The 576,716-nt window shown below is 39.3% G+C and overlaps 3 protein-coding genes and 1 long non-coding RNA gene across 18 annotated transcripts; 1 reads left to right on the top strand and 3 right to left on the bottom strand.

Annotated features, from left to right (window-relative positions):
- Positions 1-44,641: 44,641 nt before the first annotated feature.
- On the bottom strand, positions 44,642-151,804 carry LOC129638614 (uncharacterized). 9 transcript variants are annotated; one of them, XR_008707941.1, is made up of 5 exons: positions 146,868-148,010; positions 121,862-122,078; positions 121,532-121,679; positions 91,323-91,458; positions 44,642-46,655 (listed from the first exon to the last, which is right to left on the bottom strand). It is a non-coding gene; the product is annotated as an uncharacterized LOC129638614 (long non-coding RNA). The 9 variants fall into 9 exon arrangements; XR_008707936.1 differs by lacking the exon at positions 121,532-121,679 and adding an exon at positions 100,866-100,999 and having other exon boundaries at positions 146,868-148,009; XR_008707940.1 differs by lacking the exon at positions 121,532-121,679 and adding an exon at positions 104,763-104,873 and having other exon boundaries at positions 146,868-148,007.
- A 92,958-nt stretch (positions 151,805-244,762) lies between these two features.
- Positions 244,763-283,998, bottom strand: LOC129638589 (V-type proton ATPase subunit S1-like protein). 4 transcript variants are annotated; one of them, XM_055563134.1, is made up of 9 exons: positions 283,813-283,998; positions 278,183-278,229; positions 267,602-267,778; positions 261,539-261,585; positions 261,221-261,282; positions 259,509-259,738; positions 253,646-253,696; positions 250,256-250,493; positions 244,763-245,187 (listed from the first exon to the last, which is right to left on the bottom strand). In XM_055563134.1, exons 3-9 carry the CDS (start codon positions 267,622-267,624, stop codon positions 244,885-244,887), a joined length of 954 nt encoding a protein of 317 aa, XP_055419109.1. In that variant the 5' UTR covers positions 267,625-267,778; positions 278,183-278,229; positions 283,813-283,998; the 3' UTR covers positions 244,763-244,884. The 4 variants fall into 4 exon arrangements, with proteins under 4 accessions (XP_055419109.1, XP_055419117.1, XP_055419126.1 ...); XM_055563142.1 differs by having other exon boundaries at positions 278,183-278,223; XM_055563151.1 differs by lacking the exon at positions 267,602-267,778.
- Positions 283,999-284,165: 167 nt separating this feature from the next.
- Positions 284,166-286,024, top strand: RPS23 (ribosomal protein S23). Its single transcript, XM_055563172.1, has 4 exons — positions 284,166-284,305; positions 284,758-284,917; positions 285,591-285,711; positions 285,830-286,024. The coding sequence occupies exons 1-4, from the start codon at positions 284,302-284,304 to the stop codon at positions 285,974-285,976; spliced, it is 432 nt and encodes a 143-aa protein (XP_055419147.1). The 5' UTR covers positions 284,166-284,301; the 3' UTR covers positions 285,977-286,024.
- Positions 286,025-303,899: 17,875 nt separating this feature from the next.
- ATG10 (autophagy related 10) lies at positions 303,900-563,228 on the bottom strand. Of its 4 annotated transcripts, none has more exons than XM_055563110.1 (8): positions 562,685-563,228; positions 545,643-545,762; positions 486,996-487,103; positions 388,662-388,800; positions 374,210-374,307; positions 306,252-306,349; positions 305,481-305,596; positions 303,900-305,162 (listed from the first exon to the last, which is right to left on the bottom strand). In XM_055563110.1, exons 1-8 carry the CDS (start codon positions 562,760-562,762, stop codon positions 305,125-305,127), a joined length of 795 nt encoding a protein of 264 aa, XP_055419085.1. In that variant the 5' UTR covers positions 562,763-563,228; the 3' UTR covers positions 303,900-305,124. The 4 variants fall into 4 exon arrangements, with proteins under 4 accessions (XP_055419085.1, XP_055419094.1, XP_055419101.1 ...); XM_055563119.1 differs by lacking the exon at positions 562,685-563,228 and adding an exon at positions 562,516-562,563; XM_055563126.1 differs by lacking the exon at positions 562,685-563,228 and adding an exon at positions 554,300-554,417.
- Positions 563,229-576,716: the final 13,488 nt, after the last annotated feature.

Genomic DNA, 576,716 nt, shown 5'->3' with positions numbered 1-576,716 from the left:
ATGCATCAATTCATATACAGTAAAATATAACTGTATACTAATTCAAATATAAATATTTATAGTTTTCAAACATGAGTTTTCTAAAAAAATGAGATGAAATTTGGAAGATGTTCACTTTCAAACAGATTAAGATTTCAGCTTGGTCTCTGTAAGAGTTACAGATTTTCAGACCTGGAGATAGTCTTAAATAATTAAGCAAGCTTTAATCAAAATGAACAACCTTGAAAGAGAACTAAGTGTTAAATCCACAAGTGTAAATTTAACATAACTGAGTATTTTCCCTTTGTTTTTTCCTTCTCCAAAGTAATTACAGCAGGGAATTATGAGAAATAATGGAAGTATGTATGTGTTCAGGCATATACACTGTGGGCATTCACAAAGACAAAAACTGTATTTGTGGGGAAGACAGCCAAAATGTACATCACTCCAAAGCTTATTCATGAAAACCTCCAAGACACTTCACAGAGGTCTCTTCTCAGATAATTTCCCTGGTTATTTAAAACTGATAAGGACCTGTTCTCATCTGAATATGAATTTCCTATTTCTGTGAAAAGTTGTTGTGTTTCCTCCTTCATATTACTATAAAGAGGGAGGGGGAAAACCCTTAATCTGCTGAAAGAACACTATCAGAATATGATTACTAAATGATCCCTGAGTATTTTCCATTTCCCAACACATCATTACAGTGAGTAGCATTTTAGGGTAATTGTCAGATACACGCAAAACCTCTTAGAATATCCTTGCAGAATTAATAGCAGAACACTACCTGTGGTCAATCCACTCCACCCGTCATCTTCCAGCATAATCACAGGTAGCTGGTCCCAGGGCCACAAGGGCAGCTCCCAGACCAGCTTCCCCAGGCTTCCTGGGGAAGTTTATTCATCTGTGATCTTGGATAACATGGACTTAGATTAAGTTCTTATCCTGGTTAATAAGGATTTCTTATGGCCACCTGATGCGAAGAGCCAACTCACTGGACTAGACCCTGATGCTGGGTCTTTTCCAATGAATAGAAAGATTGAGGGCAGGAAGAAAAGGGGGTGATAGAGGATGAGATGGTTGGATGGCATCACCGACTCAATGAACATGAGTTTGAGCAAGCTCCAGGAGATAGTAAGGGATAGTGAAGCCTGGCGTGCTTCAGTCCATGGAGTGGCAAAGAGATGGACAGGACTAGGTGAGTGAACAACAACATATGGAGGTGAGGAGGTAAGAGGAAGGATAGCATCTCCTGGATGTGAAAGAGAAATAAACTCCTGCATATCCTGGCCTTCTCATGGAGATAAATTCAGCATTTATCTTATATCAGCTACCAGAGAAGAGGGCTCTGGAGGGTGCAGGAAAGCTGGCTATCTGCGGTCAAATGTTTCCACCTCCACCCCTTGGGGCCAGGAGCTGTATAAAATATACCTATACCATGGTGAGAAGGGAGGACGAAACTTTGATCACTAAGAAAGCATCCAAAAGAAGACTTCTTGCAGATGTGGCAGCTAGCTTTCCCTAGGGAGAGTACCAGGCATTGTGAAGTTTCCATCAAGTCCTACAAAGATATATTAGTGAAACCTAGACAAATTATTTAATCTGGTCACTGTCTCTGATGGCTTCAATATACAGCACATAGGGACAATTTTCCACCTTTGTATAACACAAAATAAGAGAAAGAGGAAAAACAGAAATTTAATGCAAGTCCATGACATATCTTGCACATGACTTATCAGACTGATCACTTACATGAAAGCAATAGTCTACTCACAAATGAGCATATAAAACACACTGCTCTATTTCTAACCTAATGGCCCCTGCTAACCAATGAGTGATTATCTAATAGCATGATTTCTTAGGTTAATTAGGCACTCCAGTTCAGTTCACTTCAGTTCAGTCACTCAGTTGTGTCCGACTCTTTGCGACCCCATGATTTGCAGCAGGCCAGGCTTCCATGTCCATCACCAACTCCTGGAGTTCACTCAAACTCATGTCCATTGAGTCGGTGATGCCATCCAGCCATCTCATCCTCTGTTGTCCCCTTCTCCTCCTGACCCCAACCCCTCCCAGCATCAGAGTCTTTTCCAATGAGTCAACTCTTCGCATCAGGGCCAAAGTATTGGAGTTTCAGCTTTAGCATCATTCCTTCCAAAGAAATCCCAGGGCTGATCTCCTTTAGAATGGACTGGTTGGATCTCCTTGCAGCCCAAGGGACTCTCAAGAGTCTTCTCCAACACCACAGTTCCAAAGCATCAATTCTTCGGCGCTCAGCCTTCTTCACAGTCCAACTCTCACATCCATACATGACCACTGGAAAAACCATAGCCTTGACTAGATGGACCTTTGTTGGCAAAGTAATGTCTCTATTTTTCAATATGCCATCTATGTTGGTCATAACTTTCCTTCCAAGGAATAAGGGTCTTTTAATTTCATGACTGCAATCACCATCTGCAGTGATTTTGGAGCCCCAAAAAATAAAGTCTGACACTGTTTTCACTGTTTCCCCATCTATTTCCCATGAAGTGATGGGACCGGATGCCATGATCTTCGTTTTCTGAATGTTGAGCTTTAAGCCAGCCTCTTCACTCTCCTCTTTCACTTTCATCAAGAGGCTTTTTAGTTCCTCTTCACTTTCTGCCATAAGGGTGGTGTCATCTGCATATCCGAGGTTACTGATATTACTCCCGGCAATCTTGATTCCAGCTTGTGCTTCTTCCAGCCCAGCGTTTCTCATGATGTACTCTGCATATAAGTTAAATAAGCAGAGTGACAATATACAGCCTTGACATACTCCTTTTCCTATTTGGAACCAGTCTGTTGTTCCATGTCCAGTTCTAACTATTGCTTCCTGACCTGCATGAGGTACTTAATGAGGTACAAATTCTAAAAGATGATGATGTTAAAGTGATGCACTCAATACACCAGCAAATTTGGAAAACTCAGCAGTGGCCACAGGACTGGAAAAGGTGAGTTTTCATTACAACCCCAAGGAAAGGCAATGCCAAAGAGTGTCCAAACTACCACACAATTGCACTCATCTCATGCTAGCAAAGTAATGCTCAAAGTTCTCCAAGCCAGGCTTCAACAGTATGTGAACTGTGAACTTCTAGATGGTCAAGCTGGATTTAGAAAAGGCAGAGGAACCAGAAATCAAATTGCCGACATCCACTGGACCATCAAAAAAGCAAGAGAATTCCAGAAAAATATCTACTCCTGCTTCATTGACCACACCAAAGCCTTTAACTGTGTGGATCACAACAAACTGTGGAAAATTCTGAAAGAGATGGGAATACGAGACCACCTTACCTGTCACTGAGAAATCTGTATGCAGGTCAAGAAGCAACAGTTAGAATTGGACATGGAACAACAGATTGGTTCCAAATAGGAAAAAGAATATGCCAAGGCTGTATATTGTCACCCTGCTTATTTAACTTCTATGCAGAGTACATCATGAGAAATGCTGGGCTGGATGAAGCACAAGATGGAATCAAGATTGCCAGGAGAAATATCAATAACCTCAGATACGCAGATGACACCACCTTTATGGCAGAAAGCGAAGAAGAACTAAAGAGCCTCTTGATGAAAGTGAAAGAGGAGAGTGAAAAAGTTGGCTTAAAACTCAATATTCAAAAAGCTAAGATCATGGCATCTGGTCCCAGCACTTCATGGGAAATAGATGGGGAAACAACGTTAACAGTTACAGACTTTATTTTTCTGGGCTCCAAAATCACTGCAGATGGTGACTGCAGCCATGAAATTAAAAGATGCTTGCTTCTTGGAAGAAAAACTGTGACAAAGCTAGACAGCATATTAAAAAGCAGAGACATTACTTTGCCAACAAAGGTCCATCTAGTCAAAGCTATAGTTTTTCCAGTAGTCATGTATGGATGTGAGAGTTGGACTGTGAAGAAAGCTGAGTGCTGAAGAACTGATGATTTTTCACTGTGGTGTTGGAGAAGATTCTTGAGAGTCCCTTGGACCACAAGGAGATCCAACCAGTCCATCCTACAGGAAATCAGTCCTGAATATTCATCGGAAGGACTGATGCTGAAGCTGAAACTCCAATACTTTGGCTACCTATTGGGAAGAACTGACTTATTTGAAAAGACCCTGATGCTGGGAAAGATTGAAGGCGGGAGGAGGGGATGACAAAGGATGAGATGGTTAGATGGCATCACCAATTCGATGAACATGAATTTGAGTAAACTCCGGGAGTTGGTGCTAGACAGGGAGGCCTGGGGTACTGAAGTCCATGGGGTCACAAGTGTTCTTGCCTGGAGAATCCCAGGGACGGGGGAGCCTGGTGGGCTGCCGTCTATGGGGTCGCACAGAGTCAGACACGACTGAAACGATGCAACAGCAGCAGCAGCAGAGCAACTGAACTGAACAGGATATATGATTTCTTAGCTTAATGAGGTACTTTAACTGAAGTTCAGACCTCCTTTTAGTCACTGACCTTTTATAATGGCCTTAACAAATTCAGTGGCAATTTACCCCAGGGTCCTTTCAAGTATTCAAAATATTTATAAATCCTTTCTAAAGTCTGACAACATTCTACAATGTAAACATAATCTCTTCATACTGAAAGCCTCAAAGTGATTCCGCAATAATACAATACTAAGTAGAGGTATCTGACTTTCAGACAAGCCAGTTCTGCAGTCTTCAGTTAAAATATTATGTGACCCTATGAAGGGACATAGAACTCCTGTTAGAAAGATATAATTTCCCACAGCCTCAAAATCCATTCAACTGTGATGGTGGTGTTCATAGTTCCTATGGCAAATAAGGAAAAATGGGCTTCCATGAAATTTAGTTAACTGCCTTCAATCTATATGGTTGCCTTCTCCTTTTCAGGAAGGAGAAAAAAATCCATTTTATTCCACTATAGTTAAGATATCCTTTTGTGTTAAAAATTTAAGCCTATCGGAACTATCATTATCATATATTAATAGTTAAAGGAACCAAAATGTTTAAGAAGCCACAATATTTGTCCTCTTGTATTTGGTTGGGCAAGAAAGATTAGATTTTTCTATCCTTGATCCTAGGGGCTTAAACAAAGGTTAATTGGCAAATGTTATAAAGAGATAGAGTTGATTTTCAAAAAAAAATTCTTACAACACTACAAAAGGAGAGTGAGTTCTTCTGTAAGTGGTAAGTCCCTCTGTGTATGTGAGTGTATGTGTATTTGGGTATAACTGAAAATGTACTTGGGATTGGGAGACAGGGCCACTGTAGTATTTATCTATTCATTGATCTTTTCTTGAGAACTTGCTATGGGTCAGTTATTGCTTCAACAAGGTGAGTTGTGTGCTGACAGAGTTCCTCAGAAAAAATGCTAAGAATTTCAAGAATACTTTCTCTCTCTATCATTTCTATTGAAGTTTACCCCAAATGTCAGTAGGTGACTTAATAGTTAAAAGTCTCTATTTTATTGACTTTTTATTGGAGTATAGCTGACTTAAAATGTTATTATAATGTCTGATATACAGCAAAGTGAACCAGTTATGCATACACATATACTCAACTCTTTTTAGATTCCACTCCCATGCAGGTCATTACAGCATATTAAATGGAGTTCTGTGTGCTATACAGTAGATTCTTATTAGTTATCTACTTTATGTATAGTAGTGTGTATATGTCAATCCCCATTTCCTAAATATCCTTCTCCAAGCCTGTTCCTTTGGTAACCATAAGTTTGTTTTCTACATCTGTGACTCAATTTCTGTTTTGTAAATAAGTTCATTTGTAACCTTTTTCTTTTTTTTTTTTAGATTCCACATATAAGTGATATCATACGATACTTGCTTTGCATCTGCCTTACTGTATGGAAACACAAAAGACCCTAAATAGTCCAAAGAAATCTTAAGAAAGAAAAATGGAGCTGGAGGAATCAGGCTCCCTGACTTCAGATTATAATACAAAGCTGTAGTAATCAAAACAGTATGGTACTGGCACAAAAACAGAAATACAGATCAATGGAACAGGACAGAAAACTGAGAGATAAACCCATGCACCTATTGTCACTAATCTATGACAAAGGATACAGTAATATCTGATGGAAGAAAGACAGTCTCTTCAATAAATGGTTCTGAGAAAACTGGACAAATACATGAAAAGAATGAAATTAGGAATTCTCTAACACCATACACAAAAATAAACTCAAAATGGATTAGAGACCTAAATGTAAGATCAGATACTATAAAACTCTTGGAGGAAAACATAGGCAGAACATGCTCTGACATAAATAGCAGCAAGATCTTTTGATCCACCTCATATAATAATGAAAATAAAAACAAAAATAAACAAGTTGGACTTAATCAAATAAAAGATTTTGTATAGCGAAGTAAACCATCAACAAAGTGAAAAGAAAAGCCACAGAGTGGGAGAAAAATATTTGCAAATGAAGAGACCAACAAGGGATTAATGTCCAAAATAAATAAACAGCTCATGTAGCCCAATATCAGAAAACCAAACAGCCCAATCAAAAACTGGACAGAAGATCTAAATACAGTAAGTCCCCTATATATGAATCTTCAAGCTGTGAACTTTCAAAGATGCAAATATGTGTTCTATCAATGTTGGACGTGGGTAAAATTGAAGCTTGTCCTCCATCTCTATTGCTGATGATCCTTCAGCTCTACCATCTCCCACCTCCTTTTCCTTCTCTAGTCAGTAACTCTTCCTTCCTGCTCACTTGAGGCCAGCCCCTGTGTGCAGCTGTTGTACTATACTACTGTACTTTTCAAGATACTGTACTATAAGATTAAAAATATTTTCTTTTTTTTGTATTTGTAATGTATTTATTTGTGTGAAAAGCATTGTAAACCTATTACCACACAGTACTAAATAGCCTATTGTGTTTGTTGGGTACTTAGGCTAACTTTGTTGGACTTAACAAACAAATTGGACTTACAAATATTTTCTCATGTGTAGGGACTGTACTGTAGACATTCTCCACAGAAGAAATACAGATGGCCAAGAGGCGCACTAAAAGATGTTCAATATCACTAATTAATAGAGAAATGCAAATTAAAACTACAATAAGGTAGCACTTCACACAGGTTAGAATGTCCATCATCAAAATAATCTACAAACAATAAATACTGGGGAGGGTATGGAGAAAAGGGAACCCTTGTATACTGCTAGTGGTAATGTAAATTGGATTAACCACATAGAATGAAAATCGGCATTGCAATTAAAAAATTTGTAGACAATGACACTGTTTAAGGCACCGATAGTCTGTCCTTGGAAAGATGAAAATAGAGAATAACCTGAGCAGTGTAATCTCTTCTCTCAGTGATACCACTGACAAAATGTGTGATCTCAGATGTTTATTAAACTCAGTTTCCCCATGTGCAAACTCTTCACCTAAGTAATACACTACATTGTCATAGGACAGTGGAATAAAAAATATGTTGGAAAGAAACTAATGCATCACAGAGTCCTGATTTGGACACCTGTGAAAATAAATCTTTAGTTTTTTCATCTTGAGTTTTAATTATTAAAGACTTGAAAAAAATATTGAAACAAAGAAACAATAGGAAATAACACTAAAATAATAGAGATGAGCAAAAAGCCAACTCATTGGAAAAGACCCTCATGCTGGGAAAGATTGAGGGCAGGAGGAGAAGGGGATGACAGAGGATGAAATGATTGGATGGCATCATTTACTCAATGGACATGAGCTTGAATAAACTCCAGGAGATAGTGAAGGACAAGGAAGCCTGGTGTGCTGCAATCCATGGATTGCAAAGAGTTGGATATAACTTAGTGACTGAAGGACAACAACAAGATGTAAGGAGCATGGGAGAGATCAGATGTGGTTGGCAATTTCTAGAACTAGTCACAAAAGGCAAAAGCTGGAAACAAGTCAAGCAATCATCAACTGATAAACAAAATGATCTAGCCAATTAATGGAGTATTAGCCATGAAATGGGAGTGAAGTAATGTCACCTTCTACCACATGGATGAACCTTGAAAACATGCTAAGTGAAAGAAGACAAAAACAAAAGAGCATGTGTTGTATGATTCTATTTATGTGAAATATCCAGAATAGGTGAATATCTAAAGACAGAAAGTTTATTAATGGTTCAGTTCAGTCGCTCAGTCGTCTCTGACTCTTTGCGACCTCATGAATGGCAGCACACCAGGCCTCCCTGTCCATCACCAACTTTTAGAGCTCACTCAAACTCATGTCCATCAAGTCAGTGATGCCATCCAACCATCTCACCCTCTGTCATCCCACTCTCCTCCTGCCTTCAATCTTTCCCAGCATCAGGTCTTTTCCAATGAGTCAGTTCTTCATATCAGGTCTCCAAAGTATTAGAGTTTCAGTATCAGTCCTTCCAATGAATATTCAGGACTGATTTCCTTTAGGATTGGCTGATTTGACCTCCTTGCAGTTCAAGGGACTCTCAAGAGCCTTCTCCAACCACAGTTCAAAGGCATCAATTCTTCAGCACTCAGTTTTCTTTATAATCCAACTCTCACAACCATACATAACTACTGGAAAAACCATAGCTTTGACTAGATGGACCTTTGTTGACAAAGTAATGTCTCTGCTTTTTTAATGGTTGCCAAGAACTAGAGGGATGGGAGAATGGGGAGTGATTGGTTAATAGGTATAGTGTTTCCTTCTGGGAAATGAAAATGTTCCAAAACTAGATCATAGTGATATAGTGATGATTGTACAATATATATATTTAAATTATTAAAATGGTAATTTTTATATTATGCATATTTTACCCTTAAAATTATATATGCATTGTAGCATAGGCAGGATCCAGATGGCGGCCAGAAGGACAATTTGGGAGGCTCTTGTATAGCCTAGTGTGGTAGGCAGACAGAAGAGTACCTCTTCCTCCTCTGCAAAGATGTCCACATTCTAATCCAGTTCAGTTCAGTTCAGTTGCTCAGTCATGTCCAATTCTTTGCGACCCCATGAATTGCAGCACGCCAGGCCTCCCTGTCCATCCATAAAACCTATAAATATGTTATCTTACATAGGAAAGGGGGATTAAAGTTGCAAACAGAATTAAGTTTGCTAACCAGTTGATTTCAAAATAGGGAGAAAGGGAAATATATAACCAACTGAATGCAGTTTCAGAGCGTAGCAAAGATAGATAGGAAGGCTTTCTTAAATGAACAATGCAAAGAAGTAGAGGAAAACAATAGAATGGGAAAGAAGAGATCTCTTCAAGAAAATTGGAGCTATCAATGGAGCATTTCATGCAAGTATTTTCATGCACAATAAAGGACAGAAGCAATAAGGACCCAACAGAGGCAGAAGACATTGAGAAGTGATAAGAATACACAGAAGAACTATACCAAAAAGCTCTTAATGACTAAGATAACCACCATGGCGTGATCACTCACCTAGAGCCAGACATCCTGGAGTCCAAAGTCAAGTGGGACTTAGGATGCATTATGACAAACAAAGCTAGTGGAGGTGATGGAATTCCAATTAAGCTACTTAAAGTCCTAAAAGATGATGCTGTTAAAGAGCTGCATTCAATATGTCAACAAATCTAGAAAACTCAGCAGTGGCCATAGGACTGAAAAAGATCAGTTTTCATTCCAATTCCAAAGAAGGGTAGTGCCAAAGAATCTTCAAATTACCGTACAATTGTGCTAATTTTACACATTACCAAGGTAATGTTCAAAATCCTTCAAGCTAGGCCTCAGCAGTACATGAACCAAGAACTTCCAGATGTACAAGCTGGATTCAGAAAAGGTAGAGAAACCAGAGATCAAACTATCAACATCCATTGGATCATCAAATAAGCAAGAGAGTTCCAGAAAAACATCTACTTCTGCTTTATTGACTACACCAAAGCCTTTGACTGTGTAGATCACAACAAACTGCAAAAACTTCTTAGAGATGGGAATACCAGACCACCCTACCTGTCTTCTGAGAAACCTGTATACAGGTTAAGAAGCAGCAGTTAGACCCTTACATGGAACAACTGACTGATTCAAAATTGGGAAGGAGTACATCAAGGCTGTATATTGTTACCCTGCTTATTTAGCTTACATACAGAATACATTGGGCACAATGCCAGGCTGGATGAATCACAAGCTGGAATCAAGATTGCCAGGAGAAATGTCAATAATCTCAGATATTCAGATGATACCATTCTAAAGGCAGAAATTAATAAGGAACTAAAGAGCCTCTTGATTAGGGTGAAAGAGAAGAGTCAAAAAGCTGGCTTAAAACTCAATATTCAAAAAACTAAGATCATGGCATCTGGTTCCGTCACTTCATGGCAAATAGAAGGGGAAAACATGGAAGCAGTGATAGATTTTATTTTCTTTGGCTCCAAAATCATCATGAATGGTGACTGCAGCCATGAAATTAAAAGACACTTGCTCCTTGGAAGAAAAACTATGACAAACCTAGACAGCATATTTCAAGAAGCAGAGACATCACTTTGCCAACAAAGGTCTGTACAATCACAGCTATGGTTTTTCCAGTAGTCATGTACAGATGTGAGAGTTTTACCATAAAGATGACTAAGCACTAAAAAATTGATGCTTTTGAATTGCAGTGCTGGAGAAGACTCTTGACAGTCCCTTTGACCGCGAGGAGATCAAACCAGTTAATCTTAAAGGAAATCAACCCTGAATATTCACTGGAAGGACTGATGCTGAAGCTCCAATACTTTGACTACCTGTTGCAAGGAAAAGACTGATGCTGAGAAAGATTAACAGCAAGAAGATAAGAAAATGACAGAGGAAGAGATGGTTAGATAGAATCACTGACTCAATGGACATGAATCTGAGCAAACTCTCAGAGATAGTGAAGGACAGAGAAGCCTCGCATGTTGTAGTCCGTGGGGTCCCAAAGAGTTGGACACGACTCAGTGACTGAACAACAACACAATCCTGAATTATCTGGGTGGATTTGATGCAATCATAAGAGTTCTTAAAAGCAAAAGAGGGAAGCAGAAGAGAGTCAATGTTAAAGTGAGGCACCATGAGCAAAGCTTGACTGCCACTCCTGGCTTTGAAGGTGAGGATGAGGGTAATTAAGCCAAGTAATGTGAGCAATCTCTAGAAGAAAAAAAGGGCAAGATAAAATATTGCCTCCTATAGCATCCAGAAGGAACACAGCCTACAGCTTCATTTTAGACTTCTGATTTATAGAACCGTAAGGTAAAACATTTATGTTGCTTTGAACCACTGTTTGTAGTAATTTGTTTACAGCAGCAATAGGAAACCCACACATTATTCTACTACCAATCTGGATTATTGAATTTCACTATTTCTTGGTTTATCAGTTTTTAGAATGGAATTTGATTTTAGCCCCTTTGAAACCCATTTTTGATCTGACCTTCAGAACTGTAAGATAGTAAATTTATTTTGTTTTAAGCCACCAAATTCACAGTAACTTGCTATAACAGCAATTGGAAACTAATACACCTACTAAGATATGACAGTGGACTAGATTAAAGTGGATGTAGTTGTATGAAGAGAAGTAGATATATTCAAGAGATTTTATACAGTACAATTGATCAGGCTCGGTTGCTCTTTCAAGATGGAGATTGAGAAGACAGAAAGGGGGCATTAGGAGAGATTGGATGGTTCCAAGATTTCAGACTGAGCAAGTGGATTGATACTGGTATCACTCCCTGCCATAAGAATTGCTGCAGGAGAATTAAGTCTGGGAGAGGAGGTCCATAAGTATAATTGTACTCTTGTGACATCACTACCACGAGACCAAATAGAGATGTCTACCATGCAGCTGAGAATCAGAAGAAATCAGAAAGAATACAGATTTGGCAGCTGAAAGAATGTAAATAGCAAATGAGTCCATGGGAGCAGAGGAGATTGACTAGTGTGTGTATGTAAAATGAAAAAAGAAGAGGATCCATGAAAAGCCCCGAGGAAGTCAATTTTAGGTCCACATAAAGAAGGTGATACTGAGAAAGGAAACTAAGAATAGTCATCTGAGGGGAGACTATCATCCCTTGGAAAAAGCCATGTAGACCTTGGAATCCACGGCAAGAGTAGTTGTGATAAGTGGTGGGAATAGAAGCTCTATCCAGTTGATTGGGTAATGAGTGGGAGGTGAGGAAATGGTGAAGTGAAGACGACTGTTCCAGGAAAACTGAAGAGAAATGGAGAGAAGGGCTGGGGTTTTCCGAGTCCCAGGAACAGCACTAGCTAAGCTTTGGAATAAACCATAAGACCAGTGTGTGAGTTGTGCCATGAAAAATGGAGCAGGTTAGAACACTGACTACTTCAGAGATGAGTCACAAGGATGGTGTGTGAATGTCTTTGAATACCACAAATTCAATCCACACTGCCCGGCGTAAGTTAACTCTGGGCTGTGTCATTATACTTCATCAATCTCGAAGTGTGCTGATAATTTACTGATTGGAAAAGGTAATGGCAACCCACTCCAGTACTCTTGCCTGGAAAATCCCATGGATGGAGGAGCCTGGAAGGCTGCAGTCCATGGGTCGCTGAGGGTCAGACACGACTGAGAGACTTCACTTTCACTTTTCACTTTCTTGCATTGGAGAAGGAAATGGCAACCCACTCCAGGGTTCTTGCCTGGAGAATCCCAGGGACGGGGGAGCCTGGTGGGCTGCCATCTTTGGGGTTGCACAGAGTCGTACACGACTGAAGTGACTTAGCAGCAGCAGCAACACTATTATTAATAATCCATCTGCCAAATCAGTGAATTATTAACTAGAATTACTTAATGCATCTATTTGCTTTTTACATCTAGGGAGTGTAGAAAGCACAGTCTCCAAGGTTGTCTCGTGCCAGAGACGAAACAACCTCAGAACTAACACAGAAACTCACACTAACATGTGAAAAATTCTGTTGGTTTCCGTCCAAATAAATAGGAGACCATAAAACCCAAAAAACTGTTTCTCACTTATTAAAAAGCCTACTATTGGCAGAAAAGCTCCTGGATTTCTTTTTTTTTTTGTTTTGTTTCAACACAGTGGCATGATGTTTCTGCTTTCTTTCCCCATTGATACATAATCTAATGTAACAGGTACCACCAAAAACTGCAACATTCATTTGGCTGTAACAGCCAAGGGGTTTCTGATTTGAGCCTTTGGGAGGGAGAGGCATTCCGAAGGGTTGGCATTCTGCCACCAAATCTATGGTTTGGAAGCACCTCCAAAATTAATCCTTGCTCTACTTTCATTCAATACGCAACACTGCCAAAATACTGTTCATCTGCTGGAGTTAAGTACTCAATGAAAGCCAGAGGGAAAATTACAACCTGGAGAAATAATCAAAAGACTCAAAGCGAGATACACATCTGTCTGGATTGAATTTTTCGCTTTTCTCACTAGCCTGCCCAATTCATAATAGGTTCATCCTTCAGAACTACTGAGTAGTGGAGAGTCAACAAGATGGCGGTGGCTATGAAAGCAAGAGCAACTGACTGTGTCACTACTCCTTCAATAAACTATGTCTGAAATTCCAAAAAAAAGAAAAATAGGGGACGGGGTTCTGTAAGAATTCAATCACCATCATGTGCAGGATTAATTCTTTGATGTATGAGATAAGAGCTACTTCCTAAATCACAGACTCAAAGAGACCACCACTGCAAAGGTTAAATCTTCACCTAATTCAAGCTCTTTACTTTTTCAAGTTCAACTAAGAATTGCTTCCCGGTGCAATTGCATTGAACTCTGGCATTACCGTTTAATATATTAATGGAACTTATTCAGAGCTGAGACCAGGTGGCTCAGGCGGTAAAGCGTCTGTCTGAAATGCAGGAGATGCGGGTTCGATCCCTGGGTTGGGAAGATCCTCTGGAGAAAGAAATGGCAGCCCACTCCAGTATTCTTGCCTGGAAAATCCCATGATCATGGAGCCTGGTAGGCTACCGTCCATGGGGTCGCAAAGAGTTGGACATGACTGAGAGATTTCACTTTCACTTATCTAAAATAAGAGTTATCTTACAGTTAAGGTGGGAAGGGGAAAAAGAGTTGTTATAGATATTAGTTTCCTTCTAGATGGACCCAAAGAGGTGAATTTACACTTAAGCTATAAAGCCTATTGGAGGTCTAGTTCAGATTGTCATTTAAAAAAATGACTTAAAAGTCAGAATTTTATGAAATTGAAACACCTTCATGATTAGCAAGTTACCTATTAGAGAAAACTTTTTCAGGATTACTCGTTATTAGTAATTTTAATAGGGTACAAATAGGAAATAATTTTATTCTTTACTGACCTGCTTTGAAAAAGTGAAAGCGTTAGCTACTCTGTTGTGAGCACATTTCTTCCACTTGTCTCATCTCTGCCTGGGCTAGGCTTCCAGACCATTACAGTCTGATTTTCACATTTATTCTCAGATAGGTAGCTACCTTCTTTCTTGCATATGGCAGCAAATAAAAGGGAAAGTGTTAGTCACTCAGTTGTGTCCGACTCTCTGTGACCCCATGACTGTAACCCACCAGGCTCCTCTGCCCATGGAATTCACCAGGCAAGAATCCTGGAGTGGGTTGCCATTCCCTTCTCTAGGGGGATCTTCCTGACCCAGGGATCTAACCCGGGTCTCCCCCATTGCATGACCTGCTTTATCAACTATTAATTCCCTCCCCTGGAAAAAACATTTCAAAGATACCACTGTATTGTGAAGAAGACCCATCCAGGTGATTTCAGAGCATTGATCTCTTATTCAATTTAAAACTTCTCCCTTTCTCAGCTCAGAAGCCAGCATGGGGAGGGAAATAATCTTGACGAGCTTCTTCACCGCTTCTCCACAGTGCTTCTAACAAAGGTCCTCCTCCTACCAAAGGCCCTCACTTACTGAGGGCAGGTGAAATGCAGAGGTCATACTTGATTAGGACATCTGTGATCTGGTACCAGGACTGTCTGTATATCAGTTCTCAGATGGGCAAGCATGCTTTTTCTCCCAACTCAGAGTAGCAGGGAGCTCTGAGAGCAGTCCCCTGGTGTGAGCCTCACTCAACATGCAGACATAATTTTTAGAGTTCCATTATATAGTTCAAACTGAACAACATTTTATTAAAAAAAAAATTAGCATGCTGTGTATCCAGAAAAACATCTGTATTTTGCTTATTATGATTCCCTTTGTATACATTTAAAGAAAATCTTGCTTCTTCTGTGAAAAACTATTTCAAATCATGAAAAAATCAGTTCTTCAACCCATACCACACTCCTGACACCAAGACACAGGATGAGTATAACTCCTGAGAATTTTCTCCACTGTGTTCCCTATGGTTCTAGCTTCCCTCTTGAGTATCAGTCTACAAAAGTCAACACACTGATAGATCTGCTTTTATAGACTGTATGAAACACTCTGACTAAAGACTTTGCTGACAAAAGATCTGATCCATTTATTAACAATGTAAAACGATCATTGTACAGAAAAAGAAATTGTGTAGAAATTCTATTTCCTTCCTGGCAACTGAAAGAACTGAATTCATCCAACTGGTGGGTTGTAGCAATCGTTTCCAGAAAGTTTGAGTGGCTGCCAAGCTGTAACACTCCGTGACATGTGAGCAGTGTGTCTCAGTTTAGAGTCAGATTTGTCTATCATGCCACCATCATAACAGAGTGGTGGATCTCTATCTTTCAAAAGGCCCAAATGTGGATTGGAAATCCACCAGTCTATGGAAACTGATGGATTCCAGAGACTGAATATAGAATCTCATAGGCAGTGACTCTTAAGTCCAGTCTGACAAAGATTCATGGTATCGCATTGGGAAACTTGCTTCACCTCTTTGGACCTCAGAATCCTCACCCATAAGGGTGTATGAAGTAAGTAAGTGTTTGTCACGCAGTCATGCTCAACTCTTTGCGACCCCATGGACTGCAGCCCACCAGGCTCCTCTGTCCATGAGATTTTCCAGGCAAGGATACTAGAGTGGGTTGCCATTTCCTTCTCCAGTAGGGTATAAGAAAGAGTGGGGCAATAATCCCCTAAGGACTAAGGGCTCTTGAAACTGTAATATTGAACAATTCCAGGACTCTTGAAACTCCATATTGAACAATTCCAGGAGTAAGAGTAAATTTGTTGTACCATTACAAATCAGGAAAGTTCCTTGGAAAAATATATAATGGACAAGAGATGTAGAAAAAAGTTGACAAGAATTGTACAGGTTGGCCCTAGAGTTGATGGAAAAAGCACTCTCGCTTGTGATGTTTAGACAAATGGGCCAAAATGAAGACATTTCTTTAAAAACACCTAAGCTCCTCCAATACTGTGGTCAGTCTCAGGTTGGAGACTTTTCTTTCACTGTTCCTTCAAGTGTAATTGAAATTTTTACATTTTATATTCTTTCACTAAGGCTCAGATATCTTTTTACCAGACATTTCTAAGAACACGGATAAAGTGTGATTTTCAAACCCTTTTACCCCAGAGGAGCGCTCCCAAACCAAAGCCGTGATTTTAAAGACAAAAATGTGTGCTTAGTAGTTTCACTTGCTTAAAATAATACCTTCCTCCCACAAATGAATATACAAAATGCTGAGCTAAGCTACATAAAATATGAGCAGAAAGCTTTCTTCTGAAAAAAAATTGTGTATTTTTAACTTTGGAGATCTAGTCACAGTCAATAAAACTTTATAAACATATACCATGTTCTTAATTAATTGAGCACATTATAGGCATCTCATAAATCTTCTCACTATGGGAGAAAGTCTTCAGTTTTGAAGCTTTTTATTCAAAATTAACCTAAAAAGATAGCAACAACTGTTTTTCACAATTGTTGATATGACACTAGGAGTATATAGAGATTGGTGAAGCTTTACAGAATCTGGTCAAGAAATAGAGTGGGTTTGTTCTGGAAATAAACCATTTTAGTAATTATCATGAAAGAAAGCATTATCTGATGCTCTGATAATCTTTAAGAAATAGAAATCTGTGAAATGGATCAGGTGCAACACCATTGGGAGATGGAAACAGTTAAGCATGAATATGGACTTAGTGAGTAAACAACAACAACCATACCTTTGTAGCTTAAAGATTCTATGTGAGATGAAATTCAAATACAAAATAAAGCAACTAGAGTTTCTCAGAAAGCACAGATTCTGGGCCCCCTTCCTGCAAGTCAGAGATGAATAAAAGGCACATCTTCCAGTTCACCGAGTGACTAAAAGATTCATCTTCTTCCAGTCCTATATGGCTTGCCAGATACTCAAAGGGGAGTAAAGGATAACTGGGCTAATGAAACAAAAGATGTTTTATTTTAATACATTTGACCACTAACAGATTCCAAACTGATATTTCTTTTGCAAAGAATGATTTAAGAGGAAATCAGATAGCATCAAAAAACATTTTTAGCACATGATTCTCCCCTCTATTACCTTTCAACAGCTCATTCTCTTGCCCCTCACTCCCTCAACCCCCTCAAAACACACCCAAAATTGAAACCACTGGCGCCTTCACACAGAGGGGAAATGTGTATGTTGTACAGATGTATTGCTACCTTTGGGATTTGAATCACCCAAACAATCTGAGTTAATTACATCAACTGATGTAACCTAATTCCTTTAAAAGAGATGTCTGGCTGTGAAGAATTTTGAATGGATATTTAAAGCTTTCCTTAGCCCCCTGGAGAGAGTTTGAAATTAGGGAGATATTTTTTACCTAAGGAAAACAGTCCATCTTTGCAAATTCAATATTTCCATGCTCATTACTCACTCATATTTTTCTGTATTCTTTTTAAAAGTTAGACCTTTCATAGAACCTTGTAATAATACAGAGATGAAATTTTCATTACTAAGAGAAGGGAAGACAGTACTTTGCCAATAAGGTAGCAATAAGTCAAGTTGATGTAAACAGCAGCACAAAAATAAGTATTATCCTAGAAATCCTAAGATTCTCTCCACTAGGCAAAGTCAGGTCCATAAAGCCATTTTTCCCCCCAATTATATTCTCATAAAAGGTAGGTGATCTCAATGGTTTCCTGAGCTCTTTTCTGCTGATTCTGTCCAAGGGTAGCTATCAGCCCCTTGAATCTGTTTTCTGGTGCACAGATGGTGGTAGTGATTGTTTTGAAAACAATTTCTTGCATGGCCACCCCTCCAAAACCACCCAAAGCAAAATCCATCCCACACTTCTGTATTTACACATGGAGCAAAATCTCCAAGTTTCTAAGGATTTATGATATTACCAGCATGTTTTTGGATGGTGGAGGAAAGCCATCCTAAATACTGCCTAAAACATTTTAGTTTGCCTAGCCATGACTGCACTGGAAAATTAGAGCAATGGCCTGGACACCGAACAAAGAAAACAACATCATTAGAATACAGTCATTCTGTAATTCCCTCCACTAAAACAAATTCATTTTTATGGTACTCAAAATGAAAACCTGCCATGTTGGCAGAGGAATTGGTGAGAGTGAACAGGAACATAAATACGTATCTAGTAAAGGTAACTATGGGACTCATCTTTTTAAAATTCCAGTTGTGGAATAGGGTTAAATCATAAATACAATTCAGGAAATCCAATTAAAGCTAACAGTGCATACTTATGTGCTTGTAATAAAAAGGGCATAGTTCAGTGAGCTAACAAGAAGAATGACAGGCTTAACTAAGTATTTGATGTTTATAATATTCTAATAATGCAGACAATATAAAGAGCATCTTTCCCCCCAGAATCCTAACTGGTGAGTGGAAGAAAAAAACTGGTAGAGAGTTTTACAGAAAAACAGAATGCATTCAGGAAAGATATATCAATAACTAAAATATAGTATTTGATTATGCCTGGGAGCCATGAAACAGCATGTGAAGAAGAAACAAATGTCTCATTCAAATAAAATGACTGTAAAAATAGCCAAAGGCTAACAGAAACCCTCAAGGCCCCTTATTAGTTTATGATATATTCACTTTGAGGAGCTATCAAGGGCAGCACCTCTAAAGATATCTGGGTCTCCAGGGTTTCAGGTCACACTGATGAGTCAGCCACCATCTACTGTAAGCAGTGCAGAGATGAGACCACTTGGAAATCCTACATGATCGTTTGGAGATGCCACTTTTAGAACTCTGGATATACATAATGTCTGGCCATCACAATCATTCAAATGAAATAGATCTCTCAGTGTCTATCCTGAATCATGGAGGCCGTGGGTGTGTTGGCACAGTTTAATTGCCAGTGATAAAATGCAAGTAAATCAAAGCTTAATAAAAGTAATTAAGTTAATCAGTTCATATAACTGGGATCTGGAGGGACAGAACTGGGTTTAGGCCAAACTGTTTGTAGAGATCTCTCAGTATCTCAACTCCAATTCTCTTAGCTTGACTTTGTTCTACATGTGGGTTTTCTCCTCCTAGAAGGCAAGATGACTACTGATAGACACAGTCTCAAATTTTTCTAGTTTGACCTTAGCTAAACTTACCCACCTATATACATGAGAGAGACATATCTTAGCTTTCAGTTCAGTTCAGTTGCTCAGTCGTGTCCGACTCTTTGCGACCCCATGAATCGCAGCACGCCAGGCCTCCCTGTCCATTACCAATTCCTGGAGTTCACTCAGACTCACGTCCATCGAGTCAGTGATGCCATCCAGCCATCTCATCCTCTGTCGTCCCCTTCTCCTGCATCAGGGTCTTTTCCAATGAGTCAACTATTGGCATGAGGTGGCCAAAGGACTGGAGTTTCAGCTTCAGCATCATTCCCTTCAAAGAAATCCCAGGGCTGATCTCCTTCAAAATGGACTGGTTGGATCTCCTTGCAGCCCAAGGGACTCTCAAGAGTCTTCTCCAACATCACAGTTCAAAAGCATCAATTCTTTGGCGCTCAGCTTTCTTCACAGTCCAACTCTCACATCCATACATGACCACAGGAAAAACCATAGCCTTGACTAGATGGACCTTTGTTGGCAAAGTAATGTCTCTGCTTTTGAATATGCTCTCTAGGTTGGTCATAACTTTCCTTCCAAGGAGTAAGCGTCTTTTAATTTCATGGCTGCAGTCACCATCTGCAGTGATTTTGGAGCCCCCAAAAATAAAGTCTGACACGGTTTCCACTGTTTCCCCATCTATTTCCCATGAAGTGATGGGACTGGATGCCATGATCTTCGTTTTCTGAATGTTGAGCTTTAAGCCAACTTTTTCACTCTCCACTTTCACTTTCATCAAGAGGCTTTTGAGTTCCTCTTCATTTTCTGCCATAAGGGTGGTGTCATCTGCATATCTGAGGTTATTGATATTTCTCCTGGCAATCTTGATTCCAGCTTGTGTTTCTTCCAGTCCAGTGTTTCTCATGATGTACTCTGCATATAAGTTAAATAAGAAGGGTGATAATATACAGCCTTGCCGTACTCCTTTTCCTATTGGGAACCAGTCTGTTGTTCCATGTCCAGTTCTAACTGTTGCTTCCTGACCTGCATACAGGTTTCTCAAGAGGCAGGTCAGGTGGCCTGGTATTCCCATCACTTTCAAAATTTTCCACAGTTTATTGTGATCCACACAGTCAAAGCTTTGACATAGTCAATAAAGCAGAAATAGATGTTTTTTTCTGGAGCTCTCTTGCTTTTTCCATGATCCAGCGGATGTAGGCAATTTGATTTCTGGTTCCTCTGCCTTTTTTAAAACCAGCTTGAACATCAGGAAGTTCACGGCTCACGTATTGCTGAAGCCTGACTTGGAGAATTTTGAGCATTACTTTACTAGCATGTGAGATGAGTACAATTGTGTGGTAGTTTGAGCATTCTTTGGCATTGCCTTTCTTTGGGATTGGAATGAAAACTGACCTTTTCCAGTCCTGTGGCCACTGCTGAGTTTTCCAAATTTGCTGGCATATTGAGTGTAGCACTTTCACAGCATCATCTTTCAGGATTTGAAATAGCTCAACTGGAATTCCATCGCCTCCACTAGCACATTCCAGGATGTCTGGCTCTGGGTCAGTGATCATACCATCGTGATTATCTGGGTCGTGAAGATCTGTTTTGTACAGTTCTTCTGTGTATTCTTGCCACCTCTTCTTAATATCTTCTGCTTCTGTTAGGTCCATACCATTTCTGTCCTTTATTGAGCCCATCTTTGCATGAAATGTCCCCTTGGTATTTCTAATTTTCTTGAAGAGATCTCTAGTCTTTCCCATTCTGTTGTTTTCCTCTATTTCTTTGCATTGATCGCTGAAGAAGGCTTTCTTATCTCTTCTTGCTATTCTTTGGAACTCTGCATTCAGAAGCTTATATCTTTCCTTTTCTCCTTTGCTTTTTGCTTCTCTTCTTTTCACAGCTATTTGTAAGGCCTCCCCAGACAGCCATTTTGCTTTTTTGCATTTCTTTTCCATGGGAATGGTCTTGATCCCTGTCTCCTGTACAATGTCACGAATCTCATTCCATAGTTCATCAGGCACTCTATCTATCAGATCTAGGCCCTTAAATCTACTTCTCACTTCTACTGTATAATCATAACAGAAAACTAGTCAATCTAATCACACTAGGACCTCAGCCCTGTCTAACTCAATGAAACTAAGCCATGCCCATGGGGCAACCCAAGACAGGCGGGTCATAGTAGAGAGATCTGACAGAATGTGGTCCACTGGAGAAGGGAATGGCAAACCACTTCAGTATTCTTGCCTTGAGAACCCCATGAACAGTATGAAAAGGCAAAATGATAGGATACTGAACGAGGAACTCCCCAGGTTAGTAGGGGCCCAATATGCTACTGGAGATCAGTGGAGAAATAACTCCAGAAAGAATGAAGGGATGGAGCCAAAGCAAAAACAATACCCAGCTGTGGATGTGACTGGTGATAGAAGCAAGGTCCGATGCTATAAAGAGCAATATTGCATAGGAACCTGGAATGTCAGGTCCATGAATCAAGGCAAATTGGAAGTGGTCAAACAAGAGATGGCAAGAGTGAATGTCGACATTCTAGGAATCAGTGAACTCAAATGGACTGGAATGGGTGAATTTAACTCAGATGACCATTATATCTACTACTGCGGGCAGGAATCCCTCAGAAGAAATGGAGTAGCCATCATGGTCAACAAAAGAGTCCGAAATGCAGTACTTGGCTGCAATCTCAAAAACTACAGAATGATCTCTGTTCGTTTCCAAGGCTAACCATTCAATATCACAGTAATCCAAGTCTATGCCCCAACCAGTAACGCTGAAGAAGCTGAAGTTGAATGGTTCTATGAAGACCTACAAGACCTTTTAGAACTAACAAACACCCAAAAAAGATGTCCTTTTCATTATAGGGGACTGGAATGCAAAAGTAGGAAGTCAAGAAACACCTGGAGTAACAGGCAAATTTGGCCTTGGAATACGGAATGAAGCAGGGCAAAGACTGATAGAGTTTTGCCAAGCAAATACACTGGTCATAGCAAACACCCTCTTCCAACAACACAAGAGAAGACTCTACACATGGTCATCACCAGATGGTCAACACCGAAATCAGATTGATTATATTCTTTGCAGCCAAAGATGGAGAAGCTCTATACAGTCAGCAAAAACAAGACCAGGAGCTGACTGTGGCTCCGATCATGAACTCCTTATTACCAAATTCAGACTGAAATTGAAGAAAGTAGGGACAACCACTAGACCATTCAGGTATGACCTAAATCAAATCTTAGCTTTAACTTTCCTTAATTTAGCAACTGTATAAAGTAAGAAAGACATACCTCTCCCAAGAAAGGAGTGTTGTAATGAAAACAGTAGGTCTTCTAGAGTAAGCCTAATGAGCCTATGTTGGAAGCTAGGGTACCTCTTCCCTCAGGACACTCCTTCAGAGAATTAACATCAAGCACAGGCTGAGTGTGATTATGTCAATATTTCTTCAGAAAACAGCATCAAAGCATTGCCCCAACACACACACCTCCACATGCATGATTGGGAAACCTTCTATGTTGAACAAGCCAGAATGGATTGGAACTATCGGCCAGATTCCCCTTCCTTCCTACTCTCCCTCCAGTCTTCAGTGATAAGGGAGAGCGTGTGAACAAATCTGCCACCACCATCTCCTTCTCCCACAATCCCATCTGTGTTTTCAGGAAAAAGTAGAGTTTCAAAGTTCAACAGTAGTAGTGATTGTTGCCTATTGTAATTAAAAAGAAGAGTAAAAATGACATACATAGAAGTCAGCTGTAGAAACTGGAATTCAACTGTCACAAAACTGAAGGGCACACTTGCCCTACAGGTCAGCAAGAATTTTAGTTGATGGCAAGGTCCCAGCGGTGTGCCATACATTTTCCCTTTCCTTTTAGATCAAATTTCTCCACGCCTTTTCTTATCCCAGAGATTACTGGAAGTTTTGACAAAGCCTATTCACTCAAATAAGTCATTTTTCACTAGTGACCTATAAGCCCAAGTTTACCAGCCAGGTGAGAAAAGGATTTAGATACGGACTGTTTACTTTGAGCGTATCTAAATCCAATCAAATACCATCAAATCTGCCTAACTAGAAAATTTGCTTCCAGCAAATTTCCACCTAGCTCAAGTCTGTAGAATTTGTGCACCTCAATTTCAGATCATGGTAACAGAATATCTTCCTCCTGTGTATCCCAGTTCAGGACTTGGAAACTGGTATGTTCAATAGTTAATGGTTTAAGTTAGTGCAAATTCAGCTTTATGATACATTTAATTTCTATTCTATTTTGTCTAAAATAATTTCTATTCATTTATCTTCTACCTAACTCCCTCTTAGGCGTCACTACACACCAACTGATTATTGAAAGGAATCTTCCAAATTAGGTTTCTTTTCACTTAGTTGTAGTATAGCTGTCTTGGGGCTCTCTTATTAATAGAACAACTAATGTTAAAAGGTATTAGCAGAGCTGGTAAAAGAATATCTAAGACTACCAGATTTCATTAAAGCCTCTTGAATGGATCAAGCACAAGAAAGAAAAAGAAATTCTATATTGATCAATGCAAATGAAAAGCAATTATATAAAAACTATTAGAGGTTTATTTTATATGTTGGGGGAATTAGTTCTGAACACAAAAATTACCCTCAAAATTCACTTTGACAAATGTATTTTTGAAATGAATGAAGAAGGCTTATCTTAAGTACTTAGAATACATAGGTCTCCAGAAAGGAAGGAGATGTCTGAATGAGGAATTTAGCCTGTGTGTGTGTCTGCTTTTGTCAATTTTGGCTTAAGATATTCCACACAAATATTGTGAAACAGAGGGTACTTTTTCTGCAAGAATTTGGCAAGATTAGAATTGAGTTGTGCTCCTAATTTTGGGATTCAGTGAGGCATGATGGAAAGATTCCCACTTGGAGTAAGGCAGTTCTGGATTGAAATCTCAGTTACACCCTACACAACCTACAGATCCTCAGCAAGTTATTTAAACTCTCTAAATGTTAGCATTTTCACCTGCAAAACACAGACAACATTAACTTATGGTGTTGTTGCAAAGACTGAATAAATCACTGACTTTATGGTGTGTGTGTGTTGTTGCTTCAGTTGTGTCCAACTCTTTGTGACCCTGGGGTCTGTAGCCCAACAGGCTCCTCTGTCCATGGGATTCTCCAAGCAAGTTTACTGGATTGGGTTGCCATGCCCTCCTCCAGGGGATCTTCCCAACACGGGGATCAAACCTGCATCTCTTATGCCTCCTGCATCGGCAGGCCGATTCTTTACCTCTAGCACCACCTGGGAAGCCCACCTGTATGGTAGTTAGCATGATTTAAACAAATTCTATTATTATTTTAGAATCTTGGAGTTGGCAGAGAGTTCATCTAGTTCTTTTAGTCCAACTTTGACCCAATGCAGGATATAACCACACAAAAATTTACTGATAGACAATCCTACAACCTTAAGTGAAGAAGAGCTGTGTCTCAAATGTAGCCATTCTATTTACATAAATATTTCCCTTGTAATAAACCCAGAAATTACTTCCCTGGAACTCATATTTATAGACTTAGTTCAATCTTCTAGTATTAAATAGTGCATTTAACCCCTCTCTTTTATGACAAATCATAAATTCAAAGACTATCAAATTCAAGTAATTATTAGAGCATATACTCCTCCTCTCCAAAAATGTATTGTCTTACTAAGCTAAATATTTCCACGTTTCAAGATCTTTAGATATTATAGTTCTTCTTTAGATATATTCCAGGTGATAGAACTGTACTATTTTAGTAATTTCATTATTTTATATATAACAAAGTAACTGATAGAAATACTTTATTTCTTTGTTTAGGTGATGGTATTGAAAATTTTAATCTTAATAATTAAACAGAATCTTGTATTACCCACCTTGAAAAACCACATATAAATTTTAACTCTAATTATCTCCCTCTCAAGTTACCAGCTTTTATGTATTTATAGTTTTCTATTTTAAGTCTACATAGTAAGCATTATTATTTTTATTGCTCTAGACAGTTAATGTCTAATAGAGTTGTCTATTTTTCACCATTCACTTTACATGTCAAACACGCCTATGAAATTTCTGCTTAAGTACACCCTTTAGAAATGCCTTTACTGAGGTCCTATTGAAAATGTTTCTCATTTTGTTTTTCTGAATATGTTCTTAAAAGATAATTTTTAATAGATAAATAATTGAGTTAACAAGCATTTTCTCTGTATTTTGAAGATAGTATTCCACCTCATGACTTCTATGCTGCACTTAAAATGACTGCTGTCAGTCTACTCAGACCACTTGTTAAAATCTTCTGTTGTATCTGGTACTTTGCTTTTAATCTGTGTGGTTTTGAATTTCTCTTTAGATATCCTGTTTATTATTTTTTGGAATTTCTATGCTCATGATTGATGTCTTTTATCAATTCTGGAAAATTCTTAGCCATTTATATGTTCACATATTTAATCTGAGAGATTTTATCTAATAGGTCTATTACTCCAAGTTCAGTTCAGTACAGTTCAGTCGCTCAGTCGTGTCTGACTCTTTGCGACCCCATGGACAGCAGCATTCCAGGCCTCCCTGTCCATCACCAACTCCCAGAGTTTACTCAAACTCTTGTCCATTGAGTCGGTGATGCCATCCAACCATCTCATCCTCTGTCGTTCCCTTCTCCTCCCACCTTCAATCTTTCCTAGCATCAGGGTCTTTTCCAATGAGTCAGTCCTTCACATCAGGTTGCCAAAGTATTGGAGTTTCAGCTTTAGCATCAGTCCTTCCAATGAATATTCAGGACTGATTTCCTGTAGGATGGACTGGTTGGGTCTCCTTATAGTCCAAGGGACTCGCAAGAGTCTTCTCCAACACCACAGTGAAAAAGCATCATTCTTTGGCATTCAGCTTTCTTTATAGTTCAACTCTCACATCCAAACGTGACTACTGGAAAAGCCATAGCTTCAACTAGATGGACCTTTGTTGGCAAAGTAATGTCTCTGCTTTTTAATATGCTGTCTAGGTTGTTCATAACATTTCTTCCAAGGAGTAAGCGTCTTTTAATTTCATGGCTGCAATCACCATCTGCAGTGATTTTGGAGCCCAAAAAAATGAAGTCTGTCACTGTTTACATTGCTTCCTCATCTATTTGCCATGAAGTGATGGGACCAGATGCCATGATCTTAGTTTTCTGAATGTTGAGTTTTAAGCCAACTTTTTCACTCTTCTCTTTCACTTTCATCAACAGGCTCTCTAGTTTCTCTTCGCTTTCTGCCATAAGGGTGGTGCCATCTGCATATCTGAGGTTATTGATATTTCTCCTGTCAATCTTGATTCCAGTTTGTGCTTCATCCAGCCCAGTGTTTCTCATGATGTACTCTGCATATAAGTTAAATAAACAGGGTGACAATATACAGCCTTGTAGATATATGTTAAACACTTTGATTTTCCTCTTTAACTTTTCTTTCATATCTTCTATCACTTTACCTTCCTGTTACTTTCTGGGAACTTTCTTTAGCTTTATCTTGCAGTTTGCTAATTTCTCCAATTATGCCTCATCTGTTTATGCCTCCAAGTGAGTTTTTAACTTCAATTCTTTTTTTAGCTTTTAAATGTTCCATTTCCTTCTGATTCTTTGTTTGCATTTTAAATTCTATCATTCATTTCTTTAAATGTTCTTCCAGAACACCAAAAAGCATATAGTATAACATAGTCGGTAGGAGCTGGCTGTGAAGTTGGACTGTCAGGGTTCAAATACCAACTCTACCACTGATACTTTATGGGTCTGGTTTTGCTGGTTGTTATTTCTGCTTACTCTCCCTCACAGTGCCTCATTTGCAACTGCTGATTGTGATTACTTATTCATTGAGAATTTATCTCAGGAATTTCTGTAAACATTGAGTAAAAAGTAGGTTCCTCCAGAAAAAACATTCATGTCCCTCTGACTGGTTCCTGGAAGTGTTACCAGTTTTGTGGTTATGGTATAACAATTCCTCAGGTGGCAGTTTTTTTCTGATCACAGATTATCTGGCTTCAAACCTTAAACTCAGGTGAGGTAAGCCATTAGCTATGGATCATCAGAGATAATATTTTCATTACCGCCCAGGTTGTCTTGGCATCTTCCTTTAGTAAAATAGAATTTCAACCTCATTCTTTTACTGAGGGTATAGCCTATTTTGTTTTTTGAACTATTTAAAAGACATTTTAAATTTCAATTACATTAACATTATCCAGTGTATCAGTTATCTGTACCAAATTTGCAATATTCATTAATGTCTTCCTTTAGGGTATGGGCAAAAATGTTAACATTTCTATTCTAGTTAATGCCAATATAAGTACCTTGTCCATTAGACATACAAATTATCCTTTACATAAATCATATCAGTAACTTCCTTCTCTTCTATTGTATTATTTCCAGAATATATAGACTGGCTATTATTGGTGACACCATTAAAAGAGAAAACTCATATGTTTTTCATTAATGACCTCATTTTTCTCTTTTTGAATATAGCAAAAGTTTGTGAGAATGTTGTTCATACCTGGAATCCCCAACTTTCTTAAATCTTTTTAAATAGTTTTTCCCTCTCCACTCCATTGAAATTGCTTTTTAAAAGTCATCAATAACTTGCATCTTGCTAATGCTTTATTTCCATTGCTCTACTAATTAAAGTTTATCTCTTGGTCTTGGATGCTTCCCTGGTGGCTCAGATGGAATCTGCCTGCAATGCAGGGGACCTGGGTTCCATCCCTTAGGTGGGACGATCCCCTGGAGGAGGGCATGGCAACCCACTCTCAGATTCTTGCCTGGAGACTCCCCCATGGGCAGAGGAGCCTGGTGGGCTACGGTCCATGGGGTCAAAAAGAGTTGAACACAACTGAGCGACTAAGCACAATGGCCTTGGATATCAAGAGCCTGGTTTTCTCTGCCTTTCTAGCTGTTCCTGTCTGGTCATCTTTGCTGGTTCTTCTACATCTCCCTGACATTTTAAGCCAGAGATTTTGGTATTGCTTCTTAATCAAATTATAAAACAGATTAATAGTATTACTTCCACTAGCTAAAGACACTACACAGATTTCATAGTTTTTCACTACTTTATTTCATGTACTTTTCATAAGTAGGTGTTATCAACCTAATTAATAAATTTTAGCAGGTGATTTTGGAGCCCTTTAGCAAGCATATGGTTATCTAGAACAAGTTTTCCAGGCAATCTGATCTCCTTTACTGCTCAGAGTGTTTGATGTGTAGATCAGAGGAATACCATAGACATAACTGCGTTTTCACCAAGTCTTCAGACACTGACATTCCTGATTTTTTTGGAGAAGAAACAATAAAATGTTTAGAATTTGCAAAATGCAGTGAACACTAACGATAGATCCAGATGACAAACAGAAGGGCCTGAGGTGCCACTCTGTAGTTATATCCTTGCCTCCAATTGCTTCATTCATTCATTAACTGCCTAAACAAATATTTGTTGAGTGCCTATTTCCAGGCACTGGTTTTGGTTCTGTGTATATAAACATAGCTATGCAGTGGTACAGTGGTAAAGAAACTGCCTGTCAGTGCGGGAGACATAGATTTGATCCCTGGTTCCAGAAGATCCCCTGGAGAAGGAAATGGCTACCCATTCCAGTATTCTTGTCTGAGAAATCACATGGACAGAGGATCCTGGCAGGCTGCAGTCCATTGGGTCACAAAGCATCAGACATGACTGAGCACACAGCACCCACATGACACATTAAAGGAGAAATTGCTGGCTTTATGAAGCTTACCTTATAGTGGTGGAAACAGATAATAAATAATTAAAATATATACTAGACAGTGATAAGGGTTAAAGATAGTAACAGCAAGGAAGGGTGATAAGTATGTGTGTGTGAGGGAATAATTATAGATAGGGCAGCCAGCATGGGACTTAGCCTTACAATATATGTACATAAAGAATAGAAGGAGGGGAAGGAGGGTGTCTATTATTGCTTTACTAACCACTGAACATAACACTTGGAGTCTTCCTAGGTGGAGCTAGTGGTAAAGAACTCACCTGTCAATGCAGTAGATATAAGACATGCAGGTTTGATCTTTGGGTTGGGAAGATCCTGTGGAGGAAGACATAGCAACCCACTCCAGTATTCTTGCCTGGAGAATCCATGGAGAGAGAGGCCTGATGGACTACAGTCCATAGGGTCGCAAAGAGTCGGATACGACTAAAACTACTTGGCACTCACATAAAATAACACTTAACATATTGGTTAGCACAAACCAGTACTCAATAATATTTAATTAATAAACAAGTAAGTAGACAAAGTTTGATTATCTACCAAGGTCTTCATCATACTAATCATATCAGAATCTTATGAAGCATTTCCTATAGAACAAGGTCATCTGGCTTTTATTTTTCACTTGTACTTTCTGAACACTCAACAGAGCCACAAAGTGAAGGAAGCAATAATTCTCCGGCCACCACAGCTGCTCCTGGCGTGTCCCCTGTTGTTATTTCCCCTTGACTCAAAGATGGTATGAAAAAGGTCCTTGTATGCTTTGTTAAGAGCATGTGTTAGCAGGAGTGAAGAGTGTGATATATCAGGAGCATGGTTCAACTTAGCATTTGTATTCCCTTTGAATATGTAGCTATATTCTGTAGTGATCTGAGGTGGAGTCAATCCTGAAGGGTTTGGGGGAGGAAACAGGAGAGGGGAAGATAAGAGAGGTCCTAGCGATTCTATACATAAATAGAATCAAGCTAATGAAGGCTTTTGGAAAAGAGTGAAATAAATATCTCTAACACTTTTCAGAATGTCTGTTAATATTGATAAGTTTTTTTTCTTCAAGGGTTTCACCAAAATTTCTCAAGTTCATGTGTTTTTTTTAAAAACAGCCTGAGTTTCCTGAGGAACTGCTATGCCACTGATATTCTTTGTCTCAGTGTCTAGCTCTCTGAAGGTACACTCAGCAGGCCCTCTCATTCTTTCTCCTTTGGATTGTCTAAAATGGTGAAAAAATGGAAAATATGCAGAGCTGTTATGACTATCTCTGTTACAGGAGCAGCCTTTAAGGAATTATCTTCCCTTTTTTGTAATTAAATGGCTTTTTTTTTTTTTAATGCACTTACATCCAGCTAACCTGCCAAAGCAAATCCAACAGTTAAATTTTCCTAAAAGACTGACCAGGGATTAAAGTCAGCAATCCCCAAGCAGGATGAAAGTGACTGGGTTGTTTTCCAGAGCTTTGCCTTATCCAGCAGAGACTAAACTGATCCTGAGCTGGAGAGGAGAGGAGTCAAACAGGTCCTAAATACCAGTCTATAGGACACTGTTCTTGCTTTATAACACAGGTCCTATGGTCAAAGAATATAAAGGGCTATTTTTCCTTCAAAATACCTACATGCTAATGATAAGTAGCCCTTATTATATTTCATTTTTAACTCTCTACACCAAATTCTTAAATAATGAAATGCAGAAGGAATGGGAACAGCAGGGTATGGTCTCTTGCCCAAAGCAGTCATTCGTCTAAGAATCCATTTTTGGTGATTTTTTTTTTTTGCTTTTCCCCTTTATCCCTTTAGGCCATGTTTGCATCTCCCCTTTAGTTCTGAGATTCATATTCCCTTCAGCAAAATATCATCTATAGATTATAAAGTGTGCTCACCTAGTTGTGGTAAAGCATTTTGAGATCTCAGAGAAATACATGATTTTGAAACCAAAATATTCAAAACTATACAAACTTCTAAGTCCGAGTATACTAAATAAGAATTGGTAGTCCTTAGAGCAAAGTCTAGAATAAAGTTTAGGTTGCGAAACCTCTATTTTGGGATAATTTATATATACTCTAGAAGCACAACTTATGAATACAAAATGTTAATACACTAAGTAGTCATCATAGTAGGTCTCCTTAGGAATTCCATTAGATAAAATAAATATAGCCAGACCAAGAATATATTCATGTGCTTGAAATCAATGAATGTCCTTTGTTCTATTAATTGTTTCTTTTTACCCCCTTGGATCTCTCAAATAAATGAGAGTTTTTGATTTAATGATTTAATATTAATCTTCTCTACATACTGACCCACTTCCTCTACTGATGGAATCAGAGGTATATAATAGACCTTTCTACACAGAGAAGTTAAGCAGCCTGAACAATGTTAACAATATTACCAAAATTTGGGTAAAGTTATTTCCATTCACAAGCTGCTGCTGCTGCTGCTAAGTCACTTCAGTCATGTCCGACTCTGTGCAACCCCAGAGACGGCAGCCCACCAGGCTCCCCCCGTCCCTGGGATTCTCCAGGCAAGAACACTGGAGTGGGTTGCCATTTCCTTCTCCAATGCAGGAAAGTGAAAAGTGAAAGTGAAGTCACTCAGGCGTGTCTGACTCCCAGCGACCCCATGGACTGCAGCCCACCAGGCTCCTCCATCCATGGGATTTTCCAGGCAAGAGTACTGGAGTGGGGTGCCATTGCCTTCAAGCTAGATGAGGTTAAACACTTTAAAACCTACCAGAACACTGGGCTATTTGTTGCCTTTTTATTTGATTTTCTAAGTATAACTTTAACATATTCATTTGGAAATTAAACTCTGCTCTTTATCAAAGAAAATCTAGAGGGGGAGAATGCTGGAAAGCAAAAGTTTTAGAGATAATTTGCTAGAGACATGGCTTCACTCCTCAAGTGAGTCTCCCTGAGTTCTCCCAGCTCTGCCTTTACTATCTTTGTGATCTTGGTCACAGCATGTGTTCATCAGATGCTAATCTATAAAATGTGACGATTCCACTCAAAAAATGGGCAGAAGACCTGACTAAAAAGACATTTCTCTAAAGAGAACCTACAGATGGCCAATAGGCACTTGAAAAGATGGTCAACATCACTAGTTATTAGAGAAATGCAAACCAAAACTACAATGGGATATCACCTCACACTGGTCATAATGGCTATCCTCAAACAGTCCACAAACAACAAGTGCTGAAGAGGGTGTGGAGAGAAGGGAATCCTCCTGCACTGTTGGTGAGAATGCAAATTGGTACAGCACTATGGGGAACAGTAAGGAGGTTCCTTAAGAAACTAAAAATAGAGCTACCATATGACCCTGCAATCCTACTCCTGGGCGTATACCCAGAGGAAAACAAGGCCCCAAAGATACATGCACCCTGATGTTCATTGCAACACTGCTTACAATAGCCAAGACATGGAAGCAACCTAAATGTCCACTGACCGAGGAATGGATAAGGAAGATATGGTACATATATATACACAATAGAACATTACTCGGCCATTAAAAACAGTGAAATAAGGCCATATGCAGCAACATGAATGGAGATAGAGAGTGTCATACTGAGCGAAGTAAGTCAGAGAAGGAGAAATAGTATATGACATCCCTTACATGTGGAATCTAAAAAGAAATGATACAAATGAGTTTACTTACAAAACAGAAAGAGACTCACAGACCTAGAAAACAAATTCATGGTTGCCCAGGAGGAGGAATAGTTAGGGACTTTGGGACGGTTGCGTATACACTGCTATATTTTAAATGGATAACCAACAAAAGATCTATTATGTAGCACAGGTAACTCTGCTCAATGTTTTGTGCCAGCCTGGATGGGAGAGGGTTTTAGGGGAGAAAGGATACATATATATGTATGGCTGGGTCCCTTCATTGTCCACCTGGAACCATCGCAACATTGTTAATAAAAAATAAAATCAAAGAAAAAAAATTTAGGGGTTCATCTAAGCATTATCTGAGGTTGCTTTCAGCTTGGAGTTGCCATTCAAAAAACTGCAGGTACTAACAAGCCTGGTTTCAGATGCTATTCTGTCTTAAACGTGCCAGGGTTCTCAGTCACTGCTGTCTGCACAGCTTCTTCTGAGGGAAAATTCTCTGTTTAGAGCTCTCCAGAGGCAGCCTCATGGAAGCCAGTGCTGAACCCAGAACCCAGAATGGTACTTGGCTCACAGAAGGAATCCAGATTCTGGCCATGTCCTGGAACACTTAATCAAGTATGACCGATAAGATTCTCTGAATGCCTGGAAATTTGGAATGAGGATGAGAAAATAACTCAATTCCTCATAGAATCTGGATATATATAGTCATGACAAGCAGAGAATCTGGACAGGCCATGGTAGACTATTAGAACTCAAGAAATTTAGAACAATTTTATGCAAAGATTAGGGAGGCTTGCTCCTCCTTACTTGTACCACATTAATTAGACTTTTTGTTACTAGCTAATAAATAAAAAAGTTTAGACTTCTTTGAGACAGGCATCATTTAACAGATTATTTCAGAAAGTCCCCTTGGTTTCTATTCAAGATAACATTAAAAAAATAGTGAGTTATTACTCACAAGGGTTGTGATTAGTCACAGGTCTCTGTGATGAGATTTCCCTCCAATGACCATTTCAGAATTTTGAGTAAAGATGAGAGACATCTTTGTCTTAGGAGGGCCAAACTCAGACATAATTGTCATGGGTTCTCTTATTTGAAATGACCTGCCTTCCTCTTTTATACCCCAAATGACCAACAGAACCAATCACATGTAATGACCAATTACAACCTCTTCTCTCGCAGTTGAGGTATGAAGAGATGACCTTCCTTCACTCTCTAGCAAAAAAATTACAAAAAAAAAAAAAAAATTCTCAAGACAAGATGTAAAATCTGTCTTTAACATAAGCCCCCATTTTCTGAGGTTATCGGTGATTTTCTGATCAGATTCTTAAAACCAAAAGAGACTACTTAAAATAACTTTAAAATCAACAATCTAGGGGTACTTTAATGAGAGAAAATCAGAGGATCATGGAGTTAGACGGTTATTAAAGAACTAATTGAGCCCTTTGCCTGTAACTTAATGCCATATAAAATGGACAACTGTTGTTCCTTTTTGAGAGCTCTCTGATGAGGATGTTTCAAAGGAATGTAAAAGCTCCCCACATCATGGTAATTGAAAGTGGTCTAGAGAGTGGTCTCACATCCACAGATTAGGCTTCCTCCTGCCTAATTCCAAAATGTAGGCTGACCTCAGGGGTGTTCAACTGATCTATCACAACTCTGGGCTTTCAGTCCCAAGGCAGAGCCATTTCTTTTATTCCTGGGTCTGAGTTGGCATCCAGAATTACCCTTTATGTGCAGGGTTTCCTTCCTCTCTTCCTTGGTTCACTCAGTCAACAGTCAATTGTGAAGGGATTATAGTAGTCCAAACATTGCCCTGGGCCCAGGAATTATAAAATAGTTACAAGAGCTCTGCTATTAAAGCTTTTACATTCAATTTGGGGAAAGAAAGAGAAAAACAAACAAATGAATAATTGAGAATACAGAGACTAGCTCTTAGGAGGGCTAGGTGTCTTCTTCAGATTATGATGCTGACCTCTTAAAGCGTTCAGGAGCTAGAATGATGAGAAAGACAGGTTTGAGATACCATGAATTTTTTTGAAGTCCTGTGCCCCAGTGCCTATTTCTAGAATATTACCTGAGAGCTTCAGGACATCTAGGATGAGCAGGCCTGCCCCTGTTTATGTCACTAAGAACACCCTGGTTGTTGCTGGCCAGCTGTATACCCTGGGCCCAGAAAGCTTGAACCTAGGCTCTTTACAAAGAGAGAATAAAACAGCATCTTCATCCACTAGGGATACAGAAGGTACAGGATACCTCTCCAAGTTCTACATGGTGCCAAATGAGCCCAGAAAAAGTAGGAGACCTGGGGGATGAAAGCTGTGCCTTCATTTTCTATGGTCATCATTTATAATCCCTCATATTAAGAGGCCTACTTTATTATTCCACAACTAAGTTAATTTCAAAATCTTTTCTCCGCAGTGCTCCTAATAAAAAGCAGATGTGGGAACCACCTCGGAATCAGGAGAACCCCTCTGTCCTATCTCTCCCAACCTCTGTCTGTTGCAAATAAGCCAAATTTAAACCAGCAATCATGCATGTTTCCAATCAGCACTCCAGCTTTCTCCCCACGGAAGTAACTCCTTGGCTCGCACAAGGGAAGGAGATGTTTCCTTCAAAAAGCAATGCCAGGACAGGGAGCAGCTTATTCTCACGATATTTAAAATGCTAACCGTCCAGTGCAGTGAGAAAAATCAATGTAAGAGCAGCCAGGGAAAGGCAGGAGAGGCCTGAAGCCAGCAGAAACAACGAGAAAGACAGAGGAGGACTGGGGGAAATATTTATGAAGTTTGAAAACATGAAGCTTGTCTGCTTAGAAGCCCACCCTGTTGTGGGTCCATACAGAAATGTGGTTCATGGTGAGAACTGCCTCTCCTTTATCTCACACATTCCTGATCATAAACAGACAGCAACGATAGTCTGAAATCCACAGTGGGGTGGGCCCAGTTTTATGGTATATGGAAGAGGGGACATTATACGAGTACAGCTACAAAACAAAAGTGCCCTTCCTTTGTTTTACGACAATTCTCTCCAATACGAAAAATTAAAGATGTTGCTATATCATGAATAACAAGAAAATGCCACAATTGTCCAATGAAGAAGTCCTCATGAAAAAAAACCTGCTTGGGAGGAAAATCAAATTAGTATGTAAGAAATAGTCATTCTCCCCACCAGCCTCATTCTATTTTTTTTTTTTTTAGATTTAAGAAATTTTTCTAGATTCGCCCCCTCAAATGCTTCTCAGAATCCTTAGAAAATGGGTGAACTCAGTTGTGAAAAACCTTGAACTATTTGAGAGGTTTTTGGACAGTTCTTGAAAGAAAGAGGCTCCATGGGAATATTGCTGTTGACACTGGCTTTTGTTTGGGGCCTTCAAATACACATGCTAGGAAACGTTACTTGTGAGAATGTTAGAGGCAGTTTCACTGTGTGCATAGTCTTCATCAAAAGTAATTAGCACTAAGCCAGGCTTCCATTGAAAAGTCTTTTCATTGGAAAAACCACCAGTTCAGTTCAGTTATGTGTGCTTGTCTCTTTCTGACAGCAGTTCTCAAAGCAGAGCAAAGCAGCAGCATCCATAGTAACAATCAAAACACCAGAAGACTGGCGGTTAACTCCATAAAACTCTTGAGCACACAAAGAGCTGATAATGTCTAATTGACTGAATAGATAGTGAGTAGCTGACAGTTCTGGGAATTAAACTGGATATTTATTTTAATCTGTTCAATTTAAAATTGGAACATTTTATTGTACCATAAGTTTATATAAATTTTTTACTGGTTGGTTAAGTTACATGCCTGTTTTTAGATGGCAATTTTAAAACACTTATCACATGCAGTTTTTTAAGATATTTTCAGTTTTCCCAAAGCACTGAGAAAGAGGTTAATGCAATAAACATAAAAAGTCAACAGACCATCACACTTTGTTTAAAAGAGCCTTCCAGACAACAGGCAACCTGCGTTCAATTCTTCCCTCTGCCACCTTCTAGCTCGGTGAGCGTGAGCAAGTCACTTGCTATGCCTCACTACAATCATCTACTAAATGAGATCAGAACAATCCTAAACTCACAGGGTTATTTTGAACATTAATAAAACAAGGCAGGTAGGGCAATTAATGGAGTGCCTGTCAGTACTCAGTTATTATTATACCCACTCTCTTTGGCAACTTGACATCAGCTAGCTAACCTACCTGTTTTCCCTGAATCGTTCATGAACCCCAACTCTGGGGCCATGCTGCTAATCAGAAACCTATTACCATAGGGATTATTTAAAAGCACATGGATCTTTTCACTTACTGAAGTCCAAAATGCCGAACTATATTTAACAGAGAAGCTCTCTAGGAAGAGCTATTAGGTAAAAAACAGAACACAATTCATTTGTATTCTATTCAAAGAGAGCTGTTCATCACAGACCCAAAGAATGCCAGCCCTTAGGCTAGTCAGCACTCACAACCTACTCTCCCACCCTCTATCTCTTTACTTTATACTGGGGGGTGGGGGGGTGGAAATCCAGGTAATTGCCATGGTTCCTTTTCTTCCATTCGTCTAAGTCTAGAAGCAATTGAGAATCAAATCTGGAGTCTTTCAACACATGAATAAATTTTTTGACTTGTATTATTTAAATTTATATTTGATTTAATATAAATGAAAATATGGATTCTTACAAGAAATTTGGTTACTGGCATTACTACGTGTGAGCCAGAGGCCACGTGGCAACCATGCCATAGATAGGTCAAACATTCAAAGCTTGCTATTATGTTGTCTCAGGTTACTTTAATTAGGAAAATATCACTGACTCCTGGTCAGGGTTTGAAGCCCAGTGTGGTGAGTGAGACAGTCTCTCAGGAATACCCTCTAAGGGGTTAAGTCTGGAGGATGCAAGTCAGAAGTCATCCTGTTTCCTCTGCCCACTTTATGGCAGAGATGCCCCTGAACAAGACTTCTCTCATTCAATTCTTATCCAGAAACTTGTAGAAATGTTTTTCCTTGGCAGCTCAGGGCTGCTACTCAAAAATACATGGGCCAGAGAAAAAGTATTAAAGAGAGCTTCTACTAGGTACAATGCAAATCGAAGTTACTAATGACACACTTTTTCAGTGAAACTTTGCCAACCAACTTTTAAAATTCCAAGGAAGAGTTTTTCAAGGCAGGGACTGTAACACACGTATTTCTTCCTGCCACTGCTGCTTTCTACACAGTAGTCTGCTCAGAACTCTTGACATCATCATGGCCATCAAGGATCTTCCAGCCCTTCTGAGTACCCAGAGCCCTACCTGAGCTCTCCAGATTTTACAACTAGTTTAGCAACTATTAGTACTCATCCACTTAGACCTTCAGCTCCAATATAGGTACCTTGAGGTTCTCTCCACAGAGACCTCATTCCCTCTCTACATCTCTGTAGTCTCTGTACAAACAAAGGCTCATTCAGAAGATGGTGTTTCTCTCTCCTCACTGAGTTCGCATTTAATAATACTCTCTTTACAACACATATGCCATCCTTGATACTCACATCCAACTGGACAGACTCCAGATCTCTTTCCTATCTCTCAAAACTGGAGACTGGCAACCTTTCTCCTAGGAACTGCCTCTGTAGTTCTGTCCCTTCTGCACCATGTGTCCATCTAAAAGACATAAGTGCAGGCGTACAAACTTGGAGACGAGATTTGTAATAGACGGCACTCTGCCTGACTTCCCGTCAATGAGAAAATGCCCCAGAGATGGGAGAGGTGAACCTACTTTTCCCTTAAGTATGATCTGAGTATTTAAAAATACATATTTTTTGAAACAGCATGGCCCCTAGAAGCAAGCTAGCCTCTTCATCTGGTGATCATCTGCTTGAAAATCAGAAGGAAAACTGGCTCTATCTTGGCTTCCAACAGAGCATCTTCCTTAAAGCCTTCCAAGAATTCTTCTGTCTCTGTGATTTTCACTTACTTACTGCCTATGGAATTTAATCTTTTTTCTAACATGTGACTTCACTGTGGTTCATTCTTGACGGGAGTTTGATAAATCATTGTGGTTCATGACCTGTCATGACATTCATGATCATTTATTGTCACGAAGCAATAAATAAAGATGATCAAATCAAAAGGCCATTCTTCTTTTCTCAGATTCTGAGAAAACCCTAATAGAGCTACCCTAAAAGAGGAATCTGAGCCACCCTAATAGAAGTTCAGAAATGTGGGTTAAGCTCAGTAAGTGTTAATCTCCCCTCAATAAAAGAAATGCATCAAGTCATCTCAGCCGCCTGCAAAGCTTTATAACATTTCATAAGAACTGTAAACTCCCTGCTTTTAAAAACACTAACTTCCCAGTTAGTGCTAGTGGCAAAGAATCAACATGCCAATGCAGGAGATGAAAGAAATGCGGGTTTGATCCCTGGGTCAGGAAGATCCTGGAGAAGGAAATGGCAACCTACTCCAGTATTCTTGCCTGGAAAATCCCACAGACAGAGGAACCTGGTGGGCTACAGCTCATGAGGTTGTAAAGAGTCAGATACGACTGCGCGTGCACACACACACACCCAAAGAACACTAATCAGTGCCATTTCTGAGCAGTTCTCAAAAGAGGCAAGGTTGGACATCTCCAAAAACAGTCGTATTACACCCCAGTTACTCTATTGAACTTGGATACGGAAGGGACCCTACCATCTTTTTTTGTCTCCTTCCAAAAACACATGACAGAATCTGAGAGTTCGCTCAGTTCAATAGGGTGTGGACAGGATGGAGCCTGTCCTGACGCCAGAACAGCCACATGTGAGGGAGCTCTATTTGGATTCTGGTGGAGATAAATAAGATGTCAAGAGATTTAAAGAGAAAAGAAGAGACAGCAGATTTTGTTGTAATAAACCTCAATTCAAACAAGGCAGTGAATTCAAAAGCTGAGCCTGCTGAGACTGCATAGGCCTCTGTCAAGGCAGACAAGACATCCCTTGAGAGATGAGGGTAAAACTATTATAGGAAAGAGCCCAAAAGGCCTAGGGGGAAAGATTCCAGAAGCAAAAAGCTCCAACTTGAGAGGAGGAGAGCGCTTTAACCAAAAGAAATAATTAAGGAGAACTTTCATGAAAAGAAAGAAAAAAAATATAAGTTGTTTGTAATTTTCCCAACATCTTCAACCCAGAAAAATGTGGTTGGTGCATCTGGCATTCCTGCCATCTGCATATTCCTTGGAGCATGACACGGAGTTTGGAGGCGGAGAGAGACAGACGGCCTTCTGTCAAACACACAGGAATGCTCTGGCCAAGTGGCTCAGGGAGGGTTGGGAGCAACACTGTAAGCTTCCATTATAGTGATCTAATTTTTCAATCCTTCCTTTGGAAGGATCATATAGGGAAGAGCATGTATTTTAACTCCAGAATTCACTGAGAAGGAGAGAGAAGCCAATGCCAAAGCCAGAACTACCCATGATGAACCACTGAGGCATTTCTTATTAGTGGTTCTAACATCCAAGTCATTTTGACCTGGGAAAGGGATGTTTGCAGTACAGTATCACATGTAAAACCTCAATCTTCATGACAGGAATGGGAAGAATCAGAGCATCTGTAACAGAACCACGGTTATTACCTATAACCTACAACTGCTGCTGCTGCTAAGTCGTTTCAGTCGTGCCCGACTCTGTGCAACTCCAGAGACGGCAGCCCACCAGGCTCCCCCATCTCTGGGATTCTCTAGGCAAGAATACTTGAGTGGGTTGCCATTTCCTTGTCCGATGAATGAAAGTGAAAAGTCAAAGTAAAGTCTCTTAGTCGTGTCCGACTCTTAGCAACCTCATGGACTTCAGCCTACCAGGCTCCTCCATCCATGGGATTTTCCAGGCAGGAGTACTGGAGTTGGGGTGCCATTGCCTTCTCCCTAACCTACAACTACAATTACTTTTATTCCTCAATACTCAGTACTCTCAAGATTCAACTATCTGAATCCCCATATAAATTTGACTGCTTCTTGAAGATTCTCCAAGACTGTCATTACAGAACTGAAAGAAATTTCCAGTTTGCAGGCAAGACTTTTCTGCAAATAACAAGTCTGTTTCTGCAAGGTCAGTTCATGGAGCATTTATCCTGAGAAGGAAAAGGGCATTTTACACAAAATCTCCCTGCATTCTTCAGAACGTGATAGGCTATGCTACGGTAAAAAATAAACCCTAAAATCTCAGTGGCTTAATACAATACTGCTTTCTCTCTCTGGTAAATCCTCATGTGGATAGGGCAAATTTTCCAGGGCAGTTGTCCTTTGTGTGGTAATTCAAAGATCCAAGTTTCTTCTACCTTTCCTTAAGCAGGGAACAAGAGATGGAGGAGGAACATTGACTTTTAACTTGTACTCTGAGTCCATCGGTCTAAACTGGTTACACAGCCTTAACTGCAGGGAGGAAAGGAGATTTAGAGAAGCATAGAAAATATTTGGTTTGTACTAAGTGTCTACTGTATTCACATTCACGCATTCATAGTTATCTGACTCATTGGAAAAGACCCTGATATGCTAGGAAAGATTGAGGGCAAGAGAAAAAGGGGGCAACAGAGGATGAGATGGTTGTATGGCATCACTGACTCAGTGGACATGAGTTTGAGCAAACTGAGAGAGACAGTGAAGGACAGGAAAGCCTGGTGTGCAGCAGTTCATGGGGTTGCAAAGAACTGGACACAATTTAGCATCTGAACAACAACAATCCATCTGAGAATGAGTGAGATTAGGCTTGATGGAGCCTCAAGGGTAATACAAGGGCTGGCTCTCTATGTAGGTGGCACAGGAGGGCATATCTGTGGGATGAGACAGGAAAGGAAAAAGAGTGCTCACTTCCTCTCCCTATGCCTAAAATTTCTATGCTATTGTATCACTTGAGTTCAGATATATAAGGCTGCTTTGACTTTAATTTTTTAAAACCACTTTATTAAAATATGACTGACATACAAAAAGCTATTAACATGTAACGTGTACGACCCTAGACAACCCTTTCAATGTATCTTTCCTTGTTTCTGTGCCCTACCAGTGCTGTCTGGCGTTCCCCCTCCCCCACAGATTCTTCAGCTCTCATAAGGGCATTTTTGTCCGGGGGTGGTTGTTAAATCAGTATTTGTGTTATGGAACAAGGGCTGGGACCTCCTACTCTGCCATCTTGATAACATCACTCAAGGCTGCTTTTAAAATACAAATATTAGAAGGAGGCTCAAGAGGGAGGGGGTATACCTATGGCTGATTCATGTTGATGTATGGCAGGACCCAACACAATATTGTAAAGAAATCATCCTCCAACTAAAAATAAATAAATTTAATAAAAAGTGAAAAAAAAAAGAAAAACTAAAAAAAAAAAAAAAATACAAATATTATCTAAAAGGAACACACTTTGAGCTTGAGTGTTTACCAAGTAAGGACTCTTAAAGGAACAAATGAGGTATCAGTTTCTCCCTGGGCCAAGGGCCACAGGCTCGCCTCCTGAGATCAAGGCTTATGCTATGGTTACCAGCCTTGATCATCCCAGGGCAGCTGAGCTCAGGAGAAAGAAACACTTGCGGATGAATGGTGACCTTTCTCCACACTCCCACTGGCTTGATATCAAGCCATTAACAACTTATCTGGAGCTGATTCATGAGTTGATTTTATCAGGCACCTTGCTGGTCTCTGAAGCAGGAAAAAACGAAGTTAGTATGTTAGATTGGGCAGTAACATGTCATGGTTATAAGCTGTCAGTCAAACAGACCAGGGCTTATATCACTAGTTACACTAATTACTAGTAATGTGAGTTGGGTAATTTGCTAATGTATATGAGCCTCATGTGTAAAATGGGAATAATAGCTTTGAATATTGCTCGGAGGTTATTGTGAGGAGAAAATCACGTCAAGCTTCTGGCTCAGAAAAGGCATTCAGTAGATATATTAATAAATTCTCTTTCAGATTACTCTTGGACAGAAGGAGACAGGAAAAAGTTTAACCCTTGTAAATCAGCATGAGCTTGAAATGGAGGAACATGAGGACACATTGGGTGATTAGGTTACTGGTTAGGAACTGGTTACTATGTGAACGGACTGAGGAAAAGAGAAAGGAGAGGAAAGGAACTCAGGACAAATGTGGCCAAATTCACAATTTGGGGAAGATAACTCTACACTACAGTCTGATTTTTGTCCCCATTCATCATGCATTTGGTGACAACTGGTAGAAATGATGATAAATTAAACTACAGAATGACCATGAAGTTCACTAAGACATTTACAAAGGCTTTTGGCTCTGTATTTGTATACATCTGACTTCTGAAATCCCACATAGTGCGTTGACTCCAGGATATACCTCTTAATGTCAGTCGCCAAGAAAATGAGGAAGGCACTTTAAACACCAAAATAAGGCTGGCTCAAGAGAAAAGAATTTATTTCCCAGACTTAAAGATCCTATTTTTCTTACAGTGTCTTAAATTGTGAAAACACAGGGCAACGCTCCTAACTAAACAGTGTATTGGCTTAGTTTTCAAATCAAAATTTTATAAAGTATTCCAGGAAATATTTCCAGAGCCTCCTAAAAATTCTTTAAAATATCCTGTTCTATGACACCACTTTTGCTAAGCATTACATAAATTAGAGAATTGAAGAAAATAATCTCATTTTTGAAGTAAACTTTCATTGTATGATAATACACTTGCTCCAGAAAAATCATTTAGCCAAAGCAGTTGCCACATGTAATACTGCTGTTTATTTGCTCAGTTGTGTCCAACTCCATGTGGGCGGAGCCCACCAGGCTCCTCTGTCCATGGGATTTCGAACGCAAGAAGACTGGAGTGGGTTGCCATTTCCTTCTCCAGGGAATCTTCACAACCCAGGGGTTGAACCTGTGTCTCCTGCCTGGCAAGTGGTGTCTTTACCACCTGGAGAATCCACCAGATGTAATAAAAAATAAAATATTTACAAAGCTTCATGTTGCCTATATTTAGGCATACTAGATTTTACCTACAATCAAATCATGATAGCCTTTTGTACTGGAGGTGAAATCTTTTCAACTGATTAGTTCAAAAACTAATTTATGATTGTCTTTATTATAAGAATCTGCCCCACTGCAGAATTATATAGGAATCTGTAGAGGGCAAATAAAAAGAACATTCCCCTAAAACACTATGGCAATTTCTCAAAAGACTAAAATTCTACTCCTGGGTATATCCAAAAAAAAAAACCCAGAAATACTAATTTGAGTAGATGCATGCACCCCGATGTTCATAGCAGCATTATTTACAACAGCCAAGACATGGAAACAACCTAAGCGTCCATCAACAGATGAATGGACAAAGCAGCTGTGGCATATACATACAATGGAATACTATTCAGCCATAAAAAAGAATGGAATTTTGCCATTTGCAGCAACATGGATGGATTTGAAGGGCATTATGCTAAGTGAAATAAATCAGACTGAGAAAGATAAACAAGTATGATATCACATATATGTAGAATCGAAAGACAACAAACTAGTGAATATAACATGAAAGCAGCAGACTCATGGATATAGAGAATAAACTAGTGGTTACCAATTGGAGAGCATGCAGTATGGGGTAGAGGAGAGGGAGGTACAAACTATTGAGTATACAATAGGCTCAAGGACACAGTGTACAACATGAGGAATATAGCCAATATTTTGTAATAACTGTAAATGGAAAGCAATCATTAAAAATTATATAAAAAAGAGTATAGTTCCCTAAAATGCAGATGAAAAGTACCAAAGTAGATGTTACACTGGGAAAAAAAATATGTTGTAGTGTAGACACTTTTGCATATCCCTCTCACTAGACACAGTGTTTTGCCATTACTCAAGTTCTTTCAGTCTTGCTAAAGGCCAGGGTGGAATCTGAGATGCTTGTGGAAAATCAACATAAAAGCAAAAAAATCTCTCTCTGGAAACAGTCTATTCACAATCAGATTTAATAACTCAGCTTCATCAATTAACAAGCTATGTAGCACTGAAACAATTATTTAACTTCTTTAATTCTCTTATTTCTTATCAATGAAATAAAAATAACATGTCTTTCACAGGACTGTGGTAAGATGAAGTACAGTTGTCCCTCAGTATCTGCAGGGGATTATTTACAGGACCCCCAGACACTAAAATCCAAGGATGCTCCAGTCCCTTATATAAAATGGCGAAACACAGTTGGCCCTCTAGATCTGCAGGTTCTGCATTTTGGGATTAAGGTTACCCCAAATCAGGGCCCCATTAAAATCACAGAGGTGATTATAAGTAAGAGTGGTCTTCGAAGGAACGTGCAACAGTTACTCAGTAAGTTTTGCTGGTTTCTCTTCGGTGCCCAGTGTAAGGGCTCCAGACATACATGCAGTCAGTTTCAGATTGTGGTTGTCCATAATTGAAGGCTTTTGACCTAAGCAGCAGAGAAATCTTTTTAATTCCGTGCCATCTGAGGAGCCACAAAATAAAACTACTTGTGATTTGTTTTGGCTATCATGATGTTGAGTAGGGGAGTTCTTGATGCTTGGGTTGGTTCTTGGTGAATGGTTGTTGCTACTTATTTTGGTGTGGGCCTTTGTTCTGAGAATAAAGAATTCATCGCATATACTGTTATAGCTCAAAACTCACCCCAACAAGAAGGTGCTTTAAGTCTTTCATTAGTATTGCCTACTTGTTGCCTGCCCTTCCTGATTGGTTCTCAGAAATTTCCCGACAAGCCCGACTGTCTATTTACCCCTTCATTGGATCCTCCTTGGAAAAAAATAAAAATAATTTCTATAGAAAAAGGAAACAACCCTCAGTGGATAAAGTGATGAACTAGGAATAACATATCTCAGTGCTGCTCTACCATGCTTCCTACAGTGAATCTCTCTCCTTAGCCTACAGCCTTTGAAAACTGATTGTTCAAGTCATTATGCTGGGAATCTTTCTGTCTAGTTTGAGGCATGAGTGAAAGTGAAAGTGGAGTTGCTCAGTCGTGTCTGACTCTTTGTGACCCCATGGACTGTAGCCCACCAGGCTCCTCCATCTATGGGATTCTCCAGGCAAGAATACTGGAGTGGGTTGCCATTTCCTTCTCCAGGGAATCTTCCCGACCCAGGGATCGAACCCAGGTCCCCCACATTTGCAGGCAGACACTTTGAGACATATTCATAAATAACCACAACACAATATTGACAATGCTTTGTGTTTTATAATAAATCTCAATACTCTAGTGTTTCATAATCTCCTTGACCCTCAAAAATATCTTGAGAGGGAAGTATGGTATTATTCCCATTTTATACACAAGGAAATGGAGGTCCAAGCAAACCACTCTGATGACAACAGACTGATATGGGGACATAGAGAGGAGAAAAGCAACTGCCAGCTTGAGAAAGTGCTGTCTCAGGGGCGGCAACTTAAAATTAACAGAGACCTGCTTACTCATTGTTTCATAAATAAATATCCTATGTTTCCAGCCAGACTCTAGATCTGTGGGGCAGTACTGGGTCACAGTAATAATAGTGTGATCATTATTTTTTGAGTAGTAATTATATTAGATATACTGTAAGGTAAAATATAAACATACACAGTCTTGTTTAATTCTCACAATATTCCTATGAGGTAAGGATCATCACATTCATTTTACAAATGATGACATTGAAGCACAGAGAAATTAAATCATTTGATGAGGTTATAGAATCTGCAAGCAACTGGCCCCAAATGTCTTCACCAGAGCTCCCATGAGCTACACTTACCACCAGTCAGTGCTAAGAACTAAACACATAGTGAGTTGTAAAAATGCTTGAGTGAAACGTAAGAACTGGGCCTGCTTACTCTGAGACTTATGAAGATTAATGCAGGATGCTGTGTTTTACTCAAAGTTCATTTATACGCAGAGTGATGCTCCAGAAACCAGAGAAGTAGCATATGTTGTTGTTGTTGAGTCATTAATTCGTGTCTGAGTCTTTGTGACCCTGTGGACTGTAACTTGCTTGGCTCCTCTGTCCATAGGATTTCCCAGGCAAGAATACTGCAGTGGGTTGCCATGCCCTCCTCCAGGAGACCTTCCCAACCCAGGGACTGAATCTGCATCTCCTGTATTGCAAGTGTGTTCTTTACTGCTGAGCCAACAGGAGGAGAAACTGTGCCAGGCAAAAAAAAAAAAAAAAAAAAAAAAAAGATGCAGTTATTCCTCATCAGGAGCACAGGACAGACAGGGCTTCTCACTGTATCACCCTCATCCCTCCCCGACCCTTGGCAGCTTCTGGTCACTTGGGGTGGCGGTGGGAGAGTTCTTCACAACCTCTCAGTACTCCAAGGACCAGCAGAATGTGGAGAACAAGAAAGGACTATGAGTTTTAAGAACTCACATGTTTTCTAAGAAATATTATGGAAACACATTCCTTCATTTCAGAAAGGACCTACTCTATCCCTAGGGTCACATTGGTTCAGTTTGATAAACTGCTCCCCTGGCCCCCTACTGTCTCATGATTCATTTTACATATAAAGCGTTAATTGCTGTTGTTTCAATACTGCTGGCTCTTATGTTTTGCCAAGTGGTGTGGGCCTGTACATTTGTGGTTTAACTCAGTCTTCTGTTTATTTTCATTGTTGGCACTATTTAAATGGTTATACTAGCATTCAGATTTAGAGGGAAAGCACATTAACCTCAACTTTATTGTTAATAACTACCACTGTGCCTTGTTTCACATATATCTTGGAATAAGGGGAGTGTGATTCTTTCTAGTTTTCCTCCAGAAAGTTGATACTGTAATTGAGAGCCTGGCTAATAGTCACTGTCAGCGTAGAAAGCAGGGCTTTGTGCTGGGTCAGCTTATGGTCAGCCTTCTATTCATCAGAGACCCCAGTCTGGAGGCTAGATGGCTTTTGTGGCGATGGATGGAGTCATGGATGGAGTGCTAGTCATGGATGGAGTGCTAACTTTTCAAAGCATACTCCTCTTGAACTATATAAAAAGCGATTAAATCTATACAGACTTATAAGACATATGGCTGGAAACTGATCTTCATGGATTGTCATATGTAGTACTCAACTCTTCCAATGGATAAGTAAATCCCTCCATAGATAACCAAACCCAAGAGTATTTTCATTACCTCTTTTGGACATAAAACCCCTCAAAGAGAATGCTTGAGGGCTTTCTGCCAGAACGAAGAGGTTCTTCCTAAGCTTAGTGGCCAGTTTCAGTAAGTTATATGGATTGGAGAAGCTGTTGTCCATAATGAAAAATGACTTGCAGTTACTTCACAAAAACTGAGATAATCTGGAGTTACTCTAAAGAGAGGCAGTAAGCACTCCAGAGATTTGGGAGGGAGGGAGTAATCATAGGATTATTTGGAAGATTTACTAAACTAACACATGTTTGCATGCTAAGTCGCTTCAGTTGTGTCTGAGTCTTTGCAACCCCATGGACTGTAGCCCGCCAGGCTCCTCTGTCCAAGCAATTCTCCAGACAAGAATACTGGAGTAAGTTGCCATACCTTCCTCCAGGGGATCTTCCGACCCAGGGATGGAACCAGTGTCTCTTTATGTGGCCTGCATTGGCAGGCACGTTCTTTACCACTAGCACCACGTGGGAAGCCCCCAAAGTGGAGTGTTCTTAAAACACCACACAGAAGAATATGCAGTACATATAGCTATAACCACTGTTACAATTTCACAAGAATCCATTTGATCAGTGAGGAAACTGATGCATGAAGAAAGCAAATAATTGGAATTTTAGTTCCTAGATTCTGTGTCTATTATGAACTTGAGATCCAAAACCCTAAGCTCAGAATCCCAGGGCTTGGCACATGCCCTCCATCCAGGAGTAGCTACTCAGAGAATAAAGAATAAAACCACAGCTATCCTTAGCGCTTCCACTTTTATTGATGTACACACAACCTTGGGCCCTTAGTCCTTTAGGATTTTTCTCCCCTGGAATCTTATTGACACATTATAAAAGGAAAAGCCAAGTGATTGATAAATTAGAGGCCTGTTATTACTAAGGTGTTGAGCCTTGTTTTGGTATTTAAAATCATATTGTAGGTTAAAAAATAATTAGAAAAGAAAAGGATTTATATAAGGCATATAGAAAAATGCTATAGCTATATAAATCTTCCCTATAAAAATAAAGTTAAAAGAGTCCAAAAGAGGGACTTCCCTGGTGATCCAGTGGCTCCCAATGCAGCGGGTGTGGGTTTGATCCCTGGTCAAGGAAGTAGCGGAGAAGGCAATGGCAACCCACTCCAGTACTCTTGCCTGGAAGATCCCATGGATGGAGGAGCCTGGTAGGCTGCAGTCCATGGGGTCGCTAAGAGTCGGACACGACTGAACAACTTCACTTTCACTTTTCACTTTCATGCATTGGAGAAGGTAATGGCAACCCACTCCAGTGTTCTTGCCTGGAGAATCCCAGGGACGGGGGAGCCTGGTGGGCTGCTGTCTATGGGGTCGCACAGAGTCGGACACGACTGAAGCGACTTAGCAGCAGCAGCAGGGAAGTAGACCCACATGCCAGAATATATATATATATAAAAGAAAGTCCAAAAGAAAGGATTGTCAAGTATTTGAAGAGTGCTCTTTAAAAAATAAGAGATAGGAGTAGAATACCAGAGTAAGATTGCATTTCTAGGAAGTCTTGATTACAGCATTGGTTTGATAGACAAAGATTTTTATTTTCCTCAAAATTTGAACAAATAGGCGCATTCTGACACAATGAGGAAGTCTTCAGGTCTCAGGCTTCCTTTGGAGAATCCTGAGGAAATGTCACCAAATAATGCAAAGGCTGCATCTGGCAGAATATTAACATTTCATTTACATTACAAAAGCCCACGACCTAATCCCAATCCAACAAGGAAACTACTCCAAACCCCAGGAAAGCTAGAAAACAAAAGCATTCAAAAACACCACTGTTTAGGCAGCATTTCCTGGAAAAGCTACAAAGATTAAATGCTTTCAATCCCTTAAAAATCAGCCTGTTCTCAGACTTTATCTCCTTGGCTACATTTTCAGAATGGCCATATATGTATATCCCTCTCCAGGCCAGGGATTTGTTTTAACTGTCTATGGCCTTAGGCTTGATTACAAAGAAAAAGATAAATTAGGAATTTTTTTATGAGAATTTTTTCTCTTTCCTGTAGGAGTATGGTCTGCAGGGACTTGGGATACTCTCATCTATTCAAGTATGAACTCATAATGCATTAAAAAAAAAATACTGGCACTCAGATTGGCCACAGCAGGGAAATTACAGAGCCTTAAAGACCATCTTTGAATGTGTGAGGTTTTCTAGGCAGTACATGAATCTATTGGTGATTTATATACAAGGCAAAGGGATGCTAATCTAGAAACTATTCTGATACCAGTAATTGTTCAGCTATTTTCTCCACTGCATTGCCAATCTGCTAAAGCAGAGACTGTCCCACGATGCCAGAGGCATCAGTAGCACCAAGTTAAAATCAAAACTCATCCAAGTAGCAGCTTACTCCCTTTTTACTACTTATGTACTTGTGTATGGTTCACTTCCTTCCACAGTTCAAAGTGCCAAAATCAATTTTCCCAGCTCATCTCCATCAGATCACAAGCTTGCCTTTGTCTCCTTTCTGGCTTCACTGAGTTCAGTCGGAGAAATCGATTCTCAAATTACTCCAATGATAAAATCTTTTTGCTGCTAGTAACTCTGGTGAAGCCTCACATTTGTTTCCATAGTTTTTGCATGTGTTGTTTTTAGTAACCCATTCCTGTATTTCTTTCCTAGAGAAAACATTTTTTTCTCTTTTTCATCTCTTCTTCAAGCACCATCCCACTTATATCTTTATTTCTGTGATTGTTCTTATGTTATGTATTCCAGACAAATGGAATGTAATAAGGAAGTGTACTTAGAACAAGGAATAAATATGAAAGCAAAGAGAACAATGACTGACTGTCACAGTCCCATAAGTCCCTATGTAGTCCACATAAAGAACAAATACCTCACAACTTGGTCACTCTGAACATTTAATTAAAGTCATAAATGGACCTTGGGGTTAGATAAGACCCCACACAACTCTAACATTCTATGATCACTCATCTCTAAGACAAAAATCAGTAGCCTTTTTGCTCCCAGTGATACCACTCACTTGGCACATTTACTTCCCTGTGCTTATTAAATATTTCTTGAAAAATATTTGAGAATCCGCTAATCACCATGCTAGCTACTGTGGGAAATAAATAGTAAGGCAATGCCCTTAAGGTGATTTCGTTCAGTTCAGGCCTTCAGTCATGTTCAATTCTTTGCGACCCCACGGACAGCAGCATGCCAGTCTTCCCTGTCCATCAATGACTCCCGGAGCTTGCTCAAACTCATGTCCATCAAATCGGTGATGCCATCCAACCATCTCACCCTCTGTCATCCCCTTCTTCTCCTGCCTTTGATCTTGCCCAGCATCAGGATCTTTTCCAGTGAGTCAGTTCTTCACATCAGGTGGTCAAAATATTGGAGCTTCAGCTTCAGCATCAGTCCTTCTAATGAATATTCAGAACTGATTCCCTTCAGGATTGACAGGTTTGATCTTCTTGCAGTCCAAGGGACTCTCAAGAGTCTTCTCCAACACCGCAGTTCAAAAGCATCAATTCTTCAGCGCTCAGCCTTCTTTATGGTCCAACACTCACAGCCATACATGACTACGGGAAAAACCATAGCTTTGACTAGACGGACCTTTGTTAGCAAAGTGATGCCTCTGCTTTTGAATATGTTGCCTAGGTTTGTCATAGTTTTTCTTCCAAAGAGCAAGCATCTTTTAATTTCATGGCTGCAATCACCATCTGCAGTGATTTTGGAAACTAAGAAAATAAAGTCTCTCACTGTTTTCATTATTTCCCCATCTATTTGCCATGAAGTGATGGGACCAGATGGGACCAGCTTTTTGAAAACTGAGTTTTAATCCATCTTTTTCACTCTCCTCTTTCACTTTCATCAGGAGGCTCTTTAGTTCCTCTTTGCTTTCTGTCATTAGGGTGATGTCATCTTCATATCTGAGGTTACTGATATTTCTCCCAGCTATCTTGATTCTAGCTTGTACTTCATCCAGCTCAGCATTTCTCATGATGTACTCTGCATATAAGTTAAATAAACAGGGTGACAATATACAGACTTGACGTACTCCTTTCTCAGTTTGGAACCAGTCTGTTGTTCCATGTTCAGTTCTAACTGAGGTGATTAGGTAGGACAAATAAACTACTGGAGTAGAATAGTGGTTTACAGATATCAAAGGTGGATAAGAAAGAGACACATGTACCCTATTGTTCACTGCAACACTATTTACAATAGCTAGAACATGGAAGCAACCTAGATGTCCATCGACAGATGAATGGATAAAGAAGTTGTGGTATATGTACACAATGGTATCACTCAGCCATAAAAATGGATGCATTTGAGTCAGTTCTAATGAAATGGATGAATCTAGAACCTATTATACAGAGTTAAGTGAGTCAGAAAGAGAAAGATATTCCATATTCTAACACATATATACAGAATCTAGAAAAATGGTACTGAAGAATTTACTTACAGGGCAACAGTGGAGAAACAGACATAGAGAATAGACTTATGGACATGGGGAGAGGGGAGGAGAGGGTAAGACATATGGAAAGAGTAACATGGAAACTTACATTACCATATGTAAAATAGATAGCCAACGGGAATTTGCTGCATGGCTCAGGAAACTCAGAGGCTCTGTATCAACCTGGAGAGGTGGGATGGGGAGGGAGATGGGAGGGAGGTTCAAAAGGGAGGGGATATATGTATACCTATGGCTGATTCTTGTTGAGGTTTGACAGAAAACAGCAAAATTCTGTAAAGCAATTATCCCTCAATAAAAAATTAATTAATTAAAAAAAAAAAAAGGTGGATAAGAAAAGCCAAATAAGCAGGGGCTAAACCTGAAGGAGCAGGTTTGGGAGAAATAGGGTTTAGGGTAAGATCATTCCTTGTCATTCACTAAGGCATGAAGGCATGTGTGGCAATACATACACCATAGTTTTTGAGTATTTTATTTTATTTGGCTTTCAGAAAACGCAGTCTTATTGTGTGAGAGGAAAGTGCAAGATGGGTCACTGGGCTTTCTTTAAGTAATAAAACAGGATGATAATGGCAAAAATATTACAACATAATCTGTCGCATTGATTTATTATTGAGCCATAGACTGGTAAAAGAGAGCTCTGTGTACACCAGCAGATAAACTTGGACATGGGTCATACATTTTATAAATTATAAGAGTTTAAATTATAGGGGGATATCATGTCCTGAGATTTTTAAGTTTTCTTCTAGATTAGGTGGCATTTGGCCCTCTCAAATGAAATAGATTTTTCCCCCCCCCAGAGCACTCTAACTGGAGAAAACAAAACCTCTCATCACTACTTACTAACTATAGAAACTTAGGCAAGCTTTTTAAGATCTCTAAAGCCTCAATTTTCTATGATAAGTAGTACTATTTAAACAGAGATAATAATAGTACTTACAGTGAAAGCTAATATTTATCACCTGTCAGGCACTATTCCAAGGAATTTATACAAATTTAATTTGTTCTCATAATAAATTCAAAGAGGTGGGTGACTGTTTTTAGCCTCATTTTGTAGATGAAGAAACTGAGGCACTGAGAGCTTAAGCAACTTTACCAAGATCACACTATGGGTAAGAACAGAACCAAGATATTGACATAAACTTTTTATCTCCAGAAACAACTTTATTATTAAGCCACACTGCTTCTCCTAAGCTTCCTAAAGGTTTCCTAAAGGATTAAATGAGACAATTCATAGGAAATATTCATCACTCTGTCTGACACACTATTCTCTAGGAGTTCCACTTTCCAAAGCTCTAAGGAACAGCATTCACACTGTGTTCTCAGGAGCACCCTATATATATTGATAGAATGGAAATCCAAAATGGCATCATGCAAAGTAGCTATCACTCAGATGACACTGAGTGAGGTCATCACTGATGTCATCACTCAGATGACACTAAGTGATGATGATTTCATCAGATAACATACTCTACCATAGCATTTGCTCAAGTGCCATCCCTTCCCAACAAATTAGGTTACATGTATAAATCACCTGGAAGAGCTTTTAAGGACATGTGCAACCTGGGTAGGAAAGCTAGCCTTCAGGATATCAGTTAATAAGGAATATCAAAGTGCTAGATGGTGTCATCCCAAGCTTGTCAAATGGTGTCCTGCCTCAGGGCAGCACAGTAAACCCAGAGGAGCTCTGGGAGCTATTTTGTATTATTAGGAAAACTATGATCCTCTCTACCTACAGAATATTGCATGACCTACTAACCTGACATAGTTCACTCTCAACATCAAATCACACTACATTCCTTTCAAGGACATTAAATCTTGGATACAATGGCTATTCTATAGGCATTGTGATAAAAAGTATTGCAGGAAAATCAGTGTAGAACAGGAAATGAGAGTGGCAATATCTAATCTGATTTCAAAATTTGAGGAATTTAACAGTGCCCAACAAACACATAATCACATTGGTTAAAAAAAAATGTGGTTAAGAATGAAAAAATATGTTTTCTCTTTCAATGTATGTGTATTATCCTTTCAAACAGCCACTAAATTTGTTAGAACATAAATATGTATTAAACTATGTGTCCCTAACTACTTAATAAATGCAAGATTCAGCTCACATACTTCCATGAGTCATATATGAGCTACACCTGTGGATCCTCACTGTACCATTGGATATTCCTTTTGTCTTGAGAGCCCCGTGAAAAATGACTGAGACCCTAAGGGCTCCATGAACTGAGAAAGTTTGGGAATAGCTGCTGTAATCCCTTTTCATGTATTATGTTTTATAATCCTTATGGTAACCTAAGGAGTCAAGTGCCATCAATGTTTTTGATTTGCATACACGGAAACTGAGGATTTGAGCAATAACAGGACTAGACTGAGATCATGGAATGTCTTAACCAGGGGATCCAGGGTCCAAACCCAGCCTTGTGACTTTGAAGCCACCACACTTAATCATTATACCACAGCTAAGGCCAAATCTGGTGGCAGTTTTGCCCAGCCAGACCTTTGGGCAAAGCTGGCTAGTTCCTCATAGAACTGAACCTAACCCCCAACCAAGAACAACTAGTGTATGTTTTCCTCACATCTTATCACAGGACATACCAGCTCAGGTTCTCAAAGTTATTTGTTGAAATCACAATCTTCCAAGCTTCTGCAAACTGTGTGTGTGCGCTCTCTAGATGAAAGTCACCTTACATCCAAGCAGACAAAGAAAATCAGAAACTGTCTAAAGCGGCAGCTTGAGTTCATCAACTCTATCAACTTGCCCAATAAACATTACCAAGTACATAGGCCCCCGTCTGAAGGAGTCTCTGTGGAAATCCCAGATAAAATAGCAGAAGTTGGTAAACTATTCCAAAAGAAACATGACTCATCCGGTTTTGACATGTCTTTAAGACCTGAAATACAGTCAAGCTACTGCAAGCTAATGCGGCGTGGGATCTATGGTCTAACTGCTGCAGCAGGGGTCAGTAACCTGGGCTATGTGATTTGGAACTGGGCTTCTGTCAATCTTGAGGAGCCCTGGAAAGACAGACCTAGCTTCAAGGTACTCTAGTGGTCTTGAGATAAAAAGGGCTCCTTGTTATTCTCCCTGTTTAAGTCCCTGCAATTGCTGGTTGTAACTTGCTCTAGAAGGGAACAAAATTCGTCATAAAACTAAGGAGCTGACCGTTGATGAACCAGTATCATCCCATTTATTTCTACCATTGTCATCCCTGCTTAACTACCAGCTTCTATCTCAATTAATCATGCCCAATTCCTTCTTGCTTCCTGCATAGCTCAGACAGTAAAGCATCTGCCTGCAATGCGGGAGACCTGGGTTCAATTCCTGGGTCGGGAAGTTCCCCTGGAGAAGGAAATGGCAACCCACTCCAGTATTCTTGCTTGGAGAATCCCATGGACAGAGGAACCTGGCAGGCTACAGTTCACGGGATTGCAAGAGTTGGACATGACTTGGTGGTAATTCTTTTCTTAAGTCCTTCTTAGACAGTCTTTAACTGCCAATGTGTGCAAAAAACATAAGTACAATGCAAGTATGACAAATCATTCTCCAAGTGAAACTGTAAAGCTATTGAAAGAACCCAAACTGGATGAAGCCATTGAAGGTGATTTTAGAGAAACTTTCACATATTACATAAGACATTGACAAATGAGGATCTGCTAACCTGGTTAGCAATCAAAGAAAAAAATTCAACAAGAGTTAAGGTAGGACAAGCTTTAAAAAGAATGACCTGACTATCTATTTGAACATCTACAGGCTCTTGAGAAAATTGATGAAGTGTCAAAGTTTTGTTTTTGCCAAAATGTCTGAACCAGTCTTTGTGCTGCCAGAGTCAACATAAAGTGTGTCAGATTTTTCTCACAAATTTAATCATATATTATGCAAACAATCAATACATCTTTTGTCCTAATAATACATAGTTGAAATTACACCTAAATTTCATTTGACATAATTAAAACTGATTGTTATAATTTTAGATGAGTTTTACATAAAGTTAATCCCAATGAAACATTTTTACTTTTTAAATTTTTCTACAAAATTGTGGTTCTGTATGAAATGGGTCATGTTAACTGGCATTTTCCCACCACTAATATTTAGATATTTAAAAAGACCTCTAGGTAACAGAGCATCCCTGGTGACTCAGCAGTAAAGAATATGCCTGCTAATGCAGGAGACATGGGTTCAAATCCTGGCTTGGGAAGATCCACTGGAGGAGGAAATGGCAACCCACTCCTATATTCTTGCCTGGAGAATCCCATGGACAGAAGAGCCTGGCAGACTACAGTCCATAGGGTCGCAAAGAGTCGGACACAGTTCAGCACAGCGTGAGTTAGGTAAGAGGTCATCCAATTACTTTGAGAACACCACCCACTAAATCCTATAAAAACTGTTCCTTTTTCTCCCTGAAGCTGTAATGACTTCTCTATAAGTAGGGCTCTCCAGAGAAACAGAACCAATAAGATGTATATATACAGAGAAAGATTTATTTATTTATTTGTTTTTTAAATTTTATTTTATTTTTTAACTTTACAATATTGTATTGGTTTTGCCATATATCGAAATGAATCCACCACAGGTATACATGTGTTCCCCATCCTGAACCCTCCTCCCTCCTCCCTCCCCATACCATCCCTCTGGGTCGTCCCATTGCACCAGCCCCAAGCATCCAGTATAGTGCATCGAACCTGGACTGGCAACTCGTTTCATATGCGATATTATACACATTTTAATGCCATTCTCTCAAATCATCCCACCCTCTCCCTCTCCCACAGAGTCCAAAAGACTGTTCTATACATCAGTGTCTCTTTTTCTGTCTCGTATACAGGGTTATTATTATCATCTTTCTAAATTCCATATATATGCATCAGTATACTGTATTGGAAAACTCAGCAGTGGCCACAGGACTGGAAAAGGTCGGTTTTCATTCCAATCCCAAAGAAAGGCAATGCCAAAGAATGCTCAAACTACTGCACAATTGCACTCATCTCACACGCTAGTAAAGTAATGCTCAAAATTCTCCAAGCCAGGCTTCAGCAATATGTGAACCGTGAACTTCCTGATGTTCAAGCTGGTTTTAGAAAAGGCAGAGGAACCAGAGATCAAATTGCCAACATCCGTTGGATCATGGAAAAAGCAAGAGAGTTCCAGAAAAACATCTATTTCTGCTTTATTGACTATGCCAAAGCCTTTGACTGTGTGGATCACAATCAACTGTGGAAAATTCTGAAAGAGATGGGAATACCAGACCACCTGATCTGCCTCTTGAGAAATTTGTATGCAGGTCAGGAAGCAACAGTCAGAACTGGACATGGAACAACAGACTGGTTCCAAATAGGAAAAGGAGTTCGTCAAGGCTGTATATTGTACCCTGTTTATTTAACTTATATGCAGAGTACATCATGAGAAACACTGGACTGGAAGAAACACAAGCTGGAATCAAGATTGCCGGGAGAAATATCAATAACCTCAGATATGCAGATGACACCACCCTCATGGCAGAAAGTGAAGAGGAACTCAAAAGCCTCTTGATGAAAGTGAAAGAGGAGAGTGAAAAAGTTGGCTTAAAGCTCAACATTCAGAAAACGAAGATCATGGCATCCGGTCCCACCACTTCATGGGAAATAGATGGGGAAACAGTGGAAACAGTGTCAGACTTTATTTTTCTGGACTCCAAAATCACTGCAGATGGTGACTGCAGCCATGAAATTAAAAGACGCTTACTCCTTGGAAGGAAAGTTATGACCAACCTAGATAGCATATTCAAAAGCAGAGACATTACTTTGCCAACAAAGGTCTGTCTAGTCAAGGCTATGGTTTTTCCTGTGGTCATGTATGGATGTGAGAGTTGGACTGTGAAGAAGGCTGAGTGCCGAAGAATTGATGCTTTTGAACTGTGGTGTTGGAGAAGACTCTTGAGAGTCCCTTGGACTGCAAGGAGATCCAACCAGTCCATTCTGAAGGAGATCAGCCCTGGGATTTCTTTGGAAGGAATGATGCTAAAGCTGAAACTCCAGTACTTTGGCCACCTCATGCGAAGAGTTGATTCATTGGAAAAGACCCTAATGCTGGGAGGGATTGGGGGCAGGAGGAGAAGGGGACGACAGAGGATGAGATGGCTGGATGGCATCACTGACTCGACAGACATGAGTTTCAGTGAACTCCAGGAGTTGGTGATGGACAGGGAGGCCTGGCGTGCTGAGATTCATGGGGTCGCAGAGAGTCAGACACGACTGAGCAACTGATCTGTTCTGATACTGTATTGGTGTTTTTCTTTCTGGCTTACTTCACTCTGTATAATAGGCTTCAGTTTCATCCACCTCATTAGAACTGATTCAAACGTATTCTTTTTAATGGCTGAGTAATACTCCATTGTGTATATGTACCACAGCTTTCTTATCCATTCATCTGCTGGTGGACATCTAGGTTGCTTACATGTCCTGGCTATTATAAACAGTGCTGTGATGAATATTGGGGTACACGTGTCTCTTTCAATTCTGGTTTCCTCAGTGTGTATTTATTTTAAAGAACTGGCAAAGATGGCTAAACAATGAAGCAAGTTTGAATTTGTGTATGCTAATAAGCTGCTTTTTTCTGTTGAGACTATCATTATTTGTCTTATTACCCAAGAGGCAATGACCTGAATTGGATGTCTGAAAAAAAAAAAAAAAAGAACTGACTCATGCAATTGTGGAGGTTTAGCAAGTCAGGGGCTTCCCTGATTACTCAGTTGGTAAAGAATCCGCCTGCAATTCAGCAGACCCCAGTTTAATGCTTGGGTTGGGAAGATCCGCTGGAGAAGGGATAGGCTACCCCACTCTAGTATTCTTGGGCTTCCCTTGTGGCTCAGCTGGTAAAGAATCTGCCTGTAATGTGAGGGACCTGGGTTCGATCCCTGAATTGGGGAGATCCCCTGGAGAAGGGAAAGGCTACCCACTCCAGTATTCTGGCCCAGAGAATTCCATGGACTGTATAGTCCATGGGATAGCAAAAAGTTGGACACAACTGAATGACTTTCACTTTCAGCAAGTCTAAAATCTGGTGGAGAAGTCTGGCAGGCTCGCTACTTAGCGTTGCAGTTTGAATCTAAAAGTAGTCTGCTGTAGACCAAGAAACAGCAAACGTGCAGATGAAATCTGCAGACAAACTGCTGGAGAACTCTCTCTTGCTCTGGGGAGAGGTCAATCAGTCTTTTGTTTAGCTGGGTGGATGAGGCCCACCCACATTGTGGAGGGCAGCATGCTTCCCTCAAATCCCACTGATTTAAATGTAAATCTCATCTGAAGATATCCTCACATAAACATTTAGACCAAGGTCTGATCGAGTATCTTGGCACCATGACCCAGAGAAATCGACACATAAAATTAGCTATCACAGACAGCTACTATAGGCTAGAAGAGACAAGACAAAGTTGATAGCCCTAAATAGATTCTGGAAATCCCCAAGAGGTGCCTGCAAAGATGTTCTGAGAACCAGATCCAGACATAGTGCCCTCCCCAGGATGGTGCTTCCTGGAAAACACATGACTGTAGGTAAGAGAGTGACAGACTGCTAATGTCAGGAGGCAGGCTGTTATTAATAGAAAAGCATGCGACAGCAAACAGCGAGGGCATCACACACCCCTTGAGCACCACTTTAAGCCCTCCTGACCCTCCCTACCTCTTTTTCGAGCTGCTGCTATGGTGACCAGGGCAGCACAGACAGGGACAACCAGACAGAGACTCTTCTTGAGCTTGCATAGCGTACCTCTCCTTCCCGCTTGGGATCTATGACATTGCAAAACGAGCTACCCGAGAAAACCTGATTGAACACATGCTCATGTGCCCATCACAAATGAGAGAAAATGACTGCCCCGGGGCCAGCCTTGGTCAGTGGAGAATGGGCTCCTAGACGTGCTTCATAAGGCTGAGCCACTTGTGGCATGGCAACTTGGTTAACAGTTTCCTTCTTCATTATTTCACTCGCCCTTCCCTGCATGCTGGCTCCCTAGGATGGCATTCCCAAGTAAACCTCCTGCCCTGCAATTCTTAATCTCAGGCTCTGTTCTTATAGCTAAATCAAAAGGTGAAAAAGGTGAAAATCTTTTATTTGAATTTGTAAGGAAGGAGTAAAATTAAGCACTATAATCTATTGATTACCAAATACTAGGTTGAAGGTTTTTATCCCATGTCACGCCAAAAACCACAATTGAACAAGGAGTACATGAAGAGTATGGTGGAACTAGAATATGAACAAGTTCAAAAGTCCATGAAAAATGGATAATTTCATTTTATAAGTCTCTCAGTTCTCCTAGTGTAAATAGCTGATCTAATAGTCTCTACTTAATTTCTAATGTTTATACTGCCACATCCTTTCCAGTATTTCCAAACTACATTGGCTTTTCTGGTTTTTTATCTGGCCAAATATCTCCATTGATTTACGAGATTTCTAGCAACCCAATGATGTTCCTAACTAATTTGTTGCTGTAAACCAAATCAACAACACTTTATTTTTTATTTCTACAAACCCCCTAAAGATATGACTATGATTATTTATTGAGGACTCAGAAAAATATATTTTGAAACACATTTTAAAGGCTAGGAAGAGAAAGAATAATCTAAAATAGCAAAACTAGTGAGATTCTCAATCTCACAATCGGAGAGGCTGTGAAATTCATTCATTCAATATCATGCCAGCCACTATGTCAGCAAATAGACCAGGACCTAGGATCCCCTCAGAAACCGAGGATTCCCTTCCAGTGAGATTGTTCTTGAACTGCCAAGCATGAGACCCAATTGACTGGGCTTCCCTGGTGGCTCAGTGGCAAAGAATCTGCCTGCCAGTGTAGGAGACGCAGGTTTGATTCCTGGTCTGCAAAGATCCCACATGTTGCAGAGCAACTATACCCACGCAGCACAGCTATTGAGCCTGTGCTCTAGAGCCTGGGAATCACAACTACGGATCCCTAGCACTACAACTAGCAAAGCCCACACGCCCTAGAGCCATGCTCAGCAACAAGAGAAGCCACTGCAATGAGAAGACCCCGCACGCTAACTAGAGAGTAGCCCAAGCAGCAACAAAGACGAGCACAACAACAACAACAACAACAACTCGGTTGACTAACCACAAACGGCAGTAGTGAGTGACCCAGCCGGGCCATTCCTCAACGCAACTAGTTCAGGTGCGGGCATGAGACCAGTTGACCGTCACCTCAGGGTTTTCAGTCTGAAAGTAAAGGAAAGGAGGTCTTGGCCTTTGTGTAGCAGAGTTGGTAGAGGGTGAGGGGGGATTGTTAGTGGCCTTCTCCCCACCACAGGGAAAAAATTCGTATGCAGTTAGACCACATGAACCTCAGAGTCAAACAGGGATGAGAGATGGACAGAGGCAGAGAGTTGTCATTTTTAACTGTCTGCACCTCTCACGCCTGAGGCCTATTCTACTCAATTCATTTCAGTGATGAGTTTAAAATTTCAATTTATACTTACACTAAAATTGGCTTTTTGTCACTGTCAGTTGAAAAGATCTTTGCAGTGTCCTATGAGAAAAACCAATTGTGAGAAGCATCTTTACTCTTGTTTTCTGTGAGGGGGTGTTTTTCCGAAATGCCCCTGGCCTCTCTCTGTGCCTTTATTTACTTCATCTCAGAGGAGGTAGATCAACTCATCTGATTTGTCAATTTGAGAAGAGTAAACAGGTCATGCTCAGCTCAGCTACTTTCTTCTGTCTTCTTGGAGGTAGGCGGCCTGTTGTGAGGGGAATTCTCCTTTACCTGAGTAGATCCTCTGAGGGTGAGGCTTGCCTGATCCAGGCCTGCCATGACTTGTGGGACACAGGGGTAAGATATTCTCAGTTCTAGACATACGTAACAGTAGCTCCACTTTCCAACCAAGAGAACCATGTCCTGTCATCTACTCCTGGAAACAACAACAATAACAGCTAACACTCACATACTGCTCACCATGTCACATCAGATCAGATCAGATCAGTCACTCAGTCGTGTCTGACTCTCTGTGACCCCAAGAATCGCAGCACGCCAGGCCTCCCTGTCCATCACCAACTCCCAGAATTCACTGAGACTCACGTCCATCGAGTCAGTGATGCCATCCAGCCATCTCATCCTCTGTCGTCCCCTTCTCCTCCTGCCCCCAATCCCTCCCAGCATCAGAGTCTTTTCCAATGAGTCAACTCTTGGCATGAGGTGGCCAGGATACTGGAGTTTCAGCTTTAGTATCATTCCTTCCAAATATACCCCAGGGCTGATCTTCAGAATGGACTGGGTGGATCTCCTTGCAGTTCAAGGGACTCTCAAAGAGTCTTCTCCAACACCACAGTTCAAAAGCATCAATTCTTCAGCGCTCAGCCTTCTTCACAGCCCAACTCTCACATCCATACATGACCACAGGAAAAACCATAGCCTTGACTAGACGGACCTTTGTTGGCAAAGTAATGTCTCTGCTTTTGAATATGCTATCTAGGTTGGTCATAATTTTCCTTCCAAGGAGTAAGCGTCTTTTAATTTCATGGCTGCAGTCACCATCTATAGTGATTTTGGAGTCCAGAAAAATAAAGTCTGACACTGTTTCCACTGTTTCCCCATCTATTTCCCATGAAGTGGTGGGACTGGATGCCATGATCTTCGTTTTCTGAATGTTGAGCTTTAAGCCAACTTTTTCACTCTCCACTTTCACTTTCATCAAGAGGCTTTTGAGTTCCTCTTCACTTTCTGCCATGAGGGTGGTGTCATCTGCATATCTGAGGTTATTGATATTTCTCCCGGCAATCTTGATTCCAGCTTGTGTTTCTTCCAGTCCAGCATTTCTCATGATGTACTCTGCATATAAGTTAAATAAACAGGGTGACAATATACAGCCTTGACGAACTCCTTTTCCTATTTGGAACCAGTCTGTTGTTCCATGTCCAGTTCTAACTGTTGCTTCCTGACCTGCATACAAATTTCTCAAGAGGCAGATCAGGTGGTCTGGTATTCCCATCTCTTTCAGAATTTTCCACAGTTGATTGTGATCCACACAGTCAAAGGCTTTGGCATAGTCAATAAAGCAGAAATAGATGTTTTTCTGGAACTCTCTTGCTTTTTCCATGATCCAACGGATGTTGGCAATTTGATCTCTGGTTCCTCTGCCTTTTCTAAAACCAGCTTGAACATCAGGAAGTTCACGGTTCACATATTGCTGAAGCCTGGCTTGGAGAATTTTGAGCATTACTTTACTAGCATGTGAGATGAGTGCAATTGTGCGATAGTTTGAGCATTCTTTGGCATTGCCTTTCTTTGGGATTGGAATGAAAACTGACCTTTTCCAGTCCTGTGGCCAATGCTGAGTTTTCCAAATTTGCTGGCATATTGAGTGTAGCACTTTCACAGCATCATCTTTCAGGATTTGGAATAGCTCAACTGGAATTCCATCACCTCCACTAGCTTTGTTCGTAGTGATGCATTCCAAGGCCCACTTGACTTCACATTCTAGGATGTCTGGCTCTAGGTCAGTGATCACACCATCGTGATTATCTGGGTCGTGAAGATCTTTTTTGTACAGTTCTTCTGTGTATTCTTGCCATATCTTCTTAATATCTTCTGCTTCTGTTAGGTCCATACCATTTCTGTCCTTTATCGAGCTCATCTTTGCATGAAATGTTCCTTTGGTATCTCTGATTTTCTTGAAGAGATCCCTAGTCTTTCCCATTCTGTTGTTTTCCTCTATTTCTTTGCATTGATTGCTGAAGAAGGCTTTCTTATCTCTTCTTGCTATTCTTTGGAACTCTGCATTCAGATGTTTATATCTTTCCTTTGCTCCTTTGCTTTTCGCATCTCTTCTTTTCACAGCTATTTGTAAGGCCTCCCAGGCAGCCATTTTGCTTTTTTGCATTTCTTTTCTATGGGAATGGTCTTGATCCCTGTCTCCTGTACAATGTCATGAACCTCATTCCATAGTTCATCAGGCACTCTATCTATCAGATCTAGGCCCTTAAATCTATCTCTCACTTCCACTGTATAATCATAAGGGATTTGATTTAGGTCATACCTGAATGGTCTAGTGGTTTTCCCTACTTTCTTCAATTTCAGTCTGAATTTGGTAATAAGGAGTTCATGGTCTGAGCCACAGTCAGCTCCTGGTCTTGTTTTTGCTCACTGTATAGAGCTTCTCCATCTTTGGCTGCAAATAATATAATCAATCTGATTTTGGTGTTGACCATCTGGTGATGTCCATGTAGAGTCTTCTCTTGTGTTGTTGGAAGAGGGTGTTTGTTATGACCAGTGCATTTTCTTGGCAAAACTCTATCAGTCTTTGCTCTGCTTCATTCCGTATTCCAAGGCCAAATTTGCCTGTTAGTCCAGGTGTTTCTTGACTTCCTACTTTTGCATTCCAGTCCCCTATAATGAAAAGGACATCTTTTTTGGGTGTTAGTTCTAAAAGGTCTTGTAGGCCTTCACAGAACCGTTCAACTTCAGCTTCTTCAGCATTACTGGTTGGGGCATAGACTTGGATTACTGTGATATTGAATGGTTAGCCTTGGAAACGAACAGAGATCATTCTGTCGTTTTTGAGATTGCACCCAAGTACTGCATTTCGGACTCTGTTGACCATGATGGCCACTCCATTTCCAGGCACTTTTTCCTTCCTTCAGCACTTAAGTACTTGATCTTCATAGCAAATTTTTATGGCAAGGATACTGTTATTATCTCCATTTTATATTTAAGAATATGAGACATAGATGGTGTAGGCAGCTTTCTTTAGATGACACTTTCAGGAAGTGGCAGACCTGAGATTCAGATGCCGTGTATGTGATTTGAAGTCCATGATCTAACCACTATTCCTTGCATCACTTGTACTAAGGGAGATACATTGGCCATAATCTTTTGCTCTTATCTGCCTTTCTCTTTTGTCTTAGTTCTCAGTTTGCTCAAAGGATATTGTATATAGTGTCCCCTTAAAACTCTCAAAACTGATTTAATCACAGGTTTTAGATGATTTCTCCATTGAAGCTATACCTAAAGAGCTATGTCTAGTATTGAAGTTCAGTGAATACTGGTCAGTGTCAACTTAATGTAGAACATACTTATACTACAGGTCAGTTGGTAAAGAATCTGCCTGCAATGCAGGAGACCCAGGTTTGATCCCTGGGTCAGGAAGATCCCCTGGAGGACAGCATGGCTTCCCACTCCAGTATTATTGCCTGGAGAATTCCATGGACAAAGGAGCCTGGTGGGCTACACTCCATGGGGTCACAAAGAGTTGGAAACGACTGAAGTGACTTAGCATACACGCAAACCTACATCAGCCCAGAAAACTCAACTTCAAAGGCTATAAATTCTTTTCTTTTGGTCAACAAATAAGTCAACTCTGCAGCTGTCTTTAGTGGGGCTTCAAAGTTTCACTACTGATTTCTATGATGCCTATCATAAAGTTTCAACTACTCCAGCATATACAGTGAGATATTATACATATACTAGTTAGCTGAGCTTCATGCTGAAACAATCAGTTGCTCTAATGGAAGAGCAACAGTCCAGAAGTGGTCAGTTAGGAAAATATGAAAAGTGCTAACTTCAGAGGCAGCTACCACAAGTGCTTCATCAGCTAATCTGAGCTCCCTTGACACTTCAGGATTTGATAATTAACATAGCAAGTGTAAAAAAAAAAATTCATTTGGTGGAGTGGCCTATTGTCTAGCATAATGAATATAAGAAATAGGCTTTCCTTGGTGAAAGCAAAGTTATTCAAGTCTTTGCAATTCCATGGACTGTAGCCTTTCAGGCTCCTCTCTCCGTGGTATTCTCCAGGCAAGAACACTGGAGTGGGTTGCCATTCTCTTCTCCAGGGCATCTTCCCGACCCAGGGATTGAACACAGGTCTGCTGCATTGCAGGCAGATTCTTTACCATCTGAGCTACCAGGAAAGCCCATCAACTGACTAAAATAGTTTAAAACAGAATATGAGTCTGGCACCAGCCTATGGCCTCTATCCTTAGTGATGGACCCTGGAGCTTGATCTCTAAACAGTCTCACACCCAAACATTTTCTTAGGAGGATTTCTGGCTGACTGATAGCAGTGCAAAGAATGTTGCTCTGGAATGCTGTTGTGGTCACTGCGCTGTGTGGTTTTGGTCAAAGCACTTAAAAGAACATGAACCTGGAAATTTATCACATCTTTAGAAAAGATTTATAAAATGGTTCGTGTCAGCTTATTAATGAACATTGACTTAATAAATATCTGTTATATGTGACAAAATCTAGCTGGAGTCTCGCTCTGATTATAACCTGGTTCAGTTCAGTTGCTCAGTAGTGTCCGACTCTTTGTGACCCCATGAACTGCAGCACACCAGGCCTCCTGGTAGCAAAGTTTTAAAGACATAGTTAACCTGCACCCATTTCTGGCTACCATCATCTACCAAAAACAACTTAAGAATTGTCCATAAATAGAGTAAGGTCAGCTTTAATACAGGTAATGGAAGAAAACAGGCATTTTCTTTGGTCCTCAAATGAATCTAATTTGTAAAGTAGCTGTAAATCCCTGAAAGCACCAAAACTAATACAAAATGTCTATGGTAGGTTTCCCTCCCTCACCTGAGAAAGAGGCATGACCCACCCTATAGGCTTGCCTTTGTTCAGAAATTACTGAACACCTCTTGAAGATAATAGTCCCAAAATGTGACCTTTTGCCAAGGCCAGAACCTAAACATCCCGAAATATCATGATGAGTTCCAATAAGGGAAGAGTTGATAAATGCTCTAATTCAAAACTGTGTTCAAATGGAATCTTTTTAGATCTGTAACAATATATATTCTACTAGTGACGTCTTCATGCTTCATTCAGTAACAAGTACGAGAATGAGAATTCTGAAAGTACAGTTGGATGGACCTTCAGTCATTCATTTATTTGCTACACTCTGAGGCAAAAGCACAGTCCTAATATTTCTAAACAACTGTTCTTTTTTTAATTTAAGGCCATACCCTGCAGCTTGATATACCCATATGAATGCAGAGTTCCAAAGAATAGCAAGGAGAGATAAGAAAGTCTTCTTAAGTGACAATGCAAAGAAATAGAGAAAAACAGTAGAATGAGAAAGACTAGAGATCTCTTCAAGAAAATTAGAGATACCAAGGGAACATTCATGCAAAGATGGACACAATAAAGGACAGGAAAGGTATGGAGCTAACAAAAGCAGAAGATATTAACAAAAGGAGGCAAGAATACACAGAAGAACTGTACAAAAAAAGGTCTTAATGACCCACATAACCACGATGGTGTGGTCATTCACCTAGAGCCAGACATCCTGAAGTGTGAAGTCAAGTGGGCCTTAGGAAGCATGACTACTAACAAAGCTAGTGGAGGTGATGGAACTCCAGCTGAGATATTTCAAATTCTAAAAGACAATGCTATTAAAGTGCTACACTCAATACGCCAGCAAATTTGGAAAACTCAGCAGTGGCCACAGGACTTGAAAAATGTCAGTTTTCATTCCAATTCCACAGAAGGGCAAAGCCAAAGAATGTTCAGACTACCTGCCTCCTGAGAAACCTGTATGCAAGTCAAGAATTAACAGAACTAACATGGAACAACCTGATGGTCAGGAACAACCTGACCCTGATGCTGGGAAAGACTGAAGGCAGGAGGAGAAGGGGATGACAGAGGATAAGATGGTTGGATGGTGCCATCAATTCAATGGACATGAGTTTGAGCAAGCTCTGAGAGTTGGTGGTGGACAGGGAAGACTGCTGTGCTGCAGTCCATAGGGTGGCAAAGAGTTGGACACAACTGAGTGACTGAACTGAACTGAACATGCAACAACAAACTGGCTCAAAATTGGGAAAGGAGCACATCAAGGCTGTATATTGACAACCTGCTTATTTAACTTCTATGCAGAGTATATCATGTAAAATGCTGGGCTGGATGAAGCACAAGCTGGAATCAAGATTGCTGGGAGAAATATCAATAACCTCAGATGTGCAGATGACACCACCCTTAAGGCAGAAAGCAAGGAGGAATTAAAGAGCCTCTTGATGAAGGTAAAAGAGGAGAGTGAAAAAGCTGGCTTAAAATCCAATATTCAAAAAATGAAGATCATGGCACCAGTCCCATTATTTCATGGCAAATAGATGGGGAAAAAGTTGAAACAGTGTCAGATTTCATTTTCTTGGGCTCAAAAATCACTGTGGATAGTGACTGTTTATGAAATTAAACTTGCTTGCTCCTTGGAAGAAAAGCTATGACAAACCCAGACAACATATTAAAAAGCAGAAACATCACTTTGCTGACAAAGGTCCATATAGTCAAAGCTATGGTTTTTCCAGTGGTCGTGTATAGATGTGACAGTTGGACCATAAAGAAGGCTGAGTGCCAAAGAAAGAAAGTGAAGTCACTCAGTCATGTCTGACTCTTTGCGACCCTATGGACTGTAGCCTACCAGGCTTCTCCGTCCATGGGATTTTCCAGGCAAGAATACTGGAGTGGGTGCCACTTCCTTCTCCAAGGGATCTTCCTGACCCAGGGATCGAACCCGGGTCTCCCACATTGTAGGCAGACACTATCCTCTGAGCCACCAGGGAAGTACTTGAGTGCCAAAGAACTAGTGCTTTTGAACTGTGGTGCTGGAGAAGACTCTTGAGAGCCCCTTGGACAGCAAGGAGATAAACCAGTCAATCCTAAAGGAAATCAACCCTGAATATTCATTAAAAGGATTGGTACTAAAGTTGAAGTTTCAATATTTTGGCCACTTGATGCAAAGAGTCAACTCATTGGAAAAGACCCTGATTCCGGGAAAGATTGAGGACAGGAGGAGAAGACGATGACAAAGGATGAGATGGTTAGATGGCATCACTGACTCAATGTACAAGAGTTTGAGCAAACTCCAGGAGATAGTGAAGGACAGGGAAGCCTGGCGTGCTGCAGTCCATGGGGTCACAAGGAGTTGGATATGACTATGAGACTGAACAACAACTGCAGCTTGTGGGATCTTAGTTCCCTGACCAGGGATTGATCCTGGGCCCCCAACAGTGGAAGCATGGAATCCTAACCACTGGACTGCCAGAGAATTCCCTAAGCAACCCCTTTGAACTAAGAATGTGTGATAGGTAAATACTGACTCCTCCAAAAATGTCCATGACCTAATTCCCAGAACCTGTGAATACGTTACAAGGCCAAGGAAAATTAAGGTTGTTGATCCAGTGACCTTGCAGAGGGGAAAATCTCCTGAACTATCGAGGTGGACTCAATGCAATTTCAAAAGTTGCTGTAAGTAAATGAGAGAGGCAGAAAAGGGGAGAGTAAGACATATGGAACATAAGAATTCAGCCTGATATTGCTGGCTTTGAAGATGGAGGAAATAGTCATGAACCAAGGATTACAGACAGGCTCTAGAAGCTGGACTTAGAAATGAATTCTCCCCTAGAACCTCCTTAAAGAGCACAGACTCACTGTGCTTCTGGCCTTGTGAGACCTATTACAGACTTCTGACCTCATAAACTATTAGGTAATGCATTTATATGGTTCTAAGCTACTAGATTTCTGGTAACTTGTTTTATCAGCAATAGAAAAACTAATATATAGGGCAAAAATAAGGAACCATGACCACCCACTCCCAATAGGCATTTTCTGCACTGTATGTGGCCACCATACAGTGGTCCCTTGGGCTGCAAGGAGATCAAACCAGTCAATCCTAAAGGAAATCAATCCTGAATATTCATTGGAAGGACTGATGCTGAAGCTGAAACTCCAATACTTTGGCCACCTGATGTGAAGAGCCGACTCATTGGAAAAGACCCTGATGCTGGGAAAGATTGAAGGCAGGAGGAGAAGGGGACAACGGAGGATGAGATGGTTGGATGCACCACTGACTCAATGGACATGAGTTTGAGCAAGCTCATGGAGATGATGAAGGACAGGGAAGCCTGGCGTGCTGCAGCCCATGGGGTTACGAAGAGTTGGACATGACTAAGCTACTGAACAATAGCAACAAACGTGACCAGCATAACAGCATCACCCAGGCTCCTTGTCTCTGGCTTCTGGAATTTCAGGCAGTAAGTGGAGAGAGGTATCAGGATAGGGAGCCTATTTCTTCCCCAACTCTTTCTACTTCAATGTCATGGTCCTTGCAGTAGTTCTGCCCCCTAGACCACAGTTCCTACAGGCAGCTCTCATCCACAGTAAAATCAACCAGGCTCTGGTTACACTATTTCCTCTCTGTGCCCCTTCACCTGATAAATTTTACCTCTTAACGATAACTGAAACATCTGAAGTCATTTGAATGGTCAGTGATGTATCTATAGGTCATGTGAAATTCTGAACTCCTGCCCTACTTCTCTCGTAACATCAGGTCTTCTTCCAAAAGAAAAATTAAGCCTTTCCTGGAAAATGCTACAAACTTACATCAATTTGGGGCAATCCCCAGCTGTCGGGTTAGCAATAGGGCACAGCAACAGTCAATATTAAATCTCTTGTTTCTGTCTTAAAAAAAAAGAAAAATTAGCTTAACACTCCCACTAGTAAAACTTCACATGCTACATAAATAAAAATAAGAGGGTTTATATTGCCTACAGAATGCTAGGGGGGGATTTTATTTAAGAGCAACTAATGTGAATGTGAGAATTATTATCAAAGAAAACCCTACTGCTTTAAAATGCTTCTTTTAAGTACTTTCTAGCTATTTTGAAACCTTTAAATTTTCCTTTTTACACAAAATGCAATGTTTCAGTTACTTAAACTTCACTACATAAGTGTCCACAATGGAACTAATAGACAAGGGCACTCAGTTTGCTATGTACTTTATTAAACCAATTAAAGAATTTATGGAGAGAAGAAATCAAGTTAACTACCATAGGAAAGAAAAAGGAAAACAAAGTCTTTTGTACTTGAGCCAACGCCTGCATCGTTTCACAGGTGCCCCAGTAACATGATGTCATTTTGATTGGGGCAACCTCTCTCCCACAAAGACAAATGAAAGAGCTCCTTTTAAAATAACCCTTGCACCTCACACAGATGGTCACATCTAAAATAAACCTCCAGGCTGCACCTCAGAAAGAGTTTTCTAAAGAAACATTCTTTTAGGGCTGCCAAAGGGGAAAACAGTGTTGCCCGTATGTACTGACAGCATTACTGAAGAATCATGGAGAATAGTTTTTCTGCTCTGATTATAATGAAAGGTATGGTATCTTAGTAGTAGTTTGTCTTCGAGAAGATGCCGTTCCTTGGAGTTTAGGACTTTTGAGCTTGTACCACCATCCTTCCATTTCACCTTACTACCCCCATCCTCACCACCATCCCATTCTCTTTGCTTGGCCCTTGCAATAAACATTTCTTTGCTCAAAAACAAGCAACAAAAACAAGCAAAAAACCTTTTAATTCTTTAAAATTGGTTTTTAATAGTACAGATTCAGATTTCTTTTTTGATGCCCTCTGATTTAGCCTTTAGGGTCACCATCTTCTATTGTTGTTGTTGCTGTTTAGTCACTAAGTCATGTCTGACTCTTTGCAACTCCACGGACTGTAGCCCACCAGGCTCCTGTCCATGGAATTTCCCAGACAAGAATACTGGAGTGGGTAGCCATTTCCTTCTCCAGGGGATCTTCCCAACCCAGGGATCAAACCAGGGTCTCCTGCTTGGCAGACGAATTCTTTACCAGTGAATGGTAAAGGCTAAATTCTTTACCATTTAGCCTTTAGGGTCACCATCTTCTGTTAACTACCCCCAAAACTCTCCACAGGTCAGCATCCTGTAGCCACTCCTCTAACCTTGACACTCATTACAACACTTGGGTCCGCAAAGTTTTTATCACCACTTTGCCTCTTGTTTTGAGATCCCACCCTAGCAGATCACTTTGGCTGGGCACCCAACCCACTTCAGAGCTCTACTACTCATGGCTGGGTGGGGCTTTCTCTGCTCTTCCGCTTGGAGCATTGCTTTACAGGATACCAAGGAGACCATCTGTTTCACACTTTTAACTGCCTATTAAATGTTCTCAGCTTTCTCTTATTTCCTTTCAGAGCATCAGTTGAAGCTAACAATGGCCATCCAATTCCATTTTCCTTATGGTTACTATTTTCCCACATTTCTCAAATACTGGAAACATCTCTTGAACTAATGCATTTTCCTCCAGTGCTATTCCACTCCAATTTACCTCTAGGGAAAATTCTAACAATTGCACTGTTTTCCATCCCATTCCATGGACTATTTGCGCTTCAGCTGTCATCAGTTTTGGAGTTGCCAGGACCAACTGAGGGTGAATGAAATAACTTCAATATCCCTTTCTTACATTTGCTCTCTTGGACCACTCTGGTACCATCTGCCACAGGTAGGTTTTCCCAGAAGCCAATTCTGAGGCAGAGATTAAAACTTGGGAGGTTTATTAGGGAGTACTCTTGCATGCAATGGGCTTCCCTGGTGGCTCAGTGGTCAAGAATCCACTTGTCAATGCAGGAGACATGGGTTTGATCCCTGGCTCAGGAAGATCCCCTGGAGAAGGAAATGGCAACCCACTCCAGTATTCTTGCCTGGAGGATCCCATGGACAGAGGAGCCTGGTAGGCTACAATCCATGAGGTCAAAAAAGAGTTGGACATGACTTAGCAACTAAACAACAACCCTTGCATTCAACACTGAGAAGGGGAAGAGATGAAAGCAGGAGTGGTCAGAGACAGAAGTGAAGATTTAATGTGGTCTCAGTGGAATGCCTCGGCTGACCACGTGAGGAATTCTGAAGCTGGACTGACCCTTCTGAGTACCCCATATTGGTCTATAAGTCATTGCTTTGAGCTGCCCTAGAAACAGGGTGTAAACTTGGCTGAGGAGGACTGACAGCTGAGGGTGGCACTATATGCAGATACTCCCAGCAGCTGAGCTGATAAATCCTTTACTCCTAAAGAGAGCTGTGGATTGCAAATCATAATCCTCTTCCTTGTGATTTAAAACTTTTACCAATATGTAAGGGCTCCATAACTCTAGTAATGCTTTTCCTTTAAGTCTGGATGTGAACAAAAGCATGTAAGCCATCAAAGACTTGTTTAGTAGATTTTACACCATTTTGTTATTGAGTCACTTTCTGAAACAGAATTTTTGTAATGTTTAAATATGAATGATTTTTATATCAGTTGAAAAAAAAAAAACAAAACAGTTTTAAAGAATACAGGATGGGCTTCCCTGTGGTGCTAGTGGTAAAGAACCTGCCTGCCAATGCAGGAGACGTAAGAGACAAGGATTTTATTCCTAGATCAGGAAAATCCCCTGGAGGAGGACATGGCAACCTGCTCCAGTATTCTTGCCTGGAGAAACCCCATGGACAGAGGAGCCTGGAGAGCTATAGTCCATGGGGTCGCAAAGAATCAGACATGACTGAAACAACTGAGCATAAAGAAGACAGGATATAGGAATGAAGAGGTGGGGGAAAACTGTATTTCACATCCTTTTAAAGAATATTATTGTTAAAGAAAAATAATAAAGATGAGAGACCAAAGTCAGGCTCTGAGAGGAAGTTCTGCTGAACAGGGAGTCAGAGGCACCCCGGTCAAAACTGGGTCCCTGAAAGGAGGACAGGAAGTGGTAGACAGGACTTTCAAAGCCAGACCATCATTTCTCTCCCACATTAAAAAAGCAAGGCCTGTGAGCGCTGCTGATTGGCTGGAGTCACCTGAGCTTGCAGCTTGGACGGCTCTGAGCTGGCTGGAGGAGGCAAGTGGGAGTATGTCTCAGATTAAGGATTCCAGCTGTCTCACGCTTATTATCTGAATGACTTAAGTTGCTCAACATCATAAATATGAGTATAATCATCATTACCTCTCCAGGGCGAGCAGAGGAATAAATGAATGGTATATGTAAAGCAAATGCCAAATATTTACTAAAATCTTTTTTCTATTCTTTAATTTCCCTGGCTTTGGTAATTTGTTTTCTGACCCTGTATTTCTTTCTAATTCATGTCTTTCCACTTTTCTGCATCCATATTATGTTGCCCACATGCAACCCGTGTGTGCGTGTTCTCAGTCGTGTTTAACTCTTTGCAACCCTGTGGACTGTAGCCTTCTGGGCTCCTCTGTCCATGGCATTCTCCAGACAAGAATACTGGAGCAGGTTGCCATTTCTTCCTCCAGGGGATCTTCCCGGACCAGGAATCGAACCCACATCTCTACATCTCCTGTATCGCAGGCAGACTCTTTACCACTGAGCCACTTGGGAAGCCCCACATATAACCCTTACACATGTCTTTAGTTTTCCCAACCCCATGCTCTGGTTTGTGACTTTTAAAAAAGTAGTGCCTGTTTATGTGCTGGTACTGTGTTACACTGACATATTAGCCCATTTAATCCTAATAAATAATGTATTATTACAGATTAGGGAATTGATGTTTCAAATGTTGAGAAACTTCAGATACATTACCATCCATCACCATGAAAACGGTACTTCTATTTTTCCCATTTACAGACAAAAAAATTTTAAAGAGGTTCAAAAAGTGATGAGTGGTGGTTTTAAACAATTTAGGTCAGCTCGCTTCAACAATGACAGAAAAAGACTGAAACACTGCCGTTTGCAGCAACATGGATGGACCTAGAGAATATTCTACTTAGTGAAATAAGTCAGAGAAAGACAAATACTATATCATATCACTTATACGTGGAATCTAAAAAAATAACAAAAGTTAATGTACATACAAAACAGAAATAGACTCACAGACATAGAAAATATTCCCGGAGGGGGGAAAAGAAAAGTAGAAGGTATGGTAATAGTTTATAAATAAAACAGACAATTTTGAAGACAAAAAACCCGAGAGCCTTATAATGAAGAAAAAAGTGAGGGTCTTATCCTGAATACCAAGATAGTATAAAGCTACAGTAATTTGGATGATGTGGTGTTGGAAATGAGCCAGTGGAACAGAATACAGAGCCCAGAGAATGGACCCTTTTATCCAGAGGAATGGATGATATGGTTGATATATATCTGAATCATTAGGAAAAGAGACATATCCTACAATAAGTCCTGTTGGGGGTGGGGGGGGGGGATAAAATTAAACTCCTACTTCATTCTACAAGAAAAATACAAAAATTAATTTCAAGTGATGAAAGATCTAAATGTGGAAAAGTGAAAATGTGTGGAAGAAAACAATATCTTTCTGACCTGAGAGTAGAAAATGGCATTTTCTTAATGCCAAATAGCACAAATAATTTAGGGGGAAAAAAGTGATAAATACATTCACATTTGTACCCAAGCCTGAAAAATTAACCACTTAAAATAAAATATCAAGTACAATTTTTCACCTATCAGAAAATCTTTCAAGCAAGATTCTGACATGGTTTGTGGAAGTTTTCATAAATCACTTAATTGAAACTTTATAAAATTTTCATATTCAATTCTTTTAAATCCATCATACTTTGTGATAAGTGTGGTGGCAGCCCACCGATATTTGCTTTCAAATGAAGGAAGCTATCAGGTAAGACAAATAGCATGGTGATTTTTTGATGACTTATGACCTGGATACTTTTCTCTTTTTTTCTGTGAAGAGAATATGTGAAAAGGGATTTATCTCCAAAAGAGATCATCTCTTCGTGAAAATTTGAACTCACCGAAGTAGCTGGCAGCCAAAGAATCAGGCTAGAAAACCTAAGGATAGAGAATCATGGTCTTCCTGAGTTCTTCTAGAACTTGTAATGTGAAAGCGTTAGTCGCTCAGTCATGTCTGATTCTTTGTGACCCCATGGACTGTGGCCTACCAGTCTCCTCTGTCCGAGGAATTCTCCTGGCAAGAATACTGTAGTAGGTTGCCGTGCCCTCCTCCAAAGGATATTCCCAACCCAGGGATCAGACCAGCATCTCTTCTGCCTCTAGCATTGGCAGGTGGATTCTTTGCCACTGAGCCATCTGGGAAGCCATGTGGAATGAAATTTACCAAATTTTGAAATTATCCAAAAAAAAAAAAATTAGTGTTTTCTGTTTCAGCTATAAATAACCTAAAGAAAGAAAATGGTATTCAGTAAAAAAATTCAAAATAGCAATAAATAGTAGAAATATGTGGGAATACATTTAACAAGAAAAGCACAAATCCTATATGAAGAAAATTACTAAAATTTATGAACTTTTGGAATAATACACCATGTTCACAGATGGGAAGAAAACATATGAAAAAGATTAAATTTCCCCAAATTAATAAATAATCTTAATGTCATTCTAATTGGACTTTCAATGGAAATTGTTTATCCCTTTACGTTGGCAGATGATTGGGGTGGCAGTGGATATTTTCATAAAATGATCTTAAAGTTTACAGAAAGGTAAAACATTTGATGAAAACTAATAAATTTAAATTATCTATAAAAACAAGAGTATGGATTAGTACTAACGAATTGTGACCCAGATGGTAAAGAATCTGCCTGCAATGCAGAAGACCCAGGTTCGATCCCTGGGTCAGGAAGATCCCTTGGAGATGGGAATGGCAACCCACTCCAGTATTCTTGCCTACAGAATTCCATGGACAGAGAGCCTGGTGGGCTACTGTCTGTGGGGTCGCAAAGAGTTGGACACAACTGAGTGACTAACATCCATTCAATCAGTTTCAAAAGCTCAAGATTTTTTAAAATGTCAAAATTTAGGGCAGGCTATATAGAGAAATAGCTTCTAAATCCTGGTTTCCACTCCTTCCCTCTACTCTCTCTATACCTGCTTCTCTCTGACTTCTCCAGTTTTAAAGATACCACCATGAACCCAAACATAATCCAGATGGAACCCAAATCTATGATTTTACAATTTTCAATACCACCACCCTGGACTAAAACATTCTCATCTCTAATCTTGGACTCTTGAAAAAACCTTCCACATGTCTTGCAGCTTTCACTTGGATCTCCTTAAAGCAAAGTATCAATAGTACTTCAAAAATATCTTTTAGTTTCCCTAAGTACTCAAATCAAAATCCGAACTCCCCACTTCTCCAAAGTTCTACAGAGTTGTTTCCAGCCACATCAGTAAACTCTTTTATACCACTCTCTCTTGTTATCCTCTATGCTCCAGCAACAATGGCCTTCTTCCAGTATTTTTAACAAACCAAACTCGTTTCAGCCATAGAAACTTCTCATCTGTGGGTCTCTGGGTCTACCAAGCTTTTGCCATGATCAGTGCATGGCTGATACTATAAGCAATTCCTCCTCAGTATATATCCCTTGACCACCTTTCAAAGCATCCTGTTTTAAATATCTGCAAGGGTCTTTCTTTTGTGTGTTTATTTGTTTGGTCTATATTTATTCCCACATGAGAATGTAAGCTCCAAGAATAATCAACGTGTCTACCTGATCTCTTCAGTACCAGACACAGTGCATGATAAACAGCAGGCACTTTGACAAATATTTGTAAACCAAAGAACAAATGCTTGACCAAAGTTTTATTTCTGAGTGTTTTCCTAAGAAAATGCTGAACCTCCAGAAACAGGTTTGCTTTGAAAGATCTTTGAAGGAATGTGCCATATGTGTCACATACACAGGCCATTATTATTTCAAAAGGAGATATTTCTATAGCCTAATTTCAGGAATATTTTTAAAATCCAAAGGAAAACACAAATGCCTTGCCTTACGTATATCTGAAGTCACCATCATCAAATACGGATTGACTGCCTTCATCTCTCAAATGTCAAGAGACTGATTAGCAGCATCTAACATCTTGACTATAGAGACCATGCTCAGGGTGCTATAATGATTCATATAAATTAGCTGCCACATATTGTAAGGGAGACATTAATTTCCCACCACCTATTTCTAAGATAAAGCACTAAGTCCTAAATTCAATGAGGTTATCAGTCACCCACAAAGCTTGATGTCAATGAAAAGGCCTCATTTGATATTGACATATATCTTAGCTTGGGGCAAATAGGAGAGAAGCATCATGATGAACTAGATGAATAATGGATCACATTCTGAGTAGTTACTCTGGAATGCTTACTGCCACCAACTGGGTCACTTGGTAATAATATTCACTGTCTTCTTCCTGACTTGTAGGATTTCTGATTTAAACAGAATTTCTCCATCCCTAAAGATTTCCCTGAATTTCCCTGAGGCTGCCTGGCCTTAGTTCTCCAGTAAGATTATCCCTCATCTTTAAAATGGAAAACCAACAAGGACCTATGGTATGGCACATGAAACTATGCTCAGTGTTATGTGGCAGCTTGAATAGGAGGGGATTTTGGGGGAAAATGGATACCTGTATATATATATATATATATATATATATATATATATATATATGGCTGAGTCCCTTTGGTGTTCACCTGAAATTATCACAATATTGTTAATCAGCTATACCCTTATAACAAAATAAAACTTTTTTTAAAAAAAGTATCCTTCAGGCTTATCTTTTCAACACAACATTCAAGTCTAATTGTTACCTATGAACTAAATGACAATTGTTTGACAAAGACATGGCAACTATAGGTAAAACATGAGGGAATGTTGGCCCAGTTTATGGCCCAAATTGTATCTTCCCTCAAAATCTGTATGTTGAAGTACTAATATGATTATATTTGGAGGTAGACATTTTAAATAGGTAACTAAGGTTAAATGACATCATAGAGGTGGGGCCTAATCCAACAGGATTGGTGTCCTTAAAAGAAGAGACAGAGAGAGACACCCAAGGGTGTGCATGCACAGAGCAACTGTCTGAAAGCCAGGAAGAGAGAATTTGCCAGAAACCAATGATGACAGTACCTTGCTCTTTGATTTCCAGTCTCCAGATTGTGAGAAAACAAATTATCTGTTGCTTAAGCCACCCAGTCTGTGAAACTTTTCTTTTGACAGCTCTAAAAGACCAATACAGTCCTCCTGATGAACTGTGGTTCAGGGACTCCAACATTTATCCCATCACCTTCCCATATTTCTCTTCTGCTGGTCCCTTATCATGCCTTACACCCAAGGCACCCTGACTTTGTCAGGATTGCCATTACTGGGGTGTATGACAGCTGCAGGCAGGAAGGCACACGTAGCTTAAATGGAGACCCCTTATAATGCAGTCCTGGGAATGAAACCTACAAGACAGAATATATATATTCAGTCACTGCATGAAGCTTTATTTTTCCAGGAACATCTGCTTTAGAACAAAGCTGCAGTTTCTACATATATAATTTCAAATGAAAGGTAGAGAATAGCTTTCTAATGCCTTCCTAGACTAAAAACAAAATCTGCTCTAAGTAGTTGCCAATAATATGCCATAAAAGATTCAGATGCTTGGCGTCCAGGCCTGAGCGCCAGCCTTCCTGGGATAAGGGTTTTCCAATGGGTCAGACAGACCCGCAATATCAGTGCTCTGCTGCTAAGTCACTTCAGTCGTGTCCGACTCTGTGCGACCCCATAGACGGCAGCCCACCAGGCTCCCCCGTCCCTGGGATTCTCCAGGCAAGAACACTGGAGTGGGTTGCCATTTCCTTCTCCAATGCATGAAAGTGAAGTCGCTCAGTCGTGTCTGACTCTTAGCGACCCCATGGACTGCAACCTACTAGGCTCGTCCATCCATGGGATTTTCCAGGCAAGAGTACTGGAGTGGGGTGCCATTGCCTTCTCCTATCAGTGCTCATATCCTACTTAACTGATGAGAAACTCTTACATGCTTAAACAGGAAGCAGAGTACCTCAGTGCATCTCAAACATTAACGTATGTCCAGAAAGAGAGGCTGAAAGGCATCAGTAAAGCTATTAAAAACTAGTTCTTCTGTTCATGAATTTTGATATCAAAAAGGATAATCTCCAGAATTCTTATTGGAAATGAATAGAGAAAATAATATATACAAGTCAGTTTTTGACTGAAAACTCTCGCAAAAAGCCAAACACACTCATATTTTGGGTTCTTCTACCTGGTTGATTCGTAATCTCCCGATTATTCTATACTTTTATTTGACAGCTCAGAGGAAGCCAGTTTCATAGAAAGATTAAAAGTTTAGTCATCCAGTTTTTAAAAAGAAAGACCAGCAGCTCAGGCTCTCTAAGTGACAATCATTTGCTCCAAACTTCTATTACTCTATGGAATAAAAGACTACCATCTAGATGCTCATCCATTTGTATCTGGGTGCTCTCCAACTTGTAAAAACTTTGCAAATTAGTAATCATAATTAAAGTTTATTGAAGACTTACTTTCCAGTTAAGGTTATAAATTATTAAGCAATAGTGCATGACCATTTGTGTTTTATAAGCCCATTAGTAGCAGCTTTATCTGCCTCATGAGGTACAATGATGAAGGTCAAGTGACCCTAGGGATCTTCAAAACACATTAATAACCTGGCCTGATAAATGACCTCGAGGTCTTCCTGGCATTCATAGCAGCTGAAACATTTTTAAACAAATATTAATGGATTTTAAGTTGTTCCCCTTTGACTATACATTATCATGAAATAAGAAATTGTTCAAAAAATGGAAAACAATATAATGTGTTAAAAAGAAAAATATTTATATGGAAGATTAGCGGCTTATACCCTGCATTATTTCTGTCCTTCTCACTAGTTGTATGATCTGTGTCAAGTAACTTTACTTCACTAGGTTTTAGCCACCTCAACTGTGCAATCAGAGGGCCAGAGCAAGTGAGATAAGGCTTCACAACTTAGAAATCTTCCATTTGCTTCTCATAACTTGACTGTGAACTTCCAGATGTTCAAGTGGGTTTTAGAAAAGGCAGAGAAACCAGAGATCAAATTGCCAGCATCCACTGGATCATCGAAAAAGCAAGAGAGTTCCAGAAAAACATCTATTTCTGCTTTATTGACTATGCCAAAGCCTTGACTGTGTGGATCACAATAAACTGTGGAAAATTCTGAAAGAGATGGGAATACCAGAACACCTGACCTGCCTCTTGAGAAACCTGTATGCAGGTCAGGAAGCAACAGTTAGAACTGGACATGGAACAACAGACTGGTTCCAAATAGGAAAAGGAGTTTGTCAAGGCTGTATATTGTCACCCTGCTTATTTAACTTCTATGCACAGTACATCATGAGAAACGCTGGGCTGGAAGAAGCACAAGCTGGAATCAAGATTGCCGGGAGAAATATCAATAACCTCAGATATGCAGATGACACCACCCTTATGGCAGAAAGTGAAAAAGAACTAAAGAGCCTCTGGATGAAAGTGAAAGAGGAGAGTGAAAAAGTTGGCTCAAAGCTCAACATTCAGAAAACTAAGATCATGGCATCCAGTCCCATCACTTCATGGCAAATAGATGGGGGAACAGTGGAAACAGGGGCTGACTTTATTTTTCTGGGCTCCAAAATCACTGCAGATGGTGATTGCAGCCATGAAATTAAAAGACACTTACTCCTTGGAAGGAAAGTTATGAACAACCTAGACAGCATTCTTTGGAAGGAATGATGATAAAGCTGAAACTCCAGTACTTTGGCCACCTCATGCGAAGAGTTGACTCATTGGAAAAGACTCTGATGCTGGGAGGGATTGGGGGCAGGAGGAGAAGGGGACGACAGAGGATGAGATGGCTGGATGGCATCACTGACTCGATGGATGTGGGTCTGAGTGAACTCCTGGAGTTGGTGATGGACAGGGAGGCCTGGTGTGCTGCGATTCATGGGGTCGCAAAGAGTCGGACACGACTGAGCGACTGATCTGATCTGATCTGAGACAGCATATTGAAAAGCAGAGAAATTACTTTGTCAACAAAGGTCTGTCTAGTCAAGGCTATGGTTTTTCCAGTGGTCATGTATGGATGTGAGAGTTGGACTATAAAGAAAGCTGAGCACTGAAGAATTGATGCTTTTGAACTGTGGTGTTAGAGAAGACTCTTGAGAGTCCCTTGGACTGCAAGGAGATCTAACCAGTCCATCCTAAAGGAGATCAGTCCTGGGTGTTCATTGGAAAGACTGATGTTGAAGCTGAAACTCCAATAATTTGGCCACCTGATGAGAAGAGCTGACTCATTTGAAAAGACCCTGACACTGGGAAAGATTGAGGGCAGGAGGAGAAGGGGATGACAGAGGATGAGATGGTTGGATGGCATCATCGACTCGATGGACATGGGTCTGGGTGGAGTCCAGGAGTTGGTGATGGACAGGGAGGCCTGGAGTTCTTGGTTCATTGGGTCACAAAGAGTCAGACACAACTGAGTGACTGAATTGAACTGAACTGAACTGAATTTGACTTTTTCCCTTTGCTAAAATGCTCCAGGTGAGGTCTTTGTAGTTGTCTTCCTCTCTGCTCTTTTTAGGAAAACTATGAATGACAGGATATACTATAAACAAACAGGAGTAGGAAATGGCAACCCACTCCAGTATTCTTGCCTGGAGAAACTCATGGACAAAGGAGCCTGGAGGGTTACAATCCATAGGGTCACAAAGAACTGGACACAACTGAGCACACACGTGTGAGAGGACTATAAATAATGGGATGTACTGATAGAAATGAGGTGTTTACATTAATGGGGCTGATTTTGGTCAACTTCAGGAATTTTATTTTTAAGATGTGCTGAGTCCTCTTTATAAATTGGTCTTTGAAATTCAGAAGTTAAAGCTATATTTAAAATGGTCCACTTTCATTCATTTAACTTTCTTGTCAATTCCCTCTTATGCTCTCCTTCCTTTTATTGTTCCACTCTTGGGAAAACAAAGACTATGCTTCTAGGTGACTAGGTATATGAGGGGAGCAACGTGAAATCTTAGGTCAGTCCTCTCTGAACAATTTTTTAAGGAGCTCTCAAAAGAGCTCAAAGGAATCAACAAGTAATCAGAAACCATTTGATCACTTTATATGTGCTCAGAGCTGTGACCAATACAAAGAAGGATGTGAAAAGCATAGTCACTGTTTCAGTATCATCAAAGTGCCTGCAATCTAATGTCAGAGATATGTGACATGACATATGAAACCCAAGTAGAGGACAGTGTCCAGCACAACATCCAGCAGTGAAAGCGTACAGCTGATGTCTGTCAGGCTATCATGAACTCCACATTTTTTAGGAGGAAGAGTTCACTGTGGTCTGTTAGGCACCAACCATGATGAGAATACTTTCCTCAGTTTGGGGTACCTGTCTCAAGGTTGCCATTTAAGCATGCAGGAGGACATCTGAAGGAAGAAGGTAGAGGTGGTGAAGATTCTGGAAATCGTGATCTACAAAGATTAGATAAAGATAATCTTTAAGAGTACTGAATCACTATGTTTTATACTTGAAACTAGTTTAATATTGTAAATCAAGTACACTTCAGTAAAAATAAATAAATAAAATAGAAACAGATTTCAGTACTAAAGAAGGGCGGAAGAAAGATTAGTGAAAGAAACTGGAGTTGTTGAACCTACAAAAGGGTCTTGGAAATAGAACACTGATAACCGTACTCAAATATTTGAAGGGTTGACTGATATGCTAAAACAGAAAATTAAGGCAGTATCAGATAAGAGAGGCAAAACAGCATAATTCCAAATTATTAATACTGGTTCCTCACAATAGCCCAGTGAAATACAGTTGATCTTTGAACAAGGCAGGGGTTAGTCCACGTATAACTTATAGTCGGTCTTCTATACTTAGGGTTTCTACAAATCTGTGCATTCAACCAATCCATGTATAAGCAGTATTACAGTATTTAGTATTCAAAAATACCCATATGTAAGTGGATCTGTTTAAGGCTCATCTGTATATTCATTTGCCAGACGAGAAAAATTTTGCTATACCTATTGGAAATTACATCACCATGTTAAACGAATTGTTCAAATTGTGAAACATAGATCACAAATCTATTTGTTCTGTGGTAGTGGGCAAATCAGAGAAGGCAATGGCACCCCATTCCAATACTTTTGCCTGGAAAATCCCATAGACAGAGGAGCCTGGAAGGCTGCAGTCCATGGGGTCACTGAGGGTCGGACACGACTGAGCAACTTCACTTTCATGCATTGGAGAAGGAAATGGCAACCCACTCCAGTGTTCTTGCCTGGAGAATCCCAGGGACGGCGGAGCCTGGTGGGCTGCCGTCTATGGGGTCACACAGAGTCGGACACGACTGAAGCGACTTAGCAGCAGCGGTAGCAGTGGGTAAATAACATCACAAACATAACAATTTAAAACAACAGAAATCTATCTAGAGATTATTATAATGAGTGAAGTTAAGTCAGACAAAGAAAGACAAATATATGATATCACTTATATGAGGAATCTAAAAAAAAAAGGTATAAATAAGCCTATTTACAAAGCAGAAATAGAGTCACACATGTAGAAAATTTATGGCTTGTTTTCACCAAGGGGGAATGGTGGGTGGGATAAATTGGGGGATTGGAATTGACATAAACACACTACTATATATAAAATGGATAACTAATAAGTATTTAATATATAACACAGTCAATTCCTCTCAATACTCTGCAATGACCTATATGGGAATAAAATCTAAAAAATAATGGATCTGTGTGTAGCTGATTCACTTTGCTATACAGCAGTAACATTGTAAATCAACTATATTCCAATAAAAATTAATTTAAAATAAAAATATATAATAAATAAACAAAATTCTAGGTGCACCATTGCATAAATCACATTTTACACGTTATCTTGACTACACACGCTTATGCAATATTAGTTACCCTAAGGCTCTGGAAGAAAAGTTACAGATGAACAACCATTACAGGAGGGTTACAGAATAAAGTAGAACTGTTATCAATTAAGGTTATGCATCTTTTTAGAGGTCTTCTCTCCAAGTCCCAAACTTAACATTTTTATCACTGTGAACACTGTTTTGCTCTAGATGATTATCAGGGAAGAGAGGAAACCAAGAGAATGAAGTCAGAGAAGTCTTAGTTTTCTGCAACTTTGTGGGTATAAAAGGACTTAGAACTAAGAGAGGAGAAAATTTATTCCACTTAAATCAACTGGAACAAGACCGCAAAAGGCAGAAAGGTAACAGTAAATATCAAGCTGTGCCTCACCCAGTGGAGGCTAGTCAACAGAGCTGACGTGGTCAGCTGTTTCAGGGTAGTCGTGATGGTGCTGAGAGGTGAGATGAAGCCATATTAAGAAAAAGACAGAAGCAGACAAGTAGAGCAAAAGTGGAGTTCAGGAAAGAGTAAATATAAATATAAAAGACCAAGGTCTCTATTAGTAAAAAGGCCAAGGATGGGAACAGTGAATTCACACAAGGGAATACAAATAAGAATCGAACATATGGGAAACACATTCAGTCTTACAACATGCAATTAAATATAACAGAACAGTTAAATTGACCAAAATTTTACAAAAGAAGAAACCTAATCCATGCAAATTTCAGGAGAAATAATAGTATTTATACATGGTTTATAGCACTGAAAATTTGTATGAGCCTTTTGGAGGGAGATTTAGTAATACACACACACTGTGTGTGTGTGTGTGTGTGTGTGTGGACACACATCTATATACATATGTGGGCCTCCCTGGTAGCTTAAATGGTACAGAATCCACCTGCAATGCAGGAGACCTGGGTTCAATTCCTGGGTCCAGAAGATCTCCTGGAAAAGAGAATGGCTACCCACTCCAGTATTCTTGCCTGGAGAATTCCATGGACAGAGGAGCCTGGCAGGCTACAGTCCATGGGGTCGCAAAGAGTCAGACACGACTGAATGACTCACATTTATACATACACACATATACATAAATTTATTATAACCTTTGGTCCATTAATTCTATGACTTGGAATTTCTCCAGAAGAAATAATTGAAAAGGAAAAAAGTCATTTGTACAACAGGATTTTAACCATTAGCAAAAAGCTGGAAATAGTCCAACCATTCTTCAGTCATTAGACATTTAATTATGGCACAGAATCAATGCAATTTTATGTGATCATTATAAAGAAAATAGGAAAACTATGGAATAACATGAAACTGTTCATGAAATATTAAGTAAAAACATAGGACACAGACTTGTACACACACATTGTGGTGCTTTAGTCACAGTTGTGTCCAACTCTTGTGACCCCATGGGTTGCAGCCCACTACATTCCTCTGTCCATGGAATTTTCTAGGCAAGAATACTGGAGTGGGTTGCCATTTTCCTCTCCAGGGGATCTTCCTGACCCAGGGATTGAACCTGGGTCTCCTGCACTGCAGGTAGATTCTTTACTGATTGAGCTATCAGGGAAGCCCAACACACACATTACAGCCATGTAAAAATATCCCATGTGTGGATAGATTGGAACATGAATACTGAGAAAGGAAAAGTGAAAGTGACATCGCTCAGTCGTGTCTGACTCTTTGTGACCTCATGGACTGTAGCCTACCAGGCTCCTCCATCCATGGGATTTTCACAATCCTATTAGGATGTTGGTTAAAAGTATACTTTCTTTTCCTTGTTTTTTTATACAATATTGTTTTTAACATTTTAAATTAAGTTTTAATTTTTTGTTAAGGAACTCTGGGGGATAATAAAGTTGTTGGTTTTTTTTGTTTGTTTTTTGGGTTTTTTTTAGGATTTTTTTTTTTTTTTAAACTTTACAATATTGTATTAGTTTTGCCAAATATCGAAATGAATCCGCCACAGGTATACATGTGTTCCCCATCCTGAACCCTCCTCCCTCCTCCCTCCCCATTCCATCCCTCTGGGTCGTCCCCGTGCACCAGCCCCAAGCATCCAGTATCGTGCAGGAATATATATGATGAAATCAGGATTGATTGAAGAATTAAGAGCCTAAGTCATACAGTCCAAGTAAGAGACTGTGATATACATAGTCTAGATTGACAAGCGATTTGATCAGAGTACAGAATGAAAATAGAAAGTAAAACTTGATCATGCCATTTTTTTAAAAAGCAACAACAGAGTTGTTTGTTTGGCAGAAAATTGAGTGAACCTATAAGTGAGAAATTAATATCAAAGATACTTTAAAAATCCCATGGATTTGGAAATTAAATGTCTACTTTTAATTAATAGGTGTATCTAACAAGTCATAACAAGGAAATAGAAAATATTTGTAATAGAATAAAAATGAAAAGTGAATTTACCGGAATTTGTTCCATGCAGTTGAAGCTGCTCAATGTAGTTAAATACAACAAGGGGCCTTGAATAAGGTATGAAAACAAATAATGGAACCTAGCATAAAATTTTGTGAAATTTTGTGAACAAAATCTGTAGTTTAGTTAATAATACTGTATCACATATTAATTTCTTATTTTTTTGAACAGCATAATATTTCTTTATATTCTCAGAATGGTGAACCTATCTTTTCTAGTCTTGATGCATAATAACTAGACTAGATGCTACAAGTTTAATCATTTATTCCACAAACATTTATCAGTCACCTACTATGTGCCAAACTCATAGTTCTAGGCACTGAGGCTTAAAAACAGGTTCATGATCTCATGGAGATTACAATCCATTCCACTGGAGGAAGAAAAACAAATAGACTTATGACAGAAAAAGAAAGACAGACAAAAATATTATATGGTATTAACTGCTATGAAAAGGATTAAAATACACTAATTTGTCAAGGTAAGTTATTTTACAGTGGGTGATGAGGGGAAGACTTTAGAGGCTGCATCAAATATTTGATATTTGACAATATCTGAATGGCAAGAAGGGGCTAGCTATGCACTATCTGAGGAGGAAGGAGTGGAAGCACAGGGATATTCCCTGGTAGACAGAAAATCAAGTACACAGGTCTAGATTTAAGACTAGTATTTTTGAGGAGTCAAAAAAAAAAAAAAAAGACAAAAAAAAAAGAAAGAAGGACAAGAGTAGCTGGACACAATGGCCCAGGAGGAAAGGTGCGCGTGTTGAGGTAAGATATAAATCATGTAATGTTAGGGAATTTGAATAATAAGAAAAGTACAATGGGAGGCAGAAGAGATCCATAATCTGATGTACAATTTTTTAAAAAGATGACTAGTACCCCGTGAAGAATAGACTTCAGGAGATAAGAATGAAAGCGGAGAATTATATCTGGAATACAGCAGTGACCTAAGGGAGAAAAAAAAATGGTAGCCTGAACAAGGATGAGGATGGTAGAAAGAGATAAATTAATCTGTCAGAAACTGTACCGGAGACAGAGTCTATAGAACTTCTGATACATTGGCGAGCAGGGTCACTGGAGGGAGATGCGTCCTGAAGACAAAGAGAAAAGGAAAAAGAAGACTCAGGGTGAGTCTAATTGGATGGAAAGCTGCCTTAAAGGAAACACTGCCAGAACTGATGCTGTGAGCAAGCATTGGTAGCAACAAGTAAAGGACAGACCAGACTGGGGAGAAATTATTGCTCAGTGTATCTGCCCAAGTGAGTCATTCCAGAGTGCCTTCTCACTGAGAAAAGGAAGAGCACAATGTTCTACCAGAAAGACTGTTGGGTCATGAGTTAATTACAGAGACCTTGAATTGCAACAAGCCTACAGCTTCTGGGGAAAGATAGGGCCTGGTTTACATAATGGTTAAAGCAACAAGGTCTAGGAATCCATCAACCTTTTATGCGTGACCTCATTGATCCCCACAAAAATCAATCAAGCTTCTGATATCCATATTGACAAGCCATGAAAAAATAAGTCTTCTTGTGTTTGTTTTTGTTTTAGTCCCAAGAGAAATGCTTAGACCAAAGGGAAAATATTTAAAGACCACCATCACACTGGTTTTCTCTTATTTCCATTTTTAGAAGGACATTGAGATTTCACAGTGGCCTGAAATTCTCTGTAAATTTCATTGTTTAGAGCTACTCCATGCTTCATTTGGGAATCTTAGTTCCCTGCACCATAAACGTTTAATTGTTTATGGAGAACAAATAACACTTGGATAAAATATCTAGACTAAAATAATCTATCCCTCCTACCAAGTAAAAGGCACTCCACATAACATTTGGAAAGTAATATTTGCCAACTTCTTGACTTCAACCCTAAAACTTGCTTTTGAAAAAAAAAAAGTCCTAAAATATCAGGAGTAAAAAGACTCTTTTAGCAAAGTTGTTCTATAAATTAATTTTATATTTAGACACAATTTGATGATCAAGACAACCCACAGAAGTACTTTTAAGATATGTTTTCAACTTTTGAGATTTTAACCAGGTAGATGGATGGATCAAGAGACTGAAAAAAGAGCTTTCACCACATAGGTCATTGGTTCAAACCCAACCCAACTCAGTGGGAAAGCAGTTACCCATCTGCTGATCTTTATGAAATGTACTGGTGGGCTAAATTCAATTTCTAACAAGGAAAATAAACAGCTACAATTGCTGGGAGCCTAGATGTGGGGCCAGGGATTCATTTAGTTGTTTCATGTCAGGACCGATACACATCAGAAATACTACATTGCAGGACTGACCGAACTGCATATTGTTGATAAAAATACATATTGTTGATGAAAAAATCAAGGAAATTCACACGCATCTACTTATGTATATGTGTACATCTACGGCTGTGTGTATATATACATACAAATAAATGTATACACATATATGTATGTGTAAATATATACACTTTTCTTTTGATATATCATAGATCTAAATATTTGTGAGCAAAGATTCACAGCATAGTTCTGTGGACCCTTACCACTCCTAATATATCCCTAGACATTCAAGAATCCCATATTCACAAATGCACCTCTTGCATATAATTTCTTCCTTAAAAGCACTATGATATAAATGAAAAAAAATGAATTGACTCTGTTAGGCCCTTCATAGAAATGTTTATATATGCGCCTAGCTTTTCCTACATTCCATTTCCATTAAGAGATGTATGTTTCTTGCCCATATCCTCACACCACAAGTTAACTGCCTTTCCACTTTCACTTAATTTTAATCCCCTCTTTGTTGAACAATTTTTCTGCTGGCTGGAACACTGGCTGGAGTTGTTTTATGAAATGCTTTTGTCTTGTTAGCCTAGCAAAATTAATAAACCTCACGGACCTTCAGGGCCATAGTACATAGCCAAGCCCAAAAAGTTCAATCAGTAAGCATTCCTTGCAATGTACCATTTTGCTAAATTGGTAACAACTCAGGCGCATTATGTTGGGAGGAGTCACTTAGTGAGTGAGTGAGACCAGCTGATTACTCAATCTTTTCCCCTCAGTGCAGCTTTTTATTTCCATTATTTGTCTTTAGTAGAATAAACTTAAATTTTGCCACATGTTATGGGACAAAAATATTTATATTATTGAAGACCTACAGGTTCTGGAAGTCTTAGGAATCTAACAAACTTGAAGGATCTACGGATTCAAGTACATCCTTCTCTCCCAAAAACTAGCTGAAAGTTGGCTAGCAAAGAGAGAGTCAGACCAATACCTAAATGGACAGTTAGAAGAATAAAGATGCTGTTACCTTGAAGAGAGAAATTTGTAGGAGGAAATGAGAATTTCAGGTTTAGACATCTTGATTTCAAGGTCTGTTCTGACAGCTAGATAAAAGATATGAAATAGGAAGATGAATCTTTAGAAAAAGACTAAAAAACAAACTATAAACTTGGACATCTTCAGTATGAAGGCTGAAGCTGAGGTGACGGGTACAGAAAAGGCTTTTCTGAAGTCAGTCAGCCAGTACATACGAACCCAGCTCTTCACGTGTGTTGAGGGTCAGACTTCACAAGCTCAGTCACAGTTCAAGATGTCAGTTTTGTGTTCACTGTTTTTCTTTGTATTAAACATTTTTTTCCTAAGGACACTTTATTTTCACACATGAAAGGGACTACTCAATTTAGTTTTAAAAAAAAAAGACAAAGAAGCCTTCAGTTGGCCATTTTAGTCATATGAAAACTAAGAGGAGAAGAATGTCTCTGTGAAAGCATCACAGGCAGAGTCTCCTATTCAGTTAAGTGTCCACTCCTCCATTTAGCCTCCACTGCATGGACATTTACTTTGTTCCAAAGTTGAGCAAAATTTCACTGCCAAAATACACAAACCAGTTTCTGAAAGCAAAATGTTAATTCGTCAAGTCATGTCCGGTTTCCTTTTCTTTATGAGAAGGTTTTTCATTACAAATTCAATTTCTTTAATAGATAAAAGGCTATTTAGATTTTCTATTCTGTTTTCTTTTTATTAAGGGTGGCAGTACAATGATACCAACTTGAGGAAAAGCTTATATTTTTATAATTTCTAACAATAAAGGAGAAAAGGGCTCTCCTTACAAGAAATCTTTTGTTTAAATCTTCCCTTTCTGTTGAAAATTAAGCCACCATGAACATGAAGCCAAAAAATGTTGGTCTTTCCTTCTAATACAACACAGATGGACAATGTGCCACTCCGAGGCCATGCAGGGGACCAGCTTTTCAGCACTGGAAAGGTCACATCAGAATTAAGTTGGTTTCAGTAAAATGAAAACAAATGAAAACTTTGTGTTTACCCCTCAAACCCAGTTTTTTAGGTTCCTCCATAAAGACACAGCCAGGCGCACCCACCGCTGCTCTATTACCCACCACAGGCTCTGCTCTTCATACTCTGGAGAGAGGCACCGGTTCACCGCCCAGGAAATCTCATCATGAAGCACCTTTAGGACTTTTATGAGACAGAGGGTCTGTGCTTCGCTCTCCAGAAAGTGCTCCATGAATGTTGCTGGAACAAATTAACAAACTGAATTATTATTATATCTTTCCTTCTTGCTTGATTCTTCCCAAAAAAAGCATAAAGAAGCATAGATTCAGAGTTTTAGTAATTAATAAGAGCTTTTTGGTCTAGAGAAAAACAAATATTGCATACTAACGCATATATATGGAGTCTAAAAAGATAGTACTGATGAAATTATTTGCTGGTCCCACTCCAGTGTTCTTGCCTGGAGAATCCCAGGGGCAGGAGAGCCTGGTGGGCTGACGTCTATGGGGTCACACAGAGTCGGACACGACTGAAGTGACTTAGCAGCAGCAGCAGCAGAGGAGATGCAGACATAGAGAACAGACTATAGACACGGTGCAGGGATACGAAGGAGAGGGTGGAATGTATGGAGAGAGTAACATGGAAACTTACAATACCATATGCAAAATAGACAGCCAATGGGAATTTGCTGTGTGACTCAGGGAACTCAAACTGGGGCTCTGTGACAACCTAGAGGGGTGGGATGGGGAGGGAGGTGGGAGGGACGTTCAAAAGGGAGCGATATATGTATACCTATGGCTGATTCATGTTGATGTTTCACAGAAACCAAAGGAATTCTGTAAAGCAATTATCCTTCAATTAAAAAATAAATAAATTTTAAAAATAGAGCTCTTTGGTCTGTGTATAATTTAGTATAAAACATGTTACTCTCTCCATACAGTCTACCCTCATAAAAAATGATCCTTCACACCTGTGTAAGAGTTGGGAGCACCAACATTTGCTGTAAGAAAAAATAGTGAATCTGACCTCATTTATGACTGCTACACAAAAGATTTAAAGGGAATTAATTTTGCCCTTGAAGTGTTTTGATGTGAAGCAATGTCACTTATGAGATTTTCTCATGAATTTATCTTTTGGCTAATTTATTTATAAATTTAACATCTTCCACTTTTATAGGTAAGCAGGAAATAAAATTTCCTAATATTTATCCTAAAGTTACCTCTCCCTTTATTCAATTATTCCAAAATTTTTATAAATCCATTCATACTCAATTTACCTAGACTGATTCCCTATTGTCATCAACTGTTATAGTAAAAGAGAGAGAATTTGAAGAAAAGACCTAGATTACTCACTATAGACTCTTGTTCAATCACTTCAGGATTGGAAGCCTCAGTTTTCTTATCTGTCAGATAGACCTAATATGACCTATACTTCATAGGGACGATGTGGAGGGGTTGAAGTACCAATATCAAAAGACTTTGTAAACTATAAAGCCCCTCACAATATGCAAAGTATTATGACCCTGTCTTTATTGTTCAGCTAATCTGCTCAATCCCTTATTATTTGAAAGATGCCCTCTGCACCTTCCACAATTCTAGAATGCCCTTCTTGGATACCTCCCCCTGCCCACCCCCCATCCCTACCACACACACGCCATGAGCTCTTGGAAGGCCACGTCAAAGTCTCTTATTATACCAGATATCCAGGGTCTTAATAGATATTTGTTATAAAATTAAAGACAGAAAGCAAAACATGTTAAATATGGAAGAGTACTTTGAGAAATGTAACTTTTTTACATTTAAATGGGACTTTAAGTTTACTATACACCCACATACACACATATATGTATAAAACTGTAGTTCTCAAAAAGTAAACTAAGCATATATTATTATCCTCATTTTGTCAAATGGAAAATAAAGTTCAAAAGAATTAAGTGAGTAAGCTACCAGTGAGTAACATTCCGTGCTTCACAAATGTGAAGTGTTTCCATTTTCTGCATGTGAAAATATTTTCCTTTCTCACCTTTCCACCTCATTGTTTTCCAAAGCAAATTGAGGAAATGAGAAGACCCCTCCATCACAATATACGAAGTACATTTATGCAGCATGATCTTCTACGTGAATCCCCCTGCATCAGAGTTTTTCTTACTGGAAGCCTGGAGTTTCTAGAATCTATCTGAGAGAGAGAAAGGTGTGGGCCATTGTTCTGCCTTAGCAAAATGGTCCTTTTCACTTCTGAGTGCTCCTGATTCCAGGAAGAAAGGCTCCATTGCCTCTCACCAATCTCCTACATAGTTCTTAATAAACTGAAGATCATATGGCAGAAGGAATTGAGCATTTGAAGAAGTGACAGTTGAAAGTGCTGGAATACACATTTGGCACTTAAAGAACCACAAATCAGTCACAATCAGTAAGTGAAACATTTTTACCAACCTAGCTATAGGAAGTAATCTTTATCTCTTACCTGCAAAATAGACCTGGGGAAATATAGTCATCCCTTTGTATCTACAGGGAATGGATTCCAGGACCCTTGCAGATACCAAAATCTACTGATGCTTAGGTCTCTTATATAAAATGGTTTAGTATATGTAACCTACAGATATCATCTAGTATATTTTAAATTATCTCTAGATTACTTTTACTTACAATGTATATGCTATGTTAATAGTTGTAAATGCTATATAAATTGTTGCTTGTATGTGGCAAATTCAAGTTCTGCTTTGGGGAGATTTCTGGAATTTTATTTTTTTATTTTTTTTTTAATTTTATTTTATTTTTAAACTTTACATAACTGTATTAGATTTGCCAAATAAAAAATATTTTCAATCCATGGTTGGTTGACTCCATGTATACAGAACCCTCAGATGTAGAACCCACAGATACGAAGGATGAGCTATACAGATGGGGCTGCCTTTCAAGCCCCTTTATATAGGCAGAGGCATTTTAAAGACAATAGGGGACAAAGAGAGGGAGTGAAGGATGAAGGGAAGAAGGTAAGGATGGGGAGAAATAACATCTCAACAATGCAAATGGAGTGTATGGCCTACCAGCTTAGAGGTGGGACACTGAAGGACAGTTGCTCTAGATTCTGGAAAGGAAGGCAGAGGCCACTGCCAATCACCTGCAGAAGACACAATGTCATTCAAACACAAGATGCAGTGATTTGGAGCAAAGGATGGAGAAAATCTATGACAGAGCTGGTGGAAATTCTGAGAAAATGGAGGTTTTTAGAAGAATGTCTGTTGCCACCCAAATGACCAAAAGAGATGCCAAACCTATCTGCTTAGTAGTAACTACTAGCTATTCTGTATTGAACACAACTTTGTGAAAACCATTTCACTAACAACAAACTCTTATTATCAGCCAAGTTTTTAAGTATTCTGTGCGTGCTAAGCTGCTCCAGTCATGTCTGACTCTTTGCGACCCTATGGACTGCAACCCACCAGGCTCTTCTGTTCATGGGATTCTCCAGGCAAGAATACTGGAGTGGGTTGCCTGCCCTCCTCCAGGGTTAAGTACTCTACATTGATTATCTGAATGACTTCTGGTGACAACTCTGTGAGGCAGAAAGGGAGCCAGGAGAGAATTAGGCGATTTGCCTGAAGTTCAACAACTTGCAAATAACAGGGTCAGGAGCGGAACCTGGGCAATTCCACTCTGAAGTCCACATTCCTAGCCATCCACTATGCACGCAGATGCTCATGTAATCCATGCTGTGACACAGCCAAGAAGGCACTGTGAGAAAGCGGAGACTGAAAGGTTAGTACCTACCTGCTCAGTGTCAGACATAAAAGGTGGGGCCAGGATTCAGACCAGGCCTATCGTAATCCACAGCCCATAAAGTTGCCCTCAACACATAACCTGCCCAGGAAAGAAGTATCCTTTCCAGAACTATAGATCCCATAAAGGAAATGGGATCGTTTCTATGTTTTTATGTCTCAGAATTCTCAGAGCCAGGTTTGATGTGATGCTTTGGCTCAGGAAGGTGTTCACATTCCCAAGTCCCCACTCAGAAATTACACATTTTTCCACTTGGAATATCCATTAGGATTCCCAGGAGTAATCAGCAATCAAAGACAAATGAAAAACCTTCACCCAATTAAAAGGGCTAAGGAAGAAGAAACTAACATTCTCCTAAGCAGCTGAGCTAGGGGAAAATCTGTTTGAGAACAGTTTCTGCTTTCTGTAAAGGCAAACAGGGTTGGATTTATTTCAATAGAACCACATTCTCAGAAATCCCCTTTTTAATAAGTTGCAAAACTACTGTTCCCCAGGCTCACTCTTGGATATTTCCTACTTCATCTTTCTTTACATCTCAACTCAGAAGAACTTAGTTGGGTAATAACAAGAGTAAAATCTGAAAATGAATAAAGCATTTGGGAGGAAAAATGTCATTAAAAATATAGGCTTATTTGCCCCTGAACTTTACTTTCTTATCCAGCAAGCCCTGACCTGTCATGGCCAGGGCCAGTTGAGACAAAACTAGGAAAAATTAGGAAAACTCTTCCTAAACTGCCGTAACCTCCCCTTCCCCAGCCACCACCCCAGTATACACACTGCCTCCGTCCAATGTCCTCTGATATTGAGTATCCGTGTACTTTGGAGCTCTAGCAAACTCTATTCAGATTGGTAACTCAAATGTCCCTATGTACACACACATACACCAACAAAGCAGCTCTAAGACAGGTCAGTGGGGAATACTCTCGGATTACATGAGATCACACAGTACACTGCCTAGGTGACAGACACCTATCACCTAGACACTCACTTACACAAGACCAGTGCTGCATCCAGCTCACAAGAGGCCAATGACTGGCCCAACCTCTAGTCACCTAGAGTGGTGGCTTCAACTTCAATATAGAAGCAGCAGCAAATCTATAGTTTAAACACACAGGGAATTTGACAGTTACTGGCCATCCAGTCCACCCCCATCCCATCCTCTCAAAAGTTTTTTCTTCTTCCATGTCCACGCCCTTCCATGCTCTCATGTTCTCAAGCAAGCTTTGTCCAGTTGTCTGGACCCTAACGATGAGTGAGCAACATGCTCTCCCTTTTGTCTGTGACTGTGCCCCAAACACTGTCAGCAGTAACCTCTGTCCTGTCTTGGAAAAGAGCCCTGAATTGCGCTCTTCTACTGCCGGTCTCCCCTTTCAGAGCAGCCCATTAGATCCCTTGTGTGTATGACCCTGTCAGTGGGCAGTGAGGGAAGTCCTGGAGTGATTCATGTTTCCCGGACAATTCTGCACGGATTCATTCACATACAGTAAATCTCCTTGTCCCAAGAGTGCTAAGATATCATCTTGGAAAGCTTAGAGTATCACAGACACAGGAAGCCAAGGGTAAGTTCATGAGAAGCAAACTCTTTATTTGACATGGAAACTCCTCAAGCATTATTCCAGAGCACCAAATTCACCGAGTTTAAAGCCACAACTGCTCTAATTAGCTCTGTCTTGTACAAAACCACTGGCTACAAAGAGGATATTTTTGACCTATTTAATTCAAGGGCTCTGCCTTTGTGGGGGAGGATGATTATTTTAATGCTTTGGGCTTTTATGGACATAAATTTAAAAAAAAAATCATCATTCTCCAACTGCTGCTTTGTATTTAATCTATACCAAACCATAGCCTTAAGAAACATCAGTAAATCTGAATGAGGACTTTCTGGGTGCAAGTCTCTATGTTCGGGACCAGGAAGATGGGAAAGTCTTTACCTAACGTTAGTAATCAAGGAAAGAATTCAGGCAAGTGCTGATAATTCTGATTCAACACTAAAACTTCCAGACAATTGAAGGAAGAGTGGAGAACTGCTTAATGTTAAAAAGAAAAAAAATTAGATAAAAATGCCAGCTCAGTATCTACAAAGCCAAAAGTAAAGTGTTAGTTATTCAATTGTTTTGGCTCACGGAGATAATAAATCCAGGCTCCAGGAAACCATACAAGAAGAATGGACCAAAATAAGTAGAAATAAATGGAAAAGCTGAAAAAAGCAGCCCCACCCTATCCGCACCCTACCTCCCTGACGCATACACACTCATCAGTCTATTTTTTCCCCTAGAAAACCTTCCTCCTTCTTCCCAATATAAACATCTTCTTGATTTTTCTAAATAATTACTGCTAGAAGTCATTTTACATTGGCTTTGTCTACACACACTAAGGGCTTCCCAGGTAGCTCAATGGTAAAGAACTCGTCTGACAATACAAGAGACACAGGAGATGAGGGTTCGATCCCTGGGTCAGGAAGATCTCTTGGCGGAGGAAATGACAACCCACTTCAGCGTTCTTGCCTGGAAAATCCCATGGAAAGGAGCCTTGTGGGCTACAGTCCATGGAGACACAAAGAGACACGACTGAGCAACTGAGCATGCATGCACATACACTAAATGGGGAAGAAAAATAAACTACAAGCCATCTGGTGATCCAGTCACATAAGGCGGTATTCTATGCCTGCCTGTATTTTTGTATTGTAACCCATTTGTGTAAGAAAACCCATGTCAGACGAGGGGGAACATCCCATCTCCACTGGAGTGGATCTCTATCAAAAACACACAGATAGAGTCAGAATGCCAACATGCCAATGCCACTACCCCCAGGGACTTTTGGTGTGAGCTTTTCTATCTTTTATATCTACACTCACTCCCAGATGATCTCATCTAGTTCCATGACTTTTCATGACAAATTATTTCCAAATTTGTATCTCCAGCCAGGGCCACCCCTTGAGCATTTGAGACCTGGGCAAATTTTTTTTTTTTTTTTTTTTTTGCCAATCTCTGTCTCTATAAACAATTTGAGTCACCCATAATCTGCCTGTCAGCACCATTCTGGTGGCCCAATTTCACTCAGTCTTGGAAAGACCCTGCTGAACAGTGGAGCGATCCCCCCTGGGATGACCCCATCCATGGTACACTGACATTTCCAGTTGCCCCAGGCCCCAGAGGGCACTTTAAAAAGCTGGAGAAAGTCAGTCCAAAGCCTGGGACCCCAGAGGTACACAGTTGGGCCAGTGGCCTGCTTTTCTTGGATGAAGGGGACACTGTTTCCAGCCTCAAACTATTCCAAATTTCAAACTTGTCAGAAGTCACCCGCTTCCCAGCATATAACCATTCACCAGTCCAACAACTGGCACATTTACATGTATTCATTTCTCAATAAAAATATCCATATACATGTGCATATTATGTGTCGGTCTGTCTCTATCCTCTCTCCACAAAGTTACACTGCAAAATGAAGCCCTCAGGATGTCCAGACCATTACTATCATGATGGGGGGAAGAAGAGGTGGTAGCCTATCAAATCCTACATGATCATCAATTCCATGCAAAAAAAAAAAAAACTCAGCTAATCTCATTTTGCCCAAAAATGTTGCTTGGGGTAGGCTAGGAGAGAGGAAGCCATGAATTCAAAAAAAGAATCTAGGCTGCATAAAGATGATTTCCCTTCCTCTATGCCCAGAACGAGGACAGTTAAGGCTCTCCTGAACCAAATGAGAAAAACTTCTCACTCAAGATGGGCACAGAGAAGAGCTGAAAAGAACATAAGGTTGAGGAGAGGTTGTCTTCTTTCCTCTACTCGCCCTGCTTCCCAAATTTACCCCATTTACCATGAAAACTACTAATAGGAATGATCCACATCTGAGAGCTGCCCCCTCAGACATCGGGGGACATGCCTACTGGTTCCTAGCAGTTAAAGAGAATCACCACAGGGTTAAATGGGACTTCTTGGGTTGCAGCACTCACCCTAGGGACTGGCATCAAGTTCTTCCAGGAAACTTTGAGAACTTGGAAGGCTCAAAGAGGAAAACATGTACCACAATCAATCAACAGAACTGCATAGCACATATTCAGTTAAAACCGCACTGGTTAAAAAAAAAAAAAAAAAAGACCCCAAAGGTTTTACTCCCTTAAACCACTGTCGTGACCCTTCTGCAATATTATGAGTGGTACTCCCTGCTTCTGTTTGCTGGATAACAACTAGGTTCCTTTTGTTTTACAAGATAAACTATGACCTTTTCCAAATATATACTATCACTTTCCCCTTTCAAATGACTTTTAAAGTTTGCCAGCTTGTGACTTCAAGCCTACACACCCCTGTTAAATGTCATAAGTTTGCCCTACCTATATGTCACAAGGTCCCTCCTTTTCCGCTAACCTTAAAACAGTTTTTGGGTAGGGGAGCGTTCTTGGGTTGTCCACATGTACAAACAGCTTATGATTAGATATGTGAAGAACAGAGGGATGATCAAAACCTAACTTTCTACTGAGTGCAGATGTTCTGAAAACAACCAAAGCTATATTCAAAATTTGAAATGTAAGGACTTCTGTATTCCTACAGAAAAATTTAGTGGTTTTTTCTTACTTAATGCCAGCCAACATGGACCAAAAATCTGGTTGACTCACCTTGACCTTCTACCATGGACCTATCACTGGCAGAATTTTCCTTGAATATATAGTACAGAGCTACATGACCAGTGACCAAAATCAGAACATTTCTATTGCTTATGCTGGCATTCTATACCCCTGCTCATTGCTTTTGACATTAACCACAGAAAGCTATTTGACAACAGGTTCAGGTTATATCTGACTGGGCTTCCTTGGTGGCTCAGTTGGTAAAGAATTTGCCTGAAATAGTTTGATCCCTTGGTGGGGAAGATACCTTGGAGAAGGGAATGGATATCCACCCAGTATTCTTGCCTGGAGAATTCCACGGACAGAGGGGGCTGGTGGGCTATAGTCCATGGGGTCACAAAGAGTCGGACACAACTGAGTAACTAACACTTCACTTCACATCTGCCAACAGAGTTGGCCAAAGAGCAACATATCTTTGCTCCCTTACAGAATTCTGCATTCAATAAATAAGAGTAAAATCACTGCTCAAAAAACACCAAGTAATATTCCCAAAAGTGTTCACCTTCATACTCTTAAAATCTTTCCTGTTAAAGGAAATATATTTAGCAAATTACCACGTTATGTGCAGAACTGTGACCTCCTCATTTACACTTGGTTGACTCATTCTTGAAGGAATAGAAGGTAATCTTGAAATTAAATGCTTGACTATCACTTTGGGGTATAGGCTGATAAACTAGCATCAATTGTGTTGAACAGCCAATTAATGTAGAGAGTAAAGACCTTTCCAATTGCCCTCCAAATACCCTTGAGAGAGGCATGCAAGGTCACAATGAAGCCCTTACATGTTAAAAGAATGAATGCTTGAGAAGTTTTGTTCCAGTTTATCAAGAAGTTCAGGACACAGAATGAAAAAAAAAAAAAATTGCCCTTTGGGAAAATATCCTCAAAGAAGTGGAAGAAACTTGTAGATTCTGATTCTATAGCAGAAAGAAATCAAGCCCCTCTCTTGTCTCTGGGAAAACATTGCAGGCTGATGTATCAGTACAGCCATCTTTATTTCTGTTTTGTGAATCTAACCAACCAAGCCTTTTTTTCCACAAAGGTGTCTCACATCTGTAATTTTGGAGCTCCTTCAATCCAGCCTCCACAATGCTGCCAGAGTGGTCATCCTAAAATGTAAACCCAGTCATCTTACTTCCTCGTTTAAAATCCTTTCAGCTTCATTGATGTTATATAAAACTCAAACACCTTAGCATGGCATACAAAGATGGCCTTCCTTACAACATCTCTTTCCACTTCCCAACTCTTACCTTATGCTCCAATCATAACGAATCACCTGCAGTTCCCAGAATGCCCCGTGTTCTCTCATGCTGCCATGGCTTGGTTCATAATGTTCCTTCTTCCGGGAATTTTATTCCCACCACTGATTGCTGGGATTAATCTCCTGGATAAATATATTCAGTTCTTAAGACCAAGCTCACACATTCTTCCCTGGAAAGCCTTCCTTAGGTTTACCAATGTGATCTAGGCTTCCTCCTCTCTGTTCCTGCAGCATTAGGTCATAACTGTGTTATAGATCTTATCACACTACAGACAATGTAACCATCTACCTACAGAAAGAGAAATTACTTAGGACATCTCTCATACAGAATTATATATGAGGAAATGCTATGTAAAAATATGTTATAAATATTAAAACATAGGTAAATATAAAACAAAAAGATTGTGAAGCTATTTGGCCCATGAATTTTTCTTTCTTTTTTCCCCCTGTGGTCTCTTGCAAGGCCTTTGGGTACTATTTAGTTGATTATATTCACCAAACAGAGAGCAACATGGCTGTCTAAGACCTCCCTCTACGATCATGAACCAGAAGGTATTCGCATTACCTTTGCTCACATTCTATTGGCCATACCTAGATGTAAAAGAGAGGAGAAATGTAATCTCCAGTTATATGGCCAAGTTATATAACTTAGGGATTACACATGCCAAGCTAAACTTAGGGGTTCTCATACTTACAAAAGAAAAAAAGGAGAAGGATGAGAAGGAAGAGGAGGAAAGAATAGATACTGGAGGACATCTAGGAATGAGTAACTTAAATGCAAAGTTTATTAAATACTTAAATAGTATGTTTCTAATGACATAGCAAATACAGAAGTTTACAAAAATAGAATTACAAAAATATTTTGAATAAAGTTTCCCATCACCTAATACAGAAAAAAGTGACTGGAGAATTCATGGAGAAATGGAGGAAGAGAATAGAATCAGAGCTTGACTATGTTGAATATACTCCTATTTTATAGGAACCGATAACTTATCTCTCAAATTTAAAACATGAGCTTTAGACATAACAGTCCCTGAGCTTTTTAACCTCTGGGCTATAAATTAGTAGATATGCATCAACTCTGCTTGTGAAACTTTTCTCTTGGCAGACAGAAGAAGAGCCCAGCCTATACAAAGTAGTTTCCTGAGGTTTAACATAGTAGAGGTAGAGATTGCGACAAAACTGCACCCTCTGCCAAAACTTAAGGAATTCACTAATTTCCCCAATGGCTTCTGTACTTGCTCAATTTCTGAACAACATGATCCTGAAAGGAGCAACTTATTACTTAAAAATAAACCTTGAGTATCATATAAACATATATTTTACAACAACTGACCTAAACTTTGGTTTCTAAAGTACCTGGGCCCTTGGTTTTTCCTTTGCTGTTGAACATCAGAGTCATGTCAAAAAGCTAACCCTTTGTGCTCTGTGTTGTTCACTGATGTGGCTCTGAATTGGGCACAGTTGCTGTTCTCCCAGGGAAAGGGGAGCCTGGTGGGCTGCCATCTATGGGGTCGCCCAGAGTCAGACACGACTGAAGCAACTTAGCAGCAGCAGCAGCTGTTCTCTAGAAACTCAAGGCCAATCATCACTAAAAACTGTGCTTGTCTTGCCTTCAGGAATCACAGAAAAGAGAACAAGTAGGAGAAAAGCTGCTGTGGCAGAAATCAACTTCAAGATCTACTAGAAGATTTTGATCCCTTGTTTGGGAGCCTTATGTTAGCTTCCAGAGATGGAAAAATAATAAATGGACTTGACAAGATGAGAAGGAAAGTCAGCCAGTTGTTGGAGAACACAACTCACTGAAAAGAACAGGAGAAAGAGAGAGGAAGAGAAACAGACACACAGATATCCAGCTTTGTGGAAAGAATACAAAAAGACAGGTAAATTTCAATAGCAGGGGCATAGTTTAGCTCTATTGGCCAATAGAAAGTAGTTTTAATAGTAGCTTTACAAAATAATTTATAATTTTGTTTTTAGCCATATCATTAAACTAAATACCCACAGATTCCTTCTGCTTTCAAACACACATGCACACACACACACCTTTTAAATGCATAAAAATTTCATACAAATGTAAGGGAAATTTTTAAGGGCCAAAAGTGAAGAAGAAAGTGAAAAGCACGGTAGGAATCCTTGGAAGGTTTGCCAACCTCAGGAACCTAAAGTGCTTAAGTTCTAACACATATGTGGGAGAGGCAGGAGATGGAATGAAGATCTTCACATACAGTTGGGATCTTTAAAGATCTACACCTACATTGCAAGGGGGTATTTTAGAAAAAATTCCTCCGCTAGTCTAGGGAAATAACAAGTAAGCTTGCCTATTTGGGCCTGGGACCTGGGTGGCTGAGACACAGTCTTCCCTGAAAATATGTAACAGTAGGTATGCCACATTTGGGTTTCTGGTTCAAATTTATACTTCCTACTTGGTCCAGAGTCCACTGAGAAGTAACATAGAATCAGACCCAAAGTTTGCATATGCTAGTCCCACACTCCCGATTTGCAGATGCAAACTATTATATATATAAGAAAGAAAGAAATAGACCTAAAGTGAATGATACCTGGGGTGAATGGCATAGGCAGAACCACTCCTGGAGGATATATGTCCAACACACGCCAGACAAAAGCCTTCAGGCAAAGTCCTGCTTAAGACTTCTTACAACTAAAAATTACAAAACATCCAAGAAACAATTCAAATGAACAAGAGAAGCAGATACAACAGTAGTATTAAACTCTAAGCACTCTAGACCTTAGAACTATTACAAAGAACCTATAGAATTAGTTAGGCTTCCCTGGTGTCTCAGATAGTAAAGCGTCTGCCTGAAATGTGGAAGACCTGGGTTTGATTCCTGGGTCGGGAAGATCCCCTGGAGAAGGAAATGGCAACCCACTCCAGTCCTCTTGCCTGGAAAATTCCATAGATGGAGGAGCCTGGTAGGCTACAGTCCATGGGGTTGCAAAGAGTCGGACACAACTGAGTAACTTCACTTTCGTAGAATAAGTATTCAAGAATAATGACATAAAAGAAAATTAAAAACAAGAAAAATGTGCAAAACAATATCTAAAAAGAATGGGTAGATTTGAAGGAAAAATATAGGACTTCTAGAAATTAAAAAGAAAGGCTCTGAAATTAAAAGTCCAATTGTTGGTTCAAACTGCAAATTAATTACATCTAAAGAAAGAACTCGTGAACTACAATTAAGCAAGGAGTCAATTAAGAACTTGCAATTAAGTAACATGAATTCTCTTTCTGAGGTGACTACTGATTATGTTGATTATTCTCATTCTTTCTTTCATTATTTTTAATCTCTCTTTTGTATTCTCTGTCTCTTTATCTCTCTGTGTTGTAACATTCATGGAGAGACAATATTGGAAATAACATCTGAAATGTTTGAAAATGTTTTACAATCTTTCCAAATTGATCAGAAATGCAATCCTTGGATATAGTAAACATGATTTCAAACCATTGTTAAATACAATGTCCTTATGAGGATATTGTCTCTAACTTTCAATTATCTGGACGTAAAACTGTGACACTGACCGTTACTTTCTCTCAGTCCTTTGAATAGAAAAACAGCGAATTAGATACAGGTGAAAAAAAAAAAAAAGGTAAACATATAGGTAAATCTAAATAAATCCCTGGCTATATAAAATAATGATACTAACTAAGAACTAATGTAGGTAATTGTGATGGTTAAGTTTATACATCAGTTTGGCTAGGACATGGTGCCCAGGTACTTGGTGAAACTTTACAGATATTTCTGTGAAAATATTTTTTGAATGGGTTAACACAAGTGAGTAGGCTTTGAGTAAAGCAAATTGTCCTCCACAAGGTGGGTAAGCCTCATCCCAACAGTTGAAGGCCTTAAAAAAAAAAACAACTGACCTTCCCTGAAGAAGTGGGAATTCTGCCAACAGATCTCCTTTGGATTTGAAGTGTAATCCTTCTGCCAGTCTCCAGCCTGTCAGCCTACCCTGCAGACTTCATACCTGTCGGCTACACAATCACGTGAGTCAATTTTTTAAGATAAATATTTTCTCTCTCCCCACCTATCTTCCTCCCCCATGTATTAAAGTTTTATATTACTTTTTATTGTATTAGTCAGGGTTCTCAAGAGAAACAGAACCAATAGGGTATAAGTATGTGTGCCAGTCACAAGTCTAGGTTGTTACCTGTGCTTCTGACCAATCAGCTATAAATTAGAGGTTTCTAAGTCCCCCTCCTTAGGTTCAAGTAATTTGCTTGAGTGGCTCATACAACTCAGGAAAACAGTCTACTTACTGTTTTATCAGTTTATTAGATAAGGATATGATAAAGGATAAAGATGAACATCCAGATGGAGGAGATGCACTGGGCAAGGTATGTGGGAAGCACCGCAGAGCACTCATGCCCTCTCTGAGCATGCCGCTCTCCCTGCACCTCCGCATGTTCAGTGACCCAGAAGCTCTCTGAACCCCACATGTTGGGATTGTTATGGAAGCATCATCATGTAGACATGATTGATCATTAACTCCATTTCCAGCCCCTCTCACCTCTCTGGAGAATGGAGGTGTGTGGCAGAAAATTCTAAGCGTCTAAGCATGGATTGGTATGTACAATGACCAGCCCAAACCCAGGAGCCACCAAGAGTCACCTCATTAGAACAAAGGACATTTCTAACTCCCAGAAATTCCAAAGGGTTTGGAGTTTCAGTGTCAGAAACCAGAGTCAAAGAACAAACCTTAGAACAAAAGGTGCCCCTGTTACTCTTATAACTTTAGAATTTTCAAGAGTTTTAGGAGTTCTGTACCAGGATCTGGGGGCAGAGATCAATATATTTTCTTTTCTGTTATTTCACAGGATATATACACACACACACAAACATCCACTTTGTTTTGTTTCTCTGCTGCTGCTGCTGCTAAGTCGCTTCAGTTGTGTCCGACTCTGTGTGACCCGAGAGATGGCAGCCCACCAGGCTCCCCCGTCCCTGGGATTCTCCAGGCAAGAACACTGGAGTGGGTTGCCATTTCCTTCTCCAATGCATGAAAGTGAAAAGTGAAAGTGAAGTCGCTCAGTCGTGTCCGACTCTTAGCGACCCCATGGACTGCAGCCTACCAGGCTCCTCCGTCCATGGGATTTTCCAGGCAAGAGGACTGGAGTGGGGTGCCATTGCCTTCTCCATTGTTTCTCTAGAGAACCCTAACTAATACAGTTGTGAGTAACATAAATATTAACACTAGTGAAAGTGAAGTGAAGTCTCTCAGTCGTGTCCGACTCTTAGCGACCCCATGGACTGCAGCCCACCAGGCTTCTCCATCCATGGGATTTTCCAGGCAAGAGGACTGGAGTGGGGTGCCATTGCCTTCTCCAAATATTAACACTAAGTGGCACTAAACTACTGGACAACAATAACATAATAAACAGGGTCTTGATTGAAGGTAAATTGTTAGACAGTTAACGCAATATTCATGAGAAATATCTATACAGTGAGCAACTTTTGATTTTCTGATATGAATGCATGTTAGGTTTTTTTAAAGTAAACATTACAAAGATTAGGACCAGAATATATTACTTTAAATAGAGGTAATCGAGAAAAATCCATCAATATAAAGGACAGCAGGAAGGAAAAAAACACAGAAAAGGCAGGAAAAAGAGAAAGCAAAATGGATGGAAATAAATAAAAATCTACTGGTAATAACTGGGCTAAATTTGGCCCATGAAAAAGGATTGCTTGATTGAATAAAAAGAGCAAAAGTGAACACTATACTCTAGAATACATTTAAAACATCTGAACAAAAAGACGATGAAAAAAATATATATTAGAAAAATACAATCGAAAAAGTAGTAAACTATGTTACTATCAAACTAAATGTAGCTTAAGGCAAAAAAAAATCATTAAGGATAAAGATGGTTATTACATTATGAGGAAAGAAACAGCACACTAGGGAGACATAACAATTCTCAATGTGCATGCATGATAAAACAGTCCCAGACTATATAAAGCAGTAAGATTCATTTAGATGCCATGTTGGCACACAGCTAGTAATAGGGCTTGCAACATGCTAGCTTTGAGATTCTTCAGGGAAAGCGATTAGTCCAGTCACAGAAAGAATGAATATGGACATCTTTAGAACCAAAAAGTTTAAGATGGAAACCATGCAGCTCCACCTATGTTGGCCCAAGAGTCACCACAAGGCAAGAGGCCACTGACTGTGAGGAAAAACGAATTTTTCTTTTTATAGAGTTTGGAGGCAGGAGTTAGAAACTAGGGACACAAAGATCTCCCATCTCCCCAATCTCTCACTTCCTCCCTGGCAGCAAGCGAGATACAAAGGTAGGTCCCACCTTCCTTCAACAACATCTCAAGATGGTCCCGTGAGACACATAACTCATTTATGGAAGGTGGCCTCCACCCAGAGAGACTGCTTCCGTAGTTCTTAATAGAAAACGTAATGATAGCAGTTTGAGGCAGGCCCAGGTCTATTACAAAGGAAGCTTCTGGGTTCCTCCCTTCAATTAAGATTACACAACCCAACTTCAGAGGTAGGACATCATGGTGACTAAAAGCACAGCCTGGCCATCAGGTGGTCATGGGATCACATTTTACCTGCAGCAAATGAGCTGTACAATAACTCGGGCCTTAAACTCTATATACCTCAGTTTCTACATTTATCAAAAGTGAAATACTATATGTAAATAGTATATAAAAAACAGGACAGTGTTTGTCACACAACAATCATGGAGAGCTACTTTTTTTAAAAAATTAAGTTATTTATTTTTGGCTGTGTTGCATGTGAGTTGTAGCACGCTGGCTCTTCAATGTTAAGTGCATGGGTTCCAGAGCACGTAGGCTCTGTAGTTGTGCACGGGCTCAGTTGCTCCATACCCTGTGCGGGTCTTAGTTCCCCACCAAGAGATAGAAGCCACATCCCCTGCATTGGAAGGCAGATTCTCAACCACTAGACCACCAGGGAAGTCCCATGGAGAGCTACTTAAGCACAGATTGGCTGTGATTTGATGACAATGATAGTTTGATGAGTCTCACCCCCTACTAAGATACTTGCTCCAGTTACTCAGGAATGAATGGAATTCTATAGTCCTTTGAAAGCTGAGGACTGAACCTCCTATCACACCATTGTTCTTTTACACAAAATTGGGGTGAGTGTTGTATACCAAGGCATGTCCTTCTCCTGCTCTTCGTGGTCACTGTGTTCCATTTCTTGGCACTGCCCTCTGCAACCAACTGAAGAGGAGGAAGTGACCACTGTGTCCCTTTGCTGGATAACAGCTCTGCCCTGCAGAAATCAACAAAGTGCCCCATTGCCAACAGCAGTGCCTGGAACTGCCCTGCCGTCATCACCACATTTGAGTCATCCAATGAGAAGAAACGACTCTTTCATTTTTCTCTCTTTTACAGGAAGAACTGGGGACTTGGTCCTGGTTCTGGTCTACTTTCTGTGCTTCTATTTCTTGTCAGCAGAGCACTAAGGGGCTCTCTGAGTCACAGCTCCATGGGTTCCAACTCTCATTCTGATTTACAGCCTGCCAAGAAGGAACATAGCCCACCCAGAAGACAGGGACAGGCCATAACGTTTGCAGACACCCTTCAATATCTAAGGGCTTCCCTGGTGGCTCAGATGGTAAAGAATCTGCCTGAGCAACTAACACTTTCACTTTGAATATCTAAACCCCTTGCCACTATCAACCCCTAGTCCAAGAACAAAACAGCCATCCTATAGGAATGGAGGGAATCCTTTTTCCCCTACCATACCTCAGGACCTATGACTGCAGCTCCCCATGGCACACGAAATCTACTGACTGAGGCAATATGTCAAGTAGCCTCTAACTTAAGTTCCTTCTGCAGTGGCTCTGGGGCTTCCCTGGTGGCTCAGATAGCAAAGAATCTGCCTGCAATGTGGGAGACCTGAGTTCAATCCCTGGGTTGGGAAGATCCCCTGGAGGATGGCATGGCAACCCACTCCATTATTCTTGCCTGGAGAATCCCAAGGACAGAGGAGCCTGGCAGGCTACACGTGGGGCTGCAAAGAGTCGGACATGGCTGAGTGACTAAGCACGCAGCAGTGGCTGTAGTTCAGGAAAGCGAAAAGAGCAAGGACCAACTTTCCCCTTTATGAGAAAAGAATGAATAAATGTCTTTTATAGAATCACATCTAAATGTATTGGAAAGGAGCACGCATGATGTGAGGAGGAAGGAAAATCTATCCTGGTGTAACTGCCTGGAGTCCCTTTGTGGATTTGCAATAAAAACATGAATTTTTCAGCTCCTGGTTCTGGTCTTTCTACCCCTTACTTTTTGTTTCTTTGTCTTGCTTCTTCATTTATTATTCAAAATATTTACTGGGTTGATTGGAAAGCAAGTCATACCAGAAACAAAATCAGCTACAGGCAACTGATTGGTTTCATATAAACAGTACTCATTTTGGCCGCACTTGTAGTACAGTGTGTAAGCACAAAAGTCAACGCACTCTTAATCATTCCGATATTTTTTATTCCAGCCTTTGGTTAGATACGGGAACAAGAGCACTTGCACGCATTCCTTGCTGCCCAAAGTCACATAAATATATTCTATCCCCATCTATCTTTGGGAAGTGTCTTTCTGTTCATGTGTTTCTGACTTTCTCTAACTTGGGCATGGCCCATGAATCAGTTCACATGACCACTAGTTTAATAACAGTTGTTCTGAGACCCTGCAATGAGGACATCTTGCCTGAAACTGCAGGGGCTTCTCAGATTTTATCATGCAGAGAAGCAATGGTTGGATTTTTTCACCCAACTGGCTGCAGCTCCCCTCTGTGGGGACCCTGTAAAGGTAAACAGATTTAAAATGGAGCAGGCAGTTTGCCTCTCAGATCAGAGAGCAAGGTTAACTGTTTGCAGCCCTAACAAGCCAGAACCGAAATTCAGCATGCTTCAAATCCCAAAGCACCACAGCCAGGTGAAAGGAAAAACAGCAGGAGCAGCAATCTCGAGGTTTCTGCCCTGTACACTGTTGTGATATCAGTTGTGAAACCTCTGATGAACCAGAGGAGAAAGGGCAAAAAGCAAAGCAACAGGAAGAGCCTGCCTGAAGCTTCTCTCCTTATGCAGCAGAGCCTCCCAAGGCATAGACAGAATTCCCAAGACAAGCATTCCACAAAGTTCATCAAAATATATGGCTCCTTCCTGCCTGGCAGCCACAAGTCTGCACTGATCTGAGGTTTGTCCAGATATTTTGAATCTGATTCGCTACTCAGTGTCCAGCCAGAGGGCAAGCAAGGTCCAGGGGGGCTTTGGCCAGTAGCTCTGGCTGAAGGTCCTCAACTCAAAGAGCCAATGCCAAGCATTGTATCCCTTCTGAGTGTCAACTAGGCAGTGTTCTCAGAATCCACCTTCAAACCTCCAGTTGTGCAAGCTGTTGAAAGGGGCAGTGTTAGAATGTGCTGCCCACCAAAAAGTGGTCCAGAGAGCCAAGGAGCAAAAGGGCTTCCAGGAGCGCTTCTTGGGCCCTCAACTCTGCTCAGTGTGGATGAGGAATGCTAGAGTCAAGCCTTGAGAATCTAATGTCCAATCAATCTAATACTTTTCAGGACTATAATAACCAAAATTGCTAGTTAAATAAAAATTAGCCAGCTACTCAGCTTGAGAGTAGCAAGGCACCAAATCAATCACTATTTTGATTCATATTTGTACAGCACTGTGTGGTTGATAACCCCAAAGAATATCTCACTCATATTTATGAAATATTATGATTATTATGCACTCTTGAGATACCAGAGCCTCAGCTAGACTACAGTCAGTAAATGGCAAAGCTCAAACTAGAATCCCAGTCTGAGCTCTTAACTTGCTATTTTTCTACTTGACCTCAGCTCTCTCACCTGGGAAGTTGTTACATCTATTTTCAAAGTTCCTCACACATTTTACCCCATTTTACTCTCACACAACTCTGTAAGATATGCACTATTACTACTCTCATTTTTATAGATGAGAAATTTATACACAGAAAAATTAAGGGATTTGGCCAAAATCCTTCAGCTAATTAATGGCCATGATCCAGGTCTCCTGAGGTCCCAGTCCAATGTTCCTTGGGCATTATGACAACAGCTATCAAACTATGATGCGCTAACAGAGATGGGCAATAAAGCTAGGCCCTGGCTGGAGCCAGGCCATCCAGAGAGACCACGGTGGCATCTTTCCATCGGCACACTAGACTTGAAGCGGTGGTGTTGACACAGTGCCGGATGTATTTTTCAATTTCCAATAGTTCTTGTGCTTCAGAACAGCTTATTGGCCTTAACGCTCCCCTGCTGAAAGCTGCCACCCTGCCAAGCCTGGCATGTGGTTCCTATTTCACACCTTGCATCCTCCAGCCTACAGACTCCACTCCTTAAAGTACGTGAAAGGTATGGTGATAGAAAGAGGAGGCCTTCTGCTTCTTGAACCAGGGAGCTGGGTAGAATGACATACTGATTATGAAGTACAGATTTCCAGGCTCGATCTGTTTCGTATACTACATACATCAAAACAGTGACCATAAGTCTAAAGAACTGGTGATAAATGTTTATTATTTCTAATTGGGAAACTCCTCCAATGACATATTTAATATCAGTCTTTCCGTGATCAAAAAATGAAAGAGAAAAGTGCCTTCTTGGCATCAGGCAAGGACCAAACAAAAGGGCAACCAATTGCTCCAAATCCCAGGTGACCCCAACTCTGGATGGATAGGTAGTGCAGGTTGAAAAAAGCAGCCTGCTTACTGGGGATTGGATGAAAAGAAATCAGCCAGCAGCATCTCACTTCTCTCTCAAGCCTGAGTTACTTCCCTTTCAACAGAACACCTGCATCACCCTAAGCCACAGGGCAAGTTCTCCAAATCAGCATCTGGTAGTATAGTGGTCTAAGTACCAGGGACTTCGGCCTTGGGAAGGAAATGCATTTCTTTCTTCATTGGGCTTTTATTGTATTTTTCTGCTGGATGGTATCCTAGATATTAACTCTAGCTGAGGACATCTGGGTGGGTAACAGGATAATTTGAAAAAGATTTGAGGCAGGGGCTGGTGTGGAAGAGGCAGTGAGAACAAGTTTCTATTTGAAGACCCTGATGGGACCCAGGAATTCTCAGCTTTGGAAGCTGCACCCAACCCACATGACACAAATGTTTTAGAATATGGCCATGCTTCACATGAAAAGTAATTTGTCTGTAACTATGAGGTCTCAAACTTTTAATTCAAGATCTACTAATTTTTATTTTGAAACTGTTTGTATTTTGTAGGCAGCAAGATTTAGGGGGAACTTAATCTTCCTTAGAAGCCTGTGAAAATCCCCACATCTTTGGCACTGTGCCCACCTAGCCTGATGGGTGCACAGCCCTGGCTGGGAGAAGGTAGTGTGTGAAGGCAGAAGTGGGTGAAGGACTGAAGAGGCAGAGGGCAGAGATTAGGATGGCAGTAACATTAAGTCTGACAGTAGCCAACTTATGACACCCATAGAAAAAGAGCTCAGAAGTGGGTCTGGGATTCACTGGAACCCTCAGTATATGGCAGCTCAGTAGAGCTAGAGGACGAAGGTGGAAGGAAAATCAGCTTCTCTTCTCCTCTTCACTGTTGTGCATCCCTTCCCTTTCGAGATCTCTTTCCTTCTTTCTCTGTAGATGGAGCAAGCAGAAGGGCTAGGTCTTCCCCCATAGGAGAGTCCCTCATACCTCAAAAGACCCAAGAAGTTCAGTAAGAGAGTCCAAATTGAGGGGAGATGTAACCTCACACTCAGTCACCAATTCATGACTAGGAAATGAGATTACACTTCTTTTTTATTCCCAAATCACTATGACATAGGTCCCATGATCCCAGCTCCTGGAATCTAGGCCTAGACCTACTTAGCAATTTCCAAAAATCCTCACCAGTTTCCACCCCAGCAAAAGTCCCCAGATTTCTGCACTGGAACTTCTTTGTTGCCCTGCCATGCACTGCCTTTCCTAACTACACCCTCAAGGAAGGCTCCTCTGCTGGATTTAGCAGTCTTTCACTGGTGCCTGCAGCCAGAAGTCCCATTCCAGTCTCGAGGAGTGGACAATCCTCTTCTGTGTGTTAGTCCTCTGAAACACGGACCAGAACTCCTTGGTCCTCAGAAATCAGTTTGTAACTTTCAAGGTCTTTACTGATGGTTAGAAGAAAACAGAAATGTAACAGAGAATAACTTATAAGTCTTGTTAAAATTAGCTACTCCAAGAAACAATAGCCCCAAATCGACCTCAGAGGCTCTTATCCAGCCAGCTTCCAGTTTGGCTCCTGCCATGTCTCCACACATATCAATGTTCACACTTCAAGGTTAGGATCCAACAAACCACTGGCCCTCGAAAAAAAGTAGCATCCTTTTCTCCTCAATTCAAAGATGTCTAATTTTTATTCCAGAAATATCCTTTTTCTAGGATGTTTCACTTTGGGAGTAACGATTCCCTTGAGATTGTATGCCATCCAACTCAAAAAGCATCTCTAAGTTAGAGAATGCATTTTTCAAAGTATGGCTTAATCAAAATGAGATAAGATCATGTGCGGGACACCAGCAATTTAGCCTAGTCAAGCTCTTGATCTTGCCTCCAATAAGAGGTAAGAAGATGAAGCATGCACACCACTGTTGTCATAAGCAGGTTTCTACTTTTGATTTCCTACAAGCAAGGGGTTGAAAAACATACACATGTGATGAAACACTAAGTCACACACACACACCCCTCTCCCCAAAATACAAATTATAACAAATTATAATTTTAATCATAGTGATATCTAATTCTAAATATAGGGGGGAAACATATCTAATTTTACAGAGGAAAAATTTTGTCAGTTACTAAACAAAACATTTAATGGTTGCAGCATTCAAGTTTTTTCTCCAAAATCAGAAAAGAAAAAAAAAAAAAATTGCCTTACATTTGCCAGAGTAAAAGGGCTAACTCAAGTTGTTTTGCTCAAAGCAAAAGGTCAGCCTCTTATAATCCCTACTGTAAAAGGCATACATGTTTGTAAATTTTTAGATGATGCTTTTCTATATCCCAAGGGAAAAAATCTTGATGTCAATTTTCCATTGGAAACTTTATTATTGTAGAGTAGGTCACTTACTCCTTGGAAGAAAAGCAATGACAAACTTAGACAACATATTAAAAAGCAGAGACATTACTTTGCCAACAAAGGTCTGTATAGTCAAAGCTATGATTTTTCCAGTGGTCATGTATGGATGTGAAAGCTGGACCATAAAGAAATCTGAGCACCAAAGAATTGATGCTTTTGAACTGTGGTGTTGGAGAAGACTCTTGAGAGTCCCTTGGACTGCAAGGAGATCAAACTAGTAAATCCAAAAGGAAATCAGTCCTAAATATTCTTTGGAAGGACTGATGCTGAAGCTCCAATACTTTGGCCACCCAGTGTGAAGAGCTGACTCATTTGGAAAGACCCTGATGCTGGGCAAGATGGAAGGCAGGAGGAGAAGGGGACGACAGAGAATGAGATGGTTGGATGGCATCACTGACTCTATGGACATGAGTTTGAGCAAGCTCCAGGAGTTGATGGACTTGGAAGCCTGGTGTGCTGCAGTCCATGGGGTCACAAAGAGTTGGACACAACTGAGTGACTGAACTGAACTGAGGCCACTTACTCCAGCTCCATTCAAGACCTTTTGGGAAAATTCTCAATTTGAACTCACTTTCTAGAAACAGCTCCTTTTAGTGAGAATGGTAGTGTCCTGAGAGCTAAGAGAGAGAGTGAACCTAGAAGAGATGGACAAAGGCAAAACCTTAGTATAGGGAGGCAAAAGGAATTCTCTCAGTCTACATGCAGTCCTGCCTAGGACACAAGCACAGCAGATCATAATGTTGTCCTGGGACAAACTTTTAACTTACTACTATATAGAAAATGCATCTAGAAAGTATTTGGTGTATGTACCTCCTAGGAACACAAAATAATGATGGCAATGGATTGACAATTTAGGATACAGGCCAAATGTCTTCCTTCAACAAACAGAGACTCAACAAACAGATGGGTAGCATTAAAATAGGCACACGGATGTAGACATTCAACAACCAGCTCTTTACTGAGGTGGAAACTGCATCCCACTTTAAATAAGTTTTATGTACACTGAAAGAACTCAGAGGCCTCACAATCATTTAAAATCCAACAGCATATACAACACTGTTACCACCCCCACCTTAGCTGCACAAGTTGGGTAGCCATGGGAAGCTGTGTTTGTTTGTGTATATTGGTTGGTTCAGACAAAGCAGTTGACACCAATACAGCATTTCCACCGATTAGTGAAGTCTATTTCTATTATCTAGTATATCTTATTAGTGTTCAGGGGGTAAAACCAAAGAATCAATGTCAAAAGATTTCTCCTGTCAAGTCTACATTCATGGAAATGTGTCTACAGTAACATCCTGAAGGGCAAGCTATTTATAAGTTGTAAATAAGGTCTTCTGTTACAAGATGCTTTTCCTGCTCTGCAGGAAGGGTGGGGAGCTGATGGCTAATAGAGACCTTCTAGAAGCAATCTCCCTGAAGTGTCACCTTGCCATCAGACTATAAGGTTTAAAATTGTGACTGGAAGACTATTATGCAAAAACTCCACCTGAGGCAGCAAAAGCACTTAAGTGAGTCTCTCTTTCAATTCTTTAATGCGGAAGCTGTTAGTTTTCTTGACCTGCTTTGGAATTTTGCTTTGCAGACTCATCTTTGGTAAAAGCCTTACTCTCTTTCTCATGTGCATATTCTTCTGTCTCTTTCCAGTGAAGGTTATTAGGGCCCAGCTCATTAGTAACCTCATTTTTCTTAATATTCTACCTTTTTAAAGACCCCATATTTTCAAATACAGTCATATTCTGAAGTACTGGGGGTTGACTTTAGAGGGAGGGAAGAATCCAGCCCATAACAGGGCCATGAGGAAAGATTAAATTGTGAACTTAGAATGTCTTCTCTACCAGCCTTCCTGGCAAGAAATTTTACGTCATCCCCTAAACTCTGAAGGGTGGGCACTTCTTGGTGAAGCCTAGCTTCATCCCTCTAGCTCACAGCCCAGATGCCATCCTGCAGCACCCATATATGTCCGTGGACATACAGTCACAAAACAGGTAGGTAAACAGGAGGGCACAGGTGTCCTTTTCTCACTGAAGTTAGCAGTAAGAAAAGGGATTCTTCAGCCACAAGAGCAGGGAATGAAGTGGAATTGAAGCTGGTCCCAGTGAGCCCCATAACCTGGGGATAAACCACTGCACAGGAGTCCTTGACACATGCATGCTCCATGAAGAGAAAAGGAAAGATTTAAATACCTTGTGAAGGAATGGAGGGTTGAAGGACAAATTTCACCCCAAGAAGAAAGAAAACAAGAGAATCAATTGGTAATGTCTCAATAAGCAGGCCGGTATTAAAATCACCATCATTGCATTTGGATCCATCGCGAGAAACTATTGAGGATGTTTGTCTTCAATATCATAAGCAAGGTTTATCAAGCATGGAGGTTTATTTTACCCCACTTACAGTCTCACAGTAAGCCTGTTTAGCCTGTTACTGTTTCCTGGATGCTGGTAGAAGACAAAAGATCCCTGGGTCAAAGACAAAAGGCTTTATTACTCATATTACAGCAAGCAGCATGACTTGTGTTGTGTTCTTGACCCCTAAGTCCTAAGTGACGGTGTGGAGGGTGTGGGTTGTGTTATAGGAAGGAACACTGCTGAATTATGTTCCCCCAAGTGAATATGTTGAAATTCTAACCCCTCAGCATTTCATTCCGACTGTATTTAGAGATAAGGTCTCTAAAGAGACAGTTAAATTAAAATGAGGTCACTGGGGCTGGCCCCAATCCAATACAACTGGTGTTCTTATAAGAAGAGGAACTTTGAATAGAGATAGGTGCAGACGGAAGGCCATGTGAAGACACACAGAGAAGATGGCCGTCTACAAGTCAAGGAGAGAGACTTCAGAAGAGTCCAACCCTGCCAATAACTTGATCTTGAAATTCTAGCCTCCAGGACTATTAGTAAATACAATTCTGCTATTTAAACTATACAGTCTGCAGCAGCCCTAGAAAATGAATACAAACACTAAGTCTGGGGAATCCAGTGCTTTTATAGTAAGCCTGTTTTTTGTCTTGGAGACGTTACCTCATCTCTTAAGGTCTTTCTCTGCAAACATAACTGTGAGAAATGGCCCAGGTAGAGCATATTCAGGGCCCCGCACTAGACAGGTAAAGAGACAGAGGCACATGGAGGACTGTCTCTCCCAATAAGACGGTCAGTGAGCATCTTGCAACATCTCGTCTGAGAAATCTCAAAGACATAGTTAAGGTGGAAAATTCAACTATACAAAAATCCCCATCAGCCAGTAGAAGCCAACTGTAATATTTATAGTTCTCAATTATAAAGGACTGGCACAGGTGAGAAACAGTATGTCTTCAACAACGTTACGTCAAAAGTTGGTCTGAGTGGAAGTAGCAGTTGAGAAACGCTAGTGTCAATGCTATGGTAAGGATTGCGCTTATGTCTACCAGACTGTTAGAAAAATAACAAGGCTATGTGGGTAATTTTTTTTTTTTTTGCTTCAATACATTATGGTATTTGGCTTTGAAAAAAGTGCAGGAAGTAGTGCGCAAGGCTTTGTAATGTGTCAACTTGTCTAGGCTGAACCACATTTCCCAGAATTCTCTTCCCTATATGTATGGCAGGCTTGATGGATACACAAATACTACAATTGCACAGGGATCTGTTCTCAAAGGGGCCCCACACTGGAGTTCAGTGTTCTCTGTTGAAATTCTTACTAATTTTATCTTTGAATTTGTGTTTTATAAGTGAAGCCCACTGGGCTGCTGGTGAATGTCCTGGAAGCTTGGAAACTTGGCTCACACAACATCTCACCTCTTACTGTCTGCCTAGGATTCTCCTTCCCCATCACACTGGCTGTTGTCACTCTCCACCCCTGATGGGATCCTGGGCATATGGCAGGGAGGGCTGGAGGTCCCTGGATGGTGAGTCATGGTATAGAGCCCAAGGCCCCTGTGAGGTGCATTTACCATACAATTATCCCATAAGATAGGGTGCATAGCTGCTGCTGCTGCTGCTGCTGCTAAGTCGCTTCAGTTGTGTCCAACTCTGTGTGACCACATAGATGAAAGCCCACCAGGCTCCCCCATCCCTGGGATTCTCCAGGCAAGAACACTGGAGTGGGTTGCCATTTCCTTCTCCAATGTATGAAAGTGAAAAGTGAAAGTGAACTGACTCAGTTGTGTCCGACTCTAGTGACCCCATGGACTGCAGCCTACCAGGCTCCTCCATCCATGGGATTTTCTAGGCAAGAGTACTGGAGTGGGGTGCCATTGCCTTCTCCGAGGGTGCATAGCAGTAAATAGCAAATAATAAACACCATGACATGCCCAGAATGAAACTGCAGAAGAAAGGTAAAACAGTTCTCTTGTATTCTGAAAAAAAGGCTCCACATTTTCATTTAACACCAGCCCCACAAATGATATTGCCAGCCCTGACTTTACGTTTCCCATCAGTATGTGCCATGGATACATATTTGTATGAGTATAGAAGTGAAGCAGCAGTCATATTGCTTTTCACCTTAGAAATGTAGAGGCAGCTATATTAGTAGCTCAGGCACGTTACCACCGATCTGCTGATTCAACACAATGGCTCAGGGCAGCAGCTGGTCCCCTGCTCCTCTTGCCCCCAATCCCTCCCAGCATCAGAGTCTTTTCCAATGAGTCAACTCTTCGCATGAGATGGCCAAAGTACTGGAGTTTCAGCTTTAGCATCATTCCTTCCAAAGAAATCCCAGGGCTGATCTCCTTCAGAACGGACTGGGTGGATCTCCTTGCAGTCCAAGGGACTCTCAAAGAGTCTTCTCCAACACCACAGTTCAAAAGCATCAATTCTTCAGCGCTCAGCCTTCTTCACAGTCCAACTCTCACATCCATACATGACCACAGGAAAAACCATAGCCTTGACTAGATAAACCTTTGTTGGCAAAGTAATGTCTCTGCTTTTGAATATGCTATCTAGGTTGATCATAACTTTCCTTCCAAGGAGTAAGCGTCTTTTCATTTCATGGCTGCAGTCACCATCTGCAGTGATTTTGGAGCCCAGAAAAATTAAGTCTGACACTGTTTCCACTGTTTCCCCATCTATTTCCCATGAAGTGATGGGACCGGATGCTATGATCTTAGTTTTCTGAATGTTGAGCTTTAAGCCAACTTTTCCACTGTCCTCTTTCACTTTCATCAAGAGGCTTTTTCGTTCCTCTTCATTTCCGCCATAAGGGTGGTTAGGGCAGCTATTACAATTTCCATTCTACAGATGGAAGTGAGATGTCAGGGGTTAAATACCTTGGCTAACATCACATAGATAGAAAGTAACAGAGTTGGAACCGGTCCTCTAGTCCCTTCCCCAGTTCACTCCCATTGACCCAAAGGGTCTCTGCCAAATATGAATTATTAAGGTCAACTCTGAAGCTCAAATCTTCAGTGTAATGAAATACATTTCAACCAGAAGGCATGGTCTCTGGTTCTCAGTTATGTAATTGTATTTTTGCTGCCCAAACATTAAATAAGCAGACTATGAATCATTCAGTTCACACCTTTACATCCATCTCCTCTGCCCACAACCCCACCATGGAGTACAGAGCACTAGAAACTCTCACTCAGCACTGAACAGTCCCCAGCTTCCAGTCTCAGCAAATAAAAAGAACACCTCAAATAACTGCAAGTATTTCTAAAACGCACATTTCACACTGGGTAGTTTTTAACACTTGTAGACATACACATTGTAGGTAACAGAGCTGAAAGCAGCCCTCATCTTTATAACTCAGGCATATGATACACTGGAGCAAGGTTTGGCAGTTGTTCCATGATTATGAAAAGAACTAGCTTCATTTCAAACAAATAATCAAAATTCCAAAATAGACTACAAAAGTAAGTGAGGCTTGGCTTTTCTATTTTTACTAACCGCAAAAATGAGAAATAAGTCATTCTATTAAAGCCTTTGAGCTATAACCATATAAAGTAATAAATACACCAGCACCATGAAAAATCCAGAGAAAATGCAAATTTTCACCACTTGTCAACAATTGCAAAATCAGCCCAAAAAAGGTTTTATGTAATTACAGTCCTCCTCATGGAAGAAAGCAACAGTTGAGTTCCACAGAGAAGAGAATCTGTCACCAATTTCTGTTCTTCTAGAGGTACTTGCAACTGCTACTGCTAAGTCACTTCAGTTGTGTCTGACTCTGTGTGACCCCATAGATGGCAGCCCACCAGGCTTCCCCGTCCCTGGGATTCTCCAGGCAAGAACAATGGAGTGGGTTGCCCTTTCCTTCTCCAATGCATGAAAGTGAAAAGTGAAAGTGAAGTCACTCAGTCGTGTCCGACCCTCAGCGACCCCATGGACTGCAGCCTTCCAGGCTCCTCCGTCCATGGGATTTTCCAGGCAAGAGTACTGGAGTGGGGTGCCATTGCCTTCTCCGTCTAGAGGTACTTACAAACCCATAAGTCTCCATAAACACTAGGGAGCATGTCTCACAAAAAAGCAGGCCCCCTGTACCCTCCTTCTACATCCATGCACATTGAATGATCCCAAGATCCACAGGCACAGGAGTCAACTGGGCCAGAGCCTTAGGAGACGCTGAAAACACCTGGGCTACTCTCTGAACACCCTAGTTCATGTCCACATACTGGCCTCCTTAGATGATGAGGACGGCTTCATTCCTCGGATATCAAGCAGAGGAATCATAAGCATGCTCCAAGGGGCTTTCATTATTCATCAGAACAAGCATTCATCAGGAATTTAGTCCATGCCAGACATTGTACTCGGCCTTGGGACACAGTGGTAAGAAAAGCAAATGTGACTTTCCTCTAGGGGTTACAACCTAACACAGGATATAAATGTGAATCACCAATCATGCAGATAAATGTGTCATTGCCAACAGAGGCAGATTCAGGGAAGGACAGGTTATGCCACCAGGAATATGTCTTAGAGAAGCCTGATTTCACTCAGGGGCTCAGACAAGGCCTCCCCAAGGAAGTGACACTGTGCAGGCAAAAGGGGTGAGAATGTACTGAGTGCCTCTAGAGGAGGAAACACAAGTCTGAACATGGGGCCCCAGTGGAGCCCTGACCCAGGCCATGTGGGCATGAACAGTAAGCTCTGGACTGAGGAGATTAGTCCTGGGCCCAGCAGGAAGGGAAGCTGAGAGAGAGGTGGGGGAGCTAGGTAATAAAACATGAGGCTTGAAGGGGTAACTTTCATCTACAGCAGTGCTGTGCCTCAGGTGGCCCTGTACCCAGAAGTCAATAACGTGAGTGGTGGGAGGGAGAAGGGAAAGACACGAGGGTGAGTTAGAAACTCAGTCCTCTTTAGGCACCAGCAGGCTCCCAGGGCCCTGAACAATACTGCAAACAGCATACATTTATCCTGCTGCCCCCGGACGTGCTCCCCTCCCAGCGTGGTCTGTGTCTGCTTCCTGCAGCCTCACACTCCTGAGCATCCTCCTGCTGCTCTGGCCTGCCCTTCCTGCCTCATTGCTAACATTCAAATACCAGTTCACCTCCACTTTCAGCTTTGGCATCAGGAGGAGAAATGTGATTACCTCATTTAAGTAATAAACTCTAAGGTGTCAATAGCTAACCAGGTCTTTACTGACCTTCAGGACTCTTACCTTCTGAGATGGCCAACACTCTGTCTGTAGAGGGTGTTTTTCTCAGGGCCCCTCACCTTCCAAGATGGACCACATTCTGCCTATAGATTGCGTATCTCTCTCAGTGAACCTGTTTTCACTTTACTATGGCTCATTCTTAAATCCTTTCCTGCACGAAGCGAAGGGTCCTCAGTTGGCGGCCCACCACAGGAAGTCACCCAAGATCTGAGACATAACCATCCTCTCTCACCCCAGGGCAGAGCTCTCTTGCCTGCCCCCTTGTATCTTTCAAAAGCATTCCATATTAAAGAATCTACTTCTTAATCTATCAAAAAAATTTTTTTTACTGACCTTTGGGAAGACGACTTCTCTCAATTCCATTTATTGAAACGGGAGAATTTAGGAAACACTGGGCAGGAGGCAGAGTCAGAGGGTCCAAAAGTCAGTCCTGAGAAGTGGTCCCAGCTTGGTCCTGAAGTGATGGAGTCCAGAAGGAGCGCAGAGGAAAGGCCTGTCGGTCTTTATGAAGACCCTTCAATGCCCTCCTGAAGGCAAGCGACTGGAAGTGCTAAAAAGAACAGGAAAGATAACAGCACTTCTCAGAATAGGTACTCACATCTTCAAACTTTTTCCTTTTGTCCTGATATTAAATCAGTACAAGGGGTAATTCCATGGCAGTCCAGTGGTTAGAACTCCACACCTTCACTGCCAACGGCCCAGGTTCAATACCTGGTTGGGGAACTAAGAACCCACAAGCTGTGTGGTACAGCCTCACCCCCCCAAATCAATACAAGCACATTAAGAAAACAACACTGGTATATGCATGTATGTTTGTGCAGATTTATTCCTGAACTGCTTAATCTTTTAAGAATCAATAAGATTCCAAAGCATTGTTCCTAATACACATTATGTGCCTATGCTATTCTAAGTAAAAACCTTATTTGAGTCTCAGAAATTCCAAAAGGTAGGTACTATTATTCCTGCATTTTAGAGAGGAAATTGTAGTATAGAAATGTTCAGTAACTTCCCCCAAGAAAAAAAGTTTTATGATTAAACATCTAAAGATTATTTTCTCCTTCTCTGAAAGTCCAAAAACATATTTGTTTGCTATCTTTTACATGAATGCCTATTTTGTAGAAAATCACGTAGAATTTAGGAGATACATAGTAAATCAAATGTATGTAATATTTTGAAACCATCAAGTAAACTACAACTTTGATTTTTTTTTTAATATGAAAGAATGAAAATGAGAAATGATTGATGTAAATGTTCTGAGCCTTTGAGTAATACGTGGGCTGCCATTTAGCTCAGGGTCTGTCCTGACCTGCAACTGCTAAGTCACTTCAGTCATGTCCGACTCTGTGACCCCATAGAAGGCAGCCCACCAGGCTCCCCCATCCCTGGGACTCTCCAGGCAAGAATACTGGAGTGGGTTGCCATTTCCTTCTCCAATGCAGGAAAGTGAAAAGTGAAAGGGAAGTCGCTCGGTCGTGCCCGACTCGAGCGACCCCATGGACTGCAGCCTACCAGGCTCCTCCATCCATGGGATTTTCCAGGCAAAAGTACTGGAGTGGGGTGCCATTGCCTCCTCCGGTGCCACCTGGGGAGCCCTTTTATAAAAATTGAATGAAAGTTAAAGTGAAGTCGCTCAGTCGACTCTTTGCAACCCCATGGACTATAGATTACCAGGCTCTTCTGTCCATGGGATTTTCCAGGCAAGGGTACCAGAGTGGGTTGCCATATCTAGTAGTACTCAATATTCACAACGGTGGAGCCATGGTCCATTGCATGTTAGTTGCTCGGTTGTATCTGACTTTTTGTGACCCCATGGACTGTAGCCCATCAGGCTCCTCTGTCCATGGAATTTTCCAAGCAAGAATACTGGAATGGGTTGCCATTCCCTTCTCTGGGCAATCTTCCTGACCCAGGGATCAAACCTGGGTCTCCTGTATTACAGGCGGATTCTTTCTGATGAGCCACCAGGGAAGCCCTGATGGTCCATTAGAGGCTATATTGATTGGCTAGGACTTTCATAACAAACCACGACAGACTGGATGCCTGAGACAGCAAAAATGTATTGTCTCACAGTCTGGAGGCTAGAAGTTCAAGATCAGAGTGTTGGCCATGTTGGTCTCTCCTGTGGCCCCTCCCTTTGGCTTGTACATGACCATCTTCCCCCTGTGTCTTCATGAGGTCTTCTCTCTGTATATGTCTGTGATCAAATTTCCTCTTCTTCTAAGGGCATGAGTCATATTGCATTAGGACCCACCTGAGTGACCTTATTTTAACTTAATTACCTTTTTAAAGACTCTATTTCCAAATACAGTGAACTCTGAGGTACTGGGGAGTTAGGATTTCAACACAGGAATTTTGAAGAGACACAACTCAGCCCATAACAGAAAAAATGATCCAGGAATCAAGAGGAAACTAGATTCCTCGAATGGACAGGAACACACCAAAAGAGCTAGATAAGCAAACTAGTCAGAAACCCACCCTTGGATGTGTCTTGTCCCTGAAGGGATTAGGTCCAAAAGTTAAGAAGAAGATCTGAATAGTCACCCAGACAGTACTGTCCAAATGGGAAAAATGCTTCATAGCTATAGCTCATACATACTTAAGAGGATAAAACTTGGCTGAAATTCATGCTTCCTTCCCCTAATGTAGCCTTAGATCATTATTTGGTCCTCTTCAATTATGTGAGAGTTCAAACAGGAAGATATATGTAATAGATTTGATGTTGGAAATTAACAAGCCCAAGTCCTTCTCTCGGCCTTTTACAGGATGTCACTTGATTATGTATGTGGTCAAGAACCAATTCTAGTGATAGCTCCCAAATTGTTAACATATTTGTTTTCAGAAAGAAATATAGCATGGTTTGTCTAAAAAAAAGCAAAATAGAGATTAATCCTAAAATTCAGAAATCTGTGGATTGTTTTATTTAATTCTTAAATGAACTGGTTATTTTAACTTTCAGTACTCAGTTTTCATGTCTTTAAAAATATTTGTCAACTTGTGCTACATGAAGTATGTTTACCTTTATAATTAAAAAGAAAACTTTTAAACAATTAGCACATCTTTCTAAATGTTCCTTTTGGGGAAAAAACAGTTTTTAGATTTGTTGTTTTAATTTGCCCATTTTTACTTCCTCTAATTAAATAAATCTGATCCTTAAACAGAATAAAATAAATTTTTGCAGGATGAATCACATGTTCCCATTTTAACTTCAGAGGAGTGTCTATAAGGGGAAACATTGGGAGGACATAAGCAATGAAAACTCTTTCTGCAATATCTCTCTTCTGGCCAATTGAAAAGAAACCTTGAAAGATGAAAGCAGTCCATCAAGTACTGTAATTAGCATGAGGCAGGCACTAAAACCTTACAGCTATCTCACAGGAAAATTTTACTTTTAAAAAACTGACTTTGCAGTTTTCCACACAATGGGGAAAACTTTGTTACATGCATATATTTGAGGAAGATCTGTATCTTAATATATGAAAACTTTTACAGTCAAATCAATAAAAAAGAGACAACCCAATAAAAAAATGAACAAAGCCTTGCAAAGTTTACAAAAGGAAATATACAAATGGCCAATAAGCACATAATAATAGAGTTAATTAACATCATTAATTATCAAATAAGTGCAAATTAAAATCACAATGATTTACCATTTCACACACACCAGAAAAGCTAAAGTTAAAAAGAATGAGTATACCTGAATGGCCAGGATGAGAACAACTAGAACTCTCGAACCATTGGTGGTATGAAATGTATGCAACCACTTTGAAACTGTTGTGACTGCGTGCTAAGTCACTTCAGTCGCGTCCAACTCTTTGTCACGCTATAGACTCTGTCCTTTGGGATTCTCCAGGCAAGATTACTGGAGTGGGTTGCCCTGCCCTTCTCCAGAGGATCTTCCATCCAAGGATGGAACCTCTGTCTGTGTCTCTCATCTCCTGCATTGGCAAGCGGGTTCTTTACCACTAGTGCTACCTGGAAAGCCCATAGGTGAAATTGAAACTGGCAATTTCTTTTTAAATATATGCCTCTCTTATGCACTTCTAATCCTAGTTATTTACCCAGGAAAGATGAAAAGTCTTATCTGTAAAAGACTTGCACAATGTTTATAGTAGCTTCATTCAATAGCTCCACACTGGAAGCAACCCAAATGTTCAACAAGAGAAAGGAAAAATAAATGGCAGAGTATATTCAGACAATACAATACTACACAGAATAACAAAGAATGACTACTAATAACATAACATTGGATGTATCTCAGAAACAGTGCCCTAGTCAAAAGAATAGTGCAGATACCGGCATTGCATCTTGTTTGATTCCATTTATATGAAGCTCAAGAACAAGCTAAACCAAGCAGTGGAGGGAGACATCAGAATGGTGGTGTCTACAGGGTAAAATTTGACTGATAGAGGGCAATATACGTTCTAGGGTGGTAGTTACGCAGATGTATAATTTTTATCAAAATTCACTGGAAACTTAAGAACTGTGACTTTCATGGTATATCTATTTCACTTCCATAAAGATGTTAGCAAGAGTTGTGAAACAAAACTGACTTTGCAGTTTTCCAATATTTCATGCATACCCCCTTGCACACTTGGTCTGCGACTTGGCTGCCTAGCTGACCGGCTGCTCACATGCCCCCTATAGGTCGTGACACCCTTCCAGGAAGGTCAAGCAGTAAAAACACTAGTGAGCCCACCCCCACGCTGGGCCTTTCTGTTTTGCAAGGCCTTACAGAATGCGACATGTCAGAGAGATAAAAATCTACAAGACCCTCTTTAAGAGCCATTAGCTCCAAGTGCTCTCAGCCAAACATAACACGGTGAAAAGGAAAGAATGGGGTCTGTGGAGCCAATCAGACCAGAGTCAAGTCCAGCGCAGGCATTCACCAACTGTGAGCAGGCCACCAAGCATTTCTGAACCTGTTTCTTCTCTTGTAGAACCGATTATTCTATAGGATCAGAGACCACGTTAATAATAGATCTAGATTAAGCCTTGCACATAGTAGGCCCTCATTGAAGTAAAGCTACCACTGGCCAATCAGCTCCCTGAAAGTAGGCAGGGGAGTCTGGCACATAGTCAGGTTCAATAAATATTTAATAAATGAGTGAATGTTTATGTGTTAGTCACTCAGTTCTGTCTGACTCTTTGCAACCCCATAGACTGTAGCTTGCCAGGCTCCTCTGTCCGTGGAATTCTCCAGGCAAGAATACTGGAGTGGGCTGCCATTCCCTTCTCTCCAGGGGATCTTCCCAACCCAGGGATCGACCCTGGGTCTCCTTCATTGCAGGCAGATTCTTTACTGTCTGAGCCACCAGGGAAGCCCAAATGAGTGAATAGTCTGAGAAATTTCTATTTTCTCTAATTCCTATAAGTAAATAACAAGGGATGTACCCAAGAAGCAGCAGGATGGGTGATCAAACAGGAAGTATATTTGCCAATATATTGTCCTATCTCGCATACCTCCTGTTCCTTGGGTCAGATTATTTCAGAACTCAGAACTTGCCTGATTTAGGGAACATAATATCATGCATACACCATACATATGTAACTCATCTAGTAGATTGGACAACACTCCAGATCAAACATATTAACATTTCCACAGCAAAACTTATAAATATTCACATAAAATGGAATAAAGATAAAAATAGCCTTATATAGTTTCATGTTCATTTTGGCCACCAAAGAAATTATTTTTAAAACAATAATAATAGAGCTATTAGGATTGCAGAGTTGATGGAGACCCTGTAATGGCTAACATTCAGGAAGTACTTACAGTGCACCAGGCATTCTGGCCTAAACGTTCTGTATACATTAACTTTCTAAAACTTTTTATTTTGTATTGGGTATAGTCGATTAAAAATGTTGTGAGAGTTTCAGATGAACAGCAAAGCGTCTCAGTCATACATATACCATATCGATTCTCCCCCAAACCCTCCCCCCATAGAGGCTGCCACATAATATCGAGCATAGGTCCCTCTGCTAGCCAGTAGCACCTTGTTGGTTATCCATTTTAAATACAGCCGTGTGTACATGTTGATCCTAAACTTCCTAACCATCTCTCCTTCCCCCCCATACTTTCCCCCTGGCAACCAGACCCCCATTAACGCCTCACGACAACCCTTATGAAGTAGGTACTATTTTTACCACTGTTTTCATTTTAAAGGCAAGGAAACTGAGGCACAGACAGGATAAGTACTCGCCCAGGGTCAAACACTTCACCCCGGAATCTGTATTCTTAGTCATGCATCTATACTGCTTCAATCTTCCCTTTCGTCAGAGCATGCAACATCATACCTCCAAATTTAAAACTATTAAATAAAATTGGTTCAGGCCCTGGGTTTCCTACCCTTTTAATGCTTCCGCCACTTGGAAAACTCTAAAGCTTGCTGGAAAGAGTGACTTTAAAAGATCTGCCCTCTTTAACAGACTCAAAAAAGATATTATCTGCCTGAGACAACCATAAGCAAGAAACTCTTTTTTTTTTCATTTTTTTTTTTTTAATTTCAAACAGATTACTAATAGAAGAGCACATTCACAAAAGGTTTAACTAGCAGTGTGAGTGACAAAAGAAAAGCCAGCAGCCTACAAAAGCAGAATAACACTCTTTCAGCACCACCAGGTCATTAAAAAAATACATTCAAATTTATGGGTAGTCCAGCCACCTTATCAAACGAAAACAATATAAAAAGCTCACAGCTCTGAGGTGGAAAGAGGAGAACCTACTCCTCAGAAAAGAGGAAAACTCATACATCAATCACATAGCTGGCCCAACGTTAACAACTTCTAAACAGTGAAGGTGAAAGAACATTTGTTCACCAAAAGGTCACTTTCTCCATTGAGGGGGAAGGTTTAGGGGCACACGCTGGAAAGTTTGCCTCAGTGTGCATGTTATTTTACCCTTGGGCACCATTTGCTTATGCAACAAGGTTGGTGGTGGAGCAATTAGTCTGGCAGCTAATTGCTGTCATTGTACTGAAAGCTTTCAGGAAATGATCCCAATCTAGAAGAATGATGCTTCAATGCTGGGTTTGCTTCTCATGGAAAATACCAAGCACAGAGGATGCTCCCTTGGGAGTACACACTTGCCCTCAGTCAATCAGTATTTACCAAGTGTCTATAAAGTACTTACACTACAATCTGTGCTTGGGAACACTAGTTAAACCCAGTTTCCTCCCCACAAATAATTTAACATCTTAATTGGGGGGAATTTAAAAATGTAATCACATCAGAAACGGAAAATATATACAAATGCAAGAGCTGGCAAAATGTCTTGAGTGTTTCTATTTCTCTTTCTCTGTTTGATACACAATTCAAGTTACAACCTTTATTCCAACTGACTGAACTCTCAGAAGATACCTGAACCTACTTAGGTCAAGTATTTCCAAACTACCCAACACATAATCAGTAGTAATCTATATATATGCATGGATGCTTAGTGTGCATGCTAAGTCGCTTTAGTCGTGTCTGACTCTTTGCAACCTTATAGACTTAGCCCGCCAGCCTCCTTGTCCATGGGATTCTCCAGGTAGGAATACTGGTGTGGGTTGCCCCCCTCCAGAGGATCTTCCAAACCCAGGGATCGAACTTGAGTCTCTTAAGTTTCCTGCATTGGCAGGCAGGTTCTCTACCACTAGCTCCACCTGGGAAGCCTACTTCACATATATGCTGCTGCCGCTGTTAAGTCGTGTCAGTCATGTCCGACTCTGTGCGACCCCATAGACGGCAGCCCACCAGGCTCCCCTGTCCCTGGGATTCTCCAGGCAAGAACACTGGAGGGGGTTGCCATTTCCTTCTCCAATGCATGAAAGTGAAAAGTGAAAGTGAAGTCGTTCAGTCGTGTCCGACTCTTCACGACCCCATGGACTGCAGCCTACCAGGCTCCTCCGTCCATGGGATTTTCCAGGCAAGAGTACTGGAGTGGGGTGCCATTGCCATCTCCAACTTCATATATATAGGGCAGAGCAAATAGAAGCACAGGTCTCACTCAGTGAATAGTTGTTGAAGTAAATTGAAATCCTGCTCAATTATACCAAACCTAGAAGATTTTGTTCACAAATCTGAGAATGATTCACTAACCACCAGTGACTATGCTTTTGGGTTTAGAGAAACATTCTCCTCAGCCCAACCTACATTCATTCCTGTAGGAAAGCTTTTAACTGCAAGGCATAACTTCCTAAATAAACCTTTGCTGTCCACAAAATGCTAATATGCTACTGTTTAAGGTAACTTGTTTTTTAATACTGACCTGGCTCTAAATATAATTCCATCCAAAATTCTCATTTGTCTTATACATGTTTTACAGTAAAGGGAAGAAAGGTAGTGAAACATAAAGAAAGTTAAGCTGAGTACTGCAGCCACAAAATTAAAAGACGCTTGCTCCTCAGAAGGAATCCCATGACAAACCTAGACAGCGAATTAAAAAGCAGAGATTTCAGTTTGCTGACAAAGGTACATTTTCCATGCTATGGTTTTTCCAGTAGTCAGGGACAGATAGGAGAGTAAAACCATAAAGCTGAGCACCAAAGAATAGATGCTTTTGAATTGTGGTGCTGGAGAAGACTCTTGAGAGTCCCTCAGACTTCAAGGAGATCAAACCTGTCAATCCTAAAGAAAATCAACCCTGAAAATTCATTGGAAGGACTGAAGCTGAAGCTCCAATACTTTGGCCACCTGATACAAAGAGCCAACCCACTGGAAAAGACTCTGATGCTGGGAAAGATTGAAGGCAAAAGGAAAAGAGGGTGGCAGAGGATGAGATTGTTAGCATCACGGACTCAATGGACATGAGTTTGAGCAAACTCCAAAAGATAGGGAAGGACAGGGAAGCCTGGGTGTATTAAAGTCCATGGAGTCGCAAGGAGTCAGACACGACTTAGCAACTGAACAGCAACAACAAAACTGGATAAGAAAGCAAACGTGAGTTGAGCTGAGGAGGAGGAAGCTGCCAGCCCTCCATTTCAAGCCCTACCTTGTGCCAGGAGGACAACTTCTGTTTGAAGGAGTTCAGGCTCCTGCAGCTCAGGATGACTGAAGTAAAGAAAGTTTCCTTATCCTTCCTTGAAGTGACCAGCCCTACTTCACTGTTTATACTGTGTGTGCTTAGTCGCTCCGCCATGCCCCACTCTGTGAGACCCCATGTACTGTAGCCCACTAGGGTCCTCTGTCCGTGGGATTTTTCAGGCAACAATACTGGAGTGGGTTACCATTTCCTTCTCCAGGGTTTTTTCCTGACCCAGGGTTGAACCCAAGTCTCCTGTGTCTCCTGCACTGCAGGCAGATTCTTTACCTGCTGAGTCATCAGGGAAGCCCACTGTTTCTCATGCAAAGCCAGTTAGATACAAATACACTGATCTGAAATGTCAGACCATGAACCACAAGTTCTTACAATATGGTAGAGCACTTATTCAGCACTAATACATAATTTAAATGCCAAAGCCTTTGACTGTGTGGATCACAATAAACTGTGGAAAATTCTTCAAGAGATGGGAATACCAGACCACCTGACCTGCCTCTTGAGAAACCTATATGCAGGTCAGGAAGCAACAGTTAGAACTGGACATGGAACAACAGACTGGTTCCAAAAAGGAAAAGGCGTACGTCAAGGCTGTATATTGTCACCATGCTTATTTAACGTATATGCAGAGTACATCATGAGGAACGCTGGGCTAGATGAAGCACAAGCTGGAATCAAGCTTGCTGGGAGAAATATCAATAACCTCAGATATGCAGACGACACCGCCTTTATGGCAGAAAGTGAAGAAGAACTAAAGAGCCTCTTGATGAAAGTGAAAAAGGAGAGTGAAAAAGTTGGCTTAAAGTTCAACATTCAGAAAATGAAGATTATGGCATCCGGCCCCATCATTTCATGGCAAATAGATGGGGAAACAGTGGAATCAATGTCAGATTTTATTTTGGGGGGCTCCAAAATCACTTCAAATGGTGACTGCAGCCATGAAATTAAAAGGCTTACTCCATGGAAGGAAAGTTATGACCAACCTAGACGGCATATTAAAAAGCAGAGACATTACTTTGCCAACAAAGGTCTGTCTAGTCAAGGCTATGGTTTTTCCAGTAGTCGTGTATGGATATGAGAGTTGGACTATAAAGAAAGCTGAGCACTGAAGAATTGATGCTTTTGAACTGTGGTGTTGGAGAAGACTCTTGAGAGTCCCTTGAACTGCAAGGAGATCTAACCAGTCCATCCTAAAGGAGATCAGTCCTGGGTGTTCATTGGTGTTCATTGGATGCTGAAGCTGAAACTCCAATACTTTGACCACCTGATGCGAAGAAATGACTCATTTGAAGACCCTGATGCTGGGAAAGATTGAAGGCAGGAGGAAACAGGGACGACAGAGGATGAGGTGGTTGGATGGTATCACCGACTCAATGGACATAAGTTTGGGTAAACTCCAGGAGATGGTGATGGACAGGGAGGCCTGGCATGCTGCAGTCCATGGAGTCACAAATAGTCAGACACGACTGAGTGACTAAACTGAACTGAAATGTATTTTTTAATATTCATAAACTATAACCAAATTCTCATCACATCTCATCTTTGTCTATAAGTCAGATATGACCTGAAGTTAACCAAACCTTTAAGGGGGTAAGTAAAAAGTGCCCAAGAGTCCATCCTATGTCCAATTAAAAAAAAAAGTCTAATTCCTCTCACCTTCCTACTTTTTTTAGTCTACTTCCCTTGGGTTCCTCCCCTTCCCTTAGTCAGTTACAGTCAGTCCTCCTATCTGTGGGTTGGTAGGGCTAACTGTACTGTAGTTAGTTATTTTATATAAGAAACTTGAGCATCCTTGGATTTTGGTATCTATGCAGTGGGGGGAGGGGGGCAGTCCTGGACCAATGTACATTTAAGGGACAACTACACCATCATAATTCAATAAATGTTACAAGGAGTCTATTATATGTCTGTTGGGCAGTGGGGATGCTGTGTAAACAAAACAGATGCAACTGTTCCTACCTTCCTGTCTGGTGACAACAACAAGCTTCAAACAAGGACATTTACACCCAGAGGCTTAAAATCAGTCCTCATAGGAAAAGCAAGCTATGGTGGAATGTTCAGTTCAGTGTAGTCACTCAGTTGTGTCCGACTCTTTGCAATCCCATGAACTGCAGCACGCCAGGCCTCCCTGTCCATCACCAACTCCCGGAGTTTACTCAAACTCATGCCCATTGAGTCCGTGATGCCATCCAACCATCTCATCCTCTGTCATCCCCTTCTCCTCCTGCCTTCAATCTTTCCCAGCATCAGGGTCTTTTCAAATGAGTCAGCTCTTCGCATCAGGTGGTCAAACTATTGGAGTTTCAGCTTCAACATCAGTCCTTCCAAAGAACACCCAGCACTGAAGGATGGACTGGTTGGATCTCCTTGGTGGAATGATTTTCCCACTAAAAGGAATTATTCCATTCACTTGAGAATGTCAAAGTGGTTTCCAATAACAAACAGCAATGAGACACATCAAAGGCAGTGTACCAAACACGCTGCTCTGACAACAACACAAGCAAATAATTGTCATCATTGTGGATGATATTTTAAATTTTTCACTGGAGTATAGCTGATTTACAGTGTTGTGTTAGTTTCAGGTTTTCAGCAAAGTAAATCATTATACATATATGTGCATGCATGTATATGTGCATGCTCTGTTATGTCTGGCTCTTTGCGACCCCATGGATTGTATCCCACCCAGTTCCTCTGTTGATGGAATTTTCCAGGCAATAATAGTGGAGTGGGTTGCCATTTCCTACTCCAGGGGATGTTCCTGACCCAGGGATTGAACCCACGTCTCTTGTGTCTCCTACATTGGGCAGCTGATTCTTTACCACTGTACCACCTGGAAAGCCCATACATACACATATATGCACTTTAAATACAAATAACCTTGCCTGAGAGGAGCTGCTGAATTATGGTCCTGAACTGCAAACCTCATACTAAGTCCCTGCCTTCACTGTCCTTCTCTTATTCCTATATTCCTTCTCCACGCCCCCTTGCCCCAGGTGTTATAGAAGCTACTAAGATCCAACCAGTCCATTCTAAAGATCAGTCCTGGGTGTTCTTTGGAAGGAATGATGCTAAAGCTGAAACTCCAGTACTTTGGCCACCTCATGCGAAGAGTTGACTCACTGGAAAAGACTCTGATGCTGGGAGGGATTGGGGGCAGGAGGAGAAGGGGACAACAGAGGATGAGATGGCTGGATAGCATCACTGACTCGATGGATATGAGTTTGAGTGAACTCCAGGAGTTGGTGATGGACAGGGAGGCCTGGCGTGCTGCGATTCATGGGGTCACAAAGAGTCGGACATGACTGAGCGACTGAACTGAACTGACTAAGTCAGCAACCTAATGCCAGGTCATTCTGAACTCATACACTGCATGTTTAGGTCTAGTTCTCTGTAACAATCTCCTCTTCAGCTGGTTGTGATCATCTCATATGAAACTGAGCATGACTTGAGTTAATTACAATCAAAACCAAAGCATAGTAAGAAGCTGGTAAAATCCCTTTAACAAGGAAACACAACATTGTAAATCAACTATACTTCAATAATAAAAAAGAAGCAGAGGGCACTCCTGTATACTGCAGGATATTTAGCAGCATCTTTGGCCTCTACCCACTAAATGCCAATGCTCTAGGGTGTCTACAGATTTTGACACAAATGAAACATCTTGCTGTTGTTGAATGGGAAGAACATCCACCTTTGCAAGACTCTGGCTATAGTAGTAAAAGAAACCCAAGGCAATGAACAGCCTGGGAGTGGCGGGAAGCAAATGAATTACAGGTGAGAGCTGATCCTCAGGGCAGGTGGCAGGAGCCTGGGGAGCCAGAACCTTCAGGAGTCGTCACAATGGACCAGCTTCAACACTTTAACACTCATACGTCATTTTTCACTAAAATGGTCCTTCCCAATGTGATTGTCCATCTTCTTCACTAGATTGCTCTCCAAATGCCTCTGGCTGTTTTAAAGATCAAATGTCTTCTCAAAGGGCAAAGAGTTGCTATATTAAGAGTGCTCAAGAGAATGAGACACAGGCATGTTGAGAGAATATGTTGAGAATAGAAAGCAAAACTTTCCACGATGAGCATTTTGAAAGGGACAACACTTATGTGAACATGCAAGTTTTAACATACTTGCTTGCACGTCAGTTTAATTACTTGATAGTCATAACACCATTCCTTGCATTTACCCTAAGGAAATGCACAAAAAATAGGACACCAGACAATTCTATGAATGAAAAGGATAGAAAACAAAAGGATATGAAATAATTATAGATTTCTACAATATACTGAAAAATGCTTAGACTTTGGAAATCAGGTAGAGCGGGTTCAAATCCTGACACTGTCTCTTACTAAGCATGCAACATCAGGCGATTTTCTTAAATTATCTGAGAGAGTTTACTAATGTAAAATGGAAATAAAAAATACCTACCTCTTGAAATCACTGTGATGATTAGTAGCGTAATACATTTAAGTACTAGCATGCCAGGTGGCTCAGTGGTAAAAAGAATGCCTGCCAATGCAAGAGACACAGGAGACATGGGTTTAATCCCTGGGTCGGGAAGATCCACTGGAGAAGGAAATGGCAACCCACTCCAATATTCTTGCTTGGAAAATCCCATGGACATAGGAGCCTGGCAGGCTATAGTCCATAGGGTTGCAGAGTTGGACATGACTGAGCATGCACGCAAAAATAATGCCTAACTCTATACTCAGAAGAAGCTGTATATAAAAGGACTACATGTGTGCATGCTAAGTAGCTTCAGTCATGTCTGGCTTTTTCCAACACTACAGAGGATAGACCACAAGTCCATGGGATTCTCCAGGCAAGAAAACAGGAGTGGGTTGCCATTTCCTTCTCCAGGGGATCTTCTCGATCCAGGGATTATATAAAAGATCTATATCTCACAAAAGAACTAGAATGCTATTCTAACCCCAACAATGATGTAAACTGAGAAGGCAGGCTGAAAATATTTCTCTTTTCATTCAGCAAAGAGTACTGAGTGCTGGTTCCTCTACTAGGGGTAGAACAGTGAACAAGATTGAGGATTTTACTACAATGAAGTCTTCAAAATACCTGCAGCTCATGGATCCCTATAGAAAAGAGAAGAGTATAATAGCAGGTCTAAGAAATAATGTATTTCAAATTCATGGCATCTGTCTTTCCTGGAAAAACTGGCCTTAATTATATTTATATAATTAATATCTTTTTACATTCTTTCAGTTTAGTCGCTCAGTCATGTCTGATTCTTTGTGACCCCATGGACTGCAGCATGCCAGGCCTCCCTGTCCATCACCAACTCTCCGAGTTTACTCAAACTCATGTTCATTGAGTCGGTGATACTATCCAACCATCTCATCCTCTGTTGCCCTATTCTCCTCCTGCCTTCAATCTGTACCAGCATCAGGGTCTTTTCAAAGGAATCATTTCTTCACATCAGGTAGCCAAAGTATTGAAGTTCCAGCTTCAGCATCAGTTCTTCCAATTAATATTCAGAGCTGATTTAGTTGCAAGAAACAGAATCCAACTCTGAGTAATACCAGCAAAAGAGAATTCATTTCAAGGTGCGGTGTGGCTCAGAGAACCAGAGGCCTGAAGAAGCAGAATCAGGAAGGGCAGGGACCAGAGACATCCCAGAGTTTTCCTGTATCAACAGAGCTGCCACATGGATGATTCTGCTCCAGTTATTTTGTTAGTTTAGCCTCCATTCTTGCATCTTCCCTCTCAGGCCCCAAAGCCCCAGAAGAGTCTAAAAGCCTATTTTAGGACACATATCAACCCCTCAGCTAAGGAAGATCAAATCTCCTTCAATTATAATCTCAGCAAGATTGTCCAAATAGCAGAGGCCATTCACCAAAAGGAAATTGGAATAGTATTACTGAAAGATGGTGACCAAAATAAAACATACAGCAATAGTAATAATAATTACAACAGAAACTAGCTTTTAATGAGCACTTATGTAGTATTGGGGCTTCCCTGGTGGCTGAGATGGCAAAGAATCTGCTGGCAATGCAGGAGACCTGGGTTCGATCCCTGGGTCAGGAAGATCCCCTGGAAAAGGGAATGGGAATCCACTCCAGCATCTTGCCTGGAGAATTACATGGACAGAGGAGCCAAGCGGGCTACAGTCCTTGGGGTCACAACGAGTTAGACGCTACTTAGTGATTAACATTTTTTATTGTATGTAGTATTAGGTACTATGTTAAGCATCCTATTGGACTATTTCCACAATCCCACAAGGTAGAAAGTATTATTACTTTTAAAGATTAACAAACTGAGCTCAGATGTGTTAAATGATATACCATGTGTCACACAGCTAGAAAACTGAAACCTATTCTGATACCAAAAATGTGCTGAATTGCTGTTCTATTTTGCCTCTTTTCTTAACTTTGGACAGTAAATAACCAAGTGCTCAATACTCAAAACTTTGATATTAAAAAAAAAAAACAAACTCCTATATGGTGATAAGTACATTTGGTGTTGGCAGCGAATGATAATCTAGCTACAGAATGGGAAGCAGCAACCACAGAGCTTATAAATGAAACATAGAAACCCAGAATCATGTTTTGCAAAAAAGGCAAATGGCAATTCATTGAGTACAGATATGTTCCTCATCTCTCTGTAGCTTAGAAACTGTTAACCTTGACAGTGAACAAGTGACTTACTGCAAATTGGATTTCAACCACCAGCATGAGCAGGCTTTCAATCAAATGTCTGTGGAGTAGTCAAGTTCAGCAAAAAACTGAGAGTATACAAATATCGTCTGTCACGTTAGTTTTACCTTTACGATGACTTCTCTGTTGCTGAATTGATAGAATGAAAGTTGAAATATCCTCTATTTGCAAAATTTGAAATAAACTAAAGAATATGTCTATGCTGTACTTTTCAAAAATTTAAATAATCTCATCCATAGCTTGAATAGTGCTAATAAATAAGAGTCAATGTACAGAACTGGGGGACCAGCCACCTTTCCTCCAGTGCCCATCCATGAGCAGTGTGCCCATGGGTCCTGTGAGACAGTCACAGACCCAATCCTGGATGCAGTGTGGGTGATGGGACAGAGCCCCGGCAAGGACCAGATGGCCTCCGTACAAGTCTCAGGGCACCTCTGCGTGTCTTCACCTGTACCTGTTTTCAATAAATAGCCAGCTCCACGGCTTTCTCTAAGGACTAGATAAATAGCACTGTAAATTGCTTGGAACCAGGTTCTCTTCGGGTGGTTCCCTAGAAGCAGAGTGTGAGGTAGGGTTTCTTGTGAATGTGATTTTTTAATAAAAGAGGAAGAGAAGCAGAATAGAGCAAAGTAAGAAAACTGAACAAGGATGTGGTCTCCTCTGGAAATTGCTTTAGCCTGATCCATGGGAAGATCTGGAGCAAGTGTACTACAGAGGCAGGGGGTTGGTCGTTAGCCACTGGATAGAGTTCTATGAAGAGGGTAGCAGGAAGCATTAACGATCAGTCCTCAGGTAAAAGGAGTTGAGCAGAGAACCAACAGCATCTATTCACATGCTTGTGTGGCACATGGTTAAGTGCTTGATAAATATTAGCTCTTATCTTATCCTCAACCTAGCAAATATTTATTGAGCCCAGAAGCCTTGTTAGGCAACGAAGGTATGAAGATGAATAATGTATAGCTCCTGTCCTGGAAGCATTCACAGTCCAGCTGGAAAGACAGGTGAACACTGGACTATAAAAAATGCAACGAGAAGTAGGAGAAATTATCTTTAGAGCCTCTTCTCACCCACCCCCACCTTTCTTTGAATGACCTCCTTTCATCCAATCTAAGGGCCCACGGTCTTTTCTTTGCTAGCCATCTCTCCCCTGGCAACACTCAATGTCCAGATCTATATTTCAGAAATCTTTTTGTTTTCTTTTCAACACCTAGCACAGATATGTGTATGATAATGGCAGTGGTTTAGTCAATAAACCAAAGCAGTGCTTTCAAATCACATTAGTGAGCATGAAATCAATAAAGTGCATCCTACAACGTGTATTTTTAAAAGTATAAGGAGACTAGAGCATAATAGAGGGAAAAAAATATCAGAATGTGTCCTAGTGGTAAGTAAGGCAAGGGTAATATAACTATGGTCTTTGAATGTATACATTTATATATATGTATCTGTATATGTGTATGTATTAATAGACATTTTTCCCTTCCTGCTTTCAGGGTAAATGTTTTTCTTAAAATGGATAACCACCACCAACATTTGAGAAACACTAGCCAAACTAAACCTGGCTATTAGTGTGCTAAGGTAGCATTTCACTCAGATAACACAGTCCCAAATAGGTCACAATACAATTTCAGAATGAAAGTATGAAATCTGAGGTAGCAATTTCAAATAATGTTGCAAAACAAAGGGTAAATATTTTGGTTAGCTGTGTCTTCCATCACCCCTCCTGTTAATCAACCTGCTTTTTCTATAAGGTTTTTGAACGTCTTACCAAGTTCAGAGCTGTGTACTGAGCATACAACAAACAGAAAGACATGGGCCATTTAGGAGTTTATAATTTCACAAATACAAGTTGACAATTTTAGTTAAGTGTGGTAAATGCTATAACAGAAGCATGCAGCTGCTAGAACATGAATTTAAAACCTGCCTAGCACAAGGTGTCTATTCTGGTCAGCGTGAGGGACAGCTGGTGGCTGCCCTCAGGGGCCTTACAGTCTTATTTGGAAGATATAATACATGGAAAGAGATAAAAATACAATAACACACAAGTATTTTTTGAAGCAGGGAGGGGATTTTGATTTTTTTAAACTCCAGAAAGACAAAGGAGAAGTGCAAAACCAGGAGACTAGCTTGATTCTGGAAAGCTAGCCTGGGCCACAGATTCATGAGCAGTGGCCAGAGAAATGCAATTAAGCACAGGTATTGCTGTTTAGCCTGGAACACAATTAACACAGGCACTTATACCAGATTGCCGATGAGTGGGTCACTCCTCTGACCATTCCTTATAAGCAGCAAGAATGTAATTAACAAGGATCTGCTTCACACTAGATTTACCTAATCTAAGAAAAATCAGCACAAATCTGATGAAAATGACAAGACCTTGAAAACCCATTTCCTGTGATTGGCAATGAGTGGTGAAACCAAGAATGTAATACCTATCTTAGTCCATTCAGATAGCTCTAACAAAAATATCATAGAATAGGTGCTTTAAACAACGAACATTTCTTTCTCACAGTTCTGGGATGTCCAAAATCTAGGTTTCTGGAGATTCAGTGTTTGGTGTTTCTCAGTTTATAGACTATTTGCTCATTGAGCCCTCACTGGTAGGAGAAGCAAGGAAGCTCTCTGGGGCCCTTCTATAAGGGCCCTAACCCCATTCATGAAGGCTTGGCCTTTATGACCTAGTCACCTCCTAAAGACTTCATCTTCAAATACCATCATGCTGGCGAGTAGGTTTCAATCTGTGAATCTGGGGGAAGACATATTCAGTCTGTTGCATTCCTCCCTTGACCTACCTAAATCCATATCTTTCCAGCATGCAGAATACATTCAATCCATCCAAGAGCCCCCAAAGTTTTAACTTGTTGCAGTATCAACTTTAAGGTCTAAGTCCAGGCTCTCATCTAAACATCATCTAAATCATATACGGGTAAGACTCGAGGTATGAGTCATCCTGAGCAAATTCCTCCCCAGCTGCGAACCTGTGAAACCAAACATGCTATGCACTTCCAAAAGACAATAGTGGGACAGGGATAGGAGAGACATTCCAATTCCAAAAGGGAGAAACAAGAAAGGAGCAACAGCCTCACATACATCCAGAACCTAATGAGGCAGATAACATTAAACCTTAAGGCTCAAGAATAATCCCCTTTGACTCAATGCTCTGCCTTCTGGGCTCATAGCATGGCAACATCACCCCTGCTGGGGGGTGCCCCCCCTCCTCCCAATGCCACCATTCTCCTGAGCTGGGGGCAGGTTCCCTGTGGCTCCAGGCAGCTCTAACCTCAAACCTACGAGGAGACTGCCATGCCCCTGAGACTGCATGCTCTTCATGCCAGTGGAGACAGCGCCATATAGATGCCACCACATTTTGCTGCCTGAATCTTTCTGGAGGTCTGGCCTTCAAGGCCCCCTGTAGCTGTACCTGGGATAGGCAAGGAGCACTGAACCAGAGGACAGGGGGCAGGGGGCACCCAGGTAGAGTCTGTGATGTGAGAGAACTCCAGCATCACACACAGGGGTCACACGGGCACAGTAGCACCCACTTTGAAACCACTCTGCCTACCCGTCTGTCCCACTGTCCCTACACTAGGGACCTGTGGCAGGATTGGCAGCTCTGATTATCTCTCAGTCACCTTCTAGGTCATTCTTCCATTGCTTTGGAGTGATTCCTGGCTTCTCTTCAGATGGGCTTCCCTGATAGCTCAGTTGATAAAGAATCCAACTGCAATGCAGGAGACCCCGGTTTGATTCCTGGGTTGGGAAGATCTGCTGAGGGGGTAGGCTACCCATTCCAGTATTCTTGGGTTTCCCCTGTGGCTCAGCTGGTAAAGAATCTGCCTGCAATGTGGGAGACCTGGGTTCGATCCCTGGGTTCGGAAGATCCCCTGGAGAAGGAAACGGCTACCCACTCCAGTATTCTGGCCTAGAGAATTCCATGGACTATATAGTCCATGGGGTCGCAAAGAGTCAGGCATGACTGAGCAACTTTTACTTTCTGTTCAGATAGCTGACCCATACTAATTTAGTCAAACAGTCACTTGGCCACATCTTCAGTGTTCTTATTTTTTTCAGTATGAATGGGCTGAGAATTTTCCAGATCTTCACGTTCTTTCTTTGCTCAACAATTCCTTCTTTAAATCATTTCTCTCAAATTTTACTATAAGCTGTCAGGAAGGGCCAAGGCTCACCTTCAACACATTGTTTAGCAATTTCTTCAGCTAAATACCCAGTGTCATTGCTCTCAAGTCCTGCTTTCAATAAAAACCACTAAAGTATTCTTGCCTTGAGAACCCCATGAACAGTATGAAAAGCCAAAATGATAGGATACTGAAAGAGGAACTCCCCAGGTCAGTAGGTGCCCAATATGCTACTGGAGACCAGTAGAGAAATAACTCCAGAAAGAATGAAGGGATGGAGCCAAAGCAAAAACAATACTCAGCTGTGGATGTGACTGCTGATAGAAGCAAGGTCCAATGCTGTAAAGAGCAATATTGCATAGGAACCTGGAATGTCAGGTCCATGAATCAAGGCAAATTGGAAGTGGTCAAACAGGAGATGGCAAGAGTGAATGTCGACATTCTAGGAATCAGCAAACTAAAATGGACTGGAATGGGTGAATTTAACTCAGATGACCATTATATCTACTACTGCGGGCAGGAATCCCTTAGAAGAAATGGAGTAGCCATCATGGTCAACAAAAGAGTCCGAAATGCAGTGCTTGGATGCAATCTGAAAAATGACAGAATGATCTCTGTTCATTTCCAAGGCAAACCATTCAATATCACAGTAATCCAAGTCTATACCCCAACCAGTAATGCTGAAGAAGCTGAAGTTGAATGGTTCTATGAAGACCTACAAGACCTTTTAGAACTAACACTCAAAAAAGATGTTCTTTTCATTATAGGGGACTGGAATGCAAAAGTAGGAAGTCAAGAAACACCTGGAGTAACAGGCAAATTTGGCCTTGGAATACAGAATGAAGCAGGGCAAAGACTAATAGAGTTTTGCCAAGAAAATACACTGGTCATAGCAAACACCCTCTTCCAATAACACAAGAGAAGACTCTATACATGGACATTACCAGATGGTCAACACGGAAATCAGATTGATTATATTCTTTGCAGCCAAAGATGGAGAAGCTCTATACAGTCAACAAAAACAAGACCAGGAGCTGACTGTGGCTCAGATCGTGAACTCCTTATTGCCAAATTCAGACTTAAATTGAAGAAAATAGGGAAAACCACTAGACCATTCAGGTATGACCTAAATCAAATCCCTTATGATTATACAGTGGAAGTGAGAAATAGATTTAAGGGCCTAGATCTGATAGATAGAGTGCCTGATGAACTATGGACGGAGGTTCATGACATTGTACAGGAGACAGGGATCAAGACCATCCCCATGGAAAAGAAATGCAAAAAAGCAAAATGGCTGTCTGGGAAGGCCTTACAAATAGCTGTGAAAAGAAGAGAAGTGAAAAGCAAAGGAGAAAAGGAAAGATATAAGCATCTGAATGCAGAGTTCCAAAGAATAGCAAGAAGAGATAAGAAAGCCTTCCTCAGCGATCAATGCAAAGAAATAGAGGAAAACAACAGAATGGGAAAGACCAGGGATCTCTTCAAGAAAATCAGAGATACCAAAGGAACATTTCATGCAAAGATGGACTCGATAAAGGACAGAAATGGTATGGACCTAACAGAAGCAGAAGATATTAATAAGAGGTGACAAGTATATGCAGAAGAACTGTACAAAAAAGATCTTCACGATCCAGATAATCACGATGGTGTGATCACTCACCTAGAGCCAGACATCCTGGAATGTGTAGTCAAATGGGCCTTAGAAAGCATCACTACAAACAAAGCTAGTAGAGGTGATGGAATTCCAGTTGAGCTATTTCAAATCCTGAAAGATGATGCTGTGAAAGTGCTACACTCAATATGCCAGCAAATTTGGAAATCTCAGCAGTGGCCACAGGACTGGAAGAGGTCAGTTTTCATTCCAATCCCAAAGAAAGGCAATGCCAAAGAATGCTCAAACTACCGCACAATTGCACTCATCTCACATGCTAGTAAAGTAATACTCAAAATTCTCCAAGCCAAGCTTCAGCAATACGTGAACCATGAACTTCCAGATGTTCAAGCTGGTTTTAGAAAAGGCAGAGGAACCAGAGATCAAATTGCCAACATCCACTGGATCATCAAAAAAGCAAGAGAGTTCCAGAAAGACATCTATTTCTGCTTTATTGACTATGCCAAAGCCTTTGACTGTGTGGATCACAATAAACTGTGGAAAATTCTGTAAGAGATGGGAATACCAGACCACCTGACCTGCCTCTTGAGAAACCTATATGCAGGTCAGGAAGCAACAGTTAGAACTGGACATGGAACAACAGACTGGTTCCAAATAGGAAAAGGAGTTCGTCAAAGCTATATATTGTCACCCTGTTTATTTAACTTATATGCAGAGTACATCATGAGGAACGTTGGGCTGGAAGAAGCACAAGCTGGAATCAAGATTGCCAAGAGAAATACCAATAACCTCAGATATGCAGATGACACCACCCTTATGGCAGAAAGTGAAGAGGAACTAAAAAGCCTCTTGATGAAAGTGAAAGTAGAGAGTGAAAAAGTTGGTTTAAACTCAACATTCAGAAAACGAAGATCATGGCATCTGGTCCCATCACTTCATGGGAAATAGATGGAGAAACAGTGGAAACACTGTCAGACTTTATTTTTTGGAGCTTCAAAATCACTGCAGATGGTGACTGCAGCCATTAAATTAAAAGACACTTACTCCTTGGAAGAAAAGTTATGACAAACCTAGACAGCATATTCAAAAGCAGAGACATTACTTTGCCAACTAAGGTCTGTCTAGTCAAGGCTATGGTTTTTCCTGTGGTCATGTATGGATGTGAGAGTTGGACTGTGAAGAAAGCTGAGCGCTGAAGAATTGATGCTTTTGAACTGTGGTGTTGGAGAAGACTCTTGAGAGTCCCTTGGACTGCAAGGAGATCCAACCAGTCCATTCTGAAGGAGATCAGTCCTGGGATTTCTTTGCAAGGAATGATGCTGAAGCTGAAATTTCAGTACTTTGGCCACCTCATGCAAAGAGTTGACTCATTGGAAAAGACTCTGATGCTGGGAGGAATTGGGGGCAGGAGGAGAAGGGGACGACAGAGGATGAGACAGCTGGATGGCATCACTGACTCGATGGACGTGAGTCTGAGTGAACTCCAGGAGTTGGTGATGGACAGGGAGGCCTGGCGTGCTGCGATTCATGGGGTCGCAAAGAGTCGGACACGACTGAGTGACTGAACTGAACTGAACTGAGGCATTTTCTAAGTTGAGGTTTTCCCTACAGCTGTCCTCCTTTCTTTTTGACTTTCACCAAAACTGCCTCTAAAGATCCATTTATGTCAATGTGGTTTTCCCTGGTGGCTCAGATGATAAACAATCTGCCTACAATGTGGGAGACCCAGGTTTGATGCCAAAGTCAGGAAGATACCCTGAAGAAGAGAATGGTGACCCACTGCAGTATTTTTGCCTGGAGAATCCCATGGACAGAGGGGACTGGTAGGCTACAGTCTATGGGATCGCAAAGAGTCAGACACGACTAAGCGACTAACACACAGGCTCTTTCTAACACACATTAAATCGCTTCCTGCCTCCACCCACTGTCCAGTTCCAAGGCTGATTCCATATTTTTTGTATTTGTTATAGCAGCACTCCAATTCTTGGTTCTAATTTCTGTCTTTTTTTATAAGCCACCCAGTCCTTGGTACTCCTTTGTAAGCAGCCCAAGCTTACTTAAAACGATACCTAAGGAACAAAAGGAAGAAGATATTTGGGATGGTTTGGAGGAAACAATGGTAACATGTGGTAGGAAAATCTAAGATTTGATTCATTTTTACTTAGCATTACTTCTTTTTAATCAGTTTTACTGAAATATTATTTATACAACATAATTTGGCAGTTTTTAAGTGTATGATTTGAAGAGTATGGACAAATGTATATATACAGCAGCTTAACCAACACCATCAATATCTGGTACAAAGTCATCACATTGAAAATTTCCACATGTCCCTTTTACTTTAAATTATGTCTAAAGGAAGCACTAAGGTTAATAAATCTAGCCACTAATATTATACACACATAAACAAAAGGCAAACCCTGTTATCTCTAATTGAGATCTCTTAATTCCTCAGCAAATGTATCAAGAACAATGAAAAATCAAGAGCTATAATTTAACCAAAACATAGATAGCAAAAAGATAAACTTTCTCCAGAAAAGTAATCTAACAGTTAATCTATATAATAGGTCCTGCTTTCATCTGTATCGTTTGATCAAAGTGCCTGTGCAATATTGTCATCTTCAGAGACAATGGGTATTTTTCAGGGGGATGGAAGACGAGCTCTCTGTCCCCAGAGTAAATTCTCCTTTGAAAAGGTACCAATCAGAGAGACCAAAGAAAGAAATGGCCTGAACATTCTCAACAGTCATCTAGTTACACAGACTTGCAGCAAGTTTCTTCCATGTTCAGTATAAGGAGTTATCGTGGACCCCAGTTCCACACAAGAAGAACATTACTCTAAATAACCAAGTGGTCATGGGGATGACTATATAAGTTTCAGACAGATGTTTTTATTAAAAAAAAAAAAAAAAGAAAGAAGCCAGATGGGAGTATTAAAGGCAGGAACCAAATTAAGCTGAAGATTACCCAAAAAGATAAAAAGATGACTAGGAGAGTAACAGCCAGTGCTGACCGGAGTCAGAGTGCAGCCGGCCAGCCCGTGCAGACGGACGTGGCTCAGACTTGGCTCAAACCCAAAACAAGCACAAAGTACCCATATCCCGAGCAACCAGAGAATGAACCGTGTGCTAAGCAACTGAGTCATCACATGTTACAATAAGGTCTACAGTCCCTTCCCAGGAAGAATGTTTTAAGAATAAAAAGAAATCTCATTGCTGGGCAGGATGAACCCTACATACTCTTGCCCAGAGGCAAGAGACAAGCCAGCAATGAATAAAATACAACTTTGACTCGCATACCCCAGCCTGCTTTCAATCAAATTTCAAAGAAAGTAAAATATGTAAAGAAAACACAAATTTAAATTTTCACCCCCTAGAAAAGCTAGATCAAAGGGTTCATATTTTATAGTTTCAAAAATGTTAGTCCCATTAAATATTTTCTGGCCTGCATGAACCTTTCCCACAATAATCAGTGTTCTGGAGGTTGAGCGTCTGATCAGCTACTAAAACCCCTCAGCTGTGAATTTGAATTGTGATTATTTACAGCTTGTTTTCTCTTAGAGTTGAGACCTAAGAACAAATGCTAATTCAGTCTGAGATTCTGGGTGTTAAGTTTTAAAAATATGAATTTGAGGGAAGGGTACACAATTCAACTCATAACAGAAATAAAATAATGATTTAAATTTTTTTAAAAAGGAGGAGTGCTAATTTACCTAATTGTCTTGCTGTGTGCAATGCATAAAAGCACGAAGAATACCACAGAGTTTGCGAAACACACAGATATATGTGACTCTAACTGATACCTGCTTTATTCCTTGGCAGGGAACAAAGGAATACCCTACTAGAAAGGATCCCTTCAGTCCCTGCTAGCTGCTCTCACTGTGAATGTCCATCTCTCCTCATTTCAAGCTTACTCATCATCCTGCAAGTCCTCAGGAATCTTCAGGGCCTCCTTCCTTTGATGCAGACTCAGGTTAAACCCATGGACAGAGGAGCCTGGTGGGCTGCAGTCCATGGGGTCGCGAAGAGTCGGACACGACTGAGCAACTTCACTTTCACTTTTCATTTTCATGCATTGGAAAAGGAAATGGCAACCCACTCCAGTGTTCTTGCCTGGAGAATCCCAGGGACGGGGGAGCCTGATGGGCTGCCACCTATGGCGTGGCACAGAGTCGGACACGACTGAAGCGACTTAGCAGCAGCAGCAGCAGCAGGTTAAACCCAAAAAAGTTGTAGTTAACATTCTCCTGAATGTCAGTGAAAAGATTGATGGCCCAGAGAAGACGAGACGGAGGGAGAAGATTTGGCGGCAGGAAGCTACCACCGCTGGCTCTGAGGAGACTGCTTTAATTAAGAGCAGCGAGGCGGTGTTTTACACATGATGGCTCCTAGAACAATTAGATCACCAGCTGAGTGTCTCTCAAATCACCTGGAGATCTTATCAAAATGGACGTTCTGATTCTGTAGATCTGGAGGGGTGGATACAAGACTATCTCCAGTTCACTCCCAAGTGGTGTCAACGTTGCTGGTCCATGGACCACAGATAATTTCTTTCTTTAGGTTTTCAGGTGTCCAGTTTTACTAAACTGCACTATTTTTAGCTGAAATAAATGGTCCACACTATCTATTCCTAGAAGTAAACACTCTTATTTGATTTTGCTACCTCTATTGTTTACTTCATTTTTTTTTTATTCAAAGGCAAACTTACAAATGATGACAACTAGCTCACTTAATTCATCCTTCCCCATCCTCTCTATACGTCATTGCTGTTAATCATCACTATTAATTACTCTCCCTGCCACATCTGGAATTTTAAATATTTTAAAATCTGTATTCTTATTTTGTCAAATTTTGACCTGACCTAGCAACTTCCCACTGTGACAGTGTTAAAGATATTAACCCCTTGCCCTTAACTTCACTTTTCCTTCTTCTTTATCTCTTCTAAGTCCTGTTATCTAAACTTTTAATTTTATAATTTATATTCAGTATTATGACCAATAATTGTCTTTAATGGTTTGCATATAGATTCTGAAAATTTTAAACCAATAAACAGTATCTATGTCATTGTAATTATTTAAATATTATTTACTTTACATATATTTAGAAATATGCTTGTTTACCTTTACTTCTCAAGTACCACATCCCTATGCTGGTTGGCCCGGAACAGCACTCCTGCATACCAGTCAAATGGATTATTTTATCGTGTGGCCTCAATTATGCCAAATCCTGTTGTTGTAGCCACGCGTTCCGGGAAATAAACTCACTCAGAAGAACAATGCAGACAGTGGAGTGCGGTCTATTACACCGGCGGGCCCAAGGCAGAGTCTCCTCTTAGCCAAGGACCCCGACCAGCATTTGTGAAAATCTTTTATACCCCACGTGTACGTGTCTGAACCCACCACTCCAAATTCCTTGAGCCTTACATAAACCAAAGAAAATACAATCCCAATAACCCCGTCATTCACGTGCTATGTACTCATGTGCTCAAACAGTCAAACAATTAGCCAATAATCAATAAACCCGAGGTCACACTCCGATTGATACAGAAAAAACTATGGCCTGTTTGGAGGAAGGTGTGATTAGTGTATGTTTTCTCTTAGGCGATGAGCAACCTAGATATGATCTTCAAGGTTCCCCTGTCTGGAGGGGGTCTTATCCTTCTGTTGTTGTTTTCATAGGCACTAAGCACAGAGTTCAGAGTCCCTTGGAAAGGTGACCACGCATGATCAGCATGAACAGGCCTAAGACGGAGTCCAGGCCCTATGAATTCCTTCTTCACTGTCACATTTCTGTTTGCTCCATATTTGGACCATGACTTTCTTGTACTTTTTGAATTTGAACTGGTTTGGAAGACAGAGAGGTGGAGGGGTTTAATTATCTTGTTTTTTTTCTTTTAAAAACAGGAAATATATGCTTTCACTATATCCTGAAATTTACTCTCAATCATATAATAAAGTCTCCTTTTTCCAAGAGACATTTCTCCTGTAGTTCTAGGTCCTCCACCTCCCACACAGCTCTCATCCTGGGCTTTCCCACACTGCATATCTGGCCGAAATACCGTGTCTTCTTTCTCAGTTCCCTTTCTCATTTTGCTATCACTGAGAAATGTCTGCAAAAAGGATCCATGGTAGGCAAATTTTCTGAATCCTTGCATACCTGAAAATGCCTTTATTCTACCCTAATTGATTCATTGATTGGTTATGGAAATTTCGTGTCAAAATAACTTTTCCTCAGAGCTTTGAAAGCATAATTCTATTATAGTCACACACCCATGTGACTGACGAGACGTCTGACACTAGCCTGATCCGCCATCCTTTTAAGGAAATTTTTCTTTCTGAAAACTTCTTATCTGCATCTGAAATGATCTTAAATTTCATAGGAATGTGTTGGGGGGGCGTATTTTTAGTCATCTCTTACAGCATATGAAAATATTACATTCAGCTCTGGGAAATTTTCTTTCATTATTTTGTTCATTTCTTCTCTCTTCTCTTGGCTTTTCATTTCTGGGACTCCTGCTAGTCTGATTTCTGAACTTTCAGATTTATTGTACCTTGTTTTTCATATTTTGGTGATTTTGTTTGTCTTTGCTTAATGTTATTGGAGTTTTACTTTTCAGCAATCATTTGTAATTTATAAAAGTCATTTCTCATTTATTCATTCTTTCTTCATAGCATCCTGCTTCTGCTTTCTGGATATAGTATTGTTTCACATCTTAATGCCAATACTAACAGGATAGAATTTTTTTTTTAAGTTATCTCCTGTTCCCTAGTGTATGTGAATGCTAAGTCATTTCAGTAATGTTTGACTCTTTTCAACCTCATGGATTATAGCCCACCAGGCTCCTCTGTCCATGGGATTCTCTAGGCAAGAATACTGGAATGGATTACCATGCCCTCTTCCAGGGGATCTACGCAACCCAGGGATCAAACCCTGTGTCTTATGTCTCCTGCATTTGCAGGTGAGCTCTTTACCACTGAGACACGAGGGAAGCCCTAAATTTACCTCAAGTTCCTCCAGTGTCAATATATGTTTTTATATATTTTAATGACATATTTTAGTGTATTTTCTTATCTCCATTTTCTTTCAGCACTACTGTTTTTTTCAATAGTCTGGTATCTTGGATTCCATTTGTGTTTAAGAATGAAAATCTGGGTTTATCATTATAAATAATTGAGGTTTCCTCTGAACTGTTTTTACATATAACCCTTCCCCTGAGTGGGAAGAATGCATGACTTTATGTGTTCATGGCTGTGAGGTATAAGTGTTCAATGGGCAAGAGGCAAACTGATAATCACAGTGAGGAGCATAGTTCTCTAGAAGGTTTCGTTTTCTTCGGACAGTTTAATTCAGGAGAACACTATTTGACAAACTCTTTCACACCAACAAATATATCAGGACGGATATTTTTACTAGAGCATTTCGTCTACTTCCAGCCAGAGAAGATCCACCAGGAGTTCTTGCCCCACACATCTGAGGCTTCCTGGCAGTGCTAGGCATAGAGGTAAGGAAGGACACCCCTATCACACTGCACTGACAAACCTTCAGAGCATCACTTCGGTTTTCTTCATTCTACGTCTGCCAACTTGAGCCTAGTCATCTTCCATTCCATTTCCCATATGCCCACCAGGCAGCTACTTCCTCTGTAATGTGTCCCTCCTCATATTTCTCTGTGATCTATCTTCCAGAAATTAATTTTCCTCTCATTTTCTTATAACTTCTCCCTCCTTTTCTCCTGGATTTTATGAGTTTCTAGCCTAACTATTTTACTGTGACATCAATTGGACTAGAGATAGAGGGCAAGTCAATAAATATGCTCGGTCTGCCATCTTGTAATCTTGGACCTGAACGCACTATATTGCAGGCAACCAAAATAACTCTTCTATCTTTTCCATGCTTTAATTTTAAGACAGATGTTGTCTTTTAGTTAACAAAGACTTAAATCAGGAAACTATCCTTAATTCCTCCTTGACTGATTCCCACATCTAGTCAGTCAATGGACACTATCCACTGAACCTCGGCGAAGGTTTAAAAAGCTATTTCCTGTTTAACATGCCCATCTTCCATGCAGAAAGTGCAGACTGGTGGGAGATTCAGAACTTAGTAGTAGTAACTGTGTGAGGTGACAGATATGTTAACAAACTTACTGCAGTAATCATTTAGCAACATATATATATCAAATCACCTTAAACTTACATCATGTTATATGTCAATTATATCTCATTAAGATGGGTATAGTGTGTGCTCAGTCACTCAGCTGTGTCTGATGCTTTGCAATTCCATGGACTGTAGGTTGCCAGGCTCCTCTGCCCAGGGGATTCTCCAGGCAAAAATCCTGGAGTGGGTTGCCATGCCCTCCTTCAAGGGATCTTCCTGACCCAGGGATCGAACTCATGTCTCTTAAATCTCCTGCATTGGCAGGAGTTCTTTACCACTAGTGCCACCTGGGAAGCTCTCATTAAGATAGGGACGGAAGAAAGAAAAAGAACGTAGTACTTCTAACCCTCATAGAGCCACCTGTACTATTGTGAGAGCTCCTGAAACTTCTTCCTGCTTATAATTTCCCTTTTTAATTCATCCCACCCACTGTTCTTCTTCCCTAGCAATTTCCCCATAGTAAAGATTTTACCATTCACCATATGTGTATCCATCTCCAGGACATGAACTCCTGGAGATGCTTATGAGAACTTCAGGGGAGGTATTTTTAAGACTCACTCTCTCCCCAGAAACAAGAGGAAAGAATAAAGTGCAAGTGTCTAAGCTTGTCTGTAAAGCCCCTCCACATCCAGGTCCCACTCTGCATTTCTGCCCTTACCTCTCATTCCTCCTCCTCTTGCTCTTTGGATTCTAGCCAAGCTAAATCACTTTCTAGGCCTTTAATTTGTTCTGCAATTTCCTACTCCTGTGCTCTTGGTTTTCCTATTTAAAATGCATGCTCCCCTCATGGAGAAAAGGTGTTGTCAAAATTTCCTCCGTCTTTCAAGGACAATTGAAATGCCTGTTCTTTTCTCAGGTAGTCCTGAATCCTCCCAGCTGGAGTTAATTTCTCTTCCCCTCTTCTATCTTAACACTTGGTTTACTCTTCTCTTGTAACTCCTGTCATAACCTGACTTATTCAATAGTTGCTGGTGTACTCTATTTTCTCCTATGTAGTAGACAATCAGCTGCTTGAATGCAGAAGTCATCATTGCTAATTTAACTTCCTATAATACTTAACACAGTGACTCTTACACATGGCTGATGCTCAATAAATCAGGTAGATAAACCTTCTGGTGAAAAATGACTATAGTAACACTCAATAACTTACCACTGTTCAAAAATATTACCCTGGCATTCAAAGTTCTTCATACTATAGCTCCAATTTACTTTCCTACTGCAGGAATCTTAGTTCATGCTAAAAGACTCTATTTACAGACCACCAGACTGGTCAGTATGCCGTGTCTATCCCCTCTAACTGACCACGTTTATGTTCATTATGTATCGCTTCAAAGTGCTTCCTTATAACATTTTGACACCATTCAACTTACAATGCTCTATCTGCTGATTTCAATTAGCAATGTTTGCATCAACTGTAATTTTTTTCTTGCTATGCAAATTTAATTATTATTAAATTCCTTCCCTAGCTAAATTATCGGAGAAGGCAATGGCACCCCACTCCAGTACTCTTGCCTGGAAAATCCCATGGATGGAGGAGCCTGGTAGGCTACAGTCCATGGGGTTGCTAAGAGTCGGACACGACTGAGCGACTTCACTTTCACTTTTCACTTGCATGCATTGGAGAAGGAAATGGCAACCCACTCCAGTGTTCTTGCCTGGAGAATCCCAGGGGCAGGAAAGCCTGGTGGGCTGACGTCTATGGGGTCACTCAGAGTTGGACACGACTGAAGTGACTTAGCAGCAGCAGCAGCTAAATTATGTTTCTTTTTATTTGCCACAGTACTTTACATATGATAAGACTCTGGATTTATTTGATTAATTGAAGATTTTATCATTCATTCAAATTAATCATCAGTAATGTTACTTTAGAAGTCCAACAATACTAATTACATGATTTTAAAATATGATTTGGCATTTTTAACAATTAACATGAATATATTAATGAAAAACAATAAATGTATATGCTAATTGATTATTTTAATGTATTTAAAATCTCTTTAAAATAGATTAAATTGTACATCATCATGTTTACACTGGAGTCTGGCAGACTATAGTCCTTGGGGTTTCAAAGAGTCAGACACAACTGAGTAACTATGCATGCACTCACGTTTATGTTATACATGTGCTTTGTATATATGCATAATTTATTCAAGATATGTCTAAATTATCATCAACTTGAAGTTACTAGGCTCTGATATAATCAAAGCTTGTTTGTAAAATAAGTAATAGAAAACAATCCTTCTGTTTTCAGTGTGACTTCCCTGGTGGCTCAGTCAGTAAAGAATCTGCCTGTAATGCAGGAGACCTAGGTTCGCTCTCTGGGTTGGGAAGATCCTCTGGAGAAAGGAATGGCTATCCACTCTAGTATTCTTGCCTGGAGAATTCCATGGACAGAGAAGCCTGGCAAGCTACACTCCGTGGGGTCACAAAGAGTTGGACACAACTGAGGGACTAACACTTTTTCTCTTTTCCATACATTCTATAGATTTTTCTGGAGATAATTTTAAAGCTAATCTGAACTTATTCTAACAAAGATTTCATACAGCAAAACAGAACTTCACTACAAAATCAAGGTATGCTGTTGCATATGTTACTGTGCTCAGGAGTCTTGTCAGCACATCAAAAATACACTTATTCTTATTTATTTCCAGAATTTTCTTCCATCTTACAAATATATTTCTATCTTGTCTTAATTATCTGTTTCATAAGTTCATATCATATTTCATTTTCTGTTTATTTGTAATTTAACAGCTTGCTTGGGGCTTATTTAGTATTTTAGTGAGCTTTATTTCTGCCTCATCTGAATCTTAAACCTATTGAGTGGTCTCTCATCCACGTTTTGAATGGGGCACTGAATCCATGGTCTTTAAGTGGCTTAGGTCTAATGTGAAGATATATTCATACAATCACTTAAGTTACAATATTATAAACCACAATACCATTAAATACTATTTGAGTATTATGATTAAAGAGAGAACATAATTAAGATCTCTGCTTTGGAATTATCAGAGAGAGATAGGTAGCAATAACAGAGCTTGACCTTTAGCCATGTAGTACTTAACAAGGTAAAGAGGAAGCATGAGAAGTAGAAATACCATGAATTTGATGCTGGACAAAACTAGGTTTCATCATATAGCTCTTCAGTCGCTTTACTTTTCTAAACCATGAAGCTAAGTCACTTCAGTAGGCCATGCCCTCCTCCAGGGGATCTTCCTGACCCAAGGATAGAACCTGCATGTCTTACATCTCCTGCATTGGCAGGTGGTTTCTTTACCACTGATGCCACCTGGGAAGCCTAGATGATAATAAAATAAAAGTACCAGAAGGAGTACTGATTCTTACCTCACAGAGTTGTTGGGAGGACAGAGAGAATGCAAAAAAAAAACTGAACACTGTACTTGGCAGAGTAAACATTCAATAAATTAGTTTAAAGGCTAGGGCAATACAGGTGGAGGCAAAGAGGCAGGGGGAAGGAGTGCATTGCCATGATCAAGGAATGTTATAGTCTATACTTTAGCAGAGTAGCTGATTAAGTCTATGATGATAAGTCTATGATGCTCAATGGAGCAAGTCTTAAAGGGCTTTCAATTATTTTAGAATTAACTGTGTTGACTATGGTGAGCCATGGTCTGGCTGATTCTGCAAAATAGAGCTAAGTTTGAATGAAGATTCCTTTGGGCAGCAATGTTCAAGATGGGTTAAAATCAAGGAAACAACGGACAGAGAAAGGCACCATGTTTTTAGTAAGAATACTATACTTAAAGGGGCTTTCCTGGTAGTTCAGCTGATAAAGAATTCACATGCAATGCAGGAGACTCCTGTTCAATTCCTGGGTTCGGACAATCCCCTGGAGAAAGGAATGGCTACCTCCAGTATTCTGGCCTGGAAATTCCATGGACAGAGGAGCCTGGCAGGCTACAGTCCATGGGGTCACAAAGAGTCGGGCCCAACTGAGTGACTTTCACTTTTCACTGCACTTAAAAGCACAGGGCCTGGCTTTAGGTTCCAACTCTGCACATAATCACACTTTAAAGAAGCGACTTTTGGATGTATAATCCAGATTACGGCTTTCTTTCCCAGAGAACTCCTACCTACGAAAGTGGTACCCTGCAATCATGTTTCTTCTATGTGACACTGTAGTCAATCGGACAAGTGGACATTCAACCCCAATTAGCCCAAGAAGTCTATAAGAATTTTGAGTTTGTATCCAATAAGTCTGTTCAAACTCTATTAATATTTCAACTGACGAAATAGGGCCCCTTAAAGCAGTCTTGTTATGCTCAATGGCCTCAGAAAGCAGGGAGAAAAGGGTCCATGGACAGAGAAGTCTAAAAGAGTTAGCAAAGACAATGGGCAGAGCAACCTGGGAAGATCCCCCTGCCCAGAAGAACTTGCTTCCCAGCTTCAAAGAATGTGAGTAGCTGATAGTCTCCAGCTGTCAGCAACCTCAGCGAGCCCTCGGTGTACCCCCTGAACCCACACACCTCCTAGGGTTTGGCCAGTGATTAGCGGTGGTAACCAAGATCACATTTATTTTGAGATACCAACAAAACACCAAGCAAAGGGATGGAATAAGGGCCTAGCCAGTCTTGCCCAGTGCAGGACTCTTCTAGCAGGCACACTTCAGTCCACAATTCCCCCAATGCACTGGCAGAGACATCATCCATGTCCGCATTGTGACCTGAGTGGTTCCTCCTGCCCAAACCTTCTGCCCAAGTGTCAGTGGTTCTGAGGTTGAGAAACACTGCTCTGTGTGACTCTTTGTTGCCATTAAATGATCTCTAAGTCAGAAATCCTTTCAAAATTATTTGAGATGTTCATCTCACACGCTAGTAAAATAATGCTCAAAATTCTCCAAGCCAGGCTTCCGCAATATGTGAACCGTGAACTTCCTGATGTTCAAGCTGGTTTTAGAAAAGGCAGAGGAACCAGAGATCAAATTGCCAACATCCGCTGGATCATGGAAAAAGCAAGAGAGTTCCAGAAAAACATCTATTTATGCTTTATTGACTATGCCAAAGCCTTTGACTGTGTGGATCACAATAAACTGTGGAAAATTCTGTAAGAGATGGGAATACCAGACCAGCTGACCTGCCTCTTGAGAAATCCGTATGCAGGTCAGGAAGCAACAGTTAGAACTGGACATGGAACAACAGACTGGTTCCAAATAGGAAAAGGAGTTCATCAAGGCTGTATATTGTCACCCTGTTTATTTAACTTATATGCAGAGTACATCATGAGAAACACTGGACTGGAAGAAACACAAGCTGGAATCAAGATTGCTGGGAGAAATATCAATAACCTCAGTTATGCAGATGACACCACCCTCATGGCAGAAAGTGAAGAGGAACTCAAAAGCCTCTTGATGAAAGTGAAAGAGGAGAGTGAAAAAGTTGGCTTAAAGCTCAACATTCAGAAAACGAAGATTATGGCATCCGGTCCCACCACTTCATGGGAAATAGATGGGGAAACAGTGGAAACAGTGTCAGACTTTATTTTTCTGGGCTCCAAAATTACTGCAGATGGTGACTGCAGCCATGAAATTAAAAGACGCTTACTCCTTGGAAGGAAAGTTATGACCAACCTAGATAGCATATTCAAAAGCAGAGACATTAGTTTGCCAACAAAGGTCTGTCTAGTCAAGGCTATGGTTTTTCCTGTGGTCATGTATGGATGTGAGAGTTGGACTGTGAAGAAGGCTGAGTGCCGAAGAATTGATGCTTTTGAACTGTGGTGTTGGAGAAGACTCTTGAGAGTCCCTTGGACTGCAAGGAGATACAACCAGTCCATTCTGAAGGAGATCAGCCCTAGGATTTCTTTGGAAGGAATGATGCTAAAGCTGAAACTCCAGTACTTTGGCCATCTCATGCGAAGAGTTGACTCATTGGAAAAGACTCTGATGCTGGGAGGGATTGGGGGCAGGAGGAGAAGGGGACAACAGAGGATGAGATGGCTGAACGGCATCACTGACTTGATGGATGTGAGTCTGGGTGAACTCCTGGAGTTGGTGATGGACAGGGAGGCCTGGCGTGCTGCGATTCATGGGGTCGCAAAGAGTCGGATACGACTGAGCGACTGATCTGATCTGATGATAAAAGAGAAATATGCAAATGGATTATTAATACAAAGACAAAAAAGGTCACATAGTAAAGAGGCAGCTTTGTAGAGAACAAATGTACTAGAAAACCTATGCTAAGAATATGTCATCACTAAACCCCAAAGATAGCTCTCAATGGCCAGGTCAGAAAGGAAAACATTGTGTTGCATAGTTCTCATCATGTGATAGAAGTTTTCCATAAAAGTATTAGGCTCTTCAGTGAGGCCTAGAAGAATGATGACATCATGCAAGAAAAACTCTGAAATAGAATTTTATTTTGAAGGTCAGTGGCAGGGTCATCTCAGATGAGTCAAGTGTGAATGAATGCCAAGCAGAAGCATATAGTATGTGAAACCTTTGGACATTATGAGATTTACAGTATTTTAATTTTACTGCATTTTTTTTTTTTTTTTTTGGCTTGGTGTATATATGACTCTCAGACTTGCCTTCTTCTCAGGGAGAATATAAGATACCAAATCTGGAAGACAGGGTCCCTGATATTTCTGAGGTTGGAATTTCTAATTTTTGCTTGTTTGCTTTTAATGAACACATGTAGCCCAATTCTGCTACAGAAATAGAGACTTGCCTGTTTTTTCTGAATGGGGTAAAAACCCACATTCTCATCAAGTGGCACAGAAAAAACAGCAAGAATAGTCAGGGCCCATACATACCAAGCCAGACATTGTCCCAGCAATACTGAAAAAGGAATAACTATCTATGGTCCCTCTGGACAGTCGAGGACACTGCCTTTCAACCAGAATTCTATCCATTGTTTCCCATTCTCCTTTCCACTCTCAAACAGAGCTTCCTTAGCCAATTATAAGCCCAGAATCTAATCCACAGATAATTTAGATAATTTGGCCAAATTTTTCCTTTGGACAAAAAAAAAAAAAAAAAAAAAAGAGGGCTGTAGAAGGAAAAATACAGCTCTGTTACTGCCTCAGACAACATTCTTAGGGAAAGAAACTGACTCACAGCCAGACATCTTCCTAAAAGAAAAATTTCCACAAGACAGCAGTGATACCACAGAAAAATACTGAAAAAATAAAAAAAAATGAAAAACGATACAAAGTTATGACCTGGGGTTCCATAACTACATCTTCACTGCCTAAGGTCTCTGTGAACCTAACGACTCATCATTTTACTGTCAGATCGTGTTTTAATCACTTCGCGAAGGAGAACATGGAGGGCCGAAATGTGCCTGAAATGATGACTTTCCAAAAAGCTTCATCCAAACACAGCCAGCATTCTCAAGGCCTTGTCTGCCTCAGCCTGGCCAACGTGAGCTTGTCCACCCCACCTTGGGAAGAGGAGGACAACCCACAGGGAACACTACTGTGTTGGGTCTTCACGTCCAGCACACACAGCATCTCATAAATGTAACGCTGAGTCACATTAATGTAGGCTGAGACAAAGCAAGAGGAAATAGCCAAAGATGACCCCCAAACAGAATACCTGATGAAAAGGCGCGATAATAAGAAAACACCCAAACAGGAACATGAGTGTGATTGGATAGCATCAATTAGGTTGAAAGTCTCCAGCTGGAAAAAGCCAGAGGTTAAGAGGCCTCAATTCAGAGAACACTGGATGTGTGAGAGCAAGGGAATCTTCCAAGAGAAAGGGGTCAGTGCTCAGCTTGGCAGACCACAGGAACTTGGAGGAAACCATCAGGGAGAGCAAGGAGGAGGAGTTCAGGGAGAGGAGGCCAGCCTGAGGGTGACCACACACTCAGAGTCAGGAGGGCAGAACAAGGCCTGGCCCAGAAACCCTGGGTGCAGCCAAAGTGAGGCAAAGTCTAGAGGATAACGTGGATGAGGTGATGAGAGGGGCTGCCATTGAACGAAAAAGAATTGGAAAGATAAATGTGGTCAGCGAGGCTGATAACTTTCATAAGAGCATTCCAGAATGAGCAGATGAGAAAGGCAGTTCGGGCAAGGAGGGAAATATCTGTTTATTTTCATGGGCAATTGTAGGCTTAAAAGGCAATGTTGGAGAGATCTTTAGCCTTAAATAGACAAACAGTACATTATTTTCTAGTCAACCACCAAATATAACCTGGTATCTGGAATACAATTTAACATATAATTCCCAGAATAAATTATGTCAACCTTGCTATATATTTCCAAGCTCGTGAAAGGCTGTTGTATATTTTCCTCTCCCAGAAGCGCACCAAAAGTTTTACTAACTCACAGCCTCCTGCTCTCCCTTGCTGCCCAGGGTCAGGTGACGACTCTGGCAGCCCCCAGCATGGATCCCAAAGCCCCAGCATTGGGCCTCGTCAAACTCTGCTCGCTCCACAAGTCTGCCTTCCCACAGACAGGATTCTTTCAAGTCTGGCTCTCATCCTGCAGGGACTATGGTGCATGGCTAGTTTTCCTGGCACCTAATGGAAACTAAACCATCCCAAAAGACAAGCACAAGTGAGTGGGACTCACATATGCAGGCTTTACAGGCTTGACACATAGCAAACATAGAAAACATCTCCGAATTTCACAGTCTTCATTGAGTTTCATGCTATTATACACCTCAATTCTATTAGAAGAAAGCATTTAATAAAAAAGTTCCTACTTCAAAAACTAACAAATTACTTTGATGCTACTTCAAACTTTGTGTTTTCAGTTCTCCCACATTTTTGCCTTGATCCCCTGGATAAGAAACCAATATATCAAAGTGAATACCTTGTTTGTGTTTATCATTATCTTTATGAGATGGCATTAACCTTTGGCCTTTGAGATAGAGAATCAGTCGTCCTCAGATCAAACTGAACTAAGAAATGTCAGACACAAGAAGTTCACTGCTGTGATGCTGGTTTTCAGTGCCCCGATCCAGCTTTGCAAAACGAACCCACCTCACGCCCCCAAGGCATTCAGAAATAATTTTATTTGCTCTTATTCATCAGCCAAGGAAAGGCAGCAAACTCCAGAGCCAATGACTATTCATCCCACCCTGTGATAACCCTGACCCTACTAAAGCCAACATCTGTCTTGTGTTTGGACTGGCTGACAGCCAACAGGGGATCAGAAAACAACAATTTCCCTGGTCAGATGTAAACCTTGCCCAGCATGTTGACTTTATAAACCACCCCGTAAGCTCAGTAAATTTAATTGGTAGATAGGGTTGTCTTTCCTTGGCTCATTTCCCGCCGATTAATATCACCACCAGGAGCCCCCAAATGGTCAGACATAGAGCCCCCAAATGGTCAGACATAGACTAACAAGGCTCTGTCTAGACAGCAGAGAAGGTTTTTACCCGCCTCCTTTTTTTTTTTTCCTAGAATTAGGCATTAATATGCTATTTTCCAATGGGACAAATTTTTACATAAATCATACTGGGAAAATAAATACTTCTCTCAAATACTTCCAGTGGAGACACTTTAGACAGGATTAGTTAGGTAGAGGCGCTACCATATTAGTTCATTCCCTGTGTGCTTCAAAGCGATGTGAGCCCACAAGCGGAGGGCAGTCGTTCTAAGAAACGTGAGGAGCAGAACTATCTATAAATCAGTGCTTTTGACAGGTTGATAGATCTAGCTTCACTTCAACCAACATTCGACCTTAATTTATGGTGGTGAGGAGGTATCAGGCATGGTTAATAGTGTTCAAAATGACACTGGCCGTTCCTACAATGTGATATGAAAAATTATGAAAGGCACTCTCAATAATGACTTTGAAAATCTCAAGTGAGGAATATCCTGAAGGGAAATCTCTGGTCCAAAATCTAAGATTCTTATTATTTTCCAAAAAGATTTTTTCAAAAGCACCACCTCAAAAAATAATTTTAAAATAAACATAAACAACTTTAAATAAGGCCTACCATATAAATGGGCTTCCCTTGTAGCTCAGTCGGTAAAGAATCTGCCTGCAGTGCAGGAGACCCGGGTTCGACCCCTGAGTTGGGAAGATCCCCTGGAGAAGGAAATGGCAACCCACGCGGTATCCTTGCCTAGGAAATCTCATGGACAGAGGAGCCTGGTGGGCTGCAGTCCATGAGGTCGCAAAGAGTCGGCCACGACTGAGCGACTAACACTAACTAACTAACTAACCATATAAATGAGACTGCTAATTTTCTCTAACTACCCAGCCGACTCACACCCTCATCCAGTCCCTTTTTAATATTTTCTTATACTGGGAAAATTATGAAACTAAATCTGCTAAAGAACAAATTCTAAGTTTTCCCATAAGTAACCCCAACATCATCATTGTGATTAATTTTACGAATCCATTTATTACCACAAGTGATCCAAATCGATGTTTTAGCATATTTAAAAAATTCTCTTGAACAAGAGCAGAGAATACTGAAGTATAATAAAATATAATCCCTGTCTTCAAGGAGTTTCTAATTGATTATCCATTCTAGTTTAATTCTTAAGCTTTTACTATTCTAGAAACTAAAGTCCTACAGATAACTTTGGGAGTTTTCAGGTTGAAAAGACAGATTTAGATTTTCATTAGCTGAATGGACATTGGCAATATTCCCCTTTGAAGACAGAACTTCTGCCTGACTCTAACATAGTGCTGTAGTTGAAGCTGGGGCTGCCAAATCGCAGCATTCATTCCCTCCAGACCATAAACGGATGGGGGTGGGGGTCAATCACAGTCCTGCCCTTGGGTGGTTTTTATATGGAAATTAAAGGAAGTTGCTTCTTCTCCATTGGAAAGCTTTGGGAAACACAGGAGCTCTGGGGAATTGTTGCTGCTCACAGAGAAAGCCAGACTGAGAGGATAGAGTCGACATGCGAGAGGAGCATAGAGAAGACAGAGACCTACTGGCACTGCAGACTCTGCTTCCAGAGGCCTGAGGTCAGCCATTCCCCTGCTTCTCCCAGAGTTGCGTTATACTTGCCAAGAAAGTCCCTTCTTGCTAAGTTAGGCAGAGTTGGGTTTCTGTCGCTTGCAATCAATCAAAAAATGTCTTAATCACTCCATGAGTTGCTCTCCAGAACACCTGACAAGAGAAATGGTCTTAGATTTCATCAAGAATTATGCGATGAATGTAACTATTATTTTATAGATAAATTTGACTCCAAAGGAGCTTGAACACTAAACTCGCTATAAAGTGTATACATACATCTTCAAATTATCTTGGATAACTGTCTTGAGTAACTTAACACACAGAAACAGGGCCTCAGCTGGAAGATGATTTCTCAAACTATTTCTACAAATTCGGAGCCTGTTGTAATGATCAAAATACCACCTACCCCTTTCAGCAGTTCGACTTCTTGCTTCTGCCTCTCATTTCAATGCCCTCCTGCTACTTCCGCACCTCTACACATACAAACACACTGCAGCGTCAGCCGCACATTCTCTGCCTTTCACAGCAGCCTAAGCGAACCCCCTCTTTACTCCTGGCCCTCTGGGCAGCCACATGAGCCGGACCGCACCTCCAGCTCTTCCTTCCTAGGTTCCTCCCCACTGAGCAAATAGATGGTGCTGCAACGAAAAGCGTGTTTGAGAGTCACTAGACAAGAGGACTTCCAACACTCCCTATCAGCACTGTTATCTTTGCCTTATAGCACAGATATTCTCTTTTTCTGCATATTATGTGTCTTTTTTGGCAATTAAAGGGGCACATTTTGGAAGTTGTGTCCCCATCCTATCCTTTACTTACATAAAAAGTGAGCAGTAATGAACATCAACCAAGAAAACTGTTTTCTCAGCTGCTTTTCCTTAACCTTGGGATGCCTGAATTGAAATGGGGAAGGGAGAATAATTAGATCTGATGCTTGAGAAATTGATTTCTAATAGTTTTGAGGTTGAGAGTATTCGTCATTTCACCCGCTAGTCAAGTATTTCTTCATGGTTTGCTCCACAAAGAAAAAGAGTTCTTGGGAGGCAAAGCTGTTTGAAATTATTCAGCTCAAAGACTGACACTGTAAAATGAGAAAAAAACAGGTCAAATAACCTTATGGCAAAAGTGTCGGTGGATTTCCAGGGTAAAATGTGCTGCTAGCATCATGCAGAGGTTTTAAGATGGCCACAGACACTGAAGAGACAAAAAAAGACTTTAAAAAATAAACAGAAGGATTTTCCTTACAGTAGAAAAGATCCAAGTCACACCAATACTATTTTTTCTCCTTTTTTTTTTTTTTGCCTTGACCCTCAGCTGCTAAAACAGCATCGAAATTACCTCAGACACAGTGGAGTTGGAATCTCCATTAATATTTACATAGCTTGCCACCCAAGCTAGGGCCCACCCTGCTGCTAGAGAATGATAAATTCCTTTGTCTTCACTGAGGCCTGAGAAGTCTTATTTCACTGGGGAGTAAGCATCATTTCTGCAGTACACGTGAAATGATTATCATGTCTGGTTTATTAAATCTGCTATCTCTTGAGGTTATTTCATGGTAAAAATGTACTCATTAAAACTTTGGAACAACCAGGATTATATAGCTTTCTCCAAAAGTTTCCTTAGTAACTGTTAATATCCCTAAAGTGCAAGTAAGCACAAGGCCAACAAGGAGCAAGAGGTAACCACTCTGCAAATATGCCATGAACATAGGGCCCCCTTTAAAAAAAGAATGCAGCAGCTGCTAGATGCAGAAACGCTTTCCCTCCCTGCAGCTCTCCATGCCAGTAAGTGTTTTGTCCTTTGTCGGGAAAAAATGAGTGGACAACATTGGTTGGTCTGATCATTTGGTTTAAAAATAAACAAGTTGGAATCCACCTGAGTTTTAAGAACCAAAGTCTACAAGGAAGTTAAACCACATGATTTCTAAGGACTCTTCCAGATCTAAAATTCAAAGTAACATGCAATTAACATGCAAATCTTTATGTGCTATGTATGTCTGACTCTTGTGACCCCGTGGACTGTAGCCCGCCAGGCTCCTCTGTCCATGGGATTCTCCAGGAAAGAATACTGGAGTGGGTTGTCATGCCCTCCTCCAGGGGATCTTCCTGACCCAGGGATCGAACACAGGTCTCCTGCACTGCAGGCAGCCTCCTTACCAACTGAACCACCAGGGAAGCTGCGTCTATGTGCTATGCTGCTGCTGCTGCTAAGTCGCTTCAGTCATGTCAGACTCTGTGTGACCCCATGGACTGCAGTTCACCAGGCTCCTCCATCCATGGGATTTTCCAGGCAAGAGTACTGGAGTGGGTTGCCATTGCCTTCTCTGGCTATGTGCTACAGATGAGTGCAATTTGATAACACCTGGTCATACTTTTCCTGCCATTTCTGTTGTTCTTATTGTTGTTTCTTCCCTTGTAATGAGAACTTTAAAATTTACTTTCAGCAGTTTCAAATGTATACTATACAATATTGTTAACTGTAGTTGCCATGCTCTACATTACATTCCCCTGATTTATTTATTTATTTTTTAACTGGACTCCTGTCACTCATTTCACACCTCTGTCCTCTAGCAACCACCAATATATTCTCTGTAACTATATACTTGGTCTTTTTGTTAATATTCTATGTATAACTGAAATCATACAGCATCTTTCTTTCTGTCTGGCTTATTTATCTTAGAACAAGGCCCTCGAGCTTCATCCACATTGTTACAAATGGCAGGATTTCATTCTTCCTTACGGCTCAGTTCAGTCTCTCAGTTGTGTCCAACTCTTTGCAATCCCATGGACTGCAGCACACCAGGCTTCCCTATCCATCACCAACTCCCGGGGCTTACTCAAACTCATGTCCAACAAGTCAGTGATGCCATCCAACCATCTTATCCTCTGTCGTCCCCTCCTCCTGCTGCCTTCAATCTTTCCCAGCATTAGGGTCTTTTCAAATGAGTCAGTTCTTTGCATTAAGTGGCCAAAGTATTGGAGTTTCAACTTCAGCATCAGTCTTTCCAATGATTATTCCGGACTGATTTCCTTCAGGATTGATTGGTTGGATCACCTTGCAGTCCAAGGGACTCTCAAGAGTCTTCTCCAACACCACAGTTCAAAAGCATCAATTCTTTGGTGCTCAGCTTTCTTTATAGTCCAACTCTCACATCCATACAGGACTACTGGAAAAACCATAGCTTTGATTAGAAGGACATTTGCTGGCAAAGTACTGTCTCTGCTTTTTAGCATGCTGTCTAGGTTTGTCATAGCTTTCCTTCCAAGGAGCAAATGTTTTTTAATTTCATGGCTACAGTCACCATCTGCAGTGATTTTGGAGCCCAGAAAAGTAAAGTCTGCCAGTGTTCCATTGTTCCCAATCTATTTCCCATGAAGTGATGGGACTGGATGCCATGATCTTAGTTTTCTGAATGCTGAGCTTTAAGCCAACTTTTTCACTCTTCTCTTTCACTTTCATCAAGAGGCTTTTTAGTTCCTCTTCATTTTCTGCCATAAGGGTGGTGTCATCTACATATCTGAGGTTATTGATATTTCTCCTGGCAATCTTGATTCCAGCTTGTGATTCATCCAGCCTGACATTTTGCATGGTATACTCTACATATAAGTTAACTAAGCAGGGCAACAATATACAGCCTTGATGTACCCCTTCTCCTATTTGGAACCAGTCTGTTGTTCCATGTCCAGTTCTAACTGTTGCTTCCTGACCTGCATACAGGTTTCTCAGGAGGCAGGTCAGGTGGTCTGGTATTCCCATCTCTTTCAGAATTTTCCACAGTTTGTGGTGATCCACACAGTCAAATGCTTTGGCATAGTCAATAAAGCAGAAGTAGATGGTTCTCTGGAATTCTCTTGCTTTTCCAATGATCCAGCAGATGTTGGCAATTTGATCTCTTGTTCTTCTACCTTTTCTAAAACCAGCTTCAGCATCTGGAATTTCACAGTTCATGTATTGTTGAAGCCTGGCTTGGAGAATTTTGAGCATTACTTTACTAGCTTGTGAGATGAGTGCAATTGTGTGGTAGTTTGAGCATTCTTTGGGATTGGAATGAAAACTGACCTTTTCCAGTCCTGTGGTCTTTTCCTTCTTAAGACTGAATAATATTGATATCCCATTGTACATATACCCAACACCTTCTTTACCCTGTCATTCATCAGTGGGCATTTACACTGCTTCCATGTCTTAGCTACTGTAAATAGTGATGTAATGAACATAGCGGTGCATATATTTTTTTCAAGCTAGTGTCTTCATTTTCTTCAGGTAAATACCCAGGAGAGGAATTGCTGGATCATATGGTAGTTCCATGTTTAGTTTTTGGAGGAATCGACACACCATTTTCCATAGCGACTGCTCCAATTTGCATTCCCAACAGTGAATGGGGGTTCCCGTGTCTTTACATCCTCTCCAATGCTTGGTATTTGTTGTCTTTTCGATAATAGTCATTCTGATGGCTCTGAGGTGATATCTCATTGTGGTTTTTAATTTTCATTTTCCCTGATGATTAGAGATGTTGAGCATGAGTTTATGTATCTGTTGGCCTTCTTTGGGAAAATGTCTAATCAGATCTCCTGCCCATTTGCTAATTGAGCTGCTTGTTTTTTTACTCTTGAGTTATATGAGTTCTTTGTATATTTTTTAATTAAAGTATAGTTGATCTACAATATTATGTAAGTTTCAGGTGTACAACATAGTAATTCACAACTTTTTAAAGTTATATTCCTTTATGGTTAGAATCAAATATTGGCTACTTTCCCTGTGTTGTACAAATATCCTTGTGGCTTATTTATTTTATATATAGTAGTTTATACCTATTAAGCCCCTATCCCTATTGTGCCCTTCCCCTTCCCCCTTCTCTCTCCCAGCTAGTAACCACCAGTTTGTTCTCTGTGTCTGTAAGTCTGTTTCTTTTTTTGTTATATTCATTTGTTTGTTGCATTTTTTTAGAATTCAGATATAAGTGATATCACACAACACTTATCTTTCTATCTGACTTGTTTCACTTACCATCAGTTCACTTCAGTCGCTCAGTTGTGTCTGACTCTTTGCAACCCCATGAACTACAGCACACCAGGCCTCCCTGTCCATCACCAACTTCCAGAGTTCACTCAAACTCATGTCCATCGAGTGATGGCATTGGTAATGCCATCCAGCCATCTCATCTTCTGTTGCCGCCTTCTCCTCCTACCCCCAATCCCTCCCAGCATTGGGGTCTTTTTCAATGAGTCAACTCTTCACATGAGGTGGCCAATGTATTGGAGTTTCAGCTTTAGCATCAGTCCTTCCAATGAACACCCAGGACTGATCTCCTTTAGGATGGACTGGTTGGATCTCCTTGCAGTCCAAGGCACTCTCAAGAGTCTTCTCCAACACCACAGTTCAAAAGCATCAATTCTTTGGTGCTCAGCTTTATTCTTCTTCACAGTCCAACTCTCACATCCATACATGATCACTGGGAAAACTATAGCCTTGACTAGATGGACCTTTGTTGGAAAAGTAATGTCTCTGCTTTTGAATATGTTATCTAGGTTGGTCCTAACTTTACCCTCAAAATCCATTCATGTAGTTGCAAATGGCAAAAATTCCATTTTATTTTAAGGGCTGAGTAGTATTCCATCTCACACACACACACACACACACACACACATATATATATATATCTCACATCTTCTTTATCCATTCATCTGTTGATGGATACTTACATTGCTTCTATATCTTGACAATTGCAAATAATGCTGCTATGAACACCAGGATCCATGTATCTTTTGAATTAGTTTTATTGTTTTTCTCAGATATATATCTGAAAGTGTGATTGCTGGGTCATATGAAAGCTCTATTTTTACTTTTTTGAGAAACTTCCCTACTGTTTTCCACAGTAACCATGCCAACTTACATTCCCATCAACAGTGTAGGAGGGTTCCCTTTTTTCCACATCATCACTAACATTTGTTATTTGTGTTCTTATTGACGATAGCCATTCTCACAGGTGTGGGTGATATTTCATTGTGGTTTTAATTGGTATTTCTCTGATAATGATGTTGAGCATCTTTTCACATGCCTAATCTTTTCACATGATAATTAAAGATGTTGACCATCTTTATGTCTTTGAGGAGAATGTCTATTCAGATTTTCTGCCCATTTTTTAATCAAAACACTTGTTTTATCATAATTGCATCATATGAACTTTTTCTATATTTTGGAATATTAACCCCCATTAGAAATATGATTTGTAAATATTTTCTTCAAGGTGATTCTGAAATACATTCAAGATTGAAAACTATTGGTCTAAATGGAATGGGTGAAAGTAGAATAAGAGTGGAGTGAATTCTTAGGATATGAAGAAGAAACCCAGAGCTTTTGCAATTTATTTCCATAAGTTTTAAAAATATGAGATACGGTTTCCAGATAATTTCAACAAAGATATAAAATACACTTGTCCAGTTCACTTCATTTCAGTCACTCAGTCGCGTCCGACTCTTTGCGACTCCATGAACTGCAGCACGCCAGGCCTCCCTGTCCATCACCAACTCCCGGAGTTTACCCAAACTCAGGTCCATTGAGTCGGTGATACCATCCAACCATCTCATCCTCTGTCGTCCCCTTCTCCTCCTGCCCCCAATTTTTCCCAGCATCAGGGTCTTTTCAAATGAGTCAGCTCTTTGCATCAGGTGGCCAAAGTATTGGAGTTTCATCTTCATATACTTGTTAGAAATTCACAAAACCAAAAGAAAAAATATGACATGATGTTCAGTTAATAGCTTACAATGGTCATTTCTCTTTTACCACTTATGTTGTATGTTACAGATCATCAGATTTTTAAAAACCTTAATCTTTTTCTTTCAAAATAAAAGGAAGGAAGTTCAAAGAAAGTTCACCCCTAAATGAATGACTCAAATGTCAGTCTTTCAGTTTCACATGTCCATTTATTATTCACAGCACTAATAAAACTATTGCTAACAATATTAGCTAGGTCAGTTTTCATTCCAGTCCCAAAGAAAGGCAATGCCAAAGAATGCTCAAACTACCACACAATTGCGCTCATCTCAACACTAGTAAAGTAATGCTCAAAATTCTCCAAGCCAGACTTCAACAGTATGTGAACCATGAACTTCCAGATGGATGCGGGACCTGGCGTGCTGCAGTCTATGGGGTCACATAGAGTCAGACACAACTGAGCAGCTGAACTGAACTGAACTGAACAATATTAGGAGCTAATATTTATTGAGCACTTATTTTGACCTAGGCATTGTGCTGATTAATTTATGATCATAACCTCACTGGGTTCACACAATAACTCTGTCAGATACTTACTATTATTATCCATATTCTTCAGAGGAGGAAACTGAAGCTCAGGGAGATGAAGTCAATTTACCAAGAATGTACAATATATCAAAGTAGATCATGGAGAAGAACTCACGTGTTTCTGAGTCCAAACCCAATCATTTTGACTACTACACCAAACTAACTCACCAAAATTCTTTCAACCTTTTTACTCAACAATTAGAATAAAGAACCAGTTTTAATTTGAAGAAGTCATTTGATGGAGAAAACAAGTCTGCTTATTAAGAAATTCTATTTCTTCATGGGAAATATATATCACATCCAAAGTATCACCATTGTTATAAAAACAATTTGCACAGAGGGAAAGAGAGATTTTTCTCTCCCAACCCACAATAGTGACAACAAAGTCATTCGTTTAAGTTCACAACTAGCCCAACTCAGAGTCAGCTGTTGTTTACTTAGTGTCACAGAAGTCAATTTATTGGCAATATTAATCAGTTCTTCTGCAGTACAAAAGTAACTTCCAAATGGAAAATCTTACAGTCAAGTACTATTTAAATTTTTGGAATATTTGGAATTAAATAAAATTTGAAATTTTTTGATTCAATGTGACTAACATCTTTGGGAAGTGAAGTCACTCAGTCATGTCTGACTCTTTGCTACCCCATGGACTGTAGCCTACCAGACTCCTCCGTCCACGGGATGTTCGAGGCAAGAATACTCGAGTGGGCTGACACTTCCTTCTTCAAGAGATCTTCCTGACCCAGGGATTGAACCCGGGTCTCCCACATTGTAGGCAGATACTTTACCATCTGAGCCACCAGAGAAGTCCAACATCTTTGGGGGTAAACTGCTAAACAACTCATATTAAAAGAGTACTTGATAAACTATAACACATATATCTAATATGCCTATAGAGAGGTATACTTCTTGACTGACAGATAAAGCTTGCAAGAAATCAGAATGTTGCCAATAATCTTGCTGTGCCTAATTCCAAAGAGAAACCCAAATTGATATGCCAGTAAAAATCATATTCCCACTTGCAAGGACTGAATAGACACAACAGTGAATAACACAGGACCAGAAGATGAGTGAGAATATTCACAAACAAATCAGTGGTGGCGCTGGTTCACTTTAAACCCTCCACAGGCCTCCACCAAATTTTATTCAATATGTGTATACCCCATAAAATCCAAGTGACCTATGTGGTCCAAGAATGGAGCAATACTACATTCAAGAAAATAAAGCCCAAATACTAACAGTAATTTTAAAAGTAATTCAAATAACTTGCTTGCATTTCTGGAAGACTCTACTCATAATCTGTAACAATAAATTTTATTTCTTCTCTTTCTCAATTCTCTAGGACCAGGGACTACTCTGAGACTAAGAATCATTAAATTTTCCAAAATTTTCTATGGGAACTCAGCCATGAATAGTTAAGTTGCATTGTTGATACCTTTTCTCTTTTCTGACTCTTCCTCTGTGGGAAAAGCATACTTTCTTCCAATCCCATTCACCTTGGCCTTAGCCAAGTGACTTGCCTATCAGAAAGAGAGCAGACATAACGTAACCAACATGCCAAAACAAAGCACAAGCTTTAAATGTACTTGTTTGGTTTGACTCAGTTTCTTGCATTCAGTTCTGCTGGTCTTCTTCCATGAGAACTGAAAGCCCAAATAGTTCTGACATGAGAGGTACATGGCACAGAGAGGAACTTGACTCAGAGCCTGGAGCAAAGTCACCAGAGCTGACCACAAGCCTATGAGTGAGAAATTACCATTTTGGTTTTTGTAAGACCCTGAGCTTTGGTATTGTTTGTTACACAGCATATTGCAGCAAAAGCTAATACATAATATGACTTTTCTCCTTTGCTTCAGTTTTCCCTGGAAGTAAGTATTCTGCCTCTTTGGGAAGGAATAGGATAGAGAAATTTGAATAAGTAGTACAAGATTAATTTAACTGAGAGAAAGAAAAGGTATTGCTTGATGGATGTGAGTCTGGGTGAACTCAAGGAGTTGGTGATGGACAGGGAGGCCTGACGTGCTGCGATTCATGGGTCACAAAGAGTCGGACACGTCTGAGCGACTGAACTGAACTGAAGGTAATAATTAGGAAAATGACATCATATACCATCAAAGAGTGCAGCCTCTAAGACACAAAATCAACATGGTCATCAGTAAGTCTTCCAGTCAGCAAAGAAAGAATTAGAGCCAATATCAGCCAATGTTTAACTGGAGGACTATCAGTTCAGTTTGGTTCAGTCACTCAGTCATGTCTGACTCTTTGTGACCCCATGGACTGCAGCATGCCAGGCCTCCCTGTTCATCACCAACTCCTGGACTTTCCTGAAACTCATGTCCATTGAGTAGGTGATGCCATCCAACCATCTCATCCTCTGTCATCCCCTTTTCCTCCCACCTTCAATCTTTCCCAGCATCAGGGTCCTTTCAAATGTCAGCTCTTCGCATCAGGTGGCCAAAGTATTAGAGTTTCAGCTTCAACATCAGTCCTTCCAATGAATATTCAGGACTGATCTCCTTTAGGATGGACTGGTTGGAGCTCCTTGCAGTCCAAGGGAGTTTCAAGAGTCTTCTCCAACACCACAGTTCAAAAGCATCAATTCTTCAGCACTCAGCTTTGTTTATAGTCCAACTCTCACATCCATATAGCCTTGACTAGATGGACCTTTGTTGGCAAAGTAATGTCTCTGCTTTTGAATATGCTGTCTAGGTTGGTCATAACTTTCCTTCCAAGGAGTAAGTGCCTTTTAATTTCATGGCTGCAATCACCATCTGCAGTGATTTTGGAGCCTGAGAAAATAAAGTCAGCCACTGTTTCCACTGTTTCCCCATCTAATTGCCATAAAGTGATGGGACCAGATGCCATGATCTTCATTTTCTGAATGTTGAGCTTTAAGCCAACTTTTTTACTCTCCTCTTTCACTTTCATCAAGAGACTCTTTAGTTCTTCTTCACTTTCTGCCATAAGGGTGGTGTCATCTGCATATCTGAGGTTATTGACATTTCTCCCGGCAATCTGGATCACAGCTTGTGCTTCTTCCAGCCCAGCATTTCTCATGATGTACTCTGCATAGAAGTTAAATAAGCAGGGTGACAATATACAGCCTTGATGTACTCCTTTTCCTATTTGGAACCAGTCTGTTGTTCCATGTCCAGTTCTAACTCTTGCTTCCTGATCTGCATACAGATTTCTTAAAAGACAGGTCAGGTAGTCTGGTATTCCCATCTCTTTCAGGATTTTCCACGGTTTCTTGTGATCCACTCAGTCAAACGCTATGGCATAGTCAATAAAGCAGAAGTATATGGTTTTCTGGAACTCTCTTGCTTTTCGATGATCCAGCGGATGTTGGCAATTTGATCTCTGGTTCCTCTGCCTTTTCTAAGACCATCTTGAACATCTGGAATTTCACAGTTCATATATTGTTGCAGCCTGGCTTGGAGAATTTTGAGCATTACTTTACTAGCGTGTGAGATGAGTGCAATTGTGTAGTAGTTTGAGCATTCTCTGGCATTGCCTTTCTTAGTGATTGGAATGAAAACTGACCTTTTCCAGTCCTGTGGCCACTGCTGAGTTTTCCAAAATGGAGGACTATAATAATATCAAATAAAAATATAGATCACTTTACCTTACTTGCTTGCAAGGAAGAAGGGGAATATGGGAACCAGTACAAGGAATTACAATGGTAGGAATATAAACCAGACATACTTTGACTACTGTCATATCTACCTGATTGTTATCTAGTCTGTAGTGGCCTAAGTTGCTAGTTGTTATGATCTTAAACCCTCACAACATTGTAAAGCAATTATACTCCAATAAAAAAAAGTTTAAATATCCAAATAAATAAATAGAGAAATATACAATAAAAGAAGAAATATTGATACTATCTCTTGTATGAAATTAAATACATAATTTAGAGATCATTCTTTATTAATTAAGTCAATACATTTGTCATCCCAATTGCCTTTGTACTTCTATCCTGCTATCCTGCTGTGTGGCAGACCAAGGACTTGGGTATTAATGTTGACTTTGTCCCATGAGCAGTCTAACCCTCAACATTTAGTATGGGATAGTGTGTTGGTAATTATATCTTTAACTGAATTATCAGTTGGTATGTTCTTAGAAATGACCAGGAGCTGAACATCTCTGCCTCCAGACCGACAGAGGGTCATAAATCTTGAAGAATCAAGTAGGCACCTGAAGGGCCACAGTATCCACACTGATTGCACTCAAGATGAGTTCTAAGAAAAGACTGCCTTTTGACCAGATAAAATGTGAGTAAAGCTGAATTTCTCTCAGGTTCCTACAGGTTGAAGTTAATATGGGCCCAAGGTAAAGAAGCCTTCACTGTTGTTTCTTAAACTGATCAGTCTCCAAAAAAATAAACTCCTTGCAAGGCTTCTTTTTGCTAATGTTTACCAAGCTAATGCCACCAAAGAACTCAAAGCCATAATGAAATTAAACCAAGTGCCATTTTCCAAGCACCATATCCCCCTGCTGTTTTCTCAAGAAGCCCTGTGTAAGTGCTTTCTTTTTTTAAACCCCTTTCTTCTTTAAAACACCATATTTTTCTAACAAATTAATACAGCAAGTCATTTTTCACCCACTTAAAAGTACCAATATAAGACAGTGCTTTGTACAAAGCTGATGAGGCAATTGTAAGGGATGAGGAATGAATTCTAACATTTATGCCCTGCCCAAATGACTAAGATTTATAACTGTAAACCTACAAATGTCTGGCTTATGTATGCAAATGTGAGACCAATTAGTGATTCACCTGCAACTGCTAATTAAAAGGCTTGAGGTGATGGATCACCACTAAGCATGGAGACTGGGGCCTGGCAACCAGCATCATCTATTTCCACACAAAGGACACCCCAAGGAGAGAATATCTGAAGATTAGCTCCCTGAAGAGCCATCCGAATTTTATATCTACTAATTTGGAAGAAAAAAAAATGAGTTGTGTGGGAAAACGTAATTATAATGTAGCTAGAAAATAAAAACAGGCAGAGCAAACCAAGCATTGTTGCATCATTAAAAGAGAAAATAACCCTTCTGGGTAATTTTCCCATGGAATTCAGGACAACAACAACAGAAAAAAAAAATTGGAAAAAGGTTTGGAAGAAACCACATGCGATTCTTTCCCCTCCAATTACAACAAATTTCCACAGTCTTCAACTCAGCAAAATGCCTGAACCAAAGCTTGGCAAATAGCAGAGAATAAAATTGTTAATAAAATAAAAAATTTGAGTCCAAGCCTTTCAGACAGCGAGGTTGAATAGGTTCTCATATTACTTCAACTAAGTTTGGAGATATTTATTCAGTATCTGACTTCCAGTTTCAGCTGAAATAATCTAATTAAAATGCAGATTTAGAAAACCCAGCCTGCTTCTCAGAGTCCACAAACAGCTGCGTCTATAGACCTCCAGTTCCCTCCAGGATCAAGTGCTCGGATATCTCTTCCTTTGTCAGCCCTCTGGCTCAGTCACAGACATATGTTACCAAACCATTGCTGTGGCCAGAGCGCCTTATGATCTACCACCCCTGAAACCCACACTCTTCATGATTCCCATGCCTTAACCCAAAGTGCCACCACAGGATCAGCTACTTGAACCAAGGGCCAGGCTTGTGGCCACAAAGACCTCGCCTTCAAAGGACCGCTGAATGCAGGATCTTGTTTGGTCAGGAGCATCTCTCCCACGCAGTCCTCATGTACTCGAGAAGTACCAGTGTCGGTGTTCCTGCTGAATGGCTTCCCACATACGGCATCCTGGAGGTTTGGGACACCTAATAAGGTGTCATATAAAAATCAGTCCTTAATGAAGTGACCTCAGAGGAGAAACAGCAGATGGGCAATGCCAGTGAGCTACTGGCAGAAAAATCTCATAGATGCTCATTAGGTTTACCTCATCAGTAAATATCACTGCCTTGGAGAATGAAGAAATAAATAACTCTTTGCCAAGGTATGTTGAAATCCCGGACTAGAAGCCTCACAGCTACACCACCCTGAGTCTCCTGTTTGCTCCACTTTGTTAATTGTGCCTTATGTTCAACTTGTATGCTATTTAGTTTCACCCTCATAAGCACCTGTATTTATGGTTAAAAAAAAAAAAAAAGATAATGCATTTAAATATTTGCTTAGTGCCTACTATGGGTCAGGTTTTTCTTACTGCCACCCATGAATCTTTCCACCAATCCAATGAGGCTGTGACTTGCTCTAAGCCATGAAATGATCAGGTAGCTGAGCAGGCATTCAAGCTCTAGACTTGACTCTTCCCTGCCATGCAGATGACACCCACTATATTCTTTTTGGAGTCATCTTCTTATGGCTTTTACCGATTTATCCCTGATTTCCTCACACTTCTGTTTTCTCAGTCCTCTACACTTCTTTCTTTATACTCTCTTTAATTTCCAATTCCAATTGCTTTCTTGTGAGGAATAAGGATAAGGATATTTACTTGATACAATAATATCAAGTAAAGACACCTGACTGCCCACACTGTCTACGATCCCTGCCTGTACTTAAAGAAACTGAGTATGCAAGAAGTTAGGGAACAAATTCAAGGACCCACTGCTGGTAGGGAGTGAGATTCAGTCTAGAAACTAATCTTCCTTTTTACCTTCGTGTTATTACTACTGATGCTGAGCAGGGCTCTATGGCGTTCCTGGGCATGGAGGCCTTTCTGTCCCCCATTTCTTTTAGGCAAGACTCTGGGTTCCATGACTTTCTCTAAGTTCCAAAAGGCACAACAGTTGCTAATCAAGGGAGGAGCAGCCACAGAACCACCTGAGGCAAGATTAAAGAGACCAGAGAGGCTCATCAAGCTTAGGAGACCACATAAGACACTGCATACACTATAATCTTGTCAGCAACCCCACTCTTTAGAAAATTTGCAGAAGAAAGAATACAAGAGTGTTGCTGCCTTGATCCTTATGTCATATCCCTGCCTGACTACATAACCACTCCCTACCCACCAGGGAGGGGGGCACAGTTCTTGAGGCACTAATCTACTATGTTCCCTCTTTGCCTGGCAAAGGAATAAAGCCACTCTTTTCTTTTCCTTCTTCTCCATCACTCTGTCTCCATATTTCTTTGGCATTGGTGCACAGAGAGTTAAGATTTTGGCAACACTCCCTCTGAACTTTCTTCTCATGCTCTTTGATCATAATCACATAATTCAAGTTCACTTTTCATCACTGACTAGTTTTCCCGTATTTCTCCAGCCCCACCTCCACCACAACTGTCCAACACTTTTCAACACAAGTACCCCAGATTTCAATCCCTGAGGCCAGAGATCTTGGTTTATTAATAAGTCTTTGGCACTGAATGGCACTCCATAAGTGATTATCGGATGAATGAATAGATACTGTCTGTTCTAGATTTCTTCACAGATCTCTGCACACACCTTCCCCATTCCAACCTACATTATCTGAAGTCCTCCCGACTGGAATGCTTCTCCCTGTCAACCACAAACTGGCGCATGCCAAGGGCATTTGCCAGTGTCTGAACAAACAAGGGCATTTGCCATCTGCCTCTGCAGGGATTGAACTCTGTGCTGCTGCAGCTGTTGACCTTTGACTCGCCCTGAAGGGAGTTCAGGGTGGAGAATAAGGCACTTTGTACTCCAGGAAAACTGGTGGAACAGGTCTTTTGTTAGATATTTTCAGGAACTGATTTCATGATCCCAATCCTTGCATTTCCTCATATCTAGAAAAGCACTAAATCCTTTCATGATGACATCAGCCCCTCTTGACTAACAGAAAAACTTTTGTGAAATAAGTGCTTGATTGCATGAACTTCCCCTTCACCAAAATCACATATATTGACTGTCCTCCACTACCTTTTTGGAACAGTTTCTCAGAGCTATCTGAGCTGCTATCTCCCAGGCTATAGACATCATTTTGCCCCCAAATAAAACCTAACTTGCAACTCTCACACTGTGCATCTTTTTCCAGTCAACATTCCTAAACCCACAATCCTCATGGTGTATTTCAGTTCAGTTCAGTCGCTCAGTCATGTTCAACTCTTTGAGACCCCATGGACTGCACACCAGGCTTCCCTGTCCATCACCAACTCCAGGAGCTCGATCAAATTCATGTCCATCGACTCAGTGATGCCATCCAACCATCTCATCTTCTGTCATCCCCTTATCCTCCTGCCTTCAATCTTTCCCAGCATCAGGGTCTTTTCCAATGAATTACTACTTGGCATCAGGTGGCCAAAGTATTGGAGCTTCAGCTTCAACATCAGTCCTTCCAGTGAATATTCAGGACTGATTTCGTTTAAGATGATTGACTGCTTTGATCTCCTTGCAGTCCAAGGAACTCTCAAGAGTCTTATTCAACACCAAAGTTCAAAAGAAACAATTCTTCGGTGCTCAGCTTTCTTTATAGTCCAACTCTCACATCCCTACATGACTACTGGAAAAACTATAGCTTTGACTAGATGGACCCTTGTTGGCAAAGTACTGTCTCTGCTTATTAACATGTTGTCTAGGTTTGTCATAGCTTTTCTTCCAAAGGGCCAGCATCTTTTAATTTCATGGCTGCAATCACCATCTGCAATGATTTTGGAGCCTGAAAAAATAAAGTCAGCCACTGTTTCCACTGTTTCCCCATCTATTTCTCATGAAGTGATGGGACCGGATTCCATGATCTTAGTTTTCTGAATGTTGAGTTTTAAGCCAGCTTTTTCACTTTTCACTTTCATCAAGAGGCTCTTTAGTTCTTCTTCACTTTCTGCCATAATGGTGGTATCATCTGCATATCTGAGATTACTGATATTTCTCCTGGCAATCTTGATTCCAGCTTGTGCTTCATCCAGCCTGGCATTTCTCATGATGTACATTGCAAATAAGTTAAATAAGCAGGGTGACAATATACAGCCTTGACGTACTCCTTTCCCGCTTTGGAATCAATCTGTTGTTCCATGTCCAGTTCTAACTGTTGCTTCCTGATCTGCATACAGATTTCTCAAGAGGCAGGTCAGGTGATCTGGTATTCCCATCTCTTTCAGGATTTTCCACAGTTTGTTGTGATCCACATAGTTAAAAGCTTTGGCATAGTCAATGAAGCAAGTAGATGGTTTTCTGGAACTCTCTTGCTTTTTCCATGATCCAACGGATGCTGGCAATTTGATTTCTGGTTTCTCTGCCTTTTCTAAAACCAGACTGAACATCTGGAAGTTCACGGTTCATGTATTGCTGAAGCCTGGCTTGGAGAATTTTGAGGATTACTTTGCTAGCTGTGAGAGAAGAGGGCAACTGTGCAGTAGTTTGAGCATTCTTTGGCATTGCCTTTCTTTTGGATCGGAATGAAAACTGACCTTTTCCAGTCCTGTGGCCACTGCTGAGTTTTCCAAATTTGCTGACATTTTGAGCGCAGCACTTTAATAGCCTCATCTTTTAGGATTTGAAGTAGCTAAACTGGAATTCCATCACCTCCACTAGCTTTGCTTGTAGTGATGCTTCCCAAGGCCCACTTGACTTTGCATTCCAGGATGTCTGGCTCTAGGTAAGTGAGTGATAACACCATTCTGGTTATCTAGGTCATGAAGATCTTTTTTGTGTAGTTCTTCTGTGTATTCTTGCCACCTCTTCTTAATATCTTCTGCTTCTGTTAGGTCCACACCATTTCTGTCCTTTATTGTGCCCATCTTTGCATGAAATGTTCCCTTGGTATCTCTAATTTTCTTGAAGAGATTTCTGCTGCTGCTGCTGCTGCTGTTGCTGCTAAGTCCCTTCAGTCGTGTCCAACTCTGTAAGACCCCAAAGACAGCAGCCCACCAGGGTCCCCCGTCCCTGGGATTTTCCAGGCAAGAACACTGGAGTGGGTTGCCATTTCCTTCTCCAATGCATGAAAGTGAAAAGTGAAAGTGAAGTCACTCAGTTGTGTCCAACTCTTCGCGACCCCATGGACTGCAGCCTACCAGGCTCCTCCATCCATGGGATTTTCCAGGCAAGAGTACTGGAGTGGGGTGCCATTGCCTTCTATCTCTAGTCTTTCCCATTCTATTATTTTCCTCTATTTCTTTGCATTGATCACTGAGGAAGGCTTTCTTATCTCTCCTTGCTATTCTTTGGAACTCTGCATTCAAATGGGTATATCACCTGCAGTTAAAGGACAAGCTCAAGTCTGCTCTCGTCCATGGAGCACTGACTAAGCACTTCAAAATATTTTGATTTTTCTCATACCTGGTCTCCTATAGTAATTACCATGTCTATATAAACCAGTTTAGAATTTGATTATATGTCATTTTGCTTCATTCATGTTAGTTTTGTCCCAAGATCTTTGGCAATAAGTGCCAAGTCTTATGCTAAACTATGCTTGTAACTAGAGCTTTGTAGCTCAGGAAGTACTTTTCTCACACAGTATTATCTCCTTTAATCCTCTCAGCAACCCCAGGGAGTAGGTAGATCTGCTTCTGCCTAGCTTTGTGAGCCACAGAGCCAAACTCTCCCTTCACCTTGCTGCCACTCTGCCCTTTGGTGATGAGTACTAATACACATGTCCAAGGACAAGAACTGATATGTACATTTGGTAGCAGTTCACATTTTCTCTTTAACCACATGCTTTTTGAAGGGTAGCAGAACATGCCACCCCTAAATATTACTCTTTGGCATAAGGATTATTTTGAGCTGAAGACACAAGAGATGCTCTGAAAACAGTAGATGTCACCCTTTCCTAAGAAAATTTACATTAGAGAGGAAACCTATACCAGGAAGAGAACTATTACCAGAGATTACTTTTTTACCTAAGACACTCACTTACAGAGCAGGGCAACCACTGTTTTGTTTTTATTAGATACAAAAGACAAATACATTGTATTAGTTTCAGACGTACCACATAATGATTCAGTATTTATGTGTACATGCTAAGTTCCTTCTGTTATGTCCGACTCTTTGCAACCCGATGGACCGTAGACTGCCAGTCTCATGGACTGTACTCTGTCCATGGGTTTCTCCGGGTAAGAATACTGGATTGGGTTGCCATGCTCTTTCCAGGGAATCTTCCCAATCCAGAGATCAAACCCATGTTTCTTACATCCCCTGCCTTGGCAGGCATGTTCTTTACTACTAGTGCTACCTGGGAAGCCCTGTGAGTCCCTCCTGTGAGTCTGTCTCTTTACAGGGGCATTTAGCAAAGAACAATGAAGGTCAGGGCAGGGGAATTATTTTTCCTCCTGTATACTTTTGACGTTTAAGTCCCACTACTTTCCTAATCTGCATTTTTTTTAATCCTTCATTTAATCTTAATCCTCTATATCCTTTTATCCCTGTCACAACAAATGAAGTGTATAATAAGGACTCTAAATTTCTTTAACTTAGCCTTTAGGTCATAAATTCACTACACATTTAGAATTTTAAGGTGTCTGAAGTGATTACCATGTATCTACTCTCAAGAGGACTTAGCACCTTTTCACTTAGGTTGCCTTAGGACCATGTGAGATAATTAAAGGTCCTGATGCTTATTCTACCATAAAGATAAACTAGTATGAATCAGGTGAGTGTGTTTTCTGCATTTTGAAAGAACTTGGGTAATAGTTCAAAAGAAACTCAAGAGTTTTTGAAGACCTGTTATCTGTTGGCCTCCACCAGAATCAATGCCCCACAATGATGTTGAATTTAAGAAGTCTTCTTGGGCTGACTAGATATACATCCACATCTTCATTCTGTCAGAGAATTATTGTTTGGGATAACCACTTTACAGTTCAAAATTCTTACCCTCTTATTCATTAAGTATATGCCCTGACAAAAACTGTGGTTTAACTGTACTTTTTGTAACATGTACTGCTATGCATACTGTACCGTGCTATCACCATGAATAATGCTTGTTCTGGGGAGGGGTTGGAGCAGCCAAAAAGAACAAAAATTTTGTAAGAATTTAGGTTGTGGTTTGTTGTTGTTTTTTTAATCCTGAAACTGCTCTGAATAATACTATAGTAGTGAACATATGTCATTATACATTTGTCAAAACTCCTGAAAAGTACACCAGTCATTGGAAGGACTGATGTTGAAGCTGAAACTCCAATACTTTGGCCACCTGATGCGAAGAGCTGACTCATTTGAAAAGACCCTGATGCTGGGAAAGATTGGAGGCAGGAGGAGAAGGGGACAACAGAGGAAGAGATGGTTGGATGGCATCACTGACTCAATGGACATGGGTTTGGGTGGACTCCGGGAGTTGGTGATGGACAGGGAGGCCTGGCGTGCTGCGGTTCATGGGGTTGCAAAGAGTCAGACACAACTGAGTGACTGAACTGAACTGAAAAAATCAATCTTCATGTAAACTATGAACTTTGAGTGGTAATGATGTATCATCATATCACGGATACTGATGTATCAACCTAAGTTCATCAATTGTAACAAATGTATCACTGTGATGCAAAATGTTGATAGTTGAGGAAGTTGTGTGTATAGGCAGGTAGGGGTTATACAGGAGATCTTGTACTATTCAATTTTTCTGTGAATCTAAAACTGCTGTAAAATAAGTAGAGTCTACTAAAAAATGAAATCCAAATTCTCTTACTATACATATATACCTGTAGATGTTCTAGAAAACCTTTTTTGGTTCAATGGGATGTCAGAAATATTCATGTACCTTGACTCCAAATTGTTTTTACTTTGACATTATGACATTTCAGTAAAAAGAAAACAATGAAAAAAAGTAGGTTCCAAGAAAAATACCAAGAAATCCACCAAAGGAATTAAGTCTGATTCCCAAAAATTGTGGGAAAACCTCAACAGAAATTCAGCCAGTGTATTGTCAATTTTTAATTTAACAAATACATCTTCAAGATTCACTAGCTAGAAAAGAGAGTGGTAGGAATTGGCACTTGCACAGCCTTTTTCAATCTTCAGCTGTAACCATCCTACAGGAAAGAATGTTTTCTTTTATTTTCTGCCTTTGATCCATACAGGTCCAGGCTTACAACCTGTCAACAATCTCTTCCAAGCAACCAGCAAGTGAAAAACTTCTGTCGATAAACAGCTCACACACTTGTCTACAGCTTCAGAGCAGCTTCTTTCTTATTCTCTGCTAGCACAAAGGACCGGGCGTCATCATGTGCAGTTTCAATAAAGTAACTGCAACCACGGAGAAGGCAATGGCACCCGACTCCAGTACTCTTGCCTGGAAAATCCCATGGATGGAGGAGCCTAGTGGGCTGCAGTCCATGGGGTCGCTAAGAGTCAGACATGACTGAGCGACTTCACTTTCACTTTTCACTTGCATGCACTGGAGAAGGAAATGGCAACCCACTCCAGTGTTCTTGCCTGGAGAATCCCAGGGACAGGGGAGCCTGGTGGGCTGCTGTCTATGGGGTCGCGCAGAGTCGGACACAACTGAAGCGACTTAGCAGCAGCAGCAACTGCAACCAATTTATTAAAAAATAGCAAGACAGTAATCTAGACAGAGCCATTTCTCTACTTTTATTATATCTACTTCTTCCTCAGCACTGGCTTTCTGAAGCTCCCAAAGGTCTCATTTTTCAAGTCATTTGTCTACTTCCAACTAACCTTGGTAAAAGATGCTAGTGATAAATATGTAATGACTGAAATGAGTCTTTTGTAACTCATTCATGCATACTGAATTAATTATTAATTTTCCAAACATGTTCTTCCTGGGGTCCCATTACTTATTCTTTCAACTCCAGCTGGTCAAGGGCTCAAATCTGCATTATCTTCAGAATTACAACCAGTGAGAATGAAAGTAGAATGGTCAGAAAGCAGAGAGAAGGAAATCTGGTATTTTTAGAAAAGGGTTGGAGGCCATCTCTTATCCCAAATCCCCAAAGACAATGAAAGGAAAAAAAAAAAAAGAAAAAAGAAGAGAGGCTATAACCCATTTCTGTAAGTACAGTAAAGCTTATAAGAAAGTCCAATCTGTTTCTATTTTTATGGAAATTTGTTTGCCTATCAAATAAGAGTCAAGATTCTTACTCTGGTGGTAACAAGCCTTGTTCTTAGGTTGGAAAAATAATTTAGAATTTGTCCTCAGAATCATCCTAATATTTTGCTCCTATGTATCTGAACAGAAAGAAAAAGCCCAAGGGTAAGAAATATTTAGACAGCAAAGAGTGTTAAACTCTTTTAATAGAAACCCTGTAAGTTTTCTCTTTTCTCTCCATTACCAGCTCTTCATTTTAGGAAGAACTGAAGACAAAAAATCTTGAGATTAATCAGAATACAAGTCCCATTTAATGCATTTCATGTATCTTCTAATGATTCCTACCAAATTCTAATATGTTAGGAAAAGTGATCATAGCTACTGGGCCTTCATTCTGTCCAAAACCTTCCTCTGTCCCTAGAGAATCTGGTTTTTTCTAGACCACATTCAACATTTATTCAATTAACTAAGTCTTCAAAACATCCCATACCCCAAGGGGAAAGTGAATTGGGGTATAGATTAAACAAGATTGGCCATAAGTTAATCATTGTTGAATCTGAGTATATGGGAGTTTATTACACTATTTTGTCTACTTTTGTATACTTGAAATTTTTCCTAATAAATTTTCCATAATAAGTTTCACCCTCCATCATCTCAGGAAAGTATTTTAAATAAGCTCTTCTCTGAAAAATATCTCCCAGAAAATACTATACTACCATAGTTATTCTAAATTCTGTCCCTAAGCCTTAGAGCAGAGTCCTTCCTTGTCCTTTACTGCACATAATTCAGTTTACATGCTCTTTCCTCACCTCTACTTTACCCTTCTCTTGCACTTAAAAAACATAATCAGCTATTCTGACCAGCCTTTTGTGAATTATTAGTTCTGTGCCCTGCCCCACCAAGTATCATACACATTTTAAAAGAGGCTCAGAAAAGCAAACCCTAAAAGAATTTCTAGCTAACTGACAGATCAGTGGGGAAATCACTTGTGGGCAGGTCTTCTGTAACCACTATGTAACCTAGATGCCCCTCCCCAGCCAGGGTACCATCTCTTCCTTGTTGAGAGTGTTGGCTAGGGGTGTGCCAGTAGATGTTTAACAGCGGGCTCTCAGTGGGGGTGTAAGAGCTCTTGATTTGTAGCTTCTGTTGGTTTTCATGATGCAAATCCTCCCATCATGTCTGATTCCAAACTCGCAGGATGATGTGACTGAATGGGGAGTTGGGAAGCAATGCACACAGCCAGCTCTTAGGAGCTATATGGACTCCAACACACCACTGGCTGAGACAGCTGCACATAGCTGTTCCTTCCTTTGAGGAATGGCCCCCAACTGTCCTTCCCACTCCCAATGAAGAGAGTCTCTTCTCAGGCTTCATGCAAGGATAGCTTGCAGACAATGACTAAGTGATATGGAGATACAAAATCTCAGCCCCCTTGCCTCAAGGGCAGTGCATTCAATGATGTGATCTATTCCTCATCTCCATAAATCAAATTATGTTCCTTGAAACCACATCATTGTTCAGCTCTTTCCTCTTTCCCATCCAGTTTCTCTCATTTTATCAGCAGGCTTTTTTCTTTAAAGACCATGATCTTGGTAAATTACATGTAGCAGAATGCCTACCTGCTTCTAGGAAAGCTAACCTAAGGTACTTTCATAACATACTCCAAGGGTTAAGCTTTCCCAAACTCTCCCTCTGAAAAAACTTCTAATGAAATGAAGAAATAATTTAATTCCAGGAAATCCAGAAGTATAACCCAAAGCATTCAACTACAAACCCCACACTTTTGAAATCTTCTATTTCACAATAAAAATACATGTAAGAATTTACTCTATATTTCATAATATATGTGTTTAACATAAAATACATCTTTTTCCCCAGAGTTCTTAAGTAGAATCAATGCTCCAAGGTCCTGGACTGTAATGGTCCCTTTGCTGTTTCATCCCTGAAGACATACATGCCCCAGTCTGGGAATCCTGAACAAAGGGGTGGGGAGGGGGGTCTACATGCAGAACTTGTATGCCCAGCCTCCAACTTTAGAATGTCCAGTGTGTTTTGCCAGTCCTTTAGAAACTGTCTCTTCAGGACTACAAGCTCATAATAGACTTGCCCCAACACACTGTCAATAAAGCCCAGTTTCTCCTTTAATCAGGAGGGAAAGGAGGAAGGGAGGAGAAAGGAAGGAATTTAATTGTTGACTGTTAGAATTCAGAGTGATTTTCAAGCATTCGTTCTAGTCTTCTGTTTCACAGATGAGAAAACTAAGAACTGAGGCATAAAAGTCATTTGCTGAAGGTCAAGAATTCAGTCAAAGCTGGAACCAAATTTGTCATGTCTCTGCTAGCCCATGAGGACTGTCCAGATTTTGAAGACAGCCTTAATTAGGATCAGTGCAGGAAGAGAAAGATGTGAAGTCTGTGGTGACTCAGTAAAATATCCCTGCTGATAGATACCCTAGGGTGGAGTGCTGGTTTATTTAGCAAGGCAGCCTTCAGACTCCAAGTGAGAATTTGAAACTGCCTGTTCATCTGAAAGGAGACCTAAGCAAGAACTGCCTGGTACTTCTCAGCTGGAATCCCTTGATAATAGATGGTCTGAGAATGCCCTCTGGTGACTTTCTGCTGCGTGTTCAGGCAATTTAGAGACAAGAGGTGGCTGCAGAGGAAAAAGGACAAAGAGAAGCTAGACTCCTGGAAATGGTTTTCCCCTCCAACAAATGTGGCGTGGGTGTTCTGTCAGCAAACTATGGAAGGATCCAACCAGGAAGTACGGTAAACACATAATACATGGTTATCCCTCTGCAGCATTTGTCTTCTGTTCTCTAACAATGACTACAATTCTTTTTAATTACACAATTATTTCAATACTTACTGAACTCATATTATATTAATACAAGGCATAGAAACAATAACAAATTGGTAGGCATAAAATGCCCTAACACAATTTTAATTTAGGCATATCCTTCTCCAATTTACTGTATAATGTGATCACCATTTCCCAAGAAAATGAACAAAAGCATACCCCTAGGCCTTCAGATTGGAACTCATCTTCTCAAGGTCACTGCCACTTCATTTTTAGTGATGCATATTTGAGAAAAAGAACATTGATGCTTATGCTCCAGGATGCACCCCTGAATAAGTTGAAAGGAATATTTCAGTGAAGCAATGGGTAAAGTGAGACTCCAAGGCAATGAAAGGTTTTTCTAGGACTATGACCTTTTAAACCTTATATAGATCCAAAATATAAAATGTTAGATTTGGAAAAGTGAAAGTGAAGTCGCTCAGTTGTGTCCGACTCTTTGCAACCCCATGGACTGAGGCTTACCAGGCTCCTCCATCCATGGGATTTTCCAGGCAAGAATATTGGAGTGGGTTGCCATTTCCTTCTCCAGGAGATCTTCCCGACCCAGGGACTGAACCCAGGTCTCCCGCATTGTAGGCAGACACTTTACCATAGGAAACCATCTATTTCAACATTCCCTCACACCAGGACCAGTAATAGTAATAACTGTCACGTGTCAGGTATTTTCTAGGTGCCAGGTAACGTGCTAAGCACTTCACAGGGATTAATTTAAGTCCTCAAAACAACCGTAGGTGAAAGAAACTGTTATTATCCAGGTTCACACAGCCACTAGTGAACTGGAACTCAAACATCAACAAATTCACCAAGCCCCAAGGCCACGCTTTTTTGCCATTCTGACATATGGTCTTCACAACTCTCCTAAACAGCTATCCTGTCCCCTCTGCTTACATTTATCCAATAATGAGCAAATACCTCTATTATCTGACAGCTCTTATTGCTTAAAGAAATCCAGTTGCCCCATGTTTTGTGCCCTTTGGTCCTATTCTGTCTTTCATAACTACATAGGAAGCTAATCCCTGCTCTACTTGACATGCCTTTAAATATTTGAAACCAAGTATCAAGTCATCAGTCCCATCTCCCAGCCTCCTTTGCTCCAACCTCAGCATCCCCAAGTCCTTCAACTTTTTCAAGTACAATTAGTTTCTAGGCTTTTCACTATTAGGGTTCACTCCAGCTTGCTATCACTTCTCCCCACAAAATAAAAATGTAACGGCTAGTGCAGAACAACACTCTAAATGTAGTGTTACTATTACTTCCTTTGTCAAGACCATATTTTTAACTAAAAGGCAGCAGAAGATGACCTTGGTTCTCATAGCAGCCCACATCCAATTGATATTCAGACAGAGCAAGCATTCTCAGCCTTTCTCGTCAAGAAAGTGAGGCCACCTCCAGCCCATAAGCGCACAGCACATGTTTAACCAAAATGAAGAAGTTTTTACTTTAAACTTTATATTCTTCTTTATTCTCATTTCTTAATGTTTCTTCTCTATTCATATCAGCCAAATCTCATGTCAAGATGATCAAAAGGTGGTGTCCACAAATACAGCCCTGCAGTCTCCCTCCCAAATGCCCCCTGCGTATCACCATCCACTGCCCATGGGTTCTTTTAGTTTAACTATCACCCAGTTCATATATCTTCATCGTTCCCATAAGGACATCATAAGAGACTCTATCAAAGGTCTTCCTGAAATCCAGACACATTTTGTCTGTGGCATTTCCCCTCCCCACCAGTCTCCCCAGTCTATCAAAAAAGGAAATGAGGTTAGTTGGGCATATCTTATGTTTAAGCAAACCCACATTTAGTGAATCCATATTTATATGTGCCAACAGGCTCAATGGGATTTTTTCAGAAAATGGAAAATTCCTCCAAGAGACCAAATTTTGAACAGATTTGAACAAAGAATTGACATTTTAGCTGTATTTTCTTCACTTTTAAAAGCACTTAGCAAAAATACACTTTCTGGACCATCAATGTCATCATGGAGTTCAGCATTGATAAAAGTATAAATCCACTTAATCCTACACTTCCAAGCTACAAATAAATTTTAAACTTATATTAACTGGGATTGGAATGTTTTCTGAATCACACTCTCACCAGAGAAATAAATCTCACCAAGACAATTTGATACCTGGATTGGGTTCTATAGTCAGTGCACATAAGTGTCACTTTCCAGAACGTCTACTGCTGTCATTCTGGGCAATGAAAGCTGAACTGGCACGGAAAGATTTCTAGGTCATAGACAAAGATCCCCCTGCGAAAGCATTCCATACAGGCCAAAGTTTAGAAACTGAATGAAAACATTTTTAAAAGATACTAATTATAAAAAGTAATCTATCACTTAGAATATAGCAGGCATGTTCTCAGAGTTTCCCAAATATGATCTCATTAATCTTCATAGCAACCACTTGTGATAGTGCTTTTGTTTCTTCATTTTAATGAAGAGAAAATGAAGGCACAGAGAGGTTGGGTGACTTGGCCAAGGACACACAGCCAGGAAATGGCGTGGAGCTCCCATATTGAAAATTTAGTTTTATGCATAAAACTCAAGCAAAATAATTTATAGACATTCCATTACCTCTCTAGGCATTCTCCAAAATGTCCTAAATACTTTTATATTTCTCCTCATATCAATTGGCAATGTTATATTCATCTTCATAGAAAAATAAGATAGAAATGTAGACAATAAGAAAAATTAAGCAATATCCAGGGCCATGCATGGACTGGTTTTAGTTTAAAATTCTTAAAATATTTAGTTTCAATTCACTGACTTCATTTTAACTCTTGATCCTAATGGCAGCCCCAGGTCTGTTACACTGTCTGATCTTTAGTAGGTATTGAATAAGTCTTTATTGAATTCAATTAAATTGATTTGTTTTTGAGGCATTTCCAAGTTGCCATATATAAAAATAGTAATAACAGTTCCAATGATGATTTCAAAATTCTTTCCAAGTCCTGTTAGTCTATCTTCTTTCTTATAAAAGGTTTAGATCTGTATTTCTAGATAAGCAAGAGTTTGGATACTTGGCCTCAGAAAGGAGAGTAAGTTACTAGACCTAAATCCTCAAAGAATACCCTAGAATGGTTGCATTTCAAGCAAATTTGAACTAGTATAATATTTTAAGATTAATAAAATCTTTTCATGTACAAAATTTGAAGTAAAAAGATCCTGATGCTGGGAAAGATTGAAGGCAAAGGAGAAGAGGAGGGCAGAGGATGAGATGGTTAGATAGCATCACCAACTCAACAGACATGAATTTGGGCAAACTCTGGGAGATAGTGAAGGACAGGGAAGCCTGGCATGCTGCAGTCCATGGGGTTGCAAAGAGTTGGACATGACTGAACGGCTGAACACAAAAATCCCCCAAATTTAAGTTATTTTCAAGGATCACATAATTTCAAAGCCGGCAGGCCCTATGAATTGTAAAACTGAGTTGAGGCTATTGCCTAAATTATGCAAGTTTTAAATTACGCAAAGTCTTCAGGGCCACATCCTTCTAATAAAATGCCACTAGCCTTTACACATAACCATGGGACAACACAAATGAAGCACTAATTTATAGCTTGGTAGCTAAAGCTTGAAGGCCAAACAGACTCAGAAGCCTCAAGCCAAAAAGCTGTCCTCAACTTCTCAAAAATCTATGGCACTACAAAGAACAATGCCAGGACATGGAATGAAAAGATGAAAACTAAACTGAAGAGGCCCATGACCAATTTGTATCCATACATCCAAATGTTCATGGAGATGGCCCTGAGACAGCAGGCTCCTGGGAGCTCAGAGAACCAGGCTCTGTTATCCACCAAGCTCTCCAGACCTAATAGAATCATAAGCTCTCAGACTTCATCTGGATGAGAAACCACAGCTCTCAGAAGCCACATCATTTGAGGGTGAGAAATGTTGACAGATAGACAAGTTTCAAAATGACAAAGTGAGTTTCACCTGTTGCGCACTTGAGCAATGGCTAGAAATGTTTCCAACCAGTTCCACAGAGCCAGGCAAAAACACTCACACTCAGAGAGTGTGAGGGAGGGAGCATAAAGACTAGGAGTCTATCATTTCCCCTCCTCCATCACATGCTCACTGACTTTGTCCTTGGTCCCTGTTCCATGGAGTCATTAGAACAGAACAAAAATCTAAAATTGGAAGGAATCTGGGCAAAGATTGGGGTTGACAATGAAGCGAATGGGGCTAGAAGTCTTTGACAAGCATGTATGAATCTGCAATAATACATTGCTTCTTTTCTTGGGTCTTACCCTTCTGTGGCCTTCCTAATTAGGAAAAAACTAAAGCCAGTCACTTTTGGTGTCTGTATCAACCTTGTAAGACACACTAAATTCTCCCTGTAATGCATAACTGTCAGCCTCTCTCACTCATCTGGAGTGATTTTTCCAATTAACCACGACAGGCATTTCACTCAAGCCCCCTATTTTAAGTCAGAGGCCGGGTCCTGAAGAATGAGACTTCAGGCGGCTGCTGACACTTCTTTTGTCTTACAAGCTGTTCTAGACAAACAATATTGACTACAAATTTGTCAGGACTTTCTATGGCCATCAATCATTCCTGCCCTTTGTCTTCTTAGGTGCCCCTGAATTTCCTCTCACTCCTATCCTTAAAAATGAATAAATTAATAAATAAAGCAAAAAATTAAAATCCCTCAAAGTCTGAGTCAGTACATGTCCTGAGGTATCTGGAATTTGAAGGTTCATTTGCTACAAATAATGTATCCATAACATAGAAAATTAAAAGCTATAAAATGATACACTGCCTCAATAAGGTGAATGCCATAGCCTCATGTCAGAATGTTTTGGGGTCTGTTTTGTTGTTCTTCTTGTTGTTTTTGTTCTTATACAATATCTCAGAAAGTACAAGACAGGACAAGATTTAATCCACAGGTCCCAAACCCCACTACCTTCAGCAACCAGAATTATAAATGATAAAAACCCTGGGTGTAAGAAAATCGAGACCTATGGAAACTGGGGTGTGCATCCCCACTCAGTTTTTCCAGCACTGTGCTAACCAAACAAAGCACATCTGAGGGCAAAAGTCACAGCATGTGCTGCCAGTTTGCAACCGCCGGTCTAGTGCACACGCGCACGCGCGCACACACACACACACACACACACAGTATGCGTACTGCGTTTTATAACTCTTCCTTTCTCTCCTATGGTCATATGTGTGTGTTTTTCTTTTCAGATTGAAAGTGAAAGAGTAAAAAACAAAAAAGAATATAGACTCAGTTTATACATAGTTCAGGCAGAATTCAGAGGACTCGGCTTCTGTTAAAAGAAAAAGAGCTCCTGTACCCATATTCCTTGATAATCAAGACTATCAGTGGCCAACACTTTGAACTCTGCCCCCACCTCCACTCTGTGAGCACTAAAACAACCGCAGCATCCAGAACTGTAACTCTCCCCTGTTCATCTTCAAGCAACCAGAGAGGTACTTTTCCTGCTCAGAAAAGGCTCTGCCCTCTGACCGTTCCCAAGAGCTCCTCTGCTGAGCTCAAACTAGGTCAAGGGCCCACACTATGGCAAGCTCTGAGACAGGCTCGTCTGGGTCTTCTGAAAAAACGTCTGCTACTAGCTCCAGAACCTCCAAAGTTACGGTTGACTTCAATGAGAAGAAATTCGTTTTTTCAATTAAAGTTTAAATTTTTCTTTTCTCTCCAAAGTTTCCTCAGCCAACATGCTGGCAGTCCGTCAGCTCGGACGACAGAGAAGAAGAGGAGTAGGACCCAGGTGTCCCTTTCCTCACTGCTCTCCTCCTGCACTTCTATCATTTGAAGGTACAAACTGTCCTCATATATGAAGTATAGGCTGCTTCCTCAGCATGTTCAGGAGGTATGTATATAATTACAATGCTGTTCGCAGGTCTGGCTCATAATAAAACTGAAAGTCAACACGATTAAATATAAAGCAGACATTTCAAGGCACATCTAGTTAACATAGAAGCTAATTTCATTTTTTTTTCTTTTTCCTGATTTATGAGGACTAGTCACAAACTTATGCAGATTCAAAGCAAGAGACAGGGGTGGGGAATGGGTCTCAGGATCTGACCCTTTTGGAGGCAGTGCCTGAACCACAGGAGAAAGTATCTGGTCTGAAGCCAGCAGTAGAATCATCACAACAGACAATGCAACCAATTTAAGGGGGAAAGGAGTTAGGCAACCTACTAAAAGCCACAGGCCTGATCTACAGTTTTTAAACTTATGACCATGTCTGGAAAGGGGGCTTAACTCTTCTGTGCCCTGTGTTCCAACTCTCAGAGCTCTGTGAAACTCAACTGCTGCTCCTACTCTATGCTAGGTATGAGTGAGGGTGCCCAAACCTGCACAACTCTCAGAACATCCTAGAAAGAAAATCTTTTTTCAAAAATGAAGGTTCTTTACCTTCACCCAAAGTCTCACTCTTGGCCTACTAAATCAGAAATCTGCAGCCTGAGGCAGTTTTAGGAAAGTATCTAGATGAATCTAATGATCAATCAGATTTAGGAATCACTGGCCCAGAGCAAAAGGACAAACATATGCCATCTGAGTCACTTCTTCTACTCCTTTATCCGTGGCAGACATGAATAATCAACATCAGCACTCTTTTCCATTGAGCCCAGCCAAAGGCTTGTAATTCTTCTCCATGTGGAACTCGAGGCAGCCACCATCAGTCAGTGAGAGCCGGCTCATAAACCGAAATCTATCCGCCATCCCTGAGTGAGAATCAACTAGCCCGACAACACTTTGTGCTCAGTTGCACTTTTAGCCGAGCACCTGTTAATAGAATCTCTATAGAAGCTCTACTGTACAGTCGTTCCCCCTTACCTATGATTTCCCAGGTTTCAGTTACCCATGGCCAATGGAAGCCCAAAAATATTAATTGGAAAGTTCCAGAAGTAAACAATTCATACACTTTCAGTTGTATGCCACTGAGAGTAGCGTGATGAAATCTCGCCACGTCCTGCTACATCCTGCCCTGGTGTGAATCATCCCTTGGTCTAGAGTACCCCTCCCATTGGTCACTTAGCAGCCACCTGGGTTATCAGACCCACCACCATAGTATGTTACCACACAGACACTTGTCTTACTTAAATTAACCGTTATTTAATTACAGCCCCAAAGTGCAAGATGCTGGCTATTCAGATATGCCAAAGAGAAGCTATAAAGTGCTTTCTAAGTTAAAAGGTGAACGTTCTCAACTTACTGAGAAAAGAAAAAAAAATCATATGTTGAGGTTGCCAAGGTCCACAGTAGGAACAAATCTTCGATCTGTGAAATTGTAAAGAAGGAAAAGAAATTTGTACTAGCTCTGCTGTCACACCTCAAAAAGCAAAAGTTATGGACACAGTGCATGTTAAGTGCTTAGTTAAGATGGAAAAGTTATTAAATTTGTAAGCTATTTTGAGAGAGAGAGAGAGAGAGACCACATTCACATAACTTTTAGTATAGTATTTGTGATAATTGCTCTATTTTGTTATTAGTTATTGTAGTTAATCTCTTACTGTGCCTAATTTGTAGATCAAACCTTATCATCAGTTCAGTCACTTAGTCATGTCTGACTCTTTGCAACTCCATGGACTGCAGCATGCTAGGCTTCCCTGTCCATCACCAACTCTGGGAGCTTGCTCAAACTCATATCCATCCAGTCGGTGATGCCATCCAACCATCTCATCCTCTGTCGTCTCCTTCTTCTCCTGCTTTCAATCTTTCCCAGCATCAAGGTCTTTTCCAAGTAATCAGTTCTTTGCATCAGGTGGCCAAAGTATTGGAGCTTCAGCTTCAGTATCAGTCCTTCCAATGAATACTCAGGGTTGATTTCCCTTAGGATTGACTGGTTTGATCTCCTTGCACTCCAAGGGACTCTCAAGAGTCTTCTCCAACACCACAGTTCAAAAGCACCAATTCTTCTGCACTCAGCTTTCTTTATGGTCCAACTCTTATATCCATATACGACTACTGGAAAGACCATAGCTTTGACTATATGAACCTTTGTCGGCAAAGTAATGTCTGCAGAGAAGAAAAAAGAACCTTTTCATAGGTATGCGTATAAGACAAAACATAGTATATATAGGATTCAGCACCCACTGGGAGTCTTGGAACATATCCTTCGGAGATAATGGAGGATTATTGCAAAATCCTTTCAGGTTTACAAAATCTTTTCAAATACCTGATCTCTTATGAGCCTCTCAAAAACTTTGTGAGGGGAGAAGGGCACATACATTACAGATCTGATAGGTGAGGACACTGGAAGTCACTGCGGCTTTGTCCTGCCCAGAGTCAGAGAGCTGGTGAGGAGTAAAGACAGAATACCTGTCCTGATTCCCTGCCTCCCAGGCAAGCATTCTTCCTTCTAGACTGAGCCGGGCACGGAGTGTTAGGGCAGCGTACCACCCGAGCCTAGCAAGAAACTGAGACAACACACAGAGAAGGAGAAATATCCTATGACACCCCTTGTAAGTGGAATCTAAAAAAAAAAAGATGCAAATGAACTTACTTACAAAAGAGAAAGAGACTCACAGACTTAGAGACTTATGGTTGCCAGGGGGAAGGATGCGGGAAAGGGATAGTTAAGGAGTTTGGGATCAACATGTACACATTGCTATATGTAAAATGGATAACCAACAAGGACCTACTGTATAGCACATGGAACTTTGCTCAACATTATGTGGCAGCCTTGATGGTAGAAGAGTTTGGCGAAGAACGGATACATGTATATATACGGCTGAGTCCCTTTGCTGTTCAACATTGTTGAACAGTCACAACTAAAGCTATCACAACATTGTTTATTGGCTACACCACAATTCAAAATAAGAAGTTGTTGTGTTTTTGTTTTTGTTTTAAAAAGAAAGAAACAGAGACAACAGAGCAAACAGTGCAGAAAAGGATACTTGGGCTCAAGAGGTTTAGTAAGTAGACCAAGGTCACAAAGCTGGAGGGCCAGACCTCTAACCAGTCTGTCTGACAGGGTTCTGTGTTCTTTCTGTCTGGATAGCAGCCTCTCACACAGCACAGACTAGCAAAGGGCCTTTCCTTTCCTTTCCCCTGACCACCCCTCATCCACCCTCATTCCCTGCTCCTCTTTCTCTCCCTCCTTTCAGCCTAGTACCCTTCCTTCCACTAGTATCATCCTCTTAGCCATGCGTACCCTTCTTGCCCTGGCTACTGCCTTCCAAAAGCAGAAGGAAACCGCCCAGCTTACTCAGAGCAGCGCCAGCCAACTGACTTAAGATAAGACAAGCACCTTGGCAGTGAGATGTGAATATAAAATTGCAAACAGCTTTTGAAGTTGCAGATCCATAATCTTCTAAGCCAAAGAAGAGGGGTTTGCGTCTAGTCCTCCTTGTCTAAATCAACACTCCAAAGGTCTGAAATGAGTCCAGCCAGCCTTCGGATGTGATCTCACAAGCCTGCCTGCCACACACATGCATTTCCAGCCTGTCGCCTAGGCACAGCCCCCATGGGGCATGTCATCACTTGATACAGGGGACGTGTTTCTGCTGAAATCAAAGGGAAGGGATATGTTTTGCTGCCCTTTCATGTGCTCAAAACATCCTGACTGACGTGGTCAGGCCCTTATCTCTTTAAGAAACTAAGCACTTTCAAGTTTAGGAGAATGCTGAGGCTTTCAGAACACAGAGGCTAGTCAGAATCCCACCTGCCACTTACTAGTGAGAGACCTCGATCAAGCTACTTAATATCTCTCATCTCAACTTTTCCATCTGTGAAATGGAAATCTAATAATAGCTCTTTTGTTATAAAGTTGTTGTAGGTATTAAATGGTTGATCTATGTAAAGAAGGTAGTCCAGTGGCAGGAACAGAGGAAGTATTAACCCCACTGTGGATTTTAAAACAGCAACAGAAGGTTCAGGACACATAACATATAATCTCTGGATGTTAGATGGCATCTCAACAGGTCCTCATAGTATTTTAGGGTCGCAGTAAATAGGTTTAGATGGTCAAGCATAAAGCTCTAATGTTTATGCTATCATTATTTTCAATGAAATGATTGCATGCATTAAAAGTTACAAGAATAAATCTTCTTTTAGAATTGTCAGCTTAAAATAACAACACTTGCTGAGAATATGCATGATTTTTTAGATCTTTATAATTTACATTTCCAAATTTTCTACAAAAAGCATGCATCATTTTATGGTCAGAAAAATCAAAACAAAAATACAAATATAATAGTTTTAAGCAAAATATGCTTTATAGTATATAAACACAGTATCTTCAGGAAACTGCAATCAAACAATAAATAAGTACAGTGTGATTGCATCATAACTTCCCCTACTGGCCCAACTGGACATTTCTTTTGGAAAGTTTTATAGCCTTAAGTACCCAAATCCAAATAGAAATGGGCCCTACATAAAGCTTAGACAGGATCAGCAGTACTTTCAGCACAGAGAAAAACAAAATAATTTTTTACAGTTGGAGGCCACCACGTGAGTTAGTTCCATTTGTGTATGCATGAAACCTCAGCCACACACATACACACACACATTCACACACACAACCTGAATACTGGGTTTCATTTCCCCTGCTTTATTCCTGTGAAGTACCAGACAGATATTGGCAACCCCTATGTCACTTTTTCCTTGGTGTGCTCTGGAAATTTCAGCCTTTTTTTCCACTTTAAATAGAAATATACTCAATTAGGGCATTATTTCAATTCTTAAAATATTAGTTTAATATTAAAGCTCTATAAGTATGAAAAGTTTAAAAACTGATGTCTGAGACCCACTTTGAAGTACTCACATAAGAAAAAGTAGGAGCTGGAGTGAATCTAATCTGTTCTTTGGATCTATAAGCAGAGGAACCAACTGGGTCACTTGGCATGGGAAAAATGCCCATTGGACCTCAATGTTGGCTGCTGTTTGGTGGTAAATTAGGGGTCTCTCAGAGGCTGAGAGAGGTGTGAACCAATTCCAAATTTGGAAATTTAATGAATATATTTAAAAATGAATACATGGTTAAACACTATGACAAAACTATATTTAATATGTTTACACTTAGCAAATGAATGCTTTTGATCCAAGAATAATTTTAATAATCACATATATGCCTTCTTTGGAAGGGAGCTTCAGAAGTCAAATTTTGAGTGAAGCTCCTCAGTTATGTGAGGCTAAGGCCCAGTGGCTCCCTACCCTGCCCCTATAATGGACCTGAGAAAATTCAAGCAGAGGACAGGGTGAGGATAGCATTCTCTCCATTGCTGATGTAAAGTTGGCTCCATCGCCCTTGGTCCTGGTGATATCAGAGGCATGGGAAACAATAATCTGGATGAAAGACCACAGTGAGAGCTGTCCAGGCCTCAGGCGACCCTTGAGCTCCTTTTTCTAAAACTGGGACATATGACATCCAAAGCAAGAAAACCTATCCTGAAATTACTGTCTCTGCTCTTGGGTAATCAAGCTGTTAATGGCCTCATTCCCTTCTCCCATCCCTCTCTAGATTTTGTCATTTTCACACAAGATAGATTCATTCTAAGACCACAGCATTCAATAATATCAAAGAGGAAAAACTGGTTCAAAGTTACCAAAGAGGAAAATTGGCTCCTCGAAGATGGTGATAAGCAGTCTTAGCTCCAAAGCCCCTGGGGGTTGGGGAAGGGGAATAAGATGATGATAGCAACCTATGTAAATATACATCTTATGGGATGAAGAGATAATTACACACTCTGGGCTTTATTGGGCATCCATGTGATGAGTGCCTGACACAGGTCCCCTGAAGCACAGAAGCAGAAAGACAAAGAAAAAGCCTCTGGGATTTCTAAGTCATGTTAGTTGCAAAGGAAGACAGGGAGAATGATTCATGAGCCTTCCCCAAGTTATCTCATGACAACCTCATCCCTTCCTCTGTTCAGGGACATAAAGATGTTAGCTCGGCAACTGTTCATCTCAAGTTCCCACATTCTCCATAATCCGTTTGCAAAGGCCTGGTACAAAGTGCATGTGGTAAATGTCAACCGACCTACGTTAGTACTCTACAAATAAGTTAGGGCTTAGGTTCAGAAATCCTTAATTCCTTGTTGGTAAGCCTCCCACTTAGATCTTCATATGTTCAGTTATTCAACAGCTTGTTCTACATGACATCAGAACACACCAGTTATGATTATTCACTGCTCACCTATCCCCCTCCCCCTCCCCATCCCCCGACCCCTTCCCAGTTGTAAGAACACTGTTTCACTTTGTGGCTTGGCAGTTTGAAAAATAATTTTTTTTTTTTCCAGGAAGAGTATCAGAGGAAAGAAAATACAGAATGATGGATCTATTTAATTTAAGGAAAAACAAAAGTGATTTTCCAAGGAAAAAGGATGGTCTGGAATTAACAGAAGTTCATGCCACCTAAAAGTAAGAAGCCAAATGGATTCGTTCATTATAAATAAGTGTGTATTTTACACAAGACCAAAAAAAAAAAAAAAAAACAAGAGAGAGAGAGATGAAATTTTCTCTTCATGAACAGAACTGAGTACAAATGCTCCTTGGTTCAGAAACAAAACGTATTAACACCAGACTGCAGGAAACCATCCTCAGCAGAAGAGAAGTCCTGCTGAGAATACTGGACCCAGGCCAGTGGTGAGGTTCACTCTACCTCTCTGCTCAGAAGACAGAGCTTATTCTCCCTTCTGTACACACACACTGCCAAATCTCAGACACTCACCTACTTGTCTGTTTTGTAAGCAAGTCTCCAAAAGAAGATTAGGTCATGAGAAATGGATAGCCACATTTCTTTAAAATCTATAGAAGTGAAGAATGAATGCACTTCGTAACATCCCCCTCGGTAAGGAACTGTCCGAGCGTCAGCACTATCGACCCAGGATTTGCAAGACAGCCATTGTATAAACGTGGGCAGCCCCATTGGTCCCTGGTCTCCCTCAAATTAGATGAGAGGGTGCTCCTACAAAATGAGTTTTACTAGGAGAATGTGGCCAGATTGCTTTTCGTACACTCTCCCCTACAAGCCTGTGGTCAGTGCCTTTTAAAGCATCTGAGAGTAGTGAAAAATGTATCAAAGGCATCAAGGTGATTTACCAGGAAGATGAGTGTTCCCTGATGATAACAATAGCAATGACAACAACAACAGCAACTGGTCGCTGCTTTCAAAAAAGCTGAAAAAAAGAACTTTACTGCAAAAAAAACTGAGGGAAAAAAGTCTTTTTTTTTTTCTCTTGGTTTCAAAGGACTTAGTACTTTCATACTCACTATGCACTCTGTAATTGCCTTTACACATTTGTCTCTCCCATTGGTTGGTGGATTTCATAAAATCCTGCCCTATTCTTATTCATCTTTTTATGCATAGAGACTTCAGGGTAAGTAGAAAGGAACAGACTCTTACTAAGTGTTTGATGGATAGATGAACATATGAAGAAATCCTGTGCACCAGAGCACATCAGGAAATAATATCCAAAAATTCTTGAGATAAAAATGAGAGAGATCATCAAAGTAAAATTCCCCACACGAACCATCCAAACATTGAGAGGACTTCATTAGAGTTCATCAGTGATTCATTACAAATAATTACATGAGTATTCTAGATAAGGGAATGTTGAAATGTGCACTTACCATCACTGACACCATTGGAAACATTGGCCGTACCCAAAATAGCTACAGCTTGTGCGACCTGGAAAAGAGACACACTGAGGAGTCCAGAGGTGATAGTGTCAGTGTCTCTGGGAAGTCTGGAAGTTGTTGTCTCAAACAGGAGGATTTAAGGAAGCTGAGGGTAGTCTGTTCTCTTGACCCCAGGGTTAGCACTTAGCGAGGGGCAGGAAGTTGGAAAAGGACCCAGGGTCAGACCTCTACAATGGTGTGAAGTAGATGAAATTTGTCTCCACCTCCTCTTTTACTGACCTCCTCATTGTCTCTTCACTGACCCTCATCTGTCTGTCCTTAGTAATCACACGGAGGAAGTTCCAGCAGAGAAATTCAGACTAAGGTATAAATTACTTATAATGATTGTACAAGCTAGTTCCCCATGGACATGGCCTTTTAAATAAGAAGCAGTGTTGTTACTCCAAGAAATAATAATGAAATAGTGGAATTTCTATCATGAATATACAAGGAATATGTTTGTCTATGCCAGCTTGGAGTTGACTAGGTGGCTACCCTCTGAATTAACTATTGACTATCAACAATAGAAACATTTTTTTAATCTTTGGAAATTTAAGATTCAGGCCCTGCATCTCCTGTGACTATATGACTATTTTTGTCTAGAAAACACGTTCACCTCCAAGAGTGGTTGATAAAAACCAAGAGGATAGCGGGTTCAGACACTGATCAGTGATTCTCTAGAGACCCCAAGTGGTCAGAATAGGAACTCATTTTTCTATTCAATAATAAATAGAATGAAGGAAGATATGGGAATATTAATGGGGCAAAATAAAGACCTACAATTTGGTGATCTCTATTAAGGAACAGGGCTTTCCCGGTAGCTAGTGATAAAGAATCCGCTTGCCAATGCAGGAGATGCAGGTTCAATCCCTGCGTTGAGAAGATCTCCTGGAGAAGGAAATGGCAACCCACTCCAGTATTCTTGCCTGGGAAATCCCACGGACAGAGGAGCCTGGCAGGTTACTTGCAAAAGAGTCAGGTATGACTTGGCAACTAAACAACGACAACAATTAAGGAAACATTTGGAACTTTCAATGATGACAGTTTCAGCCATTTACTTTTCCTCTACTTTTGTTTCTCTATCCTTTCTCTTTATAATCTGTGTTATAATTCCATCTGCCTGAAGCGCCTTTGAGGGCATTTAGCCTTACTAGGTCCTTGCTGTCCATTTTCATTGTTTTACCTGGCTTGTCCACAAAACAAAAACCAACTTGCCCCTCAAAGTGTCCAACTGAGAGTTTCTTTCACATATTCAAAGGATGCCTACATCTTGTTTCACACTGACATTCACGTGGTCTTTTTTTACTTGATTCTCACAAATACAGACATGCATTCTCAGATAAATACAAAAATATGCTATTGCTGCCTTTGATTTTTCACCCTTCTTCTGCCAGGAGAGTGTTTCTTCAGGGGCATCAAACAGACCATCCCAGCGTATTCAGTTTTAAGTGCTGAGGAATCAAAAAACTAGATTCCTCAGTTCATTGTGAAGCTCAGGAAACAGAAATGGCCAAGTTTTCTTTCTGAGATGATCCTTCCCAACAAATAAAAATAATCTCCATGAGTTCAGTTCAGTTGCTCAGTCGTGTCCGACTCTTTGCGACCCCATGAATCACAGCACGCCAGGCCTCCCTGTCCATCACCAACTCCCGGAGTTCACTCAGACTCACGTCCATCGAGTCAGTGATGCCATCCAGCCATCTCATCCTCTGTCGTCCCCTTCTCCTCCTGACCCCAATCCCTCCCAGCATCAGAGTCTTTTCCAATGAGTCAACTCTTCGCATGAGATGGCCAAAGTACTGGAGTTTCAGATTTAGCATCATTCCTTCCAAAGAAATCCCAGGGCTGATCTCCTTCAGAATGGACTGGTTGGATCTCCTTGCAGTCCAAGGGACTCTCAAGAGTCTTCTCCAACACCACAGTTCAAAAGCATCAATTCTTCGGCGCTAAGCTTTCTTTATAGTCCAACTCTCACATCCATACATGACCACTGGAAAAACCATAGCCTTGACTAGACGAACCTTTGTTGGCAAAGTAATGTCTCTGCTTTTCAATATGCTATCTACATTGGTCATAACTTTTCTTCCAAGGAGTAAGTGTCTTTTAATTTCATGGCTGCAGTCACCATCTGCAGTGATTTTGAAGCCCAAAAAAATAAAGTCTGACACTGTTTCCACTGTTTCCCCATCTATTTCCCATGGAGTGATGGGACCAGATGCCATGATCTTCATTTTCTGAATGTTGAGCTTTAAGCCAATTTTTTCACTCTCCACTTTCACTTTCATCAAGAGGCTTTTTAGTTCCTCTTCACTTTCCGCCATAAGGGTGGTGTCATCTGCATATCTGAGTTTATTGATATTTCTCCCGGCAATCTGGATTCCAGCTTGTGCTTCTTTCAATACAGCGTTTCTCATGATGTACTCTGCATAGAAGTTAAATAAGCAGGGGGACAATATATAGCCTTGATGTACTCCTTTTCCTATTTGGAACCAGTCTGTTGTTCCATGTCCAGGTCTAACTGTTGCTTCCTGACCTGCATGTAGGTTTCTCAAGAGGCAGGTCAGGTGGTCTGGTATTCCCATCTCTTGAAGAATTTTCCACAGTTTATTGTGACCCACACAGTCAAAGGCTTTGGCATAGTCAATAAAGCAGAAATAGATGTTTTTCTGGAGCTCTCTTGCTTTTTCGATGATCCAGCAGATGTTGGCAATTATCTCTTCTATGGAGATTATGAAGAGATAATCTCCATAGATTTGTGGTAAAAGAAATACAAATATCTATGTTAACCTGATGCTTTATTTGCTATACTTTTTATGAATAAATTTTATTTTACTCTACCAAATTTTCTTATCTACTAAAATTATATAGATATATATCATATATTAAAATACATACTGACCAATATTGTACTAGAAGGACATTTCTCTAGAATTAGACTGTAATTCCTTCTGGCTTTGAACTAATCATATCTCATAATGGAAAGAAATGAACTGCATCAAAAGGAATGGGGAGTATGATCTGCAAACACATCATCTATAAATCTTACTGAGCTCCTGCTTTGCCTTGAAGTTCTAGTCCAAGATCATAAACAGTTTTCTCTAATTCATTTTTGAAAATCACTATGTCAGATGAAGCCCTTCTCACTTAATTCTGAGAGGTCTGGATTTAAGACTGAGAGCAGGTCAGGCCAATGATAGCAGCAGCAGAATCATCACTCCTTTTGTCCTTCCAATTCTCCCTTTTGGAATAGGAATGTCTATCCTATGCCTGCCCTACCACTGTATTTTGGAAGGAATTGTATTTTGTCTGGTTTCACAGATTCACAGCTGGAGAGGAATTTTGCCACAGGAATGAATCATACCTCAAGTCTCACGGATATCTGATTTAGATATTTAGATGAGACTTTGGACTTTCAGCTTTCAGAATGGATGCTGGATTGAGTTAAGACTTTTGGAGCTGCTGGGATGAACTGAATGTATTTTGCATGCTTCTTGTTGTTTAGTCGCTAAGTCATGTCCAACTCCTTTGAGACCCCATGGGCTATAGCCTGTCAGGCTTCTCTGTACATGGGATTTCCCAGGCAAGAATATTGGGGTAGGTTGCCATTTCCTCCTCCAGGGGATTTTCCTGACCCAGGGATCAAAGCCCTGTCTCCTGCACTGGCAGGCAGATTCTTTACCACTAGTCCATCAGGGAAGCCATTTTGCATGTTAGAAATTTGATGGACCAGAGGCAGAATGCTATGGACTAAAATGTATCCCCCAAACTTCATATGTTGAAGCTCTAACCTCCAGTATTACAGCCTTGGAGATGAGGCATTTGAGGGGTAATTTAGGTTTAGATGAAGTCATAATGGTGGGGCCTCATAATGGAATTAGTGCCGCTGTAGGAAGAGACACCAGAGAGCTGGTACTCTCCTTCCCCATCCATATGAGGACACAGCAAGAAGTTGACTGTCTACAAGTCAGGAAAAGAATTTTCACCAGAACTGGCCATGCTGACACCTTGATCTCAGACTTTCAGTTTCCAGAATTTCTGTGATGCAAGCCAGTTTATGTTATTTTGTTATGGCAGCCCAAGCAGACTAGGATTTTATACACAATGCCGGTTTCATACATGATGCATGTATTAATACCACAAGTCTAGAAGTTAATCCCACCAAGACCTGATTCCTACTGACAAGAGGCACTGACCTAGATCCCTTCTTCACATAGGTTCCTTCTCCCCAAGGCTACTGTGCCTTTGCTCTTAAAACTTAAGTAAGTAATTTCTTCAAATCCCCTTGATATATACATATATATATACACACACATATATATATATATACATTTTATTTTATTAAACTTTAAGATATTATTTTTATTGAATGATATGAATATTACTCATATTTTAAAAGATTAGTTTTGGTAAAAAAAAGAAAAACATTTCCTAGATTACTAGTTAGACAGTTAAAGCAAAAAAGTATAAATATGAAGGTCATTTTCCACGTGTTAGAGATTAGAATACTAATGGATTCACTTCAATAAATTTTTTTTCATAAGCATTTACATGATTACCCACAACCATATCAACTTGCAGAGGACCTAATAAATGTATAAGAGGAAGATGATCCCCCAAATAAGATGTATTTTAAAAAAAGACCAAACTGATTATATCCTAAATGTCTTCCTGTACATGGGATCTTGTCAGTGAGTATCAGTAAGAGAATTCATTGTTATATACATATGCATTTTAATTGTGCAATATAAGAACTGCAGTGTGGAGTTCTCACCTTTCATCCAAAGAACCTATAGCCCAAGACTCCCCAACTCCAGCTGCCACACTTGAGGATTCTGAGGAGCCAGGGGAGACTCTGGACAAAATCCTCATTTCCTAGCAAGAGCTTCTGTGTCAAGCCCCTAATCTGATTCTAAATCTGCCACACTTAGTTCTCTCTTCTTTATCTAAGATCTAGGTGGAAGCCAAGTGAAGCCATCTGCTGTGGAAGTCCAACTCCTGGACCCTTCCAACTCTACAACTTCAGAAGGAAGAAAGTAGAGAGTGATTACATTATTTCATTACAAAATCCAACCATTTGCTAATTCCTAAAATAAGTATTGAGTGATTAATATATAAACGTTATCACATAGAATATGCCAGATTTTGGTTTTATTTTCCAAAATCGTTAAGAGTGTACTTATGTGTAGAAAAATGTTTTCAATTTTAGGCACAATGATTGCTTTTAGGGAAGAAGCTGTTTTTCTTTTGGACTGTCTATTATGGTAGAAGATGGACTCTGAAGGTATGAGGGTCAGAGGAACAAAAACAATAAAGGAGATAGCTAATCTGTCCTGCTAGAGCTCCACGGGAGAAAACGAGAGGGATTGGTGTTGCTCCAGATTGAGGGGGAAGAGGAGACACCCAGAGCCAAATGAATGGCATGGTAGGAGCAGCAGAATAGTGTAAGGCAAAGTAGCCAGTGAAGAGTCTAACTTTCAAAAATAAGAATGGTAAAAACTAAGAACTGGTTTAAGAACAACTCAGTAGTTGTCAGAAATGCTTTGTATTTCAGCAGTGAATCCTCATCTAACTCCCTACCCACTTACCCAGTGCACATGGCCCGCAGGTCAGTGGCGCCCCCTGGAGCACCCTGTGCCCGCCTGCCTGCAGGGCGGTTTGCAGACACCATTGTTTCTGACTCCCCAGAGCCCTCTCAGGCCCTGCCAGTCCAGCCCATGCCTGTTGCTCAAGTCTTTATAAATGCGTAAAAGTAATTTGGTAAATTAGTAAATAAGGTAAATTCAGCAAATTGATCATTCAACAATGGGCAAACTGGACTGACTGTCTTCGTGCTAGGAGAAGAAAATCATTTCCAGGTTTTGGCAAGCCTGCCCACCGTTATATTTAATACAGTGCTTTGATGTTCCCTTCCTCCATTCCCCCACTTTCCCCATACACACCAAAGTGTCTGAAATTCAAGAATCAGCCTTCATTCTCTGAGAGGATCAGCGTCTTCCTCTTTAGGCATGGAGAGATCATCTGACCAAAGTTCATTTCTACAGGCCCCCTTTAATCCAAAAACTAAGAGAAAATGATTAGCCAGCTTTACCCATTAGAAGATTTATCTTTAAATGAGACAAGCTACTATCAACCTCGGCAAATAGATTATGTCAGAAGTAGGGCATAGACCAGTGGTTAGAATGCATGGCTACAGGTCATGACTACAAAGTGAACAAGGAGGGCCTGCCCTTCAGCTCCACATCCCATCTCAGGTATACTTTCTGGAGGGTGAAGGGACGGCCTATGGCACTACAGAAAAACCAGGTTCATGTATGTCTCTCTTTTTCCCCTGTAATTCACTCGTTGCATCATTCAGGAATTTAGCTCCAGATGCCATGAAAGGGCAGGGTTCAGGCCGCTTTTTGGTGAAGGCATTCTTTGCCCTTCAGAGAGACCATCGTCTGCCACTGAAGGGGGGGAGGTCACATTGCTCCCCTGAGGGATGCTCTTCTCAAGTGGCCCAGGACTGAGCTCTCATGTAGATCCTGGGTGGGCCCAGTTTTCAGGGTGGGACCACCCAGAGCAGAGCTGGGTCCTGCCAGGAAAAAACAGGGCAGAAGGAATGTGGATGGTGGGCAAGAAAATGAGAACTTCTAGTCTTCTTACCTTAAAACTATCTCTCTCCATCACCAAGACAGATAAAACAGAGCTAAGCACACACTGAAGAGAAGTCCTATTCCAATGAGCAGGAAAACCCCAGATGGAAACGTTAAAATCACAGAAAAACACAGAGCACATGACGCCCCCACTGGGAGCCCCCAGCACCAGGCCAGCCAACACTCTGCATCTTGAAAGCCAAAGATACATCTGCAGAATTGCACACCATGCAGCAGCCACAGCAGAGTCCCATGCTGGGGAAAAGGGCAAAGATGAGGCTGTGAGTCTCCCCCATCACTCCATCCCCAAGTCCCAAGGACTCATCTAGCACCAAGCCAAGGAGGGGACTATCGGCCTGTGTTCTTCCAAGTCAGGGAACAGCAGGATGATCAGTGCACCCAACCTCAAACCAGGGATCCTCCTGCTATAGGCCAGTTGGACAGTAGGGATAGCTACCTATGACAGGCCTCCAAACGCAGAGTGGGAATTATGTGAATGAGGACGTAGCATCGCTATGCTCAAGTTTTAAAAGTTGTGTAATTGTGAAGAAACAAAAGCTCTCTGGGGCCCTCTAATCAGATTTGGGGAGGGGCGAGATTTGTGCAACTGAACAAATATGGAACTTAAAGCAAAATCTAGAAGACTAGTGCATGGCTCCCTCTCCTCAGCAGAACTTAAACAGACACCACCTATTATTAATAACACTCCTTCATTTGCTTGGGAACCAGGCCAGCACACAGGACTGAATGCTCAGCATGTAGCTGGGATAGATCCCCCCGGCACCATCTGCAGCTGCATGAACACTTTTCAGAAACCACCAAATTCAATACCCCACACAACCAAGGTTGGATCCTCGGGGAGAGGCCAATTCGGCCTGTGGTCATTCATGTTTGATGAGTTGTTCTGATTCTGAAAGGAGGTCTGACATTCCTGACACTGAGGGGCGGGGGTTGGGGGTCAGCCTGACAGGGGTCAGCAGAAAACGTCCTGTGGTCCTGTGGGAAGCCAGCACAAGCCTTCCAGAAACAGCTTGTGCCACTGTCTCCCCAGCCCTCAGCCCGTTCCACTTCCTGGGCTTAGATGAGAACAAGGCGAAGAAACAGAGATGGGTCATATTTCATCCTCCAGCCCCTGAGCTACAAAAGCCCTCAGTCCTGCGGCTTCCTCCTGAAGTCCACAGAGCAGAGCGGCTGCAGATGGGCATGAATCGCCCTCTGTCATCCCTGGCCGGCCCGGGCGTGGAGTGCCGTGGGGGTTCACACTGTCACCCTTGTTATGCCGACAGCCTCTCACAGAGCGCTTCTGTCTGGATGGCACATTCAGTTTCAATGGTTTCAAGTCAAGTCCCAGAAGCTGACATGACCTCTCCCCCAGGAAATAAAGAGCGTGAGTTTGAGAGGGGTCCTGGCTCTCCACCGGGCCCTTATCGCTCTGCACCGGAAGAGACTTTTAAACCAGTCTCCCAACAAAGATTGTAAGCAAATTGTTCTTGGAGATTCCCTCTTTGACCACCAGGGTCCACACATTCTTGCTGTTCATCTGTCGCTCCAGGAGGCTGGGGACATAGCCGTGGGCTTATAGCTGCACAGATAACCCGTCCTGTGCTCAACATAGTACCTGGCACATAGTAGGCGCTCAGAGGAAGTCATAGGCTGAATGAAGCATCACATCCCACATCCACGGGTAACCATCACATATATATACAGATATACTTTGAGGTCTGGATTTATGTGTGGCATATTATAAAAGGGAAACCTTTTTATATTAGAAAAAATGCTCAGAGTACGAATATATAATGTGGATTGCTTGGAAATGTGGCCAATTTTTTGGCAGAATATGACAAAAATTAATTCTGTATTTAAAATCACAATATATAATGACAAAATGAATATTTTCCTATGAGAATATGATGATCATATTTCTAATAAATGTAAGAGTCATGCTTGAATGAGTCACATGAAATTTCTCTGATGTGACCAAAATACATTCCCTTGTACAAATACATGATTTCACAAAGGTGCCACATTATATAATTTTTAAAACTATCAATCTGACTTATTCAAAAATATTTCAACTTTAAAAAATATCTATGTTGACTGTGTAGTGAATAATAAACTGATTACATAAATAATTTCATTTTAAAAAGCATTATTTCAATCTTCCATTTACAATAAGCACATTAAAAATAACAGATGCCTGAGATCATTTTGAATATTGTTTGATGTTAAGGTAAAAGAACCATATAAAACTTTCTAACCTGGGCTCAAAAAAAGGAGAAGAGGGAAACACTTGTACATTCTTGGTGGGAATGTAAATTGGTGCAGCTATCATGGAAAACAGTATGGAGGTTTCTCAAAAAACTAAAAATATAACTACCACATGACCCAGCAATTCCACTCCTGGCTATATATCTGAAAAAAAAACAAAACACTAATTTGAAAAGATATATGCATCTCTATGTTCATAGCAGCATTATTTAAAATTGCTAAGATATGGAACCAACATCTGTGTCCATCAACAGATGAATGAATAAAGAAGATGCAGTATATACATAAAATGGGAATTTTACTCAATCATAAAGATTAAAATTTTGCATTTGTAACTACAAGAATGGACTTGGAGGGTATTATGCTAAGTGAAATGAATCAGACAGTAGAAGACAAATACTGTATAATATCACTTATGCTATGCTAAGTCACTTCAGTCGTGTCTGACTCTGTGCGACCCCATAGATGGCAGCCCACCAGGCTCCCCATCCCTGGGATTCTCCAGGCAAGGATGCTGGAGTGGGCTGCTATTTCCTTCTCCAATGCAGGAAAGTGAAAAGTGAAAGTGAAGTCGATCAGCTGTGTCCGACTCCTAGCGACCCGGTGGACTGCAGCCTACCAGGCTCCTCCGCCCATGGGGTTTGCCAGGCAAGAGTACTGGAATGGGGTGCCATTGCCTTCTTATAGTGAAATCTAAAAAGTACTACATTGAAGAACTAGTGAATATAACAAAAAAAGAAGCAAATTCACAGATACAGAGAACAAGCTAGTGGTTACTAGCAGGGAGAGGGAAGGAGAGAGGGGCAAGAGATGGGTTTAAGGGGATTAAGAGGTATGAACTATTATGTTTAAAATGAGCTACAAGTATATTTATACAACACAGGGAAAATAGCCAATATTTCATGATAACTATGAATGGAGTGTGTGCATGCATGCTAAGTTGCTTCAGTCATGTCTAATTCTTTGTAACCCTATGGACTATGGCCCACCAGGGTCCTCTGTCCATGGTATTCTCCAGGCAAGAATACTGGAGTGGGTTGCCATGCCGTCCTCCAGGGGATCTTCTTGACTGAGGGGTCAAATCTGTGTCTCTTATGTCTCCTGCATTGGCAGACAGGTTCTTTACCACTAGCAGCACTTGGGAAGCCCATGAATGGAATATAACTTTTAAAAATTGTGAATCACTATTCTATACACCTGTGAGTTGTATAACATTGTATATTAACTATACAAAAAAAGACTTTTTAAGTTGTTTTAAGTGAAAAGTAGAGAAATATTGAATGAGCCTAACGACAGAGGTGAAAATTTCAACCCACAAAGAAGAGCCCAGAGTCTCCCAGAAAGCAAGTGAGGGCCGCACACACTACACACAAGGGGAAACCAATTGGCTGAGAAGGGTCAGCCTCATTCTGTCCTGAGCGTAAGACACTTTCTACACTTCCTGGGGTGATTGGAGGGTGGTGGAAAGACTTCAACTCAAAAGTGTTGCCCCATGGACTGCCATTAGTTGGTGCATTGTCTCCTGTAGATTTAAGATTTAAATGGGTGAAACCACTAGGCAAAATATAGAATGACAAGGATGTTAGTTGAGAGTAGGTCAACAGCTGAGATTTCATGGTCAGAAGTTCAGTCTTTTAAATTTAGCTTGATTGTCTCAACTACTGCTGCTGCTGCTGCTGCTGCTCCTTTGCTGCTAAGTCGCTTCAGTCGTGTCCGACTCTGTGCGACCCCATAGACGGCAGCCCACCAGGCTCCCCTGTCCCTGGGATTCTCCAGGCAAGAACACTGGAGTGGGTTGCCATTTCCTTCTCCAATGCATGAAAGTGGAAAGTGAAAGGGAAGTCGCTCAGTCGTGTCCGACTCTTAGCGAACCCATGGACTGCAGCCCACCAGGCTCCTCCATCCATTGGATTTTCCAGGCAAGAGTACTGGAGTGGGGTGCCATCGCCTTCTCCGGTCTCATGTACTAAGGTAGTATATGTATTCACCAAACATGACTAGAGTACTAATTGTATGCCAGGCACTTTCCTAGACACCAGGGACATAGAAATGAAAGGCACATGATCCTCGCTGCAATCTGTCACCAGTCCTAGGAGAGTAGCATGTTCCAGAAACAACTTCATAGAACTTAATTTATCTATATTTTCCTAGATGACTAGAAGGAACTGGGATAGTCTCAAAGCAGAAATGAGGAAGGGGAAGAGTTAAAGGAAAATGCCAAAAGGCAAAAAGAAGGCAGAGATTACTAAAAGAGGTGCCTTTTGGGGGCAGCCCTCCTGCATGGCCACGTCATCCTAGGATCAGCCCTAACCTGACCAAAATGACTGAAGGTATTAGCAAAGTGAGGGTTGTAAGACTGCTAGCAAAACACAGATCCACAGCATCAGCATACCTTTAGTCTTGAAGAGAATGGAAACACAATACTTTTTCTCTGAGCATTCATGCTCTTTAATATGTTTGCCCTAAATCCTTGCAATGAAGAAGGAATTCTTCCTTTCTGTTTCCATCAACCACGAGAACTCAGAATCATCTGGTGTTTGTGTCACACTATGTATTGAATGAAGCAGAGGTAGATGAAAGTCAAATACATCCTGTACTTCCTGCCAAGTTAGAAAATGGGCCCCAGACTACAGCCAGATGTGTAAATCAAGCCATATCACATCTTGCCCTTCCAGAGCTCCGCTGCTCTGAGACACTTAGAAATAGGAGCAGGTAGGAATGTACTTCCTAACTTAGAAAACTAAGGACGTTTTCCCCAAGATGGAAGTAAAGATTTAGACTCAGGGAGAAAAATCTGAATTTTCTGGTGCTGGACATTAGGTTTACCCTTGGCAAAGCATTTAGAACTGCTTGGAAAAAGTCGAAAGACTTGTTAGACATCAAAAACTCGGAACAATGCTTAAATGATATAAGTGTAAATGAATCTTTGACACATATGGATTAAATTTCCCTTACAAAGCACACGTTAAAGCACTGAAGAAAAATGTTTCTGAAAAGTCACATGTCCAGTTTACCAAATGAGCGCAGACTATGTGATAGATCATCTATGACCCCCACGTTTGTACACCCCACAGGACACACACTACCCACTGCTGCTGCTGCTAAGTCACTTCAGTCGTGTCTGACTCTGTGCGACCCCACAGACGGCAGCCCACCGTCCCTGGGATTCTCCAGGCAAGAACACTGGAGTGGGTTGCCATTTCCTTCTCCAATGCATGAAAGTGAAAAGTGAAAGTGAAGTCGCTCAGTCGTGTCCGACTCTTAGCGACCCCATGGGCTGCAGCCTACCAGGCTCCTCCGTCCATGGGATTTTCCAGGCAAGAGGACTGGAGTGGGGTGCTGTTGCCTCCTCCAACACACTACCCACAGGTGGACACATCTCACGCAGATACATCCCGTCTCAGGCAAAACTTAATATCCACTTTCAAAAGAATGTAATTGGAACTTTATCTTACACCATACACAAATACACAAAAATCAACTCAAAATGGATTAAAAATTAAAACACAAGACCTAAAGCCTAAAAACTCCTAGAAGAAAGCACAGGAGAAAAGCTCCTTGACATATGTCTTGGTGATGATTTTATGGATTTGACACCAAAAACACAAACAACAAAAGCAAAAATAAATACGAGGGACTATATCAAACTAAAAGCTTCTGGACAGTAAAAGAAACAACAAAATGAAAAGACAATCTATGCAACAGGAGAAAATATTCACAAATCATATATCTGACATGGGGCTAGTGGTAAATAACCCACCTGCCAATGGAGGAGACACAAGAGACCCAGGTTTGATCCCTGGGTTGGGAAGATCTCCTGGAGGAGGGCAATCCACTCCAGTATTCTTGCCTGGAGAGCCCCATGGACAGAGGAGCCAGGAGGGCTACAGTTCATAGGGTCTCAAAGAGTCAGACACAACTGAAGCAACCCAGCATGTATGAGTACCTATCTGATAAGGGGTTAATGTCCAAAATATATAAGGCACGCATACAACACAATTGCAGAGAAGCAAAGCAGATTTTTTAAATGGGCAAAGGATGTGAATAGGTATTTTTCCAAAGAAGACATACAAATGCAAACAGGTGTGTGAAAAGGTATTCAACATCAAATGCAAAACCACAGTAAGGTGTCACCCCACACCTGTTAGGATGGTTATTATAAAAAAGTCAAAAGATAAGTTTTGGCTAAGATGTAGGCAAAGGGAATAATTTTACACTGTTGGTGGGAATGTCAATTCATATGGCCTATAGGAAAAATATCATGGAAGTTCCTAAAAAAATTAAGACTAGAACTACCATATGATCTAGAAATTCTACTTTTGGACATACTATCAAAGAGATAACTGAACTCTCATGTTCAGCATTGTTATAGTCAAGATATGAAAACAGCCTAAGTGTCTATCAACAGATGAATGGATAAAGAAAATATGTAAAATCTATTATTTAATGAAATATTACTCGGCCTCAATAAAAAAAAAAGAAATCCTGCTATTTGCAGCATCATAAATAAACTGGAGGACATTGTGCTAAGTGAAACAAGCCAGAGAAAGACAGCTACAGCATGGTGTCAGCTTATAAGTGGAATCTAAAACAGCTGAACGGAACTTTTTACGGAAGCAGAAGAATGGTAGTCATCCCAGGAAAGGGGTGTGGGGGAAATGGGGAGATGTCTGATATCTGTCAAAGGGTACAAAGGTTCAGTTATAAAATGAAAAACTTTGGTGACCTAATGTACAGTTTGTGACTATATTAATAATCATTGTATACTTGAAATTTGCTAAAAGTATAGATCTTATGTATTCTCACCACCACCAACAACAACAAAAAAAGGGTAGCTCTATGAGGACATAGGCTTCCCAGGTGGCTCCAAAGAATCCACCTGCCAGTGCAGGAGTTCAATCCCTGGGTTGGGAAGATTCCCTGGAAAAGGAAATGGCAACTCACTCCAGTGTTCTTGTCTGGAGAATCCCATGGACAGAGGAGTCTGGTGGGCTACCATCCAGGGGGTCGCAAAGAGTCGGACACAACTTAGTGACTGAGCACATATGAGATGGATATATTAACTTGACTGTGGTAATCATTTCATATCATATGTGTATATACAACCATCACACTATACTTTCTATACAATTTTACTTGTCAATAAAACTTCAATATAGTGGGAAAAAAACACAGTAGGAGTCTAATAAGGTAAAAATGAGATGAAATAAATTGGAGTGAAATGAAAAAACAACCTATGGGCTATGAACCATAAACTTGTTAGTCCTTTTTATTTATTTTTTATATTTTGATTCAGTGGGTCCTAGTATGACCCCAGAAACTCAAGAGCACATTTTTAAAGCTGATCAGTCTATGTTCAGCCTGGGACAAAAGGTAAGACTGTCTTATTGAAAAAATATAGATACACCCTGCTGCTGCTGCTGCTGCTAAGTCATTTCAGTTGTGTCCAACTCTGTGTGACCCCATAGACGGCAGCCCACCAGGCTCCCCTGTCCCTGGGATTCTCCAGGCAAGAACATTGGAGTGGGTTGCCATTGCCTTCTCCAATGCATGAAAGTGAAAAGTGAAAGGGAAGTCGCTCAGTCATGATCGACTTTTCACGGCCCCATGGACTGCAGCCCACCAGGCTCCTCTGTCCGTGGGACTCTCCAGGCAAGAGTACTGGAGTGGGTTGCCACTGCCTTCTCCAAGGGCTGCCATATATTGGGTTGGCCAAAAAGTTTCTTCATTTTTAAAGTAAAAATAAAAGACACATTTTCACCTGAACTTTACTGAACAACATATTCACCATTTTGTTCCACTATCTTCTGCCATTTTTCAGGCAACTTCATAATTTCATCTTCCCAAAACTTAATCTTTTTGAGCAAAGAACTGTTCAAGGTGCCTTCTACAGTCTTCCAGGGAATTGAAATTTTTTCCATTACGAGAATTTTGTAAAGACCAAAATAAAGGGACGTCTGAAGACACAATGTCTGGTGAATACGGTGGATGAATCAGAACTTCCCACCAAGCTGTAACATTTTTCACCTGATCATCAAAGAAGCATACAGTCTTGTGTTATCCTGACGGAAGATTATGCATTTTCTGTTGACTAATTCTGGATGCTTTTTGTCGAGTGCTGCTTTCAGTTGGTCTAATTGGGAGAAGTACTTGGAACTAACTGTTTGGTTTCCAGAAGAAGCTCACAATAGAGGACTCCATTCCAATCCCACCATATACACAGCATCACTTTTTGGATGAAAACCAGCCTTTGGTGTGGTTGGTGGTGGCTCATTTTACTTTCTGCATGATCTCCTCCATTTCACATTATTGTACAGTATTCACTTTTCATCTCCTGTCACAATTTATTTTAATAATGGAATGTTTTCATTATGTTTAAGTAGAGAGTTGCATGCAGAAATATAGTCAAGAAGGTTTTTTTCACTTAATTTATGTGGAATCCAAACATCAAAGTAATTAACATAACCAAGCTGGTACAAATGATTTTCAACAGCTTGATTTGGATGTTTTGAGTATATCAACTATCTCCTGCATGGTATAATGTTGATTGTTCTCAATGTTTCGATTTGACTGCTATCAACAACTGGTCTACCAGATTGTGGCACATCATCCAAAGAGAAATCTTCAACACAAAATCCCACAAACCACCTTTGACACATTCAGTCATTCACAGGACCTTTTTCCATACACTGCACAAACCTTTTTTTTTTTTTTTTTGCGTTTCAGTTATGTTTTTACCTTTCTTGAAATAATAAAGCTTAATATGGCAAAAATGTTGCTTTTTTGTCCATCTTCAACATTAAAATGGCTACACAAATTTAAATAAGAATTTTTCAAATGCACCCTGATATGACACCTGTCACAATACAATCTAACAAAATTGTTTCAAATGAAGTTAAAGACAACTAAGCACCACTACAGCCATCTTACAGGAAGAAACAAATGAAACTTTTGTTCAACCCAATAAGTTTAAAAGCAATAGCTCTGTGACATTATAATTTATGCATACAGGAGAATGTTCATCAGAAATATCTGAGTTCAAAAGATCAATCAGTCAGTTCAGTTCAGTCTCTCGGTCATGTCCAACTCTTTGCGACCCCATGGACCACAGCACACCAGGCCTCCCTGTCCATCACCAACTCCCGGAGTTCACTCAAACTCATGTCCATCGAGTCAGTGATGCCATCCAGCCATCTCATCCTCTGTTGTCCCCTTCTCCTCCTGCCCCCAATCCATCCCAGCATCAGGGTCTTTTCCAATGAGTCAACTCTTCGCATGAGGTGGCCAAAGTACTGGAGTTTCAGCTTTAGCATCATTCCTTCCAAAGAACACCCAAAGATCAATAGGGAACAAAATTATTCTGGGAAAAAAATAATTAAGTTTTAGGTTTGTATCAATCCACAGTAATCAACAGTAGACAAAACAGTAAACTTTAGAAAGCAACAAACTAAGTTTTCTCAGAAAGTAGCAATAAGGCTGACATATTACAAACCCGATGAGTGACTAAACACATTAATCTAAAGTAAAATCTGGGCAAAGGTATGAGATGTGGTACCCTGAGGTTTATAGACTATTGAGGAACAAGAACAGCTGCAGAATTGTCCTGTTATTCTCCAGATTTAATGTTCCTAACACTTCTCAAAACACATATAAAAGCCGTGAAGATGCAATAAGAAAAAAAAAGTCAGGCATCATTACGTATTAAATGGGTTTACTGTCTCACCTTTAGATTCAGCCTGATTTTTATTTATGTCTTATAGAAAAGGGAATCAAAACTATTACTAACGCCTAACAGCCTACCCTAAGAACTTCTATGATAGTTTGTGTGAAGGAAGGGAAGGAAAAGAAATGAGGAAGGATAGGTTAGTAACACACCAGATCTGGAGCATTTAAGGAATTATAAGTGACTAGACTGAATTTAAAGCTTTATCATTTAGACTGTGTGCTTCAAAATCCGATGGAAGATGAAAAATGTAGAGAAAAATCTGAATAAATCATATAAAAGCAAATAAGAATGATTTGCTTTAGATATAATCATTCTTATAGAACAAACTAGAAGGGAGTTTTAGATGGAAGAAAAAGTAGGGAAATCCCAGCCAACTAATTTTGATTTGGGGCAGGGGGTAAATTTTACAGTTTCCAAAATAAATTTCTAAAAAATTTAAAACTGCCCACAGGATTGCCAAACTATTGGATTTCAAATGTCATCATTTGGTGAGTTTAATCAGTTCCATAAAGGAAACAATAAATGATGGCCAAACGAAAATATAAACTTTAAGAGCTTAAGAATCATTAGTGAGAAGCCACGCTTTTTCCCAGGAAGCCCGATCAGCTGTGGGCTCTAGACAGAGGGAGAGTCTTCTCGAATTTACATAATCTTAAATTAAAGAATGAAATGTGGCTAAATAGGAGAAAAAAGATTAAAAAGGACAAGTTCTCATTAATTACTCAAAGTTTTTATAGGAAGTAGCAATAAAGGTTTCATATGTTTCCCACTTCTCCCTAGAATAGGTTTTACCAAATTTTAGTAAAGACATGGGTGGAAATATTTCTGTCAGAGTATTAACTTAAATTTCATGTTCAATTCTTATTTTCAGACACTGAGTCCTGTGGTTGGCATTACATTAGTGTTTCTGGAGGGTGGTCATGTTGCCAATGATTTTTAATGGATGTCAAAGTAGAAAAAAAACATTCTAACTTGGAAGAAATAATTCAGGCCAGAGAAGAAAGCACAAGACATTGTAATGCAAACCATCTACGTTAAACAAATGCAGCCATGCTGAAACAATACAGTTTGTGCTTCAGACAAAAAAATATTGTGATATTCTTATGGGTTACAGAAAATCATACAACAAATATAGAAATGATCCTCTTTTGTACTGGGGGAAATTAGAGAACACTGTGCTATGGGCAAACACCCATTCCTAGTCCCAGAGCCTTTTCTCTTTGCCAAACTAAAGCAGACACATGAGCTGCAGCAGGTGAAGGACCAGGCCTTGGACACTTGGGCATGTGAGCAGAGATTGGATAAAGTAATGAGAACGTCTTTGACTGTGTGGATCACAACAAGCTGTGGAAAAGTTTTAAAGAGATGGGCATATCAGACCACCTTACTGCCTCCTGAGAAACCTGTATGCAGGTCAAACAGCAAGTTAGAACTGGACATGGAACAACGGACTGTTTCCAAATTGGGAAAGGAGTACGTCAAAGCTGTATATTGTTACCCTGCTTATTCAACTTATATTAGAGTACATCATGTGAAATGCCGGGCTGGATGAATTACAAGCTGGAATCAAGATTGCCAGGAGAAATATCAACAGCCTCAGATATGCAGATACCACTCTAATGGCAGAAAGTGAACTAAAGAGCCTCTTGATGAAAGTAGAAGAGGAGAATGAAAAAGCCAGCTTAAAACTCAGCATTCAAAAAACTAAGATCATAGCATCTGGTCTCATACTTCATGGTAAATAGATGGGGAAAAAGTGGGGAAAGTGACAGATTTTATTTTCTTGGGCTCCAAAATCACTGTGGATGGTGACTACAGCCACAAAATTAAAAGATGTTTGCTCCTTAGGAAAAAAGCTATGATAAACCCAGACAGTGTATTAAAAAGCAGACACACTTTTGCCAACAAAGGTCCATGTAGTCAAAGCTATGGCTTTTCCAGTAGTCATCTACAGATGTGAAGTTGGACCATAAGGAAGGCTTAGTGCCAAAGAACTGACGTATTTGAACTGCGGGACTGGAGAAGACTCTTGAGAGTCCTTTGGACAGCAAGGAGATTAAATCAATCAATACTAATGGAAACCAACCCCGAATATTCATTAGAAGGACTGATGCTGAAGCTGAAGCTCCAGTACTTTGGCCACCTGATGTGAAGAGCCGACTCATTAGAAAAGGCCCTGATGCTGGGAAAGATTGAAAGCAGGAGGATAAGGGGGTGACAGAGAATGAGGTGGCTGGACGCTATCACCGACTCAAAGGGCATGAGTTTGAGCAAACTAAGGGAGATAGTGAAAGACAAGGAAGCCTAGTGTGCTGCAGTCCATGGGGTTGCAAAGAGTCGGATGTGACTTAGCAACTGAAGAACAACAACAGTGAGAATATCACACAAGAAAAGTCCAAAGACCTGGGATCTAGTTCCATATCTGCCATTTGCTAAGCATGAATCATGAGTAGGTACCTATCGGAGCCTCTATTCCTCATCAATAAAAAGGAAATGATAACTCTTGCTCTCTCAAAGTTCTCAGGAGGATTAAGGAACATATCAATTATAAGGTGATAGTAATTTGGAGGTCTAATAATAATCCCCCTCATGACTCAACCCTGTCACTAAGTCATGTCTGACTCTTTGTGACCCCATGGACTATAGCGCACCAGGCTCCTCTGTCCATGGGATTTTCCAGGCAAGAATATTGTAGTGGGTTGTCATTTTCTTCTCCAGGGGAAATTCCCGGCCCAGGGATGAAACCCCTGTCTCCTATGTTTTATGCATTTCAGACAAATTCACTGAGCCATCAGGGTAGCCCCCATAAGTCCCCAAACCTCTTTAAAATGAAATACATCTTCCTCGCTTAAAAATGCAAGATAGAGCTTCAGCTTTCCAACAGATTGTAGCAGAACAAGTTGGAAAGGTGCCAGAGAGTACCAACTAAGCTTAAGAGTGAAATTTTAATTTGATCATTAGGCAGAGTTAATGAATGTTTCTTTGGTACCCAAGGCATGGACAAGTAGTTGATTTAGCATTTAGGCAGACCCACGGGCACTTTTAGCCCCATATAGCATCACTCAGTGCCATGTCACAGATGACAGAGGGAGTTTTACTAGACTCAGTCAACCTGAGTATTTCTCAGACTCCATCCTTCTCAGTCTCACTTGGACAAAGCTCTCAAAAAAAAAAAAAAAAAAAATGGTCAGCTTATCTGAGTCCAACAAGGTGTTGAGTTCTTTGTGTCAGAGCTCTAGAAATAAGATACTATTCTTAGCTGGGTTTACTTGGGAAATGTTTAGCAATGGTTGTTAGCTATTCTAGGAATGACACTGAATTTGGATGGGATCAGGTTGGCGCCTCCACTAGAGGAATGTCTGCTCTGGTGAGGAAGAGGGCATGGGGATTGTAACTTCAGTTTGAACATTTTAAATCACCTTGTGGGTAAACAGAAGTTCCTGCAACCCAATTCCTCCACATAATTTACCTGTGGAGGAAAAAGCTCTGAGCTTTTTCATGAAAGGTAAGGGGTACTTTCAGTCAGCGTGAGTCTTAACTACCACATGAACTGGTTAAATTCACTACATTGCCCACTGATGGAAGACAAAAACTTTAGACACAAGGAAAGTCACTGGAAACTTCCCAAAACACACTTCACATAGCTCCCTAAACAGCTTATCATAATTCCTGGGGCCCAACACTGGCATCAGCGTGAAGAGCCTGCTCCAGTGTTTTAAACATCACAGGTAGATAAATACAATCAAGAAACCAGAGGGACTTTATGAAGAAAAAAACACCTTAGGGCTCAGTGGACATCTGAACACACAGCAAATTTTGCCTACTTGACAGATTTACAGAGTGCATTCTGGGCATGAAAAACAGTAGATCACAGTCCATTTCTAGGCTTTCACAAGTCCATTGTACATATCTAACATCTTGTATTTCTCTGTTCAAAAGACTCACCTATAAAAGTCCTACATAAATCTACTTCAATAAAGGATCATTTAATCTAGATGAATATAGGAGTTAATATCTACAAGGCACCTAGAAAAATCTTTAGCACATATTCTTTATATATACAAATATTTGGTAAATTTAAAAATTAAGAATTGATTACATCTATTTCTAAACAAGTCAACATAATTATAAACTCCTTGGAGCTTTTGAAAGGTTTTCCTACAGTTTCATCAGATTTCTAGAAACATACTAGACATATAATAAACACTGCTTTCTAACTGATTTATTTCAAATATTTATTGAATACCTGTATGGTTAATCAAAAGTAATTGAACATTTCTGAAATTTATTTTCAGTGCCTATGTTTTATGTGAGCATTCAGTTAAACCAACTTATAAAGAAGCCTTCACAGTTATTTCCTTACTCTTGCAGATGTTCATTATGCATTCTGCATGTCACCTGACAGGCCTCGGCCCTGCATCTAATTCATCCCGGACTGTATGGCATCATACTGTCAGTGCCAGGTGGAAATGGCAGCCTTGATGTGGTCCTTCATAACCTCCGATCTGAGAGGATGAAACAGAATACAAGGATCAGGACACAGTCTCAAAAGAAGTCACACTGTACAATCTAGGGGGCCGGGGTGGGGGTCACTGCTCCTGAGATAGGCAGGGGCAAAGCTCTATACTCTACATAAGCTAAATTCCTGCATCCCTGGCAGCATTATCTATTATATAGTCTAAAAGAGCCCTCTTATGTGGGCTTCCCAGGTGGCTCTAGTGGTAAAGAACCCACCTGCCAAAGCAAAAGATATAAGAGACTCAGGTTCAGTCCCTGGGTCAGGAAGATCTTCTACAGGAGGACACTGCAACCCACACCAGTATACTTTCCTAGAGAATCCTGGTGGGCTATGGCCCATAGGGTCGCAAAGAGTTGGACACAGCTGAAACAACTTAGCACATGTGCGAGTGCACACACACACACACACACACACACACATAGGAGTTACTATCTATAAGATATTAACTTATATCACTGCAGATGGTGACTGCTGCCATGAAATTAAAAGACATTTGCTCCTTGGAAGAAAAGCTGTGATCAACCTAGACAGCATATTAAAAAGCAGAGATATTACTTTATCAACAAAGGTCTGTCTAGTCAAAGCTATGGTTTTTCCAGTAGTCAAGTATGGATGTGAGAGTTGGTCTGTGAAGAAAGCTGAGCGCCGAAGAATTGATGCTTTTGAACTGTGGTGTTGGAGAAGACTCTTGAGAGTCCCTTGGACTGCAAGGAGATCCAACCAGTCCATCCTGAAGGAAATTAGTCCTGAATATTCATTAGAAGGACTGATGCTGAAGCTGAAACTCCAATACTTTGGCCACCTGATGTGAAGAACTGACTCATTTGTAAAGGCCCTGATGCTGGGAAAGATGAAGGTGGGAGGAGAAGGAGACAACAGAGAATAAAATGGTTGGACGGTATCACTGACACAATGGACATGAGTTTGAGTAGGCTCCAGGAGTTGGTGATGGACAGGGAAGCCTGGCGTGCTGCAGTCCATGGGGTCACAAAGAGTCGGACGTGACTGAGCGACTGAACTGAACTGGACTGAACTGAATACCTGTAGTAAAAGTAACACGAAGTCGCTCAGTTGTGTCCAACTCTTTGTGACCCCATGGACTGTAGCCCACCAGGTTTCTCCTGGAAAATCCCTGAGATTTTCCAGGCAAGAATACTGAAGTGGGTTGCCATTTCCTTCTCCAGGAGATCTTCCCAACCCAGAGATTGAACCTGGGTCTCCCGCTACAATGTGGCAGACACTTTAAGGCACTTAGAGAAATCTCTAGCACTTATTCTTTATATATACAAATGTATATATATATATTATATATATATAATAGATTGAGGTAGACAATGAGTTCCTTATGCTCACATTTTTCACCTTCAATTCTCTACTTACTTGTTTCTTTCAAACATTCTCACTTTTCCCATTTGAATTTCTACTTTTCTTGAGAGCCAAGGTTCAAATTAAAAGAGTCATTTCCCCAATATATACAGTTTGTCATTCATCGGCATCCACAGGAGCATCAGCTTTGTGTCCAGTTCATCAAATTTTAGCTTCTCTGCTCTCTTTTTCAAATGAGCTGCACTTTCCAAATATCATCTTCCAAGCTTCAGACTTTTCTGGTTCCCTCTGCTCACTGCCATTGGGAGGCTCTCCTTATATGTCTCTTGACACTCAGGGTCAGTTATGTGTTATTAACTTCTTTCAGCAAAACATTTCTAAAGATGGTCAATAAGCCCACACTTTACAACCTCTTCAAATGCCTAGGACATTTCTCTCTCTCCAAAATGTGATAGATATCTATAAAATCTTAGCCCTGAGACTATATAGACATAGATATCTATGTGATTCTCATGGTCTATTTCCACTCATAGGTCAAAAAAACCCATACAGTCCAGTACATCCATAATTTGCTTCATAGGTCACATTTCATCAAATTCTAAAAAGAATGCTGCACTAAAATCTAGTCAATCTATTGTCACTCTCTTCAGTCCACTAACAAATCTATTGTACCAAGAACAGCACTCTGCATGTCCACAGAATTGTTCATTTAGAAACACAACTACGGACAAGATTATTGCCTCCACTCCATTAGTGGCAAGCCAAAGAAATTCAAAAGACTAGAGAGGGGTTAACACTTAAAATTCCTTTCAGAAAAGTGACTTCCTTTATTTCACTGGCCTCAAGGCAACTCTTTTACTCCTCATTCCATACAAAAAAAAGATCTCAGAGGAAACACAAACTTTAGACAAGAGAAGAAATGGAAAGACCTCGAAACAAAACAAGACCTCAGAGGTGATTTTCTGGAGTGTATATTTCCCAGGCTGGTGCTGACATTCCTTGCAATCACTAAAATATAAGGAGATTTGAAGTTTGCTTTTCTTTCATCTGAACACAATCATCACTTTCATAGTATGCCACAAACTCACAGATTTACCCTCACCCTCCAACAAAAATAAACCCATTCCTGCCATGCACTTCCCAAGGGTACCTACCTACTCTTCCACTCACATTCCCACCAGGTCGCCTTTCACAGCACTATGCTCTCTAGGTTTAAGGGTGTGAACAAGAAATAGGCAGCCCCTCACTTTCATCACCCTGACTTCCACCAGGATTAAAGATTCCATAATATAACTGAATGGTTCTTAGGTTTGTGGAATGTCCAAACTAAAGGTAACTGGAGATTAGACATTCAATAAATGTTGCCCATTACTCCACTAAACTCTAAGCAAGGCCTGAATCTGAATTTTCTCATCAGTGTGTCTCAGCATCCAGCAGAGTATCTGGCACAAAATAGGTACTCAATATCTATTTGCTGAATTAATGAACATATAAATGAGTAAATGAATAAATGAAAGATCACTTATTCCAAATGTCATTTTAAGGATGACAAATGCTATGTAGCCTTAATATCAGACACTTCATATTTGTTTTCTGTCTTACCTGCAGGCTACTCGAAGTTTTAAATAATATAAAAAATTAATTTAAATGACTTGCCCAGTTTCTCACAGTTCTAATACCAACATTTCAGTGCTCCTAAATTAAAAAAAAAAAAAAAAAACATGGTTGGAAAATCAGCTCCAGTAAAAAGCTGTGAATCTATATGAGCTTATAAGTATAGAACCTATGATCAAAAGTATGTATATAAACAAAATATATGAAAAGTGAATGTGAAAGTGAAAGTCGCTCAGTGTGTCTGACTCTTTGCGACCCCATGGACTATACAGTCCATGAAATTCTCTAGGCCAGAATACTGGAGTGGGTAGCCTTTCCCTTCTCCAGGGGATCTTTTCAACCCAGGGATCGAACCAAGGTCTCCCACATTGCAGGCAGATTGTTTACCAGCTGAAAGGTATACTATAATTTAATTTAACATAGCACTAAATTTAGATGGACTTAGCAGCAACAGCAGCATGATGTTCAAGCACTTGATAATCTCTGAATGCATAATCAATATCATCTTGATATTAATATGAGAATGTTAAGCTGATGACAATTTTGCTGGTTAGCCAGTGTTTGTATATTGATCATTTGTTTCAAACTATCTATGAAAGCAAGATCTCCTTAAGGAAAAATATAAATAATGGGGTAATTAAAACCAAATAAGGTGTTTTTATATCAGTAAGTGAAACATATATCTCTATTTTAAAAGTGAAATATTCAATTATTCAAAGCAGTGAATTCAATGCAGAATTCTATATACTCACTAAAAAGAAAAGTGGAGAATTTCAGCAACTATACACCTATTGCAAAAGGGGAAATATATTTTACTTATCCCATTAGATATCTCATACAAAACTGAGGGATGGTTATTTCACCTAATTGGAGAAATAGTCTTAGTTTTCTCCTGAAAAGCTGGTATTTACATGTATGAGTAATCTCTATTCCATAGGAAAACTGAATTTTAGTGCAATTCACTGGTCACCTATATGTCACGTATATTACAAAATGTATTACTTTTTATAATATTATTAATACTAATTAAAAATAAAAGAGCTTATAAAATGAATATGTTGATCTAGAGAGAGGGAGGAAATACCACTGTTTATTCACCCAAATATTACATATTAAATACCATTTTGTGACTCTATGTACTAATGGATTTGACTAAACACAAAATGTCTTACTCCACTCTTTGTTGACTGTCAAAACAAGTCCACCATTTACATCGTAAGACTTAAGGTTTACTACATTCTGTTGTGAATCAAATACCAACTGATAGAAAAGCAATGACTCATTCATTAGCTTAGTCTTCTCTGAGTGAGGAAGAACGAGATTGCCTGTGTTAATCCATCTACTTAAAAGGGAAATATTTTGAAGATTTTCAAAAGGAACATTGAATCCCCAAAACAAATACATGCAGATCTGGGAGAATCATTTATAATAAAAGTTTAGGTGTGTCTACATTTTCCTTACTGATAACTGCAACCGATTAATTGGCAAAACTTGTTAGCAGGACAAAACTGGAAATAAATTTACTTATTCTGACAAGTTTTCTACTAGAGATATCAAGGAACAACTGATGTCTCTTGGAAATAACTAAAAACAACACTCTCTTTGGCATCAGCTATGTTTTCTTTGGTTTGATTTTCCCTGGTTTTCCATGGCAAACAGAATTTGCTTAAAGACACCTCTCCTTGCTCTGCCTGCCTATTCTCCATGGGAATCAGAGCTCCCTATCTGATGATATGTCTGCTTTCCTACAGCAAATGGAGTTGATACCCTGCAGCCCATGAGGCGTGTTCCCCCAGGGAGGTGAGCTTACTGAATGTGTGAATCATAGAAAGAGAAAATGTTTTCCCTTACCAAAAGCAATCACACAAAACCTGAAGGAAAGAAAAACCTTTGGTTCTGAGATTGTAAAAGGTGGTCCAGAGAACATCTGCTGCCTTCTAAAGAATATATTATGGAGGATACAATCTTTGTCTAAATGGATATCTCCCAAAGTCTATGCAGCAAAACCCCCCGAAAGTTGTGAGTGTGAGGACACAGGGCAGGGATCTATTTCAGTTTCTATTTGACATTCAAACAAAGAAATGTGGCTATTTGGGAGAATTTTCCTGACTATAACGGAACCATCTGGTACTAATTATGATATCCAGCCTTATTTAAAACCATCATTTCATTTGTATTTCAAGTTTCTAATGTAGTTAAGGTTTCCCCTATTCCTACCATACCATAATTTTATATATATATATATATATATATATGAAGCTTTTGCAAAATTGTGTAAGGATTACTTCTAAGAATAGCAGAGAGTTACAAAATTATCCAGGACTGTTTAAAAACTGCAAGTCATTTTCTGTCTTCTTCAGCAGATAACAGTAATAGTTCCAGAACAATTTAGTGGCTTACATCATTGGAGCATGACATCTGGACACCACGAGTGTGGTACACTCTTGTCCCTGTGAGCGTGTGAGGTTTTGCATTCAAGAAACAGTCCAGATTCAGAATAAGTGAGACCCTGCTTCTCTGGTCTATTGAAAACCCTTGTGAGAGCCATGAGGCCATAAAGAGTTTAAAATCAATTTCCTTCTCTCAAATGGTCAGAGACTGAACCAGATAAAATAAATCCTTTCTCTTGCAGGCTACTGGCTAGATGTAGAAGGCTTGGTGGTGACATGCTTCCTTCCAATTCAGCTGTATTTTAAATCCTCCCTTTTTGAGAGAATAGCTTCAAAGGGGCTTCATAATTTCCTAAAATCCTTTTACTTCTTTTTTTTCTTTTAGTTACAAACTGAAAACTGAATTTAGAAAGGAGCTAACATGAGTTTAGTGGATGATTCTCCTTTAAGTCACAAGGAAAGACAAGACACTTTACTAAAGGAACAGGCAGAGTGTCACCCTCTTTACTATAGAGTAGTTTCCTCTTCCCACAAAAGAGCTATAGTCAACATGTTGAGAAAAATCTAATGACCATGAGATTTGTGAATAAGTCTTTTGATTCTACCCTTCTTTCCTGCTGGCTATTTCTCTACTCCAGAGTCTGGCTGAACCAGGAATAGGAGGAAAAAGAACGACTTGACTACTTGTGGATCTTTGGCAAAAGGTTTAGTGTAGGACAAGGTTCAACCTAATCTCTAAAATAAATTTTTCAAATATTATTGGTACAAACTCAGTCTGTTCCCCATTACTACAGATACCAGGAATTAACTGTAATTTTGCTTCCATTTGATTCCCCGTAGGGACAAAACCACAGGTTTAATGCCAACACATGCACATTCTAACATTACAGCAAACGTTTTTCTGACGCATTTACAGATTCACAAAAAAAAAAAAAAAAAAAAGAGAGAGAGAGAGATAAACTGAAACATTTGGCTAAGGCTTAGTTACTTCTCTGAGAATCAATAATATTTCAGAAAGTGGAACAGTGGAACAATGTAGAAATTACTAAATCTATTCTTTTAAAACCCTCAGGTTAGAGTTTGAATTACTAGAAAAAGAAAGAAATGCAAATTGTTTATTGTTTTCACATGTACAGTAAATTCAGAGCGTTGTACTTCTTTCAAGAACCATATGGGAGAGAGAGACTTTCTTTTCATCAGGAGTGGTTTTGCTTATTATGCCAAGAGCTAAAAAGATGTTTTTAATAACCAAAGCCAGTTTGTTATACAATCTGTCTGGATCTTGCTTGTAAGAGAGATGAAGGTCCCTTGGGTAGGAAATAGAGGGCGATGGGGGAGTTGTCTGAGATGATAGAAAAGTTGTGCAAGAAATGCAGTCCAAAGGGAAGTATCTTTAACTCATGGTTGATAGACAAACTGGTTTGCATATTTCATTGAGGAACCATGGGAGGTTACTGAGGCTCCTTTTGTAAATACAACCATGTTCTTTATGAAGGAAATGTGACAATGAATTGAGTGCTGAAAACATGTCCCCTAAATACCCAAGTTTGGTGCAAGTGAAGGATTCACTTCAACGATGGCCTGAGAGGGCCTCAGAGAGAAGATGACTGCTCTTTGAAAATGACTTGAATCAACGGAAGGCCAGAACCCTGTCTCAGAGGCTAGGGGAAAAGCATTCTTAGGAATGAGAGTGATCCTGAGAGGCTCACACAGCTGTGTTTCCCTAAACCTGTGTTTAAAGAGGACACATCAAAAATTAGTGCCAGACCTTTACAAAGTGTTCATGGTTCATGATGAAATAAGAAAATTAAGGAAAATATACTGCATTTTTCATAAAGTTAAATAAAGCCATTGTAAAGGTCAGTTCTTTATTATAAGAGTATATCCTTCCTATAGTTCTCAAGTTAAAATATGCTTCAATATATTACATTGAACCACAGGAAATTGCCAATATTCAACTGTTTTTGACCTACAAAAATGGCAATTTCCTTGGTTTCAAGCTAACATTACATGATGACGATTGGATATAGGAGCTTGTAATGGCTCTATATGGCAAAATACAGACCTGGTAACCATATGTCAGTACCCAGATTTATTTTTGAAATTTTTCTATTCCATAAAATCCACATAACTATAAATTGCTATTAAAGAGCACTCAATTAGCAGGGTTCTAGATTTTGACTATTGTAAAATAAAAGAAAACAATTTTTTTTTAAAGGACAGGGGAAAAAAAAAATACAACTCAGATGCTGAATAGAATATTACGGACACTGAAAGCTAGCTTCATAGGAAGGAGGGGCTGGAATCCCTGAATCTTAGACATAAGGAGTATCATAAAGACATATGAGACTCTGGGCTAAGGGAGATTGTCCGATCCCTGCCCCAGCCTGATCAGGAAAGGAAATTGCTGATTATTGTCATTCATATTTCTCCAGTGGAAGGACGCAGAAGTTGATCCTCCATTGGAAAATAAAGTTAAAAAATCTATTTGGTAACTTGGTTAAAAAAAAAAAAAAAAAAGAGTTCCAGAAAGTAAGGTGTGGTTGCTGCCAATAGTAGAGATTAAGAATAGTAATGCAGTCCTCTGGTTCTTACAAAAGATATCTGTCAAAAAAGGGGTTCCTTTATTTGACCTTACCAACTACCACTCTAGCACAATTAACTGGCAAACAGTGGACCAAATAGGATTCTCTCTGAATGACAATTTGAATTTATGGAAGTTGAACTAAAAGGTCCTGAGGAGTGAAGTCTGAGCCTGCTATTTTGAAATGGGCACAATGATACAATGTATAAGCAGAGAACTGAAGAGAGAAGCAGCAAAGCAAACATACAGAAATGAGAGATCTTGAGAAAGAGATGGAACAACAGCAAGGCAGAGAAAGTAGCTTGCTTGTTTGCAGACTATACTCCAGTTCCAGGGCCAGTCTCTCAAGACTTAGCTGGATATTGGGATCCAGACCCCTTGAGTTACATGAGACTAATTTTCCTTTACTTAAGCCAGTGTGGGAGAGTTTCTGAGTCTTAACAAACAAAAGATTCCAGTTGAATTGTAAAGTGATCTATTTAGTAGGAGAAGAACTGGATTACCATCAGAACTCGCCAAGAGTAGTAGCAACCTGACTATGTATTCTTCCTTTTATCTCTTCCATATATGATTCATCCTTAGCCCTTTCTTTCCTCTTATGTGGCAGGTGTGATAACTGAGCAGTGGATGTAACCTGTAATTTGGAAATGCTTCTAACCTTAATGACAAATCAGTAAACTTTGGCTGCATAGCAAACCACTCCAAGCCATAGTGGCTAAAAACAACCAAGTTTTAGCCACAATTCTGCAGGTGGGCAATTAGGCTGACTTTGGCTTGGCAGTTCTTCAGGTCTCAGCAAGGCTTATAGACATCTGTGGTCAGCTGCTGGGTCAGCTGGGTGCTGGCTAGTCTGGGGTGGCCCTCTGCTCAGATGGCTTATCTCTCTTCCAGATGGTCTCTCACCCTCAAGCAGGTTCTTCCTCTGTGATTATTTACTTGACAGCTGAGCAGTGTTCCAGGAGAACTAGTGGATTCTTAGGTAGAGAACCAACCCAGCATCACTTCTGCTGCATTCCATTGGCCAAAAACAACCATCAAGATAGCCCAGATTCAAATGCTGGTGAAATACACCATTCTTAAGGTAAGCAACTGCACAGTTACAGCACAAGGGATGCAGATAAAGAGAAGGCAATAATTGTGGCCATTCTGCAAAACATCCACCACAGGGGGCCTTCCACAGGGTCTATTAACAGAAGAGATTTCACATGGTTCTCAGTCCATCTCTGCTCAAAGACCCTGGAATAAAGGCTATTTTCCATTTCCCTACTGGCTTCCTTCTGTCACATATAGAGTCATAGGACATGGAGGATCAAATTCGAGGCATGGGCTCACAAAGCTAAACTATGGACTTGGATGGTTGCAAGACATGAAGCCTAGAATCTGGAAAGCCAGAGACAGCTGGTTTTAATAGTCTAAGAGAAGATTCTAGCCAAAGATTTGCAAATCTGTCAGGCGCAGATGGTGCATTATGACATGGCAATTTAAAAGTATCTCTTTTAACTATAAACTTCCAGTTATAAGATTAATAACTGGGGATCTAATGTACCTGTTTATTATAATTAGTAATACTATATTATATACTTCAAAGTTGCTAATTGATTGCATCTTAAAAGATTTCACCACAAAAAAAAAAAAGATACGGTAATTATGTTACATGACAGAGGTTTAGCTAACACTATGGTGGTAATAATTTTGCTCTAAGTATATCAAATCAATAGGTTGTACACTTTAAATTTATAAAATATGTCAATTATATATCAATAAAGCTGGGATTAAAAAAGAAAAATAAAGTACAAAAAAAAAGTATCTCTTTGATGTGCTATTTCAACTGACACTACTTGGCTACAAAGATGGAAGATGGCATCTTCCTTAAGAGCCTCTCCCACTCTTGCATGGACTCACAGTCTTTCCAGAGCCACTTATACAAGCTGCACTTATCCAGGCTACCAGTTCCAAGGAGACTAGCAACAATGATCTGAGTGACACAGAGCACAGAGCAGCAGAAAATGTCTTACTGTCACATCCAACAGAACCTGAGAGCAAAACAAACTAGACAAGATAAGAGAACTTTGTTATTTCAGTGAGCTGTGTGCTATGTTTAGTCACTCAGTTGTGTCCCACTCTTTGCAATCCCATGGCTTATAGCCTGCCAGGCTCCTCTGTCCATGGGGATTCTCCAGGCAAGAATATTGGAGTGGGTTGCATGCTCTCCTCCAGGTGATCTTCCCAACCCAGGGATCAAACCCAGGTCTCCTGCATTGCAGGAGGATTCTTTACTGTCTGAGCTACCAGGGGAGCCTGAGAATACTGGAGTGGGTAGCCTATCCTTTCTCCATTGGAACTTCCTGACCAAGGAATTGAACTGGGGTCTCCTGCATTGTTGGCCCTAAATAACATCCCAAGCCCAAGTTTGTAAGTGAACAACAAAAACCCTTGAAAAGTCATGATTTTCCAGACACAAAACAGGAAATATTAATGGACACCTGGGAATAATCAATAAGGAGTCAGAAAACGCCTTGCATGTAGATTGGCATTTACCTGATATAATTCAAAAGACATCAAATTTCCCAGGATTAGCTGGGGAAAACTAAAAAAAACCAAAAACCTGAAATTTTCACTATTAGAGTAACTGTGACTTAAGAGTCTGCAAGAAATCACTATAAAAATATAAATGTTTCAAATATATTTTAAAAAAGAAGTCACTGCTTCATTAACAATTTATCATGTTTCTATTAGAGTTGAAATCCTGAGCAAAAGGAAAATAGAAAAGGAAGTCCTGATGAAAAAAGCAGATGGGGGAAAGAGAGAACTCAGTAGGAACTTCGAGTAGACACGGGTTTACATAGGGACACAGAGCACAGAAAGAGTAGAAGGAAGAGTCTTGTGATGACTCTGTGTCCTTCGGTGGTCTGCCTGGAGCCAGTACTGTGGAGAATGATGGAGACTGGCAAGGAGAGGAGGAGTACACAGAAGGAGAGGACACTGCCCAGACACTTGGAATTTCCTTTTGGGTCCAGTTTCACATCAAGATTTCCTATTGTCACGATGACAAATCACCACAAACTTAGTGGCTTAAAGCAACACAAATTCATTATCTTATAGTTCTGGAGGTTACAAGTCCTAAAATCAAGATGACAACGAGTCCCCAGAATGTCACCGTTCTCCAGGCGTGGTCTCACTGGATCAGTACTCACCAGAGACATGGATTTCTATCCCTCACCCACAATGCTTCTGCCACTGTCCGTGGACTTATGGAATGTCTTACCATGTTATTTCACAGCACTGCATTTCACAACAAATGAAATGCAGTCAATGGGCCCATCCCCATGGAATTCACTGGTTTTCCCATGATGCCGTCTTGGAGTAGCCAACTTGACAGAACGACAGAATGGCTTTTTGAACACTCAGTTATAGTGCCTGAAGGGTGACAGTACTTTTCAAAGCTGGGGCATTATGGACCAGGAGGTAGTATATAACTTGACAACAAACGTATAGTTCTGTTTCTCCCATTAGCAAAATTCATGAATCTAAGATTCAAGGAATAGAAATAGGATTAACAGCTCTCACTAATACCCCTAGTGATTCACTAACAAAGTGTTTGCTATTCATCCCTGAAACTTTAGGCTCAGCTTATTTGGACTCAATAGTTCCCAAAAGAGGAATGCTTTCAGCAAGAGACAAAACAGTGATTCCACTGAACTGGAAATTGAGATGATCACATAGCCACTTTGGGGTCCTTAGGTCTATGAATCAACAGCCAAAAGAAAAAGGTTCCCGGGGGCAATTTTATCCAGAGGACATTTGGAGATACTTTTGTTGCCATAAATGTCATAACAGGAGGAGACTGAACTAGCACCTCATGGTTAGAGGTCAAGGATGTTGCTAACCATCATATGATGCACAGCCACTAAGACAAAGAATGATCTAGTTCAAGATGCCAAAAATATGGGAATCCTGCATTGCTCAGATGATCCTGGTGAATGACCCTCACTATCAAGGGGAAATTGGGTTTCTACTCACAATGCGGGTAGAGAGGAACTCTGGGGAGCCCATTGGCATTGCTGTTATGTGATTGAAGTCTGTGGAAAACTAAAACAAGTCAATTCATGCAAGATTACTAATGGTCCAGAAACTTCAGGAATAAATGTTTAGGTTACCTCACCAGAAAAGGAATTCCAATTGCAGAAGAAGGCAGTTATAAACACCAGCTAGACCATGTAACTAACTGCAGAAATGAGAAATATTCCTGCATTTCTTCCTTATTTTGATATGAACATCTGTGTACACACTAAATAACTTTTATGTTCCTTGCTTCTCCCATTTCCTGAGCAACCAACATAAGATATATGGATAGTTGTTAACCTTATATCTCTGTACTTAAGGTACAGGGTAACAAAGCAGGAGTTTGAATGACTTAAGAGAAGAATGAACATGATCAAAAACACAAAAGGGAATCAGTATACACTTAGGAGGAAAGGGTTAGCATATTTTCAGTTGTACACAGGATAGTTGTATCAGGTCAGGCAGAAGCAAGACTTTGCTAAAGTACTTATTTTTAAAATAAGCATGGTTTACAGAGATGTAATGGCAACCCACTCCAGTGTTCTTGCCTGGAGAATCCCAGGGACGGGGGAGCCTGGTGGGCTGCCATCTATGGGGTCACACAGAGTCGGACACGACTGAAGCGACTTAGCAGCCGCAGCAGCAGCACGGAGATGTATATGGGTGCCACATTGGCAATGGGCAGATTATGGTGGCTTTGTAATACATCAGTATAGCTCAGTTGAACTGTGTTTCCTAGCATTCACTTCCCTGTGTGTCTCTGGTTAAGGTGAACCATTTCTGAGGAAACTATTTGCAGGAGATTTAGAAAGCGGAAGTGCAGCAGCAGCCATATTATATTTAACCTTCAAAAGGTAGAGTTGGGTGCATTTGTAGCTCAAGCATATTATCATTTATCTGCTGGTTTACCTTGTTGGCACAGGGCAGCACCCAGGCCTGCAGCTACTCTACCTTTTCCTGGGATCTTCCTTCCACATCTTCCTGGGACATTTGTCTAGCTCTGTAACAAAAGGCACTATTTAATAAAGGATGGAGACAGTGAAAACTGACACAGGTCCCAGTTCATTCTCATGATCCTGGCTCCTCTTCATGGATTCTAGCTTGTTCTTGCTCTCACCCACTTTACATCCATCTTCCCTTCCCAACTGTTTGCAATGTAGACTTCAAGTTTTAGCATCCAACATGAAGACAATAGGCCCAAAGAGTCTATTTAACCACACCCACAGTTGTGTATAATGTCAGATCTCTGTAAAAATCCCCCCCCCCCACACACACATACCACATTTTATACAGACCCTATCTAGGGCCTACCACATTTTCCATGGCCCTAGAAGGATCTCAAGCATTATGTTCTCATGAAAGTATTTTTTTGAAAAACTTGTAAAAGTAAACTATTTCAAACTCAGTCAACTTTAAAATTTTTCATGCTATTATCTGTTTTCTCTTTATAGATAGATAATCACCTTCATGCCTAATTTAAATTTATAACTTTATATTCATTTCCCCAAAGAGGGTCTTCTAAATAGTGCTTCAAAATCAGCAAAAGCCCCTGCAGAGGTCTCCCTGCACTCGAGGTCAGTTCAGAATCAATCTCTCTGAAAACAAATCAGAAAACCTTTTGCAGCTGCAGGATGAAACAGATGGAAACTGCAAACAAATGGAGAAGCCTGGCAAGTCCTGAGTTCTGACCACAAGGCATTTACACATGAAGTAAATTCATTTCAGCTCACATTAAGGAAAATATCACTGTAAGAAGGTGGGTTGTACTGGAAAATCAGGCTCAGTCTTGGAACATGCATATCCTCATCAAGAAGAGGGATGGAACTGAGAGCCTGGTAGCTCCAGAAATGGGAGAAAGACTAATTAAGGGCACAGGAGTGGTAGAAACCAGAGAAAGACTAATTTAGAACATTTATCCAAATCTCCACAAGCCAAATCTCCTGGACCTTGGATCCTCCCGAAGAACAGAAACATTCGTAACACAAAAAGAGACTTTCAGATCTCATTGGAATGATTCATTGAAGTAGGAACAAGAATATGCCTTGTTTAAGGAGAATTTGAGACTATGGAGTAGGTTTCTAAATCCAGTGCCTCACATAAATGTGACAACAAACTCTTAAGGCCAGAGATGAGTTCTGCTCAGAATGCCATTGCTTGATACAAATGAACACTTTATCACTGTAATAGGGTTGGAAGTAAAATTTAGCTTCTTAAAAACTGTGACAATGTTCATTTTACATTTAAGTATTTTATTAAGAACACAAAAAATTTGTTTCATATTTCTAAGGTTTTCTGTGATAAATTTTGAAAAGCTAGTATGCATCTTTTATAGCCTAAATAGACTTTAAAACATCTTTTAAAAAGAACTACATCCATTTTATATATGTACCAGGCTAGATGGATAAAGGAAAGAGAGAGATGCATCAATAGATAAAGAACTGTTACTTTAAACTTGACTGTAGTTTGGCCTGGGTAGGTTGAAAACAAAGAATTCTGAAGAGGGAGAAAGACTCTTTAAGAGCTACATCATATTCCCTAACTTTCAGTAAAAGTCTGTGACATTCATGCCAGTGTCAGATAGCAGCTCCAAGAACTGAGAGCCATGGGAAAAGGTGAGGTCACCAAGGAGGAGCCTGAAAATCAACAGAGGCAAGAAATCAGAACTTGAAGGAACAAGAAGAATATAAGTCACTACTGCTCATGCCACCAATCCACCCTCCTGAGGAACTGTCAGCTATAGGGGAACAGACGTTTCTCCCATTAAAGCGACTCACACCACATTATAAGGAGAATAAACTAAAGGGTGACTCCAGAGGATTTGGGGACAGACAGGTGGCCACCCTCAAGGGTACAGGTGTAACAAAATAATAACCATTACAACAACTAAATTTTACTTACCAACATGTGTCCTATTTTCCCCTCATAAAATATCAGAATGTCCAAACTGCATTTTAAGTTCCATTTATTTGGAACTTGAAGTTTTACTCGAGTATCATTTGGTCCTTATAAAATGCTGTTGATCTCATTGCAGTAACTGAAACCATCATATAGCAAACATTACAAGTTCTATCATAAAAAGAGAAATTTGAAATAAAGACGGATTGTCCCAAAGAGCTACAGAAAAACTGGATCTATTCATTTCATTACCTTCAGACTCTTAAGGTATGAGGGCATGAAAAGCAAGAGCAGGGACAGAGTCAGAAGGGACAACTCTTCAGTATTCTCCCTGGAAGGTTGCGTTCCTTCTCTGTGTCTCCACTGAGGAAGGGCAAGTAGCTTCTCCAACTGGTTTCCCAGAAGAAAATCTATAACATTGAGGAACTTGATACAGTTTTATCACCTCTCTGGAGTATACGTTTTTAACCTTTCTCTATAGTCTGGCTCCTTACTTCCAGTCCAGGCACTCCTAGCTACAGAGGCATTCGACTTGACAAGATGCCCATACAGCTCATTGGTGATGGTTGTTTGTAAATGGATGTTCATTTGCATAAATTGGAGAACAGTCAAGGGCTATACTACAATAATACCACTCTTACACTCCAATACGCCTTTTTAATGAGAAAGCCTCAGTTTGTTACCTGGGAACTGTCTGTAGCCTGTAACTATCTATTTCACCTACCAAAGGACCTTTATGCAGCAGGGATCTCAAACAATCACCAGGCTGTAGGGTTCTGAAAAATGGGGCACAGAGTAACAACATGTGGACACGTCTATGGGAGAGTGTTACACGTGTGAACATCATCGTTCATAAAGTCACAGTGGGCAAAAAATATCCACCACAACCTCAGAAATGCTGACTTATCCTACAACATACTCAAGTTTCTTCTATCTGATTAAAATATCTGTTTTAAATTCTTTCTGAGAAACTATTAGCTATAAAAAAAATTGCAACAAATAAATTTTAATTTTTCTAAATCTCTGTATAAGTCTAATTCCCAACAGGAAGCAGGCACCCTCAAAATAGCATAATTTAAGGAGAGTTTATTCACAAAGGGACCATGGGACCATTTACACAGATCCCAGTAGTGAAAAAGGAAGATCCCCTGGAGAAGGGAAAGGCTACCTACTCCAATATTCTGGCTGGAGAATTCCATGTCCATGGGGTTGTAAAGAGTCAGACACAACTGAGCAACTTTCACTTTCAGTGGCATATAGGAGATCCATAAGACAGAGTGCAGTAACCTGGAGCTACGATCAATAGCATTGATACCGTCATGGAGTCCAAAGGGACAAGGGAATAAGAAATGACTAAAAGCCAGGAGAAGGCAATGGCACCCCACTCCAGTACTCTTGCCTCGAAAATCCCATGGACGGAGGAGCCTGGTAGGCTGCAGTCCATGGGGTCGCTAAGAGTCGGGCCGACTGAGCGACTTCACTTTCACTTTTCTCTTTCATGCATTGGAGAAGGAAATGGCAACCCACTCCAATATTCTTGCCTGGAGAATCCCAGGGACAGAGGAGCCTACTGGGCTGCCGTCTATGGGGTCGCACAGAGTCGGACACGACTGAAGTGACTTAGCAGCTTAGCAGCAAAAGCCAGGAGAGAGTCATGTGCAGGAGGCTAGGTTAAGAGAAGCAGTGATCTTTAGAGAAGGGATACAACCAGCCCAAGTTATTCCCTCCAGGAGAAAACTGGGGCAATAAATACCATGACCTATTTCTGGTCCCTCTTTTTCATGAAGTATGATATTCATCAATGACCTCCTATTGACCAAATCCAAGGAAAAAACACTTACATTCTTTTCTTCATCTTTCTCCAGAATTTGGCATAACTGACTACTTCCTTCATCCTGAAAGACTTTTTGCTTTGATTTCTAAGACAATATTCTTTTCTTGGTTTATCTTCTTCCTTCTCTGATTCCTCCTAGGAGATCCTTTAACAGAGTTCTCCTTCTCATCCTACTCCATAAATAATGGTATTCCTAGAAATCTATTATCAAACTATCCTTTTTCCTTGGCTGATCTCATTCATTTCTCCATCACCACTACCACCTTGTTTACACAAGTGACCATTATTGCTTGTCTTAGTTTGGGTTTCCTGAGAAGCAAATCCTGAGACAAGGATTTGAATGCGAGTAGTTTATTTTGGAGGTGATGCCAGGAAACATCATTAGGGGAGCAGAGAAGTAAGACAGTCAAGAAACAAAAGTAGGAAAAAGTAGGAAGTCAAGAAATATCTGGAGTAACAGGCAAATTTGGCCATGAAGTACAGAATGAAGCAGGGCAAAGGCTAATAGAGTTCTGCCAAGAGAATACACTGGTCATAGCAAACACCCTCTTCCAACAACACAAGAGAAGACTCCACATGGACATCACCAGATGGTCAACACTGAAATCAGATTGATTATATTCTTTGCAGCCATAGATGGAGAAACTCTATACAGTCAGCAAAAATAAGACTGGGAGCTGACTGTGGCTCAGATCATGAACTCCTTATTGCCAAATTCAGACTTAAATTGAAGAAAGTAGGAGAAACCACTAGACCATTCAGGTATGACCTAAATCAAATCCCTAACAATTATACAGTGGAAGTGAGAAATAGATTTAAGGGACTAGATCTGATAGACAGAGTGCCTGATGAACTATGGTCAGAGGTTCATGACATTGTACAGGAGACAGGGAGCAAGACCATCCCCAAGAAAAAGAAATGCAAAAAAGCAAAATGGCTGTCTGAGGAGGCTTTACAAATAGCTGTGAAAAGAAGAGAAGAGAAAAGCAAAGGAGAAAAAGAAAGACATACCCATTTTAATGCAGAGTTCCAAAGAATAGCAAGGAGAGCAAGAAAGGCTTCCTCAGTCATCACTGCAAAGAAATAGAGGAAAACAATAGAATTGGAAAGACTAGAGATCTCTTCAAGAAAATTAGAGATACCAAGGGAACATTTCATGCAAAGATGGGCTCGATAAAGGACAGAAATGGTATGGACCTAACAGAAGCAGAAGATATTAAGAAGAGGTGGCAAGAATACACAGAATAACTGTACAAAAAAGATCTTCACAACCCAGATAATTATGATGGTGTGATCACTCACCTAGAGTCAGTCATCGGAATGTGATGTTAAGTGGGCCTTAGGAAGCATCACTACAAATAAGGCTAGTGGAGGTGATGGAATTCCAGTTGAGCTATTACAAAACCTAAAAGATAATGCTGTGAAAGTGCTGCACTCAATAGGCCAGCAAATTTGGAAAACTCAGCAGTGGCCACAGGATGGGAAAATGTCACTTTTCATTTCAATCCCAAAGAAAGGCAATGCCAAAGAATGCTCAAACTACCGCACAATTGTACTCATCTCACACGCTAGTAAAGTAATGCTCAAAATTCTCCAAGCCAGGCTTCAGCAATACATGAACTGTGAACTTCCAGATGTTCCAGCTGGTTTTATAAAAGAAGGCAGAAGAACCAAAAATCAAATTGCCACATCTGCTGGATCATCAAAAGAGCAAGAGAGTTCCAGATAAACATCTATTTCTGCTTTATTGACTATGCCAAAGCTTTTGACTGTGCGGATCACAATAAACTGTGGAAAATTCTGAAAGAGATGGGAATACCAGACCACCTGACCTGCCTCGTGAGAAATCTGTATGCAGGTCAGGAAGCAACAGTTAGAACTGGACATGGAACAACAGACTGGTTCCAAATAGGAAAAGGAGTACATCAAGGCTGTATATTGTCATCATGCTTAATTAACTTTTATGTAGAGTACATCATGAGAAATGATGGATAAAGCACAAGCTGGAATCAAGATTTCCGGGAGAAAATATCAATAACCTCAGATATGCAGATGACACCACCCTTATGGCAGAAAGTGAAGAAGAACTAAAGAGCCTCTTGATGAAAGTGAAAGAGGAGAGTGAAAAAGTTGGCTTAAAGCTCAACATTCAGAAAATGAAGATCATGGCATCTGGTCCCATCACTTCATGGCAAATAGCTGGGGAAACAGTGGAAACAGTGTCAGACTTTATTTTTGGGGGCTCCAAAGTCACTGCAGATGGTGACCACAGCCATGAAATTAAAAGACGCTTACTCCTTGGAAGGAAAGTTATGACCAACCTAGACAGCGTATTCAAAAGCAGAGACATTACTTTGCCAACAAAGGTCTGTCTAGTCAAGGCTATGGTTTTTCCAGTAGTCATATATGGATGTGAGAGTTGGACTATAAAGAAAGCTGAGCGCTGAAGAATTGATGCTTTTGAACTGTAGTGTTGGAGAAGACTCTTGTGAGTCCCTTGGACTGCAAGGAGATCCAACCAGTCCATCCTAAAGGAGATCAGTCCTGGGTGTTCATTGGAAGGACTGATGTTGAAGCTGAAACTCCAATATTTTGGCCTCCTGATGCAAACAGGTGATTCATTTGAAAAGACCCTGATGCTGGGAAAAATTGAAGGCAGGAGGAGAAGGGGATGATAGAGGATGAGATGGTTGGATGGCATCACCGACTCAATGGACATGAGTTTGGGTAAACTCCAGGAGTTGGTGATGGACAGGGAGGCCTGGTGTGCTGCATCCCATGGGGTCTCAAAGAGTCAGACATGACTGAGCGACTGAACTGAACTGAACTGAAGTAAGGCAGGGCAAAGAAGGGAGTTAATAAAGTGAACATTATCAAGCAAAGATACTCCAACAGACAAAAGATCATAGTCTTACTGAGGAGATCCAAGTAATGGTACAAAATACATTCTAGAATTATTCCAAACAAGGGGCAAATGAGCTGGGATAACTATACACAACTCGTGAGAGTCACTGTATGAAGGCTATTCCCAGGGGGCATTATATCCTCAGCACTTCCAGCCTCCCATGAACACAGCCAGAGCAGACTCTGAGGGTACTTACTGGCAATGGAGAGATGAGACAAGGTGCATAGAAATGGTAAGGTGTAAAGGTGGACACTAACAGCATCTGCTAAATTTACAAGTTTCCATTTCTAGTTTGCCCCACATTCATGCATCCACCCACCTACTTGGACCTCTACTACAGAATGGCCTTCAGGAACCTCCCATTTTTCACTCCCACTCCTACCCTTACCTGTTTTTCCTTGATTACAGAGATCACCTTCCACCAGCACCCAGAATAAGTTATCTACCGGTCAATTGTGAGTTGCCAACCAGGCTAGGCTATGTTTCTGCAGCACTAACAATCACAGGACAATAATCACATACCTGTGTGTGCCAGTCACTCAGTTGTGTGCAAATCTTTGCTACCCCATGGACTCTAGCCCTCCAGGCTCCTCTGTCCATGGGATTCTCCAGGCAAGAATACTGGAGTGGGTTGCCAGTTCCTTTTCCAATCATATACCTACTGGGTTAATAAAAAAAAGTATCCAGGGGAATAGTGTCAGTTCTTTATCTAAAAGTCAGAACATACCAGAAGTGATACAAAAAAGTCAGATACTGGATAAGGCATAAAAGTGCTCAAACATTAGATATTAAAACTAAAGATTATCTTTTAGGAGGTCTCGTCTTCAGTCAAGAGTTCTCTTCTTAAGTCATTAACAGCTCCATGAACCCACCATGATGGCTCAAGTAAGGTCTTCTTACACCAGAACTAGCTCATTTATTGTTATTATTATTCAGATAAATAAGTATTTCAGTGGACTGTCTAGCTGCATCTGCCATAAAACACTTTACCATTCATAAACATAATATAATCTGACTAACACTCCTGGCCTTAGCCCCTTAAGGCTGCTGTCTGACCCCTCCTACTCCAGGATCCCAGCACTCCTTTGAGACTAAGGATTCCAGTTCAAGGATAGCATCTCTTACCTTCACCCATAGCCTAGAGGACAGTTGCTGGAAAACTTTTTAAAAATTCTGACACTATGTTCCCATTGTATTTCTCAGTGCTATGGCAAAAGGAGTATCCTCCTCCTGTCCTTTGCAGAGGAAAACAGTTATGAGCATGGAGAACAGGTTATACATGACAAATCCATTCCTATATCCCAATTTTCTAAGTTTAAATTTTTTTTTTCCTCTATAGCATACCAAGAAATTTCTGGCCTATTTCATTGTATCTGATACTGTTGAATTCAGATTATAATCAACCAACTGAGAAAGCTGTTAGAAATACTCTCAGCTGCTCAGTCAGCACAATCCAAAATCTGGTAAGAGAACCTATCTCAAAAGACTCAGCCTGGTCTAAAATTATATACCTCACTCTGAGCTAGTGCCTCCAGAACCCATTCCTACATATATTCCTTAAGTCTTATTCTGTATAAATTATTAAATCTTGCAATTTTACTCTCCCATATTTGACTTTGCTATTGGTCCCCTGGGATATGCTAGAACACAACACTAGTTGTCTAGAAGCATTGAGGAAAATGGGCAGGGTAACTGTCTCTGGTAAGGTTATCAGAGGACCTTCAAGCAAGGCAAGGATAGTTTCATCTCAGAGAGGATGTTTCTGCTGGCAAGAAAAACTTAATGGAGTTTGGGAATTTTATATTCTTTAAGTTGTCTAAATTCTCCCAACAGTTACCATTTCGATTTCAATTTTCTATTTTGAAATAAATGTTCTCATGAGACCTGGCAAGGCTATGAATTCCACTTGCAAGGAAGTTTACTAATTTGCAGGATCAGACCTGTATCTGATTTTCAACTACATCAGCCTTTTGATTGGAGAAGGAAATGGCAACCCACTCCAGTGTTCTTGCCTGGAGAATCCCAAGGACGGGGGAGCCTGGTAGGCTGCTATCTATGGGGTCGCACAAAGTCAGACATGACTGAAGTGACTTAGCAGTAGCAGCAGCAGGAAGGAAGGGCAGAGAAGACAATGGCACCCCACTCCAGTACTCTTGCCTGGAAAATCCCATGGGCGGAGGAGCCTGGTAGGCTGCAGTCCATGGGGTCACTAAGAGTCGGACACGACTGAGCGACTTCAATTTCACTTTCAAGAGATCCTTGCAGATCAGTTATATAGACACTCCCTGGATTTTATACCATGCCTTGAGCTGTGAATTTACAATCTTGAGCTATCATTTTCTTTCTGTAAGCCCTGCAACACAGCCAGAAAGAGCTAGCCTACCTTTCACGGTGATCACCATGCCTAAGGTGAAGGTGAAATCACTCAGTCATGTCCAACTCTCTGCGACCCCGTGGACTGTAGCCTACCAGGCTTCTCCTGTCCATGGGATTCTCCAGGCAAGAATACAGGAGTGGTTTACCATTTCCTTCTCCAGGGGATCTTCCCAACCCAGGGATCAAACCCAGGTCTCCCGCATTGGAGGCAGACGCTTTAACCTCTGAGCCCCCAGACCATGCCTAAAGGAACTATATATATATATATATATATATATACCCTAGTTTGCCTGGAGCGATCCCATTTATATCTGTTATCTTAGAATGGTTAATGACATTCATTTTCACTTTCAAAAGTGTCCCAGCTTGAACAATAAATTATGTTGACCCTTCATGTATCTACAGTCCCTCACAGCAGCTGTTTCTACCACCAACGGACACTCAAGGCAACCATAATTAATTTTTTATGGAATGGTATGGTGATCAGTTTCCCATCCTCTAATGCTAACAAATCCCACCCTGATTTAAAGCTAAAGAGAGTCAGATAATCAATCATAGATTCGTTTTCTTGAAGGTGTGTTCCCTGCAATCACCTTTGTTACAAGGAAGTACATAAATCAAGACTCCTTGTTGCAGACTAAAGAATCTATCCAGCTATTAAAACAGAAAGAATGCAGATCAACCACGCTTCAATTAAAAAAAAATAGTAATTCACTACAGACTAGTAGGAACTTACAGAGTTCTGAGAGGGCTGCAACCAAATCTACATTCACAACCAAGAATAACCCAGCCAAAAGAAATGTCCAACAAGAGACCGTTTTATCAATCCCACAGTCATTATAATTTACACTTGGCATCAAAGGTGACTCTAGACTATAGACCCATCACCCCAGACCACAGCTGCCCAAAGGATCCAATGTCTCTGTGCATCACTCCGTACCCCGAATTGTTCTCAGATGCTTTTTAATTGTTGGACAGGGTGTCTTAGTAGAACCTAGTTCATGAGTGAAACCCTAGGTAAGGAAATGCAATGTAGCTTTCACACAGAAAGCATATTAGAGACGCTTTGGTAAGGATGCAGAGTGAGCCATTCTTCAGTATAACAAGAACTGAAAAGCATTATGGGGAAATCCATGAGGAATAAAATGATTATAAGATTAGTGGTGGTTCCAGAATTTCTATTAGAAAAGAGTTTGGGGGAAACTCTCTCATGGGAAGGGGGCTTGGAGCTGTGTTTGCATAGCACACATTGGTTTCACTTAGCTTAGTTGTTTATTTCAAGCGGTACCTAGGAGAGCTAATGGAAGTCTAAATCAGACAAAGGAGGCAAGCCCTGGCACCAGAATTAAATAAGAAAGGTAAGATCCTGCCAAGATTATTATTGGTCCTTCAGAGACTGAACTGGGCTGCTTCTGAAGAGCAGAGCAAATGTCAAGGATGCCCTTGAATAAAGTATTCCACCATATTGACAGGAGTCTTCCCTAAACAGTTCTGTGAAAGGGGGGAGGGGGGGAAGGACTACTTTTAAAAACAAAATTGGGACATAACTTCTGAAAAATGCAAACTATGTTAAAAAAATATGTTAAATTCTGAACTTCCAGATAACCTTATATTTATCATTTACGTATTTTCACATCCAAACTGGCACAGGCAAGGAGGACCGTGTGTTTTCCCTTCTCTATATTGCATCGTTCTCTTTTATGGAGGTGGTGGTGGTTTAGTCACTAAGTCATGTCCAACTCTTGCTACCCCATGGATTATAGCCCACCAGATTCCTCTGTCCTCGGGATTTCCCAGGCAAGAATACTGGAGTTGGTTGCCATTTCCTTCTCCATTTTTGGGGGGGAGGTGTCCCTAATTTGAAATATTCTTATACTGTCAAAGCACCTTGGGGCAGCAATCATATTTATCTCTGTGAGATTAAGATGCCTTTTTCATTGCTCCAAGTCTATCTAAGAAAGACAGTGGACGCTCCAAAATGTATTTTTTGCATGTATTTCCTTTTTATAAAAACCAAGACTTTTGGTAAAGACCTTATATCACAAAGCAAACAGCACAGAACACAAACAACTCCTTTCAGAGCCTACTGCAGACCTTCTGAGGGAAAGGGAGCTGTGCTGTTAAACATAAATTTTGCAGATCTGTTGGCTTCTCAGTTCATAGCATTCAGCTCCCTGGCTCCTCAGCAGCTCCTTCTCATCTGCCGTGTCTTGAGCTGTCAGCTGGGGGAAGTGGGCCGGGGAGGCGATGAGATCATAGTGCCGATCCAGATAACGCAGGTAGATGAGCATGTGCAGGGCATAGGCCAGCACCAACAGCAGCAGCAGAGACATCACCAGGCCGATCAGAATGGCTGGCGAGAAGGAAGAGGTGCAGTCTCGGGCCTTGGCAAACTGTCCCCCCTTGATGGGAAAGCCTTGGATCTGTCAGGAGACAGAAAAGAGCTAAAGTGGCGTACTCTTTTTCTTAGAAGATCTACTTAAGAGCTTGGCAAGAGGCTCTGGACCCTGATTACTTAAATTTAAATATTGGGCCATACTTGCTGAATTATCTAATCACATTATCTAAAAAATGCTAGTGAAACTTAATTTTAAATCAAGGCTGACCCAGAAACTCTGGGATATATGGTTGTCATAATTAAGAGGCCAGTGAAAATTCGAGGCCCTGAAATAAATTCTCTTTTAATCTGATCCTTAGTTCACCTAAAACCAAAATGTCTGGTGTCTCTAAAATTCAAAAAGTCTACTAAAAATTTTACAAGTGTTAATATAAATTTCACAAAGAATATTAATTCTCAGTTCCTCTGCCTTTGATTCTGCTGACAGTAAGTAGATAGGAAGAGTCTTTTAGGGGCCAACGTCATGATTCCTAGTGAGGTCAACTATAGATAACAAAAGCTAACACTCATTGAAGATACTTATTTTACTTACCAAACACTACCTCATTTAATACTTACAAAAGCCTATGAATCAGTTACCATTTTACCCTAATTTATGGATGAGGAAACAGGCACAGAAAAGTTAAGCAACTTGTCTGGAGTCACACAATATTAAGTTCAGTGACACTGTAATTCAAACCAGGCAGTCTGGCTTCAGAGTCACTTCTTGGTTTACAACTTCGGAACTCCTGGTATATTGTGTCTCTTCTTCAAGGTTCAGGGCTTCCCAGGTGGCACTAGTGGTAAAGAACCCTCCTGCCAATGCAGGAGATATAAGAGACAAAGGTTCAATCTCTGGGTCAGAAAGATCCTCTGGAAGAGGGCATGGCAACCCTTTCCAGTATTCTTGCCTGGAGAATCCCATGGACAAAGGAGTCTGGCAGGCTACTGTCCATAGGGTCTTACAGAGTCTGATACAACTGAGGTGACTTAGCATGCATGCACACACAAGAGAGATTCAAATCAACAACTGGCCCCAATATCTAAGTACCATCACAATGAAAGAAACAGGAGCTACAGAGTCTACAGAGTAAGACTCTAAATAAGAATAATCGTTTGTGGAAGGCAACTTTCACATTCAGCTGGCTTTTAGAATATAATCACCAACAGAATTACCTCATTCAATCACCTATGTGGTTTTAAAAGAGTATATTAGAAAATTGAATTATCCACGAATGCTTTATTGAGGATTCATTTTTATGTCTTAAGTGGGCTCCTTAGCATTTTCCATGTTAAAATGATTGTAGCCCCACTATCATACCACAGAACTATTGCTCACCCAACTATTAATATATGCGCTTAGACTGAGCCAAAACAACTCCTGAAGGAGACTCTTGGCCTAACTTTTGGGATACTTGGCCTGCCCACTCTATGAAGAGGCAAAGTGACCTCCTCAGGCACAAGCCTGAAGAGTCAAACTACTCAATGACAAAAGATGGCCTCATTTGATGCTACTATGCTGTGCTTAGTCACTCAGTCATGTCTGACTCTCTGCAGCCTGCCAGGCTCCTCTCTCCATGGGGATTCTCCAGGCAAGAATACTGCAGTGGGTTGCTGTGCCCTCCTCCAGGGGATCTTCCCAACCCTGGGATTGAACACAGGTCTACTGCATTGCAGGAAGATTCTTTACCATCTGAGCCACCAAGGAAGCCCGAGAATACTGGAGTGGGTAGCCTATCCCTTCTCCAGGTGATGCTACAGCTCCAGCCAAAGAGAATGTCCTCACATGGACTGCCACTTAATTCTTAAGACTTGATTGAGAGCAGTATCTGTGGAGGAGGCCTGAAGGATATGCTGTCTATTCATTTTCTGGACTAGAGGTTGCAGATCCTCTCTATCTAGTCCACAGGTAAGTTCTGTTTGCTCCTAACATCCTAAAAGCCTCCCCCAGGAAGCTAGATTTCTATCTTTAATCAAAACGTCAGAAGATCTGGCAATATTGGGCTTGCATTCCTACAAAGCAAAAATCATCTGGGGTTGAATAAAACATACTGCTTGTAATGCCGGCTACACTTCGCCACAGTCCCTAGCTGGCCTGCCTGAGGCATCTTAGTTCAGCATGAATGTGACTTCACTCTATTCCTAGAATAAGCCAGAGCAGCAAAGCTGCGTATGTGGAATGCAGCCTTTTGCATACGTACCTGAACCCCCATCACCACCGCCTCTTCCCTGGACCGGGCTTGAATTCTGCATCTGCCCACACGAAGGGTGTTTTACAAGGTTCGCCTCCAACGCCCAGTGCTCTGTCCACTATGAGGCTGCTGTTGAGGATGTTGGCACCCATCACACACACCAAGGACGGATGTGCTCATCACTGCACATTTTCAGTAGCCTTGTGGATCCCATGAACATGTGAGGGGTGAGTCTTTCTTATGCTGGCTGCTCAAAAGCTTCCAAGCCAAATTACTGTGCCGCTTCCAGCCAGGGCAGACAGATGGTTGTATGCTTTTGTGTACCAGCTTTACTGGTGGTTTAACTAATCTATTCTTATTTTTCTTAGTCCCTTGTTGTTCCCATTTTTTGTTTTATATTTTTATTGGAAAATATACATGAAATCTACCATTTTAAACCATTTTTAGGTACAGAGTTCACTGGCATCAAGTACATTCACATCATGTGCAACCGTCACCACCATCCATCTTTGCAAAAACCCATCTGTACCCACTAAACACTAACTCTCCAGCCCCCTCTTCCCCCAGCCCCTAGTCACTGCCATTCTACTTTCTGTCTTCAAATGTGACTACTCTGTACCTCATAAATAGAATCATACAAACTTTTGTCCTTTTATGTCTGGTTTATCTCACTCAGTATAGTAACCTCAAGGTTCATTTATGCTGTTGCATGTATCTGAATTTCCTTCCTTTTAAAGGGAAGGCTAAATAATAGTCTGTTGTATGTATATGCTAGATTTTGTTTTTCATTCATCCACTGACAGGCATTTAGGTTATGCTCATTTTTTAGCTATGGTCAATACTGTTGCTATGAATACAGAGTGCACAAATATCTGTTCAAGTGCCTGTTTTCAATTCTTTTAGGTATATACCCAGAAGTGGAACTGCTGAATCACGTTGTAGTTTTGTGTTTGATTTTTTGAAGATCTAGCACAGTGTTTCCCATGGTGGCTGCCCCATTTCACATTTCCAGCAGCGATGTACAAGGGTTCTAATTTCTCTACCTCCTTGCCAAGAGCTGTTATTTTCAGTTTGGGGGATTTTTTTTAATATAATATTATTAATATTCATCCTAATATCCTAATATAAGATAATATTATAATGCCAGCTACACTTTGCCTAACATCCTAATATAATATAATATTATTTATAATATTATATAATAATATAATAATCATCCTAATTGATGTGAAGTGGCTTGACTCTTTTTCAAAATTATTTTTCTTGAAGTATTCTATAGTCATTTTAAGTCATTTCTGGACCAAGGTGGAAGTATAAATCAGTTAATTTTGTTCTAATTAGGAAAGATTATGTGTGAGTTAGTCCTTTTTTCATGATTACCTCTTCATTGCCCTTTCTGCCTGCTTCTTTTTTGAAAGGGCAGGAGAAAGAAATAGATATAATATATACTTTATAAGTATTATACAAATAGATATATACATTATATGTATTACAAAGTATCTTTGGAGCTAGACAGTCCACAATTCAAATTCTGCCTCTACCATTTACCAATTATACCAGTTTGAGCAGTTTTGTAATCACCAGCGTTTCAGTCATCTCATTTGTAAAATAGGGATAATACCAGCTATCTTACAGCATTATGGTAAGTTTTTAAGACAAAGTATGTAATATAATTACAACATTGCCACTGTTAATCCATGCTGCTGCTGCTGCTACTAAGTCACTTCAGTCATGTCCGACTCTGTGTGACCCCATAACGGCAGCCCACCAGGCTCCCCTGTCCCTGGGATTCTCCAGGCAAAAACACTGGAGTGGGTTGCCATTTCCTTCTCCAATGCTTGAAAGTGAAAAGTGAAAGTGAAGTCACTCAGTCGTGTCCGACTCTTCATGACCCCATGGACTGCAGCCCACCAGGCTCCTCTGTCCATGGGATTTTCCAGGCAAAAGTACTGGAGTGGGGTGCCATCACCTTCTCCGTAATCCATGCTAATCCATGCCTAATGCGGTCCTGGGTGTTGCCGCATATATTAGGCCATGAATTCTTTACATCCATAAAGATAGGTCAGAAATCAAGAGGGTGGAGAAGCTCAGCCCAAATTACTAAGAAGTTAACTCAAAACCATGTCTTTCGAATCCTGAAATGGAAAGCCCTTCCCTACCCCAAACAACCACACCACACTTCTCCAAGCTAGGGGCAAGGGGAATAAATATACATTTACATATGGAAAAAATCAAGAAGTACTCAGAAAAGGGACATGTAAAACCCTGCCTATTTCAGTGAGTTAGAAGAACAAGTTAAGCTGTTTTAACAGGTAAACAGGATGAAGTTGACAGATGTCTCTCGGCCTGAGATTCTGGGGGTGAAAAGGAACCTCTTGTGTCTCCATGACTTTCCCCAGATACTTTCAAGAGGATCTTTGGGATATGTTTGACTCCCTGGCTGACAGTTCCATTCCTATGCCAAATGCCAAAGCTGTCATTCACACTGCAGATGTACTTCTTATCTGCCCTGATAAGATCACTACTCCTCTCCCTGAAGGAAATAAAATAATTGTCCGACAGTTCCTCTCCCCAAAAGGGCCTCTCACTCCAGGAAGTGTCAGTCACCAGGCTTCATGCCACAGCTTCACTCTGGCTTAGATTGCTGGCATTCCTCACTGATAATTACTAGGGACTGGAAAAACCAGAATGTAAAAGCAAGTTCTTGGGATGAGGGCATGGGGGGATCACTGTGCAAGAAGAGGAAATACTTGATCCTTTTCTATTTCATACCTTAGAAGATTAAGAAGATAACTCATACCAATATTATTTTAAAGATATCTACTTCTCTCTTTTCCTTAAACGTCTATGTTTTCAAACACACACTGAGTTTCTTTGGCACCAAACACACAGGGCCACTGAGCACAGGTTTTAGTTTGTTACCTGGAAATCAACAAAAGTGACCTCCCACAGGCTTGACATGTCATTGGTGTCGCTGGGCAACAAGAGGGCATCGTATGCCTGCAGGCTGCTGACGCGCTGGCAATGGTAGGAGAAACTTGACGGAGTGTGAATGCCAGTTGCATTGAAAGTTGCTTGAATTGAGTTATTAAAAATAACCTCGACTCGGTGCAAACTATACCATCTCTGGATAGACAACTTGTAACTGGTAAGGGTGAATCTGAAAATGATTATAAAACAGTATTACCCCGAAAGCACTTTTACATTTGCTGACGCAGGGCATTGTCTATGAACGGTACAATTGCGCCCTCTTTTGTCAGGAAGTAGAACTGGCTCAGAAAGAGGCTTTACTTTCTAGCTCCAAACTAGAGCTCTTCATGGGCGGGAATTAAACCAATTAACAGAGCAGCCCCCAAAAGTAAGGAAGACAAATTCTTACAAAAGGAGAAATACAACACTCTTTGTGTTTTTTTTTCTTTTTTTTTAATTAAAATAATTTTATTATTGAAAAAAATCTGAAAATTGAGTTGACAATAATACAGAATTAACTAAATAAATAATGGTCAAAAATAAAAGTAGTAGTTCTTACAATGTGACAAGCATCTTTCTAAGTTCCTTATGTGTATTTTATTTAATCTTCACTGCAACACCATGAGATAGATAATATCTCATGATAATCTCAAGAATGATAATATCCTCATTTCACAGGTGAGAAATCTAAGATACAGAGGGGTTAAATGACTAACAAGTAAGCACTGGAGCATTGGAGCATTGGAGCTGGGCTTAGAATCCAATATGAGACAAGAGCTCTTACTCTTAGCCATTTTGGAATGGAATAGTCTCTAGCAATACAAAAGGTGCAATATGCATATGTCATGATCACTCTTTTCATTAAAAAAATGTGTGACTGCATAGAAAAAAATTCTAGAAAGATATCAAAATGTTAATGTGACTATTCATTTTGCTATACACCTGAAACTAACACAACATTATAAATCAACAATATTTAAATTTTTAAAAAGAAAGCAGCTGAGATCAGTATAACTCAGGGTAAAAGCGTGGGCTTTATTCTGGCTTTGCCCACCTGTAGTTTACGTTCCCGCTCCCTCTGGGAACGGCAACTTGGTGTATTAGGGCTGACCCTCTCCCCTCTCAGTGAAGTCTATCTGGTCCTGCCAGTCAGTGTATTGCGGCCATTTAATCATTGTGATTGGTTTAGAGAGGGCATACACCCCAGGCAGGGTCGAGAAGATGCAGTCCTGGTGCTTCTGCTATGGCTATGCTATAGCATCGGGCAACAGAGCTCTTTCATGTTGCTTAAGTGAGTAACTGCCAGCTGGCCACCGCCTTGCCAGCCTGACAATGAAGCTGACACAAGGACAGCAGAGCCAAGAGATGGAGAAAGACGCTGCCCTGGTGAGGTCAGTTAAACGCCTAAAGCTAACATTTTCAATCCTATTCATCGATCAGTTACCTTTTGGCTTTATGCAGCCAAAAGAGTTCTCACAAATACAGTTCTTATTAGTGGTAATGATAAGGGCTGTTCAACAACCTCTCTGGGTCTAGCTTTCCTCATCTGTAAAACAGGCTGGGCTTGTCTAAGTTGAAAGGCATGCTTGGCGAGTGTCCTGTGTGGGCCTGGTGCTGTAAAACATTCCATGTTATCTAGGACACCTGCAGCTCACCCTGGGCTCCTGACTCAGATACAAAAAGGTTTCTTAAGGGATGCAATTGAGCCTGGCCACCCCTGTCCAGCGCAATAATCCCACCAAAAACGCTGAAGGCCAGAACGTGGTGGACATCTCAGATGGGACTGTGGAGTCAGACATTCCAGAGCAGACCACAAGAGCCATTCCCAGAAAGGGCAAGCTGCCTCTGGAATCCCCGGAAGTGATTCTCTTGAGCTAGGGCTACAGTAGAGCCTGCCACGTTGTCTGCAGCCCTGTTTCAGATAACGGCCTGAGACTGTTCTGACAGCCTCGGTGAGGTGGAAGCAGTGACGCACCAATGAAACTGCTCAAAAAATCCTTCAAGACATGCATCTTGTCTCCAATCCCCCTTTCTTTCTTTCTTTCTTTTTGCCTCTAACCTAGCATTTCCTATGTTTAAATTTAGAAAGCTCTTTTCTCAATATCTGCTTGCATATCATGGGATACTAGTGTTTCATTGGTCATAATTTAGAACATACATGCCATCATCTTTCAGAGAAACCTTATAAGGAAAATAGAATCTCACAAGGTGGCCAAACACATATAAATATCTGTTTGATATAGGAATGGGGAATATTTTTTATTCAAATAACACTTTTTTTTTTTTTTTTACCTTGAGGAAAGTAGCCACATAGCTTTATCATCAGGAAAAAGATTGTAATTTTAAAGCATTAGAGAAAAGATGGTGGAATAGAAGAACCTAAGCTCATCTCTTCTCACAAAGACACCAAAATCACATCTAAGTGAAGAAAAACCATCGACAAAAAAAAAAAAAAAAAAAAAGCCAGGAAATGACTGGTTAATCAAAGTCACCAAGTACAGCATTTTTCTTTAAGAGCATATCTTCACAGAAACTTCAATATACAAATTTCTACTGTGAATCTCCAAAAGGACATGGTGTGCAGTGTTTCTCAAATGCGTTTAACCATAGGACCCCCTTTCTGGGAATTTTATAAACATTTACACAGAGCAAAAGTGCTCCATAGAACACAGCTTTGCAAAAGATTGCCCTAGCACAACCTGTTGGTTTTTCAAGTAATGTTAAAGACACAGGTGTTGGTCTCCACTAAAAGGCTGGTCCTGTAGGAAAGGAAACATTATAATTTTATAAGAAAAAAATTTAAATACCTTCAAATTGCTCCCCATTCCTGAAGTTGTTCCTAACTGCTTGCTAAGCCACCGTTAGCAGAAGTATTATTCCATACATAAACACAGAAAAATATAGACCTATGTTGATTGTCTGCTGCGGAATTCAGCTAACAGAGAACTTTTAGTTACTGTTAAGTTGTAAGTGTGACTCAGTTGTAAGCTATGTAGAAAATAACTTGAAACTAGAGCCTCAGCTCTGGAGCTTTAAACATATTTTATTCTTTGCTCAGAGGAAAGCAGTATTACAATCTCAGATTTGTATATTTTATAGGTCACTAAAGGAAGAAGGAAAAAATACAGATGCTTTGGTATTATAGAAACTAAAGAAAGTATTACTATAGGATCCCATCGTGACACCACTGACTTGTCAGTGAAATTAGATAAATGTGGCATTTCGTGTGTTACAATGCTTATCACAGCAGGCCCTTGATACATATATGTGGAATGGATAAATTATATGGAGCTAATCTGGAGTTTTGAGCCTATGATATTACAAAGTGGCATCCATACCTACCTTATATCAAGACCTCTGGGATTTTCAGCATCATCAAACTTCAGAGACAACCTAAGAAAACAGAAATACAGTCTATCAAGATAAAAATAACCCTTACTCCACACTGTACTAAAAAATTGCCCCCAAATGGATCACAAGTCTAAATGTAACAACTAAAACTATAAAACATAGAAGAAACATAAGAAAACATTTTTGCAATCTTGGGGTTGGAAAGTTCCTTGAAAAAAATATGAAAAACTGATAAATTTATATTAAATTTTTGAAACTTTTGCTCTTCAAAAGATAATGTTAAGAAAATGAAAAAGGCAAGTCATAGAATGGGAGAAAATACTCACAACATATATACCAAAAAAACTTGTATCTTAAATACAGCAAATAGCACTAACAACTCAATAAGGAGACAATCCAACTTTAAAATGTTCAAAAGATGTACTTCACAAAGGACGACATACAACCAACCAATAAATACATGAAAAGATGTCAATATCATTAGTCATCCAGAAAATACAAAATAAAACTACAATAAGATGCCGTGGTACAGTAATCAGTGTAGCTAAAACTTTAAAAAAAAAAAAAATCCACTCTTAAGCTTTTACTATCTATATTTAATGACATTTTTCTGAAAGTTAACATAAGATTTCCTGGAGCAGAAACAGATCATTACTAACTCAGAGCAATAACCATATTGATTCCCCTTTTAGCCCAGTTCTTTCCCCTCCCGAGAACCAGATGTTATCCTGGGATTTATAACGTAGGTGAGGAATACTAAAATTATGAATCTGGAAGCTCATATTGGAGGGCTTTCTTTTTCATCTCCTGAGAGAAGGAGAGAAACATTTACTTCCTTAGCGTCAGAAATTTTCCTTGGGAAAATAAAAGTGTATGAGTTATATTATTAGTCTTTGAATAGGAGCAAACAGCTCGTTATAAAGGAAACAAATGGCTGCATGTCTAATACCCATGTATGTAAATAAATGTCTCCAAGGAGACTATAAGAAGCCTTGGGGTTTACAAATCCTGGAATATCTCAGTGGCACTAGCTTCATTACTTCTTGACATGTAATCACATTCCTCTGAGGAGGTACATCTCTTACCAAGATTTATCTTTTAACCCAAATCTCAGCAAAATTTGTTCATAAATTGCTAACCATACAGAAACATAATAATATTTTTTCTATAGTCTGACACTGACCATACCTAAGGTTAGGAAGGATGTGAAGTAGCTGGAAAGCTCATACAATGCTGGTAGGAAGGCAAATGCTATAACTACAATTATAGCTATAGTTAAAAAAACAGTTTGGCAGTTTCTTAATAAGCTAAACATACACATGCTATATGATCCAGCCATTCCACTCCTAGATATTCACCTAAGAAAAATGAAAATATATGCTCCTACAAAGACTTGTACATGAATGTTCAGAGCAACTTTATTTGGAAAGTTATCTAAAAACTGGAGGAAAAAACAAACTTCCATCAAGAAGTAGATGGATAGATAAACTGTGGTATATCCATACAAAGGAGTACTTACTACTCAGCAATAAGAAGAAGCATACCTTTGACACGTGCAACAACATAAAAGAATATAAAAATCGTTACACTGAGTGAAGGAAGCCAGACTAAAAAAAAGAGTGTACACTGTTCTATTATAGCTATTAATATACAAAATTCTAGAAAATGCAGACTAATCTATAATGACAGGAGGCAGAACAGCAGTTATCTGGCAAGGTGGGAATGCACAGGGATGGATTACAGAGGGGCACAAGGAAACTTCTGAGTATGATGAAAATGTCTGCTATCTTGATTGTGATGATGGTTTCACAGATATAAGCATATGTCAAAACAGACCAAACTGTATAACTGAAATATGTGCAGTTTAGTGTATTTCATTTAAATTTCAATCGGGTTAAAAAATAAGGATGATGAAAAGATAAATACAATTGAAATGGGAAAATGTGAGAAATTTAGATATATGAAGGATGATGCTTATATGTGACGCTGTAACGTCGAGAAGTTATAACACCTCAATATACAGTCTAAAAAATCAAAGTTGATGTTTATAAAATATCCAATTACAAGTTTGAGAAAACTCACACAAATATAATCTCATTAATTCAGTCACACTCACCAAGAAACAGAAATGTCAGTGACTGAGCTCAAGTTTATCTTCCTACTACTTATGGAGAAAGGGAAGGAGTATTTATAAAATAAATCATATTAAAAAGGTCACTAAAAGAAATACCTTTATTTCATAACATCATGAGCTTAGATACCTTACAAGCACTAATTTACACTTTATAAGCTAATTTGCTCACTAAAGCAAGTTTTCAAGAGAATTTTTCTCCAACAGTATTCTGATAATCTGTTACAAATTACTGAAAACACTTTATTTTGATATTTGGCAAAACTAATACAATTATGTAAAGTTTAAAAATAAAATAAAATTTAAAAAAAATAAAGAGAAAAAAAATAAAGAAATGAAATGCATTTGTTAGACTGTACTTTATAAATTTGACTGGTCACTTGCTGCTGCTGCTAAATCACTTCAGTCGTGTCCGACTCTGTGCAACCCCATAGACGGCAGCCCACTAGTCTCTTCTGTCCCTGGGATTCTGCAGGCAAGAATACTGGAGTGGGCTGCCATTTCCTTCTCCAATACATGAAAGTGAAAAGTAAAAGCGAAGTCGCTCAGTCGTGCCCAACTCTTAGCGACCCCATGAACTGCAGCCTACCAGGCTCCTCCATCCATGGGATTTTCCAGGCAAGGGTACTGGAGTGGGGTGCCATTGCCTTCTCCGGACTGGTCACTTACTCTAACAGAAATTTCTCTAGGTCCTCCAAGGAATCAGAATAGCTTAGTTATGCACAAACTCTCTCCGGCTGCTGCTGCTGCTAAGTCGTTTCAGTCGTGTCCAACTCTGTGCGACCCATAGATGGCAGCCCACCAGGCTCCCCCGTCCCTGGGATTCTCCAGGCAAGAACACTGGAGTGGGTTGCCATTTCCTTCTCCAATGCATGAAAGTGAAAAGTCAAAGTGAAGTCACTCAATCGTGTCCGACTCTTTGCGACCCCATGGACTGCAGCCCACCAGGCTCCTCTGTCCATGGGATTTTCCAGGCAAGAGTACTGGAGTGGGGTGCCATTGCCTTCTCCGTCTCTCCAGCTAATGAACTAAATAAAGTTCAAAGCAGAGCCATGTAGTGTCCACTCAGATCTCTGGTGGAGCAGCTCAACAGCCCCCACGCTTCTGATGCCCCAAGAGCTTTCTCCAGTAGCCCTGGTTTCAGTGAAAGCTGTTAACGTGCTCTGCAGCAGAGTAAACGACAGGAGGCCTGTTTTCAACAATGCAAATTCAGCAATCATTCAATGAGATTCTTTCATGTGTCAAGCCATGCACCATAAAGAGGAAATACAACCTAGGGACTCACTCAAAAAAGAGCTTCTTTTACTTTTCCAAGCACCCTCTTCTCCCCATATTTAAAGCAGATTCTGAATTCTTGAGACTATAATTGCCTAAATTCAAAATACACACAGATGCTGGGATTATGCTCTATTTGTAAGGCTTTCACTATTTAAAAAGACTTCCGTAGCAAATCTGTCTGCCAACAATTTGCTTTTCCCTGAACATGTTATTTCCAGGCACTAAAATGTGGTCATCTTTTTTTAATCTGTGCTTTTGACCTTACATGGTTATGTCTTTGCTTGGGTTTGTTCTTTCTGCAACTCCCTTTCTGATTCTTGAATATAAGATTTCCTTGCCAGCATGACAAAAGCATCTCACTAATCTGTGTAATTCACAGGCGTCAAGGACAGTGTCAGCAGCTGGTCCTTGAATGCCTCACATCCTGGGAAGCCTCCCACTTATGCCCTTTGGTGGGCTCTCCAGCCTGCCTGCACACTCACCGGAGGACCCCAAAAGGTGGGTGATGCACACTCGGGACTCACCCACTAGAATTCTTGGGCAGTGACAAAGAAAAAACCTCATTAATTTGTGTACTGCAAAAACCAAAGGTTCCCTTGGTCTCTCTACCAGGTAACTAGACACTACTTTACTCTAGTTATCATTAGTATCTTGGAAAAATAATACTAGAACTTTGAGTAGCACTTGACAAAGTTCTCACATGTACATTTCCTCATTTGATTTTCACACTCCTATTAGATAGGGCCAAGAGAGGAGGGAAAATGGTGTTGTTAAAGATGTTTTAGACCCCAGCTCTATTACCATACAAGCTGTATGATCGTAGCAAGTTTCCTAACCTCACGAGCTTTGATTTTCTCACTTGAAACACAGGTGATAACTGTACCTGTGACTCAGAGACGTATTCACAAGAGCATTACGAGGGATAACAGATGACGGGACTGTGAAGTCCTCACAAGGTGCCTGGCCAAGGCCAAGTGCTCAAGCCTTGTTAGTTGCTATTACCAGATGCCAGCATGGCCATCTCGCCCTACAGTGGCCCCTATCTGTAAAGTCACAGAGCTCATTGGCAGAACTGGACCTAGAAGCTAAGTTTTCATTCTTTCTGTCTCTAGGTTCCCAGTGATAATTAAAGTTTCTGAAGTCCAGCAAAAATCTTTGGTGCCCTGATCTTCCCCACAAACCCCCTGGGGTCAGGATAAATGGAATCAAGGAGGGCCAGTCAGCCATGGACAGGCAAGATGATCCTCAGGCAGTCAGTCTCTCTCCCTGCAGCTGACCACAAATAAAGAGCCCTGTAAGGAATTAATTAGAGCCTGAGGAAAAGTCCTGAGTGCTCAGCAATGTTGAAATCTCTTCAATAGTTGTGCTGTAACAGAATAAACGAATCTGGGCGGACTCTTGTTTTACTTAAAACTCCCTAGCTCTCTGATAAAGAGAGTCATTCTAAATAGCAATATACTTATTAAAACTTGCAATGTAACTTTTAAGTGTACATGAATATAATCCATTTTACCCATCATCAAGAATTTTTAAATGACAAGTTCAGAAATAAAAAAGTATTTCTATGAAAGTATATAAGGAGAATACAGAGAAACACACACACATATATACACACACACTCACACAGCATGTTATGGTTTTATACGAAGCATTCTGCCCATCTAAACCAGGCCAGAACAAATGCAGAGAATCTTCCAAAAGCCTCTGTTATACCAATAAATGTTGAAAGCAAGGAGTTGTATAGAATGCAAGTGAGATATGCCAGACTTCCTCCCTCTGGACCAAAACAAATACAAGCAAAAAAATATTTGCTTGGGTGACTGAAAAGCAAAGAAAGGCAGTGGAAACTAATTTCCTCTTCAAAAGGGATATGCTTATCTCAAGTGAAAAATAATTATTCTAATCATTTTTTAACGTTCTAAAGAATTCTCTGAAATTTGGCCCCTTGCACATTTGCAAACAGGCAATGTTCTACAACTTCAGAACACTTCCTAGAATCGAATACCTACCCTGGCTAGATAGAGTCAGCTTTCTCTGCTTCACCCACTAGAATATGTATGACTCTGCTCAATGATATGGAATTTCCTCCCTGCTAGGACAAAAGTACTTTGACACTTCACATTTGGAGCTGACACAGAGCCTGGAATCCATCCACTCTTTCAGAATGAGTTTGGGAAGCTTCATTTTCAAAATTCTGATCTTCCACAAAGTACAATATAACAATTAGCTAGAGTGTTCAGAAGAAAATTGCTGGGGAAAAAATAAGAAACTAAAACAACTGATTTCTAACCTGTTCTTTCATTTTAGACATTTACTCAGAAATGTATGTCATGGTCACGTACAAAGGAGCCTACTTCTACTTTCTGAAATGACAGCAAACTGGACCACCCAGTTAACAGGCTACACTCACCCTAAGGACTTGCTCCAGCAAAGCAGTCAACTTACATGGCACTTTCTTCACTGCAGTTTGAGTTGCCAGCATCCACTGTTGCCTTCTGGCCAATAGCTTCATCTGTAAGGTCCAGCCAGGTCTGATTCTTAAATTTAATTGTTATTCTTTTGGCCCAAAACAGAATGCAGGGAATTCCATCCATGGAGACATTAACTGGGCTATGATGGCTGAACGCATTCCAAGGTTCTTTTTCTAAACGTCTGCTCAGATTGTAGTTGAGAGCCTAATGAACCCAATAAATTAAAGATATGAATTTGTTTCCATAGTACAGAAGGCTTCTTGGAAGCAAAAGAGCCAATTCAAAGCCTGTTACTCTGCTAGCTCCACAGCCCATGCTATTGTGGGTAAAAGGAGATGGGTGGACCTAACAAGCTTAAAAATATAGGTATACCTGAAGGTGCATGAACCCAGTTCCTCAAATTACAATGTATAATTTTTTAATCTTAAAACTCATTAAGTATACAATACAAAGAATGAATGCTAATATAACCTATCAATTTTAGGTAAAATTATCAGTTTTAACAATTGTAACAGTTTTAACACTGATTTAAAAGATTAAATTAGTGTTAGATTTAATTTAGTCTTTTATATAAGTATTAGATCAAATCTATTTTAAAGATTCTAAATATAGGGAAAATTAGAAATGGTGTGGGTTGTAGATTGAGGAAGTATATGGGAATATCCTCTGCTGCTGCTGCTGCTAAGTCGCTTCAGTCATGTCCGACTCTGTGCGACCCCATAGACGGCAGCCCACCAGGCCCCTCCGTCCATGGGATTTTCCAAGCAAGAGTACTGGAGTGGGGTGCCATTGCCTTCTCTGATCCTCTACTTTTGTTCAATTTTTTTTCTATAAACCTAAAACCACACAAAAAAATGTATACTAATATTTCAAAAAAATTCACTAATGGCAGTAATCATCTCTAAAATAATTAGAACCCAAATAATTCAGAACTTTAAATAAATTAATATGTTAAACAAAGAAAACAAGAGGTTTCTAGAAATACAACATAATCCTCCAGACCATTAATGTCCAACAGGACTTTCTGTGCCATTGGCTGTTATGTACTAGAAATGTAGCCAGTGCAACTGAGGGGCTTACTTTTTAATTTTACTTAATATTACCTAAATTGAATTTAAATTTGAATAGCTGCATGTGGCTAGTGTCTACTGTCCTGGAGAATGCAGTTCCAGGTCATTTAGTATACATAGTCTAGCAAGATATTCTAAACTTGTTCTACATCTTATGAAACCTTTGCAGATTTCTAGGAAGCCCAAGACAATGCACTTTGGTATATCATTCTGGAGGTCACAAAAGCAATATCGATCTGAAAGAGGTGTTCACTTATCTAGATCAACTATTCCATACCAATAACTCCAGGTGTAAATAAAGATGAGAGAAATTAAACAGGCAGCAGCAACCCAAGTTATCAGTAACCAAAGATAAATTGTTACTATAGTGATCCTGTCTGGAAGGCAACAAAGTAAAACTGAATACTGTAATGAAAATACTATATATGACAACAAAGAAAACGTCGGTGCTTTTTCAACTATAAGATTACCATAACATTTCCCCACCCAAAGTTCAACCAAGAATGTTAGCTGTTAACAGAATTATTACTTATATTTTCACAGTGGCTCTGACTTTATGAAATGTGTTTACTTTTTTTTTTTAATGATTCAGTCCAGCTTCCTAAAATGTCCATACCTGTGTGATTGGTATCACTGTGAAATTCTGCACTGGCTTCATATCTCCACTATTCTGTCGATCTGCCAAATAAAATACATGAGTACAAAGGCAAAATGTCACTGGTTTATTACTGTAATTGAGTGACAATAATATGCTAAGCACTGTAAAATGTACCAGGCTTGAGACTCTTTTGGCTCATAATTTAGAATACAATATTTAAGAGATTTTTTCACATCAGAGACTCCAGGTGCAAGTACCAGTGTTCAGGGAAGCCCATCATAGACAGAACCCTTCCTCAACTCCGGAGGGAAACATAGGGGCAGTTACAAGTCTTACCACTGTTTACAACCACGTCTTTATTTGAAGATGTTCGAGAGATGAAACTAGAAAAAAACCAAAATAAAAAGACGGTAAGTAAATATATACATTTTAGATTTTATATGAAATTTTAAGAAGGACATTTTGGTTTACTACATCTCAGAGAAGAGGAGGAGAAACACAGCCTGTAAAACTGTTCACTTTTGAATAGTGAATTTCCGATTAAAAAGTAATAGTATGTATGTTCATCAAAGGAAATAAGGAAAAGACTGTAAATTTTAAAGAAGAAAAAAACTTTAAAATATCAATCTTAATCTTTATTCATTGATAAACAGTCTACTCAAAGAATAGTATGCTAGACAAGCAGTATGCTAGACACTAAGGTTTAACCAAAATAATAACCAAGAATAAATTAAATAATTAAATTATAAAACATAATAAAATATTTTACAGTGAAATTTTATACCATGTTGTACTGTTAGCATATTGAAGCAGAAATATTCAACTCTTTTTATTAAAAATAAAAACCAGACTCTATTGCCAAAAAAGTATTTCTAAAAATTATGAAGATATAAATTATAATAGTATGTCCTTCCAGCATTTTACTCTACATACATGTACATACACCCTATACACAAATGTAATTTATTTTTTTATATTATTTAAAAACAGATTTTTATAAACATACTATCTTAAAGCCTGTAATTGTTTACTTAAAAATATACATATTTTTATGACATAATTTTAAATTTCATCCGATTTAACATCATATGAATGCATTAATATATTTAACTAAATCCCTATTAAGTACTTAAGTTGTTTCCAATTAATAGTATTGAACATTACCTTGAATTATTTGTTCAAACCCCTGAGAAGTCCCTTAAGATAAATTCTTAGAAGTGAAATTATTATGTTAAAATACAAACATCTTTTTATCAGGGAATATTGCAAACATACAGAGATTTAAACAGAAAAATATAAGCTCCCTCACCCTCCCTAAGTTCCTGTTCCCGTCATTCAGCTTTAGTAATTGTCAAGTCATAACCAATCCATGTGTTCATTAATGAAAAGCTTTTACCACACAACACAGGCTTATTTTCATTTCAGTGAATCTATGGACGTACAATAATGCTGGTGTACTTCTTTTTTTCGGATAAACTCTAATTTGAATTGGCCTTGCCCACTCAACTAACGAGGCTTTAAGGGAAGCCATAATCTCAACCAAAGACAAAATACTCTACTCATGCATTTTCACATCACTACATGATCTCTGAACTAAAGTAGAACTAAAGGATTATCTGGTTAAAATTATCTGTGTGAACATACTAAGAAACATAGATTTTTAATTTAAAAAAAAGTAAACCTACATTAGCACTAAAATATTCAGAAACTTTCCAGTAAAAGGGATCTCTGCAATACATGAAAAGTAACCAAGAGCCCTAGGCCTGCAGTGGCTGGTGCCATATTTTTGACTTACCAGGTGTTCCATTCAGTCTCCCAAGCACGCCTTAATGGAGGTGAAGGTGACGCAGCTCCTTCACGTTCTGCTCAGGATTGAAGACCATGTTCCTACGAAGGCCGACAAGGCCCTGAAAGGCCTTGGCCTTAGTCGTTGTGCTCATTTCCCCCACTCCCCTCTGGCTGCAGCTACACTAGCATTCTTTAGTTCAATTCCCCGAATGCTTCATGTTCCCTTCTTCCCTCTTAAGAGTCTTAGTACCTGCTCTTCCTTCTATCTGGAATGTTCTCCAGCCTGTCCTTCCCCCTACCTCCTCATCACATCCTACATATCCTCCAGATCACAGCTCAAATATTGCTCCCTCAGAAATGCTGTCCCTAACTTTTCAGACTAATTCAGGTCCCCCTATTATATGTGTTCACAGTTTACCATACTTTTCTTTCAAAGAACATTTCACAGTTTATCTGTAATAACACTGTGCATTTGATTAATGAGCACCTCTGCTCTAGACTTACAGGTTCATGAGGGAAGAGACTTTATCTGTTTTGCTACCACTGCATAACCAGCACTTAGCATTGTGCCTATATAAAAATAGCAAGTATTAAAAACCTATGCATTACATATGCAAATGAACTAACAACTTAATGAACAAACTTCAAAAGGGAAGTGGGAAATGGGAGACCACAGGAAATGCTGTGTGAAAGGGAAGAGATTTTCTTTTTAAGTATAAACCCAATTTGAGGAACGAATATGTAAAGGAAGAGGGATGACCCCTTCTTTCTCTAAGCATCGGAAACATGTATCAGGCTTAAAATACAATTATCCTTCCTAGAGACTTAAGGACCTTGAATTGCCCATAGAGGTGAAAAATATTTTAAATTCCAGATTTATGATTTGAAAGAACATTCACAAAAGAGCAACTGTTGTTTCTATCACAATGAGTTAATATGCCATATTATTAGATACAAATGATGATTGATTTGTGTGATTTTTAAGGTCTCTTCTGAGGCTAAAATAATTTAAAACCATTAATACTGCTTCAAAAACTGAACTGGGATTTTTTTATAGTTTCTAGTGCACATTTTATCAGTGTAATACACAAATCAGTCACTTCTATATAAACCAGGTGAGGCAATATTACTAAGCTTTAACCACCTAAGGAGTATGGGTCACTTACATTACTTGAAAGTGAACCTGAAGGAAAGAACTAATTGATTTGGAACGTGGGAAAACAGATGTTAAAAAATGCCTGTCCTTAGTGTTTTTATTAGCTGATGACTTAAGAATTCCTTAACACAAGTTTTGGCAGATGATCCTGCTTGACACTTTTCTTTGTGTTCACACTAACCCCCAACAGATTTGTTGTGATTGCACATAATGAGTAATTGGGAGCCATGACATAAGTTAATTGCTATTCAGATTTTGAATATTCTTCTTTATAGAGAAATCTCTATATGTTCCCTTATATGGTATAGAGAGAAGCCAAAAGGACAAAGGAAATAAAAACCGATATTTTGCTTGTTAGTTTTAAGCAGTGTGTACTCCACACAATTACCATCTCCTACCAGATAAAATGATTTAACATCTATTCTTTGGGGGACAGGTTATATATTTCTTAGTTTTTAAATTTTGCTTACTCTCTTCTCACATAAAAACAGCAAGATAAACTGAAATTAACAGTACTTATGAGTATAAAAGAAATATGAACACTGATTTGAGTCATTTTCTCATATATTTTGATATGTAATACAAATGTTTTTTGGATACTTTGAACAAATAAATAAATCCTCCCTCTTATAATAAAGACTATATTTTTATCTCATCTATAAACTCTAGTTCAATGATTTTAGTAACTATCAAATGATCTAATCTAGTATATCTGTTTTGAATTGTTAACAAATGTAGCTGTGCAACAACATAAAAAATTACAGAATCATCTAATTTCACACTTGCACTGAAGTTCACAGATGCATTATATTTAAAGATGTGTAGTTACTCACCTTACATTCTTCCTGGCAAGTATCTGGTCCAAAGTTAGTGAAAATCCCACACATAAAACAATAAGTGAAAAACTAAACAAGATTTTTCTTCCCATCAAGAAATGAATCTGTTTCTTCAAACCAGGCACATCTGTTAATTCATAAATGCAAACCAAGCAGAGGCAGTACTTTTTATGTCTTGTGACTAATACATTCATCCAATAAAAAGAGAGCATTCCCAGGATGTATTATGTGTGGAGAACGGTGGAAGGAGGAGCCTGATACTGCTGAATTTAGAGTATAGAATGAAACTAATGGATCTGTTTAGGTTCTTCGATTATCCATCTCAATGAAAGATTATTAAGCTCTTTTTAGAAATTGGCATAGTTTTGGTACTCTTAAGAATCTCATTATACTTTTCAGGAAATTATTAAATTCTCCTCAAAAATCTATGCATTATACAAGTATCATATGCATTTTTCAAGTGACTAAGTAAAACTTCCTGAGGCTAACCTAATTTTACATATGTGTCCTAATACATAGTTTCCTATTGAATTCATGACTCTTCATTTGCGGAGAGGCATGGAATGCAATGGTAAAGGGTACAGACTATGGAGTCGGACAGCATTCAAGAGCACTCCCAGCTCTAGCTCTTACTAGCTATCTAGTATTATTAGACAAGTTACTTCTCATTTGCAGAGTGGAGACAAAGTATTTAAAGAATTGTTGTGAAGACTAGATAAGGCCCTGATTGGCCAAATCTACCTTGAGAAAGAATAATAAAGCTGATGGGATCACAATTCCTTTACTGTAAGTAAAACAGTACAGTATTGGTATAAAGACAGACATAGAAATCAATAGAACAGAATAGAGACTCCAGAAATAAATACATGCACATCAGGGCAACTGACCATGGTTAGTTAGTGTTGGTAACAAGTATGCCAAGAATGTACAAAGGGGAAAGGACAGACTCGTCAACAAATGGTGCTCGGAAAACCGGATATCCACATGCAGAAGAATTCAGTTGGACCCTTATCTCACACCATACACAAAAATCAATTCAAAATGGGTTGAAGACTTAAAACCTACAAGAAAGCATAGGGGGAAAGCATCATTGGTTTCATCAGTGATTTCACTGATATGCTGCCAAAGCACAGGCAATAAAAGCAAAAACAGACACAGGACTACATCAAACTGAAAAGTTTCTGCACAGCAAAGGAAACAATCAACAGAGTGAAAAGGCAACTATAGAATGAGAGAAAATATTTGCAAAACATACATCTGATATAGGGTAATTTCCAAAATATATAAGGAACTCCTACAACTCAATAGTGTAAATCAAATAACTCAGTTTTCAAATGGTCTAACAACTTGAATACACATTTCTCCAAAAAAGACAAATAGCCAATACGCATAAGAAAAGTGCTCAGTGTCACTAAACATCAGGGAAATAAAAATCAAAATCACAAAGACATCACCTTACACCTATCAGGGTGGCTGTTTACCAAAAAATAAGCATTGTCAAGGATGTGAGGAAACTGGAACCGAAGTGCACCGTTGGTGGGAATACAAAATGGAGTTGCTATGGAAAACAATATGCAGATTGATCTCAAAAACTTTAAAACAAAACTACCATATGATCCAGCAATTGCATTTCTGGATAATTATCCACAAGAACTGAAATCAGGATCTCAAAGAACTATTAGCCCTCCTGTGTCCACTGCAGCACCATTCACTACAGCCAAGAGGTAGTTATCTGTTTATGGATGAATGGATAAACAAAATGTGATACATATATACAATGAAATATTATTCAGGCTTAAAAAAGAGAAAATTCTGCAATATGTGACAACATGGGTGAACCTTTAGGACATTATGCTAAGTGAAATAAGTCAGTGAAATAAAGAATTCTACATGATTCCATTTATATGAGGTATCTAACACAGGAAAATTCATAGAATCAAAGAGTGGAATGGTGGCTTCCAGGGGCTAAGGAAGGAGGAAATGGAACGTGCTAATTAATTGGCACAAAATTTCAGTTAAGCAAGGTTAACAAATTCTACAGATCTGCTGTATAAGACTATGAAAGTGAAAGTAAAGTCGCTCAGTCATGTCTGCCTCTTCAAGACCCCATGGACTCTAGCCTGCTAATAATATTGTGAGTGAAAGTCACTCACTCGTGTCTGACTCTTTGCAACCCCATGGACTATACAGTCCATGAAATTCTCCAGGCCAGAATACTGGAGTGGGTAGCTTTTCATTCTCCAGGCATCTTCCTAACCCAGGGATCGAATTCCGGTCTCCCGCATTGCAGGAGGATTCTTTACCAGCTGAGCCACAGGGAAGCCCAAGAATACTGGAGTGGGTAGCCTATCCCTTCTCCAGAAGATCTTCCCGACCCAGGAATCAAACTGGGGTCTCCTGCACTGCAGGTGGATTCTTTACCAACTGAGCTATCAGAGAAGCCTAATACTACTGTAGGACACACTTAAAAATTTGTTGAGAGAGTGAATTTCATCTTAAGTGCTTTTATCAGTCAGTCAGTCAGTTCAGTCGCTCAGTTGTGTCCGACTCTTTGTGACCCCATGAACCACGCCAAGCCTCCCTGTCCATCACCATCTCCCAGAGTTTACCCAAACTCACATCCACTGAGTCGGTGATGCCATCTAAGCATCTCATCCTCGGTTGTCCCCTTCTCCACCTGCCTTCAATCTTTCCCAACATCAGGGGCTTTTCAAATGAGTCAGCTCTTCTCATCAGGTGGCCAAAATACTGGAGTTTCAGCTTCAACATCAGTCCTTCCAATGAACACCCAGGACACTATATAATAAGTTTTTAAATAAATAAATAAGAGATGAAAGCCTTTTTCTTACTTCAAGAACTAGAAAAAATAAAGAATATCTAGAATATATATTGTTTTTCCTTCTTTGCCAGCCTCCACTCCCACCACCCCCACCTAAAAAGCATAACACAAACAATAAATTCTTAACAGTTGTTTGTTTATGTGCTAAGTCACTTCAGTCATGTCCAACTCTTTGCAACCACATGGACTGTAGCCTGCCAGGTTCCTCTGTCCATGAAATTCTCTAGGTAAAAATACTGGAATGGGTTGCCATTCCCTTCTCCAGGGGATCTTCCCAACTCAGGGATCAAACAGTACAGGTCTCCTGTACTGCAGGAGAATTCTTTACCATCTGAGCCACCTGAAAACATACAATTAAAATAGCACAATAAACAAAATCCTCTAAAATGAAAGTGTCACCATTTTTGACACTTAAGAACCTTGACCTCTTTAATGACAAAGTACTGGTAGCCAAAAGGGCCTATTTTAAGTGGCATTTCAGAGATGATGGATTATAGGAAAGCTGGGGATTTGACCCTGATGAGACACTCCTTTCCTTGCTGCCCACTGTACACAATTGGCATCTTTTAATGTGGCTCTAGGGAGCCCTATAGAAAATGAGGAGATAAAGTCACAACACTTGGGAGAAGTGGCAAAAAACAGAAATAAGGAAGAAAATTGCTAACAAAAATTATAAAAAAAAAAGGCCTATCCGTGCTCCATCTTATTTCTATTTCTCACTATATTTTCTTTTCTTTTCTTTCACTGCACTCAACTTCTACTCTCTACCTTTCCTTTTACTTTTCTGTCCTTTTCCTGATTTCATGGAATTTCAAGGAGCAAGACAGGTCTGGGCATGAGGATTTTCGTCATAGACAGTGCTGTCAAATAGAATTTGGGACACTTGGTTAACTTTGAACTTCAGATTAAAAAAAAAAACAAATAACTTTATTCATGAATATGCCCCATGCAATATTTGGGACATAATATACTAAAAAATTATTTGTTGTTTATCTGAAAACTAAATTCTATTGGATATCTTCCATTTTTATTTGCTACATCTGGCAATCCTAGTCTTAAGGACTCTTAGCTGTGCTGTGAGTAGCAAAGATCTAATTTCTATTTGATCAATCAAAACAAAACAAGAGCTACCTATGTAATTTAAAGTTGTCTAGTAGCCACACTGAAAGAGTTAAAAATAAGCAGGTGAAATTAGTTTAACAATATATTTTATTTAACCTGATACACTTAAAATATTATTTCACACAGAAAAGTAATTTTTTAAAATTATTAACAAAATCTTTTACTGTCCTTTCCTGCCCTATGCCTGAAATCTGGTGTATAATTTATACTTCTGCATATCTCAGTTCAGAATAACCAAGCTTCAAGTGCTCAGTAACTACATGTGGCTAGTGGCCGCTGTATTGGCCTGTGCAAACACAGAACATCTCCAGCTGCCAGAGCAAGCCCTCGTAGTCTCACACAGTAGCAGAAGTAGTACCTGACTGCACTGCTCCTCAAACTCCTGGTCAGGAGGAGGTGAGAACCCAAGCCATGATGATCCTGTACCATGAGAATAATGGTTCTGTGAACACTCAGAAACCACAGTAGTAGTCCCTTAGTGCTTATTATGTAGCAAACTTTCTTGAAAATATGCTTCAGTTATATATTCAGGCACACATACACATGCAACATTTTTTAATTTAAGTCAAGTATCATCTTGATATATTTTATGACACGATGCCTCTAAAATTTTAATATAGCATTCTGTTGTCGAAATTTTCTCCCACTTGCTGAAGAATATTTAAAGCAGAATAATTAGTAGTTAGTAGGTTTCACACACGCATTTTAAAATAGAAATCACGCTTAAGATGTGATTGTCTGAGAACAGCTTGTCTTGTGACTCTGGAGGAGAAAATCAGTGATTAAAAAAAAATGCTAATATGATAGTGTGCAGGCTGCAAAGCACTGGGGTCTCACCTGTGGGGCACTGCACCTGCCTGCTCAGACAGCTGAGGGGTCTCTGTCCAAAACTGTGAAGGTCTGAGGTTTTCCCCAACTTGGAAGCCAATGAGTTAGCCTGTTAGGGCTTCATGGATGCTAGCAAAAGACAAGACTCATGGGTCAGAAACAAAGGACTTTATACTTATTACTCACCAAAGAGCAAGCAGTGTGAGCATCAGTCTATTTGTGTCATCCCTTTGCTCATAAAGTAATACAGGTGGGCAGATGGACACCTGTACACACAGTGGGTATCATTTCAGGAGAGAAACTCAAGTTTCCAAGGCTATAAGCCAACCTGCCTCTTTGCTAAAGAGAAAGATACTATTTCTACCTTTCAAGGCTGTTTGTTTTACAAACATCCTAAAGCTATTCCAGAACAAAGAGCAATTAGTGACTTAAAAGACAAACAGAAAATGCAGAGGAGCATGGAAAATATTCCCTCAACATTTTCCATGAGAGAATAGGAAGCTGTTCATCCACGCTGCCTTCAACTGAAAATACTTGGATTTGCTTCATATTCTGATTTGCTGTATATTATTAAATGAAATGTTACCTACAAAGGTGAATATAAAAAACCTATCTTTCATAATCATATATGACAATACAGAAATGAGTTCTCATGGGGGAAAAAAAATGGATCTATCTAAATTCTAATATTTATCTTAAGGGGCATCTAGCATTTATCAGACTATAGTCTCTATTCATCCAAATGCTCTCAGACTGAAAATCCCATTAGTCAAATGTTCAAATTGATTACAGCGGTCTTTGCAAACAGCTTCAAAATCCAAATCCAAGCACCTCCTACAAAGCCTGCATGACCTGGCCCTTGCTGGTCTCTCTCACCCTTCTCCCCACCATGCTTACAGCACTCTGCCTGCACTCAGCCTCTCAACATCCTCCACATGCCAGGCTTTTATGCACCTCGTGACTCTGTACATATTCTTCTGGCTGTGGGAATCACTTCACACCCCTCTAATTCTCCCTGTCTTCTGTTCACTCTCATCATAACATATATCACAATTTGTACTGAGACATTTACTTTCTCATTACTCATTTACAGTGCATTTCCTTATTAGAGGGCCTGCTCCATGAGCACAGAGACCATGTCTAATTAAATTGATGTACATCAAGAAGTTGCTGGTCTAAGTTGGTGCTAAATAAAATGTAGAGGAAAATGAATGAACCTATCACAAATATTACATAATTATTTCCCACTTCATGTCACATGGTTGTGACTCCAGGGCTTGAATATTTAGGTAACTGCACCTAGAAAATAAACTAATTCAAGTATTCCATCAAATTTAGTAGCTTGAAAATGCAAATAGACAAAACCCATGTTATATCAGTTTATTAGCAAAATACCATATAATATGTACGTACTTCTCCTTGTCAAAAGTATGACTCCATGATGGTTAAGGTGGGTAAATGTAACTGGGCTGTGAGGTGCCTATATACTTGGTTGTGTCTCTCAGGATGTTTCTGAATGAGATGAACATTTGATTCAGTAGACTGAGCAAAGCAAATTGCCCTTTCCAAGGTGAGTGGTTCTCATCAAATACACTGAAGGTTCAACTAGAGCAAAAAGGTGGAATAAGGGAGACTGCACATTCTCTGTCTGTCTTACAGCATGGACATCAGTCCTTTCCTGCTTTCAAACTCAGACTACAACTGGAACTATAACATTGGTTCCCCAGGTCTCTAGTTTACTGGTGACTGCAAATGTAGGGACTTCATAGCCCCTATAAGTGCATGATCCAACTCCTATAATAAACCATATATTCATATATGTGCATATATATGTATATATCTCATATTGTTTTTTTGTGGAGAATCCAGACTAGTACAGACTCTTTTCAAGTTCAGAGCCTAATTGCTACCATAATTTCTACCAATTTTCATCAAATTAATTTCTGAGTTGATTAAAATCAGGTTAGCAAATGAAATACAAATGCTTTTGATTTAAATGTTAAATGTTTCTTAATTTAGATTCCCCTTTGACTTCATGGAACATGGATAAAGTGTTAAATTAGTGGCACATTTTTGCATTCTTGTTTCTCAAGCTAAACTGAAACAGGAGGCTTTCTGTTTCATAAATCTGTCCATTTTGCAAACATTGATTGTCATGTGCTAGATGCCACAAATACAGTGTAAAAAGGACCTAATCTTTGCCTCCAAGAAGATCCCAAACAAGTGATATGTGAACACATATTTGCTGGAGTAAACCCTTTTGGGATATTTCACCTAGCAAATTAATGACCTTCTCTGAAGGTCCCACCTCCATTCCAAACAATGGCTGATTAGATAGGGGAAGAGAGACAGCTATTAAATAGATAAAGAGACAAGAATGAGTCATAACTATCTCTTTTGAAGAGCTGAAGCAACTAGGGAGGAAAAGGCTTCCACTACTCTCAAAAATGCTCTCATCAGGCACCTGCAAAGTCCTCACCTCAACAGAGACTAGAGTCAGAGTTTTAATTCAGTAAACTAAAACTCACATTGAGACTATGTGCTATTTGATGTTGCCCTATATTTTAGGCTGCCATTTATAAAAATAGAAAAATGGATTCCTTGGACAAAAATTAATACTTTACAGAGCATTATGTACAACTACTTGGTAAAAATCCAAGATACTGTCTCCTACATAATTAACATAAACCCAGACTTTTTAACTGAAAACCTAAGTAAATTTCAAAATTCACTGGCACATAGTACAAAAAATGAACCAGTTATATATGAACTTGTTATAGATTCATTCATTTGGGTTATCTTCATAGTCAGTAACGACTGCCAGAACCAAGATTGAAAAGTAATGCTTTAGATCAGTGGAAAAATTATCACTGTTATTTATGTAGCTATAGAAACCCAGAACCCCTCACTTCTTTTCTTCTGCTCTTCTTCCACTCCTTCCACTCCCTCATTACTTTTTCTCTCTCATTTTTTTTTCCAATCTATGGGGAAAAAAATCTTGCTTTACCTTATTTAAAGTCCTTTAAACAATAAAATGTTAGTAATATAAAATGCTCAAAAGTTTACATTTTTATATTACAATATTCTTACATTTAAATCACCTAGAAGTAGTCCTGGTGAATCTTCATTTTACTACAGAATGCAAAGGCAAAACAGTGACCCTGGCCATTCTCCATCACAAAGATCATCTGGTCCCTACTGAACTCAGACAGCACAGATCTGGTTAAGAATCATCTACAGGTTCTTAAACCTCTCCAGGGAATGAGATTCTAAAGCTTAACATCCTACTGAATGAAGAAAATCATCTTTATTTTCCTAGTGAGAAAAATCATCTTTCATTTCTTATAATTCAAAGGTCCCTGCTGAAATAGAGGCCTATTTTCTTTTGTTTGGTGTTCAGCCAAGTTAGAGAACACCTGGAGAATAACTTTTAATATGCATATTAAAATGATAACTCCCTTCTAGGAATTTTAAAAGGGCATCAAAGAACAGCATTGTCAATTCCCCCTAGATCCTACACAGAGGTTTAACTAAATAACAAGATTTTAAAGATCAACCTTGAGTATTAGTAAGACTACATGGCAATACACTATTTCTTTAGTTCCACAGAATAGACATGAGAAGAAATAACAACTATACCAAAAAGCAGCTAGAATGAGAGGATAAGAAATCTCATTAATTTTGGATAAAGGAAAAGTTGGGTTTAATAATTTAATCAGGAAAAATGAAGCACTCAATATTCATCATTAGTAGTTATACAGAGCATGTAAGCACCTGTCTCACTTTTCCTGCTTCTTCTTGCCCACTTAAAGCTGTTATTTTATCTTGTCACATTTGATAGCAACTAATGCCTCAACTTTCATAGCTAAAGCACTAGGAATAACTTCTAACCATTCTAAAAGCTCCAATATTAATTGTCAACATTATTAAAACCCTTAGCCATTCTTCCCCAAAAGTTAACTTCTATTTCATACAGTACAAAGAATCAGCATCGCCCTTGACTTAAGTCTCCCTATCAACTGATCTAATTTATGAAGATCAATTTTTCTTTCTAGTTGGGGTAGGAGGCTCTGAGAGAAGTCAAATAATAATAATCTTCTGCCCCACCTGTGCCTTGTGCTCAGTCATGTCCCATTCTTTGAGACCCCCTGGACTGTAACCTGCTAGGTTCCTCTGTCAATGGAATTTTCCAGGCAAGAATACTGGAGTTGGTTGCCATTTCTTTCTCCAAGGGATCTTCCCCACCCAGGGGCTGAACCCATGTTTTGTGTGTCTCCTGCACTGCAGGTGGATTCCTTATGCACTGAGCCATTAGGGAAACCCTGCCCCACCTGAGTGCTAAACTATTAATAACTGAGAAATTAAACAAGAGGTTGGCTTCCCTGGTGGCTCAGTCAGTAAACAATCTGCCTGCAATGCAGGAGACCTAGGTTCGACTCCTGGATTGGGAAGATCTCCTGGAGAAAGAAATGGCAACCCACTCCAGTATTCTTGCCTGGAAAATCCCACAGACAGAGGAGCTTGGCGGGCTATGTCCCCAAGTCCATGGGGTCACAAGAGTTAGACATGACTTAGTAGCTAAACCACCAAAACAAGATGTTAGACAAGTAGAGGGTCAAATACCACCTTTATTACTATGAAAGGCCAGATTGGAGGACAAGCTTAGTGAAGGAGCAAAATAGATTGTAACTGAACCTCTCCTTGAACAAGACAGACATGGCAGCCTATCACGGTAGTACTGGTTTTTCACAGGGAAGAGAAGACTGGCCCCGAAGAAACAGGAGGAAATGTGTGCTCCATGGTCAGGTTAGCTCCATGGTCAGGTTAGGTCCCAAAAAGGAAAACAGGAAAAGCTGAACACGTCTAAACTGTTTTTTCTAAACTTACCACATGAAGAGAGATGTCACTTCTCCTCACCTGGCATGGAATGAGTAAATTGGCAGAGATGTTACACTAATTTAACTCCTTCTATTGGAGGAAATATTAGGAAAGAGAAAAACGTGTTCTCCTTCCTCCCTCCATGCCCTCAACATTTTTAGAACTACCAAATAGGATCTTTTGTGACAAAGTGTCTACTGGTTTTTACATACCTTTAGTAACCCATGGACATCGGGTTGAAAATTATAATAAGAATATTTTAACCTTAAGAACTATACCCCTTCTTTTCTAGCCAGTTTTGCTGGCTAGAAAATTATTTCCCATCAATTCTATGCCATATTTACATTCATCAATTTTTTTCCTTAGCTCCTTAAAAATCAAAATTGTGTCTTATAACTAACCTGGACACCAACAAATATGTTCTGGTTAAGAAAGTTAACTTCTTTAAGTCTCAATTTAAATGGTAAAATAAATAACTCCTACCACATAGGAGCTATTGTGCGGGTTAAAAGAAATTATGCATGTGAAAGTCTAAGCCTGGCACCTAAACAGTACTCAGTATGCCTTAGAGCCCATCGTGGTGCTGGTGGTGGTAGTGATGATGATGATGTCAATGATTTTGCTCTTTCCAACATGATATAACCCCAAATTATACCACGACCTCTGATATCTCACCTGTACTATTGCAATAGTCCCCTCCTTGGAAAGCCAAGGCTCTCTTGTCCCTCTGTGGTGCCCTGCCTTAGCTATGCACATCATATTCTTGTCACTCTTTCACCTGTGGCCTCCAGTGGCTTCTTGTCACACTCAGAATAAAACCCAGACTCCTTATCTTAGCCTACAGGTTGGACATGAGCAGTCCTGCCCACCCCTTGAACTTCACCTTCCTCAGTTTTCTGGCTGGTTCACTACCCTTTAGCCAGGACAGCTTTCTTTCCTTATGGTTCCTCAAGCTGATTCTTGTTTGAGTACCCTTTTAGAAAATAGATTTAGAAATAGATTTAAGGGCCTAGATCTGATAGATAGAGTGCCTGACGAACTATGGAATGAGGTTCGTGACATTGTACAGTAGACAGGGATCAAGACCATCCCCATGGAAAAGAAATGCAAAAAAGCAAAATGGCTGTCTGGGGAGGCCTTACAAATAGCTGTGAAAAGAAGAGAAGCGAAAAGCAAAGGAGAAAAGGTAAGATATAAACATCTGAATGCAGAGTTCCAAAGAATAGCAGGAAGAGATAAGAAAGCCTTCTTCAGCGATCAGTGCAAAGAAATAGAGGAAAACAACAGAATGGGAAAGACTAGAGAGCTCTTCAAGAAAATTAGAGATACCGAGGGAATGTTTCATGCAAAGATGGGCTCAATAAAGGACAGAAATGGTATGGACCTAACAGAAGCAGAAGATATTAAGAAGAGGTGGCAAGAATACACAGAAGAACTGTACAAAAAAGATCTTCACGACCCAGATAATCATGATGGTGTGATCACTGACCTAGAGCCAGACATCCTGGAATGTGAAGTCAAGTGGGCCTTGGAAAGCATCACTACAAACAAAGCTAGTGGAGGTGATGGAATTCCAGTTGAGCTATTCCAAATCCTGAAAGATGATGCTGTGAAAGTGCTGCACTCAATATGCCAGCAAATTTGGAAAACTCAGCAGTGGCCACAGGACTGGAAAAGGTCAGTTTTCATTCCAATTCCAAAGAAAGGCAACGGCAAAGAATATTCAGACAACTGCACAATTGCACTCATCTCACATGCTAAGGAAGAAAAAGGCAACCCACTCCAGCATCCTTGCCTGGAAAATCCCATGGAGAGAGGAGCTTGGCAGGCTGCAGTTTACGGAGTCGCAAAGAGTTGGGCACGACTGAACAACTAACACATGCACACACACACACTAGCAGTGTAATGCTCAAAATTCTCCAAGCCAGGCTTCAACAGTACATGAACTGAGAACTTCCAGATGTTCAAGCTGGATTTAGAAAAGGCAGAGGAACCAGAGTTCAAATTGCCAACATTCGGTGGATCATTGAAAAAGCAAGAGAATTCCAGAAAAAAACATCTACTTCTGTTTCGTTGACTATGCCAAAGCATTTGACTGTGTGAATCACAACACACTGGAAAATTCTTCAAGAAATGGGAATACTAGACCATCTTACCTGCCCCTTGAGAAATCTGTATGCAGGTAAGAAGCAACAGAACTGGACATGGAACAACAGGCTGGTTCCAAATTGGGAAAGGAGTACATCAAGGCTGTATATTGTCACCTTGCTTATTTAAATTGTATGCAGAGTACATCATGCAAAATTCTGGACTGGATGAAGCACATGCTAGAATCAAGATTGCTGGGAGAAATATCAATAACCTCAGATATGCAGACGATACCACCCTTATGGCAGAAAACGAAGAGAAACTAAAGAGCCTCTTGATGAAAGTGAAAGAGGAGAGTGAAAAAGTTGGCTTAAAGCTCAACATTCAAAAACCAAAGATCATGGCACCCGGTCCCATTACTTCATGGCAGACAGATGGGGAAACAATGTAAACAGTAAGAGACTTTATTTTCTTGGGCTCCAAAATCACTGAAGATGGTGACTGCAGGCATGAAATTAAAAGACACTTGCTCCTTGGAAGAAATGCTATGACAAACCTAGACAGCATATTAAAAAGCAGAAATATTACTTTCCCCACAAAGGTCTGTCTAGTCAAAGCTATGATTTTTCCAGTAGTCATGAATGAATGTGAGAGTTGGCCCATAAAGAAAGCTGAGCACTGAAGAATTGATGTTTTTGAACTGTGGTGTTGGTGAAGACTCTTGAGAGTCCCCTGGATAGGAAAGAGATCAAACCAGTCAAACCTAGAGGAAATCAGTTCTGACTATTCATTGGAAGGACTGATGCTGAACCTCAAACTCCAATACTTTGGCCACCCAATGTGACTAACTGACTCACTGGAAAACACCCTGATGCTGGGAAAGATTGAAGGCAGGAGGAGAAGGGGACGACAGAGGGTGAGATGGTTGGATGGCATCACCAACTTGATGGACATGAGTTTGAACAAGCTCCAGGAGTTGGTGATGGACAGGGAAGTCTGGTGTGCTGCAGTCCATGGGGTCTCAAAGAGTCAGACATGATTGAACAACTGAACTGACTGAACTGAGGGTGGCTATGGTAAAATGAGAAAAAGAAAAAAAAAAGAGAAGATGCAGATTATCAATATCAGGAATGGGAGATGACACATCATTATAAATCTATGAATATTAAAAATATTATAAAGGAATACCACAAACAACTTTATGCCCATACATTTGACAACTTAAATAACATAGACAAATACTTTGAAATGTGCACATTACCAAAACTCACTTGAAAAGAGATAACCTGTATAATACTATATATAGCATTTTACACTCATTGTTAAAACAACTTCCAACAAGTATATATAACACATATATTCATGCATAATAGAATGTCATAACAACTTTATGAAATAATTTTGAAAACTTAGATGAAATAGACAAACTCTAAAAAATGACTTACCAAATCTGACTCAAGAAGAAATCATGGTTCTCTGAATCATTCTGTAACTAGAGATTTAGTTTAAATTAGATTTAATTTAAAAGATATTTAAGCTGTATATAACCTTTCCACAAAGAAAGCACCCAGCCCAGAAGATTTTACAAGATGTTTTACTCAACTTTTAAGGAATAATCTATCCTAACTTTACATGAATACTTCCTGTGACTGTCAACTCAGGTTGTTTCTTTTCTTTTTCTTTTCTTTCTTTCAGGTGTATTTTTTTAAAAAAACAAGGTTCTTAATATGGTCAAATTTATCATTCTTCTTATTTAGAAATATTTTCCTTTCCTAAGTTCATGGAGATACTCACCTTTGTTTTCTATTCAGAATTTTAAAATTTTACTGTTGACATACAGGGTCTCAATCTGCCTGGAACTGCTTTTTGTTTTTAGCCTGAAATGGTGACTCAATTTAATGTGGGTAACCACGTTTTGTGTGGCTCCATCTGTTTGACAATTCTTTTTTTACACACTGATCTGACATCTAATTCGGTCACTTAATAACATTCTATACTCCTTCTATAGGAGTCTTTTGCTGGACTCTGTATTCTATTCATTAGTCAAGTTATCAACTTCTGTACTAACACTATTCTATCTAACTTGCATGCACGCTAAGTTGCTTCAGTTGTGTCTGACTCTGTGAAACCCTGTAGACTGCAGCCTGCCAGGCTCCTCTGTCCATGTGATTCTCCATGCAAGAATACTGGAGTGGGTTGCCACGAGGGGATCTTCCAGACCCAAGGATGGAACCCTTGTCTCTTACATATCCTTCATTGTCAGGCAGGTTCTTTACCTCTAGTGACACCTGAGAAGCCCATTAGCCTCACAGAAATTTCTCATATCTGGTAGGGCCAGGCCTTCAGAACTATTTTGCCTATTCCTGGCTCTTTACTAGGGCTTCCCAGGTGGTGGTGGTGGTAAAGAGCCCTCCTGTCAAAGCAAGTAGACCTGAGATACAGGTTCTTCCCTGAGTCGGGAAGATACCCTGAAGAAGGACATGGCAACCTACTCCAGTATTCTTGCCTACAGAATCCTATGGACAGAGGAGCCCGGCAGGCTATAGTCAATAGGGTCTCAAATAATGGGGCACGATTGAATTGACTCAGCAAAAAAAAAAAAAAAAAAAAAAAAAAAAAAAAGGCTCTTTATTCCTCCAGCATCTCATGGTTCATTGTAATCCTTCCCTTATAATCACTCTCAACTCCCTTGCCCTTCCTCAGGCACATTTACTGTAAATAGACCCCACCCCCAGGCCAACTATCTACTCAGTCACTATATCAAATGAATCTGAAGAATACACAAAGCCATGCTAACTGATGTAACTTCATTACTATGGTTTCAAATGGGTCCTCAAAATTCTCTTGTCAACCTATCCTCCCACACTTCTAAATTAGAAGGCAAAATTCATGTTAAGACCTAATCCTCAATGTGATAGCATTAGTAGGTGTGTGGGGGGGGCATGTCTTTGGGTGTAGATTAGATATACAGGTGGAGCCCTCATGAATGGGATTAGAACTCTCATAAAGAGACCCCAATATATCAAATATATCTCAATAAAACTGATAAAACAATAAAAAACAAAATAACCCCAGAGTTGCCTTCAACCTTTGAGGATATTGCAAAAGAGTCTATGAACCAAGAAGCAGGCTCCCAGCAAACACTAGATCTTCCAGCACCTTGACCTTGGACTTTCCAGTCTTCAGAAATGTAAGAAATAAATTTCTGTTGTTTATAAGCTACCCGGTCTATGGTATTCTGTTATAGCAGCCTGAAAGAACTAAGACACTATAAACAGAGGTAATAAGAGTATTTACCTTTTAGCATTATAAGAATTAAATGAGTTAATAAATGTAAGGCACATAAAATAATATATGAAAGTGAAAGTTGCTCAGTCATGTCTGACTCTTTGCCACCCCATAGACTATGCAGTCCATGGAATTCTCCAGGCCAGAATACAAAAGTGGGTAGCCTTTCCCTTCTCCAGGGAATCTTCCCAACCCAGGGATAGAACCCAGGTCTCCTGCATTGCAGGCGGATTCTCTACCAGCTGAGCCACAAGGGAAGCCCCAAATAATATGTGGCACACAGTAAATACTATTTAATGCTAGCATTGTTATCCTAATGATGATTTCACATCTTACCCCCTACACAAACCTCTTTTTCCTGCTCTTTCTCTTCACTGATGATCCCACTTATTTCATTGACATAAGAGTAGTAAAAGAGAAGTTCCACATATTCCTACCAACAGATCTTCCAATTTACTTGCAGTTGTACCCCTATACTGGAGAAGGCAATGGCACCCCACTCCAGTACTCTTGCCTGGAAAATCCCATGGATGGAGGAGCCTGGTAGGCTGCAGTCCATGGGGTCGCGAAGAGTTGGACACGACTGAGCGACTTCCCTTTCACTTTTCCCTTTCATGCATTGGAGAAGGAAATGGCAACCCACTCCAGTGTTCTTGCCTGGAGAATCCCAGGGACGGGGATGCCTGGTGGACTGCTGTCTATGGGGTCACACAGAGTCGGACACGACTGAAGCAACTTAGCAGCAGCAGCAGCAGCAGTACCCCTATACTCGGCCTTCTCTATTACTATAGATAAATTGTTACGATTCCTAAGATCAATTCCTCCACTTGAGGACTTCCTGGTGGGTACAGTGGTTAAGGCTTTTCCACAGCAGGGGGGGCAGGTTTGATCCTTAGTTGAGAGCGAAGATCCACATGGTGCAGGAAAAAAAAATTCCTCCATTTAGGCATCCCTCTAGTATACTCAAGGATTTGCTCATGCAATTATCCCTCTTCTCTATGAATTTTGCTTTTTTCTTCTTGACTGGAATAATCTTATCAGTATATTAAAATATCATAAAATGTGATGTCTTAAACCCATCCTGACAAACACTGTCCAGCTGTGGCCCCCTTTCTCTGCACATTATAGAAAAACTCTTTACAAAAACTGTCCATAATTGCTGTTTGCACTTCCTTCTTTCCCATATTCTCTTGACTCCAATCCAATCAAGCTTACACCTTCACCATTTCATGGGATCCCCTCCTGACAAGGCACCAATAACCTCTACATTGCCAAATTGAAAAGACAATTCTCAGTCCTCATCTTACCCTTCCTTCACATTTGCTCCCTTCACTACCCTCTACCCTCTTCACTTGGTTGTTGTTAAAGTACAGCATTAGCTACTTCTCAGTCTATTTTGCTTCATCTGCTTCTCTGTCATACCACTAAGTGTGTGCTCAAGGCTCGGGCCTCCAACCTTTTTCTGTCCTGTATTTGTTGTTGTTTAGTCGCTATGACATGTTCAACTCTTTTGCAACCCCATGGATGGACTGTAGCCCACCAGGCTCCACTGTACATGGGACTTCTCAGGCATGGATGCTGGAGTGGGTTGCCACTTCTTTCTGCAGGGGATCTTCCCCACCCAGGGATCAAACCCTTGTCTCTAGCATTGCAGGCAGATTCTTTACTGCTGAGCCACCAGGGAAGCCCTTCTCTGTCCTACCTAAAGTCCTTCCCTAAATGATCTCACTCAGAGCCAAGGCTTTCAGTGCTATCTATTCACTGATGACTCTCTTGAACACCATACCCATGTATCTAACTGACCATCTCGCATCCCTACCTGCAAGTCTAACAAGCACCTCAAACTCAATATATCCTTAACAGCACCCTTAATATCACCTTCTAAATCTACTCCTTTCCCAGTATTTCCCACACAGTAAATAACACAAATCATTCAATTGCTCAGGATGCAAATCATAATTAACTCCTTTCTCACAGCCTACATGCGTGCTTGCATGCTAGGTCTTGTTCAACTTTTTGAGACACTATGGACTATACCCTGTCAGGCTCCTCTGTCCATGGGATTCTCCAGGCATGAATACTGGAGTGGGTTGCCGTGCCCTCCTCCAGGGGATATTCCCAACCCAGGGATCGAACCCAGGTCTCTTATGTCTCCTGCATTGGGAGGCTGGTTCTTTACCACTAGTGCCACCTCACAGCCTACAGTCCTGAGCAAATCTTGTTGGCTCCACCATCAAACTATAAATCTAATCTCACCACTTTTTACCACCTTGGACTGAGACGTGCATTATCTCCCAACTGAAGTAGGGTAACACTCTCTAAACTAGCCTCACAGATTCATCCCTTAGTTTGTTTCTCCTCACAACAGCCAGAGTGAACCCACAAAAATATAAACCCTATCTCGTTACTCCCCTGCTGAAAACTTTTAAAGGTATCCAATCACAGGAAGAGTAAACAGTCTTTACCATGGTCTACAGGCTCCACATGTCCCTGTGCACTCTCAAACCTCACCTATCGCCATACTACTCTTCAGTTCAGTTCAGTTCAGTCACTCAGTCGTGTCCAACTCTTTGCGATCCCATGAATCACAGCACACCAGGCCTCCCTGTCCATCACCAACTCCCGGAGTTCACTCAGACTCACGTCCGAGTCAGTGATGCCATCCAGCCATCTCATCCTCTGTCGTCCCCTTCTCCTCCTGCCCCCAATCCCTCCCGGCATCAGAGTCTTTTCCAATGAGTCAACTCTTCGCATCACTGCAGATGGTGACTGCAGCCATGAAATTAAAAGATGCTTACTCCTTGGAAGAAAAGTTATGACCAACCAGATAGCATATTCAAAAGCAGAGACATTACTTTGCCAACAAAGGTCCGTCTAGTCAAGGCTATGGTTTTTCCAGTGGTCATGTATGGATGTGAGAGTTGGACTGTGAAGAAGGCTGAGCACCGAAGAATTGATGCTTTTGAACTGTGGTGTTGGAGAAGACTCTAGAGAGTCCCTTGGACTGCAAGGAGATCCAACCAGTCCATTCTGAAGGAGATCAGTCCTGGGATTTCTTTGGAAGGAATGATGCTGAAGCTGAAACTCCAGTACTTTGGCCACCTCATGCGAAGAGTTGACTACTCTTCAAGCACTCAGCTATCTCTTCCCTGATCCCTCAGCTCTTAAAAAGTTCCAGCCTCATTCTATACTTACAGAGGATCCCTCTTCTTAGAAGACTTTACCCATATACCTATTTAGACGGCTGTCTTTCTCTAGCATCTCAGCTCAAATGTAATCTCCAGAGACAACTTCTAACACCCCCTACCCAGAGCAGCCACCTGCCTCCCCACATCCATCACTGAACCAGGTGCATTTTCTCCATAGTACTTATCAATATGCAAAAGTATCTTTTTATGTTTAAGTACACATATTTTGTCCTCTCATACCTAGAATATAAACTTTCTAAGAGCAGAAACCTTAATTATTTTGTTAACTGTTACATCACCAAGTGCCTGGAACAGCAGGCAGGATCTAAGACATTTTTATAAAGAGTTGTGACATGAACCAACATCCCAGAGAGCATTCTTTTCTTTCTTTCTTATGGTAAGAAGTGGATTTATTTAGAGAGAAACACGGTCCACAGAATGTGGGCCATCTCAGAATATGAGAGGCTCCAGAAAACTTTTATATCTATTTCACTCTCCAGGACAAGCTGAGTTCACTGAAAGAATCAAGGTTCCACAACTAAAACAGCAGCTTTGGTTTGGTCTCTCACTAAAGAGTGAGCTTTTAAATACTACATCACCTTGCTTCACTAAATGTTTTTCAATTTACTGTGCTTCTTGTTGAGTAGGAGTTAAGGTTCTTCTGAGGCCTAATTTTCCGAACTACAAGCACAAGTTGGCCACCCCACCACGCGCAGTCGCCCTGGGCCTCTCACTCAGCGCCTCAGAGCCCGCCCCGCGCGTTTGCTCAGAGCGCCTGCGCCGGGCGCCGGGCTCATGCAAAGGCTTCTGGGATTGGTAGTCGCAGTTCCCTCCGTCCGCGGTATTCGCATAAAAAGAAATAAACCATAGCGAACATTAGATATTCCCGAGTCGCACATAAATTAGATAAGACGCAGATTCTGGAAAGTGGTGCACGCTTGTCGCTTTCTACCGAGGGGCGGCAGCCGGGATCAGGCGCGGCGCAGACAGCCTCAAGGGCCCTCGGATGGGCGGGGCTTGCTCGCGGGGGCTTGTGACTCCTTCCTGTGCTTCCTCTCTCTTTTGCTCAGGCCCGTGGCGCCGGCAGGATGGGTGAGTTGTCTCCTCTGCTGGGCAGAGTGGCCTGCACGTGCAGCTTGGGGTTTCGGGCACCGGCGGGAAGATAGGAAACAGAGCGGTGAGGGAGAGCCATGGGAAGGGCCGGTGGGACGCGCCGGGGGAGCGCCGCTGCTGCAGCCACATGGCCCGGCGGGAAGGGGCCTGGGCGTCGCAGAGCCGGACTTAAAAGGGGAGCCGGAGCGCCGCAGCTTCCCCCGAGCGATGGCGCGGGGCTTCGTCCCTCTGAGAAAGTGTAGCCGTTGGAGCACTTGTTTCCACGTCTTAGTTGATTCAAGGGGAACTTTGTGGTTTGGCCCATGGGGCAAGGTATGATGTCAGAGCCTACCAGCCGGTAGTCTAGGTGAGGCTAATACTTGAGATAATGTGGGAAAAAAAAAAAAAGTGGGTGATTTTACTGGGGAATCTAACGTGATTGTGATTTTTAGGCAAGTGTCGCGGTCTTCGTACTGCCAGGAAGCTCCGTAGCCACCGACGAGACCAGAAGTGGCATGATAAGCAGTACAAGAAAGCCCATCTGGGCACAGCCCTGAAGGCCAACCCTTTTGGCGGCGCTTCTCACGCTAAGGGAATTGTGCTGGAAAAAGTGTAAGTGAAAGTCCATTGTTGGCTCCTTTATGGTTTTAGTATGGTAACTCGGGATAAATGCACTTAAAGGTTGATGTAACTTCTAGGTTTTTGTGTGTCCACGTTTTTTGGAACGTTAGATAAGCCCGGAAGATTTTTAAGCATTTAATACTACTTTAGAAGGAATTGGGGTGACATCGGAGGAGAGAAAGTAACCATAAACAAGGGACATTCTGAGAGCTTAATGTGTGTGGAACTTTTCAGCAGTTTGCGCCCATCAGCTGCTTCATCTTGGCACTCCCCAAGTTTCCACTTGACAAAACATGGAGAGAAGTTACTTGCCTAATGTTATACAGCTAAGATTGAGCCACATGGATTTGCCAACACTCGGCTGTTTTTTGACTTTACAAAAGGATAATTTTGTGTGGCCCCATCAGATATAATGAGGATTTGAATCCATTATTTCTCGCTCTAGCTCTTGGTTCATGTTTTATCGCTGTAAAGAGGCCATAAGTTTGCCCTGATGTTAGTCTGATGAATTTAACACTTAAGAAAAACTTAGCTGTAAGTTAGGGATTTAAGATTATGTTGAAAAGGTAGGAATACTACAGTTTCTAATAAGCTTTGTACTTCATGAAGTAAAATGTGTCCCTTTTCAGAAAGCCAAGTTACTCTTGTGCTGTTTATGTTTCAGAGGAGTTGAAGCCAAACAGCCAAATTCTGCAATCAGGAAGTGTGTCAGGGTTCAGCTAATCAAGAATGGCAAAAAAATCACTGCTTTTGTACCCAATGATGGTTGCTTGAATTTTATTGAGGTGAGTGTTTTAGTTATCTTCTATTTTTAGGGGAGTTTCCCCCAGTTGTTTATAGGATGGATGGGTGTTTTGGGTGATTGCCACTTACACCAGAAGTAAACTGTTGGTTTTATTCCAGGAAAATGATGAAGTTCTGGTTGCTGGATTTGGTCGCAAAGGTCATGCTGTTGGTGACATTCCTGGAGTCCGCTTTAAGGTTGTCAAAGTAGCCAATGTCTCTCTTTTGGCTTTATATAAAGGCAAGAAGGAAAGACCAAGATCATAAATTTTGATGATGAAAGCACGATAGTAATAAATTTTCCTATACCAAAAATACGTTCTGTGTCCTATTTTCCTCACCCAAGAAAAACGGTTATTTCTAGAGTAAAATGGGATTCATAAAATTTTTTTCTCTGTGGAATAAACCATATTAGAGAAAACTCAAAAGAATTGTTAGTAGGAATCATTTTGAAATCTTGAGAAACATATTGGATCTACCTCCTTAAGGATCCAATATTGTATATACTATGCCCAGGTTACTCTCTGCTCTTAGTGATTTCATTTTACCTAAAGGCCATCAACATGTTGTAATTGAGTTTACAGTAGCAAAACTTAGGCATTACATGATGTAGTAGGTAGGTGTTAATGTGTATGCCAAGCAAATTAAGGCAGAGGGGAAAAGTAAGGGAGACCAGTTAAGGTCTAGGTTTTATGTGTCTTGAGCTTGTCACTAAAGTAGATTTTTGACCTTGAGATTTACTTTGAGGCACACTAATGGAAGTGTCTAGGTAGAAATGGTCTAGATGGCTTACATTTTGATAATTGAAGCTTAGATGTTAGTTGGGTACATAGGGATCCCCTGCCCACAGATTGCTTTCAAAATTTTGCAATATGGGAGATCTGGGTTCCATCCCTGGGTTGGGAAGATCCCCTGGAGAAGAGAAAGGCTACCCACTCCAGTTTTCTTGCCTACAGAATTCCATGGACTGGTATAGCCCACGGGGTCACAAAGAGTCGGACACAACTGAGCGACTTTCAGGATATTTGGAAAATGGAGATTTTAGGCTTTCTATCTTTAGATCAAGAACAGAATCCTTACTGTGGCATAGGAGACCCTGTTGTGTTTTCTGCCTGCTTAGCATCACTGACCTCTTACTTGCTCAAACCTGCATTCCCCATCCATCTTCAGGAAGCATCTAGTAGGTTGCCTGCTACTCCTCCCACCACAAACCACTGATCCCAAATTCACATTTGTGCTTACACTTGTCACAACTGTGTGATTGTCTTTCCCACAAGGGTTCAGTTCAGTAGCTCAGTCCTATCCAACTCTGCAACCCCATGGAATGCAGCACGCCAGGCCTCCCTGTCCACCAACTCTTGGACTTACTCAAACTTCCCATCCAACCATCTCATCCTCTCTCATCCCCTTCTGCCTTCTGTCTTTCCCAGCATCAGGGGTCTTTTCCAGTGAGTCAGTTCTTCCTATCAGGTGGCCACAAGTATTGGAGTTTCAGCTCCAGCATCGGTCCTTCCAATGAATATTCAGGACCAGTTTCCTTTAGGATTGACTGATCTGATAGCCTTGCAGTCCAGGGAACGCTCAAGAATCTTCTAACCCTAACCAAACACCACAGTTCAAAAGCGTCAATTCTTTGGTGCTCAGCTTTCTTTATAGTCCAACTCACATCCATACAGGACTACTGGAAAAACCGTAGCTTTGACTAGACAGACCTTTGTTGCAAAGTAATGTCTGCTTTTTAATATGCTGCCTAGGTTGGTCATAACTTTCCTTCCAAGGAGCAAGCATCTTTTAATTTCATGGCTGCAGTCACCATCTGCAGTGATTTTGGAGCCTCCCTCAAAAAAGTCTCTGTTGCCATTGTTTCCCCATTTGTTTGCTGTGAAGTGATGGGACTGGATGCCATGATCTTAGTTTTCTGAACCTTGAGTTTTAAGCCTACTTTTTCACTCTCCTCTTTAACTTTCAGGAGGCTCTTTAGTTCTTTTTCACTTTCTGCCATAAGGATGGTGTCATCTGCGAATCTGAGGTTATAGATATTTCTCCCGGCAATCTAGATTCCAGCTTGTACTTCAGCCCAGCATTTCGCATGATGTACTCTGCATATAAGTTAATAAGCAGGGTGACAGTATACAGCCTTGACATACTCCTTTCCCGATTTGGAACCAGTCTGTTGTTCCATGTCCAGTTCTAACTGTTGCTTCTTCACCTGCATACATATTTCTCAGGAGGCAGGTAAGGTGGTCTGGTATTCCCATCTGTTGAAGAATTTTCCACAATTTGTTGTGATCCACACAAAGGCTTTGGCATAGTCAATAAAGTGGAAGTAGATGTTTTTCTGGAACTCTCTTGCTTTTTAGATGATCCAACTGGATGTTGGCAATTTGATCTCTGGTTCCTCTGTCTTTTCTACATCCAGCTTAAACATCTGGAAGTTCATGGTTCATGTACTGCTGAAGCCTGGCTTGGAGAATTTTAAGCATTTCTTTGCTAGCGTGTGAGATGAGTGCAGTTGTGCAGTAGTTTGAACATTCTTTGGGATTGGAATGAAAGACGGTAGAGATGGTATTTTTTAATTGAAATTAACATAAGATGTAACATGTTAATTTTGTCTGCCTGCAATTCAGGAGATCTGGGTTCCATCCCTGGGTCAAAAGGATCCCCTGGAGAAGGGAATGGCAACCCAGGAACCTGGTGGGCAACAGTCCATGGGGTTACCAAGAGTTGGATACGACTGAGTGACTAACACAGACAGTTCATGGTTGCCATTCCAGCTCATTGTAGCGCCACCAATTGCAGTCACTGGTTAAAAACCATTCCTAAAAGCTGACCATATGCTTCTGGATGGGTGTAACTGATCCAAACCAGAAGCCCCTGGGCCTCATTCACCTGGACTAAAAGGAGGCTGTGGAGGGCCATGTGGTTTCGCCCCAGGACTCAGTCCTAGGAATACGTAGGAGGGCGTGGCTCTGCCAGCAGGAAGCTCTACTCCAGTGCAGAAATGTGGAGGAGTCAGGGGATGAAGGCCTAGAGGAACAGACAAGCACCTCCTCCAGTATCTAGCTCACGCAGCCCTGAGAAGTCAAGATGAACAAGCTTGGATGGAATTAAGACACCCTGCAATGAAGGCTCATGCTTGTCTCCTGGGTGCCCCAGGATGCCCTGTCCTGTGACAACTGACTGACCCATAAATCCACACAGGTGCCTCAGACCCAAATGTTTGATCTTGATGGGAGTTCCCTTTGGCTCCTGTGTAGTCCCACCATCCCACCCCTTAGTCCCCCACCACCTTGTGATCAAAGCCCCTTCATTCTTGGAACTTGAACCTGACCCTCCTGTAAGGAGAGAAATGAAGCACTAAGCTTGGGTGCATATTTTAAACAATCCCAGCAGCTCTTGGCGACTCCATGGACTATACGGTCCATGGAATTCTCCAGGCCAGAATACTGGAGTGGGTAGCCTTTCCTTGTTTTCCAGCAGATCTTTCCCGACCCAGGAATCAAACCGGGATCCCCTGCATTGCAGGTAGATTCCTTACCAGCTGAGCTACCAGGGAAGCCCTTGGTAGAAATAGAAAAGTTAATTCTAAAATTTATATGGAAAGGCACTGGACTAGCTAAAACAACATTGAAAATGAATAACAATGAAGGAATCACAAACTGGTTTTAAGACTTAGTTTGTAGCTACAGAACTCAAGAGAGTTTGATATTGGAGGAGGGACAGACACAGATCAGTAAACTAGGAGACTGAGTAGACTTACACAGGTATGACCAACTGATTTTTGACAGAGACACAAAAGCACTTTTAAGTGGTGGACAGACAATATTTTCAGGATATGGGTGGTGGACTTTGATTAGCAAGAAAGTGGACTTACACCTAAATTTCCCACCTTACACAAAAATTAACTCAAAATGGATCATATATCTGAATATAAGAAAACTGTAAAAACTTTAGAAGGCAGAACAGTTTCATGACAGGCTTAGGTGAAGAGTTGTACAACATTATACCAAAAGCACATTCCAGAAGAATAAAACATAATTTGGTCTTCATCAAAATTAAAATATTTTGTTCTGTGAAATACCTTGTTAAAAGGCTGAAAGAAACTATAGCCTGGGAAAAATATTTGCAAATCATATACCCAATAAAAGACTTGTATCCAAAACATATGAAGAACTTGCTAATCTCAAAGTAAGAAAACAATCCTATTGCAAAATGGGTGAATGAACAAACACTTCACTGAAGAGATGACAAGCACATGAAAAGATTAATATCATCTGCCATTAGAAAATGCAAATTAAAAACATGAGATATCAGAATACAAGTACCAAATGTCTAAAGTAAAAAAAATACCAAGGACTGGAGAGCAACTGGATTGTTGGAAGGACCCTGAAATGGTAGTACTCTAGCAAATTTTGGCAATGTCTTAGAAGGTTAACATATAGTTGCTGCTGCTGCAGCTACTAAGTCGCTTCAGTCGTGTCCGACTCTGTGCAACCCCGTAGACGGCAGCCCACCAGGCTCCCCCGTCCCTGGGATTCTCCAGGCAAGAACACTGGAGTGGGTTGCCATTTCCTTCTCCAATGCATGAAGGTGAAAAGTGAAAGTGAAGTCACTCAGTCGTGTCCGACTCTGAGCGACCCCATGGACTGCAGCCTTCCAGGCTCCTCTGCCCATGGGATTTTCCAGGCGAGTGGAGTGGGGTGCCATCGCCCGCTTCTGTTAGGTCCATAAAATGTCTGTCCTTTATTGAGCCCATCTTTGCATGAAATATTGCCTTGGTATCTCTAATTTTCTTGAAGAGATCTCTGGTCTTTCCCATTCTATTGTTTTCCTCTATTTCTTTGCACTGATCACTGAGGAAGGCTTTCTTATCTTTCCTTGCTATTCTTTGGAACTCTGCATTCACATGGGTATATCTTTCCTTTTCTCCTTTGCCTTCCACGTCTCTTCTTTTCACAGCTATTTGTAAGGCCTCCTCAGACAGCCATTTTGCTTTTTTGCATTTCTTTTTCTTAGGGATGGTCTTGATCCCTGTCTCCTGTACAATGTCACAAACCTCCATCCATAGTTCATCAGGCACTCTATTAGACCTAGTCCCTTAAATCTATTTCTTATTTCCACTGTTTAGTTGTAAGGGATTTGATTTAGGTCATACCTGAATGGTCTAGTGGTTTTCCCTACTTTCTTCAATTTAATTCTGAATTTGGCAATAAGGAGTTCGACCCCATGGACTGCAGCCTACCAGACTCCTCCATCCATGGGATTTTCCAGGCAAGAGTGCTGGAGTGGGGTGCCATTGCCTTCTCCATCTTTGAATCTAGTGGTATGCTAAGTACAAAAAGCCAGTCTCAAAAGGTTACATACATCTTGTATCATTTCATTTATATAAACTTCTTGAAATGACAAAATTACAGCAATAAAGAAGAGATGGGTGGTTGCCATGGATGAATGATGGGGGTAGAGTCAAACTATAAAGGGTGGCAGAAGGGAATGTGTGTGTGTGTTGATGGAACAGCTCTGTGTCCTGATTGTGGAGGTGTTCACACAAATCAATACTTGGGATGGAATTTCATAGTCCCCCAAAAGTATACATAAAAATTGATGAAATGCAAGTAAGTTCTGTAATTTAGTTAATACTATTGTAATGTCAATGTTACTGGTTTTGAAAATATACCCTTGGTTATCAAATATGCTATTAAGCTGAATTTGGGTGAAGTATACAAATTATTCTTTTTTTGCAACTTCTTGTGATTCTCAGTTACAAATTAAAAGGTTTAAAAATTGTGAATAAGTAATTACTTAACTTTTGTTTCCCCTTATATTTGGTTAGCAAACTCCAAACAAATCAGAAACTGTTAATGGAAAAAGAATCTGGAGACCACGTAATCCTATGGTCCCCAAATCCAGGACATCAGAGTCCCTAAGGCATTTGTTAGACTGTACAAATACCCCTGGTCTTCTGGGAAACAATCTTGACAGTATTTCTAGGAAAACTTGTCTTATTGACCAGCTGTCAGGCATTCTTTATGAAGCCAAGGGTGCTTTCCTCACTTATGGGGATACCACTGCTGATTTCAGCCACCTCCTAAGTCAGAAGCCCAAAAAAGATAGCTGTTAAGTATTTTTGAAACATTTTTTCCAAGTAATCAGTATAGCTGAAACCAGAAACAGTCTATCCTTTAAGCTTTTCCTATTGGAGATACACCTCACAGCAAAATAATAAAGACTACCTTACAGGTGGCTGCTTAGCAAATTGTGGAATAAATGTATACTGGGTATTTAATAAGAGTTTTTGTTGTATGCCTTATGAAAGGAAGGGGATAGTATGACACAGTTGGTAACTGTGTCATACTATGTGTGTTTATAAGGAAATGTTGAAACACAACTGGTAGTCGTCAAAAAAAATTTAAACTGTATTAGGGAAATAATACTTGAAACATAAGTTTTTTTCCTTTTATTTTTTGATAGAGTTGAGAGACAGTTTATGGTCTTATATTTCCATATAAACTGTGTTAGACTGTGTTATATTTCCATATAAACTGTGTTAAAACACCAGTTACTGATGGTCTTCAAAAAAATTTTAAACTGTATTAGGGAAATAATACTTGAAACATTAGTTTTTTTCCTTTTATTTTTCGATGGAGTTGAAAGACAGTTCTAAATTGACAGCTATGAAAATTTGAATGTGTGTCTATATATGAATTTTCTGTATTTCATTCAAGGTTAATGTCTGCATTTCGTTATAATAATCACGCTGTGGATAACATTCTTGGATTCTGTTTCAGGATTGTCAAAGTAGCTAACATTTCTTTATTGGTTTTACATAAAGTTGAGAAAAGAGACTAAGATCATAAATTACCATATTATAATAAAATTCACTAACAGCTACGTGTATAATCTTTATTCTAACCTATAAAAACTGTTTAAATGGATCTTGCGAGTATTAACTCACAATTCTTATGATATTATACTTGAGGGGATAGACTTGGCAGGTTGTACTAAGCATTCTTGGTTTCTAGCACAATTTCTATCCACATTATTTGGTAAAATGACGTTATGTTTATTAGTATGTGAGGAAAAGAAGTGGACTTTTTAAAGCGTATTGTCATGGTAATATCACCACAGGAGTTTTCAAGCAAAGTATTAAAACATCTAACAGTTGAATGTTTTTAAGCATACATTGTCTCATGGGGAAAATCATTTTTACAGTGATCATTTGAAGGAACCCAGTAACACTTTCACTTTTTTTCAGGAGTGACAGATAACCAGTATTTCCAAATAAGCACACGAACGGTTGCCATTTCATTCAGACTGTCACTTAAGCCTTCTTCAAAATGAGGAAGCCATACGCACACAGCCCTTAGAGCTTGAGCCAGGCTTGTCGAGCGTCACTGACCTCCCCTGCTTCCCAGAGGCCCTGAAGCTTTCAAAGAGCAATTCTGACGCTAAGGAGAGCTCCTCCTGTAGGAAGGAGAGGACAAAACTGTGGCCCCAGATCACTCTTCAGATAGACCCTCCAGTCAGAAGTGTCAGCTTCCACCACAGATTCCTACCAGCAATCTGCTAACTTGTGGTAATAAATTATCAACATGAATTGTCTGATCTACTCACAGTGTAGGAGTTCTCATTTGTTTAGCTTTCTAAACCTCTTTCACTGGAGTTAACTGGTGGCAGAACAATGGGTCATATTACCTAGCTGGGTTAAAAGTGTAGGACATGCTGAGCATACCCATATTTTCAAAGTTGAGTCTAGCTGCTGATAAATATAATGCTTCTGTAACTCTTTATCAACCAGCAAATGTTTAAAACTGTACAATAGTGGGCAGAGTGAGCCACATTCTAAGTAATATTTTTTTATGCCAATCACAGCTGAGAACAGTTGAGGGAAGTCTTTATTGTTGAAACACATTTTGTCCATTAACACCTGCTTTGGAAATGACATGAAATAGATGTTTTGTCACATCTTTCTCCCCCCAACAGCTTTGTGAATTTGTTTATCCAGTTTATGAGAAGATCTGTCATCTCTGGAGAAGGAAATGGCAGCCCACTCCAAGCAACCCAATTCTTGCCTGGAAAATCCATGGACAAAGGAGCCTGGCAGGCTACAGTCCATGGGGTCGCAAAGAGTCAGACACGATGAGCAACTGAGCCTGTTGTTTCTATATAGCCTGACAGCTTCCGGCATTCTGTTTTTGTGTGAGTTTGCAGGTAAATTGGACCATACTGCCTCTCCTTTGCTTCCCAACAGATTTCAATTATTTCCTTAGAATTTCAGTTCCAGTATATACAATAGTTGACTGTGTTCATTCTATATTTTACACATTTTCTTATGTTTATAATTAGGTAGTTTTTTCCTCCTTGTCACATTACCCTTCTTCCTCCTGCCCATGACATAACATAGGGGTGTGTGTGTGTGTGTGTAACAAAAGAAAGCAATTGTGAATGAGATTTATTGACCAAGAATCTTGATCTTGGATTAGATTTCAGCGGGTCTAGAAACCTCCTGAAGCTATATGCAAAATTTTCTGATATAAATATGTACATGAGCATATGCATACACATACACATATACACCCACACATAAATATTTTTCTGAAAAGGAGGTCTATACATTTTTTCAGATTTTTTGAAGTGGTTTATTCCCAAGAAACCAACTACTGTTTAAGCTTTATAGCAATTGTTACATAATTTTCCAATTTACTCACAGCTGAGAACAGTTGTGAGAGGTTGCCTGTGGTCTGACATGATTTATGGAATGTCCCCAGTATGGGGAGGATCTGTGGATGCACGGTCCAGGCTGCACACCCTGCGACCTGCACATTTCATATTAGCTCTGATGGCATCAGCTAATGTAAGCATGGAGCAGTGAGTCATTTTAAATTAAAGCTACCCAATGTTGCTGGTAAATGCAGAATCAGAGAGTATTAGGACTTCCCCGATGTTCCAGTGGTTAAGACTCTGCACTGCCAATGCGGGGGGCCTGGGTTCGATCCCTGGTCAAGTTAACTAAGATCCTACATGCCGTGCAGCATGACCAAAAGAAAAAAAAAAGATACCCGGGAATAAAAGCAGAGGACCAAAAACCCAAAGGCACTTCAGCACCTAAGACTGATGTAAAACTTGACAGGACAGATCAAATAAAAAATGTGCAGTTTTTTAAAAAACAAATGGACACATCTGTGTTTGCTTTAAAATATTTGAGCAAATATAAAAATTTTTTAAAGGGTTAAATGAAGCAAATAGGGCAAATCTTGGTAATTGCTGATTCTGATTGATAGGTATGTTAAAATTCATTGTAATATCTTCTTTACTTTTGGGTATGGTGAAATTTCCCATAATAATTTTTTTTAAATGACATACACATCCTCATTGTTTAATTGCTGCACTCCCTGGTCGTACTAGAACCAGTACAGTCAGCTCTGATAGGGGCAAAATGAAGATGTGGAACAATCATGTGGACAGTACAGAAGTGGTAAACTAACCCTAGCAGCACTGAGAAACACAGAATACATCAGGAAGAAACAAAGCTGAGAATCCACGCATAGCAAGACTCGTTGAGAAAAATGATCAGTTCAATAATAAAAAGCACAGTAAACTAAAATCATTTTCAAAGATTTTAGGAAATGGTAAAACACAGACTGCTTTGGGGAATGTAAATTGGTATAGCCTTATTAGGCTTCCCTACCACTCAGAAGGTAAAGCATCCACCCGCAATGCGGGAGACCTGGGTTCGATCCCTGGATCAGGAAGATCCCCTGGAGAAGAAATGGCAACCACTCCAGTATTCTTGCCTGGAAAATTCCAAGGAGGAATTTCTTGCCTGGTAGGCTACAGTCCATGGGGTCACAAAGAGTCAGACACAACTGAGCGACTTCACTTTCACTTTACTGGTAAAACAGAGTAACAACGTGAATCAAAAACCTTAAGACATTCCACATTTTTTGATCCCTTCATTCCCTTAGTAACAGTGTAACCCAAAGAAACAGAATATGAACAGCTATTTCTGCACACATATCTTACCTTACATTTGGAAGCTCTGGAGGGGAGGGGAAGCTTGGGATGCCCTACTGAATACTGTAACCCTAGCAGAGGTCCTGACCATTCAGGAAATAAGTGCTCAATGAATGCAATTTAAATAAACAGTGAAGAATTAGGAACAACCTAAAAGCCCTAAAATTATTTGTCATATTTTGATATGAAAGAAATGCTATTTGTTTTTTTTCAAAGAACATTAAATGACATAGGGAAAACGTTGCACATGAAATGATAAGTGGGAGAAATCAGGATATAAAACCATATAAAGAATGATCATAATTAAATATGTTTAACTAGTGCAAGAAAATATATCAATATTTTAATTATAATACCCCTGGGTGATAAACACAAGTATGTTTTAAATTTTCTCCTTCAAATTTTTCTGCAATTTCCAAATTATCCATAAAAACTAAATTTTTTTTTTTTAATGAATGTTTAGTTTTGCATTCTCTGGATACGTTAGAGTCCACTGCAATACAAAAAGAGCCCAGGTCTTCTTCGATCATTTCCAATCCAAGTTCCCACTCTCCACCTCTGAGGTACCCCTCTTACAAGTTTGGTGAGTGTCCTTCTAGACCATTTTAATGTTTTTAGATACACAGAGTATATATGTACTACAGAACATGTGTGGTGTTAGTGTATTTTTGATACAGTGTTAAGTTGCATGCCTAGTTAGCATCTAGTTTTTGTCTTCTGTTTTAACACAACAATCCATGGAAATTGCCTATTTTGATATATGGAGATGAATTCACTCTACTTAACTACTGTACACTGTGTGTGTGTGTTAAGTCGCTCAGTCGTGTCCGACTCTTTGGGACCCTATGGATTGTAGCCTGCCAGGCTCCTCTTTAGGACTCTATGGACTGTAGCCTGCCAGGCTCTTCTGCCCGTGGAATTCTCCAGGCAAGGATACTGGAGTGGGTTGCCATGCTCTCCTCCAGGGGACATTCCTGATCCAGGATTGAACCTGTGTCTCTTACATCTCCTGTATTGGCTGGCGGGTTCTTTACCCCTAGCGCCACCTCAGAAGCCCCACTGTACACTATCACATTTTATTTAACCATTTCCCTATCAATATGCAGGAAAGGGGACTTCTTGAGTGGCCTAGCAGTTAAGACTTCACCTTCCAATGCAGGGGGTGCGGGTTCAATCCCTGGTCGGGGAGCTAAGATCCCACATGCCTCGCCCCCCTCCCCCAAAAGGAGTGAATTTGTTTTAAAAAAACAAAAACAAGATAAAACATTCAGGAAAGGGCTTGGATAGAATCTGCTCTCTGAATCTGAATCTGCTGAAGGAAAGGGCTGCAAAAACCTCATCCCACTCTGCTGCTGGTAACAAGGGAAAGAAACCTCAAAGGACAGAGTGGGTAGTAGTTCCCAGGAGCAAAGCAGATCCAGTCCTCAGCATCTGCACAAAGGACGCCATGCGAAGCTTCCCCCAGGCACAGTGATCACCCACATACACAACCATTCCACAAATATTTATTGAGTATTATGGGCTTTCCTGATGGGTTCAGGTGGTAAAGAACCTGCCTGCAATGCAGGAGACGTGGATTCGATCCCTGGGTTGGGAAGATTCCCCTGGAGTAGGAAATGGCAACCCACTCCAGTACTCTTGCCTGGAGAATCCCCATGGACAGAGGAGCCTGGTGGGCTACAGTCCATAGGGGTGCAAAGAGTCAGACATAAAGTGACTTAGCACACATGTACCATACTAGGGCTTCTCCAGTGGCTCAGGGGTAAGGAATCCCATGGCAATGCAGGAGACGTGGCAGAAGCTGTGGGTTCGATCCCTCGGTTGGCCACATTCCCTGGAGAAGGAAATGGCAACCCACTCCAGTGTTCTTGCCTGGGAAATCCCATCAGCGACTAAACAATCACCACCACCATACTAAACCCTGAAGATCTGGCATGCACATGTAAATACCAATGCACCAAACACTGTCAATATACTGAACTATGATTTTCTGTTAAGCCTGCTTTAATTTCTGTCTCATAGTTGTAACTATGAGATTGTATGGTATTTGAAAAGCTTTAAAGTAACCCCAGAAGTCACCACCTAGCCACAGATTTTATTTATTTTCATGTAAAGTTTATATGAATGTACAAATACATGTGCGTTTCTAGTTTGCGTTAGTAATTTACAAAATGGGACTTGGTGATCTCTAAAATCATTTTTCAGCTCTGTCTGGAATACAAGGTATTTGTAATAGGGCCATTTTATCACTAGATGTCGCTATTGACAACACAAAAGTTAAAAAAAGCAAGAGCTTTACAGAACACACTTTAAACTTTAAACAACACTGCTTTAAAGAACACACTATGAAATATCAATAACCTCAGATATGCAGATGACACCACCCTTATGGCAGAAAGTGAAGAGGAACTAAAGAGCCTCTTGATGAAAGTGAAAGAGGAGAGTGAAAAAGTTGGCTTAACGCTCAACATTCAGAAAACTAAGATCATGGCATCTGGTCCCATCACTTCATGGGAAGTAGATGGGGAAACAGTGGAAACAGTGTCAGACTTTATTCTGGAGGGGTTCCAAAGTCACTGCAGATGGTGATTGAAGCCGTGAAATTAAAAGACACTTACTCTTTGGAAGGAAAGTTATGATCAACCTAGATAGCATATTCAAAAGCAGAGACATTACTTTGCCAACAAAGTTCCGTCTAGTCAAGGCTATGGTTTTTCCAGTGGTCATGTATGGATGTGAGAGTTGGACTCTGAAGAAGGCTGAGCACTGAAGAATTGATGCTTTTGAACTGTGGTGTTGGAGAAGACTCTTGAGAGTCCCTTGGACTGCAAGGAGATCCATCCAGTCCATTCTGAAGATCAGTCCTGGGTGTTCTTTGGAAGGAATGATGCTAAAGCTGAAACTCCAGTACTTTGGCCACCTCATGCGAAGAGTTGACTCATTGGAAAAGACTCTGATGCTGGGAGGGACTGGGGGCAGGAGGAGAAGGGAATGACAGAGGATGAGATGGCTGGATGGCATCACTGCCTCGATGGACATGAGTTTGAGTGAACTCCAGGAGTTGGTGATGGACAGGGAGGCCTGCTGCTGAGTCACTTCAGTCGTGTCCGACTCTGTGCGACCCCATAGATGGCAGCCCACCAGGATGCCCCGTCCCTGGGATTCTCCAGGCAAGAACACTGGAATGGGTTGCCATTTCCTTCTCCAATGCATGAGAGCGAAAAGTGAAAGTGAAGTCGCTCAGTCGTGTCCAACCCTCAGCGACCCCATGGACTGCAGCCTTCCAGGCTCCTCCATCCATGGGATTCTCCAGGCAAAAGTACTGAGGTGAGGTGCCTGGCGTGCTGCAATTCATGGGGTTACAAAGAGTCAGACACTACTGAGCGACTGAACTGAACTGAACTGAACTGATGAAATTTAAGATTTAAAAATGTGAAAGCACTTTTACAGACAAATCCTATAAAAATCTATAAGGGACCCTTCAGGAACCTATGTGCATATCAAAGTAGTGCCCATGGCATCATACCCCAGTGCCATGGGCAAGCTAATAGTTAAGTATTTACTATACCTGCTGGGATTCATGGGGTCGCAAAGAGTCCGACACGACTGAGCGACTGAACTGAACTGATACCTTCTAAAACAACTTTTAGCAACTTACAGATCAGCCGTATAAGAAGGGAAGCAGAGGTCTTAGAATTAGAAGGGAGCTTATTTGTCCACAAATTTTCAAATAAAATCTCCAGTCTGCTCCCTGGAGTTACAGCTATATTTACATCAAAACTAGCACACACACACACAAGCACAGATTGTCTATGCATCTAGTTGAAATCAAAGTTTCACAAAACAGTGATACCCTCACTGTGTGTAATGTACTTTTTCTCCATGTATTTGTGAAATAATAGAAAATATATATTAGTCTCTGCCCCCAGGATCTTGGCACAGATCTTCTAAAATTCTTGAAATTTCCCAAGTGGTGAAAGCTTGAAGAGCATCTTTTGTCCCAATATTTGGTCTCTGCCCCAGTTCCTGACACAGGGCTCCTAAATGCCTTGGAATTTCCTAGGTGATAGGAGTGGCTTTGTGCTAATGGTTGACTCTTGGTTGAATAGCTTCAGGAAGGGAGCTTCTTGATTACCAGGAAGACCAAGCCCTAATTAAAAGCTTGGAACTTTCAGCCCCACCATCCATCATCTGGGAAAGGGAAAAGGGCTAGAAGTGGAGTTAATGATTGATCATGCTTATGTGATGTAGCCTCCACAAAAATTCCAAAGGTTCATGGTTCAAGAGCTTCCAGGTTGGTGAACACATCTATATATGGCAAGAGGGTGGTGCACCCCAGATCCATGGGGACAGGAATTCCCACACTTGGAATCCTGCTGGACCTCACCTGAGCAGCTCTTCATCTGTATCCTTTATCATGTTTTGTTATATAACAAACTGATAAGGATAAGTGTTTCCCTGAGCACGGTAAGTCATTATAGCAAATTATTGAAACCCAAGGAGGAAGTCATGGGAACCCTGACATATAGCTGGTCAGTTAGAAATATAGGTGACAATCTGGGACTTGCAACTGTCTCAAGTGGGGCAGTTTTGTGAGACTGAACATTTAATCTGGAGGAGCTGTTACTAACTTATGGTAAATGGTATGAAACCTGAACCGAAATGGAGAACACATAGCTGGTGTTGCAGACATGTCCGATGTGTGGAAAACCCACATCTTGTGTCAGATGTGCTGTGAGTCTGATAGTATTGTGACTGTAAAGGAAACACAGGGACTGCTTTTCTTTGACATATTCTGTTTCATAAAAAATACTGGTCATTAACCAATAAACTGGTTTTACTTGATCTAATACCCTTCTTTCCATTTAATATGTTAGGAAGCAGAGGCTCAGAGAGGTGCAGTGACTTGCCCCCAGTAACACAGTAAGCCAGAACTCAAACTTTTCAGGATACTGGCAGGTTTTGCTTTGAAAGGTGTTAGGCAAAAATCAAAGACCATCCTTGACATATTCCTAGCCCTTTCCGCACTCTTGATTCTTCTGAAGTCTGTGGGCCAGTACCTGCTGGTGAAAAATCTGACAAAGTGTATGTGTGATTAGTCATTTTAAAAATACAAGTTCTTTTTAAAATACAAATGTGATTACTTTAACTGCTCTACTTGAATTCCCTCAGCAGCTCTTTGTGGTTTTCAGGCCAAATACAAATCATCAGTGTGTCAATAAAGGCTCCTCCAGACCTGGCCCCAGTCCTGCTTGCCAGGTCTCTCTTTACCACTTCCCCACATGTATCTTCAAGGTCTTTCTTTCCTCCATTCTTGACCTGGCTAAATCGTAAGTTTTTCACAACTCTACTCATATTCTTTTTCTGTGAATCTTCCTGATGCTTGCTTTCCACACCTCTGCCACAGCACGCATCCTATCATCCCTGTGTCTTCCTCTTGTTTATCTTCCCCAGTGGACTGGGCATTCGTATGAGCCGAGTCAAGGCTCTCCATTTGCTACCCTGTCACCTAGCCTAGGGCTCAGCACATAAGAGGAGCTCAGTAAGTATCTGCCCAAGCAAATATCTGCATATTCTTAAATTTCAATCCCCCCAAAACTCCAACTCACTGGAGTATCAGCTCTCTGAATTATGTAAAAGCTAGTTTTGACAATGCAGATCTCCATTTCCTAATACACTGAGAGTATTAAGAAAAACTTAAACTGTGGAAAATTCTGAAAGAGATGGGAATACCAGAGCACCTGACCTGCCTCTTGAGAAACCTGTATGCAGGTCAGGAAGCAACAGTTAGAACTGGACATGGAACAACAGACTGGTTCCAAATAGGAAAAGGAGTACATCAAGGCTGTATATTGTCACCCTGCTTATTTAACTTCTATGTAGAGTACATCATGAGAAACGCTGGGCTGGAAGAAGCACAAGTTGGAATCAAGATTGCCGGGAGAAATATCAATAACCTCAGATATGCAGATGACACCACCCTTATGGCAGAAAGTGAAGAGGGACTAAAAAGCCTCTTGATGAAAGTCAAAGTGGAGAGTGAAAAAGTTGGCTTAAAGCTCAACATTCAGAAAACGAAGATCATGGCATCTGGTCCCTTCATTTCATGGCAAATAGATGGGGAAACAGTGGAAACAGTGTCAGACTTTATTTTTCTGGGCTCCAAAATTACTGCAGATGGTGACTGCAGCCATGAAATTAAAAGATGCTTACTCCTTGGAAGAAAAGTTATGACCAACCTAGATAGCATATTGAAAAGCAGAGACATTACTTTGCCAACAAAGGTCCATCTAGTCAAGGCTATGGTTTTTCCAGTGGTCATGTATGGATGTGAGAGTTGGACTGTGAAGAAAGCTGAGTGCTGAAGAATTGATGCTTTTGAACTGTGGTGTTGGAGAAGACTCTTGGACTGCAAGGAGATCCAACCAGTCCATTCTGAAGATCAGTCCTGGGTGTTCTTTGGAAGGAATGATGCTAAAGCTGAAACTCCAGTACTTTGGCCACCTCATGCGAAGAGTTGACTCACTGGAAAAGACTCTGATGCTGGGAGGGACTGGGGGCAGGAGGAGAAGGGGACGACGGAGGATGAGATGGCTGGATAGCATCACTGACTCGATGGACATGAGTTTGAGTGAACTCCAGGAGTTGGTGATGGACAGGGAGGCCTGGCGTGCTGCAATTCGTGGGGTCGCAAAGAGTCGGACACGACTGAGCAACTGAACTGAACTGATACCTGTCCAGGGAGAAATGGATGCAAAAACCCACTTCTGATTTTTTTTCCCCTCTTTATCTTACACATTTTGGATGCAGCGTGGTAGTTTCTTTTTCTTTTTTTTGTAATCTGTAGCTTGTAGGCTAGTACCTGATGATCAGCACAGCCTCTTGCCCTTCAATGGTCACTCAAAGAAAAAGCCCACCTACTCGGGTCCCCAGCCTGACAGCATGCCCTGGATCACTTACAGGGCAGAGAGCAACTCTTCTGTGCATGCCATTTTACAACATACCCCCCAAAATTGGCTCAGTAAGTTACTTACTATCCATCAAATCAGAGTGAAAAGGAGACAATTACATGCTTCTATGACTAAGTACAGTGATAGCAAAGGAGGAAGTCCCCCAGTGGGGGCTTTTGGGGTCAGACATGGTTTTGTAAAGAGTGAATCACATGGAGCAGGTTGAGAATCAGGTAGAAATATGGGGAAGGAAGCACTTCCAGGTGGGAACCAGCATAAGCAATGGTCAGATAGGCTATGGGCAGAGAAGGCGTGCCTGATCACCTGCCTGGGAAGGAGTCAGGCCAGAACTGAGGTGGGAGGGAGCAGGTATGATGCCTCAATAGGCTGATTATCCCCTCTTCACATGACTCCACAAGGCACTGTGTTGGTTACAAAGCACATTAGACATACTTACCATTTTGATCTCTGTGCCCTTGTTAGGTGAGTGGGGTTGATACTATGGACTTTAAAAAAGAAGTGGTAACAGACTAAAAGAGATTAAGAAAATTAGCTCAAGCAATGCAGCGAGTAGCAAACCAACCTCACCATTCAGCTCTCTAGAATTCTCCCAATTTCACAGACCCAAGAGTTGGGTGGGCCTCACAAGTCACATGGCTAAGCTTCCTCATGGTGCAGATGAAGAATGTGAGGATCAGAGAGGTGAAAGGGGTTTACTAAGATCACACAGAAGTGGAGTTTAGGAGACTGGCTTGCAGCAGCTGTAACCAGTCTTGTTGCTGACTGAAGGAGCTCTGCCTTCATATTAGCTGGACAGGAAGCCCTTAGGGAAAAAACTCTCGTATTACAGAGAAAGAACTGTTACTTTGACATAACATTTTTCTAATTTTATGACTGTTGGGATAACAGTCTGTTATTTTACTGCATTCTTTTAAAAAAGGAAATTTTTATCAACCAAAAATTAAAAGTTTAAGTGAAAAAATTCTGAAAAGAAATAGAACTGCTTGAGGAGAAGGACCTGAGGAGGGTGGTCTCCACAACCTTAGAGGAGCTCTTCAGAACTTTTTTCTGCCAGTGATGAATTTTCAGATCTTTATCAATCAGAGAAAAAATATTTTAAATTAAAAAAAAAAAAAGAAACTACACACTGCTCCCAAGCTGACAGACTACTATCACCTCAGAATCTGTTCACAAAGGACAACTAATATTTCCAGATGAGTACATCATCCACATGACACATTATTACATTTTTTTTTTTAACCCCAGAAATGACATGGCTTGAGAAATGACTTGCTAAGAAATCTGTGTTTACATTAGGGAGAGTGGGGAGGAAAAATCCCTTGCAGAAGTTGAAAAGATGTTAAGTGGTAAATACCAAAATGCCCAGCAAGCATGTAAGCAGGCTCTCATACCAGCATGAATATGTGCAGCTCAGCGTTTTAAAATTTACTTTTAGCTTTTCCAGCAATTTGAATTAACCCCTTCTCTACTTCTGCTCCCTGCCTGAGAGTGCAGCCCTTAACCTAGAGACTAGCGGGGGATGGCAGGGCCCTCTGTGATTTGCCAGCAGATAATCCCCTCATGCTAACTGCTCCCCGCAAGTGGGCTGCCTCTCCAGGTGCCTCCTAGACTCCTTGCTAGCCAGTCTATTGGGTGAGACCTGGACAGTGTTAGGAAGTAAGTCTAGCTTAAAGTCCAGTTATGTGCACAGAACTGGCAAAGGCCTATTGGGAGACCAAAACAATACAAATAAATGCGGTTCAAAAGTTACATCCAGAGCAGAACTTCTTCAGGAGCAGGTACCTCAGCATCACCTGGAGGGGCAGTTCCAGCGGGTGGCAGTGCCTGTAGTTGAGAAAGAGCCTCAAATGACTCTAAAGTGTGTCCCTCACTGACAGGCACTAGTCTAGCTGCTCTAAAGAGGTGATCATGTTTTTCTCTTAGTTTAAGACCTTAGCAAGTTAAAATGAAAAACAAAACAGCAACCCCAAACCAAACTTTCCAGGGTTCATCTTAATACCTCCCTGACTATTAAACTTATTGACAGATTAGTGAATGACAATCAATTATAAGAAAGGTGACCATTTAATGAATAGTTGCTTAATACTTTCCTTAAATACTTTCTCACACACTAAGGCTCTCATTCATTTCTCACAGCGACCTTATGAGGTCTCTTGTTATTCTCAAATCAAAGATGAAGAGAACGAGCCTCAGAGACATGAGAGAAGAACCTGGAAGTGCCCTGATGATGTCATTGTTTCTATTACTGAGCTAGAGCCCTTTTTGGCTATTTTTAGTAATTTGTGTCTTTGCAGTGTTTCTTCTAAACATAGAGCATATCAGTTGCTGCAGACATTTACTTCCAAGGGGAAAAAAATCCACGTCAGAGTCTCAGTGAGCTGAAATCTCACACCATATCGGCCCCATTAAAACCAGGGCCGGCCGCATAAACTCTCAGTGTTCTTCTAAGCTTTTTCGCTCAATAGAAGAATCTGAAGAAAAAGAACAAAAGCCAAGAAAATGAAAGAAGGTTAACTGAGCAGTAAAGACTTGTTTCAAGAATATAAATTCTAAAATAAAACCACTCAGCTCTGTGGTTGGGTGAGTGTTACTATAGGAAAGTCAAGAGCTTTCTAAATGAGTGGACGCTGGTTGGTTGGAAAACTAGACAAACAAGTCAGTGTCCAGTCTGTCAGAGATGAAAGCAGACTTAATAAATGCTGGGGCCTGCAGGGGCGACATAGCCAAATGCAAAAGAGGCTCCAGGATCTTTGCAACAGGAAACGTGGCGCGCAGGCTTCTCTTTTTACCTTGTCCACTGACATTGCCTTCATCCTGGGAGGCTGCTGTGGCGTAACTCAGAGGAAGATTCAGCCCAACAGCTGGCCCTACCATGCTCAGCCACGACGTGATGTAGTTGACCTTCCTGGGAAGTAAGTGAAACACAGAAAACTCTGTTTCCATCGTGGTTGTTTGAGTGGTAGAAAATCATTTACCAACAATCAGAGAAATGAGGCTTTCTTCAAAGAAGTATGCTGGTCACTTGGAATCTCAGCATTTCCTAATGCCAATCTGTTGCTTGACAGGGACTTGGGGGCCAAAGGGGCTGAGGAGCCCCCACTAAAGCAGCTTAAGGGAGGGAGGATCAAGGCACTGATGCTCTTGACTTTCCTCAATGATTCCAGTTTGACCCAGCTGACAGCATTAGCTAAGGTAGCAGAGTGCAGTGGTGAAGAGTATGGCTCGGAGGCAAGAGTGCCTGGGTTCCCATCCCAGGTTCCACCACTCAACAAGATATGTGACCTTGGTTATTTAGGCCCTCTGTACATTAGCCTCCTCCTCTGTAAACCAGGTAAAATAATAGTACTTAGCTCACAGGGGTGTTATAGAAATCCAGTGCATTAATATATCTGAAATACTTAGAACAATGCCTAGAACACAGTAAAAAAATTCAATAAATGGTAGCCACTATTATTATTACAAAGAATATTTCTTTTTTAGTTTAGCTTTTAGAATCACATAAAAAGATTTACACTTTTAAAATAAGACTGAAGCCAATGTATCTTGATGGTATTTCTTACCTATTGATTTTTTGAGAATTCTTTAACACAGGAGTCATGAATTCACTCGTCTTGCAGGGATGAAGTACAAAAAAGGGTTGTCCAAGTATCGGATGCTCCTGGAAGAATCAGAGTTGGCCCAGGATTGCTGGCGTGAATTACTTTGAAAAAGTTAAAACCCATACACAGGTCTATTCCTTTAAGATAAAAGTTTATTTTAAATTTCAAATTACTAAAACATAAATTTTAAATTAGTAAATTAAGATATAGACTGATTCCTATTTTAAAATATAATTTATAACGCAAACATGAGAAAAAGGTCGGTGAGAAGAAATTATTTACCGATAGAGGACGGCATTCAATACAAACCGCAGATACATTTTATCTTGTTCTTTAGCTGGTGTTTCCTTTGGCCTATAATTATTCTTCAGCTTTAACTCAAGGATGTCCATGAAGTTCAGGAGTCTGACCATTTGAACAATGCATTTCATTCACCTGTTTGTCAATGGTTCAGTTCAGTTCAGTCGCTCAGTCGTGTTTGACTCTTTGTGACCCCATGGACTGCAGCATGCCAGGCCTCCCTGTCCATCACCAACTCCCAGAGTTTATTCAAACTCATGTCCATTGAGTCGGTGATGCCATCCAACCATTTCATCCTCTGTCATCCCCTTCTCCTCCCACCTTCAATCTTTCCCAGCATCAGGGTCTTTTCAAATGAGTCAGTTCTTCGCATCAGATGGCCAAAGTATTGGAGTTTCAGCTTCAGCAACAGTCAGTGGTAAGGGAATCAAAATCATTCGCGTATTTTCTTTCTTTTTCTAAGTGAGTATTTTGATTGCACCGAGCCTTCATTGCTGCACGCAGGCTTTTTCTAGCTGCGGCAAGTGGGGGCTACTCTTCATCTCAGTGCACAGGCTTGTCACTGCAGGCTTCTCTTGTGGAACGCAGTCTTGAGAGCTCGCAGGCTTCAGTAGCTATGGCACACAGGCTTAGTTGCCCCACAACATGTAGAACCTTCCTGTACTAGAGATCAAACCCACGTCCCCTGAATTGGCAGGCATATTCTTAACCACGGGGCCACCAGGGAAGTCCTCACATATTTTCTTACATAAAATTTGTCAACATGTTAATTCTTTCAGGCCTAACTGCATCCAGGCACATGACCAGTGAGTAGACAGGGTAGAGGAGAGGGTGGAAGAGGGGAATGACTGGCACTATTTAAACTGTAGGCTTCCCTGGTGGCTCAGATGGTAAAGAATCTGCCTGCAATGCAGGGGACCCAAGTTCGATCTCCAGGTTGGGAATATCCTCTGGAGAAGGGAATGGCAGCCCACTCCAGTATTCTTGTCTAGGAAACCCCATGGACAAAGAAGCCTAATGGGCTACGATCCATGGGGTGGCAAAGAGTCGGACACAACTGAGCAACTAACACTTTAATTTAAATTGTACTGCTCTTGTCTGTCTCTCTCTTTCCCTTAGTTTCTCTGCTTATCTATGTCTCTCCTTTTGTCTCTCCCAAGCTTATGGAGCTGTTTCTATGAGTTCCAAGTCCATAAGATAGAACTCCACTGCCTTTATAAGAGAATGATTGGATGTAAGATACAGGTCAGACTGCTAGCAGACTAGGGATGTAGACATCATTTGGTAAGCAATGGGGATCCCGAGATGGTTGCTATGTGGTGAGTGATCTATGCATAAATTCAACCAACTTGAAAACAGTTTTTGTTGATAAATTTATCAGTTGTTTACATTGTGCATTAGCCATTATGCCAGAGACCACAAACTCCAATACTGTTATGATCTGAATGTTTGGTTCCCACAAATTCATATGTTGAAACCCTAATGTGCAATGGTAGGAGGAGGTAGGGCCTTTGGGAAGTGCTTAGGTCATGAAAGTGAGGGTCAAGAGCCCTCAAGATGAGATGAATGCCCTTATAAAAGAGGCTTCAGAGGGCTGGCCTGTCCTCTTCTGCCATGTGAGCACACAGTGAGCAATCTGCAAGCTGGGAAAGGGCCTGATGATGGACGGCTGGAGATCTCAACCTGGTCTCAGACTTCAGCCTCGAGAATTGTTGTATATCCCAAGATGTGACATTTTGCTATAGCAGCCCAAACAGACTAAGACAACCACCTATGAAGACCAGGAAGGTGACCTGAAGGGAAAGGCAGTTAAATGCACCAGCAGGTGACAAGGGCCACGTGGACCTGGAGAGTGTGCCCAGCCAAGCTTGTGCTTGCTACTCTGCTCCAGCCAGTTGTGCCAGGTGGAACGCACACTTGGTCTTCCCAGGTCTTTCCACTTGTCAAAATAACCTAGATTTTTATGTAAAATAAAATAATTTATTTTATTTTATTTATAAATAATCCAGATTTTTATGTAAAACCTCCTAAATTTAAATATTGGCACCATTTGTTTAAAATATGGTGCAGGCCAAATAAAACAAGCGCGTAGGCTGGATTTGGACTGAGGGCTGCCTGGCTTCTTCCCTTGGCGGCTTCTCTCCTCAGCCAGTCCGAGGAGAAGTTGAACTCAGAGCTGTTGATGGGAAGAATTACATCTTACATCCTCCACTATGTCTGTGCACAAGTGAACACCCTATCCACAATAAATAGGAGGTACAGCTCCACGTGTACGGGTGACCTTGGGTGTGAAGAGATGAGTGTGAGTGTGTGTGGGGGGGGGCAGGGCTGAGTTATTCATTGCGAGTAGGCTGGAGTATGAGTATGTCTCCCTAAAGGGGCCACTTCCAGATATCTCTGCCCAGGGTTCTGATTTACACACAGAGCTCGAGCCTCCATTCTCTTGCTCTCTCCTACCTTTCACTCCTGTTTCTAACCTGACACTGTGACTACAGCCCAGATATGTTATGCTTAGAACCAAGTCCTCATGTCCAATTTGATTCTGGCTCCCCTTACTAGCCTTAAATTAATGTTTATTAATTCATCACATATCTAGTGATCATCACTTACATACCTGCCAGGAATAGTTCTGGATCTATCAATAGTTACAGAGATCACTCTAAGATAAACCAAGTCCCTGACCCCATGGAACTTACGTTCCAGTGCAGGAGATAGCCAGTAAACACATAGAACAAATAAGTAAATAGGATAATCTAGATAATAATACGGAGAAGGCAATGGCACCCCACTCCAGTACTCTTGCCTGGAAAATCCCATGGACGGAGGAGCCTGGAAGGCTGCAGTCCATGGGATCACTGAGGGTCGCACACAACTGAGCGACTTCACTTTCACTTTCACTTTCATGCATTGGAGAAGGAAATGGCAACCCACTTCAGTGTTCTTGCCTGGAGAATCCCAGGGACGGGGGAGCCTGGTGGGCTGCCGTCTATGGGGTCGCACAGAGTCAGACACAACTGAAGCGACTTAGCAGCAGCAGATAATAATAAATGCTATGAATAAAACAAAGCAAGGTAATACAACTTTGGTGGTAATAATTCAGATTTGGTGAAAGGGAAGGCCTTACTGAAGAGGTGATCTTTAAACAGAAATCAGGATGGCAAGAAAAATCCAACTGTGCAGAGAAACTGGACAAATGCAGAGACCATAAAGGGAAATGAGTACAGGAAATGTGCAGAGGAAATGCGAAAGAATTTTAGAATTATTCTGAACTAAAAATAATTGCTGTTTATAGAGCTGGGATTTAAAAGGCTAAATTTAGTCTAAATCCTTCTTGGATTACTTGTATAGTAACCAATGGAAGAAATGAAGAGCTGTAACCAAATCTGTGAAGACACGTTTACCTTCTTTAATAAAATGAAACCAAGACCTCCAAGGACAGCACTGCATGGAACACTCATAAAGCAGAGAATCAGCTTGATCATGCAGTCTCCACTCCTCCAGGATGCATTCCCCACTTGGCAGCTCTTGATTATCATGGCCACTCCATGGGGAAACTCTCCAACTTAAACACTTGAGCCCAAGCTTCATGTAGCTGAAGTAGAATGGACTAGTCAAACAAGACTCTACTGAAAGCCTGGGAATACTGAAAAGGTAACAAACACACAGAACAACAGGGCTCTAAAAGATCCAGAGTGTTATAATATCAGGGCTTCCCTGACAGCTCAGTTGGTAAAGAATCCGCCTGCAATGCAGGAGACCCCGGTTAGATTCCTGGGTCAGGAAGATCCGCTGGAGAAGGAATAGGCTACCCACTCCAGTATTCTTGGGCTTCCCTTGTGGTTCAGCTGGTAAAGAATCTGCCCGCAATGTGAGAGACCTGGGTTTGATCCCTGGGGGTTGGGAAGATCCCCTGGAGAAGGGAAAGGTACCCACTCCAGTAATCTGGCCTGGAAAATTCCATGGACTATATAGTCCACGGGGTCACAAAGAGTGAGACACGACTGAGCGACTTTCACTTTCAGAGGCCCATTTGAAGCATGGGGGACACTAGGAAGAGATCTTGGCTGGGCTCTCCCTTTCTGGCCTGCATGGTGGATGGAAGCACTCACAATCACTATGCAAGAGTGTCCTCCAAAAATCTTAACCATCCATGGTTCAGTCTCCTTGAGGAGCTGGAAACTCGCAAGAATCATGGCTTCATCACATACACAAGACCTTGCCTCTTCCTTATAATAGGTCTGTGGCCTAACTTTTATAAAATCTCCAAAGAATAACCATATCAGTATATAAGACATCTCTAAGAGATACAGAAACAAAGTTCAGCGGGTCATTTTCTAAGCAGATGTTGTCCTGTGTCACCTTGCAGCTCTGCTCATTAGATGCTGCTTAGTAAAGACCTGGACTTGAATCACATCTATTGCTCATTCCATATAGCAAGTAGATAAGAGCAGGCTTTGGATCTGTAGTTAAAAATTGAGCTAAGGCAAACCATTTAATCATTTCATATCTCTGTTTCCTTATCTGATAACTGGGACTAATGACAGCATGTACCTCATAGATTGACTGTGATCCTTCAATGAAAAAAATGCCAGAAAACCATTCAAAATAATGCCTAACATAAAATAAGCACTTAGTTGGCTATTACTACTTAATTTATTGATATTTAAATAGATAAGAATAACAACACCTAGACACCCATAATATGACTCAATTATGTTTTTATAATGCCCTACAACAAAGTCGAATTTCAATATCCAAAAATAAAAAGCTCCTATGTAGTTACGCAGCCTAGTTAAAACATCACTGACTAGTGTCTAAATGTTTAGAAACATATGATAACTAATTATAACCAAGGATAGGAAAAGTCTGAATTAGTAAAAAGTCTATGTATATATAGCAGTTAGAATTATCAATATATTGATGTGTTAGTTGCTCAGTTGTGTCCAACTCTTTGCGACCCCATGGACTGCAGCCTGCCAGTCTCCTCTATCCATGGAATTCTCCAGGCAAGAATACTGCAGTGGGTTGCCATTCCCTTCTCCAGGGGATCTTCCTGACCCAGGAATCGAACCCAGGTCTCCTGAATTGCAGGCAGATTCTTTACAATCTGAGCCACAAGGGAAGCCCAACGGTATATATAGTCACTAGAATTATCAATACATTGATAGGACAAATTAATGGAAAATAATTTAAATGAATTTAAATTAAAATAATAGCTCAGGCACTTCAAAAACACTTCAGTAATCTACAACATTTTACTCCTCACATAAAAACAGTTACATTAGTATTTAAGGTTATATGCTGATAAAATGCATGGTAATGCTTGTGCAAAACACCTTTTTAAATAATAGGGACTTTCATGCTTTGCTGAATGGCACAGATGGCAAAGAATCTGGCTGCAAAGTAGGAGACCTGGGTTTGATCCCTGGGTGGAGAAGAGAGAAGAGAATGGTTACCCACCCCAGTATTATTGCCTGGAGAATTCCAAGGACAGAGGAGCCTGGTGAGCTACAGTCTCTGGGGTAGCAAAGAGCCGGACATGACTAAGTGACTAACACTTTCACTTCATGCCTTAGAAGAGTTTTTAGAACAGCCTGGACAGTTTGTTAATGCAGGTTTAACCACCTAAGAAATTCTTTGTCTTTTATTATCATTAATAATTTGTATAATTAGACAAAATATATTTAAATGAATGTTTTTAAAAATAAAATGTTTAAATAGTATTTTAAAAATAAAAATTATATTGTTTTGGTAAGATGCTTTGGTTTGAAAAAGCCAAGCAAGGAGATGTTGATCTTGTCAGGAATTATAAAAAGGGATATTTTGTAATCTTTTGAGAAAAGTTTTATTAATAAATAACAATAGTAGTGGACTTCTAACTATAGCAGGATGACATGCTGCCAAATCGCTGCCAAGTCGCTTCAGTCGTGTCCAACTCTGTGCGACCCCATGGACTGCAGCCCACCAGGCTTCTCCGTCCATGGGATTCTCCAGGCAAGAACACTGGAGTGGGTTGCCATTTCCTTCTCCAAGCAGGATGACATAGAGGTCAACAAATCTCCTTGAAAAACAGGTATAAAACAGAACAAAATTGTCAAAAAACAATCATTTCTGGGATGTGAAAATTAACCGAAGGCAAATAAAAATTTTGATAGCTTTTTAAATTCATGAAAAGCAGCTGGAACGTCAAGTTAGACACAGAGACAGTCTGCAATCTTCTTGCCTAGAAATACTCCCATGCCAACTCCACCCCCCACCTGGCTCCACCAACAGGGAGGTTTTGTGGGAGTGGAGCTGCCAGCAGGGCTGACATGCACGTGTGCAAGGGAGATACAAGAAGGCCTGATGAAAAGCAAAAGCTGATGATGACTTGAACATTAACGAAATTTGGATGGGCTCCCAGCCCACATACATGGCCATAAATAAATGAGGGAAACCTTGTAGGCTTGAGGTATATAAGCACAACCTCTGTCTGATCGCTGGCTAACCAAGGTAAGCAGATGAAGATGGAGACCTCATGGAAACCAGGCAAGAGCATGAACATTAAGAATGAAAGACAAAATAGAGACATCAATGGCCACATTTACAGAGTAGGCAAATTTGGAAGATAAAATCTATGAAAGTTACTAAAATAAACAGACAAAAATAATAGCAACAACAACAAAAAGCAACCCTCAGAGGAAAATATTGGAATCCAGAATTGCTATTCTGTATTATCTAAAATGTCCTGCTGAGCTATCAGGGAAGCCCTCAAAGAAATTTATGAGACATCAAAGAATCAAAACAGATGCACACTAAGGGGAAAAAGTCCTTTAATAAAAACTGAGTCTGAGTGGGCCTGATTATTGGATTAAAAAAAATTCAAAGCAGCTATTAAAACATGTTTGAAGAACTATAGAAAACCATGATCAGAGTTAAAAGGAAAAAATTATGATAATGACTGCACATAAGTAATCTCAATCAAGGAACACAAACTATAAAAATAATCAAATAAAATTTTGGAGTTGTAAAGTATAATACAGAAGTAAAAAACTCACTAGATGGCTCAACAGTAGATATGAGATGCAATAAAAAGAATGAATGAATTGGAAGATATATTAATAGAGATTCTACAATTTGAAGAAAAAATGAAGACGAAAGAACAAATCTTCAGAGATCTGTGGGGCAATACCAAGCATATCAACAAACCTGAAGTAGGAGTCTGAAAAGGAAAGGAGAAGGAGGCAAGGAAAACATTTGAAGAAACAGTAGCTGAAAAGTTCTTAACGTTGATGAAATACATTTAATCTACAGATACAAGCAGACCAACAAACCCTAAGTAGAAACAATCAGAAATCCACACCTAGACATATTACAGTTAAATGCCTGAAAGCCAAAGATAAGAGGAAATCTTAAAAGTAGCAAGAAAGTAATAATTCATCATATAAAGAGATATAAAAATACAATAATGGCTGGTGTCTCATCAGTCCAGACAGCAGCAGAAAGATATATTCAAAGTCTTAGGGGGAAAAACCCTAGACCTGTCAATCAAGATTTCCATATCCAGCAAAACTGTCCTTTAAAAAAATGAAGGTAATATAAATACATTCCAAAGGAACAGACTGAGAGAATCCCTTGCTAATTCACTTGCCTTATACTAAAGGAAGTTCTTCAGGCAATAATACCAGAGGGTAACTGAAATCCACAGGAAAAAATAAAAAGCATCATAAATGGTAAATATAAAAGGTGAACTAAGTATTTTTTCTTCTCTTAGTTACTTTAATAGACAGGATTATGTAAGCAAAAATTATAATACTGTAGTTCCGGAGAAGGCAATGGCACCGCACTCCAGTACTCCTGCCTGGAAAATCCCATGGACGGAGGAGCCTGGTGGGCTGCAGTCCATGGGGTCGCTACGAGTCGGATACGACTGAGCGACTTCACTTTCACTTTTCACTTTCATGCATTGAAGAAGGAAATGGCAACCCACTCCAGTGTTCTTGCCTGGAGAATCCCAGGGACGGGGAAGCCTGGTGGGCTGTCGTCTATGGGGTCACACAGTCACTGAAGCGACTTAGCAGCAGCAGCAGCAGCAGTGTTGGGTTTATAACATACATAGATGTAGTATATGTGACAATTATAGCACAAAGGAAGGGAGGGAATAGAACTGTATTGAACTAAGTCACAATTATTTTAGCCAAATTAAGTCAGTATTAACATATTTCTAGTGTTAGAAAGTTAGCAAGGGTATTGTTTTTGAGAGCATTTAGAACCCAAAAGAAGGCTAAGAGCCAAAGAATTGATACTTTCGAACTGTGGTGCAGTCAGAAAGCACCACTCTTGAGAGTCCCTTGGACAGCAAGGAGATCAAACTAGTCAATCATAAAGGAAATCAATTGTGAATATTCATTGGAAGGACTGGTGCTGAAGCTGAAGCTCCAATACTTTGGCCACCTGATTTGAAGAGCCAAGTCACTGGAAAAGACCCTGATGCTAGAAAAGATTGAGAATAAGAGGAGAAGGGGGCAACAGAGGATGAGATAGTTGGATAGCATCATTGACTCAATGGACATGAGTTTGAGCAAACTCAGGGAGACAGTGAAGGACAGGGAAGCCTGGTGTGTTGCACTTCATGGGGTCACAAAAAGTCGGACATGAGTTAGTGACTGAACAACAGAAGCCAAAAGGTCCTTTTTGTTGATAAATAAATCATTGAAGTATATTATTAATCACGACCACTCTTCTAGCAACATGTTAAATGTACTATATTTAATTATGTGGTTAAATAATTTATAGTTAACACCCAAATGCTTTCTCAAATCAGCTTCTCTTTTGGTAAATTAACCAAATCACTAATTACTTTTCAAATGCAGATGGAAAATAATTTTTAAAATACTCAAAATAAATTCTTGTTTATATACATAATACTACTGAATACTACAAGGCTTTGAGTTATTAAGAATATAATAATAGGTATATAATATAGAAAATAGTTTCCTCGATGTGATTAGAATTTATATATTCGTTCATTCATTCACTTAGCAAACATTAAGTCTTCTTGTCTGATAATTTATATAATGATTTAACCCTAACTAAAAGGCAAAAAATCTATAATTTTTAAATGTAGTTAATCTTCTGGATATCTTACTGTGGCAGAAGTGAAAGAATTTAAAGTTAGCCTTGTGACTTAAGCTAACACTATTTTTCAGTAACAGTCAATGAGCTGATCCTGCTAGCCAAGCAATTTTGAATTCAGACAAAGTAAGGTAGAGAATTTACAAATAATTTGAGGCATTTGATCAGTGTAGACAATCAGGATAATATTCTTCAAAAGCCATTTTTTTGCAATAGTGATTTTTTAAGGCTTATGCTATCAGGAAAGATTATCTGCATTTTCTACTTTCTCCTTCAGACAGCCAGAATCAGAGATGAAAGCATCTTAAGTTGGTTTAGGAATTATGTGTTGGAGTTTAAGAAAATCTAAAATCCTACACCTTATTTGTTTAACATACCATTTTCAGAAATGGAAGAACATCAAAACTGTCAGGATCTTTTTAGTGACATTTCTTAGATCAATTCAGAAGGTAAATTTGTGTGAAAGTGCTACCATCTGCTGTCAGTACTAATGAACTGATGCAAATCTGCACTGAGAAAAATGTCAGTGTGGAAATGCATGCAGCCAATGAACTGTGTTAGGCTTACAACTCAATAAACACTTCTACTGGAACAAAGTTCTGCTAAATGGTTTTCCATGAAAATAGAAATGATGGGTCAGATTTCTATCTCTGAAACTCCAGAGAAGTTATAGTGACACATTCTCTTAGAAAATTTAATTTAGCAATGGTTAAATGTTTCATAAAATAAGTCTGACATGAATACTGTGAATTGGTTTCAGAACTATTAGATATGACTATCACAAGGAAATGATAATACTGCACCTTCATTCTTACATCTAATAAATATGATGAGTTACTTGGTTCATTTCTTAATTTTCTTGGCTCTCTAGGACATCACAAATATAATTTCACGTGCTAAGCTTTCATCTAGTTTCATATTCCAGACTGATCAAATTTGCCTTCCACTCTGGGTACATTCCTTAGAAATAAAGAAGGGTATCTCCCCGTTCCTTCCCCTGAAGGCTAGGAAAATGGCCAATGAACGTCTACATTATCAGGTACTGTGCTAAGAGCTTTGCAGGGTCACCTTTCCCAGTAACTCATTGAAAGTGAAAAGTGAAAGTGAATTCGCTCAGTCGTGTCTGACTCTTTGCGACCCTGTGGACTGTAGCCCACCAGGCTCCTCTGTCCATGGGATTCTCCAGGCAAGAATATTGGAGTGGGTTGCCATTTCCTTCTCCAGGGGATCTTTTTTGAGACAGGCCTTAGTATTGCCACTGTGGAGAACTAGTTCCAAGAGATTATGCCTTACGGTCATCCAAGTGAGCATCCAAAGTGCATGGCCATACACAGCACCCTCTCATCCCACTGATCAGAGCTAGTGTCAAGGATTGCCCTCTACAGTCCACTTCTTCAAATATCTATTTTTAAAATTTCAAATCAAATCCCTGTCATATGTGTCTTTTGCCGATCTTCTCTAAGTTTCTTTGTCTTCTGTTTTACTACTTTCATCATTTATTTTTATTCAGTTCAGTTCAGTTCAGTCACTCAGTTGTGTCTGACTCTTTGTGACCCCATGAACCACAGCGCGTCAGGCCTCCCTGTCCATCACCAACTCCCGGAGTCCACCCAAACCCATGTCCATTGAGTCGGTGATGCCATCCAACCATCTCATCCTCTGTCGTCCCCTTCTCCTCCTGCCTTCAATCTTTCCCAGCATCAGGGTCTTTTCAAATGAGTCAGCTCTTCACATCTGGTGGCCAAACTACTGGAGTTTCAGCTTCAACATCAGTCCTTCCAATGAACATCCAGGACTGATCTCCTTTAGGATGGACTGATTGGATCTCCTTGCAGTCCAAGGGACTCTCAAGAGTCTTCTCCAACACCACAGTTCAAAAGCATCAATTTTTCGGTGCTCAGCTTTCTTTATAGCCCAGCTCTCACATCCATACATGACCACTGGAAAAACCGTAGCCTTGACTAGATGGACCTTTGCTGGCAAAGTAGTCTCTGCTTTTTAATATGCTATCTAAGTTGGTCGTAACTTTCCTTCCAGGGAGTAAGCGTCTTTTAATTTCATGGCTGCAATCACCATCTGCAGTGATTTTGGAGCGCAGAAAAATAAAGTCAGCCACTGTTTCCACTGTTTCCCCATCTATTTGCCATGAAGTAATGGGACTGGATGCCATGATCTTTGTTTTCTGAATGTTGAGCTTTAAGCCAACTTTTTCACTCTCCTCTTTTACTTTGCCCTTCATATAATTTGTTTGGTTTTTCTTATTCATTTATATTACTTCTTGAGTATCTTTTGAGGATATTGATTCTTTCCATTCATTCAACAATCATAGTAAGCCCTGGGTCAAATGTTAGTAACACAATGGTACATAAACAGATTACCCCTGATCTTCTAGCAGTTGCTGAAATATTCAAAATATTTTTTATTTCCAGATTGCTATTTGTTGTTAAAGTTTGTTCATGATAATTTAGATACGAAATGCAATATTAAATAATTAAATCAATAATTTTTCTCCTGCTCTTTCCTTCATCATTTTTATGCTTAAAAAATCCTTTGTAGAATTAGAAAACCAGATACTTACCTATATCTATGTACAGTTTATCATGAAACGACTTGTCGTTTGCAAAGACAATTCTTTTTCTTACCTCCAGGGCTCTGACCATATACTTGTCTCTGCCTCGAACAGCCCTCCTTCATGTCTTACCTACTAATGTCCTTTGCTTCCCTATAGATCTCAGCTTTCTTTTCCCCAACCCTGAATCAGGTACCCTCCCTCTGTGTTCCCACTGCACCCATGCCCAAGTCTACTGCTTAATTCCACACTGTCTTATGCAGGAAATAGACTGTTTACAGGAATCCTCCTCTAATTTCTTGAGGGCAGAAGAAATACTCTTATTACTATTTTAACCTCAGCATCCAGTACAGTGCCTTTCGTCTGGTAGTCACTCAACAATTATTTGTAGAATTACTGCATAAACAAAGACATCCTCCTGTGCCCATGTAAACAGATACTGGCATGTGCAGCCTGTCCCATAAAGGAGAATATTTGTGCAGGAACTACCAATGACCTCTATGACTCTGTGGGAACATGAAAGAGACCGAGACATTCTCTCTCCTTGGCACAAAACCAGGGAAATCACCTCCTGTACACTTATAAGAGTCCTCAGATAAGAACTTCAGTATTTGTTTTCTGAAATATTTCCTCCAAAATATATCTAAGAACAAAGGAAAGAGTTTGAGGGCATGGTTAGGAGTAACTCTCTACATAAAAAACTTCTGTCAACTATTCAATATATTCTAAAATCTACCAGTTTCTACATAAAAATAATATCCTTTATTGTCATTTTTTAAAAGCTGATCCAAGATACATATTTTAGTTCTGTGAATTAGCCTACCCTCTGCCATACCACCTTATTCCCCTAAGTTTGTTACTCAGGCTAAGGAGCAGATCAAATACTACTAAAATATATAGTAAGATCATGCCATTCTACTTAACTCACTCCTTCATGCAATTTTGCCCATGCATTCAATAAACATCACTGAATGCCTATTGTGGGTAAGACACCATGCTAAACACTTGTCTATCTATCTATCCGTCCACCCACTCATTTATTCAAAAATATTTATAGAGCTATTCTATGCACCAGGCACTATTCTAGGCACTGGAAACATAAGCATACTTGAGACAGAAGCAAAATCTGCTCTCACAGAGTTTATATCTAGTTTGAGGTACTAGAAAGATAAAAAACAACATTCTATTATCTCAGTCCTTGAGGTTCTGTTACACACCCAGGACTGAAAGTCCCAGATTTAGGGCAGAGTTCCAAAGATAAAACAAGTTTGTCACTACTCACTTCCTTCCTTTAGGATTTCTAAAGAGAATGGAAAAGCAGATCCCCAGGGAGAACAGCAGTGTCATCTGGTCTAATGATGGGAGATGGATAACAGGACTTGTGACCCGGAAAAAGAAAAACTGGTAAGAGGGACACCTTTTGTGGAGAGATTTATTTTCCCCCATCATTTTGAAAGGAGGCCTGGGGAGGCTTCCTACTCCACAGAAAACTGTGTAGGCAGTCACAGTGGCACTGGCATAGAATGAAATGCCCCCCATTGTAGGATGGGGGGTGTCTGAGAAAGGCGGGTAATTGCCTGAGGCCAGAAAGGAGCTCATCAGTAAACTAAAGGAAAACCATTACACAGAGGTGGCCAGACCTGAGACCCCACACATGGAGTGAAACTCATGGAATCCAGGTCTCACGAGATAGTATCACTATTAATACTGTTTTCACCCTCCAGATCTAATGCTTATTGTAGTTGTGCAACATCTATAATGCCGTGTTGAATGCTCTGCAATGGGAAACACCAAGCTGAATACAAGATGTATACATTTTCGTGACTGAGAGGGACCTTGAGTCAAATGAAACAGGCCATCTCTTCTCCTCATTTCTCTCCATGCTGTGTTAGGACATCTAATTCAAGGATTACAGAAATCACACTATAATACAACATTTAAAAGGCACAAACCCAGGAATATGGGAACTCAGAGAAAGAAAAGCTCACTTCTGATGAAGGAGAAACGAGTGGCAGAGATTTCCTGAAGATGTGGTATTTAACCTGGTACAGACCCTAGAGGATGGGCTTGGAGCATCCAAGAGGACTTGGAGCAGGGGAAGAGTGTGGCCACAGAACTGGAGACAGAGGGTGGGAAGATTTGGGAGAATGGCATTGAAACATGTAAAATATCATGTATGAAACGAGTTGCCAGTCCAGGTTCGATGCACGATACTGGATGCTTGGGGCTGGTGCACTGGGACGACCCAGAGGGATGGAATGGGGAGGGAGGAGGGAGGAGGGTTCAGGATGGGGAACACATGTATACCTGTGGCGGATTCATTTTGATATTTGGCAAAACTAATACAATTATGTAAAGTTTAAAAATAAAATAAAATTAAAAAAAAAAAAAAGAGGCTACTCTCAGTTTAACAGGAAGGGAATGAAGTGAGAGGCACACAGACTACCTACCATCTTTTGAATAAAACTAACAAATTTGGTAAGTTGAAGAAAAAAATGCCTATTACTTTTTGTTGTTGTCTGCTTGGGTTTCTCATTTGTTTGTTTTCTTTTCTTTGATGTGTTGTTAAATGACTGAGGCAATCCCTGTAAATTCCCAAGTATTTACTGAAGTAACCAACACTGACACAGGACAAAGAAGCAAGGTCTGAAGTTCAATCCTCTCTTATACCTTGAAGAGACAGGGAAAAGGGGGGTAAGAAGATATGTACTAGTATACACCTCTAACCCTATTAAGTGCATGAAGATACAGTTAGAAAGACAGTGAGAAAGTATTTAAAAAAAAAATGTGGAAAGAAATGAAAGTCTTGCCCAAGTACTCAAGAAAGGTCCCCAAGCTATGCTTTGCTCTAGTTGCACCTGTTGATACCTTGTGACCAGTTAATTGGGAATAAAATTCTAATGGTGTCTGGGAAGGTGGATTAAAAAAAAATAGGACAGTTCATCAAATTCGTATGTTACACAGAAGCCACTAGGCTTCCTAGAATTTTTATTAAAAATTATAGACATCAGAGCAATAGTCCTCAGACACCATCTCCTCATGGCTCCAAAGGGAGTCCAGAAACGAATTCTCCTACCCCTGCGTAAATCTACAAAGGGCTCCCTCCTTAGGCTGCTAACAGCCCCAACTGCAACCCCTGGATTACAGAGTAGAGTTTTAATATATTTATAGAGTCTATGTGAGTTGTTGCTTTAAGCAACACCATTAATATGCCAGAACTCTGAGTTCTCAGACTTATTCAGTTATCAATTTGTTGTACATAATTTAATCTCTCTGTATTTTGATATGTAAATGGAAATAGCACTGCTGATACTTCACAGGGTGAAAGGAGATAACCAACACGACCATTATAAAGCTTGCTGGGGGAAAAGAGAGCTTATGCAAATGTCTATTAATTAAACAGGAACGGCTGCACAACTAGGTCAGGCATGATGATAAGACTGAACAACCCACCCCAGCCATCAGCATCAAAAGGAAGAAATGAACATTTAATCCTAATAGCACTTGTTGGTTGCATTTTATAAAGAATATTAAATTGTAACATTCTGTAACATAACACAGTAGCATATTTCAGACCATCCTCAAAGAAGTCTTTGATAGAACATAAACTTATTAGAGACAACAGCCAAAAACAAAAACACAAGCCAATTACTAATGAAGAAGTTGTAAAAAAGCTAATCAAAGCTCTCATCCAGAGAAAATGAGAAAATCTGAGCTCAGAATGATTTTGTATATTGATGAGATTTTTATATAGCATCATGGAAAGAAAAATAAAGTAGATTTAAATGAAGACAAAAAGGACGTTGAGTCTCTGTTAAAAACCCTTGTTAAGTTCCATATCAATGTTTTTATTAAAATGTTCTGTTCAGTTAGAAACACCGATTTTTCAAAGATATCTGATGGGTGGTACTGGCAGTACAGAACACACTCACTCTCCTGTCTCTCTAGTCAAATCCCTGAGTGTTTGGAGGGCCACACAGAACCTTCATTCAGCCTCCACCCATTTTGTAGAAATTTGCTCACAGAGGTGTCTTATCGACCCCTCAGGCACTCAGAAATTATGGCTCCAAGACTCATGTCCAGACTCAAGAATAGAACTTAGCCTTTCCCTACCAATGCCAAGCCTGCTAAGACTAAATGCAGCACTTGAACATGAAACAACTTGCAGGCATTACATTTGTTCTATTTTTGTCTTAAAGGAAAACAATCAGGAGCCTGTGCTTTCCAAGCATTAATTCCCCCCCAACCTACATTATATAACAGTGACAATTTGGGGCTTACTAAGTTTATTTCTGGGATACTCACTAAAACAGTGACACCACTTTAGACGATGTTGAGGTTATAATAAAGTGGTGAATCAGCAATCAGAAAAGTCAAGGATTTTCAAGAACAAACTCACAAAACAGCCTAATTTATTGATAACTAGATATTAATGTCTGGCAAATATCACATAGAAAGATGTTTTTAGAGCAAAATAAAATAGCAATCTATTAGCAGAATTATTTTTTAGGGTGATGTCAAAATTTTAAAGCAACAAAAACATACAGATTAATCTTTAAGATGGATTTCTAAAATACCACAGTGCTTCTCTTTATATAATCAATATAAATTTCTATCAAAAGCACCCCCATTCATATGGTAACAGTTATTTCCTTCATGATTCTTACCCAGTTTTGATAATAAAAATACTCATTTTATTCCCAGAAGCAGACACCTGAAGCAGAGAGTGATTTAAGTTAAAATCAGTTTTTCTCTTTAGAAATGATATATGAAAGAAAATTCCTAAGAGATGTGATAAACCCATTAAAAACACCTGTTACTCATCTAATAATGAAAAATGCTAATTTAGCTACAATGAGATATTTCTCCCACTTTTTAGACTACCGTTTGAAACCAGGTAACAGAAAAATGCTACAGAAAAATAGACTACAGTATTACAAATAAACTACAGTATTACAAAATCATATTCTTCAATATAAAAATATAATCATAGATTTTTTTTTTTCAGGCAATAACTATATCCTGGTATTTTGCAAACATAGGTAAGAAAGGAAAAAATGAAACATATGGGCAAGAATGGCAGTTTTTCATAGTAAAGATTAAAGATTTTTTATATTAAAAATATAAGCAACTTAATAATGTTAAGAGAAAAAAAATTACACTCTAGTCCGATTTCTTGACCAAACATTTCTCCATAGTAACTTGTCGGAATCTTAAAAACTAATTTTTATAGTTTGGATCTAGCTCTGTATTTTCTAGACAATAAAGTCTAGGACCCCCAAAAAGAGTCTAAAATTGAAAAAGAAAATTGGTACCAGGAAATACACACACTTTCCACATGAACTCAAGAGTGAATCTGGATTTAAAGACTGAGCACTGAGCTCACCATTATTTCCTCCCCATGGTCTTTCAGACCAGCAAAGTCAATAAATCTCATGACTGCTTCAGACTAGGTCATCTTCGACTCCTTCTTTTCCTTCCTCTTAAAGTTGATTTCTTCTCAATTTCATTGATATCTACCTACCCACCATTCTATCATTCAAAGTTATGTATACAGTGAATATATAATTTTATGATTCAATTTTCCCTTTATCTCTTAACATTATTTCATATAATGAAATACATTCCTATATTTTGCATAATCCTCATAACTTCACTTATAGCTATAAAACATTCCATCTGACTAATATATCATTATAGATATTCCACTGTGAGACATTTAGATTATTTTCCACGTTTATATTGTTATAAATTGTGTTCATGTATGTGCGTAAAATAAAATTTCAGGAAGGAGTAAAAAACAGTGAGGATATTTACATGGCTATTGATCTGTATTATCACATTTCCCTCCAAAATGATTAAACTAATTAATATTTCCACCAATACACACTGCTCCACTACTCTCTCACTGTTTCAAGTAGCACTGTCCTAATGTTACAAATTAAACCATCCTTTGAAATATTTCACAAAAACATCACAGATGCTACAAAGACTTGAAGCAATCAGCTTAGGCTTTATGCCACTTTTGACTTGGCCATAGGATGCAGCCTTTGGGAATTACTGACTTGATTCAGGAGAGCATATGGAAGAAGACTTAGGGCTCAGAATGGGGTTGGGTAACTCTCTTGAGGGTTTGTAAACACATCATGTCCCTGGATGATGCTTTTCCAAATTGGCTGAGGGAGGGTCAGCAGCTTTTGAGGAGTGGTGTGCCAACGCCTGAGCTCTCAGAGCGGGCTTGGCATTATCCGAACTGAGTCTCCAGCAAGTTGGTACTTGGGTCTCAGAGGGTCATGAAAATAGGCCAGCAGAAATCACATTAACTAAACCTTATGCTCTCCTCAGATTCTGTGCCAATTGGTATAAATATGGCTACAGTATTATCATATCACTCTTCTAAGAGCTCTACTTTCCTTGGCAAGGGTCTGGAAGATAATGTTAAGTGAGAAAACCAGCATGCAAAATTGTACATTCATTATGGTTACAACTATGAATATGATGACATGAAACTTACCCAGGAAGAAAATGGCATCTAAAACTTTCATTTTGAGGCATGGCATGAAATAAGAATGAAAACTAAAACTGTGCATATCAAATTGATACAAATATAATTGAAAGTATGCACACCTGAGGGCATACACCATTTCTTCAACACTTAACTATTTTTACATAGGAAACAGCCCATGTGTAGCAAGTTCCTCATAAGGGGGCCATTCATTCTTTCCTGTCCTAGCTGGTACTCCTCCAGAAGCAGTAACAGTTGCCTTTTCCAGCATGAAGTAAAATTCACAGAGCCTGGATCCAACAGTACAGCCTCCCCATTTCTGCCTCAACAGGATCCAGTCTGACAGAGCACCTTCCATAAGTAGATCAAATGACAAACCCAGCTCCCCCTTCAAGGCAGGGGCTCTCTCCCAGGCATTACTAATCAACCTGGGAGCACAAATGTGCAACCTCCACACTGACCTACTGTGAAGCACCAGTGATACTCAGCCAAACCGGTCTACACAGAAACTGAATTTCTACCAGAAGAGTATCAAAATTCTAGAATTTTACTTTCCAAACTTGATTAGGATGATATTGTAATATTTTTAAACCTATATTCTTAATATCTAGTATTCAGAAAACATAAATTATAAAGGTAATTTTATACCTCTGCTTTCACTTAACACCATTACTCTGATTTATAGTGTTTTATTCCAGTGACTGATGTTTTTGCTTGCACACACCTACATTTTAAAAATATATATCTACAAACCCCAAGGCACAAAGTTGTCCTCTAAAATTTTTCATTAAATAGTTGCAAAGGATATAATTTCCAGTATATTTTAAATATGAACAATTTTAAAAACATACTATTTTACTTAAGCATTCAATGTTAAATAATACAATTGTCACTCTCCTAAAAGCATTCAATCAAAAATAAATGCCCCAGTGTTATTGACGATTCCTATCATCATTCATTTTAAAAATATATGAACAAATGGATATTTTATATTTTTCTCCTTGAATTCATCTTCATTCTGCTTCACTCAAAGAACTTTTATCCTAATGTATATTTTATGGTTAAAAGCTTTTTATTGATCACATTCTTGTAAACAAAAAATAGAAAGAAAAAAAATAGAGAGAAAGGAGTTTATTTTCCAAAATTTCCTGTGACCATTTTGCTCTAGGTATCAACTAAAATGTATGATTGAGTTGTCATTATAATTATTAGTAGCACTCAGTTGAGCAAAGCAAAATATTATAAAATTTGATAAACATATAAAGTGAAATATTTTTTGAAATCATAGGTCAACAACATCAGTTTGTACTATAGGTCATACTTTTTTTTTATATATGTGTTTGAATTTACTTAATTCTCACAATACCCTTATTATTATTATCCCCATTTTATAGACGTAGAAGCTGAGGTTGAAAAAGCTTAGACTCCTCAAGGTCTCAGAGCCTGTATCCACAATGCTCCCTGGTCCTACAGTCCAGGGACTTGGCGACAGTTCAGTGTTCCTGACTCTTAAAAATATGGGTTGGGTCCTGGAGAGTGAAGCAACACGCTCGTGGTAAAGGATGGGGTGTGCTGTATGCCTCTGTCATTCACAGTGGGACAAAGGCAAAAGGGGGAGGTAGGGGAGGAAAATCTCCATAAGGAGCTTTCAGGCAGATGAATTTTATGAGAGCATACATAATGGAAGTAGAAGATCTGGAAATTAATTCCTGTATACCCACATATACTTTGGGATGACTTCACATCCACTCAGGGGTACATATACTCCAGTTTGAATGCTATTGGTCCACTCAATCTCTGACACAATAAAAATTAGAGAAGGTTTTGTGAAACATTTGGAATGCCTTTGAAACAAAATTTAATTAAAATTTAAATTATTTTAACCCTTGAATTTTATTTTAAAATGGCAGTTAATTTTCATAATTTGGAAGGACACAAATGCTAAAATGTTATAGGAGAGTAATAAGCATAACTATAATCCACATGATAGGTTTATAATGATTAGATGTAATGCATGAAAAGATAGCAGGTCAGTAATAGAGCCATGCATCAAATGCTCCTCTCAAAATCTTTATTTGCATTTCTATTACTGAAATCATTTCCTAATAATGAAGTTGCCATGAGAGAAGCTCCATTACTAAGGAATCACTGTTACAGAAACAACATTATTAAAGCATTGCTATGTACAGGAACTTTTATTAGGATGATACAAGTTATATATCATTGTAATAAAGCTTCCATTATAATCCTAATTGCATAAAGCTGTGTTTGAGTATAGCAATGCTAGAGCTATAGGACTTTTAATAAAGTATCAAAATAATGCTTTGGTAATAGGATTGTTTAGAATACTAATACTTCAGGGAAGGCTCAACTGACTAATGGATGATGTTTATGTTGCTGATTATACACGCTCTACCAAGAATTAAAAAGAAAAAAAGTGAAAAGAACCTTCATGTACCTAGTAGCATGCAGTGTGGAAATGTATGTTTTGTTTTGAGGCATACATACCAGCTCTCTTTGCTATAACAGCTCAGCATATCCAATTCATTTACTGATACAAGGCAGCAAGTTACCAAATAGATACTTGTAACTGTGATAATTAAGAACTTTAATGCTCATATCTATGAAGATCTGGTAATCAAAAAAAATTAGCAGCACAACTACATATACCCAAAGACATGTACACAGGCACATCTTAGGATCTGCCTGCTAAAAGAACCACTGGAGAAATGTGAGGTTTTGGTGGAGACAGAAAGAGAAGGACAGAGACAGAGTTAAATACCAATTAGATAATGTGACAGAGACAGAATTAAATACCAATTAGATAATGTGAAGAACTGACTCATTGGAAAAGACCCTGATGCTGGGAAAGATTAAAGGCAGGAGGAGAAGGGGATGACAGAGGATGAGATGGTTGGATGGCATCACTGACTCGATGGACATGAGTTTGAGCAAGCTTTGGGAGTTGGTGATGGACAGGGAAGCCTGGCATGCTGCAGTTCATGGGGTAGCAAAGAGTGGGACGTGAATGAGCGACTGAACTGACTGAATTAGATAACTCCATATATCAACAATTTCAACAATATAGTGATCCTTCTGAGTTATATAGAAGTTAGAGTTCAGACTTAAGTTCACACCAGAAAATTTCTGCAGATTCTTTCAAATGTTTGGTTTGCATTTGCTCAAATGAAGCCAAATAGTGTGCTGTTCCCTCTAGAAGCATATCTAATATCTACCACCAGAGACCGCCAAAGAGCCATCCAATCACCCGTAGGCTCGGAGATGCTCCTTAACATACTTGCTGTGTGAAAATCATAGCATGGAGGGCACCCAACTGAGACTGGCTTCAGCATAGAAGAAGGCAGCAGAGACCCTGAAGAGTGGCTCTGCCACAGCCATATCAGATAATGGGACCAAGGTATTTTGGTTTTGAGACTACTTATGGCAGCTGAATTGACTTGAAATCTGCATGGAAAGCAAAAGTGCTTTCATCTTTGAAGACAGTGTCTCCTTTCCATAGGTCCCTCTTGACCTCTGCCTCCCAGATGTGCTGAACTACAAACAGTTGGGTGGGAATTAACTTAGCGCCCAGGAGGTTTATTTTCCTTACTGACTCAGGTGATCAAGATCAAATATGAACCTTGCCCTAAGGCCTTCATATTATCTCAGGGTAAGCTACAATATTTGTTTGTTTTACTGTATGGTCAGCTGGAATGTGTTATTTTTCAGAATTCTAATATTCTCTCATTAAATATGATCAACCGAAAATAATTTGAACTGAGACAACGAGCGACTTGTCTATTTCTAAAACACCTACAAAAGTTGAAGTCTCTTGACTTTGGAGTCTGTGACATTAAGAGAGCGAAAGGGCTTAGTTATTCAACTGGTCAACTAAATGCCTGCAACAACAGAGGTACCCAAAATATCTGAAGACATTTCAGCTTCCATGAATTTGACTGGAATGTCAAATCAGGTAATTCAGAAAGAAACTATCTGAATTTCAGCATTCAGATGAGTTGGCAGTTCACGATTCACTACTGTTCTTATTTTTCACATCTTTCCAATTAGGCCTTGCAAGGAAAGTCTAAGTTCTCATTGTGACAGGAATAGAGTTCTTACACGAAAGCCTTACATCAACGTGGTAAAGACTCAAGAGGCTTGAATAAATAAATGTTCATTGATTGATTTCTTTGGAAACTGATTTGAACTTCACTACCTCCCATTTCCCCAGCTTCTCCACAAATGTTTCATCAGTATTCCCCAAAGCACAGCTGTCCTTTAAAACATCTCCTCTCCCCTCTACCTCCTCGAAGACTGTCAGTACCCCCCATGGGGCTGACAGACACCTGACAGACACTTCAGCTCACAGACACCTCTTCCCCTCCAACCTGCCACAGCTTCCTGCTGGTGTCCTCTGCTCCCGTCTCTCTGGTTTATCCCTCACCCTGCACAGATACCTGAATCATCATCCCAATTAACAATTTTATATCACACCTCCACAAAATCATTCCTTACTACCCATTACTTACTAAGGGAAGCTTAATTTGGAGGGGGGAATGAATGTCCTTCAATATCCGATAAGAGCTAGAGACCTTAGAATAATGCACAGGCTTTTGCCTATGATATATCCTGAAGCCTGGGGATTTGTGACCCTTAGGTAAATATATATATATATATATATATATATATATATATATATATATATATATCTCTCCAAACCTATAGAGTAAAGTTTGAATGCATGGTCCTCTCTCTATTCGGTTTCCCTGCACACTGGCATCAAACTGTTTTTCTAGGCTTATCTTCTATCAGGCTACCCTAATCACAGACAAGAGTGAAGCTTCATTGAGCACCCACCACACCCCAGTGAATAGTCTAAGCCCTCAATAAACAGCAAAGCAAGCAAGACGACAAAGGTTCTTCTGCTATACATATTCTAGATACCCACAGTTATCCCGTGTCTTCTTACACCCTGACCTGCTACTGCATATTCTCAAATGTATGCAATTCCTAGTTTTGGTAACCTGGCTCTTCAGGTCGTTTATACTGTCATTAGTTGGGTTTGCTTTCTACTCTCAGTATACCTTATGTTTCCTCGTGTCTATGCTGGTATTCCCTACCATCCTTCATCTCTCTCTCCTCTCTCTCCCCATTCTCCCCATCTTGAGCTCCACCTCCATCTCTATCTCTCTCTTTTCAAGAAGTCTTTTTAGAACCATTTCAGCTCACAATGAACAAACTTTCTTTATATCTCCATCAGTGATCTGGCACTTTTTCATATACTGCTTGTAGCACCTCTTAAGAGTTATCTTACTATATAACTTATTAATATTGATTAATTCTGTGCATTATTGCCCCATCTTTGGTAAAGGAGACCATGCTATTGATTTTTCCTTCCCAAACAATGCTGTCTATCACTGTGCCTTTTACACACACCACCACTAAATCTCTATTTGGTGGTTATTGCTGATTGATTGCAAAAGATGATGAAAAGTATCTCTAACTTTCAAGGGTGATCCAGAGAAATTTCAGAGTATCTTTCTCTGCTTGGGGATTGATAACATGACCAAAGTGATACACAACTTAGCAAACCAACCCAACCACTGCTATTCATCATTCTGACTGTGAGACACCTGTGTGCACTCACTGGCATGCAGACAATATGTAATAAGGCTGTTTATATTCCAAATAATAGTTTGCTTTTGCCATCTACATATGGCATAGATTAGATGCATTCTTATCTGACCTAACCTTCATGTTAATACATGAATCAAAATCTTTGAAGGCAACAAAGGGCACCTTAAAACAAACAAACAAAAAACACATTTTTCAAAAAAGCAGACAGTAATGGTATATATGTGCAGGTATATAAAAGCACCTTCTTTGGTGCTATTAGTCACTGTAAATGCATTCGCTATCTCTGTCTGCATCTATAACTCTCAGCATCATTTCCTAGCAGAGTAAACAAATGTGGCTTATAAACTTCCCCACACAGACTGTTTTCACAGAATTTTCTAATCTACCAACATGCTTATAATACTCAAATACCTCGTTAAAATCAAGTAGGTGGCATACAAATTATAATGCTATTCTTTGGACTGTATCAGACATGAGGCAACAAAATTTCTTAAGCATGATATGTGTTTTCTTAGAAGCCTGAAAGAACAATGTGTCCTGATTGTTACCCTGGCATGTCCAGTTCCACCCATTCCTATGCAACCCACAGTTGAAGTGCTCTAAAATTCTGAACACCTGCCTCCTAGAGCCTAGGGCAGTCTCCACATGGGTTGCTATTTATCCCAGTGACAGATTTCCACAAAGTGATAATCACTGCCTGATGACCCACCCCACCCAGACTGTTGGATGGTAAAATAATATGAATTTATTTCTATATAAGTACAGAAGTATTTGTTATCTGAGATTATGTCCCATACTAGCCACATAGTAATGTTAATTTTGAATGTGTTGAATGAATTGAGAGAGATTATGCTTAGCACCAACTTGAGATAAAATCATTAATACCAATAATAGCTAACATTTATTGTGTGATGGCATACTATGTGCTACAATCTATTCTAAGCATTTTATACTTATTACTTTATTTGATCCATGTAACATCCATGAAGTACGTACTACTATTGTCACCATTTAACTGATGAGGAAACTAAGGCACAGAGAGAATCATTACCTGGGTCCAGGTTTCACAACTAATTTTGAAATCCAGCACTGGAAGCTAAGCATTTTGGCACTAAATCAAAATTTTTTAAACACTACTTTTCTTTTCATTAATTAACTAAATTTCAGTTGTGCTGGGTCTCTACTGCTGTGTGCAGGCTTTCTCTAGTTGCAGCGAGGGGGAGCTACTCTTTGTCGCAGTGCACAGGCTTCTCATTGCGGTGGCTTCTCTTGTGGGGAGCATGGGCTCGAGGCACATGGGCTTCAGTAGCTGCAGCACAAGGGTTTCAGTAGCTGTGGCTCACAGATTTTAGAGCAAGGGGTCAGTGGCTGTGGAGCATAGCATTCATTGCTTTTCATCATGTAGAATCTTCCCAGACTAGGGATTGAACCTGTGTCCCCTGCATTGGCAGATGGATTTTTATCTACTGTACCAAGGAAGTCCCGTAAATCAAATAGTCTTCATCAGTATGTTATACTGTTTATCATTTATTTTCTTGCATTCTTTTTCCCCCAATTTTAATGAGATGTAGGAGAAGGCAATGGCACCCCACTCCAGTACTCTTGCCTGGAAAATCCCATGGATGGAGGAGCCTGGTAGGTTGCAGTCCATGGGGTCGCTAAGAGTCGGGCACGACTGAGCGACTTCACTTTCACTTTTCACTTTCATGCATTGGAGAAGGAAATGGCAACCCACTCCAGTGTTCTTGCCTGGAGAATCCCAGGGACGGCAGAGCCTGGTGGGCTGCCGTCTACGGGGTCACACAGAGTCGGACACGACTGAAGCGACTTAGCAGAAGCAAGTGACATATGGCTCTGTATACGTTTAAGGTGTAATGACTAGACTTCCATATATTGTGAAATGATTGCCATAATAAATTTGGTTAACATTCATCATTTCATATAGATACAAAGAAATAAAAACAAAATAATTTTATCCCTGTGATAAAAACTCTGTTTAGTTCTAGTCTTAAATTGGGATGTTGAGGCATTACTAACTATATCCTGTCTTGCCACATCAGAAGAAAAATACTGTCAGATATTTATCATGACTCCATATGCAGTTGACTCTTGAACAATGTGGGTGTGAACGGCATGGGTCCATTTACATGTGGATACTTTTCACATGGTTCATGGTTGGCTGAACCCATGGATGTGGAGCAGCTGTAGACACAGAGGGCCCACGGTAAGTTATGCATAAATTAACCCTGTGTCACTCAAGGGTCAACTGTATATGGTATTCAATGGGTTGACCTTAGGGTAGGTGTCTAGTATTAATAATTCTGAGTTTTCCTCCACACATCCAAGGAAATTTTACCTTTGCAACAAAACATGCTCAATGCCATTGTTTGTATTATGGATTTTGTGATGGCCAGTGATTTGTCTGACTAGATGGATTCAGCTAAAACAAGCACAGAATCATCAATACTGTGACACTTGCTGTAAACCTGGAGAGAGGGTACTAGTTAAATAATAACAGTCTTCTCTGATAGCTTCCACTTTCTAATGTAGAAAGGAAAGTACTATTCAATGTCACATTTTGGCCTACTTCAAGCATGACCTTTAATGCAACTCTGATATAAGCTTCTCTGCTAACAAATGCACTAAAAGACTAGCAAAACTTTTCTTTGGTGAATATTCTGATAGGTGTGCAAAGTTAGGGCTTAAGACTCAGCACTATGCTGCATTTGCTGACTGTATACTCAAGGGCTATTGGCCTTCTGCATCTCCTCAACAGTCCTCTAGCACATAACAGTCTGAATCATTCATTTGATACTTAGCATTTGTTTGCTGCTAGCATTAATTTTATTTGTTTGTATCTACACTTTTGCATGCCTATATCTTACACTGCCAGCATCAAGTTCTTGAACCAGCTCTAGATTGTGGATTCTGAGTCCAGTCAAATGGCCTGATGCTGCTGACTTTTGCCTTCTCTGGATGTTAGAAGAACCTCAGAGTGAACAGACATAAGACAAGTGGCAACACCAAGACATGTTGCCTGGGTTGCCCTGTCCCTGTGATTATCTGACACCTGGGTGTTTCTAAATTATTACTGCACTTGGCATCTATCTGACTTGCAATCTGAAGGCAAAAAATAAACATAGTAGTTTAAAGAAAAACTCTATCAGACCAGTTCACATTAGTGAACATTTATTTTTTAAATTAATTAATTTATTTTAATTGGAGTCTAATTACTTTGCAATATTGTGGTGGTTTTTGCCATACATTGACATGAATCAGCCACGGGTGTACATCAGTGAACATTTATAAGCTCTTATTTACACAAAAGTTATATCCTGCTTATGCATGTTACACAAATAAAAATAAACCATAGCCCCTACTGTGGAAGAGGCTGTACTTAAGTAGGAGACCTATCTCTTTGAACAGTTTCCAGGTGGTAGCCCAAATAGAGAAATGCAGAGGCATCAAAAGGACAAGCCATGCTAGCTCTGAGAGGATCACTAGGCCAGGTGGGAAAGTGTTCCAGAGAGAGAATCATGGAAGCAGAGGCCTGGAGTAATGAAGCAGCATGGAGCACAGAGAGGGCTGTATAAAGATGGAGAATATGACAGGAGGAAGTTGTCTGTGTGCTGGGGAAGGTCAGATCATATATTTATCTCCTCAACCTGTACTCCCACCCCCAACCCTTCACCAAGTCATATATCTTCTCTCCTATTATTTCTCTCTAATATTATTTCCTTCCCAACCTAACACATTCTCTTCCATTCCTTTTATTATTGACACACTGCAGTAGTCTTCTAACCAAAATAATGTGTTGAAAGAACAAGCCTTCGATGGGAGGGGCCCTGTGCACTGTCCTATTCTGTTTCTAATCCACTCATGGGGTCCCAGGCACCAGCATCAAGGGTTGATGGAAGCCTGTTTCCTGTTAATGCCTGTGGGACCCTGTGTACACTGCTCACTCCCTCTCACCCCCTTCCCTGTGTGTATGATGAACATACTCCTATTTAACTCCATCTATGAGACTTTGCCCAGGCAGACAAACTGTACTTGTTTCTTCCCCAGCTCCTTAACACTCTTATGGTGACTCTTATCCTATTGTTTTGCAATTGCTTGTTTGTAGAATTTTCACCTCACCAGAATATAAGTACTTTGAAGACAAGGACAGTGTATTAAATGTGTCCTAACCCCAACACTCACCATAGCTCCTTGCTTATAATAGGTGTTCATTTAATGTTTGTGAATGAATGAGAGAAAAGTAAAAAAATGAATTATTGCTTCATTTCTGTCATGACAGAAATTCCTTAGATTCTAATAAGTCCAGAAGTAATAAAGCATGTAAACCAAACAGTACAGTTAAAGTCAGCTTGTCTAAAAGTAATGCTCCTATATGAAGCAAACCGTCTCTCTGTGACTAGGCAGACCACAGATAATAGGATGCTGAGATGTGGCAAGTGACTAGCCCAACAGTTCTCACTGGGATGGTGCACTGAGCTGATTGTTAGGCTGCTAGCCTGACTCCTCCAGCAACATAAGCCTCTGTGAAAGTGGCTGCTGAAAGTCTCTTCACTATCAACAATGCCAGAGCTAATCAGAGAGGACTGTTTGAGTTTTAAAACTATTTCATGCCAAGACTGTGTCTCGCAGAACCTAGTAAACAGTCAGTGCCTATTAAATGCTTACTATTAATATAGCCTTTTAGTAAAAGAGGAATCAGTGGAACCACCACCCTGGCATGCTAATTAATTCTCTGTGTGAAAAGAAGTGCTAATCTCCATTTTAAAACATCAATCATGGAAAATAAACTGAAATGTGACCAGATTTTAAAATGCTACTTGTTCTAAAATCAGATGTAAATGAAAGCTTCCAGGATTCTGTAAGAGGTGATTATATGGTGCTGAGAAACCCCATTTAAACTCAATCTTCTAGGAAACTTTAAAATACTTTTTTCCAGTTTGAAGCTCTTCCCTAATATCACCCTTCATGTGCTTTCCTTGTCTAAGAAGCTTTGCTCTATAAAAATTTCTCCCAATTTCTAAGTGAAATATTACAGAATTTCCCAGAAGCATTAGCGACGGTTCCTTAGCAACTGTTGATATGTCTCAAAACAACCTGAGACAATCTTCTCTGAGACATATAGTCTCTCCCTTTCTCTGCTAACAGAATTCCACAATATGGCACAAGAGATTCGCGTGGCTAAAAATAGCTTCTCACACACATTTTTAAAGTTGACAGAGTCTTAATGATTTAAGTCTTCCATATCGCAGCTTTGGGTAGGTACGCCTCAACAACAGTATATCAAAGGATTCTGTGCAGAGAGATTTTTAGAATCTTTTTCTTTTTTAATCACACCATTAACACTCTTGACATTTCAGAAATAATGTTTATCAATTTTGGTGTTAGCACTCCCATAAATTAAGTGATGTAATGGATGGAATTATTGTGGTACTATAAAGAATGTGTCAGTCAGATTGTTAACTACATATTAGAAAAAGCACAGACTCTGGATTCATGTAAAAAAGCCCCAGATCTGGATAGTAAATAGGAGATGGAGGAAACTGACATATTCCTGTGATTAATGGGTCTTTCTCCACTATTCCCTTCTGAATATAGAAAACAACTGAACTTCTTTAATATAAGCAAGCTATAATAGCAATGGTCATTCTGTACACATGCACATGTGCTCCAAAGGTGAAAATAAGACACATGAATTCAAAGTTATTCACACGAAAGAAGTCACTATGATAAACAGTATCAGGAATGGAGAAAAAAGAATTGAGAACCTGTAGCAGAAGAGAACCACCATGGTACAGAAAGCAAAAACAGTCCCTAATAACCTGTTGGACTATAAACTTCCACAAGGAATTTCCCTCTTTCACTAGAAGAGAGTTAGAGTCTATGCAAAATCTGTGATTATAGTTCTGGATTAAGAGCAGAAACATTGAAAATGGTAAAATCACCATGTAATGGAAAGATGGAAAGAATTCATATATATGTGTATGACAGGACATGGATGGAATAAGAACTGCATTTATACCCCATAAGGTTACTATGAGGGTAAATGAACTAATGCATATAAAATAACAATGCCTGGTACAGAACAAGCACTTAACTCGTTAGCTATCATTATCATCATCATCATCATCATCATCATTTCTTCCATTTTATACTGGAAGACAGTGAGTTTCCAGGGAAGCTAGGTAACTTACTCAAGGCCACACAGCTATCAGGAAAATAGGCAGAGATTGATGCCTGTCTAACTGCAAATCCCATGACTGTTACAATTTCACTCCAGATGTAACCATTCTTGTTGAAGGGTTAAGCATTTTGCTTCTGTGAGATGGATTTCAAATAAAAAGAGAATGTAGTTGCTGGTACCATCTTCATTTTTATAGTTGTAAGAAAATAAATAAATAAATATAATGAAATAAATCTAATGGAAACTCTTAATAGTATGAGTTTTATTGGCTAGACATTTTAGAATAATCTATTGGTAGACTAAGACATTTCCTGGTCATAGGTTAAGTATCTAGAAGTGGCTTTTGCTGAAGTGTTGCCAGTCTGTCATTGATCTATTATTCTATACATATCCAATTAGCATTCTTGAAGTCGTACAAGTTGCTGAGGTGACTAATTTGATTATGTTATTTTAAAACAATAACTTTACTGTGGCTACAATGAATAATTCTTTACCATATCAGAACATCAAATTCCATTCATTAAAGAGTCCATCAAATAAGTCTGAATATAGATTTCTAATATGTGTCTGTGTTCTGGTAGATATGAAGGAAGAAGTTTACTTGAAAATAAAAGGGCAGAAGATTTATTTTTAGTCCAGGGTATACTTAGCATTAATAATCTTAAGCCAGTATGGCTCAGGGCCAGAGCAAAATTCACTAATTTGAATCTCTTTTGGTCGCCTTTCCTCTTTGCTCTCAAACAGACAAGCTAATAAGCAGTGGGGACATAACTAGGATCTACAGAATATTTCTGCAGTTTCTATTTTCTAAATCATCAAGCTGTTCTTGAGTTTTATAGAGCAGTTTTTCAATTGTTGAGGATCTTTCTGCAGAAAGGCAATTTGATTTCTATCCTTGGCTTTTCGATTTTACATTCCATCATCACTAAACATTGATTAAGCCTGCTGCAATACACTCCCTTGTATTTGGGTCTTTGACTTCTCAGAAGGTCATTATTTATTACAATGTAACAATCTGGAAATATTTTTAAAATATGGTCAATACAGGTACTCTACTTTATGGTATTAACCTTTGTTTTTCGTTTCAGGAAAAAAATGAATGTTTCTGAATAAATATGGCATATTTCATTCAATTTTTAAAAAGATAAATGAAAATTAATATTCTTTTCCTGAGACTATTCTCATTTAAAAAACTCAAGGTCTGGTAGGCAGCCTTCTAAAATAGCTCAATAATTCTTATCTCCTGGTATCCGTTCCTTTGTGTAGTCCCCTCTCCCTGCATGTGGGCTGGATATAGTCACTTGTTTCTAATAAATAGCTTGTGGCCAAAGTGAGGGACTATCATCTCCATGAATAGGCTACAAAAGGTTCTGACCTCTATGTACTAGTTCTCCTTCTCTTGCCCTTTCATCTCCTAGCTCTGATGGAGCAAGCTGCCATAATGTAAGATGCTCTATGGAGAGACCCACGTGGCAAGGATAAGAGGGAGGCCTCCATCCAACAGCCTGTGAGAAACTGAGTCCTGCCAACTATCATGTGAGTGAGCTACAAAGCAGATCCTTCTTAGTTGAGTCTTGGAACCACAGGAGCCCAGGGACAGATTCAGGACCAGAGGACCTAGATAAACCATGCTGTTTTCCTGGCCCACAGAAAATGGAAGGTAACAAATGTTTAAGCCACTATATTTTGGGATAATCTGTTATACTGCAATGAACAACAAATAAAAACTGTAAGAGCCTCTAATGCACCAGGCACTTGGCTAGGTATTGGGATGCTATGGAGAACGAAACACACATGGTCCTCATCCTCTGGAACAGAGGAAGATGGTCCTGTGTGTACTTCCTTGGCTGCTAGTTTGCATTTGGTTCCCTGCAGGGTCTTTGACGGTGCTGACAGATGAGGGAGCCCCTCTACCTCGAGAGATACACTTGCCTGCAGAAGGCTTTAGGTAAGCTATAGCCTGGTCTGAGCAATTAACTCAGCTCCAAGGGGCTGATTATCTTCTTAGGTACAACACAGCACTGGCATATGTAGATAATATGAGAATAAGAGAATCTTATTACTCAGATTCTTTACACATGAAGGGTGAGAACAACTCTTGAATAATTTTTTTTCATATTAAAAAATGTATCTCATTAGTCTAATCATAATAATTATAATTGGAACCCAATTATAATTGTTGCAACAACAATGCAACTGCAAATCTTCTGTAAATTAGTAGTCTTCATCTGCTTCTACAAAATTATCTTTATCAAGCTTACAAAATATCATACATTTAGCTCATTATCATGTCTTTTTTTGTTCTAGTTTTACCTATCAAAAAAAGTCAACTATATTCTCAATGCCTTCAGATTTTGTGGCACATTCTTTTTGGTGGTAAATCAGTATTCTTGAAGATTAGTTACATTTTTAGAAATATCATAAGGCATTCATATTTTAAATATCTGTGGATTATGAAGCAGTGTTCAAAGATTACTAGGTGGAAATCCGTGGATATGAACAGATATCTTATGCTTCCAGCTTCTGATGCACAATTAGGCCAATGTGTAGTTTAGGTGACAGTGAGGCAGAAACTCATAATTAAACTCATAAAATCAATCCTAAATGTTTGGAATGAAATTTGTACAAAAGTTACCTTAAAAAAACAGGGCTTCCCAGGTGGCTCAGTGGTAAAGAATATGCCTGTCAATACAGGAGCTGCGGGAGACATGGGTTCGATTCCTGAGTTGGGAAGATCCCCAGGAGAAGGAAATAGCAACCCACTCCAGTATTCTTGCTAGGTTAATCCCATGGACAGAGGAGCCTGGAGGGCTACAGTCCATGGGGTCAAAAACAGTCAGACATGACTGAGCAGGCACACATACCTTAAAAGACAGTATCTAAGGCCCAAAGTGGAGAAAGCACAACTCTCATCTGAATGATCCAGAAAGACTGTATCAACAGAAGACATAGAATTAGCAAGGATCAGGGGAAAATGGAAAACAGAGAGCAGAGTTCAGCAGTGCTCATATAGCACCAACCAGAATAGGAAATTCTGGGCATATCCATCTATGGGTTAGATATTGGATTTAATGGTGAGAATGAAAGATACAGACTCTATTCTCATGAATCCTACATCCTATTAGACCAGATGACAAAGTGACCAGTGTAGCTGGCAGAAATATGCATGGTGCAATTGGCACAAGAGGCTAGATGTTACCTTTAAAATCATCTAACTCTCCTTTGCTGAGGTTCCAGGCTCATTAGATATTATTCTTATTATAAAGTGGCTTCCAATAATCCTCTTCAATGCTTATTAGCTGACACTAGCTTTCCCATTCACATGGCAATTACAACATATATTTATAAATTAATACATTGGCATTCTAAGTTTTCCATATCAGTCACTTAAGACTCTGGTTGGTATCTTCATTTTCCCCAAAGACCTGAAGCAAGGTGGTGGCCGGAGGAAAGAAGGTTACCAGGTAGGACTGGGATAGGTAGGTGGACGCAGCCAAGGCAGGGAGAGATGAGAAGCCAGTGCCATGGACAGGAGAAACCAAACTCTCAGCCTGGAAAATGGTAATCTCTCAAGTCCAAGGATGAAGTTTAAAACAGAAATTGGAAGAGTGAGAAGCAAAGTTAATTATCTTCAACTTAAAAGAAGTTGGTGATTTAGTCGCTAAGTCGTGTCCGACTCTTGTGACTCCATAGACTGTAGCCTGCCAGGCTCTTCTGTCCAAGGGATTCTCCAGGCAAGAATACTGGAGTGGGTTGCCATTCCCTTCTCCAAAAAAGAAGTTAAAAATGGAATAAAGTCAAGAAATAGGGGCCAGAAGTGCAGGGTTAACTGAAATCAAATACGTTGTTGGTTTTCTTGGAGAAGGAAATGGCAACCCACTCCGGTATTCTTGCCTGGAAAATCCCGTGGACAGAGGAGCCTGGCAGGCAACAGTGCACGGGGTGCAAAGAGTCAGACACGACTAGTGACTGAGCATGCATGCGCACGGGTTGTCTTAGCCTGAGAAACAGGGAGGGTAGTGAAATCATTGCCTGAGGTTAAAAAGGTTTGGTGAAATGGGGAGTGGATTTAGGGAGGAGGAAAAATAAATCCTTTTTGATCCATCTTAAGTGTGAAATACCATCAAACTATCATGTAGAGGTTGTTGAGATGAGCTAGTCTGGAGTGCACAGGAGTCTCTGAGTTGAAGGTCTGACTTTAGAGTCACTGGTGTATAAATGGTACTTAAAGACATGGAACTGGGTAGAACCAACTTAGGAAGAGAATGGAGACCCAGAAGGTCCAAAAAGTCCTGGAAGTGCTCTAATGTTTTTCGATCTAACATAGAATGAGCTCCAGAAGTGGGATTGTTGGTCAAAGGGCATATGCATTTGGTAATTTTTTTTTAGATATTGTCAGATTGATCTCCATTGAAAAGTGTGAAAGTGTTAGTTGTTCAGTCGTGTCTGATCTTTGCAACCCCATGGACTGTAGCCCACCAGGCTCTTCTGTCCCTGGAATTCTCCAGGCAAGAATACAGGAGTGTGTGGCCATTCCCTTCTCCAGAGTATCTTTCCAACCCAGGGATCGAACCCAGGTCTCCTGCATTGCAGGCAGATTCTTTACCATCTGAGCCACTAGGGAAGCCCCAACCTTCATTGAGGTAGTACCTATTTGCTCCCACTTTTCACAGTGTGAAAACACCCTTTCCCCTATACTCTTATTATTATGTTTTCAAATTTTTATATCTCTGCTAATATGGTAGGTTAAGAATGTCCTTTCAGTATAGTTTTAATTTACTTTACTCTTTGTGAGTGGGTGTGAGCATCTTTTCAAATATTTAACATGCTTGTGTGTGCCTATCTTTGAATTGCCTGTTCATAATCTTTGAAGAGAACGTTTCTCAAGATAGGTGAAAACAAAGATACTGGTACAGCAATGGGAAGGACCCTGCGGCAGGGGTACATGATGATGCCAGAGGACAAGGGCTTTACTGCAGGAGTCACATCCTCGAGAAGGCAGAGGGTTTAGGACCCAGGTAGGGGTTAGTGCTGGGAAGAGGCAGGTCCACTTTCCCCATGGTGACAAGAGTTAAGGCAGAGGGTGTGGGTACAGGTGTCAGTAGGCTCAGGCACTGATGCTGAGAAGATGAGGGGGCTCTCTCCTGATCTATATTCTCACCGTGAGCTAAGAGTGGAGAAGAGGAGCTGAGCTGTGAGAGGAAAAGGTGTGAAATAGTGCCCTTGAGGAATGGGATTTACTAAAGGGGTGGCTGTTCTCCATTCTCCTTTTGAGATTTGGGGTCATCAATTTGAAGTGAGCCTTGGCAATGTGTTTGTGTGATTTTGCCCACAGAGATGTGGGCACAACGTGAAAGAGATACAAAATAATAAAAAGCTTGAAGAAGCATGACTACTGACTTGGGCCATGGAACCTACACTGGATCTGGAGAGACATGAGAATTCTAAGGTGTAGCAGTGGTAACAGTAAGAAGTGGAGAGGTGACTGGACTAAAGGACTCAGTAAAGTCAAGAGACTGCTTGAGCAGGAGTATGTGAACAAGGGGGCGTCCTAGGAAGTTGCACATCAGAGCAATCAAGAGGCTAGATGGCATCAGCCCTGACCTGAAAGGAGCTGGAGATTTCACACATGGATGAAGGAGTCATGAGCCAAAAAGACAGTCTAAGATATGTAGGAAAGAGAAGACTGCAGAAGCAGGATCCTCTTGAGACAGCCAAGATTTAGTTAAGCAAAATAGCTGAAAGGAATGTTCAGTGGAAAGGCTGAGAATGTTGGACGCTTTTGCCCCCAAGGAAGAGAAATTCTAGAGAGCATAGTGTAAAGTATGCCATGGAGGGAACAGTGGTAAACAGGGTTAGGGGAGAGAAAGGATCAAAGAATGAGTATGAGGACCCAGGAGAGGTTAGGTGAGTGGAGACACTTACATCTTGAACAAAGAACCATCCAGAACCTGTACACTATATACAAGAAACAACAAAATCATAATACAGTATAAGATAAAAAGAAATGAGGATGTTTCCATAAATGTATACTACACAATGATCCATAGAATAGTAAATTCCTAGTAGATAATATTGCAACTAGTTCCCTTTGGACTTCAGATTTTAGAATCCCATTGCGCACTACGGAAAGAAGCTAGTTCAGCAGTTTACAACTGGGAATTACCATGCTCAAATTAAAACTTGGAAGTTTTCTTTATGATGATAAGCTTCCTTATCTCTATAGGAGAAATTTTAAGTTCTAATTAAACTTCTAAATTAACCTAAATGGAAGCCCAACTCATTTAATAGAATCCTAGAAATTCAAATTACATGGAAACTTAGATGTCTAGTTCAACCAACCTATCCTAAAGTAAAAAAAACAACAACAAAAAACACTTTTATATTAACTCTCCCCTCCTCCAAACTCTCCAACTTCTTTAGGCTCCCCTCAGCGTAAATCCTTTAACTTTCGCCCTGACTAAAATCTGACAACCTCTGAGGTCTCTTGCCCTTGCAGCCCTGTCAAATAGAAACTCAGTGCCTAGAGGTAGGACAGGGGTGATCCTTCCCCACTGTCAACTCCAAACAGTCTCCTCCCCCCAACCTTCTTCAAAAGCCCCAATTGAGATGAGTTCTGTGTCCAGTAAGGTTCCCACTAGGAACTAGGCAACGTGGAAAGAAGTTTAGCAGTTTTGAAGGCATCAAAGATTTACAAAAAGATGGGATTGTAGGACAAAGAATCTGGAGAAGGAAGCTCAGCGAAGAGAGCCTGGCATTTGGAGTTGCCTTTTCCCCCTTTGTAACTGCTGATTCTGAAAGGTCAGGATCTACCAAGGAAGAGGGGCCCCGGTGAGCACGTAAAGATTTTGAAAGAGATTTGGAAGGACTACACTTCAAAAGTAAGTATACTGAAAACAGATCAGCCCTTATAGCAACTAAAACCCAGCTTCGAAACATCTCAATCCTTAGCAGGATCAATGTGAGCCTAAAATTGTTAGTGTCCTGCCTGAAGAAGAAATAAATTCTCTCTGGAGAAAAATAACATTTCACAGAGACTTAAATTACCCCTGTAAATTTTTTATATGCACAATGTCTGGCTCCTAATAAAAAGAAACTATTAAATACATAAATGAAAAGACTTGACAAAAACCCAAGGGAAAAAACAGACAATAGAAACAACCCACATGAACCAGGAATTAGCAGACATTGTCTTTAGACTTCTGTTAATGCATTAAGACAAGCTTGAACATTTTGGTAGGAAACTGAGTTTTTTTAATGAATCAAATTAAAATGCTAGATCTGAAAATACTATAACTCAAATTAAGAATTCAATGAAAGGCTTTCAGAGCAGACTTATATAGATGAAACTGGAAGACAGGCCACAGGGAAAAAAATCCAGAAAGAAGCACAGAGAAACAAAGGTGGGGAGGGAAAGAGCCTACCAGATATGAGACATGATGAGGAGGTCTCAACACCTGTAATTGGGGTCACGAGATAATAGAGAGCTTAGGGCAGAAGAGATGGCCAAGAAATTTCAAAGACCAATGAAAAACATCAAGCCACTGATTCAAAAGGAGCCATAAATTTCAAGGAAGATACACATTAACAGTATAACATATAGATACATAGTAGTTAAAAACCAAGAAGTTAATCCTGAAAATATCCAGAATAAAAGAAAGATGACCTTCAAGGAAGCCACAATGAGCTGATGGTATGCTGTTATTAAAAAATCAAATCTATTATTAAAAAGTTTACCATGAAGAAAACTCCAGACCTGGATGGCTTTACTGATTAAGTCTCCCAAACATTTAAAGAAAAAAATAACACCAACATAATATAAACTCCTCAAGAGAGCAGAAAGTAAGATCCCTTTCCAAAACATTTTATGAGGATAACATATGCTCATATCTAAAACTGACAAGGATATTATAAGAAAGAAAAACTACAGATCAATTTCTTTTATGAATATGGGTGAAAATGTTAAGACAAATATTAACAACAACAAAAAAAAATCCAGCAACATATTAAAAGGACAGTGTATTAAAACCAAGTTGGATTCTGCCCCCCAGGGATGTAAGATTGATTTAACACTTGAAAATCAATCAATGTAATTTACATTGTGTGCTTAGTTGATCAGTCATGTCTGACTCTTTGTGACCCCGTGGACTGTAGCCCACCAGACTCCTCTGTCCATGGGATTTTTCATGCAAGAATACGGGAGTGGGTTACCATATCCTACTCCAGGGGATCTACCCGACACAGGGATTGAACCTACCTCTCTTGCATTGCAGGCAGATTCTTTACCCACTGAGCCATTGAGGAAGCCCATAATTTATTATACGAAAGAGTAAAAGAGAAAAATCATTTGATCACCTCAAAAGATGCAGAAAAGAATTTGATTAAAAAAATCAACATTTCAAAAACACTGAGAAAACTAGAAATAGGAGAAAACTTCCTCAATCAGACAAAGAATACCTACAATAAAACCTAATGCAAACCTTGCATTTAAAATATTGAAAGTTTTTCCTCTGAAATTGGGAATGAGATACTTATATCACCACTTCTATTCAACAATGTACTAGGAGGCCTTAGACAAAGCAAGAAACTAAGACAATTCAGCCAAAGCTATGCCAGATTGATAAATGGAATGCTATAAAATAATATTAAAGAAAAAATTTAAACTAATAATGGAGAGATAAACCATATTCATGAATAGGAAGAGTCAATATTATAAAATTTTCTGTTCTCTTCAAATTAATCTCTAGATCCAATTTAGTACCAGAGTCCCAGAATGATTTTGTGGAAATTGACAAGCTGCTTATAAGTTTAAATGGAAATTAAATGAGTCAAGAGTAGTTAAGAAAAAGAATGAAATTAGACAACTTTCTCTACTGGATATCAATATTTAACATAAATCTACAGTAATAAAGTTAGTTGGTATTAGCACAAAGATTAGACAAGTGAATGGAACAACAACAACAAAAAATCCAGAAACAGACTATGCATATTCAGAAACTTAACAAGTAACCGAGATGACACAGCAGGGCAGAAAGAATGATTTTTTGACAAATACTGCAGTTCCATTTGGATATTCATACAGAAAAAGATGAAATTTGACTCATACCTAATACTGTAAACAAAACCAAATTCCCAGTGGCTCACCAAAATAATCTGAAAATTAAAATAATAAAGCATCTAGATTAAAAAGCTGCCCAATAGCCCAATTAACAATGCTAAAAAGCTATTTAAGTTTATCAAAGTCAAACAAAATTTAAAATCTGTTTCCTGAATCACACCAGTCACATTTCTAGGGCTCAGTAGAAACATGTGGCTACTGACTATTGTACTGGATGGTACAGATGTAAACATTTACATCTCGTTTTGGCTTGTCTCAGGTCAGATTTGGAAAAGGAAATGGCAACCCACTCCAGTATTCTTGCCTGGAGAATCCCATGGACAGAAGAACTTGGCAGGCCATGGTCCATAGGGTCACAGAGAGTTGTGGACACGACTGAAGCGACTAAGCACGCACGCAAAAAAGTTACTGGACAGTACTAGACATAGAGTATCATCATGACCTTGGGGTCGATAATTTTCTCAAACAACATACAAAAAGTATAGAGGAAAAGATTCATAAATTAGATTACATTATAAAACTAAAAATGTCTGCTTATCAAAAGATACCAGTAAGGAAATCCAAAGTCAGGCTACTATGTATGAGAAGTTATTTGCTATACATATGTCCACCAAGGGAGTCATACCTCAAATATATTACAAACTCCTACAAATCAGTAAGAAAAAGACAGGCAACCCAGTGGAAAAAATGGCAATAGACCTAAATTGATACTCATAAAAGAATGCTTTAAGCTCATTAATTATCAGGAAAATCAAATTCAAACCACAGTGAGATACCAAAACACATCCACCAGAATGATTAAAATTTAAAAGACTGAGTTTCAAATAGCAGTCAGAATACAGAGGAATTGAGATCCCTATGCTGCTGATAGGTGTCTATGCTGATTCAATAGTTTTAGAAAACTGGTATAACCTACAAAAGTTGAACATATTCATACCTCATGATCCAGCAATTTTATCCTTGGTATACACCCAAGAGAAATGCATATGTTTAATGTATCAAAAGACATGATCATGAGGTGGGCACCCATATGCCCACCAACAGTAGAAAGATAAATACTGTAAATTGTAATACAGTCATACAGTGAAATACTGTACTACACAGCAATGCAAATTAATAAACCTCTGGTATATGCAACAACATCGGTGAATCTTAAAAACATATTATGCTTAAGTAAACAGAATTAAAAGAATAAAATACATAGTATATGATTCTATGTATATAAAGTTCAAAAAACAGGCAAAACTATTGTAAACTTTGAGAACATAGACAACAGCTTCATTTATGGAGGAGGGAAAGAAAGTGATTGTGAGCAATTATGAGGTGGGCGCTGCTGAGATTTTAGAATGTATTTCTCGGTTGAATGGTGGCTACACAGGCAGAATCAATATATTATTGTTACTGATCTGTATACATCTGATTTGTGTATGTTTGTGAATGTGTGTTATACTTCAATAAGAAAATATTTTTAGAAAATCAGCTCCTGTGATATACATGTCATTGGGTTCTAATACCTTCTACCTCTTCCCCATTGCTGTTATTATTTTTTTCCTTGTTCTTATATGTTTATTATCTGATATACATTTCATTAAGAAACATATACTGGGTCACTGAATGAAGGAAAAGCAAACCATTTAAATGTCCAAAGTACCAGAGTTATTCATGTCAAAAGAACTTTTATAAGTACAGGAAAAAATAGCAAGAAATGAGCCAGAAAAGGAAGTTTCAAGAGGACATAAATGAATTCTGTGAAATTTTGAAGTGTATAAACAAGGGGAATACCAATTTTACTAGCAAAATACAGACTACAAAAATAAGGCACATTTCTTGTAATTTTAACTCTATAAACAATTTATATAGAATTATCTCTTGGAGTTTGTTTGTGCCTTTAAATACTGTGAGGGTGATGGAAAGTGTTTGGGCTTGTTTGTTTTGTTTTAGGACGCTTTGGTCCTGTTTGTATATTCAATATTTTTATGGAGAAAAACTTTATGGAAAATTGTAACACACAAAGATGTAGAGAGCAGAGAGCATCATGAATGGAAACTTTGCAGTTATAAACCCTGTACAATATTGACTCATCTATACCTCCACCTACTCAACACTCCCTGTCCCCTACATCCAGAATATTTTGAGGCTAATCTCAGACCCTCTTTCACGTCTTCCATAAATATTTCAGTTGTTGTTGTTTAGTCGCTAAGTCATGTCTGACTCTTTTGTGATCCCATGGATTGTAGCCCACCAGGCTCCTCTGTCCATGTGATTTCCCAGGCAAGAATCCTGGAGTGAGTTGCCCTTTTCTTCTCCAGGAGATCTTCCCAATCCAGGGATACAACCCACATCTCCTGCATTGGCAGGTAGATTCTTTACCACTGAGCCACCAGGGAAGCCCAGAATATTTCAGCATATATCTCTAAAAATCAATGATGACATTATGACATCTAAAAAAATTAACAGTGATTTCTATATATCATCAAATATCCACAAAAATTCAAAATTTCTCCACTGTCTCAAATTTTTTATCAGAATATTCTATCTGTTCCTAAATGTTCTTCCTATATTTGTTCCCCCTTTTCATTGCCATCATTTCTTGATGTAGCCTAAGTGTTTAGCATTTAATTTACATTCTTTCCTTCTGCTTCAAGTCCTGCCATCATCCAAGGTGACTTTATATCCATGTGGACGATTCACGCAACCCTCTAACTTCTCTTTCTTGTCTTCTACTTCAGCTAAACACTCCAGCAGCCACACTGAGGAATTTATACACACCAAGAGTCATTCTTCCTCTAAAAACAGTCTCAGATCAAAATATCCTATCTTTTCAGATCTCTTAGAAGATCCCAAAGATTTCAGTTTCTTTGATCTCATAGGAACCTCTGGTCCACATTTTCTATGAGCTCACCTCCTCTTTTCTTTATTAAACTTAGACTCTATTCTATGTCACTTCAATCACGTGCTTACCCAAATTCTCAACCTTATCTACTGCCTATTTTAACATCTGGCAAAATTCCAATTGTGGATGACTCTATTTTGCACTTTCATCCAAGTTGTCAAGCACAGTCTGGGAAGATTATATAACTTGGCATACCTCAAGTAGACCCTCCATGCCTCCTCTTTGTCCTATTTCTCTAGTCTACTTTTCCATCCACAATGGAAGGAAGTCAAATCTCCCTTCTTTCTAAAGCTCTGAAATCAGATGAATGTGCTTCCAATGTTATAGAAAATGTAAAAACCATAAAACATCCTTTTCTTGCCAAACTAAAAATACATCTGAATCCATAACCATATCTTGTTCTCTACTTTTGTTAAAAGGAAGAACCATCTCTTGTCCCTCCATCGTCCCCACATTTTCCGGAACTTTGCTCTCTAAATTCTCTCTCTTCTATATTCTGTCTCTCTATTGGCTGTTTCCTATGGGTTTTTAAAACACTCAAGTCCTTTCCATCTTAAAAACAAATAAATCAACTACAATGAAAAATAAACCCCTCTTTCCCTTTCATTTTTCTTTCCAATAATCATCCTATCTTTCTCTCCCAATTAATGAAAGAATTATTAACTCTGTCTACTTCACCACCTCCCCACTCAGGTATCAACTCATAATAATCTTTTTACTCATCACAAGTACAAATGACCATGTTGCTGAACCCAATGGGGCGCATTTCAGTCTCTTCTCACCTGGTTTCTCTGAACACGACTAGCTCACAGAGCTGAAAGCCATTCCCCTCTAGGCTCTCGGGCCTCAGAATTTCCTGAGTTTCTTCCTACACTTCTGGCCACCCTTTCTTATTGCCTTACATAGGTGTCTTCTACTGTTCTCTTAAATGATGGTATACTTCAGAATTCTCTCTTAGGCCATTTTTGGGTTTTGATTTTTACATTAGGCTGTGTGACCTCATCTATTCCCATGGCTTCAATTACTATTTATTGCTGACAACTTCCAAATCCACATTTATATTCCTGATGTGTTCTCACGAGATTCAGAGACATGACACTTGGATATATTGCGTGATCTTTAAACTTTTAGGATCTTGAAAACTGAATTCACCCCATCCCTCCTCTATGACTGGCATCATCCATACCCAATTTCCCCAACACTGTCAATTCCACTTCCTAAAATAAAACTTCCTTTTTATCTCTAGAATCATTTTTTATCTCCACACACCCCACCCCCATCCAGGCCATCCTCATGTGTTCTCTTCCTAACTGGTCTCCTGCCTTCAGTCTTGCTCCATTCCAGTCTTTTCCACACTATAGCCAGAGTAAGTGGCAACTCTTTGTTTAAAGATTTGTCTTCCCATTAAATACTGTAAGATTCATGAGAATAGGGACCATGCCTATCTTGCTAAACTATCAGTTACTAAAGCATCCTGTTATATAGCATAATTCAAGAAATATTATGAAAGACAAAGACATTTGCATCATTGACTTCACCTAATATGAAAATAATGTAGAAAAAGCCCTGAAGACTTCACAGGGATGCCAGGTCTAGTTTTGCTCTTCATTGTACCCCAGAGTTTAGCACAAATCAGGCCTACATTTGTTGAATCTATGGATGAGAATAAAAACAAAATAAAGATATTAACTTGCCCTGCAAAATGACATACAAAATGCTGTGCAGATGAAATGTGCAAAGAATAAAGCAGTACTATTTCTTATACTGAAGGGAATGAAATTGCCAGTTCCTAGCTGCCAACTCTACCCCCACATTGTTCGCCCTAACCCATTCCCTGCTTTATTTTTTTCCACAGAAATTTCATTTGCTATCAGACTATGTAGTTTACTATTTATTTTGTTTTTTGGTGTCTCCCCTACTAGATGTAAGCTCATAAGAGCACGATTTTTTTTTTTTTAAGTTTTAAGTTTGTATTGGGGAATAGCCAATTAACAATGTTGTGACAGTTTCAGGTAAACAGAGAAGGGATACATATACATACACATATATGTGTATCCATTCTCCCCTAACTCCCCTCTCAGTCAGGCTGCCACATAACACTGAGTAGAGTTCCATGGAAAGCAGTAATTTATATTTGCTCTGTTACTGAACACATAACAGGTAATATTATTAAATAATGTTTACTGTACCTGGGCCTGTGTTAGATGTTAAATATGTTGTCTTATTAATCTCTAACACTCTAGTTAGAGCCCTTTATCTCCATTATAGAGTTTAAATTAGGAATCTTCTAAAAAGTTACATTACTCCTTAAAATGAGAAGGATACTATAGGAGGAAAACAAAAAGAAAGACAAACAGAAGCACAAATAAGCTGTAGGAAAAAAATGAACCATATCAGTCATCACAATAAAAGTAAACAGATTAAACTTGCTGGTTTAAAGACAAAAATTATAGATTGGATTTTTAAAGTACAGCAGTATGAGAAAAATATAAAAATAGCACTTAAACATAAGGACTCTATACTTCTGGTGCCAGCCAAGATGGAGTATGCCCACTACAGCCAATCTCTCCATTTGACTAAAGCCAAAAAAAACAAAATTTTTAAAAGCAACTACTCTAGGACTCTGAAAAGTTAACAGTAGTAGCAGGTTGGAGACAGAAGCCAAAACTTGAAGAAGAACTTCTAGGGGAGTAAGCTCCCTGGCTTTTCCTCTCATATCTCCTGGCTTTGACCCAGGGGTGGCCCAGTGTGGTGTTGTGCAAAGAGTACAGGCCACAAAAACACTAGCCAGACAGCTAAGAAAAGGGGTCCCTGTGAGTTGAAGAGGGCTGGGAAGATCTATGTGACTTTTTTTCTTACCCTCTTTCTCCTCTCACAGTCCTGCCCCAAGGATGGATGGCCCAGTCATGGACCTGCAGTGTCCACAGTCATGGAAAGCCTAAAACTTTGAAACAAACAAACAAAACAACAACAACAACAAAAAACACCCATGTTTCTGGCCAGAGGAACTGGGACTGACACTGGCCAGACACTGTGGTCTGAAGATATGGGGGACTATCTGGATTATTTTTTCCCCCTTCTTCTCTCTTTTCTTCTGCTGTTTTGTCTGAAAGATAGTCCTAGTAATATGAAACTACATGCAGAGCAAGAAGTTAAAATTCCAAGAGAAACCCTCTCTTTCTAGCCAGAAGACCAGGAAAAGAAGTCTTTGAGGTCCAGAGCATGTGGGAGAAACTGCAGAGAGCTGGAGAAATGGAGCCCCACATTCTGTGCACAAATAGAAACCCCAGGCTCACTGGGTGCATATCCAGGACAGATCTAAACCGGCCTAGGAAAGACTGTGAGGCCGAGGAACAGCTGACACAATTTTGTCAAAAAACAGCAAGGCTGAGAGACTTTGACTTAATATAAAGCTTCAAGACTTAATATAAAGCTATAATAAACACAACAGTGTGGTATTAGTGAAAGAAGAGAAAATAGATAAATGTAACAAAAAAGAGAGTCTAAAAATAGATCCACTCATACATGGTCAATTTAACTTTTGAAAAAAGGTATGAGGCAACTCCATCAAGAAAGATTAGTCTTTTCAACTAACTATGCTGGACCAAATGGACATCCACATGTAAAATATAAAATCAACCTGAACTCATACCTCACATCTTACACCTTACATAAAAATTAACTCAAAATGGATCATAGACATAAGTATAAAATGTCTATAAAAAAATCTTTGTGACCTTGGCTTTGGCAGAGTTATTTGATAATACTAAACGTATAGTATATTAAAAATGTTTTTTGATAAATTGGATTTCGTATAATTTTAAAACTTCCGCTCTGTGAAAAACACTGTTAAAAGAAAAAAAAGAGAAGTTATACACTGGGAGCATATATTGTATATCACATACCCAGTAAAGGATTCGTATCTAGAATATATAAAGAACCCTTAAAAACCCAGCAAAAAGAATATAAAGCATCAAACCAAAAAAAAAAAGGGGGGTGGGGGGACAAAAGATTTGAAAAGACCTTTAACCAAAGAAAATATTGTAAGTCCAAAGAAGCACATTAAAAGATATGAACATCAGATCAGATCAGACCAGTCGTTCAGTCGTGTCCGACTCTTTGCAACCCCATGAATCGCAGCACATCGGGCCTCCCTGTCCATCACCAACTCCCGGAGTTCACTGAGACTCAGGTCCATCGAGTCGGTGATGCCATCAAGCCGTCTCATCCTCTGTCGTCCCCTTCTCCTCCTGCCCCCAATCCCTCCCAGCATCAGAGTCTTTTCCAATGAGTCAACTCTTCACATGAGGTGGCCAAAGTACTGGAGTTTCAGCTGCAGCATCATTCCTTCCAAAGAAATCCCAGGGCTGATCTCCTTCAGAATGGACTGGTTGGATCTCCTTGCAGTCCAAGGGACTCTCAAGAGTCTTCTCCAACACCACAGTTCAAAACCATCAATTCTTCGGCGCTCAGCCTTCTTCACAGTCCAACTCTCACATCCATACATGACCACAGGAAAAACCATAGCCTTGACTAGACAAACCTTTGTTGGCAAAGTAATGTCTCTGCTTTTGAATATGCTATCTAGGTTGGTCATAACTTTCCTTCCAAGGAGTAAGCATCTTTTAATTTCATGGCTGCAATCACCATCTACAGTGATTTTGGAGCGCAAAAAAATAAAGTCTGACACTGTTTCCACTGTTTCCCCATCTATTTCCCATGAGGTGGTGGGACCGGATGCCATGATCTTCGTTTTCTGAATGTTGAGCTTTAAGCCAACTTTTTCACTCTCCACTTTCACTTTCATCAAGAGGCTTTTGAGTTCCTCTTCACTTGCAAAATAAAAGCACACTGGGACACTACGATACACTAATATGTATGGCTAAAATAAATTTAAAAACTGACAGTGCAAGTGCTTGTGAGGATGCGGAACAACTGGAACTCTCAGAAACTGCTGAAACGCAAAGTGGCTCAAACATTTTTGGAAAACAGTCCGGTGTTTTTCTAAGTATTTACCCAAGAGAAATAAAACATATCAACCCAAAAAACATGTCAATGATTTTATACTATCTCCATGCTAAAGAATTTTATAACAGGGTATTATTTCTAATCAAGAAAAAGTGGAAACAATTCAAAGATCCTTCAATTGGAAAAGAAATAAAGAAAATGTTGTGCATTTATACAATGGAATGGTACTCAACAATAAAAAGTAAACTATTGATATATAGCAACATGGATGAATTCAAATGCATTGTGGTAAGTGAAGGAAGCCAGACTGAACACTCCAAGTACTGTATATAATAAAATCCATGTACAATATCTAGAAAAGGAAAACACAGGCACCAAAAACAAGGGCTGGGGCAGGAGAAAGGATTGAGTACAAGTGGCTGCACCGGGGAATCTGGGGCAGTGGTAAAAGAGCTGCTCTGCATCTTGATTGTAGTGAGTTATATATCTCCATATATTTCTCAAGTTCCACAGAACTGTACAGCAAAAAAAAAGTGAATTTTACTGTACATAATTTTTTAAATGTTCAATTCAGTTCAGCCGCTCAGTTGTGTCCAACTTTGCGACCCCATAGACTGCAGCACACCAGGCTTTCCCATCCATAGTCAACTCCCGGAGCTTGCTCAAACTCATGTCTATTGTGTTGGTGAGGCCATCCAACCATCTCATCCTCTATCTTCCTATTCTCCTCCTGCCTTCAATCTTTCCCAGAATCAGGGTCTTTTCAAATGAGTCAGCTCTTCGCATCAGGTGGCCAAAGTATTGGAGTTTCAGCTTCAACATCAGTCCTTCCAATGAATATTCAGGACTGATTTCCTTAAGGACAGGCTGGTTTGATATCCTTGAAGTCCAAGAGACTCTCAAGAGCCTTCTCCAACACCACAGTTCAAAAGCATCAATTCTTCGGTGCTCAGCTTTCTATATAGTTCAACTCTCACATCCATACATAATTACTGGAAAAACCATAGCTTTGACTAGACGGACCTTACTTGGCAAAGTAATGTCTCTGCTTTTTAATATGCTGTCTAGGTTTGTCATAGGTTTCCTTCCAAGGAGCAAGCATCTTTTAATTTCATGGCTGCAGTCACCATCTGCAGTGATTTTGGAGCCCAAAAAAATAAAGTCTGACACTGTTTCCATTGTTTCCCCATCTATTTGCCATCACAAGATGGGACCAGATGCCATGATCTTAGTTTTCTGAATGTTGAGTTTTAAGCCTCTGCTTTCACTCTCCTCTTTCACTTTCATCAAGAGGCTCTTTAGTTCCTCTTCACTTTCTGCCATAAGGGTGGTGTCAGCTGCATATCTGAGGTTATTGATATTTCTCTTGGTAATCTTGATTCCAGCTTGTGATTCATCCAGCCTGGCATTTTACATGATGCACTTTGCATAGAAGTTAAATAAGCAAGATAACAATATACAGCCTTGTATATTGTTGACGTACTCCTTGTACAGCCTTGACGTACTCCTTTCCCAATCTGGAACCAGTCTGTTGTTCCATGTCCAGTTCTAACTGTTGCTTCCTGACCTGCATACAGATTTCTCAAAAGGCAGGTCAGGTGGTCTGGTATTCCCATCTCTTTCAGAATTTTCCACAGTTTGTTGTGATCCACACAGTCAAAGGCTTTGGCATAGTCAATAAAGCAAAAGTAGTCATTTTTCTGGAACTCTCTTGCTTTTTTGATGATCCAGCAGATGTTGGCAATTTGATCTCTGGTTTCTCTGCCTTTTCTAAATCCAGCCTGAACATCTGGAAATTCATGGTTCACGTACTGTTGAAGCCTGGCTTGGAGAATTTTGAGCATTACTTTGTTAGCGTGTGAGATGAGTGCAATTGTGTGGTAGTTTGAGCATTCTTTGGCATTGCCTTTCTTTGGGATTGGAATGAAAACTGACCTTTTCCAGTCCTGTGGCTGCTGCTGAGTTTTCCAAATTTGCTGGCATATTGAGTGCAGCACTTTCATTCACAGCATCACCTTTCAGGATTTGAAATAGCTCAACTGGAATTCCATCACCTCCACTAGCTTTGTTCATAGTAATGCTTCCTAAGACCCACTTGACTTCACATTCCAGGATGTTGGCTTTAGATGAGTGATCACACCATCGCGGTTATCTGAATCATGAAGATCTTTTTTGTACAGTTCTTCTGTGTATTCTTGCTACCTCTTCTTAATATCTTCTGCTTCTGTTAGAAGATATTTCTGTCCTTTATTGTGCCCATCTTTGCATGAAATATTTCCTTGGTATCTCTAATTTTCTTGAAGAGATCTCTAGTCTTTCCCATTCCATTGTTTTCCTCTATTTCTTTGCATTGATTACTGAGGAAGGCTTTCTTATCTCTCCTTGCTATTCTTTGGAACTCTGCATTTAAATTGGTATATTGTTCCTTTTCTCCTTCACCTTTAGCTTCTCTTCTTTTCTCAGCTATTTGTAAGGACTCATCAGACAACCATTTTGCCTTTTTACATTTCCTTTTCTTGGGGATGGTCTTGATCCCTGCCTCCTGTACAATGTCACGAACCTCTGTCCATAGTTCTTCAGGCACTCTGTCTATCAGATCTAATCCTTTGTATCTATTTGTCACTTCCACTGTATAATCTAAGGGTTTTGATTTAGGTCATACCTGAACGGTCTTGTCATTTTCCCTTTCTTCCATTTAAGTCTGAATTTGGCAATAAGGAGTTCATGATCTGAGCCACAGTCAGCTCCCAGTCTTATTTTTGCTGACTGTATAGAGCTTCAATCTTTGGCTGCAAAGAATATAATCAATCTGATTTTGGTATTGACCATCTGGTGATGTCCATGTGTAGAGTCTTCTCTTGTGTTGTTGGAAGAGGGTGTTTGCTATGACCGGTGCATTCTCTTGGCAAAACTCTGTTGGCCTTTGACCTGTTTTGTTTTGTACTCCAAGGCCAAATTTGCCTGTAACTCCAGGTATCTCTGACTTCCTACTTTTGCATTCCAGTCCCATGTAATGAAAAGGACACCTTTTTTGGGTGTTTGTTCTAGAGGGTCTTGTAGGTCTTCATAGAAGTGTTCAACTTCAGCTTCTTCAGCATTACTGGTCGGGGCATAGACTTGCATTACTGTGATATTGAGTGATTTGGCTTGGAAACAAACAGAGATCATTCTGTTATTTTTCAGATTGCATTCAAGTACTGCATTTCAGACTCTTTTGTTGACTATGATGGCTACTCCATTTCTTCTAAGGATTCTTGTCCACAGAGGTAGATATAATGGTCATCTGAGTTAAATTCACCCATTCCAGTCCATTTTAGTTTACTGATTCAAATAATGTCTACATTCACTCTTGCCATCTCCTGTTTGACCACTTCTAATTTGCCTTGATTCATGGACCTAACATTCCAGGTTTCTATGCAATATTGCTCTTTACAGCATCGGACTTTACTTCCATCACCAGTCCACAACTGGGTGTTGGTTTTGCTTTGGCTCCATCTCTTCATTCTTTCTGGAGTTATTTCTCCACTAATCTCTACCTACCGACCTGGGGAGTTCATATTTCAGTGTCCCGTGTTTTTGCCTTTTCATGCTGTTCATGGGGTTCTCAAAGTGAGAATACTGAAGTGGTTTGCCATCCCTTCTCCAGTGGACCACATTTTGTCAGAAGTTTCCACTGTGACCCATCCATCTTGGGTGGCCCTACATGGTATGGCTCATAGTTTCATTGAGTTAGACAAGGCTGTGGTCCATGTGATCAGTTTGGTTAGTTTTCTGTGATTTTGGTTTTCATTCTATCTGCCCTGTGAGGGATAAGGATAAGAGGCTTATGGAAGCTTCCTAATGGGAGAGACTGACTGAGGGTTAAACTGGGTCTTGTTCTGATGGGTGGGGCCATGCTCAGTAAATGAAGAAGTGAAGTGAAGTCACTCAGTCGTGTGTGACTCTTTGCAACCCCATGGACTGTAGCCCACCAGGCTTCTCCATCCATGGAATTTTCCAGGCAAAAGTACTGGAATGGGTTGCCATTTCTTTCTCTAGGGGATCTTCCTGACCCAAGGATCAAACCCAGTTCTCCTGCATTGCAGGCATATGCTTTTCTGAGCCACCAGTAAATATTTAATCCAATTTTCTGTTGATGGGCGGGGCTATGTTTCCTCCCTGTTGTTTGACCTGAGGCCAAACTATGGTGGAGGTAATGAAGATAATACATTTTTAAATGTATTTATTTTTAATTGGAGAATAATATATTTACAATATTGTTCATTTCTGCCATAGAGCAACATGAATCAGCCGTAGGTATATGTATGTCCCCTCCTTCTTAAACCTCCCACCCACCCCATCCCACCCCTCTAGGTTGTCACAGAGCACCAGATTTGAGCTCCTTACATCATACAGCAAGTTTCCATATGTACATAATTTTTTAAATGTTCTATATATCAAGAACAACAGAGAAAGATGAATAAAGGGCAGAGAAATGTTTATCAGATAAATACTACCCAAAAGAAAGTTGGTGTTGCTATATTACACTAGGCAAAGTGATTTTTTTGTAATTTGACTCAAGGCATATAACTTGTAAGGCGCAGATTCAACCTTTAAGTTGTTTCTTTCTTGATATGCATTCTATGTTATTTTCAATGTAACTTACATTCTACTTATCAAGAGGTAGGAAATTTATTAATTAAAACAGAAAAGTCTGAGACAATCTTGCACAAATTCTCCCATGCAGTTTTCATTGTTTGAGAAAAGTCAGTAAATATTCAGGAAAAAATGTTTAATATCAGTGAAACTATTTTTGTTTCACTTGGAGATTTCTTACTTTGTTTTCTTTCATAATAATAGAAGTCATCTATTAATTCCACCTAAAACTTGAAAATTTCTACCAGACTTCTCTATAAGAAGAAATAAATATTAACATTTAGAACTGAAGAATCTCTGCAGCTAAAATGAATGATCAGAGGAACCTGCCTGCTTTGAACTGAAACATGTGCAGGAAAAACTAGGGGAAAACTAATTACATAACATAGTGTGAGCAGAATGTGCCATGTACCTGAAAACATTTAGAGTATATCATATTCCTTACAGGATGTTAAAAATCAGTGATCATATGAACCATTAAGTAATACTTCCACTGATGGAATTACGGTGTTTGGTCTTCAGAAAAGTCAATGTGAAAAGTCAAACAAAACAGCAATTAAAGTTTCAAGCAGGTCCCCAAATCCCAAGAAACTATTCTAGTACTGTTTCCCTCTGGGAATTTTTTCAATTAAAATACAATAGCTACCTGTCCTTAGAATGTTGAAAACTTAGAGAGGAATAACCTCTTAGACCAGGAATTCAGCTTGTGAAATCTTTGCTCTTGGGAGTGACTTCAAAGTTGATGTCAAAACTACAGAAAACATGTAGAAAAAAATCCATCTTTATCCTAGCTTCTATATTGGTTATTAAATGCAAATCTGGTTTCTTTTTGCTCACTTCTATTGATCTGATATTACTTAGAGTGTCTACAAATTGCAGCTAGAATTGGGCAGGTGAATTAAATGAAAATCCCAAGGGAAATACACTTCATTTCCAGCTGAATCCCCTTAATCAACCTTCCTCAGGCCCAGTCTCTCCCTGTCTCCCAATTTTCCTCATATTTTCACTCCAAAATATGTGAGGGTTTCTCCTTCTCATGGACAAGGCATGTAATACTGTGCAGTAACCAGGACCTAGAGAGAACATTCATTCAATAGGAAATGAATTTTACTTCCTGTTAAACATCAGCCCTTGGCAAGAGTGCCCAGGGCACTTGATTTAGCCGAGGTCAGTCCCCTGAACTCCTAAATGTGAATCTGGTATGTGTGCATGTGCTCAGCTGCTCAGTAATGTCTGACTCTTTGCAACTCCATGGACGATAGCCTGCCAGGCTCCTCTGTCCATGGGATTTTCCAGGCAGGAATACTGGGGCGGGTTGCCATTTCCTTCTCCAGGGGATCTTCCTGACTTAGGGATCAAACTCGTGTCTCTTGTGTCTCCTGAACTGGCAGGCGGATTCTTTACTACTAAACCACCTGGGAGGCCCCAAGAACTTAGTATGGGCACACAAATCACACAAAATTTTCTCAGTAGATCTAGACAGAGAAACATAAAATAAGGGGCGCCCAAGATTTCCAAACCATCACCTGCAAAGTCATTGCTGTCCTTAGACTGGTTTGGAAAACCTCTGATTCTGGCTGAAGAGTTTGGCCAGGCATGAATGAGATAAGGGAAAAAGCAGACTGCACGCAAGCAAGGGAGAAGCGGTGTCCCAGATGTTTGCCCTGAACCATTTTGGTGTGTATACAGATTGGTGAGCTTTACCTAAAATACAGATAGGTTGAGTTAGCCGGGGAGACACTATTGGCAGCTATAGAAACTTAAGATCCTTTGTTTCCCAAGTTAACTGGCTACATTTTCTGATTATAAAGGATCTCCATAAAATACCCAGAGGGCCAAAAGTCTGTCTCCTAGGAAGTGCCAAGATGGAGAGCTCAATTCAAATATCCTGATCACCTTCCTTCTGGACCATATGGTGAGTTGTCAGAAGTTGCCTCAGTTTGACAGGATGAACTGTCATATCCAAGGCTGTGGGCTCTAAGAACTATTTTTATTCAGCCGCTTCACAAAATAACTTTAGCAGATGCAAAGGTAAGCCTGGCCACACTGATCTCAGTTAAGACCAAAAGGATCTTTTTCTGAGCAACCTGCTGGAAACAATATGGACTTATATATTCCTGATTCAACTCTCTCAAAAGATAGACTTGACATGTCTAAAATTCCCCTTGTCAGGGAACAAAGCACTGTTAGTTATATAGCTTTAACTTGACAGTCTTTTGAATTATATCTTGGAAATATATCCTCTAGCTCAGACGTTTTCAAACATTTTAAAGCAGCAGAACACTTTTTGCAAATAAAACCTTACAAGAAATCGAAAAAAAAAAAAAAAACAGAAGAAAGTGGAGGTGCTTTGACTGAAGTAACGTGCAGAGCTCCAAAGACCTATTCACCTTATTTGGATTCTCCCAAATACCCCCTCATCCCCCCCACACCCTCATATACATCCTAACACACACAGAATAGCCTCAAGATACCCTAATGCACACGTGGGGCTTCCTGAACACTATGAAAACCCAAATTAGCTGACACCATACTTTTAGGAGATTAGAGTATCCAAAATGATAATGATTTGATTAAAGCTTCATCAGTAGAAGAAAGACCTGTTTTGGGAAGACTGTCTCCACGTGGTCCACACCTCCAGGGGTGGCCGTTTTGATCAATGGGGAAAACAAGAGCCAAACTTGTGTCACAGTAATAACTTAAGTTTCCTAAATCAAAGTCCAAGGGGAAACATCATTCACATACTCAAGAGACCAGCACTATTGATCACTTAGCCTTTTCTGGTGGTGACATTGATGTCAAACATGCCTGAGAAGAAATTCGAATAAAATATGGAAAATAATTGCAATTTGCTGATTATTTCTACATAGGAGATGGATTTTACAGGACTCGTACACATATGTTCTCCTTTAACAGCTGTTTGCAATGACCACCTTCAAGTCACGGTGGAAGGGGAAGGCTTTAGAAACCTTTAAACAGGTTATATAAGCAACCCTCTGAGGTCTAAAACATTGGTTGTCTGGCTGTCCTTATGTGGAGTTCCCCACTGGCTGTATATTAACAAGTCTAAGTTTGAAAAACTTGCCTGTACTGCCATGTGAGTGTATAAGGGACAGGCCACTGCCTTCTTGGCTGTTAAAGTCTGTCTGAATAAGGTTAGAGGGGTGGAGTGGGGGTGGGATGGGGCAAAAGTCTGGCAGAAAGGAGCTTATTGATTAGAGGAAGCTACTTAGACATGTATTCAATTTAACCTCTTTAACCAGCAAGTGGTTTACCTCACAGCATCCATGTATATTACCATTTTCTCTTCAGTATATAATACAAGCTTTTCTAGTCAAGCACAATACCCTGTACCACCTCTGGCTCTATCACAATTACCAGTACAATGCTGGGGATATTGTAGCGATTTAATGAACCAGACTTTACTGCACAAACAGTGCAAAATTCCTGGAGATATTTTGCCCATAAACTGAAGAACATTTCTTTTACTTTTAAAATTTAGTTAGCCTTGTTGGCTATTCACTATAATTGAACAAATCATACCTGAATTGTGTTTCCTTACCCTTTAATGCTACTAGAAAAGAAGCCTTAATATCCACTTCACTTTCTTACATGTAACAAATTTTAAAAACATCTGTTCCCAGCATTACTGTAAAAAACCCTTTAAAAACTCAACTCTAGACGTGTTGTAAGACATGCTAAGACATTTCTGTATCTCAGTGGGAAGCTGTAGGTTTAGCCACAAGCGCAATAACAACTACAGATTGCACCGTGCAACGCTTGCGGCGTGGCTTCGGGAGATGCTCATGGCATGGCTTGGGAGAAGCACCGCAGATGGATTCTCACAGGCCCACATGGGCTACTTCTGCTCTTTATAGCCTTGGGACATCCCTCCTGTGCTCTGCCAATCCCATCATGTAAAAAACAGCACATTGAAATAGCCATCTAAAGCTGAAGGTCTCTCCTGAGGAAGGCAATTCACTACCAGGATTTTTTGAATGCTATTTGAATGACAACTACAAAACGAGTTAACTAAGCGAATATGACCCCTAAGTACTCTATACCAGCTTCTTCTTCAATAAACAATCAGTTTGAGCCTGTGGCAGGAAACCTGAAGCTCAACAATCATTCTATTGACCACTGCAGTGCTGTATTTTATCCAAAACACAAATTATGCCCACTGCTTTTCCTTTTCACAGTATTTATGGATTAATGATAATAAGAGTGCATAGTCTTAGCACCAACTATGTGTCAAACATCATGCTAGGCACATCACAGGCACTAACCCACATAATTCTCATAACAACCCAATGGGGTCCTCCTTATATAGTCCCCATATAGAAATAATTTCCCATTTTGTGAAAGAGAAAGGTGAAACATCAAATAATTTGCCTCTGGTCATATAAGTAGAACTTGAGTAAGAACCCAAATGATTCTGTCTTCAGAACCAAACTCCCACCCTGTTGAAAAAACTGTTTTTAGGTCCAGCTATACATTATTGTATCCGTCAAGATTAGTTGCAAAAAACAGAGCCTCCTTTGTCAGACTGAAGCCCTCATTAGGAGAGATCAATCAACAAATTCTAGATGACTTTCCAGAAACAATTCCCAAAGCCATCCTGGAGAACTAGAGACCAAATGATATAATGCGTCTTTTCAGATCAGGAATCTGCAATTTTAGAATCATACCTCCAACTCCCATGATTAGAACTTGCTTCTATGCCAGCTCCTCCATGGTAATGCCACACCAGCTACAATTCACACCAGCAAAACAGTTGCCACATCCACTGCCTCTTGACACATTCAAAGCTAGTGATTGGACACGACAGTCACACAGACAACCCTCAAGACCCACAGTGCTTCCAACACAGTACAGCCTCCAACACTTCTACCTCCCAAATCCCTGTACAAATGCAACCAATATGATGAACCTAATCAAATTCAGACCTCTTTCCAAAAGGGAGATGGAGAATTATGTTTTAATTCTCCAATGTCTTCAGTAAATGAAGGAAACAAGAGAAGGAGGGTGGAATGGATGTTGAGTTATAATCCTACAAACTCAACATTCAGAAAACTAAGATCATGGGATCCAGTCCCATCAATTCATGGCAAATAGATGGGGAAACAATGCAAACAGTGAAAGACTTTATTTTGGGGGGCTCCAAAATCACTGCAGATGGTGACTGCAGCCATGATATTAAAAGGCACTTTACCTTGGAAGAAAAGCTATGACCAACCTAGACAGCATATTAAAAAGCAGAGACATTATTTTGCCAACAAAGGTCCATCCGGTCAAAGCTATAGTTTTTCCAGTAGTAATGTATGGATGTGAGAGTTGGACTCTAAAGAAAGCTGAGTGCCGAAAAATTGATGCTTTTGAACTGTTGGTGTTGGAGAAGACTCTTGAGAGTCCCTTGGACTGCACGGGGATCCAACCAGTCCATCCTAAAGGAAATCATTCCTGAATATTCATTGGAAGGACTGATGCTGAAGCTGAAACTCCAATACTTTGGCCACCTGATGCAAAGAACTGACTCATTGGAAAAGACCCTGATTCTGGCAAAGACTGAAGGTGGTAGGAGAAGGGGACGACAGAGGATGAGATGGTTGGATGGTACCACTGACTTGATGGACATGAGTTTGAGCAAGCTCCGGGAATGGGTGGACAGGGAAGCCTGGCATACCGCAGTCCATGGGGTTGCAAAAAGTCAGACATGACTGAGTGACTGAACTAAACAGTCACTACAAGTTCTAAAGATTGTTCTTTAACATGGTTGCAAAATTTTGTATGCCTAGGGAAAGGTCCCAGATTTTTCATCAGATTCTCAAAGAGGTCCATTGTACAAAAATGGATTAAATCTATATGATAACATCTTGAGACTAAGATAAACTTTACAGGAGGGCTAAAGTATAGTGGCTAATGATAGAGCTCTCAAAGTCATGAGTTCATGAAAGTGAGTTCAATTTCTGGTCCTGTCACTTAACAGATATTTAACCTTTAGCATCTTATCTGATGTCCTTGTCCTTTGATTTCCCCTTCTGTAAAATGTATAAAATACAATCAACCTAATATGTGTGTTCAGAAGATTAAGTGAAATAATAAATGTATTTAGAAGAGTACCTGGCACTTGGGAAATGTTCCCTAAGTGTTACCTATTGTACTGAAAAATATGTAGACAAGATAAATTTTCAGCTTAAAAGGTTATATAGTAGAGTTGCAATCATGCCTCCACACTTTTAAATTCATTTTCAATTTCATAGAGCTTTTAGAAGTAAGTACTTGATTTCCTGTGACAGCAAACAGAAAGACAAGCACCCATTTGTATGGTGATGACCTGGTTCTACTTAAAGAATACATTGATCTCACAGCCAATTACTGCCAGAAGGAACAGCTCAAGCACGACTGTGCCAAAACCAAATGTGTCAGTTTTAGGAGATGTTCTTCAGGACTCAAATGGATAGTATTTTGAAAGCATTCAAAATGCTAACCCTTTTATTGTTTATTGTCTGGAGGGAGGTGTATTAATAGTTACTTCATCGTGGCAGGCCTGCTCCGATACCATTTTATTCAATCAAATATTCCACTTGTGTCTTGTTATTTGGGTGAGGTGGATGACTGATAATTCCAGCTCACAAAAATCTTGCCATCCAAGAGCCTATCTTCCAGGCTTAAAGGAGCAGGACGTAGTGCTTCCATGGATTCTCTCCATCATTGGTGCAAATGATGAAGCTTTACAAAGCAAAGCCTGAGCCCTGCTTGCAGGTACTCCTCCAGGCACCTCTGCACAGCAGAAACATGGCACGGGCTTGGAAAGGATGCAAAGCAGACCCTTTAATCCTGACTATACTTCCTCAATGTCTAAAATGTATGTGCCCAATCAACTGCAAGAAAAACCTGCATTTCATTCATCTGTAACCTTGGTACTGATTGACAGATACATGGCTCCAATATGTAGCCTGATGGACATCAGATTGTAACACGTTAAAAAGAACAATTATGTCCAATGTCAGCCAGCACTCAGGGAAAGGGTTCTCTAATATCCTGCTGGTAAGAGGAGTTAGTACACTTCTTATGAGACTGACTTGGGAATTATCTAACAAAATCTTTAAAAGTGAATGCTTATTGACTCACCAATTCCACTTCTAAGAATTTATTCCAAGGAAATGATCTTACAACTGCATAATTGTATGTTCAGTTAGAACCTGTTTATAATACAAACAATTGTAAAAAGAACTCAGTGTTGACAACATTAAAACAATTATGGTATAGCCTTATAATGAAATTCTATGCGGTTATTAGGAGGAAAATTTAGATGTATTTAAATATTGGTATGAAAAGATATCTGTGACATAAATTTAAAAAACCAGGTGTGATCTCATATGCATTTGTGTATATTTATATATTATATATACATGTGTGAATATACATTATATATAATTATATGAAAAAATAAACAATATTTCTAGAAAGCTATACACTGGAAGGTTAACAGTGGTAATTTATAATGTTTGAGATTGAGCAATTTTAATTTTTTTCTTATGCTATTCCATATTTTAAAATGATCAGCATATAAAACTTTTTTAAACAGAAAAAATAAATTATTAAAAAATCTTACACTCATATGATAGCACTTTTACTTGAAGATAGTCCAAGATATGTATTGAGATTCATACATACAGAATCTCTAAACTCTTTCTTTGTATCTTGTATGAATATTGGAACAAGCAAACCTAAATGCCTTTAGAAGACAGGTGGGCAAAGTAAGTGAAACAGGATATCAGGCAAAGGGAAAAGAAAGTGGTCATGTTTAACTATAGAGCATATACCTAGTCCAAAGACTTTCAAATTCAAAAAGCTTTCCAAGCACTCAAAATACATCTACAGGTTGAATCTGAATAGCAAGCCGCTAATAAGGACCTTTTGCAGTATGAATCTATACACATGCAGAACATTACTGTAACTCTCCCACACAAATCAACAGTACTCCCTCCCCACCTCTTGAAGGTGGCTTAAATAGTATCTATAAAGGAGATAATTTTTTTCATATTTGTAAGATTATCTTCCTAAAATTTAATATAAGAAAAAAGCTTGTTTCTCTTGGTAAATGTTCATTTCATAACAGAATGAAAGCAACATATTTAATTGGTGTTCTCTATTTTTGTTATTTGTTGTTCTAGAAAGTTCCCATATGTCCCTTAGCCTAGGTTTTCTGTAAAACGGTCTTTCCCTCTCTACCACTTAGTTCTTGTTCACTTTCTTTAATCTTTACAGTACATGTATTAATCTTACATTTGAGTATATGTATGTACATGACTTTAAATATTTTTGAAATTCAGACTGGACAAAGGGAAGTAACAATGATATACTGAAAAAATAACATCAGCATGCAATAATATACTGAAAAAATAACATCAGCATGCAATAAAATAATTGTAATGCCTTGCAAACATGCTTTATATGTTTTGTATTACATACAAAGGATGCAAAGCAGACCCTTTAATCCTGACTATACTTTCTCAATGTCTAAAATGTATGTGCCCAATCAACTGCAAGAAAAACCTACATTTCATTCATCTGTAACCTTGGTATTGATTGACAGATACATGGCTCCAATATGTAGCCTGATGGACATCAGATTGTAACATGTTAAAAAGAACAATTTTTCAAATTTAAAAAGCTTTCCAAGCACTCAAAATACATCTACAGGTTGAATCTGAACAGCAAGCCGAACTACAAAGTATAGACTGCAAATGTAATATGGGAAATTTAACAGCTAACATGGAAAAGAACCAGGAACACAACAGGTGAAAAGAAAAGGCTAAGGGGGTGGGAAATAGAAGTTTTTAAAAGGTGGAATAATTGCATTATAGAGCATGAATGTGCAGCGACCATTGTGCCAAAAATAACAAAAAACAAACAGCATCTTTTTTGTGCTTGTGCTCAGTCACTTCAGTCATGTCCATCTCTTTGGGACCCCATGGACTATAGCCCACCAGGTTCCTCTGTCCATGGAGATCCTCCAGGCAAGAATACTGGACTGGATTGCCATTTCCTTCTCCAGGGGATCTTTCCAACCCAGGGATCGAACCTGTGCCTCTCCTGCATTGGAAGGCAGGTTCTTTACCACTAGCGCCACCTGGGAAGCCCAATACCCTCACAGGGATCTGGATAAGTTGTCTGCAGAGTCCATCTTCCATGCTCTCTGGGTCCTGTGCCTGCCTTCCCACCTCCCAGGCTTCTCTCCCTGCTTCTAGCTGCTGCTTTACTGCCCACCCACCAATAACCTCTAATCACTCAAAAACTGGAAATGAGAATATAAATATTCCTCAAACTTGAAGTTTTGGAACTAAGATGTTTATTAAAAATTAAAAATTGATGATAGGTAATTATCAAAATGAAATGTGCTAAGATGAGTAATATTAAAATTAATTATTAAATATTTTAAATGGTATGTTATTTTCACATTTATAAGCTGCTTCTTTTTTAGGAATAAAAGTTCTAAGGATCAATGAAATGCTGTAAAATTCTTTAAAGTAAGCTCTCATATAAATTCAAGGCATGTGCTAAGTCAAAAGTGCAACTTTGACAGTAAAAAGCTAAGCAATACTCAGCTCAATGAGATACACATATAACAAAGAACATTACCCTAACCAGTCTCTTGTTTTTATTGTCTACTGAAATAAAATTCAATTTAAAGAAATAAGACCCAAATATAAAATAAGTTGGCTACTTATAAGAAATACATTCCTTGTTTAACTATATATCTTGAATTCTCATTGAAATGGAATAAAACAAAACATTTTAGAAATTAATAATCAAAAACTGGACGAGAAAGTAATCTTATACAAATGCCTAAACAGCATTCAGTATGAAGATTTCCTAAAACATTTCAGGGTGTAAAGTCAAGAAATTTTTTAAAAAATTAATTCTTTAGTCAAAGATAATGACTAAATATCTAAAGAGGAAGAACTTTCATATACGTCTAAATGTAAGGAAAGTCTTAGAAACAAATAAAACTTACAAAAATGTGTTTTTTACCCCAAACAAGAAAAGCACAATAGAGTGTGAGAGACAAAGGGTATTTCTGAACTGATAAAAAAAAATAAAATGAATATGGAGAATGAAGTACTCGGATGATGTATGGACTCCACAGCATCAACATTCAATAAACATTAAAGACACAATGCAGGTATAGATTGACAATCTAACAATAATTACCAACAGAGACAAACAAAAACAGCACTAGCATCACTACCCTAGGATACCAAAGAAAGGGTCATACAACGATGAAGTGTATTTCATTCTAAGACAGGGAAGTGTGGTAGAATTACTGAGTGCTATTAAAACACTGGAGGGTTTCTACAGAAAAGTCTGCAAGATAGATGTAATTACTGTGGGATTATAAACCTACCCACTAAGGTGATGAATTAATGTCCAGAATAAATACCTAGAAACTCAGAATCAACAAATTAGCAGCAAATTACAGAGAAAACAATCACATGATGTCTGAGGTCCCATTTCAATGAAGCTCCACCATGAAAGAGCCAGCGATGAAGCTGGCAGTGATTCTGAAGCAGCAGCAGCAGCAATCCATAAAGGCTTCTTAATTTTCTTGTCATTTAAGAATTAAGCCACTTCCAGTTCACGCTGATCCTAACAGGTGCACTAAATTGATGTCATTATGAGCCATCAGGAAATACCCACCGAGACCTATACCAACACTGAGAAGTTTTGTTAAACAGCTGTGTGTTTTAATTGATTTGTATTATTTAAAATAGAACAGTTAAAAGTCAGTTATAGGATGTTGTGTAAAAGAGATGCCTAAAGACTCTAGGGAGACTGAGTTCAGAAGAAAGCCAATCACTGGAACTTCACTTGAGCACTTAAGATTATTACTAGAGGAAGCACAATTAAATCATCAGTTTATCAGCTATCATTATAAATCACCAGGCAACATATCAAGCTTCATTATTTAAGAATCCTTAACCAGTGACTTCCTGCATCACTGAGAGTCAAAAGCAATCTATTCACCAAAAGGTACCTAAGTAGTTTCAGATTTTTTGCTGTGTGTGTGTTTACCCTGAGAGATTTATCATGGAAACATAATGAAAATTCACTAAAATTATCATACCTTTGCATGTTTCAGACATGCTAACATCTTCTAAGTGAAATTAGTGGTATTTGGGGCCTGCAGAATGTGTACTCAAGACTTCTAGTCTGGTTCTCTCACAGTACTTGTGTGAAACCAAATCATAGGGAAAAATAAGCATGGAGTTTCTTTCCACGTCTATCCATCCAATCTCATTCATTTACTCGCACCTGGACAGCCTTCCCCAGACATATATAATCAGAAAATAAAGTACCTCAAAATTCCTAGTTTTCCAAATCTAAAGCACACAGTTCAGGTGTTAGAAACTATATATTTGAAAGGAGATGACACAGGTTGAGTTTTGTATACCACCCTTTCTCTTACTCTTCCCACCAAATCTATGTAGATGCTGCCATTAACTTTAATGGAAAAATAAGACACGAAGAGTTTTTGTCATTTGCCCAAGGTCATATAGCTCGTAAGTGGTGGTGCCCAAAGTTAAATCCACTCTGCCTGATATAGCACCTAGATAAACACTCTGAAAGGAAGAAAACCTCCTTGGAGAAGGGCTAATGCCATTCAAACATTTGCTTATTTAATGATATTAAGAAATTATTAACAACTTTAGTTGTGATAATAGAATTGTGGTTATTTTTTTTTAAATAATTCTTACCTTTTTTAAATAAACTTTTTTGAGATAAATGTGGATTCACATGCAGTTGTAAGAAATGATACAAAGAGATTTCTCATACCCTTTACTCAGTTCCCTCAATGGGAATATGTTGCAAAACAAACCTACATTATCACAACCATGATACTGACATTGATACAGTCAGATACAGAACATTCCTATTCTCACCTGATTCCCTCCTTGCCTTTTATAACCACACCCACTTTCCTCCTCCCCATAACCTCTGAAAACTTCAGTCTATTCTCCTACCTATAATTTTCTCATCTCAAAAACGTTAGCTAAATGGAATCATTTACCAGGCAACCTTTGGGAATTGACTTTTTGCACTCAATAATTCTCTGGCGATTCATTCAGGTTGTTGGTTACTTTGAATTACTGAGTAGTATCCGGGGTAAGGATGTACCATTGTTTGTTTAACCATGCACCTCCTGAAGAACTTCAGAGTTGTTTCCATTTGGGCTATTATGAATAAAGCTGCTATAAACATTTGTGAAGAGCCCTTATCTTCTAAAAATACATACTTAAATGATTATGGATAGGATAATATGATGTCTAGAATCTGCTACCAAAAAAATTAGATCAGGTGAGATACCAAAATAATAAGATTGGTCCTTAGTTTGTAAGTGTACTATAACAGGGGTTCCAAACCCCCAGTACCTGTACATGGCCTGTTAGGAACTGATCTGCATAGCAAGTGAGTGGTTGTCTTCCCTGGTGCCAAAAAGGTTGAGGACCACTGCACTACACTATTATCCCTATTTTTGTATTATGTTTATAATTTCCCATATTATACGTATTATACATATTCCCATATTATACATATTATCATATGTATTATGTTTCTAATTTCCCATAATAAAAAATTTTAAAAAGACAGTAAGAAAAATTACTTATCTGATCAGTACACGCTCACATATATAAGTATACATATCTTCAAGTAAAACTGGAAGTATGATTTCTTGTCTTTTGATTTTAGCCTCTGCCAAGATTATAGGAGTTCTTTACCTAAAACACAGAGCCCACATCTCCCAGTGATCATTATTGTAACAGTCACTGTACCAATTTAGGCAGATCCAAGCTAGGCACCTGTTCACTTTCTTCTAGAAATTCTTTATTAGGCTGCAGGGTTGAGATAATAGGTAGTCCGTGATGTTGGACAAAAGCAGGTAAGTAATCACCATAATCAAATGTATGAGATTCATGAGTGGCTTGTCTTCAAAAGAGAGAGTTCATAACTGACATGAATAGGTCCTTATCATCAAGACAAATGCTGAGGGAACAGAAGCGTGATTACTGAAGATGAAGAGCAACAAACTATATGAGCACAATCAAGCCTGAAAATGAAGTGAAATGCATGTTATATTATGCAAAGACTGCTTTTGTTTTTAAGCCACTTTGGAGGACAGGATATTATTACCATGTTCAGTCTGCAAGCTAATGGTTCTTTAGTATAATTCTGCAAAATGGTGTCTACTATTTGGTGCCACCAATATCCTATCAGCTCACTCTTCCCAGTGCCGTACCACACCCGCCCCCTCACGGCACTGAGGACACCCTATTTTTTCTCCACATGGGGCCTTACAAAAATGAGGACACACTCTCTCAAAGATCTCAGGCAAAGAGCAGCACATAAATAGCAACCCATTAGCTAAACTGGGATTAAAAACTAAGACCTCCAAAGTGAATATGCATAATGAGTTTCAAATACCAAGTTAGTACAATGGCAACAAATGAGTTTCACTTGCTAGGTCTTCAGTGCCTGGAGATACACTATGATGAACAATTCTAAAGCTTAAATAAAGTGCATTATCAAAAGTGGGGATACCTGTCCACAAGATCAATCCCAATAAGACACATTCCAAAGGAACACCTAAATGTTATACTTAGATTACCATTTGGGTATATCAAATATCCCTACCAATAAGTGGGCCTCATACTTGGTATTGAGATGGTAATTCTTATTGTGATTAGATCTGATCATTACTACCATAGTCTGCTAAGTAGGAAAAAGAAGGTCTGCTAACTGGCAGTCTGTATCATGCTTAAATGCCTGTAAACTATTAATAAAAGATACTAGTCAATTCCATTTAAAACTATCAATATACATATTGGGTCATGTGGTTGGGTTAGCAACTTAGGAATCCTATCAGTGGAACAAAATCTCTCGGCAACATCATATTAGGAAACTAAGAAAATATGGTTAAGTTCAAAAATCTTATTTATATGTCACAAGTCAGAACAGAGACATGTGAAATTAAAGCCCAAAATTACATAGACCATCCAGAATTGTGCTTTGATTTGCACTGAGATTAATGATAGGGCTGCTAGAGACATAAAAGGGAAAAAAATAAGATTTGGGCTCAGGTGCATAATATAAAACGTAATTGAGAAGAAGCAGACAAAAAAGGCACTACAGTTAAATCCATATATATTTTTGGATACTCCCTTCCTCTATCCTTTGCTGTTTTCTTTGACTCTCAAAACCAAGCATTTTCTAGGGCCTGTGGATTCTGACTCTACAGTTTATATTTTTGGACAGTTTGTGGTCACTGACAAGACACTGGAAGTTGAATCACTTAGCACTCACCTTGACATACTTAAAGGTTAGTCTAAAACACTTTGCATAAAATAAAATAATCTTGCCAAAAACCTTTCTGATGGATTTGCTTATATATCTCATTACATTATCCTTCTCATAGCAACCACTGATTTCTGGTCTACAGAACTGGGATTTAAAAGGGACCATTTTTGTAAGCTGAAGTGGTTTCCGAGAAAGGGACATGTGAAAGAAGGAGGGGAAAATATAGAGATAGAACAAAGGCAACAGAGAAAGCATTAAACTGGAAAGAATTCCAAGAACACACTGTACAGGATGGGTTTGGGGAAGTGAACAGCCATGTATGGCAGGAGCTGAGACTGTGTAGTGTGGAGGAGGAGGAGGTAAGCTGGAAAGGGCCAGCGGGACCCAGGGATTGGCAGCCCTGGAACCCAGGCAAGGCATTTAGACCACACACCATAGCCCCTTGGACAGCTACTGCAGGCTTGCACACGGGTAAGATAAGTGCTGCACAGTTAGGAAAACATGACTAAAGGGAAGGGGCAGGGAGGAAAGGAGCAGAAGACCAAAGGTAGGAGGTTTTACTAGTTGTTCCAGGTGAGGCAACAGGGTGCGAACCAGGAAGGTGACGGTAGGAACGGAAAAAAAAGATTAATTGGGGGGGGGGGGCAGTTGTGCTGGTGTGTGACTCATATTTAAAACTAGTTTTTTCCCTCAATTAAAACCTAAGAAATGGTCATTTGCGATCATTGTCAGAGAACTACATATGAGATGCTAAGGATTCTTAAGTTGATTGGGAGGTAAACTGTCATTATGATCAAACACATAAGAGGGCATAAAAATTCTAATGGCTGATAAAGTCATTTTTAAAGGAAGCTTTGATTAAGCTTAACAGAGGCTGGGAGAAAATAAGATTTTTGATATAAGTAAAAAAGAGACCATGATTGGTTGCAAGGTAATGAATATTTTTTGAAAGTTTCTAAAATAATTAGTTGCTGATTTTAGCAAGGCAGTAATAATGACTTACATGATTAACAAACTTATTTTCTCTACTTTTGCAAATATACTTTTTATATCTACTTTTGCGGATCTATTTTTGCAACTTTTTAAAATCACTATTGCAAACCTATTATTCATCAAAAGTAATTTTTTTTTTCTGCAAATGCATCTATGAGTAAAACTCTGAAGCATTAAGAGGTGACACACACTAAATCATCCATTTCTTGGTGTATATGCCAACTTTGTTTCTGTTCTCACTTAATACATTTTTATTGAAAATCTACTGTATGATAAGCACTGTGCTGGCGCTGGTTCTACAATGGAGAGAAAAAAAAGGTCTACCCACAAGAGTGCACACAGTATAGTGGAAAAAATTAATTTAAAAAATCCAAATACATAATTTAAATTTTTTACATGTACCATGAAGGAAAATTACAGGGCGCTATGAGGGCTTATACAGAGAAGCTAAACCAAGCCTGGGTCTGGTAAGATGTTTTAAAGGAAAGTGTCTTTGAACTGAAATCTGTAAGGAAGTAGAGGAATGAAATAGGGGGAAAAAAAAAAAGAAGAAGAAGAGAGAGAGAACTAGAAGAAAAGAAGCGCAGAGGGAAGGAATCACATATAAAAATGAAAACATTCTCTAACCTGTTGAGTAATAGTGTCCCATGGTCCCTGCAGCAATCGCATCTTATAGCACTCATGAACTCCTTCCCAGATGTCCTTCAGAGCTAAAGGTCTTCCATCTGTGAAAGTAAAGACTGCCAGTTAGTAACTGATTGGACACGGTGGTGCTTAATGTCTATCTAAAACTACTGAAAGAATATTATAACTTAAAAAAAAATCTTTACTTAGTATACATACTATTTATATATCAAAAGAGTACTGTATGAATTACTATTTTCTTCCAGAGGGAAATTTAAATAATCAAACTTCTCTCCATCTAGCAGTAAAATTATCTGCTCACTTATTGCCTCTAGGAATTTTACAAAATAAATAAAATCCAAATGTGTTTTAGAGAAAACTGATAAATAGAAGCATCAGTAAAGAACCAGGTAGACAGACTCACATATTCACAAGGGTGTACTATGGATACCTCTGAAGTCTTCATACTTCCTCTAATCTTTAAACCAGAGACCATCCACGTGTTTCCTTCACCCTCCTGTTGACTGAATATCTGTAATGTTCAAATCACTCTGTTGGGTACCATGAGGAATAGAAGGAAAGCACAGAATTTCTCCTAGTAAGGAGTGTTTCCCGACTAGGAAACTAAGACAAGTATATATCAGTAAATATTGATACTAAAATCAGTATTTGGTATTGATTGGTAGATTGGTCAAAGCCAGAGGAAAACTGCAGTTCTCTGAAAGTCCAGAGGAGGGAGACATTAACACCCACTGTCTGTTGTTCGGGGTGGAGGGACTTGAGAAGGACTTGCCATGAAGAAATCAGTAAAAGCTTTACTGAACAATAATCCTCCTTTTCTTTGTTTAAGCAACTTCAGTTATTCACCTATATTCATAATCACCCAAATAATGTATTTTACGAAGAATAGTATGACACAAGTACTGGAGTGGGGTGCCATTGCCCTCTCCAAGAAAAGAAAGCAGAAAGAAGCAATTACGATAAAACTACACACTGCTGAAAAGAAGGTGGTTTTAACATTAGAATTTATTGCCGTGCTGTGCTTAGACGCTCAGTCGTGTCCAACTCTTTGTGACCCCACGGACTGCAGCCCACAAGGCTCCTCTGTGCATGAGGATTCTCCAGGCCAGAACACTGGAGTGGGTAACCTATCCCTTCTCCAGGGGATCTTCCCGACCCAGGAATTGAACCGGGGTCTCCTGCATTGTAGGTTGATTCGTTACCATCTGAGCTACCAGGGAACCCTCAGAATTTAGTGCTACTTGGCTCATGTAGGGTCAACCGAGTCCTCAAGACTTATGGGTGTGCTCTTTTCTTTAAGCAAGTAGACAATATCATTTAAAGAAAACTCATCAGCCTATTAGATCCAAAGAAGTATTTGATCATTAGGTACAATACAACTTGGAGAAATAATCTACTCAAAAGCCCTCCAAATCAAAAGGTATTGCATTCAGACTTAGAGGCATAAGTACAGATGTGGGGTATAGGGGAAGAGCAGAAGATCTGAAGTCCATGCTGAGTGTGAATCTTGATATTGGCACTTAATTCTCTATGTGACTGCAAGTTATTTTCTAATTAAAGTATAGTTAATTTACTCTTTTGCTTTTAACTTTACCTGAAAATGAGGATAGTAATCCTCCTCAAATTCCATCCTTGTGAATGGCTTACATCAGTGAACACACCAGGACTGCGTCAGGCACATAACAATTCAGTATATATTAGGTATCTCCTCCTAGCCCCCATTGCACCATTCCAGTAATTCTCATAGCTTAGAGCTAAAAGATTCATTTATAGATCATTATTTCTTAAGAGTTTCCTCATGTTTCTATACCATGCACATTGTGTTTAATACAGCAATATACTAATACCATAGACAGAGCATTTCTCATGTTTGACCTGAAAAGTTGAACTTTTCCTCAACCTTTATTTTCAATAAATAGCAATAGAATATTTTGATACATTTTCAATAAGTATCTTCATCTTGGCATTTATCTGGCGGCAGGAGACCATTATCTTGTGATAAATAGTTTTATTCCATTGACATTTCCATGTCTGTAAAATGAACAAGATTTATTCATCCAATTAACATTTGAATGTCATGTTTAGCTACAAGTTTAAAACAAGCTGCCTTCTGTATCTGTGTTATATTGTTGTCTGAACACATTTACAGAGTAGGGCCAAACTTTAATCTTAAGCCCTACACATCTTCAAAATATGCACGTGTGTGTGTGTGTGTGTGTGTGTGTGTGTGTGTACTGATGCTAGGGAAACAGCATCTTAGATATGTCAGTGTCAAATAGAAAACCAAATAATCAAATGTTTAAAAGCTGACATACTTTTAAAATAATTTTCAGATGTCAAAGTTAAAAGAATCAGTTGTAGAATAATAAAATGTTACAGCTAGTATAATTACTAATTTTAGATATAAGGTCTCAGGAAATATACATCTACCAAAATTATGGAGCCAGTTCATAACTACCCCGGGGCTGGAACTCAGGACTCACAATTCCGTGCTCTTCCTGCTGTTCCGCTGTCTCTGAGGGTAAAGAATGCCTTTGTCCTTCACCACCGCAGCGCTGCTGTGCAGTTCTGAGTCTCACTCACACATTGCAAATGTTTTATATTTACTGAATAAATGATAAATGAGAGAATACTTTCCTTAACTTTATTTCCACTGAAACAGGGAATGGCTTTGCAGACCCACAGAAGAATGCTGGGTTTAAAATCTGTTCATCCCTCCACCTGAGTGCAGGTGGAGCCTGTGACTTGCTTCTAATCAATAGAATACACCAATGGTGATGGCTGTCACTCCTCTGACTAGATCATATTATATAAGACAGTCTTAGAAGAGTACAGTGAGGGAGCAGCCACTAGCCATGTGTTGTGAGCTGCCTGGAGCGGTCATAACTTGGAAGGAGCAGCAAACCATGAAAAAAAAGTCAATCACAGGCATTACAGGTTCTCACTTTTCAGCCTCTAACTACACCTTTCTTGTTTCACCCTAGCACAAAGTTTTTCTTTCTTTCTTTTTTGCCCATAATAATTTGTTTTAATTTTAAAATTGAAAAATAAATTCTGATAATCAGTAATGATCTCAATTTTATTTCTCAAAATACTTCAGCCAAAAATCTAAGGATGGGGTAAATGGTTTGGATATTACCACTGTCAAAAACTTGCATACTCTGCTGGAAACATTCATGCAAAAGGCAAAAATCAGCAGCCTAGCAACATTGTGGAGAGACCCAAAACAAATGTTATAGAATATTTTCACCAGATTTGATGCTAGAATTTGAGGGTGTCCTAAGTTTTCAGGCAACACCTAATTTAGAGAGAAAATTTAACACCTTAAATACAGGAATTAAAAAATGATCTCGTCCCCTTCCCACAGGAGGGGATATATGTATATTTAGAGCTGATTCATTTGGTTATACAGTACAAACCAACCCAACACTGTAAAGCAATTATTCTCCAATTAGAAATAAAAAGGGTTGTGAGAAAAAAATGATCTGGTCAACTTAGAATAATAGACAATTACAAGGAATAAAAAAATAAGTTCAAAACATCAAAAGAGGCATCATACGCCTTTACATATGGTTATAAGAATGCTACCTGCTTGCTGTGAAGGAAAGAGTGTTTTTTTAAGTGAATGAATGTGACTGCATTCTCCAATGTGTTTATAAAATTGTTTTAAAGTACATGTATCAATGATAATCAAATGAATGCTTGTGCAAGCTGCTTTATCAAGAATGTCAATCTTTCCAGCTTCTGCTGACCATTTACACTATAGAAGATCTGATAATATAGCTGTGTCTCTCACATACAGATATGACAATAATGACTTAATGAAGTATGACGTGGATTCTTTTCCCTAGGCCTTCATCATCAGTTTTCCTAGTCATAGCTCACACCTTCATGATCAAAGACATACACAAATTAGTTTGGTGATCTTTTACTCAAAAATAAAAATTTGACCTGATTAGCAATATCTTCAAAGCCATGACCTATACAACTGACATGAATAATATATTCTAATATGACTGTGGCTCTAATTATCCCACAACCAAAATGGAGCCTTCAGAAATCCCACCAAAATCATTGAAGTGAGGTAATCAAATACATTTTTTAAATCACATCATAAAAATAGACCTTAAATATGGCAGAAACATGAATAACTTTGTGATTTTGGATCCATCTGCCTATTTATGAAAACTGAAGACCCAAAACTTTAATTTAAAATTAAAATGTGGTCATAAACAAATACTTGGTTAAACTCATGAAACACATTATTATGTGCCTTCATGTTCAATTGAAGTTATCTTCAATCAAGAACTTTAAGCCCTGTTTAGAGGGCCTATTTTTTCTGTCTGGCCTTAGTCAGAGGAGACATAAGCATACTCAATCAACAACTCCCTGGTTTCAGACCCAAGATATTCGATAGCACCAATTTCAACATGCTTAGAAATCTCATTAATCACACTGAGCTGAGAAGCTCAGTAAAATCCCTTGCATACTTGAAAAATTGAAGTAGAAGCCAAAATAATTTCAGCAGCAACCTACAAAGTGAGTATGGTAAATTAAGGTCATTTATTTAACAAGTGTTTATTGGGTGCCTACTATGTGCCTCTCTCATCCAGAATGATATTACACATTTGAGCTAAAGGAATATTCTGTCAGCAACCTAAAATGTCAATGATAAAAAAGGAAGAGACTTTGGATGAAAAATAGAATAATTAAAAAGTACAATCTTTAGCAACTGCCAGTAGCATTTAATATTTTCATATAAAATCTCTCAATTGAATAATAACCTACATGTCAAGTAATCTATATATTACTCAAAATCTACAGCTTTCTAAATTAAATTTCTAAGGGCTATTATTTTCATGAATCAAATAACATCATGAGATATTTCACTAGCACTACCCAAATCCAGTGCAACCATGCTGAAATCACCTTTATCCTGTGGTGCATGCTTTCACTAAAATTTCATAATTCCAAAAAGAACATTAGAGAGATTATAAATTATTTAGAGTAAATTTAGGAAAAATGTTCTGAATGTGGTCAGTAGAAATAAAATGGAAATGGTGGATTTTTCACAATGAAATTTGTCATTATTCAATGTATTGTCTTCAACAGGGCTTTGAAGGCTATAAAAATTCATGTCATTCTCCACAGTAAGGCAGAGATGATGCTCCATCAAAGGAGAAAATTCATTTTTGCTTCAGTGAGAAAATTATACTGTGATATGAAATGAGTGTTAATTGTTCATGTACATTCTTATCAGCTACTGTGCTAGCTAATTCTGTCATTTTTATTTATTCCTACATCTACTTTTTGCATTCTGAGTCTTTATTAGTCTCAAGAAATATGAATGAAAATTTAAAAAAATATAGATTTTGGCAACTTCTCTTCAATGTTACTTAAATTTTGGTGCTGCTTTGTGCAGTAAAATTGGGAATGGGGAGCTAAAGAGTTTGAATCTTAACTCCATAATTTTATATGTACTCTAGAATAAATAAACCATCTAACCTCTCTGAGCACTCAGTTTGCATGTCTGCACATCAGGGTAATAGCAGCTCCTATATTACACTGTTATTGTGAAGATCAAGATACAGAACTCAGCTGGCATTACTGAAAGGTACTACATGCCAAGCCCCACTTTATATATTAGCTCACAAACCTCAAAACTCTATAAAATAGGTATTATTATCTCAAATTTTTCTAGATGGTGAAAAAAAGGAAACAAAAAGTTCAATAACTCCCACAAGATCACATAGTAAGAAGCAGAGCGAGGAATCAGAACCAAGCAGCTCCAGACCCTCCACTTTGTCCTGTACCAGGAGCTCTTTGTAAACTATAAAGTGGTACACACATATTAGCTGTGGTATTTTTGTTGTCATTAGTAGTCTCTACCAGCATTGCTTAACCTAAGACTATCTAGAATTTTGCCTTTCCTAGATTTTTTAATAGGCCAGGCTTGCCCTTTCCCTCATCACTCCAGCCAGGGCTTCATCTGATCATCCAGCTCAAGATAATCTCTGGCCTCTGAGCCCTGGTGGCAATTTTCTCCCCATCTTTATTGGATATAATGGATACTTAGCATTCTGTAAGTTTAAGATATGCAGTGTGATGACTTGATATATGTATATTTTGGAAAATGGTTACCACAATAAAGTTAGTTAACACATCCATCCTCTCACATATTTATAATTTGTGTGTATGTGTGTAGTTAGAACATTTCAAATCTACTCTTAGTAATTCTCAAGTATAAAATACAGTATTGTTAACTATGGAGAAGGCAATGGTACCCCACTCCAGTACTCTTGCCTAGAAAATCCCATGGATGGAGGAGCCTGGTAGGCTGCGCTCCATGGGGTCGCTAAGAGTCAGACATGACTGAGCGACTTCACTTTCACTTTCCACTTTCATGCATTGGTGAAGGAAATGGCAACCCACTCCAGTGTTCTTGCCTGGAGAATCCCATGGACAGAAAAGCCTAGTAGGCTGCAGTCCATGGGGTCGCACAGAGTCAGACACGACTGAAGCAACTTAGCAGCAGCAGCAGCAGCATTGTTAACTATAGTCATCATGCTCCTCATTCAGTCCAGTTCAATTCAGTCGCTCAGTTGTGTCCGACTCTTTGCGACCCCATGAACTGCAGCACGCCAGGCCTCCCTGTCCATCACCAACTCTTGGAATTCACCCAAACTCATGTCCATCGAGTCGGTCATGCCATCCAGCCATCTCATCCTCTGTCGTCCCCTTCTCCTCCTGTCCCCAATCCCTCCCAGAATCAGAGTCTTTTCCAATGCGTCAACTCTTCGCATGAGGTGGCCAAAGTACTGGAGTTTCAGCTTCAGCTTCAGTCCTTCCAAAGAAATCCCAGGGCTGATCTCCTTCAGAATGGACTGGTTGGATCTCCTTGCAGTCCAAGGGACTCCCAAGAGTCTTCTCCAACACCACAGTTCAAAAGCATCAAGCTTCAGCGCTCAGCTTTCTTCACAGTCCAACTCTCACATCCATACATGACTACTGGAAAAACCATAGCCTTGACTAGACAGACCTTTGTTGGCAAAGTAATGTCTCTGCTTTTTAGATCCCCAGAACTTATTCATCTTACATCTGAAAATCTGTATGTAACTTTTAACCAACATGTTCTCATTTCTCCCACCTCCCACCTAGCTTCTTTCAACCACTAACCTATTCTATGCCTGGTGACAATTTTCTTTTTACCTCTCTTACGGCCGTTAACATATTCTACTTGTTACAGTAAATTTCAAATTTGTCTTGTTTCCCTCAGTAGACTGTAAGCTCCTTGAGGACATAAATCATCCCTGATTCCTTTATTCATCTCTGCATTCCAGGAACATTTTCTTGTCTTATGCATAAATATTTTCCAATGCTTGGACAGATGGATGTTCAACATTATTTCTAGAGCAATTTACCACAATTATTACTAAGAATAAAGACTGATGATTAAAAAGTCATCAAGAAAATACTTAGTATTTTATTATAATAAAATCTTATAAAATTACAATAAAATCTTATAAAATTATTGTAATAAAAATTACAATAAAATACTTAGTATTTTATTACAATAAAATCTATAGTATTAAGTAGATGAAGATATAGTGGATATTTGATTTTTCACCATCCAAACATAGTTCCTATTTGGGAGATAAATTCCAAAATAAGCAGTAGACAGAATCCTATTCTGTCCCACTAAACCAAAGAGAGGCAGACATTCCCTCATCTTGTCACTTTTGCCTTCAGTTAACTCTATGATTTACCCTTCCAGTAAATCTTTTTCTGCTTATCATGGTCAGGGTCAGTTAATTGCAACTGAGTATACTTTACTAATATAGTCCAGATAAGTGATTTATATAAGTATTGCTTAATATTTATCATTTTTTAGCCCTAGTGTTCTAAATGTCATACATTTGTCTAGTAATTTCACATGGAAAATGAATGTAAGACATCTTTCAGTTACATGAGAAAGTTCATGTATGTTACAATCCATTTTTATAAGGAATATGCCCAACAGCACAATAGAAGAGTAATCTGGGGTCACCTTAAACTGTTCACACTCCGTGTTAAGAATTTACATTAATGCAGATGATGTTACAACCTCTCATTTAAATTAAGTTAAACACTTAACCTAGAAGAAGTACACACAAGACTTTCTTGAGGAATCACTGTTTTCAGAAAATGTCCCAAGGGAAGCAACACTGGGTCTACAAGATACCCGAGACACCAACTGTGAGATATAACTACTCATCAGAACTCTGAAGACCATATCACCAGATGCATATCTACATGAGGTCTGCTGGTTCTAAAGCCGAAAACACTCTACTTTCAATCCTATCCAAAGTGTTCTGAGGTTTTGATTTTAACCTCTTGCTCTGGCATACCAGTACTCAGCATTTTGGACTCCTGGCTCTCTCAAATGTCAGAACCCCCCAGAACATGGACCAGTTAACACCAGTAGCAGCACCTTGACGACCCATGCAGCTTGATCTCCTTCCCATGGAGAACACGGTCTCCAGCTTCTCAGCAGAGCACCTAATATATGCACTTTAAGAACTCCGCTTTGACAACTTTAAAGGAGGAGAAAATCAGTACACTAGTTTCCAGTTAGGCAGCCATTTTCCTCAGCATATTTTTTAAATAGGCTAATGAATTTTTATGCTGTGCACACAGAAGGCACTCATGTACATTTTAATGGATGTTTCAAACAGGGCTTGTCTTATCAAGAGTAAGTAGACAAAACACAATATGGGACACAACACATTTATTTGTTCAGGAAAGCTGAAGTATAGCCTTTTACAGGTAAGAAAATAAATTTATCTGCCTTTTCATGTCTTCTTCCTGGCCTCTGAATCCACATAAAATCTGTTACTTTGTATACATGATGCTTTGCACTAACATGGCTTAGAATAAACCTTTTAGCAAATTAGGTGTCCCTCTAGTTTTGTTTCCCCTTTCTTTAACATGTTTTAAAATCAGACCTGATTTTTCAGTGGGATTCTATCCCCATCATGTGTTTTACCCCAGCATCCTGTTTATACCTTAAATCCCCATAATGTTTCAAACATTTACCTGGTTCAACAAACAATCCTCATTAAATTCCCTCTGTCGTTTAAACTTTTCAGTTTGAATATATTTATATTAGTTAAATAATTTATTTTTATTTGTAATTAAGAAAAATAACTTTCATTGTTTGCTCTTCAAATTACCCCTAGAATCTCTTTTTAATGCACTAAAAGTCATGTTCCATTGCATAATTATGAGCATTCTTAAAAATTCTCTATATTCAAATAAGACTCTAAATCTGCCAAGTCATTTTCTATTTTCATGATGGTGACTAACTGGAATCACTTTTGCCTTAATTTCTCTAATCTACCTATTTTTTCTGTTTAACAAGCAGCCTTAATTCTCACTCTCCTGGAATGGTAATTTTTTTTTCCTGAAAATATGTTCTTTCCAGTTCATTTTCTCTAAGAGATGATTTAAATTTTTCTTTAAAAAAATTTGCAACAACAACACTAAAAAAGTCAAAATTCCTTTTCCCAAAATTTCATTCTTCATAATTTCTTCTCATCCTTCATTAATTCTCTTTCTGTTTTACTCAGTCATAGTTTCTGTTCTAGAAAATCCCTCCCTTGATCTCATTCACTTTTGCTCAATCTCTTTCACTTCTCATTTCACTTCTCACTTCATTTCTTTCTCATAGCCTCCAAACCCATTCCATCATCTCTTCCATAATGTGACCTTAACATATCTTTCCAACCATCTTGCACACTTTGAAGTAGAGATTTTCCTCAAACCAGCTTCTCACTATTCCCCAAGCAGGCCATGCTTTCCAGCCCTACAGCTTGACACTCACCCACCTCCCTTTCCCTAGTACTTCTCCCAGCCTCTTCAGAAAAGCCAGTCTGTAGCGTTTCCTTGAAAATTGTTGGATCAGAGCTATGGATATTTTATTTTTATTCTCCAGCTTCCCCCAACCCTCATCTTTCCTGTTTTCCTGTCATTTTCTTCTACACAGTCCAAAGACTCCCTCTCGTTCCACACCAGGGACAAACCTCTTCTTCCTCCTCCCTGATGATGTAAACACTGCTCTAATTCCAATCTTTTCATTATTCTTTTGAGCTGGCCTTTATCTTGGTTTGGTTATGCTGCTTTTAAGAGTGAATTATTTGACTATTTGAACATAGTTTAAGCATATAACAAGTGGATAAATTTTCTATATGAAATATCAGGGTTACATTTTTAATTCTTTATTCTTATTCCCTAGACCAATAATAAAACGGATCCTGAGAAAGAACAGACAGTCAGTTGCTGAATGGAAGAAATGTTTCCTTCCCTATTCAAAAGCTGCCCTTCTAACTAATTAAAGAAATATGTCAATGGTTCCCAAGAAGAACTCATATGTCAGCACCAAAGAAATAAATATTCTGAAAATGAGAAGAACCACTTGGTCTACTTCTCAATAGAGATTGAGAACAAAAGAAAAGAAGAGAGACAGGGAAGAAATTAATCAGAATTCAAGCTGAAATAAATATAGAAATCTGTAGTTGTAATGAAAGGGAAAACTAGGTAAGCTTAGGAATCTGGTGAAGCCCAAAGCTATTATGTATATGACCAAGATTTACAACACATTTCTAACACTTGCCATCAACTTCTGACCAAAGCCAAGCCCACACAAAGGGAAAACTGGGACATAAAAAGGTGTTGGAATGAACAGTACTTAGAAGCCTTTTGCACAATACAAATAATTCTTTAACACAGTGTGCTTTAAAATAGTTGGAGGAGAAAAACAGCCACTTGAAGACATCAGTGCTTTGTGAGAATGGACTTCATAGGCAATAAAGCACCATTTTAGGGTAGGCTATTTATTAGTATCAATGCCTGAGAGAAGTGCAATGACCTCTCACCCACTACTGGGGAGCAAATGGTATTAAGCGTGCCCCACCACCTCTCCCAAACCTAAAATGGCAAGAGTGGCTAGGGAAAAAAGAGCACTGGGAAGGACATTTTCTCTCTTAATTTAATTCATTAAACCCTCAGCAACTGAGCTCCTATAAGCCCAGGAAGCCTACCAGGCTCCTCCGTCCATGCAATTTTCCAGGCAAGAGTACTGGAGTGGGGTGCCATTGCCTTCTTCGAGTAGATATGAGAGGTGCCCAGAAACAGAATTCTGCACCACCTTGGCTGTATGCCTTCAGGGATACAATGCAAATGTGTGTTTACAGAAGCAGAACAGCTCCCCAGCTAGCGCAAATGCTCACCTTTCAGTCCTCAGGACTTCCCACTTTCCTTAGCAAACCATTCCTGCAGTCCCTAGGAAGCATCAAACTAAAGAGTAAAGATATAAAGATGGCTTGGGTTCTGAGTTTGCTGGAGACAAGAGCATTACTCCCTTCCATATAACTCATCAGAAAAGTTCAAATAAGACACCGTCATAAGGTTTCAAGGTTTCCATCTTTGGACTGTATGCAGAAATGGTTAGAAATTCCATCTCACTAGTTCATTCAATAAATAGTTGCTGACATTGTGCCACAGTTAATACTATGGGTATTAAAATGAGTAAGACAAAGAATATATATGTCATATAAGTATTACACACCCACACACATCTATGAATAAAGCTTATCACTCTGTAGGCTGAGTATTCACTATTAATTTCCTTTCTCTCTCTTTTTACCTTAACCTCCTATCTTCTAGATTATCATTTTATAGGAAACAAGTAAACAAATAATTTTCTGATCTCATGCAACATGTGATATATGATATAATGTGATAGGATATGACATGGGAGTGATAACAACAAATGGCATGTTAGCTGAGTCTCAGGCAGTAGTTGGCCTGGCAGACATGGACATATCAAGGAATAAGAGGTGATCACAGTCCAATGTATTTGTACTTTAGGAAACAGAATAAAGATTTCCTCTTACATCTAAGCTAGTTGATAAAAGAAAAGGTAATATCAATTTAAATAGGAATTACTTACCACTTGCTTTACCTAAAAAAAAAGGCACTAGAATAAAATTTAGAGCAAAGCAGAGAAACTAATTTTACTAAGACTCAAATGCAAAAAAAAAATAAAAATAAAAATCTAAATACCTGTCAAAAAAGGCTGAGTGAACTATTTTTGAAGCAACAATAACAAAAAAAGACCCCTGAGCAAGAAATTTTATAGCCATCCTGTTTCTAGGTCGGAATTCTCTTAGAATGAGACAAAGAAAAATCTGGACCTGGAATAAGAAGAAGATGTTAGGAATTCATTCACCACACTGACAGAGATTTGTTTAACAGATGAAAGGCCAGAGTAACCACGTAACATATGAACAGGGAATGGACTGAAGGGAAAAAAAGGAAAATTATGACTCCAGAGTAAAGGACGATACATTTTTAGAACACCTGTTAAGTTAGGTAGAGAAAGGAAAAGAAATTATCAGACTCTGATAAAGGAAAGAACCATTTTTCATGTTTCTCCACAAGAAAACACTCAGTATGCTTTGCAAATATTAAATCTGATATTTTAATGCACCTGAAAAACCACTAAGTGAATTCCAGAATTTAAAAATTCCTAATGCTAATTCTATACAACACAGAATGGGGAGGGTGGAGAATAAGAAATGTTTCTACACAAAATAAATGACTTGTTTGGGTTTCCTTTATAAAAGCATAAACAGAGCATCTTAAAATATATAAATAGAATCCAAAAAGGCTAGTTATTTTGTGTGTTTTTTTTTTTAAGAAACAGAAAACCACCATGAAGAAAAGATCTTAGAAAGTATACAAATTTCATTAAAATATAATTGAACTTGCAGGAACAATTACTGTGCTGTACTGTAAGGGGAGCTGTTGGCACATAAGAGCAAAGCACACGTATGAGCTCATCCACCAGCCTCAGCAAGACCCACTTCCAGCTAGAAGCAGTCATGTTTCAACACCTCCGATTCCCTAACGCTGACAAGCTAAACAACTTGTTTTGTCTCTGGGAGCTCTTCTCTGGTGATTAACTGCTTATGGTGAATACTAATTACATGAAAGTACAGTATTGAAGAAGTAGTGTCCTGTTTCCTTTACCTGCAGCCTCAACATGCCTTTGAATCCAGAAGCTACTGGGTAGAGTCCTTGCAAACCAAAACCGAGAAGGACATTTTTCTCCCCTCCGGTAAATAAATGTAACCCCTTCTATTTTTCAGTATAACACAGCTCACTGACAAGAAGCTTCCTTTAACCTCTGGGCTCCAAATCAAGTAGAATCACAACAAAGTGAGTGTTTTAAAGGCCTATAATAATCATATGGATTAATCTACAGCAAGAGTTTGTGAATTAGTAAACTATCAGTGTCCTTAATTCCCCATGTCCCATGTTGAAAATTTACCCCAAATTGTCAGTTCTTAGAACTGCACCTCAGATTAAAATCTTCTCACCAGGGAGTCTATGAGAATTTGTTCTTGTGTTTTAAATCCTAAGCGCTTGTTAAACCGCCAACACTGCAAAATTAGAGACCATTAAACAATATAAGGCAGCAAGTGATTAAATCTACCAAATACACATTCAAAGCAGCTTAAGCTACTTTTTAATTAAAAATAAAATATCACTGGCTAAATTCAGATGTCTTAGCTATCCAGAAAAGGTTAGAAGGCTGTTCAAAATGCAAAATGCTGCTGATAAGTCCAGAGAGAAAAAGAGAAATGGGGTAGGGGTGGGCTGGGGAGGTGGTTCCTCTTGGCTTCTGAGCCCAGGGTGGAGAGGCCTCAAAATGCTGACCCGGTTTAGTCAGAGGACGTGAAGCGGGGAGCCCTGGCTGTGCTGCAGGGTGAGGACTTCATGTGGCCGCTGATTAAATAAGCTTTATTAGCCAAGGCCTCAGAGGAGACAGGGTGTTCCACCTTCTTGGCAAGGGGGATGAGTTGAGTAACACTGCAGGAAGCTGAGGCACTGGAGATGTATAGATGGCCGAAGGAAATGTTAGTGCTATTTTTAAACATAGCTTAAATGGATTGATAAACAGTTCCTGAAATAATAATTAGCGTTGGGGAAGGAGGCATGGGGACTTTTGAGTTAATGGGATCACTTGAGATTGAAAGAAATTTTCACTGTAAAGTTAGAAGTAAATAAACATTGTAGCTTTAAGTTGTTCCTACTTGTTTAAAGTAAAGAAAAGAAAAAGGGCCAGGGGGCTTAGTCAACGCTGGGCAGGAGGCCAAGAATCTGCAGATCAGACTTAAGGCTGGGATGATATCATTCACTCTAAAGTCTTGATACTCTTTCTAAAGCATGAGAAAATTTACTGGTAAAACCTTACCTCACCCACAGTTTTCTTATTTTTAACTCTTTTTTTTTTTTTTTTTCTCCTCTCTCAAGAATAATTTTCCAAATCTGCTTTCTGCCTTATATGTAAATGTTATGAATTTACATTTAGCTTCCAACATGGTCTTACCTAAAAAGCTTGCCCTAAAGTAAAGCACAGGCACTTGGTAGCTGCAGGAATATAAGACATGATACTCATATTTAATCACTTCGGCTGCCGTGGTGGTCTCGGTTACCTCAAAATCATCCAGGGGGGGATCTAAAGCCTCCTGAAAAAAAAGCAAATACAAAAACAGAATGTGGCTGTCAATAAAAAGAAGCACATTAACACACACAGAGAGAAAGCTGAGGTTTTCTTCATGCAAAATAACAGTTAAATAAATATATGTCTATGAGGTAAGGAAAAGGGAGTTTCCCACATTAATGTTTAACATTTGAGTCCTGGGTAAATAGTAAAACCAGAAAACATTAGCATTAAGTAATTCCAGATTGTTTTTAAGAGACAAAGCAGCTCTGAGTAAAGAAACAGGAAGGGGGGAAAAAAGTGAAAAGATCTATTGCAACAGCAACTCTGAAAAATCTTTACTGTACAATTTTAGCAACAAGATGATGGCTATACAAGCTACCTTCTTCCCTACCTGTGAAAGCTAAAAACATCCTAACAATTGAGCAAGAGACTGTGAAACGTCCCTAAAGAGTCTATTGTACTTGCCAAAAGATGATTCATTGTGTGCTGAACAATTCCCAGTTCCATTTTGAATAAAAAAGTTATTTTGCAAGAGGTTGAGTTTGTTAGGTACATTTCAAAACCTGAAATGAATCTGTTTTCTTTATTATTGTGCCATCTTTGGTACATTTCTACAATAAATCTTGATTTATAATAGAGTAGATGGCAAATATCAATGTCAACATAAACAGGGTTTTGTAAGCAAAGATGGTTCTAGCTAGTTCACTTCTCACCTAATCATTCTCTACAAGTTGATTTTTTTTTTTATTATTATGTGTAGGGTTTGTTGAGAATGTATCTTAACGTTTGGAAGCAATTAATTGGACATGTTGAGTCAGAATCTGATTTCATCCACATTCACTTATTTAATGGGCTGAAGAATTTTCTTTGACATTAATTTTTAGTTGAACAGAAGAAGCAGGTTGGTTTGACTCATTTCTACCTCTCATTAAAATGGTAACAACAATGAACAATTGAAAAGAGCAACAGGAAAGATTTCAAACTTTATCAACATGAAATAAGGTTTCCTGTGGAGATAAGTAAAGCCACAGACTACTCTCCAGATCTCTTATCTGCTTTACTAATTCCCTACTCACAGTCAATTCATGGGGGAGATATTATACTAGATAAATCACAACTGAAGATATTTACAAAATAGTTTTTCACTAAACTCTAGTAAACACTATCAATTAAGCACAATGAATTAAATAACTGAAAAGAAACCACTGAAATAAACATTCCAGATACAGAAAATTAATACAGTAGCAAGAAAGAAGTTGTTCCTGTTTATTTAAATTTCATTAGGCAAAGATAAATACATCTTCCTTTAAAGCAATTCTTTCAGCCAAAATTCATTCTTTTTGCTCAAAGATTGAGTTGTTTAGCATTTATAATTTCTTTTCTTTCTTTTTTTATTCTTTCTTAACATTATAAAATCATTGTAGTTAAAAACAACTGCAAACATTGCACAAGTATATTAACAAAAAATTGAAATTCCCCTCATCCCAGCACTTCAGAAGGTCATTGTGTATTTTTCCAGACTGTTTTTATTTTTTGATGTGCAAACACGTATACACATACTACATCCACCTATACCCCTCCTTTGCATCCCCAATTAAATCATGGTATATATACATGTTCCTTGATTTGATTTATTCACTCATGAACATATCTCCACGCGCTGCCATATCAGTGCTGTAGACTTTGCTGCTTCTTTTATATCGCATTATATGACCATAGTTTTTTGTTTTTTTAAACATTTCCATACTGCTAGAAATTTTAGATCAATTATAATTTTATGCTACTACAACTAATGCTGCAGTGAATATCTTAGCACATATATTTTTATACACCTCTATTTTTCTATGGTGCAGGTTCCTAAAGGTAACATTAATGTATGAGAGGGTACATGCATCTTAAATTTCAAAAGATACTGTCAATTTGTCCTCAGAAAAAGGATGTATCAATCTATATTCCCAGTAAAAATCTAAAAGAATGTCCTTTCCCAATTCCTATAAATCCTGAAGATTATTTGTTTTTGGTTTTTGCTTATTTGATGAATTTTTAAATATCAGTTTTTTGTTTTAGTTTCTAGTTTCGTGATTACTAATTGAAAGTGAATATCTACTCATGTATTTATGAGTAATTTGTATTCTTCTGTGATGTACCTGTTCTTATTCCTTTCCTATTTTTCAGATATTTGATTTCCATTGTTCTTACTGAGTTATATAAACTTTGTATATTAGAAATAACTTATTACTGGAAATATATATACCTCTGCACTACAGAAATACACAAGTGTGCAAATATATGTCTGTACATATGTGTATAAAATGTTTTCACTCAGTTTTCTTTTAACTTTGCTCCTTGTCTGTATTATAATTTACTTTCATGTAGTCAAAGCTGTACATTTTCTATGTGCAGCTTCCAAGTAATCTGTCTTCATTAGACGGACTTGTGCTATGTCCCATCTCATCCTTAAAAATTATACACATGTTAAACTTGTTTATTCTACACACTCATTATGTCTTTCTCTCTCACATACACGTGTTTTTAAATTGACATGTTTAGATCACTAAACCATGCAAATTTTGTTTTTGTGTATGGTGTGAAGAATTTTTCCCAGATGATTTCCAATAATCCATCTTCCTCCCATTGATTTTAATACACTTTTATCATAAATTAGATTTGTGTGTATGTGTGTCTTTATTCTCTATTCTTCTCTATTGAGCTATTTCTCTTCTTAGACCATCCCTGTCCAGTTTGTAAGTAAATACTGAGTTGGGTCATTAATGACTTCTGCATAAAACTGCAGATATAGATTGACCGAGACTCAGTCTTGCTAGGGAGGATAAAATTCCTGGAAGACTGTCCTTTCAGTTCAGTTCAGTTCAGTTCAGTCACGTCGGACTCTGCGACCCCATAGACTGCAGCACACTAGGCCTCCCTGTCCATCACCAATTCCTGGAGTTTACTCAAACTCATGTCCATCGAGTTGGTGATGCCATCCAACCATCTCATCCTCTGTTGTCCCCTTTTCCTCCTGCCCTCAATTTTTCCCAGCATCAGGGTCTTTTCAAATGAGTCAGCTCTTCAAATCAGGTGGCCGAAGTATTGGAGTTTCAGCTTCAATATCAGTCCTTCCAATGAACACCCAGGACTGATCTCCTTTAGGATGGACTGGTTGGATCTCCTTGCAATAAAAGGGACTCTCAAGAGTCTTCTCCAACACCACAGTTCAAAAGCATCAATTTTTTGGTACTCAGCTTTCTTTATAGTCCAACTCTCACATCCATACATGACTACTGGAAAAACCATAGCCTTGACTAGATGGACATTTGTTGGCAAAGTACTGTCTCTGCTTTTTAATATGCTGTCTAGGTTGGTCATAACTTTTCTTCCAAGGAGCAAGCATCTTTTAATTTCACAGCTGCAGTCACTATCTGCAGTGATTTGGGAGCCCAAAAAATAAAGTCTGTCACTGTTTCCATTGCTTCCCCATCTATTTGCCATGAAGTGATGGGACCAGATGCCATGATCTTAGTTTTCTGAATGTTGAGTTTTAAACAAACTTTTTCACTTTCGTCTTTCTCTTTCATCAAGAGGCTCTTTAGTTCTTCTTCGGTTTCTGCCATAAAGGTGGTGTCATCTGTAAATGTGAGGTTATTGATAATTCTCCTGGCAATCTTGATTCCAGCTTGTGCTTCTTCCAGCCCAGCGTTTCTCATGATGTACTCTGCATATAAGTTAAATAAGCAGGGTGACAATATACAGCCTTGTCATACTCCTTTTCCTATTTGGAACCAGTCTGTTGTTCCATGTCCACTTCTAACTGTTGCTTCCTGATCTGCATACAGGTTTCTCAAGAGGCAGGTCAGGTGCTCTGGTATTCCAATCTCTTTCAGAATGTTCCACAGTTTGTTGTGATTGACACAGTCAAAGGCTTTGGCATAGTCAGTAAAGCAGAAGTAAGTGTTTTTCTGGAACTCTCTTGCTTTTTCAATGATTCAATGTTGGCAATTTGATCTCTGGTTCCTCTGCCTTTTCTAAATCCAGCCTGAACATCTGGAAGTTCACGGTTCATGAACTGTTGGAGCCTGGCTTGGAGAATTTTGAGCATTACTTTGCTAGCTGTGAGAGAAGAGTGCAATTGTGTGGTAGTTTGAGCATTCTTTGGCATTCCCTTTCTTTGGGATTGGAATAAAAACTGACCTTTTCCAGTCCTGTGGCCACTGCTGAGTTTTCCAAATTTGCTGGCATATTGAGTGCAGCACTTTCATAGCATCATCTTTTAGGATTTGAAATACCTCAACTGGAATTCCATCAACTCCACTAGCTTTGTTCGTAGTGATACTTCCTAAGGCCCACTTGACTTCACATTCCAGGATATCTGGCTCTAGGTGAGTAATCACACCATTATGGTTATTTGGGTCATGAAGATCTTTTTTGTACAGTTCTGTGTATTCTTGCCACCTCTTCTTAATATATTCTACTTCTGTTAGGTCCATACCATTTGTGTCCTTTATTGAGCCCATCTTTGCATGAAATGCTCCCTTGGTACCTCTGATTTTCTTGAAGAGATCTCTAGTCTTTCCCATTCTACTGTTTTCCTCTATTTCTTTGCATTGATCACTGAGGAAGGCTTTCTTATCTTTCCTTGCTATTCTTTGGAACTTTGCATTCAAATGGGTATATCTTTCCTTTTCTCCTTTACCTTTCACTTCTTTTCTTTCCACAGCTATTTGTAAGGCCTCCTCAGACAGTGACTTTGCCTTTTTACATTTCTTTTTCTTGGGGATGGTTTTGATCCCTGCCTCCTATACAATGTCATGAACCTCCATCCATAGTTCTTCAGGCACTCTGTCTATCAAATCTAATGCCTTGAAACTATTTCTCACTTGCACTATATAATCATAAGGGATTTGATTTAGGTCATACCTGAATGATCTATTGATTTTCCCTACTTTCTTCAATTTAAGTTTGAATCTGGCAAGAAGGAGTTCATGATCTGAGCCACAGTCAGCTCCAGTCTTGTTTACTTGACTGTCCTTTACCCAAACTCAAATTAAGCACTAAGGTATGTGTTGGTGTTGACACAAGGTGCCTGCAGCAGGTGATCAATTAGACATAGACTCAGATTCTCTGGAACAGTTTGGAGGCTGAAGAAATAAGAGAGAGGGGGTAGAAAAAGCTTCTTAAAGAGCCAATTAGCAGTTTCACTGCAGCCACTATTCCCACTGGCAGCTGAGTGCCTGTGGGACTTGAAGGCTGGATGCCTGTCTTCCAGCTGGGAGTGCTGCTATCACCCAGCACCTCGCTCTGGGCACATCTATCAGCAAAGACGTTTTCGCATCCTTAACTTATATGAAATAAACTGAATTCTTGGCCTGTTTCTGCTAGGATCTTTCCATCCATTCGTGGTCACCTTTATGATGCCCATGCAAATATCATCTCACGAAATCATGCAATTTGGAAATCTCGGACTTCTACATATTTTCTGTTTCCCTCTTGCAAAGTGCCAGATGGTTTTAAAACTTTAAGACCAAGGTTCTTGTCTCATTCATCTTTGTATTCCTAGAGACTCTAAGACAGAGATGAGAACCCTGGTAAGCAATTCTTCATCTGCAGCAGCTCTGTTCCCTCCTATATAAGTATAACAAATATCATAGGTGATTCACCAGCAAGCTTACCTTGACACTAAAGTCAGAAAAGAAGTAAATGGAGGACTAAAAATGCAGAAGATCACCAAAGCTGATACACAAATGGCAAACAGGCATATAAAAAGATGCTCAATATCATTACCCATCAGGGAAATACAAATTAAAACTACAGTGATATATCACTATACATCTATCAAAATAGATAAAATAACAAGCAGTGACATCTTCAAATGTTGGTGAAGACGCAGAGAAACTAGATCATTCATACATTGCTGCTTGGAGTATATAAAATGGCACAGCCTCTCTGGAAAACCATATGGCAGTTTCTTCTAAAACTAAACGTCTAATTACCATACAATCCACCAATTACACTCTTGGGCATTCATCCCAGAGAAATGAAAAATATGCACACGAATATTCATAGTAGTTCTATTCAGAATAGCCAAAAACTTGAGACAGTTCAGATGTCCTTCAGCAGGTCGTAGCTAAACAAATTGTGGCATATCATCCTACACTGCTCGGCAATGAAAAGAACAAATTGTTGATATACACAACCACCTGAGTGAATCTCTCAGGAATTATGAAGTGATAAAAGCCAATCCAAAAAGATTACAGACTGTATGATTCCATTTATATAACATTTTTGAAATGACAAAATTTTAGAAATGAAGAACAAAGAACAGATTAGTCTTGAGGGGAGTGGGCAGAAGGGCAGCATGAGGAGACCTTGTGATGATGGACTTGTTCTCTATCGATTATGGTGATGGATAGGTGAACCTACATGCATGATAAAGTTGTATACAACCAAACACACACACCACACCTCCATACACACCCACCCACACACACACAGATCAGCATAAGTAAAACGGGACAATCCGAATAAATCAATGGATTGTATTGATGCTGATACCCTGGTTGTGATATTATACTACAATTTTGCAAGATGTTGCCACTGGGGTAAACTAGGTTAAGGGTACATGGGAACTTTCTGATTATTTCTTACTACTGCCTATGAATCTGTATCTTACAATTTCAATGAAAAACGAAAAAGGAAAAAAATAGCAAGACAGTTTGAGATTTGCTAAAGACAAAATAAAATATCTAAGACCTCAGAGCTAACAGTACAGATGGCAGAGGGATTATGTTGATAAAGAGAGGCTGATGTCTGGAACTGGCCTTACAATTACACAGGAGGCGTGTCAGAGGATGTAGATGTGGAAGGGGCATGGTTGGTCATGGAGTGATGATTATTGGGGTTGATTGATAGGTCCACAGGTGTTATTTATACCCTTTAGTCTATTTTTTTGAATATTTTTAATTCTCAAAAAAAGTTTTAAGGTAACAATAGTTTGTGCTACTATGTTACAGTGTACAGAATCAGAGAATACACAGAATCACAGCGGACAGAATCACAGTGAAAGGAACTTCAATCATTCCATCTTCAATCATTCCAGCACAACACTCACCTTGCTGATCCAAACAAGAAGGCTCCAAAAGACTGGTGGTTTACCCAATGTCCCTAGATAATTAGAGGCAGAGGCAGGCCAATGACCCATATCCACTGACCCTGAAATAACTGCTCTTTGTACTGGAGAATGCCACTTTTTAACTGTTATATATTCAATTTAGACTGATGTTCTAGATGTCATTGGATTCAGTTCAGTTCAGTCACTCAGTCGTGTCCGACTCTTTGCGACCCCATAGACTGCAGCACACCAGGCCTCCTTGTCCATCACCAACTCCCAGAGTTTACTCAAACTCACATCCATTGAGTCGGTGATGCCATCGGATTACTATTAACATTTTGAGTATGTTTGCTAATATTTTTTACTTTTCTTTTGTTATGTTTTAAAGAGGATTTGGGTATATTTAATTTGATATTAAGAGTTAACAGAAAAAGGAGTCACATGTACATTTATTTTCCTCACAATGTTGCTATTTCATTAAATGAGAAGATACCTGTATTTAGAAAATTATATCCATTCAAGGAGCTAAAAGATTAAGTGGTTCACATTAATTATAGAAACCTTGATTTTATTGAATTCAATTAACAATAAGTTGACAGTGATCTCTCATTTAGAAAATCTGATATGAATTAAGCTTTACAACTAAATCTCATTAAATAGTGATCATGCTGAAGACACTTCATAGATATTTTATTGAAAGCAAACCCAAATAGAGTACTGGGCTTAGGAAATGAGATCCATATCTTTATTTAGCCTACAGGGAAAAGTAATGGAAGGGAAAAAAGAAAAACTTTTTTTCTATCACTAGGAATCTCTATTACTATTACTGAGCAAACATAAGTAATGAGCTTTATTCATAATGTCCCTTCAGGAAAAGAGATTCTATTTGTTTATCTTCCACCAGTCAGGATCTTAATTCAAACCTAACAGTTATGGGCCAGAATCACAGCCAAGAAGCCAAAGAATGACAAAGGCACAGGACTGGTTCAGGACTGTCTTTAGCTGCATCCACAAGAGGACATATAACCATTTAATCATAATGGAAAGATGGACTATGTAACAAACTTTTCTTGATTTGCCTGAACCAACATCCTTTTAATATTTTTAGAAGTGATAAAGACTGGCAAAGTCTTTGGACCAATCATTGAAAAATAAATTCCTTAAGAAAGAGTTTTAATTATTAAAACATTTTAAATGAATTACTATAAAAATAACCTATATGGGACTCTGAGCAAGTAGCCCCCTCCCCCCCTTTTTTGTTTGTCATTATTTTAAAGTGGGGTGGTTTTTTCACAATTTGTACTCCTAGAATGACTTTTTTCATGATCTCTGTGGCTTTTGAGTGCATGACTGTCACAAGAACTCTGCAAGCAATGGCATTCTTTTAGCAACTATAAATGTTGTATCCAGTACGTAAGAGACAGTTCATCACCAGGCAGACAAGTGTCTAACAGCATCCGGGGTGACACTGAAGCAACAAAGCGGGGTGCCTAGCTGATCCCAAGGATAGTATCTCAGTGAGGTGCCCCCTCTCCCAGTAATATTATCACTACTCCTGATTTTTAAAAAATGGGAAAAAAAAGAGGTGCCATTCTCTGCTCTCCCAGCTCCATCAGAAGGGATAGAATTAGCATCCACATGGCCAATGTGGGTTCCCACTGAGAGAAAGAATCTGTCTCCTGTGTGGGATTAAATCCGACACAGCCTGGCACGCTCAAGGGCAAGGCAGGAGGTGGGGGACACAGAAATCCGCCAAAGCACATCTGGCAGTTTTCTGGATGTTTACAGCTGCTTGTGTTGTGCTTCGAGGGCCCTGCTTCCTTTAAGACTGTGCAGGAGACAGGAAGACAGCTTGAACTCAGAGCTGGGCAGCTAGCAAATAGGCTGAGTGCAAGGTGGACTGCAGAAGAGGCTGTCTCTGAGATTCCTGGCCAGAGGTTCCATGGCAGGAGGGAACAGTAATAATATTTAGTGACACCTAATGTATGTCAATGATGATTTGTCCTTACATCAGAACAATATATAAGAAGCATTATTTTCCTAGGAGAAAATAAGGACTCAGAAGGACTTTTTAAAGGAAAACTCAGGTTCCTCTACTTTTTAAGATTTCTGAACAGTTAAATGCAAAAGAATTAGCAGACTAAGGGATATGAAAACCAAAAATTCCTTATGGATCATGACTAGTTAAAGGAAGAGAGAAAGACTTTTTACCTAGTATTCTGAGTTTCCGAGTCAGCCGAAGGTGTTTCTATTCAGGCTTACCCTTTGCATGTTACCTAAGAAATGCCAGCCTCAGTTATAATGGTTCACAGTTTTTCTAAGAACATTTGTATACATTATGTCACTTGTTCCTCTGCTCTATAGGAAGGTCCAAAGTCACTCAGCAAGTAAGAAATTAGCCAGAGCACAAACCTAAGCCCCCAGGCTTCAAGCCTAGGGCTCCTTCACTCTGCAAAGATGATGAGATTTGGGGTGGGTGTGGGAGGGTAGGGGATGTTAAAATTTGTACTCTTGGGCTCCACTCCCAAACTTCTGCTTTTTAACTCAGTAGTACTGGGATGGGATTGATTTGCTAGAGTATCAATGGCCATTGATGGTTTAATATGATACTCGTTTATCAATTATTACATTCAGCAGTGGATTTGTAACTGATAACACCAATCAAAAGGAATTTTTTTTTTAATTTATTTATTTGGCTGTACCAGGTCTTAGTTTTGGCATGTGGAATCATTAGTGGTGGCATTCCAACTTAGTAGTGTCATATGGGATCTAGTTCCCTGACCAGAGATTGAAACTGGACCTCCTGCATTGGGAGTGAGGAGTCTCGGCCACTAGACCACCAGGAAAGTCCTCAAAAGGAATTCTTAATAGTGAAATTTGAGGTGCCAAAAAGAAATAAACATCTGACCACACATGTAACCATCAATGTGTACGTCTTGCCATATAAGCCATGCTGGATTTTAACTCCAGAACTCCAAAATTCTCCCTTATGCTACAGGATAAATCAGTTTCTACTGGGTTTATCCTTTCAGAAAATAAAGAAACAATGGTCATCTTTTATGTAATATCCTCTCAAAAATATGAACCAATTTACTGTCTTCAGATTTATCTGATCCTAGTTAAATGATCCTAGTTCTTCTAAGTTTTCTTTTGTAACATTTATTTATTTGGCTGCATTGAGTCTTAGCTGTGGCGTATGGACCCTTTTGTTGCAGCGTGTGGAATCTTTTTGTTGTTGTTGCAGCATGCGGGCTCTCTAGTTGTGGCACACGGCCTTAGTTGCTCTGTGGGGCATGTGGGATCTTAGTTTCCCAACCAGGCATTGAACCCATGTCCCCTGCATGGGAAGGCGGATTCTTAACCACTGGACCACCAAGGAAGTCCCCTTCTAATTTTTCTTATATCCCTATTTCCAGAGCTCTGCAGTTTTCTTACAGGCACATATAGTCAGTGTTCTAGACTTTGTGGACCATGAAGTCTTTGCCACTTTAGCATGAAAGCAGCCATTGGCAACAGGCAAACAGATGTGACCATACTCTGGTGAAATTTTATTTACAAAAACCAGCTACAGTCCATAGACCAAGTCCATCTTAAGGCCTTCCTTAATTTCCTTTATTGTATTTTTATAAGTAGTAGCAGAATCTTATTAAAGGACCTGTGTCTCCATTTGATGAAGCTTACCCCTTTTCTATTTTTTTCTATCTTAAAATGTTACATTAGGTTTCCTGAGTGAGTGAAGTTGCTCAGTCGTGTCCGACTCTTTGCGACCCTGTGGACTGTAGCCCACCAGGCTCCTTTGTCCATGGGATTCTCCAGGCAAGAATACTGGAGTGGGTTGCCATTAGGTTTCCTGGGGGGATGATAAATTCCGAGCCTTCAAAGAATGATGATAATTAAATCTGATAGGCTAAAGTTAGGCTGAAGTCATTTTCTAAGGTAAGAAAATGCACTACTCTAATTTAAACAAGTGAGATTTTTTAAATGTCTTGATAAATAAACTGCAAATTCCTTCAGCGTATGCATAAATGTCCATACTCAAATCCAGAAATGAGGTAATTTCATTGCTAAAGAGTGAAACTGAGAAGGTCTTGATAAACAGACCAAAAGGCAAGCACTAGTAATTTCAGAAGGGGCTGCCTTGGCATGTGCACAAGAAGAACCATGTCTGGGAATAAGCAGAGAATGCCTCTGCAGGGCCTTCAAGAGAGCCTGAGCTCCTCCTTCCTCAAAACTGTTTCAGAATTGTATGGCTGTGAAAAGGCTTTATTTGCTTGCTTTGTTGGTTCTTTTACTAGGAGAATCCCTTAAAGAACTCCATGAGTGCATACCCTATGCTTGTGCCAGGACAAAGATGGGACACGGGGAGGTGGGGCTGCCTTTAAAGGTACTATTTAAGCAACAATGAGAACACAGCGAAAGTCCTCATCTTTCTACAGGGGTGGATGGGTACATTCAAATCACAGATTAAAAACACCTACATATTAGAGAAGTGTAGTATAGTCAAATGTGAAAAAGGGCATGGAATTTGGAGTTAGATCTGGGTTCAGTTCTTGACTCTGCACTCTCTGGATGAGCAGACCACTTAATCCCCTTGAGCCTAAGTTTACTTATTTGTTAAACGAAGCCACTTTCCTCTTATTTAAAGTGTATTAAACAAGACAAACTATAAAACTATCTGACACATAGTAGGTGATGATTTAGCTTATTCATTCATTTATCAAATGTTATGAGGTATCTTCTAAATTCTACATCAAGGATCAGCAAACATTTTCTTAAAGGGCCAGGTAGTAAATATTTTAAGCTTTGTGAACCATGTGTCTCTGTCAAAACCACTCAACTCTGCCAGTGTAGCACAAAAGCAACCCACACAATATGTAAATCAATGGCTTTGGCTTTGTGACAAAAAAATGTTATTTATGGACACTAAAATTTAAATTTCGTATAATTTTAGTGCGTCATGAAACACTGTTCTTTTTCAACCATATAAAAATGCAAAAACCATTAACTTGTGAGCTATACAAAAATAGGAAACCGGCCACAAGTTTGCCAATCCTTGTTCTAGACTCTGTCCTATCTGGGAACAGAGGAAAGAACAGCAGACACTGTGCCATAAAGGGAGGAGATATGATAAACAAATAATCACACAAATCACTACAATTATCATCACAGTAAGTGCTACTAGAGAAAATGCAGAGTCCTAGAGTAGATGTGACTTAGCAGCAGCAGCAACAGCAGAGTAGATATAATTTTACCATATCTATAAATTTGGTGTGTGTGGTTTTAACCTTTTTTGTTTCAGCTCTTTCAGGTATAAACCAGTTTTATGTAGGGCTGACCCTTTTAACATCCTAATCCTCATTCTCCAAGGTTTATTTTTAGTTCAATAACCATATCATCCACCCAGACAGATTTTTAGGAACATCTCTAATCACCCAAGCTTCTTCCTAACAAACTCTTCTTGCAGACACTAAAAAAGTCTCCTTGCACACTTCGTTCTGTCACTACATATCCTGCCCTTACCAACAGTTTCTGCTTGAGAACACCTCATGCCTTTCTTTCTCAGTTCAGTTCAGTTCAATTGCTCAGTCATGTCTGACTCTTTGCAATCCCATGAACTGCAGCATGCCAGGCCTCCCTGTCCATCACCAACTCCCGGAGTCCACCCAAACCCATGTCCATTGAGTCGGTGACGCCATCCAACCATCTCATCCTTTGTCATCCCCTTCTCCTCCTACCCTCAATCTTTCCCAGCATCAGGGTCTTTTCAAATGAGTCAGCTCTTCATATCAGGTGGCCAAAGTATTGGAGTTTCTGCTTCAACATCAGTCCTTCTAATACCCAGGACTGATCTCCTTTAGGATGGACTGGTTGTATCTCCTGGCAGTCCAAGGGACTCTCAAGAGTCTTCTCCAACACCACAGTTCAAAAGCATCAATTCTTCAGCACTCCACTTTCTTCACAGTTCAACTCTCACATTCATACATGACTACTGGAAAAACCACACCTTTGACTAGACAGACCTTTGTTGACAAAGCGATGTCTCTGCTTTTTAATATGCTGTCTAGGTTGGTATAACTTTCCTTCCAAGGAGTAAGCATCTTTTAATTTCATGGCTGCAGTCACCATCTGCAGTGATTTTGGAGCCCAGAAAAATAAAGTCAGCCACTGTTTCCACTGTTTCCCCATCTATTTGCCATGAACAAACTCACATACATGTGCACATAGGTACACAATGTGTGCAGACAAAGTAAATACTCATTCACTAAACTTTACTGAATATCTACTAAGTGCTAGGCACGGTGCCATCACTGGAGGGTTGTTGGTGAACAGAACAGACACAGTCTCTGCTCTCAAAGAGCTTTTACTAAAGGGAGGGGAGGGGAAACTGAATCACTCCATAAACAATTACTTGATTATAGTGTTGCAAGTGCTAGAAGAATATAAGAATGTATCTTGGGGCTCATCTGATCTGGGGTCAGGGAAAGGCTATGCTACGGCACACACACAAATCCGTTAGGACATGAGAGGACAGGGCTTTTGCTTATCTTATCTACTCAGGTATGCCCAAGCATCCTGAACAGCACCTGGCAAATAGTAATCAATAGGCATTCAATCAATATTTGTTAAATGAAATAAGTAAATGCAAAGAGAATAAAATCTGTTATCATTTCTGTACTATAAATCAAAGGTCTATAAACTTTTTGATTTTGACTCCAGGTATCAAAAATTTAAGCATTCATCTTTAATATGTTTGTATTTACCTTCTGATCAATTATGAACATGTATTTCATGTAATATACTATATACCTTGTAAGAGACATTAAAATTGAAAACCTTAATGGATAAGACAAGGTGAAGGAAAAATATATTCCAAGGAATTATTTTAGCTAGGTGATGATCTGGGTACTAAGAGAAGTAGGTGTCCCACCCTGCTCTTTGCTCTGAGCACCAAATGACCTTCACTGGCCCCTTGCCTGCATCTCCTCTTTGCTTGCCCATTTTGCCCTCAGCTTTCTGGGCCAGTGGCTATGGCTGCATAAAGTTGCAGAAATGTTGATTTTAAAGTACTCATTGAAAAAGTTAGCACCTAAATGGTCACACATGTAAACCACACGCAAATGAGCACAGGGTTGCCAGGCTTTCACTGGGCTCTTGGCTCCAGAGCCCATGCTGCTGAGCAGTCAGCCCTGATCCCAGTCCTCAGTGACCAAACTCCCAGTCACTAAATGCCTAGGTGCTGCCTGCCTGGTAGTTCTGCCTCTCTCTCCAGCACAGGGGTACAGCCTTAATTCAAAACTGACTCTGAAGAACCAGAGGTGACTTCCTTTCTCTTCATCAAGAACCTTGCTCTAAGCTGCACAGAAAAAAAGAGCCCTGGGTTACAAAAGGGTAAATCAACACAGTAAATAAAGTGTTACCGAAAAACAGTTATTTATTAATGTTGCAGACACTTTTTTTCCCAGTAATATTTTGAAGACAGCAATTTAACTAAATATGCTACAGATTTTTTTGTTTGTTCTATATTGAATCTTAATTATACCATGGTATTTCAAAGGTCCAGCTTACGTGTTTTCTCCATGTTTTTGATAGGTGATTTTAATGATTGCAATAGCTGAGAAGGATCCACAGATCCACAAGGAAGATGTGTATTACTGACTGCACTTGGTAAATCATGACACTCACATTTCAGTCCCTTTCTCTAGTCCTAACAGGTTTGTCTTCATGTTCTGATTGCTTTTCAGTGAGTTGCTGATCAACACAGAGAGCATCATATGATCATTAAGGACAACATACACACAACTTGAGGGTCATTAATAAAAGTAAACATAAATCCTATCTCAAGTAATCATAAACCCTATCTCAAGTTATCTTAGGGCTTCCCTTGTGGCTCAGCTGGTAAAGAATCCGCCTGCAATGAGGGAGACCTGGGTTCAGTCCCTGGGTTGGAAAGATCCCCTAGAAAAGGGAAATGCTACCCACTCCAGTATTCTGGCCTAGAGAATTCTGTACAGTCCATGGGGTCTCAAAGAGCTGGACATGACTGAGTGACTTTCACTTTCACTTTCAAGTAATCTTAATTTCAAATTAGGAGAGTCAATTTTTTGAAAGATCTGAGTATACTGTTATTTTTACATAGTGCCATTTTGCTGTTGTTTATTAGAGTTCCTTTGCAGGGATGGTTAAAGCCCCCAGTCTGACAAGTAGGAGTTGTGTTAACTAAAACTGGATGAGATCATTCCAGTAAATCCAAGGCACAGTAAACTGTGATACATAACATAAGCCTGAAGGAGTGAAGCACCACTGTTAGCCTCTTCCTAGTATCCGGCTCTCTCTTCTCTTTTGACTGCCTTGAGTAACATAGGACTCCTGGTCTTCTGGCAAATGAACTACATGAAGACCTACCATGAGTCCATGTGTGTGTGTGTATTCAGTCGTGTCAGACTCTTTGTGACACCATGGACAAGAGCCTGAGCAGTCCATGTTTAAATACTGGTAAACCTTCATTTAAAAAAATAAACCAAAGTAAAAGTAGTTCTATTATCTTTTCCCATATCTCAATAGATTATTTTGCAAGCTCCCTGCAAGCATGCATCTACTTTAAAGACTATGCTGGTGACCCAGACCATTAGTAAAAAATTATAAAGAAGACAAACTTATCCTTGGCATCTCCTATACAAAGCTTTTCATAGCTTTGTTTTCCTCTTTCGGTACAGGCTTACAAATTCAGCCCTTCTGATTTTCAGAGGAAAGGGACTTGATAAACTCATCTACAGTAAATGTTACAGTCTGGGACATGTTAATCTTACCAAAAATCTTTGCCTTTGAAAAGAAGTTTCCCTGAACAGGAAAATCTTAATGACTCAGTGACCATGCAGTTGATGGAACTAAGAAAAAGACAGTGGGGGAGGGGGCAGCTGCCATGGTTTCCCTGGTACCCTTCAGAACATAAGCAGGGGATGACTGTCTACTGTCCTAAGGAGGCCAGCCCTGCCAAGGACAAGGATGGTTCAAAGCAGCATGTGGACACCACCAGAGCCTCACAGTCTAGCTCTGAGGTGATAGAAATTGCTCCTGGAAGGAACTGCGTTTGACTTTCAACTGCTGGACACACATTTTCCCAGTTACTAAGCACGGGTGGATGGTGGCATGCTGCAGGGTCAGGGGCACTGAGTGTAGCAGTGCCTGCCCTTTAAAGGAGGTCACCATTATGCACTACCTCCACCATAGTTTGGCCTCAGGTCAAACAACAGGGAGGGCACAGAGCCCCACCCATCAACAGAAGATTGGATTAAAGATTTACTGAGCATGGCCCCGCCCATCAGAATAAGACCCAGTTTAACCCTCAGTCAGTCTCTCCCATCAGGAAGCTTTCATAAGCCTCTTATCCTTATCTCTCAGAGGGTAGACAGAATGAAAATCACAATCATAGAAAACCAACCAAACTCATCACATGGATCACAGCCTTGTCTAACTCAATGAAACTATGAGCCGTAGCATGTAGGGCCTCCCAAGACATGGCAGAGAGTCATGGCAGAGAGTTCTGAGAAAACGTGGTCCACTGGAGAAGGGAATGGCAAACCACGTCAGTATTCTTGCCTTGAGAACCCCATGAGCAGCATGAAAAGGTAAAAAGATAGGACACTGAAAGATGAACTGTCCAGGTCAGTAAGTGCCCTATATGCTACTGGAAATCAGTGGAGAAATAACTCCAGAAAGAATGAAGAGACGGAGCCAAAGCAAAAACAACACCCAGTTGTGGATGTGATTGATGATGAAAATAAAGTCCGATGATGTAAAGAGCAATATTGAATAGGAACCTGAAATGTTAGATCCATGAATCAAGGCAAATTGCAAGTGGTCAAACAGGAGATGGCAAGAGTGAACATCAACATTGTAGGAATCAGTGAACTAAAATGAACTGGAATGGGTGAATTTAACTCAGATGACCATTATATCTACTATTGTAGGCAAGAATCCTTAGAAGAAATGGAGTAGCCATCATAGTCAACAAAAGAGTTCAAAATGGCAATACTTCAGTGCAGTCTCAGAACTGACAGAATGATCACTGTTTCCAAGGCAAATCATTCAATATCACAGTAATCCAAGTCTATGCCCTGACCAGGTAATGCCAAAGAAGCTGAAGTTTAATGGTTCTATGAAGACCTACAAGACCTTCTAGAACAAACACCCAAAAAAGGTGTCCTTTTCATTATAGGGGACAGGAATGCAAAAGTAGGAAGTCAAGAGAAACATGGATAACAGGCAATTTTGGCCTTGGAGTACAAAATGAAACAGGTCAAAGGCTAACAGAGTTTTGCCAAGAGAATGCACAGGTCATAGCAAACACCCTCCTCCAACAACACATAGAGAAGACTCTACACATGGACATCACCAGATGGTCAATACCAAATCAGATTGATTATATTCTTTGCAGCCAAAGATAGAAGCTCTATACAGTCAGCAGAAACAAGACTGGGAGCTGACTGTGACTCAGATCATGAACTCCTTATTGCCAAATTCAGACTTAAATTGAAGAAAATAGAGAAAACTACTAGATCATTCAGTTCAGTTCAGTTCAGTTCAGTTGCTCAGTCATGTCTGACTCTTTGCAACACCATGAATTGCAGCACGCCAGGCCTCCCTGTCCATCACCAACTCCCGGAGTTCACTCAAACTCACGTCCATCGAGTCAGTGATGCCATCCAGCTATGACCTAAATCAAATCCCTTACAATTACATAGCAGAAGTGACAAATAGATTCAAGGGATTAGATCTGATAGACACAGTGCCTGAAGATCTATGGATGGAGAAGATCTATGGACAGAGGTTCCTGACATTGAACAGGAGGCAGGGATCAAGACCATCCCCAAGAAAAATAAACGTAAAAAGGCAAAATGACTGAGGACGCCTTACAAATAGCTGTGAAAAGAAAAGAAGTGAAAAGTAAAGGAGAAAAGGAAAGATATACCCATTTGAATGCAGAGTTCCAAAGAATAGCAAAGAGAGATAAGAAGCTTTCCTCAGTGATCAATGCAAAGAAATAGAGGAAAACAATAGAATGGGAAAGACTAGAGATCTCTTCAAGAAAATTAGAGATACCAAGGGAATATTTCATGCAAAGATAGGCTCAATAAAGGACAGAAATGCTATGGACCTAACAGAAGCTGAAGATATTAAGAAGTGGCAAGAATACACAGAAGAACTATATAAAAAAAAATCTTCATGACCCAGATAATCACGATCGTGTGATCACTCACCTAAAGCCAGACATCCTGGAATGTGAAGTCAAGTGGGACTTAGGGAGCATCACTACGAACAAAGCTAGTGGAGGTGATGGAATGCTAGTTGAGCTATTTCAAATCCTAAAAGATGATGCTGTGAAAGTGCTACACTCAATATGCCAGCAAATTTGGAAAACTCAGCAGTGGCCACAGGACTGGAAATGGTCAGTTTTTATTCCAATCCCAAAGAAAGGCAATGCCAAAGAATGTTCAAACTATTGCACATTTGCATTCATCTCACATGCTGGCAACCTAATGCTCAAAACTCTCCAAGCCAGGCTTCAGTAGTATGTGAACGGTGAAATTCCAGATGTTCAAGCTGGATTTAGAAAAGACAGAAGAACCAGAGATCAAATTGCCAACATGTGTTGGATCATCAAAAAAGCAAGAGAGTTCCAGAAAAACTTCTACTTCTGCTTTGCTGCTGCTAAGTCGCTTCAGTCATGTCCGACTCTGTGCGACCCCATAGATGGCCTCCTACCAGGCTCCTTTGTCCCTGGTATTCTCCAGGCAAGAACACTGGAGTGGGTTGCCATTTCCTTCTCCAATGCATGAAAGTGAAAAGTGAAAGTGAAGTTGCTCAGTCGTGTCTGACTCTTAGCAATCCCATGGACTGCAGCCTACCAGGCTCCTCCATCCATGGGATTTTCCAGGCAAGAGTACTGGAGTGGGATGCCATTGCCTTCTGCTTTATTGACTATGCAAAACCTTTGACTGTATTGTTCACAACAAACTGTGGAAAACTCTTAAAGAGATGGGAATACCAGACCACCTGACCTGCCTGCTGAGAAATATGTACACAAGTCAAGAAGCAACAGTTAGAACTGGACATGAAACAACAGACTGGTTCCAAATTGGGAAAGGAGTACGTCAAGGCTGTATATTGTCACCTTGTTTATTTAAGTTATATGTAGAGTACATCATGAGAAATGTTGGGCTGGAAGAAGCACAAGCTGGAATCAAGATTTCTGGGAGAAATATCATTAAGATATGCAGATAAGAGGAAAGTGAAAAAGTCTGTTTAAAACTCAACAATCAGAAGCACAAGCTGGAATCAAGATTGCTGGGAGAAATATCAGTAACCTCCGATATGCAGATGACACAGCCCTTATGGCAGAAAGTGAAGAACTAAACAGCCTCTTGATGAAAGTGAAAGAGGAGAGTGAAAAAGTTGGCTTGAAGCTCAACATTCAGAAAACTGTGATCATGGCATCCAGTCCCATCACTTTATGGCAAACAGATGGGTAAACAGTGGAAACAGTGGCTTACTTTATTTTTCTGGGCTCCAAAATCACTCCAGATGGTGATTGCAGCCATGAAATTAAAAGACGCTTAATCCTTGGAAGGAAAGTTATGACCAACCTAGACAGCACATTAAAAAGCAGAGACATTACTTTGCCAACAAAGGTCCATCTAGTCAAGGCTATGGTTTTTCCAGTGGTCATGTATGGATGTGAGAGTTGGACTGTGAAGAAAGCTGAGCGCCGAAGAATTGATGCTTTTGAACTGTGGTGTTGGAGAAGACTCTTGAGAGTCCCTTGGACTGCAAGGAGATCCAACCAGTCCATTCTGAAGGAGATCAGTCCCGGGTGTTCATTAGAAGGACTGATATTGAAGCTGAAACTCCAATACTTTGGCCACCTGATGTGAAGAGCTGACTCATTTGAAAAGACCCTGATGCTGGGAAAAATTGAGGGCAGGAGGAGGAGGGGACAGCAGAGGATGAGATGGTTGGATGGCATCACTGACTCGATGGACATGGGTTTGGGTGGACTCCGGGAGTTGGTGATGGACAGGAAGGCCTGGCGTGCTGCGGTTCATGGGGTCTCAAAGAGTCAGACATGACTGAGTGACTGAACTGAATGTTAATGATAAATCAAGATACAAAAGAAGTTTCCAATGAAGAAAATAAAAGAAGCTTAAGCTGGTAATACTAAATTAATGTATTTTCCTGGTTACTTATAATAGGAGATAATTATTTGCATAGTAAGGAAAATGCTAATTTTATTAAAGTCCGATTAGATAAGGCCTTTAGACTAACTTGCAACACCCTAAAAAATTATACAGAGGGACTAGATTTGTCAGTTCTAACCTCTTTAGAAACATTTGCCGGCACAGTTGCCACACCTGGAGGAAAATCCAAATCCAGAACTGACTTGTTTCCTAAATGAATTGGGAAGTGTTCATTGAGAAGCATCTACCACTTTATTGCCTTCATGTAAAAGCATTTTTGTGCCACTATAATGGACTATTGAGCAGATGTTTTAGAGCACTACACCCACAGCAATACGTGCATCATAAAAAAGATAAGGAGCCACAACATAATTAATGATTTCAGTGCCTTGATAAATGAATTTCACTTTAAAAAAACATGGATTTAAATTTGTGTCACCAATCTCAACTTTTAACTCAAGCAATTCACTTGCAAGAAAGTGAACAGAAAATCATTTACACAATAAATAACAAAGGGTCACACTCAGTCTTACAGCCAACATGATGAAATCTGAAGGCCCAGAAAAGACTTCTTCAGACCAAAGCACTCAACCACCTCCCCCTAGATCAGCCAGAGAATCTGCCATTGGAGATGGACTTCATTCAGACACCACTGGGAATGTAACATAATAAGGAATTTGCACTTACAAAATTATGCTAGTTTTCTAAAATCCCCCAAATCTGAATTACAAAACTCATTGTAGGTCAAAAATTGTAGGAATATTGGTTTTTAGGAATGTAGGTTTTGGTGCCTTCTACTTTTGTTTAACATTAGATTTGTCTTGAGCATAAAATAATAGTATTGATAGAAGTGTGTTGACCTCCTTGAACAAAAGGCACTAAATAAATTCCCAAGAAATAACCAGGTTAAAAAATTAGAGAAAAAGAAAATGGGGTGAAGGTGAAAAGAGAGAAAAGGAATCTGAAGAGAAAAGCGGACAGATGAAGAGAGAAAAGAGAGAAGACAAACTATGATAAAAAACTAATAAAATTTAAAAGTGAAAACTAGAGTAAGACTAAACAAAACAACACAAACAAGCTTTATGCATCTATTCACCAATTATATTTTTGCCAAAATCTAGTCCTCAAAACTTTCATATAGAAAGAGAAAGAAGAGGCAGAAAGAAAACAGAGACTATGCACATGGCTGAAATATTTAAGATCTGCCTGAATAATCCAATAAGAGATGGTTATCAGTATTCAAAAGGGGATCACAACACACACACACCCAGAAGGAATAAATCACCCCTCTATAACCACCATTGGTGGGTGGTTCTATAGCCACCACTGGACTCATCAGTGTATCTTACTTCTGAATCTTTGTCTAACCCATCCCTGTGTAAGAATAGCCTCCTTTCACCATCAGAACATAAGGTGTTATTAAATTATTAAATTTAACTTATTAAATTTTGGCTTAAAATTCCTCTATTATGGAACATCTTAAATGATTAACCACATCAGTCTAATGTTTGACCAAATCTCTTTAACAATGAAATTTTGCAATTGTTATATTTATAAGCTCAAGTCTCTGTGAACTGGGCTTATTTTGGAACAGCTGCTATAGTTCCTAGCATTAGCTATATGAGTATTTTTATTCACTGCGATGCTTGGAGCCCTCACTTTACCATGGCCCAGCACGGTGACTAGTCTTAAAATCCCCATTTAAAATATTAGAACTTTAAACCTTCAAAAACTGCCCCCATGAAAATCAAAACCCAACTCAAAGGCAAATATTTTAAAGTATGAATATTGATAAAGGTCTCAGTCCTTTTAAAAAGGTGATCTCATTAAATTAACACATTTGGCCTCTCAAGCTCATGTATTTCAGAAATCCAAGCCAATAATCCTAAATTATTGAAGTCTACAGTCACAAAATTTTATTCATTCAATAAATGTTACCTGAACACCAAGTATACCTAAAACAATAAATTAAGTTAAATTAAAAAATAAAAACATGAATGATAAACTCCCAAGTCACTTCCACAAGGGACTATAACACACATCAAACTGTTGCAACGCCTGTGTGAGAAGTACACAACATTTCTGGGATTACAGATGAACACCTCAGTCCTAACTGAACGCCAAAAGGATGCAGGAAGTCTCAGTTTAAAAGGTGTCATTTAGCATGAATAATGAATGATTCCCACTGGTAGAAATGAGGCATGGGTTATTAGAGCCAGAAAACATGGCAAGATCTAAGGCGTAAGAAAATGAAGTTCATGGCCAGTTTAGCAAGTCACCCTGTTTGTTGTGAAAGATTATATAAGAGATCTGAAATAGGACAGAATTGTTAGCCTAAAGTCAGATTGCAGAGGACTGAAGTATAGAACTGAAACTAAATCTCCAGGGGATCTTTCTGATCCAGAGATCAAACCCAGGTCTCCCACATTGCAAGCAGATTATTTACCATCTGAGCCACCAAGGAAGCCCATTTGATAGGCACTGGTAATCATAAGGAAATAACTGCGAAACAGTGTAGTCTAGCAAATTAAGAGCACAGACTTTGTGGAGTTACCCTGCCTGGGCTTGGAACTTGACTGCACCATTTATTAGCTGGGTGACATCACAGGTTAATCAAGCTCTCTTAAGGTTCAGTTTCCTCATTTGTTCAAAGAGATGAAAAGTTTAATATCTGGTTTACAGAGCTATTGGAAGGGCTAAATGAAGTATCATATAAAACATTTAGGATATTGCTTAGAACATAAGAAAATAATGTTGGATGATGATGATGGTGATGATTATCCATGTGGTAGAGTAACATGATTCAAGCTCTGCTTTCAAAAGAATAATCTAGAAACAAACTGAAGAATAAATGAAAAATTAAAGACAGAAGACTGGATGAGAAATTTAAAAGCTTACCTAAATAAAATATGATGAACAAAAGAGGACATAAGCGTGCATTCTCAGTTGTGTCCCACTCTTTGTGACACCATGTACTGTAACCCACCAGGCTTCTCTGTCTGTGGAAATTTTCAAGGCAAGAATACTCAAGTGGGTTGCCATTTCCTATGCTGAAGACATAAGAGTGTGTTTTTTTTAATAAAAAATGGTTAGAAGGAGTATTGGGGAAAAGGGAATAAATAAGAGAGGTGTATGAAGAGAATATTTATTTGTCTAGGCAAATTACTAGTGAATGGAAGGGGCCAAAACCAAGCCCATCTGATAGAAGATACCAATGTTTTGTGCCGAAATAACTGGGAAGATGATGGTGTCATTAATAGTAAAAGGGACACCAGTAGCAGATGGTATTTTGGAGATGCTGATTTAAGATATCTGGTTTCATTGATACACTGAATTTGTAGGGCAAAAGTCTGAAGAGGGATGAAGATTGTATACATAGCTTTAACAAGTGTTATTAACATCTGAGGGCTTCCCAGGTGGCACTAGTGGTAAAGAACCCACTTGCCAATGCAAGAGACATAAGAGACGTGGGTTCTGTCCCTGAGTTGGGAAGATCCCCTAGAGGAGGGTATGGCAACCCACTCCAGTATCCTTGGCCTGGAGAATCCCATGGACAGAGGAGCCTGGTGGGCTACAGTGCATAGGGTCACAAAGAGTCAGACATGACTGAAGAGACTTAGCACGCACACAGGCACCAACATTTGAGTATTAACCAAATTATATGTATACTATAAACTATGCATGCCAGTGTGATATGGAAACTTATAGGGCTTCCCCCATGGCTGAGTGGTAAAGAATCTGCTTTTAAGGCAGAAAACTCACAGATGATGCAAGTTTGATCCCTGGGCCGGGAAGATCCCCTGGAGGAGGGAATGGCAACCACTCCAGTATCCTCGCCTGGAGAATCCCATGGACAGAGGAGACTGGAGGGCCACAGTCCATGGGATTGCAGAGTGAGACACAACTGAAGTGACTGAGTATGATATAAGGTATTATTATTTTACACAAAGTAGGTCCTAAAGATCTTGGCTACACATTTTGCCTAAGATCACTGTTAGTAAGATGCAGAGCCAGAATTCTGCCCATGTATATAACTTTACAGCTTGAATATACTTTGGATTTGAGTCATCAGCATAATAGGAATAACTGGAATAACTCTGGTAGTAGCAGATGAGATTTATAATGCAAAAAGAAGGCCAAGGAAAAACCTTGAGGAATACCATATTTCAGAGAGAGAGAGAGGAGGAAGAAGCTGGCAATGAGAACTTCACAGATAAAGAAGAAAAATAAAGTGTTGAAAAGTACATGGAAGTCACAGAAGGAAAAGATTTCAGCAGTCTATGGTCAACAGCCTTGGATATTACAGAAAAATGAAGGATAGTCTGAAGAGGAATTCTGAATTTATGAGTTGTCACTGATGTCTTTTAAGAGAGAAATATCAAAAGTACAGTAAAAGAAAATGCAAAACCATAAAGAGAGATATAAACTTGTGGTGAGGAACTCTAAGTATGAAAAATAGATAACCCTTATAAGAAATGACATAGAAAAACAAAGATAACATATAGGTAGCTTGAGAGGATACCAATGTGAAAGTGAGAGCTTTAAAATATATATATATGCAAATCTAAAATTGGGTTTAGTGAAGTGAAAGTCACGTCGGACTCTTTGCAACCCCATGGACAGTATAGTCCATGGAATTCTCCAGGCCAGAATACTGGAGTAGGTAGCCTTTCCCTTCTTCAGGGGATCTTCTCAACTCAGGGATCGAACCCAGGTCTCCCACATTGCAGGCAGAGTCTTTACCAGCTAAGCCACAAGGGGAGCCCAAGAATACTGGAGTGGGTAGCTTATCCCTTCTCCAGGGGATCTTCCAGACCCAGGAATCGAACCGGGGTCTCCTGCATTACAGGTGTATTCTTTACCAACTGAGCTATTAATTTACATGTTAGTTAAATAGAATGAGTCCGTTGAGGAGAAACTGAATATTCTAAGAGACTCAGACTAAGAGACTCAGACTTTTGTGTTGATAAAACTTTGTTGATAGAACAAAAGATGTCCAGGTGGTAAAAGTAAAGAGGAGTGCCTAACAGACCAATTCTCCTCTCAATAACAGACACACATTCTAGGGTGAAAACCTATTTGAGGGTTTTGGAGATCCAACTAAGGAAGACAGATTTTGGAGGGGAGTCAACATCTGGAGCAAGTGACTTGTTTCTTGCTGTCTTTCCCTAAGTGACTTCTTTTTTCCTGTTTTTTTCTAGAAGCAGCTGCAGTGGCAATAGTGGTAGCCAAGGAACTGGGGGAGGGCAGTCAGCTAAAAGTTATATCACCTTTCTAACTGGAGAAACAGGGAGAAAAAGCCTGGAGCAGCCAACGGTGCTGGAGAATGGGGAGGAAACCCAAAAAGAAGAGAAATAAAGAAAAAGAATCTGAAATTCTATGTTTAAACTCAGCTTAAGTCTCTGACTGACTCTTGAACCATGAATGTGTGGAACAAACTGAAAACAGCTTGGAGCTAAGGTATAAAGAACTGAACCAAGATCTCAGTCTCTGCCCACTATAGACATGATAATTTACAATTTGAATCCAATTTGATTGAATGCTAAAAGAAAACACTCTTTGTAAGAATGTAAGAAGATCTTGAGCTTTCAAAGCATAACAGTTAAAATATCCAAGATACACTCAAGAATTATTCAACATAGGATGAAGAGGAATGTGTGACTCAATCTGCTGAGACAAGTTGAACTAGATGTCAGCAATATTAAATAAGGACTTTAAAGAAATCATTATAAGATGCTCAGTAAGGTAAAGAAACATATGCTCATATTAGTTTAAATGATGGAATATTTCATCAGAGAAAGAGGAAATGCAAAAAACAAAAACAAAAACAAAAATCCAACCAAACAAAAAATACCACATAGAAATAACAGAACTAAAAACAAATAAATAAATATATTTGTGATTAAATTCAATTGATGAGATTAATAGCAAACTGGAGATAACAGAGAAAAAATGAGTAAACCTCACAGAAAATGTCTCCAATTCAGTAAAAGAAATAAATTTACTGGTTCAGGAAGTTTAGAAAATCACAATGTAATAAATGCAAATAAACACACACCCAAGCACATTACAATCAACTGACGAAAGCCAAAAATAAAGAGAAAATATTAAAATTAGCCAGAGAAAAACAACAAATTACATACAAGAAAACAACATTAGAATTATCTATTTTTCAGAAACAATGTAGGCAGTAAAATAACATCTTTTTTTTTTTAATTTTATTTTATTTTTAAACTTTACATAATTGTATTAGTTTTGCCAAATATCAAAATGAATCCGCCACAGGTATACATGTGTTCCCCATCCTGAACCCTCCTCCCTCCTCCCTCCCCATTCCATCCCTCTGGGTCGTCCCAGTGCACCAGCCCCAAGCATGCAGTATCGTGCATCGAACCTGGACTGGCAACTCATTTCATACATGATATTTTACATGTTTCAATGCCATTCTCCCAAATCTTCCCACCCTCTCCCTCTCCCACAGAGTCCATAAGACTGTTTTATACATCAGTGTCTCTTTTGCTGTCTCGTACACAGGGTTATTGCTATCATCTTTCTAAATTCCATATATATGCGTTAGTATACTGTATTGGTGTTTTTCTTTCTGGCTTACTTCACTCTGTATAATAGGCTCCAGTTTCATCCACCTCATTAGAACTGATTCAAATGTATTTTTTTTAATGGCTGAGTAATAAATGAGTAATAATGAGTAAAATAACATCTTTAAAGAAACCTACATCTTGTGAAAATATCCTTCAAGAATATAGGTGAAGGATTTCCCTGGTGGTCCAGTGGTTGAGAGTCTGCCTGACAATACAGGAGACACGGGTTCGATCCCTGGTCCAGGAAGATTCCACATGCTGCAGGACAACTAAGCCCATGTGCCACAACTACCGAGCTCCAGGGCCTGAGAGCTGGGACTACTGAGGCTCATGTGCCCTAGAGCCTGTGCTCTGCGCTCTGCAACAAGAGAAACCACCACAACAAGAAGCCCACCACTGCAAGGAAGAGTAGGCCCCGCCTGCCACAGCTAGAGGAAGCCTGTGAGCAACAATGGAGACCCAGCGCAGCCAAAAATGAATACATAATTTTTTTTAAAAAAGAATACAGGTGAAATAAAGATATTTTCTGATAAAGGAAAACTAAGGGAATTCATTGTCACCAGGTCATATTACAGAAATGACGGACTTTCCTCAAGCTAAAAAGAAACAATAGGGCTTCCCTGGTGGTCCAGTGGTTAAGAATCCACCTTGCAATGCAAAGGGACACCAGTTTGATACTTGGTCCAGGAAGATCCCACATGCCGCAGAGTAGCTAAGTCGGCGCACCACAGCTGCTGAGCTGGTGCTCTAGAATCTGTGAGCCGCAACTACTGAGCCTGTGTGCCAAGACTACTGAAGCTTGTGAGCCTAGAGCCCACATGTAACAGGAGAAGCCACCACAATGAGAAGCTGATGCATCGCAATGAAGAGTGACCCCCACTTTTCACAACTAGAGAGAGCCCACGTGCAGCAACCAAGACCCAGAACAGCCAAATAAACACATAAAGATGTTTTTTTTTAATGATACAAAAGTGAATTCAAATCTTGAGGAATGAATAAAAAGCACTGGAAATGGTAAGTATTTGGGTAAATATTAAAGACTAATTTTACTGTATATTTACAAAATACCTGTGACAGTTTAAAGCAAAAATTATAATTTTATTATGCTAGGTTTACAATGTATTTAGATACAACATATACTTAATATAATATAAAGTGAGGGATGTGATAAATGGACGCATCAATATATATCTGCAAGATTTCTACATTTTATGTAGACACAACATTAACTCTACATTACAAAAAGTTATGAATGTATACTTTAATACATAATCATTCATAAAACCATGCAAAGAGGTTTATCCCAAAAGTCAATAGAGAAATTACAATTAAACTATAAAAATTCATCCAAAAGAAATCAAACAAGAGGAAAGAGGAACAACAATAGCCAAAAGTCAGACAATAGGAAAAGTGACAGACTTAAATCAATCATATTAATTATTACATTAAATGTTAATATACTAAGCACTTCAATTATAAGGCAGAAATAGTCACAATGGATTTTGAAAAGAAAAAGCAGTCTTTGTCTACAAGAGAAAAATAGGTAGAAAAAGAAAGATCATATAAACAATAAACATGTAGGCTGGAGTAGATATATGGTACATATATTATTGATATTATCAGAGAAAATAAACTATAAGATAAAGAATATCACTGAAAATAAAAAGGGATACTTTGTAATAATAAAAGACTCAATTTTTCAAATAGAGTCATTAGGTACATATACATTTATGATTAAAAATGTTAATTAAAAATGAGAGCCTAAAATTGACAGAATTAAAAGAAGAAACAGACAAATAGTAAAGAGACCCTTAGCAACATATAGAAAAACTAAACAAAATTTTAGTCAAGACATAGAGGATTTATGATTTACCTTAAATTTTTAGAATAGTATGCCCCTCAAACTGTAAAATACTTTTTGTAAGAACAGATGGTACATTTACCATGATAGGCTATATGCTTGGCTATGCACGTCTCAATAAATTTAAAATGGCTAAAACCATAGTATCTCCAACCACAATGTGAATAAATTAGAAACTACTGCCCATAAGATATTTAGGAAAACTCTAAATTTTCTGAAATTAAACCAACACATTTTTGGATAATCCACAGGTCAAATTTTAAAAATTCACAAATTTTTTTGTATTTTAAAATACTTCATTTTTCATGAAAATACAACAAAGTAAAATTTGTGGGATTCAGCCAAATCAGTGTTTAGAGGGAAAGCTATAGCTTTAGGTGATTATATTAAAAAAGAACTGTTCGGAATTAATGACCTAAGTTTCAACTTTTAAAAAAGCAAAGGAGACCCAAAGCAAATAAAAGTAAGGAAATAACAAATATAAGAGCAAAATCAATGTAAGAGAAAACAGACAAATCAGAGTGAAAACAGGCCAAAAAACCCCAATTATTTGAAAAGATTTTAAAAAACTAATGAACCTCTAGTGAAATTTAAAAAAAAAAGAACAAAAATCATCAAAACCAGAAATGAAAAGGTACTATCATTAAAAATCTTATGGACATAAAAATATAATAAGAAAATGTTCTGAACAACTGCACACCAAAAATCTTACAATTCAGAAGTAGATAAATTCCATGAAAATAACAAGTTATTAAAGCTCACTAAAAAATAAATACTCTAAATAGCTCTCTATCTTTAAAGAAATTGACTACAGTGTAAAGCCTTCTTACAAAGAAACTCCAGGCCCAGATGGCTTCACTGATAAACTCTATAAAACATTTAAGGAAGAAATAATACCAATTCTGCACAAAATCTTTACAAAAAGACAAAAAATATAAACACTTGTCTACTCATTTTACAAGGACAGAATTACCTTGATAGCAAAACCAGACAAAGAAAACTCATGAAAACAATAAAGCAATATCGCTCATGAACATAAACACAAAAGTCCTTAAAAAATTTGAGCAAACTGATTCTCACAATATATAAGAATGTTAAGACATGACCAAGTGGGGTTTATCACAAGAATGCAAGCCAGTTTAACATTCATAAATCAATCAATTTAATTTGCCACATGACTGAATAAAAGAGAAAAACCATACCGTTTTTCAATAGATACAGAAAAAGTGTTTGCAAAATTCAATACCCATTGATGATTAAAACTCTCACCAACACAGAAATAGAGAGGTCTTCCTCAACCCAGTAAAATGCATGTAAAAAAATTCTTCATGTAACATCATGTTTAATGCTGAAACTGTGCATTTTATCAAATGAAAGGGAAATTTAAAGTTTTTAAAATTACGCTGAAGTGGCAGGGCAAGAAAGTAGAACCAGTACCACCTAGGAGCTGAGACTATAATATGAGGCTATCCAGTGGGCAACTGGGATCTTTCAGGCTATTTTTTTAAACAGCTTTACTCTGTGTGTATGTCTGTGTGTGCGTGTGTATGTGATTACACTTCTTAATAAGAATTCTGGGTTATAAAAATATATGATCCTTAAGACAGAAGAGATTACCCTAAGCAAAGAAGAAAACAAAATTTCTCTTAAGTATAATATTTATATAGTCATTAGTATTTGCTTTTTTTTTTTTTTTTTTTTTTTAATTGTTGTCTAAGCTAGGGCTTCCGTGGTGGATCAGACAATAAAGAATCTGCTGACAATGCAGGAGACCTAGGTTCGATCCCTGGGTCAGGAAGATCCCCTGGAGAAAGGAATGGCTACCCACTCCAGTATTCTTGCCTGGAGAATTCCATGGACTGAGAAGCCTGGTGGGCTACAGTCCACAGGGACCCAAAGAATCAGACAGGACTGAGCGAATAACACTGTAACACTAACTGTAAAGCAAGATACATTTGTTGGCATCTCTGGGAATTTTGCCCAAGTTAGCTTAAATTTTTTTTCATCTGTTTGGTCTTTTGGGGGTATAGTGTGACTGATAATTTTTAGATGATAATTCAGCATTATTTCTTCATTTATATGCATTCTTTCAAACCTGAGACCAAAAGAGGGTGTTAGGCATTTTCTGTACTGTTCACAGATATTTTAAGTAAAGGAAAACCCCAATGTTGAACTAATTAACTTATCTAATAAGGATTGTGTTCAACTCAAATGTATCAGTTTAAGAAGCCCTTTAAAACATAATCGACTTTAATAACAAAAATATTTAAATTATAGGTTATTAATTCCTATATTCTACTCTAATTGTAATTCTCAGTAGATGGCTTCAAATTTTGTTCTTATCAAAACAAATCTCAAATTTTAAATAATAATATTTAATTGATAATACTTTCTACAAACATGCCAAAAGTATTTCATCTTCTGGATATACTAGAAAAGCATCCACAGATATAAGAGGAATATAGCAAAAAGTAGATACTGTGATTTTAAAGCAACCATTTACTGTTTTAAAAAGTAATTTAGGGTTACATTAGGCTCTACAGGTTCCACCTCCAACTTCTAATAGTAAAAAGGAATATTCATAAAGAAAGCAAAGATATACAGCTTCCAAAAAAAATATAGTCTAATTTGCAACCTTGCAACAGGCACACACTGCTGATGCTTAAGTATGAAGAGAAAATTAGGAAATGCCCAAAGACAGCATTTACGTCCCATGGCAGCTTCTCAATGGCTCCTGCTGACAGGATCACAGGATCACAGGATGTGGCAGGATCACAGGACGGCAGACATCTATGTATGTCCATCTTAGGAGTTTCCACGATACCCTCAAATTACAATTCTTTTCACACCAAGTTGAAGAATTAACAACAACAACAACAAAAAATCTGGTGATGTGACCTCTCAAGGAAAAAGGCTCTAAGATGGCATATCCTTTACTCCTGGATCCATGTTAAGGTTACTGAACCCCATCTTGTTGAATGTAATTTTATCATTTTACTCATTTAAAAAATATTTTGAAGATTTAAGAGTACAAGTTCATAAGATTTCAAATATATTCACAGTAATAAATATGGATCTTCCTGTCAGAAATGTTGTTGTACAGTCACTCAGTCGTGTCTGACTCTTTGTGACACCAAGGACTGCAGCAAGCCAGGCTTCCCTGTCCTTGACCAAGTCCTGGAGCTTGCTCAAACTCATGTCCATTAAGTCGGTGATGCCATCCAACCATCTCATCCTCTGTCATCCCCTTCTCCTCCTGCCTTCAATATTTCCCAGCATCAGGGTCTTTTCCAAAGAGTTGGCTCTTAGCATCAAGTGGTCAAAGTATTGCAGTTTCAGCCTCAGCATCAGTCCTTCCAATGAATACTCAGGACTGATTTCCTTTAGGATGGACTGGTTTGATCTCCTTGCAGTCCAAGAGACTCTCAAGAGTCTTATCCAACACCACAGATCAAAAGCATCAATTCTTCAGCACTCAGCTTTCTTTATGGTCTAACTCTCACATCCATACATGACTACTGGAAAAACCATAGTTTTGACTAGATGGACCTTTGTTGACAAAGCAATGTCTCTGCTTTTTAATACACTGTCTAGGTTTGTCATAGCTTTTCTTTCAAGAAGCAAGAGTCTTTTAATTTCATGGTTGCAATCGCCCTCTGCAGTGATTTTGGAGCCCAAGAAAATAAAGTCTGTCATTGTTTCCTTTGTTTCCCTATATTTGACATGAAGTGATGGGACTGGACGCCATGATCTTCATTTTAGCTTTTTCACTCTCCTCTTTCACCTTCATCAGGAGGCTCTTTAGTTCCTCTTTGCTTTCTGCCATGAGGGTGGTATCATCTGCCTCTCTGAGGTTATTGATATTTCTCCTGGCAATCTTGATTCCAGCTTGTGCTTCATCCAGCCAGGCATTTCTCATGATGTATTCTGCATATAAGTTAAATAATCAGGATGACAATATACAGCCTTGACATATTCCTTTTCTGACTTGGAGCCAGTCCATTGTTCCATGTCCAGTTCTAATTGTTGCTTCTTAACCTGCATACAGGTTTCTCAGGAGGCAGGTCAGGTGGTCTGGTATTTCCATCTCTTTAAGAATTTTCCACAGTTTGTTGTGATCCACACAATCAAATGCTTTAGCATAGTCGATGAAGCAGAAGTTGATATTTTTCTGGAATTCTCTTGCTTTTTCTATGATCCAACAGATGTTGGCAATTTGATCTCTGGTTCCTCTGTCTTTTCTAAATCCAGTTTGAATATCTGGAAGTCCTTAGGTCACATACTACTGAAGCCTTGCTTGGAGAATTTTAAGCGTTACATTGCTAGCATGTGAAATGAGTACAATTGTGCAGTAATTTGAACATTCTTTTTGGCATTGCCCTTCTTTGGGATTAGAATGAAAACTGATCTTTTCCAGTCCTGTGGCCACTGCTGAGTTTTCAAATTTGCTGGCATATTAAGTGCAGCCAAAAGCATTGGAACTCTTTAAACTTAATGGGGGCTTCCCTGGTGTTGTTGCTATTGTTGTTCAGTCAGTAAGTCATGCCCAAAGCTTTGCAACCCCATGGACTGCAGTACACCAGGCTTCCCTGTCCATCACTCTCTCCCAGAGTTTGCTCAAATTCGTGTCCATTGAGTCAGTGATGCTATCGAACCGTCTCATCCTCCCTGGAGGCTCAGTGTTAAAGAATCTGCCCGTCAAGCAAGAGACACAGGTTTGACCTCTGGGTCAGGAAGATCCCCTGGAAAAGGAAATGGCAACCCACTCCAGTATTTTTACCTGGAAAGTCCCATGGACCAGAGGAGCCTAGTGAGCTGCAGTCATGCGGTCGGTAGAGTCAGACAAGACTCAAGGACTAAACAACAAAACACATCTACTCTCTAGCCTGATGCAGGCCCTGACCTCTAAATTACCTTAAGGCCTCTTGTCTTAAATCTTGGCTGCATTACAAGCATTCCTTTGGGGCCCAGCACTTACTTTTCCACTCAGTCATGAGAGATTAAAATGTTGCCTGGAAAACAGTATGATATCAACAAAGACAGTGAGATTTGTTAGAGGAAATGGATGTGGCTAATAAAAACAAAACAAACAGAAGAAGTAAATGCGAGAATTCTGTTTTGTCAAACCATGGGGTCATAAAGACATGACTGAGTGACTAATACTTTCAAACTTTCTTTTTGTCACCTCTTTTACCAATCACCAAAATCAACTGCTATATCAAGAAACCAAGAAAAACATGATCAGAATAATTCCCCTTAATTAAGTTACTTTCATACTACTCCAGGTAGATTTGCCTAAATCAAAAATGCAAATGTTCTTTCCACAGCTTTTCCCTGCCTGCCTGCCTGCCTGACTAGTCCTAAATATGTGTTCCATCCATTTATTTTGTGTCTTTTCCCCCATGTATATCCCACAGGCTCTGAAAACTTCCTGCTGGACTAATGGCACTTGGGCAGATTATGACATTATCGAAGAACTTTCCAGTACCTGACCAAAACACATCAGTGGATCCAACCTGACTACCAATGCCCAGGATAGTTTCTATTACTACAATTGTTAGAGAACCAAAACACTCTCAACTTTGTATGTAATTGCAACAAGTCAGGTATTTTTTGAAATGTTAGGTAGTTTCTAAATCTTGTCAACAATTAATCTTTTAACCCAAATTTACTGGTCATCTAGTGGAAGCACAGTACAATATTAATGGGTCTATTTACAAAGAAATGTGTCACACTAAATGAGTAGCATCCCATACAATTAATAAATTTAGAGCTATGAAATAGATCTTCGTGGGCACACACACGTATATATCATAAGCAGGGGATTTCTGAAGACAAATAATTCTTCAAGTGTTTCTATTTCCAAAAACAGTTTTTATGTTGTCTTGTCTTTTAGTTCTCTCTGATTGATTGAATGTTGAAGAACCTAGGCTATGGATAAAATAATTTGTTTTTCCAAAGAAAATCAGGAGAATAAAAGCAAGATTGTGATCTTCATTGTTTTTTAAAATTCATAGTAACTCAGAAAGCCATACAAATTAAAGAATTACAGCTTTCCCATTCTACCACACACACTAGTATCTTCACAAATGTTACAATTATATCCTTATGCGTTAAGCATCATTTATAATGGCTAGAAATCCATTTGTCTTTAATTGCTTTAAAAGTATTATCACAACTGAAAAGTAAAATTTATTCAAATGAAAGGAGCAATAGACCATGAAATTTTGAAGAGAAAATTTGTATAGGACATATACTTCATCTAAAAGCAGAAACTTCTTTCTAAATTTTGGTCTTTTCCTCTTGCAGTTCATAGGCAACAATCTCAAGGCTTTATTGCCTGAACAATACTCATACTGAAGGAATTATAAGGTAATAGAAAGTTGCCACAGTTTGAAGTAAATTGACCATAAATTAAAGAGTTCAGCCACAAATTCTGAGGCACAAAACAAAAAAAAAAAAAAAAGGAGACACTAGTTCAGGAAGTGCGGACTTCCAAGAACTCTCCTAGGGTTCAAATTTCACAATACTGTATCCCAAGACATACTCCTCCTTGAAAGATTTTCCTTATTTCTCTTTGATGACAACACTATTCCCTAATTTTTCTCCTATAATTCGACATCCTTCTCAGTTGCCTTAAATAATTAACCCTTCTTTCTCTACTTATCTCTTAAATATTTTTATTCCCCAGAATTGTCTTCAGCCATTATTATGCCTCACTTTTCTTACTCTATTAATTTCAAATATTCCATGGCTTCAGGTTTTACTTCCATCCCGAATCTGAATTGCCTATTACCAAGACTGCTTTTTTGAAATTTAGATAGTTTCATACCTTCAACTAGATGTTCATGGCATTGCAATTCAGTGTGTTCAAAACATAATCTTTTACATGTTCGCTAATACTGCTCATCCTCATGTATTTCATATTTTAGTTAAAGGTATTAAAATTCATCTTCAACAGTCCCTGGTAGTCAATAAGCTGTATTAAACAAATGAAACCAGTCAGTTGGTCAACCACTATTGAATATATCAGTATAGCCAGACACTGCCTAGTGCTAGGGAATACAGATATAAGCAAGAAAGACAAAGTCCCTGCCCTCATGGAGATCAGTGCAATGGAGAAGACAGCCATTAAACAAGTAGTTTCAAATGCAATTAACTTTTTACATTAATTACAATTATAATGACAAAGGAAAAATAACCCGTTAATCACACATACTAGAAAATTCAGAAAATACTTGAATATCTTTCTTTCCCTCCAAGCTCAATTTCCAATTAGTTCTCAAATCTTATTAGTCTCAAATCTGAATTTTTTCTGATTTATTTCTTCTTTTCTATCATTACTGTCTTGCTCAGTTCAAGCCTTCATCATCTCTTTTCTTTAACTGGTCTCCCTGATTGCAACCTCTCTTCTTTATGGCCCAGTCATGACACTATTGTTTTTCTACAGTATAGATGTGATGGTGCCACAATTCTAAAAACCATTTATGGGTACCATTTGGCATAAAAAATAAAACCCCAAATGTATGTTTTTATGGGTCTTACAGTCCAGTCTTCACTTGCCTTTCCAAACTTATTAATATCCCGCTCACAATCTTCTTGCACTTTGGTCTTGAGCCATATTACACTTGTGTTCTCTCAGACCTTTCTTTTCTAATACTCAATATCAGAAAAATAAAGTTGGCAGAAAGACATGGAGCTTGGCTGGAGCAGGACTCTAGATGCCTGGTCAGATCATATGAACAAACCTCCTCTTGTCTGAAGCTGCAATAGGTTAAGGAGAGGGACAGTTACCCAGAAGCAGAGTAGTTTGACCATGCCAGGTCAGACTAAGGGTAGATGCTGAAAGCCAGGTCAGTCATCTAAAATGGACCAGATGTCAACCAAGATCCAAAGAATAAAACCAGATACAACAGAGATCAAAGGTTGCAGTATGAAAAAGCATCTGAAGCAAACAGTAGGGAAAATGGAAGCAGAAGTATCTTCAAAGCTAAAAGGATAAAGATGACATCTATTGATCTTTAAAAATCTGATTGTCACAGTTGCCATTATTAATGTAACAAGAAATATAATCAACCTCAATTTATTCTTCAAGGTTCTTTTCCATGAAAATAGTCTGTACCTCAAGTCCATCCCATCTCCTAGCTAATCCTTTTCTCCGTAACATTCCCATGACCCCTTGCATTTGCCTCCATTATAACAATCAGCACACCCAATTCTTTACTTATATGTCTGTTTATTCAACTAAAATATGGGCAGCATAAGGGTAGAGGCCGTGTCTTATTTATACTTTCATTCTCAATGGGAACACATATTAAGTTTGCTAAATTAATGAATATATGAGATAATCAAAGAATAAACAAATGATTAAAGTAGTCTTAATAGTACCTATTAATACTAATATCTGCCATCAAACTTAGAAACTGATTTTGTGAGCTCGTTGTTTTCGACTATAGAATAGTTTGGATACAGGAGGAGAAACAATTTCTTTTCTTTTTTTTTTTAGTTTTAACTAAATAATTCAGAAATGGAACTCAAATAGAAATATTCAAGTAGTCCACAAAAGGTGTAAGTAAATACAATTAGAAAATTATCACAATGTCAGTATCATGCTATTCAATAATGTCTTGTTTTACTCTGCTTTTAAATAGTTATGTCCTAGTGAGGCAACTGTATAACAAACATTCCACTCACTAATTTATTCCTGCATTAATAGTTGGTTTGAACTGCATGAAATATAAAACATGTATACTTACAATAATATAAAATATATACTATCCGTGAAGAGATACCCCACGCCCAAGGTAAGAGAAACCCAAGTAAGATGGTATGTGTTGCAAGACGGCATCAGAGGGCAAATACACTGAAACCATACTCACAGAAAACTAGTCAATCTAATCACACTAGGACCACAGTCTTGTCTAACTCAATGAAACTAAGCCATGCCCGTGGGGCAACCCAAGACGGGCGGGTCATGGAGGAGAGATTTGACAGAATGTGGTCCACTGGAGAAGGGAATGACAAACCACTTCAGTATTCTTGCCTCGAGAACCCCATGAACAGTATGAAAAGGCAAAATGATAGGATACTGAAAGAGGAACTCCCCAGGTCAGTAGGTGCCCAACATGCTACTGGAGATCAGTGGAGAAATAACTCCAGAAAGAAAGAAGGGATGGAGCCAAAGCAAAAAGAATACCCAGCTGTGGATGTGACTGGTGATAGAAGCAAGGTCCGATGCTGTAAAGAGCAATATTGCATAGGAACCTGGAATGTCAGGTCCATGAATCAAGGCAAATTGGAAGTGGTCAAACAAGAGATGGCAAGAGTGAATGTCGACCTTTTAGGAATCAGTGAACTGAAATGGACTAGAATGAGTGAATTTAACTCAGATGACCATTATATCTACTACTGCGGGCAGGAATCCCTCAGAAGAAATGGAGTGGCCATCATGGTCAACAAAAGAGTCCGAAATACAGTACTTGGATGCAATCTCAAAAACAACAGAATGATCTCTGTTCGTTTCCAAGGCATACCATTCAATATCACAGTAATCCAAGTCTATGCCCCAACCAGTAACGCTGAGGAAGCTGAAGTTGAACGGTTCTATGAAGACCTACAAGACCTTTTAGAACTAACACCCCAAAAAAGATGTCCTTTTCATTATAGGGGACTGGAATGCAAAAGTAGGAAATCAAGAAACACCTGGAGTAACAGGCAAATTTGGCCTTGGAATACGGAATGAAGCAGGGCAAAGACGAATAGAGTTTTGCCAAGAAAATGCACTGGTCATAACAAACACCCTCTTCCAAAAACACAAGAGAAGACTCTACACATGGACATCACCAGAGGGTCAACACTGAAATCGAATCATATTCTTTGCAGCCAAAGATGGAGAAGCTCTATAGAGTCAGCAAAAACAAGACCAGGAGCTGACTGTGGCTCAGACCATGAACTCCTTATTGCCAAATTCAGACTTAAATTGAAGAAAGTAGGGAAAACCACTAGACCATTCAGGTATGACCTAAATTAAATCCCTTATGATTATACAGTGGAAGTGAGAAATAGATTTAAGGGCCTAGATCTGATAGACAGAGTGCCTGATGAACTATGGAATGAGGTTAGTGACATTGTACAGGAGACAGGGATCAAGACCATCCCCATGGAAAAGAAATGCAAAAAAGCAAAATGGCTATCTGGGGAGGCCTTACAAATAGCTGTGAAAAGAAGAGAAGCGAAAAGCAAAGGAGAAAAGGAAAGATATAAACATCTGAATGCAGAGTTCCAAAGAATAGCAAGAAGAGATAAGAAAGCCTTCTTCAGTGATCAATGCAAAGAAATAGAGGAAAACAACAGAATGGGAAAGACTAGAGATCTCTTCAAGAAAATCAGAGATACCAAAGGAACATTTCATGCAAAGATAAGCTCAATAAAGGACAGAAATGGTATGGACCTAACAGAAGCAGAAGATATTAAGAAGAGGTGGCAAGAATACACAGAAGAACTGTACAAAAAAGATCTTCACGACCCAGACAATCACAATGGTGTGATCACTGACCTAGAGCCAGACATCCTGGAATGTGAAGTCAAGTGGGCCTTGGAAAGCATCACTACGAACAAAGCTAGTGGAGGTGATGGAATTCCAGGTGAGCTATTCCAAATCCTGAAAGATGATGCTGTGAAAGTGCTGCACTCAATATGCCAGCAAATTTGGAAAACTCAGCAGTGGCCACAGGACTGGAAAAGGTCAGTTTTCATTCCAATCCCACAGAAAGGCCTGCCAAAGAATGCTCAAACTACCACACAATTGCACTCATCTCACACGCTAGTAAAGTAATGCTCAAAATTCTCCAAGCCAGGCTTCAGCAATATGTGAACTGTGAACTTCCTGATGTTCAAGCTGGTTTTAGAAAAGGCAGAGGAACCAGAGATCAAATTGCCAACATCCGCTGGATCATGGAAAAAGCAAGAGAGTTCCAGAAAAACATCTATTTCTGCTTTATTGACTATGCCAAAGCCTTTGACTGTGTGGATCACAATAAACTGTGGAAAATTCTGAAAGAGATGGGAATACCAGACCACCTGATCTGCCTCTTGAGAAATTTGTATGCAGGTCAGGAAGCAACAGTTAGAACTGGACATGGAACAACAGACTGGTTCCAAATAGGAAAAGGAGTTCGTCAAGGCTGTATATTGTCACCCTGTTTATTTAACTGATATGCAGAGTACATCGTGAGAAACGCTGGACTGGTAGAAACACAAGCTGGAATCAAGATTGCCAGGAGAAATATCAATAACCTGAGATATGCAGATGATACCACCCTTATGGCAGAAAGTGAAGAGGAACTCAAAAGCCTCTTGATGAAAGTGAAAGAGGAGAGTGAAAAAGCTGGCTTAAAGCTCAACATTCAGAAAACGAAGGTCATGGCATCCGGTCCCACCACTTCATGGGAAATAGATGGGGAAACAGTGGAAACAGTGTCAGACTTTATTTTTCTGGGCTCCAAAATCACTACAGATGGTGACTGCAGCCATGAAATGAAAAGACGCTTACTCCTTGGAAGGAAAGTTATGACCAACCTAGATAGCATATTCAAAAGCAGAGACATTACTTTGCCAACAAAGGTTCGTCTAGTCAAGGCTATGGTTTTTCCTGTGGTCATGTATGGATGTGAGAGTTGGACTGTGAAGAAGGCTGAGCGCCGAAGAATTGATGGTTTTGAACTGTGGTGTTGGAGAAGACTCTTGAGAGTCCCTTGGACTGCAAGGAGATCCGACCAGTCCATTCTGAAGGAGATCAGCCCTGGGATTTCTTTGGAAGGAATGATGCTAAAGCTGAAACTCCAGTACTTTGGCCACCTCGTGCGAAGAGTTGACTCATTGGAAAGGACTCTGATGCTGGAAGGGATTGGGGGCAGGAGGAGAAGGGGATGTCGGAGGATGAGATGGCTGGATGGCATCACTGACTGGATGGACGTGAGTCTGAGTGAACTCCGGGAGTTGGTGATGGACAGGGAGGCCTGGCGTGCTACAATCATGGGGTCGCAAAGAGTTGGACACGACTGAGCGACTGATCTGATCTGATCTGATACTATGTGGCTGTTCATTTATTGATGTGAGAAATTCTTGCTTAACAACAGCCCTGAGACTAGAAACATAAGTGTAAATGCAATTCATAAGTTATATTTCATAAAATAAATTTTATTTTAGAAATAAAAATATTCTTCTCTACTTTAATCAACTACCAATTTAACCAAATATTTACATTACTTGAACAATCAAAATTATTACCTACTTATCTCAAAATCTTGAGAGCATACATAACTGAAATTCTGTAAACTTTATGGCATATAATTCCATGAGAACTACCCATTGGAAATGCAATATAAATTTGTTAACACTTAGAAATAGATACATCAAATTAGATCATCTCAACAGCACCTTCCAGGTAAAAATTCTATTCTAATTATTTTAGATTAAATAAATAGAGACTATCAGGTATATTAGTACATTTCACAATGAACAATGTCTAACTGGCTATATGCCAAGTCACTTAACCTGCATTTGAAACACGCAGCTGTTTCCCAGTAAGAATTAGCAGTCATTACCCTTACTATCTATACAAATTGTGCTCTTAGCCCTTTGACCTGGCTCCATCTTATCTATTACACATCTCTTTTGACCTTGCTCATCCTATCCTCTCAAATCCACTACTGCTATTGCTCCTCTGGTTTCCCTCTGAAGCTACTTTTTTATATTCAGCCCTCAAATCTGGATTTCATAATATTTTAACCAGTCCAACTTGCCATGGAAGACTCCACCCTCTGCTGACCTATATGACCAGCTTTGCTACCAAATTTGCTGTATCCACATGAGAGAGAAATGTGCAAGACAACTTGTCAAGGGTCATGGAGCAGGCAGGATGAAGAACTATGTGTCCAAAATATGATACAGTATGATATCATAGGACATGAACAGAGCTTAGAGCTAAATGAAAGATGTGAATCCTAACTTTGCCATTTAATGACGGAGTAAATGAACTTGGAAAATGGGCTGATCTTATGATAAACAAGGAGCTCTCCCAATTCAAAATGGTTTATCATGAAAACATTCCACTACACACAAAAGTATACAAACAGTATAATGAACACCATATGCCCTTTAGCTAAAGATCATGAACATTGGCCAATCTTGTTTCATCCACTTCCCCACAAATACTTTTTTCTCTAAAGCAAACTCTAAGTATCATGGTATTTCAACTAGAAACTTCACTTTTGTGGTTTTAATAATATAACCCACGGCTATTATCACACCTAACAGAGTTATCAGTGATTCCATAAAAATTACCTAATGCCTGATCCAGGTTCAAATTTCCCAGACTATCTCAAAACTGTCTTTTAAACTTTTCATAGTTGGTTTCTTCTAAACAGGCTCCAACTAAAAGCTACACATTCTATGGCTTTTTTTTTTTTTTTTTAAATCAGATAATAAGAGAGAAAGCCTCTAGTAGGCACTAACTTGACTTGTTAATTCTGTGATTTGGTGAAATGGAGGACTTTACTCCACTCAAAATAAACCTCTAGATCTATGCTTTTTAATATAATAGTCATTATCCACATGTGGATATTTAAATTGATTAAAATTAAATAACTAAAAAAAATTCAGTTCCTCAGTCATACTAGCCATACTTCTGTTGCTCAAGAGCTATATGTGGTTAGTGGCTACCATATTGGATGGCAAAGATACAGAATATTTCTCTGATCAGGAAGTAAATAGTCATATGGGATATATTTTACATCATTGCAGGAAATTCTATTAGGTACTCTTGTTCGAGATCCTAAAAAGAAGACATATCTTTGCACCAGTCAGACTGCCTCTCACTTCACAAAACTTATGAAACAACTCTTACTACAAATCTAATGTGCAGAATCACTGAGGACTCTTTAGAGTCATCCAAGACCTACTAGACCACTCCTGGTCCAGGGTCCTTAGATATGACTGACCAGCAGGCCACGAGTGACAAATGGGCTATGCTTTCAAAGTTTATTTGTAACTTGTTTTGAACTTGAAACCATTTTTTTATTCAGGTTCCAAGCTACCCTTAAAACTCCAATTAACTCAAAATATGGCTGGAATTTTATACAATAAATAACAGTAGGAAAAACACTATTATTGCTATTGTGGACAAGCCTGGAAGCCAAGTAATTGTGCATTTCTGTAATTTTTGTGTGTACAAGGGTCTTTCAGGTAGAGAAGAAGAGAAGAGGGTGTAACTGGAAAGGTCTAATCCCTCACTCTCTTTTCTCTACTCCCTCCACAGTAGAGAAGTAGTAAGAACACAGAACACTGGACACTTCACTTCAGAAGGGTTCTCCCTGACCTAAGGTAAAACCAATGATATGGAATATTTGTAAATGAGTCATTATAAATAAAAAATAAAACAGTCCAACAAAGGTTAACTCTTTATAACTTATTTAAACTAAGCAATATGAAGGCTTTGTCTGATTATTCCCTCCTACATCACAGTTTCAAAAGAAAGAAAATTTTATATAATTTAGGGTTGGTGCAGGTCTTTCAAATCTTAACAAAGAAAGAAATCATAGACTAAAAGATTACTAGATTTAACTGTAATCATTTTTTAAATTATATATGTCAAAACCATTGCAAAGTTAAAATACCCCCCCCAAAAAAAACTAGGTAAAATATTTGTAATACACACATCAAAGTGCTAACGGTTTTAACAAATAAAGAATTTTATAACCAGTAAGAATTGAGTACTTAATAGAAAAATGGACAAAGAACAAGGATAAGCAATTTATAAGGGAAGAAACATAAATGGCAGAATAAATAAGCAAATTTTCTAACTTCACTGATAAGGCAAGAATCAAAAATCAAAACAAAGATAATTTTTTCCTATCAAACAAGCAAAAAGAAAAATATTAATTTAAATTGGTAATCTCTAGCACTCACTCTTACAGGGAGGCTTGCTAGAGAGCAGAGCTATTGGCACCTAAAGGTGCAATTCCTGTATTTCTCAGTGCTCAAAAGAATGAGAACAATACACTTGAAATAAGTCTACATCTCACTGGAAATGCAAAGTGCATCAAATAAATATAAAATAGCACTACCAATAGTTACGGTGAAGAATTGTATTAAGGGGCTGGGTATGAAAAACTGAAAAACTGGACTTTTATGTAACATTACTTTATCTCTATTATATTTCATGTTAAGGCATTTTAAAGCTTTTTAAGTCTGCTAGTCTGCATCGTCTCTGCATTGCTTCTTGGCATTGACTCATTAAGTATTCTTCATCTGATTCAAGGCAAAATATGCTTCTGATCAAATATGCACTCACATGCTCTTTGGCAAGCTACAAACCAAATTAGAAAAATCATAAATCTGGTGCTAAATGTTCTGGAGAGATGGTATATGCTATACCTTCCTTATCAGAAAAGCACACATATGGATTGCAATATGTCAACAAACTACGTCTGTGACTTTTCTCACTCCTAATTTTAAAAATCACAGATCAATAAAATAAGCTCTATTACTATATTTGGATTAATAACTAACAAACCTAACTCCTCACTTCTCAAATGGAATTCATTCAAAATTACTTTAAAGACACTTGAAATGTACTTGAAATGTACATTTTAATAGCTATATCTGCATAAAAGTTAAAAATACATTTTATATCCCAAAGCTGATACCAATTTTAATATCACTAACCACTTACACAATATGGTTCTCCAAAAAAGTTTGCTGTTAAATAGCCTTTAAAATCATTCTATCACTTTGAATATGCCCTTTTATTTAAGACCTTCAGTTTTCCTCCTTAACATAACAAAAATGATCAATAATCACTAATCTTTAATCATATATGCACTGTACATTTTTATGCCACAGTTTCACATCAAAATCATTTTCAAAGGATTTTAAATAATTGTGACATTAATGTCCAAAAACCATGTATACAGTCAACAAAATTCTTTGCTGCTCATAAGAATCAAGGTCCAAAAATACAATTCTGTTCTTCATCACTCACTAAAGTTAACAAAAATTGAATTCTGCAAAATGAGATTTAGGTATACAACTAACCTACAAACTCTTTGCAACCCCATGGACTATAGCCTACTAGGCTCTTCTGTCCATGGAATTTTCCAGGCAAGAGTACTGGAGTGGGTTGCCATTTCCTTCTCCAGAGGATCTTCCGGACCCAGGGATCGAACCCAGGTGTCCCACATTGCAGGCAGATGCTTTATCATCTGAGCCATCAGGGAAGCCTATAAAACAATAAATCTTTCTATTCAAGTAACAAAAATGCATTTGTCAAAATTCTATAGGACTTAATCACCATAAATTATAATCTTGCAAAGAAACTGTATTAAAATATCTATACAAAAGAGTCAAAACCTCCTCATATTTTATTTCAAAAAGTTAACAAACATTACTTTTTTAAAATTTATTATAATTGTTATTCAATATTTAAATATTTATTTCAGGACCAATACATACAAAGTGGGCTTCCCTGGTGGCTCAGATGGTAAAGAATCTGCCTTCAATGCAGGAGACCGGGGTTCAATCCCTGGGATGGGAAGATCCCGTGGAAAAGGGAATGGCTACCCACACCAGTATTTTGCCTGGAAAATCCCATGGACGGAGGAGCCTGGTGGTCTACAGTCCATGGGGTCACAAAGAGTCAGACACCACTGAGCCACTAACACTTTCACTTTCACATGCAAAGTACGGGGTACATTCTGAGCCCTGCACCATGAAGAGCAGGATGCATAATACATTGTTGTTGAATTTATCAAGGATAAAACAAACTGATAACAAAGATCTCACACACACATCTCAGACACATGGAATTTCACAGCATGAAGGATATTTAATCTGACATAGGTAACTACATATGAGAGATACTATATTCAAAATAGGGAAATTTCTTTGTGCTTTCTTAAAAGTTCACCTTTATGACTACAGTATGTAATTAGGAATCTTCTACTCTCTTGCATTTTTCCACTTGTGAAATGCCTCTGTATGCCTTATACCCACTTTTTTTGGCAGTACTGGTTTTATCATAAGTGAAACATATAATACAACAAATATCTATCATCTATCATTTGTTGTGAATATTTTACCTGTTGCAATTTTTCCTTTAACTTTATTCACATATTATTGTTGGTTACTGTTGTCTGAAGCTTTTTTTTTTGATTCAGAAAAACCCATTGATCATTTCTTCATGTTTCTTTATTGGGAAGCGGGTCACCAGTGTTTTCCTCTACTAGTTACATGGGTTCTATTTTAAAAAATTAATTATTCAGCCCACCTGGGATTTTATTTTGGGGCATACTGTGAAATAAGGGTTCAATTGAATTCATTTTCCACATGCCTATAACATTAAAGTTAAATAGAAGATGCCAAAAAAATTTTTAAGAGAATAAAAGAAAAAAAGGAAATCACGCACAAAACTGAGAACAATTAAGCAAGCACTGGATTCTTCCATGGCACCTTTCAACATCAGAGGACAACTGACCAGTGTTTGCAGATTTCTGAAGAAACCATGTCCCAGAGCAGTCTGACTAACCAAGATATTTACATAGGATAAATACAACAAAAGACATTCTCAACAGGAAATAGCCACCTACAGAATTATCTAAATAATTCCACTTATTGATGGAAACTAAACAACTACAATATGAATTAAAATTAAAATTCAAGGATCCAAACACCATGGTAAAAAAAAAAAAAATCATGGTGAGCACTAAACTACAGTTAAATATACAACTAGATTTAAACCATTATAGGCCTTAGTTTAACATTTATATAACAATGTAAATGTTATAAAACTTAAACAAGTACAACTAATGTAACAAACAAAAATTACGATGGGACAAGAAGGTAGAGCATGCACGTGCATCTTTCAAAAACAATCTACATGGTCTCAAGAGAAACACGTATGGTAGAACAGTAACTCTAACCTTGTTATGTTTTTCATTATCTCAGTTCTTAACTGTAAACAGATCTTTAAAAATATATACTTATACTACATCCTGTAGTCAAGAAGTTATTTGGAAGCTCTACAATTGTTTTAGGTACCTTAAGTTTCTTTTCCTTTTCATAAATTTAAGTAAAAGTAAATTTAATCCTTTTTATTTAAAATAATAGGCACACTCTGATCAACAAAGCAATAGAAAAAAAAGAAAGAAGGGAGAGAGGAGGACGTAGAAAGAGAAGGAAGTTCTATTTCTGGTTATTTAATGTATTATGGTTGTTATTTAAGGAAGAATTTTTTAAATTTCTTCTTTGTATTTTCATTTTAATGAACTTACACAACGATAATAGTGATTTTTTTATGTTACAAAAAAATCAAATACAAATACAAAGTAGTCATAAAATAAAGATAAATCATCAAGGTTACAAAGGCATTGTACATCTTTTGAAAACTATACGAGTTTGACCCATAAACAACACACCTGGATATCAAACTTATAGCTCATAAATTTTGAGCCCGGTGGTAGTCCTCTGAGATCTTTTAACTTTGCATAAACAGAGCTGTGAGGTGGAAGTCTACTTTGTATTTTAGTACACAGCTAAAGGAACTATTCAGGAAGTCTGATCTCCTGAATAAACAAACCCGATGATCCTCCCTTCAGTCCCCATCCTAAACTGTGCCCTGCAGCAGCTGACTCTGCTCAGGTCCTCTACACTTCTGGACAGTGGCTTCAATGCTCTGTGCTCAGCAGCAGTGTACCTATTGTTGAGTGACAAATGGGGCATTTTCCTGTCTGCTCGCAGCTCTGTCAGTGTCTGTACAGGCTCCTTCCCACACTTCTTCCTTTCTTTACCTTCCTACATGTAGGCATCCCCTAAGGTTTCGTTCTCACTTCTCTCCTTTTCTCAGTCTAATTGCCCTGAATTATCTCATTCACTCCCAAACTCTAGCTCTGGCTTCTCTTCTGAGCTCCAAACCTAAAACTGGAAGTATGCGCTAGACATCTTTACAAGGATGGATGCCCTCCAGCACTTCCAGTCTGATATGACAGCACCAAATAAACCCCACCCTCCACCTCCACTCCAGCCTTTGTCACCCTTTACATCTCCACTGGGGGTAATGGCAGCTCGTTCAACTTTCTGGTCACAGAGACTGAAAACCTGGGCATTCTTTTGGACACAAGCTTCACTCTGAATTTGCTATGAGACCTGGTGCACGTTACCTAATATATTTTTAGTACAAATCTTTAAATCTCAAGACACTTCTAAAGGCTTCCCTTGTTGCTCAGACGGTAAAGAATCCGCCTGCAACGTGGGAGACCTGGGTTTGATCCCTGGGTTGGGAAGATCCCCTGGAGAAGGGAAAGGCTACCTATTCCAGTATTCTGGACTGGAGAATTCCATGGACTGTACAGTCCATGGGGGTCACAAAGAGTCAGACACAACTGAGTCACTTCCACTCCAGTGTAAACAAAGTTTATAGGTTTAAAAGTATTTGAATTGAATTTGAATACTTCTAAAAGATATAAAATACAAATACATATATGATTTAGGAACAGTATTATTGTATAAATTGTATGTGTGCAAAAATATATATACAAACACATATACCTAAGTGTCTGTATATACACATACATGATGTGTATATCTAAAATATAAATAAAAGATATTACTATTATAGAATAGTCCCCTCATGAACAAAAGTACGTAAAGGTCCAGTTTTATTCTCTCAGTTTTCCAGGTAACCTTTTACCCTGAATGAAAAACATCAATTGTTTCCTTCTAATGGCCTGCAATTTGCTCTCCTGTGCCAAAAGAATAAAACCAAAACCCCTAAGCATGGATTTCAAGGTGGTTCATATCTGGCTCCACCTTAGCTTTCTGATCTCATTTCCCAGTACATTCCCTCTATTCACCATTTCTATCAAGTCACACCCCTATACTTTCTTTTTCCCAAATATATCCTGCATTGCAGCTCTTCTCTCCAATCTAGAATCTCCATTTTAGACAACCTCTCCTTCAAGGTCCAATTCAAATATCAATCTCTCAATGATATTTCCAATGATTCTTTATCATGATAAGTGGCCCATATTCTACCTTATAAACAGGAAGATCTTCATAATTCTCTCTATTCAACTAGATTATAAGTACCTGAAGAACAGAGACTGTGGAGTATTCACCTTTGACTCTTCGTGACTTGTCTTACATACATTAGACATTTAATAGATGTATGTAGGATTGAGCTCCAATACTTTGGCCACCTGATGCAAACAGCTGACTCAATGGAAAAGAACCTGATGCTGGGAAGGATTACAGGCAGAAGGAGAAGAGGGCGACAGAAGATGAGATTATTGGATGGCATCACCAACTTAATGGACATGATTTTGAGTAAACTCCAGTAGATAGTGAAGGACAGGGAAGCCTGGTGTGTTGCAGTCCATGGGGTTGCAAAGAGTCAGACACGACTTGGCGACTGAACAACATGTAGGGCTGAATTGCATAAATAAGGCTTTTTTTAAGTCTTTTAATTTCAAACAAGAATTAGAAGCATAAAGAAAGTTACACCTATACAGTAAAAAGTGTATACTCAATAAATGATCAGTTGCAGATATATTTTTAAATGAAAACGGAGAAAACTTAAAAATACACTATTAAGCTTGAAACTAAACAAAAATATTGTTTGGTGCTCCCTCTGCTGGCTTTGCAGCAGCAACTTAATGGCTGAACACTGACATTACAAAGAAGTAAACAGAGTCAGCTTACTGTTCCTTGCGGGAACCTCCTGCAAATAACCAGAGCAGAAATTTTTTACTGAGTTCATTTGGAAATAATCCTATCTTCCGTCTATGAAAATTGTTTATAAAGAAACAAAACTTATAGTTTTGGTGATAATAAATCCTATAAGAACTCCAGTCCATATGTTTTCTAAATATATCACCTAATTAATGTATAAAAAACTTGAAATTTGAGCTGAAATTATTGAGAATCAAAGAAGGATGAGATCTTTTTGTTTTCTAATTAATCTGTAGTTTTTAGAAACTGATTTGGAACATAAGAGGTTAAATTCTTCTTGTGTTTCTAAACAGAGTTATTCTGAGTACCCTGAAGGCATTTAATTCCAAAACAGGAAGCCACAGAGAGGAACACTTGGTTACACTAATGTTATGCAGATCTTTTGGAACATATTTTCCTAAACACTTGCTGAAAGAACCTTTTCTATACTGTATGCTATCACATAAAGCTGGAGAAGGTCCCACAGACACCACAGTGCCTTTCCTGCTCAAATTGCCCTTTACTACTTTTCTGTTTTCCTCCCCTTTTTTTTTTACATTAAATGGTCTTCAGCTTGCTCATAGAAAGAGCGGTAAGAAATCAGGTAGGAGTCAGGGAATGTTTATCTACAAACTATAACTCAGTTACTTTTGCATATATTTGTACAAAAACTATGGTATGACTTGTGGCAGTCAACTTTTTTAAAAAATGATTATATGACCTGATGCCATAGAAAGATTATCCTGCATAGCAGAGCTGTCACTATTAAAGACTGGTGTCCTCGCTAACAAATTCATGTTTTCTATGCTTTTAACTGTACTATAGTATCCCTTTAATCTAAAAACACATTAAATGAGATCTCACCCTTCCTGCTGAAACAAAGGGCTGTAAACCACAGGCAAGTGGAAAGAGCAGTGGGTTCATTTGAGTAAGTGGCTTAAATGCTGGAACTACCTCTGTTACTGAGTTCCTTAACAGGTGGTGGTGTTCAATCCCATCTGTGTCTAACTTTTTGCCAACCCATGGACTGCAGCACGCCAGGCTTCCCTGTCCTTCACTGTCTCCTGGAGTTTGCTCAAACTCATGTCCATTGAGTTGGTGCTGCCATCCAACCATCTCATACTCTGTTGCCCCATTCTCCTCCTGCCCTCCTACTTAACTGGATCAGCTCTTTCCCAACCTCTCAAGTAAGGGTTCGGACGTCCAGTGATCAACAAGGGGCTTCCTATTGTGCCGTGACTAAATAGGTGAACTAGATCTTAGGTCCACTCTAAGTTACAGGTGTAAGGTTAAAAAAAAAACACACACCAGATTGAGTGCATTTTTCATATGCCATTTGATTTCATATACCATTTCAATGCCATGTTTAAAAATAGCTTTTTCTTAGTTTCTGTCTTAGTTTATATTCAGTTATGTTTTAAAGAAAGTAAATGATCACTGAGCAATTATCCTTCTGTGCTGGAAATTAAGGTTTCATGCACATTCTTGATTATCCATAAAAATGAAGTACACTAATCTTAAAGGCACTAGTCTAGTCAGAAGAACTCAAATAGGAAAAATAGTCAATATGTTTGGATCTGCTTATGGTTACTTTCAAAGAATTTATGAAAATATTTATTCCATTCTTAACATGTAGGCACTAAGAATTTTTGTTGAAATCAGCTGTGAGAGCATCAAAATAGTATTTCAAATCCATTCTGCAGAGCTTGGAAATTATTTTTCCTTAAAAAAAATCGCCATGAGAACAAGAACAAGGGTTAGCCACTACAGTGAGCTTCTACTGACATTCTTGTGCAGGGATTCCTGAGTGTCGCCCCCGCGCCCCCACCACTGAGATCACTGAGGTGAGAGGCTGTTGGTGGGCTGGTGCCTCCCTGTCAGGGTCACAGGACGATGGCAGCCAGACACAGAGGAGGAGGCAGAAGGTCAGAGAACAGAGGATATTCCTAGGCTCCCCCTGACCCTGTCGTTCAGTACATTGAAACCTCTAAGATGCTGAGCGGCTGTCTTTTGAGCAGGGCTGTCAAATCATTAGATTTGTTTTTGGAATTTCAGCTCATGAATACCTCCTCTAATGTTCAGAGGGCATTTCACAGAAATGTACAATTACATGTGTGACTCTAGCAAAGAAACCCTTATATCACAAAAGATTTAACAGCAGTTCTTCATCATTTAGTGATTAATTTCACTTTAAATTATTGAATATTCTATTCCGAAATGACACAACAACAAGCTCTTAGAGCTTTAAATTAGCTGGCAGTTAGACAATATTTTAAAAGGACATTTTGAAGTGTGGGAGAAAAATATTCAGAATATGTGATTCATTTAACTTAATATAATATATACTCATGATGAACAAACAGAAGAAACTTATGATGTGGTTTGTGGCAAAATGAAAGCAGTAGTAACCAGTAAAAGTTACACTTCTTGCATTCCTATTAGCCAATACCAGTGCAGTAAAATACTAAGCAAGTTCTGAACATTTCTGTAAGAAAATTTCATTTCCAAGTGAAATTATTGAACATTAGAGAAAATATCAGGGAAATCCATTTATCAGCCTCCAGCTGTGTTGATGTCATTATGTGCAAGTGTGTGACATCAAACATTGACATTATAGACTCTATGACATAACATGAACTGATAACAAAATCAACAAAAATCAATGAATGTCACATTCATTTCAAAATACCTATAAAATCAATAAACAATAGATATTTTGAAACAAGAATACATAGAATGATGAAGAATACATAGAATACATAGAATGAAGAATACATAGAAAGATGAAGATAACTTTATATTCCAGATGTTTTTCCCAAGAAAATAAGAATACCAAAAGACCTTAACTATGATAATTCAATGTAATCTCACATAGAACTTCAATGATGAAGATTAAATTGTCTCCTTTAGGATCAGCAGGTCTCTAAAGTTGCTTAGAAGTTAATTTAATAGCAAGTCAAAACTGCTATGCAAGGGGATGTCATGCTCAGCTTTGAGTTTTAGAAATATTACTCTGGTAGCCATGTTGGCCATGTGGCAGGACTGGGGCAGGATGGTGTGATGGGTAAGAATGAAGACCACGGAATCCAAGACACTCAGGACTGCAGGACAAGTTGCTTAGTCTGTCTGAGTCTTAATTTCCTCACTTTAAAAACAAAGAATGATGACAACACCTACTTAGGAAGGTTACCATGAGATGAAATGAGAGCTGTTTTGCACAGTAAGTGCTTCATAAAGGTCAGCTATTCATCCTGTGAGCTCTTCCAATAAAGTTCACAGCCCCTAGCTTAAAAGTTAATTTAATAAGACAATGGTGTTTAGAAAAAACTATTGTTGTAACTCTTTTCTATTGCCTTCAGCTAATTCCCTGGTGGCTCAGTAGTAAACAATTCACCTGCCAATGCAGGAGACAGAGGTTTTATCCCTGGGTGGGGAAGATCCCCTGGAGGAGGAAATGGCAACCCACTCCAGTATTCTTGCCTGGGAAATCCTATGGGCAGAGGAGCCTGGCAGGCTACAGCCCACGAAGTCACAAAAGAGTTGGACACAACTTAGTGACTAAACAACAACACCAACAATCCCAATATAGCAGCCCAAACTAGAACAGAATCTAGTCAGTTAGCTTACTAATCAGTTTGGTTGAAAATTCAAATGAATTTATATCGAATATTATACAGAATGTTATACAGAAAAACAGATTACCTGTACTTAATTTTTTTATATTGATGTTTTGTATTGATAAAGTTTGATCCCAAACTGATAGAAATATTTTATCAGTATCTAAAAATTGATAATTAATTTTGAAGAGAGGAGATGAGAACATTTCAATAGAGAATAAATTCACTTCACCTTGTTGACAGAGTAGGCTCTTTTGAAACTATGAGTCAGGTGGAAGTGCAAATTATTAAAATTATCTAGGAAGACTGTTTCCTATAATCTGCTAAAGATGGACATATACATACCCTCTGGCCCACCCAATCCACTTCCAAGTATAATCCCACAGAAATATGTCTAGATATTTATCAAAAGAGATGCATAAGAATATTCACAGCAGCACTCTTTATAATAGCCAAAAAATGGAAAGAACCCACATCCCCATCATTCTAAAGGATGTATAAACAACTGTGGTAAATTTACACAATGCAACCATACACAGCAAGCGGAATGAACAAACAACTCACTACATACAATCTGGATGAATTCTACAAACAAAATATCCAAAAAAGAAGACACACACAAAAGAATACGTGGTATATGATATATTTATATAAGGTTAAGAGAAAGAGAAAAAGGCAAAATGAATGTTAAATATCAGAAGTCAAATTACTGTAACCATTGGAGAGCAGGTAGTGACTGAAGTGTCTAGAAGGGGCTCTGGGTTCTGGTAATGTTGTTCTTCTTTATCCAGGTGTTGGTTATATAGGTGCGACTGCTTTGTGAACACGTGCTGAGGTTTAAAAATCAAACAAACAAACCCACCTAGAAACCCGTGTATGTTAGTCACTCAGCTATGTCTGATTTTTGCAACCCCATGAACTGTAGCCTGCCAGGTTCCTCTGTGCATAGAATTCTCCAGGCAAGAATACTGGGATGGGTAGCCATTCCCTTCTCCAGGGGATCTTCCCAACCTAGGGATCAAACCCAGGTCTCCTGCATTGCAGGCAGATTCTTTTTACCAGCTGAACCACCTAGGTACACATATATATATACTGTAATATAGCATGGATTTCTAAAAGAAAGATAAGTCTTCTAAGGCAGGGAAGGGAGACAAGTGGGAAGCAGGACAAGGAAGGGAAGCTGAGAAATAGACCTAGTAACAAGCCTATATGCAATAGAAAAAGAAGAGAAAGGGGCAGGCAGGTTTAGGTAAGACTGAATCCCAACCCACAAGCATAGCTAAACTGAGAGGGCCATGGAATAATGGCTGGGACTGTAGGCTCATAGGGGTCCTTGTTATACGAGGACCTCATTTCAGAATGCAAAGGGAATCACCATTGTTGATTATTACATACTGTGCTAAAAGCTTTACAAAGAAATAATTTTACATTTTACCAGACCAAGATCCCAGAAAGACTTCAGATGTTTATTGAACTTAATTGCCATAATCTTTACATAATAGGTATTATTATCCTTATCTGCAGATAAAGAACCTGAGGCCTGATAAGCTTTTTGTGCAAGGTTTTAGAAAAAGCAAGTGTAGGAAGATTTGTCCTTTTTTTCTTGGGGAGGAGTTGGGAAGAAACAAGGAAAGAGGCAAAGGTAATCAATCCCTCCACTTTAATCCTTCTTGCAGCAAAATAAATTGTGGTCTTTAGAAGGCTTGGGAGAAGGCAATGGCACCCCACTCCAGTACTCTTGCCTGGAAAATCCCATGGATGGAGGAGCCTGGTAGGCTGCAGTCCATGGGGTCGCTAGGAGTCGGACACGACTGAGCGACTTCACCTTGACTTTTCACTTTCATGCATTGGAGGAGGAAATGGCAACCCACTCCAGTGTTCTTGCCTAGAGAATCCCAGGGATGGGGGAGCCTGGTAGGCTGCCGTCTATGGGGTCGCAGAGTCGGACACAACTGAAGCAACTTAGCAGCAGCAGCAGAAGGCTTGGTTCAAGTCAGCTCAATGCAGTACAGACCACATTAGTTACAGATTTCATCTGAGGATCAAACTAAAAGTCCTCAAACTAAAAGTACTCAAATTGGGTGTGAAATGAGGCCTAGATGCCAAGGAAAAGGAGAATGGAACAGCTGGCATCCCACAGTTGCTTCCACAAAGCAGAGCTGAGCTGTCCATGGTCTAATGTGTATCAGGTAAGGACATTCCCCCTAATGCTGTCCTTTTATGCTTTGTCCCACGAAAACTCTAGGTTGAAGCAAAAAGAAAAAAAAAATGTTTTCCAGGACTCTTCTCTGTGAGTAACTAAAATAAAACTATACAGAACCTTGAAAATATATACAGGCCAACTTATATGTGGTCAGAATTTTCATGTATTGGAAAATTCATTTAAATCTATAAAAGAGCACAAGTTGACAGTGTTTAATTGTATTCTTACAATTTGGTGTACCTATTTGAAAACTTGAAAAGGAAGTTTATTTTTTACATGAAATTTTTCTAGTTTGGCAAGTGATAGATTTTCTTCTACTATTTCTAATGGAGCAGGTGTCTAACAACTATTATGTATAACTTTTTAGTATTATTTGTGACAGGAGAATAAGCACAGGCCTAGAAGCACTGGAGTGTTTTCAGTCTACTTCATAAAGACTTAAAGCACAGGCAGGATACTATAGTCTAAAATTACAAAACTCATAACTCTAATAGGTTAGATCTCTTAATTCAATTCAGTTCAGTAGCTCAGTCATGACCGACTCTTTGGGACCCAATGAACCACAGTACGCCAGGCCTCCCTGTCCATCACCAACTGCTGGAGTCCACCCAAATCCATGTCCACTGAGTCGGTGATGCCATCCAACCATCTCATCCTCTGTCGTCCCCTCCTCCTCCTGCCCTCAATCTTTCCCAACATCAGGGTCTTTTCAAATGAGTCAGCTCTTCACATCAGGTGGCCAAACTATTGGAGTTTCAGCTTCAACATCAGTCCTTCCAATGAACACCCAGGACTGATCTCCTTTAGGATGGACTGGTTGGATCTCCTTGCAGTCCAAGGGACTCTCAAGAGTCTTCTCCAACACCACAGTTCAAAACCATCAATTCTTCGGGCACTCAGCTTTCTTTATAGTCCAACTCTCACATCCATACATGACCACTGGAAAAACCATAGCCTTGACTAGATGGACTTTTGTTGGCAAAGTACTGTTTCTGCTTTTTAATATGCTGTCTAGGTTGGTCATAACTTTTCTTCCAAGGAGCAAATGTCTGTTAATTTCATGGCTGCAGTCACCATCTGCAGTAATTTTGCAGCCCAGAAAAATAAAGTCAGCCGCTGTTCCCACTGTTTCCCCATCTATTTGCCATGAAGTGATGGGACCGGATGCCATGATCTTAGTTTTCTGAATGTTGAGCTTTAAGCCACCTTTTTCACTCTCCTCTTTCACTTTCATCAAGAGGTTCTTCAGTTCTTCTTCACTTTCTGCCATAAGGGTTGTGTCATATGCATATCTGAGGTTATTGATATTTCTCCCAGCAATCTTGATTCCAGTTTTATAGAATTGCAAATACAATTCCAGAATACACGTCATATCAACATCTTAATATTTTCTGAAGAAACTCATGTAATCCAAATATTAAGGGAAAATAAAAATCCACCACAAAATAAAACTTAAGCTACACATTTCATAGGCCACAAATCTTAAAATGTATCTGTCTTATAGATATACTAAGTGAAATTTAGATCAATCAATTGATCAGTACTTCCTGTAGCAAGTTAATTAATAACAAAATTCATAAGGCACAATGCTTCATGTATCAGAAAGATTGCTAAGTATGTGAAGTCATAATGCGTCCACAAAATCCTACTTCACTAGTGCCTTCCATTAAAAGAATATGCTGGCTTCTAAATAACATGAAAACAAGACTTGTATACTAAGCATTTACTTTAAGGAACACTTGTCATTATTGATACGTAGTAAGTAGAAATCAAATTTTATCAAAATCTCTTATAAGAAAAGTTAATCAAACTAAAACTCAGCATGGCCCATACACACATATATTGAAATAGTCTTGGCACATAGTATTGGAAGAAACTGTTTACATATCAGCATACATGCATGCTAAGTTGCTTCATTGGTGTCAGACTGCTTGGGACCCCATGGACTGTAACCTGCCAGGCTCCTCTGTTTATAGGATTCTCCAGGCAAGCATACTGGAGTGAGTTGCCATGCCCTTCTCCAGGGCATTTTCCTGACCCAGGGATTGAACTCACGTCTTTACTTCTCCTGCACTGGCAGGCAGGTTCTTTACCACTAGCGCCACCTGGGAAGTCCTATACATATCAGGTCTTCCCCTAAACTTCTCCTGATGGGCAATTTCCTAGTTGCTTTTGAATGTTCAACAACAGCAACATCAGTGCCTCTAAAAAAGTTGCCCTTTTAAAACTTTTACCTACTGGGTTATATTTTGCAGCCAGGATATATAGCAGCCAGGTATGGCCATGAGACTAAGTTGTGGTTAAAAAGATGTAGGAGAGCGAAAAAGTTGGCTTAAAAGATGTAGGAGAGTGAAAAAGTTGGCTTAAAGCTCAACATTCTGAAAACTAAGATCATAGCATCCGGTCCCATCACTTCATGGCAAATAGATGGGGAAAGAGTGGAAACAATGGCTGACTTTATTTTTCTGGGCTGCAAAATCACGGCAGATGGTGACTGCAGCCATGAATTAAAAGACACTTGCTCCTTGGAAGAAAAGTTATGACCAACCTAGACAGCATATTAAAAAGCAGAGAGTACTTTGCCAAACAAAGGTCCGTCTAGTCAGAGCTATGGTTTTTCCAGTGGTCATGTATGGATGTGAGAGTTGGACTATAAAGAAAGCTGAGCACCAAAGAATTGATGCTTTTGAACTGTGGTGTTGGAGAAGACTCTTGAGAGTCCCTTGGACTGCAAGGAGATCCAACCAGTCCATCCTAAAGGAGATCAGTCCTGGGTGTTCACTGGAAGGACTGAGTTGAAGCTGAAACTCCAATAGTTTGGCCACCTGATGTGAAGAGCTGACTCATTTGAAAAGACCCTGATGTTGGGAAAGATTGAGGGCAGGAGGAGGAGGGGATGACAGAGGATGAGATGGTTGGATGGCATCACTGACCCAATGGACATGGATTTGGGTGGACTCCAGTAGTTGGTGATGGATAGGGAGGCCTGGCATGCTGTGATTCATGGGGTAGCAAAGAGTTGGACACGACTGAGTGACTGAACTGAACTGAACTGAGAAAGATGTAAGGGAGAGTGTTTGTGGAAATTCTGGGAAGGTTTCTTTTGGGAGAAAATGTGCCTTCCCCTACACCATACCTATGCTTCTTCCTGCTATCTAGAATAGGGATGCAACTGCAGGACCTCCAGCAACTTATCATCAAGTGATCTTAAAAAGAGAATCATTCATTGAAGATATCATAGTTAAAGAGTCCTCAATGACTTTGTGGAGCTGCTTCTCTAATCCTGGACTTTCTGTCCCCAGACTTTATTTACAAAGAAAATAACCCTATGCGTGTACTCTTGGTAACCATAACTTAGAAACTTAATTCCTAACTCATACAGAGTCTGCAAATATATTTTCAATATTTACAGGTCAATATTGAATCTACCTACATCACATTCTACCTATATCCTCTCTACTTTCAACTTCCATTTCCAGCTTTCTCATCATCTGAGTTATCCTCTTCTATACAGTTTCAAACTTTTCAGAGTCCTTAACATTTTTAGAACAGAACTCAACAATCTACCAGATGTGATTTAACCAGTGGAGAACTGAGGGATTTTTATCTTCCTTTTGCTTCCATTCCAAAACAGACATGCATTAGCTTCTTCAGTCATCCTCAGAACTAAAGACTCATACTGTTGCTAGAGGTGGACAAAAAAAAAATTTAGATATTACATTATTCTATATAATGGAAATAAACTTTGAACCCCAATTTAGTAGCCAATCTAGTTAATTTTCATTCTTAACTTCTATATTTTGATTATTTGGTTTAGCAAGTGTTCTGTGTCCTTGGTAAGAATGTGACATGATCAAGGCAAAAGACAGAGCCCTTTAGTGATCCACTGAAGACCTCTCTCTCAGTGGGCAGGCAATACAGGACCAGCACTCTAGGAATGCTGCTCCAGTCAGCTCTGAGTCCCGAGATGTGCTCCTTCAAGAACTCAGGGCCAAGAAGAGGGCCATAAAACGCCCACAGGTGGCACTTAGGAAGCCGCTGATCTCGACATCTGCCACCCAGCGAGACTGGCAGCATGGGCTCCCTCGATGTGCAGGTGGGTTAAATGTGCAGGGAAAAGGTGGTAGGGGATAGGAGGCAGTCAAAGCAATAGCACTAGCCTATATAACAAATACTGAGAAAAAAGTAACTCATTGTCTCTTTAAAAAGAAAAAAATCTATTAGTATTTTAAATGTAGGGTGGAGACTTGACTAGTGATTGATTGACAAAGCTGTGTAAATTCCATAACCACCCTATTTGCATAGATATTGATTGCAGTGGGCTTCAAAAGACTGATTATGCTGGTTTTCAGATTTGACATGCGTGTCTTGTACCTTAGCCCTACAGAAAAACCAAGATAGCAAATGTTAAGGAAATTAAATATGCACATGTGAAAATGTATTTATGATTAATGATAATTTATTAAGTGCAATACTGTGCTAAATTACTACATGCAGAGTAAGACTGACTTGTGCTGATGGGATTATCTTGTTTATGATTATTGTTATTGACTTTAAAAGAGCTACATCCCTATTTTCTGAATAAGAGGCACAAGCTAACACACACAATGCATTTGTATGTTTGACTGCATTGTCCTTGCTAATCTGATGTAGGTTCAGTCACTGTAAATTAATAGTTTTCTATATACATGTGATTCCATGTAGAAAAGAGAATACATAAAAATAATATTTAAATATAAAAAGATAATCATGCAAAGTAAATTATAATACTTTGTCAATAAACAATTAGACCAATATACCTTAAACAAGTTATCTGTTAACTGAAATTATTCAATACATAAACAACTGCTACTTCATTAAAATTAACTTTAAATACTTTTATCGATCAATGCACTTTTTAAATTCATTTAACTACCATGAAATAGAGGACAAACTGCACCCATTCTTCTCTTTGGGAGCTAAACTTTTTTTCCCAATTAAATAGTATATTCAGGTTTGGCTGACAAATATTTGTAGTTGTTCTAGTTTGTTTGTTTGTTTATTTCTTTCCAGTGAATAATGTGAGAAAATACAAATCTCAGTGAAGTTGCAGTTTGACCATTTTAATAGCTTTTTCTTTCTCTTTTGGTGAAAGAAAGAATATCTATAAATTAGTATGGTTTGTCTAGTTTTTTTTTTTTTTTTTTTTTTTGGTTCACGGTTCATGTCAGTTCAAGTCTCTACTTCAATCTAAATTAAATTAAATTCAAGATGTAATGCTGTTTTATTGCTCTTATATGGTTCATCTTTCTATTTTACTTCAATGCTGTCAACAAGTCTATGGGTGGTGGGCAAGATGGACAAAGGTCTCTGTAATTTGATCAAGCTGACTTGTTGGGGATCATTTAAAGGAGAACTATCTATACAGCACTTGTGAACTCATATTGTTCTTGCAGTGACCAGGACTGTTTCCATAAATCTTATTCAATTCTAAATGACCTGAAAATTTTTCATTAGTCCCATTAGCTAAGAGCTTTGTCTTCTGGTCAAATCAAAGAAGTTAAGAAACAATGATCCCTTTATTTCCAAAGTGTTAGTTAAAACTAAGGAGCAAATATTTTAAAAGAAAAGGCTGAGTTCAATTAAAAATATTAAGTTTATTATTACCATATACTCTATTTCCTTTGATACTAAAATACTACTCTTAAGAAAAGACTTTATGTGATGCTGTGGAAAAGCTTAAATGAACTTTTTTGGCCAACCCAATATTTACTTCTTATTTAACTGTTTAATATTCAATATTTAACTGTATCCTATTTAATATAAAATAAATTTAATATTTAACTATCTCAAAAGTGATTAATTAATCTAAATCAAAAGTATTCAACACCTTTGCCTCCCCTTAGTTTTTGATAACCTTGGCTGAAAGATAACCTTCCTGACCATGTTGAATGAGACCATCAAGACTATAGCAAAATCCAGACTAAACATCACAGTGAGAAATAAAACTTCCTTAAAGCAATAATTCATCCTTTTCCATATGGCATCTTTATTGTTTTTTGTTGACATTATTAATCCAGTTTTAAGATGTCCATTCTCTTCCTTCTAGTTCTCCAGCTCCATATAACAATTCTCTCCTGGACCCACATCACTGTGAACATGGTAAACACCACCCAAATTTTACAAGATTGCTTTGGTTATGTGAGAGATAATAACATTTTTTAAAAATCTGCTACAGAAATATGCTCATTATTTTGCACCTTATAAGTCTGGCATCTTTAGTTATTAAAATGTAGTTAATGTAATTGGAAATGGCTGGAAATTTCTTTTTAAATTAAATGAAGAAAATGATTCATGTTTCTAGTCTGACTTCAGTGTTTAAACATGGCTATTTTGTTGCTCAGGTCGAAACTTTCATGGCATGGACCTATTGTAAGTTCTCCTGAGACTTCCTTGGGCAAATATTATGCGGTAATTCAAGATGGTCCTAGACCTTTAGATAAACCTTTTCCCATAATTTAAGCAACTGTGAAAAAGACTTTCTAAATACTTTGATATTTTAGTACTGAATCATCATAGCTCTGTGACCTTTGATCTTTTATTCAGGAATGTTTGGGTTTGCAAAAAGAAAGGTGTTTAAATTTTAATGCTAATATTTATAGAGATAAAGGTCATTAGCATCCATAATAACAATAATGTTGATACTTGAGTATTTATATAACATTCTTCCTTAAGAAAGAAAATTCCTTCTTTAACAAAAAAATTGAAGTTGACTGAAAATTCTTTTACAAAACACATAACAAATTTAAAATATTTTAGATTTAACTAACTATAATTTTGAGGAGGATTTAGTTTTATTAAACTTGAAAACAGACTATGTTATAGCTTCAAAAAGCACACAACTACTAAGTAAATACATCTAATTTACCTTAACCTCAAGGTAATTCAGAAGATATTTCTTTGTAGGTAATTCATAGGTATCTGTTTGCAAGTAGATATTAAAATAAGTAAATATTAAAATATTAAAGAAAAGACTTAAATAAGATACTATGGAAACACCTGAACAAACTGTTTCGGCTAATGCAGTATTTCATTCTTATATCTCAAAACTGATTAATTAATCTAAATTAAAAGTATTCAAACCTTTGCCTAGCCTTAACTTTTGATAGCCCAGCAGTTTAAGCAAAATATATATAATAATATGAAGATGAAAGACAGTAATTAAAAGACAGAAGGCATTGGTATTATTTGATCAGACAACATTATTAAGAAAACTGGGGTAATGGGTTGTAGCAGAGCACAGTACAGAAAGTATGTGAAGTTACTAACTAGTCATTTCTCTTGTTAAAAAAGGACAGTACTCTACATAATGTGTTCTGAGACTTTCACTTTAGGATGAAATGTTAAGTCACCAGGCTAGCTCACACCTCTCACTAGGAGGCTAACACTAGCAAACAAACTTTGTAATATTTAGGATAGCACTCAAGACTTTTATAATAAACCAACATAGTTAGACCACAGCCTTTGAACGACTCCCCTAAACAGCTCAGAACCTGACACAGGCACTCATCAAGGAAATACAATAATGGAAGGTGAAGCCAAACAGTTAGAGGGCAGCTAAAGAAATTGCAAAGCAATGTTGATACTACAGACTGGAAAAAGACTGCAAAATTCTAATATTCCAATAGGGGGAAGCAATATTCTAATAGGAGGAAGGTTTCATTTTGAGCTAACTTTGACTTTAAGCCACTCCATAAGAAATGTATCTGCGAGATTCAATAGGTTACAAGGTATAAATTGTTCTAAAATAAATAAGTTAGACGTGTTAGAGCTAAGTTTTAAGCTGTTCTACTAATACTGGGCCTTAGGAAGCATTAATACGAGCAAAGGTAGCATTTGGATGGAATTCCAGCTAAGCTATTTAAAATCTAAAGGATGGTGCTGTAAAAGTGCTGCACTCAATCTGTCAGCAAATTTGGAAAACTCAGCAGTGGCCACAGGACTGGAAAAGGTCAGTTTTCATTCCAATCCCAAAGAGGGGCAATGCCTAAGAATGTTCAAACTACTGTACAACTGGACTCATTTTACATGCTAGCAAGGTGATGCTCAAAATCCTTCACCCTAGGCTTCATCAGTACATGAACTGAGAAGTTCCAAGCTAGGTTTAGAAAAGGCAGAGGAACAAGAAATCAAATTGCAAATAATCACTGGATCATGGAGAAAGCAAGGGAATTAAAAAAAAAAAATCTACTTCTATTTCATTGACTATGCTAAAGCCTTTGACTGTGTAGATCACAACAAACTGTGGAAAATTCTTAGAGATGGGAGTACCAGACCATCTTACCTGGCTCCTGAGAAACCTGTATGAGGGTAAAGAAGCAACACTTTGAACTGGACATGGAACAACTGACTGGTTCAAAACTGGGACAGGAGTACATCAAGGTTGTATATTGTTACCCTGCTTATTTAATTTATATGCAGAGTACATTATAAGAAATGCCTGGCTGGATGAATCACAAGCTGAAATCAAGAGTGCCAAGAGAGAAATATCAACAACCTCAGATATGCAGGTGATACCACTCTAATGGCAGAAAGCAAAGAGGAACTAAAGAATGTCTTGATGAAAGTGAAAGAGGAGAGTGAAAAAGCTAGCTTGAAACTCAGCATTCAAAAAACAAAGATCATGGCATCCAGTCCCATTACTTCATGATAAATAGAAGGAGAAAAGTGGAAGCAGTGACAGATTTTATTTCCCTGGGCAACAAAATGACTACAGATTGTGATTGTAGTCATGAAATTAAAAGACACTTGCTCCTTGGAAAGAAAACTATGACAAACCTAGACCACATTAAAAAGCAGACACATCACTTTGCCAACAAAGGTCCAGATAGTCAAAGCTATGGTTTTTCCAGTAGTCATGTACGGATGTAAGAGTTGGACTGTAAAGAAGGCTGAGCACCAAAGACTTGATGCTTTCGAACTGTGGTGTTGGCGAAGACTCTTGAGAGTTCCTTGGACAACAAAGAGATCAAATAAGTCAATCATAAAGGAAATCAACTCTGAATATTCATATGAAGGACTGATGCTGAAGTTGAAGCTCCAATATTTTGGCCACTTGATGCGAAGAACTGACTCACTGGAAAAGACCCTGATGCTGGGAAAGATTGAGGGAAAAAGAAGTGGGCAAGAGAGGGTGAGATGGTTGGATGGCATCACTGACTCAATGGACATGAGTCCAGGAGATAGTGGAAGACAGAGGAGCCTGGTGTGCTGCAGTCCATGGAGTTGCAAAGAGTCAGAAATGACTTAGCAATTAAACAAGAAGAATACTAAGAACAAAAATGACTGAAATAGACATCTGTTGAAATTTTAAACCCAAATCACCTGATAAAATAGAAAAATCATAGAAACAGATGTGTGAGTGCACCTGCTCTTCACATAGCAGTGCATAAAAATATTTCAAACCCAGACAGACTGTAGAACTGAGGCTTCATGAGTTTTTATTTGACTGTAAAACAACATCCATGTGACAGGTGATGTACCACTGTTTTCATTTAAAAGAATAGCAATGTTTGCGGTAATAAACCCTGATTCTTATTTCACATCAGTAGGAAGAAACTGTAAGTGAAAGGAAAGAAGTTGATAGACCTCTTGCCTCTGTAAAATCTCTATAGTTGGGCTGTCATCATGGTGAATAAGGATAAAGAAATGTTTTTTATTTAAATAGTTCATGATCATTCATGTCTCTTCATTTTCCTACTAAAGTGATACACCTTGTTTTAAGAAACATAGGGCTCCTCTTGCTCTTCAGAGCCAGCTTATCTGTGGGAGTGAAGGAGTGGTTAGAGACAGAGAGAAGGCTAAGAGATCCTCAGAGATGGAGTTCCAGCTCTTCTGGCCCACTTCTTCAGCAGTAAAGGAGGTCTTTGCACCTCCTGCGGAAAGCCAGCCCTCCCCAGCCAGAAGCAGGAGCCATGGTGGGCCTGCACATTGAGGAAAGACAGGACAAGAGGAACTACCAGCTGTAAGAATAGACACCACTCCTGGCTAGGATGAACTGAAATGAAATACTCTGTGATTCTCTTAATTGAAGATCATATTTAAGACAAAAATTGAACTTAATTGAAATTAAAGATAGCAGCTCTCATACAGAGATAATTAGTATTTGCTAATTGCAGCATGATAATAATAAACTCATCCCATCATCCAAGTAGATTTTTATGCCCGGTAAGAACTATTCTCATTCCCTTATTTTATATTAAAATGTTTAAATAAACTACTCTTTGCTGAATAAATTTTATTACATGTGACATAAATATAATAATCATATGATTTATTACATTAGAAAATAATGACTTTAAAAACTATTAAAGATGTTTAGTAACTTGTCCACGATCACCCCACCTATAAAAGAAAGAGCCAAGACTCAAACTTGGGTCTTGCTTTTTCTACTACCCAGATCTACCAACTGATAAATCACAAGTGTTGTTTCCATTTTACAACCTGGTTTCTTGGAACTTTGTAAGGTTCTTCTTCGTGATGGTTTTCCTTCTGATATCTTCCTTTTTTAAAATACAGAAAGAGCATTTTCCCCCCTGACTGTACAGGCTCATTATTTTTAAAAATTAAAATATATAACAAAAAGCTAAAAAATAAAAACTCCCTGTAATTCTATCTTCCATAGAAATATTGTATGTGTATATATGTATGTATGTGTTTGTATAAGTATATTTCCCATGATATTATCTATAAATACTAGTTTATAAACTGTCCTTTTTCACTGAACATGAAGACATTTTTATGTGTTAATAAACATATTTACATTATTGTTTATAATAGAAGAATAGTGATATCCTGAATGTGTATATATACATATATTTAACAACTGAAGAGACAATTGCAAAAAATAGTAAAGATGATTATTGTAGAATTAAAAATAATAAATAATTATAAAGAGTAACTATTTGACTAATAATTGACATTCAACTTACTTTTAGATTTTGTCAGTGATCCTATAATAATTATTTTTTACAAACTTGTGGAAATATTTTGTTTCAGTTCAGTTCAGTTGCTCAGTCGTGTCCGACTCTTTGCAACCCTATGAATTGCAGCACACCAGGCCTCCCTGTCCATCACCAACTCCCAGAGTTCACCCAAACTCATGTCCATTGAGTCAGTGATGCCATCCAGCCATCTCATCCTCTGTTGTCCCCTTCTCCTCCTGCCCCCAATCCCTCCCAGCATCAGAGTCTTTTCCAATGAGTCAACTCTTCACATGAGGTGGCCAAAGTACTGGAGTTTCAGCTTTAGCATCAATCCTTCCAATGAACACCCAGGACTGATCTCCTTTAGGATGGACTGGTTGGATCTCCTTGTAGTCCAAGGGACTCTCAAGAGTCTTCTCCAACACCACAGTTCAAAAACATCAATTCTTTGGCACTCAGCTTTCTTCACAGTCCAACTCTCACATCCATACATGACCACTGGAAAAACCATAGCCTTGACTAGATGGACCTTTGATAGCAAAGTAATGTCTCTGCTTTTGAATATATTATCTAGGTTGGTTATAACTTTCCTTCCAAGGAGTAAGCATCTTTTAATTTCATGGCTGCAATCACCATCTGGAGTGATTTTGGAGCCCAGAAAGATAAAGTCTGACACTGTTTCCCCATCTATTTGCCATGAAGTGATGGGACTGGATGCCATGATCTTTGTTTTCTGAATGCTGAGCTTTAAGCCAACTTTTTCACTCTCCACTTTCACTTTCATCAAGAGGCTTTTGAGTTCCTCTTCACTTTCTGCCATAAGGGTGGTGTCATCTGCATATCTGAGGTTATTGATATTTCTCCCAGCAATCTTGATTCCAGCTTGTGTTTCTTCCAGTGTTTCTCATGATGTAGTCTGCAAATAAGTTAAATAAACAGGGTGACAATATACAGCCTTGACGTACTCCTTTTCCTATTTGGAACCAGTCTGTTGTTCCATGTCCAGTTCTAACTGTTGCTTCCTGACCTGCATACAGATTTCTCAAGAGGCAGGTCAGGTGGTCTGGTATTCCCATCTCTTTCAGAATTTTCCACAGTTGATTGTGATCCACACAGTCAAAGGCTTTGGCATAGTCAATAAAGCAGAAATAGATGTTTTTTTGGAACTCTCTTGCTTTTTCCATGATCCAGCAGATGTTGGCAATTTGATCTCTGGTTCCTCTGCCTTCTCTAAAACCAGCTTGAACATCTGGAAGTTCACGGTTCACGTACTACTGAAGCCTGGCTTGGAGAATTTTGAGCATTACTTGACTAGCGTGTGAGATGAGTGCCATTGTGCGGTAGTTTGAGCATTCTTTGGCATTGCCTTTCTTTGGGATTGGAATGAAAACTGACCTTTTCCAGTCCTGTGGCCACTACTGAGTTTTCCACATTTGCTGGCACATTTAGTGCAGCACTTTCACAGCATCATCTTTCAGGATTTGAAATAGCTCACCTGGAATTCCAACACCTCCACTAGCTTTGTTCGTAGTGATGCTTTCTAAGGCCCACTTGACTTCACATTCCAGGATGTCTGGCTCTAGGTGAGTGATCACACCATTGTGATTATCTTGGTCATGAAGATCTTTTTTGTAGTTTAGGATAATCATTTAGATTTGGAATTACTAAATCAAGTAAGCATTTTAAATTTTCATACATATTATCAGATTGCATTCCAAGAAAACTATGACAATTTACATTCTTACCTACATGATTTTCCTCCTTAAGAATATGATAGGTGAAAAATGATATCTCTTTGTTATTTCAATTATTTTCTCTTTGATTAGCATTGTAACAGAAATTTTTTCATTTGCTGGTCATTTTCATTTCTATCCACTAACAAAGTAAGTACATAAACAAAAATGTTGTTGTGGTGGTGGTGGTGTTTAGTCACTAAGTCGTGTCCAACTCTTTTGCAGTCCAGTGAACTGTAGACCTCCAGGCTCTTCTGTCCATGGGATTCCCAGGCAAGAATACTAGAGAGTGTTGCCATTTCCTTCTCCAGAGTATCTTTCCGACCCAGGGTTCGAATCTGCATCTCCTGTCTCTTGTATCTGCATCTCTTATGTCTCTTGCTTCGGCAGGTGGATTCTTTACCACTGAGCCACCTGGGAAGCCCTTTCCTGTTGGGAATGTTCATCTTTTCCTTACTGATTTATGAGACTGGCTTCTATTAATGTACTGGTACTATTAATCCTTGCATGTGCGCTAAGCTACTACAGATGTGTCCGACTCTTTGAGACCGCATGGACCACAGCCCACCAGGCTCCTCTGTCCAAGGGATTCTCCAGCCAAGAATACTGGAGTGGGTTGCCATGACCTCCTCGAGGGGATCTTCCCAACTCAGGGATTGAACCCACATCTCTTATGTCTCCTGCATTGGCAAGTGGGTTCTTTACCACTAGCACCACCTGGAAGCCCATTAATCCTTAGTCGGCACAATTTAACTGAAAATACTTTTCCCAGTTTGTCACCATGTCTTTCAACTTATTTTACAGTGTCTTCTACAATATTTTAAGCCCACAATTTGTTTTTAAAATAGTAAAACACAAATATCCCTTGTCATCTAAAGTCATTAGGTTTCTGAAGACCGTTTAAGCCAAGAAGTAGTAACAGGGATGAGATTTACCTTGCAACCTGAAACAACTAAAATCCTGAACAGAATATATGAAAGAATGACTTGTCAAGATCCGGGCATCAGGCAACAAAAGACGGTGATCCCTGAAGTACATGAAGCAAACATATGAGCACGAAGACTGCCCCAGCGTATTGCCCAGAGAGAATCTTCAGGCTGCAGTGCAGGGAGCCATAACCCAGGCAGAGCCCATAAGATTTCAAATTAAGAAAATAAACCTGGGAACACAGGGAGGCCAAGTTCATTAAAAGTTTGCAGGGCAAAGAATGAGAGAGGAGAGAGCTATACAGAAAAAGAAGTCGCTCTCATCTTCAGCTAAGTATGAATTAAGTCATGTGCAGGAGGAAACAACACAGGTCAAGAAAACAGCCATCCAAAAGGATTGGTGGAAATAATGGTTGATGCTGGCACAGAGATCAAAATAATTTGGGTTCCTGCTAGTCATAACTCTTGAGGCACTGGATAAAGTCCTCACAAGAACTACGCTTCAGTAATGAGGTAAAATTGGCCCTATACAAAAAAGGCTGCTCTGGTCCCACTTACAAAGCTTAACAGCCAGACTTGAAAAGGATTAAACTGCCTTCAGAAAATCTAACTGTATCCCAGGACAAAGTTGAAGAATATTTATAAGAATACAAAAATATCCAGCTCTCAACAATTCACCAATATCTGGCATCTAATCAAAAAGTACCAGGCATGCAAAGAAGCAGAAAAATACAAAACTGAAGTGAAAGGAAAGATCAGTCAATTGAAACTGACTCAAAAACCACATCAGTGATAGAATTAGTAAATAAATGCAGTAAAACAGTGATTATAATGTAAATTCCATATGTTCAGGAACCTGATAGTAAGAAATGTAGACTTTGCAGGTATGGAGTCTGTAAAAACTACTCAGCTCAAATATTGAATTGCAAAAAGCAGCCATAAACAATGGGTTAACAAATAGGCATGGCTGTATCCCAATAAAACTATTTACAAAACAAATCTGCTAGGCCAAATTTGATTTATGATCTCTTATTTGTCATCCCCTGAGCTAGAAGACTGAACATGTTAACTAGAAACACTGAAGATATATAAAAAAATAATCCAAACCAAACTTGCAGAGATAGAAAATACAACATCTAAGAAAGAATTAAAGAAAGACTAGTCATTGCAGAAGACTTGTGAACTTGAAGACAGAGCAATAAATCTATCCAAAATGAAACAAGGAGAAGAAGACTAAATAAAAAAATAACCAGAGCATTGGTGAGCTGTAGGGAAACTTCAAGGAGACTAATACACATGTAATTGGAATCCCCAAATGAGAATGGTGGAGCGGGTGGTATATAAATATTTATAAAGCTATACAAACCCACACATTCAAGCTTAATAAAACCGAAGCACACAAAACACGAAGAAAACTACACCAAGGCACATCATCATCAAACTGCTTAATGCCAGTAATAAAGCTATTACACATCTGAATTAGGACAGTGTATATATAGTTGGCAAATTCAGACAGCAAGGTTACCACATAATCCAAATCTATTTAGATCTTAAGTTTCAGACAGCAAGTAGCTGAATGAGAGTAAGAGATTTATTCAAAATTTTATCCAAATCAACTTTGTTCCTATTTTCAGGCAGAATGTTTAGACAGCAAGAGATCCTGAGGAAGATGATATAATAATGGTTCCCAATGAATTAAGTCTTGTAATGTCTGCATCTTTTTGCATTGTGATATTGCTGCTCAAGAGATGGAGTCTATTTATTCACCTCTTTTATCTGGCTGACCTTGTAATTTGATTTGATCAAGAAAATGTGACAAAAGTGAATATGAGTTCTAGAGTATAGGCCTCCACGAGCCTCATAGTTTCTAACTTCACTTTCTCAAGACCCAGGCACAATGTAAAGAAGCTTGGGCTGGACAACTGAATAAGATAAAACAGGGCAGGAGTGGTCACAGCCACCAGATAAAAGAAGCCTTGTAAGTGTGTTCAGATGAGACCCAAGGAAGAATGACTTAACCAATCTACAGAATCTTGAGAAATAATAAATCATTCTTGGTTTAAAATATTAAGTTTAGGGATGGTTTACTGTAGAAAAATAGATTTCAGAAACAAGCTTTCCTGGTTATTACTGTCATGTTTAGAAAGCCCTTGCCACTACGTATTATAAAAATATAAACCTATATTTTCCTTAAGTGTTTTTATACTTGAATTTGTACACTTAGCAGTTCAATTTGTTTTGGTATACGATACAAAGATAGTATCCAATCTTGCTTTTCCAAATAGATATCTTGTTATCCTAACACCATTTTAATTATTTCCCCTTTCCCATTGATTTGAATGCTACTTTTACTATATATTAAATATTGAGGACACCATAATGAGACAAATCCAAAGAAAAATGTTCAAACCCACCCTCAAATTCAGAAGCTATTAAGCCAAATTAGTAGTGTTTATATAAAAACTTCATATTTTCATTGTAAGTATGTATGTGAAAGTGAAGTCACTCAGTCGTGCCCAACTCTTTGTGACCCCACGGACAGTAGCCTGCACCAAGCTCCTCCGTCCATGGGATCTTCCAGGCAAGAGTACTGGAGTGGGTTGCCGTAAGTATGTATATGTATACTTTATTATAAATATCATTTTTCTACTTTTCAAGAAGAAAATCAGAAACATGTTTTCCAACATTTTGTCATGGAAATAGTCTTATTATTAAGAAAGCTTTTTATATTATATTCACTGTAGTATGAATTTGCCGGTACTAATTAACCCTGGTCTTGTAATATGGTTTCTACATCTCCCTGACTATGTGTTAATCAGATGATCTTAAATCAGCTCTAATCCAGCTGAAAATACGTCTTGAAAAGACTTCACTACAATCTACAAATATGAGATAAGATTTAAGTCTATTTTTTCCACATTACAAAAATATGGGAAAAAACAGACGCTGTTAAATTCCAATTAGGACTTTGTCAATATGCAGGTCTCCTGGGAGTTTCATGGAAGCCACTGAATTGGATCAATATTGGATCAATAAGCCAACAAATCTGGAAAACTCAGCAGTGGTCACAGGTCTGGAAAAGGTCAGTTTTCATTCCAATACCAAAGAAAGGAAATGCCAGAGAATGTTCAAATAACCATACAATTGCACTCATTTCAAATGCTAGCAAGATTATGCTCAAAATCCTTCAAGCTAGGCTTCAGCAGTATGTGACCTAAGAATTTGCATGGATTTAGAAAAGGCAGAGGAACCAAAGATCAAATTGCCAACATCCATTGGATCACAGCAAAAGCAAGGAATTCCAAAAAACATCTACTTCTGTGTCATTGACTAGGCTAAAGCCCTTGTATGGATCATGAAAAACTGGAAAATTCTTCAAGAGATGGGAATACCAGACCACCTTACCTGCCTCCTGAGAAACCTGTATGCCGGTCAAGAAGCAACAGTTACAACAGGACATAGAACAACAGACTGGTTCAAAATTGGGAAAGGAGTATGTCAAGGCTGTATATTGTTACCCTGCTTATTTAACTTACATGCAGAGAACATCATACAAAATGTTGGGCTGGATGACTCACAAGCTGGAATCAAGACTGCCAGGAGAAATATCAACAACCTCAGATGTGCAGATGATGCCATTTAATGGCAGAAAGTGAAGAGGAATTAAAGAGCATTTTGATGAGGGTGAAAGAGGAGAGGGAAAAAGTTGGCTTAAAAATCAGCATTCAAAAATGAAGATCATAGCATCCAGCCCCATCACTTCATGACAAATACATGGGTTAAAAGTGGAAACAATATCAGATTTCATTTTCTTGGGCTCCAAAATCACTGTGGATGGTGACTTAGCCACGAAATTAAAAGATGCTTGCTCCTTAGCTATGACAAATCTAAACAATGTGCATTAAAAAGTGTATTTAAAAGACACTTGTATTAAAAAGACAGTGTATTAAAAAGAAGAGACATCACTTTGCTAAAAACTGTCCATATAAACAAAGCTATGGTTTTTCCAGTTGTCATGTATGGATGTGAGAGTTGGACCATAAAGAAAGCTGAGCACTGAAGAACTGATGCTTTTAAACTCTGGTGCTGGAGAAGACTTGAGAGTCCTTTGAACAGCAAAGAGATCAAATCAGTCAATTCTAAAGGAAATCAAGCTTGTATATTCATTGGAAGGACTGGTGCTGAAGCTGGAGCTCCAATATTTTAGCCATCTGATACGAACAGCCAACTCACTGGAAAAGACCCTGATGCTGGGAAAGATTGAGGGCAAGAGGAGAAGGGGACAACACAGGATGAGATAGTTGGATGGCATCACTGACTCAATGCACCTGAGTTTGAGAAAACTCTGGGAGACAGTGAAGGACAGGGAAGCATGGCATGCTTCAGTTCATGGGGTTGCAAAGAGACACAAATTAGCTACTGAACAACAACAACAACAGAATTGGAGGAAAGAAAAAAGGTTAAGAAGGTAGAAATAGCAAAGAAGCTGATTTCTAAATAGAGTCCCTAGAAAAGTTAGCTTGCCCACACCTTACCTCCTCTCCAATAAAGGTCCCATATTTCTCCAGTTGATTTGTTTCTATTGCTTGAAATCACATCAATTAGAGATTCACTTCAGTTAATAAGTGTCATCTCTTCAAAATATACAAAAATCTCCAAGATGTTTAAGAGCTTGTCATATATGTGTAATTTGTTCTTTCAATGAATTTTTCTAATAGATTATGGGAATCACCTGTACTGAAGGAGTAGGATTTTTCTAATTATATTAAAAAGCACCTTCATTCCCCCTGATGTTGGCTTTGAAATCTAAAATCATTTTTAATTAAACTTTTAATCTCAAGATAATTCTAAACGCACATGTAAAATAAGCATGTATTATAAGAAATAATACAGAAGGCATATCCTCTACCCAATTTCCCCTGACAGTTACATCTTGCAAAACTACTGTGCAAAATTAAAACAAGGATATTGACATTAATACAGTTAAGATACAAAGCATTTCTATCATAATAAAGATCCCTCATATTGCCCTCTTATAGCTACAGTCATCTCCTTCCTACCCCATCCTTTCCTTAACTCTGGCAGTACGTTTTTTGTCCTCCAATTTATAATTTTATCACTTTAAGAATGTTATAAAAGGAAATACACATTATGTAACCTTTGAAACTGGCTTTACTCACTCATCATAGTCCTCTGGGGATTCATCCAGATTGCTGTATAAGTACTTTGTTGATTTTTATTGCTGAGTAGTATTCCCGAGTATAGACATACCAGTTACTGTAACCATTCATCCATTAAAGGACATCTGGTTTGTTTTAGGTTTTGGTTATTACAAATAAAACTATTATCAAAAATTTGTGTACATTTATATATGAGCATACATTTTCATTTCTCTGGGATATGCCTAGGAGCATAATTGTTATGTTATATGGTAGTTGCATGTTTAACTTTTTCAAGAGACTGTCAAAATTTTTCCAGATCAGTTATACCATTTTACATTCCAACCAGCAACATATGAGTGATTCTGTTTTCTCTGCATACTTGGTAGCATTTGGTATTGTAAATGTTTATTAAATTACTAGTATTTAGACATTTTGATAGGTGTGTAATAGCTAATAATATTAAATATCTTTTCGTGTGCTTGTCATTTGTGTATCCTCTTCAGTGACGCTTCATTTCTTTTGCTTATTTTCTACTGGACTGTTTGTTAAGTTTTGAGGGTTCTTTATATATTCTCAGTAGTAGCCTTTTGTTGTATATGTAGTTTACAAATATCTTCTTCCACCCTGTGACTCTTGTTTTCATCCTCTTACCTGGGTCTTTTGCAGAGCAGAAGTTTTCAAGTTCAAGGAAGACCAAGTTATCACTTTTTTTTAAAATTCATTGTGCTTTTTGTCTCAAGTCAAATGCTTTACCTAATCCTAGATCCCAAAGATTCTATCTTATTTTCTTCCTAAAAGCCTTACATGTTTTACATTTTATCTTTAAGTCCATGACCCATTTGGGGTTACTTTTTGTATAAGGTATGAGGTTTAGGTCAGGGTTCATTTTATGCCTATGGATGTCCAAACTGATCCAGCACCATTTATTTAAATGGCTATCCTTCCTCAGTTGAATTGTTTATGCACTTTTGTCAAAAATGAGTTGGACAAATTTGTGTGAGCCTATTTCTGGATTCTCTGCTCTATATCATTGTTCAATATGTCTGTCCCACATAAATACCACATAATCTTAACTACTGTGTCTACATAAGAAGTCTTGAAATCAGGTAGACCAATTCCTCTCACTTTATTCTTCTATTTTTTGAAGACTTTTTTAATGTGGACCATTCTTAAAGTCTTTATTGAGTTTGTTACAATATTGCTTCTGCTTTATGTTTTGGTCTTTTTTGGCTGTGAGGCATGTGAGGCATTTGGAGCTCCCCAACCAGGGATTGAACTCGCATGTCCTGCATTAGAAGGCAAAGTCTTAACCACTGGACTGCCAGGGAAGTCTCTATTCTTTTTAAAAAGTGCTTCTAGCTATCCTAGTTCCTTAGCCTTCTCCTATTTTTAGGACAATATTTTCTACATCTCAATAAGTCTTGCTGCAATTTTAAGAGGAACTATGTAAGCATATATAATACTATTATATATGCTTAATATTATATTTGTTGCTGAGTCTCTAAGTTGTGTCTGACTCTTATTATATATGTATATATAATCGTGGCTTGCTCAATTGCTCAATCATATATATATTATATACACATATCAGTTTAGAGAGAACTGATATCATTGCTATGTCAACTCTCCCAATTTATGAACACAATATATCTGTCCATTATTTAGATTTTCTTTTGAGTTCATTCATCAGTGGTTTGTAATTTTTCAGCATACAAATCCTATGAATGTCTTTTATAAAGGCTTCCTAAATAATTTCAAAACATGTTTATCTTTCCCTTCCATGAAAGTCTGTCAGTGCTATGAAGGTCTACTTGACTCTTGATGTGTAAACCTTGTCTCATAACATTGCTTGAGTGCTGGGTCTTATAAGAAAATATTTTATAATTTCCTATATCTTCCCCCTAATGACTTGGGCAATACCTTATATCCAGTACATACTCAACAGAAATTGAAATGAAAGCATTAAGGCAATTATTTCTGAAAGATTTATTTTTCTCATTGCAACTAAATCTCTTAGTACTCCTTAGGTGAAAGTACATTTTGGTTATAAAATAGTGTCATATATAAAATTAATGTGAATTTTAGTCTCAGAAGTATGTTGATACAAATTTTATCAAATACATGGTGAAATGGTTATTATCTACCAATAAATGAATATTTCACATTGTGGTAGATAATCTCTAGAGATAACCGTCCACCTTCCCTCCCTCCCTCATGCTCCCAATAAACCATATCTTCTGAGCGTGCATATGCCCATATGTGGTTTTCTACCTTTGATTATGAACTGGTCTTGAGACTCAGTTTTGCACAAGAGAATGTGGAAGAAGTGATGCTGCTTGCTTTTTGAGACCAGGCCCTTCAGCTGCCCAGAGCCTCTTGGACTATGTATTCTAGGAGAGGAGGTCACCAGCTAAGAAGTCCAACTACTCTGAAACAGCCATGCTAGAGGAAGCCCAAACATGGAGAGAAATGTAGAAAGAAAAGAGATGCTTTGCCAGCCTTAACTATTCCAGTCATGCCAACTGAGGTGCCAAACACATAAGTGAAAAAGCTATCTTGGATGTTCAGCTCAGTTGAGCCTTAGTGACTCTAGCCTCAAGTTTTGCAGTAGATTTTTAGGCAGTGTTATATAACCAAAATACATACTTAAAACATAATCAGTCAGTCACAAGCAAAACAAGATTATAATATATATGTTTTTTATTTCAGTCATATCCCTAAAGCTATTACTGTTTTGTCTACTATTGTTGCTTTTTATGGTTTTATTTTTGTTAATTCTATTACCACTTTTAATTTTATTTCATCATTTATTATAAATTATAATTATCATTAACAATAATAATACAACAGAAAACATTTTCTCTTTGTAGAATCCACTCAAATTGTTTATTAAGATATTTACTTTGAAACATTTTTCAAAGTCAAGATAATGTCTTATTTTTTTTTCTGTACAAAAATACTACATAGTAGTTTTTCAAAAAAGACTGAAAAATGAATTGATGGGAAATGACTGTTTGGCAAATAACTCAATAAACATCATGCACTGGGTCTACCATTGACCCAGTTAAAAAAATTTTTTTAAATAAACATTATTTGGCATCTATTGTCTTAAACTTTTATTCCAATTCAATAGTATCCATTTTAATCCATTATTACCCTAAAACACATATTTTAATTAACCAACAATCACAAATAAAATAATTTAAAAAGTTTAAGTACATTTTAAATGTATTTGAGGGCCTAATAGAAAATAATTAGAAATAAATACAATAGTTCTTTAATAGAGTTTTTGAGCAAACTAGGAAAACCTTTTTAAAAAGCCTTCTTTCAAACTTCTTACTGAGTTTTTGCAACTATTTTTTTGCTAGCTTAATGGAATAACAGTTTCTTAAAACTTTAGTGAGTACTTAATGCAATCTTATATTCTATATGTATCATTAATAATTTTAAACTTTCTACCCTAATTGTTTATATATCTAGTTTGCAAAACCAATTGCTTAAAAAAACTCTTATTGTGACTATCTGGAAAAATTATAAATGTATCTCTACTTACTAAAACTTCAATCTTCCATAACTTTCTTTTTAATTAAAGTATAGTTGATTTACAATGCTATGTTAATTTCTGCTGTAGAGCAAAGTGATTCAGTTATACATAAATATATTCCTTTACTTATACTCTTTTCCATTATGCTTTATCATAGGATAGTGAAGAGAATAATAGTTCTCTGCGCTATACAGTAGAACTTTATTGTTTATGCATTCCATATGTCTGCTTACATCTGTTAACCCCAACTTACCACACCATCCCTCCTTCAACCTCCTGTCCCTTGGCACCCACAAGTCCATTCTCTATGTCCATGAGCCTGTTTCTGTTTTACAAACAGGTTCATTTGTGTCTTATTTTAGATTCCACATATAGGTGATATCTCATGGTATTTGTCTGTCTCTTTCTGACTTACTTCATTTTGTATGATAATCTCCAGTTACATCCATGTTGCTGCAAATGGCATTATTTGGTTCTTTTTTATAGCTGAGTAGTATTCCATTGTATATATGTACCACATCTTCATCCATTCATCAATGGACATTTAGATTGTTTCCATGTCTTGGCTATTGTGAGTAGTGATATGAACATAAATGTGCACATCTTTTTGAATTAGTTTTATCTCAATATAAGCCCAGAAGTGGGACTGCTGGATCATATGGTAATTCTATTTTCAATTTTCTGAGGAACATACTGTTTTCCACAGTGACTACACCAACTTAACTTCCCACCGTCAGTGTAGGAGGGCTCCCTTTTCTTCACACCCTCTCCAGCATTTGTTATTTGTAGAGTTTTTAATGATGGTCATTCTGAGTGCCAAAAAATTGATGCTTTCAAACTGTGGTGTTGAAGAACACTCTTGAGAGTCCCTTGGACAGCAAGGAGATCAAACCAGTCAATCCTAAAGAAAATCAACCCTGAATATTCACTGGAAGAACTGATGCTGAAGCTGAAGCTCCAATACTTTGGCCATCTGATGCAAAGAGCCAACTCATTAGAAAAGGCCCTGATGCTGGGAAAGATTAAAGGCAGGATGAGAAGGGGATGACAGAGGATGAGATGGTTGGATGGCATCATTGACTGAATGGACATGAGTCTGAGTAAACTCTGGAGATGGTGAAGGACAGGAAAGCCTGGAGGGCTGCAGTCCATGGGGCCACAAAAAGTTGGAATGATCGAGCAGATCAGATCAGATCAGTCGCTCAGTCGTGTCCAACTCTTTGTGACCCCAAGAATTGCAGCATGCCAGGCCTCCCTGTCCATCACCAACTCCCAGAGTTCACCCAGACTCACGTCCATCCAGTCAGTGATGCCATCCAGCCATCTCATCCTCTGTCGTCCCCTTCTCCTCTTGCCCCCAATCCCTCCCAGCATCAGAGTCTTTTCCAATGAGTCAACTCTTCACATGAGGTGGCCAAAGTACTGGAGTTTCAGCTTTAGCATCCTTCCTTCCAAAGAAATCCCAGAGCTGATCTCCTTCACAATGGACTGGTTGGATCTCCTTGCAGTCCAAGGGACTCTCAAGAGTCTTCTCCAACACCACAGTTCAAAACCATCAATTCTTCAGCGCTCAGCCTTCTTCACAGTCCAACTCTCACATCCATACATGACCACAGGAAAAGCCATAGCCTTGACTAGACGGAACTTTGTTGGCAAAGTAATGTCTGCTTTTGAATATGCTATCTAGGTTGGTCATAACTTTCCTTCCAAGGAGTAAGCATCTTTTAATTTCATGGCTGCAGTCACCATCTGCAGTGATTTTGGAGCCCAGAAAAATAAAGTCTGACACTGTTTCCACTGTTTCCCCATCTATTTCCCATGAAATGATGGGACCGGATGCCATGATATTTGTTTTCTGAATGTTGAGCTTTAAGCCAACTTTTTCACTCTCCACTTTCACTTTCATCAAGAGGCTTTTGAGTTCCTCTTCACTTTCTGCCATGAGGGTGGTGTCATCTGCATATCTGAGGTTATTGATATTTCTCCCAGCAATCTTGATTCCAGCTTGTGTTTCTTCCAGTCCAGCTTTTCTCATGATGTACTCTGCATATCAGTTAAATAAACAGGGTGACAATATACAGCCTTGACGAACTCCTTTTCCTATTTGGAACCAGTCTGTTGTTCCATGTCCAGTTCTAACTGTTGCTTCCTGACCTGCATACAAATTTCTCAAGAGGCAGATCAGGTGGTCTGGTATTTCCATCTCTTTCAGAATTTTCCACAGTTGATTGTGATCCACACAGTCAAAGGCTTTGGCATAGTCAATAAAGCAGAAATAGATGCTTTTCTGGAACTCTCTTGCTTTTTCCATGATCCAGCGGATGTTGGCAGTTTGATCTCTGGTTCCTCTGCCTTTTCTAAGACCAGCTTGAACATCAGGAAGTTCACGGTTCACATATTGCTGAAGCCTGGCAACTGAACAATAATTCTGATGGGTATGAGGTCATACCTCACTGTAGATTTGATCTGCATTTCTCTAATAATTACAGATGTTGAGCATCTTTTCATGTGCCTATTGGCTATTTGTATTTCTTCTTTGGAGAAATGTCTATTTAATTCTTCTGCCCATTTTTCTATAGGGTTGTTTATTTTTTCTTTTGTTGTTCAGTTGTATGAGCTTTTTACATATTGTATTTTTGAAATTAAGCCAGTTTGGAAATTAAGTCAGTTGCACTGTTTACAAATATTTTTTCCCATTCTGTAGGTTGTCTTTCATGCATTGGAGAAGGAAATGGCAACCCACTCCAGTGTTCTTGCCTGGAGAATCCCAGGGATGGGGAAGCCTTTTGGGCTGCCATCTATGGGCTCACACAGAGTTGGACACGACTGAAACAACTTAGCAGCAGGTTGTCTTTTTATTTTGTTTATGGTTTTCTTTGCCCTGCAAAAGTTTGTAAGTTTGATTAGGTCTCATTTGTTTATTTTTGTATTTATTTCTACTGCCTTAGGAGAATGACCTAAGAAAACATTGGTATGATATATGTCAGAGAATGTTGTGCTTATGATTTCTTCTAGGAGTTTTATGGTATTCCAATCTTTTTGTGCTGGGAAAGTTGGACAGCCATAGGTAAATCAATGAAGTTAGAACACACCTTCTCACCATACACAAAAATAAACTCAAAATGGCTTAAAGACTTCTATAACTTCTTGATTTGTTTTCTGTTGCATGAAAGTGAATATTTTCTAACTGTTTTAGTAGCTTGGTTTAAAAAATTTTTAAAAACAAGAAAAAGTACTAACAGTTGGATAAAAGGCTGAAAATTTATTTTAGTCCCAGTGCATTCATACGTACTTTTAAAAGAAAATGTATAAGTTCATCAGCCAGAAAATATATTATAAAAGGGATTTAGCATAAATTAAGCATGTTCAAAGACTCTCAAGAGGGTCTGCAGAATAAAGCTGACCATGAGACATGATGTTAATCAAGTAATTGAAGAAAAACTCAGCATGGCTAAGTTCCTATTTACTAAGCTATTTCTGTGTTCAACAAATGAGAAGATATAAGAGAATAGGTATTTAGGTGACCCTAAACTGTATTTCAGAAAGATAAGCTAAGCAAGGTGCAAAATTCAGTCAGGTTAACAGAGGTAGATCAGGAGGACCAGTTTCAGATCTCAGAGAGAAAAAGTGTAGCACTGAGGTTTGGCGTCACTGGCTGACCAGGTTCCCTGGTAAAGAGGAAAAGGCCCTAAATGGTCTCTGCAATACACTAGGCTGAAGCTGGTATTAGCTCCACCTCCACCCAATGTAATGCACATGTTAATCCTTAAATACTCAGCCTCAAGGGTCCTAACATAGCTTTTACACACTTTCCAGAACCAAAATATTGAAAAGTTTCCTCCTGGTATTCCTACAGCAAGGTGAGGGCAGACAAATCGATGACTGTTCTTCTGGATGTTCCTTACTTATAATTTCTTATGACCAAGTAATTCCAAAGTAGTAATATAATCTTTTAATCTTCTGAGGTTTCTGGTGCCTTCTTCTTTTGAGGATAAAAATGTATACTAAAACTTTCATTGTACATTAAAGTAAAAAACTAAAAGGAAGGGGAACTATCAATTTAAGAAAGCACAGTGAATAGTAGCTAGACAGGAATCTATATTCTTTGAATAATATAAATCATAAAACCTCAGTATTAAACCCTTCGACCTACTGAGATGCTTGGAAAGATTATGATGGAAGAAAAATGGCTGTATTACACCCAAGTTAGGAAGTCAGTATATTTCCATTCTTAAAAACCATGATCCCAATGCACCAAGACCTTCCTCCCTAGTAATAACTGATCAAAAGAGAGACATTTCACTGCTTACTTGTACTGCAGTCAGTGAAAGATCAGAACTTATAAGAACTTGCCAACAAAATACTCCAGACAAGTGCAAAATCTATGAAGTATAAGGAGTATATATGCCCCACACTATAAAGGAAAGAAAATCTTACAGCTTTTTCTAAGGCATCAATCAAATAAGAACGAAGTGGCACAGAGAGGAGTTTGCTTTATGAAGTGCTAGCTTCCTTCAAGGTCATTCATGGCGGTGATGCAAAGATGTCTGCAGTACTGTGCTTTCAGTCTCAGCTAGAGAACCGCCTAAGGTCCTTACTTAATGAGTTTACTAGCTGAGTTTCATCTTAATAGAAGCAATTGAGTTCTAAAAAAAAATTTTTTTTTTAATCTCAGCTCAATGCAGTATCTTTCACAGCTATAAAAAAAAAAAAAAACAATACACTTATTTTAAAGTAATGAATACTGAGTTAAAATAAATGTGACATCCAAAGAGTCACTTAGTATTATTATTACAAACACCAATTTTCTCATTTACTCATCATTCTGTTTAAAAATCTAAAATATATATTTACCTTTTAACAATGAACCTCATATTTGTTGCTCTCCTTTATCCTTAATGATCCCTTTCATTTACTAAATCTTAAATCAGTGAAAGACAATCCAGCTTATAAAGGCTATAAAAAGCCTAAATCAATGAATTGTGAAGCAATATTAAAATTAGGCAGCAGATAAATGTGAAAATGTAGACTTAGCATATAATTTTTTTAACTGTCAGAATTAACCAAATTTAAAAGGAAAGAGGACCACAGATTACTCTTCATGTTATTCTATTACTATACTACCAAGGAAGTCCAATTTGCTCTGTTAGTCTATCAGTGTTTTTTACTTGATTATCTTGTCTGCCCTTTAAGTGTAAAATTCATCACTGATGACCACCCACATATTTAGTAAGCCCTCTGGTTATATTAATACTTAAGTAATCCATGTTAAACTAGTTTCTCTGATATTATTATAATCAGAGGTCCTCAAAAGGATCATCACATTTTGCCCTTTCTCTAAGATCTTCTAGTCACACTCACAGGACAGGAACTATTCGGCCAAGAAAATCAAAGTTAAATTCCAGAAAGGTTCCCAAGGAGGGCTTATGCATCCTCTTACAACACTTCAGGGTTGTGGAAGGAGACAAGAAACTCTGGTTCTCTTTACATATGTCCACAAAAATGATCCAAATAATGCTATTTAAAAGAATTTTACAATTTAAAAGTACCATAAAAAATGTTTAGTACAAATAATAATATGCAATACTAGTAATGGGGAAAACATACAAAAGCTAACAGACCATAAAATGCCAGAAAAAATATTTTCTTTTCTAAACTCTCCTGAGACATATGTCACTGCTTCTGAGAAGTTTTATTCCTTTTGGTACCCTTTTACATAGTGCCTAACACTTAGTAGATACTCTAAAATATCTGCTGAATGAAGCGGTGAGTTAAAAAAAAAAATGAAATTAAGAAAAATATAGGCATTAATTTACTGAGGTTAGTGTAACATAATTTAGTATGTAGAAATAATTACTTAAAGTATACTTAGAGTATAACCAAAATTATTTAAAGTATTCCTTAAAGTTTAGCATATATGTACAATGTTCAAAGGCATTTTTATTTTGAAAAAAAAATTTCAATGAAAAATCTGTAATTTGTTTGCTCCAAGGTTACTTATAGTACTACTATGCCATAAACTATACAATAATAGAGAAATGTTTGTAACTAAATATTGTTTATTAAAATAACTAAAAAATTAACTAAATTTAATATATGATATAGTACAAAACCTTCAAAATGCAAATAAGTACAAACTAAATAATTCCTCTTAATAAACTCAGCCATTCAAAAAACATCCTGCTGTTTAACATGGGTGTTGGATGTCCATTCAAAATATCCTTTAATTTTTTTCACCTACATGTTTCCAGGCACTAAAAAACCCCTAATCTAACCTATGTCCTCTTATGCAAGCTCTTTATATCTTGCCCTCATGGTATTTTCCAACTGTCTGCCTTACACAAAGAGTCCTTGCTGGCATTGGCTTGTTGCTAGTCAGTATTTAGCTCTCTCTTTCTGTAGCTAAGAGAGAGCAACCATCTGCTTCCCACAGCTTTTCATTCCTATGATAGCTTTCTGCTTTTTCCTCTTCCAACTCAGAAACAGAAAGTAAGAGATAAAACAAAGCATTTTAGGTCCACAAGAAGCAGTAGAATACCCAGGAGAGTTTCCTCCCAATCAGAAAAATGCTTCCTTAGCAACCAAGTTACTAAGGCCAATTAACCACCCTTCTCTATCAATATTCAATTTACATTGAAACCCTTTTTGGTTAAGCTTTTCAGTTTTACAGTGAGCTTTCTGGCAGAGAAAAAAGTACTTCTGTCTTAAAGGAGCCAGGACTTTTCTCCTGAATGGAAGTGTGATTTGAACTTTAAGTGCGAGGTGATTTCCTAACATGATGTAAGGGACTGTAAACATAGAAATGGCACAGAAATTAAGTGCAATCAACCAGCACAGGCCTAAAATGAGAGTGCAACATTTCAGAGCAACCAGAGACTGAAAACCCTGGAGAATAAGAAATATGGAAAAGATGCTTTGTAGCTGTCAAGGCCTTATTCTTGCCTTGTCTGATTTATGTCCTTTCCTCACAACCAACAAAGCCCAGGTTACCACTAAATAATCACAACATCAGTAAAATTCTAGAAAAAAGATGATATAAGAGAGTAGTACAGACAGTATCAAAACCAAGGAGTTTTCTTTCAGACAAGAAAAACATTGAAAACTAGTGAGGAAACAGCATTTCAAAGTTATGAACTAACTTAGAAGTAATTAAAACACCTTTAAAGTAAAGAAGGTGCTTTTATAAAAACATACACATGGATTGAAGGCTGGAGGAGAAGGGGACGACAGACGATGACATGGTTAGATAGTATCACTGACTCGATGGACATGAGTTTCAGCGAGCTCCGGGAGCTGGTGATAGATAAGGAAGCCTGGCATGCTGCAGTCCATGGGGTTGCAGAATTGGAGACAACTAAGCGACTGAACTGACACATGTACAATGAAAATTCTCCCAAGAGTATAAGCCATGAGACAAAGGCTACAATTTTCTCACAATTAAATTATTATACTGTATTTCAGTTAAGGTAAAGAACATGACAGAAATTTTATGCAATAGGTAATTACTTATCTTTTATGTTCATTTTCCAGGTCTTACTGAAGCAAACTCCTTTGCTGAATAATTTTAAAGTTTCTTTAAATCCTATATATAATGCAAAGTGAAACGATTTGTATATACAATTTATAACAGGCACTATAAATAATTCTTTAGCAGTTTGGTAGCAGCTCTCCAATATCAACATGCAATACCACGATCAATTCAGTTCGGTCGCTCAGTTGTGTCTGACTCTTTGCGACCCCATGGACTGCAGCAAGCCAGGCTTCCCTGTTCATCACCAGCTACCGGAGCGTGCTCACACTCATGTCCATCAAGTCGGTGATGTAATCCAACCATCTCATCTGCTGTCGACCCCTTTTCCTCCTGCCTTCACTCTTTCTCAGCATCAGGGTCTTTTCCAACGAGTCAGCTCTTCGCATCAGATGGCCAAAGTATTGGAGTTTCAGCCTCAGCATCAGTCCTTCCAATGAATATTCAGGACTGATTTTCTTTAGGATTGACTGGCTTGATCTCTTTGCAGTCCAATGGTCTCTCAGGAGTCTTCTTCAACACCACAGTTCAAAAGCATCAATTCTTTGGTGCTCAGCTTTCTTTATGGTCCAACTCTCACATCCATACATGACTGGAAAAACCATAGCTTTGACTAGACAGACCTTTGTCAGTCAAGTAATGTCTCTGCTTTTTAATATGGTGTCTAAGTTTGTCAATAGTTTTTCTTCCAAGGAGCAAGTGTCTTTTAATTTCATGGCTGCAGTCACCATCATCAGTGATTTTGAAGCCCAAGAAAATAAAGTCTGTCACTGTTTCCACTATTTCGCCATCTATTTGCCATGAAGTGATGGGACCGGATGATCTTCGGTTTTTGAATGTTGAGTTTTGAATACCACTATATCTCGAAACAATCCTTGCTATTAAATCATAATACAGAATTTCAGAACTTTTTTTGTTTTCTAGTGTTGTCACTTAACCTTCACAGGACTCTCTTCTATCCTACTTTCTCATAGATTTATTCTCAAACAGTGACACTGCCTTAAGGATGCTCTGATAAAAATTCACATTAGTTAGTCTTTGGTTCCATTATCCTACGTGATCCTCACAACCACCCTGTGAGGCAGGGATTTACCATGCTCTTTCCCAGGTGAGGTGTTTGATGTTGAAAAAGAGTGGGGAAAGTAATGTAAACTTTATGAATTGCCTACCACTTTTTCAGCCATGATCAGATGCCTTCTTCCATGACAGCAGTTAATAGATGGACCCCAATTCCCCACTTCCTGACTCCCTCAAATATTTGGAATCCATGTTTACAGATAAGGGATTTGAGGCTCACAGAGGTTTAGTCACATGTTCAAAGTACACAGTTAAAATAAGTAAAATCAGGTATTTAAAACCAAATTTGCCCAACTCCAAAGCTGTTGTTCTTTCAACCATGCCACACCACCTACTACCCAAAGCCCACGGCAGCAACATTATAGTTCTCTCTGAATCCCTTCCACTGACGTTAGCAATCATCAAGGATTTAAGTAATATTTTCTAAACGTGAGTCATGTGCTCTTAGGAGATTCCAAAATCAACTGGTGGACTTCAGCCAGCATTTTTTAAAAAATAAAATAGAGCAAAATAGATTAATAGAGTAGGTAGATTAAAAAGAATAAGAATTATTTCTTGTGAACCCTGGCTTCAGATATGTGTGTGTAGTGTGTACTGGGTCCTGATGTAAAATATATTTCTTATTGTGAGTCTATATCAAAAGTCTGAAAGCCACTGGTCTCAGAGGATGATCTCACACAGACCTGGAGCATGGGAAGACTTATCAAGGGATGGGAAACTACAGAATGCTCAGCTCTATTCACTTAAAATTAACATCAGGAAACACAGACAGGAAGCCCCTTCTCAGACAAGGAAGAAAAAGGATTACCTAGAATCAGCATAGGAGGAGGATGCTGATTGTATAATTACATACCTCCTTCACAACAGCTCCAGTCCATCAAGCAGATAGTATAGTTTATTTTTTACAGCACTAATTATGTAATTATCCATAACATTAAATCAGTTCCACCTGATTCAGTCTATCAGAGGTTTCCTGAAACATTCATTTGTTTATTATTTTTAAAAAGAACACTAAACTACCAATCATCTTGTATGTAAAACCAGTGTGGAGGCTGGCAAACTTTTCCTGAAAAAGATCTGTCAAATATGCCACTCTTGGCCCTTTGGGATAAATGGCAATTGAAATTTCATCTTAATATACTGTGTTGCTTCTACAAGCAACAGATTTCAGACCTGGTTATTTCCACTTATTTTAAGGTAAAGTTATTTTTCACCCGTAGGCACATAAATATAGAGATAAACTTTAACAAATATTCCTGGCCACTTCATTTAGTAAGTACCATTTGATAAACAGACAAAAATTGATAATGACAAAATATTTATTTTAACATTGCTAACTTTTAATAGTACACTGGAGAGAGGGGAAATTTTGGGTAATTCCATCCAGAAAAATCAAGATATAGGCTCTATTAGTGTCTGACAGTTATATGCTAGGCACAGTGGAATCAAAGTGATCTAACCGGGACAATGCTTAGAGTCTAGTAGCAAGGTTCAGAATCACTATTCCAATTTGAAAATGTTTTGTCTCTCTGTAAAAATAATTCATCCACATTTTTAATAAAGCCTCTTTAACACTGAGCATTTCAGGTCCTAGCTGAAAAAATATTGGCACCTACATGGGTCCAATTAAATAAGTAGCAATATACATATACAATTGCCCCTACTTCTGGGCAATAATTCTGTAGTAAAACCACATTCTATATAATAGTCTTTATCTAACAGTTTAAAAAATCCTGCCAAGTAGCTAATTTCATTCAAGCTAAAAAAAAAAGAAAAATCAACAGTCTTTCAAACATCCAAAGATTGCCGTCTTCCATGGTATTTCACATTTCCATTTCAACATTCAATTTCTTTAGACTGCTTTTGAGTCCTGCAAAGACTATTATTCTTATGGGTATTTCTTTCACTCCAGAAAATATTTTTTAAATTAACCTTTTCAATTTAACTGAGGAGGACTTTCCTGGCAGCCTAGTGGTTAAGCCTGTGTGCTTCCACTGCAGATGCACAGGTTTGATCCCTGGTCAGGGAACCAAGATCTCACATGTCTTGCAGTGCAGTCAAAAATAATTGAACAAAAACAAACAAACAATTTAACTAAGGAATAAAAGGAATTTTAAATATAATTGATTAAAAAAACTTTGAAAGCTCAAATATTTTAGATTCTATTTAATCTTTTGTGAGAGCAAATCCCATTATAGTATATTCCAATGGATCCCTCTCCACACATGGAGTTTCCACAGATTTCCAAAAAAAAAAGAAAAAAAGGAGGAATAAGAAATACTAAATAGTGGTTTCACCTTCATTTACTTTAGATTTGGTTATAAAATCAAGATATCCTCATAAAGCTTGAAACCTCCAATTAATCTATTAGGTTTCTTTTTTAAACCTATATCATGGAGAGCAACTCAAACTCATTTTTTTGTAAATGGGAGAAATAATTAGAGCAATTAAAATAATACACTAAGTGTTCTTCCTCAGAAATAACTGGTTCCTTTTAGACCTTTACAACTGGACAGAAGCATTTCACGTGGAAAATCGGATTTTCATACAGAAAATATCAGCTCGGTATTCTCTCAAGTACACATCTGCTGCTAGAAATGATCATACTTTTGACTTAAAAAAAACACTTCAATATTAGAACTATACATCAAGAAAGCTTTGTGATATAACTCACTGCTGAGTTAAAATACAGTGGGTATGGCAGGTGCCTTAGCCTCAGCAAAGGCTTTTCTACTGGCTTGAAAAATAGAAAGAGAATTAGTTACCTATCTGGATTGATTCAACTTGATTTCTCTCAAGAAACAAATTCTCTCTTTGCTCTGCCACAGCAAATAGAGCACAGAGAATTTCAAAGGTAGGAGTAAACTTAAGAAGCCTTTTAGGTTATATGTTCTCACTAAACCTAATATTTTCTCCGAATTTTGAAAAATGATATTACTCAGGTACCAAGAGCCTAGAGAAGAAAGATTTGAGAGAGTATGGGGCATGTTTCTGCTTCCATATAATACTTCTTGGTTTCACAGCTGAACACTAAGGTCTTTTAAGACCGCTGCCCCCACCAAGATTTTATTAGGTAGTTCAAATAGTTTTAGTGCTACATCTCTGTATGTGATTTCTGATGAGTTCTAAGAATAAGTAAACACACATTTCTGTCAAAGCATAGTTAAAGAAATGTAGTTTGTATAATAAATACTATATCTAGTGTAATAGTCCACAGTTTTATTAGAACTGAAAATCCTAATCAGACCTGACTGATTTTCAGAATATCCTATACTCTTCTCTCAAACACACCACTCCGTGGCATATATTTACACTCTAAGTTAAATAAAATTTACTTTGCCTTTGAACATTTTCATAATATACCACAAGAAAAACACAAAATGGTATTATGGGATTGAGGTTTGCTGTATTAATAGTTATTTACTTTAAAAATCCACTTATCTATCAACATTAGATTCATTAAATCAATAAATCAATACTGACTATTACAGGTACTTTCATTTGTATCTACACATATTAAGTATAATAGACTTTCTGATATGTTAGTTAGCATTGGTTTAATAGTTACATTTTCAGATACTAGAGGTAAACATGCTTATTACTCATCATTTACATTTATCAATATGTCTATACTTCTGTCTAAAAATAGCAGTTGCTTTACAGAGAAATTGTTAACACTGAGAACTGTAGCTTGTCATTTATTCCATTATATGTATAAAAAACCCATAATACTCTGACATATGAGTCTATTTCAGACATACAAAATAGAACTCATCCTAGAAGCCACTTAATAAAATCCTTAGGGCAAATGAGTATATTTGAAGACCTGGTTACATCAGAAGATCATCATTCTCTGAATATGTTCTTTTGGTAATTGAGATCATTTCCTGTTACTGATTCTCAGCTTTATGCTTCAGGGAATTTGTGATAAGCTGTTTTTTTGTTCAGGGTTTTCTATAATATTCTACCTGCCCTGGACTAGGGAAAGTCCAAGTTACTGGACTACAAGGCCCTAGGACAGAAAATCCCTTTTCCAGTAGTATACTATTGCTATTCTTATGACTCTATCATTTTCATAGTTTTTAAAAATGTAATCTAAAGGTGTAACCTCAGGCTTTAAAGTAATGAAGATGGTAAATGAATAAATAAAATATGCTCAATACCCATCTCTGATACCTCTTCAAAAGGAAGAAATGAAACTTCACACAGAAGAATCCATACTTCAATAATATAAAAAAATAATCACTGACCAACCTAAAATAAATATTTATGGGTGGCAGGAAAAGAAGGGGACAACAGAGGATGAGATGGCTGGATGGCATCACTGACTCGATGGACATGAGTCTGAGTGAACTCCGGGAGTTGGTGATGGACAGGGAGGCCTGGCGTGCTGCGATTCATGGGGTGGCAAAGAATCAGACACAACTGAGCGACTGAACTGAACTGAAATTGAATTAATTGAAGGGCAAAATCTGGGCTATCTCTATTCGATGAAAATGATTCAGAATTCCATATATGAAGATGGTAGAGATAAAAAGAAAATGCAAACCAATGTTAGACAAAAGCTATTTCTACAGGAAGAAATTTCAGGCACTTCCCTCTTCTAAACATTCATTAATAATTTTTACTACTGGTCATTAAAAATCAATATCCATGTTGAATATTCATCTCATTGTTTCCTTTTAGAGTGGTTTAATGTTAAACATGATTTAAAAAAAAAACTTATACCTTGTTTCTCTAGAATCATAATTGTAGCTAGAATTGTAGCACTGTAGCTAGAATTCTCTAGAATTGCAGCCATTGTAGTCTATATTGGCCAATGAGTTAATTTGCTGTTGTTGCGCTGTGCTCAGTCGTGTCTGACTCTTGGCAGCCCAGTGGACTGTAGTCTGTTGGGCTCCTGTGTCCATGGAATTTTCTAGGCAAGAATATTGGATCAGGTTCCCATTTCCTACTCCAGGGGATCTTCTGGACCTAGGAATCGAACCTGCATCTTTTGTGTCTTTTGCACAGCCAGGTGGATTCTTTAGCACTGGGAGTTAATTTAGAACCTTACAAAATAATTTTAAAGTTTAGTAGTTATTTTGCAATAATATTCACATGAGGTTTAAAGGTTAACAGTGACTAATTTTCCTCAAAAAAATTGTCTAACTTGAGTATAGAGCCTTTGCTACCACTTTCATTCTCAAACTATTATTTTATTTTTATAAATAAAGCAATGAATCTCTCTTGGTCACTGGTAATGAAAAGAGAACATCTTGTTTGTTACTTCACAAACTCAGAAATGTCACAAGCAAATCACAGTAACTACTCTCAACAATAAATGTCTTATCTAATGAATAATCATATAAGAACTCTTGTCCCCAAAACCAACACTAAGAAACCCCAATGTATTTAGTAGATTTCTGAATATCATCTCACTCTTTTAAGTATCATTTTAAATTATATTTTAAAAATTCAAAAAAGACATAGATTATGATTTTAACAAATTACTTCACTCACATATTCCATTATATTTCTTTGATTTTTAAATTCCTGTTTATTGGCTATAAACTCACGGGCATAAAAATCATGAATCCAGCTACCCCTCTATAGTCAAGACTACCAGTTCTGATTGGAACAAAGAAGTGATCTGATTTCCCACTTCATACATGGCCAGTTTTTTTTAGATCTTTTTTAAAGTAACTATTAGTAGAGGCATTCTTTCAAATATCTTTAAATAGGAAATGTGATGTACAGATATGCTGTGCTAAGTCACTTCAGTCATGTCCAACACTTTTGTGACCCTATGGATGGTAGCCCACCAGCGTCCTCTGTCCATGGGATTCTCCAGACAAGAATACTGGAGTGGGTTGCATGCCCTCCTCCAGGGGATCTTCCTGACCCAGAGATCAAACCCAGGTCTCTTTCGTCTCCTGCATTCACAGGCGGGTTTTTTACCACTAGCACCACCTGGGAAGCCCAGTTATGGATGGCGCTCTAAATTCTAAAGAGAATTCCAAAGTCCCCTGGCTCAGTCTTCTATATAACGGGGGACCCCTTTCTATAATATTAGAGGCTAGGTTATAAACTGGTGGCCTAAGAACCATTTGCAGCCCATAAACATAGTCTATTTAGTCTGCACAGATTTTTTTTTTTTTTTTTTTTACTTAAATCAACACATAAATCCAAATCTTGCCTTCTCTTGAAAATCCACCTGGAGAAGCATTTCTACTGCCCCTTTGAATGAACCATTCCCTCTCCACTTCTCCACAGGTCCCACCAACTCCCATTAGCCCATTTCATTCATCACCATCCTGGTGCTTTAAACATCTAAACATTTCTGTCAGTGACCACTGTCTTGGAGAAAAGGTTATCCACTCTGTGGGTAACATCTCCAAGAAAGGGAAGGGAACTCACAGCTTTGCAAGATGACCAATTTCCCTGTGAGCAATCTAAACAGTAGAGAGACCTGTCTTGAATAATTTCCAGTTACTCTGTCTCCTCAGAAGCAACGTGAGTCTACTCTCTCTTCCACAGGAAAGCTTTCTAGATATCTTAAGACAATTAACCTTCCTAGGTCTTTAGTTCTAATTTAACATCCCCAGAACTCCCAATAGTCCTCATAATAATATATTTTCAAGCCTACCCATGGCCCCCAGCATGCTTCTTTGAATGGATAAACCCCATTTATGATGAATTTTCAACTATTATTTATGAATCCGTTCATCATGTACTCTATCAATGTTGTTCTGCACATACAATAAGGTAATATTTCCTTGTTCTATAGCAATGATTTTCAAACTATCTGATCTCAACATCCCTTTACACTTTTAAAATTCATTGAAGATTCCAATGAACTTTTTGTTTAAGAGAGTTATGTGCATGATATTTATTGTATTAGAAATTAAAATTGAAATTAAAAAAATATTAGTTCACTTTAAAAATACATGGTAATATAATAGCAAATTTCTATGAATGATAATATAACAGCAAGTTTCTATGAAAAAATAAATGTTTTCCAAAACAACATAAATTAGTAAGAAAAGCAGTATACATTTTGAAAATATTTTTAGTGTCTAACTTAATTAAAGATAGCTGGATTTTTATAACTGTTTCTGCATTCACTCTGTTGCAAAATCACACATAGGTAGCCTCTGGGAAACTAGGGGAGAATGAAAGTACAAAATGTAAATAATATCTTAACATTATTACATATACTTGACCTTGTGGACCCCTTGAAAGGGTCTCTGGGACCCTCCAGGGGACCCCAGACAATATTTGGGATCCAATCATGTTTTCATTAATATGTCTTAGGTTCCAGTCAGTTTCTCTAGCATCCATGGCATTTTTTTCACTTACCTTGAGCTTGTGGTTAACTAAAATCCTTAGTCCTTTCTCAAACAAACTGCTGTCATGTCAATGCAGGCCTTATACATATACTTCCTCACAGATGCCATTTTGTTGCTTTTAGGTTACTCTTTGGTAGTAGACACTGTTGCTGCCCTGCCCAGGTCCCCTTAAGGTCAGTGTACCCATTCGCACCCAGCTGTTGTAATTGTTGGCTGACAACACACAGCAGCCCTCTTCCCTGAAGAATTTCTCAGTAATACTGGAGCCATCTTGCTTGGAAGCTATGTCTTCCTCTACATCAGGCAATGTCAGACTGACAGATCAATAAATGTTACAGAGTACAAAAGGCCAGCCTCAAGGACACAAGGTAAGACTAATTTTGGGTATCTATGCTCCAGAGTTCTAAGGAGATCAGACTAAAGCTCATCTCGAGTGAAACCACAATCTCTCTTAGCTTTTATCCCTTGTTCTTTCCTGCTTCCATCACTCCCTTTCTCCTAAGAACATATCCTTAATAAGTCACTTCAACAGGAATCTCCATCTCAGGCTCAACCTAAGACATTTTTCATTTCATCAAGATTATTACAATATCAACTCTACCATACATTATATTAACTAACCATCTCAGCTGTACATCTAAAATATGCTAAGAGTTCCATTATAAAGTACTGCAGTGATTCTTAGAGTGTGGTGGTCCCTGTACCACCAGCATCAGCATAACCCGGGAACTTATTAGAACTGAAAATTCTCAGGCTCCAATCCAAACCTACTGAATCACAAAGTCCATCACAGAGATGTGCCACAAGCAACTAATCCACTACTGCTACTGCTGCTAAGTTGCTTCAGTCGTGTCCGACTCTGTGCGATCCTGTAGACGGCAGCCCACCAGGCTCCCCCGTCCCTGGGATTCTCCAGGCAAGAACAAAGGAGCAGGTTGCTCTTTCCTTCTCCAATGCATGGAAGTGAAAAGTGAAAGTGAAGTCGCTCAGTTGTGCCCGACTCTTAGTGACCCCATGGACTGCAGCCCACCAAGCTCCTCCGTCCATGGGATTTTCCAGGCAAGAATACTGGAGTGGGGTGCCACTACTGTTGGATATTTTAATTGTTTCTACTTTTTCCTATTATAAATAATGGTAAAAAGAATATCAGTTCAGTTCAGTTCAGTTGCTCAGTCCTGTCCGACTCGTGGCACCCCATGAATCGCAGCACGCCAGGCCTCCCTGTCCATCACCAACTCCTGAAGTTCATCCAGACTCACATCCATCGAGTCAGTGATGCCATCCAGCCATCTCATCCTCTGTCATCCCCTTCTCCTCTTGCCCCCAATCCCTCCCAGCATCAGAGTCTTTTCCAATGAGTCAACTCTTCGCATGAGGTGGCCAAAGTACCGGAGTTTCACCTTTAGCATCATTTCTTCCAAAGAAATCCCAGGGCTGATCTCCTTCAGAATGGACTGGTTGGATCTCCTTGCAGCCCAAGGGACTCTCAAGCGTCTTCTCCAACACCACAGTTCAAAAGCATCAATTCTTCGGCACTCAGCTTTCGTCACAGTCCAACTCTCACATCCATACATGACCACAGGAAAAACCATAGCCTTGACTAGATGGACCTTTGTTGGCAAAGTAATGTCTCTGCTTTTGAATATGCTATCTAGGTTGGTCATAACTTTCCTTCCAAGGAGTAAGCGTCTTTTAGTTTCATGGCTGAAGTCACCATCTGCAGTGATTTTGGAGCCCAGAAAAATAAAGTCTGACACTGTTTCCACTGTTTCCCCATTTATTTCTCATGAAGTGATGGGATCGGATGCCATGATCTTCGTTTTCTGAATGTTGAGCTTTAAGCCAACTCTTTCACTCTCCACTTTCACTTTCATCAAGAGGCTTTTGAGTTCCTCTTCACTTTCTGCCATGAGGCTGGTGTCATCTGCATATCTGAGGTTATTGATATTTCTCCCAGCAATCTTGATTACAGCTTGTGCTTCTTCCTGCCCAGCGTTTTTCATGATGTACTCTGCATATAAGTTAAATAAGCAGGGTGACAATATACAGCCTTGACGAACTCCTTTTCCTATTTGGAACCAGTCTGTTGTTCCATGTCCAGTTCTAACTGTTACTTCCTGACCTGCATACAAATTTCTCAAGAGGCAGATCAGGTGGTCTGGTATTCCCATCTCTTTCAGAATTTTCCACAGTTGATTGTGATCCACACAGTCAAAGGCTTTGGCATAGTCAATAAAGCAGAAATAGATGTTTTTCTGGAACTCTCTTGCTTTTTCCATGATCCAGCGGATGTTGGCAATTTGGTCTCTGGTTCCTCTGCCTTTTTTAAAACCAGCTTGAACATCTGGAAGTTCACGGTTCACATATTGCTGAAGCCTGGCTTGGAGAATTTTGAGCATTACTTTACTAGCGTGTGAGATGAGTGCAATTGTGCGGTAGTTTGAGCATTCTTTGGCATTGCCTTTCTTTGGGATTGGAATGAACACTGACCAATGAATGAATATACTTCCATGTAAAACTTGAAAAAGTTTTAAATGTACACATGTAAAACTTTGTGTACATTTCTAATTATTTTCTGCAGTTTACTTTGATGTAAAAGCACTGCACCAAAAAGGAAGATAGATGAATAGAGGGAGAAATATATAATACAGCAAGCACAGCAAAATGTTAATGTTGGAATCCAAGCAAAGAATACAGGGATGTTCACTGCAAAATTCTTTTTACTTTTTCATATGTTTGAAATTTGTTGGGAAATGTTGAAAAAAATTATATTTTATGAAGCTAAATTCCTAGAATTGGAATAGATAATTCATAGTATGCGCACATCTTTAAACTTTGTGAAGTTAAAACATCAACCAGAAAGTGTCAGTTTCCTCACACTGTCAACACCACTTTTTAGGGCTTTTCAAATGTCTGCCAACTTGTTAGGGAAGAACTAGTAATTTATCTTTTAAATTATCATCTCCATGTACATTTTTGAACTTAATATATAATGAACTGAAAAGCTTCCTAACATGCTTGGCTTCATATATGATGTTCGTTATTGGAACCATGAAACAGTAATCAAAATTTGAACACCTACTCAAGATCCCCTGGAGGAGAAAAATGGCAACCCACTCCAGTACCCTTGCCTGAAAAATCTCATGGACAGAGGAGCCTGGCAGACTACAGTCCAGAGAGCTGCAAAGAGTCGGACACAACTGAGTGACTAAGCACTCAATATACTAAAAACATTACCCAAAAAAACCTTAAATCTATATACAAATCAGGGGCACTTACTTTATTACCAAACACAATATCCTCAAGAATAAATTGCAAAGTTATACAGGCAATGGGATTCCCTGCTGGTCCAGTGGCTAAAACTCTGAGCTCCCAATGCAGGGGGCTTGAGTTCAAACCCTGGTCAGGGAACTAGATCCCACATGTTGCAACTAAGAGCCGGTGCAACCAAATATAAAAATCCCTTGGAGTACTTTAAAAACAATAAATTTAATTTTAAAAATAAATAAAAAATAAATTATATAGGCAACAGTTACTTCCAGGCCAGCATAATACACAGACAGAAGGGGGTTAGGGCTTAACTGTCACCAAAAAAAGTCTCCTTTCCCATTTTACCAGGATATTTGGAATTTTAAGCATTATATTTCTTTCTTCATGTTGAAGCAATTAGATCCCCACTGATTCAATTTTAAAATTCAAGCACTTTACTTCAATATGGGTTCACATAATTATAGTTCATCCATAGGATGAAATGCAGTGGAGCCATTAAAAAATAACTAACTACAGATATCTACATCTACTGACATGGGAAGATCTCCATGCCATACCTGTTCATTGCAGAACACAAGTATGTATGTGTGTGTCTGACAGAAATATACGTTGTGTAAGGATACTTACCAAAATATTCATAGTGGTTACCTTCAGTTGAAGGATGTATGGGAGTTTTTATATATTTTTCTATTGTTTAATTTTACAATGGATGTACAAAAAATTTTATTAACAACATAAAGTACAATAAGTCTATTTTCATTTTGATAAAAAGAAAGTTGAAAATATCCCAGAAAACCATTATGCCATTATTAGTACCTTATTAAATTTTAATTTAGCAAGATTTTCAAGTCAAGGTTAAAGTCCCCTAAGGAATGAGACCCAGATCCAGCATATTTTAAAGGACACAGGAGAAGAATTAAAGGTAGACTAGGTAAAGAGATCTCCATCACACATTACTCAGCTGAGGTATAGGCCTGTATTATCCTGAGGGGATTTTACTGGAAAAAATCAATAAGCAACGGAAGGCATCTGTAGTTTTTAGATCTAAGAGAAACCAAAAGGGTGAAGCCTTGTGACAATCTGTACAGACCCAGAGTGAATCTTAACTTTACCACAGTTCTTGATTTCAATATTAGAGAAGAAAATACCTCTTAGAAATGATGTTCACTTCTCCCCTTACAACAGGTTCAGGATCTGATGGCAGTTAATTTTTTTAAATATATTTATCAGATTTAAACTTTTACTTTATACTTTACAAAGACTGAAAAGGAGAACATGATATGTTAGATCACTCACCTCCACAGGAAGAAATGTCTGTACATGGGCAGATGTTCCTTGATGTGACATTGCAGTTCCATTTTTAACTTGAAAATGTGTTTTGCACATGTAGCCATCAGAACAGTCCTGTGTTCCATCACCAAAGAATACATAAGAAAAGGCCAATTATTGTGAGAATTCATCATTCTAAGAACTACAGTGTCTCACAAGTTCCAAACCAAGCAATGAAAAACTAAGCATATTAAATGAGATGAGATAATATGGATAAATTCATCCAATTCATCCTGCACACAGTAAGTATTCAATAAATAGAAGTTTTAAGCCCCTACTTTTATCACCTATTAATGATGTTTCCTCTTCTCATAGGTTAAATACCTTTTCCCCCCAAGCACTTCAAAACATAGAATTCATAGAGCACATAGGTTGGCAGCTGTTTAAAAATATATCAACTTATAGAAATGTCTTGTCATATAATTAATATTGATATTCATTTCATAGAATATAGAGAAATAGAAATTTTAGGAGGACTTGCATCTTGAAGCTAGAAATGATCCACTGTTTCAATTTATTGCTCAAGGAAAGATCTCCATTAAGAGGTCCTGGAGAGGTAATCTTTCACCTCCTTCCAGAGCACTTCCAGGAACCCACATGTCACCCCCTTATACAACTACCACCTGCATTCTGGTATACAACACACTGTTCACTGAGAGACCTTAGTTCTATATTGCACTGAAGTGTGTCCATTGAACCTTAATTCACCAGTTCTAGTTATGCCTTCTGGAGTCTAAACTCGTTTTCAGAGCCATTCTTCAAAGAGTTGAAGATAATTTCCAAAATTCTCAAATGTTGGAAGGTATTCAAGCCCTTTACCAGTTGCATTTCTCTCCTGCTTCTTATGTAATGAATGCATACTAAGTCACTTCAGTAGTGTCCAACTCTTTGTGACCCTATGGATGGTAGCCAGCCAGGCTCCTATGACCATGGGATTCTCCAGGCAAGAATACTGGAGTGGGTTGCCATGCCCTCCTCCAGGAGATCTTTCCAACCCAGGGATCAAACCTGTGTCTCTTAAGTGTCCTACATTGGCAGCCAGGTCTTTACCATTAGTGTCAGTTCAGTTCAGTTCAGTCGCTCAGTCATGTCTGACTCTTTGCAACCCCATGGACTGCAGCACACTAGGCTTCACTGTCCATCACCGACTCCTGGAGCCTGCTCAAACTCATGTCCATCGAGTCAGTGATGCCATCCAACCATCTCATACTCTGTCATCCCCTTCTCCTCCTGCCTTCAATATTTCCCAGCATCAGGGTCTTTTCAAATGAGTCAGCTCTTCACATCAGGTGGCCAAACTATTGGAGTTTCAGCTTCAGCTTCAGTCCTTCCAATGAATATTCAGGACTGATCTCCTTTAGGACGGACTGGTTGGATCTCCTTGCAGTCCAAGGGACTCTCAACAGTCTTCTCCTACACCACAGTTCAAAAGCATCAATTTTTCAGCACTCAGCTTTCTTTATGGTCTAACTCTCACATCCATACATGACCACCGGAAAAACTATAGCTTTGACTAGATGGACCTTTGTTGGCAAAGTAATGTCTCTGCTTTTGAATATGCTGTCTAGGTTGGTCATAGATTTTCTTCCAAAGAGCAAGCCTCTTTTATTTATTCTTTTTTCTTTTTTTTTTTTTTTTTTTGGAGTAAATTTCAGACACCAGAATCACCTTGTCAATATGGATCCTGGGGATCGTGGATACACATTTATTTATTTAATGGCCATGTTGTGCTTTTTGTGGGATCTTAATTCCCCAACCAGGGAATTCACCTGGGCCCTCGGCACTGCGAGCATGGAGTCCTAACCACTGAACCACCAGGGAACTCCCTGGATGTATACCATGCATAGCTACCGCACCCAAGGGCAATGGCAGGAAACATTCCTCGCTGGATGTATTACTACGTCCTTGAGCAAGCCTCTTTTAATTTCATGGCTGCAGTCACCATCTGCAGTGATTTCGGAGCCCCAAAAAATAAAGTCTCTCACTGTTTCCATTATTTCCCCATCTATTCGCCATGAAGTGATGGGACTGAATGCCATGATCTTAGTTTTTTGAATTTTGAGTTTTAAGCCAACTTTTTCACTCTTCTCTTTCATTTTCATCAAGAGGCTCTTTAGTTCTTCTTCACTTTCTGCCATGAGGATAGTGTCATCTGCATGTGTAAGGTTATTGATATTTCTCCTGGCAATCTTGATTCCAGCTTGTGTTTCATCCAGCCAAGCATTTCTCATGATGTACACTACATATAAGTTAAATAAAGCAGGGTGACAGTATACAGCCTTGACATACTCCTTTCCCAATTTGGAACCAGTCTGTTGTTCCATGTCTGGTTCTAACTGTTGCTTATTGACCTGCATACAGATTTCTCAAGAGGCAGGTCAGGTGGTCTGGTATTCCCATCTTTTGAAGAATTTTCCACAGTTTGTTGTGATCCACACAATCAAAAGCTTTGGCATAGTCAATAAAGAAGCAGATGCTTTTCTGGGACTTTCTTGCTTTTTTGATGACCCAACGGATGTTGGCGATTTGATCTCTGTTTCCTCTGCCTTTTGTAAATCCAGCTTGAACATCCGGAAGTTCACGGTTCACGTACTGTTGAAGCCTGGTTTGGAGAATTTTGAACACTGCTTTGCTAGCGTGTAAGATGAGTGCAATTGTTTGTGCAGTAATTTGAACATTCTTTGGCATTGCCTTTCTTTGGGATTGAAATGAAAACTAATCTTTTCCAATAACACATACTATTATGATCACTAATAGTTGATGTTCATCTAATTGTGATCAGTTTCATTTTTTTTAAGGCAAAACTAGTTTGAACTTAATGAAGTCACGCATAAAAATTTAGTAACTCTCATGCACATACTCACGTATTAACGAACATTATCAATTCTCCACCAAAATGTCACACTAACATTCGCATTTCAACAGAATTAAAATAATTATAAATAAGATAAATATGGTTACTTAATCTGATGTAGTAAAAAAAATACATGTACAGAATAGCATTCAAACTAAAAAATTCATAATTCTCTTAAATACTTTTACTAAAATTCAAAAATCCAGTTTTTAACTATAAAATAAGGAGATTTTATAGTGTTGTGAGCCATTTAAAATAGAATATGTTTTCAAATTTGTGTCATGACAACTATGTAAGAGCGTTTGATATTAGGTAATATCTTGGGTTGAATACTGTGTGTGTGTCATCTTTGCACAGGGTCCACGCTAATCTTCTCTGGGGTTGAACACTATCCTTCTAAAATTCATATCCACCAGAAACCTTGTTTGTGACCTTATTTGGAGATAGGGTCTATGTAGCTGTAATCAAGTTAAGATGAGATCATACTAGAATAAACTAGACCCTAAATCCAATATAACTTGTGTCCTTATGAGAAGAGGGAAATTTGGCTATGGAGACAGACACATGGGAGAAGGTCATGGGGAGAAAGAGGCAAAGACTGGAGTGATGCATCTATCAGTCAAAGAATTTCAAGATTTCCATCAACTAACCAGAAGCTAGAAAAGGCAAGGAAAGGTTCTTTTCTAGAGCCCTTAGAGGGACCATGGCCCTGCTGACACCTTGAATTTCAACTTCCAATTTCAGAACTTCGACAGAATAAATTTCTGTGTTTTAAGCCATAAAGTTTGTGGTACTTTGTTATGGAAGCTCTAGGAAACTAATACAGAAATGATATTTTCTTAAATCTGATGGCATCTTTATAATTGTTATTGTTGTTTTTTAGTTGCTAAGTACTGTACGACTTGCAACCCCATGGACTGCAAAATGCCAGGCTTCCCTGTCTTTCACTATCTCCCAGAATTTGCTCAAACTCAAGTCCATTGAGTCAATGATACTATCCAATCATCTTATCCTCTGTCGCCCTCTTCTTCTCCTGCCCTTCATCTTTCCCAGCCTCAGAATCTTTTCCAATGAATCAGTTCTTCTTATCAGGTGGCCAAAGTACTGGAGCTTCAGCTTAAACATCAAACCTTCCAATGAATATTCAGAGTTGATTTCCTTCAGGATTGACTGGTTTGATCTCCTTCCAGTCCAAAGGATGCTCGAGAATCTTCTCCAGCACCACAACTCAAAAGCATCCATTCTTTGGTGTTCAGCCTGGTTTATGGTCCAACTCTCACATCCATACATGACTACTGGAAAAATCATGGCTTGCATCATACAAATCTTTGTCAGCAAAGTGATGTCTCTGCTTTTTAATATGCTGTGTTAGCTTGCCATAGCTTTCCTCCTAAGGAACAAACGTCTTTTAATTTCACAGCTGCAGTCACTGTCCACAATGATTCTGGAACCCAAGAAAAGAAAATTTGTCACTGTGTCCACTTTTTCCCCATCTATTTGCAATGAAGTGATGGGATCAGATGCCATGATCTAAGTGTTTTGAATGTTGAGTTTTAAGCCAGCTTTTCACTCTCCTTTTTTACCCTCATCAAGAGGCTCTTTAGTTCCTCTTCACTTTCTGCCATTAAAGTGATATCATCTGCATATCTGAGGTTGCTTATACTTCTTGTGGCAATCTTGACTCCAGCTTATGATTCATCCAGCCTGACATTTCACATGATGTAGTCTGCATAGAAGTTAATAAGCAGGGTTGCAATATACAGCCTTGACGTACTCCTTTTCCAACTTTGAACTAGTCCTTTGTTCCATGGCCAGTTCTAACTGTTGTTTCTTGACCTGCATGCAGGTTTCTCAGGAGGCAGGCAAGGTAGTCTGGCATTCCCATCTCTTTAAAAATTCTCCAGTTTGTTGTGATCCACAGAGTCAAAGGCTTTAGTGTTGTCAATGTAGAAGTTGATGTTTTTCTGGAATTCCCTTGCTTTCTCTATGATCCAACAAATGTTGACAATTTGATCTCTGGTTCCTATGCCTCTCCAAAATGCAACTTGTACATTTGGAATTTCTGAGTTCACATACTGTTGAAGCCTAGCTTGAAGGAGTTTGAGCACTGAACTGAAGTGAAAGTCACTCAGTCACGCCCCCACAGGCTGTAGCCCATGAGGCTCGTCTGTCCGTGGAATTCTCCAGGCAAGAATACTGGAGTGGGTTACCATTTCCTTCTCCAGGGGATCTTCTCAACCCAGGGATCAAACCCAGTTCTCCTGCATTACAGGCAGATTCTTTACCATCTACTCACAAGATAATTTGAGCATTACCTTGCTAGTATGTGAAATGAGCACAATTGTACAGTCATTTGAACATTCTTTGGCGCTGACCTTCTTTGGGACTTGAATGAAAACTGACATTTTCCAATCTTGTGGCCACTGCTGAGTTTTCCAAATTTGCTGACATATTGCGTGCAGCACTTTAACAGCACCATCTTTTAGAATTTGAAACAGCTCAGCTGGAATTTGATCACCTCCACTAGATTTGTTTGTAGTAATGTTTCCTAAGGTCCACTTGACTTCACACGCAAAGATGTCTAGCTCTAGGTGAGTGATCACAGCATCATGGTTATCCAGGTCATTAAGACCTTTTTGTAGAGTTCCTCTGTGTATTCTTGCTACCTCTTCTTAATCTTTTCTGCTTCTGTTGGATCCTTGTTGTTTCTGTCCTTTACATGCCCATCCTTGTATACAATGTTCCCTTTGTATCTCCAATTTTCTTGAAGAGATCTCTAGTCTTTCCCATTCTATTGTTTTCCACTATTTCATTTCATTGTTCACTTAAAAAGGCATTCTTATCACTCCCTGCTATTGTCTGGAACTCTGCATTCAGTTGGTATATCTTTCCCTTTCTTCCTTGCTTTTTGCTTCTCTTTGTTTTTCAGCTATATTTAAAGCCTCCTCAGACAACCACTTTGCTTTCTTGCATTTCTTTTTTGGGGGATGGTTTTGGTCACTGCCTCCTACACAGTGTTACAAACCTCCATCCATAGTTTTTCAGACACTCTGCCTACCAGATCTAATCCCTTGAATCTGTTATTCACCTCCACTGTATAATCATAAGGGATATGATTTAGGTCATACCTGAATGGTCTAGTAGTGGTCCCTGCTTTCTTCACTTTAAGCCTGAAGTTTGCGGTAAAGATCTCTATGATCTGAGCCACAGTAAGCTCTAGGTCTTTTTTTTTTTTTTTGGCTAACTGTACAGAGCTTCTCCATCTTCGGCCACAAAGAATACAATCAATCTGACTTCAGTATTGACCATCTGGTGATGTCCATGTGTAGAGTAGTCACTTGTGTTGTTGGAAGAGGCTATTTGCTATGACCAGTGTGTTCTCTCTCTAACAAAACTCTGTTAGCCTTTGCCCTGCTTCAGTTTGTACTCCAAGACCAAACTTGCCTGTTACTCCAGGCATCTCTTGACTTCTTACTTCTGCATTTCAATCCGCTATGATAAAAAGGACTTTTTTTTTTTCTTTTTTGGTATTAGCTCTAGAAGGTCTTATAAGTCTTCACAGAATCACTCAGCTTCAGCTTCTTTAGCATTAGTGGTGTGGGCATAGACTTGGATTAATCTGATGTTGAATGGTTTGCTTTGCAAATGAACCAAGACCATTGTTTTGGTTTTGAGGTTGCACCCAAGTATTGCAATTTCAACTCTTTTGTTGGCTATCAGTTCAGTTCAGTTCAGTCACTCAGTCGTGTCCGACTCTGCAAACCCATGAATTGCAGCACGCCAGGCCTCCCTGTCCATCACCAACTCCCAGAGTTCACCCAAACTCATGTCCATCGAGTCGGTGATGCCATCCAGCCATCTCATCCTCTGTCGTCCCCTTCTCCTCCTGACCCCAATCCCTCCCAGCATCAGTCTTTTCCAATGAATCAACTCTTCGCATGAGGTGGCCAAAGTATTGGAGTTTCAGCTTTAGCATCATTCCTTCCAAAGAAATCCCAGGGCTGATCTCCTTCAGAATGGACTGGTTGGATCTCCTTGCAGTCCAAGCGATTCTCAAGAGTCTTCTCCAACACCACAGTTCAAAAGCATCAATTCTTCGGTGCTCAGCTTTCTTCACAGTCCAACTCTCACATCCATACATGACCACTGGAAAAACCACAGCCTTGACTAGACAGACCTTTGTTAGCTATCAGGGCTACTCAATTTCTTCTAAGGGATTCTTGCCCACAGTAGCAGATATAAGGGTCCCCTGAATTAAATTCGCCTATTCCCATCAATTTTAGTTCACTGATTACTAAAATGTCAATGTTCACTCTTGCCTTCTCCTGCTTGACCACATCCAGTTTACCTTGATTCAGGGACCTAACATTCCAGGTTCCTATACAATATTGTTCTTTACATATTAGGACTTTGCTTTCATCACCAGACACATCCACAACTGAGTGTTGTTTCCACTTTGGCCCAGCCTCTTCCTTCTTTCTGGAGCTATTTCTCTGCTCTTCCTCAGTAACATAATGGACACCTTCTGACCAGCGGGGTTCAACTTTTGGTGTCATATCTTTTTCCCTTTTCATACTATTCATGGGGTTCTCAAGGCAAGTATACTGGATGAGTTTGTCTTTCTTTCCTCCAGTGGACCATGTTTTGTCAGTACTCTCCACTATGACCCGTCCATCTTGGGTGGGCCCGCACAGCATGGCTCATAGCTTTATTTAGTTACACAAGCCCCTCTGCCACAACAAGGCTGTGATCCACACCTATCAGTCAATTGGACTGTCATCCCTCTGGATTCACACAGGGAACCTGCTGTTTGATCATGATCAATACTAGTTCTGGTTGACTGCAGTCAACTCATTCAGACTGGTTGATGCCAATATCATTGATGGTTAAACGTCCTGAATATCCTTTCTACCTGTACCATTCCATTCTGAAGGAGATCAGCCCTGGGATTTCTTTGGAAGGACTAAAGCTGAAACTGCAGTACTTTGGCCACCTCATGCGAAGAGCTGACTCATTAGAAAAGACTCTGATGCTGGGAGGGATTGGGGGCAGGAGGAGAAGGGGACAACAGAGGACAAGATGGCTGGATGGCATCACTGACTCGATGGACGTGAGTCTGAGTGAACTCCAGAGTTGGTGATGGACAGGGAGGCCAGGCGTGCTGCGATTCATGGGGTCGCAAAGAGTCGGACACGACTGAGAGACTGAACTGAACTGAACTGAACCTTAAAATAAGCTATCAAGTATCAAATACTATTATCTTTCATTATTTCACTAAGGTTCTACATTTTGTAGCTGGAATTATTGTTGTATTTCCAGTGAAATCTATTCTCTTTTATCCTATATTTGACCCAGAAAGGTAAAACTTTGGCAGTATTGGTAGCCATTATGTAATTAAATGGAGCCTGAGGATAAAGCCAACGCAGAGGGACACAAGACCACAAGATGCATAAGATTCTGATTACACTATTTACACCAACCATACCTGAAGCTAGCTCTGCCCTCAAATTTTCATTTTCAATGGCCCCCAAAAGTCCCTTCTTGGCTTTATCCAATATGAATTCGGTTTCCTGTCACTTGCAACCAAAATAGTCTTTTTATAAAATGACATATATTGTGTTTATTAGTTGAAAATGAGAAGATTTTTCTACTGTATTTGTATTATCATTCATTGTGATAGATAATCAATAGTTGATTATATATAAGATTTACCAAATACAATAAAACCATAATAGTATGTGTACCTGAGAAAAAGTGCTCACAGTCTGCAATTTTAAAATAATCTGGCAATAGAAGGAAAAAGTCTTAGGATGTTTAGAGAAAAGTTAGAGCTAAATTGTGTGTACTGCATATAATCCATCAAATGAGGGTAACTGTTCTATTTTGTATTTTTAATACCTGAGTGTTGGTCATATAACCTCTTCCTAAGGGAAGCTATAACTTAGTAGAACTCTAATTACAATGCAAAATACACCTCCTTTGACATCAAAGAGGTGAGTCAGAAATTCCTGTGCATCTATGTTATAAAATCTAAATAAATTACCTGGTATCTTTTCCAATGAGTTAGGATAGAGATGTGTCATTTTCAATGTTACTTATAATTTAAACAATTTAAATTTCCATTTTAAGTAATTTCTGATACTATTTATTAATGTCTACAGGGAAGTGCAAAAGGGTTTTTATTTTTTGCCTCAGCCTATATTTGGTCATGGTGATTTTCTTTTCAATATCAATCTCTTAATAGTCAAGATTAGCCTTGAAAAATTAAATATAGAAAAAGGAGAGTTTTACAGTATTTCAAACATTTACTTTCACAGAAGTAGGCCTTTCTCCCACATCATTTTAACTTAAGGTATAAAAATATGTTTTGTTCCTCACTGTTGAAGGATGCTTTTTTAGAAACAACAAATGTAAATATATGAGAACTGCCCTCTAAATTAGCACTACAGTCCATCAAGCCAGGCAAACAGAATTGAACTCAAACCTCCCCCTGAAGATTCCAAAGGACATTTCTCTCTAGCATCCCTGTAGTCTTACTGTACTTACTATAGCTTACAATTTAGCATTAACCTCTTTAACTTCTTAACATTGATTAGTCTCACTTTCTCCAATGATCCTAAGCTCAGGCCTAGGTAAGCCCTATCGCTAGAGGAATGGAGGTCCTTACTGTAGAATCTGGACTGTCTTCCACATAAAAACCTTATCCCCACAGAGCATGAAAACACCCTGGACCTTCATGGGAGGAGATGGAACAAAAAGGACCTTATACCTCACCCAGTTCCACCCTCCTGCTTTAGCAATAAGAAGGTGAAGGACTGAAGTACTTTGAAGAGATTTGTCCTACAGCCAATTAGGGGCAGAGCTGGAAGTGGAAAGCAGGTCTCGTGGCCCGAGTTCTTTCTACTATACTAAGCAAGTTATGCCAGAGAGCGGGATGAGAGCAGAAAGATCCTCACTGATGCTCATGGGCAGGGGGAAGCCAGGTTCTGCACATGAAATAGCTCATGCCACTCAAGTGCAGTCTGGGACACAGCCACAGCATCACCTGGGAGCTTGTTAGACATGCAGAATCCCAAGCCCACGACAGACCTCCTGCATTGAAATCTGTATTTAACAGGATCCCAGGTGATCTGGATGTACAATCAGAAGCACTGAGGCAGGAAGACTGCAATCCCTGCCTCAAAGAGATAGCAAACTGTATTAAACAGCAGTTCTCAATGCTAGCTGCACATCTGACTCACCTGAGGAGTTCTGCAAATGCTGTTACTAGGGTGCCCCTCAGACCAGTGAAGTCAGAATCTTCCCAGTAGACTCCAGAGAAAAGCCAGGGTAGAGGACCACTGCACTAATTTCACTGGAGTCCCCTTCTGAACACTGAGAACAGAACCAACCATGGTCTCTGCAGCTGCCTCAAGAGAAAAGGCCACAAACAGCTCCCAAATTTCAGTAATTCCAGGGCTCACTCAGAGCCCTCCATATGCTAAACTTGCTGCTGTGGATGCTCATCTTGTCATTTCAACTGTGCTGAGATTGCTTTTTAAGTGGTCTTCACTACCGTCTCAAACCCAGCAACTTGCCCAGCCTTGACCTGTAGCAAGGTCACCTGTAACAGCCGGTAATCTTATAACTTTAAAACCATCCCATATCCAGCTACACTTCTGCTACCAGGACTCCTTGCTGCCTACCACCACATAGCAGGTTGCTCCACACTCACTACAGAATAGAAACTAACCAGAAACACAGGTGCTGTATGTAACCCAGACACCGCTAATAAAAAGACAACACTTGCTCACAGTCAAAAGTCCTCATGTTATCAACATGAAACATCAAAATAAGGAATAAAGATTTAAATGAGAAAAACAATACCATAAATGTGCTCAATGTAAACACTGGAAGACTATAAAAGCTCTTATTCATTCATCTATTTATTCTTATTATTTTATTTTTTTATTTTTGGCTGCACCACTTGCAGGACTTTATTTCCCTGACCAGGGATCCAACCTGTGCCCCATGCAGTGGAAACACAGAGTCTTAACCACTGGACCACAAAGGAATTCCTTAAAAATTCTTAAAAGATATTTATAAAGTAAATAAAAACTTTGATATCACATAAAATATGCACTTAATAAGCCAGCAAATTTGGAAAATTCAGCAGTGGCGACAGGACTGAAAAAGGTCAGTTTTCATTCCAATCCCACAGAAAGGCAATGCCAAAGAATGCTCAAACTACCACACAATTGCACTCATCTCACATGCTGGTAAAGTAATGCGCAAAATTCTCCAAGCCAGGCTTCAGCAATATGTGAACCGTGAACTTCCAGATAGTCATGCTGGTTTTAGAAAAGGCAGAAGAACCAGAAATGAAATTGCCAACATTCACTGGATCATCGAAAAAGCTAGAGGTTTCCAGAAAAACATCTATTTCTGCTTTATTGACTATGCCAAAGCCTTTGACTGTGTGGATCACAATCAACTGTGGAAAATTCTGAAAGAGATGGAAATACCAGACCACCTGACCTGCCTCTTGATAAACCTGTATGTAGGTCAGGAAGCAACAGTTAGAACAGGACATGGAACAACAGACTGGTTCCAAATAGGAAAAGGAGTACGTCAAGGCTGTATGTTGTCACCCTGTTTATTTAACTTATATGCAGAGTACATCATGAAAAACGCTAGGCTGGAAGAAGCACAAGCTGGAATCAAGATTGCCGGGAGAAATATCAATAACCTCAGGTATGCAGATGACATCACGCTTATGGCAGAAAGTGAGGAGGAACTAAAAAGCCTCTTGATGAAAGTGAAAGTGGAGAGTGAAAAAGTTGGCTTAAAGCTCAACAGTCAGAAAACAAAGATCATGGCTTCTGGTCCTATCACTTCATGGCAAATAGATGGAGAAACAGTGGAAACAGTGGCTGACTTTATTTTGGGGGGCTCCAAAATCACTGCAGATGATGACTGCAGCCATGAAATTAAAAGACGCTTACTCCTTGCAAGGAAAGTTATGACCAACCTAGATAGCATATTAAACAGCAGAGACTTTACTTTATTAACAAAGGTCCATCTAGTCAAGTCTATGGTTTTTCCAGTAGTCATGTATAGATGTGAGAGTTGGACTATAAAGAAAGCTGAGCTCAGAAGAATTGATGGTTTTGAACTGTGGTGTTGGAGAAGACTCCTGAGAGTCCCTTGGGTGGCAAGGAGATCCAACCAGTCCATCCTAAAGGAAATCAGTCCTGGGTGTTCATTGGAAGGACTGATGTTGAATCTGAAACTCCAATATTTTGGCCACCTGATGCGAAGAGCTGACTCACTGGAAAAGACCCTAATGTTGGAAAAGATTGAAGGCAGGAGGAAAAGGAGACAACAGAGGATGAGGTGGTTGAATGGCATTACCAACTCAATGGACATGAGTTGGGTAAACTCCGGGAGTTGGTGATGGACAGGGAGGCCTGGTATGTTGCGGTTCATGGGGTTGCAAAGAGTCGGACATGACTAAGAGACTGAACTGATTAAAATATTAATAAATTCTACTGCATTGAAAAATTCTTAAAGTCAAAAGGCAAATATCAAAATGTGAAAAAAAGATTTGTAGCTCAAATAGAAAAGGACTAATTTATCAACATATAAATAGCTTTAATTTCCTCAATATATTAATAGTTCTAACAAACCATTAAGAAAAAGCCCAATAGCCCAATAGAAAAACAAGCAAAGAATATAAATAGATAATTCACTAAAAGAGGAAGTATACATGGATATTAATCATATAAAAATATGTTCAATGTTACCAATAAGAAAAATGCAAATTAAAACTATGTGACACCATCTTTTACCTATCAGATCGGCAAAAATCAGAAAGCATGAAATACACTGTGGATAAAACAACCAGGCACTCTCATACATTGCCAAGGACAGGGTAGTTTAAATTAGTATAACCTCCCTGTAGAGCAAGTTGGCAATACGTATCCAAACTTAAAATGCACCTACTCTCTATCCAGAAATGGTACTTCCAGCAATTTATCATACAGAAATAGTTGTACATGTAGGAAGTAAAATTCATGCAATGATATGTATTAAAATATTGTTTTAATAGCACAATATTGGAAATAACCTAAAAGCTCATTGGTAAGGATTGGTTAAATAAATTACAGTATTAAAAAAAAATTATGGTTTACCCAAATAATAGAATGTTATGCAGTAATAAAAAAGTGAGTATGTTTAATAAGTATTCATATAGGATAATAATCAAAATAGATCATTAAGTTAAAAAATATGCAGAATAGCAGGTATATGTGTATTATGCTACAATTTGTTTCAATATAAATTCATGTGCTTGTGTACACTGAAAATATCTGAAAGGACACCCAAGACACTGGTATGAGTGGTGACCTCTGAGGTCTGGGTAAGGAGAGTGGGAGGGTTAGGAAGGAAACTTACATTTTTAGTGTACAAACCCTTTTGTGCTTATAAATGGAAAACACTGTATGTTAAACAAATACTCTATTGATTGTCTTTTAATGGTATACCTCCAGGCCATCACATTGCTGCATTGGATTCCAATCATGAATTTCTCGGGAAAAAAATGTTCTGTAAGCCTTAAAGAACTCTAGAGAGATGAGCAAGTTTTCTAGTGTACTAAATGCCTACTGGATGGAGATCTAAGGATTTCCTAACAGAACATGTTTGGGTCTGCTTTCTTACAAGCTGTCATAAGCTATGCCACCCAGAGAGCTATGATATGCTTGCCAGAATCTAGCTACCCAAATAACTATGGGGTTTTTGAAGCTGAATTTTAATAAGCTTTAAACAATCTACTCTAGAAAACTGCTGTCTAAAAAATTAGGTGGTTATCTAGGGGCCTCAGCCCTGCTTTGGAATAAAGGATTGTATATAGGACATAAAGTCAAATTTAACTACCCAGAATGACCAGCTACAAGGAGGGCTGGCAATGCCACTGGGGAGGAATTAAGAGGAAGTTTCTAGGTCACTGCCAGCACTGAACAAACAACAGGACCTTCAAGGCCAATGTAACCCTGAGGAACAGGCAAACCTAGGCCGCAGATCTCAAGAGGTTGGTCTTTCTGTCTGTAAGAGGTCACACCAATACAACCAGTAGCTGTCCAGAGTTAATTAATCTTGAGGGCAAAAACAAGAAGGAAAACTGCTGCTGAAAAGCAAAGCTTACACTGGGTGGTTCAGACAATAAACAAGTATCTGTTCATTTTTTTAAAGCCTAAAACTTAGATGGTAAAGAAAGGTGACTGATAAGGATTTCGAGATCCTCCAGAACACAATTTTGAATATGTTAAAATGTCTCCTTGTGCCCCAGTCTTACTAATCCATACTGCTACACCTTTTCAATACATGTGTCGAAGTTGACCATGGCTGACTCTGATACCTCTGAGTCAATATCAAGAGTGACTAGATCCAGTCAAAGCAATTCATGGGTAACTGCTGGCCTTTGACTTGCAAAAATTCAAAAAACCAAAAACTTAAGAAGACAAGAAGACAAAAATCCTAAAGTAAGTGTACAACATATTTCACCCTTGAAAAAGACCTCTGTATATCTTTTCCCTGGACTTGTGGTATTTTAGAGTTTATTAAACATGGCACAGCCATTACTGAACAGTCCATCAACACCTTTTGGGGAAAGAGTTAGAGATACACCTCAGATAAAGAACCTGCCTGCCAATGCAGGAGACATAAGAGATGTGGGTTCCATCCCTGGGCTGGGAAGATCCCCTGGAGAAGGCAACAGCAACCCACTCCAGTATTCTTGCCTGGAGAATCCCATGGACATAGGAGCCTGGCGGGCTATAGTCCATGGGGTCACACAGAGTCGGACATGACTGAAATGACTAGGCATGCATGAGGAAGCAGAGGCTGTCCTTCTGGGAAAGCACTCCATCTTCTAGATGTGTTGTCCCATCCAATAGAGGCCAATATCCCTTGCTTCACCATTTGCACAACATGACCCATAATGATTATTGCCTTTATCTGTGTAACCTAAGGTGTGAACGCCTACTGAACACTTTGGTTCAATAGCTGGGAATTAAACCACAAAACATGTGAGCACTGTTACTTGATTGGAAGTTTTCTGGCTCTGCCCAGTTTAAAAGAGCTTTCTTAGTGTGGTCATGGTATGAAACTTAAAGAGAATCTGTGGGATCTTAACTTGAAATATTGTCTCTAAAGAAGCCATGTGGCCGAGGGTTATACTGCTGCCTTCTATCACAATATTTAGTAGCAGTTACTCTTGTTTATACTAGCATGCTCATTACAGACTCTAATTAGGTTTAAAGTTCTAATCAACCTATAAACAAAGCACAGAGGAGTAATTATAGTGGCTTAACAGAATCTAAATATTACAAATCTTGATGATGTAAAAATAATAATATAATTAATTTAAAAAATAAGGAGGAACAGAAAGGAATGTGGGATACAGTATAAGTAAACTAAATTCCTTATCTATTATAGCAGGAATCAATAATTTTTGTCCACAGATTAGATATAAGGAAGTAGAAGTATATTGTTAAAGGTTACAGGAATCACTGTGAGAATAAATATGGGGTTATTCTTTACCAATAGGGGATCCTTCAAACAAACTTAAATCATCCATATGATGGAATACTATGTAGCTATCAGAAATAATGAGATAACGCTATATATGCTCACTAATAAAGATGTCCATTGTGTAATATTAGGTGGAAAAAGTAATTTATAAAACAATGATCCCATTTATGTAAATATGTTATAAATGTGCATACATCCACATGTACATAGAAAACAAACTACAGAATTGAGTCAGAGGTGGAAAGAAATATTTTCAACTGTATTTTATATATCATTAGAATTTTTATAATGATTATGTATTTTTTTCCTTGTAAAAGTTATTAAATTAAATATAAAAATTCACTTCATGAAGAAAAAAAAGTAATACTGTGCTTTCCTTCCACTCTCTGCAGTCAATAATACTCTAAGAACCATAAAATGTTCTTGCATACAATATTAACTTTTATTTTCTCTCCTTTCTAAACTTATCATCTAGTTGCTAAACAAGAACAAGGCCAGTGCTTTTCCTAGGTCACTACCTAATTATAGTATACCTTCACTCTGCTTCTCAAGTGGACATTGTTTTACACCACTTTGGGCCTTCACTTCTAAATTCCATCAATAAAAACATGCTGGGAACCCCAGCAGTGTGCCTGTTTGTGTAAGAAGTTAGCTTTCTCGCATCAGTCCTACTCCCTTTCCCTGGGAGGACTCTTAGACCTACCAAGTCACTCTCCTTTTTACCTCTAATCCCTACCAACTTCTTAGATGAGCAGGAGAACACACTACTCGAAGGCAATGGCACCCTACTCCAGTACTCTTGCCTGGAAAATCCCATGGATGGAGGAGCCTGGTAGGCTGCAGTCCATGGGGTCGCTAAGAGTCGGACAGGACTGAGCGACTTCACTTTCACTTTTCACTTTCATGTGTTGGAGAAGGAAATGGCAACCCACTCCAGTGTTCTTGCCTGGAGAATCCCAGAGACGAAGGAGCCTGGTGGGCTGCCGTCTATGGGGTCACACAGAGTCGGACATGACTGAAGCGACTTGGCGGCAGCAGCAGTAGCAGCAGCAGAACACATTGCTCTCCCCTACCCTAAAGTCAGGTTAAACCCCAGCAAGGGCAGTGATCCCAGGGTATAAAGAACAGAAGAAAATCCACCATTTGTCAGGTCAGAAAAGGAAGTTACTGGACCAATTTGATGACCTTATTGAGGAGAGGGAGATGTACATGAGCACACATGCTTATGTGTTGATACACACAGCCTGCTTATTTCATACAAATTTTTTTTAAAACGGTTATAATGTAAATAACGCTAAATCCCTTCTCTTTTTGGAGCCAAAGCATCAAAAGTAAGTTTAGGTCACATTTGTTCCATTTTCTTTAATAACAGTTTCAACAGAGAAAAATGTTAACAGTGTTAAGTTTCACTATTAAGCATTTTCTGGGATTTCATTCTCTTTTCTCTCTTTCAACTTTTAATAAATGTTTTTCAGGTTTTTTCAACTTGCCCCATTGAAAGTTTTCAATTTTCAGTTCATGGATGTGGGACCTCCATATGTACCCTCCTATTTTTTATTATATTAAACAATCTGGTTCTGTTTCCAAGAGCATTCCTGCCTATTTGTGCCTGAGGAATGGCCAACAAAATTAACACTGTAACTGACTGGAGTGGAGGATATGGGGAGTCTGCTGTAGGAAAAATAAATTTGTCTCTCTTTGTTTCTACTTTCAGCTTAAGTTTGTAGAGATTTTACCGTATTTTCTTTGCTCTAGATGAAATGTTCCCAAAGTTTATCATTGCTTTTCTAATATCATAGACAAGAAAACATAAAGATGAACCCAAGTTCTGACCTTCTCCATCCTGATTTCTAAATTTGAATTTAATCTGAATCTTATTCCTATCCTAAATAATTTCTTTTTATAAAAGTATCTGTTGTAAGGGACTTATTCAAGAAAATTAAGAGTATAAAAGTGATTTTGTACTTAATGAAATAAATTGAAGGAAATTTGATAGACAGTAGAAAATTATCAGGGTAGCAAATTGTCACTTTCATTTCAAAACACTGTCCTTGCAAAGCTGTATAAATAATTTATTAACTTTCCTAGTTTTTCATGAAATAAAGGGTACCTGAGCTTGAGCAGTTTTAACTGGGAGAAGGATTCTGCTGTGTGGGTGGAAAAAAGGAAAGGAAGGTGAGCAAGGCCTTCCTGATATGGGTGCATACAAAGTATAGCAAAATGGGTGGCTGAAAACAACAAAGATTAATTCTTTTACAGGTCTAGATCTGGAAGCCAGAAATCCAAAATCAAGGTTTGGCAGGGCCATGCTCTTCCTTTGTGCTCTAAAGGAGAAATTTTCCTTGCCTCCCTCCTAGGTATTGGTTGTTGTCAACTTGTAGACACATCACTCCATTGCTTGCCTCTATAGTCACATGACTTCTTTACCATGCGTCTGTATCTCAGTGTCCAAATCTCCCTCTTCTTAGAAGGACATCAGTCAGATTACATTTAGGACACACTCTAATCCAGTATGGCTTCATCTTAACTTGATTATATCTGCAAAGACTCTATTTTCAAATAAAATCACATTCACAGGTTCTGGGTAGACATGAACTTGGGGGGACACTACTCAACCAGTGCAGGTGAAGAGGCAGGAAAATATGGGAGAATGGCAGTCCCACAGCTCCTGCACCGAGCACAGAGGCACCCTGCCCAGAATAGCTGAAGGAGGCCATACCCTCAGAAGCTGCTCCAGCCTAAGGACACTAAGGCAGATTCTCACAGTTGTTGCTGGAAACCAAAAGGGTTTGACCGATAATGGGGATGAAAGTACTGAAAGCTTTTAGAAAAGGCTGCACTGCAGTACACTCACTGTTTGTATGCATGGGACCTGGATAATGTGAGACTGAAGACTTTACTGGAGTCATCCTCCCTGCCAAAAAGGGCATTCAGTATCCACTACCTGGATCAATACCAGACACATAGCAAACTCACACTGCAAGCAGAAAAGAGCAAGGAGGAGGAAGGAAAGAGGCAGGATGTTCTTCACTCATCCTTTTTTATTAATGTAACAAAAGTTTCCTGACATATTTCCCACAATGAGTCACAACCTCTGCCCTCAGAGTCATTTCCATTCCAAGCCTGTGCATGTTTAAAGCTCTTATACTGATGCCCTCTCCTTCTGTATCTTCCATCAGAACTCCTGCTTCCCATAGTGTGACACTAGCAGGTTGCCTCTGCATCAAGGCAGGGCCTGTGTGAAAGCCCGGTGGACACAATGCAACAGCAGAAGGAGCAGAAGCTCACCTCTTCACCGCACACTTATGTTACAGATCTTAGAGGGTCTTCCCTCATTTCCATGAGTTAATCATGTTATCCACCTGCTGTGTTCCCAGTCTTAGGTTTAGAAACGAGCCAGCTAAACTGACAATCATGTATGTAATAGAATCTTAACCTAAAATCTGTATTCATTAAATTTTCATTTCATATAATAAGGGGACAGATTGGTATCCTTCAAGAATTTTTGCTTTTATCTGTTTCTTTTGTCTTCTGGCCATGATAGAATTCTTAAGCAACTAGAAAACAAAACCAAATAAATATGAAATTGGGGTTTTCAGGTATTGGACACAGGCAGTGTAGGACGGTGATCTCTGAGGAAAAGGAAATAGGCAAGGTGAGCTCTGTAAGTGTCCCAACTCACTGCTTGAAGAAAGTATTTAAAGAAAATGACTAAAATGGCAAATGATTTCACTGTTTGCTTAAATAATCTAAAAGAATCAACAGAAAAAGTAGTAAAATAAATAAGAGAGTTTCAGAGAGTGGCCAGAAAAAAAATCAACATATAAAAATCAGTAACTTTACAAATGTAGCAATAATCAGTTAAAATCATAAAGGTAAATAAAATACTATTCCTAGTATGAATACAAACTGTCAAACATCCAGGAAAATACCAAACCAAAATATCAGGAAAAAATCATTATGTCAAGAAAACTCTACAACTGTATTAGAGGACATGAAAATAAGCCCAAAAAGTTTTCTTATGAAACCCGTAAAGCAATTTTAAAATTAATTTTAAAAGAAAACGTATGGGGTAATTATTTTTTTTTAAATGAATGATAGGATTATCAGATATCAAAACCAACTGAAGAGCAATCGTACTAATCAAAATCTATGTTATTATGGTAGAAGAAAAATAGATCAGGATTAGAGAATGGAGTCTAGAAGTAGACACAATTATATGTTGAAATTTAATATATGATAAAAAAAGAATTTAGATCATAGATGGAAGAATGCACTGGTAAATAATGAAATGAAGTCAACTGATTCACCATTAAATAATATAAACTACATTACCACATCTCACAGTCTCCAAATGAATTCTAGATGGATTAAAGCCCTAAACATAAAAAATAAAATAATAAAGGTCTAGAGGAAAATACAAGAGAATATTTTCTTAATTTGTAGTTAGAAAAGATTTCCTGAACAAAATACCAACGTAGAAAACATAAAGCAAAAGACTGGCAGATTTATTAAATATTAAAAACTCCTGTTTGACAAATGATACTATTAACAAAGTTAAAAGAGAAGTGACAGTCTGGGAAAAAATATTTGCAATACATATAGGAAATGAAGGATTGATAGTCATAATACAGAAGTTACTCCTACAAATCACTATTACAATGATAAACAACTACAGTAAAATAGACAAAGGGCATAAACAAGAAATTCCTAGAAGCACTAGTGACCAATAAGCATGTAAAAATATGCTCAATACCAAGGTAATGAGGAAAATGCAAATTGAAACAATATATCATTTTTCATCTTTTAGACTGAAAAACTTTTAAACATCAGTAATACCTAATTTATAGAGAGTATGAGAAAGTGGGCATATACTTATTGATACAAATAACTGCTCCAGTCAGGAGAGAAATTTTGTCTGTTTTCTCATTTACTCATTTATTCATTCAATAAATATTAGCACCTAGTTCATATAACATGGTGGGCTAGGACCTTGAAATACAGCAGTGAACCAAACAGACAGAAGTTCTTTCCCTCAGGCAGCATGCATTCTAGAGGAAAAGATGCAGGTCAAAGAAGGTAACAACTGAATATGTAGAACAGGTGATTTTAATGTGAGAAAAATAAATAAATCATAGTAAAGGGGTTTGGAAGTGACAAGGTTAGGAAGATGCTATTTTACATAGGGTGGAGGACAAATAGGAAGACTCACGGATAAGGTGAGGGATGATCTGACTTGAAGTAGGGAATAGTCATATAAAGCTACCTTTATGAACACACTGCTGCTGCTGCTACTGCTAAGTCGCTTCAGTCGTGTCTGACTCTGTGCGACCCCATAGACGGCAGCCCATCAGGCTCCGCCATCCCTGGGATTCTCCAGGCAAGAATACTGAAGTGGGTTGCCATTTCCTTCTCCAATGCATGAAAGTGAAAAGTTAAAGTGAAGTCGCTTCATCATGTCCGACTCTTTGTGACCCCATGGACTGCAGCCCACCACGCTCCTCTGTCCATGGGATTTTCCAGGCAAGAGTACTGGAGTGGGGGTCATTGCCTTCTCCGTGAAACCTCACACTCTCCCTCAACTCCCGGTCTAGTGAACACACTAGACAGTGGGAATGAGATGCACCAAGACTCCATGGTGGAAAACAGCAGGGATAGTATATGACTGGAGAAGGGAAAATGGAAAGGAGAATGATGGCATTTAAGACTATAGAAAGGAAAGGGGTGGGAACCATTTAGGTCATGGAAGTCATGGTCAAACGCTCAGATTTTACTCTGACAAAAGCTGGAAGTCACTGGAAGATTCTGAGCCACAGAGTGATGATATGATACTACTCGCATTTTAAAAAGATCACTCTAGCTGCTGTTTAGAGACCAGATTCCTAATGGGCACTAATTAGGAAGCTATTGCAATGTGTGTATATGCTCAGTTGCTCAGGTATGTCTAACTCTTTGCAGCCCCATGGACTGTAGTCTGCCAGGCTCCTCTGTCCATGGGATTCTCCACGCAAGAATGCTGGAGTGGGTTGCCATGCTCTCCTCCAGGAGATCTTTCCAACCCAGGGATTCAACCCACATCTCTTGCATTGGCAGGTGGACTCTTTACCAGGAGCACCACTGAGGCCAGGTGAGAAACCTTGGCAGCCTGGGCTACAGTGGCGCAGTGGAGGTGGTAAGAAGTGGTTGATTATGGATAAATTTTGAAGATAATAGGATTTATTAATGGATTAAAAATAGAATTGTAAGAGAAAGAGAGATGTCAAAGGGGACTCTAGATTCTTGTTCCAAGCAACTAGAAGCTAATATTTCCTGAGATAGGGAAATACGTGGAAAAAGTAGGTTATGAGGGAGATGGGAAAACTTAAGTAAAAATGAGTTACATGTGCTGCCTCATAGACACTCAAATGGAATGTCAGTTTGCTGGATATAAAAGTCTGAGGTTCAGGGACATGATAGGTGCTAAAAATACAATTTCAAGAATCATCAGTACATATATAGTATTTACAGCTAAGGAGGTGGATAAGATCTCCTCAAGAGAGAGTCTAACTGTTGAAGAGAAGTCCCAAGATTGAGCCCTGGGGTACTCCAGAGTTGAGCTATTAGGAGACGAGGAGGCAGCAGCAGAGGAAGCCACTAAGGAATCCTTGAGAGGTAGAAGGAAACCACAAGCTGGGCATCTCAAATGCCAAAGAACAGTTCAAAAAGTCTGTTCTACACAAAAAAGAATAAGTACACATAAAAATTGTTTTGCATGAATATTTATTAAAGTATCATTTGCCATAGAAAATTAAATGTCCATAGGTAGAGGGAAGCTTAAAGTATGGTGCATCTGAACAAAAGAACAAATTATAACAACTGAAAAAAGCCTGGCAGATGGAAATTATTGATGTGGAATGACCTCTGGATATTGTTTAAAAAAAAAAAAAAACTTTAAGAACAATCATATGGAATGACAGATTCCACATATATGGAAAAAGAAAACATATTACATATATGCTACCTGCAGAGCAAGCAGGGTAGTGTGATGACAGAAAGCATAAGTTCCAAATAAGACTTCCTCAGATATAAATTTGGCTTGTTACTGTGGAAAAATTTAACTTTTCTTGGCCTTCCTCTCTTTTATAATATCCCTCAAATGGTGGTTCTAAGGATAAAATAAATATACAAAAAAGATCAGTGTCCAGCAATAGTAATCACTCAGTAAGTGTTAGATATGACTAATGTCTTGATAGTATATGCTATAATATATAATAACCATACATATGATGAGTGCATAGGAAGTAATTTTGAAGTTTATTCCCCAGACTGTTAACACTGGTTTTCTCTAAAGAGAACTTCAGGCCTAGAAGTTGGCAGGGAGGTAAGAGGTAGCTGAAAGGCACGTAAAACATTTTGACATATTATGTGTGTATATTACTTAAATTTTTAATAGTATACTAGTGCAGATTTTTACAAAAGTATATGTGCATTTCCTGTGAAATTTTTAAACTTTTTTTGTATTTAGAGAAGGAAAAAGAACAGTAAACATTTATGGATCTCAAAGGCTATTTACCGTAATTTTTATTCAGCTGACACCAAAAAGATAAATCAAAGAATTGGGATAATGTGAAGCAGGCAATATAACATTTTCTAGCCATTTCCAAGACAGATACACAGACATGTGGCAATAAAAATAGAAAAGACAGAAGAGCCTGAATAAAATGAAATAAATGGAAGAGAATGAAATCGAGCACAGATTCATAGAGTCTGGGTCTACCCATTTAGACAAACCTAAAGCCCTACCTATCACACCTGAGAGAGGCTGACACCTAGTGTCTCCTGACACATTTCCAGTGACACAGACAGCATGTGTCACCTTCTATTAACCAAATATAGTCCTCACTGGTCCTACTTGTCTCATCCGAAGCAATACACATTTAAGACTCTCTCTTCACTAAGACTGACTCTTGGCTACATATTGTGGCCCTGCTGTCTTGTCTGGGCCAGTCCAGCCCTGCCCCATGTGGGCAGGGAGAGCATTCCAAACCATAGGTTGCTACAGTTGCTCCGAGTCTAAAGCAAATACAACTAAGACTCTTTCCATTTAATGACGCCAACAGGTAGAAAGGTTTAGACAATGTGGATGTACAACTGTGTGACTTCTGACTTTGACTAAATTCTGCTTGGAGAAACAACAGGTATTTGCAGGAGACAAATACTAAGGCACATTCCATGTAGACTCAACTTAACTCTTGCACATAACTCATTTTTCATCACCTCCTTCTTTGTCCTCAGTATAAACCCTTCACCAGCTTCTTCTCAGACCTTCCCAAGGTAGAGCTCACTGCTTCATGTATGGCTCTGCCTCTAATTACTATTTACTGCATTTGCATGTGTTTTTTTCTCATTATAATGTCATTAGAATGCAAGGGAGCCTGGTTGCCAAGGCAACCAGGAGTGGTGAATGCACGGCACAGCCTTTAATGAAAACTTAACCCTAGTTCGTTTAATTCCCACTGTGTTTTTTGGCTCACTTCACTTTTGTGGTTTCAAGAATGGAAATATCCTGCAGTTACCCCTTCTTATGCAGTGCTGCTCCAAGGTCTTGGGAGCATTTGTGTTGCCCTGAACATTCTAACAACACTTTATACTTCTCATAACTAACCTTGAAAACTTCCTCTGAAAACAATAAATTCTCCTTCTGATCGACAGCACTCACTCGATACAGTTCTTTGAATATCTAAAATACTTTATCTTTCTCCAGACTAAATATTCTCAGGTTTTTCAAATTCATTATGTTTTCTGCAGTCCTTATTCACCTAATGGCCCACCCCTGAAAGCATTCTAAATTATTCTACTCCTTCTATAGCATCCTGCCAATCCGGTAACCTTCTCAAAACAACACAGATTAATTTGACATGACTTCTTTTTAGCCAGCCTACAAAGGTATGCTTATCAAAGCTAGGTATAATAATAATAACAGCTTATCAGATGATCAAATCAAGACTTAAATTAAAAAAAAAAAACTCAGTCAGGTAAAAATGATACTTAGCATGAATAAAAGCAAAATCCTAAAACTAGGCTCAAAAATCCAGCTACACAAGTACAGGAGCTCTTGCTAAACAGCAAACACAAGAGATATAGGTGCCTTCAGGTTCAATAGGAGCCAAAGTGTGACAAGCTGTCATGAAGGGATTTCTTAGAACTCAGTTTGTAATTCTTATACTTGCAGGATAAGGTAAGGAGAACAAGGTCAATAATACTGCAGAACTGTTTTAAGAAAGTAAATCTTGTATGAACCACCAACTAATGACTACAAAAATCTATTGTTTTCTGGTATCACTATCTTTCATACTATGAGGAAAGACAGAATTCGTGGGGCCAGCCATTGAAGGAAGGCAGCCTGAGGAGTTAGAAACAACAGGAACTGAGCTCTCACTTCTGAGGGAGCAGACTCGAAGAGGGGACCAGTGTGAATGCTATTGTCCAACAAAGCCAGTGGCAATGATAATAATGTTCTTTGTGCCGTCAAAAATGGTAGGCAGCAGCCACTTGAAATGCAGCAAGTCCAACTAGGAAACCACGTTTTTCATTTTATTTAACTTTACTTAATTTGAATTTCAATTTGAATAGCCACATTTGGTTAGTGGCCACCAGAGCTACATAAATGATGGGCTAGTACAGAGTAAATGTTCTGATAATAATAAGATTAGACTACATTCTATAGCTTTCCCCCAAACAAGCAACTGAAGTGGGACCCAACAACATCTGATTGCAGTCTCCAGGGAGGCCCTACTATAGTATCCATTTCAGGCCACATCCTCTACAGCAAAAGGCCAGGCCATAAGAACAATCTGCCTGAGACCAGGGGTGGGAGTTTAAAAGGAGATGGGTAGTCAGGATCACTACAGACTTGAGAAACAGTATGGCATGGAGTTAAGTACACAGACTTGAAAATCACACTACCTGATTCATGTCCCAGTTCATGTCCCTGTTCATGTCCCAGTTCTACCTTGAATAAGTATGACCTCAGTTTCTTCATCTGTAAAGTGGGGATAATAACGAGTACCATTACCAACCAGTTTAGAAAAAAAAACAAACAAACAAACCCTGAGTTAGAACCTAACACAAAGTAATTGTCAATGAGTGTTTTTTCTAAAAAGTAGGCTTCTCCTTAAAGTGTTAACTTACTGTGATCAATCCCCATGAGTGAGTCAGAGGAGGCTAAGATAACATATTTCTCCTTGCAGGCCTTTACCCTGCTATATAATTTAGAAACTATCTGAACAGCAATTTGGCTTAACCCAGCTTAGTCTGGTTCATCAACCTTCTGCCACCTACCCATTCTGCCATACTACTACGGGCCCTTGTCCCTCACATCAAGAAGACATGACACTGCACTTTCCCGGCTGGTAAATATATATCCTGAACTTACACCCTCTCTCAGTCCTTGCTTTTTACTCCATTTTCTGATAACTCTTAGATATTGAATTTGGAACCCATCATAGTTGGCATTTCTGCCTCAACCTTCCTGTCATATGATTCAGTCCAGTGCTTCCTAACCCATTTCACATCATGACACATAAAAATTCATATTTGAAAAGTATAATGAATAAACAGAGGGATATTTAGTAGTGTCTACATGAAACCTGGTTAAGAAAACTTAAACATATTTTCTTCATACTATATAATTATTATAGTCAATTCCTATTCCTACTCCCAGCCCCAGGCTAATCTACTTTCTGTCTCTATATAAAGGAGTATTTATCACTTTTCTCCACATGATGGAAACTCCTTTCTCATCATTAACCAGAACTTGGATGATTCAAATCTAAACTGGACTTCAAAAGTGTCAACATCCAGTAAAACAAATAGATCTTCCTTTACTTTCATCAACAAATGAAATGTGAAAATTTCTTATGATAATATGAATAAATTATAAATACAACTGAAATCACACTCCTTAACCAATGAAGTAGCTTTTCCTTAAGTACACAAGATGTTGCTCTACTTGTCTTAATAATTATTCTTTACTATTCAAACTGTGACACTGACTAAATGGTGGTAGTTTAGTCACTAAGTCGTGTCTGACTCTTGCGACCCCATGGACTGTAGCCCGCCAAGCTTCTCTGTCCACAGGATTTTCCAGGCAAGAATACTGGAGTAGGCTGCCATTTCCTTCTGCAGGCAATCTTCCCGACCCAGGGATCAAACCCAGATCTCCTGCACTGCAGGCAGATTCCTTACCGACTGAGCTACCAGGGAAACCCTTTAGCAATGCTGACTAAATACTACAAGTGAATCTTTCTTAATTCCTCATTTCCAAGGCCGAATTTTTTACTTGAATCCATAAACTTTATCAGTACATGTGAATACATTATCATGAGAGCCTGGTAATTTTCTACTAATTAGGTTCATTCTTTCAGCTAATTAAGTTTTTGTTTTTTTTTGTTTTGCCACCCTGCATGGCTTACGAGAGCAAGGAGTCCAAATCACTGAACCCCCAGGGAATTCCCTAAGTCAAACTACTATCTTTCAACAAATTTTCAAAGTAAGAATTGCTTACCAAAAAAAGTTCCAATTTTCCGTCTAGTTCATAAACTTTGACAAAACTCTTCACTGGACATTTACTGGCCTTTATTTAGTATGAAACAGTGGAAAGTCGTATTCCAATCCCATTTCTTCACATGAAGCCAAAAATAGATGTGAGTGAAGCAGCTTCAGTTACATTAGATTCTCCCTTTTGATACATCACACTATGTGAAACTCCTATACAGGCAAACTTTTACACAAAGACTTTCTCTTTGAATAAAACATCATATGATTTGAATCTCAGTGTTTTCATGACTCTTGATGTGCAACCATTATAGCTTCCTGTCACTGCAGTCATTCTACCAGTAATACAAATTCAAGCATGTTTCCATAATACCTTATCTATTTCATACCTTAAAGTATGAATTCACCACCTGCAATATTTCATCCCCAGTAATTTGTTTTGGTACTTCTTTACAGAGAACCAATATCCTTCCTAGCATTTCTCTTTAGGAATTCTAACTGGGCTGGAATTTGGCAGTTGCTAACGTGCAGATTCATTAATCTGCAATAAAAGCTCATTTGACTTAATAATTACCTGGGTTAGTTTTGTCTTTATGCCATAGGACATATCATCAATACATTTACAAATATTATCATCTGATAGTGCTACCTCTACCTCTTTTGCTTTATTTGCAAAAGTTTCCAGCCTGGCTGGTCAAATGAGGGCTTCCATCCTAGTGCAAGGCAGTTTGGCTTCAACTTTTAATGATGTGACCACTTAACTGTCTTGCTTTGATTTTTACCTTGACCTAAATACATTGAAATAGTTTATTGTTAGAAACAATCTCAAAATAGCTTTGATTTTTGCATTGCTTTTGCAAAATTTTAAAAAGCTCATCTTTCCCTGAACAGGATGAGTTTCAAAGGTGAAGTGTCAGTGCAGTTTGCTTGATATCTTGTCTTCATCTGATAACTTTTCTTTCCAGAAAGGCATTTAGGCTAAGGGGAAAAAAGTTACAGAGCACACACATCAAAGGTGGAGATAATTCTCATTTCATTACCTAATTAGTGACTTCACGGAGAAGGCAATGGCACCCCACTCCAGTACTCTTGCCTGGAGAATCCCAAGGACAGAGGAGCCTGGTGGGCTGCAGTCCATGGGGTCGCTAAGAGTCGGACACAGCTGAATGACTTCACTTTCACTTTTCACTTTCATGCATTGGAGAAGGAAATGGCAACCCGCTTCAGTGTTCTTGCCTGGAGAATCCCAGGGACAGAGGAGCCTGGTTGGCTTCCGTCTATAGGGTCCCACAGAGTCAGACACAATTGAAGCGACTTAGCAGCAGCAGCAGTGACTTCAAGTTTTTTTGATACTGTATTTCTTTGTGAAACTCATTGAAAAGTAAGTATAATATCTGTAAAATTTAAATATTCTTTAAATATTATGAAAGTGAGAGTGTTAGTCACTCAGTTGTGTCCAACTCCGTGATCCCATGGACTGTAGCTTGCCAGGATCCTTTTTCCATGGAATTCTCCAGGCAAGAATACAACAGTGTGTAGACATTCCCTTCTCCAGGGGATCTTCCTGACCCAGAGATCAACCCAGGTCTCCTGTATTGCAGGCAGATTTTTTACTGTCTTAGCCACAGAAGTCCTTAAAATATTACAATTAACTAATATATGAGCAAATATTAGAAGAAATAATAGGGCCAATAGGCTTTTACAACTACATAAAATCTACTTACAGGAATAGGAAATCTATGCTAATTAAAATGTTTTAAAAACAAACTTCATGTAAGCTCAAATGAATAATCATTGCCTTTTCTTCACTCCAAAAAATTAAAACTTTGAAATATTTTAAAAATATATATAATGCATAAACTTGTATATGATTAAAATATTTTGACAATTTATTTTCTGAAACTAGAAAGCCTTTTATGAGTCACCTTAATTAAATTACATTACATTATTATCTGAATTTTTAAAAACATTTTTTTAATTTCTAAAAACAAACATATATTATTATAAAATTCTAACAAGAATATGATTTTGGCTAATTATTAACACCAAAAGCAAAAACTAAGTAAAGTAAGTAAGCAAATTAAAAAGCAACAGAATTAATGTTTTATTTAGTAACAGTATGAGAAAATGATAATAAAAGTAATGAAAATGATCATATATAAGCTCTAAGTCAGAAAAATTATAAAATGATGGTGATGATGTTGATACCAAACTAAATTAAAATTAAAATATTTACATACATTAAAAAAAATCTTAAATGATGGAAGCAATGCAAATATCCATCAAAAGATGAATGAATAAATAAAACAGTATATTTACAACATTATTCAGCCTTAAGAAGGAAGAAAATTATAACATATACTATAACATGAATGAACTCTGAGGACATTATGCTAAAGCAAAATAAACCAGTTGTAAAAGGGCAAATACATGATTCCACTTAAATGAGGTAGCAGTCAAGTTCAAAGAAAAGAAAGTAGAATGGTGGTTACTGGGGCTGGGTGGAAGGAGTTATTTTGTGAGTAAAGAGTTTCAGTTTACTAAGATGAAAAAGTACTGGAGAAGGGCACTAGGAATGACTGTCAACAATATGAATGTACTGAATACTACCAAAATGTACTACTTTCAGTTGAGTTCAGTTGAGTTGCGCAGTGGTGTCCAACTCCCTGCGACCAAATGGACTGCAGCACACCAGGCTTTCCTGTCCATCATCAGCTCCCTGAGCTTGCTTAAACTCATGTCCATCAAGTCAGTGATACCATCCAACCATCTCATCCTCTGTCGTCCCCTTCTCCTCCTGCCTTCAATCTTTCCTAGCATCAGAGCCTTTTCCAATGAGTCAGTTCTTCAAATCAAGTGGCCAAAGTACTGGAGTTTCAACTTTAGCATCAGTCCTTCCAATGAATATTCAGGACTGATTTCCTTTAGGATGGACTGATTGGATCTCCTTGCAGTCAAAGAGACTCTCAAGAGTCTTCTCCAACACCACAGTTCAAAGGCATCAATTCTTCGGCGCTCAGCTTTCTTTATAGTCCAACTCTCACATCCATACATGACTACCTGAAAAACCATAGCTTTGACTAGACAGACCTTTGTCGGCAAATTAATGTCTTTGCTTTTTAATATGCTATCTAGGTTGGTCATAGCTTTTCTTCCAAGGAGCAACTGTCTTTTAATTTCATAGCTGCAGTCACCATCTGCAGTGATTTTGGAGCCCCCAAAAATAAAGTCTCTCACTGTTTCCATTGTTTCCTCATCTATTTGCCATGAACTGATGGGATTGGATACCATGACCTTCATTTTTTAAATGTTGAGTTTTAAGCCAGATTTTTCACTCTCCTCTTTCACTTTCATCAAGAGGCTCTTTAGTTCTTCTTCGCTTTCTGCCATAGGGGTGGTGTCATCTGCATATCTGAGGGTATTGATATTATTCCCGGCAGTCTTGATTCCAGCTTGTGCTTCATCCAGCCTGGCATTTCACATGATGTACTCTGCAAATAAGTTAAATAAGCAGGGTGACAATATACAGCCTTGACGTACTCCTTTTCCTATTTGGAACCAGTCTGTTGTTCCACGTCCAGTTCTAACTGTTGCTTCTTGACCTGCATACAGATTTCTCAAGAAGCAGGTCAGGTGGTCTGGTATTCCCATCTCTATAAGAATTTTCACAGTCTGTTGTGATCCACACAGTCAAAAGCTTTGGCATAATCAATAAAGCAGAAATAGATGTTTTTCTGGAACTCTCTTGCTTTTTTGATGATCCAGCGGATGTTGGCAATTTGATCTCTGGTTCCTCTGCCTTTTCTAAATCCAGCTTGAACATCTGGAAGTTCTCAGTTCACGTATTGCTAAAGCCTGGCTTGGAGAATTTTGAGCATTACTTTGCTAGCATGTGAGATGAGTGCAATTGTGCAGTAGTTTAAACATCTTTGGCATTGCCTTTCCCTGGGATTGGAATGAAAACTGACCTTTTCCAGTCCTATGACCACTGCTGAGTTTTCCAAATTTGCTGGCATATTGAGTGCAGCACTTTCACAGCATCATCTTTTAGATTTGAAATAGCTCATCTGGAATTCCATCACCTCCACTAGGTTTGCTTGTAGTGATACTTCTGGAGGCCCACTTGACTTCGCATTCCAGGATGTCAGGCTCTAGGTGAGTGATCACACCATCGTGATTATTTGGGTCATTATCTTTTTTGTACAGTTCTGGGCCACTTAAAAATGGGTTAATATTTTTTCCCATAATTTAAAAATATTTTAATGTAAATGCTAAAAATGGTATACTTTATGTTTTATATACTTTTGTTATTTATCACAATTTTAAGAATTTTTAAAAGCTTACTAATAAATATATCACAAGCTTATAATCAGACATACTGAAATGACTCCAGATCTAATGTCAAGGGTATGTATAATGTGATGTGGATACTACAGAGAACTTTCAGGCCATAAGTACCACACCTAAAGCTTTTCAGTCCAAAATAATTAGTGAATTTATAGAGTTTACATAGGGAACTATTCAAATGGAACTCAAATATCATTTTAATTACTATAAATTTCTGAACAAGTGTACAAAACACAATGACCATAGTATCTTGAATTAACCCATAGCCTGTGCATGGCACAGCAATGTACATGGCATGGCAGTTAGGAAACTCTGATCTAGTAAGTCAACTTTCAGCTTTCTCCTGTATCAGTTTATCTCTCTACCAAACTCAGCATATTCTTGGACAATCCTCTGGGTAAGTCTCATCCCAGCTCCATCAGGGACTGAGACCTACGCTTCTTGCATGCTATGCTCAGGACATCTCCCTTATGGCACACCCCATTCTCAAAGGCAGGACCCAGAGAGTGGCTACCAAAAAACTAATGCATCATAAGCAATCTTAACAGAAACAGCATTTGTAACAAGGTGAATGATATGACCTTCTAAACTCCTATTTCTATGACCTATGAACATTTTTATGACTTGAGGTTATATAACATAAATCTAAACTTTATATTCTGATTGCTTGTCCAGGTATCAGCGATGAACAAAATGCATAAAAAGAGGCATGCCACAAAATGATTTTTAGTAGCACTAAGATACACTAAGTAAAAGTGAGAAGTAAATGAAACTTGTCAACTAATGCTCTTCCATTCGGAGAAGGCAATGGCACCCCACTCCAGTACTCCTGCCTGGAAAATCACATGGATGGAGGAGCCTGGTAGGCTGCAGTCCATGGGGTCGCTAAGAGTCAGACACGACTGAGCGACTTCACTTTCACTTTTCACTTTCATGCATTGGAGAAGGAAATGGCAACCCACTCCAGTGTTCTTGCCTGGAGAACCCCAGGGACGGGTGGGCTGCCGTCTCTGGGGTTGCACAGAGTCAGACACAACTGAAGCGACTTAGCAGCTCTTCCATTACTACCTCTTCTTTGTCGTCCAGGCCCACATTATATCCTATTACGGTGGTCCAAAGCTTCTGATCCATCAAAATTGCCGCAAAGTACATAACTCAACTTTCTCTGTTCTTTCCTTTCCTTCACCTAAAACCTACTGTGATTATTTGGGCGGAGTTGGGGGTGGGGGCGGGGGGGGGGCGGTAGGGAGGGGCAGGCATGCTACAGAGCATAGGCAGAGGAACCAGAGATCAAATTGCCAACATCTGCTGGATCATCAGAAAAGCAAGAGAGTTCCAGAAAAATATCCATTTATGCTTTCCTGAATACGCCAAAGCCTTTGACTGTGTGGATCACAACAGACTGTGGAAAATTCTTATAGAGATGGGAATACCAGACCATTTTATCTGCTTCCTGAGAAATCTGTATGCAGGAAAGAAGCAACTGATAGAACTGGACATGGAACAATAGACTGGTTCCAAATAGGAACAGGAGTATGTCAAGGCTCTATATTGTCACCCTGCTTATTTAACTCAATTACAGAGTACATCATGCGAAATGCTGGGCTGAATGAAGCACAAGCTGGAATCAAGACTGCCAGAAAAATATCAATAACCTCAGATAAGCAGATGACACCATCCTTATGGCAGAAAACGAAGAACTAAAGAGCCTCTTGATAAAAGTGAAACAGCAGAGTGAAAAAATAGGCTTAAAATTCAACATTCAGAAAAGTAAGATCATGGCATCCAGTCCCATCACTTCATGACAAATAGATGGGGAAACAGTGGAAACAATGAGATACTTTATTTTGGGGGGCTCCAAAATCTCTGCAAATGGTGACTGCAGCCATGAAATTAAGACACTTGCTTCTTAGAAGAAAAGCTATGACCAACATAGACAGCATATTGAAAAGCAGAAACATTACTTTGCCAACAAAGGTCCGTCTAGTCTAAACTATGGTTTTTGCAGTAGTCATGTATGGATGTGAGAGTTGTACCATAAAGAAAAGCTGAGCACTGAAGAACTGATGCTTTTGAAATGTTATATTGGAGAAGACTCTTGAGAGTTCCTTGGACTGCAAGGAGATCAAACCAGTCAATCCTAAAGGAAATCAGTCCTGGGTATTCATTGGAAGGACTGATGCTGAAGCTGAAACTCCAATACTTTGGCCACCTGATGTGAAGAACTGACTCTTTGGAAAGGACCCTGATGCTGGGAAAGATTGAAGGCAGGAGGAGAAGGGGACAACAAAGGATGAGATGGTTGGATGGTATCACCGACTTGATGGACATGAGTTTAAGCAAGCTCCGGGAGCTGATGATGGACAGGGAAGCCTGGCGTGCTGCAGTCCATGGGCTCACGAAGAGTCAAACATGACTGAGTGACTGAACTGAACAGAGCATACACATCTTAGTTCCCCAACCAGGGGTAGAAAGAATCTGTGACCCCTACAATGGAAACACAGAGTGTTAACCACTGGACCACGAAGGAAGTCCAAATCTACCCTAATCTTTAAAAATATATTTTGGCAAGGGCCTACTTCCATTTGGACACAAGATTCTAGTCAGGTTTTTCTTATTAGATTTTCTTATGAGAATATCAACACCAACTTTCACTCAACGGTCACTAGAGCATAGGGACCTGCTCTTCATAGGAATCAGAATATCACCACTTCAGGACTTCCCTGGTGGTACAGTGGATAAAAATCCTCCTGCCAGTGCAGAGGACTTGGGTTCAATCTCTGGCCCATGAAGATTCCACATGCTGTGGAGCAACTAAGGCTCGCGAGCCACAACTACAGAGCCCATGTGTCACAACTCCTGAAGCCCATGTGCCTAGAGCCTGTGCTCCTCAACAAGAGAAGCCACCTCAATGAGAAGCCCACACACCACAACAAAGAGCAGCCCCTGCTCACTACAACTATAGAAAGCCCACATGCAACAACAAAGAGCCAGTACAACCAAAATTAAATAATATTTAAAGGATATTTCCACTTCAGGTTCCACTTTCCAGCACTTAGCTCATTAACCATTTGATGTCATCAAGCTGTTTTGTTAGGGTACAGGAATTACTTTTTATTCAAATTTTAATATCTAATGTTATATAATGGGGCAAAAGGACATAAATCAACATTTGAAAATCTCATCTTAGACCAAATGCTTTTCAAACCATCTGTGGTGAAAGATCAGGATTTTTATTTCCAATCTGTCATAGACATACTTTTGTGAAAAACACTAAAAATGAATTACCAGGAAAAAAAATTAAATTGAAAAATCCAAAGCATACAGAATATGAGCCCCAACTAAAAAAAAAAAAAGAAGAAGAAGAACTATTTTTTAGAGTACTTTTAGGTTCACAGCAAATTTGAAATGAAGGTACAGAGATTTCCTGTAAATCCCCTGCCCCCACTCATGCATAGCCTCTCCCATAATCAGTATCTTTTTTTAAAATTATATTTGACAGATATAAAATTACTCTGTCAAATTACTCACAAGTTTCTAAGTACTTGTTTTCAATTTCTTTACTTGTCTCTTGCATTGGTACCAATATAGGACCACACTGAGTAGCAATGCCTCTCTTATCCCAACCCAAATATCTACCTCCATCCTATCACCAGAGGCAAACAATCCTCCCCATAAAGATGCATGAAGATAGAGAATGCCATATGCTATGGTTAGTGAGAAAGCCACTCGGGGTATATACACATCTGCCATCTATAGATTTCTAATCCATAGAAGATGATCCTTTTTCATAAGCCATTCACTAATCGAATATACTTTCAGGTTTATGAGAGTAACACAGTCTAGGTGTTTTACATGTGCCTTTCATTTTGAAACCTCTCATTTTTTTAGGGTAGTTAAAACCCATACTCTGGTTCTTGATTATTTACATAATAAAGATCCATTTAAATGCACATGCACTACACCCTCCTGAAGTCAGCAGGAGGTGAACATGAAGATCTGAGACCAAACAAAACATCTCTGTATGTGTGCAAAGCATGTTTCCATGGTGCAATTGCTTTACAAATAAGAAATAAACACTGGGTTTATAAAACTTGGAAGAAACGGTTTAATAGCTTTGACTGTTTTCCATTACAGGAAAATTTACATGCTGAAAAGTAGCAAAAACCAGTGCAAAAGAATAAACAGTGGGTGCACTTCAAGGGCTTGCCTCTTTTGAGAATCAGGAGCAAAATTGGGTTTTATTAGCTGTTTCATTAAGTTTTACTTTGAAGAAAAGCAAACAGTGAAGGCATATGTGCAATATCTGATGAAAAAGAGATTTTATTCTAAACAGTCTCTGTACAAAACTCATTAATGTAACATTAAATGTGAAGACTTGTTTAACAATTTAAGGATAATTTTACTCATCTTAGTTTATTTATAATTTCTAACACAGTTTATTTAACATATTCTAATCTTTAAATCACCATGTATACTAAACTAATACATTAAATCTGTCTTTTCAATGACATTTTGCAATAAATATCTACAGCAACTGTTAAGGGCAATTAGTATATGAAGTTTGTACAAAATTTAACACCCAAAGCTAATACAGCTGGATACTGATAACTTGAAAAATTCATGAAAACAAAACAGTTCATCTTAATCAAACTCCTAACTATAAATGCTTTTCTTTATTACAAATAGACCTTTTAATAAAAATCTAAACATTGGTGTTATTATAATCCAATATCTAAAATCCAAGCATCTAATACTGAAATTATTAAATAAAAGCTTTTTCCTCAGAGCAAATTTAGACATGCCAGATAGTCATCATATTCTCACTGGAAGAATGTGCTCAACTGCTATTTTTCCATATCAAGCCTAGGTGTTTTTAAGAAGCAACTAAAATTTCAAAGTAGGAAGAAAATATATATATATCCCAGTTCTCTTCTCTCAGCTACAAAATAACATGGGCCTCTGGTATAGAGCAGATTAAACTTTAGCTTCTAACTGAGTTAGATGAATTCAGTATTAAACTGCAAGCTGAGGGTTAAGTCCATAGTCCTTAGAAGCAGACACACATTGGTTCCAACCCTGACACTGCCTTTTACATAAAGACCAGGTAACCTTGGACAAGTCACTTAACTTCTCTAGGCCCCCATGCCTCATCTGAAGTAGATACAATAACTGCTAACTCAGAGATGTTGTGGGGATTAAATTAAATGAGATATTATATGTAAATAACAGCACAATGATGGTGTTTTGAAAATGGACTTTTCTCTTTAGAAAAAAAAATTTTACTCATTTTAATCAAAATAATTTAGTACATAATTTAAAAAGTCAAACTGTACTAAAAAGCAGTTATAACAAAAATCAGTAACCCCCTCTTTATTCCTCCCCATTCTGTGGTCAGCCTACCCAGAGGCAACCTCTTATAACTTTCCTTGTTATACCTTCTGCCATTCATCTCCAAATTCCACACATTTTCTATATATGAATTTAGATACTACCTACTGATCTATTGTGTAGATTACATATATTCAAATTAGTGTGACCTCCCAAATTAAAACAATAGAATCTTTAAACAATGACTTTAAAGGCTGGAGTAAACTCAATCTTTAAATATTTAAAGATTGGGGTAAACTCATACATTAGAAAGAATATATAGAAGAAACAGTCTCTGTCTTAAGAGCCTATGTAGTTCAAATCAATTATAATCAATGATTAAGGGATCTACTTCTCAGAGCAAAAGTATGAAATGGATTTATTTTTTCCAGTAACTGCTCTTAGCACTCCTGTGTGGAATCTTCTTTCTCACTCGATAAATGCTGCTGATCAATTGTCTTTGTTGTTGTTGTTCAGTTGCTCAGTCATGTCCGACTCTTTGCAACCCTTAGTGAGCCCAGTTTTTTACACCTCCCTATATCGTTGTCCTTCAGCAGTGCCTTTCCACACTGACTCTGAGCTTGACCCCCCCTCCACCCAAGAAAAGCTCAAATGGAGGTTTGAAAGAGTGCTTGAGTGTTTCTACTTTCTTCATTTGGACCCTAACCACTGCCATGAGAACAAGCTCAGGCCAACCTGCTGAAACACAGAACCAGGCTGAATCACCCCTCTTTGTGAGGCCCTCTTAGACAAGCCAGCTCCAAGCCAATACTCAGCTGGATTGTATTGAGTTGGCCAAAAAAAGTTCATTGGGTTTTTCCATGAGATGTTATGGAAAAACCCAATGGAACATTTTGGCCAATCTCGTACATACCTAAGTAAGCCCTGTGGACATCAACTGAGCCTATCATAGGTCATCAGAATAGTCCGGCCAATTGGTAGATATTTGAGAAATAATAAATGGTGGTTGTTTTAAACCACTAAGTTTTATAATGATTTATTATGCTGTAATACCTAAGTGATATATTGTTGCTATTGTTGTTTAGTCAACAAGTCGTGTCCAACCTCTTTGTGACCCATGGACTGTAGCCCGCCAGGCTCCCCTGTCTGTGGGATTTCCCAGGCAAGAATACTGGAGTGGGTTACCATTTCTTCTCCAGGGGATCTTCCAGAACTAGGGATCGAACCTGCATCTCCTGCATTGGCAGGTGGGTTCTTTATCGCTAAGCCACCAGGAAAGCCCACAGCTGATATATTAGGGATCCTTAAAAACAATTTGGTTCCATTCTATACTTTTTAGATGCTTTCAGTTATTAGAATTTGAACCTTCAGATAATTAAGACTCAATCTTATATTATTTTTGCTATTTTGAAGATTTCAGGCTCAAAATGAATTTGAAGCTCTTTTTTCCCTGTAGTTCAACCCACATTCTCTGCAGCTTAGAATGGAGAAAAGAAGCATTGTCTTGCTCAGAGAAACCTGCCTCTCACTACTTCTTCCAGAAGCCCATGGCTTGAAAACTGGAAGTAGGAAAGAAGATCTTCCCCTTACTCAACTGTATGCAGTCACAGTCCTCTCCTTGCTGTCTGCTGTTGCTCCTCTGGCTGACAATGACTGGGTGTCACTGCTCCTGCAAATGGCAGGCATGTAGCTGCTAGCTCCTTCATGAGTGATTAAACGGGCTCTTCAGAAGATCCTACAGGGACATTTACCTGATCTAGACAGTAACTATCTGTCCTCTTCCACTGCTGAGGTCCCTCTATGCCCTCCTGGCCTGAGCAGGACAAGGAAAAAATAGGTTCAGCACAGCTACTCTATGAAGTGACCATATTAAACAGATTAAACAGTATCCTCTGCCCCCAACTACTACCATCAATTCCCTTTAGTCCTGTTCCAGCAAAAAAAAACAAACAAAAAAAACACGGCAGATCAGCAAGTCCATGGAGAAATGTTCAACCAAACAATGAATGACCCCTCTCCCAACCTGAAAGTACCCCATACTCTTCACAAGTGGTTCTGTGGGGAACTAAGAGAAATTTGGGAGGGAGGGAATCGTTTCTTATTACAAACTGTGCATTTCTGCTCTGCTGAATTTTATTCTCATATTGGAATAGGGTGGAAAATGCCAGTTCTTCAGTAATGGTTCCTCTGAGCAGTCTCTGCAGGCAAGTTTCTGGCCCCAGTGGCTAGTAGATTATTCATAGCTATCCAAATATAGAAAATTAGTTACTCAAAGTCTTTTGTCCTCAGCTTGGGGCCTTAGCTGCAAATCGGGAACAAGATAAAAAGGTCCCACTCAACACACTGTTACATGGTTATTTTAAAATCTAAAGTATGCATTAAATTCTACTATACTGCATATCATTATAGAAAATTCCATTTATACAGAAATGCCAGTTTTATTAAAAAGACTGCCCTGAAGAGGTTATTTGAATGATACTTATTAACTTTTTATGTAAATTTTATGGTGTTTTCATGGATCCTAATTCATCAATTAAGGGATAAAAGAAGAACATTGGCATTGTTAGAAATTTCTCATATTTTTTCAAATAAACTTTTTGTCTAATAAAATTCTTCAAAGTGTAGATATTTTTTTTCCCCAGAAAGTCAGATATTCAATCATTCATTTAACAAATATGTCTGTGTATCTACTTTATACCCAATGATATTCCAGCTGCTTTGGGCATATCAGCAAACAAAGATCTCTGTCCTCATAGATTAAACAGTAGAAAAGAGACATTAAACAATAAACATAATATGTATACCTGTAGCTGATTTGTGCTGATGTGTGGCAGAGGCCAACACAGTATTGTAGAGCAGTTGTCCTCTAATGGCAGACAGTTTAGAAGAACTAAAGAACCTTGATGAAAGTGAAAGTGAAGAGTGAAAAAGATGGCTTAAATCTCAACATTCAGAAAACTAAGATCATGGCATCCAGTCCCATCACTTCATGGTGAATAGATGGGGAAACAGTGGAAACAGTGGCTGACTTTGTTTTTGGGGGCTCCAAAATCACTGCAGATGGTGACTGCAGCCATGAAATTAAAAGACGCTTACTCCTTGGAAGGAAAGTTATGACCAACCTAGATAGCATATTGAAAAGCAGAGACATTACTTTGTCAATAAAGGTCCATCTAGTCAAGGCTATGGTTTTTCCAGTGGTCATGTATGGATGTGAGAGTTGGACTAAAAAGAAAGCTGAGTGCCGAAGAATTGATGCTTTTGAACTGTGGTGTTGGAGAAGACTCTTGAGAGTCCATTGGACTGCAAGGAGATCCAATCAGTCCATCCTAAAGGAGATCAGTCCTGGGTGTTCATTGGAAGGACTGATGTTGAAGCTGAAAGTGCAATACTTTGGCCACCTGATGCGAAGAGCTGACTCATTTGAAAAGACCCTGATGCTGGGAAAGATTGAGGGCAGGAGGAGAAGGGGACGACAAAGGATGAGATGGTTGGATGGCATCACCGATTCAGTGGACATGGGTTTGGGTGGACTCCGGCAGTTTGTGATGGACAGGGAGGCCTGGCGTGTTGTGGTTCCCGGGGTTGAAAAGAGTCGGATACGACTGAGCAACTGAACTGAACTGAGCTGTCCTCTAATAATTGTATTTTGTTCTATACTTCTCGAAAAAAGAAAATGAGTCTAAAAAAATAAACTCACTGAAGGAATTAAAAAAAAAAAAGTAAGTTACAGAAGGTGACTAATATTACGAGAAAAAGAGTAGAGGAGGATAAGGAAAATCAGGAGTAAGACTGTAGGTAAGGAGACCAAGTAGTTTGAAATGTTGAATAAGGTGGTCAGGGAAGCCTCAGTAAGAAGGTGACATGTGAGCGAACACATGGGATGGGAGGACAGAGAAACGGGAGCAGTTAGTCATATCTGGAAGAAGAATGTTCTAAAAGAAGGCCCAGTCAATTCAGAGACCACTCCCCAACCCCGACCCTGCCCAGGAGGTAGTGTTTGTCTGGTGTGTTTGAGGAACAGCAAGAAAGTCAGTTTGCCTGGATGGTTGTGAATGAAAGGAGGGAAGTAGGAAGTGATGTCAGAAAAGTAAGAGAGTGGGGAGGGAGCAGATCACAAAGTTTACAGGTGACTGTAAATGCTTTGGCTTTCACTTAGAATTGAGAAGTGACTGATACAATATGATTCCCATTTTAAATGGGTTACACCATAGGAATACAAGGGTGGAAGCAGGCTGATGGTTAGGTGGTTAGGAACGTAATTCTAGTAAAAGTTGATGCTTCACCAGAGCAGTAGCAGGTGTGTGTGTGTCTCAGTCATTCAGTCATGATTCTTTGCAATCCCAGGGACTGTAGCCCTCCAGCCTCCTCTGTCCATGCAATTCTCCAGGCAAGAATACTGGAGTGGGTAGCCATTCCCTTCTCCAGAGGATCTTCCTGACCCAGGAATCAAACCCATGTCTCCCACCGCTGCAAGCAGATTCTTTAACATCCAAGCCACCTGGGAAGTAAGGGAGATAATGAGAAATGGTCTGATTCTAGGTATCAGAATACCTAGAAGGTGGAGGCAACAGGATGGGGAATAAGAGAGAAATACAGAAGTGAAGGATATCTCCAGTAGTTCAAACAACTGAAAAACTGGAATTGCCATCAGTTGAAAGGAGAAAGTCTGGGTGATAGTGGGTGAGCAAGTCTGGGAGGAGATTTATTAGAGTTTAATTTTGGACATGTTGAGACTAAGTGGAGACATCAAAGTAGAAACGTTAAGTAAGAAGTTGGCCTTATGAATCTGGAATTCAAGAGAGAAGTCTGGACAAGAGGTATACATTTAGGAGTAATTACCATTTGTTACAATTTAAATGATGACCTCCAAGGTCATGAGATTAGCTAAACAAGAGAACAGGACCTGAGCACTAACATTATGAGGTTGTGGAAAAAAGAAAAAACAGAAAAGGAGACTAAAAAAGAATGAAGAATAATTTAGGCAGTAAATCAAAAGAGTAAGGATACCAAATGAATATATCAAGGAGAAAAGTATGATCAATCCTTGTCAAATACTACTGAAAGATCAAACAATTTACCAGAGTTTAGCAGCAATAAACTTAGAAGTCACTGATGACATTACATAATAACACTGGACCCAATGATTCATTCTACTAATAAGGAATATTACTTATTAAGTGAAATTTCTTATAAAACAAATAGGTTTTTAAATACTAGTCAATGACCCACTGTGAAATGAAATATAATGAAATGTATTTACACGAATAAAAAATCTGGCAGAATTCCAGTTTATATGATTTTAATTCAATTTTTAAAAAATGCATATAGAGTGCCTACTATGCTAAGCACCAAGGATATAGAAACAAAATTCCTGTAGTCAAGGAGCTTTGAGACTACCATGGAGAATCAGATACAGATAACCACCATATAAAACCATGCATCAGTTCTATGAAAACACAGAGGAGAAGAAGGCATCTAAGCTAAACTTAGGATCAGTGTTACCTATCTGCTTAAATTTAATCTCTAAAAAATATTTAGTGATAATGGGCAAAAGACTTAACCAAACAAATCACAAAGGATAGTATGATAAACTAACAAACATGAAAAGGTGCTCAAATGAACTAGTTTTTAGAAAAATGGAAATTAAAATCACCCTGTGGCCTCAGGAGACTGGATGCCAAATCTCCAAAAAACAACTTTGAAAGTGTTTAAAATTATTTTTTAAAAAGTAACCATTTCAGGAATCTGGTAATCAACCAAAATCAAACACAGTAAGAAGCACTTATTCATGAAACACTGCTGAAATTAGGGTAAGAACAGTGGGACTCTGTGACACTCCTGCCTGGGGCTGCTACTATCCCTCCCCTGTGGTCAGTAGTCAGGGCGAGTGGTCTCCCTAGACTGCAAGCTAGGGCAGCTTCAAGGCTGGAAAGACTCAAATTGTTTTGGAGCCAAAGATGAAAATATGCAGTCTAGCAGCATCACCAGCAGAAGTAGCAATCTCAGGAGCAAGTCTGAGGTAGCCATCCCAGTTGGGACAAGCAGCCTCCCAACAACAAAACCAAAAGGTAAAATAGGTAGATTCTGTGAAAGAGAGACCAAGAGGGTCTTGAACTCTGCTAACAACTCTGGCTGCCTCCCACCCACATACCTCAAGAAAACTACACTGTCTTCAAGTCCCGGGCTGATGGTGAGGTTGTTCACATGAACAGAGGACATGGGAGAAACTAGAAAGCAGGGCAGAGTATAAACCTGTCTGAATTTTGAATGTGCTCCCCATCCCACACACGGATCCTTCAGGAAGGGTGGAAGTCTTACTCCATCCATCATGCTCAGGTGTCCCAGCATAACCTCTGTCCACTTGCTGACCCTAAAGCTATGCATAAATGAATGCTGAGCAAACAAAGTCAGACTCAAAAGAATATATCTTTTGGGGGCATGAGCTTCATATGCTTAGATAAGGAGCCTGAACTATATCCTGAAATAACAAAGCATCACTAAAGTATTTTAACCAGGGAGTAATGGATTGGAATTGTGTTTTATAGACAGATCACTGTGTTAGGGTGGAAGTCAGGTTGGCAGAGTACAAGATCAGAGACAGAAAGCAGAAACAACGATCTAAGCCAAAACGGTAGCAATGGAAAAGGAGGACAGAGGAGGCAGAGGTAAGTCAATGTGAGAGATTTTTAAGTGAATATAATGATCCAAAAGGTCTAGGTATTGAGGAGACAATGAATGTAAAATTCTTCAGTTTTATGGCCTGAGCCAGAATGATGGTAGAGCCGTCTACTAAAACAAAGATTTCAACTGAGAAAAGGTTGAAAGATATGAGCTCAAATTTGATTATGTTAAGCTTGAGGTTACAGAAGTCTAAAATGTATGAGATCACTTATGTAACTAAACTTTGCATAAAGACTATTATTAATATTTAGAAAAATAATATTATATATGAAATATGGTATTGTAGTGTTCAAAGACCTGGGTTCTTGCTCCAGTTGTAACTCAAACTTGGGCAAGTCAATTGTTATCTTGGTGCCTAAGTTTATTCATTTTTTCAAGTTATCCTAACACAAAATGAAGAAAAGAAGACTGCTATATACTTACAAAGTGATGCTATAAAACAAGAATACATGTTATTGCTGTTACAGCACACAATTAGTTCTGGAAATTGTCACAAAATGAAGCCATAAATATCGGAAAAGAAACCATATTTTTGCTATGTCAGATGACATGGAAAGCACCAAATCATTATTTTCAAAAGCACTAGATGTAGTAAGACAGTTCATTTAGGTAACCAGTTGCAAAATATATCCAGCAGAATCAATCTTTAAAGTGAGCATCTATTCTGTTTCTAAAAGGAAAGACAATGTTGCAGATATGTAATTTCACTCCAATATTTTAAATTTAAAACAGCAACCATTAAAATCCCAATTGGGAAATACAGCAACACATGTTTAAGAGAACCTAAAAATGAAAGCCTACATGTGAAGGAAATTCAGCAAAGCAACCACAATTGTATTAGAGTAATGTGATTCTTTTATGATTTTTTTTCTATCTCTCCAAACATTAAAGATCAGGGTAATGTTGTCTGTAACTGGAGGCCTAGTCCAAGGCTTTTGAAATAAGCATTTCTGAGTTCAAGCATGAAATTAACTCGTAAGAGATCAGAGCAGATGGTCAAATTACCCTAAAAGAGAGAAAACAGCTCCCCAGTCTAACTATAATCAAACAGCAACCAAAAGAGACGGGTCAGTTATGAAAACTCAAAAAAAAAAAAAAAAAGATCAGTGGAGGAAATACTGGCATTGCCCACTACACTGTTCAAGAAAGAGATTTTTACCCTACTTACTTTAAACAATTTGGCCTCAAATGGTAAGATTATTCCTACTGCAGAGCAAGATGTATGATGCCACTCTTATATTGTGCCACTAAATGTTTCATACAACTATACATGAGAATTTGTACTCATTCTGTATTCATGCAATTGTGATTTGTTCACCTACAAAACAAAATGAATCGTGATGACAGAAGCATTCTGATTCATTTGACAATTCTATTCATTATAAGTTAATAAACTAGATTCTGATATATATATATATATCAATTTATTAATTATATATATATATATAGTTTATTCAGAGAAGGCAATGCACCCCACTCCAGTACTCTTGCTTGGAAAATCCCATGGACAGAGGAGCCTATTAGGCTGCAATCCATGGGGTCGCTAAGAGTCGGACACAACTGAGCGACTTTACTTTCACTTTTCACTTTCATGCATTGGAGAAGGAAATGGCAGCCCACTCCAATGTTCTTGCCTGGAGAATCCCAGGGATGGGGGAGCCTGGTGGGCTGCCGTCTATGGGGTCACACAGAGTCGGACACGACTGAAATGACTTAGCATAGCATAGCATAGCATAGTTTATTAACTACATTATATATATGTATTATATATATGGGGCTTCCCTGGTAGCTCAGCAGTAAAGAATCTGCCTGCAATGCAGGAGACACTCATGGGTTCAATTCCTGGGTTGGGAAGATTCCCTAGAGAAGGAAATGACAACCCACTCCAGTATTCTTGCCTGGGAAATCCCATGGATGGAGGAGACTGATGAGCTAGAGTCCACAGGGTCACAAAGAGTGAGCTATGACTGGAGAGACTTAGCATACACACACACACACACACACACACACGTATCTCAGAATATAAATGTCAAAGGATATGTGTGTGTGCATGTGTGTGTATACATATATTATTTGACATTGCTTGATGTGGATCCCTCTTTGAGAGATAGCTCCATTCCATTCTATCTGAATCTGTGGGTCAGATACTGAGCTTTATAAATTTACCAATATTAACTCTCTAGGAGGCTTTTTGAAATACACCCTGCCAGTCTGCCCAATGAACCCAAACATCACAGTTAGCCAAAAATGTGATTTTAAGTGTTAGATGTGCACAATTACTATCATTGTTTAAATTCAACTGATAAATTTATAAAGAATTACAGCTTTCCTTTCTCTGATACTCTTGATAAGCTTTAAAAATGGTGTTCAAAAATATTTAATTCACAAGTGATACAACCTGTTCTTCTTGAAATGATTGCTTAAGATTTGCATATGCTTAAGTGACAGATCATATCATAACACACAATAAATTATGAATGAAAAATCTAGTGTAACTGACTATGAGTCAATATTTATTACGAAAACACAGCATGTTGTTCCAAGTGCATTTTTCTCCTAATCTCCAAAGATAAGCTAAAAAAAAAAAAAACTCTACTTCAGCCTAATCAAAAGACTATGTGAAGGCAATATATCTAATCTTTATCTAGAGACATTTGGGGCCAGAAACAATATTTCAGTAATTCACAGTAGATGACTTGAGCAAATACAGCATTATACTAAAACTAATAGCAATAATGGCTCACAACCACCCTAAAAAGGATTAATACAGGGATATATAAAAAATTAATAAGCTGAAAGAAGAAAAATAAAAGTTAAGCAAAACTAAGTATTTCAAACCAACAAATGCATTTATTTGTTACTCACATAAAAAACTGTGGCTCAGCTGGTAAAGAATCCACCTGCAATGTGGGAGACCTGGGTTCGTTTCCTGGGTTAGGAAGATCCCTGGAAAAAGGAAAGGCTACCCACTCCAGTATTCTGGCCTAGAGAATTCCATGGACTGTATAGTCCATGGGGTTGCAAAGAGTCAGACACAACTGAGAGACTTTCACTTCACTTCACATAAAAAAAGATTATACTTATGAAGCCTGTAGGAAATGCCTATTCTTCTCATAAACTTTAAAATTGTCACTAAATTTTAGCAAGGAATCTAAGGATATTATGTACACAGAGATCAAAAAGTGTAAGTAGATAGTTAATATTTCACCTTTAAAATAAAAATCCTCATTCCAACAGCTCAATGTATAAAAATCACAAAAATTAATGGGTAGGAAAAATAACTGTACTTAAGATATTAATTCTATTGGTTTAGTCACTAAGCTGTGTCTGACTCTTTGTGACCCCAGAGATTGCAGGTACGTGGGAATTCATTATACTATGCTCTTTACTTTTGTATATTTAAAATTTTTCATAATAAGACATTAAAAATAAAGGTTCACTGTATTTCACTTTATTCACTTTTAAGGTTCACTTAAAGGTGACTGTTAGTCACTCAGTCATGTCTGACTCTTTGTGACCCCATGGACTACAGACCTACAGACGCCTCTGTCCATGGGATTTCCTAGGCAAGAATACTGGAGTGGGTAGCCATTCCCTTCTCCAGGGCATCTTTCAGATCGAACCCAGGTCTCCTGCATTGTAAGCAGATTCTTTACCATCTGAAGCACCAATGAAGGTATAAAGGTAGCTGTGCAAATAAACAAGGTGTGAAATTCAGCAGGGTAGGAGAATAAATGGGAAGGGTGGGGTGAATTTTCTATTGAGACAGTGTCAAAAGATGGAATACAGTAAAATATGGAAATGTTTTAGAATCTATTTTAAAAATACGAATTTGATGTAATTAGGATATGGTAAAGGGCTTTAAGAAAATCAATGTGAATTAATCAGAAAGATTACTGAAAAGAAGGAATTAAAAAGAAATTAAAAATCAGGAATCAAAAAATTTTAATTTTAAATTTCTAAGAATAAAGTAAAATTTAAAATTTTTACTCTACATCTACATAAATTAGGAAATAAGTCCTTTAAATAATCAGCTCCTAAGCTGTTAGGGAAATGATCAAAATATTTCTAGTGTGTTGATATGAAATTTCAAGATATAATCTAGTACATTTAACTGAAGAGACAGGGATTAATGGGGCAGGGGTAGGGGTAAGGGAGCAGAAGGCTTTTAATTCTTCTTTAAAAATAACATACAAAGTAATCTAGTGTCAACTGTATAAAATCTAATCTCAAGATTAGTAGAATATTTTGTTTTCAGTATCTGAATGGTCTCTTTTCCTGCTTCTGCTATACAAAAGTGAGAGAGTAAGTTGAAAAACTATGGGAAATTATTTTATCAATAACCTGTGAAAAGTAGAATCACAGAACTAATTACTCATATCTAGCAAGTAAAAACACGAAACAAAAGAAAAAATTTTAGAAAGCAAGTTGCTTTGAAGTTTTAAACCACACAAATTCCCAAAAAGGGTACTGAATCTAAGACAAGGGTAAGAACATTTGTAATTACAAATAAAGTTTAGGGTGAAGAATAAATTGTTATGACATCAAAAGGAAGCACATATGTAACATACATAAAAGAGAGAACAGTACCAAAATCAAACCTATATACACATTACTCATATTCAACACATGTTATGATTTTGCCACATTTGCTTTATCTGTCCCTGGTGTGTTTTTTCTTTGCTAACCTCATCAGTATCATTTTACACCTTAGTCATAATCAAATATCCCCAACTGTCCCCCCCAAAAAGTCCTTTTACAGTAGCTTTGTTTGAGTCAGGATCAAAACAAGGTTCACACAGTACATTAATGTATGGTTCTTGAATTTCCATTAATTTAGAGTAGTGCTACTCAAAGTGTGGTCTAAACTGGTGGCAATTCAAGAACTAATTGTAACTTACCAGCCCAAAAACTGTTCTCAATCTACAAACTCTTTGTTACAGGTCAACAAGATACATTCAGAAAAGGAAAGTAAGGACTGAGAAACTTTCATAGCAAGCTGACACTGTCAAGACATCCTAGCTCATGGTCAACAGACCCATTTCCTGAACCAGCCTCACCCTCCCATAGTAAGTCTCACATGACCTGAGCTGCACGCTAGTTTTCCTCACTAGAACAACATGCTGCTTGCTGCCTCAAGGATATTTTTAAAACAAAACCCAAAAAAACCTGGTTCTTAATTCTAAATAATTAGAAATACAATCCTCCTCCTCACTTCTTAACCCTACCATCAACTTTATAAGGAAACTGGGTCAGTTGTCCTTTAGAGTTCTAGATTTTTCTATTTGTTTCCCATGGTGTCAATTAACTTGGTCCTCTATCACTTGACTTCCTTGATTGGTTCTATTTGGGTTCATATTTGGTGGCAAGAATATTTCATAGACTGTGGTCTGTGATACATGTTATAAAACTTCAGAAAGTACATAATATCTGGATACCCTATTTGGGGGCTTTCCTATTGGCTCAGATGGTAAAGAATCTGCCTGCAATGCAGAAGACCAAGATTTGATCCCTGGGTGGGGAAGATCCCCTGGAGAAGTAAAGGGCAACCCACTTTAATTCTTGCCAGGAGAATTCCATGGACAGAGGAGTTTGTTGGGCAATAGTCTATGGGGTCACAAAGAGTCGGACATGACTGAGCAACTAACACTTTCACCCTATTTTCAGCAAAGCTAAGATCGATTACTAGGTTCAGATAATGATAGCTCAATCCCTCTTTTGTAAATTCCACATTAACTTTTCATCTAATGTTTTCACCTACTAATTACTATTGACTAATTTCTTTCATTAGGGACTGAAAAGTGGTGATTTTCTAATTGAAGTCTGTTTTCATTCCAATCCCAAAGAAGGGCAACACCAAAGAATGCTCAAACTATTGTACAATTGCACTAATTTCACATGCTAGTAAAGTTATGCTCAAACTCCTTCAAGCTAGCGTTCAATAGTATGTGAACCAAGAACTTCCAGATGTTTAAGCTGGATTTAGAAAAGACAGAGGAACCAGAGATCAAGTTGCCAACATTTGTTGGGTCAAACAGAAAGCAAGAAAATTTCAAAAAAAACAACTACTTCTGCTTCAAAGACTATGCTAAAGCCTTTGACTGTGTGGATCACAATAAACTGTGGAAAATTCTTAAAAAGATGGGAATACCAGATTGCCTTGCCTGTCTCCTGAGAAACCTGTATTCGGGTCAAAGAAGTTACAGTTAGAACTGGACATGACTCTAAAATTGGGGAAGAAGTATGACAAGGCTGTATATTGTCATCCTGCTTATTTAACTTATATGCAGAGTACATCATGTGAAATGCCAGGCTGGATGAATCACAAGCTGGAATCAAGGTTCCATATCAACAACCTTAGATATGCAGATGATACCACCCTAATGGCAGAAAGTGAAGAACTAAAAAGCCTCTTGATGAAAGTGAAAGAGGAGAGTGAAAAGGCTGGCTTAGAACTCAATATTATAAAAACTAAGATTATGGCATCTGGCCCCATCACTTCATGGCCAATAGAAGTAAGAAAAGTGGAAGCAGTGACAGATTTTCTTCTCTTGGGCTGCAAAATCACTGTGGATGGTGACTGCAGCCATTAAATTAAAAGACGCTTGCTCCTTGGAAGGAAAGCTATGACAAAAAGCTAGACATCATATTAAAAAGCAGAGGCATCATTTTGCCCACAAAGGTCCATCTAGTCAAAACTAAGGTTTTTCCAGTAGTCATGTATGGATATGAGAGTTGGAAAATAAAGAAGGCTGAGTGCTGAAGAATTGATGCTTTGGAATCATGGTGCTGGGGAAGACTCCTGAGAGTCCTTTGGACTGCAAGGAGGTGAAACCAATCAATCCTAAAGGAAATCAACCCTGAATATTCATTGGAAGGACTTGATGGTGAAGCTGAGGCTCTAATACTTTGGCCACCTGATGTGAAGAGCAGACTCATTGGAAAAGACCCTGATGCTGGGAAAGATTGAGGGCAGAAGTGGGTGACAGAGGATGAGGTGATTAGATAGCATCACTGACTGAATGGACATGAATCTGAGCAAACTCAAGGAGATAGAGAAGGACAGGGAAGCCTGTCATACTGCAGTCCCTGGGGTCACAAAGAGTTGGACATGATATAACGATTGAACAACAATTGCCCTTTTTATGTTTATTGGAAGTCTAGAGGAGGGGGGGAAATTTCACTTTTCAAATTAGGCTATTTAGTTACCATGAAATATAGTTCATACAGGACATGCAGGATAAATGCTTATTTCTTTTCCTTTAACCAACAATTTTCAGACCAAGGAGTTGATGCCCTAGATACTCCCAATGGTGTCCAACGAGTTAGGTTTGGAGTCTGTTCTGCTCCTCTCTGTCTGCCTGTTGTCCCTCTCTCTCTCTCTCTCGCCCACTCTCTATCCCCCTTCCTTCTCTAACATTATGAGCTCATGGCTTTTTTAAATAACAGAAATACCTTCGAGATATAGAGGGCTGGGTTCCAGACTAACAATAAAGCAAATATCACAATACAGTGAGTCAAACAAATTTTTTGGTCTCCCAGTATATGTAAAAGTTATGTTTATACTATACTGTAGACTATTAAGTGAGCAATAACATTAAGTATAAAACCACAATATATAAACAAAAAATACTTTATTGCTAAAAAATGCTAACCATCATCTAAGCCTTCAGCAAGTCATAATCATTTTGCTGGTGGAGTGTCTTGCCTTTATGTTGATGGCTGCTGACTCATGATGGTGGTGGTTGATGAAGGTTGGGATGGCTGTGGCAGTTTCTTAAAATAAGACAACAGTGAAGTCTACCACATCAATTGACTCTTTCACCAATGATTTCTCAGTAGCATGCAGTGCTGTTTGATAGCATTTTACCCATTCCCTGGTGGTCCAGTGATATGACTCCATGCTTTCATGTTCATGACCCAAGTGCAGGATCCTACACTCTGCACAGTGTGGCCAAAAAAATAAAAATAAATAAATAAATTGGAGTCTGTCTTCACAAACCCTGCTACTGCTTTATCAACTAAGTTTATATAATATTCTAAATATTTTGTTGTCAGTTCTTCACAGAATCTTCACCACGAGTAAATTCTATCTCAAGAAACCACTTTCTTTGCTCATCCATAAGAAGCAACTCATCTTTTCAAGTTTTATCATGAGACTCCAGCAAGTGAGTCACATCTTCAGTCTCCACTTCTAACTCCAGTTCTCTTGCTATTTCTACCATATCTACAGTAACTTCCTCTACTGAAGTCTTAAACCCCTCAAAGTCATCCATGAGAGTTGGAATGAACTTCTTCCAAATTCCTGTTAATGTTGACATTTTGATTTCTCCCAATGAATTACAAATGTTCTTCATGGCATCTTGAATGGTAAATCCTTTCCAGAAGGCTTTCAATTGACTTTGACCAGATTCACCTGAGGAGTCACTATTACAGACTTATGAAATGTATTTCTTACAAAATGAGACTTGAAAGTTGAAAATACTCCTTGATCCACGGGCCACAGAATGGATGTTGTATTAGTAAGCATAAAAACAATTTTAATCTTGTTGTACATCTCCCTCAGAGCTCTTGGGTAACTAGGTATGTAGTCAATGAGCAGTACTATTTGAATGAATCTTTTTTTCTGAATGGTGTCTCAACAGTGGGCTTAATATATTGAGATGCTATAAATAGATGTGCTGTCATCCAGGATTTTTTGCTCCAGTTATAGAAAATGGGTAGAGTAGATTAAGCATAACCTAAAGGACCCTAAGATTTGCAGAACGATAAATGAACACTGGCTTCAACTTAAAGTCATCAGCTGCATTGCTGCTGCTGCTGCTACTGCTACTAAGTCGCTTCAGTTGTGTCCGACTCTGTGCGACCCCATGGACTGCAGCCTACCAGGCTTCTCCATCCGTGGGATTCTCCAGGCAAGAACACTGGAGTGGGTTGCCATTTCCTTCTCCAATGCATGAAAATGGAAAGTGAAAGTGAAGTCGCTCAGTCATGTCTGACTCTTAGCAACCCCATAGACTGCAGCCTACCAGGCTCCTCCATCCATGGGATTCTCCAGGCAAGAACACTGGAGTGGGGTGCCATTGCCTTCTCCCATCAGCTGCATTAGCCACTAACAAAAGATTCGGTCGGTCTGTTCTCTGAAGCTTTGAAGCCAGGCATTGACTTCTCCTCTGTAGCTATAAAGTCCTAGATGGCATCTTCTTTCAATAGAATACTGTTTTGTCAACACTGAAAATTGGTTGCTTAGTGTAGTCACCTTCATTAATGACCTTAGCTAGATCTAGATAACCTGCTGCAGCTTTTACATCAACACTTGCTGTTTCACCTTGCACTTTTTTGTTATGGAAATCGTTTCTTTCCTGAAACCTCATGAGTGAAACTCTGTCAAGCTTCAAACTTTTCCTCTGTAACTTCCTCACCTTTCTCGGCCTGCAAAGAATTGAAGAGTTAGAGCCTTGCTCTGGATTAGGTTTCAGCTTATGGGAAGTTGTGGCTAGTTTGATCTTCCCAACCACTAAAGCTTTCTCCTTAGAGAAAAGCAGTTTCACTTTCTTATTGTTCATGTCTTCACTGGAATAGCACATTTGATTTCCTTCAGGAGCTTCTCCTTTGCATCTACAACTTGGCTAACTGTTTCGTGCAAGAGGCCTAAATTTTGACCTGTCTCAGTTTTTGATATGCCTTCTTCACTAAGCTTAATCATTTCCAGTTTCTGATTTAAAGTGAGGCAATGCTTACTTTCACTTGAACACTTAGAGGCCATTGTAACATTGTTAATTGGTCTAATTTCAATATTGCAATGTCTCAGGGAATAGAGAGGCCTGAGGAGAGGGACAGAGATAGGGTAATGGCCAGTCAATGGAGCAATTAGGACACACACATTTATTAAGTTCACTGTTAATGGGCAGGGTTCGTGACACTCCAGAATAATCACAATACTAAATCAAACCTCACTGATCACAGATCACCATAACAAATATAATAATAATGAAAAAATGTGAAATACTGTGAAGATTATTGAAATGTGACATAGAGACATGAAGTGACCAAAGGATGTTGAAAAAATGGTACTGATAGACTTGCTCGACACAGGGTTGCCACAAACCTTCAATTTGTAAAACATACAATATCTACAAAGTGCAATAAAACAAGGTAACCCTTTAATGGGTTTCAAACAATTGCATTCATTGCTATTTACCATCTTCTGCTCTCCTTTCTTATTGTAGAAAATTCAGAATAATGTATCAGTGTGCTGTGCTGTGCTTAGTTGCGTCCAACTCTTTGCAACCCCGTGAACTATAGCCCTCCCAGCTCCTCTGTCCATAGGAATTCTCCAGGCAAGAATACTGGAGTGGGTTGCCATGCCCTCCTCCAGGAGAATCTTCCCAACCCAGGGATCCAACCCAGGTCTCCTGCACTGCAGGTGGATTATTTATCATCTGAGCCACCAGGGAAGCCCAAGAATACTGAATGGGTAGCCTATTCCTTCTCCAGGTGATCTTCCTGACCCAAGAATCTTACCAGCTGAGCTACCAGGGAAGCCCCAATATATCAATACTACAGTATATAGTTTTCATATAGTTTTCTGAAAACCTAACTAGAATTTCATTCAGACCAATCCAGTATACTTGGTGCTAATACACTTTCATAAAATTTTCTGAAAACCTAACTACAATTTCATTCATAGCATTATTTATCTAACAAAAGACACTGAAAATTTTAATCAACCACCTAAAAATGATAATCATACAATAACTGTCCACATGCCAAAAACTACGCTGAACTTTTAGAATGCAAATCTCATTTAATCCAAACAACAACCATGTTAGGTATTATTGTTATTCCTATTTTATAGGTAAAGAAAATGAAATTTGGCTACATTAAGTAAATCGTCTAAAATCCAGATAGTAGAGGACTATGGTAAAGGAAATAATGGTAGAGCAAGGATTTGTACTCAGGTCTATCTAACTCTGAAGCCTATGATCTTAACCACTATCTTTAATATCTGATACACCATCACATTAAACAATGGCTCTTAGGAAGAGTGTACCAACCTCCTGAGGGGTTTGGAGATGTTAGGAGTAGGAAAACAAAAACAGTCCTGACCAAATGCCAATAGAATTAAGCCCCACCAAAAAATACTGATTTAGAAGCATTCTCCTTAATCTGCATACCTCCAGATATGAAAAACTAGGACATTTTGAATATTTTAAGAAGTTTCTTTCTTTTAAAATTTTAAATTATTTATATGTTTCATTCACACTGTTTTTCTCATCAACTCTGAAGAAATAATGATATTTTGCCTTACCTAAAATGTTGAATTACACCAATTCTCTAAACATTGAAAGATAAAATGCTGCTGCTGCTAAGTCACTTCAGTCGTGTCCGACTCTGTGCGACCCCACAGATGGCAGCCCACCAGGCTCCCCCATCCCTGGGATTCTCCAGCAAGAACACTGGAGTGGGTTGCCATTTCCTTCTCCAATGCATGAAAGAGAAAAGTGAAAGTGAAGTCGTTCAGTCGTGCCCGACTCTTTGTGACCCCATGGACTGCAGCCCACCAGGCCCTTCTGTCCATGGGATTTTCCAGGCAACAGTACTGGAGTGGGGTGCCATCGCCTTCTCCAAAAGATAAAATGGGTGGTACCAAAGTGGTTTATGAACAAACCTGAAAATATGAGTGACAGTATACATACTCTTTAAAGAAGTCTCTTTATATAGGGATAAACAAAGTTCTTTTTAAAAATGAGGGGCAAGAAGGGGCAGAGCTGCTGCTGCTGCTGCTAAGTCGCTTCAGTTGTGTCCAACTCTGTGCAACCCCATAGACGGCAGACCACCAGTCTCCCCTGTCCCTGGGATTCTCCAGGCAAGAACACTGGAGTGGGTTGCCATTTCCTTCTCCAATGCATGAAAGTGAAAAGGGGCAGAGGGAGGCACTAAAAAGTTATATAAGAAACCTTTTGGGGATGATAGATATGCTCACTCTCATGATTGTGGTGAAGGTTCAAGGTCTGTACATACATCAAACTTATCAAATTATACACTTTAAATATGTGTAGTTTATTGTTTGTCAATTATATACCAATACAACTACTTTTAATACAAAAATTAATTTCTGGAGCCTAAAAAGTAAAAGTTTAAGTATTGTTTCCAAACAGTTCCACAAAGCCTGAGATGTAATAAGGATGGAAGTTTTAAGGAGATAACGAAGTAACCGATTCACAATTTCCTTCTTAAATAGGGTATGCTGCTGCTAAGTCGCTTCAGTCGTGTCCAACTCAGTGCGACCCGATAGACGGCAGTCCACCAGGCTCCCCCATCCCTGGGATTCTCCAGGCAAGAACACGGGAGTGGGTTGCCATTTCCTTCTCCAATGCATGAAAGTGAAAAGTGAAAGTGAAGTCGCTCAGCTGTGTCCGACTCTTAGCAACCCCATGGACTGCAGCCTACCAGGCTCCTCCGTCCATGGGATTCTCCAGGCAAGGGTACTGGAGTGGGGTGCCATTGACTGCAGAAACTAAGTAGCAAAAATACGAACATTCTAAAATACAGTAGAGAAGGATCTCTTTACCTGGAGTCCTTTATCCTAATTCAGATCAACAGCATGCATTGAAGCAAGGTGAGAAACCAGTCAACACCAGGCAGACACCCAATTCCAGAAGTCACCCACTGGACACACAGGGCCATGGCATGTGGGTTCAGTCCTCACTGTCTTTGGAAAGTATCTTTTTAAATTAGTTGCCAACATTTAAAAATTTAGATATTACCCTAAATCTTTTTTACTTTTCTTGGAAGATCTGGTAAACTCCTGGGCCCATGTTTCTAACCTGTCCTCAGGCCGAGCACTCTGGTCAGCCATAGGCCCCGACTCAGAGTCCACATTGTCTTGTCCCTAGCAGCTTGACCCAGTTACATTACCCCACCAGGTCTTCACAGACTCTTGAGTTTGCAATCCTTACCCTAAGGCTGTAAAGATTTTCTCTGATGAATGTTTTAGGGTTTTTTTGATAGTATCTATAGGCTCATGCCCACATTAAAGAGAAGATCCTTAATTAGAGGCATAATTCTCACTCCAAAGGGTAGGCAGCTTTTCTAACTCGGCAGAAAGTGGCAGCAAACAAGAAACTAGACTTAGCCATCCCCATCCTTGAAGTGGAGGCAAGGCCAAGAATAAAAACAAATCCTGGAAACCATCTCTTATGGCACTACTTTCAACAAATTCAGTGAAGAAACTTCTGACATATAATTCCCCCCTGGAGATCTTCCCCAAAGCCCCCCAACACACACACACACACACACACACACACCCAGCTTCCTCTCTAACCTTCCCCTCCACCACTCTACTAGGTCCCTGAAATGGTAAGGAATCTATTATTCAGCCTCTAGCTTAAGATAAAAGAAGAAATTCTTTTTTTTTTTAAGCTGGTGAAAGGGAAACTTCCCAAAGTATAATCACACAAATTATTACAGGATAAAATAGGTCAGAAATCTATTCTCATCCAATGAATAAACAACCAACATTTTAACCATTATATATCAGAAGCATTAACATCAAAATCACGAAGAAGACAAAGAAATCTGTTATTACTATTAACAGTTTTCTACTCAGTTTGTAAAAATAATAGAGAGAATATTACAAAGAAGGCAAGAAAAAACTCCTCATTTGTAGATAGCCTCATTCTACTTAGAATACACAACAGAAATTACCGAAAAATTATGAAAATTAGGAGAATTTAGTAAGATGAATGGTTACAAAAGTAATATATAAAAATTAGTAGTTTCTTTATATGTTGATAATAATTATAGAAGAAATAAGATTAGAAATTCAAACATAACAGAAAGCAAAATTATAAAATACTCAGCACCAAAAATAATAAAAGGTACTATTAAGATCATATTATCCTAGACTGAGAGACACCTTAAGGGTTTATGAACTGTCCCATCATTAACTTACAGAGTAGGGCTGGAATCTACCACAAGAAATTGACTCTACACTTTTGAACCCTGACATGAAGCCCGTGCCAAAGCTTAGCTGACATACCACCCAAGAAAAATCATGGCTTCTCTCCCCAGTGACAATCTGAACCTGATCAAGACCTGCATTTCCCTGGCCTCTAGTTCTGAATCATAAGAATCAGCCCAAAAATGTTCACATTTCTCAGATTTCATACAGGAAACAGAGACACAAGATTTCACCACTGTTTCACAAATCAGATAAAACATCAAATAGAAAAAACTTATTCTCTAAAAAAGGGATTTCAAAGACCTCTTAAAGAGCTTTAGGCAGAGAATCTTACTAAATATATGTGTGGAAATAAATGAGTATATAGACTTTTTACATTACTATTACTAAATAGAACCAAAAGAAAGAATATTTTGGAATGTGTTTATATTATTAAGAAATTCCCAAAGATACATGTGTTTATATTATTAAGAAATCCTCCAAAGCTATGGTTTTTCCAGTGGTCATGTATGGATGGATGTGAGAGTTGGACTATAAAGAAAGCTGAGAGCCAAAGAACTGATGCTTTTGAACTGTAGTGTTGGAGAAGACTCTTGAGAGTCTCTTGGACTGCAAGGAGATCAAACCAGTCAATCCTAAAGGAAATCAGTCCTGAATATTCATTGGAAGGACTGATGCTGAAGCTGAAACTCCAATACGTTGGCCACCTGATGCAAAGAACTGACTCACTGATGCTGGGAAAGACTGAAGTGGGAGGAGAAGGGGACGACAGAGGATAAGATGGTTGGATGGCATCACTGACTCAATGGACATGAGTTTGAGTAAACTCTGGGAGTTGGTGATGGACAGGGAAGCCTGGAGTGCTGCAGTACATGGGGTGGCAAAGAGTCGGACACAACTGAACGACTGAACTGAACTGAACAGTCCTCCATAATTCAGAATTTGTGATTATTTGACCATGGTTTGATGTCTGGATTATCTTTTCACTCTCTGGACAAAAGTAGTTTCCTAAGAAAATTAATAGAATAAACAAATGGTTTGAAGCACCACAGAAGCATCTGTTTACATTTAGATAATTAATATGCTAAGCACTCTTATCTATTAAATTAAAGCAGGTCACCTAAGGACTTTTCTAGATAATACTTCATTAGCCTAATTATAATGAGTATATATAGCTAAAGTAATAAAATGGACATCTGTTTTAAAACATTCTTCAATTTAAGCCTTTTACTAAATCAAACTAGCTTTCGTACATTACTTTCAATTACTGAGGTTTTAAGTGGGGAAAAATAAAAACCTCCATCGAAATAGAAAATAAAATTCTTACCTTTGAAGCTCTCCATTCCCAACCATCACCTATCTTCTGTGAATGTTTAATGAATTCTGAACAATAATGCTGGAATGTTTTTTCTCCAAAGAACTCATTTTCTTCCATACTAAATGAGAACTGAAATATAAAAACTAAGTATTAACATCAGCTGTGGAATGAATACTGAAAGGAATTCTGCTAATTCATGTATTTCTTTAAACAAACCAAAATTTGGCATGTACATTGGAAAATAACCCCAGAGCCATTCCAAAAAAAAAAAAGTGTTTTGTTTGCATCTTTCTCTCCCTATCCCCATCTTTTAATCAGGAAGAAAATGTGATCAACAAAAAAACTCAAAACCTAGTTTTTGAGTTGTAACAAATACATATCTATGGTTCAAAAAGTCTAGTTTGTCCATAAATTTAGTTTCAAGTGTTTATATTATCTCCCTTCTAAGTTAATGCTCCCAAACAACCTCCTCAGACTTCCTTCTCTATCTCCCACCTTAGCTCGTATATAAACAGCATGACAGTGATTAGTGGAGCGGGGCCATTCTTCCCACTTTATTCAAGTTCAACTCACTAACAAATGATGTTTCAAAGCCTAAAGTAACTGTTTCACAAGGTGTAAGGTTATGATCACCTAATTCATTATCTACTTTATTGATTCAGCAAATGTGACAAATCAAAGATTATCCATATATTTGTTACATAAATCTGTCCAAAACATGAAATACTGTTTATATAAAGAAAACTTTAGAGCATCTGAAAGGAAACTCACAGATTATATAGTTCCAGTCTCCTAATGAGAAAAGTTGGACCAAGTGAATGCCCACATTTTCTTTGTTAGTGATAAGCATCATCAGACAATTTAGCACTTGGTAACTGCTTACTATGTTAGGTACTTATGCTGGACACTTCACATTCCCACCTAATCTTCACACAACCCAATGGCTGTTGCTGTCTTCATTCCTCAAAAGAAAAAGGGAAAGTGATCTGTTCAAGAATGTAGTTGTTGTTTAGTCGGTCAGTCATATCCAACTTTTTTGCAACCCCACAGACTGTCACCCACCAGGGTACCATGTCCATGGTATTTCCCAGGCAAGAATACTGGAGTGGGTTGCCATTTCATTCTCCAGGGGATCTTCCAGAACCAGGGATCAAACCTGCATCTCCTGCATTGGCAGGCGGATTCCTTACCACTGAGCCACCAGGGAATCTCAAGAATATAAATGAGGAAAACTCAAAGATGCAAATGAAGAAAACTTCGAACCCCAGTTCGACTCCAGGGCCAAAGATCTATCTATACTAGCTGATTCCCAGTACAGTGTTCTTTCTGACTATTCAAATTTACTATGACCTACATAAGAATTTGTTCATTCATCCAATAAACACATATCGAATTTCTACTAAGTAGTAGGCACCATGCATAGACAAAGGTTAGATACACAAAAATGAAAAAATATATAATCCTTGCTCTGTAAGAACTTATCTTGCAATGAAGGAGATAACCAGTAACAATAATTACAGTAGAAGCTTTCTTAACCAAGCACCACCAACTTGCCAGATTAAATGACACAATGTCTACTCCCTCTATAAAACACTGACTACAGCATGCTTATTATGAAGCATCTCTGCTCCTATCAGTTGAGTGTAAAGTTCACAAACCACATTCATGTATCATAAATACATACTTTAATGCAACACAAATCAGTAAAATGTAAGTAAAAAAAGATAACTGTTATTTCTATGATGTAGACTTTATAAAGACTTGGAAAGATGATAAAGGCAAGGCTTTATATGAAAATATATACTACTGAACTAGTTATAGACAATACAATTGAAAAGACTGACTTGGGGAAACAAACCAAGGATTCTGCACTCAGACTGTTGCACAAGTGGCTTATGTTCTTTCTTTTAAACCCAAACCAGAAATTTAGAGAATGCATTCCACATTCAGTATAATTAAGAATAAACAATGAATTCCAACCAAGTACCCATACTCAAAGAAAATGCCTTGGTAATACATGGGAAAACTGGCAAATTAATATATTTATATGTTTTAAGTTAAAACAAAATGTTTTAAGTACATAAGTATAATTTTTCTAATTCTAGCTTTAATCAAATTTTTCAATTAAGAGCTCACCTCTCAATTCTGATAGCACTGGAAAAAAGGACTTCAAGTTAAAGTATACAATGGAGCAATGCACAGATTATGATAGGCACAAGAAGAGTCCCTAACAAAGAGGGGAAGGTGTGGGAAAGTGTGTGGTGGGAGTGGAGTTGAATCTGTAAGGTATGTAGGAGTTTTTGCAGGGTAACTGTCAGTGAGTGAATCCCAGGGATTGGAAGAGTGGTCCACGCAGGGAGGATAGTGTGAACCAAGGTAAGTAAGGGTGTAAAGAACTGCAAGTTTGATGCCACCAACATGATAATAAGGTAAATATATGAAGAGGGACTTCCCTGGTGGTCCAATGGCTAAGACTCTGCACTCCCAATGCAAGGGGCCTGGGTTTGATTCCTGGTCAGGTAACTAGATCCTATATGTTGCAACTGAAAAAAGATCCTGCATGTCACAACTAAGACCCAGCACAACCAAATAAACAAATAAAAATATTTTGTTTTAAAGAGATAGGCAGAGAGTAAGGGCAGGTAGAGATAGTCAAATCCTGTGCAAATTGAATCCATCTGCACCCACTAATGGAGCAGAAATGGATGGGAAGGGCCTCAAAGATACCAGATAGACTAGTAATGAACTTCCTTGACAGGATGCTTGTGTGTCATGCCAGAGTTTGAACCATTTCCATAGGAAACAGAGAATCAGAAGTTAGAGCTGAAAAGTCAGAACAGTATCGGTGGTTGGGCTTTCCTTGTGGCTCAGCTGGCAAAGAATTCGCCTGCAATGTGGGAGACCCGGGATCGATCTCTGGCCTGGGAAGATCCCCTGGAGAAGGGAAAGGCTACCCACTCCAATACTCTGGCCTAGAGAATTCCATGGACTCTATAGTCCATGGGGTCTCAAAAAGTCCCACACCACTGAGCGACTTTCACTTTCACATTCCATGGAGTATGTATCTAAAGGGCACAGCTTGAGGGCAGGGAGGAGAGTTAGAAGCTGTTACAGTGGTCTATGAAAGGTCATGAGAAGCTAAACCCAGGCAATGAAAGGGAGCAGAAAGAATTGTTTTAGTTGCTGAGTCGTGTCTGACTCTCTTGTGACCCTATTAGACTGCAGCCCACCAGGCTCCTCTGTCTGTGGGACTTTCCAGGCAAGATTACTGGAGTGGATCACCAGTCCCTGCTCCAGGGGATCTTCCCGACCTAGGGATGGAACCTGCGTCTCCATATCTCCTGCACTGCAGGTGGATTCTCTACCACTGAGCCACCATGGGGGAAGCCCTGCAGAAAGAATACGGATCTTCAATTATGGAGAAAGGCCAAGATGAACTTAAAAGATCTGAAATTCATTTGTTTAAAAGAGACAAATGAAACCATGAGAGTAAATATTGCAAGCTGGAATGCATATGGCAGATTCTTAATATGGCTTCTGGTGGATCATGAAATTTTACACTAAATTTTGTATGTATACTCCTACCTATATTTTGAAAAGGAAAGATTCTAAAATTTTCAACAGATTGCTTGAGGAGTCTTAACCAAAAAGTTAGGAACCTCTCTCTGTGCATAGTGAAAAGAGCAGTGGGTTGAGAAAGAAACCTTCAGAGCAGCAGCACTTAAGGGACCTATAGAGGTAGAAGAATAAACACAAGAGCTAGAGAATAAGGAAGGAGGTATTAGGAGATCCCAGGAAGAGCAATGCCACAGAGCCAGGGAATAAAGGTTTCAAGGGAGTAGACAATAACCAACAAAGAACCAACACTGTCGAAAGAAAAGAGAGACCCATTAAGAAAAGGGCTGAAAACATGTATGGAACTTGAAAATGAAGCAGTCATTGATGCCTTAGTGAGCAGTTTCAGCAATAGTAGAGAAAGCAGGCTGTGATGGGCTGAGGAGAAAACTACATGTGCAGAAATAAGCAAAAAATTTGTAGACTACTTTTCAAAAACTTTGATTGGAAAGTAGATACAAATGGTAACCAAAGCAGTACATAGGCTTAAGGGAGGATATTGTTTTTCCTAAGAAAGGAGATAAAAATATATGTTTAAGCTGAACAAAGGGTGTTGGAGAGAGGGAAAAGTTGAAAATACCAAATAGAGAAAGTGAGTGATGAAACAATATCCTAAAGGGGCTGGGAGGAGATAATAGTCATCAGTACCGGAGGATGGATATGAGTAACAAGACACCCCTTGCAATTGGAGGAAAGGCATTTGAGGATGAATATTAAGGAAGACAAAGTCTGATGATCACAAGATTTTCAGATACAGGGGCAGAGGGCAGTGAGGTGTTTGAGGAAGCAAGTATAGATTAGGAATTGCTAGTGAAGAAGATGAGAGGACAGCATTTAAAGATGAGCAGACACAAGGGAAGGCCCAGAACAGGCTGGGAGCCTGAATTTGTAGTACAGCATTCTATGAGGTATTGTGGTTGCCTTCAGCAGTGCTCAGCTCAGTTCCCCTTGTCAGAACCAGCAGAGAGGGCTGCACTGACTACACATGAAGCTGAGTTTTGCGGCTGAGTCAGTGACAGGAGAAGGGTGAAAGAAGGAAAAGAATATGCTACTGAGAACAACAGCTCCAAGGTCCAGATTATGTAAAAAAAGAAATGATGCTGAGAAGGGGCTGGGAAAATATGGCAGTATCAAGAATTATTACATATGAAAGATGGTGAAGAACAACTGCAGTGAAAGGAGGGAAATCAAAGAATGGGAAGACTATGAGACTTAGGACTTGAGAAGGTCTCGGCTGCGGCCATGGAAGTTAAATATATAAAGTAGCTTGGAAATGAAGGTCACCGGAGCTCAGGAAGTTTAAAAAACTATAAGACATAATGTTTGCTGTCTTCCACACAGACACTTAAGTTACTTAGGATTATTATGAGAGCTATCAGGAACAGAGAGCTCTTTTAAAAATATAGAAGTTCAACTAAGAGATTTAGAAATGACAACAGGCAAATGGTAGAAGACAGTAGAGCACAGAGGTGGTAAGTGTGGAATACAATGCCAAGACCATCAAGAATAATCACTAATAAACCAATACCTTTTTTACGATAGCGAGAGCACAGCCTTGGATTCCTTCTCAAGATGGCGCTCAAGGCACCCACTACCAGTGATTACGGACAGCATGTGAGAAAAAAAGACTACGCTGTCGCATCTGGTAGAGCTGAATTTCATGAGCCTCAAAGTAGCAGGACTATTTCCACGATGCTGAAGAAGTAACCCTAAAATTGGCTCTGCAGAAGTGGGGGTTACCAGCAATCTCAATATCCTGAGCCTTGCAGGGTGGAAGAAAAAACAGCCTCCATTCAAAGAGGGTTTTCAGTTTTTTTGTTGTTGTTTATAAGTCAAGTTTCCTTGAAAACGACTTGGTGGAAGCACTAACCTGCGCAGATGTTAACATCACATAAGATACGTGTAGAAACACTATATCCGCATGCCACTCCCACCCTGGAGAGTCACAACTGCACACTGTATGAGGAAACTAATAACTCAGGGTTTCCCAACTCTTTTGACCACAAAATTCCTTTTCTTGGTAACATTTTTTAATACCTTACTCCACGGAATGTAATAAAGGAAATAATGGATGAAGGGTTTAGGTTTTTTGTTTCTTGGTTGGTTTGTTTTTTAACTGTGGATGTGTGCTCCTGAGGTCACAATGGAAAATCTGAGAGGAACAGGGGAACAGTAGGAGAACAGGTTTGGGAAGAGAAAGCACAGAGTACAGGAATAAAGTACAGTAGAGTCAATAAGCTGCAGGGGCTTCAATGAAGGCAGTCAAATGTTTCAAGGATATAAGTGAGATCTCCAGTTTACATGCAAAATTCTGGTTAACAAGCTGTTTCAGTGCACATATAAATTGAGAAAGTGACATCTAAGAAATCTGTAAAAGGAAGAACAGAAGCTAACTTAGCAAAAGGAGGAGGTAAAGGAAACAGAATGTGCAAAACCCCAAGAAATTCTGGTAATTGAAAAACTCTTGTGTAACTGAATTAGAGGTAGAGGAAGGGTACTGAGAAAACTACAGCTGATGAAGAGGGCCTTGTAGCCTGAGGGCTCAAAAGGTTTTGAAAGTGGGAGTAAACTGATCAGATAAGCATTTTGGCTTCCAAAGGCGAATACAGATCTAATCTGACTCGACAGAGATCAGTGATTCAAGACTTCCCTGGTGGCTCAGACGGTAAAGCGTCTGCCTACAATGCAGGAGACCAGGGTTCGATCCCTGGGTCAGAAAGATCCCCTGGAGAAGGAAATAGCAACCGACTCCAGTATTCTTGCCTGGAAAATCCCATGGACCGAGGAGCCTGGTAGGCTATAGTCCATGGGGTCACAAAGAGTTGGAAAGGACTAAGGGACTTCACTTTCACTTTCAAAATGATTCAGGAGAGACACAATAGTATTAAACAAAGACTGGCAGTAGGGTAGAAGAGGGACAGATTCAAAAGGTATTTTGATAGTGTAATATACTCATTACAACACTTGGCTGGTCTTGGTATGTAAGCAATTGGTGGGAGAAAAGGTTCAAGAAACAGTCTTAGCTCTTTGCCTTAAGTGGTAGTCTCTGCCTAGGTAGCACAGTGGTAAAGAATCTGCCTGCCAATGCAGGAGAGGCAGGTTCAATTCCTGGGTCAGGAAGACCCCCTGGAGGACGAAATAGCAACCCACTCCAGTATTCTTGCCTGAAAAACTCCATGGACAGAGAAGCCTGGTGGGCTACAGTCTGTGAAGTTGCATAGAGTCAGACATAACTGAGCAACTGAGCACACACATACCTGATGGGCTGAAACAGATCCCTGGAGGAAAAGCAGGTTTGGGAAGTGAGATGGTAGCACCCTTGAGTTTGATTTTAAAATATCTGTGCAGTACCCAAGCAAAGACATCCAGCAGGCATTTTGAGTCTGGAACTCAGGAGGAAAGAGAAATCTGAGCTAGGAATATTAATTCTCAATCAACATTTCATAGATAACAGAACACATGTGATCACTTAGGGAGAGGATACTGAATGAGAATAGGAAGACTAAAACAAAGCAGTTACAGAAATAATTTTTCCAACTGTATGATGACCTTGACATATACTGCTGTTGCTGCTGCTAAGTTGCTTCAGTCATGTCTGACTCTGTGCGACCCCATAGACGGCAGCCCACCAGGCTCCCCCGTTCCCGGGATTCTCCAGGCAAGAATACTGGAGTGGGTTGCCATTTCCCTCTCCAATGCATGAAAAGGAAAAGTGAAAGTGAAGTCACTCAGTCGTGTCCGACTCTTAGAGACCCCAGGGACTGCAGCCTACCAGGCTCCTCCGTCCATGGGATTTTCCAGGCAAGAGTACTGGAGCGGGGTGCCATTGCCTTCTCCTAAGAGATACTAAATCAAAGAAAAATTGAACTTAATTCATAAAGAATACTAAAACATTTTGGAACATTTTATAAATTCCAAACAAACCCTTACTTAATAACAAAATTGAACCAAGTAAAAACACTCCATTCCCTAAGCCCTCCAGTTACTTGAGGTTTACTAAACTATTCAAAATGTTAGTCAAAACATAAAATTTCACTCAGTAGCCATAGTTTATCTAATTAACAGCACTGTGCCACTAGCAAGATGACTGAACATCAAAGCACTAATTAATTTTTGGTTGAATACTTTTAAAAATTATCTAAGGACTAGGCTTTGCTCAAGGAAGTTACATATAATAAAAAAAACACTTATGGCTTGATTATAAAATTAGGAACTATATTATATTAAAATGATATCCATCTCAATTCAAATCATCATAATATGGTATAATGAAATATCACTGAGTAATTATTACCTCTTTGCTCAAGTAAGAATATTTCAACTCATTAAAAACGCAAATAAAATACAATCAACATTTTTATATGTACTTTTCAAATTGCAACACACTGGTCCTTTACCAGGTTCACAGTCTAGTAGGGACAAAAATTAGAATCGTAGAACTATAAGAAGGTTGGAATTATGGTCAAAAATAGAAACAACCACAACTGCAACTTATTAAGCAATAATGGCAAGAATAATCCTTATTTTGCACATGAAAAACCTGAGACATGTGAATTGCTTATGTTTCCAGACTTAAGCTATCTTCAGACCAGAGGTAAAAACAGAATACAGATGAACTATCAGTAAAAGACAAATTCCAATTCTCATCTATCCTAAACAATGAAACTCTCATCTCTTACTACAAAGAAAAGTTAGAAATATGTCAAAACTCTTCTGTGTCAAAGTGTAAGTTGTTAGTACATCTATTTTGCTTGAGTTTCACTCTTGCTGAACAGCTGTTTGTTTTGAACTCAAACAATCAAAACCTTATTTTAAGTGCTCAAATAGAGGCTAAAGTTTGGAAAGGTAGAATAATTTTTTTTCCTCACCAAGTGAAAGCAGTCTTTCTAAACTATGTGTTAGCCCTAAACTAGACAGTGTGAAGAAGCTTATTCTGCTGCTATTTAGTTCAGTTCAGTTCAGTCGCTCAGTTGTGTCCAACTCTTTGCAACCCCATGTACTGCATGCAGCACACCAGGCCTCCCTGTCCATCCTCAACTCCCAGAGCTTACTCAAACTCATGTCCATCGAGTCGGTGATGCCATCCAACCATCTCATCCTCTGTCGGCCCCTTCTCCTCCTGCCTTCAATCTTTCCCAGCGTCAGGGTCTTTTCCGATGAGTCATCCAAAGAGCTGATATTAAATATTATCTTTTCAGAAAAGTAACCCCAATGAATTCTAACACTGTGTATATAATCATTGTTCAAATAATTCTTTTTAATTTTAAAAACAATTCTTTTCACTTCTCTCCACATGGGGCTCTCCACATATTTTAATGAGATTTTTTAATCTAATGTGTGGGTAACTGATTCTCTGTTTTAGGGATTTTTGGTTTTGGTTTTTGAGTCAGAGATATTTGTTTTAATGAATCTATAAATCAGTGTATATCAGAGTCATAATAAGACTAAAACATTTTAAGAAATATAAATTTCCCCAGAACTTCAGATCATTTACAAAAATAAGATTATCACAGAACATACTATGAATACTTTGAAACATTAAAGATCATTTGTAACTAATAAAAGTAGGCAACTTCCTCTGTCCTTGTCCCTCCCTGCAGCAATTCTACATTTTAACTGGAGATGTAGGCTCTTTCCTTAAAAATGCATTCAATTAGGAAACTGAACTCAACCTATTATCTTTATATGAATTTGGCTGGAATTAATTTAAATTAATTAATCATTTACCTAGCAGGGTCCTTGGGTAGTAGCCCTCAAATTTTTAAGAGTAAAGAAGCACCCAGGGTATAAATTTAAAAGTAGAATCCTAGGCCCAGACAAGAAACATCACCCAATTCTGAAGGCCCCAAAACAAGCATTTGTAATCAGCACTAGGGATACTTTTAAGGGTTCATGCTAGAACACCAGATTGTTTTAATAGGGATATTAATGGCCCTGGATTTCAAGGCATGTGGCAACCTGGGCGAGGCACAGCAGGCATGAGCCCAGTAATCCAATAAATAGCACTGTGTTGTACACTTAGTCGCTCAGTTGTGTCCGACTCTTTGTGACCCCATGGACTGCAGCCTGCCAGGCTCCTCTGTCTATGGGCATTCTCCAGGCAAGAATACTGGAATGGGTTGCCATGCCCTCCTCCAGGGGATCTTCCCAATCCAGGGATTGAACCCAGGTCTCCTGCACTGCAGGTGGATTCTTTACCATCTGAGCCACCAGGGAGGCCCAATAAAAAGCACAGGAAGCAGAAAAAGAGAAGAAGTTAGTTCAGGCTGCTTGACAGCAGTTGACCAACAAACTCAGCACTCCCTCTTTTCCTTCCCACTGAAACACACATCCCAAATCAAAGTTTAAATGGGATAATGCACTGTACCTAAACTGGGATTGAGGGACTTGGGATAGCTTTATTGGTAGCTGATGCTTTCTATGGCCTCTGCATCAAGAGGTCCAGTTAGGAAGAGGGTAAGAAGGCATCTAGTGTTAGTTGCTCAGTCGCGTCCGACTCTTTGCGACCCCACGGACTGTAGCCCACCAGTCTCCTCTGTCCAGGGGATTCTCCAGGCAAGAATACTGGAATGGATTGCCATTCCCTTCTCCAGAGGATCTTCCCAACCTATGGATCAAACCCTGGTCTCCTGCATTGCAGGCAAACTCTTTACCATTTGAGCTACAGGGAAGACCTCAAGAAGGCATCTAGCTCTCCTCAATTCTATATTTCCTTCAGAAAAAAAAAAGAGCCTGCAGTGCCCCCACAGTGTGGCGCTGAGGACAGAATTCATGCGACTGCTTTCTTTCCTCAAATCTCCCTCATATTCCAAGCACCTAGGGAGCATTTCCTTCAGAGAAATTTTATGCAGTGGTATGAGGGAGCTGGATTGTATCAGAGAATCAGCTGTTAAGTTTTCAGGAGTTCGGGGAGCTAGTTGATATCAAGTTGGCAACTTGAAATTAACCACAACAGGAATATTTACACCACAGAAACTGACAAATGCCACAACTGGCTTCCAATACCCATTGGTAATTCTCTTTCAAGATCATTATCTCTCAATGATACAATGTTCATGGCCAGAAATGGAAGGTGAAGCCTGTAGAGAACTCCGTACAGTTATGCAAAGTCAGCAACAGGTGGTTATGGGAACAGAACAAATCCTCAGAAAAACAGTATCACACCACTTACTCTTTCCCCTCCCAAACATTCAAAAGCGATACATCATTTCAAATTACACCAAAATATTCCCCTCATTAGAGACACAGGCCTGAAAGATTAAATAATAGGAAAGGCCTCTCCTAAGTACAGAAAGATCGATCCTTCGTAAATTGGGTTGTATCTATAAACATGCTCTCCAACCTAATACTGAGAAGAGTCCTCCAGCATCTAAGTGTAATGAAGGGGATGCAAGAAGCTTACTCAGTCTGACAAGAATGAGCAACACCATCCCTACAGAAGTCCCTCTTTTGTAAAAACTATGAAAACCAAAAACCTTACTAACAGCACAGGGCCAAGCTGAAGCTTGCACACCATAAGAAAAAGGAGCACTGCCATACAGAAGAAAACTTGTTCCTATCATGGGCTTACATTAGGAAACAAGGGAAAACTCAGAAATTATCCCTTTACTTTCCCAACTGAAAAAGTGAGTGACTGAGTGAAATTGTTCAGTTGCGTCCGACACTGCAACCCATGGAATATAGCCTACCAGGCTTCTCCATCCATGAGATTCTCCAGGCAAGAGTACCGGACTGGGTTGCCAGTTCCTTCTCCAATTGAAAAAGGAAAAGGGCAAATAAAAAAAAGTCTTTGAAAAGTAAGAAATGAGAGGGAAAACAACGGCTAAGATTAAAAAGGAAACTGAAGAAGAAAAAACTGGAAGGGAATTCAAACATATAATAGGAGACAAAAAAAAGAAGTACAGAAGCTGGGGGAAAAAAATCTCATTAACATTTTAACATATACACATGAGATGATCTCTAAACACAGAAAAAAAAAGGACCAAGAAGAAAACAATGCATATTGATTGCTAGGAAGGACAAAGAACATAGATCCAACCTACAAATACCTGGCATTTCTGAACTGAAATCATAAGCAAACATACAACTGAAAATTTTTCCCTGAGCTGAGTAAAAGAAAGATTAAAAAGATTTACTCCCATAAATTGAGTGGATTCACTATGTTTGAGAAAAATGCTAGAAAGAAACCTATGCCTAGAGGTAGTCTATGGAATTTATTTAAAGAACAAAAAGGAAAACAAAAATGCAGACAGAAAAAAAAAAAAAAAACAGTTTGCCTCCAAAGGAACAAAAATCAGTGTAGCGACAGCCATTTCTTCCACCAGAGATGACAGAGCAATGTTTAAACAGCTGAGGACTTGTGACTTATAATTTCATATCTTATAGAAGAAGGAAATGGCAATCCACTCCAGTACTCTTGCCTGGAAAATTCCATGGATGGGGGAGCTTGGTAGGCTGCGGTCCATGGGCTCACAAAGAGTTGGACACGACTGAGTGACTTCACTTTCTTTCTATAGTTCTTTTTAGAGAAGGAAATGGCAACCCACTCCAGTGTTCTTGCCTGGAGAATCCGATTGACAGAGGAGCCTAGTAGGGCTACAGTCTATGGGGTTGCAAAGAGTCAGACACGACTAAGCAACTAACACACACACACACACACACACACACATAACCTTATAACAGAGTTAAGCATGCTGTATATTCTAAGTGAAAATACTAAAAAAATTCAAACTTTGAAATGAATTTATTTTACATATCTACCTCTTAATAGCACCTTTCTTCAACTAAACTCTCAGGCCTATTCATAAATTGGATCTTTTCCCATTCAAACATTTGATGACATCTAACCTTTCTGATACTGGTGTCATTACTTTTATAAGATTATCATGTTTTTACATAAAACAAGACTTCTCTGCATACATGTGAGAGAAATTATTCCTCCAATGATGATTTGAACTGATCCACCAGCTCAAATTCTTTTGCTGCCTTTGAACAGTGGGACTTGTAGCACTAACTCGTCAGCACATATGCTAATTAGACCAGAACCAGGAACTAAAAGCTTATGAACGTGGCCAAAGATATTCAAGAAATAAGATGGTACAAAAAGATCAACACTGTTTCAGAGGTTCCAGACTCAGCACTGGTCTAGAGTCTGAATTCACAACAGAGCAATGTGTTTTTAAAATATATTACCAAGTGTCATTACTTTTTAAAAAAAAAATAAAAAGCAGTTGGACATTTTCTTCTTGCAAAGTCTTAATTAAAGACTAGATTAACATGCCTTCTTATTTCTACAAGATTTTCATTCATTCACTCAGCACCTACAATATCCTAGCACTTGCTATGTGTGTAGGTCCTCAGAGGAAGAAGTATCAAAATTTTTTTGGGAAAATCAGAGAAGACTCCAGAAAAAGGGAATCTGGAAAACTTGGAACTGAATTTTGAAACTTGAATAAGAGCCTACCAGGTGGAAACAAAAGTATGTCAAAAGATGGACTAGCTCCAGCAAGACAGGACCTGAAAAGAATGAGCTAAATTTAAAAAAAAAAAAAAAAGGCAGTAGATGAAGCATAGGTTGCGTAAAGTAAGAAAATAAGGTCCAATGGCCCCCAACATCAGGAAGAACCACTCTTGAAGGGGTTGTTTGGAAATGAGTAGGATCATACTGGATTGTAAACAAAGAGGTGGGGTGGGGCATGCAGAGATGCAGTCTGCTATTGCCATTTAGTGCTCAAAGACCAAGTATAATAAGCATTCTGCAATGTACAGAACAGTTTCATAAAAATGGTGGTTGAGCCAATAAAGGTCCATCTAGTCAAAGCTATGGTTTTTTCATTAGTCATGTATGGATGTGAGTTGGACCATAAAGCTGAGCACCGAAGAATTGATGCTTTTGAACTGTGGTGTTGGAGAAGACTCTTGAGAGTCCCTTGGACTGCAAAAGAGATCAAACCAGTCCATCCTAAAGGAAATCAGTCCTGAATATTCATTGGAAGAACTGAAGCTGAAGCTGAAACTCCAATACTTTGGCCACCTGATGTGAAAAACAGACTCATTGGAAGAGACCCTGATGCTGGGAAAGACCGAAGACAGGAGAAGGGGATGACAGAGGATGAGATGGTTGGATGGCATCACTGACTCAATGGACATGAGTTTGAGTAAGCTCCGGGAGTTGGTGATGGACAGAGGAGCATGGTGTGCTGCAGTTCATGGAGTCGCAAAGAATCAGACATGACTGAGTGACTGAACTGAACTGAGCCCTCTTTGAGAAAAAATGAGAAGCAAGTTAGGTTTAACAAAGTCTGATGAACTTAACCCTAGGGCTTCTTTGTATGTTTTTGAATGCGTATCTGTTATCACAATATACATTTCACTCACTAAATACATCCAAGGAAGCTGTGCTTTTCCTCAGCAAGTGATGTATTTCTTTCTTTTCAATGACCATCATGAAGCTCAGAACTTAGTCTATATCCCACCACTATATATTTGAGTATAATACACTCCATCTGGAGGAAGAAATGGCAACCCCTGCTGGTATTCTTGCCAGGAGAATTCTATGGACAGAGGAGCCTAGAGTGGTACAGTCCATGGACACAAAAATTCAGATACAACTGAGCACGCACATACCCAATATACCCCAACCTCATCTTTCTATTCACGTGTCATTTTTTTACAACTCTCATTTATATTTGTTTTGTATGTTCTTATATTATGTACAATTTGTTGTTGTTATTTAGTCATTCAGTTGTGTCTAACTCTTTGCAATCTCATGGACTGTAGCCCACCAGGCTCCTCTGTCCATGGAATTTCCCACGCAAGCATACTAGAATGGGCTGCCATTTCCTTCATGGGATCTTTCTGACCCAAGGATCACATTCAAGTCTCCTCCACTGTAGGCTGATTCTTTACCATTGAGCCACCCTATGAATTAAAAGCCATATTAGCTTGTTACATCCTCATAGCTACCCTATGAGGTAGTTACTATGATTTTCTCCATTTTACAGATGAAGAAATTGGGATAGAGCGGTTAAGTAATTTGTCCAAGGTACCAGTTGTTAAATGTGGCAATTTGACCTAAGGCAGTCAGTGTGGAATCAGAGCTTCTGCTCTAGAGTAATTACATTTCAGGTAATCCTTGAATTACAAAAGGATACTGAAAGGCAGAGCTATTACAAAAAATGAAGATGATGAGGGGTTGGGGGGCAGGCAGTGAATCTAGGAACAGGCTGAAATGAGGCAAAGTAGACAGGTAAATAGCCTAAATAGAGAATGTAGATTAAGGAATACTGGAATACTGGGGTGTTTGTATGTGTATGTGGAGGGCGGGTGATGCAGTTTCTAAATCTACTTAAAACTCTATAGAGAGATTCTATTTGAAACAGTAAACAAAAGGAAACTATAAATTCTTGAACTCAAAAGAGATGATTACAGTTTTTTTCCAAAAGCTATTATACAACAGTGATATGAACTAACCCTAACTTTGAAGCTAAATTCATATTAGTAACTATTCTTTCTGGGTCCTGTAAACCTACACAATCAAGCACTTTAAGGCCTGGGGTGCCAGTTACATTAGAGGACCCTCGGGTTCCACATAATTTTCAGGAGCCTCTCCCTAATTTGGATGTTTTTAGGTATGATTTATTCTCCATCCCCTACTTTCCAATTGTTTTATACCCAGAAATATGACCCCTGAAGACACTTGTTAATCACCAAACAATCTCTAGGGCATTTTGTTGTTATTAGGGTTCCCTGAGTGTTCTTGCCTGGAGAATCCCAGGGACAGGGGAGCCTGGTGGGCTGCCGTCTATGGGGTCGCACAGAGTCGGACACAACTGAAGTGACTTAGCATAAGCAGCAGCCGCAGATAATGTTTATGTCTCAGACACTCCCTCTAGGGTCCCTAAAACATCTCTAAAGCTGACTCATTTGAAAAGACCCTGATGCTGGGAAAGATTGAGGGCAGGAGGAGAAGGGGACGACAGAGGATGAGATGATTCGATGGCCTCACCGACTCAATGGAGGTGGGTTTGTATGGACTCTGGGAGTTGGTGATGGACAGGGAGGCCTGGCTACTGCGGTTCATGGGGTCGCAAAGAGTCGGACACGACTGAGCAACTGAACTGAACTGAACACATCTCTAGGCTTCAAAGATGTCAATAATTAAATCAAGCCCAGTCTTAAAGAAATTACTTATATAAACTTTAACCTACTTGTTTTTCATAAGGGGTTGCTTATCATTCTCAGAAACTTAAAAGCTCATTTTGTAAATGTCCTCTCTTGTCCATATTTGACCCTTCAGAAGCGAGAAGGAGAGGTGGAGTACTACTCAGGGCCTATGCTTTCCAATTCTTTAAAGTATAAAGTATGTTTTTACTACCAAAGAGTGAGGCCGTTGTCAAAGTGTAATTTTTGCAACGTTATAAACACGATTCATACAAAGTGAGCCTGTGGCAAAGATTTACTGAATTCATAATGAAGTAACAAGCTGAATGGTAAAAATTATTTTTACAAATCTTGGAAATAGGGCAATAAAACTATAACCTTCAGCGTAATTTTTTTTCTCCCAGTCAGAAGTAATTTGCATCTCCATTAGACAAAAAAAAAAAAAAGTAACTGCAAAGCCTGGGCCCTAAACAATACTATGTCAAGCAAAAGTATAGTTCCCTAGATAACTGAGTCTCTAACAGGTGGGCCTATTAGACAAGGCTCTACTTTGAAAAGACAGTGTAGCAATCCTTCTGCCTTTTGGAGGATGTTTATCATAAAAGTTTGGCTCTATAAATCAGGTAACTAACATTCCTTTATCCCGCCCATCCCCCAGTCATCATTTTAGAGTAGACAGGTTACTTGGAAGAAAAATTTCTATTACTTAAAGAATAATAATTCCTTCAGGTTAAATAATACTTGACTAATGGAATCCCAGTACATTAATATCCTTTGTTTCAAGATTAGGAGGCAAAGACATTCTAAATGGGGACTGGCTTTAAACCCGGGGTAGGAACTACCTAAGTAGAGGGTAAGGTCACGATAGTGGCCCAGGAGTGGGGTCCAGATCCGGGGGCAGCTCGTCCCCACGCCGCGGCTCCAGCGCGACCCGGCCTACATTTCACTGGCGGGAGCCCCGCGTCCCCGCCCTTTTGTTCAGGGCTGGGCAGTTTCCCGCCCACGCTCGCCCTCCCTCCCCCCCTATCTCAGGAGTTGTGTGACGCCCGGGCGAGCAAGAGAGCGGTGAAGAGACTCTGCCGGCAAAAGCTGTGGGAATACTCACCCCGCTCCGCTCGGCCCCAGACCCGGCCGCCCAGCCCAGAGGGGGCGGGGCGACGGAGCTGGGGGAGGGGAGCTGGGGTGAGGGCCCCACCGCCCAGACAGCGATCGCGCGGACCACAGCATTGGGCCCCCGGGGGCAAAAGGGGCTGCGGCAGAGGAGCAGAACCAACCTGCAGGGACGCCCACCACTGAAAGAGCCCTAGCCCCCACCTCAGCTGCCGTCGCCTGAGGCGACTCAGAGGGAGCATGCGCACTGCATCTCCCGCACACCCCGGGACAGGGCTCGCGCCGACGGCTGACGTCGTGGGCCGCGTGCGTCTGGACCGGGCCGGGGGGCGTGACCTCCCTGGGGTTTCTAACGGCCGCTGCCGAGGCTCCGCCCCGCACCTCTCTGGCCTCGAGTACCCCAAGGAGGTGGGTTATCTCAGCGCGGCACAAAGGCGCATTGAGAAAGGGGAGGGGTTGTCAGCGACTTCGAGAATCTCTGCGTACTCTCCTCCTACAAACAACCAAATATCTAGAAAATAAAAGGATGCCCAATGGAGAAAGGTAGGGCAAGAACGGAGCTGAACCATTCAGTGCGCCTAGAGTGTTCTCAGAGGTTGGAGAACCGTGCAGGCTCTCAAAACACACTGCCAAACTACTGTGAACGCAATTAAGCACTAGCACGACCACCTTTAAAACTTACGGACCGATACAGAAGTTAGGGACAGGAGAACTGACCATAGTACCGTCTGGCACAAAGCTCAAGGGGAAAAAAAACTAGCTGCAGGATTAAATTGGGGTGCGGGGTGGTGGAATAAAAAAAAGACTAGAGAAAATGCAGGGAATAACAGAGGTGATCCAACTGAAATACTGAAAATGCAACGGCAGACATCTGAGGGAAAACTAGCATCTGCTCCTTTTAACACGACAGAATTAAATTTGTGTCAAAAGAAATGAGTAAACACAGGCAAAGAAGTGAAAGGAAAACCTGCCTGCAAACAGACAGAGCATGGTATTGATCTTGTACCACAGTTACGTAAGATGTCACCACTGGAGAAAGTTAGGTGTTGGATGCTCAGAACTCTATGTACGATTTTTACAATTTCCTGTGAGTTTACAATTATTTCAAAGTACAGTGTGTGTGTGTGTGTGTGTGTATCGCTCAGTCGTGTCGACTCTTTGCGTGCCATGGACTATAGCCCTTCAGGCCCCTCTGTCCATGGAATTCTCCAGGCAAGAATACTAGCATGGGTAGCCGGTCCCTTCTCCAGGAGATCTTCATGACCCAGGGACTAAGCCAGGTCTCTCGCATTGCAGGCAGCTTCTTTATCATCTGAGCCAAAAAGGGACAACCCTGATCAGTGGTAATCAGAGGAAGGGAATGACTAAAAAGGGGCTTGAGGAAATTTTGAGGGATAATAGAACTTTACCTTCGTTTGCCAAAACTCTTAAAAGAGATTTACTGCGTGTAAAATAGCTTAAAACTCAATTTTAAAGAAGATACCAGAAGTAAAGATGAGTGTCCTAACATGTTTGAGCAACTGTAGATATAAATTAATTGGATAACTGCCAATTAAAATTATTCACTTGCTTTTTTGAAAAGCATGGGGCAGTGAGAGAATTTCAGCTGGTGGGTGTCTCCAACTTTACCCAGTGATTTTAAAAACATAAATCTTTTTTTTTCTTTTTTTTTTTTTTGCCAGACGAATACTTTTACTGTAACATTGGAATAAGGCTGGTGACCCAGAATCATATCCCTGCCCTTCCCTCTGTTGGAAATCAGTTGCTCCTTAGTTTCGGGAGGAAGCGTTTCCCCCAGTTATTGTTTGTAGAAAAAGGCTTTTGTCTCCTAGACGTTCCGTGAGTCCCAAAGAGCAGATCCAAGCAGTTACTGGTTTTGGGAATTAATGAAGCTCAGGTTCTTGATGTCTCATCACAAAGAATCAGTGAGAAACATAGTGATGGAGAAGAAGTGGATTTATTTAGAAAGAGACATACTCCACAGAGTGTGCCATTTCAAAAGTCAAGAGCAACCTTAAAAACATAAATCTGTAATACAAAGATGAGAATGCATTCCTTTACATTGTATTCACTAATTAGAAACACTTCATGCATCAACACCACCACATCATATTAACAATTTTTTTTTAATTTGAGATGGTTTTAAGTTTTATAATTAACCTTGTTGTTGTTCAGTCGCTAAGTCATGTCTGACTCTTTGTTGACCCCAAGAATGGTAGTACACACCAAGCTTCCCTATCCTTCACTGTCTCTTGGAGTTTGCTCAAACTCATGTCCATTGAGTAAGTGATGCTATAAAATGCATAGTTGGCCTACCAAAAGCAACAAACTAAAGTAAATCAGGTAACTTCCATGTACTTCCTCTCATATCACTCATGGCGAAGGATGGTACTGGCAGTCTGTACTCTGTAGAGTACTTTAGGGCACAGTCTGTCATTACTGCATCCTCAGCCTCCAGCAGGGCTCCTCACGAGTAATTAGTATTTGAATAAAACTATGAATTAATCACAAAAGGAGCAAAAGGAAAGTATAAAATTTATTGAGCACCTACCACAAACCAGTAGCTTTTTTTTAATATTCTATTTTTATTTATTTTATTTCTTTATTTGGCTGTACCAGGTCTTAGTTGTGGCACATGATATCTTCGATCTTGCTTGTGGTGTGTGGGGTCTTCTATTTGTGTCATATGGGATCTAATTCCCTGACCAGAGTTCAAACCCAGGCCCCTTGCATTAGAGCAGAGTCTTAGCCACTGGACCACCATGGGAGTTCCAAGAAGCTTGTGTTTAGTTTAATCTCTTAATAACCACATGAGGTACCCATTTTATAGATATAAACTCGAGACTGAAAGTAATGACCTATGAATCATTGATCATTTTCATCCCTTATTTTATTGGATTTGTCTGTTTCATTTGGACATGTTGATCTGTCTGTTTCATTTGGATGTGTTGATCATTCCTAAAAAGTCTTGATGGTAATGACAACCCTGTGTGCGAGACAGCAAAAGAGACACAGATGTATAGAAGAGTCTTTTGGACTCTGTGGGAGAGGGAAGGGGGGGATGATTTGGGAGAATGGCATTAAAACATGTATAATATCATATAAGAAACGAATCTCCAGTCCAGGTTCAATGCAGGATACAGGAAACTTGGGGCTGGTGCACTGGGATGACCCAGAGGGATGGTATGGGGAGGGAGGTGGGAGGGGGGTTCAGGATGGGGAACACATGTATACCCATGGCAGATGCATGTTGATGTATGGCAAAACCAATACAATATTGTGAAGTGAAAAAAAAAAAAGTTACCTCTTTGGGGAAAAAAAAAAGTCTTGCTTCCCTTAGTTTCATAAGACCACAATCCCCTGATTCTCCTTCTAGCTTCCTGACCATGCTTTTTTTCATCCTCACAGGCTTCTGTTTGTTTATTACACTTTAAATGTCCATGTTCCCCATAGAGCCTCAGAGAAATTGAGTCTTCTGCTGTTTTGTTTATTTGTTTTGCTGAGACACATAAAATGGAAAAAAAAAAAAAAAGAATCCAAAATAGGGTTATCAGATCAGATCAGTGGCTCAGTCGTGTCCGACTCTTTGCAACCCCATGAATGGCAGCATGCCAGGCCTCCCTGTCCATCACCAACTCCCGGAGTTCACTCAGACTCACGTCCATCGAGTCAGTGATGCCATCCAGCCATCTCATCCTCTGTCGTCCCCTTCTCCTCCTGCCCCCAATCCCTCCCAGCATCAGAGGCTTTTCCAATGAGTCAACTCTTCGCATGAGGTGGCCAAAGTACTGGAGTTTCAGCTTCAGCATCATTCCTTCCAAAGAAATCCCAAGGCTGATCTCCTTCAGAATGGACTGGTTGGATCTCCTTGCAGTCCAAGGGACTCTCAAGAGTCTTCTCCAACACCACAGTTCAAAACCATCAATTCTTCGGCGCTCAGCCTTCTTCACAGTCCAACTCTCACATCCATACATGACCACAGGAAAAACCATAGCCTTGACTAGACGAACTTTTGTTGGCAAAGTAATGTCTCTGCTTTTGAATATGCTATCTAGGTTGGTCATAACTGTCCTTCCAAGGAGTAAGCGTCTTTTAATTTCATGGCTGCAGTCACCATCTGCAGTGATTTTGGAGCCCAGAACAATAAAGTCTGACACTGTTTCCATTGTTTCCCCATCTATTTCCCATGAAGTGGTGGGACCAGATGCCATGATCTTCGTTTTCTGAATGTTGAGCTTTAAGCCAACTTTTTCACTCTCCACTTTCACTTTCATCAAGAGGCTTTTGAGTTCCTCTTCACTTTCTGCCATAAAGGTGGTGTCATCTGCATATCTCAGGTTATTGATATTTCTCCCGGCAATCTTGATTCCAGTTTGTGTTTCTTCCAATCCAGCGTTTCTCATGATGTACTCTGCATTTAAGTTAAATAACCAGAGTGACAATATACAGCCTTAACGAACTCCTTTTCCTATTTGGAACCAGTCTGTTGTTCCATGTCCAGTTCTAACTGTTGCTTCCTGACCTGCATACAAATTTCTCAAGAGGCAGATCAGGTGGTCTGGTATTCCCATCTCTTTCAGAATTTTCCACAGTTTATTGTGATCCACACAAAGGCTTTGGCATAGTCAATAAAGCAGAAATAGATGTTTTTCTGGAACTCTCTTGCTTTTTCCATGATCCAGCGGATGTTGGCAATTTGATCTCTGTTTCCTCTGCCTTTTCTAAAACCAGCTTGAACATCAGGAAGTTCACGGTTCACATATTGCTGAAGCCTGGCTTGGAGAATTTTGAGCATTACTTGACTAGCGTGTGAGATGAGTGCAACTGTGTGGTAGTTTGAGCATTCTTTGGCATTGCCTTTCTTTGGGATTGGAATGAAAACTGACCTTTTCCAGTACTGTGCCACTGCTGAGTTTTCCAAATTTGCTGACATACTGAGTGCGGCACTTCCACAACATCATCTTTTAGGATTTGAAATAGCTCAACTGGAAATCCATCACCTCCACTAGCTTTGTTCGTAGTGATGCTCCTAAGGCGCACTTGACTTCACATTCCAGGATGTCTGGCTCTAGGTCAGTGATCACACCATTGTGATTATCTGGGTCATGAAGTTCTTCTGTGTATTCTTGCCATCTCTTCTTAATATCTTCTGCTTCTGTTAGGTCCATACCATTTCTGTCCTTTATCGAGCTCATCTTTGCATGAAATTTGTTTTCTTTTAACCTATGAATTCTTTTGTACATATTCTTTCTGTTCATATCCTATGAGCCACACTAAGATACCAGGAAAGTAGTAAGTATAGTCTCTAGCTAGGTACCCAAGGGCTCAGTAAAACCTTCACAATATGAGATGATTTTACTAAAAGAAAGAAGGGAAAAGCGGATACTGGGGTAGAACTGTCTCTGGTGCAGTAGGAGTCAGATCTCCTCTACCACCTTCCAGGAGGTCCTTAGGAAAAGATATATTACACAAAATAGAGGAGCTAATCTGATTGTATGGCAGAGATAAGAAACTTGAAGCTCTCTGTGTACAGAAATTACCTAAAAGAGTGAAAGGGAAAAAAGTATAATTGGCAAAACTATAGAAACATAAAAAGATTGGTGGTTGCCAGAGTTTGTGGGAAGGAAGCAAAGATGAGCAGGATGAATATGTGGAGTACTGGGCAGTGAAACGGAAGTAGGAGGGAAGGGGACAGGGCACGAAGTTTAAAATAATGACATAGCCCAAGGATACAACATAAACTGATATAATCAAATGGATCCAAGATGGTGGACAAGTCAACTTCCATTAGACCTTGAGCCTCAGTATATTGTTGTTCTTCAATCACTAAGTTGAGTCCAAATCTTTGTGACCCCAGGGACTGCAGCACGCCAGGCTCTTCTGTCTTCCACTATCTCCTGGAGTTTGCCCAAATTCATTTCCATTGAGTCAGTGATGCCATCTAACCATCTGAATGTATATATGTTCACTGTAACGCATCAACACTTCCTAGGTGGCGTAAGTGGTAAAGAGTCTTCCTGGACTCAATACAGGAGGCCCAAGACACTCAGGTGTGATCCCTGGTCAGAAAGATCCCCTGGAGAAGGAAATGGCAACTCACTTCAATATTTCTTGCCTGGAAAATTCCATGGACAGAGGAGCCTGGTGGTCTATAGTCCATGGGATCTCAAAGAGTCAGACATGACTGAGCACCCAAACACACACATCAACAAGCTAAATAACACACCCATAAGTGCCATGATACTTTCAAGGCTGACGATCAATGACCAAAAACTGGGCTAAGGCCCAATTCCTAGAAATACCTGTCCCTTCCTCAAAATAGTTGGTATAATCCTCCTATCAAAGATGGGCATGATAAAGAACAGAAACTCTATGGACCTAACAGAAGCAGTAGATATTAAAAGCAAGTGGCAAGAATACAAGAAGAACTGTACAAAAAAGCACTTCATGACCTGGAAACCACAGTGGTGTGATCACTCACCTAGAGCCAGATATCCTAGAGTGTGAAGCCAACTGAGCCTTAGGAAGCATTATATAAACAAAGCTAGCAGAGGTGATGGAATTTCAGCTGAGCTATTTCAAATTCTAAAAGATGAGGCTGTGAAAAGTGCTGCACTCAATATGCCAGCAAATTTGGAAAACTCAGCAGTGGCCACAGGACTGCAAAAGTTCAGTTTTCATTCCAATCCCAAAGAAAGACAATACCAAAGAATCTTCAAACTACTGCACAATTGCACTCATCTCACACGCTAGCAAGGTCACGCTCAAAATCCTTCAAGCTAGCAACAGTACATGACCAGAGAACTTCCAGATGTATAAGCTGGTTTTAGAAAAGGCAGAGAAGCCAGAGATCAAATTGCCAACATCTGATGGACCATAGCAAGAGAGTTCCAGAAAAACATCTATTTCTGCTTTATTGACTATGCCAAAGCCTTTGACTGTGTGGATCACAAGAAGCTGTGGAAAATTCTGAAAGAGATGGGAATATCAGACCACCTGACCTGGCTCCTGAGAAATCTGTATGCAGGTCAATAAGCAACAGTTAGTACTGTATATGGAACAACAGACTGGTTCCAAATCAGGAAAAGAATATGTCATGGCTATATATTGTCACCCTGCTTATTTAACTTATATGCAGAGTACATCATGCGAAATGCCAGGCTGAGTGAAGCTCAAGCTAGAATCAAGATTGCTGGGAGAAATATCAATAACCTCAGATATGCAGATTACACCACCCTTATGGTAGAAAGTGAAGAAGAACTAAAGAGCCTCTTGATGAAGGTGAAAGAGAAGAGTGAAAAAGTTTGCTTAAAACTCAACATTCAGAAAACTAAGCTCATGGCATCTGGTCCCATCATGGCAAATAGATAGGGAAACAATGAAAACAGTGAGAGACTTTATTTTGGGGGGCTCCAAAATCACTGCAGATGGTGACTGCAGCCATGAAATTAAAAGATGCTTGCTCCTTGGAAGCAAAGCTATGACCAACCTAGACTGCATATTAAAAAGCAGAGACATTACTGCCACTGTTTCCACTGTTTCCCCAACTATTTGCCATGCAGTGATGGGACAGGATGCCATGATCTTTGTTTTTTGAATGTTGAGTTTTAAGCCAGCTTTGTCCCATATAGTAGATTCTTGGTGTTTGTTTAATTTACATATAGTACTATGTATCTGTTAATCCCAAACTCCTTAATTGTCCCTCCTCCCTGTACTTCCTCTGTGGTAGTCTTTTTCTGTGAGTTTGTTTCTGTTTTGTAAATAAGTTCATTTGTATCATTTTTTAGATTCCACATATAAATGATATATGATGTTTGCCTTTGACTTACTTCACTTAGTATGACAATCTCTATGTTCATCCATATTACTGCAAATGGCAATATTTCATTCTTTTTTATGGCTGAGGAATATTCCATTGTATTTATACACCACATCTTCTTTATTCATTCATCTGTCCACGGACATTTAGGTTGCTACCAAGTCTTGGCTGGGCCTCCCAAGTGGCAGTAGTGGTAAAGAACTTGCCTGCCAATGCAGGAGACATTAGAGACATGGGTTCAATTCCTGAGTTGGGAAGATTCCCTGGAGGAGGGCATGGCAACCCACTCCAGGTTTCTTGCCTGGAGAATCCCACGGACAGAGGAGTCCTGTGGGCCGCAGTCCATGGGGTCGCAAGAGTCACACATGACTGAAGCAACTTAGTATGAATGCATGCTTGTCTTTGCTGCTGTAAACAGTGCTGCTATGAACATAGGGAGCATGTATCTTTTCAAATTAGAGTTTTCTCAGGATATATGCCCAGAAGTGGGTTGCTGGATCATATGGTAACTCTATTTTTAGTTTTTTAAGGAGCCTCCATACTGTTCTCCATAATGGCTGCTCCAATTTACATTCCTACCAACAGTGTAGGAGTGTTCTCTTTTGAGGAGGTGATGCTTATTGCCCTATATATAGACTTGTCTCTAAAATTGGCTCTTAATACGTACAGCTTGTAATAGATGTTCAGTCCAGTTAATGGGGAAATGCTGACATTTCGTTTGGGTGCGTGATGGCTTTATGAGGATGGTCTTCAAGGTGCTGTGACAGTCAGTGGGTGAAACACAGCATTTGAAAGGACCTGTAAAGAAATGGAAATGGCTTCATAGATGCTTGTGAATTCCACCAGTCTCAATAGAGCTGTTCAGCCAGATGTTACTGGCTTGTGTGGTGCTTGACCTAGAGATTTCACCAAGCTGTGGCTGCCTATGGCTCCAGCAGGCAGATTGGCTTCTGGCAGCTGTACAGTGCTGAAGGACACCTACCTGGAATAAGAACATCAACACAGATGACAGAAAAGCACTTCACATGTGAGCTAGACCCTTGTCACATCACTATATCATTTCAGTAAATGCCTTTGCTGGAACTTCCCTGGTGGTCCACTGGTTAAGACTCCTCACTCCCAATGCTGGGGGCACAGTTTCAACCCCTAGTCAAGGAACTAAGATCTCACATGCTGCACAGTGCAGCAAATAATAATAATAACATCCTGGCTAAGTTGAATGTGAGTTATCTCATTTCTTCATCTTTCAGAAATCTAACTAAAGAATCCTGGATTGGCATATCAAAAAGGTGATATTTAGTAGGTAGTTTGCTATATAAGGCTGGAACTCATGAAAGAAGTCAGGCTGAAAATATATACAGTGAATTTATCTCTTACACTTACTTAACATATTAACTCTACTATATGTGCTTGGCAAAAAAACAAAACATATTTTTCTTATAACATGGCCCCTTAAATGCAAGCCAACAACTTCATCTGGTGCTCAACTCAAGAAACAACCTTCTGTTCCAAAAGCAGAGGAAAACTGGCTGTGTAGGATTTCTTGATTGATAGTATATACATTTAAAATCATGTATACAGTATTTTAGGGGACTTTTCAAAGGTAATTTTAACTCTATTTTTGTCTTTTGTGCTGACTTTAAGTCCTAATTCCCACCAGGAAAAAAAAAAACAACACATTCTCTGTATATTGGTGTTGCACTGATAGAGAGGTGATAGTTCGAGCTACAGTCAAAAAAGGCACACTATTCAAGGCAGAGTATATACAGTGAGAAAAGAGATCTAAGGGTGAAACTTTAGAGAACGTTAATATTTTTAAAATAGGTAGAAGGGCCCACAAGGATTCTACAAGAATTAGGAGGGGGACAGGAAAGACCAGTATAATTAAAAAAAAAAAAAGAAACAAAAGAGCTTCCCCAGAGAGTCCTTAACTGTATCAAAAATAAAGCAAAATAATCAAGGAAGATAAATACTGAAAGGTGACCACTAGATTTGGAAATTAAGAAGACTCTGATCACTTAGCAAAGCAGTTTAGATGTTATGTTGATGGTCTAAGTTTCTGATGAATTACAAAATAGATGGGTCTTTTAAAACCAACAAAAACAACAACAAAGGGAAGCAGCAAGGAAGTGGAGACCTCAAGCTTTTCTATGAAGAGAAGGAAAAGATAGAGTGGCAGGTAGCAGAGGATCAGAGCCAGGGGAAAGTATTTTTGTTGTAAGTGGCTATGACTTGTTCCAATCTATAGGCCAAGAAATAAAAATAAAAGAGATAATTGAGGCAACACAGACCCTGAGGAGAAAAGAAGTTCTTGAGTCCCAAAAACTAATCTGCATTAACTGGAAGAAGGGCAAAAGAGAGAGAGATGTAGTGGTAGGAGTAGAAATGGATGTTTTTCTATTTGGGAGGAAAGTGCTGTGGAGGACAAGTTGAGGAAAGTTTATTTCTGATAGCGTCTTCTTTCTCTGTGAAATGGGAAGTTAGCAGAGCTGGATTTTGGAACCAAGGAAAAGGGCTTAAAAAACAAGTAAAAGTTTGTAATAGTCCTTAAAAGAAATAAAAGAAACTTAGAGACGATGTATAAGATTTGAAAGTATAGCTAAGACTGTGCATGGTAAGTCACTTCAGTCGTATCCAACTCTCTGCGACCCTATAACCCTCCAGGACCCTCTGTCCATGGGATTCTCTAGGCAAGAATACCAGAGTGGGTTGCCATTCTCTCCTCCAGAGGATCTTCCCTACCCAGGGGCTGAACTTGAGTCTCCTGCATTGCCAAGTGGGTTCTTTACCTCTAGCACCACCTGGAAAGCCCTAGATTCCTATATTAGTGCAGGTACTAGTTCCTATATTTTGTGGTTTTTTTACCCCAGTATCATCCATCCTGCTTGGGTGAAGTATAAAACATACATGAGTGGATGAGCCCAGATTGCAGGCTTGCAGGGTGATGAAAGAAGTGAAAGGGTAGGGTTAATTAAGGTTGTCAGAAGGTGAATGATAAAAGTGAGATCCCTGGGATCTGAACTGGGTGGTAAAGAAGTCAGATTCTGAAAGGGAATCAACAGAGTTGGAAAAAGAAAGGAATCAAAAAACTAAAGATCATCATAAGGTCAATAAGAGAGTTGTTGTTGTTCAGTCACTCAGTCATGTCCAGCTCTTTTCAACCCTGTTAACTGCAGCATGCCAGGATTCCCTGTTCTTCACTGTCTCCCAGAGTTTGCTAAACTCATGTCCATTAAGACAATGATGCCATCCAACCATCTCATCCTCTGTTACCGGCTTCTCCTCTTGCCCTCAATCTTTCCCAGCATCAGGGTCTTTTACAATGAGTTAATTCTTCGCATCAGGTGGTCAAAGTATTGGAGCTTGAATATTCAGGGTTGATTTCCTTTAGGATTGACTGGTTTGATCTCCTTTCTCGCCAAGGGACTCTCAAGAGTCTTCTCCAACATAAAAGTTAGAAAACATCAATTCTTCAGTGCTCAGCCTTCTTTATGGTCCAACTCTCACATCTATATATGACTACTGGAAAACCCATAGCTTTGACTATATGGACTTTTGTAGGCAAAGTGATGTGTCTGCTTTTTAATTTACTGTCTAGGTTTGTCATAGCTTTTCTTCCAAGGAGAAAATGTCTTTTAATTTCATGGCTGTAGTCACCATCTGCAGTGATTTTGGAGCCCAAGAAAATAGCGTCTCACCGTACCCATTGTTTCCCCATCTATTTGCTATGAAGTGATGGGACTGGATGCTATGATCTCAGTTTTTTGAATGTTCGGTGTTAAGCCAGCTTTTTCACTCTCCTCTTTCACTTTCATCAAGAGGTTCTTTAGTTCCTCTTCACTTTCTGCCATAAGGGTGATGTCATCTGCCTATCTGAGGTTATTGATATTTCTCCTGGCAATCTTGATTCCAGCTTGAGCTTCATCCAGTCTGGCATTTCGCATGATGTACTCTGCTGCTGCTGCTGCTAAGTCACTTCAGTCGTGTCCAACTCTGTGCAACCACATAGACGGCAGCCCACCAGGCTCTGCCGTCCCTGGGATTCTCCAAGCAAGAACACTGGAGTGGGTTGCTATTTCCTTCTCCAATGCATGAAGTGAAAAGTGAAAGTGAAGTCGCTCAGTCGTGTCCAACTCTTCGCGACCCCATGGACTGCAGCCTACCAAGCTCCTGCGTCCATGGGATTTTCCAGGCAAGAGTACTGGAGTGGGGTGCCATCGCCTTCTCCGATGATGTACTCTGCAAATACGTTAAATAAGCAGCGTGACAATATACAGCCTTGACGTGCTCCTTGAAGTAGGAAGTCAAGAGATACCTGGAGTAACAGGCAAGTTTGGCCTTGGAGTACAAAATGAAGCAGGGCAAAGGCTAACAAGAGTTTTGCCAAGAGAAGGCACTGGTCATAACAAACACCATCTTCCAACAATACAAGAGAAGACTCTACACATGGACATCACCAGATGGTGAATACCAAAATCAGATTGATTATATTCACTACAGCTGAAGATGGAGGAGCTCTACACAGTCAGCAAAAACAAGACCAGGAGCTGACTGTGGCTCAGATCAAGAACTCCTTATTTCGAGCTTCAGACTCAAATTGAAGAAAGTGGGGAAAACCACTAGACCATTCAAATGTGACCTCAATCAAATCCCTTACGATTATACAGTAGGAATATCCTGAATGTTGCTTGAAGTTAAAATTCTTGGTGATGGCACAGGATAAAGTTAATGTAGAATTGCAACAGTGAAATACTTTAGTTAACAGTGTAGAGAGTGATTTTGCATAGCTGTGACTGTATTTTGAGGATCTTGTTCTTGAAGGCCTAGTTTGTACAATGAAGGGTATAATCGGGAAATAATCCAGTTTGAACTGTCTTAATAAAGGTTGGAATATTCTGGTGAATTTTGACATTAACTTTACTTTTGAATATTATTCATTGGATATTTTTATCTTTTAAATATGTAAGGACTATTGGGAATTATAACATGTTTTAAATTTGTCAAGGAAATTCAGTGTTCTAAAGGGATCACTCTGGAGTAATCTGATATTCTTCAGGATACTTGTCTTACTCCACTGGAATTGGTTAGGATGGCCCTATGTTCTTCCATTTGTGGGGGGTGGTAGTTAAAAAACTATACATGTCTATAATGTATATTTCTGTGTTTTTAGAGTCTAGCCTTATTCATTGTCTTTGAGCTATTTCACTGTTCTTTGAAAATTGTGGGTAATTGATAAATATATAACTTCTTTGCTTGTGGTAGTGATTTTATTCATCCCATCATACCCATGGGAAAAAAAAAATCAGTGCTATTCCATTTTACCTGGTTCTCTCATATTATATGAGTAAAATGAATTCTTTAATGTGTGCCCTTTTTTATATCTGTATGAAAGTCACAGTTTTGTCTTTTTCTGAAAATTACTTTTTAGTGGAGGCCTGGCAATTTATACCTGAGAACCTTTTAGGAATAAGTTCTCACTGTGGATTCTTAGTCTCAAGTCTCACTGAAGTGTCCAGGACCCTGAAGGGAAAGACAATCCAAAGTCTTTGGAGGCATACAGGGACAGCTACCCCAGGGGAAACCAAAATCTTGACCCAGAGAGTGTAAGGTCCAAGAAGACATAAATGAGAAAGTAGATCAATAGCAAATTATCTGTGATAAAAGAATGTGCAACACTTTTAGAATATGTGGAGAAATTGCAATACTCTATATCATTGAAAAGCAATGAATAGAGAATAGAGAAGTGACTACAGAATGTCATAAACACTTTGAAATTTTTGGTTCAGAGTCTGTGTGCCTTCTAGGCCTCAGGTTAGATTCCTTAGACCTATGTAGCAAGATGCCCTCCCCTGCTAGACCGTTCACTTATCATTCAGTGAAAAAAATAAGGGGGGCAGGGATAATGAGACAAGATCAATGTACATGCCTAGGGTTTGCTATTAAGCTAGCACGGACTTGAATATCCTTGTTCAATAGTGACCTGACTTTGTTTTTGTTTTAATCTTCTGGTTAAGCTGTGTGGCATGAGACATCTTAGTTCCTTGACCAGGGATCGAACTGTTTTCTTTAATGCTGTATGGCTATGTTCACTGGTCAGGAATTAATTCTTATTGTAGGATTCAACTGCATACTGATACTGGTGTGTTATGGGCTTCCCAGGTGGCACTAGTAGTAAAAAACCTGCCTGCTAATGCAGGAGACATAAGAGACATGGGTTCGATCCCTGGGTTGGGAAGATCCCCTGGAGGAGGGCATAGCAACTCACTCCAATATTCTTACCTGGAGAATCCCATGGACAGAGATGCCTGGCAGGCTTCAGTCCACAGGGTCACACAGAGTCAGACACAACGAAGCAACTTGGCACACACTGGTGTGTT

This window comes from Bubalus kerabau, chromosome 1, assembly GCF_029407905.1.
Source record: "Bubalus kerabau isolate K-KA32 ecotype Philippines breed swamp buffalo chromosome 1, PCC_UOA_SB_1v2, whole genome shotgun sequence".
NCBI classification, from domain to species: Eukaryota; Metazoa; Chordata; class Mammalia; order Artiodactyla; family Bovidae; genus Bubalus; species Bubalus kerabau.
The sequence above is the reverse complement of the archived record's forward strand: the minus strand, read 5'-3'. Positions and strand labels throughout refer to the sequence as shown.

What these genes read in the sequence shown, in the direction of transcription:
- LOC129638589 (XM_055563134.1), bottom strand. Translation starts at nt 267,624, where the DNA reads ATGGCATCACCGACTCAGTGGAT. An exon ending in AGACGTGGTTGTAAACAGTG is followed by an intron (nt 261,283 to 261,538) that starts GTAAGACTTGTA and finishes TTTATTTGGCAG; the next exon opens with ATCGACAGAATAGTGGAGAT. An exon ending in TGCAGTGAAGAAAGTGCCAT is followed by an intron (nt 253,697 to 259,508) that starts GTAAGTTGACTG and finishes CTGTTTTCTTAG; the next exon opens with GTTGTCTCTGAAGTTTGATG.
- RPS23 (XM_055563172.1), top strand. An exon ending in GGAATTGTGCTGGAAAAAGT is followed by an intron (nt 284,918 to 285,590) that starts GTAAGTGAAAGT and finishes TTTATGTTTCAG; the next exon opens with AGGAGTTGAAGCCAAACAGC. An exon ending in GTTGCTTGAATTTTATTGAG is followed by an intron (nt 285,712 to 285,829) that starts GTGAGTGTTTTA and finishes GTTTTATTCCAG; the next exon opens with GAAAATGATGAAGTTCTGGT.
- ATG10 (XM_055563102.1), bottom strand. Translation starts at nt 552,613, where the DNA reads ATGTCTTTGCTTGGGTACTGCACAGATATTTTAAAATCAAACTCAAGG. An exon ending in AGACATTTCTTCCTGTGGAG is followed by an intron (nt 388,801 to 486,995) that starts GTGAGTGATCTA and finishes CTTTTTTTTCAG; the next exon opens with GAGGCTTTAGATCCCCCCCT. An exon ending in AGGCAATGTCAGTGGACAAG is followed by an intron (nt 305,163 to 305,480) that starts GTAAAAAGAGAA and finishes CTTTTTCTTCAG; the next exon opens with ATTCTTCTATTGAGCGAAAA.